Source organism: Talpa occidentalis, unplaced genomic scaffold (assembly GCF_014898055.3).
Source record: "Talpa occidentalis isolate TD23 unplaced genomic scaffold, MPIMG_talOcc4v2.1, whole genome shotgun sequence".
Classification (NCBI taxonomy): Eukaryota; Metazoa; Chordata; class Mammalia; order Eulipotyphla; family Talpidae; genus Talpa; species Talpa occidentalis.
This window is the reverse complement of record NW_026555331.1, coordinates 82,630,783-83,207,498: the sequence shown is the minus strand read 5'-3', so window position 1 is coordinate 83,207,498 and position 576,716 is coordinate 82,630,783. Positions and strand designations below refer to the sequence as shown.

At 37.9% G+C, this 576,716-nt stretch overlaps 3 protein-coding genes across 18 annotated transcripts in view; 1 reads left to right on the top strand and 2 right to left on the bottom strand.

The window, feature by feature from the left end:
* AKAP9 (A-kinase anchoring protein 9) overlaps positions 1-84,684 on the bottom strand; it is a 147,780-nt gene extending 63,096 nt beyond the window's left edge. For 4 of the 7 annotated variants that reach the window (XM_037507644.2, XM_054692324.1, XM_054692322.1 and 1 more), the window contains exons 1-22: positions 84,408-84,644; positions 68,650-68,904; positions 64,503-64,547; positions 45,791-45,844; positions 45,268-45,438; positions 44,160-44,315; positions 42,914-43,111; positions 39,186-41,558; positions 35,353-35,566; positions 32,867-32,946; positions 29,855-29,993; positions 28,631-28,716; positions 26,012-26,126; positions 25,368-25,566; positions 20,793-20,886; positions 19,598-19,690; positions 14,115-14,465; positions 12,741-12,965; positions 11,528-11,668; positions 10,955-11,058; positions 8,294-8,499; positions 1-173 (exon numbers count right to left, since the gene is read on the bottom strand). The exon at positions 1-173 is cut by the window's left edge and continues 60 nt beyond it. In XM_037507644.2, the coding sequence (XP_037363541.1) occupies positions 1-173; positions 8,294-8,499; positions 10,955-11,058; positions 11,528-11,668; positions 12,741-12,965; positions 14,115-14,465; positions 19,598-19,690; positions 20,793-20,886; positions 25,368-25,566; positions 26,012-26,126; positions 28,631-28,716; positions 29,855-29,993; positions 32,867-32,946; positions 35,353-35,566; positions 39,186-41,558; positions 42,914-43,111; positions 44,160-44,315; positions 45,268-45,438; positions 45,791-45,844; positions 64,503-64,547; positions 68,650-68,904; positions 84,408-84,455 (5,520 nt within the window). In that variant the 5' untranslated portion in view covers positions 84,456-84,644. Of the gene's footprint in view, positions 174-8,293; positions 8,500-10,954; positions 11,059-11,527; positions 11,669-12,740; positions 12,966-14,114; positions 14,466-19,597; positions 19,691-20,792; positions 20,887-25,367; positions 25,567-26,011; positions 26,127-28,630; positions 28,717-29,854; positions 29,994-32,866; positions 32,947-35,352; positions 35,567-39,185; positions 41,559-42,913; positions 43,112-44,159; positions 44,316-45,267; positions 45,439-45,790; positions 45,845-64,502; positions 64,548-68,649; positions 68,905-84,407 lie in introns of all 7 variants that reach the window. The other 3 variants (XM_037507653.2, XM_037507663.2, XM_054692323.1) reach the window with 3 other exon arrangements.
* A 32,724-nt stretch (positions 84,685-117,408) lies between these two features.
* Positions 117,409-458,545, top strand: MTERF1 (mitochondrial transcription termination factor 1). Of its 10 annotated transcripts, none has more exons than XR_008550678.1 (7): positions 117,416-117,453; positions 118,022-118,083; positions 163,401-163,446; positions 246,200-246,329; positions 384,965-385,088; positions 451,194-451,291; positions 458,250-458,545. XR_008550678.1 is itself a non-coding variant. In XM_054692321.1 (3 exons), exons 2-3 carry the CDS (start codon positions 117,897-117,899, stop codon positions 123,423-123,425), a joined length of 1,236 nt encoding a protein of 411 aa, XP_054548296.1. In that variant the 5' UTR covers positions 117,409-117,453; positions 117,887-117,896; the 3' UTR covers positions 123,426-125,428. The 10 variants fall into 10 exon arrangements, 3 of the variants coding, with proteins under 3 accessions (XP_054548296.1, XP_037363526.1, XP_037363513.1); XR_008550676.1 differs by lacking the exon at positions 246,200-246,329 and adding an exon at positions 221,839-221,959; XR_008550679.1 differs by lacking the exon at positions 246,200-246,329.
* Positions 458,546-568,634: 110,089 nt separating this feature from the next.
* Positions 568,635-570,647, bottom strand: FZD1 (frizzled class receptor 1). The gene is given in 2 exon segments (XM_037507585.1): positions 568,635-569,883; positions 569,886-570,647. Coding segments are annotated over 2 exon segments (1,935 nt in total). The 3' UTR covers positions 568,635-568,710.
* Between the last annotated feature and the right edge of the window lie 6,069 nt (positions 570,648-576,716).

Genomic DNA, 576,716 nt, shown 5'->3' with positions numbered 1-576,716 from the left:
GCTAATATTCAGCATAAGTTCTTCATTTTCAGGGTCTATTTCAGTTCCAGCAAAACCACTCCTCACAAGCCGTTGTGACAGTTCTGTTCCTTCTTCTGTTACTTTTGACCACACGCTACTATCATTTCTTGGCATATCATTTCCAGAATAAGAGGACATAGAGTCATCTGTAACTAAATAACAGTATTACAGGCATAAATCAGCTACAACTAATAATTACAGTAAAAAAGTTACAAAATAAAATCAAATGAAAAGTTGCAATAACTGAAACTACAAGATCTTTTGGTAACAACTGCAAAAATAACAACAAAATGAAATGGCAAATACATAATATAATATGTAATAACTAAGTAGGTACAAGAATGAGAAGGATAATGTTAAGACAATAGGCTTTGCAGAAATTAATGTTTGGGTTGCATAGCATTTTCTTCTTTGATAACAGATATTTACTACGTGCCCATTATATAGGGTTTACTAAATACTGGAGACACACAGCTGGCAAGATCTGGTTCCTATCATCGAGGGCATTACATACAGTGCAATAAGCAAACATTCATAAACAACTATATGAAAAGTAGAAACAAAAACAAAAGACAAACATTGTACTATGGTATGTTCCAGGTATAAAGAAAGATTGAAAAAGAGCATTATTTTATCTGGAGTATACAACTTGATGTTAGAGCATTGCATTACACTGGGTAGCATTACCAGCTCTGGCTACACTGTAAAAAAGGGACTAAAATCACTTGGTAGCTTGGTACTTTTGTAAGGGATTTACTGGGAAGAAGTTAGACTGATAAACAGTTCTAAATTTAACTATGCATTTATGTATCTATGTTATTTTTATTTCTTATATAAAGAAAGGCTTGGAAGTGTATTCTCTAAACTGAAATAAAAACATAGGTCATTTATCACTGCCATTAAAAACAGTACTCATCTATGCTACAACTCATCTATGCAGGCTACAACTCAACAATGCAACTTTCCTAGAGAAGAAATACCTGTTTTTTATTATATGTAGTTTACATTTCTTATCAGTAATTATTATATAAAGTTAGCAAATTAAAAGTGGAGAAAATTTTAATTTTTAAATTTATTCAACTGATAGTCACTCAGGAGAAAAAAGCTACTTTTTTTTAATTAACTTTTTTAATTTTTTACATCATTGTTCATTTTTAAACAATATTTGCTTCCACCCATCCCCTTAGGTGTAGTTCCCATAGAGTTTCCTTCCCCAATGCACCCGTGCACCATCACCTCAGTCCCCTGTGCTCCTCTCTCCCTCCCTCTGATCCCTCTCCTGCCTCCTCCCCTGCAGTATGTCTCTGATTTATAATTGTCTTTGTTGTGTTTTGTACTGCTATTATTTTTTTTACAATGATGTCTTATTTTGTTCCCCTATATTCCTGCTGTAAGTGAAACCATCCGATATTTTTCTAGAAGAGACATTTTATTAAAATATCTTACTATAGTAGCTATTATGCCGGACATTGCTGATGGCACAGGGTTTTAAAGCATTATCAAGCTATCACCAGCCATGTGGCATGAGTTCAATCCCTACCCATGGCGCTAACCCACATGGTGCAGCAGACCTTTCCAGTCTTGCCCACTGCTCCCCTCAGGAGTGTGTTTCAGTGGATCCAACTGTTCTGCTCCCCACTCTGTCTCTGGTGAATCCTCTCACATCCTGCACATCTGGCATACACCCCAGTTCTGTATGCATAAATAAAAATACACACAAAAATTGGTAGCCTTCCTATATGTAAACAATCAATCTGAAGAAGAAGAAATCAAGAAAATCATCCCTTTTATAACTGAAAAAAAATCAAATACTTGGAATAAACCTAAGAAAAGAAGTGAAGGACCTATACCAAGAAAATTTTTAAACACTGTTAAAAGAAATCGAAGACACAAAGAAATGGAAAGATAGCCCCTGTTCATGAATGGCAACAGCAGCAGCTGAGCAATCTCGATCATAGAACACCCAAATACAATGGAAGTCAGTGTGAAAAAAGCTGAGAGCAACTATAAAAAAACCTTTTATGTACCATAAAGTCTTCAATCAAGTTTAAAAAAAAAATAACCCAGTCAAAAAATGGGCAGAACAGCTAAAAAGTCACTTCTCCAAAGAGGAAATGCAAATGGCCAACAGGTATATGAAAAAAATGTTCAACATCACTTGTTATCAGGGAAATGCAAATCAAAACCACAATGACATACCACCTTACACCAGTGAGAATGGCACATACTTAAAAAACTAGCAATGACAAATGTTGGTGAGGATGTGGAGAAAAAGGAACTCTCCTACAAACTGGTCCAACCACTATGGAAAGCTGCATGGAGGTTCCTCTAATATGGAGCTTCCATATGATCTAGTAATTCTATCCCTAGGTAGCTACCCAAAGGACACAAAAACATTGATTCAAAGGGACACCTGCATACCTATGTTTATTACAGCACTATTTACAATAGGTAAGCTATGGAAACCACCCAAATACCCCAAAATAGATGACTGGATCAAGAAGATGTGGTATATATACACAATGGAATATTACTCAGCAATCAAAAAGGATAAACTCATGCCATTTGCAGTAACAAGGATGGAGCTGGAAGGGATTATGCTCAGCAAAATAAACTAGAAAGAAAAAGAAAAATATCGGATGATTTCACTTATAGGAGGAATGTAGAGGACCCAAATAAGGGATCAGGAAAAAAAATAACTATAATAAAGTAAAAATCAAAACCAACAGGCAATCACAGACCAGAGACATAATGTAGGGGAGGGAGAGAGATCAGGGTAGGAGTAGGAAGAGCACAAGGGACTATGGTGATGGTGCACAGGTGAATTGGTGGTGGGAATTTCACAGGAAATCATACATTGTACAAAAATGAAGGATGATGTAATAAATATATATATATAAAATAAAAATATTAAAAAAATAAGGAGCTGTGCCATCAGCTCTCTCAATCTCATGTAATAATGACATCAGAAGTAGTTTCAGATACAAGATCTGTATTCAACATAATTCAATATTCACTAAGCACCTCCTCTGTACAAGTTACTGGCTGAAGAACCCAACCCTGCATTGCACGAAATCATTTTAAATCTTTGCTATTACATAGGTTTAAAAATTCTTAGTGTAATCAGTCCTTTATCATTAGTGTTGTGTGCAAAAATGTTCTCCCAGTCGGTGGGGTTTCTCTTTGTTTTTGTTTTTGTCTCTTTTGCTGTGCAGAAGCTCTTTAATTTGATGTAGTCCCAGCTGTTTATCTTTGCCTTCACTATCACTGCTTTGGGTGATGTGTCTGTAAAGATGTCTTTGATGTGAATATCACGTAGTGTTTCGCCTATATTTCCTTCTATGTATTTTATGGTTTCAGGTCTTATGTCTAGTTCTTTAATCCATTTTGAGTTGATTTTTGTGTATGGTGTGAGGTAGTGGTCAAGCTTCATTCTTTTGCATGTAGCGACCCAGTTTTCCCAGCACCATTTATTGAACAAACTTTCTTTGCTCCAATGCATAGTCTTTGCTCCTTTGTCAAAGATTAGTTGACCATAAATCTGATCACAAAAATCTGCAAAGAGCTGATGAAACTCAACAACAACAAAGAAAATAATCCAGTCAATAAATGGGCAGAAGAGCTAAAAAGAAACTTCTCTGAAGAGGAAATGAAAATGGCCAACAGGCATATGAAAAAATGTTCAACATCACTTGTAATCAGGGAAATGCAAATCAAAACTACCATGAGATACCATCTTACACCAGTGAGAATGGCACATATTAAAAAAACTAGCAACAACAAATGTTGGTGAGGTTGTGGAGAAAAAGGAACTCTCCTGCATTGCTGGTGGGAGTGCAAACTGGTCCAACCACTATGGAGAGCTGTGTGGAGATTTCTGGACCTACTAAACATAGAGCTTTCATATGATCCAGCAATTCCACTCCTAGGTATCTACCCAAAGGACACAGAAACATCCATTCCAAAGAGCACCTGCACCCCTATGTTTATAGCAGAACTATTTATAATAGCTCAGCTTTTGAAACAACCCAAATGCCCAAAAATAGATGACTGGATTAAGAAGATGTGGTACATATATACCATGGAATATTACTCAGCATTCAAAAAAGATAAACACATGCAATTTGCAGCAACATGGATGGCGCTGGAAGGGATCATGCTCAGCGAAATAAGCCAGAAAGAAAAAGAAAAATACCGGATGGTCTCACTCATAGCAGGAATCTAGAAAACTTAAATAAGGGACCAGGAAAATGAATAACTATAAGAAAGTGAAAATCAAAATCAACAAAAAACTATGAACCAGAGACACTCTATGGGGGGTAGGGGGCGGGAGGGGAGGGATTGGGGTCAAAATAAGGGGGTTGCAACTGTATGGGGAATATAAAAATAAAATTTATTATAAAAAAAATTCTTAGTGTAACAGTTTAGTGTTAGTGTAATAGATAATAATTTTGACTCTTTTTATTCTCAAAATTAAAAAACAAAGGTATCAACTTGACTGGTATTTACTTACATTATTACATGTATTCAAAATTGAATGTCTCCATAAAAAGGATTAACATTCATCAGTTCAAAATCATTTGGCAATTCAAAATGAATTCATATAAAGTACAGTATAACGAATATAACAAATTTACTAAATAAAATACAGTCTAGAAAAGAAATGAAATTTTTGAAGTAGTCATGGAAGAAATACTACATTTATAACTGTTTTAAAAAGCTGAATATACCTATATTATATACAGCATCTTTATCTGAGAAAGTAAATGCATTCTAGTGACATTTTCTAGTGTCGTCTGACACTAGACATTAATGAATACTGAGAATGTCTAGTGAAATTCTTGTGACACAATCTGATACAGAAAATTTGACAAATCTGAGGAAAAATAGTCTAATATGATAGGAAGTCAAGGCTTTATGGGATGAAAGTATGTAGAGAAGTGAGGATGAGGTAGGAGAGAGAGCTGAAAAAAGGTAGGTAGTTGGATCCAAGTTGTAAATGGTCTTACAAGTTTATAGGAACATTGGAGGTTTTGCTACAAATAACAAGGAGGTAAATAATTTTTTGAGTATGAAGATAACATCAAATCTGTGAATCACAAAGCAAACTGTAGACTGGTTAGAAAAGCTACTTCAAATTGCCTTAGTAAGAAGTGTTGAAGATATAAAATAAGATGAATGGGGATCGGGACTAGGATTATAGCATGTTAATACCACATAGATGACAATAAACTGCTTAGGTTAAAGAGGGGTGGGTGATATGACAGCACATTTTCTGCACAAAGGCCCTCTGAAGATCTCTAGGGTTCCAAATGGAAACCACTTACTCTAGTCTGATTCTTGTACTTGACATGAGTAAAGTGAACTGAAGTCCTGGGAAACAAAGATATTTTGTTTATAGCAAGCTAGAACAAGGATAAATGGTCTTCTGATAATTAATGCAGCATTCTTTCTATAACCTCACACTGTCCATAAAAGAAGTTGCAGCAAGTAAGATTCAATTCCTGGCTTCTAATCATAAGCTTTCTATTATTGAATCATCACGAACAGTCCTAAAGGAAATATTCTTTGACTACCTAGATGGGAACTCTTTTACGAACCAGTCTAATATTCACTCAAGTTCAAATGATTTCACAGTGGCTCAAAATTTCCTTTCAATTTCATAAAGAAAGTTACTCATGAGGAAGCAAACATTTGCAAATCAATTAATTTTTTTTAGAGCGTTAACAAGTTCATACATGTTTACTATCCAAACACGTTCAGACTTGAAGGCTGAAAATAGATTACAAGTGCTACTACCGACAACAAAAAGTCACATATGAAAACTGAGAAGCAAAAACTGTTTCATAATCAGATTAAGACTGAACTTTTTGTTTTATAAATAAGAATATAAAATATTTTTTTAAAAGTTTATCATTTTAAAATATATTTTAAGAGATCATTTTAGTTTTTCAATAATGCCATCATTAAAAATCAGAAAAAAATGTTACATAGGAAACACAGTGTAAATATATTAAAACCAGCTTTTCCTACAAAATTTTTTAAAAAATTCAAAGTTTAAAATTATAATTATATTAATTAATATTTCCTTCCAGACACAAAATGGATCGCCAGTGTCCCAAACAATACTAATGGTAATCAGAATTTCATTAGTAAAACTAGCACAATATTGCCAAACACACACATCAAACCAAGTAAATAAATGGAAAATGACATTATAACCAAGGATTCTAATACCAGCAAAACTTTTATCTCCATTATGTTATTCTGTACACTGTATTTCTGAACTACAGATTTAATTTGTTCTCTTGTATCTTGCTATTAATATTTCAGTGTCAACTTAGAGTAAAATAATTAAAAGATTCAACTGATGAAAATAAAAGCAAAATGGTTTGAAGTAAAATATTAAATACTATGATTTTATCTTGCTTTGAATTGGAATCTCAGTGCCTCCTTCATTAGACTGAATTGCTATAAAGCAGAGAGCATAAAGAAGTTGTTCAGTAAATGTTTATAGAACTGAACTGAATAAACTGCTTATAACTGAAAACGTATCATATCATTGGATATCCTAAAATGGGACACAGACATATCTAACACACATTGGGAAATGCTATGGCTGAAACTTCAGCAACCACCCAGAGAACTGCTAACAACAAAAAGAAACATAAAATGTTTTTGTAATCTATACAACATTCTTCAGAATACGAGTGTGAATATGGACTAGTGCTTAGCAGGACAGTAAAATACCCCTATGTGGTTAAGTAAAATCAATTTATGAAATAATTGCTTTTTTAAAATGCATAAGATAATAAAAACATTTACAGAGACACCAAGAAAATATTACCCCATTCTTTTCTAAACATCAAGATATCATATGAAAAAAAAAAAGCCTTTGATACAATAGTGAAGTTAATTTGCAAAATACTACAAAATTTGAGTTGAATTTAGAAGGAAATTTTTAAAATACAGTTTTATTTTACTATAAGCAGTTTAATAAAAATTATCTTTGAGTTGGATTATTTTTAAAATGATTTTACTTAAAATTACAAATTAAGATTTTTCTTGCACTTAGAAACACACCATTGGCATAAATGCAATTAGGAAAACCTTTCTCTAAGTGAGATAATTTCTTCTCATTTGTCCACATTAAACTCAGCAAACAGAAAGTGCTCAAAAAGCAAATAAATTGACATGTTAAAATAGCAATCTCTAACGGGGAAAGAAGTACTTGGGTGTGGAACGGCAATGGAGTATGGTTCAATCTTTTTTTCCCGGAAAATATTTATTTATTTATGCATACAACAACTGGGTACAGGCCAGAGGTGTGGGGGTGAGAGAATTCACCAGAAAGAGGGGGAGCAGAACAGGTGGACTGACTGAAATACACTGCTGAGGGGAGCAGTGGCAAGACAGGAGAGGTTTGCTACGCCATATGGGTTGCTCCCTGGCCAGGGATGGAACTTGTGCTGCAGTGGCTGTGGGCAGCTTCATAGTGCTGAGACTTAATCCTTTGTACCACTAGCGAGGCCCCAGAGGTTCAATCTTCTAATGTAAAATTCCAGACCTTATCTTTCTCTGTCTGACAAAAACTGTACCCCTTTTTGATTTCTTCATTCCCTCTTTAGCAAGGAACAAGGAATTAAATACAACAAAAGACTGAAGTTCAGCAATGTGAAAACAAGAAATTCAAAGACAAGCTCAGCCCACATAGCTGGAAGACGGGAAGATGGCTAAGTCATGTCAAGATGTATTCTCTGTATCCACATAAATTCTGTTATATTTCAAACTGCTTTTCCAAAAGGACCTATAGGACAGTCCAAAGACCAACCCTCAGGTTTTCTATAAGACTTTCTCTTAACTATCTAACATGTATGTGAAACTGATGTTTGACTTGTATAAGTGCTTTATTTCTAACCTTGCCTTAATTTATACATAAGGTACTTTCAAGATGTTGCCCAGACTTCATAGATAAATTGGGAAGAGTACTGAGTGGTGATGTAGAAATTTTCTTTTATTGATGGACAAATGAAATAACTTCTGATTTATGTAACACAACAGTAACTGAGTATGTATGATGATAACTCTCAGATACCCATTTGGCAAATGCTATATAATAACAATGGTTTGAGAGTGGTGCTTTTGGTGATCTTTAAGTTAGAAAATACTTTTATAACCTCTCCTGTATTTTCAACACATAGTAAAGTGGCTTGAACTTAACAAGATTAACTGAAGAAAATGAAAATAGTTCAGCAATATATAAAACTAATACCTCCTGGGTGTTCCTCATGGACACATGACTTTAGAGGTGCCTCTGCCTCTGCCCTCCAAATCAAGCTGAGAGATGACTGGCCTTTACTAGATCTATCAAGAATACCAAGGACATGGCGACCAATTGTTTCTTCAACAGCTGCTGTTGTCTTTACAACTTCCAAGAAGATCTTCAGAAGTCTGTTATTAGCTTTCTGGAGAGCATACCTGTATAGATACAGAAACATTTATTAAAATGTTTAGTCTCTTACAAGTGAACACTTTGCTACATCCCACAAAAAAATGCACTATAAATTTCACTAAAGAAAAAATATTATCTTCTCTATCAAAATAATATGCACTAGCACCTACAATGAAGGCTTTCTGTTTTTTATATAGAGCTGTATTATAAAATATATTTTCTTCTGAAAAATTTTGGTCATCAGTGAGCCATATAACATTTAAAAGTGTACCACTTTACTGACCTGAAAGAAATCAAATAAATAAAGTTTTAAGCTAGTACAGTTTCCAGATAGAAGAAATTATAAAGACATGCAGAAAGGTAAGTTTTAAAAATTGTAGTACAGTGGAGGACTAAGGATGCCTTGGTAATGGGAATGGTATGGTAACATACACCTGAAGAGGTGAGACCCTCTATTTCTGAACCATGTTACCTTAATAAAATGAAATTATAAGAAAAAGTATGGTATTACGCAAGCAAATTAAAACTATTAAAATGGTACATTTATGATTATTAGCACAATTTTTACATTTTTTATGTCAAACATTTTAAAGCATGATTTTATAATTCTGTCCTAAAAAATGTGTTAGCATTTCTACAACTATATAATGATAATCTAGATGATTAAATTACAAAAATAGGCAGACACCTGTTATATAATTTCACTATCTGCCAATACCAGAGGAAGTATGAGAAGCTGTTTTTTCATGTGTCTGCTCCAGAGACAGAAGTTCCTCAAATTGCACATGACACAACATTTTGGTCAGTAAATGAAGAATCTGTTTTCAACCATATGCAATGGTGTATATCTCTTTCTCAAAAGACAAATAGTGCATTCTTATTTTGAAAAAATAAATATACTAACCACCTACCAAAATATCTCAGCACTTGGACATTATCACTGGTAAACTTTAATGCCTATCCTCTTTAGACTTTCCCTACCCACTTCTGTCTTTCTCAGAATGCATTAGCATTCTGAGAATGCATTTGTTTCTAAAATTTAAAAACAAATATGGAATTATCCTGGCCAAAGTGTATTTGTATGCCTTCTTATTTAACATAAACATCTTTCCAAGTCAGGATATATACTTCTACAAGTGATGATCAGAAGATTATGTGGTTAATCTTCTGAATAATTAAATAACTCTCTTATCAGCTTAATACAATAAAGGTATATCAGTAGGAAATTTTATATCTAATATATGTAGACAAAATAAGAGAAATTTTCATAGTAATGGCCCATTGACTTAAGACAGTTTTCTCAACTTCACATTGTAAGAGATCACCAACAATCAGGTTAAAGGACATCTGCTTTCCCAGGCGCATGACATAATTATTTTTAGACAAGGTAATAAAAGGAGTTCTCTTTCAGGACTTGTCAAGTGAAGGAGTTCTATTTTTGCACCTAGATCAAGTTCTCTGTTTAAAGATATTAAAAATAAAACTATCATTAATTTAGTAGGAAGTAAGTCAAGGGTGGTGTTTTACTTTTCCTGAGATATTTTTAAGGCCCAAACACCCCAGGACTAGGATAACTGAAACTTATTTCTATGTAAAAGAAATTTTTAGAATTAATACAGTTTTTAAAATGCAATAGTAAGAAGAAATAAATATGAATATTCATTTTATTAGCACTCACTATCAAAATTCCTAAAATTTAATAGTACATAATTTTAAAAATATACCAATTTGAAATAAATAACCCTAATTTTCATACACTGTCTTTCTTGTTTGAAAGACATAATGACTGTGTTCCATAATGATGATCATGGGGAAGCCAAAATGTTAGGGGCCAAATTCCTCCATGCAAGCGAGGAAGGAGGTAGGAAGACACAAAGGGTTGACAGTCACAGAAATTGGAAAAGGAGGAAATTAAGTTAGTAGATACTAGTTTTAATGTAAAGTTAAATTATTTTCATTTGAACAAAGCAAGTATTAAAATATGTGCTTAAAGTCTTTAGTATTAATGTGGGGTAACTATTTTCTTAAAGCTTTACATTTTTATATTACCTCCTACAATATCAGAGTAAGAGGAAGTTTTGTTAACATCAGATCACTAATTTATTCCTCAGCAAAACTGGAATGTGGATTAAAAGTTCTCATCTGTTAAGCAATAAAGGAAAAGAGCTAGATATGGACGATCACACTTAAAATTGCACATGAGCAGAATAAAATTTATCAAGGAATTTTCAATAACCAAATAATGCCTTTTCACTTACTGAGTTAAATATATGATCAATATCAAATCCAAAATTATTTTATAAACAAGATTTTTAAAAATGCTTGTCTATTTAATGATGGAAAATTGATAATTCTTTATATACATAGTATAGTGAACAAATAACAGTATTAGTTGAAAAATAAGCACAAATTAAAACTATAACATTAAAACAACTATTTTAAATTCATTTTTCACTGGAAAAAATACACATTCTTGTGTACCTTTCACTGGACAGAGTATCAGGAGGGACATCTTCAGGTTGTCTATCCAATTCCTTTTCTTTAAGGGTTTGCTCTTCAACTTCCCCTTGGTTTCCATTTTCATTCTGTTTAAGTTTGTGCAAAGGTAGATAGGACAAAACAGAAAGAAAACCTGTCATCTTGGAAATAGCATATCATTCTTTTATATTATTACAAAGCACAAATGAAACTTTGGATACAAAATACCGTTTGAAAAATCTATTTAACTATTTTATTAAGAGATTAGCATTATCAAAAGAGTGCACAGATGAAAACAATTTTAATGAGTTCAAGCTAATGCATGCTATAGAGTGACAAGAAAATGTTAGGTTGCTCCTTGGTGAAACAACAGTTGCTGCTATAGCAAGGTCTAATTCAAATTACCATAAGTGAAATGTATAAGGTATCTTGACTCCACCTACCTTACATGTATGCAATCACAAATACATTAAGCTCAAAACCTATAAAAAATACACTTCACACCAACAACAAAGACAAACAGATCCTACTGCATTGTTGATCCATTACTCCTAGATGGGCCAAAGTCCATACTACCTGTGTTTGCGTACTGCTGTTGCGCAGCTCACAACACAGCTTCTCTCTTCCAGCTAGAGACAGCTGCTTTAATGCATCCAGTTCCTCTAAAAGCACCCTCTCTCTCTCTGTAACCAGGTTTTCATTATCTATTGAGGATCTCTAAATAAGAAAAAAGGTCATGAGAGAATATTGTTTGCGATAGAAGAAAAAGCAGAAATACTAAGCAGATTTCTTTTAACCCCCTTGGAACCAGCAGGTCCTGGTTCTACCTATGATCCAATACCGTGATTAGGGGTTAAAAGTATATATAAAGTTCAATGCAAAATTTTAAACTTAAAATAAGCTAGTTAAGCTTAAATGTTCAGGAATCTGTACAGCTCAATTAACAGCATACTGATACAACTGATTTTGCATTGAAAATTCAGAAGTCTAAATTCACAAAATTCAATGAAGAAAAGCAAAATTAATTTTCCAAATGATATACTTTATTTTCAAAATCTCAAATTTCCTATTATTCAATATTTGAAAAACAAAACGTATTTCAAGAGTTCTGGTTCTTACATCTCCTTTTAAATTTTCAAACTGAATTAAATAAATCTGTTTTCAAAAGAACTTTTAGATAAATGTTTATTGCTTTTCTGCAGTGATTTTGTAAGTATATTATGTATAGCAATTGATAAGACTCCAGCACCCAAATAATAAGGATATGTAAATTTAGTCAGGAAAGTGATAAGAATGTTAAGTAAATTTGATTTCTCAAATCGAGAAGAGATGTTTCTCTGGAGAAAATTCCAGAAACATACTATTTTAGATTCCCAATCTTGATTAAAAGATAGATTAAAGGTAGATAAAGGAAACCTTGTAGATGCTAATTGGTAGAGTCATATATCTATAAATGAATATAAGAAAACTGTATATCAGCATAATTAATTTTCAAAATTGTGAAGGTGACTTTGCCAACTGTGGTCAATAGAATGACTTAAAATAGAAACTTTACAGACACTTTCCAGTGCCCATAAAGGTACTTAATAAAGTGGCAGAGCGAAAATGCACTCTAAGGTTGATTTAGGTGTCCCTAATAATATCTAAGGCTGTTGTGCTGGTAGAGTCTACTCCAGATGTTAAATATTTATATCTATTCATATCTTGGCAATATTTGACTTTATAAAAGGTTATACAAAGAATATGGCTATTTTAATTGGGGAGAAAGGAGAATGTGTAAGTCTTATACCTGGGCTAATTGTCTATTCAGTCTCTTAATCTCTTCTTGTAGTTGTTCTTGGTCTTCTCGCTGTCTCTCCATTTGGCGCATGTGTGCCTGCCTTAACAATTCTGTTGCCTGTTGATGTTCTTGATATTGTCGTACAAGTTCCTGTCTCATGTCTTCCAACTGCTCTTCATTTAACATTAGTTGTCTAGAAGCATCCATGTTTGATTCCAAAATTTCATCACAGATCTAGAAAAGTGAAAAAAACAAAAACCCCTCAACCACAACACATTTTGTAGAAAGCTGTCAGCATCAGTATTTTAAATAAATATCAAAGTAATTCTATTAATCCCATGAAGCACCAGATATTATATTCCCACTATTAAACTAAAATAATTTTTTAAAAGGCATCTGTTTTAATTATAATTGCAAATCAATGTGAAGCTGGTTTACTATCACACATTATTCTCCAAAAGCAAAATAATTATTAGTTTAGATGTTATCTAAATTTGAAAGAAGAAAAATAAAGATACTCAAGATTCCTTCTACTCTTAATGAAGTCATAACTCCATATTCCTTTTCCTATTTTATGGGGAAAATATCAGCTGTAATATCAAATGGAATATCTATATTTTAAAATTAAATTTATAAAACATGAGAAGCTTTACCTTTCTAATTTCTATTATGCACTGGTCATCACAGTACTATGGAGAAATGCTTGATATGAAATAATCTTCAATACATTTTATTTGAAAATAAAGGTTTTATGTTCTACTTGTTCATATTCTTAATATATCAATTTTTTTATTGAGTATATAAATTCTCCTTAAAGAGCTATTATTTCAAATAATCATTCGGCCTGAACAGTTACTGGTAAATTAAAGGTTTTCATGAATACCTCAGAAGTCTTGTACTTCATAAGGAGTTCACAATTTTATTTGAATATGGCTATAAACAAGATATAACCTTTCCTGAACATTAATAAAAAACTAAATTTAGGTAATTCTGAAACAGGATTTATTATTTTCTGTTAAAGGCACTAGAGAAAGAATACTTTAAATTGTCTTCTTAATTAGATAACTACATCATTAAATTTCTCATACATATCACTAAACTGTAGTATAATTATCCTGAACGGATTGAAACAAAATCAATGTAGGTATAACATATGAGACTTTACTATGCACAATGTGCTTAAGATATACAAAAATATTATGATCTAGAATTGTTTATTAAGTCATGTATTCATATGCCTTACAGGAAGCAAAACATTCATAATGTGACTCTTAAGTCTAAATTAGACTTGATACATTCCTTCTCCACTAAGTAACATTACTACTAACATATCAATAGAGAAGTCAATTCTGTAAGATTTTATATTCAAGGAGTCATACTTACAGACTCTTTGGCTGTAAATATTTTCTCTTTGGAGAACATTTCCTCTGAAATAGCCAATTCATGCTTCTTTGATCCTAGTGTATCATCAAGATTATCATTATTTGACAACAAAACTTCATTTCCATCTTCTCCTAATTCTTTACTAAGTGGTTTAAATTCTTCTTTAAATTTCATATCTCTCGCCTTAGAAGTCTGAAAAACAACTTGGCCCTGTGATAATTCGTTTAAAAAATGTTGCTCTTGCTGACAGAGTGCATGTGCTTGTATTGATGATGTAATATCTTCTTTTTCCTCAGATATTCTAGATAGCTCAGCTTGTTGAGCAAATGCTATACTCATTGACACAATGACCTTAAAAACAAACAAAAAGGGTTGGATCAGGAGAAATTTAAAAACAATTTACCACTCAAAATTCAAAGAATTAGAAAAAAGAATGGCTGCATGGTTTTAAACTAAAAGAAATCCTATAATCAATAAAACAAGAAGATAAAGAGTCTCTAATTTACAATGAATCTACAAGTATTATTTTACCACCTGTATGTCTAAATTTTTAGTTTCTTCTTAAAACAACAAAAAACAATCAATACAGGAATGAGAAAGAATAAAAACTCTTAGATTTCTTTCTTCCAAGAAAAGTTACTATTAACACTTTAGTAAATACTTGAACAAATCTTTCTTTTCTTTACATGTAGATATGGATAAGAACAGACTCAGATGTGTTTTTCTTACAAAAATGTGGCCACATTCTAACATTATATTCTACTTTTATATTTTAACTATAGCAAACATCTTTTAAAGAAATACCTTTCTATATACAAAAGTATATACTTTCTATATACAAAAATTTCATATAATTCATTTGTATACACTGTATACATTGCATAAATATTTAGGGCAACACATTTAAATGAACTGAAATCATACAAGTTGTTATCTGACAACAAAGAAGCTAAAATTATTTATTAAATGATGAACATGAGAGTATCTAAAAACTCCAAAGTTGTTGAAATAAAATATCTGGATTAAATGGAAATTTATAGACTACAGTTTAAAAGAGGACTTAAAAGTAAACTTAGAACTTTAAATACATACATTAGAAAAAAGACTTTTTAGAAACTAGAACAAAGAGCTAACGGAATCAACTATATTAATGTTTTTCAATGTTTTTTCACTACAACCACGGTAAATGGACATATACAACAAAAAATAAACTTTATATAGTTTAACCTTTCTATTAATGTAGAAATTCTAGTCTCAAAGCAATAAATTATTCTTATAACTTAAGAATGAGTTACAATTCAGTTTGAAAACTTTTGTCCTATATATTGCCTAATTTCCATATCGAGTTTTATCCCCAAATTCTAGATTGATATAACCAACCACTTCCTCAACATACACACATTTAATAAATGTTTTTCATTTTGTGAGGCCAGGGATGAATTCTTAAGACTACCACTCCTCTCCAAAAACTACTCTTTTGCAGTCCTTTCCATCTGACTAAAAACATGTAAGTAAATAACATTCCATGCCTTCCCGTTGCTTAGGTCAAATAATTGGGATAACAGTTTGCCCTGAGGGCAAGTCTTTCCTCCCTTTTCTCTATATGCTTTCTTTCTGTGTCTAGTTATTAACTGCTGAGGAGATAATGTCATACCAGAACTTCACAATAATTCACCAAATTGGTTCCGTGAATATGGGGTGATAGAACTGAATCAACTGTCCTCCCAATTCAGCAGAGCTACCAGTTAGGCAAGTATATGTCGTCACAATTTTGCCAGGTCTCATGGCCACCTCTCCGGGAAATCTATTGGAGTAATTATTGGCTTTTCTCATTTTCTTAAATCTCATATTCTTAAAATGTGTTCACCCTGATATCTTCATCATATGCTCTCATTTCCTTCATGATTCTCCTCTACTGTCATTTTTTAAAAATGAGGCCAACTTTGATAATCTATTAAATAACACCATCCTACTCCCCATGAATTTCCTAGTCTAATGATATCTTTTTTTTGTCTATCTGTGGAAGCAAAGATTTTAATCTTTTTTTCTCTGCTATACTCTTGATATTTGGAACACTATCTGGAATTGAAATGTAAATGAATGTCTACTTCTAGTAGTATGTACCCAAATCACAGATTGAATCTAACGCGATCTACCCTGTGACTCACTATCCTTCTTGGGCTTCTTCTATATACCCTGTGCTTTTAACCATGAAAAGAAAGCAGGGAGCACCCCCATTGCATGGAGACTGAACAACATGGCACTGAAAAACCACTCAGTTAATGAGAAAATCAAAGAAGAAATTAAAAAATATCTTGAGATGAATGACAATGAGGACAACTTTCCAGGACATATGGGACTTAGCAAACAGTATTAAAAGTATATGGCAATACTGCCCATATCAAGAAGCAATAAACAACCAAATTGCCCACCTTGAGGACTAGAAAAAGAACAACAAAAAAATCAAACGCCAGTAGAAGAAAGGTAACAATAAAAATTAAAGCAGAAATAAATGAAATAGAAATAAAAAAGAAAATCCAAAAGATAATGAAACTGAAAGCTAGTTCTTCCAAAAAATAAATAAAAGACAAACCTCTAGCAAGGCTCACAAAGGGAAAAAAGTGAGAAAACCTGAATAAGTAAGATTAGAAATGAAAGAGGAGAAATTACAACAGCAGAAATCCAGACTACTATGAACATTTGTATCCAAAAAAGTGCAACAATCTAGATGAAATGGACAAATTCTTAGAACTATACAATCACTTGAAACTGAACAAAAAAGAAACAGAAAATGTAAGCAAATCAATTACAAGCAGTGAAACTGAAACAGTAATCAAAACCCTCCCCCAAAACTAAAAACCCAGGACCAGGCGGTCTCACAAATGAGTTCTACCTTCAAAAAATTGAGAAAGGGGGCCTCCCTGTTGGCACAGGCAGTTGAGCTCAGCGCTGTGAAGCTGTCTGCAGCCTCTGCAGTGCTGGTTCGAGTCCGGCCGGCCTCGGAGGAACCCACATGGAGAGCAGACCTCTCCTGTCTCGCCCACATGGAGAGCAGACCTCTCCTGTCTCGCCCGCTGCTCCCCTCAGCAGCGTATTTCGTCAGTCTGCCTGTTCTGTTCCCTGCTTTGTCTCTGGTGAATCCTCTCACCTTCCCGCGCATCTGGCCTGTACCCCTGTTCTTGTATAAATAAAATAAATCTTTATTTTGAGGCCAACACTACAGTAATACCAAAACGAAACAAAGACAACACAAAAAAAGAAAACTACAGACCAATCTCCCTAATAATACAGATGCAAAAACCTGCAATAAAATCTTAAACTGAATCCAACAATGAATCAAAAGGATTATACACCACGACCAAGTGGGATTTATCAAGAGACACAAGGATGCTCAACATTTTAAAATCTATTAATGTAATTCACCTCATTAAAAAAAAAAAACAAAACCATATGATATCAATAGATGCTGAGAAAGTATTCGATGAAGTCCAACAGTCATTTATGATAAAGGTCCTAAAAAAACCTTGGGATACAAGGGGTATATCTTAACATTTTAAAACCACAGTTCTTAACTTTTTTTCAACAACCTATCTGAAGGGTAGAGCAAAATGTCATCAGTACTGGTGACTAACATCAGCAATTATCCAAGTCAAGCTGGGCCATCAAATGTTTCATATTCGAGCATAGTATCTTGGTTGTCTTTGGAACTTTTCACTGACCTGCACTATGGTGCTCTACTATTTGTTTTGATAAATCAGATAAAAGCTTTACAAAACTTATTTAGATCACACCAATATCATAGTGATAAGACTACTTTAAAAACATCATTTACAAAACTTTACTATATATCAGCTGATCTGCTAGGTACATTAAATGGATTAAGCTCACTGAATCCTTAAAAGAATTACTATTATTCCTTTTATTACCCCCTTTTAACATATACAGAACTGAGACTCAAAAACTAAGTTAAATTCCTAAGATTAAAAATCAAGCAAATGAAAAAAACAAGAATTTAGGCATGGAATATCCTTCACCAAGCTTCACACCTTAATTGCTATGCTATGATGGCCTGCTTGAAAACCCCATTTTAAAAATCTACGTAAAAATGAAGTGCAGTGAAAGCCTACACTTCTCTGCAGAACTAGATAATGTGAGCTATTGAAAAGTGATAGGGCTTGACTTTTCACTTTGATGTCCATGAACTAAATATTCAATTCAGCTATAAAAGTAAGTAAGTCTTTATGGAGATATATTTCCCACTGGTCTTCTCATCTAATTTATGTTTAAACTAATTCCTTACACATTTCAGTCCATATGCTCTATAAAATGTATATACTTTACTGGAGTCAATACACTCATATTGTTGAAATATTAAAGTAAAAATCAAAATCAACAGGCAACTATATATAGATCAGAGACATTCTGTGGGTAGGAGGAGGGAGAAGTATTGGGATGGGGTGGGAAGAGCACACGGGACTATGGCGATGGTGTACAGGTGAAATGGTGGTGGGAATTTCACGGGGAAACCGTATATTGTACAAATATGAAGAATGATGTGATAAATATATACAAAAAGAAATATTTAAAAAACAAAAATAAAACAAATAGACAAACTGAATTCAACTGTTCTAACAAAAGAACCTAGTTAGGAATATGCTTTTTAGAAGAAAATATGAAGACAAAAGAAATGTGAGATGAGCAAAACTCACACTGATAAACTTCACTGAGCCAGAAGCTAAAGCTCAATGGTAATTTTACCTTAGTATCTATAGTCACTGGCTAACATCAACTACTCTGCTAGGAAGTAGATTAAATATAGAAAAACCCAAACATGTCCTTTCTGAGCTTCTGTCTTACCTCCTAACTTTAGGGAAGCCCAAACTCCTTCAAAGGTATAAACTCACAAGGGTAACAAATTTATAAACACGTTTCAGCATGCTTAAAGTTTCCAATTAACTACTATTCTACATCAAGAGAAGAACATTACTCTCAAAGAGTACTTCACAAAACATTCCACTTAAAGGCAATTGTGGGGCCTCCCCAGTGGCGCAGCGGTTGAGCGCTGGATTGTGAAGCTGCCTGAAGACTCTGCAGTGCCCGTTCGATCCCCGGCTGCCCCCCAGCCACCGGAGGAGGGTCCCACATGGTGCGCAGACCTCTCCTGCCGCCCGCTGCTCCCCTCAGCAGTGTACTTCGGTCCTTCTGCCTGCTCTGCTCCCTGTTCTGGCCCTGGTGAATTCTCTCACCCTCCCGCGCTTCTGACTGTACCCAGTGCTTGCATAAATAAATAAAAATAAATCTTAAAAAAAAAAAATAAAAAAATAAAGGCAATTGTGGTTGATACCAGTATATGACAATTTAAAGATGAGTTGTGTGTGAATGTTTAACAAAAAAAGGGCATTACTATTACTAAAATCTATGTGTGCTCCAGGTTCAGAGGGAATACAAACCACAATTACCTTTCAGGCAAACAATAAACTTACCTTAGCTACTTCTTCTTCTAATCGTTCTTGGTACTGTTTTTCCAGCAACTTAAGCACACTTGTTTCCTGTTTCATTCCAAATTCACCAGAAAGCTAAATGAAAAAGCAAAATATGACATAATTATTTGTTAATTATATACCTCTTATTTTTAAGCTTCTCTCAAATATGAAAAGATCACTTAGAAAGATTCTGAGTTAAATAAATTTCAGCTAGAATATTAATTCTAGTAAATAATCCCAGTATATAATCCTATTAAATAATTAACTTACTATGAATTTAATAGATGTAAAGTGAGAAATATATTTATACATTTAAGGTTATATCTTAAATATAATTAATAATATATGTGTGTATTTAAGTAAAATGTTAACAGAGGCAATCTGCTTATGAAATTAGAAGCAAATCACTCTGTGGTACGTATTGAAAGTATTGAATTTCCCACAAATAAAAATGTTTATAAAATAGCATAAATGGGTTTTTAAAAAGTAAACATGTTCTCAGTTTACTTTTCATTTAATGATAAGTATTTATCAATTATCTGAATGTCATCCAAACAAATACTTCACATGGGATGAGTGTGAAAAAGTCAAGTACCTGGCCAGCATCTCTCTACATCCAGAATAAGACAGGGCAATGATCTTTATTTTCTGTAGTACTTAAGAACTAAAAATCTGCTAAGTAAAGACCAGGGCAGGGTTTTATAGTTTTAAGTCTGAGAAAAGTAGCCACAAAACTGGAAACATATATGATGTTGAGAAGCAGAACATGGTGTAGTCACATTGGCATACAAAAATATGAGGGGCTTTTATATTACCATACGACCTGTGCTGACGGAGGCCTCCTCTATTGTCCCCATCTTGGATTTTGGGGATTTCTAAACATTATTCTAGAGATGTTCTAGTGCATTTTCCCTTGGTGGGAACAAAAACTGTGGCTCAGGGCGCTGAAACTGATTTCCTACAGTCCAATCTGTTATAAAAACATGACAAATCTTAAACAAGAACATATTTGTGGGGAGAGAATGACTCAATTTTAACTTTCTGTGTATTTTCATATGCCTACATGCGCTTCTAAGTATTTTATATAAATATTATACTTACTTAGCAACTATTAGTTAATCACTAAACCACAGATATAAAAATGATAGTAAGAAAAACAAAATCAGTGTTAAAATATAGCTTAAAGATTTAATACCTCTAATGTCCCATCAATATTCTGCTTTAGACAACTTCCAGGGTATATTTTCTGTACGTCAGATTCAGTAATTACCATTGAATCAATGGAGAAACTAAATACAAATTCAAAAAGGTAAAAGAATTAGAATTACGTGTTTCACTAATCGTCCAAATCTGTAGCAAGCATAATATGTGTACTGTCCCAAGGGAAACAAATATGACAGGTTAAGAGTAATAGATACTATAACTTAAATCATACTTTTGATAATACTCCACTTAAAAGTAATATAATTGAGTGATACAATATTTTAACAGATCACCATTTAATTTTATGCCATTTTATGAAGACTTGTACAAATGTTATGACAGGGAATTATTTACTGGTATTAATATTTTATGTTTTTATGAAGTTATTGAATAAAAAAAGTTTGAAATATTTCACTTTCATTAGTGCAAGGGATTATGTCTCAACACTATGAAGATCTGGGAAGCCAACGAAGCATGAGTTCGATCCCTGGCCAGGGAGCTAACCCACATGGCACAGACCTCTCCGGTGTCACCCACTGCTCCCCTCAGAAACGTATTTCAGTAGATCTGCCTGTTTTGCTCCCCACTCTGTCTATGCCCCCTGCTCCTCTGCCCTATACCCCAGCTCTTATATGCATAAATAAATCTTTTTTAAAAAAGAAACTATTTATATGTGCACATGCGTGCACGCGAACACACACACAAAAAGTCTGGAAGAACACACATCCAAAGTAACAATAACTACCATTAGTGGAACTAGTGGCAATAAAAGGCTGATGCCTTTTATCACATGGCAGTTATTCACATCTGGATATTTTTTATTTTAATCTAGTCATAACTGTATTCTATGTTGTTACAAGTATTCATTATCTTGTAAAAAAATTTTTCTTGGGCCTCCCCGGTGGCGCAGCGGTTGAGTGCAGGGTTGCGAAGTTGGCCGCAGCCTCTGCAGCGCCGGTTCGATCCCCGGCTGCTCCCCGGCCACCGGAGGAGGGTCCCACATGGTGTGCAGACCTCTCCTGCCGCCCGCTGCTCCCCTCAGCAGTGTACTTCGGTCCTTCTGCCTGCTCTGCTCCCCGCTCTGGCTCTGGTGAATTCTCTCACCCTCCCACGCTTCTGACTGTACCCAGTGCTTGTATAAATAAATAAATCTTAAAAAAAAAAAAAAGAATATCATTTAAAAAAAATTTTTTTCTTAAAGTACTTAACTTGGGTCACAAATATTAGGTAAGATTATTATTAAGGAACCAAGGGAAAAGAATGAAAGACACAAATTATATTTTTCTGTTTTTGGCTAACACAATTTCTCGCTTCCATTTTAACATGTATTAATGCTGCCTTCTTCATTCCACTCTCCTCCTCTTGTCCATCTTTCCTCCTTTCTTTCTCCTATTCTGTTTTAACTTTCATTCTGCCTCAAATTGGCCAGATAGATGTTATATCATTGTTTCATTTCATAGCTTTAACAATTTATAGACTACTAGTAGATATCAAGTTGTTTCCTTATGTTCACTGCTTGGCAGAATTACAAATAAACATACATAAAGATCCCTCATAAATGTACCTTTGCACATATTTGAAAATGTTTCTATATAATAAAATCTTGTAAATAATTTTGAGTTCAATATTTAAAATTTCAATATGGTGGCATATCACAATATTTACATTATTTTACTCCCATAATAGTATCATTAAGTATGTTCTCAAAACCTCAGCAACAAGGGAGTCACAATAATCTAAAAACTTTGTTAGAACATACATGCCTTTTGTTTTTAGGTTTGTGATTACAGGTCCTTTTCAAATTCTACAGGCCATTTAAGGATTCTTCTCCTGTGAATTGCCTATTTATGATCTATGATTAAGTTAAATGATTCTAAAAACTTGTTCCTCTTATCTGTCTTTTCTGCCCTTATCTGGTCCTTCTTTCTCATCATTTTGTCTGTTTCGTCACTGCTTTTTGCATATACTATAGCTTCTTTCTTGATTATTATTTCATAGCCTAGGTTACTTAACCAGTCATTAAGACCCCCAAAGTTCAAAAAGTGCTACTTAGTCCACAATGACATCACTCTGTAACTTCACAGCATGGGAAAGTGTTTATCCCAAATTAAAAAAAAAATATGTGGCTACAATTTAACTCCCTTCTTACAATTATGGTTTTACTTCTCACCTTTCTTGTATCTCTATTTATATAAATGTACCATCATTCTCCATATTCTCTAAATTCAAACAACATGGGATCATTTGATTTTTTTCACTGCTTTGTTCCCAATATTCCTTCCATCCCAGTATCTTATAGTCATCCCTTCATTTCTGCTATCCTGAATCATTCCAATAGGCAACATAACAGAAGTGTACAGTTACATACAATAAAAAATACAACACTAAATAGACTTTAATTTCAGCACCTTCGTCATCTCACCATTTTATAGTCCCCAACTATTACTTTTAAAAATTGCTATTTTGTGAATCATTATTACTTCAATGATTAGAATGCTGTTACTTTAGGGAAAGGGCCATTTTATATATACATACATACTATATATATAAAATATATGCACACACATACATATAAATACATTTTTAAAGATTTTATTTATTTATTTATACAAGAACTGGGGTACAGGCCAGATTCGTGGGAGGGTGATAGGATTCACCAGAGACAGAGCGGAAAACAGAACAGGCAGACTGACAAAATACACTGCTGAGGGGAGCAGCGGGTGAGACAGGAGAGGTTTGCTTCACCATGTGGGACCCTCGCCGGCATAGCCGGGATCGAACTGGCGCGGCAGAGGCTGCGGACAGCTTCATAGCACTGCGCTCAACTGCCTGCGCCACCAGGGAAGGCCCCATATATATAATTTTCTTCACAGCATCTAACCAAGACTTTTCCCAGTCACTATTTCATTTAATTCTTATAATCCTAAGGCTAGCTATTATTTTCATTATTTAGAGATATTTAAATAAACTGCCTAAGATTATATAATCAGTAAAAGATCAATCGGGTCTAATGTAGTTTTGTCTGACTCTAAAGTCCATTGTCTTTCCAGTATCATATTATATCCCTAAGATATCTTTCTAATATGAAGCCACTGAATATTTGTTACTTAAACTCTGTCTTAAACTAGTTCAAGTCTACTTTAGGAAAACAATATAGACTCTGGCACACAGACCTCTCCTGCCGCCTGCTGCTCCCCTCAGCAGTGTATTTCGTCAGTCTGCCTGTTCTGTTCCCCGCTCTGGCTCTGGTGAATCCGCTCACCCTCCCACGCTTCTGACTGTACCTAGTGCTTATATAAATACATAAATCCTAAAAATAAATAAATAAATAAATGATTTAAAAAAAAAAAACCCAAAAAACCAACAATATAGACTCTACCCAAAATGTGTTGTGCCTAAAATATGTAATGACATTTTCAGGAAATAACTGATTCATTACTGATAGGAGTGCACATGGTGGTCAATAAAGCTCTTTTGGGGGACAGGAGAAAACGAATGGTTTTAATCGAAAAGTTTTGTCAGCATATTTCCACTAAGTACTACAGAAGTTCTGAGAGATGTGGTAAGCTGGCAGGAAGAGCAAAGTAAGCCTACATGTCAAGAAAACTCTCCTTCATGCTTTAGAGGAAAGGCATCACTAATTAAAGAACTAGTACTTGAAATACTGTAGCTTGTTATTAAAGAGTTGCATTAATACAGGTGAGACCTGATGTCAGGGAAGAGGGATTGGTAATAAGTAGTTCAGTTAGATGTAGTTTAGAGGTAGACATAACAGGATTTTTTCACTGATCAGAAGTGAATTAAAACAGAAAGAGGAGTCACCATAAATGAAAAAGGCTATAGAAGGAGCAAATTTTGAGGGGATGATTCATATTCTATTATGGACAGGATGAATGTGAGCATTAGACAACCAGCTAGAGGAAGTGCAGCCATAATTAGAATGATCTTTTAATCTTTCTGTAATCCCCACATCAAAGTAGTAAAGTCCAGGTCTAAAAGAAACAACAAATATATGCATGATGCCTGATTTAATCCAGTATACTATTAACAATTAACACCTTTATAAAATAAAGTTGCAAGTAAAAATTCCAAGTAATGTCCTTGATTTATACCAGCATTTATTTCCCCGCATTTCAAAGATAAAGGATTATTTCTTTCTCATTTCTTTTTCAAAACTCTATATCTACATTATTAGTGTATTACTTTCTTTCTTTCTTTTTTTTTTTTTTTAAAGATTTGTTTTATTTATTTATACAAGCACTGGGTACAGTCAGAAGCGCAGGAGGGCGAGAGAATTCACCAGAGCCAGAGCGCGCCATGTGAGACCCTTCTCCAGTGGCCAGGGAGCAGCCAGGGATCGAACTGGTGCTGCAGAGGCTGCAGGTAGCTTCGCAACCCAGCACTCAACCGCTGTGCCACTGGGGAGGCCCTACTTTCTTTCTTAATAATAGTATATCCCACCTCTTTCAAGCAATTTTGCTAAAATCATATTTTTTCCCTTTAACACAAGCATACTATGATTGTTACAGGGTACAAATACTATTGGATGAAATTATAAAGAGGATACCTTGACTGAACTGTGGATTCACTAATAGCTTGAAGCCTTTCCTGTAAACAATGGATTTCTGCCCCATAATTTTCTTTAGTTTCTTTCAATTGTTGCTCCAAGGAAGATACAGAGCCTTCTAGTTCCTGAACTTGTCCTTCAAGTTCTTTAATTTTTTTGATTGCTTGCAGGGAAGATAACTTGCTCTTTTGATTGATATCTAAGTTACATGAATAGAAGAATGCACAATTCAAAACAAAATTGCTTAACGAAAAACCACAATATTTTTTGAGTGTGCAGAGAACATTCATTCTTTGGAAAAACAGTATTTTTATTAATAACAAATCAGGTTTCACCTTAAATTCCTTTTGACTAACGTAGACAAGAAAACATGAATAGTATAATTGAAAATAATTTCTTTTAGTCTAGATCCCTAATCTATCAAGTTTGTCTTTAAATTGAAAACAACTTTAATCACAGAACTAGAAAGGGACCAAAAAGTTGAGTAGGATCAAGCTTCATAATAAGGATGAAGAATTGAGACGACAGAAATTACAGAAAAATATCCAAGGTAACCAGGTTGCCTCAAATTTTAAAGTAAAAAACCCAAATTACTGGATATTTGATTTAAAAACACCACATCGTGGTATAAAGTCAAAACTTACCAATGCCTTGCAAATTTGTCATCTGAGAATAGGTTGAGAGAAAGTTTGTTTCCTCTTTTGGTAGGTTTTCTTCCACAAATTCCAGTTTTACATCATCTGTCTGCTGTCCTTGAATCTATCAAACATGAGAGAAAAGCAGTGACATAAACATATGATCCAGTATTCTGAAAACTATATTAAAGCAACTTTACATTTAAAAAGTTTTTCTCAAATGACCTAAAACTCTGACACACCAATACAAACATTTTTTTCTATGTCCAACTTATCTGATATGTTCTTCTGACAAATCCTATTCCCTTAGAATCACTGAAAATTATGTTAGTGAGTATAATGTTCTTTCCTATGCAGAAGTTCAGTTTTCTACCAAAAAGGTGTTGCACAGAATTTTGGTATAAAACACAGTATTTATGACTTGATATTTATAATTTGAATGCATACATGGCAAATTTTATATTATCAGTACTTGATAATGCAACTGTTATTCAACTCTGGATATAATCTATATGTAACTAAGTAACTGACAAATGGTATACTGCTCTTTACACAAAAGGCAAATAAAGAAAACAGATAAATCTTAGTTTATTTCCTTAATATTAAAACTAGGCAGCAGTCTCAGATGTATATGTGTAATAAGTTAATCACCAAATATTTTATAGTAATTTATTTCTATATCTTCAATTCATTTAGTAAATATTTAGTAAGGATAAATGTGAAAACAAACATTTTGCTAAAAGGAAAAAAAAATAAACAGAATACTCCATGATTCTCCATGAGGCAGAAGTTTAAACAAATAATTATAACAAAATGAAAAATGTTACATAAATGCAAATTTGTACAAGAAGCTATGGGAACATGCAAGAAAGAGAACATAATCCAGCACTGAAAATAACAGAATAAGGGCAGTTTTATATATATGTATATAAAAATAAGGGCAATTATATATATAAGGGCAGTAATGTATATATAGAGAGAATAGGGCAGTTATACATATATTAAATATATATTTCTGTGTGTGTGTGTATATATTTAGAGGCTATGTGTGTGTGTGTGTATATATATACACACATAGCCACTAAATCACAGCCAGTTCTTTAACTGGCTAGTTTTGATTGCTCTACTCAATCAAAAAAGAGTCCCTAGAGGCAGGATGAGGGTACCAGAAAAAAACAAGAATTCCTGTCCGCTGAGAATATTCATAAGAAAAATGGTACAATCATTCTGAATAGGGTTCAACATTTTTGCTGTGAATGGAAATAATAAGTAGTAAAAATAAGGAAATGTAAAGTTAAGAATGGTGTTTACCTATTCATCTGCCACTCTACATAGTTATCTGTGATACTGGAATAGGTTTACAGATTTCATGAAAGGATAACTAAGCTATGTTTAAAAGGACCAATAGAAAGGGAAAAAGGTTGTGTATGGGGGGTAAGGAAGGGGAAAATAAAGGGGGAGAGGAAGAGAAAGAGGAGAAGCATTTGAGCCAAGTATCCCTCCATTGGCAATATAACTTTCACTGGCTACCAGTTAAATTTTTTAAATCTCCCATACATTTTAACAAAACATAGGTAAATGCTGGAAACAACCCAAATGCCCAAAAATAGATGACTGAATCAGGAAGATGTGGTACAGATACACAATATTACTCAGCAATCAAAAAAGATAAACTCATGCCATTTGCAGCAACGTGGATGGAACTAGAAGGAATTATGCTCAGTGAAATAAGCCAGAAGGAAAAAGAAAAATATCAGAGATGGTTTCACCTATAGAAGGAATATAGGGGAACCAAATAAGACATCAGTGAAAAAAAACAGTACAAAACACAACAAAGCAAAAATGGACAATTATAAATCAGAGACATCCTGCAGGGGAGGAGGAGGGAGAGGGATCAGAGGGAGGGAGAGAGGAGCACAGGGGACTGAGGTGATGGTGCACGGGTGCATTGGTGAAGGAAACTCTATGAGGACTACACTTGAGGGGGTGGGGGGAAACAAAATGAATAATGTTTACAATGTTTAACAATGTTTAAAAAAGAACAATGATGTAAAAAAATTAAAAAATTTAATATTTAAAAAAAATCACCTAACTGAACAGAGATTTCTGTCTCTATTTTTGTCTGCTATAACAGTGAGCATTCAGAACACTTATCTTTGCTAAAATAGGCTATTTAAGTTAATTTTTCTGACATAGTTACTAAATTATACCATGCCATCTATAGTTTCTTTACTAGTTTTCTATACACAAATTGAAAAAAAAAAAAACTACTGCTTGAAAATATGACACATATGACACTATGAAACTAAGTAGCTATGTTCTAACCAATTAATCACCACTTTTCTATATAACATACCCACTGTTTTCAAAAATGTTATACATAAAATTAAACAACTATTTTACAGTTATGATTTGATTCTTTTATATATTTTACTTTATATCATGATTTCAAAACCGCCCCCAAAAGAGCTGAAATTTTTTCAACTCACTGATATGATAAATACATGTCACTTTTCTCTAATCTCTTTTTTCATGTTCACTTATTTTAGAAATTCTTGTTTATTGAAAATGTTTAGAAAACAGCAAGTAATATAATAAACATTATAATGCACTTTCCATTTCACTGACCTTACTTAACCTTGTCTGAAGTAACAAGAGTTTGTTGTATTCTTCTGTTACTCTAGTGAGAAGGGCTTGCATATTTTCTTGGAAGTCTAGATGGTAAACAAAGAATAATAATAATTTCACCCCAGAGTAAAAGTACCCTTCTTTCAATAAGCACTCATTTATTTATAACTTTAGAAAATCACTTGCTACAAGTAAACTTCACATATTAAGCAAACAAAAATTTTAATCTCATTAATGTAAAAATCTACAAAGATAACTTGATAACTTTATATTAAAATATGTTATTTCTTTTGGTATTCATTAATTTGTACACATTTTATACAATATTTATACAAATGGACAGAGGTTGGAAACATTTTATTTGTGAAGGAGTACCAAAAAATTAATTGAGGTTGCAATTTGTAAAAATAAACTAATATAGGATTTCTATTAAGAAAAATTGTCAAGGAGATGTGGTATATATACACAATGGAATACTATTCAGCAATCAAAAAAAATATACTCTTGCCATTTGCAGCAACATGGATGTAGCTAAAAGGGATTATGCTCAGCAAAATAAGCCAGAAGGAAAAGAAAAGTATCAGATGGTTTCACTTATAGGAGGAATTAGGAGAACTAAATAAGGGATCAGGAAAAAAATAACAATAACAATAAATTAAAAAATTAGCAGACAACTATAAATCAGAGATATTCTGCAAAGGAGAGGGAGGCAGAGGGATCAAAACAGGTGAGGGAAGAGTATAAGGGACTAGGGTGATGGTTCATGGGTGAATTGGTGGTGGGAATTTTACAGGGACTACACCTGAAAGGAGAAAGTATACATTGTACAAAAATGAACAATGATGTTAAAAATTATGTATGTATATATATTTAAAAAAAGAAATAGAATTGTCTTCTTATTCTTTTTTAAAAAATTAACCACTGACATAAACTTATTAAATAAATACACTAACTTTTAAAAGTTTGAATTTATGGTATAAAATTAAGGAAAGAACAATAATGAGGAAAAAATTAGGAGAATAGGGATAAAGAGACAGAAAACATAACCAGTCTCAATTCTCTTTACATATCAATTACAAACACAAATGTTAACTCTAAGATTTTAATCATAAAAGCAAGACAACTTGGCTAACTGATTAAACCATAAATAAAGGTATAAGTTTATCATCAGTTGATTTAAGAAATTTAAATGTTCTCTTCAGTAGTATGGTAAGGTTTCATTACCTTGAACTTCATCTCTATAATCTTGTAATTCTAGCTCTTGATTTTCAGAAATGTGAACACCAGAATTCTCTTTCTCTTCTAGATTTACTTCACATTTTAAAGCAGAAGTATAATGCTCACCAAGAATACTGCAAACAGTCTGTTAACAACAAAATTAAGTATTTTGTGGAATTGAAATTTTGAATTCTGTCTCTAAAGATCATTAAACATTATTTTCCTATATGCAAAAGACAGACAAAATAGCAGGAGAAAAAATCTGTAAGAAAACACACTTACAAACAACAAATCAATATGGGAAAGAAATAATCAAGTCTAAATCTTTCTCTCCCTGTGAACAGGACATGAAATTTTTCCAGCAACAGGAAAAATATGGATAATCTTCATTGCACAAAACTATATTCTTGAGGCCTCCCTGGTGGCGCAAGGGGTTAAGATACAACCTACAAAGCTGTCCACAGCCTCTGCAGTACGAGTTCAATCTTTAGCAGGCCAGGGAGCAATCCACATGGCGCAGCAGACCTCTCCTGACCTGCCCACTGCTCCCCTCACAGTGTACTTTGGTCAATCTGCCTATTCTTCTCCCCATTGTCTCTAGTGAATCCTCTCGCCACCCCCACACCTCTGGCCTGTACCCCAGCTCTTGTATGCATAAATAAATAAATCTTTCCCAAAAAAACCCCGTAATTATTTTGCTTCTTTCTAATAATGAATATATCTGGTACTTTAATCTACAACTTCCTTGGATCTTATTCTGATATTATCTCTATAATGTCCACTAGCCTTCAAAAAAATACCAGAGGACAAAGACAGAGGTTCAAAAATTATGGCTAGTAAAAAGTCTATAAATTCTATAGAAAATACATCATGGCCTCCCTGGTGGTGCAAGGGGTTAAGACGCAGCACTATGAAGCTATCTGCAGCCATTGCAGCACAAATTTGATCCCCAATCAGGGAGATGACCCACATGGCGCAGCAGACCTCTCCTGTCTCGCCTGCTGCTCCCCTCAGCAGTGTATTTCAGTCAATTCTCTTCTTCTGTTCCCTATTCTGTCTCTGGTGAATTCTCTCACCCCCACACCTCTGGCCTGTACCCTAGTTCTTTTTTTTTTTTAAAGATGTTATTTATTTATTTATACAAACACTGGGTACAGTCAGAAGCACGGGAGGGTGAGAGAACTCACCAGAGCCAGAACAGGGAACAGAACAGGCAGACTGACAAAGTACACTGCTGAGGGGAGCAGCGGGCGGCAGGAGAGGTCTACGAGCCATGTGGGACCCTCACCTGGCGGCCAGGGATCGAACCAGCGGCAGAGGCTGTGGGCAGCTTCGCAACCCAGCACTCAACCGCTGCGCCACCGGGGAGGCCCTGTACCCTAGTTTTTGTACGCATAAATAAATAAATTTTAAAAAAAGGCATCAACAAAAAAGAAAAGTACATTCATCAGCAATATAAGTGTCACTGCCTATCAGTTAAATCTTTGAAATTTGCCCAATGTTTTAATATAGAAATATCAAAAAGTACCCCAAATATTGAGATTTTCTGGAGTTTTTCCCCAAAACATGAGGATATCATCTTTGCTAATATATAGTTTATTTTTTCTGACATAGTTTTTAAATTATACTATGTCATATGTATTCTCTTAACTAGTTTTCTATGGACACATTTCTAAAATACATAAATTTTCTGGATTTTATATACACAATAATTTCCTTAATATCTGACATAATATTTTGGTTTTTCTCTTAAGAAACAATTTTATCATCATTTAAAAACAAGACATGCCCCATAATCATTTGTTAATAAGCATTCTAAATAAGTTTCACTTTTGCCCATCAGGGCATCAACTTCTAGATTTAACCAAATTGTTTATTGCCGCTTTTTCCTGTTAATTTCCTAGAATGTTATAAACTATCAATTAATAATTAAGTTTATTATATTTTCAACATAATCCCTAAGATGAAATTTTATAATATTAGAGTTGGTAGAAACTTTAAGTATTGATCACTCAATTTACAGACAAAGAAAGTAACTCCAAAAGATAAAATAACTAACTAGTCCTGGCAGCATCAAAGGTTAATGACAAAACTACATTTCATGACAAACACCAAAGGACACCTCCATTACAACAAGCTGATTCATAATTCAAGTTGAGATATGGGGTCAGGTAAAGTCATTACTGGAAGAAAAGGAAATATAAAGTCAGTTTATAAATGAATTATTGTGACTTGGATTCATATTTGCTGACTACCAACAAAATACATGAAAGAACAATCCCTGAACCCTTGAGTAGAGAGTGGAGCTGGAGGCTGAAGAATAGCTGAATGAATAATGGCTTTCAACCTAGGTCTTTCTCTTTTCTTTTTCTTTGACTTAGTGTTTTCTTAACTATTTACAGGTAATCAGAATCAGCAAGGCAGCTTTCCCCTCCCAGCTACCACCACCCTTTTCTCACTTCAATTCACAAATACACAGGTTAGGATGGTGATGAGGAACAGAGCAGGCATACAATTTGAATCTCCAGCTGTTTCAAATATGCAGAAAAAATAATTTATACATTACCTTGTTTTTAAAAATACTAATATATTTTCATATTCCCTTCATTTTTTGTAAGAAAATAAACACTGCAGGTAAAATGTTCTGTGTTAAGTATTTCTTGCCTATTTCATTCACCTCTCTGTTCAGAGGTGACTATTCCACCATGCATATGTCTTTTTTCTTTTTGAGATTTACTGCTAGAATAATCACCACTGAGCATAGAGATAGCAGGTAGAGAAAGAGAATAGATTTGCTTGAGACTCTATTAAGCCACTGATTTCTTTTTAAATATCTTAACTGCTCATTTTAATTCTAAAAACAAAAATATTTTTTAAGCTCAGTTTTGAAAGATAAGTGGGGAACACTAAGTTATAAGATAGTGGGGAACACTAAGTTAAATGATTCTGCTTATCAAATTAGCAGTCACTTAAATTTGACATTTCCTGTCTAAAAATATTTATTAACTATTATCTTACCTGTGTAAAATTAGAACATTCTTCAGACACTACTTTGCGAAGTTTTCCAATGAGCATTTGTAAAGGCTTAACTTCAAGACCTAAGAGAACAGATACTGCATTAAAACATTCAATTTAAATACTCAAGTACTATTATATTAAACCTATGTATTAAAAATGTCCCTGAGTAAGATTAGTATTAAATTTTATATTTCATTCAAAGTTTATATGCTCAATGCTAACATTATCAGATAATTAGTAAGATTTTCAATTTTTATCCTACAAAATGATATAAAAGTGACTTTCAAATATTTTTACAACCCAATACAAATACATCATGTAACATAAACTACTATACATATCCATGTGAAAAAGAACCAGTAATATTTAGCTAAGCACTAAATATTCTGCTCTATTCTATTCTTATATTTAAAAAAAAAATGGTGGCCATTACTAAGCTGAATATACCAACCATTAACAGAGCTGTTAAATTAACTTGCAGTTTGAAAAACACTGTAGAGATTCTATATGAAGAGGATACCAATAAAAATAATGTGTTTAAAAATTTTTTTAATTCAAACATAAAGAACTCTGGAAATGAAAAGTATGATATTCTTATTTAAATAAACTACTCTTTAAATTCTACTATGTCCAACAGAGCAATTCCATGGGGCTAACTTAGAAACCATCTTATTACCAAATCAGATGTGTCAAATGTGAAGGCCTAGAGATGCCTGGATCAGAAGTCCAATTGACTGAGTGATTAAATAATTATTAAGGATAAAAAGTAACTGCAACTAGCACGATTTACAATAGCTAAGATATAAAAACAACCTAAATGCTCCCAAACAAATGAATAGATCAAGAAGATGTGGTGTGGGGGAGAAGGGAGTAGTATCAAAACAAGGGGGGGTGGGAATTGTATGAGGACTATAACCGAGATGAAAATGTGTACATTGTGCAAAAATGAAAAATGATATAAAAAATTTATTAAAAAAAAATAAAAAAGATGATGTGGTATATATACACAATGGAACACTACTCAGTGATCAAAAGAGAGAAACTCATGCCATTTGCAGCAAAATGGAGTTGGAAGAAATTATGCTAAGAAATAAATCAGAAGAAAAAAGATAAATATCAAAGAGAGAGAGAGAGAGAGAGAGAGACCAACTGAACAAAGGATCAACAAAAAGACAAAAATTGCAAGCTGACTATAGATGTGAGGCATACAGCAGGCAAAGGGAGGGTGGGGGGCAGAGGAAGAGGAGTCAAAATTGGGGAGGGAAGAGCACAAAGGACTGCAGTGATGAATACCAGTGCTATGGTGGTGGGAAAACTATGGAAACTATACCTGGGTGGAGAAATCAAATACCATCCAAAAACTAACAACAATGCAAAAATAATAAATTTAATAATAAAACAAAATAAAAATTACCAGCAACTAATCTGCACTTAAGGTTACTTAAATGTTGTCTCCCATAGTGCCAGCTAGTGTTTTGTCTCAGTCTACAGCCTATCAGGACATCTCATTCTTGTCCTTGGCTTCAAATGATTTGTTAATTTTCAAATCTTTATCTTGAGCCCCAAACCTCTCTCTCTTGAGTTTCAGACTCCTTTATTTCAAAAGTTATTTTTTAACACTATATATTCCAAACTGAATTTATTATTTTCATCACAAATCTGCCCATTATCTTTATGACTAGAGTCACCCTTGATCAGTTGCTCAAGCTTGAAACTTAGGGAACATTCTCAATTTTTTCCACTTTTACTGCAATTATTAATTATAAACTATAGTCCACCTATTAACTCCTGAATTTTCCTTTCTATCCGCAATTACATTTAGTTCAACATCTTACTGTTTATCAGAATTAACTGCCAAAGTTGTTTAATGGGCTTCTCATCACTAATTTCACCTCTCATAATTTGCCCCAATGATGTAATCTTAAAATAAAAATCTTGTTATTATCACTATTGAAAATCCTGCTTATCTTACTACCAACAGCATAAAGTTGAACAATGCTTCAGTCAGGATAGGTAAAGGTTTTTCTGGTCAAAATCTTGTGAATCTATCTTTCCAGTTTTATCCCCACTACTTTTCTAAACACATTGAACTCGCAATTCTTCAAAATGGAAAAAGTCTTTTACACGTCCTTAAGATTCAGGTCCTTCCCTAAAATTCCAACCTTCCTATTTCTGCTCACTGCCATAGCCCTACTTATTCTTCCAGAAAGTACTAAACTTTTCTGCTCCCCTTCCATTCTTTCTATTTATTCTCCAATCATAGTAGTTGTCCTACTGTTTTCTAAGAGCTTATTTTATATTGTTTTCCCACTGGAAATATTTTATATTTTATATTGTTTTCTCACTTTCTGTGAGAAAATGATTCAGTGATTTTAGATTTCTCAAGCACTTAAATGAATATGCAGTGATTAAATAGATGAATTTAAGTCTGGGCTATACAGCTACTTTTCTCTATAGGTTCTATAGTTTTGTTAGAAACCATGTACCTGTTTCTTGTGTTTTTATATTCTGCAGCTCTAGTTGTTGTATTTTCTGAAGTTCCTTGATCTTTTCCTCTTGAACGGAAATAAGTTCCTCTTTAAGACTGCAAAGAGCTTTATCTTTTTCATTTTCCATATATTCACGAACTTGATCCACATGAGTTGAATAAACCAGAGGGAGGCATATACGCTGAGCTTCCATCTGTAGCCTTAAATCATTCTTAAAGTAAATATATATACACATTAGAAAATTTTTAAATGATAAATAATTCAAACAAATAATTGGACTTCTGTTCCTTTGCATATACTATATACAAGGGGAAAATATACAAAATTATGTTTCTAATTTTTTTCTCACTTTTCATTCTCTTGCACTGATCAGATTGTCTAAAGACAGCAGCATAATGTTTTCATCACCTCAAGGTCATGACACATTTTGATTAACTGGTGTAGCTAGTTTAGCCTCATCCTTGGCTTTGGTTTAAAAGAAATACTTTAGAGAAGTGCAAAGATTTTAATAAAATTATTACATCCCAAATTAACAAATACAGGCATTTTGTCTTCCCCATTCTCCCATTTCTCTCCCCACTATATACTTGTTTCATGGTTGAGAGAGGAAACAGACAAAATGTAAACCATAATGTTCCCGTTATTCCTTTCCTAGAGGTAATCATCACAGATATATTCTAAGTCCAGTCCATTTATAATATCATGACTTCTCAACGTATCTGTTTGTTACTGTGGAAACCATAAGTTCCTGCTCCTTAACCTGTTGGATCTTGCTCTTGTTCTGTTCTTGTCTGTATTTTTACCAAGAAAAACAGAGAAGGTAGGCTGAGAGTAAGATGGTGTAGACATAAGACAGAATTTAAGCCACAGCCCATTACCACAGTAAAAAACACACTCACTCATGCTATGACATTTCTGGTCAAGACCAAACTTGGAAAAAAAGGATCAGAAAAGTAGTTCCTAGATGTCCCTGCTTATTTCTCTGAAATCCTGTTGATACTGACTCTATAGTCTCTCCCCTTCTTAGTACTCTCCTGTGTAAGTCCCTGCTTCTGTTCAGCACAAGGAGAAGGCTTTTAGAACATGAGCTGTATTGGTGACTCCTTGGTCAAGGAACAAAATCCTCTACTGCTTGAATATTGATTTGATTTTCTTTTCTGGGTTTGTTTGGGTGCAAGATGGGCAAAAAACTCAGTAACATGTTAAAAGTGTTTTGTGTTTTTAAGTGTTTACATATATGGTATTTATTTTGTAAATTGTCCTTCTTATTCAATGTTACTGTAATCTCACCACGTCCATACAGGCTAATTTATTCTAATTTTGGTGCAATATATATAAATACACCACAGTTTGTCTATTTTGTTTCTGAATATCAACTGGATTATAGCTATTTTTTCTTAAATACTGCAATAAATGGTGGGAATGTAAACTTGTCCATTCAGTATGGAGGTGCCTCAAAATACTAAAATTGATCTACCATATGACTCAGCAATTCCACTCCCAAAAATCTACCCAAACAACACAAAAAAGTACTTTGAAAGGAAATCTGCACCCCTGCGTTTACTGAAGCACTATTTACAATACCCAAGATATGGAAACTTAAATGCCCCCCAAACAGATGAATGGATAAAGAAGATGTGGTGTATATCTACAAGGGAATACTACTCAGTGATCAAAAAAGAAACTCATGCCATTTGTGGCAACATGGATGGAGCTGGAAGGAATTACGCTAAGTCAGAAGGAAAAAGATAAGTATTGGATAGTTTCAATTGTATGTGGAATATTGAGGAACTGAACAAAGGGTCAGGTAAAAAGACAAATCAGCAAGCTGACCATAAATCTGCGGCAGACAGCAGGGTAAGGAAAAGGAGAGGGGTCAAAACGGGAGGGAAGAGCAGAAGACCCATCACCACAGGAAGTGCTATGGTGGTAGAACTAAGGAGACATCACTTGAGGGGGGATACTAAATACTGTCCAAAAATTAACCATGTTTAGGGTCCACATTGAGAACCATCCAGAAATCTAACTGTTGGGTCACAGATAATGTACATTAACTGTATCAGATTTTATCAAATTACTTTTTATATAATTGTACCAATTTATATTGATAATAGCAATGTATATGAATATACATTTCTCCACATTACCACCACACATTTAATTGTCAGATTTTGCCAATCTGATGGGTATTAAATGTTTTTATTGGAAATATCTTTTCATGCATATTAGCCCACTTAGTCCTTAAAGTATTTTTTGTGGCATTAGCATTATTTCTAAGTATATTCAGATTGTTCTTAGGTGTTACAGTTTTATACATTATTGCTGAATTCCTTGTGAGCTTTCTTGGACACACATACCTCCCCTTCTATACCAGTGAGTAGTTTACTTGGTAGTGATGAGTAGGCACAGTTTATAGGTTTTCTCCCCTTTACCTTTTAAGTCATTATCAAGGAAAGGGTGTCTGAAAATTCCTTTAATAGAGAAAATAAAATTCTTACCGAGAAAATATGACCATTTTGATAGCATTAAGTTCAGATCCCCTCCTAGTGCTTTTTAAAAAAAATTTAAATGATCTCTGGCATTTTTAGTACTAATTAAATTAAAAACCACACAACTTCAAATATTTACCAGAGCATTAATAGTTAAACAATTTGAATTTTTTTACTGAGGTTATGAAAATATAAGAAGTAATGAGAAACTTTACAGTGGCTTTCTATTGTATAATGAATAAAATCTCAACATCTTACAGACTTCCATAAGGTTATCCCAGATGTTCTCTTCCTTCTTCAAACTTTTTCTTCCACTCTCCCTGTCTCAAATTTAATGATACCTTTTTTCATTCTGTTCCTCAAACTTACCTGTATCTTCACAATTGCTTTAATTTCCATGTGGTAGACCACGGTTCAAATGCAAATTCTCCTAAGAGACCTTTCCTGACCAACCTAATATTTTAATGGCTGCCACCACCCCTCCCCATCATTCCCTATCACATTACCTGTTTTATTTTTATCATAGGACTCATTACTGTTTCTAGTTCTCAATTTGTTTCCTTGTTTACTGTTTGCCTCACTTACTATAAAATACTCTTTAAGAGCAGCAATATTCTTTCCTTTGGTGCCACTATACTCTTATACCATGCAAGAGATTTGATAAATATTACATAAATGAAGTAAGACATACAGCTTTAGCTAGCAATATTATAAAAGATACACAGCGAAATTTTCCTCCCATTTCTAATATCAGTATATGGCTAATGTAAATTGTCAGAAGTGATGCATTATATTCATTATATGCATTCTTTAACTGTATTTATAATAGTCTTCCTCCCTGATCCTTCTTCAAGTATAACAAGACCAAAAAATTCAATGGCTTAAATTAAGGTTTTTTTTCCCCCCAGAAAAAATAAAGTTCCATTAACTACTGAGCTATATAAGACATTAAAAAGTCTTAAAAGTTTATTTTCAGTAGTGGAACCAACACCAGCACAAAAATGAAACTCTGAAAGTAATCTTTGGGATTGCAACAAAATAAACTTCCCTACAGCTAACAAATAACTTCCCTCAAGTTATTTGAACTCTGCCTTTCAACATTAAGTGGGAAAGCAGTACTGTATTTTATTTCCTGAACAGAATGTATAACAGATTATCTGAAAGGCAATGATACTCAAGAAAAAAATAAACAGAATGATAAATAAAAGATAGGACCAAAGAAAGTCACATTACAGAGTTCACTTTTATTCTCTTATAGAGAGGTTTGTATTATGATGAAATTTCTTTTAGTATGAAATGTATTTGCACTGTAATTGGCAGGTACAAAAATAATAAACATACCTGTTCTGACTTAAGTACACTAAGTTCCCACTGAAGTTTATCATTTTCACTTGGTTCAGTTGTCCCAAGCAATAATTCATTTGTCAGTGATGGAAAGTGATCAGAAAACATCTGTTTATTTTCTTTTTCAATATTTAAATTTTCCAAAGGAATTTCATCTTCTTCCACTATTTTTGTTTCTTCACCAAAATCTCTGTCTGTTTCAGAAACGGATCTTCCAGAATCACTGCTTGTCACAACTCCATCTTTTAAAGATCTTAAAAGAGTATCACACACCTTTACATTTTCTGTTCTCTTGCGGTTAATTATGATTTCTAACTCTCTACATCTCAATAAAACTTGTTCCTTCTCTTGCTTTAAAGATTTAACTTCTTCACTTAGAAAACTAATCTCACTGTGTTTCTGCTTTAATTGTTCAGAAAGATCAGACAGTCTCTCTGATAGCTCTAACTTTTCTCGTTTAGTTACTTCAAGCTTTTCCATAAGTTCTGTTGTGTCTTTCTCAACAACCTCACCAATTTCCAGTGATTCTGTGATAATAATTTTGTCATCATCAAAGTCTGAACTTTTCATTTTCACTGTAGTTGGATTTGTTCTTCGCAAATGAAGCTCTTCACTAAGTGCTTTAAGCTTACTCCGATACTCTATTTCTTGTCTGTTTTTACTGTCTTCTAAATCAGTTTTTACCTTGAGAAGGCAAGCATAATCCTCCTGTAACTCCTGATAGTTAACTTCAAAATTTTTTTCAGCAAAGGAAAAAGTATTCCTTTGCATTTCAATCTCTCTAGTTAGCTCAGTACACTGTTCTTTGAGCTCTTCATTTTCTCTGAAAAGTGCCTCAATTTCTTTTTGCCAGCTACCATCTTTGGATTTGGACTTAATGGAATCTATGAAAATTAATCTTTCTTCTTGGTTAACAGGAACATTTACTTTTAACATGTCTTCAAGGGCTTTCTTTTCATCCTTAAGAATGTTATTCTCTGCTTCAAGTTGTGCAAATTTTTCTTGAAGGTCATTCTCTTTTTCTTTCATTTGCTTCTCCAGTAGTTCAGTTTTAAGTTGTAGTTCTTGAACTTCTTGTTCAAGGGTACCTTTTTCATTTTCTTCTTGCCTGAGTATTTCAATTTCTTTTTGAAGTTCATTGATTTGAAGAGTCATTTCTTCTGATTTTGAATTCACAAGAGACTGCTGTAAATCTTTCAGCTTTGAAATTTCCAAAATTAACTGATTCTGTTTAGTTATCAAACTGTCTTTTTCAAACTGCATGGTTTCTATCTTTTGGTTCATTTCTTTCTGTAAGCCATCTATCTGCTGTTTATAGTGAATGCCCAAGTTATCTTTAAGTTTTTCAATATTTATTCGATGCTCAATTTCTAAACCTTCCTTAAGTTTGGAAAGCTCTTCTTCGTGACTGAACAGAAGTTGTGTCCTCAGTCTCTCCAGCTCTGCTTCTTGTGATTCAGCCATTCTATCTAAAACAGCATTCTTTTCTCTTTCTAACATTTCAAGTTTTATTTTGTAATTTGTAACCTCTGCTTCATGTTTTAATTCTAGTTCCTTCCTGGATTCAGATGCAGAAACAATCTCAGCTTTCAAATCTTCCACTGTACTAAGGGACTTAAGTGCTCCACTGAGTTTGCTTTCTTGCTCAGCTATTGTCTGTCTAGCTCTCTGAACCTGGTCCCTTGAAAAGCTCAATTCTTCGAAAAGGTCTTCAAGCTGTTTCTGTAAAGCAGATTTTTCTCCTGAAATTACTCCTACTTCTTCCTTGAGTTTTTCCTTTTGAGAGATAGTATCTTGCAGTTTTACATTTAGTTCATTTATTGCCATATTCATTAACTTTATTTGATCTTCATTAATGGCAATATTTGGATATGTTCTTAAAGCATTCTCCATTTCTCCCTTATGTAGTGTTTTAAGTTCATCTATCTGTGACATGTGTTGTTTTATTAACTCTTGTTTCATTTGCACTATCTGTTGACCATACATCTCATCCAGCTCTGCCTGGAGTTGTTCTAACTTTCTCTGTGTTTCTTGTTCCATTCTTTGTAGGATATCAGTTTCAAACCGGCTATCTTTATGATTTTTCTTCTGTAATTCTTCAACTATACCCATTAATTGTTTTATTTCCTCAGAACACTGTCGTTCTTTGTGTTTGGAATTAGTCAACTCTAATTTCATATTTTTTATCTCTTGGTTCTTTTGTATAATTTGATCTTGTAATTCTTCTAGTAATTTGTCTGCAGCTGCTACTTTATCCTTTACCTCAAGAGTTTTTTTTTCTTCTTCTATTATTTTTGTATTTAATTCTTCAATGATTGCCTCCTTTTCCTGTATGTCTTTACTTGAGCGATCCACTTTTTTATCCTGTTCCTATAAGAAGAAAAAAGATGACATTTTTAGTTCCTGGCAACTTATAACACTAAACACTATTACCAAAAGGCTGGCTGCAGTCTGCTTTTTACATAATTCTACAAAAAGTAACGGCCAGGCATGCCTCTCAACATTTTCTAGTCAATGAAATACCAGACTTGTGTACATAACACTACCTGTGAGCAAACACTTCTTGGAAGAAACTGTACTTACATTACTAGAATATAGAACATATTTACCATGAATAAAAAGAAATGAATGCAATTTTTTCTAATTAAAATCTATAAAATTGCACTTTGCTGTGAAAACTTTTCAGATCTTCATAACCATAGTTAAAATAAATAGAAATTTACCTTTATGAAAAGAAAAAGAGAAATTTGGCTATAAAGCTAGATTCTTCTGAAAACTCAGTTTAATATAAGCTAATCAATTCCAATAACTTAGTAATGAGTATTATCTTTTTTTACTGTTTTTTTAAATAATATTTTTTACATCATTGTTCATTTTTATCTTAAAAACCATCAATGTGAAATTCCCACTGCTTTCAAAATAAATTATTTTACATACTTTAAAAGCTTTCTTAAGGGCCTCCCCGGTGGCACAGCGGTTGAGCGCTGGGTTGCGAAGCTGCCTGCAGCCTCTGCAGCTGGTTCGATCCCCGGCTGCTCCCCGGCCACCGGAGGAGGGTCCCACATGGTGAGCAGACCTCTCTGCCGCCCGCTGCTCCCCTCAGCAGTGTACTTCGGTCCTTCTGCCTGCTCTGCTCCCCGCTCTGGCTCTGATGAATTCTCTCACCCTCCCACGCTTCTGACTGTACCCAGTGCATGTATAAACCAAACAAACAAACAAATAATAAACAAATAAATAAATAAGACATGCCTCTAGAAAATTAAAAAAAAATAAAAGCTTTCTTAATTAGAAATTTTGTCTCATGTGAATAAGAACAAAAATACCTGCATTAAAAAAACATTAAAGTTACTGAACTCTGACTTCCTTAACATAAACATACCATTTCTTTTTTTATATATTTATTATATCATCCTTCATTTTTGTACAATGTATGATTTTCCCATGAAATTCCCACCACCAAATCACCTGTGCACCATCACTATAGTCTCTTATGCTCTTCTCACCCCTGTCCTGATCCTTTTCCCTCCTCTTCCCCAACAGTGTGTCTCTGGTCTATGGTTTCCTGTTGATTTTGATTTTCACTTTATTATAGGTATTTTTTTCCCTGATCCCTTATTTGGTTCCTCTACATTCCTCCTATAAGTGAAACCATCCGAAAATTTTTTTTTTTCCTTCTGGCTTATTTCGGTGAGCATAATCCCTTCCAGCTCCATCAATAACCATACCATTTCATATGCTCGAATTTTCTCTTGTAAAAAACTAATTTGCATTTTGAAGTCTTCTTTCTTTTTTTGATAATCTTCTAATAAATGGTCTTGTTCTTCCAGCTGTTGCTGATGAGTGAGAATTTGTTTTTTGGCTTGAAGTAAATCTGCAGCTGTGCTACTGTGAGTGCTGTTTCTCAGAGTTTCACTGGCCTGTAACTTAAAAACAGAAAGAAAACCGAAAGTATTAAATTCTTAAGTGACTGCACTTAGGAACAAACATCTTTTGGGGAAATACTCAGTTCACAATTTTTCTCTGGGAACTGTGCTGGCTCACTGACTTGAGACCCCAGCAAATATGCTGCAATGATTCATCAGATGGGTATGGGCAAATTATCCAACTAAAAAGATATACCTTCCCTAAGAGTAAGTAGTCTAGTAAGAGAGATAAGACTGAGACAGACATGCAGAAAGAAATGGGGCCTGGAAGTTTCCCGATGATTTCTGGGTTCTTGCTATATTTCAGCCTTGTATTTCTGCCTTGAATTCCTTAAGATAAGCCTGTATCCTTACATTAAAAAATTCCTTTTTGCTCAAGCTATCAAATTATTTTTCTGTCACTTGGCAGCAGAAACCTTGATTAATACCATTAGATTTCTATGGCTCTACTTAAAGTGGAATATATTTAGTTAACAGTTTAAAACTCAATTAAAATAAACTTATACCAGGAATGGCAAAGATAGGACAGTACTACAGGCTAATTTCTGCAGAAGTCCATCCAAGGAATAAGTACAAAGAAAGTAACAGTGAGAAACTACCCAAGTTTGAGTTAAATAACAAGACTGTTAACAAAACAAAAGGTATTCACTATTTTCTCCAACATGATATATAAAAAGCAAATAGCTTTTAAATACATTTAAAAGTGTTCTAGGGCCTCCCTGATGGTGAAGGGGTTAAACTATCCGCAGCCACTGAAGCACTGAGTTTGATCCCTAGCTAGGGAGCTATCTGCATGGCACAGCAGACCTCTCGTGTCTTGCTCAATGCTCCCCTCAGCAGTGTATTTGAGTCAGTCTGCCTGTTCTGCAACCCATTCCATCTCTGGTGAATCCTCTCACCTCCCTCAATGCCTCTTTCCTACATCCCAGCTCATGTGTGCATAAATAAATCATTCTTTAAAATAAATAAATAAATAAATATGTTGTTCTAGAAGTGTGAAAAAAATTTATTACTGTAAACCTAGTAATTTGTTACAAGTACTACTTACATGCTGGAATTGAATTTGTAATTTCTGACTTTGTTCTGTCAATTCTAAAAATTCTCTCATTATTTCATCCTTTTCTCTTCTTGCTTGTTGTAAATTAGCAGTGAGCTGGGTTATTATGCCATCTCTTTGTTTAATGGCAGCTTCGAATTCTTGTAACTAAAAGATCAATGAAAATAATAGTGTTAGACATTTTCTAAGTAAAATTGATACTATTATAGGTAACTTCTTCAAAAATATGATATTCAGAACATGTTGACAGAATTATTACAATTTTTTTCTTTCTCAGTGACATTTTTTTTTATTTTTTTAAAATAAATTTTATTTTTATATTCCCATTACAATTGCACCCCCCTTATTTTGACCCCAATCCCTCCCCTCCCCGCCCCCAAAACCCCATAGAGTGTCTCTGGTTCATAGTTGTTTGTTGATTTTGATTTTCACTTTCTTATAGCTATTCGTTTTCCTGGTCCCTTATTTAAGTTTTCTATTTATAAGCAATCTTTTCCATATTTAAAAGCTATTGTTTGCAAGAATTGGTTTTACTTTCAAATCAACTTAAAAAAATTATCTGCACGAAGGAACAAAACACATTATACATATATCCATATATCTACTCCTAGAAGAAAAAGTTGCCTTTATATTTAGGGATGTTCCATGTTCCTAGGCAATACCCTGCAGACTGAGATAATCCTCACTTGTTTCTGGAAAGGATGAAAGTGAAATGTACTGTGTCATCTGTATCCAAGTCCTATTTTGCCTTGTTTTTCTGTCTGCCACAAGCATTGATGTCATTTTAACCACAAAATGTTACTGTACAAATACATACTAATATTTTCAATGAATGTGATTCATTAATATTTTGATGTGGTTGCACCACAATTTTCTCTCAAGTTGATTACAAAAACATCTATTCTACTGAAGTGATTCTGCCTTGATATCTCAAGTTGAGATTTCACTTATGTATTCCTAAATACCAAAAAGGCTGTTTATGAGATGACATTGGGTTATCACTTGAAAACCTCATCTTTAAAGTGTGTATAAATGTTATCTTTCAAATTTTCCATTTCTGTTTTTGTAACAAACCAAAGGTCACATAAGGTAAACATACCTGCTGCAGTCCTTCAGTCCCATAGGTGGTCCTCATTTCTTCTAGTTCTCTGTTTAGTTCGTCAATCTCATGTTGCTTCATAGTTAGTTCATTTTCCATCATCTCCAGGTGAGTCTGACTGTACTGTGCTCCGTGTTCAGAATAAGAATCATCAACACCAAATTCTTCTTCCTAAATCAACGCAATATTTTAAATGATTCAGTACTAGCAATATTTCTCAAGAAGGACTCAAACGCTGAATTGCATAGCAAAGTTCACTTTAAAACATCACTCATCACCTGGAAGTTCACTGGTTATGGCAACTTACTTTTAACATGATATATACCTTGCGAGCAAAAAGAGAGATCTTCAAATTCTATTACAATTGTTTTATAACAAAAGGCAAGTAACTTTGTCCTGTGAAACATTATAAGCATTTAAAAATCACACACAAAAATATTACATGCAGAGAGCTTTGTTAGTAAGCCAGATGTTTTCAAATAGTATAAAACATTAGTATCATGAGTAGTTTTAAATACTGTACCCTTAATAAATTTGTTGGCTTTTCTGTTTTCATCACAAAACTGCAACCATTTACCTGTATGAAAACAATTTCCTGATATGTTAGGACTTTAGATATAACTGAATTTAAAGTTAACAAATATATTTCTACTCACTATATTCATGTGTTTCTTTATGCCTACAGAAAACAAATACAGTGATTGAATTTAAATATTTAAAACACATTGTCTGTTAAATATCTGGACATTTCAGGCCTCCCTGGTGGCACAGGAGTTAGAGACAGCACTATCAAGCTATCAACAGCCACTGCAGCACAAGTTTGATCCCAGTTTGATCCCTGGCCGGCCAGGGAGCAAGCCACACCGTGCAGCAGACCTCGCTTGTCTTGCCCACTGCTCCCCTCAGCAATGTATTTGAGTCAATCTGCCTATATTCTTTCCCACTCTGTCTCTGGTGAATCCTCTTACCCACCTGCACCTCTGGCTTACACCCTAGTTCCTTCACGCATAAAGAAATAAATCTTAAAAATAAATAAATAAATAAATATCTGGACAGTTCAGAAGTCAATTATTCATTCCTCAGATATTTGAATGCTTACAATGCAAAAGACACTGTATTTTTCATTTAAGTGAAAAAAGTTCAAAATACATATTAGTATGTTTCTATTTTGTCTTCCAAAGGACAACTATAAACCTCATGTTACTAGATCCTCTTTAAAAAACACTGCTTTAAAATCATTTAAATGATTATCTTTTGATTAAAACTTCTATCTTTTAAAATTGTTTACTGGTACAAATTTATTTCAGGCTGGTAAGCAGGTCAAGATGTAGGAGATGAAGAAGTGAGGAGCTTTCCTATGGGAGAAGTACAATGACAAGCATGTAACCTGGATGGATGTAGTAAATGTCAATTCCCATAAGTTTCTTTTTAAGATTTATTTATTTATTTATACAAGCACTAAGTACAGTCAGAAGCGCGGGAGGGTGAGAGAATTCACCAGAGCCAGAGCGGGGAACAGAGCAGGCAGAAGGACTGAAGTACACTGCTGAGGGGAGCAGCGGGCGGCAGGAGAGGTCTGCGCGCCATGTGGGACCCTCGCAGGTGGCCGGGGATCGAACCGGCGCTGCAGAGGCTGTGGGCAGCTTCTCAGCCCAGCGCTCAACCGCTGAGCCACCAGGGGATGCCCTCCCATAATTTTTTAATGCCTGTCTCTATCAGAAATTTTTGTGGGAAAGGAAAATAACGGTGTATATCTCCAGGGTTAACCTGGTGGGATTAATTCCAGATCTATTTAACAAGTCCCTCCTTCCCCCAACAGCACAAAAACGAACATCATTCGCACTTATATCTTGATTATTTAAATTATTTTTAATACTATTTACAATAATGAAGTTTTTACCAGTGAAATACGTAAGATGTACTATCCCAGAATTAGTAGTAGATACATATTTAGAAACTTTTTTTTTAAAGATTTATTTTATTTATTTATACAAGTACTGGGTACAGTCAGAAGCGTGGGAAGGTGAGAGAATTCACCAGAGTCAGAGCAGGCAAACTGAAGTACACTGCTGAGGGGAGCGGCAGGCGGCAGGAGAGGTCTGCGAGCCATGTGGGACCCTCACCCGGTGGTCGGGGATCGAACCAGCGCGAACCAGCGCTGGAGAGGCTGCAAGCAGCTTCGCAAGCCAGCACTCAACCACTGCGCCACTAGGAAGGCCCTTAGAAACTCTTAATAAAGGCCTCCCTAGTGGTTCAAGGGGTTAAGACACAACCTATGGAGCTATCCACAGCCTCTGCAGCACAGGTTGGATCCCTCAGTTGCCCAGGGAGCAACCCACATGGCGCAGCCGACTTTTCCTGACTCGGCCAATGCTCCCCTCAAGCAGTGTACTTTGGACAATCTGCCTACACTGTTTCCCACTCTGTCTCTGGTAAATCCTCTCACTCCCCACTTCTCTGGCCTGTCCCCCAGCTCTTGTATGCATAAATAAATAAATCTTTAAAAAAAAAAGTCTGAGTTCCTTATAATTCTATGTCCACAGACTGGAAGATTTAACACTGTTAAAATGTCAATATACTAAAAGCTATCATCAGAGTCAATGCAAATTTCTACAAGAATAGAAAAACGTGTTTTACTGATAGCAAAGGCAAATCTGAAAAAGAATAAAGTAGGAGGTAACATACTTCCTAGTATCATAAATTTTTTAAAGATTTTTTTTATTTATGCATACAAGAAGTGGGGTGAAGGCCAGAGGTGCAGGGGGATGAGAGGATTCACCAGAGTCACAGTGGGGGAGCAGAACAGGTGGATCTACTGAAATACACTGCTGAGGGGAGTAGTGGAAGAAACAAGAGCGGTCTGTTGTGCCATTTGGGTCAGTCACTGGCTGGGGATGGAACTCATGCTGCAGTGGCTGGTGATAACTTGATAGCGTTGACTTCACCCCTGTGCCACCAGGGAGGCCCTGATATCATACATTTTAAAGTTATAATAATCAAAACTGTATGACACTAGCATAAAAAATAGATCAATAAAGCAGAACAGAGAGCCCAGAAATAAACCCAAACATGTATGTATGGTGTCAACTATTGTTTGACAAGGGTGTCAATAATAATCAATGACAAAAAGACAATCTCTTTATAAATGGCACTGGGGGAAAATGGATATTCATAATAAAAGAATGAAATTAGACTCCCATCTTACACCAAATTTAAACTCAAAATGGATAATAGACTTAAATGTAAACCATGAAATGAAGTAATCCCTAAAAGAAAACATAGGAAGAAAGAGCCTTCACATGGGTCTTGACAAAAATTTTACTGGATATAAGATCTAAAGAACATCCAACAAAAACAAAATGAAACAAGTAGGCATAGATCAAACTAGAAAGCTTCCGTACAATTAGCAAAGTGAAAAAGACCACCTACAGAATGGGAAAATATATTTATAAACCATAAATCTGATAAGGAATTAATTTCTGAAATAAAGAACTCAATATAACTCAGTAACAAAACAAACAAATAATCCAATTAAAAATGGGCAAAGAACCCGAATAGATACTTTTCCAAAGGAGATAAATAAATAGCCAACAGGTACATGAAAAGATGTTCAACATTACTAATGCTAGTCATTAGAGAAATGCATATCAAAACTTTCATGAAATATCACCTCATACCAGTCAGAATGGACATCATCAAGAAGACAAGAGAAGTGGGAGTAAGATTTTTGGTGGGAATCATAACATATTATACACAGATTTTGAAGTATAATGTATATCTGAAACCTATGTGTTGTTAGAATACAATATTACTTCAATAAAAAATGTAAAACAAGATAAGCAACAACAAATGCTGGTGAGAACTTAGGAAAGGAAACCTTTCCGAACTCTTGGTGGGACTGTAAATTAATACAGCCTTATGGGAAACTATGAGATTCCTAAAAAAATTCAAAACAGAACTGCCATAGGACTCAGCAATTCCACTTCTGGAAATACAGACAAAGAAAATGAAAATATTAACTCAGAAAGGTATTTGTACCCCCAAGTTCAAAGCAGTATTATTTATAATGGCCAAAATATGGAAAACAACCTAAGTAGTGCCCACTGATATAAATGGATAAAGAAGTTGTGATACACACACACACACACACACACACACACACACACACACCCCAGACTCACCAGACACAGTGGCATAATATTCAGCCCCAAAACCCAAGGAAATTCTGACTTTTGCAGTAACATGAAAGAACACTTTGCTAAGTAAAATAAGTGAGATAAAGAAAAATATTGTTACGTTCTCACCAACACATACACTCCAAACTCAACAAAAAAAGGCCAGATTTGTAGTTACCAGAGGTGGGGGGTTGGTGGAAGGAACTGGAGTAAGGTGGTTAAAAGGTACAAACTTCCCGTTATTACAGAAATACTGGGGATATAATGTACAATATGATAACTAGTTAACACTGCTGTATGATAAAGTTAAGAGAAAAAAATCCTAAAAGTTCTCCTCATAAGGAAAAAAATTTTGTTTTTTTATTATCTGTATGAAACAATGGATGTTAATTACACATATTATGGTATTCATGTCACAATATATATCCATCAAACCATTACGCTATTTATAATTATACCTTAAATGTATACATTAATAATTATGAATTATATCTCAAAAAAACTGGAGGGGAAGAAAAGAGTTCTACGGTCAGAGTTTGAGGCCTCTTCTGTCTCCCCTAAGTATAATTAATGAAAAACAAAGCTAAAAACAATAACCTTTATGATAATAGAATATTGCAATTTGTGGAAACTATCAGAAGGCAGGAATAAATACTCTTATCAAGATGATTAATATCAAAACACTTGCAATAACTTTCAAATTAAATTCTTCTAATTTTTATTAGCTTTTCTTGATTCTGAAATGAAGCATCTGGATAAGCATCTATTAAAAATTTCATTTTGGAGTAAATGTAATGAAATAGATTTTATAAATAACTTCAAATATATTAAACAACAGATAACACATTATATAGAAATGAAATCACTGCTACATAAATTAGATGTTTATAGTAGTTATTTCTAACGTATTCTATGTAGCCAACATTCAGCTTAATTTTTCTCTAAGATAAGCAATTGTTCAATACTTGAACAACACAAGTATTAGCTTCTTAAAAACTATATGACTGCTTTCAAAACTTATTATAGGGGTCTCCCTGGTGGCACAAGGTGTTAAGACACAATGCTAAAAGCGATCCATATACTCACTACAGCATGAGTTTGATCCCTGGCCAGGGAGTTAACCCACATGGTGCAGCAGACCTCTCTTGTCTCAACCTGCTGCTCTCCTCAGCAGTGTATTTCAGTCAGTCTGCCTGTTCTGCTCCCCACTCTGTCTCTTGTGTATCCTCTCACCCCTGCCCTGCATCTCTGGCCTGCACCCCAGCACTTGGATGCATAAATAAATAAATCTTAAGGAAAAAAATTTATCATAATGAATAAAATAATTAATTTTACATTTACATTAAAAAAATTTTAATATCATACAAATACATAAGAAAAGGATATTTACTGTACTAAAATGATACTTCAATAGAATCAAAACACTCAACAGAATATTATAAGGGCTATGGCTAAAATCAGGTCAAATTGTGAAAAATAATTTCATAATTTGTTCAATATAATCCTCTAAATCATTGTTTTTTTGCATTCTAAATCAGTAAATCATTTTAGTCTTTGTGAAAAACATTAAAAAGTATCAAGATAAATCATAGTAAAGTGATACATCTTTTTTTTTTTTTTTTTTTTTTAGAGGCATGTTTTATTTATTTATTTTATTTGTTTGTTTGTTTTGTTTTCACATGCACTGGGTACAGTCAGAAGCGCAGGAGGGTGAGAGAATTCACCAGAGCCAGAGTGGGGAGCAGAGCAGGCAGAAATCTTTGTTTGCAAAATATACATATGTATACATGTACACATGTAATTATTCACGCAAATATTCAGCAAATGTAACTGTGAATATATAAAATTACATATACATACATGTAAAATATACTTTTTTTTTTTAATCTTAAATTTTATTTTTATATTCCCCCATACAATTGCAAACACCCCATTCTGACCCCAATCCTTCCCCTCCCGCCCCCCCACCCCCCAAAAAGTGTCTCTGGTTCATAGTTTTTTGTTGATTTTGATTTTCACTTTCTTATATTCATTTTCCTGGTCCCTTATTTAAGTTTTCTAGATTCCTGCTATGAGTGAGACCATCCGGTATTTTTCTTTTTCTTTTTGGCTTATTTCGCCGAGCATGATCCCTTCCAGCGCCATCCATGTTGCTGCAAATTGCATGTGTTTATCTTTTTTGAATGCTGAGTAATATTCCATGGTATATATGTACCACATCTTCTTGATCCAGTCATCTACTTTTGGGCATTTGGGTTGTTTCAAAAGCTGAGCTACTGTAAACAGTGCTGCTATAAACATAGGGGTGCAGGTGCTCTTTGGAATTGATGTTTCTGTGTCCTTTGGGTAAATACCTAGGAGTGGAATTGCTGGATCATATGGAAGCTCTATGTTTAGTAGATCCAGAAATCTCCACACAGCTCTCCATAGTGGCTGGACCAGTTTGCACTCCCACCAACTGTGCAGAAGAGTTCCTTTTTCTCCACACCCTCGCCAACATTTGTTGTTGCTAGTTTTTTTAATATGTGCCATTCTCACTGGTGTGAGATGGTATCTCATGGTAGCTTTAATTTGCATTTCCCTGATTACAAGTGATGTTGAACATTTTTTCATATGTCTGTTGGCCATTTGCATTTCCTCTTCAGAGAAGTTTCTTTTTAGCTCTTCTGCCCATTTTTTGACTGGATTATTTTCTTTGTTGTTGCTGAGTCTCATCAGCTCTTTGCAGATTTTTGTGATCAGTCCTTTATCATTAGTGTTGGGTGCAAAAATGTTCTCCCAGTTGGTGGGGTTTCTCTTTGTTTTTGTTATTGTCTCTTTTGCTGTGCAGAAGCTCTTTAATTTGATGTAGTCCCAGCTGTTTATCTTTGCCTTCACTATCACTGCTTTGGGTGATGTGTCTGTAAAGATGTCTTTGATGTGCAAATCCCGTAGTGTTTCGCCTATATTTCCTTCTATGTATTTTATGGTTTCAGGTCTTATGTCTAGTTCTTTAATCCATTTTGAGTTGATTTTTGTGTATGGTGTTAGGTAGTGGTCAAGCTTCATTCTTTTGCATGTAGCGACCCAGTTTTCCCAGCACCATTTATTGAACAAACTTTCTTTGCTCCAATGCATAGTCTTTGCTCCTTTGTCAAAGATTAGTTGACCATAAATCTGTGGGTTTATTTCTGGATTTTCTATTCGATTCCATTGGTCTGTATGTCTGTTCTTGTTCCAATACCATGCAGTTTTGATGATTATGGCTTTGTAGTATAGTTTGAAGTCTGGGAGTTTGATGCCTCCATTTCCTTCTTTTTTTTTTTCAGTAGAGCTTTGGCTATTCGGGGTTTTTGGTGATTCCATATGAATTTCATCAATAATTGTTCTATTTCTTTGAAGAATGCCATTGAGATTTTGATTGGCATAGCATTGAATCTGTATATTGCTTTTGGTAGGATGGCCATTTTAATAATGTTTATTCTTCCAATCCATGAGCAGGGGATGTCTTTCCATTTCTTTGTGTCTTCTTCTATTTCTTTTAACAGGGTTTTATAGTTTTCTTTGTATAGGTCCTTTACCTCTTTTGTTAGATTTATTCCCAAATATTTGATTTTTTTTGTTTCAATAATAAAAGGGGTGGATTTTTTGATTTCTTCTTCTTCAGATTTATTGTTTGTGTATAGGAAGGCTACTGACTTTTGTGTGTTGATTTTGTATCCTGCCACTTTACTGAACAGACTGATGAGTTGAATTAGTTTTTCTGTGGAGATTTTGGGGTTCTCTATGTATATTATCATATCATCTGCAAATAGTGATAGTTTGACTTCTTCTTTTCCTATTTGGATTCCTTGGATGTCTTTCTCTTGTCTTATTGCTCTGGCTAGGACTTCCAGTATTATATTGAAAAGCAGTGGTGAGAGTGGACATCCTTGTCTTGTTCCAGATCTTAATGGAATTGCTTTCAGCTTTTCACCATTGAGAATGATACTGGCTGTTGGCTTGTCATAGATGGCCTTTATGATGTTGAGGTATGTTCCTTGTATCCCAAGAATTTCAAGGGCTTTTATCATGAATGGGTGTTGCCCTTTGTCGAAAGCTTTCTCAGCATCTATTGATATTATCATATGGTTTTTATATTTCTTTTTGTTGATGTGTTGGATAACGTTGATTGATTTTCGGATGTTAAACCATCCTTGTGCCCCTGGAATGAATCCAACTTGGTCGTGGTGAATTATCTTATGGATACATTGTTGGATTCTGATAGCTAAAATTTTATTGAGGATTTTTGCATCAGTGTTCATTAGGGAGATTGGCCTGTAGTTTTCCTTTTTTGTGTTGTCCTTATTCGGTTTTGGTATTAGTGTAATATTGGCTTCATAGAACGTGTTTGGTATTGTCCCTTCCTTCTCAATTTTTTGGAAGAGTTTGTGAAGGATAGGCACTAATTCGTCTCTGAATGTTTGGTAGAATTCATTTGTAAATCCATCAGGTCCTGGGCTTTTGTTTTTGGGGAGGTTTTTGATTACCATTTCAATTTCGCTAATTGTAATTGGTCTGTTTAGGTGTTCTATTTCTTCTTTATCTAGCTTTGGGTGATTGTAGAGTTGTAGGAATTTGTCCATCTCCTCTAGATTGTTGAACTTGTTTCCATATAACTGTTCATAGTAGTTACTGATTATTCTTTTGATTTCTGCTGTGTCCGTTGTGATTTCTCCTCTTTCATTTCTGATCCTGTTTATTTGTGCTTTCTCCCTTTTTTCCTTTGTGAGCCTGGCTAGGGGTTTGTCTATTTTATTTATTTTTTCAAAGAACCAGCTCTTGGTTTCATTGATCTTTTGGATTGTTTTTTTAGTTTCAATTTCATTTATTTCTGCTTTGGTTTTTATTATTTCTTTTCTTCTACTGGATTTGGGTTTTTTTTTGTTGTTCTTTTTCTAGATCTTTGAGCTTCGAGATTAGGTTGTTTCTTTGAGTTCTTTCTTGTTTTTTGATGTGAGCTTCTATTGCTATATATTTTCCTCTCATTACTGCTTTTGCTGCATCCCATACATTTAGGATATTGGTGTCCTCCTTGTCATTCAATTCAAAGAATTTTTTAATTTCTTCTTTGATCTCCTCATTAGTCCAGTGGTCTTCCAGTAGTGTGGCTTTTAATCTCCATGAGGTAGGATAGTTCCTTGCCTTCTTTTTATGATTTATTTCTAGTTTGATGCCTTCGTGGTCAGAAAAGATGGTTGGTATGATTTCAATCTTGGTGTATCTGTTGATGTTTGTATTGTGCCCCAGTATGTGATCGATCCTGGAGAATGATCCGTGTGCGCTTGAGAAAAATGTGTACTCCTTTTTTTTTGGGTTTAGTGTTCTATAGATGTCTGTTAAGCCCAAATGCTCTAGGTCCTTATTTAGAGCTTTAGTTTCTTTACTTATTTTTTGTCTTGTTGATCTATCCATTGTTGATAGTGGTGTGTTGAAGTCTCCCACTACGTATGTGTTTTCTCTGATGTCTGTTTTCAGAGAGGACAACAGTTGTCTGATATATTTTGGTGCTCTTTCGTTTGGTGAGTATATGTTAATGAATGTTATTTCTTCTTGAAGTATTGTCCCCTTAATCATAATGTAGTGACCATTGGGGTCTCTTTTTATTTTTTTGAGTTTGAAGTCTGTTTTATCTGATATAAGTATAGCTGTTCCTGCTTTCTTTTTTGGCCCATTTGCTTGTAGGATTGTTTTCCATCCTTTGACTTTGAGCCTATTTTTATCTTTTGTAGCTAAATGTGTTTCCTGGAGACAGCAAAAGGTTGGGTTTTGTTTCTTAATCCAGGCTGCAACTCTGTGTCTTTTTATTGAAGAGTTAAGTCCATTTACATTTAGAGTTAATATTGATATGTTAGCATCTGTATTTGCCATTATGTTTGTCTTTCCTTTGATTTTATTTATTCTTTTAATAACTTTTTTTTTTTTTTTTTTGGTCTTCTTTCGTTGTTATTCGTCCCTCTGAGGTTCTGGCTTTAGGATGCCTTGTAGTATTTTTTGGAGTAGGGGTTTATTCGTAATGAAATTCCGGAGTTTCTCTTTGTCTGGGAAGGTCCATATTCTTTCTTCATGGAGGAAAGAGAGCTTTGCGGGATAGAGTATTCTTGGTTGGCATCTGTTTTCTTGGAGTCTGTTGACTATGTCCCTCCACTCTCTCCTTGCCCGTAGTGTTTCTTCAGAGAAGTCTGATGTCAGCCTGATTGGTTTTCCTTTGAATGTTATCTGTTTCTTCCCTCTTGTCAGCTTCATTATTTTTTCCTTGTCCTGGATTCTTGGGAGCTTTACTATTATGTGTCTTGCTGTGTTTTTCCTTTCGTCGTGGAAGTTTGGTGTTCTTCTTGCTTCTTGTATATCAATTTTCAGCTCCTTCTTCGCATTTGGGAAGTTCTCTTCAATTATCTCCTGGAATATTTTCTCTGTTCCTACATCTCTCTCCTCTCCTTCTGGAATTCCTATAACTCTTATATTTCCTTTCCTCATGGAGTCAGATAGTTCCCGAAGTCTTTCTTCATTCTTTTTCCTTCGTACTTCTCTTTCCTTTTCTGTTTTGGTTCTTTTTATTTCTGTGTCTTCAAGAGAACTTATTCGTTCTTCCATTTCATCTATTCTGCTTTCCTTGCTTTTCCCGGAGTTCTTTAGTTCCTCCATTAATTCTTTGATCTCCTGCATTTCTTTTACTTCCCTCTTTAGGGACTCAATTTCATTCTTCTGACAATTGTTTTCCCTCTTTAGGGACTCAATTTCCTTCTTCTGATCTATCACTTTTTTAATCATGGCAATTTTAAATTCTCTTTCTGGAAGGCTCAGAAGTTCTTCCAAGTTGCTGTCGTTGCAATCTGGGGAGTGGTTTTCTTTTTGTGGTGTGCTTCTTTCCTGAGGAGTTGTTAGGTTGCGTGTGGTTCTTCTACTCCCTACTGTCTGTTTTCTAATTTGTCGTATGCGTTGGGACACTGTGTTGCTTGGACTGACTGGTATCTTGGGTGAACTTCTCCGCTCCCCTCTGGCTCTTCCAGGAGCCATCTCTGTCTTCTGGGGGAGCTTTCTGCTGGTTTTAGGCAGTTTTTACTGAAGAAATGTCCCTGTTCTCAAATGGCGAAGCGGGATGCAGTCCCTGCGCCTCCGGTTTCAGGCACACTCTTCTGCGCACCAGGTCTGCCCCGGACGTGGGTGCCTGCTCCCTCTGTGGGCTCAGACTGCTGGTCGGAAGGGGCCTGGCGTGGAATAACTTCCCGGCTGGCCACTGGATCCTCCAGAAGCCTTCTGCCCTTTTCAAGCAGTCTTAAGAAATTTCCTGTTCTATGGGGTGTTAGTGACTTTTTTTTCCTGGTCACTAGGTGGCGCCAGAGATCTCTCCTATTGTCCTTGGGGGGCTGTTTTTCGCCTCCCCCCACCCCGTGGGACAGGGAACAGAGCGGGAATGGTAGGGTACACCTCAACAGCTTTGGGGTGCTGTGTCTGCCTTGTGCCCCACTGTCGTGGAGAACCCACGCCCCGAATTTTCGTGCCCGGGGTCTCAGTTCAAAGCCCTCAGTTCCAGGACGCGGGCTGTAGCCCAGTTCAGTGGCGCGGGAATGGCGCCTTTTACACTGCTCCCGTGCCTGGGTGCCTGGTTCCTGCTTACTCAGGGAGGGACCTTCACCTCAGTGAAGACCTCCGCGCGTCTCCCCGCAAGCCTAGGTCGTCTCCCCGCAAGCCTAGGTCGCAGGCGCGGGTACCTGGGCAGCCGCGATTCCGGTCTGCACTTGCTTTTCAAGCTCGTTGAGCGCGCCGCGTTTCCGCGCAAGCTTACCGGCAGCCCGGGCTGTGTGCGCGTCTCCCAGGGTCTTTGTTCTTCTCTAATGGCGCCCGGAGCTGTTCGCTCACCGCCGTGGCGGATCCTGCAGGGTTCGCCTCAGCTCCCGTTCACGGGGTGTGGTGGCTGCAATAGTTCCTTTCCACTCACAGTCCCGCTTGCTGCGTCGTTTGTTCTTGTTGGCCGTTTTGGTTTGTTGTTTTCCTCCTCTCTGCGGGTCGGAGAGTGCCGACTCTGTGGGCGGGGGAGGGGAGCAGGGTTCTGCGCTTCCCTCCCTTCTAGTCCTCTTTTATGGCCACTTTCTTCTTCGGGTAGTTTGCTGGAGTCACCCGTTTATCTTCCGTGTCCCAGTTCTCACTGGGACCTGCCGCTTTTCCTCCCTATTCACTTTTTTTAATGGGAGATCTTACTCGCAGCGTCTCCTCGCCGCCATGTTGCTCCGCCCCCTCCTAAAATATACTTTTTATTGCTGAACTATGGCAAACATACTAACTTTTATCTCTAGGATATTTACATACCATTTGTACCTTGCTTTGAAGCACATTATTTACTAGGTATCACAGATATGTAGTTTCAATATGATTTTTTGAACCTCAGAATCCACACCAATTTAATGTAAAAAACCATGAGCAAAAAATGTTCTATTAAAACAATAATTTCCAATATTATTTACTTTTTCATAGAGAATCTGAAAATCCCAGTCTTTTGATGTTTTATGCTTTCAAATTTGTGTCAATAAAAATTAAATTTTATTCTATTATCCCAACATGAGAAAATGGCCATATAAATTTCAACCAAATTTCAAGGGGTATGCATCATATGATCTGACCTGTAGCACCTGGCTGATAAAAATATCTCTTAGGTGTAAAGAAAAAAATACACATTGCAGAGTCCTAAGGTGCCCCGATGACAGGCAGTTCAAGCACCAAAGCAACTGAATCCTTCAATCAAGAAAGACAAACTATAAGAATTAAGGCATTCAAATATGGAAACAACCAAAATGCCCCCAAAACAGATGAAAGAATCAAGAAAATGTGGTGTATATACACAATGAAACAATACTCAGTGATCCAAAAAGATAAACTCATAACATTTGCAACAAATGGATGTAGATGGAAGGGATTATGCTTAGTGAGATAAGCCAGAAGGAGAAAGGTAAGTATCAGATGGTTCAACTTATATGCGAAATATAGAGAGGCCAAGCAAAGGATCAAGAAGACAAAACTGGCAAGCTGACTCAGATCTGAGGTATACAACAGGGAAGGGGGAGGGAGAGATGTTGAAAAAGGGGAGGGAAGAGCACAAGGGACTGTGCTGATGGATCACAGTCACTATGGTAGTTGGAGAGTTATGGGACTACACCTGAAGGAAGAAATCAAATACAGTCCAAAATTAACAAGGACATAAAACATAAATATTAAAAATAAAACAATTATTAAAAAATAAGAAAAATAATTAAGGCATTACAAAAAGAGAAATGCAGCATTTTCATATCTAAGTCCAAAATTAAAGTCACATGAAAGGATACTCTGATTTGCAAGTTGTGATTTTAAATTGAGATACTTGCCATAGAAGCAACTTTATATAGGCTAAATCAGGTACCAATTTATTTTTTAATTATTAGTTAATTATTTTTCTAACCACATTTTACTATGTTCCCAGTTTTTAAAAACATTAAACTTTTGAACTGTCAAATTACTTCCATTAGCAACCCCAAACAGTAATATGCTCATTTAAGAAGTTGTCTTTGCGCATTAAAACCTAAATAAATTTAAACTTACAGAATACACTGAGGTAAGGGCTAAACTATTCAGAGTAAGGAACAGTTTCTTATGTTCTAAAATTCTGACCCAAAGAAATGACAACCACATCTAATGGAGTAAAAACAAAGATAAAATGACATCTATTTATTACTAACACATAAAGAGGTATTTCTTACAGTGGTCAATGCCTACCTTCACTTTCATCACCTAAAATAAAATTAACTATTAGAATGTTAATTCCAATAAGATAATTTATATAATTAACTAGAACTCAAGCATTTGTAAAAAGCCTAACTCAAAATGAAATAGCCTGTATTACGAAATATTTACTATTATATATGGATAGCCAGTAACAATCATGTATCCTGGGAAAACATTATCAGATGCTTTCCTAGAAATTAAAACTCAAACAAACTTAAAAACTCAGTCAACAATCCAAGAAAAGATATATCAGAAAAACTTATTTTTTTATATTTTCTAGGTCATTTGTAGATCGCGATGTTCTCTTATATTTATAAAAATATAAAGCATGAAGTGAGCAGGAAAGCGCATGCTGAGCAAGGCTGGGGCACGCCACGCACATCCATTTCGGAACTGGGTAGAGACAGGGAGGGCTCAGTGGCCCAATGCAATAGACAAATTTGAAAACAAGCAACAGGAAGAAGGAAAAATACAAACAGCCAAGCAAGCCCTCAGGGGAAGGACACACCAGAATCAGCCACCAGAATTCAACAACAATGACATGGAAGAACTTCTCTACCTGCCAGATAGAGAATTTAAAATCGTCATGATTAAAAAACATAATGAAGGGCCTCCCTGGTGGCGCAGTGAGTTGAACGCAGCACTATGAAGCTGTCCACAGCCTCTGCAGCGCAGGTTTGATTCCCAGCCGGCCAGAGAGATACCCACATGGCACGGCAGACCTCTCCTGTCTCTCCTGCTGCTCCCTTCAGCAGTGCTTTTGGTCCATCTGCCTGTTCTGCTCCCCGCTCTGTCTCTGGTGAATCTTCTCACCCTCCCGCGCCTCTGACCTGTACCCCGGCTCTTGTATGAATAGATAAATCTTTAAAAAACACACACACACAAAAATAAAGAAGACAAGAAGGAAAAGAATATGAGAAATATAATTAATGAACTGAAGAATGAAATTGAGTCCTTAAAGAAGGAAATGAAGGAAATGCAGATTAAAAGATTAATGGAGGAGCTAAAGAACTCTGAGGAAAGCAATGAAAACAGAATTGATGAAACGGAAGAAAGAACCATGAACCAGCACTCTCAAAGATAGAGATATAAACAGAACCAAAAGAAAAAAGAGAGAGAGAAGTACGAAGGAAAAAGAATGAAGAAACACCTCAAGAACTATTTGACATTGGCGCGGGCCATGCTACTCATGCCGTCTGACAAAGGTCCGGGCATGGGGAAGATTTCTGAAAAGTCAGAAAACTCGATAGCTGGCTCCTGCTGCTTCCTTTCATTTGTTTGTGGCAGTTATCAAAACCATGGAAATTTTCTATAAGCTTTAGAATAACACAATGAGTGTTGGCATCAATGCCAGTTTTGGTAATGCACACCTCAGTAGTTTGAAAAAATGTACCTTCCAACATTATTGATAATGAAACGGTTTCCAATAATTCTCCACGTCCTTCAATCTGTAATTCAGTTACCATAGTAACATTGAGTTTTGTAACAAACCACACTTGATAGAACTGATGGAACTGAGCCCGGCAAAAGTCTCCCACCAGAGAAGGCCCTGAGGCGCCCCAGGAGGCAAAATGGTCCGAGAAAAACACACCACATACTGTTCCCATGGCACCGGGACCCCTTGATTTTATATAGAAAATAGGAGGCCGCACTCAATTTTACAATGCCCGCTTAGCCTTGTTTTAGTTACCTAGCTTGACTGCTTGAATCACGTTGTGTGTAACACCTGTTTCTATTTTTTGAATAACATATATCACCTACGAAAATGTGTAATGTAACCAAGCAACCAAGTTAATCATATACTGGGAAAATTAAGAAAGGGCTGGACACTGATTGATAATCAAAAAGTAAGTTCTAAAACAATGTAAAAAGTGAAATCACATGACTGCATGATGTAATGATCACATAAAGAATTTCTGATGTATAAAGGCCTGCTGAGACCCTCCTCAGGAGGAGATACTTGCACCCTATCAAGTGTCTGTGTCTCCTTATTCCCCCTCCTTCATCCCTCTACTTTGCCTAGTGCTGTCTCATCTTTACGGAAACCCAGCCCTGGTAGGAGGTGGACTCTGGCATGACATCATGAGGAAAGGAAATATAAGAGTTACAGAAATCCCAGAAGGTGAGGAGAGAGACCAAAGAACCAAAAAAGGAGATAACTGAAGAGAACTTCCCAAGCATGAAGAAGGAAATGAAAACAGAAATACAGGAAGCTAGAAGAACACCAAATTGGGACTCCTTGGTGGTGCAGGGGTTAAAGACAGTGCTATCAAGCTATCACCAGTCACTGCAGCACAAGTTGGATTCCCCAGTCATCCAGGGAGCAACCCACATGGCGCAGCAGACCTCTCCTATCTCACCTGCTGCTCCCCTCAGCAGTGTATTTCAGTCAATCTACATGTTCTGTTCCCCACTCTGTCTCTGGCGAATCCTCTCACACATCCCCCCTCTCCATACCTCTGGCCTGTACCCCAGCTCTTGTATGCATAAATAAATAAATCTTAAAAATGAAAAAAGAACACCAAAATACTACAATGAAAAGGAAACTACAGCAAGACACATAATAGTAAAACTTCCAAGAGTCCAAGCCAAGGAAAAAAATAATGAAGCCGATGAAGGGGAAGAAACAGATAACCTATAAAGGAAAACTAATTGGGCTGACATCAGACTTCTCCTAAGAAACACTATAGGCAAGAAGAGAATGAAGTGACATATTCAACAAACTCCAAGTCAACAAATGCCAACTAAGAATACTTTACCCCCACAAATGAAGAAATACTTTACCCCTCTATGAAGAAAAAATAAGGACCTTCTCAGACAAACAGAATCTCCAGAAATTCATTATTACTAAACCCCCACTCTCCAAAAAGTACTACAAGAAGTACTACAAAAGCCAAAACCAACAGAGGAAGGAATAAGAACAGAATAAGGCAAGGAATAAAATCATAAAAAGATAAACAAAAGGGCAAGTACAGATGTCACATATCAATATTAACTCCAAATATAAATGGACTAAACTCATCAATAAAAAGACAAAGTAAAATCCATCCTTCTGCTGTCTCCAGGAAGCACATTTAACTACAAATGATAAACACAGACTGAAAGTAAAAGTTTGGAAAACAATACTACAAGCAAATGGACCAAAAAAGAAGGCAGGAACAGCCATACTTATATCAGACAAAACAGACTTCAAACTAAAAAAAGTAAAAAGACACATAGATGGACTCTATGTTATGATTAAGCAGACAGTACATTAGGAAGCTTTAACACTCATCAACATGTACTCACCAAATGAAAGAGCAACAAAATGTATAAGAAAATTATTATCAGCTCTGAAAAGACATTAGAGAAAATACATATATAGTAGGAGACTTCAACACTCCACTCTACCAATGGACAAATCAATGAGACAAAAAATAAACAAGGACACTAGAGCCCTAAATAAAGACCTAGACTGCATGGGCTTAACACATTTGTATAGGACACTGCACCCCCAAAAATCTGAGTACACATTTTTCTCACGTGCGCACGGGTCATTCTCCAGAATTGATCACATACTGGGCCATAAGAAAAACATCAACAGATACATTAAGATCAAAATCATTCCAACTACCTTCTCTGATCATAAAGCCATCAAACTAGAAATAAACCATGAAAAGTAAGCAAGGAACCTTCCCACTTCATGGAGATTGAAATTCACACTAATGGAAGACCATTGGATTAAAGAGATCAAAGAAGAAATTTTAAAAAAAAATTTGAGTCAAACAATGAGGACACCACTTTCAAGAATGTATGGGACACAGTAAAATCAGTAAAAGATGAAAGTATACAGCAATACATGCTCACATCAAGAAACAAGAAAGAACTCAAGAAACAACAAAATCTCCCATCTCAAAGAACTAGAAAATGAACAACAACAACAAAAAACCCAAAAACCAGTAGAAGGAAATAATAAAAATCAAAGCTGGAATAAACAAAACAGAATTAAAAAAAAAAAACTATCCAAAAGAAAAACGAAGCCAAAAGTGGACTCTTCAAAAAAATAAACAGAATAGGCAAACTTCTAGCCAGGCTGGCAATGAAAAAACGGGAGAAAACACAAACAAACAGGATCATAAACAAAAGAGGAGAAATTACAATAGGCTCAGTAGAATCAAAAGGATTATCAGAGATTACTATGAACATTTACATGCAAACAAATTCAACAATCTTGAAGAGATGGGCAAATTCCTAGAACGATATGATCATCCAAAGCTAGATAAAGAAGAAATAGAGCAACTCAAAAGACAAATTAAAGCAGTGAAACTGAAACAGTAATCAAAACATTCCCCAAAAACAAAGGTCCAGGACCAGACAATGTCACAAACGAATTCTACCAAATGTTCAGGAATGAACTAGAGCCTATCCTACACAAACTCTTTCAAAAAACTGAGAAAGAAGGAATACTGCCAAATACATTCTTTGATGCCAACATTACACTAATAACAAAACCAAACAAAGACAACACAAAAAACTACGGGCCAATTTCCTTAATGAACACTGATGAAAAAATCCTCAATAAAATCCTTGCCAACAGAATCCAATGATGCATCAAAAGGATAATTCAACACGATCAAGTGGGATTTAGTCCAGAGGCACAAGGATGGTTCAATATTGGAAACCAATTAAAGTAATCCAACACATCAACAAAAAGAAAAATTAAAGCCATATGCTCATAGCAATAGATGTTGAGAAAGCATCTGACAAATTTCAACATTTGTTTACGATGAAGGCTGTCCAAATTCTCGGGATACAAGGAACATACCTTAACATGATAAAAAACCAAATATGATGAACCCACAGACAATATTATTCTCAATGGTGAAAAGCTAAAGCCTTTTCTTTAAGATCAGGAACAAGATAAGGATGTCTACTCTTGCCACTGCTTTTCAATATAGTACTAGAAGTCCCAGCCAGAGCAATAAGACAAGAGAAAGACACACAAGGAATCCAATCAGGGAAAGAAGTAAAACTATTACTAGGGGAGGGAGAGGATTAACCAGGGAGGGAGGAGCACAAGGGACTATGTATGATGACAGTTCAAGGAAAAATGGATAATGGGAATTTTACGGGGACTACATCTGAGAGGAGAAAGCATGCATTGTACAAAAACAAAGAATGATGTGAAAGATACATATAAAAAAGAAAAAGAAAAAAGAAAAAAAAAGCATGTGAGTTTCAAGAAGTGAAATACTAATAACAGTTTCATGAATAATATAAAATGTTAATCATAATATTATTTATTCTTACCTCTGAACTATAATCATCTGCTGTTGTTGAAATTTCACTTTCCGGCTAAAACCAAAGTAAAAACAATTACATTAAGCCCTTCTGTTTTTTCTTTAAATATTGTACTTTACTACTTCCTAAATACTATTTTTAACTAAGTCATTTCATTGGAACTATGTAATAAAACATACACAGAAAATTATCACTAAATGCTTTAAGAAATTACTCAAATCTTTAAAAATTTCACTTTATTACTCACAATGGCTTAATAATGCATTTAAAATGTATCACTAATACATTTTAATATAATACATTTTAATATAATACATTTTAAAGTAAATATAAAAATTTTAATATACATTTAAATATAAATATAAAAGTATCAAGAATTACTTTCACACAGGGTCTTACACTCACTACAAATCATTTGTAGGACAAAAGCACCAAATATATCATCATTCTAATTCTTATATCTCATTTTTTTCTAAATCTTTATTTAAAATGACAATGCATTACATGTTAACATAAAATTAATATTTTAATGAAAAATACCTGTATTTTCCAAAGTGAAACTGCATATTTAAGGTTTTATACAACATGATGATTGATAATACTGTCTAGCCAATTAATGTATCTTTTTCTTACACTTACCATTTTTGTTATACTATTTTTTATGAAGGTAACAACAGGTTAACAACACTATGTATGATTCAAAATAGAGGATTCCACCTCTTCAAACGCATGCTACTACATCACGCCCACCATATATATACCCATGGTCCTTTACCATAGTCCACTGTGCCCACTTCCCCCCCTTCCTCTCCAATTTCCTTTGGATCTCTTTGAAATAAAACAAAGTCCTAAAATGTTAGTCAAAAAAATTCAATTTCTTTAAATTTAAAGACTAACCATCAAATCTTGATACTAGAAAATATTAACTTGAAGACAAACAATTCTTGTTATTAGCATCTTCGCAGCTTACAAAGCACTTTCAAAGACATTGTTCTTACATCCTTACCTCCCTAGGATTTGGTATGAAGTGAGTGGCTTTTTAAGTTCAATTTAGAAGGGCTGGGAAGAGTCAACAAGGAAACCTAAATTTCCACTGCTTTCACTGTTCACCCTAAGAATCTTGGTTCATAAGTGAGAAAAGAAATAGATATTTTACCTTTTCAGTCAACAATTATGAGCCATCCACTGTCTCCTTTCTCATCTATAACTTAGGGAAATTTTATTCATACTCAAGATCAAGTTCTAAGTCTATCTTCTCCATGACACTAGGAACAGAAATAAGCTAGCCCTCATTCTAAAATTCTGTAGAAGTGATTCCTGACTCATGTTACTCTTTTTTTTTTAATTAAATCTTTTTTTTTTTAAAGATTTATTTATTTATACAAGCACTGGGTACAGTCAGAAGCGCGGGAGGGTGAGAGAATTCACCAGAGCCAGAGAGGAGAGCAGAACAGGCAGACTGACAAAGTACACTGCTGAGGGAAGCAGCAGGCATCAGGAGAGGTCTGTGCGCCATGTGGGACCCTCGCCTTGCGGCCGGGGATCGAACCCGCGCTGCAGGGCTTCACAGCCCAGCGCTCAACCACTGCACCACTGGGGAGGCCCCTCATGTTACTCTTTTTAAATTTAAAATAAAATATTTTCATGACAGAAGTCATCACAGCTCATCAAGTTATTCCTTTTAAATAGATATTGATTTAAATGTACTGTGTACTGGGCCTCCCTGGTGGCCCAAGGGGTTAAGATGCAACCTGTGAAGCAAACCGCAGCCACTGCAAGCACGAGTTCGGTCCTCCGCCAGGGAGCAACCCACATGGTGCAGCAGACCTCTCCTGACTCGCCCACTGTTCCCCTCTGCAGTGTATTTCAGAAGATCTGCCTGTTCTGTTCCCCACTGGTGAATCCTCTCACACTCCCACCCCCGCACCTCTGGCCTGTACCCCAGCTCTTGTATGCATAAAAATAAAATAAATCTTAAAAAAAAAAAGTACTGTGTACTAAAAGCTGTGGTAGTAGGGCTAAAATAGTAAGCAAAACATTCTTTGCACTAATAACGCTAAAATTTCATAGTGAAGAGTCTAAATCATTTGTTATGCTGAAAAACAAATCATCTTCAAACCAAATCAAGCACCAGTGTTGTCATATCATATTATTTAAAAGGTCCAGATTTCAACAAAAAATTATAACAGACACAAAAGAAAAAGGAAAGTATGACCTATACACAAGAAAAATAACAGTCAGTAGAAACTGTTGCTAAGGAAACACAGATACTGGACTTATTAAAGACTTTAATTATTTTAAATATGGTCAAGTAACTGAGGAAAATAATGTCTAAAAAAGTAAACTGTATGAATGATGCTTCACCAAATAGAGAGTATCATTAAAAGAGAGATAACTTATAAAAGAACCAGAGTTAAAAGTAAAATAAATGAAATGAAAAAATTAATAGAGGGGTTTAACACTTCTTAAGGAGGAATAAGAAAGAACCCACAAACTTCAGTATAGTTCAATTGTAATTATCCAGTCTGAGGAAAGGGGAAAAAAATTAAAATGAACAGAGTATCAGGAATCTGTGAACAGTATCAAACATAATAAGATATGTTTAATGGGAGATACGGAAAGAGGACATAGCAAGGGGAAGGATATTTGAAGTATTTATGGTCAAATCTTCCCAAATTTTATGAAAAACATTAATCTAGATATCCAAGATGCTCAATAAACTCTAAACAGGATGTAAAGATCTCATATGTTAGAGATTTTCTTTTACTGTAAAAGATCTTATATGTTAGAGAGCAAATCTCTATTAACAGCCTGGACTCTGGAATAAATGTCAAATTCCTGTAGACAAATTGTTCTGTGTTTACATAAATTACTAGGGCATAATCCAAACTACAATCATCATTGGCCTTGTCTAACACTCTTCCTCCTAAGCATCCCATCATTCTGTATTCATGATCTTAGTTGGGGGATCCACCATCCCAATTCATTCTTTATTCTTCCCTCATCTCCTAAATCTAGAAAATTATATCATTAAGAAGAAAAGAAATTAATTGAGAACTTTCGATGAACCAAGTATAAGCTCTAGCCCCTCACCATTACCACCACCTAATCCCCATTATTCTGTGATTCACTTTAAACCACATATTGATTCATCACAGAGGTTGTCTTTTCTACTTTTTTTTTTATTTATTTATTTTTTTTAATCTTAAATTTTATTTTTATATTCCCCCATACAATTGCAAACGCCCCATTCTGACCCCAATCCTTCCCCTCCCGCCCCCCACCCCCCAAAAAGTGTCTCTGGTTCATAGTTTTTTGTTGATTTTGATTTTCACTTTCTTATATTCATTTTCCTGGTCCCTTATTTAAGTTTTCTAGATTCCTGCTATGAGTGAGACCATCCGGTATTTTTCTTTTTCTTTTTGGCTTATTTCGCTGAGCATGATCCCTTCCAGCGCCATCCATGTTGCTGCAAATTGCATGTGTTTATCTTTTTTGAGTGCTGAGTAATATTCCATGGTACATATGTACCACATCTTCTTGATCCAGTCATCTACTTTTGGGCATTTGGGTTGTTTCCAAAGCTTAGCTATTGTAAACAGTGCTGCTATAAACATAGGGGTGCAGGTGCTCTTTGGAATTGATGTTTCTGTGTCCTTTGGGTAAATACCTAGGAGTGGAATTGCTGGATCATATGGAAGCTCTATGTTTAGTAGGTCCAGAAATCTCCACACAGCTCTCCACAGTGGTTGGAGAAGTGTCTTTTCTACTTTTTTGCTTATAGCTAAATATAATTTACACTTCAAGGCTCAGTCCTGTTATATCTTCTAAGAAACTTTTCCTAAACACAAACAAAGGCTGATTGGGGCATTCCCCTTTATTCTAGGGCACCTTGCACAGTATTACTAGATGGCTCTAATCAGAGTACATGGCTTATTTTACATCTGGCTCCCACAGTAGACTTAGTTTCCTAAAAGGTAGACTCACATTCACCCATGTATCTTTAATGGTCAATCCTTGCTGTATAACAGTTGTTCAATACTTGTTTATTGACTCAAGCTCACAAAAAGGTAAGCACAAGGTGCTAATGAGTAGTACCACTGCAACAACTTTCTACTTAGAATACTCCTGTCTAAAAATCTGGAAGAATACTTACTTCAACAGTGATTTCGTCATGTTTGACAATTTCTCCAGTGTGTAGAGTTTTCATTACTGTGGATTCAGCAGATAAGGTTGATCCCACTTTCTGAGAACTATTTACACATATATCATCACTCTGTGAGTGCTCAATATTCAAAGCAGGATCTGAGGATACATCATGCTTACTGCTTGAAGTTTTCCTCTTTTTTTTCTGCTTCTTAGAAAGATTCTGACCATCAGATTGAGCTTTCCTTTGCCGAAACTGAGCGAGCTACAAGAAAAAATAATGTCATTACTATGAAAGACAATTTTACTCTATTATCACTGAAAAAAGGCAGCTAAGCGTGACTTCCTATAAAAGAGTAAATCATCACTACGATGATAAAATAAAAGGCAACTGTTACAGTCTTAATATGGAGGTAACTACTAAATTGCAAAGAAACTAGGAATTTCTGAAAGAATATTATGTAAACATTGAGAACTGAAAAATGCCATACCTACTAAATAAAATTAGTCCAAAATTAGATAGATTAAGGGAAACCTGCCCTCTCATTTACTGTTTGGTGATAGTGTAACCTCTGGATATAAAATTATACAAAAATATAGGAGCTCTAAATGCATTTGCTCTTTGAGATTTCTGGGACTACTACTAATTTATGCTGAATATAACTGGTCCATGCAAGAAGATTTAGCTATAAAAAGATCACTGCAGGCTTGCTTAGAATGGGGGAAATACAGAAATAACTCAAATTTCAAACAATAGTGTTTCCCAGTTCTTTATCATTTGCATACCATATTCGAGATTTTTGTCATACCCTACTACCACCTATACTTATCATTTACTTAACAGGTTTTAACTATTCGAATATACAAAAAGGAGATTTTCTATCTCTGGCACAGAAGCTAATTTCTGGTAAAATAAAAGTAAGCAAACATGAATACAATAAAAAATTAAACTAGGGCGTCCCTGGTGGCGCAAGGGGTTAAGCACCACCCTATAAAGCAATTTGCAGCCTCTGCAGCACGAGTTCGAGCCCCAGATGGTCAGGGAGCAACCCACATGGCACAGCAGACCTCTCCTGACTCTCCCGCTGCTCCCCTCAGCAGTGTACTTCAGTCAATCTGCCTGTTCTCTTCCCCACTCTGTCTCCGGTGAATCCTCTCACCCCCTGCACCTCTGGCCTGTACCCCAGCTCTTGTATGCATAAATAAATCTTTAAAAAAATTAAACTATATCAAAATTTTAGATATTCTTGCAGGAGGCTAATAAAAATTAGGCAAGTAATAGTGGGGCAATAAGGATATGTGAGCATGAAACAGGATTCTAGCTTGTAGCAGATGGATTTAAACCTAGAAAAATTGGGGGCCTCCCTGGTGCCCTAGGGTTTTAGATTCAGCACTACTACCATTATGGCCCACCACTGGGATCCCATCCCACCACTTGGATCCCCAGCCAGGCAGATACCCACATGGCGCAGCAGATATCACCTGTTTCACCCGTTGCTCCCCTTAGCAGTATATTTCTGTAGATCTGCCTGTTCTGCTCTCCACTCTGTCTCTAGTGAATCCTCTCAGTCCCCACCTCACTGCATCTCTGGCCTACAACCCAGTTCCTCTATGCAAAAATAAATAAAATCTTTAAACAAAACAAAATTGCATTTCATTAAAAAAATAAACCTAGAAAAATAACAATTTTCTTAAAACATGATCCAACTTATTGAATACTGGATTAATATATTTAAAATGTCTGACCACCATCTAAAATCAGAATTATATATTATACTTTGAACAACACTGGATTAACTAAAAATATTAATGGAAATAATTAATATTAAAAATATTAACAGAGACCATTACTAACATTTGACAGTAGTAGGCATTAAAATCTTGTATATAATCTTTAACAAGAAAATTATGTTGTTTTTTTTAACAAAAGTAGGCCTCAGGCTCATAGCCTTTGACAATTATATCTAGCTTGAATTTTAACATTATACACATAAGCATAGAAAAATTCTGGAAAAATATAACCATAACTTTGAGCTATCCCTGGATTTGAGATTAGGTATTTTTCCTCATGCTCATTTGAAGTGCCTTTTTATGCAATAAATTTTCTAAATTTTATATGAAGCCTCTAAGTAACCTGATTCCTAAATTTATTTATTTTTTATTTATACAAGAAATGGGGTACAGGCCAGAGGCGCAGAAGGGTGAGAGAATTCACCAGAGACAGAGCTGGGAGCAGAACAGGCAGACGGACTGAAGACACTGCTGAGGGGAGCAGTGGGTGAGGCAGGAGAGATCTGCGGTGCCCTGTGGGTTGTACTCTGGCTGGCCAGGAATCAAACGTGCGCTGCAGAGGCTACAGACAGCTTCATAGCTCTGCGCTCAACCTGCTGTGCCACCACAGCGCTGCACTCAACCTGCTGAGCCACCAGGGAGGCCCTGATTCCTAAATTTAATTTGAGCTCCTGAATCATTCTAGGAGAGAAACAAAAGCATAAAACAGGTATTAGCTGCCTTTTACCTTAAGACGAGGAAATATACCAGTATCTTTATTATCTAACTATTAATTAGACCAATTATAAAGATAGCTAGCACATTTTTTGATAGAAGTAGTAAAGCAATCTTAATATTGCTATTATCACTAACCATTAAAATAAGTGATAAATACCAGAATCTGTAGAAGATACAACATATTTTATACTTTGTCTGCTGTAGATGAAAAAAGATATGTACTACTAATTCATAAAAACATCTAATTCATAAACTACAAATATCTACTCATGACCTTCTATAGAATATAAAAACATAGTACTTTTAATTTTCCTCTCAGTTATTTAGCAACTAGCCAATTATTCTACCTCATGTCTGCTTAAGAAACAGATGTAAGACCAGTTGCCTCTTCTTGTTCACTGCTAAGCTGTTTGGAATGCATTTAAACTACTTTGGAGGAAAGCAAATTCATTCTTAGAAATAAACCAACTGAAATACTATTATATATTATCTGTAAATAGAATCAAAAGTCTAGGTACAACATTTTAAAAAGATTGCTCAGAAAAAATGTATATATGAGAAAAACATAATGACATTCTTGATATTTATATTCAACTTCAGAAACTTCTTAAAATTACATGTTAGAAAATATATTCAGAGAGAAGATACTAGGACAGAGATGAAGGCTTCATTTAAAATTCCAACTCTGTAAGTTATGTGTAACTTGTACTTAATATTTATTCCTATGCACAAATATATAACAAAGGAAAAACTATAAAGCTTTGCATAAGAATGATTTAAAAATAAATTCTCTGCTTAAGACAATGGTATCCACTACCATATGAACCCAAATGAAAATGTTAATAATACAAAATAGAATTTTTCTAACATTTAGATTGAATCACTTCTAAGCACATAAAATTGCCAAGACACTGTTTAGGCCTATCATACTGATTACGAAGTCATTATTTTCTCAGAATAATCAACAGGGAAGTAAATTCTCTAAGAATAAGGTAAACTCCATGATGGTAAGGATTTATGATCACTGTTATATAGTAAAAGTCTAAAACAGTTCTCAATAAACACATGTTGAGTGAAAAAAAGATAATTTCTATTTTACAGAAAAGTCACCAATAAGCAATCACTTTAAGCACTGTTCCACAAAACCTGAGAACTAAGATGATAAAATAGGTATATCTAATTCTGCTATTTTATTAAAAAAAAAACTCCATAATCTTAAAATTAGCAACTAAATGAGTTAAGCCATAGAACAATCCATTTCAACATAATGTCTCTCCTCCACCAAGCCAAAATCAAAACCAAAAAAGACAAAATCAAACTGTCAGAAAATAATGCCCACAGTAGCTTTTTAGTATGAATTCTTTTGTAAAAACGTGACAAGGTACATGATCATATCATAAGTCTGCCTTCTTGTAGTTATCTTAAGGTATTTTTATTTTAAGTTTGAAAAAGGGGCAAGCTATCAGAGCTGCCCAAAAAAAAAAAAAAAAAAAAACCCACAAAGTTACTCAATTAGCTAATCATTGGATACTGAAATGATACACTTTAAGTTACTGGGAAAACATTTATTCTAAAACATGTTGAAAATTCAGACTAGAACCATCTGTGTTTGTCATTTGGAAGCCAATTATAAAAATGTTAACATATGTAGGCATGGAAATAGTTACAAGATTTACTGGAATGATATGATGCCCGTATACACTTGTCTTTCAAGATTAATTTAAATCTCAAGCAAATGTCTTAACCTGACCAGAATGTAAATAAAAATGACTGATAATTTACTCCTTAAACTCAATATTTACAACTTTATAAGTGTTCATTATCAATAAAACAAGGAAAATTTTAAACGCTGCATGAAAACATGCCAAGTTTTTACAATGCTACTTCAAAAACACTACTAATTGGAATCTGTTTTGTTTCTTGAGTATTCACTGAGTGTTTACTATGTGCCAGGCACTGTGCTAGTCTTGAGTCAAAATATATGGTACTAATAGTACGATCTTTTAGTCTAGCATAGTCTATCATTTCACTGAGTTGTGAGAAACGAATAATAATGTACAGTTTCATAAACTCAGTAGTCTCATATATCTTTAAGGAGGTGGTACAAAAACCTCTCCAGTCCTGATTTTCTCAAAGAAGGCTTTTTTGTAAAAGGTGTGGTTATATCTGTGAAGGGCATTAGTAATTAGCACATGACAGGTAGTACACAATTCATTTTTTTTTAAAGATTTATTTATTTATACAAGCACTGGGTACAGTCAGAAGGGCGGGAGGGTGAGAGAATTCACCAGAGCCAGAGTGGGGAACAGAACAGGCAGACTGACGAAAAACACTGCTGAGGGGAGCAGCAGGCGCAGCAGAAGAGGTCTGTGTGCCATGTGGGACCCTCACCAGTGGCCGGGGATCGAACTGGCACTGCAGAGGCTGTGGGCAGCCTTGCAGCCCAGCGCTCAACCGCTGCGCCACCAGGGTAGGCCCACACAATTCATTTATTTTACAAATATTTACTGACTGCTTATGTGTCCAGTCTGTGCTAGAGGTAGGACAGATAGTGATGAATCAAACAGGTACAAATCTTAACTCCTGTGAACTGTAATCCAGGTAGGAAATAGAAATTAAATACAGATAAGCAGAAATACATTTTTAAAAAAAAAAAAAGTACTTTGAAAACAATGTACTAGAGAAAGCCTACCACAGAAAGACTTAATTTGAATGGCCATGTGGAGAGAGGTCAGTAAATACCTCATTGGGTAAAGAATGTGAAACTACATTTGAAGACAAATTAAGTTATTCGGCCAAGATCATAATCAGTAAATGGCTAAATAGAATAAGAACATCTACCTCCAAATCTAATATTCTTTCCATTATATCAATTTGTGCTACATGCATTCTGAGCTCTGTCTTTTACTTTAGAACACTAACTTATAAAGGAATGAACAAAGTTCTTTTTTAATAGGATCATAAACCACTCCCCATACACACGGCAACACATTCACTCCAAAGAGAATGTGATAAAATGTTTAAAAATTTTTCTCTAGTTGCTTAGGTTTTCAAAAACAGCTTTTAAGTTATTTTTAATATATTCAGCCGTAGAAAATTTAAGAAATCCTAATTAATTCTAATGATGGTGATTATTTGCACTTGTCAGTACTGCCTTTCAAACCTCTTTAATATTCCTTAACAAATGCTGCACAAGAATGCTGTACAAACTATTACAACAAAACTACAGAGGCTTAACTATGGAAACAAAAAGAAGATTGCAGCAGTTGACTCAAAGACAATTTGTATGTAGAGCTGAAGTAGGGCAACTGAAAGCAAAGAAGACAAAAGCAACATTTTAAGAATGCTCTGAAGCATATTTTCCAACAATATCACTAAGACAAACTAAGAAAAAACAGTGCCAAATAGATCCAAGGTAATCAGGAAGGGAAAAGACCATAGGACTAGACATTATTAAACCACTGGTCTTATTTATATCCTATAACTCGCTTAATGCAGATTTTTTCTTTAAGGTTTTGGAACACCTTCATGTCGAAGAAGAAAACAGATTCTGCAGGCTAAGAAATCATTTTAATTCTGCATATTTTAACACATTTTCATTGCTTGGCACACAGCAGACACAAATATTTGTTGAATGAAAATGTTTAAAAAACAATACGGATTACATACAATAGAGTATTGTGATATTGGGTCTACACAGACTCTAACAAGCTAGCTATATGATACTGGACAAGCCATTTAGCTTGAATATAATTCAGTTTCTTCAACTAAATAATGAAGAGGTAGTAGATCAGATCTTTTGCTTTCTACTAGCCTTTTTGGAGAATTGTTTTCTTAGCTATTCTCTTTCCTCTCACCTCTTCCCTATTCTCATTTAATTTTATGGACAAAAAACTAGAATTCTGCATTATAAAATGTTTCTTGACTGTTGCTGAGAAGGCAAATTAATAAACAGTATCTATTACTAAGTGATCCCAAATGAAAAAATATAATAAAAAGTAGAATGATTATAGTGTTTAGACAAATGACATCTAAGGACATAAACTTATCAAAATACTCTAAAAGTCTCATATTACTGATTATGTGAAGTCAAATTATTTCAAAATAAATAACTAGAAGGTAATATCCAGGAGTGCAGGGATTTTAAATTAAAATCAAAGCCTTCATTATACTCTAAAGCCTAGAATATCTGTACATAGGATCCCAATAAACATTTGTTTGAGTAAAATAAAGAATTTGTTTTTTAAAGAAAAGAGGCACCACTGGCAATAATTTTAGGCATTATTCCTCAGAAATTCAGGATTATCTTCAGTTTCTTAAAACAAAAAAAACAAAAAAAAAACAATAAACCGACATTACAAGCATAATAATGTAACATTATGTAGCAATCAAAAATGTTTCCAAAAACATCTTGATGTGGGGAAAATGTTCTCAACATAAAGTCAGGTTAAAAACAGGGTCAACATTCATAGATCTGAGGTTTTCAGATGGGCAATAAATGGGGGCTTGGGGGGGGAGAGCACAATGCACTAAGAAGATTATTATAGTTGTTTCATCAGTGGGAATGTTACAGGGCAAGCCCACTCTAAAACGGGCTGCCTGACTGTGGGTCCTCACCCGCCTGCTTCAGGAAGACTACAGTGACCACATCTGAGAGAGGAAATCCTATTTTGTCAAAACACAAGTAAGGATATAAAATGATGACACTTCAATAAAACAAAATTTTTAAAAAGGTCAAAATTACATATAGACTATGGTTCAAGTTAGTTTAAAAATAAATTTATGCACAGAAACCAAGAAAAAATTTTAAATTACTGATAAAGAATTACTTATATCTCATTTCACACTTTGAATTTTTTTAAAAAATGTATTATTCTCAAGTCATATAAAATTCCAAATTGTTACCTTCTGATTTTCTCAAATTCTCTTATAGAAATTGCTACTGGTTTTAGTGGAGAAGTGTGAATTCTTTTGTTAAAGGGAAATTGCTAAGTAGAAATGCTCAGACAAGCATTTTCACTACAAAAGGAATTTATGCAAATTACAACTAAATATTAGCTTGGCAAATATAAACTTTAATAAAAATATTTCCAGTATTTTAAGTTGCCTGTGAATCGAAGTTTCTGTAACTTATTTTGTATATAAATTCCCAGCAGATATTTGATAATATAGTTATTACACCCTTTCTGATATCTTGCCATTTATTTATTTGAGTAAAAAAAAAAAATCAACAAATACATGCACAATCAACAGGCTAACGGTGGTGTAATAATTAACTGAGATCATTACCCTACACCTACACCAATCCCCTACATCTACCTCTCACATCTTTATCCATCAAATTTCATTCTTTTTTTTTTTTAAGATGTATTTATACAAGAACCTGGGTACAGGCCAGAGGCACGGGAAGGTGAGAGAATTCACCAGAGACGGAGCAGGGAGCAGAACAGGCAGACAGACCGAAGACACTGATGAGGGGAGCAGCGGGTGAGACAGGAGAGGTCTGCGGTGCCATATGGGTTGCGCCCTGGCTGCCCGGGATTTGAACTCGCGCTGCAGAGGCTGCAGACAGCTTCATAGAGCCATGCTCAACCCGTTGTGCCACCAGGGAGGTCCCAGTCAAATTTTATTCTTAATAAATATGGAAGACTAATATTTTTAGTTGTAATTGGTCCCTGTTCCTATCTTCCCCTGGAAATCAGTAAAGCAATGTCAACTTAAATAAAAGTGAGATCCTTGAGGAATAAACACAGCCTAATTACAGAGTTCACAATTAATGGTCCTTAGCACACAACATGGCACTACATATGTAGTGCATTCAGTATCAAGAAAGAGAAGGAAAGAGATTCTTAATTTTATACCTTGTTAGTTTTTCAGAGATCTCTAAGCCAGAGAACCTATTCAATCAATATAATTTATAAGATCAAATTTTCATAGAATTTGAAGAATACACTTCAGTATAGTTCTTACTAGTTAATGTAACTTTGAGGACTTTGAGGAATGATCTCTTAAAAGAAAAAAAAAATGTTGGGGGCCTCCCTGGTGGCACAAGGGGTTAAGCACCGCATTATGAAACAATCCGCAGCCTCTGAAGCACGAGTTCGATCCCCTGCCGACCAGGGAGCTTCCCACATGGCGCAGCAGACTTCTCCTGTCTCGCCTGCTGCTCCTTTCAGCAGTCTACTTCAGTCAGTCTGCCTGTTCTGTTCCCCACTCTGTCTCTGGTGAATCCTCTTGGCCCCTGCATCTCTGAACTGTACCCCAGTTCTTGTATGCATAAATAAATAAATCTTAAAAGGAAAAAGAAAAAAAAATGTTAAGACAGAGAAACTTTTAGGCCAAATAAAAGTCTTAGTAAACAGCAAATCACAGTAAGATTCATAACTGTAATGGCAACTGAAAAATACTATGATGCTTATGAATAAAGAAAATAAAGGAGTTTTTCGTAATACAAAAGAATCTACAGATTTACATAAATATTCTAGGCAAAACTATTTTGGGTACAGTGTTAAATTTATGAATTGCATTCAATCTATGTACTAATCAACCCAAGTTTTATACAGCATACTTATATTAGCATTAAGTCCTAAATTATATTTTGGTGATCATTACAACATAAAAACTAGAAGTTTAAGGGAAGTCAATATAACAACAAAAATATCTTACTGGTGAAATAGCTGTACAGATCTAGTGTGTGCACTTATGAAAATGACAAAACTTTTTGGTACTAAAGAAGACTAGGTTATTTTTTTCACACCGTGAAAATGTAATGACCAAGCCCAAAACACAACAGGTGCCTGCCAGACCAACTGCATGGACTTGGAAAACAGCTGGTCAAAGAATGAAATAACTCACTGGCCTACATAGAAATCAAACTTTAGCATCATGCTCTGATGAACTCACCAGGAACCAATTATACAAAGTAACACTTTAAATTTTGACAGAACCCAAAAGGCTAGAAAAACAAGACAGAAGTAATCCTCCTGGAGACATATGTGTCTGTTTGCCCCTTCTCATGCCTGCATAAACACAGGTTCTCATACTCTTCTATATGGAGACAGTGTATACACAAATATAATGAATACTACTTAATATATACTAGCAATTGCTATTGATCAAATTAAACAAATGAACAAAGGACCTGAATGGGCAATCTCCAAAGACAGAAAAATGGCCACCAAGCATGAAAAGATGGACAACACCCTTAGTCACTAGGAAATTATAAATCAAAACCACAATGAGGTATTATCTCCCATCATTAAAAAAAAAAAAAAAGGAAGAAAAGTATTGGTGAGAAAATAAGAGAAATTTGAAACTTCAGACATTGCTAGTGGGAATAAATGGTATAGTAACTATCCATAAACAGTTTGGTGATTTCTCAAAAATAACAAATTACCATATGAACCAACAATTCTGCTTGTAGGCACATATCTAGGAGTAATAAAAAAGGTACTCAAATACCTTTATAACGAATGCTCATAGCAGCACTATTTATAATGGTCAAAAGATGAGGACAACTCAAATGCCATTACTGAGTAAACAAAATATGGCATATACATACAATGCAATCTTAGTCAGCTAGAAAATGGGTACTGATAATATTTGATATGGATGAACCCCAAAAACATTATGCTTCATAAAAGATGCACAGGGCCAGATATTACATGATTGCCATTTATATGAAATTTGTAGAATAGGTAAACCCACAGAAACATAATGCAGATTGGTGGCTGCTAGGAAATAGGAGGAAATAAAGAATACTGTTATCTGCTTTATGGGTATAGGGTTTTATTCTTCAATGATAAATTTTTTTAGAACCGGGTAGAAGCAATAGTTGAACAACAATGTGAATGTACTAAATACCACTGAATTGTTTTTAATATGGTTAACTTTTGTTATGTGATTTTCATCTCAATTAAAAAAAAAAAAAACACCACCACAGCTTCTTTATATTTAGCACCAGAAGAACTGTAAAAGCGCTCAATAATTATCTCATTTATTTCTCTAAGTATATGGTGAGATTCATGTACTGTGACAGAATTATTCCCCTAGACAATATGACACAAGAATTTGTGATAATTTTAGGACCACCCTGGTGGCACAAGGGCTTAAGATGCAGCACTATGAGGCTATCTGCGGTCACTGCAGCGCGAGTTCGATCCAGGCCAGGGAGTTGACCCTGGCTCAGCAGACCTCTTATGTCTCCCCTGCTCCTCCCCTCAGCATTGTATTTCAATCAATCCACCTGTTCTGTTTCCCACTCTGTCTCTGGTAAATCCTCTCATCCCCACACCTCTGGCCTGTACCTCAGTTCTTGTATGCATAAATAAATCTTTAAAAAAATAGAATTTGTGATCATTTAAATAATGCTTACTAAGTAAAAGCCCATAGCTACAGTTGTAGGCGTTCAAAAATGTTGAACAAACAGGCAAATAAATGCCTTCAAAGTCCTAGTGCATTTTTCTACTAAGTCACAGCAGTAATATAAATTCTTACTCTCTTACACCACCCCAGATGCAACCTTTATAAAGAAACTTTAAAAGTTCTGTAGTTTTCCAAATTTAAGTTTTTAAAAGAATGCTAACCAATGAAATAGCCTAATTTCATATTCTGTGGAATCTTACTGAGGGATAAATATAATGCTCTTTATCACTTAATGTTTAACAACTAACCAAGAGAAACTCTTCCATATTAGAAAAAAATTCCCTTAGATATAAATTATCAGTAGCCTATAATAAAAATTTTGCAGCATAGTTTAGCTTTTGCTACAAACTTTATTATATAAAAAATAAGGTGTTTTTGTTTGAAAATAACTTGTCATATTCCAGTCACTTGGATATATCTTATCTTTTTCACTTCCTATTTTCCATGTGAGCATTCAACTTTCAGTTTCACTAAGACACCACAGACCTCCTTGAAAAGTCTCTCTTGTGGGATCTGCTGGTTCTTTTATCCCAACCACATCTATATCCCTGTTTCTGCTATTTCATGGATTCACCTTAGAAACCTTTCTTCAATATACACTTCGAGAAGTCTGTTCTGCCCAATCTTTCCTCTATATTATCTCTTACCTTTTATATCTAAAAGTCATGTTTTGTCCTGTTTTTTTCAACTAAGTCTAAGGTCATGAAACAGTTTTCAGTCATAGGCAATGCTGCACTGTTGCAATAAATAGTGATGAAGGTATCAAACTGCTGTATCCATGCTAAGCAAACTAAGTAAGCTATGTCACATGAGAATAAAAAACCAGAAGGCTGAAAGGAAACAAGAATGGATAACAACTTTCTTAGTGATGGAGAAGCATATTTGAAATATACAAAGAACAATTTTGCACCATAACTAACTTTGCCTATCAGAGTGCAAACAACAATGGAAAGATCCTACTACCAGTAACTATATATAGTTTTCACAGCATTGTCCCTTTTTGGCATACAATTGGCACTGTTTTTTAAAATGAAAGTCTGTTAAACAGAAATCATATAATTACTAGTTACTGAATACAACAAGCAAAATTTTAAACAATTATTCAACAAATAATGCCAATTATATAAAACACTAAATAGTGCAAACTTTTGGTGCTAATGAATTCTTCTACAATAGAACACTGAAAAGCATACCTACTGTGTGATCTATAAATGTCCAATAATACAGAATCCCAAGTATAGAATACAAGCAGCAATGGAACAAGAGTTTCCATTCTAAGCTTACACTAAAGTTAGGAGCTTTAGAAAATGTGGTTATTCTGTGCCTCATGTGCTGTTCTGTATAATGATCATGCCATATAACATATTCTTAAGCAAACTACATTTGATAAGCTTTTACTGTTTTTAAAAATAGCATTTAAAAGGCCTCCCCGGTGGCGCAGCGGTTGAGTGCTGGGTTTCGAAGCTGCCAGCAGTCTCTGCAGCGCCGGTTCGATCCCCGGCTGCTCCCCGGCCACCAGAGGAGGGTCCCACATGGCACACAGACCTCTCCTGCCGCCCGCTGCTCCCCTCAGCAGTGTACTTCGGTCCTTCTGCCTGCTCTGCTCTGGCTCTGGTGAATTCTCTCACCCTCCCGCGCTTCTGATTGTACCCAGTACTTGTATAAATAAATAAAAATAAATCTTTAAAAAAAATAGTATTTAAACATTTTTCACTCATCATAAATAAATTATTAAAAAGAATCTGGAAAATACTAAAGGTGTAAAGAAAATTAAAATTGCTTGTAATCCACTAAGAAGAAACAACCACCATTTACATCTTTGTGCATGTTTTTCCAGGTACCTTTATACAAAAATATATATTACTTTTTCTGTAACTTAGTGCCATCCCTATTATTTGGGAGTATTCCACACACACAAAATTTTTTTTTAAAAATTTATTTATTCATTTACACAAGAACCGGGGTACAGGCCAGATGTGCAGGAGAGTGAGAGGATTCATCAGAGACAGAGCGTGGAACAGAACAAACACACTGTTGAGGGGAGCAGTGGGCGAGACAGGAGAGGTCTGCTGCGCCATGTGGGACCCTTGCTGGGCAGCCAGGATCGAACCCAAGCTGCAGAGGCTGCTGACAGCTTCACGGCGCGGCACTCAACCACCTGCGCCACCAGGGGAGCCTCAACCACAAAAGTTTTTTTGTGGAATTATTTTAATGGCTCCATGTGCCAAAACTTATTCCCATATCATTGCAGACTTGGGTTGGTTTAAAACATTTTTCAAAGCATGTTATAGTGTATACATAATAATCCACTGAAAATTCTAAGATCTAGACATAGACAGGAAAATTTTCAATGAAATAGCTGAGCAAACAACAAGGAAAAAAAATTTAAGTTGTGGTTCTTAAAACTAGATTATCAAATACAATATTTAAGTTCAATGATCAAATATTTGGAGAATCAAGTATCTGGGTAAGTTTTAGAAATAATAATTTAAGTGATTTTTGATGCCAGGAATAAGAACCTTTCAATAAAGAGATTCTAGATTACTGTTATTAAATTACAACCATATTAGTAAAGGAGCACCTATTAACAACTCAGTCATTATGTTCATTTACTCATTAAGCAAATAACTATTGAGTACCTCGTATTTGATAGACATTATGCTAGGCTGCATGAGTATCAGGATTAAGAGCCTTCTTTGTAAAATAGTCTCCAAAATGAGGTAAGAGCATTTAATACATTTTTACAAAAGAAAAAATTCACTCAGAAGCCCACTGTACCTCTGCTGCCATTGCACTTATTACCCAGTGTTTGTCTCTCTCGCTAAACTGAGCAACTTGAGAACAAAGACTGTCACTATCGTTTTATTTCCAGCTCCTGGTATAAAAGAGGAGTTCAATTTAGGTTTGCTGAGTGACTCTACATTTACAATCCAACATTTTTAAGTCTAAAAGCATTTTTAAGTCTAAAAGCATATATAAATAAAATGATTCAAAAACTATTTTTTGATGATGCTGTTTTCATTCTATTTTCCATGTTCTTAATAGTCTTCACAATCTTAATGGCTTATAGTCCATGGGGCTTATATGGTCTAGAAAATGATCCTCCTTATATTGGCTTTGCAGTTTTTCATATTTTATAGCTAATTTTTCACCAAATACACCTTGCCTTACTGTAAGAAGGTAATCTTTTACAATAAAAGTGAATGCTATAAGAAAAGGATTTTTACCTCATAGGTAGAATTTTGAAAAACAAAAAATATACATACACACAAAGAAACTAGGATACTACTTTGCCTAATTCAAGCAATTTAAATAAATCCTCTATTATGATATGCATTGCCCAAAGTAAACTATACATTGTGGGAACATATGTTTAAGATAGATACTTCTGTGAGCAGGCAGTAAAAATTCTGAGGTAAAAGACAAAATGTCTAATTAGGTCTTCAATGCTTTTGAAAGAGGTTCACCCTTTACCATCCTTTTCTTGGATTCATAGAGTGGCTCAGACCCTCGGGTTGCAAAAATACAAGCAATTTTTGGGCTTCTGAAAATGCCTTGACTCTTCCTCCACTTACAGATTCTAAATCTACTTGCAAACATACAAGCACTTAAACTTTGTTCTCAGATAGAAGAAGCTAATGGGAAAACCAGCTATATTTTAGATCTGAGGTTAGTTTATAAGCATATTCATTTAAGAAACTTGCATGGAATGTCTATTACTGCATCTCTAAAATGGCCCTTCAGTGATTTCTGAAACCACTGATCCAGTCTCCTTTGTTTGCTTATTTGCAGGGAAAAGAAAAGAGGATGAACAGTTACTATATTATAAATTTAATTGTGGTTCAAGTAAGACTGCTAACAATTATCTTTAATAAGCGCATGTAACCTATAAGAGATAATTTCATTATTGAGAAGAGGGCCTTTGAGGTCAGTCAAAAGATATGTTCAAATATGCAATTTTTAAAAGAACAGTTATTTTATCCATGTCCAATTTCTCATGAAGCCTAGTGAATGAGACCAGTGTATAATTTTGCACTGTTTTATAGGTTTTTCATATACACGCATAAAACAGGGACTCATGGGAGACATATGTAACAATTAAATTATTTAAAGCAGGAATTCTATAGGTGTGGTTTGGAATGTGGAACCTTTCATCTCCAGAAGTTCCACTTCCAGAATTAACATAACTCACAGCAAAAAAAAAAAAAAAAAAAAAACGCAAGCCAGGACAAAGACCTCCAAACACAAACATACAAAGCCACGCGTCTATAAACGCCCCTACAGCGAAGTTCACAGTTGGCACTTGTGGCACACTCAAGCCACTGCTGAAGCAGCTGTCACAGGCCAATCACACACACCCAACCGTGCCAGCGTGCCACCTAAGAAAGCCAAGCTGATTAGCGTACAAATCCCCCACTGAATAAAGACAAGCCCAAATCCCCACCCTGAAAAGCACAAAGCCTGCACTACCCAGTGAACTCCCTTAAAAGTGAAAGGTTGAGATTTTAAAACAGTAAATGCCAGCTTACAGCAAAACGGTAAAGAGGTTTTATTTGGGCATTCACGAGAGAAAGCCACGCCACTCAATCCTCAGCTGCTAGGAAGTATCAGCGGCTGGATAGTGTCTCCAGGTTTTTTGAACTGGGAGCTTTTTCAATTGGAAAGGGGGGAAAAGGGGGCAAGGCGAGAAAGGGGCGAGGGGGACGCACAAGCCCTGCAGCACTCCCTCCGAAGCAGCGCAGCCCGGCCCCTGCGATCGCCACTTCCCAGGCCCCCTTCCACCCTTTCCCAGGCACCGGCTCCCACCGCGGGCCCGACAGCCTCAGACTTTCTTACCTTGGCTTTGCCGGCCTCCAGCTTCTTCCGTCTCTCCTCGTCCTCCATGGCCTCTGCGGGGCAGGCTGGGAGAAGACAGGGAGGGAGTCGGGTAGAGAAAGGAAACGGCGGTTCAGACGGAGGTGGGACCGCAAGCTGCACGGCCCAGAGCGCGGGGCCGGGCCCGGCGCTCCCCCCGCCCGGAGTGGAACCAGTCTGGGAGCTCACTGGCGGGCGGCCCTCGGCCTCACGGGCAGCGCCGTCACTCCTGCCGCCATCTTCGTCTCCACGTAAACACACGGCGGGGCGGGGGGGGGGGGGCACGTCAGTCCGCGCAGCCGCCGCGATCCCGCTGCGCCGGGCAGGTGCGCGCCGCCCCGCCCCGCCCTTCTAGCCGCCCCCCCCCCCGCCCCAAGGGGAGACTCGGCGGGATCTGGGCCCCTGCTCCCACAGAAGAAAAAGTGGGGGAGGGGAGCATCCTTTCCCGGGGACGAACGCGCCCCAGGTAGCGGCCTGGCTGAGCAGGTGAAGGAAAGGGTGTGCCAGGGGCACCCAGTCGGGCCCCCACCCACCGTCTTAGGGGCTCAGTGATTACTTTTAAAATACTCACTTTTTAAAAATACATATATTACAAAAATAACCAGTCTAACGGTGAAAGCGGTAAACAATGAAAAGCCCCAAAGAAAAAGATAGGCTGGGGTTGGGGGCGTGGCAGAGTGTGACACTCCAGACGTCAGTGTTTTGCCTTAAATCGACTCCTCGACCGCAGTAACCGGGAGAGCCTCCAGCCGCGCTCCTGACTTCCTGCAGCGAAAGTCCCTCCCACGTCTCCACAATGATCGGCCCAATCTCGGGTTCATCGTCAAGGCCCGCTTCACACGCCACGCAGCCTCCAAATATCAACAGTTTTTCTAATTTCTTTGTTCCCTCAACCGCAACTGGGAGTATGTAGTCATAATTAACCAATTATGTCCTCAGAGCTTCCGCTTAGGAGTATGGTGTCTTGAAAGGAGCATAGAGAACCTGAGTTGGTGATAAAGTTAGTATACTTTGTAGTTTGAATGCCCAAGTTACCTAACTTCCTTGATCTTACCTGAAATTTTTGAAAGGGTTGTTCTATATACACACACACATATACATTTGTGTATACCCACACACATATATGTATATACATATGTATTACATACATGTTTATGTATTACACATATGTGTGTGGGTATACACACACACGAGTTAATATACGTGACTGTCCCGATTAATTAAAACGTCCCAATGTCAGTTTCTCCTCCTTGTAGTTCCTTTATGTACGCTGTGTGATAGTTTAATAATTTGTGCAGTAGTTCACTTCATATTAACGACTCCTTGCTTAGCATTGCTAAAATGACTAGCACAGTGCATGGAACACTTGGGTTGAACTAAGCCATCTTAACAAATTAAACATTACTCTTCTTTCTATTCATGTAGTCCCTCAATACTTACTTTTTTTCCTCTCCACCCTCTTAGCCCCAAATCCTTTCCTGGGGAGAAATATACACTTCAATGTCTCAGGTTGATTACTCAGTTTGATCATGTTTCTCCTTTGTTTGAACTAAGCTGGAATCAAAAAAAACCTAGCAGGTGAGAACTATGAGTTCAACTGTATTATGTGAAAATTAGTGCTGAGAAAGATAGAAAAGACCTTATCACAGACTGGACCAGTTTAAAATGTTTAATTTAGAAATTCTTAAATTTATAAAAATTCCTTTTTCTCAACCTCCACAATACATACACAATCATACCATCTTGTAACACCCAAGTATATACTGTCTTGTTACTTTACGCTGAATTGGAAACAATGAGATTAGACATTTTAACATAGGAATGAAAGAACTGAAATAATAAAGGAAGCAGTGATTCATTGTTATCTATCAAACTAAGAGTAGAGGGAGAACTTGAGCCTAATGTTGTAATAGTGCAGTAATTTAATTTTTTTTTAATTGAGGGATAATGTTTGTGGATGCTGATTGCCTAGGAGGAGGATTACCCTACGATGTCTACACAAGGGGTGGATTCCATTTAAAAAAAATTAGCCATAAGATGTTTTTTTATTTTTTTTTGTTTTCGCTCATCCATAAGAAGCAACTCCTCGCTCATTCAGGTTTTATTATGAGATTGCAACTATTCATTAACAACTTCAGGATTCACTTTCAGTTTTAGTTCTCTTGCTATTTCCACCACATCTGCTGTATTATGCGTAAACTGTATTATGTGAAAACTACTTCCTCCACTTTACCCCTGCTCCCAAGTTTGGATGAAATCAACTTCTTCCAAATGTCTATTAATGTTGACATTTGACTCCCATGAATTATGATTGTTCTTACTGGTATTTAGCATGGTGAATTCTTTCCAGAAAGTTCTCAGTTAACTCTGCCTATAGCCATCAAAGGAATAACTATCTATGGCATCTGTAGCCTTACAAAATGTATTTTTTTAAGGTTTATTTATTTATACAAGAACTGGGATACAGGTCAGAGGTGCTGGAGGGTGAGAGAATCCACCAGAGACAGAGCAGGAAGCAGAACAGGCAGATGGACCAAAGACACTGCTGAGGGGAACAGCGGGCAAAGCAGGAGAGGTCTGCCACGCCATGTGGTTTTTGATTCCAGCCAGGAATCGAACCCGTGCTGCAGGGGCTACGTAGCACTCAACTGCTGCACCACTGGGGGAGGGTTTTTTTTTGAGACTTTTTTTAAAAGACTTTTTTAGAAGTGGGGGTACAGGCCAGAGTCGCAGGAGGGTGAGAAGATACACCAGAGACAGAGTGAGGAGCAGAACAGGCAGATAGATGGAAGTACACTGCTGAGGGTAACTCCCTGGCTGGGGATCGAACTCAGGCTGCAGAGGCTGTGGAGAGCTTCACAGCACTGCGCTCAACCCCTTGCACCACCAGGGAGGCCCCAAAATGTATTTCTTAAGTAATAAAACTTGAAAGTTGAAGTTACTCCTTGATTCATGGATTACAGAGTTGAAGTTATATTAGCAGGCATGGAGAACAATCTCCTTCGGCACTTGCATCAGAGCTCTTGGGTGATCAGGTGCATTGTCAATGAGAAGTAATATTCTGAAAGGAATTTTTTTTGAGCGGTAGTTCTCAACAGCGGACTTAAAATAGTCAGCAGACTGTGTGTAAACAGATATGTGGTCACCAGGCTTTGTTCTTTATAGAGCACATGAAGAATAGATTTAGCATAATTCTTAGGGACCCTAGGATTTTTGGAATGGCAAAGGAGAATCCATTTCAGCTAAATGTTATCAGCTGCATTAGTCCCTAACAAGAGAATCAGCCTGTCTTTTGAAGATTTGAAACCAGCCATTGATTTCTCTCTAGTTATGAAAGTCTTAGTATCTTCTTCCACTATAAGACTGTTTGGTGACACTGAAAATCTGTTGTTTAGTGTAGCCACCTTCATCAGTTATCTTAATTAGATCTTCTAAATAACTTATTGTAGCTTTTACATTAGCAACAGCTGCTTCACCTTGCATTTTATCTTATGAAAATGGCTTCTTTCTTTAAACCTCATGAACCAACCTCTGCTATCTTCAAGCTTTTCTTTCCCTGCCTCCTAACCTCTCTTAGCCTTCACATAATTGAAGAGTTAGAGCCTTGCTCTGGATTAGGCTCTGACTTGAGGGAGTATTGTGGTTGGTTAGATCTTCTATCCAGACCACTAAAATTTTCCCTAGCAATAAAGCTGGGAAAATAGCAATAAAGCTGTTTAACTTTCTTATCAAATTAAACATTTTAAACTGGCCCAGTCTGTGATAGCAATAAAGCTGTTTCACTTTCTCATCATTCATATATTCACTGTAGTAGCACTTTTAATTTACTTCAAGAACTTTTCTTTTGCATTTTCAACTTAGTTAACTTTGACAAAGGAGAACTAGCTTCTGGCCTATATGACTGTAGGGTAAGGTAAAAAGTATCAGGCTTTTCTGCCCTCCCACCATCAGGATAGATGATGGATCTCCGGTCCTGAATGCATGCCTGATGGTGGGCACCTGGATAGGGTGTGGGCATAGGTAGATGGGATTCACCTGGGCTAAGTCTGGGCTTTTAAGGGAGGTGTCTCTGGGACGCCAGCAGGAGCAGAGAAGCCAAGAGAGAAGCAGAGCCATGAGAAGAGCAGAGAGAACGTGAGAGAAGTTCTGAGAGCCCAGAGTGAAGACTTGCTGGGGGCTGGGAGGCCTGCCAGCCTCCCCGCCTGCCATGACCCTGGTAAACTCTATACAAGCCTGAAAACGGCACCGAGGGCTCCAGGACTCTCCTTCACCATCTGTTCAGATCATAGAGATCCTGATTGAGCCATTCCTGCCCCTACAGTCATGATAAAGGAAAACTGGAAAAGGGTGTCTAAGGAGAATAAGGAGAACAGTAAGAGATGAGGTCAGACAGGTAACAGAATTCTTTTACTCTGAGTCAAATAGAGAGCACTGGAGAATTTTGAACGTTATTAAAGCACATTTGGCAGCTAGGAGAACAGACTCTGTATGTGTGTGTGTGGGGGGGTGGGAGGAGTTAGTTTGAATACCATTACAATAATCTAGATAATGGGAGTTTAGATCATGGCATTGGGAATGGTGAAAATGATTTGTCATCAGGATCTGAATATGTCTTAACCTGGAACTAATAGTGCCATAGGAGTTGTATATTGAATGTGAGGTTTGAAACAAAGAGAGGAGTCAGGTTAACTCAAACATTTTTGATATGAGCAACTAAGTGATAGAGTTGCCAGTAAATAAGATGAGGAGGAGCAAATCAGCAGAAAATGAAGAGTTCCATTTTAGACATGATTAGAGATACAATTAGGTACCTCAGAAGTGGTGTCTACCCTTAGATATCTGAGCCTGAACTTCAAGAGAGAGGTTCAAGCAAGAAATACAATTTTGAAAGCAGTCAGTACATAGATGATATTTTAAGTTAAGGGATTAAATGAGATCATCTAGGGCTATTCTGTCAAGCAGAACAGCCTTCAGTCACATACTGCTGTTGCACACATGAAATATAGCTGGTCTTAATTGAAATATGTTTTAAGTTTAATTAGATTTTTTAAACTGTATTAAAATAAAATAAAATATCTCATGAACATTTTTGTATTGATTATATGTTGAAATACTGATATTTAGGATATATTGAGTTAAATAATATATAAATTTCAGCAGTTTCTTTTCACCTTTTTTAAAAAATGCAGCTATTATAAAGTTTCAAATTACACATGTGGCCTGCAATTTTGGGCCCCATTATTTTTGGATCACATTATTTTTCTATTGGACTCTGGAGTACAAATTAGATACAATGACTGAGTCTTGGAGCTCTCTAATTCTAGGAAGGCAGGAAGGAGAGAGGATTCAGCTAGGTAAGAGCAACCAGTAGCCAAGTGAAAAAAGTGAAGGAGGAGGGAGTGATAAACCGTGACAATGTTGGTAATAGGTTAAGTAAAATGAGGACTGAGAAATGACTGTTGAATTTAGCAAGGCGAAGGTCCCTGGATGCTTCCATGGAATCATTGCAAACAAATCATCAACTCTTTCTTAGAGACGCAAACACTGCACTGTATCTTTCCAAACAAAGAGCTACTGGAAATCACTTCCAATGGCCCAAAGTTGAAAAGGGAAATTATATCTATTTGTTATCCCAGGTTGGAGTTACGTTCTAATGATTCTGATTATAACATCTGTAACACTCATCAGTAAGCTACATTTCTTTTAGTGTTGAGTTGCTTTCTCAATAGGGAAAATACAGAGCTACATTTGTTTCCCCAGAGGAATTAAATTCAAGACTTCTAAAGGTACTTTATGTATCTCCTCTTTAAATAGTGCTAACATAGTGAAAAGTTTATTTAAGTTTAAAATAAATAAATACATGCTCATAGATGATATTAAATACAACTTAAGATATTTTTTGTTTAAAATTTTAAGTTTCAGAAGATAATTAATGATTTACAAAATTAGTATTCTCTTAAAGTGGCCTAATGAGCTTAATGAAGTGTTAGAGAAGCCAAGGTGTTACTATTAGCAAGGGATACAATTAAAAGCCTGCAATCCAAAACACTACAATTGATTACCATATAGAATGTACACTAATTTCAGGCCTCCAAGGACTTTTATACCACCTAAGCAGTCATAGAAAATACATGAGTTTCCAGAAAATTTGTATCAAGTGTCCACATAGTTTTTAGGGTCAAGATACACTTAGTTTAAAAATGAAGGAATGATGATGAAAGGAAATGTAATTAATCTTTCCTTTGTGCTCAAGAATTGGTGAAATGCTAAATACCCACTACACGTATAATGTACACAGGGAAACTGAACTGGTTTATTATAGCTTATGATAGAGTTGAGTGAAACCCTCCTTGTTTATCCTGGGCTACAAATGTTTGGACACCTGTAAAGACTGGATACAAAGAAGGGCTGATCTCCTGTGAGTCAGTGTGGCATAAATTCTAGGCAGTGTTGGCCCCACATTTTCTGTGGTGATATATGGGCTTTATCACATTCTCTCCCTTTTGCAAAGTAAGATGCCTCATGTAATCAGAGAATTCAGGCATCATTCCAACTTTCCATGAGGCTTACCCTGCTATACATCCTAGTCTTGGAAGTGTCCATAGTAACTCTATAACTCAGAAGATAAAATCCTGGCCTACCTAATATCCCGCTATGTTCTTGCATGAAACCATTGCCACAGGTAATCCAAGCATAACTTTGAATCCTTAAGGAGATAAACATAGATGTTATATAAACTATATGCCATTACAAACAAATGAGTGAAATAATGTAAAATATTTGAGCACTATTTCCAGAACACACACACACACACACACACAAAATTATTTCCCCCACTTTATCTAAGAAACCAAGAATGGAACTCCCCTTTGTGAAGGTATATAAACTAATATGAATATATTTATATAGCCATATCCTTGTATATATGTCTGTGCATACAACAGTATATAAAACCTTACTAGAGAGTTTCTTAAAATAAGCTATTGGACAACAGTCTTCATAAATTTCTAATCCAATGATGAGAATATCATTTGGAATTGTGAAGCAATGATTTACTGAAAGCTACCTAAAAGTTGGAAGAGCTAACATGTTAGAAGGAATTAAATCTGACATCTACATTGCCAAGTAAACAGAGATATGACATAATGGCACCTTTTGAAAATATACTATATTACCAATTTAAAAGATAGAATCTCAAAGTCTAAAGACATAATTATGATTTGGAGATGTACAGTTTGTTGATTTTCCTTTGTAAGAGTTTCTCTTTTCTCTTTAAACATTTCTATTGTAGCTTTAAAAATGTAGTATCATGTTAATTCCAGATTACTTGTGTTGATTTCCTGATTTAATATCTTGTAGAGTGGTTCATAAGCTTTAATGTGATACGAATTACATAGAGTATTTATTAGAAATAAAAATTTCCTAGTCAGCACATGTGAGATGGAGCTAAGTAGCCCAGAATTATGCAGATTTAACAAGCAATCCATGTGATAGCAATACAGGTAATCTGAGGACAAGGCTAGTGCTGCATACTGAAAGTGTGTGTCCTCCCCCACCCCCATCCTCCAATACATATGTGAAAATATTACTCTCCAGGATGATGGTATTAGAAGGTAAGATATTTTGTAGGTGATTAGGCATTAGGGTGAAGCTCCCAAGAAAGGAATTAGTGCCCTTAAAAAAGAGATCCTAGAGTTTCCTTACTCTTTCAGGTCATATGATAATACAACCAGAAGTTAGGAGTCTGCATCTACATACTGGTACCCTAAACTTAAACTTTAAACCTTTGGAACTGTGACAAATACATTTCTGTTGTTTATAAACCACCCAGTTTATGGTATTAAGTTATAGCTGCCCAAATAAACTAAGCTAGTTGCTGTTATATAAGTAATTATTTGCCAGATAGTACCAACACAGATGTGAAATGATGATTTCTAGCTTTGGAGAGAGGCTTGGAAGATGGTATCAGAGGAAGTGCCCTGCTTTGCTCCTGGGAGGATAAATTAAGTGATCCAGAAGGGCATTAGACTTAGAGTATCCTGTGACTTGGATGCTCTGATGTCCAGAGCATTTCCTGGACATCAGAGACCAATGTTGAGCATGCCAGAAGAGATGCTGAAAACCAACTCACTGAAAGGTGGGTGGAGAGAAATGTTTGGAAACAGGTTTCTGTAGGATGGGAACCAGCAATTCAAATTGGCACTCCCATGCTAGGGTGGGCTGGGGAAGTGAACCATTAGGTGTGGAAGCACACTCCTAACTGGGGGGAGATTTATGTGAAGGTGCTAGGGTGAGCCAGGTGGGCAGGGTCCCAGTGAAGAAGACAATGCTCAAAATGGTGTTGCTCTCCAATACCCACCTCAGGACATGAGCTGATACTGTGAAGTGGTGCTGAAACCTTTGGTGATTCATGCTGAAAGACCACCCACAGACTGTAGAGAAGCAAGTCTGGAAATCCAAAGATGAGGGATATCATTGTTAACATAGGAACACCTCGCCCCAAGACACAGTACTTGCATCTGCCATCGACTGGAAAAGTGTTAAGTGCTGCACCCTTAGAACACTTGAACAAAGAGCAACCTATAAGTCTGGCAAATGGGGAGGTAGAATAATACATTACATGGCACCTTGAGTTCTCAAGAGAATATTTCACCATACAGAGCAAATGTCCTGGAAGCCAATCACAAAGTCATGGAATATTATTACTTCTTATCAGACAGAGTTCAAAAGCTCCAAGGAGAGAAGTCCTGCTCTCCAAAAGCAGCATACAGATGGACAGAAGCTGAGATGGGGGCCCCCACCCCTGCCTCTGCCCACCAACCACATAGGTCCAGGCACCAGGCAGACCCATCCATGCCCCAGTAAGAGTGCCCAGAAGTCATGCCTGACAGCACCACTGGTCTGGTGGACCTATGCCTAGAGCAAACCCAAAAACAATGGGGAGAAAGAAAAATACAAATGACAAGGAAGCCCCCCTGGGAACAACACACCACAGAAAGAAAATCAGTCTCCACAACCCAACAACATTGACAAATAAGACTTTCTCAGCCAGACAGTTAACTCAGATTTACCATAATTAAAAAACTTGAAGCTGGGCCTCCCTGGTGGCACAGCGGTTGAGTGCTGGGTTGCGAAGCTGCCCGCAGCCTCTGCAGCACTGGTTTGATCCCTGGCCACTGGGTGAGAGTCCCACATGACTCGCAGACCTCTTCTGCCTCCTGCTGCTCCCCTCAGCAGTATACTTCGTCAGTCTGCCTGCTCTGCTCTCCCCTCTGACTCTGGTGGATTCTCTCACCCTCCTGCACTTCTGACTGTACCCAGTGCATGTATAAATAAATAAATAAATCTTTAAAAAAAAACCTTGAAGCTATGAGAAGATGCATAAAAGAAAAAGAATTCTATGAGATCTATAATCAATAAATAAAAGAATCTTATTTAAAGAAGCTCTTGAATATTTAAATAAGAAAATAAAGAAATTCAGGATGTTAAAAGATCAATAGAATAGCTAAAAAATTCTGGGAAAAGCCATGAAAATAGAGCAGATGAAGTGGAAGGGAGAATCAGTATTCTTGAAGATACAGAAGAACTGAAAAAGAAAAGTAAAGAGAGATGCAAAGGAAAAAGGATGAAGAAACACTTTGAGAATTATCTGACACCATAAAGAAAGGAAACATAAAAGTCATAGGAGTCCCAGAAGTAGAAGAGAGATACAAAGGAACTGAGAAACTATAGTTTCATGGAAGTAAATGAAGAGAGCTTCCCAAACTTGAAGAAGGAAGTGAAACTAGACATAAAAGAAAATAGAAGGAAACCAAATTAATATAATGAAAGGAAAACTACAGCAAGACACAAGTGTTCAAGACAAAGAAAAAATAATGAAGTTGATGAGGGGGAAAAAACAGAAAATCTACAAAGGAAAACTGATTAGGCTGACATCAGACTTCTCTGAAGAAAGACTACTGGCAAGAAGAGAATGGAGTAACATATTCAATAAATTCTAAGACAAAAAATGCCAGCCAAGAGCACTTTATCCTGCAAAGTACTCTTTATGAGGGAAAAGCCTAGATCCAGATGGTTTCAAAAATGAGTTCTGCCAAATATTCAAAGATGAACTAATTCCTATCCTATAAAAACTCTTTCAAAAAATTAAGAAAAAAGGACCTCCCCTGGTGGCACAGGTGGTTGAGCGCCATGCTGTGAAGCTGTCCCCAGCCACTGCAGCGCTAGTTCTATCCCGGCCGGTGGGCGAGGATACCACATGGCGCAGCAGACCTTTCCTGTCTCACCCGCTGCTCCCCTCAGCAGTGTATTTCATCAGTCTGCCTGTTCTGTTCCACGCTCTGTCTCTGGTGAATCCTCTCACCCTCCCATGCACCTGGCCTGTACCCCGGTTCTTGCATAAAATAAATAAATAAAAATTAAGAAAAAAGAACATTACCAAATACATTTTACAAGGCCAACATTACAGGTTACAGATTATTTTCTGGTGAATCCTCTTACCCTCCTCCTCTCTAGCTTGTACCCCAGCTCTTGTATGCATAAATAAATAAATCTTTGAAAAAAAACAACAAAAAAGGAAAACTACAAAACATTATTAAAAGAAATAGAAGACACACAAAAAATGGAAAGATAGTCCTGCTCATGAACTGGAAGAATTAACATTGTGAATATGACCATACAAAAGCAATTTACAGATTCAATGCAATTCTAATAAAAATCTCAATGACATTCTTCAAAGAAGTGGAACAAATATTGTTGAAATTCATATGGAATCACAAATAACCATGATGGTGAAAGCTCTCCTAAAAGGGAAAGAATGGAGTTACTACACTCACAGACTTTAAACAACACTACAAAGCCACTATAATAAAAATAGCATGGCATAGGAGCAAAAACAGACACACACACCAATAAAACACACAGAAATAAGAACCACACATATACAGTCAACTGATTGATAACAAAGAAGCAAAGAATATACTCTCAACCAAGGAATGCCTCTTTAATAAATGGTGTGGACAAACAGGACTGCAATATGCAGACTACTATCTCACACCATACCAAAAAAATCAACTCAAAATGGATAAAAGACTTGGATATAAGACCTGCAACCATGAAACATACAGAAGAAAACATAGGCAAAACATACCATGACATTATCCACAGAAACATTGTTGAGGAGTTATCTCCAGTAGCAAGAAAACAAAGGAGAATATAAACAGCTAGAACTACATCAAACCAAAAAGGCAAAAGAGTCAAAAACAAGAGACATCCTTCTGAATGGAAGAAAATATTTCCACACCATACAGAAGATAAATGATTGGTATCAAAGATCTACAAAGAGCTTACACAATGCAACAAAAACAAAACAAACAATCCAGTAAAAAAATGGGCAGAACTAAAAAGATACTTCTCCAAAGAAGAAATGCAAATGAAAACAGGCATATGAAAAAAATGTGCAACATCACTAATGATCAGGGAAATGCAAATCAAAATCACAATGAGATACAACCTCACTCTAGTGAGAATGGCACATATTTAAAAAAATTGGAAACAACAATTGCTGGTGAGGATGTGGAGAAAAAGGAACCCTGTTACACTGCTGGTGGGAATGCAAACTGGTCCAGCCAATATGGAAAGCTGTGTGGAGGTTGCTCAAAACACTAAAAATGGATCTACCATATAATCCAGCAATCCCACTACTAGGAATATACCCTAACGGCGCAAAAACACTAATTTAATGGGAAACCTGCACCCCTATGTTTATTGCAGCACTATTTGCAATAGCTAAGTTACGAAAACATCCTAAATGCCACAAAAGAGATGAAAGGATCAAGAAAATGTGGTATATTTACACAATGGAATACTACTCAGTGATCAAAAAAAGTAAACTCATGCCATTTGCAGTGACTTAGGTGGAGCTGGAAAGGGATTAGGCTAAGTGAAATAAGTCAGAAGTAAAAGGAGAAATATCAGATGGTTTCACTTATATGTGGAATATAGGGAAACCGAATAAAAGGTCAAGAAAAAGACAAAAACTAGCGGATTGACTATGTATCTGTGGCATACAGCAGGAGAGGGGTTGAGATGGGGAAGTGAAGAGCACAAGGGATTCTGGTGATGGTTCATGGGTGATGTGGTGGTAGGAGAAGTGCACCTGATTAGAGAAATCAAATATTGTACAAAGACAAACAATTTATGTAATAAAAATAAAAAAGAGGTAGAGATAGTCTTAATCTTTAAATTATGATTTAGAGGTATATGTTCACACCTCTTCAGATGTATGTTTTCACACCATACCCTCTACCCCCTCCAAAAATTGTCATGATAAAAATATTAAAAAAAAAAAACAACCAGAAATGTTGATCAAAGATATACAAAACTCAGAAAAACAAATGAATGTCCTAACCCTGAGAAAATTTATGAACAGGAGATAGAAATTGAAGATTTAAATAAGGAAATAATGGAGATGCAGAATGCAAAAGGATCAACAAAGGAGGTAAAAATTTCTGGAGAAAGCTCTGGAAGTAGAACAGACCAAGTGGAATATTAAGTGACCTTGAAGATGATAATAAACAAAGAATCCATGTGGAAGAAGAAATAGAAATACAAAAACAAAAAATGAAGAAACACTTCAAGAATTATCTGACTCCATGAGAAAAGGTAATATAAGAATAATGGTTATTCCAGAAGAAGACTAGAGAGAAAGAAAAAGGAACAGAGAACTTATTCAAAGAAATAATAAGAAAAACTTCCCATACCTGGAGAAGGGACTAAATATACAAATCCATGAAGTTAAAAGAACACCCCATGACTGAAATGTAGTAAAACCTACACCAAAATAAATACTAGTGAAAGTTCCAAGAATTCATGACAAAGAATATCAAAACTATCTGTGAAGAAAAAGCAGATAATCTATAAAAGTACTTTATCTGTCTTATGTCTAACTTCTTTGAGGAAACACTATGGACAAGGAGAGAAAGAAATGACATGATCAAAATATTTTTAAAAAGATAAAAACTGCCAGCCAAGAAATACTCTATCCTTCAGATATGAGGTAGAAATAAAGGCCTTCTCAGACTAACAGAAGCTGAAGGAGTTTGTAATTGTATACATATTACTTCACTATAATTCTGACAATTCTGTGAAGAATGTATTATCTGAATTTTGGTATGAGGAGAATGAGCCATGGAGAGATTAAGCAACTTTCCTAACGTCAGGGGGCTGATAAAAGGCAGAGGCAGGTGTTGATCTTGGGTCTGTCACATATTAAAGTTTAGTACTCTTAACATGCTTACTTTGTCCTTGGCATCACTTCAATGTATCACATTTTTTTTGTGTGTTTAATGCAGGATTTTTTTCTAACAAATAAAAAGACCTTGATAGTTTCTGACCCTCATGGCAGTGTTTGTGTAATTGCGAACTATGAAACTGAATGAATTTCTTTATAAAAATTAAAAGACAATCTTACTTTGAACAAAAGAAAGACACTGTGGTTTGTAATCACAGTTCCTATGGATCAAATTACAATTCTCTAGTTTGACACATTTCATAAACTGTTCTCATCTTAACATTCAAATGATGGAAAAATTTTGCATAAGATATTAGAAATAATTATCAGTTATAATCTGTTAACAGAATTACATTCTCAAAGAATACAAAAAATGATTTATAATATTTACAGAAACTTTATATCTAGAATATTTTCAATTTTGTATTTTTCTCTCTCTCATTTTTAAGACCATAGCATAATTGTGAATAAAATTAAAACTAGTTAGTGATAAAATGGGTTCAAAGGTTTAAGTAATTTTTTCTCCAAATAAGAAAAAAAATCAGGGGGCCTCCCCGGTGGCGCAGCGGTTGAGCTCTGGGTTGGGAAGCTGCCCGCAGCCTCTGCAGCACCGGTTCGATCCCCAGCTGCTCCCCGGCCACCGGAAGAGGGTCCCACATGGCACGCAGACCTCTCCTGCCGCCAGCTGCTCCCCTCAGCAGTGTATTTCGGTCCTTCTGCCTGCTCTGCTCCCTGCTCTGGCTCTGGTGAATTCTCTCACCCTCCCGCGCTTCTGACTGTACCCAGTGCTTGTATGTATGTATGTATAAATAAATAAACAAACAAACAAATAAATAAATAAATCTTTAAAAAAAAAAAAGAAAAAAAATCAGGGATTTTTTTTGAGAAAAACATTTAGTGAAGTTAGAGAAAATAAAACTACGATCTCATTTGTACATTTCACATAGAGGTATATTTAGTGGTCAAGTCTCAATCATTTAGCTCAAATAAACATCCAATTTCTTGTTGTCCACCTTATGCCTCCAGTAATTCATCAATTATAGTTCAAGTTTCCCTACCTACGTAGGCACTGGTTCCCCCATTCATTTCCAATCATAGGTTTGGTTCTGGTAAGCTGTGACTCCCTGTATTCACTTGTCTATCCAACCTTGAGGGTATGTTTGCCCTGTGTTCTTTCCTCTCTTATGACTTCAAGTAAAGCTATTGGATTTTCATTATGTAGTCTTGCTAGGATGGCCTCCTTACATGTGGAACAGGAAGGCTTCTGTTTTTTATTTTTTATTTTTATTTATTTATATTTTTAAAGATTTATTTATTTATGCATACAAGAACCGGGATACAGGCCAGAGGTGTGGGGGGTGAGAGGACTCACCACAGAGAGTGGGGAGCAGAACAGGCAGATTGACCAAAATACACTGCTGAGGGGAGCAGCAGGCAAGCCAGGAGAGGCCTGCTGCGCCATGTGGGCAGCTGCCTGGCCAGGGATCGAACCCATGCTGCAGTGGCTTCAGACAGCTTCACAGGTTGTGGCACAAGGGGTTGAGACACAAACTATTTAGGTTTTTTGATCAGAGAGTTTCTGTAGACATCAGGCACAGCTGAGGCCAGGGGAGAGGTGATGAAGTGATACAGGATAATTTGTAAAAACCTCTGTCCCTACTCCCCATCATGACTTCTTGAACTTTGTAGATTAGACATTTACTCCCAGACTAGATACTGTGAGAATTCTCTCCAAGGAAATGGAACAACCCAAGAGAAAATGAGGAAATGGAGACCTTCTCACTCAATCACCCTTCTAGGAGTCTACTCATCGACAAGTTTTGCCAATATAATTCTGTCAAGAATTACACTTGAAGCAAACTTTTGATATGAAAAAATCGGAGCCAAAATGAAAAAAGAGCTAGAGAAAGCAGAAAGTGCAGAGAGTAAAAAGTAAAAATTTTATCACATAAAATGTATATTTCCAGAGATAAAATGAGTGTATTGATTGTGTACAGGAGGCTATAAAAATGTGCTACTCGGTGCCAGTGAAGCTCTCAGAAAATTTTTGAAAATAGCAAAAATGAAAATTCAATAGAAGAGTTAGATGTTAACCTTTAGGAAATTCCCCTGAAGAACAAAACATGGCAGAGAAGGAAATAAATGAGAAAAGACAAGAAAATTAGAGGTATAATATCCAACTTGTAGGAGCTTTAGAAACTGAAAACAGAAATTGGAGTGGACTAATATGAAAGAAATTATACAAGAGAATTTCCCAGAACTGAAGGGAGTGTCATTACACTTTGAAAGAGCCCACAGATTGCTAGCGTAATGAATGAAAGTACTACACCAGGGCAACAATCACTGAGAAATTACAGAACTGAGCATGAAAATATACTGTATCCTTATGTTCCTTGCCCTTCTTCCATCTTTGTCCTTGTATTACTCATACTCTATTTCCATGATTCAGTCTCTTTCCTAGTGACTACCTCATACCTTCTCCTCACTCTTTTAGCTCCAACCCTCTGCCAGCATCCTCATTTTCAGCTAACAATTTTGCTTGGAAACGTCTAGAGCCAATTAAAAGAGATCTTAGTCAAACTTCTATCATCACAATATCCTATCTGCATCATGTGGCCTATGTTCTACCTTCTCTGTTCTATTTTTAGATAAATTCTCCAAAGGCCAGCTTCTCCACTTGTACATTAGATTTCATCCTCTCTTACCTACTCAAGGAGATTGCCCTAGCAGTACATCAATCTTCTGTTAAAAACTTTACTTCTTAGGGCCTCCCTGGTGGTGCAAGGGGTTAAATCTTAGCACTATTAAGCTATCGCCAGCCACATGTGTAATTTGAAACTTTATAATAGCTGAATTTTAAAAAAGGTAAAAAGATCCCCGTCCCATAGCTAACCCATACGGCACAGCAGACCTCTCCTATCTCACCCCTGCTCCCCTCAGCAGTGTATTTCAGTCGATCTGCCTGTCCTGCTCCCCACTCTGTCTCTGGTGAGTTCTCTCACCACCACCTCCACCCTCCGCACCTCTGGCCTACACCTCAGTTCTTGTATGCATATATAAATAAAATTAATCTTTTAAAAAATAAAACTTTACTTCTCAAACTATTCTATTTTTCTCCTTCCCTTTCCAACAACACTCCATTGGACTTCTCCCTAGACTTTCTATTTTATAGCTGCACTTGATATTTCAAATTTAATATGAACAAAACTGAGCTACTGATATACTTTCCAACATGTTCCTCCCACAGTTTTCCCGACCTCAGTTAGGGGCAATTCCCTTATTCTATTTTTGCAAGGCAAGAACTGTAAGGTAATGATGAGTCCTGTCTTTCTCTCACACTCAACACCCAGTAAGTCAGCAAATACCATTAGCTCTGGTTTTAATATATGTTTATAATTGATCATTTCTCACAACTCAACTATGAGCACTCCAGTGCAAAACATTAATCCTCACCTGGATTATAACAATAGCATTCTAAGTGTTCATCCCTACCTATGACTTTAAGTTTATTCATTACCCAGGGACTAAAAATTAGAGCTGTCACATTTCTGTGCTCAGACAGTTCTGAAAAATAACTGTGAAATGGCCAGCTTTGATTAAGATCACTTTGAAAGTACATATATGCAAGCAGAAAGAAATTTCTCTTTTGAAAAAATGGACATTTTTATGCTTTAAATGATGATTTGTCAACCTAAAAACTTACCAAGTATCTTAATATCAAGGAATCATGCTTTTGGATTAACAGGAATTATTAAGTAAATACAGAAACCAAATAAACAATTGTTTACTTGAATCTAAATGACCTTCCTGGAAGAATTAATCCTCTGGGGATTTCATTCTTTTTTAGGATCAGATTTTCTCTAATATCCAGTGTTGTCAGTTGAATTCTGACATAGAAATAGCAAATAAATAGTAGCAATAGTTAACTATCAGAACTTCTGTGAGTGCCATGGTGGGCTGCATTACACCCAGTCACTAATTACACTGAAATTCCCCAGGGGAAAATACCGGTTTTTTATTTTTAAGATATTGAAACAAATAGTTCACAACATTCCTCAATTCATTTGTTTTGAAACCTTCTTTTAATATATTTTTTATCACATAAAATTTTGATACATACTACAAAAATGCAATACACATGTAAGGGATGATATAATGAGCATTAGCGAATTTGACAATTTAAGAACTGGTGTCTCCCTGGTGGAGCAAGGTGTTAAGATGCAGCACTCTGTAGCTATATGCAGCCACTGCAGTGTAAGTTTGATCCCTGGCCAGGGAGCAGACCTCCTGACTCCTGCTGCTTCCCTCAGCAGTGTATTTCAGTCAATCTGCCTGTTCTATTCCCCACTCTGTCTCCAGTGAATCCTCTCACCCCCCCCCCTCTGGCCTGTACCCCAGTTCTTGTATGCATAAATAAATAAATCTTTAAAAAAAATTTAAGAACTGGAACATTACCAATACCATTATAGTAATTCCTTGGGTGCTTCCTTCCACATCCCATCCTCATTGCTAAAATAGCACTCTCTATAGCTAACTTTGATACTTCCTGTTATGGTTCAAATTTATTTCCTCTGGCTTTATTCTCTGGAGAAGAATATCTATGAAACACCTTTGCTTTCATTCACAAATAAATGAGCATTTCAGTATTTGGAGTTCTTTTCTGGTTGTAAGTCCAACTCTGACGCAACCTTATTTTAACTGTAGAAAAGTTAACTCTTCTGAGCCATAATTTCCTCATCCTAAAGCAAAGATAATAATTTCTAATTTCCAGGATTATTGTAAGGATTCATTATCTATAGCTATTTTGATAGAAAACAAAACACTGTGATCTTGATTATAATTTTTTGCAAAGTGTTAAGGAAAAATAATCAGATGACTGGTTAATTTCTTCCTGTGGTAATGTTTACTTCAAAATTAATTAAGTATAATCTAAAAGGAAATATTTCACCCTGCTTTTTCCTAAATATTTTAATAACTGAGTTCAATCAACCTGCATGGATGATTTTTATTATGCATATATAGGTTGTCAGGTTGCCTAAAAGTCATGGTTAAGCAAATTCAATTACTATAAATATGCTAACATAAGCTGAAGAAAACAATAGATATTGCATGTGAGAAATGTCAGTAGGGTATTAAAGTAGTCTAGATCTTGTGTTTGGCTGAGGGAGTTTTAGGGATGGGGTTTCCCATTGAACTATCTAGTTCAATCCTTATAATTATAAAAATCCAAACAGTGGTATTGGCTTCTCAGATGAACATGGCAACCTATATATACAGAAAAGGGGGCAAAGACTTGAGATACATTTCATTTTAATCCATTTTTAAAGTTTTTTTTTCTACTTTTAAAAAAATAACAGAACGAGATATTCAATAAAGTAGTCCAGAATGTTGTCAGTTTGTCACCAAAGTGGCACCATCTACAGACTATGAAAGATATATTATTCTAGAAATCCATAGATTGTATGAGACTTGTTTATATAAAAAGATGTAAAATCAATTCTCTTTATACTACTCAATTGTATCAAGTTATCTACTTGAGAAGATACTGGTGTATAAAATTCCAGAACATCTTAAAGATGGCTAACGTCAAGTAGCTGCAGAGAAATCAGTGTCAAAAAACCAGTAAGATGAAAAATTAACCATTTAAGCTTAAATTTACTTAATTTTTTGACATCACTTTTGATGCTGCTGCTAGAAATGGTGATGACGACAATGAATACAACGATGACCAGGCTATTGCTGTGAGTGAGTTAATCCAGAAGATTTAATGTTAGTCTTAAATACAAGTTTTCAATCATTTTGGTACATTTCTTGCCCATTCTACTTAAAGAGCAGTGCTAACTTATGTAATGTGCATCCTATGTTCTAGTCTTGCTTTTTGATTCTTATGTTGTAGCAGAATATGTGGCAGTTACATAGTTAGGTTGATATTAAAGGACTACTGTAAAGAAGTGTTTTTGCCACCTTTTGAACTGTCATCTAAGAATAAGGCTAAGATTATACTCTAAGATTACAATGTGAAAATATTTTATTTTGAAAGTATGAAAAATGCAATCAATGACAGTTTATCCTTTCCATGATGCCAAAGACTGATTTGACTGATTTTATGTTTCATTGACTTAAACAGTAGTTGTTTGACCAAATTGGTTTTTTTTTTTAAAGATTTATTTATTTATGCATACAAGAGCTGGGGTGCAGGCCATTAAAGATGCGGGGGGTGAGAGGATTCACCAGAGACTTAGAGGGGAGCAGAACAGGCGGATCTACTGAAATACACTGCTGAGGGGAGCAGCGGGTTAGTCAGGAAGGGCCTGCTGCGCCATGTGGGTCAACTCCTTGGCTGGGGATCGAACTTGTGCTGCAGTGGCTGTGGACAGCTTCATAGTGCTGAGTCTTAACCCCTTGCACCACCAGGGAGACCTTTCTCTGGCATTTTTAGTTTTATTTTAATTATTTATTTACTGTTTTTTTTTAAAGATTTATTTATTCATGCATACAAGAACTGGGGTGCAAGCCAGATGCGTGGGAGGGTGGGAGGATTCACCAGAGACAGAGCAGGGAACAGAACAGGCAAACTGACTGAAATACATTGCTGAGGGGAGCAGCAGGCAAGACACCCCATTTACACATTCTTTATTAAAAGTCTGTTTAGATGAATTTTTTTTTAAGATTTATTTATTTATTTATACAAGCACTGGTACAGTCAGAAGGACGGGAGGGTGAGAGAATTCACCAGAGCCAGAGCGGGGAACAGAACAGAGATGAAATACACTGCTGAGGGGAGCAGCAGGCTCGGCATGAGAGGTCTGCGCGCCATGTGGGACCCTCCCTGGCAGCCGGCGCTGCAGAGGCTGTGGGCAGCTTTGCAGCCCAGTGCTCAACCGCTGCGCCACCAGGGGAGACCCCTGTTTAGATAAATTATAGCATACTTATGAGTCCCAGGGCAAGTTAGGGATAATTAGGCAGTCAGGGAGTTAAAGAGGCTTCTGAGATAAGTGAAACAAAAGGAATAGGGAAGCTCCAGAGATAAGGACAACAACTTCCAAAGGGGGTTAATCAAACACCTCAGGACCAGGAGCAGCAAGCAGATGTTCCTGGACAGAGGCAATAAAGAAAAGTCGGCTAAGATAAGGGCTGGGACACAGAGACTTAGTTGTGGGCATAGAGCCAGTCAGACAGTGAGTGAGACCACCAAGAACTAACCAATCACAAGGAGACTGGTTGGAGCTTTAGAATAATTAGGGAAAGAAGATCTATATTCCCTGAATCACAACTCCACTTTAGCTTCCTTGCCCCTCCCTGACCTGGTTCCACTGGGCTGGGAGTCCCACTTTATTTCTGTTCCTTTTCTCCTTAATAAACTTTGTCTTTCTCTAAACAAATCTGCCCCTTCTCACTTGCTTTCCTGAGCGTCTGCGAAGTTCCTGCTGCGGCTTCGTGAGACACCAAGCCGTGGTGGTCTAGTGGTTGGGGCTCAGTGCTGCCCCTGCAGCCTGGGATCTGTTCCTGGCTGGGAGACTAGGCCTGAAAACTTGAAATCATGGTATCACTTACATGGTATCATCATACAGTAGATTACTAAGCAGACAGTAGCTTGGATGATAACTTATATGCACTGAAATGCAACAATCTTAAAGAGTGAAATCTCAAGGAAGAGAGAAGAGTGTTGTGGTATTCTACCTTTGGTGTAAGAGGAGAGAAAAAGAAATTGAAGTGTGCATGTTAGCAAATGCATGGATTATTAATAGAAAGATCTCCATGAAATTGGGTACAGTGTTTGCTTCGAAAAGGGAATTGGGTAACTGAGGAAAATGAGAGATACTTAAGTTTTCATTGTAAACACTTAGTATCCTTATGTCATGGGTATATAAATCTCCCTGTACTTTTGCATACATATATCCATACATGCACCCACTAACATACATACATAATTTTTACATACTAAAACAAGTGTAAACTCGTGTCCTAGAGATACACTATCTGACATTACTTTTCATTTTCTCCTTCCCCTCCTATCACTTGAAGAAGGCCGAATTTCTTTTGTATGTTGACAAACAACAAACATTTCTACCTTTACAAGTAGCCTGTACAATCACTGTCAAGTAACTAGAGAAGTAACTGCTTATAGGAACACTTAACCATAACATTTAAAAAATGCTTGGTTTTGTAAATACGCCAATGTAGGTGAGTCTCTGCAACTTGAAAGATAAGTGGAAGTTCCATAGTTAACAAAGGCAGAAAAGAATCTGCTTGGGGGAGCTGGAATTGTTTGTGGTCCAAACTGAGTAACTGCCAAATAGCTTTCAATGTACTATGTACATTGTCTCAGAATGATAATCTACCATAAAATAGTGAATAGATCTTTGAAGATTGTTCAGTTTGCATCATATAAATATGTTAAACATTATAAAATGTGCACCATATATAAAAAACATATTAAAGAATAGGTTTGAAAACTTATTTCAAAATTTAAACATGTTTTTAAACTTTAATACAGTAAAGTAACATATCTATCAGAAAAAATTTAAAATTTCAATAGGAAAAAAGAATTAGGAAGATTTTATGATGTTTTATAAATTGCCATCTTGCTTATAGGTAAAGACTGCTTCAAATTCTATATTTTGTGATCATTCCATTGACTGTCAGTGAGAAACAAGAAAAGTAATTTTCTTAAAAGAAATCTAAAGGGTACTAGGGGAAAAAATTGACATTATCCTTTGCATTCTCACAATATAGGTCGAAATGCATGCAGATCAGGTAAGTGCCAATTCACTAATGTTTTTCCAACAACATACCTTTCACCATCCCCAGAAATTCCTGTTTCTCTTCTAAAGATTTTTGAATGACTATACAGTCATACAAATGGACTGGCACTTAGTGACCCAGAATGACAGTAGTAATACATACCCCCAGGGGAAGGATGTCGTTTCCTGGATCGTGGAGTTGTACAAAATATGGTCTGACAGATTTTAACTTCTAAGTATATATTTTTAGACATGTTTCTTTATCCTTATCTTTTAATAAAGCATAAAGTATTTGCTAAACTGTAACTTGCTTTTCACAATAGCACTTCAGCTAGAAAGAAGTGGCTGTGTCAGCTTAGAAAGTCTGGTGAGATGAATAATTTAGTCTGTAGGAGTAGTATGTCTAGAGAAGAAATTTAAGAAGGGGTTTAGATAATTCAGGTAATTAATTAAATGATCTTAGGATATCTGATTCACAAGGGCTAATTTATTTTTTTATTATTTTTTTTAATTTTTTTTTTTAATAGAGGCATGTTTATTTATTTATTTGTTTGTTTGTTTTGTTTATACATGCACTGGGTACAGTCAGAAGCGCGGGAGGGTGAGAGAATTCACCAGAGCCAGAGCAGGGAGCAGAGCAGGCAGAAGGACCGAAGTACACTGCTGAGGGGAGCAGTGGGCGGCAGGAGAGGTCTGCGCGCCATGTGGGACCCTCCTCCGGTGGCCGGGGAGCAGCCGGGGATCGAACCTGCGGCGCGGAGGCCGCGGGCAGCTTCGCAACCCAGCGCTCAACCACTGCGCCACCGGGGAGGCCTACAAGGGCTAATTTAAATATATACTAAAAATACATACAGATCATAAATCATGATTGTGATATTCTCAAGGGTTTTCTAGAGCACAGATTTCACTACATACTAGAGGAAAATTTAATTGTTTTATGTGCTTTAAGCGTTTGAAATTTGTCAGCTTTCCTTTTTCGTCTTGCTAATATTCACAGAAAATCACAGTGTGTGGTCAAATGGAGAACAGAATCTAAGTTTTATATTTAGTGTAAGAAAAAACACTTTAGAGCACTAATCATTAATTAGACAAATGTTTCAATTTTAAAAGCACTTTTCTAAGAATAATTCTAGATGTTGTAATAGAAATTGCATCTTCAGATTGTCACAGTGATTAAGTGGGTACTAGGGGTGCTATGTCATGATACTCCTCCTCAGCACTAGGAAAATCACATAAAGTAGATTCTCCTGGGCCAAATAAGAGAGCAACTCCCCTCCCCCATCTTATTGATATTTAGGACATTATCAATCTTATCAACAGAAACAGATATCATTAAAAAATGGCCTCACATTCATTCTTTTCCTCTGTCAAACTTTAAGGACTGGTCCTTGTGACTTTAGCAAGGCTGACTTCTTGGTTAACAGATGGCCCAGCATGGTGCTAGGTGTGTATTAATGTACTCCTCAATTTACAGAAGAGTTGTGGGTTCCCAAGCTTTGCTACATGGAATAGAATACCTAATTAAGACAATGTTATAGATGTAGATGCTAATGTGATGAGAAAACTCCACAAACTGAAGTGCTAAAAAAAACAGTAGTAGAAAAACTAGTAAAAAAATAAAACTGCAATAAAACAAGTTTCAAAGTAAAAAACAACAAACTCATTAAAAGTAGTAATTCATGTTGAATATTGGTTTCTGATGAAAAGATTTCATTAAAGGAAAATAAATATATAGACTTTTGTAGGAATTTTGCCTACTGCATTTATGTTATAATAGTCCTAATGGATTAAGATAGTGACTAATAAGTAGAGATGGAGAGTAGAGGAGCAAGTACAGGATCGGAGGCAAGCAAGTGCAATGTGATTACAAAACTGTGAGACTACATGGTATTAGAAAAAAATGCCAATAACAAATTCCTTTTTCTAGACCTTTTGGTATGTAAACCATCATTGACTAGGATTCTGCTCCTTGCAGCTCAAATACCATCCTGATAGAGTGCTAAGTAAATGTGTATTAAATGCATAAACAATAGAATGAGAAGAGGATCAGAATGGGAGACAGATCTCAAGTCCAATTCTGCTTCTCCACCAGTAGCAGTACACAGAGAAGTTTGTCTAATTTCTTTCTTCATTCTAAATAACAGTAACCCCTCTTTTTCTTTCGAGGACATGCTTCGCTCTAACTCCAGATGATTTTGTTGGGACCACCAATCACGTGTACTCCCACCCGTATTCTTCTTCCCAAGTAATGGGGGTGTTCACAAGACTGAAAAAAAAAAAGCTAATCAGATTTATGTTTGATTTTACGTTCAAGACTGCCTTTTCCCTTGAGCTTCATGTTAAAAGGATGCAAGCTTAGAGATGCTTGCAGCCACATATCTTATCCCATTTAGACTATAGGAGAATGAAGTCTACATACAGAAAGAAGAGATAAGATGCAGAGAGAGCTGTGAACCTAATTCCTGTATTTAGCCATGGATAAGAAAATCTCTGCCCCTTACCTTCCCATGCTGTATGTGGAAAAAAGTCCGCCTGTTCTCCACCTTTTTTGAATTGAATTAGTTTAAGTGATACAAAGTTCTGCCACTTCAATTCAAGAATTCTGTGTAATATAGTCGCCAGCACATTATTTGTTAGGTAAGTCATTTTGGAGCTATAAGGTCAGGAATGGACCGGTGCAGGTTTTCTATGATCCAGCAGACCGGGTAAAGGAGGAGTCAGAGTCCGCAGTGGTTTTTGCAGGTTTTTTATTGGGGTTCACCAGGCATATGGCAGGCAGGGGTACTGAGGGGCCGGGAGGCTGGCAGGCCTCCCAGCCCCCAGCAAATCCTCACTCTGTCTGGGCTCTCCGGTGATCTCTGCTTCTGCTTCTCTCTCGGCTTCTCTTTCGGCTTCTTCTGCTGCTGGCATCCCTGTGACGCTGCTCTTAAAAGTCCAGTCTCTCAGCCCAGATGTACCCACTTCAGGTGCCCGCCATCAGGCATGCATTCAGGACCGCAGAGTTCTCTCATCTATCCTAATGGCAGGAGGGCAGAAAAGCCTGACACCTTTTACCTACCGTACAGGGGCCTAAGTTTCCTTGTCTATAAATAAAGAGGTTGGACAAGGTAATTATTAACATAGTTTCCATTTTTCACATTTCTATAAAACTATAGTGTTTAAGCCCAAATATACTCATCTACCTAAATATGTGGTATTTATATTTTTAAGGGAAAATGGAGATACTATTTTTCCATCAGAGATGGAATATATGTGAAGTAAAATAGTACCTGGCAGATGGCAGTATATGAATATTTTCAAATGCTATTTTCTCTTCTGTCCTTTCCTTCAAAATTCCTATCATTTAGATGTAATTAAGTTAACAAACTAAGTTATAGCAAATGTGAGTAGCTCATTATAAAGTGTTGGCAGAATATGGCCAGTAGCCAGGTGGCCCTTGGGCTAAGAAAGGTTTTTATATCTTGAAAGTGTCGTTTAAAAAAAAAAAAGACGAATTTGCAAGAGATAGCATGTGGTCTACAAAGCCTAAAATATTTACTGACTGTTGGTTTAATTGGTTTTCCTTTCAAATGTGTTTATGATTTAAAATCACCATGCTGTAAATAGAAAGGAATAAATCTCTAAAGGTGGAATTTCAAATACAGTACATAAAAAGGGAGATAGTTTTGGACAAGGAAGATTTTATTCCATCTTGGGAATATTTGCTCGCCTGCTCTGTGGTGAAATAACATTTTCTACCAGTGATTGAGAATCATTTCAGTGTAGCTGATGGCATAGAATTGAGACAGGAAGCTACTTGAATGTGCTTTTTTCTCCTTGCATGTAACAAGAACACTAACAATAATGTATATAAACCATGGCTTAATGAATTATAGTAAATCATTACTTACTCTCTGTCCCAAGTAACTTCTTTGCTTTAATTGTGTTAGCAATCCAGTGACTACAAAGTGAAACCTGACAGAACTGGTCAGATCCAGTTGGTGGAGAATGTATCAGAAGGCCCCTGAGCTTACTCTGATCTTGTCCTTATAATACTAAGAGCTCCCCCACTAGGTGGGATTTGTCTTCCAAATTCCAAACATGTGATAAATGAAGAAGCATGTTCCCCTACTGTTGCTGTACAACCTTGCTCCAAAACATCCTCCCTTTCCACCCCCATGTAAAATTTGCATCACCACTTGTGGCTTCTATGAGAGGCTGTTGTCCCTAGTAGAGACACTCATCTGAAGCATTTTCTTGATCTATTGCGTCAATGTATCTCAGCTTCAAAATCAACTGCCATAAAGTCCTCTTTTCATTCTTGAGTGAGGAATTCGAGAATCCCCAACTGTTGGCTGTTAATAGAATTATAGGGTCAGACAACCCAAAAATTACTTTAATTCACCAAGCTAAATGGATCTAGACTGAAAGGGATTTCAAATGGTTGTTGTATTTCCCTAAGCCAATTCTGTCTCTCTTATGGTGGCAACCTACCTATCATGAGAGCCCAGGATCTTATCAGGTCTAGAATCAGCAAATTTGCTTAGCTGAGTATTGAATTCTTTGTCATAGAATTGTGTGGCAATGAACGTGGGACTAGCGAAGTGTAGGGTAAGGAAAAATTTGAGGCTTTTCTGCCCTCCCGCCATCAGGATAGATGATGGATCCTTGGGGTCCTGAGTGCATGCCTGATGGCGGACACCTGGAGTAGGGTGTGGGCATAGGTAGATGGGATTCACCTGGGCTGAGACTGGGCTTTTGAGGGCGGCGTCACCGGTACGCCAGCAGAAGCCGAAAAAGAAGCCAAGAAGCAGAATGAACAGAAGAGCAGAGAAGCAGAGAGAACGCCAGAGAGCCCAGATAGAGTGAGGATTTGGTGGGGGCTGGGAGGACTGCAGGTCTCCAGGCCCCCCAGCATCCCTGCCTGCCATATGCCTGGTAAACCCCAATAAAAGCCTGCAAAAAGCCACTGAGGACTCTGACTCCTCCTTCACCCGGTCTGCGGGATCATAGAAAACCTGCACTGTGGTCATTCCTGCCCTTACAGGAAGCTAACTCAAAGTCTTCCTAGACCCTAGTTAGGCACATTTCAGAGAAAGAAAGTTGCCAGAAATAAAATCTTTAGAAATTTAAGGTTGTTAAAAAACTGTTTTGAAAAGGGAGGTGTAAGGGTCAGGAATAGACACAGTGCAGGTTTTCTGATCCCATGCAGACCGGGCAAAGGAGGAGTCAGAGTCCTCAGTGGTTTTGCAGGCTTTTATTGGGATTACCAGGTACACGGCAGGCAGGGGTACTGGGGGGCCGGGAGGCTGGCAGGCCTCCTAGCCCCCAGCGAGTCTTCATTCTATCTGGGCTCTCTGGCATTCTCTGCTTCTGCTTCTTTGCTTCTCTCTTGGCTTCTCTTCGGCTTCTCTTTCAGCTTCTGCTGCTGCTGGCGTCCCCATGACGCCGCCCTTAAAAGCAGTCTTAGCCCAGGTGAATCCCATCTACCTATGCCCACACCCTATTCCAGGTGCCCGCCATCAGGCATGCATTCAGGACCGCAAGGATCCATCATCTATCCTGATGGCGGGAGGGCAGAAAAGCCTGACATTTTTCCTTACCCTACAGTCCACCCCCTCAGGGTTTTTCTGCCATATAATCTACATATATATACAATTTTCTTAGCAAACGTAAACAATGCAGCCATGACCCACAAAAGCAAATACATCACAATATAACAAAACACAACAGAACACAAATAAGTCCAGGCAGGGTCCCAACCTAGTGCAAAAGACAATTATTGGCACCAGCAGATGAGCCACCAAATCTGCTGCCGAAGGCACTGCTCATACGAGGAAGGGGAACCACTCACGGCATCTACTGTAACACGCCAGGAGCCGTCAGGCTTCCTGGCCTTCTCTGGCTGTAGTCTTGGCTACAAGCCACACACCACATCCACCCCCAGGATGCACTCGCTCTGGGATTGGCGATTCTATTCCGTTGGGGGTAATCGCCAACCCTCAGGGTTTCTGTTTGCGGTCGCTCTAACACTCGGCCTTCATAGCCACCAATGCGACATGCAGACCCCTGCACTCAGGCCAGCCCACTGCACAAGCACATGGGTCAGGGATCCAAACTCTGCATTCGGCTTGGGCTCCACCCCAAGCCACATTCCCCACCCGTCCCCCAAGGACAGGTTCCTCAGCTCCTCACCCTCACTCAGGAATGAGCAGGGCATCACCCACAGGCAATTTTACGAGACTCACAGGTCTTCAGCATACTTAGGCTGCTGAACAGCTGCTCAAGGCTTCTCAAACTTAGCATCAGCACAAGCTTTTGCCTTTTCAGTTGGCTTTTCTCCTCCACCTAGCTGCTGGGCATACACACGCTGCTTTTGGCCACCAAGGCCCACTGGCCACCCCCAGATTCCCATCTCCTGGGGTTTACAAACGAAACTGTTCCACCCCCAGGGTCCCAAAACATATCAACCTGCAAGGTTCTCTGCCTTCTGGCAGGATTGTCAGTCCAAGTTCATCAGTCCGAGTCCATCAGTCCAAGTCCATTAGGCCAAGTTTGTTGGCCTCTCCCTGAATCAGCACCGGTGAGCTCCGAATCGTGGTCCTCTCAGGCTCTCCTTCACGCAAGGTCTCGTCCTGTAGCTTCCGGACCTTGTCCATCTCCTGTGCCGCCGTGGTGCCTCCAGCGTTGTCACAGGAAAACAGTCTGTTACTCCTTAGTCCCTCCAGGTATTCAGAGGGCTCCATACCTGTCTGCATGGATCATCCTGCCGCCTTATGCCAATTGTAAGGGTGTAGGGGCAGGAACTGGCCACAGTGCAGGTTCTCTGATCCCATGTAGACTGGGTAAAGGAAGAGTCAGAGTCCTTAGTGGGTTTTTTTGCAGGTCTTTTATTGGGGTTCACCAGGCATATGGCAGGCTGGGGGGCTGGGAGGCTGGCAGGCCTCCCAGCCCCCAGCAAGTCTTCACTCTATCTGAGCTCTCTGGAGTTTGTTCTGCTGCTTCTCGGCTTCTCTTTCGGCTTCGGCTTCGGCTTCGGCTTCTACTGCTGCTGCTGGCGTCCCCGTGACGGCGCCCTTAAAAGCAGTCTTAGCTCAGCTGAATCCCATCTACCTATGCCCACACCCTATTCCAGGTGCCCGCCATCAGGCATGCATTAAGGACAAGGATCCATCATCTATCCTGATGGCGGAAGGGCAGAAAAGCCTGATATTTTCTTTACTCTACAAAGGATCAGGAAGTGCAGGTTTTTACTCTACAAAGGATCAGGACACAGTGCAGGTTTTCTGATCCCATGCAGACCGGGTAAAGAAGTCAGAGTCCTCAGTGGTTTTGCAGGCTTTTATTGGGATTACCAGGTACAAGGCAGGCAGGGGTGCTGGGGGGCCGGGAGGCTGGCAGGCCTCCCAGCCCCCAGCGAGTCTTCATTCTATCTGGGCTCACTGGCGTTCTCTGCTTCTGCTTCTTTGCTTCTCTCTTGGCTTCTCTTCGGCTTCTCTTTCAGCTTCTGCTGCTGCTGGCGTCCCCGTGACGCTGCCCTTAAAAGCAGTCTTAGCCCAGGTGAATCCCACCTACCTATGCCCACACCCTATTCCAGGTGCCTGCCATCAGGCATGCATTCAGGACCGAAAGGGTCCATCATCTATCCTGATGGCGGGAGGGCAGAAAAGCCTGACATTTTTCCTTACCCTACAGGAGGGAATTAAGCTATTATTTTTTTTCTGTTAGCTTACAAACAGGAAGTGTTAATGACCTGCGACTAGTAGGTAACTGTAAAGGGCAGGAAGGGGCACAGTGCAGGTTTTCTGATCCAGCAGACTGGGTAAAGGAGGAGTCAGAGTCCTCAGTGGTTTTGCAGGTCTTTTATTGGTGTTCACCAGGCATATGGCAGGCAGGGGTGCTGGGGGGCCGGGAGGCTGGCAGGCCTCCCAGCCCCCAGCCAATCCTCACTCTATCTGGGCTCTCTGGTGATCTCGGCTTCTCTTCGGCTTCTGCTGCTGCTTTCTTGGCTTCTTGCGTCCCCATGACGCCACCCTTAAAAAGCACAGTCTTAGCGCAGGTGTACCCACTTCAGGTGCCCGCCATCAGGCATGCGTTCAGGATCACAGGGTTCCCTCATCTATCCTGATGACGGGAAGGCAGAAAAGCCTGATACCTTTTACCTTACCCTACAGTAACTTTATCTGCTGTTTCGGTCAGTCTTAAGCAATTTGTTGCCCTTTTCATTTTCATATGTAAATAATATAGTGAGAGAAAGAATTCTGGACAGACTTGATGTTCTTCTGTGGGCCTTCAAGTGAAACTGGTAGGAAGCTGGAAGGTATATCTAGGAAGTTGATGTGAAATGAAGAATGCATTTATCTATTGAATCCAGGAGTCTGTGGGTGTTGCTGTGTTGAATAGAGGGCAACTTTCTTTCTAACCTTAATTGGGACTGCCAAGATTCAAATATGAGTGGTCAACTGAGGGGCTATGGTTTGCCAGAAGTCTATTTGCATGAAAAACTAAGGATATTTCCTGAGCAGAGCAGGTCAGACAGGCATTTTAGCACAATGAAAAAATCTTTCGTTAAAAAAGGAAAGAGGAGCTTCTGAATATAGCACATATTCTGTATTTGAACTTGGATGTTCAGCAACTGAATCTAATTCCACTGCAACAGACTTTTGGATAAAAAAAGGGGAGATGTTTCAATCCAGATGTGGCAGTTTTCTTTTTTCATTAAGGTAATTAAAATACATATATACCACCTACTATCACCATGGTTCAATTTTTAAAAAAATACATATTATGCTGCAAAGTGGACCTAAAAATTGAATTACTTAAATTTTATTTTAAAGAGGATAAAACTTTTAACCAGCTTCAAAGAAAAACTCTCAACCATGTTGCTACTACTTGCTCTCATCTCTTTTCCTCTTTGTTCCCTCATTGTTGCTTACTCCCTATCTCTGGTCTTCTCTCCTACACAGTGCCTCACTATTTCCAACCACACTTTTTCTTAATTACATTAACTGAGTAGAGGTTTGGGTCACCTATGCCTTTGGGGAGGGGACAGGGAGAAGCATATAGGGAAGTAGACACTCAGGCTAAGTGAGACCTACCTCTGAAAATAAGGTCCAGGAAGACAGGGCTTTGTCTTATTTTCTGCTATATCACCCATCCTCTCCTCTCTGGAATGTGCCGGTGTCCAATAAATGTTCAATCAATGAATAAAATACAGGCAATGTATATACAGTCTCTGCTCTGACACACCACCAAGTGAGGGGGTAGTAGTCACTGCTCTTATTGGAGGTAATGATAACATCTCCCAAATCATTAAAGATTAAACTTCTGCAGAAATATGAGAAGGAAAAAAATACTGATGAAACACCATCTTAATCCAACCATTATCATACATTTGTTGTTATTCTTTTCCGTGTTTTATAATATGCATTTAAAATACATCAGTATTTGTAATCACAAAATTTTGGATAGGAAATATGGAACACAGTTTCAAAATAACCAGTACCTGTATCAGCAAAAACAAATTTAGGTGATGGTGCCTAAGTATGTCTGAAATAACCTTTGACAATCTATGCCAGTATAACAAAGCATGTGGTACAAATCACAGAAGACTTGCTGGTCAAGGAGATATAAAGTATGCATACTCTTGCTGGCTCCTACTTTGAAGGTATTAATGTTCTCATCAGAAAAATAGGATTGGGGTTTCATATCTCAAAAATCTTAAAGTCTGAAATTTAATGATCCTTAAAAAGATTTTGTCTTACAGTCTGATTGTAAAATCTTTCATATAATTTATATTTACATATATAAACGTAAATCCTTACATATGATAGTAAATATTAACTTGGATATAAGAGCTCCTCCCATGCAGAACTAGATTTTAGAAATTCACATAAAAAGACCATTTCTAAATTTTGAGGACCTTTTCTATTTTAGCCTGAAGGAACTATAGTAAGTCATTTACTAGGCTGACTGATTATTAGTAATTTAAAGCCCAACGCTAAATCTTTATTCTTATAAACAAAGCAAAATTAATTCAGAACAAACTGCCAACAACAAAAAGCTCAGAGTGATCTAAGGGACAGAGTAAACATAAAATATTAATTAGTTCATTGGCGCTAAAATGGGACAAAAATTCTATCTAAATGCTCCTATGCAGGGGTGAGTAACTGCAGGAAATTCTTCCTTGCAGTAGAGTTTAGGACCAATCCCCTTCCCCACTTTCTAAGTACCGAGCTACCACTTCCTCCTGAAGATAACTTACCAACCTGAAGCTTATTTCGTTAATTTAGGTATTATTTTTCTTTTGGCGGTCACAATAGAATTGTCTTGAATTAAATCTTTTTTTTTTTTTGTAATTGAATCTTAACCACCGTTTCTGCCATCCCCAGGTAGGTGAGCTAAAGGGCCCAGGGAGGTCTAAGGCTCCCTCCCCAGAGGAGAAAAGGAATCCGCTGTGAAGATTAACTTTATTGAAATTTTATCCTAAAATCATCAGAGATTCGAAAGGCCCCCCAAACTAATTCGTGCTGTAAACTAATTCGTTAAGGTGCCTAGAATTGTTTCCTAGCTTGGCGAATGACGCCCAACTCTTGCCAGTATCCGCACCCCAGGATTTCCAAGATAGTGCAGAAAAGAGAAGCTGACTACTGAACGCCTCAGGTTGCAAAGCGTTCTCCAGCGCCAAACGCCACGGTTCACCACCATCCCGTTAAACACGTTTATACGGCTAATGGCTGTAACAGGCTGCAAAACATGCACACAATAGCGACTTTCCCACAGTGTGTCGCCACCAGCAACAACCCACGACGCTTCGCCCCTGTGTTTGAAAAACTCCCGGTCCCGCCCCCACACTGCCTGTTCCTCAGCTCTCCACGGTCTCCCGGCGCCCCCTGCCGGGCTTCTCGCGTCAAGTTCTGGAGGATGGCTGTGAGTGACGTCACTTCTACGCGCGACCTGCGACCGGACGTTCGTCTGATCCACTTCCGCTCCCTTGTCCGCTTAGTTCCCACAGGTGAGGTAACGCGGTCTGAACCGTTTAGGGCCAGTCCTGCGGGAGGGTCGGTGACTCGCTACCGCCGCTCTGCTTTCTCCTTTTACAAGCAGATTTGGAGGAATTTGATGTGCAGCGGAGTCCCGTACCCGCGCAGTCCTTTCAGAGTCGTTCTTGGGGAAGGAAGAGGGCGGGAAGAGCCCATGGTTTGGAATCTGGGGTTAGCATGGTTTTTAGACGACTGGGATCGAACCAGACGCTTTAGCTAGACAAGCTAGTAAAGGAGCTCGGCGCTCCTCCAGCGTTTGTCGTTTTAGAGAAAATGCCTACCTTTTAAGCTGTAGGAGTTAAGTAGCAATATGAGAGGCATTTAGCTCTGGTTTTACAAGTCGTACCCGGGATTCTGATACCGTTCACATCACACTCAGGCTTATACTTGCCTTTTTCTTCTCAGTGTCTCAGAGATGCAGAGTAGACAGGAAGTTATGCATCACTTGAGAGCATGCAGTGTTAACGAGGATCGATCTCTTTAGTATGTATTATGAAGTCCTGACATTACTTTGCCCCTCCCCCTCCTTGCTGTTTCTAGGGACAACTGTTTTTCAGCTTTACCGGAGGAGTGCAAAATCCTCTTTCCATAAGACAAATGAGGTGAGAAATGCACTGCTGTCTCTAAAGCTCTCCAAACTTTATTTTCTCAGAAGATCAAAGGTGCTTAGCTTTTCCAATAAAATCTCTTCTATCAGGCGAGTGGTGAAACAATGTGAATTCGCTTCTATTCTTTAGACCTCATAAGCTACAGATACAGCGATTTTCAGTATATTTGTTAATTTCGAATTTTAACCCTTGAAAAAATGGTTTTGATTGAAAACGTCAATTTGAGAGATAGACTGAAGTAAATTATGGAATGTTTTTGATATTTGTAGATTGAAGCAGTGTGATACATTAGACTCCTTAGATATTTATCTTACTAAATGTTGCTAGAATTTTGAGTGGAGTTTGGGTGCTAAAAGACTACAGTATCATCGATATTCTTAAGATGAGACTGTGTATTAAAAATAGAAAAATCGATAAAGGTATTATTTATTTATTATTTATTTTCCATTACCTTTTGCACTCCCAGGCCGATATTTTTTAATTTCTTGCCTAATTGCAAAATACCACATATTCATTAAATATATCTTTTTCAGAAGTAGTACATAGCACTGTTAGTTTTTCAGCGATAAATTGTTATTCTGTTCATAATGCCCCCAGCCCTATAAATGTCCTCCTCCCACCCCTCTTTTTATGTAAGTGATATTCTATCCATGGTGTTAGGCATTATGCCACATAGAGTATTTTGGTCATCTTTCTATTGTGTTAGAGCTTTTTATTTTTATATTGTATAGAGGTATCTGTTTATAAATCATTTGTTGGTGGATACTTAGTTTCCTTTTTCCAAAGCTAATAATATTCTGATGGCCACATTTTTTTTTTTCCATAACAAATACGTATTTTTGTCCTTACATTTACTTTGGATATTCTTCCAAACATGAAATGCTGTGTTTAAGTATAATTTTGATGGTGCCAAATTCCCTTTCAAGAATGGTATTTGAGTGTTTCCTCCATTTCCTGGTATGCTCATGAGTTACTGTTGTCACAGTTTTTAGATTTAGCTGATACTACTCATACTGGTTTTTGGGTCAATTTATTGCATTTACAGTATTGTAATCAAAACTAGAATTTAGCTGTTGCAGGTTCTAAGTCCAATTCAATGCTTTTTCCCCCCTATATAAGTAGAACACTTAGTTTTAGATTCTTAGTAATATTATAAAACAAATGGTTTACTTCAGCAGTATTTGTTAAGTTAAATATTTATAGGAAGATCATATTTGAATGGGATACTCTACTATGGATAGGCATCAGAAATACAGGACTTACCAAAAGACACAATAGCTTAACTGAAGCCAGGGAGGCAAGAATGGGCATGGATATTGAGGGCCAGAGGTTTCAGAGGCAGTGGTGCCTAGTTGTAAGGTTGCAGAATAAAAGACATGGCTAGGAAAGTAGTTAGAACTGTGTGGTGAGAGCTTTGAAGGTCAGACTGAAGATAGTATTTTCTAGGTGAGAGCTAAGGAGGTCTTTAATCAGGTAATAAGAGGCAATTCACATCTTTGTTTTACAAGTATACTATGGTAGCAGTTTTGAGTGAGTGATATTTAAAGAAGCAAGTTAGGTGACTTGTCTGGGTGAAAGAATAGCAAAGAGTAGAGAGGTTGGATTCCAGAGATACTGAAGAAGCTGAGCCTATAATTTGATGACTGAGGTTGAGGAAGGAAGAAAGCAAAGCTCTTTTAGACTTCTATCATGAGTGACCATTAGGATAGTGATAGTGATTTCATTAATCAGAGGAGGAATAGTTTGGGGCCTGGGGAAGATGCTCAGTTCCGTTTTGGGCATTCGTGTGAAGGATATTTCCATGGACAATAAATATGCACAAAGATAAAATCACCTATGACACATTCAGGAGAAACCTTATTACTCTTTAGGAAATTTGGCATACATATATTTTTACTTACGTTTAGTCTGTCATTAGTTCATTTTCATTTGAACTTTCTGGGACTTGTTCAGCTGTATTTGTCGTCATGCTAATAATCTCAAGAGGGTATGTTGTCCTGAGTAGTGATGTTCAGACTTTGTGTACACTTACAATAAGGAGGTTTACACATGTACCTTCAATATGTGTATTTTTACTGAGAGTTCCATGATTGCCTTACTATTACATTATATATATTATAAAACATTTTAAAAATGGACATTTTCAATGACCAAGACAATTATGAAATAGAAGTTGCACTATTTTCTTCCTATGTACTATTATCTTGTGCTCTTCTTTCTGAAGCACTTCTCTACAAGTGTAGTGTTCTAGCCCATTATCCAGTAGAGGTCACCCTTTGAACATCTGTAAGATGGTTGAGTGTGCAAAGTGGAGTCTTCATTCTTTAGTAAGAAAAGGACCTTATTTTTAAGTTTTTGAATGTATGCATTTTTGGAAGCCTAGTTACAGAGTTGTATGGTATCATAGGGATGTGAAGAATAGTGAACTCAGAGTTTATGGCAATCTAAAGTATATTTTTGTTTTCTGATGTTTACTTTGCAAGTGTCCTACATTTCTGTTTGAGTGTTATTTGATCCCATGGTTTTGGAATCTGTCTAAGCATCTATAGATTTATTTGAGTTATAGGCATAATGCAAGTTTTTGTTAAATTGAAATAATCAAAAGGACAAAGAGACTTTTTTGATATGGTTTTGAAAACAGAATCTCAGGACCAGAGATAGTTCTGGTGAATTGGAACCATCTATTTTTTTTTTTCTATTTTATACTTAATTAGAAAAGAGGAAAGGGAAACACTCCCTTTACATGATAATAGTCCATTGTAAGTAATTTGAAATTAAGAACTGGGTTTGCTACAGATAAATAGTGTGAAAAATTGTACAATTTAAAAATATATACATGCATTGTGTAACTCAGAGCTCAAGTGGCTTAGGGACATAAATCAACCAATAAATTGAATAATGGAACACTTTTCTTTGGCTTTCCTCCTAAAATACTTCCTATGAATGGAGATGTTCGTTTTATTAGACTTATGGTTATTCTCATATATATGTTCATATATTTCATGCCTCATTTCTAAGTGACCAAAAAAATGAATTATCGAGATTTTTAATCACTTATATGAAGTTATGTGTATAATGAAACAGATGCATAGAGCCCTGAGTTAGTCCTTTGTAATGTGCTGGGGTAGAGGAGAATGGTTTATTAGCCATCTTAGGACAGATCCACATGTATATTAAATATCCCAACTAGATAATTTTGAAGACAGAAATTGGTTTGGAGTTGTTGGGTTACAACCAAAGGAATGATAGGGTGTACTGAGTGAGATGGGAAAATAGGAGCTGGGACTATAGAGGTTTATATAAACTAAAAATTAAGTTTCTAATGATAGCATGGGTTTAAAAAGTACCATGAATTTAGAAGAAAGTGTTTAAGGCAGAAATTAGGTGATCTGAAATGTTGATTTTCTGGGTTATTTTTAGAGTTTGGTAATAAGGCCTTGAGAATAGAGGCAAAGAAGTCTGGTATCTGTGGGCAAGAGCAGGGCCAGAAGTTAGAAGACAGGTGGAACTGAAAGTGTCAACTGCTAGGAGTAAACCAAAGGTTTGGACACCAGAACAAAGCAGAAATAGAGGGGCAACTGGTTTTTGGTGTCCCAAGCAGGCCAGACCACATAAAAATGGCAACATAAAGGTGAGAATGCTAAAATAGCGATGGTGTGATAGTGCTTTTTTTTATGTCAAGGTGGAAAAAGCCCAGGTCCGCAGACAGTAAGAAGCTGTGAGTTAAGAGAATGGGAGTGTGGCTGAATTGTAACCACAGCACCTAGAAAGCTGGAGTTTTAGATTTTTTTTTTTAAAGATCCATTTATTTACGCATACAAGAGCTGGGGTACAGGCCAGAGACGTGGGGGATGAGAGGATCCACCAGAGACAGAGTGGGGAACAGAACAGGCAGACTGAAACACACTGCTGAGGGGAGCAGCGGGCGAGACAGGAGAGGTCTGACTCACCATGTGGGTTTCTCCCTGGCTGGCCAGGCATCAAACTCATGCTGCAGAGGCTGTGGATTGCTTCATAGTGCTGTGCTTAACCCCTTGAGCCACCAGGGAGGCACTTTAATTTTGTGGGTTTTTTTGTAGAAATGACTAATGCCTATAGGGTCATAATATGGTCATTTAGCTGTTGAATACATATATTTGTATAATATTATATTTGTTATTTTACACAGCATTCTTAAAGGTTTGGGCTACCTTACCATTATGACACCAAGAAATCTCTTGTATATGAGAAGTAATTTTTTTTTTGGATCAAGATGTTGGATGACCCGATTTTCAGCAGAAATTCTTTCCAAATCAGTTTCATTTAGGTTTTTTGGCGCGAAGCATGATGATGTAGACATTGAGCCTTTGGAAAATGAAGAACTGCTGAATAACTTACTTACCATAGGAGTAGATGTTCACAAGGCAAAGAAACGGCAGCCCGGAGTTTTTAATAGAGTGGGTACTAATGAGCAGGGCCTGAAGATGTTCCTAATGTCCAAAGGAGCTAGCAAAAAAGTGATTGCAAGCATCATATCAAGATATCCACGAGCCATAACACGCAAAGTTGAAAGTCTCTCAGAACGGTGGGAACTGTGGAGAAAAATTATGACTTCAGATCTTGAAATTTTAAATGTTCTGGAACGTTCTCCTGAATCCTTTTTTCGTTCCAATGACAACCAAAACCTGGAGAATAATATAGATTTCCTCTACTCAGTTGGATTGTCAGATAAATTACTTCGTCGATTGTTAACCCATGCCCCTCGCACCTTCTCTAATAGTCTTCATCTGAATAAACAGATGATTGAACTTTTAAAAAAAGTCTCTTTGTCCTTGGGTCACAATGATCCTGACGATTTTATCAGGAAGATAATTTTTAAAAACCCATTCATCTTAATTCAGAGCACCAAACGGGTGAAAGCTAACATTGAATTTTTACAGTCAACTTTCAACTTGAGCAATGAAAAGCTGCTCATCCTGATATGTGGTCCAGGAGCTGAAATCTTAGACCTTTCTAATGACTATGCCAAAAAAACCTACATAAATATCAAGGAGAAGCTGTTTTCTCATGGGTGTACTGACGAAGAGGTCCATAAATTTGTCTTAAGCTATCCAGATTTGATCTTCATGGGAGAGAAAAAATTTAGTGATAAAATAGACTGCCTCATAGAAGAAAACATTAGCATTGCACGAATACTTGAAAATCCTCGGATTTTGGATTCAAGCATAAGTACTTTAAAAAGTCGTATAAAACAATTGGTAAATGCTGGCTATGACTTAAGAACATCAAATCTCGCTCTTCTATCTTGGAGTCAAAACAGATACAAAGCTAAGTTGAAAAAGCTAAACATTGTATAGAACATTGTTCTGGCAAATTCTAAAAAGTCAGTCTTATAATGTGGTGTTATCTGTTTTTTTATTTTTTTTATTTTTAGCCTTTCAAAGAGGAGAGGTTTGATATCTTAACCACACACACACACACACACACACACACACATACATACATATGGTTTTTATTTTATGAATCTTTATTTTAAAGATTCATAAAAGCTCATTATCAGTATGTTCAAGTAGTCTTCCCAGCTACCTGTTTACTAGTTTGAGTTAATGCAACATCCTATTATGTGATATAGGTTGTGGCTATTATGTGAATGTTAGTTCCCAAGTCAAGGCAAAAACAATGTGTAGAAAGAAAGTACAAAATAAGCTTTTTGTGGTTTCTGTAGTGATTACACAATTGACGGATTCTTTTAGGTGATTCTATATGCTGTCATGCCTTTGATTGGCAACCTGTTATTCATACTTATTTAGTTATGGTTCATCTTCAAAATAAAATGCCAATTAAAATCTGACAAAATAGAAAGGAGAGTATGTTCATCCCAATTTTACATATTCCGTTTAAACCATTAGTGGGCTCTTCCCACCCTCCACTCTATTCACAATTTAATGGGAAGACAAGGGCAATTGTGGTAAGCAAAATAATTACCACCCAAATATGTCAATATCTTCCTTCCCAGAACCTCTGAATATATTATATTACAGAAGGACTTTGCAGATCTGATTAAGTTTAGGACCTCAAGATGGGGAGATTATCCTGGATTATTTGAATAGGCACAATAATAATCATAAGGGTCTTTAAAAGTGGAAGAGTGAGGTTAAAGAGGAGGTCACGGTCATGCAATGGACTAGATTCACTTTTTCTGGCTTTGAAGGAAAAAATACATTATGGACTAAGGAAAGCAGATGGCATCTAGGAAATGGAAAAGGTAAAGAAACAGATTCTCCCTTAAAGCTGTCGGAAAGGAATGCACCCTACTGGGACTTAGCATTTATTCCTTGAGACCCACAGAACCATAATAATAATAAATTTATGTTGTCTAAAAGCTACTGAGTTTGTGATAATTTGTTAAAGTGGCAAATAGATTAATATAGTAACTAAATGATTAATTGCATTATAGGTGGAGAAGTCACAGAATAGAGTGTTTTTAGTATTTATGTGTATTTCTTAGAATAACTGCCTTTTTTATCCACTGGTAATATGGAATAATTTATAAATTAGGTAGATAAAAAATTAAATGCATATAATACATTATAAAGGAACATTTTGGTTAAGGAATATAGTTTAAAAAACAGTGATAGTTTCTGTGTCTAATATAAATGAAGAACAAGGATTCTCCAGAGGCATTGACTTACAATGTGATAAATCAGGTATCTTGAAGAGATTCACAATCTAGCTTTGATATAAAGTGAAAGAAGTCAGACAAGTTACATGACCACAGTACTTTTAATTTCCAGAGGATTTTGTATTAAAAAAACACGGTGATGTTCAGCTTTAAAATCTTACATTCAATGATGCCTCAAAAAACCCCCAACTCATTTTATATAAGTGAGACTGTATAATATGTGGTCTTTTATGACTAATTTCTTTCACTTAGTGTAATGTTTTCAAGGTTCATTCATGTATCAGTATTTCATTCCTTTTTTTAAAAAAATTTTATTTAAATTTTATTTTTATATTCCCCATACAATTACAACCCCCTTATTCTGACCCCAAGCCCTCCTTTCCCCGCCCTCCACCCCCCATAGAGTGTCTCTGGTTCGTAGTTGTTTGTTGATTTTGATATTTTCTTTCTTATAGTTATTCTTTTTCCTGGTCCCTTATTTAAGTTTTCTAGATTCCTGCTATGAGTGAGACCATCCGGTATTTTTCTTTTTCTTTCTGGCTTATTTCGCTGAGCATGATCCCTTCCAGCTCCATCCATGTTGCTGCAAATTGCATGTGTTTATCTCTTTTGAATGCTGAGTAATATTCCATGGTGTATATGTACCACATCTTCTTGATCCAGTCATCTATTTTTGGGCATTTGGGTTGTTTCCAAAGCTTAGCTATTGTAAATTGTGCTGCTATAAACATAGGGGTGCAGGTGTCCTTTGGAGTTAATGTTTCTGTGTCCTTTGAATAAATACCTAGGAGTGGAATTGCTGGATCTTATGGAAGCTCCATCTTTAGCAGATTGAGGAATCTCCACACAGCTCTCCACAGTGGTTGGACCAATTTGCACTCCCACCAGCAGTGCAGGAGAGTTCCTTTTTCTCCACATCCTCGTCAACATTTGTTGTTGCTAGTTTTTTTAATATGTGCCATTCTCACTGGTGTCAGATGGTATCTCATTGTAGTTTTGATTTGCATTTCCCTGATTGCAAGTGATGTTGAACATTTTTTCATATGCCTGTTGGCCATTTGCATTTCCTCTTCAGAGAATTTTCTTTTTAGCTCTTCTGCCCATTTTTTGACTGGATTATTTTCTTTGTTTTTGTTGAGTCTCATCAGCTCTTTGTAGATTTTTGTGATCAGTCCTTTATCATTAGTGTTGTGTGCAAAAATGTTCTCCCAGTCAGTGGGGTTTCTCTTTGTTTTGGTTATTGTCTCTTTTGCTGTGCAGAAGCTCTTTAATTTGATGTAGTCCCAGCTGTTTATCTTTGCCTTCACTATCACTGCTTTGCGTGATGTGTCTGTAAAGATGTCTTTGATGTGCATATCATGTAGTGTTTCACCTATATTTCCTTCCTTTTTATAGACAAAGAATGATCCATTGCATGGATATAGTAGAAGTAGTGGGAGTAAGTTTTTTTGTCATGGCTTAAACCATTAATTTCTGAAGTCTTACTGAGTTGTGTGGGGGTATTGTCTGAGGTACTACTTCAGAATCTAAAAAGTTTATAATGAGCTTGAGGGAAGTGGGGGAAAGAGATAAAATTTGCTGTCATGAAGATTATAGCTGGGCTGATAAGAGATGGTATAGAAGCAGCAGTTACAATGGCTAATGAGAATGTGGGAAGTGCAGATGTACTGTAACAATTGTTTGATGGTGTGAGGGGCAAGTTTAATATGTCAAACTTAAGAATTGGATCTGAGTAAGAGTCAATTCTTCTTTAAAAATTATAAATGTTTTAGGATTCTTCACAAGTAAAATGAAAATTCTTGCATAAAATGGGAAAAAGATGGAAAAGGGTTGCAGAAAGAAAAAAGTATTACCTCCCAGTGAATTAATTATATTTTAGTGACTTGCTGTTTTTCTTTGCAGAATGTAACTTTACATAAACGAAATATATAAAAACATGCCTTTTGTAGTTTATATATTTAAACTGAGATCAAACTTTTAAGTTGCTTTTTAAGCCCAGTACATCTTAATATAATTAGTATTCTTTGGTAGTTCATGACTTACAGAATCAGTGAAGTGTTTACCTGTAACAGTTTTTAATGGTTGCATGAAATTCTGCCATTTGGATAAACCATAATTTCTTGAGTGGCAGTAAGTTTTAGTATATAGAAATTAAAAAAAAATCCCACCCAGACTAGTTCAGTATTCCGTAATATTATACATACAACCTTTTTTATTTATACTATTGCCATACTTCTTAAGTTAAAAATTTGCTGTAGAAAATGTGACCACCAAGAGTATTGCATTTTGCTGTTTTCCAACTGTCAAAGTTGTCTGCAAAACTTCATTTTTCAAATGAAAACCATGTGCATTCTGAATTACTGGCATAAACTTTAGGACTAAAAAAACTGTAAGAATTAAGACAGTATCAAGGAATAAAGAGAAAAAATGAGTTTCTTCATGAACTTAGTAGGAGAGAATAAAAATGAGTATTTATGAAAGGGTTTATTGGGTTATTTAAACTAGTCATTTCTCTCCTTAAATCATAATTTCTAAGGTCTAGGTAGGTATGCAGTTTATAGCTATATCTAGTAATACGACTTTTATGCAACAAACTTGATTGTTGGCAACTTCCTGGTTAGACTGTACTATTCCACCTTCACGCAGAAGTATGGGCTGGTGGCTATGAAGAGGAAATTCTCTTGAAGGTAAAATCTTAGCCACAAACTTTAATAGTAGACATTCATTACACAATCCAGGAAGAGCTTGACAAAAGCAAGGAGGAAGAGTAGGACTGTATTTTTTAAGAGGTATTTTGGGAAGAAATCATAGAAGTACAAATCAGCATTGGAGAGGGAAGGAATGAGCTATGGACACAGTCATCATGGTCCCCTAGGGATCATCTCTGGTGGGACTAGGTTTTGGGTTTCATTGGCTACCAAATAATGTGGGAAACGGGTGTTCTAAAGTAACCAGGAGTCCCTTGGATGATGCTGTTTATTCACTCCTCAGTTTATTCCCTGTTGACTCAAGAACCTGGTTTGGTTCAGAGCTGCATTAGGATCAGTTTTGAGGAGTTGAGGAAGGCACCTATGGTGAATGTCAACCAGGCCATCTCTTATCTTGTTCATTTTCATGTCTCTGGTATTCTCCCAAATGACATTCTTGTCTCTTTACTTCTTTTTTCAAGATGTCTTTGAAAAAAGACATACAAAGAAATACCTTTGCTTTCATACTTACTTTTTCAATTCACAAGAGATTGTTAATTAAAAATAAACACTGCATATAACATTTTTAAGTCTTGACTAATTTTTGAATGGAATTTGGTAGAGAAATACTGATGGAGGGCCTCCCCGGTGGCGCAGCTGTTGAGCGCTGGGTTGCGAAGCTGCCCGCGGCCTCTGCGGCGCCCGTTCGATCCCCGGCTGCTCCCCGGCCACCGGAGGAGGGTCCCACATGGCGTGCAGACCTCTCCTGCCGCCCGCTGCTCCCCTCAGCAGTGTACTTCGGTCCTTCTGCCTGCTCTGCTCCCCGCTCTGGCTCTGGTGAATTCTCTCACCCTCCCGCGCTTCTGACTATACCCAGTGCATGTATAAACAAAACAAACAAACAAACCAGCAAACAAATAAATAAAGCATGCCTCTATAAAAAAAAAAAAAATACTGATGGAATCCCATTTTCTGTTTCAATTTCAGTATTAATCAGGCAGGTATTTGGGAAATTTGTTTTCCTTAATAACAATATTGTGTGGAGACTAGTGAGCTTATGTACATGAGTTACTTTTTGTTATGAAAAAAGATGATGGTATGATAGTTCTTCCATCTCCATTTTGAATATCTCTGTGCCTCCTTCACTACTGTCAAGGAATGTTCAATTTATGGTGACCATGATTATCTTTTTGTGTTTTATAATGGAATGGCCTTATTTTTGAGAATGCACAGTCATTATAAAAGCCTGGCAACAATACAAAGAAAGTCCCAGCTAATCTATTTGTCACAAGGTTGAAGAAATATCCTTTTATGCCTGGTTCACAAGAGTTTTGTTTCAATCAGAGGTGAATGATAAATTTTGAAAAAAAAATCCTTTTTAAAAACCACCTTTTAATTTTTTAACAATTCAGTGACATCAGTTGATTTCTTAACATCATCTTTTGTTCTGCTGAAATAATACCTATGTCATATTTAAATGGGATTCCATCAGTATTTTACAAATATTTTTGCTTAGGACTTTTTATTAGCATTCACAAGGTGGATTCACAAGTTTTATATATAGTATATATATACACTATATAAAGATATATACTATAAACTATAGTACATATATATTTAGTATAAATATGTGCACATATAGTATATATACATTGTATTTGTACTATATATATGTATTTTTTTTTTTCTCCTAGGAAATGCTGATTAATCTGTAGTGACAGAAAGTAGATCATTCCTTGTCTGGGATGGGGGTGGGGTAAGATGGGGAAAGCCATGAAGAATGTACTACAAAGGGGCATAAATAAACTTGATGGTAATCTTCATTATGGTATTAGTTTTGTGAGTGTATGCATAGGTCAAAATTATCAAATTGTATTTTTTTAGAATGTGGAATTTAGTATACTTCAATTATACCTCAGTAAAGTTGAATAGCCAGTCAACACTGACTTGAAGTGCTGTGCTGTCTTTATTTGATACTAATTTTCCACAGGTGAATGTGTATGTTTCTAGATAATCTTCAACTGTATTAATAATGTATTTGACTTTATATTTCTATATTAATATCAGGAATTAAACATTTTTCTCTTCAGTAAAGATGTTGGGAGACCTGGAAGTCACCAGTAAAAAAAATACCCATGGATTCATACTCATACACCATGATAAACTCCAAAGGGAACAGTCTTGAGCTCTGTAAGACATTCAGCCCGTGCCTTGGCCTTGCACTTAATGACCTATACTTGTGTATTAAACACTGGCACTAATTTGAAGATGTTTTCTGTTACAGAGGGTTTCCTGGCATTTTACCGGGCAGGGACTTACCAAGAGAGCAGCTACCCTCTGTTTCTAGTCCATGAGTGCAGATAATTTTGCTTATAATTTTTTCCACAAGAAAACAAGACCTCTGATGAAGTACCATGTCCCATGGAGAATTAGTGTGTTTCCTTGTAAATCATTGGATTTACTGTCTTGGTAGCTATGCAACACTTTTTCTAGGGAAAGTAGTATGCATGTTAGAGGTATTTTTGCCTTCTTATATTTAGGGGGTCCTGATTGCCACGTTAAGTAAAAGTAAAGTGTCTATAGCAAAATTAGTGCACTTAGACCAGCATTTTCCTGCTTTGCATGTGTGAGTGTATCTTGTAGACCTGCCGGCTTCTTCAGAATGCCTGCTTCTCTTGAGTGAAGCTTTATGCCTGCGTGGCATGATACATGTGGCTGCATTTTATTAATTTACCTAAATGTGATAAACAATTGGCTTAAATAGTCTTTAGTGTTTATGATGAAGAACTTAAAGTAGTTAAAAGTATGTAAATTATTAACAGTTTAAAGTAATTAACAACTGATGAATTAAAATTTTATCCTAACCACTCTTACTTGCACAGAACATCATGAACTGCAGGGGGAACTGTAGATGTTTGCTTCTACAGTTTTTTAAAATCAGCTGGCTATAAGTCTGGTTGATAATTCAAACTAAATAAAGAATCCTATAAATACCAAAAGAGTTGGCAGGGGATCATTTTATCTGTATGTTCTGTCAGCCTCAGGCTGGAAGAAAATAAACGGATAGTCTTGAATAATTTTTTCCCCCTGATAGTTCAATGTCTGTTTGTAAGAATGCAAAAGGTCTTTTCTTTGAATTGTTATTCATTCCTTTCAAACAAATACCATTGTTTAATTGTCTCTAACAGTTTTGAAATGGCATAATTAGGGTACTTTTTGTATTTTAATCTATATTTAAAGTTCTTGTTTGTAACATCTTTTTTTTTAAAGATTTATTTATGCACACAAGAATTGGGGTGTAGGCCAGAGGGGTGTGTGTGTGTGTGTGTGTGTGTGTGTGTGTATGTGTGTGGTGGAGGGATGTGAGAGGCTTCACCAGAGAGAGTGGGGAGCAGAACAGGCAGATCTACTGAAATACACTGCTGAGCGGAGCATCAGGCGAGGCAGGAGAGGTCTGCTGCACCATGTGGGTTAGTTCCCTGGCCAGCTGGAGATCAAACTCATGCTGTAGTGGCTGGTGATAGCTTGATAGCACTGTCTTTAACCCCTGTGCCACCAGGGAAGCCCCTGTAACATGATCTTAATGCTTAAAATATTATAAATTGATGTCTTTATACTTATTCAATTACTATGCTAGATTCTCTGCTTTTGTTTAATTTTTATCCTTAAAACTGTATGGTGTTTGTTATGTATCTGGACACAAAATCCAGCATAAAGCAGTATGATCTTTACATCATTGTAGTTGATCCAATTACTTTTTCATTCATTTAGGGGCTTAAGGATTTTTTTTTTTAATTTTTTAATGGTGACATCTGAAGTGAGGGAATTAGAATTTGTTGTAAGAATAAATATTGGGCAACATGGACATAAACTATCCTTAGTTTTTCTGTTGCTTAGAAGACATTGCAATTATAATGCAAGTGCTCTCAATTCTTCCATGTCAACTAACTAGTTAAGTAACCTCACTTAACTATCATTGAGTGAACAGTTGTAGACTTGAGGCTAATATGTAAGGGAAAATAATAGAATTGGAAATAAAAGTGAATCACCTTTAGTATAAAGCACCATATGTACAGAGCATGCCTAAATGTGTGGTGGCTACAACAAATATTGAAGACTTTATTGTCTGCAGCATTCTTTCAAGATGAATTCTGTTTCACTTTCTACCTGACATGAAGAATTGACAACAAAGTCTGGAACAGAAATGTTTCAGATAGAGAAGGTCTTTTCCCCCTTCCCCACCCCACCCCCAACTGATATTAATATCCACTTAGAAATGTTTTGGTTTGTGCTCCTTGACTGTCTTCTCTAGAGTCAGTGAGCAATGGTATCACTTTGGTAGTGGTTTGACCAAGAAGGTCTTTCAGAGAATCTGAGTTTGCTCCCTTCTCTTCATTTTCTAATAAAACTGGTATGTATATAATCATTGAAGTCTGAGTTGCTGCCAAAATGGAGGCTGCTGGGATCCAAGACAAGCTCAGTAGTAACTCTGATAGTTTATTGGTTTGTTTATAAAACTTTTTCCTGATTGTAAAATAATTTTATAATTACAGAATGTTGTTTAATTTTGTGTACATGCACAAAGAGTATAATCCTAATACCCTGGAAAGTATAAATCCTAATAGTACTTTATTAATATTTCGGTGTATAACTTTCTAGTCTTTTTTAATGCATATATGTTATGTGTAAAAAATAAATACCTCTTTTCCAGCTAACATTAATTATAAATAACTTATTAAATATGTATTTGTTGAACACCAGCTATGCAGTATTGTGTTTGATCTATTTACAAATATTTTATGAGCATTCTTCTACATCACACACTATATTACATCACACATACTTCTACATATGACCTCCTTTTAGGTAAATATGAGATTTGACAACCCTGGTTCAGCATGATTAAGGCAATGTATGATTTGAGAACTATAGGGAAGAGAAATGGCCTTCAGGAGGCTTGGTGTGGGCTCAATCAGGCCACCACAAGGTACTGTGCTCAAGGCTGAGAGAGCAAACTCATGCTGCAGTGGCTGGTCAGGGAATTCCATCTTGTTTCCATGAAGCATGACAGAATTCCTGGGAACATTATCAAGAACTGATAGGAAGGCAGGACGAATGGTTGGGGAGGTATAATTTGAAACTCATCTCCAAATCACAATATTGTGAGGAAAAGAATGATTGACCCCCTTGGCCAATGTTGGCCTATTTAGGCAAAGATAGTAGAGTGCTTCTAGATCACATATTTGTAGCTATCCAATATTCCCAAAGATTTAAAGATTTCTTCTAGCATCAATTAATATTAATTATGATATATTTTTCTTTAGGTAATTCCTGGATACATTTTTTTTTAACTCCTAAGCTTTCCACCTCTATCCAGTTCCTACTTCGAAGTATTCTATACATTATACCTAAAATAATTTTCTTATCCAATAGTTGGTCTATACTGTTATGTTGAGCAGACCTAGCTTTTCCTATCATTCAGCTTATAGTGTAGACAGTTAAATAACTATGTAACTATAAAGAATGTTTGAATAAAACAGTTGATGAAGATTAAAGGATAGAAAATCTTAGATTAACTGGAAGATCTCTTTGGGATCTAATATCAATACATTAGCTAAGGCTTAAAGAATGAGAAGGAGATAGCTAAAGAGGCAGGACATTTCACACAAAGGGATTGGATGGTGTGAAGGCCTGGTGGGTGTAAGTATGTCTTAGGAACTGAAGGATGCCAAAAGCTGCTGGAAAACAGTGCCTTTGGAGTGGCATAGAAGAGGTGGACTTCAAGGTAATTATGTTGAGTGAAATAAGTCAAAAAGTGAAAGATATCAAATGGTTTCATTTATCTGTGGAGCATAAATAACCAAAAAACATTTATACACAAAGAATAGTAGGAATAAAACCTGAACTCAGCAAAAAGAAGATAATGGTTACTAGAGGGAACAGGGGAGAGGGAGAAAGGAAAGGGGGAGGGGAGAAAGGAAAGGGGGAGGGGAGAAAGGAAAGGGGGAAGGGAGAAAGGGAAGGGGGAGGGAAGAAAGGGGTATAGGCATAGGTGGTTTGGTGTAAGGAAAAAAAGAATGAAAAAAAAAAACTTGAATGGTGGTGTAAGGCGGAATTTTAATTTCTTAGAAAAGCTAAAAAAAAGCTACTGAAACATCTTTTAAAAAAAAAAGTAGGTGGTAGATATGGGTGGGATTGTAGGGGGCTAGAATGATATACACAATGCCTTCAAGTCCATGATAGAAGGCTTGGATTTCATTTTTCCCAAAGAACTTATAAAATTTATTTGTTTTATTGTTTTTGCAATAACATAAAATACATATGTATTTACCTACTAGGGAAGTTAGATTTTTAAAATCAATTTAGCCTTTTAATTGAGAGAACGTTCAGTATCCTCCCCATCAGGCATCACCACGTGGGGTTCCTGACACCAGATCACCCATAGTCCACCACTATAGACCATTCTGCTTTCTTACTTTTTCCCCTCCCCACCCCTGTAACTTCTGGATGCTTCAGTTCTATAATCAGTTTTCAAGGGTTAGTTTTTAAGTTTGCCTTTCTCTGATTCTTAGTTTGGCTTCTGTATATTCCATGTATTAGTGACACCATGCAGTATTTATCTTTCTCCTGACTTATGTCACCTAGCATTATCCCTTCAAAATCCATGTTGCTGCAAGTGGCATGAGTTGCAACAACTTTTTTGATTGCTGAGTAATATTCCATTGTGTGAGTATGTTTTTTGGGCACTTAAGTTGTTTCTATAACTTGGATATTGTAAGTAGTGCTACTATGAACATTGGGGTGCAGGTTTCTTTTTGAATTAGAGTTTTTGTACTTTCTTGGTCGGTACCTAGGAGTGGAAATGCTGGGTCATATGGCAGATCCAATTTTAGTCTTTAGAGAAATCTCCACATTGCTTTTTACAGGGACTGAACCAGTCTACATTCCCACCAACAGTGTAGGAGGGTTTCTTTTTTTCCATTTGTTTGATTTACAGGTTTGAACTATTAATCACCACTCTGCATCTTTAAACCTATAGTTGTCCAGTGCTGCACCCTCTGTACCGCACACAGACTCTATGCACCACTCCTCTAATACAGCTCCTGTTTTTAATGAAGGCACATCCCCTTAAATTATTAGTAGCAGGAAGGTTCCACATGGTAGCTACTCCTCCCACTCATTGGTTTTATTGACCCAGTATCATTCCAAGCAAAGTTTAATTACAGTTTGTCCTACCTCTTTCCACTGTGCTATCATTCTTGGAGTATATGATAATCATCTGTGTATCTTTCAGGGGTGGTTGTCTTGTTTTAGTTGTGACTTGGTTGTAAATTTATGGAGGAGGTGAGCCCAGCACCTTTGCTCTACACCATCTTGCCAGATCTATAAATTATTTTTAATTAAATAAATTAACTTATAATTATTTTAATTAATATAATTGTAGTAAATAATTATATAAATATATTTAAAGTCCTCTAATGACTGCCTATACTACATCTTCATGCATTCATCTGTAGACAACACTTAAGTTGTTTCCATATCTTGCCTATCATGAACAAAACTGTAATGAACATGCAGTACAGATATCTCTTATGATTTATTTCCCTTTGAATATGTATACCCAGAAGAAGAATGCTGAATTATATGGTGGTTATATTTTTAATTTTTTGAGGAACCACCATACTATTTTCCATGGTGATTGTACCAATTTACATTTCCACCAAGAGTGCGCAAGGATTTCCTTTTCTCCATGTCCTTGCCAACACTTGTTTTCTCTTGTCTTTTTGATAATAGCCATTCTAACAGGTCTGAGGTGATATTTCATTTTTGTTTTGATTTGCATTTTCCTGATGATTAGTGATGTTGATCATCTCTATCTTTTGAGGAATTTGAATGCTGGTCATTGGAAAAATGCTTATTTAAGTTCTCTGTCCATTTCTCAATCACATTATTGGATGGTTTATGTATTATATTATATATTATATATATTTTGCTGTTGAGTTGTATGAGTGCCTTATATATTTTGGATATTAGCCCCTTATCAGATGTATAATTTAAAAATATTTTCTTCCAATTTTTAGGTTCCCTTTTCATTTTGTTGATACTTTTCATTGCTGTGTGTGGAAACTTTTTAGTTTGATGTAGTCCCACTTGTTTATTTTTGCTTTTGCCTTTACTTTGAGTCAAAAGATTATCTCCAAGACATTTGCCAAGGAGCCTGCTGCCTATGTTTTCTTGTAGGAATTTTATGATTTTAGATCTTACAATTAAGATTTTTAATCCACTAAGCTGACATCACTCCTAGAGGAGAATTTTAAGGTAGGAACATAATTTCTGGCATCAGTAAAATGCAAATGTTACTTAAAATCTTGAAAATAGTTTAGAGGGACAGAGAAAAGATTCCTGGATATACACCTAACTCCTCTTTGCAGAGTCTATACCTAATTCCTCTTCCCAGAGACAAGTCTTCTTTTAGTTTATTGTGGAGCTTTTTAGAGATAGCCTATACTTATACAAAATAGGTGCTCATATGTTCCTATATATATATTTTTTAAAGATTTATTTGTTTATTTTTTATTTATTTATACAAGCACTGGGTACAGTCAGAAGCGCAGGAGGGTGAGAGAATTCACCAGAGCCAGAGCGGGGAGCAGAAGAGGCAGACTGACGAAGAAGTACCCTGCTGAGGGGAGCAGCCTGTGCGGCAGGAGGGGTCTGCGCGCCATGTGGGACCCTCGCTGGTGGCCGGGGATCGAACCGGCTCTGCAGAGGCTGCGGGCAGCTTCGCAGCCCAGCGCTCAACTGCTGCGCCACCAGGGGAAGCCCTGTTCCTATATTATTTAAACCTACATTGTAACAAAATATATACTGTTCTTTTAACTTGGCTTTTTGTGGTTTAGGGATTATTATTATTTAGTACATAAGGAGGTGCTTCATCATTTTTAATTGAATGCATAGTAGTCTTTTGTATAACTGTACCAAAATTTATTAAACTAGTCTTAATTGATGGGCACTCAATCTACTAATATTAAAAACATCAAAAAACATCAAGAATATCTTTCAACATTATTTTCATATGTACAAAATATCTGCAGGACTATTTTTATAGGTAGAAATAGTGGATCAAAAGGTATAAGCTTTTAATTGTCAAATGCCTTTCATTGATGTTATACTTCTATCAACAATGTGTAAGGATGCCCACTTCTTCACCAACAGCAGGTTTTTAATTTTTTTTAATCATTGCTAATCTGATAGATGAAACTGTTGTCTAACTTTAAATTGTGTTTGCTTTATTATGAGTGAGGTTAAGCAGTTTTCAATATACTTAAATCTTCATGTAGTTATATGCTCATGTTTTTTTCTACTGGTCTCATGATAAAAAATTTGACCCACTTCAACAGCATTTATTAAATGAGCCTTTCTTTTCCCAGTGAGGAATATTTGTTTTGTTTCTGCACCATTCCATTGTATTTTGTGACTAAATATTGTTTGTATACAGCAAGGCTATTTTTTACTTTATCTTAAAATTTATCTTTTTTTTTTAAAAGATTTGTTTTTTATTTATACAAGAGCTGGGGTACAGTCCAGATGCGCAGGAAGGTGAGAGAATTCACCAGAGACAGAGCAGGGAACAGAACAGGCAGACTGACGAAATACACTGCTGAGGGGAGCAGTAGGCGAGTCAGGAGAGGTCTGCTTGTCATGTGGGTTGCTCCGAGGCCGGCGGGGATCGAACCGGCACTGCAGAGGCTGCGGGCAGCTTCACAGCGCTGCACTCAACCACCTGCGCCACCAGGGAGGTCCTTAAAATTTATCTTAAAATTTTTTATCCAGTCCTTTTTCTAAATACTGTTTCAGTGGGTACGTCCGTAACAATGTTAAATAATCATATTCTTTTCCATAACTTTAATAGATATGTACCTAGTATTTCTCAGTTAAGTGTGATCATATAAAATTATGCGAAGCAAGTAGCTATCTCTATTAAGAATTTTTTAATTAAAATGTGGAATAGATATGAATTTGACCAAATGCCACATTTTATCTATGAAGAAGATTGTGAGTTTTCTTTTCAGCTTATTAACATTATGAATTATGTTAATACATTTGCTAATAAGGAGTATGCTACCACCCTGGTATGATACTTACTAGCAATTTATTTTTGTAAATTGGAGTGAAAGAATCTGTAATTCTTTTAAATCCTCAAATTCTGTGCTTATTTCCATAGTTTTACCTCTTTAACAATATAATTGTGATTTCTCCATTTTTCCTTGGTTAGATTTATAATTATTTTATTTAATGTGTTTATTTCTTTAAAACAATTGATATTTAAAAGTATACTTTGCTGGGACTCCTTGGTGGCGCTAGGGTTAGAGTCTCAGCAATGTCAAGCTATGGTGGCACGAGTTCAATCCCCTGCCAGGGAGCTAACCCACATGGCACAGCAGACTTCTCCTGTTTTGCCAGCTCCTCCCCTTAGCAATGTATTTCAGTAAAATCTGGCTGTCCTGCTCCCCATTCTGTCTCTGGTAAATCCTCTCACCCCGCCACACCTCTCTGGCTTATACCCCAGTTCTTGCATGCATAAATAAATAAATTAATCATTAAAAAATATATATGTTTGGCTGCTTGTCCCATTTTTTTTTTTAATAAATTTTATTGTTATATTCCCCATACAATTGCAGCCCCCCCATTCTGACCCCAATCCCTCCCCTCCTGCCCCCGCCCCCCTAAAAGTGTCTCTGGTTCATAGTTTTTTGTTGATTTTGATTTTTCACTTTCTTATAGTTATTCATTTTCCTGGTCCCTTATTTAAGTTTTCTAGATTCCTGTTATGAGTGAGACCATCCGGTATTTTTCTTTTTCTTTTTGGCTTATTTCGCTGAGCATGATCCCTTCCAGCGCCATCCATGTTGCTGCAAATTGCATGTGTTTATCTTTTTTGAATGCTGAGTAATATTCCATGGTATATATGTACCACATCTTCTTGATCCAGTCATCTATTTTTGGGCATTTGGGTTGTTTCCAAAGCTTAGCTATTGTAAACAGTGCTGCTGTAAACATAGGGGTGCAGGTGTTCTTTGGAATTGATGTTTCTGTGTCTTTTGGGTAAATACCTAGTAGTGGAATTGCTGGATCATATGGAAGTTCTATGTTTAGTAGGTCCAGAAATCTCCACACAGTTTTCCATAGTGGTTGGACCAGTTTGCACTCCCACCAACAGTGCAGAAGAGTTCCTTTTTCTCCACACCCTCGCCAACATTTGTTGTTGCTAGTTTTTTTAATATGTGCCATTCTCACTGGTGTGAGATGGTATCTCATGGTAGTTTTGATTTGCATTTCCCTGATTACAAGTGATGTTGAACATTTTTTCATATGCCTGTTGGCCATTTGCATTTCCTCTTCAGAGAAGTTTCTTTTTAGCTCTTCTGCCCATTTTTTGACTGGATTATTTTCTTTGTTGTTGTTGAGTCTCGTCAGCTCTTTGCAGATTTTTGTGATCAGTCCTTTATCATTACTGTTGGGTGCAAAAATGTTCTCCCAGTTGGTGGGGTTTCTCTTTGTTTTTGTTATTGTCTCTTTTGCTGTGCAGAAGCTCTTTAATTTGATGTAGTCCCAGCTGTTTATCTTTGCCTTCACTATCACTGCTTTGCGTGATGTGTCTGTAAAGATGTCTTTGATGTGCAAATCACGTAGTGTTTCGCCTGTATTCCTTCTATATATTATGGTTTCAGGTCTTATGTCTAGTTCTTTAATCCATTTTGAGTTGATTTTTGTGTATGGTGTGAGGTAGTGGTCAAGCTTCATTCTTTTGCATGTAGCGACCCAGTTTCCCAGCACCATTTATTGAACAAACTTTTTTGCTCCAATGCATAGTCTTTGCTCCTTTGTCAAAGATTAGTTGACCATAAATCTGTGGGTTATTTCTGGATTTTCTATTCGATTCCATTGGTCTGTATGTCTGTTCTTGTTCCAATACCATGCAGTTTTGATGATTATGGCTTTGTAGTAGAGTTTGAAGTCTGGAGTGTGATGCCTCCATTCCTTCTTTTTTTTTCAGGAGAGCTTTGGCTATTCGGGGTTTTTGTGATTCCATATGAATTTCATCAATAATTGTTCTATTTCTTTGAAGAATGACATTGAAATTTTGATTGGAATAGCATTGAATCTGTATATTGCTTTTGAAGGATGGCCATTTTAATAATGTTATTCTTCCAATCCATGAGCAGGGGCTGTCTTTCCATTTCTTTGTGTCTTCTATTTCTTTAACAGTGTTTTATAGTTTTCTTTGTATAGGTCCTTTACCTCTTTTGTTAGATTTATTCCCAAATATTTGATTTTTTTTGTTTCAATAACAAAAGGGATGGTTTTTTTGATTTCTTCTTCTTCAGATTTATTGTTTGTGTATAGGAAGGCTACTGACTTTTGCGTGTTGATTTTGTATCCTGCCACTTTACTGAACTGATTGATGAGTTGAATTAGTTTTTCTGTGGAGTTTTTGGGGTCTCTATGTATAATATCATATCATCTGCAAATAGTGATAGTTTGACTTCTTTTTTCCTATTTGGATTCCTTGGATGTCTTTCTCTTGTCTTATTGCTCTGGCTAGGACTTCCAGTATTATATTGAAAAGCAGTGGTGAGAGTGGACATCCTTGTCTTGTTCCAGATCTTAATGGAATTGCTTTCAGGTTTTCAACCATTGAGAATGATACTGGCTGTTGCTTGTCATAGATGGCCTTTATGATGTTGAGGTATGTTCCTTGTATCCCAAGAATTTCAAGGGCTTTTATCATGAATGGGTGTTGCACTTTGTCGAAAGCTTTCTCAGCATCTATTGATATTATCATATGGTTTTTATATTTCTTTTTGTTGATGTGTTGGATAACGTTGATTGATTTTCGGATGTTAAACCATCCTTGTGTCCCTGGCATGAATCCTACTTGGTCGTGGTGAATTATCTTATGGATACATTGTTGGATTCTGATAGCTAAAATTTTTGAGGATTTTTGCATCAGTGTTCATTAGGGAGATTGGCCTGTAGTTTTCCTTTTTTGTGTTGTCCCTTGTTCGGTTTTGGTATTAGTGTAATATTGGCTTCATAGAACGTGTTTGGTATTGTCCCTTCCTTCTCAATTTTTTGGAAGAGTTTGTGAAGGATAGGCACTAATTCGTCTCTGAATGTTTGGTAGAATTCATTTGTAAATCCATCAGGTCCTGGGCTTTTGTTTTTGGGGAGGTTTGATTACCATTTCAATTTCGCTGCTTGTAATTGGTCTGTTTAGGTGTTCTATTTCTTCTTTATCTAGCTTTGGGTGATTGTAGAGTTGTAGGAATTTGTCCATCTCCTCTAGATTGTTGAACTTGTTTCCATATAACTGTTCATAGTAGTTACTGATTATTCTTTTGATTTCTGCTGTGTCCGTTGTGATTTCTCCTCTTTCATTGATGATCCTGTTTATTTGTGCTTTCTCCCTTTTTTCCTTTGTGAGCCTGGCTAGGGGTTTGTCTATTTTATTGATTTTTTCGAAGAACCAGCTCTTGGTTTCATTGATCTTTTGGATTGTTTTTTTAGTTTCAATTTCATTTATTTCTGCTTTGGTTTTTATTATTTCTTTTCTTCTACTGGTTTTGGGGTTTTTTTGTTGTTCTTTTTCTAGATCTTTGAGCTTTGAGATTAGGTTGTTTTCTTTGAGTTCTTTCTTGTTTCTTGATGTGAGCTTCTATTGCTATATATTTTCCTCTTATTACTGCTTTTGCTGCATCCCATACATTTAGGATATTGGTGTCCTCCTTGTCGTTCAATTCATAAAATTTTTTAATTTCTTCTTTGATCTCCTCATTAGTCCAGTGGTCTTCCAGTAGTGTGGTTTTTAATCTCCATGAGGTAGGAAAGTTCCTTGCCTTCTTTTTACGGTTTATTTCTAGTTTGATGCCTTCGTGGTCAGAAAAGATGGTTGATATGATTTCAATCTTGGTGTATCTGTTGATGTTTGTCTTGTGCCCCAGTATGTGATTGATCCTGGAGAATGATCCGTGTGCGCTTGAGAAAAATGTGTACTCCGTTTTTTTTGGGTTTAGTGTTCTATAGATGTCTGTTAAGCCCAAATGCTCTAGGTCCTTATTTAGAGCTTTAGTTTCTTTACTTATTTTTTGTCTTGTTGATCTATCCATTGTTGATAGTGGTGTGTTGAAGTCTCCCACTACATATGTGTTTTCTCTGATGTCTGTTTTCAGAGAGGACAACAGTTGTCTGATATATTTTGGTGCTCCTTCGTTTGGTGAGTATATGTTAATGAGTGTTATTTCTTCTTGAAGTATTGTCCCCTTGATCATAATGTAGTGACCATTGGGGTCTCTTTTTATCTTTTTGAGTTTGAATCTGTTTTATCTGATATAAGTTATAGCTGTTCCTGCTTTCTTTTTTGGTCCATTTGCTTGTAGGATTGTTTTCCATCCTTTAACTTTGAGCCTATTTTTATCTTTTGTAGCTAAATGTGTTTCCTGGAGACAGCAAAAGGTTGATTTTGTTTTCTTAATCCAGGCTGCAACTCTGTGTCTTTTTATTGAAGAGTTTAGTCCATTTACATTTAGAGTTAATATTGATATGTTAGCATCTGTATTTGCCATTGTGTTTGTCTTTCCTTTGATTTTATTATTTATTCTTTTAATAACCTTTTTTTTTTTTTTTGGCCTTCTTTCATTGTTATTCATCCCTCTGAGGTTCTGGCTTTAGGACTCCTTGTAGTATTTTTTTGGAGTGGGGGTTTAGTTGTAATGAAATTCCGGAGTTTCTGTTTGTGTGGGAAGGTCCATATTCTTTCTTCAAAGAGGAAGGAGAGCTTTGCGGGATAGAGAATTCTTGGTTGGCATCTGTTTTCTTGGAGTCTGTTGACTATGTCCCTCCACTCTCTCCTTGCCCGTAGTGTTTCTTCAGAGAAGTCTGATGTCAGCCTGCTTGGTTTTCCTTTGAATGTTATCTGTTTCTTCCCTCTTGCCAGCTTCATTATTTTTTCCTTGTCCTGGATTCTTGGGAGCTTTACTATTATGTGTCTTGCTGTATTTTTCCTTTCGTCGTGGAAGTTTGGTGTTCTTCTTGCTTCTTGTATATCAATTTTCAGCTCCTTCTTCACATTTGGGAAGTTCTCTTCAATTATCTCTTTGAAAATTTTCTCTGTTCCTACTTCTCTCTCCTCTCCTTCTGGTATTCCTATAACTCTTATATTTCCTTTCCTCATGGAGTCAGATAGTTCCCGAAGTCTTTCTTCGTTCTTTTTCCTTCGTACTTCTCTTTCCTTTTCTGTTTTGGTTCTTTTTATTTCTGTGTCTTCAAGATTACTTATTCGTTCTTCCATTTCATCTATTCTGCTTTCATTGCTTTTCCCAGAATTCTTTAGTTCTTCCATTAATTCTTTGATCTCCTGCATTTCTTTTACTTCGCGCTTTAGGGACTCAATTTCATTCTTCTGATCGTTGATTATTTTTCCCTTATCATTGTTTTCCTTTATGACTTCTGTCAGTTTTTTAATCACGGCAATTTTATATTCTCTTTCTGGAAGGCTCAGAAGTTCTTCCAAGTTACTGTCGTCGCAATCTGGGGGCTGGTTTTCTTTTTGTGGTGTGCTTTTTCCCTGGGGAGTAGCTAGGTTGCGTGTGGTTCTTCTCCTCCCTACTGTCTGTTTCTAATTTGCCGTATGCGTTGGGATACTGTGTTGTTGGGACTGGCCGGCATCTTGGGTGAGCTTCTCCGCTCCCCTCTGGTTCCTCCAGGAGTCATCTGTCAGTTTCAAGCAGTTTTTACTGGAGAAAGGTCCCTGTTCTAAAATGCTGATGTGGGGACACACTCCCCTGTGCGCCTGGTCTGCCCTGGTGGTGGGTTCCTGCTCCCCCTCTGGGCTTGGACTGCAGGCCAGAGGGGGTCTGGCGTGGGCGAACTTCCCCCGCTCACCTCTGGCTCCTGAGGAAGCCTTCTGCAGGTAGTCTTTACTGAAGAAATGTCCCTGTTCTAAAATGGTGATGTGGGACACACTCCCTGCGCGTCCGGTCTCAGGCACACTTTTCTGCGTGCCTGGTCTGCCCCGGCTGTGGGTGCTCGCTCCCCCTGTGGGCTCAGACTACTGGTTGGAAGTGGCCTGGCGTGGGCTAACTCCCCAGCTGGCCACTAGCTCCTTCAGGAGCCTCTGCTGTTTCAAGTCGCTAGGTGGTGCCAGAGATCTCTCCTAGAGCCCTTGGGGAGCTGATTATCCACCCCGTGGGACAAGGAACAGAGCGGGGATGGAAGGGTACACCTCAACGCCTTTGGGGTGCTGTGTCTGCCTTGTGCCCCACCGTCGTGGGGAACGCACGCCCCTAATTTCGTGCCCCGAGTCTCAGTTCCAAAGCCCTCAGTTCCAGGACGCGGGCTGTAGCCTAGTTCAGTGGCGCGGGAATGGCGCCTTTTGAATCCCGCTCCCGTGCCTGGGCGCCTGGTTCCTGCTCGCATGGTGAGGGCCTCCGCGCGTCTCCCCTCAAGCCTAGGTCGCAGGCGCGGGGACCTGGGCAGCTGCGATCCGATCCGGATCTGCGTTTGCTTTTCAACCGCACTGCTTTTTCAACGGCACTGCTTTTCCGCGCAATCCCGTTTCCGATCCGCCCCGCTTTTCAGCGCAATCCCGATCCCGATCCGCGTCTGCTTTTCCAGCGCGCCGCTTTTCCGCGCAAGCTTACCGGGCGGCCCGGGGCTGTGTGCTGGTCCTGGCCTCCTTGCTTGTCCCATTTTCCACCTAATTTATTCCTGCTATTATGTCCTTTTGCGTTCCTTAGGTTTATTTTAACCTTTTCTAAGATCTTGAGCTGAATGATTAATTCTTTTCATTCTTTTCAATCATTAATATAAATTTCTAAGACTCTTTTCTTCTGAGCAATACCTCTTAGGTTTTGGTGTGTATGTGTGTGTTTTAAAGATTTATTTATTTATGCATACAAGAGCTGGGTACAGGCCAGAGGTGTGGGGGGTGAGAGGATTCACCAGAGGCAGAATGGGGAGCAGAACAGGCAGATCAACTGAAATACACTGCTGAGGGGAGCAGTGGGTGAGTCAGGAGAGGTCTGCTGTGCCATGTGGGTTGTTGCCTGCCTGGCTGGGGATCGAACTAGTGCTACAGAGGCTGTGGACAGCTTCTTAGGTTGCGTCTTAACCCCTTGCGCCACCAGGGAGGCCCTTTGTGTGCTTTTTTTGTTTTAGTCACCTTCTTCTTTTATGTATTTGTCAAAAATGGTGAAAGATCTGTGATTTTCTCCTATTTGCAAGTAATAAGGTAGCCTACCACAGTTTGATAGATGTTGACAGAAGATAGAAGATATGAAACTACCAGGTCAGGGACAAGGGATTATTTATTATAGTAATAACAATTGAAGAACTAGCATTTGTACCAGTTCCCTGAGCCTCACTTTCCCCAGCACAATTTGAAGAGCTCCTGGTAACATCTACACACACAGTGATTTGCATTGCAGGAAAGAAACCCTGACTTTATGAACCTTTAATAATGATCACTAAGTATGCCTGTCTCTTAGAGCTCTTGAGGGGGGTCCTATCTCTGTCTTCCTAGCCTGTTCAGTATATAAACATCCTTGGGAAGATAGTTCAGAACAAGGGATGTTAGTACCTTAGCTAGAAAGATGTGCAGAAATGTGAGAATCCCACAGAGATTTGTTGCCCAGCAATATTTACCACTTGTTTCTACACCATCTTGACTTCTAGTGATTTTCCCATTAATATGATACTCTATCTGCCACTCTGATTAATCTGAACAATAGAGATCAGAACCAAATCCATTAAGTTTCTCATATAAACTCATATATATCAACAGGATTCTAAGCAGCAGATGGGGCAAATTGTGGTTTTGACCTCAATTATCCCCCTCATCATCTGCATTCCACTAGGTGAGCAGCTTCCATAAGCCCATCTGTTCTACCTTAAGAAATCAGATGGCTTTACTGATCATTAGAAGAAATGCAAATCAAAACCATTAGGATCACAGCCATTAGGATGACTACTATTCAAGTACCAGAAAGTAGCAAGTGTTGGTAAGAATGTAGAGAAATTGGAATACTTGCGCATCCCACTGTTGGTGGGAATAAAATGGTGCAACTGTTGTGGAAAACAGCATGGTAGTTCCTTGAAAAATTAAAAATGGAATTACCACATGATTCAGTAATTCTACTTGTAGAAACATAGCAGGGCCTTGAAGAGATAGATATTTGCATACCTGTTCTCATAGCACATTATTTGTAGTCCTAACTTGTGGAAGCAACCCAATATCTATTGATGGGGGAATGGATAGACAAAATCTGACATATTCATGTAATGGAATATTATTCAGCCTTAAAAAGGAAATTTTCATATGAGGTATCTAAAGTAGTCAAATTTATATAACTGGAAAATATAATTTCCAGGGGCTAGGGGGAAGACATTTAAAATGGGGAGTTTTAGTTTCCAAGATGAAAAAATTCTGGATATCTGTTGTACAATAATATGTATACACTTTACTGGACTATTCAATAAAAATGGTTAAATAGTATATAATACATACTTAAAAAATACAATTAAAACAAAATCAGAAGATTTTTTTCCTTCACTTCAGTTTCTATATTGAGTTACCTGTTATCCAACTTTAATAATTATCAACTCAAGATAAGATTAGAAATTTATTTTTGTTTAATTTATAATCCCTATCTACTTCTGCATCTCTTGATTATTTTGACATTATATAATATTATCCATAAATCTGAGTATGTATGTCTAAAATATAAGGATTGCTAGAAGCTTTTATTCTTTATTATATATAACCCCATAAGACTATCATCCCAGCTGAAAAAATTAATTATTTCTGGTTTCTGTGTCTATGTGATCTTCTTTTTCTTTATCCTACTTAAAATTTCTTGGGATTTTTGATTCTATATCTTGATGTGTTTCTTCAGTCTTGTAAAATAATTAGATTATCTCTTCAGCTTTTCCTTCTTCCCTATTTATTCTCTACTTCTGGATCTCCAATTGCATGGATATTAGACCTTTTCACTGTTTCACTTATATCCCTGAGTTGGCCTTCACAGAAAAACTATCATTAAAAAACAAACAAACAGAAAAACCTCAGTCTGGGAGTTCCTCTGAAATATATCTGGAAGAAGAATTTTTTTGCATAATTTAATATTTTTTTCCAACTCTGGAAGCTATTTTTTACTGATTCTAGGCTTCTTAGCTTTGGGGTGTTGTGAGCAGCCTTTATATAGAAGGTCTGCATAAAGAACATAGATGCAAATGAGAGTTTCTTGGCACATAGAATAAAACCCCATCACCCATGTTTTTTGTTTTGGGAATACAGATGTAGGAGGAGAGTAGCAGTGAGAGTATGATAGGGTTTGTTGAGGAGGGAAGATAATACAGAACTAGCAGGAGTGGGATTAGTTCCAGAGATTGGAGTGGGGAGCCAATGTAGGTGATGGCTCTATGAATAGTTGCTTCTTTCCTTTGAACGTGGTTTTCTGATTGGACAATGAGCTGTTTTGGAAGCTGACTTAAAAGATCCCATCTTTTAATGGTATGGCCCATCTTTAAATGAATAGGTGAACTTAAGCAGTGAATGTCTCATTTGTGACCATGATGACCTGAACATATGGAGAGATTTACCCTTTTCTTAGGATACCATCTTGCTCTCATTTGGGGGGATTTGAGGGAGAGAAACCAGTTTCTGCCTGGTTTGTGAATTTGGCTAGCTTGATACCCAGACTGGTGGGGGCTCAGTTATATTTTTTTCTAAATAGAACATATCCTTTTCATGCTATCTTGCTCTTGAATATCATAGAACAAATTCATGCTCTCCAAATTTTGTTCTCCAAAATCATTATTGTTACCATCCAGGTGTACTATTGGTACTATTGGTTTTCTCAACATAGTCTTAAAAAAAAAAAAGATGTGGAAAGTGAATTTAGCAGTGCTCTTTTATCCCCTGAACTTCTTTGTCAACAACTATAGCAGTCTTTAGGACATTTCAAAAGGAATCACTGGAACAAAGGAGAAAAGCCAAGACTGCTGTTTTGTGGTATGGTAGACCAGGAGGAAGAGAACAATGTGGGTAGAAGCAATAGGTGATAGCAATCAGGCTGCTATCTATTATGAATCAGGAAGAATAATCCTCAGGGCAGAAGAAAAGAATTATGATGCACAGACTAGACCAAAGTGTGGCCTGAAGAGTGTGCTGACAGAAGATTTTTGTCCATACTTAACCTGTTAGACTCTACCCCAAACCTCCACTCGACCCATTTCTGTCTTCACCTCTCATATGTGATTCTTCAATGTCTGAATCAATGGCTCCAAATAATAGTGGCCAACACTAGCTTATATTTAGGCCAAGGAGGTTCAGCTCTTATTGTCCAACAGGGAGAAAGGTCTGCAAGAGGAAGTGAAGAGAGTATTACTGGGAGACTATGTCACAGGCATAAAAACTTGGAACTCTAAATTAATTTTGTGATAGAAACTTTGTGCATAATTCTTTAATATTATTTATCACAGGTGTATTTTGGTCCTAAGCTTTTCCTAAGAGCCTAACCACTGAGTGTAACATTGCTTCTATGGTAAAATTCTTTAAAAATCCCACAATAGACAGACAAAAGAGCCTTTGAATGCAATCTGTTTGTAAATTGTATTGGCCTGGCTGGTTAAAGAGGCCCACCCTGCTCCTTAGCTTTAATGTCTGCCCTATACAAAGAAGGCAAAGTCTTTTATCATGACAGGCAAGCCACACATTCTGAGTTTAAATAAAGATAAAGTTTGGCTCCTTGTAGGAGAGACTGTCTGATTTAAGACAGGCCATATTTAATGAAATGCAGCACTAAATGGGCCTCTTTAAATGTGGCAGTTTGTACAAAGTTCTCTACTATTATCAGACTATGTGTTTACTTTTATGTGAAAGTAAAAGTTTCAGTCTTCTTTCAGATCAAAAATGGTATTGCTCATTATGATGGGGTGTGACTATCACCAAGTAAAAAGCAAATCACAAAGGGGGTTTTATTTTTTATTGGTTGCTATTTTCAATGGAGAATAAATTAAATATATATATATATATATATATATATAGTCAAAAGAAAGGTAAAGAGGAGGTGGTTGAGAGTTTAGTCATGTTTTATGTAATACTTGTTTTTCTTTTACATGAACGCATTATACCATCCATCAGGACAAATTAATATGTCTTGGACCTTTAAAAACTGTAAAAAAATAATTTTAATGGCTCCAATAACAGCTTCAGATGAATGCTGGAAAACAGATATTCCAAACTGTCAAATAGCATATGTATTACTTGGCTCTGTTATAACTGCAAGTAAATGCTGCTTTTGTGTGAAGTTTCTTTGACTGCCAATGGAAGAACTGTAACACATTTATTGGGAACAAAATTGGAATGGGAATGAGACATGTTACAACAGAATGGTACCTAATTCCTTCTTGCCAGTTGGACTGAATTAAAATAATAAATCATTAGGACAATAAAGGGTTTTTGGTTAAAAGAAGGAATAATTTAATTAAAGAGTTTTACAAAAATGGTAGGTTTATATATCTCACTTATGATAGGGAATTTATTTTAAAATAAGTTTTTGTATCATGTGGAGGAGTAGATTTACACACATATAAATATGTGTATTAAATGGTGGGGGGGGGAGTCAGACAAGCTTCAGAGTTGAATTGAACTGTGTTATGAAAAAAGTATTTACAGCAAAGACCAGTTCCTATTACTGTTTACTACAGGTAAGGGGAATTTAGGATGTGAATCTGTGTTTGAAAGGAGTGACTCATGCCATTATTTATTACAGCTAATTGCTAATGTTTGTGAAGAGCACAGTATGTAGCAAAGTGGGACTGAGTAATCCGTGGTGACCTTTTGTGCTATCAAAGCTTTATCAATTAAGAAGCCCCTGATTATAAATTCAGTGAGTGCCTTCAAAGAAAGATTGTGTTTAGGTTCTTATGCAATGCTGGTGGTTATTTTTTTGGCTCCTTTTTCTTCAAAACTGAATGCTCTCTAGGGTACTGCTTCCAAATCCACAAAATGTAACATGCTCAAAATGTTTTCAAACTTCAAGGAGTACTGTAGTTTTCATAAGTAATGGTGAGAATTTCAGAAAAATAGTGGTTATATTTTTCTGATAAATGCCTTTCTTCCTGATGCTGCTCACTGGCTTGTTATCTTCCTGGTCACTTTCTTTTCTATTTCATTTTGTTGGTGATGGTCCTTTAAGACATTTCAAAACTTTGTTGGATGTTTCACGATTGTAAATTAAAGCCCTTATTTTACTATATTTTTATTGTGAATCAGTCTTTTAATATTTGTTCTTTCTCATTTACTGATCTCTAGATAAGGTGTTTGAGTTCTTATTCTCCATGTTGCTGTTGCTTCTGACAATGGTTAATGCCCCAATCTTGAAATTTTTGCTCTTATGTCTTTAGAGACATTGCATTAGCCTGGATCTTTTTTTCATTCATTTTATTACTTTTCCATTTTTTTAAAAAACTGAATTTTTAAAATACTTTCTAATAAGAACTGCTACCTAAGGTTGAGGTCTCAGATTTTCCATCTCAGGAAGAAAGCTTTTTGACTCCCAAGTCTTTTTCAAGCTCTAAAATTGCATTTCTGACTATTTTTGAACATCTCTACCAATTTCATTAAAAACATCTAAAATCAAAACCTCTAAAATCAAATCCTGTGTTCCTATTTCAAGATTGTAAATTGTTACCAGAACTACTCCGTTAAATCTCCTTGACAGTTTTTGTCTAGAGATTACTGCTACTGAGTTGTCATGTTAACACGGAGTTGTTTTTCTTTACCCTATTGCCTGCTATTATGGACTAATCTATCAGAACCATACTGCTGGTTTAGTTACTATTTATTTGTCTAATTTTTTTCTGTTTTAACAGGTTTTTTCCACATCAAGCCCCTGTATCATTAGATGATCAGCTTGAGCATTGCCCTTGCTTCTCATTAGCATACTAATTTGTAGTCAAGAAGGAGGGAGGTAAAAAGGGAGGAATACAACTACATGGTACAAAATATGGCAGTCTAACAGGCTGTGCCCAACCAATGTGATTGGTTTGCATAGTATAGACTTAGTTGTATATTTTTAATTTATTATATATTATGGAATGCCTTATATGCCAGGTGTTGAGTGCATTGCATGTGAGGCAGAGGACAAAAAATAGTAAGCATAAGAAACTTGTAGTCTCTCCTCATTGACCTTATTCTGTAGTAGGAAAGGTAGACAATTACTACAACCATTAAATAAATATGGCATAAAAGAAAATTGGATAAATTATGCCCTATAAAGTTGAAATATTTTGCTTTTCAAAGGCATTATTAAAATAAAATGGTAGGCCTCCCCTGGAGGTGCAGGCTGTTGAGCACAGCACTGTGAAGCTTTCCACAGCCTCTGTTGCACTAGTTCATTCCCGGCCAGGGAGATACCACATGGCATGGTAGACCTCTCCTGTCTCGCCCGCTTCTCCCCTCAGCAGTGTATTTTTGTCAGTCTGCCTGTTCTGTTCCCCACTCTGTCTCTGGTGGATCCTCTCACCCTCCCATACATCTGGCCTGTATCCCGGTTCTTGTATGCGTGAATAAATAAATCTTTAAAAAATAATAAAAAAAGGTAAACCTTGCACTGTGAGGTTTAAATTTTATTTTATACATTTTTTACATCATTTTACATTTTTGCACAATGTATGCATTTTCATCTTGGTTATAGTCTCCATACAATTCCCACCCCCCCCTTGTTTTGATCCTACTCCCTTCTCTCCTCCCACCCCGACCCTGTAGTGTATCCTGGTTTATAGTTGCTTGTTGATTTTGATTTTTACTTTATTATAATTAGTATTTTTCCTGGTCTTAAGTTTTCTAAATTCCTGCTATGAGTGAGACCATACATGTATTTTTTCTTTTTCTTTCTGGCTTATTTCGCTGAACATGATCCCTTCTAGCTCCAATCCATGATGCTGCAAATTGCATGAGTTTATCTTTTTTGATAGCTGAGTAATATTCCATTGTGTATATGTACCAGATCTTCTTGATCCAGTCATCTATTTTTGGGCATTTGGGTTGTTTCCATAGCTTAGCTATTATAAATAGTGCTGCTATAAACATAGGGGTGCAGGTGCCCTTTTGAGTTAATGTTTCTGTATCCTTTGAATAAATACCTAGGAGTGGAATTGCTGGATCTTATGGAAGCTCCATCTTTAGCAGATTGAGGAATCTCCACACAGCTCTCCATAGTGGTTGGACCATTTTTCACTCTCACCAGCAGTGCAGGAGAGTTCCTTTTTCTCCACATCCTCGCCAACATTTGTTGTTGCTAGTTTTTTTAACATGTGCCATTCTCACTGGTGTCAGATGGTATCTCATTGTAGTTTTGATCTGCATTTCCCTGATTACAAGTGATGTTGAACATTTTTTTCATACGCCTATTGGCCATTTGCATTTACTCTTTGGAGAAGTTTCTTTTTAGCTCTTCTGCCCATTTTTTGACTGGATTATTTATTTTTGTTGAATCTTGTTGGCCCTTTGTCGATTTTTGTGATCAGTCCTTTATCATTAGTGTTGTGTGCAAAATTTTTCTCCAGTCGGTGGGGTGTCTCTTTGTTTTGGTTACTGTCTCTTTTGTTGTACAAAAAGGTCTTTAATTTGATGTAGTCCCAGCTATTTATCTTTGCCTTCACTATCATTGCTTTGGGTGATGTGTCTTTAAAGATGTTACTGAGGTGTATGTCATGTAGTTTTTCGCCTATATTTCCTTTTATATATTTTATGGTTTCAGGTCTTATGTCTAGTTCTTTAATCCATTTTGAGTTGGTTTTTGTGCATGGTGTGAGGTAGTGGTCAAACTTCATTCTTTTGCATTTAGTGATCTAGTTTTCCCAGCACCATTTATTGAATAAACTTTCTTTGCTCCATTGCATATTCTTTACTCCTTTGTCGAAGATTTGTTGACTGTAAATCTTTGGGTTTATTTCTGCATTTTCTATTTGGTTCCATTGCTCCATGTGTCTGTTCTTGTGCCAATGCCATGCAATTTTGATTATTATGGCTTTGTAGTATAGCTTGAAGTCTGGGAGTGTGATACCTCCATTCTCTTCTTTTTTTTTTTTTCAGGAGGGCTTTGGCTATTTGGGGTTTTTGGTGGCTCCATATGAATTTCATCAATAGTTTTTCTATTTCTTTGAAGAATGTCATTGAAATTTTTAGTGGAATAGCATTGAATCTGTAAATTGCTTTTGGTAGGATGACCATTTTGATAATGTTAAATTCTTCCAATCCATGAGCAGGGGATGTCTTTCCATTTCTTTGTGTCTTCTATTTCTTTTAACAGTATTTTATAGTTTTCTTTGTGTAGGTCCTTTACCTCTTTTGTTAGGTTTATTCCCAAGTATTTGATTTTTTTTTCTTTCAATAAGAAAAGGAATGGTTTTCTTGATTTCTTCTTCTTCAGATTTATTCTTTGTGTATAGGAAGGCTACTGATGTTTGTGTGTTGACTTTGTATCCTGCCACTTTACTAAACTGATTGACTAGTTTGATTAGTTTTTCTGTGGTGTTTTGGGGTTCTCTATGTATATTATCATATCATCTGCAAAGAGTGATAGTTTTACTTCTTCCTTCCCTATTTGGATTCCTTGTATGTCTTTCTCTTGTCTTATTGCTCTGGCTAGGACTTCCAGTATTATATTGAAAAGCAGTGGTGAGAGTGGACATCCTTGTCTTGTTCCAGATCTTAATGGAAATGCTTTCAACTTTTCACCATTGAGAATGATATTAGCTATGGGCTTGTCATATATGGCCTTTATGATGTTGAAGTATGTTCCTTGTATCCCAAGAATTTCAAGGGCCTTTATCGTAAATGGGTGTTGCACTTTTTCGAAAGCTTTCTCAGCATCTTTTGATCCTATCATATGGTTTTTATATTCCTTTTTGTTGATGTGTTGGATTACATTGATTGATTTTTGGATGTTGAACCATGCTTGTGTCTCTGGAATAAATCCTACTTGGTCGTGGTGAATTATCTTATGGGTACATTGTTGGATTCTGATAGCTAAAATTTTAGTGAGGATTTTTGCATCAGTGTTCATTAGAGAGACTGGCCTGTAGTTTTCTTTTTTGTGTTGTCCTTGTTCAGTTTTGGTATTAGTGTAATGTTGGCTTCATAGAACGTGTTTGGAATTAGCCCTTCCTTCTCATTTTTTTGAAAGAGTTTGTGAAGGATGGGCACTAGTTTGTTTCTGAATGTTTGATAGAATTTTTGTAAATCCATCTGGTCCTGGGCTTTTGTTTTTAGGGTGGGTTTTGATTACCATTTCAATTTCACTGTTTATAATCGGTCTGTTAGGTGATTTCTATTTCTTCTTTATCTATTTTTGGGTGATTGTAAAGTTGTAGGAATTTGTCCATCTCTTCTAGATTGTTGAACTTGTTTGCATATAACTGTTCATAGTAGTTTCTGATTATTCTTTTTATTTCTGCTGTGTCTGTTGTGATTTCTCCCCTTTCATTTGTGATCCTATTTGTGCTTCAAGAAAATATTTTTAAAACATATTTAATAAAGTACTTATATTGGAATATATAGAGAACTTTATAGCTCGTTAATGAAAAGTCAACAAATCCATTACAGAAGTGGGCTAGAGATTTGAACAGATACTTCACCAAAGAAGATATGTGAATGGTAAAAGAGTATAAGAAAAGACATTCAACATTGTTAGAGAATTGCAAATCAAAACCATGCAATACCACTCTACTTCCACTTGACTGGATAAAATTAAAGTGACTGACTATAGCAAGTGTTGGCAAGAAGATAGAATAAGTAGAACTCTCATATATTGATGGGCATGCAAAATGAAAAATCACATTGGAAAGCAATTTGGTAGTTTCTTATAGAGCTGAACACATATTTAATATATGATTCAGCAATCCTACTTGGCGATCTTTACCTAGAAAAAAATGAAAATATATGTCTAAGGATTTGAAAGCAAGTATTCATAGCAGTTTTAATTCTAATATCCCAAAGTGAAAGTAAGCATTTTGGAAAGAATAATTAAATAAACAGACAAAATGATACATCCATGCAATGGCGTGTTCCACAACAAAAACAAAACAAAGCAAAGAAAGAATGAGGGCCTCCCTGGTGGTGCAAGGGGTTAGGCACCGCACTATGAAGAAATCCGCATCCACTGCATCATGAGTTCAATACCTGTCTGGCCAGGGAGAAACCCACATGGCGAAGCAGACCTCTCCTGTCTCGCCTGCTGCTCACCTCAGCAGTGTGTTTCAGTCAGTCTGCCTAGTCTGCTCCCCACTTGTCTCTGGTGAATCCTCTCACCTCGTCCTCATCTCTGGCCTGTACCCCAGCTCTTTTATGCATAAATAAATAAATCTTAAAAAAAAAAACAAAAATAACAACGAATGAACTACTGTTGAATATAACAACAAGGATAAATTTTGAAGGTTTAAAACACATCATGGAGTACTGTGATGTGATTTCTGATTTATAAGAATGCTTCTGACTGCTGTGTGGAGAGAAAGTTCGTTGGAAAAATCTTCACTAAGAGGGCATTGGATAATAGTGCATAAATTAAGGATTTATTGAAGGTGGGGGATGGGGTGGTGGAAGGATGTGGGTGGATTCTAGAAATATTTATGAAATAAAATTTCCTGTGGGGGTTGAAAAAAGAAGGGCCAAAATGTTTTCTGGGTTTCTAAATTGGGTTACAGAGAATGGTGGTACCATTCATAGAGAAAGAATAAAAGAATATGAAAATGTTTGGGGGGAATGGTGGTGACTCTAGTTTTGTACATGTTAGTTTTGAGGTGCATAAAAGGTATTTATATTGTGTTTAGTTAGAGGCAGTTGGATATATAAGCCTGCTATTTAGAAAATAAGTATAGGCTTCAGAAACAGATTATATCCTCAGCATGTAGGTGGTAACTGAAACCATGGAATTGATGACTTAGGAGCTGCATGAGTAGGGTAAGGAGAGAAACCTATAGCAGAACCTTAAGAAATTACAATGCTTATGAAAAAGATAAGGGGAAAATTAAAGGACCATTGTATGGAAGGAGTGAATGGCCTAAAATATGAATTTAAAGATTTTAAATTAATATGTTTTCTGGAAATTTTTGAGAGGTGCTCTTATAGTAAAAGGTGAATTACTATTATACAACCATTGAAAAGAAAAAGTTAATGGTTTGATGGCTTTTGGAAAAGGTAGTGGATTTCCTACATAGATGGCAGAACATAATTTTCTATGCTTTTATTTTGTTCTAAACCCCTTTGGACTTTTTACAGAAAGACTTATAGAAAATTGAAATTAAACAGCTTTTAGAAATCCACTTATACATTCTGGGTGGAGAAGTTTGCACCAGATATTCCCATACAAATCCATGGGCAAGAACCTACTTTTTGCAGTTTTTGCTTAACAAGTACTATCCACTTTAATTCATCCTTTCCCTGTAGTCTTTTTCATTACCTGGGTAGGTGTGATTGGCTTGAAGAGATCAGTGGGAAAGATTTTAGATCCCCTTTTCCTTGATAATCCTTGTAGACTTTCAGTAGTTTGTTGTTCAGTCTCCATGTATTAAGAGGTTTTCCTGCTTGCTTTTTGTGGTTGGTTTCTAGTTTGATACTTTTATGGTCAGATAAGATGTTTGGTCTGATTTCAATTTTCATAGATTTATTGATACTTGTCTTGTGATACTTGTGATATTTGTCTTGTGTATGGGGTTAATCCGGAGAATGTCCCATGTGTATTTGAAAAATATGTATTCAGCTTTTTTGGGGTGTATTGCCCTTTCAGTCTCAATTCTTGAAGATTATTGTTCCTTATTTATTTTCTGTCTAGTTGATCTGTTGATTGGTGAAAGTGGGGTGTTGAAGTCCTCTGCTATGAATGTGTTTTTTCCAGTGTTTGTTTTCAGAGTTGATAGTAATTACTTTATATATTTTGGTGTTCCTTCACTTGGTGAGTATATGTTGATAAGTGTTATGTCTTCAAAAATGAGAATTTTTTTTTAAGTTTTTTTTATATTCCCCAACAATTGCATCCCCCTTATTTTGACCCCAGTCCTTCCTCCTCCTGTCCCCCCCCCCATAGTGTGTCTCTGGTTTATAGTTGCTTGTTGATTTTGATTTTTTCTTTATTATAGTTATTCTTTTTCCTGGTCCCTTATTAGGTTTTCTAGATTCCTGTTATGGGTGAGACCATCCGGTATTTTTCTTTTTCTTTCTGGCTTATTTTGCTAAGCATGATCCCTTCCAGCTTCATCCTTGTTGCTCCAAATGGCATGAGTTTATTTTTTTTGATAGCTGAGTAATATTCCATTGTGTGTATATACCACATCTTCTATTTTTGGGCATTTGGGTTGTTTCCAAAGGTTGGCTATTGTAAATAGTGCTGCTATAAACATAGGAGTGCGGGTGCCCTTTTGAATTAATGTTTCTGTATCCTTTGGGTAAATACCTAGGAGTGGAATTGCTGAATCATATGGAATCTCTATCTTTAGTAGGTTGAGGAATCTCCACACAGCTTTCCATAGTGGTTGGTCCGTTTTGCACTCTCACCAGCAGTGCAGGAGAGTTCCTTTTATTCCACATACTCGCCAACATTTGTTGTTGTTAGTTTTTTTAATATGTGCCATTCTCACTGGTGTGAGATGGTGTAAGGGCCGGACTGGGCACAGTGCAGGTTTTCTGATCCCATGCAGACCGGGTAAAGGAGGAGTCAGAGTCCTCAGTGTTTTTTTGCAGGTCTTTATTGGGGTTCACCAGGCATATGGCAGGCAGGGGTGCTGGCTGGGGGGCTGGGAGGCCTGCCAGGCAAGTCTTCACTCTCTCTGGGCTCTCTGGCGTTCGTTCTGCTGCTTCTCGGCTTCTCTTTCGGCTTCTGCTTCGGCTGCTACTGCTGCTGTTGCTGCTGCTGCTGGTGTCCCCGTGACGCCGCCCTTAAAAAGCACAGTCTTAGCTCAGCTGAATCCCATCTACCTATGCCCACACCCTATCCAGGTGCCCGCCATCAGGCATGCATTCAGGACAAGGATCCATCATCTATCCTGATGGCGGAGGGGCAGAAAAGCCTGATATTTTCTTTACCCTACAGATGGTATCTCATTGTAGTTTTGATTTGCATTTCCCTGATTGCAAGTGATGTTGAACATTTTTTCATACGCCTGGTGGCCATTTGTATTTCCTCTTTGGAGAAGTTTCTTTTTAGCTCTTCTGCCATTTTTTAACTGGATTATTTTATTTGTTTTTGTTGAGTCTCATCAGCTCTTTGCAGATTTTTATGATCAGTCCTTTATCATCAGTATTGTGTGCGAAAAAAAATGAGAATATTTTTAAGGCACCAATTAAAGATCACCAATTACAGGATCTCAGAGCACGCTGAGAAATGACTATACTGTCCTTATTAATCATGATTTCAATCAATCAATGGCAATTACATTTATCATTATTCTAGTTGGAGGGTAGGAGGGAAGGAGGATTTTTAAACTATTTGTGTCAGTTATCAATTTATTGTCTCTCAGCTCCAGATTTACTCTTCAAGACCTTCTTGGGACAACAAATTGGATCCTTAAGTATTTCTCTGTTACAGTGAGCATACTTTAGAGGTTTCCAGAGGGACATTGCGAGAGGACAAGAACATCCCTTCCTGGTTCTGTGTTCTACATTTTATTTTCCTTATCTTGCTTCAGGATCCATCATCGATGCATGTGCTACAGGCCATCTACTGATGCGCTATCCCAAATGTACCCCTAGAATATCCCTTGGCAATTTGTGGATCAGGTAACTAACTTGCTTTGATCCTCCCAAGGTAGACACTGGTGTCCTCTGGATCTCATGCTGGCAATAGCACTCTGATTTAATCTGTGTGCCTGACCAGCAGCCTTGCTTGCTTGTACTCCAGAAGTTTGTTTCCTGTAATTGTTCCATTATGGCTTATCTGCCATGTTTTATTTGCTGTCCAGTGACTATGGGTCAATTCTGGTTTGGGAAACTCAGCAAACATCTCTACTGACCAGTGGACTGCGAACATATCTTCTCCAATGCAGTCTTTACCCCAGCCATGGGGAAGAGCATCTCTTTCCATATTTCTTCTTATCAACTATAGTGTTCTCTTACATCTTTATAGTTACTCCTTTATCATAGTGAAATAAGTTTTTATGCTTTTTTTCTTTCTATTCAAATTTGTACACTCTGATTCCACCCAGACTGATATACTGTCTTTCCTTTACCTATTTTATATGTGTAACTGCCAGACAAATTAGTTTTCCTACAACTCAGCTCTGATTAAAAATACCAACCAACCCCCACACCTCCCAAACAAAACAAAACAAAAAAAAACAGTGATCCTTGAGTTCTTCTATATTGCCTGGAATTCAAGACCCTATGTGATCTTGTAGGGTAAGGTAAAAGCATCAGGCTTTTCTGCCCTCCCACCATTAGGATAGATGAGGGAACCCTGTGATCCTGAATGCATGCCTGATGGTGGGCACCTGATACACATGGGCTGAGAGACTGAGTTTATAAGGGTGGTGTCGCAGGGACGCCAGCAGAAGCCAAGAACTAAAGGAAGCAGAAGAGTAGAGAAGCGGAGAGAACAAGAGAGAAGGCCAGAGAGCCCAGATAGAGTGAAGACTTGCTGGGGGCGAGGAGGCCTGCCAGCCTCCTGGCCCCCCAGCACCCCTGCCTGCCATGTGCCTGGTAAATCTAAATAAAAAACCTGCAAAAGCCGCTGAGGACTCTGACTTCTCCTTTACCCGGTCTGCTGGATATTAGAAAACCTGCACTGTGTCCTTCCTGCCCTTTACAATTGGCGTAAGTTGGCAAGATGATCCATGCAGATGGGTATGGAGCCCTCCGAAGACCTGGAGGGACTGAGGAGTAACAGACTGTGTTTGCCTGTGACGACGCTAGAGGTGTCGTGGTGGCACAGGAGATGGACAAGGTCCGGGAGCTGCGGGATGAGACCTCGCCTGCAGGAGACACCTGGGAGGACCAGCCCAAGACCGCCGAGGCAGCAGAATTGTTGAGAAAAGAAAGAGGACCATGATTCAGAGCTTGCCAGTGCTGACACAGGAAGAACCCTATGGACTTGGACTAGTGGACTTGGGCTGACAATCCCGCCAGAAGGCGGAGGACCTTGGCAGGTTATGTATTTTGGGAATCTGGCGGTGGCCAGTGAGCCTCAGTGGCCAAAAGCAGCCTGTGTTACCCAGCAGCTAGGCAGAGGAAAAAAGCCAATTTTGAGAAGGCAAAAGCTGGTGCTAAGTTGAGAAGCCCTGAGCGGCTGTTAAGCAGCCTGAGTATGCGAAGACCAGTGAGTCTCGTAAAATCACCTGCGGGTGATGCCCTGCTCTTTGTCGAGTGAGGGTGAGGAGCTGAGGAACCCGTCCTTGGGGGACAGGTGGGGAACGTGGCTTGGGGTCGAGCCCAAGCCGAAGAGGGGACCCAAGAGAGGCCGCATGTAGAGTTTGGATCCCCGACCCATGTGCTTGTGCAGTGGGCTGGCCTGAGTGCAGGGGTCTGCGAGTTGCATTGGTGGCTATGAAGGCCGAGTGTTGGAGCGACTGCAGACAGAAACCCTGAGGGTTGGCGATTACCCCCAACAGTAGAATAGAATCGCCAATCCCAGAGCGAGTGCATCCTGGGGGTGGATGCGGTGTGTGGCTTGAAGCCGAGACTACAGCCAGAGAAGGCCAGGAAGCCTGACGGCTCCTGGTGTGTTACAGTAGATGCCTTGAGTGATTCCCCTCCCTTGTATGAGCAGTGCCTTTGGCAGCAGATTTGGTGGCTTGTAAGGCAACCAACCCATTCCGAGCAGGTTTATGAACGGTTCTAGCAGCCACATGCTCTTTGCCGTGGTTTGTAGTCGCCACACGCCTCCGTACACTCCACTCCTCCACCCTCGACACCGCACTACCACCACACCGCACTCTGCTGCACCACCCTTATAAATCAGTCTCTTAGCTCAGGTGGACCCACTTCAGGTGTCCGCCATCAGGCATACACCCAGGATCACAGGGCTCCCTCATCTATCCTGATGGCGGAAGGGCAGAAAAGCCTGATATCTTTTACCTTACCCTACATGGCTCCTCTGCTGGTGCCAATAATTGTCTTTTGCCACTAGGTTGGTGCCCTGCCTGGACTTATTTATGTTCTGTTGTATTTTATATATTTTGCTGTTCTATTGTGATGTATATTATTTGTTTTGTGGGCCATGGCTGCAGTGTTCTATTGCCAAGAAAAACGTATATGACTTTGTAGGGTAAGGAAAAATGTCAGGCTTTTCTGCCCTCCTGCCATCAGGATTGATGATGGATCCTTGCGGTCCTGAGTGCATGCCTGATGGCGGGCACCTGGAGTAGGGTGTGGGCATAGGTAGATGGGATTCACCTGGGCTGAGACTGGGCTTTTAAGGCGGCATCATGGGGACGCCAGCAGAAGCCAAAAGAGAAGCTGAGAAAGAAGTAGCAGAAGCCGAGAGAGAAGCAGAGAACGCCGGAGAGCCCAGGTAGAGTGAAGACTTGCTGGGGGCTGGGAGGCCTGCCAGCCTCCCGGCCCCTCAGCACCCTTGCCTGCTGTGTACCGGGTAAATCCCAATAAAAGACCTGCAAAAAACCACTGAGGACTCTGACTCCTCCTTTACCCGGTCTGCTGGATCTGAAAACCTGCTCAGTGGCCGGTCCTGCCTTTACACACTTGTATAGACTGTCTGGCAGAAAACCCTGAGGGGGTGGATTGTAGGGTAAGGTAAAAGGTATCAGGCTTTTCTGCCCTCCCACCATTAGGATAGATGAGGGAAACCCTGTGGTCCTGAATGCATGCCTGATGGCGAGCACCTGAAGTGGGTATACCTGGGCTGAGAGACTGAGTTTATAAGGGTGGTGTTGCGGGGACGCCAGAAGAAGCCAAGAACGAACGGAAGCAGAAGAGCAGAGAAGCAGAGAGAACAAGAGAGAAGGCCAGAGAGCCCAGATAGAGTGAAGACTTGCTGGGAGCTAGGAAACCTGCCTGGCCCTCCAGTACCCCTGCCTGCCATGTGGCTGGTAAATCTAAATAAAAAACCTGCAAAAGCCATTGAGGACTCCGACTTTTCCTTTACCCAGTCTGCTGGATCAGAAAACCTGCACTCTGTCCTTCCTGCCCTTACAATCTGGTTCCTGCCTGTAAGGGGCCAGGACACAGTGCAGGTTTTCTGATCCCATGCAGACCGGGTAAAGGAGGAGCCAGAGTCCTCAGTAGTTTTGCAGGTTTTTTATTTGGGGTTCACCAGGCATATGGCAGGCAGGGGTGCTGGCTGGGAGGCTGGCAGGCCTCCCAGCCCCCAGCAAGTCTTCACTCTATCTAGGCTCTCTAGCGTTCGTTCTGCTGCTTCTCGGCTTCTCTTTCGGCTTCTGCTGCTGCTGTGGCTGCTGCTACTGCTGCTGGTGTCCCCATAACGCCGCCCTTAAAAGCCCAGTCTTAGCTCAGCTGAATCCCATCTACCTATGCCCACACGCTATTCCAGGTGCCCGCCATCAGGCATGCATTCAGGACAAGGATCCATCATCTATCCTGATGGCGGAAGGGCAGAAAAGCCTGATATTTTCTTTACCCTACACTGCCTATCTTTCAAAAACGTATTTTCTCCCTAAAATAATTAAGGCAAGTAGTACTGTGTGGTATAGAAAGCTCTGTCTTAGGTTTGACTTTTAACTCTACCGCTTATTACTAGATGGATAAAAGTTATGTTCTTAGGCTTCTCTGAGTTTCAGAGAAACTTAGTTTACTTATCTGGAAAACGGAGATGCTAATAGTTTCTTTGACTACCTCCAGGCTGCTTGTGAGGTTAATATAAATAATGCTTGCGAAACTCTAAGAATTTAAAGTTTCTCTCTAACTGAAATGTATTGCCATATGATATGCACAATGATTTTTCCTTTCATAGTACTCAAACATGAAAAATAATGACAATCAATGTCAGAAATTCATTCTATATTTCTGGACTGGCAAAGGGAATCAAGGCAATATCTTTTTAGGAGCCAAAATCATACCTTATTTTTTTATTTTGCATTTTTAATTTGTTCAGGATGAATGAAATTAGACATTAGAAAGATCTTTTCTTTGCCCACATAGCTACAAAAAAGAATGATTGTAAAGTCTGGGAATTGGGTAGAATGTTTGTCTTTTTCACCACTGGGTCCTGAGAGCATTTGTTCATTACCTGGATAGATAGATCATTTCATTCATGGTGTGAATTCACTAAAGTAGTATTCTGCCCCTATGTGCTCATGTGCTTTGGTTGTTTATGTGAAATATGCAGGAGTGCTTTGAAAACTATAAAATAGAAGGAAATGAATTATTTTCAGAGGATAAACTGGAGAAGGAAAAGTTTTCGAGCTGGGCTTATTTCAAATTCATTTCCCTTGTAAGAAGTATTCTTATTGTATGGGAATTTGTAAAGGGCTGTAAGTCCTTAAGTCTGTGATAAAAGATTTAGGACCTGACTGCTTATATAGAAAGAGGCAGATTTCTCCAATTGCTCATAGGTTGGACTCATCTTTTGGGTATTAGGCCAGCCTGTGGATGTTTTCATCAGCAGGTAGTTCTTCTTAATTCCTCATTATCTTGGATATGTAAAGCTGGGGGGAAATAGCAATTCCAGGGGAACTTGAAACATGAATAATATAAGATTTTGTTTTAAAAAAATTCCTTAGGGAGGAAATACAGGGTTCCTTCTTTTGTATCTTGAAGAGAAATTGAGTTCAACAGATGATAAAAAAAGTAGCCATTCCGCTCTTGTTTAGACAAAACATTATCTAACCTTTCTATACCTCTTTGTATTTTCCAAAGACCTTTACAAATACATACCCCTGGCTCCCACCCATAAAAAGCCTCTGATCAAAGTGTTCGTCTTTCTGTGTTCTAGATGACAAGAGTTCCAGAGAAGTGAAGTCACCATCATAGGTTCCAGGGTGAGTCAAAGGTAGAATGAGCTTTTGAACCTTTGATACAAAGTTCTTGGCTTAATTACTTTGTAACATGTTATTTCCTGTCTTGACTAAAGCTCTACAAATTAGTTGAAAGAATTCTTAATCTAAAAAGCCAAGTCTAGAATTGTAAATAAAGGATACTCAACGAGGAAGCTTGAGGCTTTATTAAAACTAAGATTGCTCTGAGCTACCAGGTTTAGAGGGTTGTGAAGAAGAGCTAATGTGAGTGATAGACTTCAGAGAAGGAAGTCCTAGACTTCAAAAGAGGTACTCCTTCAGGTCTCCTGGGGATTGGTTGTATCTCTTTATGGAAGATCTGAAAGTAATGTTTGTAGGATTGGCATCTGAGAAAGTGGTTCAGCTTAGCTGTTGAGATTTGTGTCCAGCTGTCATGTACCCACTCAGCTTGTGTGTTTGAATTTGTTTTCCCAGCGGATAACCTGGCCAGTCTCCAATTCTTGAAACTCTAATTTAGGTTATATATATTTTTTGTAATATGAATCTATTTCAAATTTGATGTGAGATCGCTGACTAGTGCATTGCCAAATACCCTCTAGGCACCTCAATAAATATTTATTAATGTTAATCATGAGTGATTATTTTCAATATTTACATTTGAAATGTGTACTCTGCCAGTACTGCAATAGGGAAAACTTTCACGATGATTATATCTTGCATTTATATTCACTGATTTATTTCCTAGAATCTCATATTTTGGCAGACATGATTATGGCATTAATTTTTTTTTTACTCTTAAGGTAATTAGCAAATGTTAGTCTTGTTTTATAGATGAGGACTATAAAAAGGAAAGGGGAGTAATTTGCAAAAGCATTACAGTGGATTGAAGTGAAGTAGGGAATGAAACTTTAGGACTATGATACCATATTTCACTAAAAATACTTAAGTTCTGGGAACTAAAGCAATGGTCAATAACTTATGGAACTATTCTCCAGACCAGAATTTAGTTTTGAAAACTGGATTTTTCTTTTGATTCTACCTGTGCGATTATAGGCTTTACCAGAAGTTAGTGGCTATTTTTTTCCCATTGAATTTAATTTGATTTTCTATCCTGATTCAGATGGCAGTGTTACCTATTTATATCACTGCAATCTTTTTTCTAATCAATTTAATCAATATAGAAATTGATGTAATATTTTGCCTTTTAATATATTTATAATTTAAAAAACATAGTTCAAAGTAAGATGATTCTTCATACTTCATTTAATCAAAGTAGAAAGTGGCTTCAATTGTTTAGTTATTTCAGAAATTAATTCCATAGAAATTTTAGAAGTATATTACCTAGTCATGTTTATAATTTCATGCATAAAAAAATTTGTAACTGGTCTGTATATTTAAAAATAATGATAGCAATGCATATTATAGCTTTTTTTGAGTTAAAGTTAATTTTGTAGGGCTTCCCCTGGTGGTGCAGGTGGTTGAGTGCAGCACTATGAAACTGTCCGCAGCCTCTGCAGCACCGGTTTGATCCCCACTGGCTGGCGAGGGTCCCACATGGCGTGGCAGACCTCACCTGTCGCGGCCGCTGCTCCCCTCAGCAGTGTATTTCCTCAGTCTGCCTGTTCTGTTCCCTGCTGTCTCTGGTGAATCTTCTCATCCTCCAGCGAATCTGACCTGTACTCCCATTCTTGTATAAATAAATAAATAAATAAATCTTTTAAAAAAAAGTTAATTTTGTAAAACATCTTAAAGTATTAAATATTTTTTATCATTTGTTTTAAATAGTATTTCTCAACAGATGACTTATAATTCAACTGTACCAGAGTAAAGTGAAATATTTATTAAAATTCAGAATTCAGAATCTCAGTCCAAATCTACTGAACATGACTCTTAATACAGGGGTTCTGAAATCTGCATTTAAAATATGTTGTGACTTGTACAAACTGCAGGTAATTTATTATTACTTCAAGGTGAGAGGATGGGGGATATGAGGACTTAGTCAAGGGAGACAAGCAAAGACATGAAGAGCACAATATCCTGTGACATTCAGATCTTATCCTGAAGGTAACAGAGATTTAAGATAGACAGCAACACAAATTTTTTTTTAACTCATTTGAATTAATTTTATACATTAATTATCTAGAGAGTTAATCCCACTACCAAGAAAGAAAGATGAGGTAACTGTATTCTTACAATTATTTTGAAGGGTATCAGATATATATATATATATATATATATAATATATATATATAAATTTAATCTTCATCACTCTGGTACTAATGGTTCCAAATTTTGTTTGTAAGTTACAACTCATATAAAAGTTAAAGTATGAAAAAAGGATCAACTGGAAATATGGGTAATGTACACACACAATTATAAAATAATGGATAACTGTAAATGCCATCATTATGATAATAAAATAGAGAACACTCCTGAATCAATTGGTTTAAGACTGTACACTTTATAGAAATAATTTTGTAGCAATTTATACTGACGAGTATATTTGTAACTGCCTTCTGTATGAATAAAAATATAATTGTAGTGATCAGGCTAGTTTGCTGAAATAAACAACACAAAATGTGATTTAACACAATAAAGGATGATTTCTCACTCATGTTACAATGTGATTTTTAGGGGTAGTTTGGAACTTAACTCTGTGCTGGGATCCAGGTCTTTTTCAATGAAATATCACACCACTTTTTATGGCTTTGAAATCTTGCCTGTGTTCAGCCTTCCTACAAGATAGGAAGAGAGTGTGGAAAAGCTACAAGTGTTTTTAAGCACTTCACTGGAGGTGACCCTCATCATCCCCTCCCTTACATTACCCTGGTAAGAACTAGTCATTGATCCCACTGAACTGCAAGAGGCTACGGTGTGATAACTTCGTTAAGAAAAAAGAACAGAGCTGGTCTTTGCCAGAACAGACTATTATCACAGTTCACTCATGTCAGATATGTACTAGAATCTATAGTAAGCTAACATACTATAGATATTTCCCAACTTAGTATATCCCTTATAGTCAGGACACTCACTGAGGACAGCTTTCTGTGCTACATGCCCCAGGGCAGTCTTTATCAATTCCTTTTTTTGATTGCACTCCAATAAGTAATACATTAATACATGGTGATTCAATACCAGTACGTATGTGCCAATACAAAAAATTCATAACTGTTAAGGAAATAATCATTATTCTTACTCTATGTGGTATACCCTAGTACTTCCTAAAGTGTTTCTATTCTATAGTCTTGCCTGCCTCAAAACTAGGTTAATTGGGTCATCTTGGAAGGTTCCATTCCATCTCTAGCACAGTCTCTGCTTCTAAAGGGAAATGATTGAAAGAGATTGAGTCTGGGTTTCCTAACATGTGGATGATTCTCACTGTAGCACTTCAGGCATCTAAAACTTGACATTATCTCTTATGATCACCTCTGTGTGCTTTTCTTCTCCCCTATAGGTCAGATTGTCAGATTTTGCAATATAAACAGAATTTCCAATGAAATTTGAATTTCAAACAATGAATAAATTTTGTGTATAACTCTATCTCATGAAACTGGGGACATACTTATACCAAAAATTTATTTGTTTAAATTTAAATTAGCTGAGCATCCTGTATTTTATCTTGCAGCCCTATCTACAGTGAATAAGACAATGCAGAGGAGAGGTTTTTTTAGCTGCCATTTATTTCTCTTTGTTATAGATAATAAGGAAATAAGACAGGTACCAGATATTGGATTTAGGGATGGGGTGGAGGAGAGACTGAAGGTTTGGGGCCTATCTTGTAGAGAGGCAAGGAGAAGATAGAAATTGTGATTAAGGTCAGTGGGAGTTAGCAAAGAAATGGATATCTGGGGTCTGGGGTGGCATTGATCTGAGAGAAGGGACTGGCAAAAAAAGTGAGTGTGCACTAAAAGTATTCCTCTAGTTTCACATGTAACTCTTCACACTTTGGAATCAATAGACAATGATTAGTATAGAAGAAATGACAAATTAACTGCTTTTCACATCCATTGTTTCCAACTACAAAACAACAGCTAAAAATCCAAAAAACTGACCCTGTTATTCAAATCAATTAATTTATCTTAAAAGTTATATATATATTTAGCTAGCTTATACAATTAATAAATCCAATAGGAAAAATTCTAGTGACTATTTTTTGGTTCATGACACTACAATTTGAATAATAAAAGTTTGCATTTGAATTCAACTACAATGAATTAATAACAATCCCCCCGAGTACATTCTTTTATAACAGCATTAAATTCTGTAGTATTTTCCTGTCCCCCCGCCCTTTTTTCTTCTTCTAGGTTATGTGTGATCAATTTTATTGACATAATCTTAAATTGATATTTTCATAGTAAATCCTTTCAGACAATCAGACATTTTATTTTCATGGTTTAAAATTGAGTTCTTTCAATGTTTTGCTAGGTTATTGTTCTGAGTACTGACATGGAACAGGGAACTGAAAACATGAATTATAAAAAAGGTAATATATGTGACATTCACATTACCTACAAAAGTCTGCAAAGGGAAAATTGATCTTGCTTTTTCCCTGCAACAAAATTCCCAAACCACTACTCAATTAAAATTTCTAACCCAACACCCCAGGTAGAATGTAATGATGATACAGATCTACATAATTTAATGCTGCCTTTAAAAATAGATACTGTGAACACTTTGATATATAGTACAATAAAATTTGATTACATTTATATATTGATAAAATGTCCTATTAACTATTTTTTGCATTACCTAAATTTACTATTACCTAAGAGAAGGGAAGGTGGGAAGGGGAGTAGAAGGTCATGTAGGGTAGTGATTTAGTGATTGAACCTGGAATTTAGGTTAGGCAAGAAGAAAAGCGAGGGCAAGGATAGTATCAATCCTAAAAAGATTAACAAGGTGGTAAGATCGATGGACTGAAGGTGTTGTGTTGCAGGATATTTGTGTATGGGACAGAGTGAGCTGATGAGAGAATGATATGCTTGAAATTAAGATTGGAGTACAAAAACTGGTTTCACTTAGGGTGTGGTAAGAACTCTTCTCAAATGAAGTATAAAAATACCAAAGAAAAATGTTCATTATAATTGGGATATCTTTGAATCAGGCCATTCTTTCTAAATTCGTTCCCCCCCCCCACCTTATTTTAGTTTTTGAAACACTAGCAGAAGCTATTGACAATGACTAACTTAGAAGTTCAGGTACTCAGTTTGTAGATTTCATTAAGGGGTGGGGGGCGGAACAAATGAAACACCCCAACAGAATCCACTTTTCCAAGATTTTACTTAATTTATTTTTTTCTTCTCTTTTTAAAAAAAATTTTTTTTAAAGATTTGTTTATTTATACAAGCACAGGGTGTAGTCAGAAGCGTGGGAGGGTGAGAGAATTCCCCAGAGCCAAAGCAGGGAGCAGAACAGGCATAAGGACTGAAGTACACTGCTGAGGGGAGCAGCGGGCGGCAGGAGAGGTCTGCGTGCCATGTGGGACCCTCACCTGGCGTCCGGGGATCGAACCGGCACTGTGGAGGCTGTGGGCAGCTTCGCAACCCAGCGCTCAACCGCTGGGGAGGCCTTTACTTAATTTATTTTTATTATTTTTTTAAAGATTTATTTATTTATATAAGCACTGGGGTACAGGCCAGAGGCGTAGGAGAGTGAGAGAATTCACCAGAGACAGAGCAGGGTGCAGAACAGGCAGAAGCACTGAAAACACTGCCGAGGGGAGCAGCGGGCAAGACGGAAAAGGTTTGCCATGTCATGTGGGTATCTCCCTGGCCGGCCAGGAATCAAACCAGCACTGCAGAGGCTGCAGACAGTTTCACAGGGCTGTGCTCCACCCGCTGTGCCACCGGGGAGGCCCCTTGACTTAATTTAATTAAGAAAATTAAACAAAAAAACAAACAGAATTGAGATCAAGGGAACAAAATTTCCCCCGTTAAGTTGGAAATATCGTATGTACAAATGAAAATCACATTTACACTTTCCATTATCCCAGGCATTGGCTGTAGAGTAGGAAAATAGTTGTGAATGATAGTGTAGTAATGGTTAAAATAAAACCAGAACACAAGATTACCCAATAAATACTTGCCATTGGAACATATCTCATTTACAAAATCATGCTGTTTCTCTGTTGCTTTTGAAGAGTGAGTTTTAGACTCTAAGCACATTAAAACTTGAAAGAAGTGTAAACATAAATTATTTAGTGCTTTTCTTAAATACAAAGGAAAATGCCAACATTGGAATGTCATACAAACAAGTGGTAGTTTGGCTGCTTAGTCAAAATTGCATCAGGATGTGCAAGGATCCCTTAAGTTAAGTTGGAATGAGGATTTGAAAACATCTGCTTGTTTTTGGTGGTTGTTTTTCATGAGTCTTTCTATGTATAGAAAATATTTAAATAATAACACTTCAATTACTCTGCAGATGGTTAATTATCAGTGATACATAGGTATGCAATTATTATTTAAGAAAGAAATAATAAGTGACTTAATGAAAGAACCAAAATAAACATTTTGAAGCAATTATTTGTGAAGTAAATATAGAGGATTTTCACAAATATTAGTTACATATTTTCATGTTTATGAAACCCTAAAGATCCAGTTTTGTGTTCCTTGCAAATGTGAACTTTTGATTGCAACTGTGCCCTTTAAAAAATCTGTGTATCACAGATGTGAAATTGTGATTTATCTCAATATTTTACCCCTGCCCCTTTTCCTTACCCTTACCCTTCCCCTCAAAACAAAAACAAAAACAAAAACAAAAACACAAAAAACAACCAAACCTTCTTGATCTTGTGCTGCCAACAGAACCAAACTAGTCATTGTATTATGGTCTTACCTGTAGAATAATGAAAATGTTATGCCCTATCAAGCCCAGTGTAGGTTCTTTTATTTTTAATAATGACTATTCCTAAAAAATAAAAAAGAAATTAAAAGTGACTTAAATACAAACTCTTTTTTTAAAGCTCAAGCTCATAACAAATAGATTTTGCGTTGTAGTTTCCAAAATTCAAGCACTTAAAAAAATTGTTTTGTTATGGTGGTGTCTACGTTTCATTCTATTCCCTGTCTATCTACCTATCCATCCATCTGTGATTTATCTATCTTTGCCAGAGAAGTGAATTAAGCAGGCTTTAATTGAGTATGCAAGAAAATTAAATTTAACAGGCTTATGCAAGTATACCATAAATCTTTATATTTAACACAGAGATAGATTTTCCATTTCCAATGGCTTTATTGAGAAATTAAACAATTACACAGGCCAGGAATCTTTATGCTCTGTTGCTTTTCTTTTCTTTTTTTAAAAGATTTATTTATTTATGCATACAAGAGCTGGGGTACAGGCCAGAGGTGTGGAGGTGAGAGGATTCACCAGAGACAGAATGGGGAACAGAACAGGCAGATCGACCAAAGTACACTGCCAAGGTGAGCAGCGGGTGAGTCAGGAGAGGTCTGCAGTGCCATGTGGGTTGCTCCCTGGCCAAGGCTTATGCGGCAGAGGCTGCGGATGGCTTCATAGGTTGTGTCTTAAGCCCTTGTGCCACCAGGGAAGACCCCCTTGTGCTTTTCTACAATGTAGTGTCAAGTGCTACCACAGTACTTGAAGTCTACTGTTTTATTTATTTATTTTTAACCTTTTTTTAATTTTTATATTCACCATACAATTGCCAACCCCTGATTTTCACCCTAATCCCTCCTTTCCCGGCCCCCCCCCACAAAAAAAAAGTGTGTCTCTGGTTCATAGTTGTTTGTTGATTTTGATTTTTTTCTTTCTTTCTTTTTTTTTTTTAATATTAAATTTTATTTTTATATTCCCCCATACAATTGCAAACGCCCCATTCTGACCCCAATCCTTCCCCTCCCGCCCCCCCCCCCCAAAAAGTGTCTCTGGTTCATAGTTTTTTTGTTGATTTTGATTTTCACTTTCTTATATTCATTTTCCTGGTCCCTTATTTAAGTTTTCTAGATTCCTGCTATGAGTGAGACCATCCGGTATTTTTCTTTTTCTTTTTGGCTTATTTCGCTGAGCATGATCCCTTCCAGCGCCATCCATGTTGCTGCAAATTGCATGTGTTTATCTTTTTTGAATGCTGAGTAATATTCCATGGTATATATGTACCACATCTTCTTGATCCAGTCATCTATTTTTGGGCATTTGGGTTGTTTCCAAAGCTTAGCTATTGTAAACAGTGCTGCTATAAACATAGGGGTGCAGGTGCTCTTTGGAATTGATGTTTCTGTGTCCTTTGGGTAAATACCTAGGAGTGGAATTGCTGGATCATATGGAAGCTCTATGTTTAGTAGGTCCAGAAATCTCCACACAGCTCTCCATAGTGGTTGGACCAGTTTGCACTCCCACCAACAGTGCAGAAGAGTTCCTTTTTCTCCACACCCTCGCCAACATTTGTTGTTGCTAGTTTTTTTAATATGTGCCATTCTCACTGGTGTGAGATGGTATCTCATGGTAGTTTTGATTTGCATTTCCCTGATGACAAGTGATGTTGAACATTTTTTCATATGCCTGTTGGCCATTTGCATTTCCTCTTCAGAGAAGTTTCTTTTTAGCTCTTCGGCCCATTTTTTGACTGGATTATTTTCTTTGTTGTTGCTGAGTCTCATCAGCTCTTTGCAGATTTTTGTGATCAGTCCTTTATCATTAGTGTTGGGTGCAAAAATGTTCTCCCAGTTGGTGGGGTTTCTCTTTGTTTTTGTTATTGTCTCTTTTGCTGTGCAGAAGCTCTTTAATTTGATGTAGTCCCAGCTGTTTATCTTTGTCTTCACTATCACTGCTTTGGGTGATGTGTCTGTAAAGATGTCTTTGATGTGCAAATCCCGTAGTGTTTCGCCTATATTTCCTTCTATGTATTTTATGGTTTCAGGTCTTATGTCTAGTTCTTTAATCCATTTTGAGTTGATTTTTGTGTATGGTGTGAGGTAGTGGTCAAGCTTCATTCTTTTGCATGTAGCGACCCAGTTTTCCCAGCACCATTTATTGAACAAACTTTCTTTGCTCCAATGCATAGTCTTTGCTCCTTTGTCAAAGATTAGTTGACCATAAATCTGTGGGTTTATTTCTGGATTTTCTATTCGATTCCATTGGTCTGTATGTCTGTTCTTGTTCCAATACCATGCAGTTTTGATGATTATGGCTTTGTAGTAGAGTTTGAAGTCTGGGAGTGTGATGCCTCCATTTCCTTCTTTTTTTTTCAGTAGAGCTTTGGCTATTCGGGGTTTTTGGTGATTCCATATGAATTTCATCAATAATTGTTCTATTTCTTTGAAGAATGCCATTGAGATTTTGATTGGAATAGCATTGAATCTGTATATTGCTTTTGGTAGGATGGCCATTTTAATAATGTTTATTCTTCCAATCCATGAGCAGGGGATGTCTTTCCATTTCTTTGTGTCTTCTTCTATTTCTTTAACAGGGTTTTATAGTTTTTTTGTATAGGTCCTTTACCTCTTTTGTTAGATTTATTCCCAAATATTTGATTTTTTTTGTTTCAATAATAAAAGGGGTGGTTTTTTTGATTTCTTCTTCTTCAGATTTATTGTTTGTGTATAGGAAGGCTACTGACTTTTGCGTGTTGATTTTGTATCCTGCCACTTTACTGAATTGATTGATGAGTTGAATTAGTTTTTCTGTGGAGATTTTGGGGTTCTCTATGTATATTATCATATCATCTGCAAATAGTGATAGTTTGACTTCTTCTTTTCCTATTTGGATTCCTTGGATGTCTTTCTCTTGTCTTATTGCTCTGGCTAGGACTTCCAGTATTATATTGAAAAGCAGTGGTGAGAGTGGACATCCTTGTCTTGTTCCAGATCTTAATGGAATTGCTTTCAGCTTTTCACCATTGAGAATGATATTGGCTGTTGGCTTGTCATAGATGGCCTTTATGATGTTGAGGTATGTTCCTTGTATCCCAAGAATTTCAAGGGCTTTTATCATGAATGGGTGTTGCCCTTTGTCGAAAGCTTTCTCAGCATCTATTGATATTATCATATGGTTTTTATATTTCTTTTTGTTGATGTGTTGGATAACGTTGATTGATTTTCGGATGTTAAACCATCCTTGTGCCCCTGGAATGAATCCAACTTGGTCGTGGTGAATTATCTTATGGATACATTGTTGGATTCTGATAGCTAAAATTTTATTGAGGATTTTTGCATCAGTGTTCATTAGGGAGATTGGCATGTAGTTTTCCTTTTTTGTGTTGTCCTTATTCGGTTTGGTATTAGTGTAATATTGGCTTCATAGAACGTGTTTGGTATTGTCCCTTCCTTCTCAATTTTTGGAAGAGTTTGTGAAGGATAGGCACTAATTCGTCTCTGAATGTTTGGTAGAATTCATATGTAAATCCATCAGGTCCTGGGCTTTTGTTTTTGGGGAGGTTTTTGATTACCATTTCAATTTCGCTAATTGTAATTGGTCTGTTTAGGTGTTCTATTTCTTCTTTATCTAGCTTTGGGTGATTGTAGAGTTGTAGGAATTTGTCCATCTCCTCTAGATTGTTGAACTTGTTTCCATATAACTGTTCATAGTAGTTACTGATTATTCTTTTGATTTCTGCTGTGTCCGTTGTGATTTCTCCTCTTTCATTTATGATCCTGTGTATTTGTACTTTCTCCCTTTTTCCTTTGTGAGCCTGGCTAGGGGTTTGTCTATTTTTTTATTTTTTCAAAGAACCAGCTCTTGGTTTCATTGATCTTTTGGATTGTTTTTTTAGTTTCAATTTCATTTATTTCTGCTTTGGTTTTTATTATTTCTTTTCTTCTACTGGTTCTGGGGTTTTTTTGTTGTTCTTTTTCTAGATCTTTGAGCTTCGAGATTAGGTTGTTTCTTTGAGTTCTTTCTTGTTTTTTGATGTGAGCTTCTATTGCTATATATTTTCCTCTTATTACTGCTTTTGCTGCATCCCATACATTTAGGATATTGGTGTCCTCCTTGTCATTCAATTCAAAGAATTTTTTAATTTCTTCTTTGATCTCCTCGTTAGTCCAGTGGTCTTCCAGTAGTGTGGCTTTTAATCTCCATGAGGTAGGATAGTTCCTTGCCTTCTTTTTATGATTTATTTCTAGTTTGATGCCTTCGTGGTCAGAAAAGATGGTTGGTATGATTTCAATCTTGGTGTATCTGTTGATGTTTGTCTTGTGCCCCAGTATGTGATCGATCCTGGAGAATGATCCGTGTGCGCTTGAGAAAAATGTGTACTCCGTTTTTTTTGGGTTTAGTGTTCTATAGATGTCTGTTAAGCCCAAATGCTCTAGGTCCTTATTTAGAGCTTTAGTTTCTTTACTTATTTTTTGTCTTGTTGATCTATCCATTGTTGATAGTCGTGTGTTGAAGTCTCCCACTACGTATGTGTTTTCTCTGATGTCTGTTTTCAGAGAGGACAACAGTTGTCTGATATATTTTGGTGCTCTTTCGTTTAGTGAGTATATGTTAATGAGTGTTATTTCTTCTTGAAGTATTGTCCCCTTGATCATAATGTAGTGACCATTGGGGTCTCTTTTATGTTTTTGAGTTTGAAGTCTGTTTTATCTGATATAAGTATAGCTGTTCCTGCTTTCTTTTTGGCCCATTTGCTTGTAGGATTGTTTCATCCTTTGACTTTGAGCCTATTTTTATCTTTTGTAGCTAAATGTGTTTCCTGGAGACAGCAAAAGGTTGGGTTTTGTTTCTTAATCCAGGCTGCAACTCTGTGTCTTTTTATTGAAGAGTTTAGTCCATTTACCTTTAGAGTTAATATTGATATGTTAGCATCTGTATTTGCCATTATGTTTGTCTTTCCTTTGATTTTATTTATTCTTTTAATAACTTTTTTTTTTTTTGGTCTTCTTTTGTTGTTATTCGTCCCTCTGAGGTTCTGGCTTTAGGATTCCTTGTAGTATTTTTTGGAGTGGGGGTTTATTCGTAATGAAATTCCGGAGTTTCTCTTTGTCTGGGAAGGTCCATATTCTTTCATGGAGGAAAGAGAGCTTTGCGGGATAGAGTATTCTTGGTTGGCATCTGTTTTCTTGGAGTCTGTTGACTATGTCCCTCCACTCTCTCCTTGCCCGTAGTGTTTCTTCAGAGAAGTCTGATGTCAGCCTGAGTGGTTTTCCTTTGAATGTTATCTGTTTCTTCCCTCTTGTCAGCTTCATTATTTTTTCCTTGTCCTGGATTCTTGGGAGCTTTACTATTATGTGTCTTGCTGTGCTTTTCCTTTCGTCGTGGAAGTTTGGTGTTCTTCTTGCTTCTTGTATATCAATTTTCAGCTCCTTCTTCGCATTTGGGAAGTTCTCTTCAATTATCTCCTGGAATATTTTCTCTGTTCCTACATCTCTCTCCTCTCCTTCTGGGATTCCTATAACTCTTATATTTCCTTTCCTCATGGAGTCAGATAGTTCCGAAGTCTTTCTTCATTCTTTTTCCTTCGTACTTCTCTTTCCTTTTCTGTTTTGGTTCTTTTTATTTCTGTGTCTTCAAGAGAACTTATTCGTTCTTCCATTTCATCTATTCTGCTTTCCTTGCTTTTCCCGGTTCTTTAGTTCCTCCATTAATTCTTTGATCTCCTGCATTTCTTTTACTTCCCTCTTTAGGGACTCAATTTCCTTCTTCTGATCTATCACTTTTTTAATCATGGCAATTTTAAATTCTCTTTCTGGAAGGCTCAGAAGTTCTTCCAAGTTGCTGTCGTTGCAATCTGGGGAGTGGTTCTTTTTGTGGTGTGCTTCTTTCCTGAGGAGTTGTTAGGTTGCGTGTGGTTCTTCTACTCCCTACTGTCTGTTTTCTAATTTGTCGTATGCGTTGGGACACTGTGTTGCTCGGACTGACTGACATCTTGGGTGAACTTCTCCGCTCCCTCTGGCTCTTCCAGGAGCCATCTCTGTCTTCTGGGGGAGCTTCTGCTGGTTTAGGCAGTTTTTACTGAAGAAATGTCCTGTTCTCAAATGGCGAAGCGGGATGCAGTCCCTGTGCCTCCGGTTTCAGGCACACTCTTCTGCGCACGGTCTGCCCCGGACGTGGGTGCCTGCTCCCTCTGTGGGCTCAGACTGCTTGTCGGAAGGGCCTGGCGTGGAATAACTTCCTGGCTGGCCACTGGGTCCTCCAGAAGCCTTCTGCCCTTTTCAAGCAGTCTTAAGAAATTTCCTGTTCTATGGGGTGTTAGTGACTTTTTTTTTTCCTGGTCGCTAGGTGGCGCCAGAGATCTCTCCTATTGTCCTTGGGGGGCTGTTTTTCGCCTCCCCCACCCCGTGGGACAGGGAACACAGCGGGAATGGTAGGGTACACCTCAACAGCTTTGGGGTGCTGTGTCTGCCTTGTGCCCCACCGTCGTGGAGAACCCACGCCCCGAATTTTCGTGCCCGGGGTCTCAGTTCAAAGCCCTCAGGTCCAGGACGCGGGCTGTAGCCCAGTTCAGTGGCGCGGGAATGGCGCCTTTTGCACCGCTCCCGTGCCTGGGCGCCTGGTTCCTGCTCACTCAGGGAGGGACCTTCACGTCAGTGAGGACCTCCGCGCGTCTCCCTGCAAGCCTAGGTCGTCTCCCCGCAAGCCTAGGTCGCAGGCGCGGGGACCTGGGCAGCTGCGATCCCGGTCTGCACTTGTTTTCATGCGCGCCGAGCGCGCCACTTTTCCGCGCAAGCTTACTGGCAGCCCGGGCTGTGTGCGCGTCTCCCGGGGTCTTTGTTCTTCTCTAATGGCGCCCGGAGCCGTTCCCTCACCGCCGCGGCGGATCCTGCAGGGTTCGCCTCAGCTCACGTTCACGGGGTGTGGTGGCTGCAATAGTTCCTTTCCACGCACAGTCCGCTTGCTGCCTCGTTTGTTCTTGTGGGTCGTTTTGGTTTGTTGTTTCCCTCCTCTCTGCCGGTCGGAGAGTGCCCTCTCTGTGGGCGGGGGAGGGGAGCAGGGTTCTGTGCTTCCCTCCCTTCTAGTCCTCTTTTATGGCCACTTTCTTCTTCGGGTAGTTTGCTGGAGTCACCCGTTTATCTTCTGTGTCCCAGTTCTCACTGGGACCTGCCGCTTTTCCTCCCTATTCACTTTTTTAATGGGAGATCTTACTCGCAGCGTCTCCTCGCCGCCATGTTGCTCCGCCCTCCAAGATAGAAATTTTTTTTTTTTTTTTTTAAGATTTATTTATTTATTTATACAAGCACTGGGTACAGGCAGAAGCGCGGGAGGGTGAGAGAATTCACCAGAGCCAGAGCGGGGAGCAGAGCAGGCAGAAGGACCGAAGGACACTGCTGAGGGGAGCAGCGGGCGGCAGGAGAGGTCTGCGCGCCAGGTGGGACCCTCCTCCGGTCGATTTTTTTCTTTCTTATAGTTATTCTTTTTCCTGGTCCCTTATTTAGGTTTTCTAGATTCCTGATATGAGTGAGACCATCCGGTATTTTTCTTTTTCTTTCTGGCTTATTTCGCTGAGCATGATCCCTTCCAGCGCCATCCATGTTGCTGCAAATTGCATGTGTTTATCTTTTTTGAATGCTGAGTAATATTCCATGGTTTATATGTACCATATCTTCTTGATCCAGTCATCTATTTTTGGGCATTTGGGCTGTTTCCAAAGCTTAGCTATTGTAAATTGTGCTGCTATAAACATAGGGGTGCAGGTGCTCTTTGGAATTGATGTTTCTGTATCCTTTGGGTAAATACGTAGGAGTGGAGTTGCTGGATCATATGGAAGCTCTATCTTTAGTAGGTTGAGGAATCTCCACACAGCTTTCCATAGTGGTTGGACCAGTGTGCACTTCCACCAGCAGTGCAGGAGAGTTCCTTCTATTCCACATCCTCGCCAACATTTTTGGTTGCTGGATTTTTTAATATGTGCCATTCTCACTGGTGTGAGATGGTATCTCATTGTAGTTTTGATTTGCATTTCCCTGATTGCAAGTGATGTTGAACATTTTTTCATATGCCTGGTGGCCATTTGTATTTCCTTTTTGGAAAAGTTTCTTTTTAGTTCTTCTGCCCATTTTTTGACTGGATTATTTTATTTGTTTTTGTTGAGTTTCATCAGCTCTTTGTAGATTTTTGTGATCAGTTCTTTATCATTAGTGTTGTGTGCAAAAATTTTCTCTCAGTTGGTGAAGTTTCTCTTTGTTTTGGTTATTGTCTCTTTTGCTGTGCAGAAGCTCTTTAATTTGATATAGTCCCAGCTGTTTATCTTGCCTTCACTATCACTGCTTTGGGTGATGCATCTGTAAAGATGTCTTTGAGGTGCATGTCATGTAGTGTTTCGCCTATATTTCCTTCTATATTTTATGTTTTCAGGTCTTATGTCTAGTTCTTTAATCCATTTTGAGTTGATTTTTGTGCATGGTGTGAGATAGTATTCAAGCTTCATTCTTTTGCATGTAGCGACCCAGGTTTCCCAGCACCATTTATTGAATAAACTTTCTTTGCTCCATTGCATATTCTTTGTTCCGTTGTCAAAGATTAGTTGACCATAAATCTGTGTGTTTATTTCTGGATTTTCTATTCAATTCCATTGGTTCATGTGTCTGTTCTGGATCCAATACCGTGCAGTTTTGATTATTATGGCTTTGTAGTATAGTTTGAAATTTGGGAGAGTGATGCCTCCATTCCCTTCTTTTTTTTTCAGAGGGTTTTCGCTATTTGGGGTTTTTGGTGGCTCCATATTAATTTCATCAATATTTTTTCTATTTCTTTGAAGAATGACATTGAAATTTTAATTGGAGTAGCATTGAATCTGTAAATTGCTTTTGGTAGGATGGCCATTTTGATAATGTTAATTCTTCTGATCCATGAGCAGGGGATGTCTTTCCATTTGTTTGTGTCTACTTCTATTTCTTTTAACAGTGTTTTACAGTTTTCTTTCTATAGGTCCTTTATTTCTTTTGTTAGATTTATTCCCAAGTATTTGATTTTTTTTCTTTCAATAAGAAAAGGAATGATTTTCTTGATTTCTTCTTCTTCAGATTTATTGTTTATGCATAGGAAGGCTACTGATTTTTGTGCATTGATTTTGTATCCTGCCACTTTACTAATCAGTTTAATTAGTTTTTTTAAGCACTTATCTTTTTTCTTAAAGATTTATTTATTTATTTATACAAGCACTGGGCACAGTCAGAAGCGCGGGAGGGTGATAGAATTCACCAGAGCCAGAGCGGAGAGCAGAACAGGCAGAGTGACGAAATACACTGCTATGGGGAGCAGCGGGCGCAGGAGAGGTCTGCTCGCCATGTGGGACCCTCACCCCTGGCACCTGAGGATCGAACTGGCACTGCAAAGGCTGCAGGCAGCTTCACAACCCAGCGCTCAACTGCTGCACCACCGGGGAGGCCCAGTTTAATAAATGTTTTTTGTAAACATTTTTTTAAGGAAAATTGCTTTAGTCAGGTAAGTTTGGAATATTTGAAAGTAAACAAAGTTAAACGTATTTCTTTACTGCAGGATTTTTCTGAGCCTTTTATTATTATTTTTTAAAGTTTTATTATTATTTATTTATACAAGAACCGGGGTACAGGCCAGATGTGCGGGAGGGTGAGAGGATTCGCCAGAGACAGAGCGGGGAACACAACAGGCATACTGACTGAAATACACTGCTGAGGGGAGCAGTGGATGAGATAGAAAAAGTCTGCATGCTATGTGGGTTGCGTAGGGATCGAACCGGCACTGCAGATGCTGTGGACAGCTTCACAGTGCTGCGCTCAACCGCCTGTGCCACCAGGGAGGTCCCTTTTCTGAGCCTTTAATTTGCTAACAGATTATCCATTGTAAATGAATCATGAGTCTCTAAATAAGGGCTATTATTTGTAGCTTTTCTCCTACTTTTTTGACCTGGAATTTTTTTTTGGTTTTTGAGGGTAGTATCATTAAGACTGCTGTTTTGTGTTATTTTAATTTGGCAAATGCCAATATAGTTCAAGGTCCTCATTTTTATAGACAAGGAAATGGTGACCTAAAAAGATTCACTCATTTGTCTAGGGCTGTACTGTGAGTCAGGTCTTTCATGTAAGTCTAAACATTTAAATATATCTATAGCATCTTTAAGTGATTAGCCAAACCAACAGGGAAAGTTGTGTTTAGAGTAAAATTATAGATGAGAATATATACCAAGCTATATCAAGGAATTTGCTTGTTTTTTTAAATTGCCATTTTTGATAAAAATACCACAACAGAGAAAAAGTTATTCAAACCCCATAATTAAAAAATGCTATCCCCTCCCCTACCACATGCCCAGATCAAAACAAAAATCATACAATTTAGTTTCCTTCAGCAGCCTGGGGTAGGAAGGAATCAGGCAAAAACACAGGAAAATCTGCCTCTTACTTGCTTACTTGATTATATATATATATATATATATATATATATATATTTTAAGATTTATTTATTTATGCATACAAGAACTAGGGTACAGGCTAAGGTTGGGGGAGAGGAGTCACTAGAGACAGAGTGGGGAACAGAATAGGTAGGTAGATAGGCTGAGGTACACTGCTGAGGGGTGCAACAGGTGAGTCAGGAGAGGTCTGCTGCACTATGTGGGCAGCCCCCTGGCCGGGGATCGAACTCGCACTGCAGAGGCTGTGGACAGCTTCACAGTGCTGTGCTCAACCCCCTGAGCCACCAGGGAGGCCCATTTAGGAGAAATTTAGGTGTGTCATCAATGAGTGTGTGAGAGGTTGGTGAAAATATTGAGATAGGTTTCCTGTTACTTGTTGAGGTCCACCGATGTCCTTGTAAGTATGGGCTAAATTTGCAAACATACCTTCTGCTTTGGGTTTGAAAAATACCAAATAAGTAAAAACATGGAGTCCATCTAGTTCACTTCTTGTTCACTTAGGATTTTGCCTGTAGAACCAGAGTAAGATTGTCTGACAAGTAGCATAATTAACACCTTGTATTACTAAGGGGTTCACATGATATGCTTGGCAAAATAGCTATTAGTAAGATCCTTTTTGAGACTTATTTTTCAGCTTTGTTAGGGCAGATGTAGAGTATCTTTATTAGGGCTAGCGTAGTCTTCTAAGACATGATCTTTCTAGGATCTGTTAGATATTCAGGATATTGGCAGGTTGAAACTTGAGCATTTTCAAGTACAGTGGGAACTTGGGTACCTATTCAGCTCATAGCTCCCCTGCAGTTTTCATTGACTGGCTTTGTGGAGTCTTGTTCTGTGCAACTGTTGTATACTGTTCAGCCAAAGACTCAAGAGGAACACTGTCCAGATTTCTGGGATTCCTATTTGTCTCTTTGTAATGCTTTTCTCAGCTTAGTACAAATAGGTAACTATTGGTACAAATTACACAGCTCCTTTTTGTATTGGCATACACTATGAATTCCAGCTGTCTCAATGGCCATAAATTCTAATCTGTATTCTCAGCACCCTACAATGAGGTCCCTGAAGTACTTCTAGGCTTACCTTGTTTGTCTCTATTCTCTCAGGGGTCGGTCAGATTTTACCTGTTGTCTAGCATGTGAAAACTGTTATTTTCTATGTATCTTGTCAAGTTTTATAGATGTTTAAGAGGCAAGATTTTTCTGTTGTGGCCAGAAGTGCAAGTGCTTTCCTACTTTCAGGCCTCATTACTTTAGTATAGGGCCTCTACCTTGAAGAATTCCCCTTATTTCTTTAATGGTAAGGTGTAGCTGGCAGCAAGCACAGAGCAAGTTCTCTACTGATTTGGGCAGATGGATAAAGGAGAGTCCTGGAGCCCTTGTTGTGGGGCAAGCCTGCAGGCTGTCAAGGCAGGGAGGCTGGGGGGCCAGGAGGCTTGCAGGCCTTCCAGCCCTGGAAAATCTCTTCTTTTTCTTTGTGGTCTGTAGGGTAAGGTAAAAAAGTATTAGCCTTTCTGCCCTCCCGCCATTAGGATTGATGGTGGATCCCCGCATTCAGGACCACAGGTCATCTGTCCTAATGGTGGGAGGGCAGGAAAGCCTGATACTTTTACCTTACCCTACAGTCATGCAAGAATACTTATTTTCTTTATTCATAGAAGGACATTAATTATGATTGCAGGGTAAGGTAAAAAAGTATCAGGCTATTCTGCCCTCCCACCATTAGGATTGATGATGGATCCCTGTGGTCCAGAATGCATGCCTGATGGTGGCACCTGGAGTAGGGTGTGGGGATGCCATGTATCAGGCATCCCCATGCATGCCTGATGGTGGGTACCTGGAATAGGGTGTGGGCATATGTAAGTGAGTACACCTGGGCTGAGAGACTGGGGTTATCAGAGCATCATCACGGGGATGCCAGCAGAGCGATAGAGGGAACAGCAGAGCCAAAGAGAGCAAAAGGAACAGAACCACCAGCAGAGTTGCAAGGCCACAAGAGAACGCCGAAGATCCCAGAAATAGTGAAGACTTGCTGGGGTCTGGAAGGCCTGCCAGCCTCCTGGCCCCCCAACACTCCTGACTGCTGTGTACCTGGTAAATCCCAATAAAAGCCTGAAAAGCCACCCAGGGCTCCAGGACTCCTCCTTACACCCATCTGCTCGGGTCATAGAAAATCTGCCCTGTGTCTTCCAGCCCCTGCAGGGTCTCTCTGGTGTTCTTTTGTTGTCTCTTCCTCTGGTAGGCGTTGCTCGTCCTCCCATAGCCTTTCTGCTATAGCCATCTTTTAATAGGCTAGCCTCCAGGCTCAGATGTGCACACTTACTCATGTCCACACCAGGCTCCAGGTGTCCACCATCAGGCATGCGTGCCCCGTGACTGTGCTCCCACGTGCTTCTGCATCAACTCAAGCAAGGCCACAGGTGAAAGCCACAGAGGCCAATGGCATAAAAGCCTGACCATCTTCGTTTTCCCAACATAAGGGATTTTTCTCTGTCATACGCTCTTGCTAAATTTCTCTTCTGCCTAAGTAACTGAGTAGGACAGATGGTGGGGATGGATCAGAGAGATTCAGTCTGTCATCAAAGAAATGAACAAAATTTACTCATCAGTAACTAGTGCAGTGTTTACAGTGTGTGCTTGATATATTTTAAGATTCTAGACTGTACAAATTATAATATATTGGCCTATGTGATGGATTTACTTCTGAACTCATTTTAATCAACCTTAATTTTAAATAATGGTTGTTTATATTTGTTATAATTTGATTCATTGGATTCTGTGCTCATTTCCATGTTCTTAAGCTAGAAAGATCTGAATGTATCAGAGAAAGACATGCGCTTTCCTATGTGCAAAGAACCCTTCCAGGTCCTTGTAGCGGCAGGAATGGACCACAGTGCAGATTTTCTGATCCAGCAGACCAGGTAATGGAGGAGTCAGAGTCCTCAGTGGCTTTTGCAGGTTTTTTATTTAGATTTACCAGGCACATGGCAGGCAGGGGTGCTGGGGGGCCGGGAGGCTGTCAGGCCTCCCAGCCCCCAGCAAGTCTTCACTCTATCTGATCTCTCCGGCCTTCTCTCGTGTTCTCTCTGCTTCTCTGCTCTCCTGCTTCTGTTCGTTCTTGGCTTCTGCTGGTGTTCCCATGATGCTGCCCTTATAAACTCAGTCTCTCAGCCCAGGTGTACCAACTTCAGGTGCCCACCATCAGGCATGCATTCAGGACCACAGGGTTCCCTCATCTGTTCTAATGGCGGGAGGGCAGGAAAGCCTGATACTTTTACCTTACCCTACAGTCATGCAAGAATACTTATTTTCTTTATTCATAGAAGGACATTAATTATGATTGCAGGGTAAGGTAAAAAAGTATCAGGCTATTCTGCCCTCCCACCATTAGGATTGATGATGGATCCCTGTGGTCCAGAGTGCATGCCTGATGGTGGCACCTGGAGTAGGGTGTGGGCAATATGTAAGTGGGTAAACCTGGGCTGAGAGACTGGGCTTATAAGGGTGGCGTCACAGGGACACCCGCAGAGCGAAAGAGAGAACAAGAGGAGAACAAAAGGGCAAAAGAGAGCCCAGAACAAGGGAGAGCCCAGAAATAGTGAAGACTTGCTAGGGGTTGGGTGGCCTGCCAGCCTCTTGGCCCCCACCCCCGGGACCCCTGCCTGCTGTGGCCCTGGTAAATCCCAATAAAAGCCTGCTAAATCTACCAAGGGCTCCAGGACTACTTCACCTGTCTGCTCCAATTGTAGAGATCCTCTCCATCCCTGTTCTGCTGCTACAATGATGAAATAGCTAACAATCTATTTGTGTGCCAATTTTAGTGTAATTTGAAGTGAGAAGTAATCACATTTTGGCATCTTTCATAAAGAAGTGCCTGCAAGAATGGGCTTCTGCTTCTTAAAATGTTACTAGGTGAAGAAAAATGCAGTACATTATAATTTAAAGGTGCTGGAGGCTTTCAATCATCATTTTGCTTCATATATAAAAGAATATAAAATATTTTAAAAATTCAAGAAAAATAATTAGTTTGTTTTTCTTCTTGGTCGGTGGTAGGGACCCACTGGTGAGAAGATGTTCATTAGTAAGTTTTTTTTTTTTTTTTTTTTTATAGAGGCATGCTTTATTTATTTGTTTGCTGGTTTGTTTGTTTGTTTTGTTTATACATGCACTGGGTACAGTCAGAAGCGCGGGAGGGTGAGAGAATTCACCAGAGCCAGAGCGGGGAGCAGAGCAGGCAGAAGGACCGAAGTACACTGCTGAGGGGAGCAGCGGGCGGCAGGAGAGGTCTGCGCGCCATGTGGGACCCTCCTCCGGTGGCCGGAGCAGCCGGGGATCGAACCGGCGCCATAGAGGCCGCGGGCAGCTTCGCAACCCAGCGCTCAACCGCTGCGCCACCGGGGAGGCCCCATTAGTAAGTTTTTGCTACAAAGAATATTTGCTGGCATCAGTGAAGAATGTTTATCTTTGCTTGCCAATGATATAAACTGTATCATGAATAACTATGAGAAGAACACAAAAGGATAATTCCTAAATTTAAATTTGCACATTTATTATAGTTCCTTGCTTCAAGTGTTTAAGGCCTATTGATTTGGATGCCGTGGATTTCTTTTCTTTTTCATGAATATTTTTACTTGGACAACTTTGGAAAAGCATTTGAAAGAAGATAAAACACCTTTGTTTCATGACTATTCTGTAGATTTATTTATTTGTTTATTAATTTTTTAAGATTTATTTATTTATGCATACAAGAGCTGGGATACAGGCCAGAGAAGCAGAGGGTGAGAGGATTCACCAGAGACAAGAGTGGGGAACAGAACAGGCAGACTGACTGAAACTGAAACACTGCTGAGGGGAGCAGTGGGCGAGACAGGAGAGGTCTGCCTTGCCATGTAGGTTGCTCCCTGGCTGACCGGTGATAGGACTCGTGCTGCAGAGGCTGCGGATTGCTTCATAGTGTGTTGCTTAACCCCTTGCGCCACCAGGGAGGCCCTCTGTAGATTTATTGACTAGGACCTAGAATTTTGAGTTTCCTATCCATTTGTAACTTCAAATAATTAAAAAAAAAACTACTTTGATGTTTCCTTTTTATTCTTTTGAGTGTGTAACTTTATTATGCTAATTGTCATACAATAATATCGTACTGTCATGTTATGAGACAATGGAGTGATTGCTTTTAAAGAGGAGAAATTAGAGGAATGGAAGGATTTAGTGATTGGCCCAGTGTGACCCACATTAGTGTCATGGTCAGAACCATGACTAAAGACTTGGGTCTAGTAAAAAGAACACTGGTTTGAAAGGAGAGGGGACCTTATTGTGGTTCTACCTCTGTCCTCAATTTAGGCTAATTCCTTGTCTAATCTCATTTTCCCTCATTTGTAAAATGATGGGGCAGAATAGGTATGCTCTTGGGTCCTTCCAACTCCCTTTAGCTTTTCTCCTAAAGGGCATTGCGTCCTTTCATTTCTGTCTGGGTATACCTGGATTATATCTGATTTACATATCTCTACTTCTGTTGTGTCCTAATAGCTTATTTCCATTAAATAGTATTTTTTCGGACAAGATTTTGAAACATTAACTGTGATTTAGAAACAGACTGACTTCTGCATTGCTCTTTTAATTTCATAAATGTGTTATATGGTATTTTTATTATAAATGCATCTATGCCTATGTAATTCAACTAACAAATGGGATAGGACAGCATTACATTTTCAAATAAGGTGGCCTTCAAGTCCCCAAACACTCGCCATCATTTGGCTTCATTATTAATCACTTGTGTGATCTTGGGGCTCATACTAACCTTATTTGAATATAATTAGGGAAGGTTATCAATAACTTACTTTCTTCATAAAATATGATGATAGAACAGAAAACTAAATAGCAGTTATTCCCATGATTGCTTTACACTTCTGAACCTAAGGACATTAATGTTGAAGCATTTCAAGATATAATATATGCTTTAGGGTCTTCAAAAGAAATTGAAAATAGAAGTTAAGCATAGTGAAGAAATGTAAAGGTTGTTTGATCTTGTATTATGAAATTCATACTGAAGTTTGGACTTTTTGGAGCCTACTTCTGACTTTTCCATGACTGATAAGTCCATAATATGCTATTAAAATGTGACTTCAATTTTAGATTGTTGAACTGTAAATTTCTGAGATCTGGGATAAATGGCCAGTTATGTGAGAACAGATGTCTATTGTTTTATTTAGGGAGGGGGAAGTTATTGTACTCCTTACATATAGTGATTATTTCAAGTTTTTCTCCAGAAGAAAAAGTCACTGCCACATATGTGGAAATGGTTAAGTGACCACAGGAACGAAGAATTCAAGGATGATTTAGTGCAGATCATCATGCAGAATACCCAGCATGTACATTTTAAATAGTACTGTGTTGTCTCCAAGTTTACCAGAGTATAGTCTGTGAGCAATCGAGGCAAAATCAAAATCAGAAACCTAGGAGAGTAATATTGTTTTGGAATTGTCAAGCATAAGACTTCAGTTTGGGTTGTTACGTTTGGAACCAAAATGTCACATGTGGCATACATCATTAAAAGTTTATTATTTTAACCTTAGACCTTCTTGTGGAAATTTATGCTATTCAGTGCCTTGCATCCAGTATAAGCATTTCTATTCTATTATATGTAAGTCTGTGCCAGCTACATGGTGAGAATGGTGAAACCATAGCTTAGATAGCAGAAAGCCCCCCTCAATGGTTCCACTCTTTTGCTAGAACTGCCAAACCCAATAGGTTCAAGGGGGGTACTCAAAAATTAAGGCATGGCACCAGGTAATTGAAACCATTCCCTACACATCTGGGAAAAAACCCAATCTAGTCACATTCTCTGCTGAGAAAGAAATCATCCCATGCTATTGCCAGGAGTTGCAGGACACTAAAAATGGTGTCATTTTACGTTTACAGAAGCATTTAGCATTTTCATGGACAGGCTCAAAAGCTTGTGGTTAGAAACTGTGAAATTCATATTAAAATTCCTCATGACATCAACAGAATATATATCAAGCAATTGTTCCAAGGCCTCCTTTTCTTCCATTTGTGTAGTGTAGTAAGGACCCCACTAGTCCATTCTCATTGATTGGTTCACTTGCCCTAGTCAGGAAATTTAAAATGATTTGTCATTTAAGATAAATTTACCTTTAATGTTATGATTTCCTTCATGGTGGCATGAGGCAAATTGTCCACTGGGCTTAAGATGTAGTGAACTTGGATTGGCCATGGCCCAGAAGAAGAGACAGTGGTGATGACAAGCAGTGTGTATTTTTTGCTTTAAATATAAATAAAGATTATAGATTAAAGATTTGATATCATTCCTTCTTGTGTAGAATTTCACTTTCTACATGCAGCTAAAGATTTTCTTGCCTGCAGTGGATTTATGTATCTTCCAAAGTTTCATATCACTTTCAGTGTTAATAGTAATGCAATATTTTACTGTCTCTGGGGTGCTTTCATTATCATGTCTGTTCTTACAGTATTAGCCTGTGGGGCAGATGGGGTAGGGATTATTTCCCCCATTTTAAGCATGAGGTTCAGAGCTTAAGTGACTTACCCAAGTTCACAACTTATAAGAAGAGGTTTAGTTCTCAAATAGGTCTTATGAATCCAAATCCTGTGTTCTTTCCACTAGCATGCAGTGTCTCTTATGTTTCTTATGCCTTCTTCTCATCAAAGAAAATTTTTTTGGACAAGATTCTACAGAAATTTTGATGGATGAGAAATATAGAACCATATGCTATTTATCTGGAGCTGAAGTTTCTCAATCAGGACAATGCTTGTTAGCTTAGAATCCCTGTACTGCCAAAGATCAGCATAGAATGATTTCATCCTTCTTCACTTGTTGAAACACAGTCATTTTTTTGTTTCTCTGCTATATTATTTTTGTCTTAAAATATAAGTATTTACAGATACATTTCTATATCTCATATATTAGCTCTAGTGCCCAGTTACCATCATGCTAATCTTTGTATACTCACTGCATCTTGTCCAATGGTTTACATGAAGTAAATGCTCAATAAATGTTTACTGAAAGGAATTAAAGATGATATAGTAGGATTTGGAGAGTACAAATGTGCTTATCTATACTATCTATATTACTGCTATTCCATATAACTTTTTGCAATGATGGAACTGCTCCGTATTTGCACTGTCCCACAAAATATCTAATCCCACAATATGGCTAGTGTGACTGGGGAATAGAATTTTCAGTTTTGTTTAACTAAAAGTAATATAAATTTAAATTGTCACTTGTGGTTGATGGTTACTATATTAGTGCAATTTTAGAATTTCATATATTTGAACTTTGTCGGAGCCCTAAAATCTAATTGTATTTAGGCCTTTCCATACACTGTTTGGTTCTCACTGTTTTTGATGAGGATGCACAGTCAACCTTGAGCAAGCTGATGAAGGGATGAATGAAGACTTTCTCTTATACATAAGATAGCCATTTCAGCTCCTGGAACCCTGCTTTCAGGTGTTGGGGTAGGGTAGCTGGTGCCTGTCCCTAAATGTTTCTGGAAAGCAAGAGTTGTAAAGGGTTGGAAGGGGCTTCAGAAATGATCCAGTGGCTGTTTCTCAGCTCTTGAGGTTTAATGATACATAATCTGAGTTTGTACGAAAGAAAAGATTTATCATCTAAGAAAAGCAAATCCGCATTCAGAAGAAAGAGGAGAGGCAGGAAGCTGATGTTTTTAAAAAACAGTTGACATGTAGTAACTATTATATAAGTGTTGGCTTTAAATGAGAACACAAACATGAACAGTGATTGAGCATTTTTATTATATTGGGTATAGGTCACAGGCTATACATAAAATATTTTATTTATTGATCACAACAAACCTATGAGGTAGGCATTGTATTTCCTGTTTGTAGAGGGGTCAACTGAGGTTTGCAGAAAGTGATAAGGCTAGATATTAGGAAAGCTAGAATCCAACCAGGACATTGTAACTGAAAGGTCACACTTTGGAATTAAACATAGAGATGAGTTTCAGCTCTGACCCTAACTAGCCATGTGGTTTTGGTAAAGGTTGTGAACTGTCTAGGTCTTTTTATTTTTAACCTACAATAGCAGTATTTATGTTATCTGTCTACAGCTAAGTTTTTAAAAATAGATTTCCTCATATATAGTCTGTGTGCATTTTACTTGGGGAAAGAATCTTTAGGTTCTGTCTTTTCCTTGACATAGAAGGCTGTACACATCACCAGTAACCATTAAGTTTTACATTTCTTCAAGTTATAAAACTTCCAGATTTCTACTCTGATGTTTACAGCTTGGAAGTAGTAAAAACATTTTCTCTTCTCTCCTCCTCCCCACCCCCCAATAGCAGTAGCAGAAACTGCCCAGGAAGAGAGAAATGATGTTCATGCAGTGGGGACTGCTTTGATCTTAGTGACTTCTAAGAAGTCTCATTCCTCATGCTGTGGCTTTTGCTAACTGCTCTAGAGGAGGCAAAAGGTTAAACAGAGAGAAATGGAGGAGAGAAATGGCAGCCAAATGGGAGAGTCCAAGTGGGCACTTAAATAGATATCTATGAGTTATTGTGTGATTCTGGGCACAAGTCCTTTCACAGGATGTAAATAGTATTATAAAGGCAGATTATTTTTAAAAGATTCTTGTGCTTATTAGAAGTAAAACAAATATTTAAGAAAGTAAAACTGGTACATTATTAATATTGATGTATTCATGGGTAAACTCTAAAATCTACTATAAATGAATCCTAAATTTCAGCACTAAATTTTAGGGTTAAGGATTGATGTTATTTATGAAGGGACTCAAGGGTATCTGTTGTAATTCATGGGGCAGGATCTGCCCTGAGGAGCTTACTATCTAAGGCTGACAAAAACAGTAGCTATTAATATTCTGTATTTGGTATGAAGCTGGTACTAAAAATGTTATCTTTAAAAAATATGTTCAGATGAACTCTTTAAGCTTCTTTTCTGTTCGAGGAGAGGTGGGAAGTAAGAATTATTTGTCCCTTTGGACATAAGACAAAAGCGAAGTACAAACAAGTGACCTGGCTAAGCTCACAGAACAGTCATGTCTCTACCTTGTCATTGGAATTTCAAATGAGCACCAAACTTAGTGTTTCTCTTCATGAGTGAGATGACAGCCCCAATCCTTTTGCAGATGTAAGGGAACCTTTGTATGTAGAAGACACAAGTAATTGTGCAAAGAAGGAAAAGAGATGTTAATGTACTATTGGAAAAGATATATTTCCTGTGGCTTTGGTCTAGATTCACTGAGCTGTTTTGTTTTGGTTGTTTATTAGTTGCAACCTTTTCTTTTCGGAATAATTTTAAATTTATAAAAAAGTTTCAAAGAAAATCCAGATAATTCTGTATTTCTCATCCAGTTTCCCCAATTTTAGCATTTTACTTCTGATTTCCTGAATTTTGTAGTAATTTTATATGCATGATGCCCCTTAAATAGAAGGGGCATGTCTTCTATTGGCTACATGTCTTTATTTCTATCATTTTCCTATAACATTTTCTAAAATTTACTACCAATAGGATAACCAACATATATGGTAAGAATTCACAGTTGAGCTCTGAAAATTTTGATTATGTTATTGGAGCGCTTTAACTACAGTTACCATTGCTGGAGAAAGGGGAACGAAGAAGAATATTTGATACTGTGACAGGAAAAATAACTTGAATAAGGGAAAAAGACTTGTCAGGTAGCTTTCAGGCTGGAGGGCACTTTTTCTTCTCAGGAGTTGAGGGTGCTTAGCAATATTGAGATGAAAAAAAATTTGGAAATAGTATTTTACCGAATATGCATTGAAGAAGATCTGCATTTCCCCAAATTCTTGGATTTGTTCAGTAGTAAATAGAGACAGAATTAAAAGGACTACAAAAATCTGGTCTGTAATTATACTCAACTTTAAAGTTGGAAATTTGAGCAATTGCAAACTGAATGAGAAATTTCTGCAATGCTTACAAGGAAGTGAATTGTAGATCAGTGGAGAATGTGGAAGTACATGGGGGCCCAAAAAGAGGATCAGCATGCCATAGAGGAGTGCCATTGATGAAGGCACTTAGGAAGGATCAAGCCAAGTTTCTTTAGTTGTTTAATGAGGAATTGACACATAATATTGGACTAATACTACAATTATAGTTGCTTATTATTTTGAATTTGTTAAATTTGTATTTATGCATAAAACTATAGAGGAACCACATGAAATTCTAATATTTGATCATTTTTGATAACAGGATGGAGCTTTATAAGATTCAACTTAATATCTCATAAACTATATGTGGCTATTTCCAAAATTTTTCATTTGATTTGACATTATATTTTTTTTGTTTATTTAACTTTGAAATAAAGAACATCTATTTGAACTAGGAAACCCCAACTGGCATTTAGTATTAAAACATCTAGAATGGGTAGACGGATGAGCAGACCCCTTAACAAAATGTGCTCTTACTGTGTGCTAGATACAGTGTACACTCGCTTTGCAACTATTTTGTACTTTCTTCCCAGCTTAAATTGGCTTTGTGTATTTAGATTTGTGAATTTTATAGATTTAGTAGTACCCACTGACCTCCCTAGAAATCTATGGACATATATTTGAAAATGATAGTTTATCATATTTAATTTTCAACCATAAGGTGGCATCATATCACATTGTATGTCAAAAAAGCAGACTTTTTCTGTTCACCGAAATGACTAATGCTCTGCCTATGTCTTTATGTTGTGGGTGAAACACATTGTTGAATTCTGAACATAATAAGCAAATATTAGAATTGGCATCTTCATATAGGGGGTTAACAGTTTTTTCTTATATTTGATTTTTTATTTTATGGATGAGAAATTAGTAATAGAACAAACCATATTAACTAATACTATGTTTTACCTCATTAAAGCATGCAAGGCATATTATTGTATATATATAAGTTTCTCAAAAATATTCATTGCATGATTAAATTAAAATATTCCTTTAATAGGTATTACCCTTGGGATTCATTTTCTTATTTGTCAAGTTGAATTACAGCTCACTTTTATTGCTTTGGCCCATTTCTTGCCAGAGTAAGAAGCTTATTTTCATTAAGAAGTTAAAGCCAACTGAGCACATTTAATTTCCCTACTACCCTTTAAAGATGCCCTCTTTTTTGTTTTTTTTTTAAACAGGCCACTTTGCTTAATTAGAAGTGTCCAGGACTTGCAAATTTTATGAATACACTGGTTTACTTTCTCTAGTATTTGATTGAAAATTCTGGTTTAGTTTTGAAAAATGCAGTACAAATTTTGCTTCATTTTTCCTGTAGAAACATTTTGTACTTTTGTAGAAAACATTATAAAAAGTTTTCATATAAAATCTCTCTTCAGATGAAGTTATTTTGTTCTTGGGACTCACTGTTTATAGTTTTGTGGGAAGCTGATGTCACTTGGCCGGCAGGAAACATAACGTGTGTTGCAGAGCACCTTAGAAGTGTAGGTAGGAAATTGGAGATTGCAATAATAAGACTTTGGTCTCACTCAACCTTTTTCTAGTTGTGTTCTCATAGTGACTGGCTATGATGCCAAAACAACAGATTGAAAAGCAAAAAATAACCATTAATAAACAACAGTTCCAGCTACAATGAAATTCTATTACATTGACTGAATTTATTTCATGACTTCAGATTTGACTATAACCTAGATATTAAATCTCTCCGCCCTACCACTTGAGGTGGAGTTCTGTCTAATTGTATTTCTCTCTGATATCAGGAATGTTGGCATTTTATCTTCAATGTTTTCTTCTCAGCACCAAAATGAAAAGTCAAGGTGAAATAAAGTGAAAAGTGAAAGTGAATCAAGTAGGATGATATGAGATGGAGTGTTAGAGAGTATTCCAAAGATGATTAAGGAAGGCATGTCCAAAATTATTTTTTCGTGATTATGTATGGTGATGGATGTTAATTAGACTTGTTGTTGTAATCATTCACACAATATACAAATATTGTGTTGTACACCTGACAGTAATATAATATTATATGTTAATTGTACCTTAGTGAAAAAAAAAAAAGATGTATTTGAGAAGGTGATCTCAGTTTAATCTGAAGGATCAATTGGAGCTAGCCCTGTAAATTTGCTTCTGAATAGGGTAGATTTGTGATGGGAGGGTAGAGGCCAAGGATAATGCTCCAGAAAGAGACTAGCCTATGCGAAGACTTTGGTTGGGAAAGAACTAGAATATAATGAAGAGAAAAAAAATTAGAAAGAAAGACTGTGTGGCTAGAGTGTGGGGGTGGGAGAAAGGTACTTGGAGTTTGGTAAAGTGAATTGTACAGGTGGGCTGGCTAGCACCTTGATAAGGATATTGGATTTTTAATTTTTTGGATCTTTTAAATGTAGTGGGAAGCAGGTGTAGTTTTAAGTAGGGAAATTGTCTGATTTGATTTACATTTAAAAAAGATCACTTGGACCCATTCACAGTGAAATAAATAAAATGTAATTTATTCATACAATGGAATTATATGTAAGGAAAATGAATGACTTGTTGCTACACACAACAGCATGAGACAACAGGCCAACTCAAATATAGTGTTGAGTGAAAAAAGCCAAATGAAAAAAAAAAGATGTGGTATGAGTCCATTTAGGTGAATATTATGTTTCTTGATCTGGGCACTAGTTATATGGATGTGTTCAGGCTGTGAAAATTAATCAAGTCATACATTCATGATATTTTCTATTTTATGTATGTATGTTAAACTTAAATGAAAAGCTAAAAATGATAACTCTGATTGTGAAAGAGAATGTTAATTAGAAAAGAGAGTGGGAACAGGGAGACCAATTAGGAGTTTATTGAAATTTTCCAGATGAAAGGTGATGGTTTCAACTAGGGTGATGGTAGAAATGGGAAGTAGATGGATTATAGATCTGATTTATATTATAGTGCAGTATTTTATGTTATATGGAAACTTAAAATTGTTGATTTTCAACTATTTTGGCCTTCAAAATGGCAATTTCATATAGTTCAACCTTATAGGAATGAGTTGTAAGGGCATCCTTGACTAATTATTGTTTCTCTAATAAGTATTCTAATTCTTGGTTTACATATTTGTGATGTTAAGATAAAATCTTAGGATTTTACTTGAGAAGAGAGGCTGCTTTTCAGTGGTTCCTATCTTTTCAAATAACTACTTTATTTTCTCTAGGCTAAATTGTGTTAGGTTTTTTTTTTCTTGTTTTACCTATACTAGGGTTCATGTATCAAAATTAAGAGTAGTTGGTAATGTAACTCTTTAGCAAACATACTATAATTATGTCCTACTTTGCCATAAAGATTGTGAAAACACATAAACACTTATTTTGTTTTCAAAGTGAGGAGGGAAGTCTTTGTGCCATCATATAACAGTAGAAATAGTGTTTGAGCATAGGGATATTAAATACCAGGAATATCAGCTTCTTTCCCACCCAGAACTACAGCAGTTTTTGTGTCTGTTTAGGTAGCCCTGTGTGGGCTGTCAGATTTCTGAAGAGAAGTGTGGGATCAAGAGGCCCCTGAACAGTACAGTAGGGGTTCTTTAAGTTATAAGCACTGAGGTATCTTAGCTGGGCTGCTGAGATGTACAAAGAAGGCTGCACAGTGAATTCTGACCCTGTAGCCTTTTCTATTGTAACTGAATCTTCAGATTCATATCCATCAAATTGACATGTGATAGTCTGAGGAGAAAACAACCTTGGAAATGGTCTATTGGAAATAATTTACTTTCTCATCTATCACATTCTCAAATGGTCTATATTTGAGCAAAGCAGAAGGAGTATAATACCCATATTCTGAGGGTCTAGGGAAAGGGATTTAATTTTATTCTTTTTTGCTCCATAGATACATACCTATATCTATCTCTATATATGAACATATGTATCAACAAGCATATATGAAATAAAAGTGTAAGAGGCAGTTGATGTTACATATGTATACACATATGTATATTTACATATTTATATCTTAAATTGATATGAATTCATCTCATCAGAAAAGAATGTCTGCTGGTTTGTATTAGGGTTAGAGAATGTATAGATAGTGTAAATCATCTCAATAGATTTATTTTGCATTGTGCTTAACTGAATATAGAAGTCCTCTAGAAAGTTTTAATTTTTCCTTGGAGACAGGAAAATACAAACACAGCTTCCCAGTGGGGCTAGGGTTTATGGGAGACACAATCTGCAAATGTTTGCTTGAAAGATGTCCTTTCCTGCCTAGTTATAGAATGAAATCGATACCAACCAACTTCCAGATTTGTTGACCTGTTCGTGAGATGGAAACTAAAATGTGAAAAAATTGAGTGTTTTCCCTGATGATGGATTTTTTCCCTCTTTCAGATGCAGCTAGTGTGAACAATCTAATGACTAGAAAGATAGACCTCTATGTAGCGTCGAAGGGTGTCATGTTGAGAAAGGGCATGCTTTGCCTATATCACTGTGCCTTAATCTTCTTAGATTTTTCTACAAAGAAATCATATTAATCAAATCTCCTTTCTGTTATATGAAAGGTGCAGGCTGACTAATGCTCGACTTTGGGTGAAATTGGATATGGGAGAAAATCCTGACTTGAAATAATACCAGACTTTTCACAATCCTGTGTTGCTTGAGTCTTAGTTCAGGACTGCAATTTCCAGCTCAGGCTTTATAAATCCCAGAGTCCTGCCAGTGAGCCCAAGAGGTATTTCACACTGGTTAGAGGTAAAACAAAACAAAACCAAAAACACAAATTTAAATGTATTTATATACAAATAGAAATACTTTGAAAATATTTAAGATTTTTATGTATGTATCTTCAAATCAAATATAGAGCAGCAATTGTATGTTGCAAGTACAAAAAAGAAGAGATCACTATTCATTTGGTTCATAAACCTTGTTAGTAATAACAAAAATAAAATGTGTCAGATTTATAATTTGATTTTTTAAAAACACCATACATCTGACAAGGGGCTAATAGCCAAGCTCTACAAAGAGCTCAAACAGATCAACAAAAAGGAAGCAAATAATCCAATTAAAAATGGTTAAACAGACACTTCTCCAAAGAAGACATACAGATGACCAAGTTGTACATAAAAAATGTTCATCACGTATCACTAGGCAATGCCAATAAAAATCACAATGAGATACCATCTCACCTGTGACAATGGTCCATATCAAAAAGACCAGGGACAAGTGTTGTTGAGTGGATAGAGAAAAGAAAACCCAGCTACACTGTGGGAGTGTAAACTCACCCAACCACGTGGAAAACAATCTGGGGGATTCTCAAAATATTAAAAATAAATGTATCATATGATCCAGAAATTCCACTCCTGGTTATCTAGCCAATGAATACAAAAACACTGATTCAAAGGGATATGTGCACTCCATTGTTCATTGCAGCACTTTTATGAATGCCAACTTATAGAAACAACCTAAGTGTCCTATGTCAGATGAATGGATTAAGACCATGTGTTATTTATATAATGGAATACTATTCATCTATTAAAAAAGACGAAAATTTTTCCATTTGTTGTGACAACATGGTTAGTACTGGAAGGGATTATGTTAAGTGAAATGAACCAGAAGGAGGAAGACAATGAATGATTTCACTCACATGTGGAAAATAGAGAAGGAAAACAGGAACAGACAAAACAAAAACAAAACAAACTCTTGAAATCTGATTATTTGCTGTCAAATGGCATTTTGAGACAATACAAATTTCCTATTTCTCATACTACTTTTGCCTCCAATTTTAGCATTTTTCAATAATATTTGCCTGAAATAGTTATAATGATGGTGTTTGCTATGTGGTGATTTTCTATTTCCACTATTTGTTTTACCTTTATTAGTGAAATTCTATAAGGAAGGACTATCATTAAATTAGTAGAGGCTTCATGAGTTCTTTCTTTATTCTACAGGTTATAGTCCATTACTGTATTTATTTTGTTCAAATATTTCTCACATTGGCCTTTGGGAGCCCTTTACGTTTAGTGCCCGCATGTTTAGCCACTACTCTAAATTCCTTCTCTATAGTTGTAACCATTTATTTTCAAAAAGGCTCCATAAAACACCATTTTTAATAGGTTCTTATTCACATAGATAATAGGAGATCTTTCTTGGCTTCTAAATATGATACCATGTCCTATTTTGAAAAAAAGCAGTTCCTAATCTGTCATACTCCAGATTCATTGCTACTCTAGCACAATTTTTGCCACAGATTCACTTACATATGTCAAAGACTATTCATGATAAATATTCCATACAGGCAGTAGGGATTCAATTTTTTTTGGTCTTTTAATTATCTTCAATTTGATTTAATTCAACAAACATTTACTTAAAGACACAATGGAGAGAAAAAGTGGAATGAAACTTTTTCTCTGATCTCAACGAACTTGCTATGGTGTAGCTGTACAGCAGGAGAATGACAAGTATTTGAATAAAATGTAATAGAACATAAATAAGGATGAATTCTATTCTAAGTCATCAAATGCTTATTGAGATAGAGTGATGGAGAGGAACATGGCAGGGAAGTAGGGGCCATGTGAGATCTTTGATGTTTACTGAGAAAGGACAAAGATATCAATGTTAATCTGAAGTTAATATTTATCAGACAACTAATTTCTTTTGCATATTGGCATTTATCCTTTTGAGACTAAGTTTCTTTTTAGTTTCAAAAATCCTGAAAAACAACATTTCTACAACTAACTGCTGAGATGGAACTGACGTTGACATGGAAATGATAATCTAGGGTGTAATGATAATGGGTTAATTTTATATCACTTTGAATTTTACAATGGATTATCACAACCCTGGAGTGGGAATGTTTTATATCATTCCCTGCTCTCCTTTGCTACATTTCTCTTGGCAAAAGTAGAACCAATTCTCCATGCTCCCTAACTGGGTTGAGAAAGAGCTGTTGTCCATAAATACCCCAAAACAGATGACTGGATCAAGAAGATGTGGTGTATATACACAATGGAATACCACTCAGCAATCAAAAAAGATAAACTCATACCATTCGCAGCAACATGGATGGAGCTGCAAGGGATTATGCTCAGTGAAATGTCAGAAGGAAAAAGAAAAATATCAGATGGTTTCACTTATAGGAGGAACATAGGGAAACCATGCAAGGGATCAGAAAAAAAAGACACAACTAGCAGTCAAACTGTAAATTGGAGACATTCATTAGGGGAGGGGGAAGAAAAGGATAAAAATGGGAGGGAAGAGCACAAGTCTATGGTGATGGTGCATGGGTGAATTGGTAGTGGTAATCTTATGGAGACAACAACTGAGAGGAGAAAGCAAACATTGTACAAAAATCAACAATGATATAAACCTATATAAACAAACAAACAAATAAACAACCCAAAAAGAGAGAGAGAGAGAAAGAGCTGTTGTCATGATATCCTCATAGGAATTACCTCTGTAGGGAACAGGATAATGAATTCTAGGATGGGGATTATATTTTTCAACAATAAGAAAATATTTAGACAGTTTTTGGAAGGTGATGTTGATGGTAGTAGGGGACTTTTCACTGTGCTTCATGTAAATAGTTGTTCTTTTTTGAAGTGACTTTTCTCTTTTAACAAGTAATGCAACCACCTCTGGGATTCCCTTGTCTCTGTTGCTTTTGGTACCAAGGCATTTGTAGCTTCTGAACACTTGGGGTGAGGATATTTGGTTTCTAGAGGTTCTCTGATAAATTTTTTGATGCTTTAAAATTCGTCAGAAGGAAAAAATTGCCTCTTACTGTCTGTTGTAGAATAAGGCAGAGAAAATACCATGTGCCTTTATGCAGAAAATAATATGAAACTAGGCAGCATGAGAGAGAACTTATCTTGGCATGTGGGTATAGGTTTCCCAAAGTGTAATTTTGAAAGTTCATTATATGAACTTAATGCATATAAAACAGATGAAAAAAATTGGTTCAGAAAATTATTTATTTATTACTAAATAATTTAAATGCTACTAGCACCTAGACATGTGGTAATTGTCCTCTTATGAGGAACATAAATATTCATAAAAAATCCTTATATAATGGATTTTCTATGTATGATTTATGTTCAGATATATAGAATGTTTAGGAGAATGACTTACTTGTGATTTGATATATATAAAAAACTTAAAAAATATTTTGAAAATTATTCCCTTCCTATTCTATTTGTTTTCTTTTTTTTTTTTTTTTAATTAATAAATTTTATTTTTGTTTTCTTCCAGCTAAGATTGTTAAGAAAACATAGAGAGGCCACCCTGGTGGCGCGCAAGGGATTAAGCACCTCACTATGAAGCAATCCACAGCCTCTGTAGCATGAGTTCAATCCCCGGCTGGCCAGGGAGAAACCCACATGGCGCAGCAGACCTCTCCTGTCTTCCCTGCTCCTCCCCTCAGCAGTGTATTTCAGTCATTCTGCCTGTTCTGTTCCCCGCTCTGTCTCTGGTGGATCCTCTCACCGCCCCCCCGCATCTCTGTCCTGTACCCCAGCTTTTGTATGCATAAATAAATTAAATCTTAAAAAAAGAAAGAAAGCATAGAGAATTAAATATATACTTGATTTGCGTAACAAGAGAAATCAGAGAAAATTTCCCTTAAACCTCTGTTCAAGTGATGTAAAAACTTTTACTGATTTTAAGTCCCGAGTTGAAGTTCTTTTGTTACATGTTTGTGGATACACACACAAACCCCAATCCTAAAGATGAGATGGAAATGAGCCTATAAGAAAATAACAACTCAGGGCCTCCCTGGTGGCTTTAAGACACAGCACTATGAAGCTATCCACAGCTACTGCAGCACGAGTTTGATCCCCAGTCAGGGAGGTGATCCTCATGGTGCAGTAGACCTCTCCTGCCTCGCCTGCTGCTCCCCTCAGCAGTGTATTTCAGTACAACTGCTTGTTCTGTTCTCCACTCTGTCTCTGGTGTATCCTCTCACCCACTGCATCCCTGGCCTATACCCCAGCTCTTATATGCATAAATAAATAAATCTTTTTTTAAAAAAGAAAATAACAACTCAAAAGTGGTAAAGTAATGACTAATAGTGTAACATCTGTGGCGTCGTTTAGTGTTTGATTTGTATCACGATGAATCACCTTTAAAAAGTCCTTTTTACTTAGGGGGGAAGGATTCATCAAGAGCAAGAGGTTGCTTGATGATTCTTGGTTTCTTGAAGAGTTAGACTGTTTGGCCGGAGTTATGGAAAAGGGATTGTGTCACAAGTCAAGTTATGGTTTCAGGACTGCTTCCAAATAATCCTGCTTTGGTTATAGGGGTAAACAGCTGAGGATTCTTGAAGCAGTCTTTTTTGGTCATACAATTTAATAGGCAGTGGGTCTAGTGCCAGTGATTCCATTTCTAAAGGATTTTTCTTTGAAATGTTTGTTCCTCAATACATTTTACCAGCCAAACATATGCCTGTGATTTGAAATCAGCTTAAAAATTTTCTTTCACACTTTGTTGTTCATGTTTAGTTTGCTGCCATTAAAATACAGGATAAATTTGTGTTGTTTCTCAAATTCCTACAGGGATTTTACCACTAGGGGTACTTCTCATGGGTAGAATTTATTATCTCTGACTCTAGGTAAACACTTGGAAGTTGTTTTTTCACTAAACTTGTTTCTGGGAAAGGGATAAAAGAAAATATGTTCAAGGTTACATAGAATTTGAATCTTCTCTTTTACAGTTTTTTAAAAAATTGATTTTTATTTGTTAATTGTTGTCTTAGTAGGTTAAGTTTTTTCTTTGCTGGGGATATATGTGTTATTCTTAAATAACATATTCCTCATGCATGCTTTTCTTTTTCGTTTTAAAACTTTCTTACATCATTGTTTATGTTTGTAAATGATTTGAAATCTCCCCTCAGGTGTAGTCCCTGTAAATATCTTACCACCACATCACCTGTAAACCATCACGTAGCCCCTTGTGCTCTTCCCACCCCTGTTTTGATCCCTTTTTTTTCCCTTTCCTTGCTTTAAGCCTCAGATCTGTAGTGCCTACAAGTTTTGTCTTTTTTTTTTTTTTTGACCCTTTGTTCGGTTTCCCTATGTTCTTCCTATAACCATCCAAAATTTTTCTTTTTCCTCTGACTTATTTCACTGAGCAGGATCCCTTCCAACTCCATCCATGTTGCTGTGAATGGCATGAGTTTAGCTTTTTTGCTTGCTGAGTAGTATTCATTGTGTATATATACCACAATTTCTTTTCTTTTTTTTTTTTACTTTATTTAAATTTTTTAAAATTTTATATATTTTTTACATCATTTTTCATTTTTTTCACAATTTCTTGATCCAGCCATTTGTTTTGGGCATTTAGGTTGTTTCAATATCTTAGCTATTGTAAATAGTGCTCCAATAACACAGGAGTGCAGGTTTCCTTTTAAATTAATGTTTTTGTGTCCTTTGGATAGATTCTTAGGAGTGGAATTGCTGGGTCATATGGTAGATCCATTTTTAATAATTTGGAGGTCTCCACATGGCTTTCCAGAGTGGTTGGACCAGTTTGCATGCCTACCAGCAATATATGAGGGTTCCTTTTTCTCCACATCCTCACCAGCATTTGTTGTCAGTTTTTTTTTAACATGAGCCATTTTTACTGGTGTAAGGTAGTATCTTATTGTGGTTTTGATTTGAATTTCCCTGATTATAAGTGATGTGGAACATTTTTTTTATATGCTTATTGGCCATCTTCATTTCCTCTTTGGAGATGTGTGGGTTATTTTTTGTTTGTTTTGTTTTTGTTTTTTTAGTTTTTCTGCTCATATTTTGATTGGGTTGTTTACTTTGTTTTTATTGAGTTATGTAAGTTCTTTGTAGATCTTTGATATAAGTACTTTATCAGTTGTATGGAGTGCAAATATTTTCTTCCACCCTGTAGGGTGTCTTTTCACTTTGGTTATTGTTGCTTTTGCTGTACAGAAGCTTTTTAATTTGACGTAGTCCTAGCTGTTTATCTTTTCCTTCATGTTCCTTGCTCAGATGTTTCTGAGATGTGTGTCATGGAGTGTTTTGCCTATGTTTTCTTCTATATATTTTATTGTTTCAGTTCTTACATTCAGATCTTTTTTCCATGCTGCTTACTTTTAAACATACAATTCTCATATATGAATTTTACTATGTCACAAAGCTGATATCTTGGAAAAATATTGGATTTGTTTTCTCTATTTTGATTTTTACATTGTTTCAACTTTCTTTTCAGTTAAATCAGATCTCACCTATCTCTCTCTTACTTTCAAAAGATACCCATTTGCCATAATTGTTAAATTTGGTGTAGATGTTCTTTCTATAAGAGGTTGTCCTCATTTATGATATTAATTCATTCAGTGCACATTTTCTGTGACTTCTATGTGCTAAGGTTTGTGTAAAAAGGAAATCAGATAAGGTTAAATATGTTATGGGTTTTGCCTTCAGCTCATGATCTAGGGAGGGACATGGCATATTAATCATCTCTTATGTAATAAAACATGTTTTAGTGGCTCAAATATAATACTATTGTGACATAGATGAGTTTAATTTTGGGGGAGACTGGAAACAGTCAAGGCTATCTATAGGAGACAATACGTGAAATATATCCAGACTATGGTAAGCTGTATTCTCAGTTTTGAAAGACTGATGGTTAATTAACTCACAGTGACCCATCCTGGTTAAATAAATTTTTGTTATCTACTAGTTATAACCTCAGACTTTGTGACTATATGATTTTCTATTAGTAGGAGTAATGGAAATATTGTGTTACATCTTTGTATTGATTCACATCTTAAGAAAAAAAGAATTAAGTAGGTATTAATTGAGGTTTAGAGATTTGACCACTAAATACTATTTTTCTTTTCCTGATAATGCTTATCTCTTTATAACAGAGCAATTGAAGAAAAGTATCAGAGTTTTCTATTGTGAATGGGAAAAAAGATGAACATGGAGAGAGGAGAGGAGAGAGTGAAAGAAAGTAGACAAAATGATGGGATGGCTGTCAGGAAAGGGAGCCAGGGGAATTTCCTGTAGTACTGAGTGGTTTTACTTAGTGTTGTATGTTTTTTGGAGTAACTTTGAAAGGACTAGTGGGCTTGTGAAGGGGGAGCTTTCAAGTCATGGTTTGCTTTTCCCACTTTGAGAAAAATGCAAATAGTTTTACAGGGAGAAATTTTTTAAAAAGTACTTTCATACAAAGATCCTTTCCCAATTTTAGAACTGAAGCTCTGGGATAGACTTTCAGAAAGTTCTGATATGAAGTTTTGCTTTCAAAGGCTTTTCACTTGACTCCAAGAGAATGTAGTATTTTTAAGAGAATGTAGTATTTTGTCCTTGACTTAATTTAAAGAGGTGAATTTATATAGTCCAAGGGAACAATTTCTCTAACTTCAGGGGAACAGAATAAGGAATTGCCCAACTAACAACACAATTATCCCCTTGTTTTACTAGCTAACTCCCTGCTCCATGCTTTTTGTGTCAGAGCCTGTAGTGCTAGGGGGAAAAATAAACCTACTCAAATGTGCCAGAGGCCTTTAGAATCCTCCTGAAAGCCAACTGGTTAGATGAATCATTAAATGTCTTTCCACTCAATCTGCTCAGCACTACATTGCCCTGGATCATATCCACATTCCTACCTTTGACTCTAAATTAAGGTTAAGACTTGCTTGCTTCTTTTGGCACATTCTCATATCGCAAGCACATTTTGTGATATGTCCATCTGCATGGCTATCTAAATAAGAGCCAGCTTAGGGGGAGTGTGCTGAGAGTTCACTTAAGATTCTTCACTGGCTTCTGTCTGCCCCTTCTAGGTTGGCAGTCACAAATGAAGTTAATCATGACTGTATTAAATATGGTAGAGTGGCCTGGTCATACCTTACACCTGGGAGTGTTGAGTCTTGCTCTGAGTCAAATGCCCAGTCCTGTTTTGGTGCCTTGGATTTTGAGCTGTGTTGATTTGTCCTCATGACAAGTCAACAAATCTTAGCTAAATAGTTTGTGGTATATTATTAGGAATGTTAGATAAGGCAGTTCCATGTAACTCCTATCAATGTGCATTCTTGGATTGAAAATAAGCCAGTCTCTTGACAATATGGCGAGAAAGCCTCAGAACTGGCGGGTTGAGAACTATGAGAAGTGAAAATGATATGTTGAGACACTTTGAAGGGCAACTATGTAACCTCTGACTTACTAATGCAAAAAATATGAAGGCTCTAGATGCTCATAAAAGTATAAATGGTAACTAAACCACCACTTCTGACAGTTAAAGATAATTCTGTTTTTTCCAGATGGTTACCTAAGTAATTAAAATAATAACTGTGCTAATTTGATGTGTTAATGTATTCTCTGTAAGCCATAATGGAAGCCATGACATTCCCAGTCTGCAATCAATAGTGATATTAAGAAAGGAGAAAAAAAGGATTAGTTGTTAGTATTGATAAACATTTAATTAATTCTCATAAAAAAGGGCAAATGCTTGTGGGGACATGATCCCTTATTGATTTTTAGAGGGTACCTCCAGAGAACCACATGCCAGGTACAAACTAAAAGTTTTTCAAGGACCAGTCATCTAATATTTTGCATAAAAGCAATGATGATTTCATCAGAACAGCGAAGAACACAAAATGATGTGTCATAAGTAATCTTAATCATTAATTAATAATGAAATGGTAGTAGAGCAATAACTTGTTCTTATTTAACTATTGTGATATAGCCACCTAATTGCAACTTAAAGAGGTGCAATTTCCAGCTTTAAATTATGACAACAAATATAAGTAAAAATTATAAGTAAAACAAAGGGTATTAAAAGATAACAATTATAAAGGGAAGAGGATAGAAAAACCTGGAATTTTTCTGGTTATGTTAGTTTTTGGTGGAGTTTAGAATTTTACATAAGGTAATCAAGGAAGGCCTCAATGAGAAGAAGATATTTAAGCAAGATACTTGAACAAGATGAGGAAACAAGCCATGAGATTGGAACTGGTAAGGCTACAAATTACTGTCAAAATTTCAGCTTTTATTCTAAATAAGATGGAAACCCATTGATGGTTCTGAGCAAGGGAGAGACATGTTTATAATTTTTTGTAAAAGGATCAAACAAGCTGGTTGTTGAAAATAAGTTTTAAGGTATTAAGATGTAATCAATTAGACCAGCTGGAAGACTTTTTTATTAATCAAGATAAGTGATAGTGGTTAAAGGAAAGAATAATCTGTTAAGTGTGCGACCAAGGGAGTACCTAGAATACCCTAAACTATTAAGGGGTGCACACACTGAAAGGGATTCAGCCATCTTTGTGCATAAAGGCTAAGAAAGCATACTTTTTTTTTGAAGATTTATTTATTTATGCATATAAGAACTGGGGTACAGGCCAGAGGTGCGGGGGCTGAGAGGAATCACCAGAGACAGAGTAGGGAACAGTACAGGCAGACTGACCGAAGTACACTGCTGAGGGGAGCAGCGGGCGAGTCAGGAGAGGTCTGCTGCGCCATGTGGGTTGCTCCCTGGCCGGGGATCAAACTTGTGCTGCAGTGGCTGCGGATAGCTTCATAGGTTGCGTCTTAACCCCTTGCGCCACCAGGGAGGCCCAAGAAAGCATAATCTATGTAAAAGGTCTTTACTGTGCAGAGAAAGGAGAGAAGAGAGGACATTCCTAATAATAGTTTCCCAATAAAACATCCTAAATTACCCATCTCCTCATGGTAAATGCCCATAGTTGGTCTGAAGCAGGGCCACTGAAGCCCACTGAAGCTTGCCACAGTCTAAGATACCTCTGGTAGAGAAGCACCAGAGAGGGGTTAGGCAGGTCTAGGACAGAGGGAGAGAGAAAATTCAAAATCAAAGTACAAATCAAAATAATGGCTGCCATTTTCTCTATCAAGGATAGTCTCCTCATGTGTCTCTTACCCAGAAGAGATTCATATTCCTGGGTGCAAGCTGAAACTAGAAAAGTAAGAGGGCCCAACACCACATGTGTTTAGTTATAAACCCAAGCATAGCTGCATAACTCCACTCGTAGTTCCCAGTGACTCCCCAACCCCCACTCAGGAAGTCATATTCATGATATTCTAGGAGTTGTGGTGTCTGTGTCTAAGTTCTTTTCATTATGAAGGTGGGATGGAGTCCATAAAAATGTTAGTGTTCATTTAAAATGTGTTTGACTCAGAGTTTGCTTCTTACTCCAACATAATGAGGGAGGTGAGCAAGTGATTAAGTTCAGGATATATTTTGAAGGTGAATTCAACAGAATTTGTCTCTTTTTCACTCAGTCATCCAATGACAAACTGGATGTGAGAATTACTCTGAAGTTTTTGGTTGGACAAATATAAAGATGGACAGAGGTTTATAAATGTTTTTGAAAAAAAGAAATAATGGCCCCCAAAGAGAGTTGTTCATGGGGGAGGGGGTATGTGCACCAAGACTCTAGCGAGGTTAGACTTAATATCTAACCTAACTGCAGTTTCAAACTCTCCAAAAGTAGAATTTTAAACCTATCATTATGGAGTTTCCTTGTTGGTACTAGTAATAAAATCTGTATGATAAGGACTCCCTTCCCCTGAGGGAAAGTGACTTTGCCTGAAATAATTTTTCTTTTCTTTTGCTAATAACCTTTTCATTCTCTTTATCTTTTGTGCAAGCCCATTACAGAGGCTTTCTATATTGGATACGGTCAGATTCATGAACCATTTAATAAAGCCAATTAGAGATGTGGAAAGAAGGAAGGAAGGAGAGAGGGAGAGTGGGAGGGAGGAATAGAAGGAGGAAGGGAGAAAGAAAGAATGACCTTGAAACTTGACTTTATTATTTAATGCTGGACCCCTGTTATTCTCTGCCAGAGAAGTTTAATTTTGAATTACCAAGGACGAGCAAACATATCCATTATGCAGTGCCTCTTTAGATGCAGGTTTTTGGAAATTTTATTCTTAAGTTTTCAGATGATGGGTCATATGTGCTCCCCACCTCTGACATGGTAAGGAGTAGTTGTCTGGCTTTATTAAGTGGAAATGGGACTTTAGTAATGAAGTAATCCTTGTGATTATAATTTAGTTCTGCAGCAGAAAGATGGACAGATGGCTTATGTATTTCACTTGATGATGTGTATTTACCTTTTGGATGTAGATTTGTTCATTGAACAGTAGCTTAAGTTTCATTATAAATAGCAAATGACCTTTCTCCAATAACTGAATAATTGTTAATAATTGGACAACTTAAAGGACAATTTATTTTTACATTTTACTTTTTTTTTTTGAGAATGGGGGGATCTTGTAATAAGAAATCTCTTTCCTATCCTGCTTCTTAATCAAACTCTAAAAATTTAGGAATTACTGATATTTTGCCATGGTTTTGCCTTCTCAGGAAGACAGCCATTGGGACTTGAATGGAACTTTGGACTAAACTTAAAGTGTCTCTCCTCTCCCAACCTTATAGAGTCAATTTTGCGGTCAAATTTTGCATCAATTCAAATACTGCCTTCCTCATACCTCATCCAGAAGTCTACTGAACTGCTTTAGCATTGCCATAAATACATAAAGAATTAAGTGAGCATGGCCTCCATCACTTATTTCATTTTAGTTGTTGATATACCTCTGAATTATATGGCATTGTAAACCAGTTACCTCACTAAAAAATTAAGTAATTTATATAAAAAGAGAAAGAGGATTATTTATTAATGCTGAAAGGGCCAATTCAATAGGAAACAATAGTCACACGTAATAGAACACCAAAACACATAAAACAAATTTGATCAGTTTAAATAGATAAACAGATTTTAATACATCTCCAGATAAATGATAGACCAGTTATAAACAACAACAACAAACAAACTGGTATGGTTATAGGAGATTTGAACAACACCATTAAACAACTTCATCTAATTGATATAGAGCGCTACAACAACTGAAGAATGTTCATTCTTTTCAAATGTCCATGCGGTATTTACAAAGGCAACCTTTATGTTGGGACATTAAAAAAATGTCTCAAAAATTTCAAAGGATTTAAATTCCATAGAATAGTCTTTCACCAAAGTGGAATTCAAGTAGAATTTAATTATGGAAATGACTAGAAAAGTCTCAAGTGTTTGGACATTAATTATCACTCTTCTTAATAAATCTTGGGTCAAAAAAGAAATTTCAGTGGATGCCACAAAATATTTTGAGCTGAATTAGAAACAAAACAGTTATCAAACCTTGTAGGATACAGCTAAAACATGCTTAGAGGGAAATTTATCATCTTAATTCATGTGTTAGGAAAGTAGAAAGGCTGACAGTCCATTTTGTAAGAATTAATATGAGAAATAATTGAGAGGAACTTCCCAAACTTGAAGCAGGAAATGAAAGTAGACATACAGAAAATGAGGAGGATGCCAAACTATCATAACAAAAGGAAAACTAAAACAAGATAAATAGTAGTAAAGCTTACAAAAGTCCAAAAAAGAAAAAATGAAGCTAATAAGAGGGCAAGAAACAGATAACCTATAAAGGAAAACTGATCAAGCTAACATCAGACTTCTCTAAAGAAACACCATGGGTGAGAGAAAATGGAGTGACATAGTAAAAAAATTTCTAAGATAAAAAATGCCAGCCAAGAATATGTTATCCTGCAAAGCACTCCTTTCTATGTGAGGAAAAAATAAGGATCTTCTTGGACAACAAAAATCTTCAGAAATTTGCCACTACTAAACCCCCATTCTAAGAAATAATACAAGAAGCCTTAAAATCTAAACCAACAGAGTAATGAATACAAAGAACTGAATACAGTATTTAATAGAACCACAAAGTGATGAACAAAATGGCAATATCAGACTTCCATGTATCAATAATCACTCTAAATGTGAATAGATTAAATTCACCAATCAGAAGTCAGAGAGTAGCAATTTTTTTTAAAGATTTATTTATTTTTATACAAGAGCTGGGGTAGAGGCTAGATGCGCAGGAGGGTGAGAGGATTCACTGGAGACAGAGCAGGGAACAGAACAGGCAGAATGAAGAAATACACTATTGTGGGGAGCAGCGGGCGAGACAGAAGACGTCTGCTTCGCTATGTGGGCTTCTCGCTGGCCGGCCAGGATCGAACCCACACTGCAGAGGCTGTGGACGGCTTCGCAGTGCGGCGCTCAACCGAATGTGCCACCAGGGAGGCCCGAAAGTAGCAATTTGTATTAGAAAATAGAATCTAACACTCTACTGCCTCCAGGAAATACATCTAACTGCTAAAGATAAATGTAGATTAAAAGTAAAGTGTTGGAAAACCATTCTACAAGTAAATGGTCCCCAAAAGAAGGCAGTGGCAGCTATACTTATATTGGATAAAATAGACTTCAAGCTAAAAAAGGTGACAAAAGATATAGACGGACTCTATATAATGATCAAGGGGACATCAGGAAGACATAACACTCATTAATATGTACTCACCAAATGAGGAGCACCAAAATACATTACACAATTACTATCACTCCTGAGAACAGATATTTGAAAAAGTACATATGTGGTAGGAGACTTCCAAAACCCTACTTCAACAATGGACAGATACAAGACAAATTAACAAGGGCACAATAGCCCTAAATAAGGACCTAGACCTCATGGTTGTAACAGACATCTGTAGGACACTGTACCCCCCATTAACCAAATACACATTCTTCTCAAGTGCACACTGAACATTCTCCAGGATCAATCGCATGATGGGTCACAAGACAAACATCTACAGGTACATGAAGTTCAAAATCATACCAATTATCTTTGCTGACCATAAGGCATCAAACTAGAAATCAGCTATGAAAAGAAAGCAAAGAACTCCCTCATTATATGGAGACTGAACAACATGTTATTGAAAAACCACAGGTTAATGGGGAAAGCAAAGAAATTAAAAAGTACTTTGAGATGAATGACAATAAGAACACAACTTTCCAGAATTTATGGGACACTGCAAAAGCAGTATGAAGAGGTAAGTACATAGCAATACAGACCCACATCGAGAAGCAAGAATGAACCCAAAAATGTAATTTCAGATCTTGAGGATCTAGAAAAAGAGCAATTAAAAAAGACAACCCCAAAAGCCAGTAGAAAAAAGGAAATGATAAAAATTAAAGCAGAACGAAATGAAATAGAAGTAAAAAGATAATCCAAAGATTAATGAAACTGAAAGCCGATTCATTGAAAAAGTAAACAAAATAGACAAACATCTAGAGAGAGGTGAAATTGCAACAGACACAGCAGAAATCCAGAGGATAATTAGAAATTGCTATGAACATTTATAAACAAACAAGTTCAACAATCTAGATGAGATGGACAAAATGGACAAATTCTATGAATTATACAGTCACACAAAACTGAACAAAAAAGAAATAGAAAACTTAAACAAATAAATTACAAGTAGTAAGATTGAAACAGTAATTGAACCCTCCCCCAAAACAAAAACCTAGGACCAAATGGTTTCACAAATAAATCCTACAAAACATTCAAAGATAAACCAATGCTAATCTGACAAAAACCCTTTCAAAAATCAAGAAAGAAAGGAACACTACCAAATACACTTTACAAGGCCAACATAATTACACTAATACCAAAACCAAACAAAGACAACACAAAAAAGAAAACTGCAGACCAATCTCCCTAATAAAAACAAATGTAAAAATCCTCAATAAAATCTTACAAACAAAATCCAACAGTGCATCTAAAGGATAATACACCATGACCAAGAGGGATTATTCCAGGGACACAAGGATGGTTCAACATCTGAAACTCAATTAATGCAATTCACCACATCAACATAAAGAAAAATAAAAACCATAGGATAGTATCAATAGAGGCCAAGAGCACTTGATAAAGTTCAACAAGTTGAAAAACTTGGAATGAAAGGAATATTTCTTAATAATAATAGCTATATGTGACAAACACACAACTAATATCATTATTAATGGTGAGAAACTGAAAGGTGTCCCATTAAGATCTGGAATAATTTTTTCAATATAGTACTGGAAGTCCTAGCTGGAACAATTAGACAAGAGAAAGACATAACAGGAATCCAAATAGGGAAAGAAGAAGTAAAACTTATTATTTTCAGGTGATATGACTATATATGTGTGTATATATATATATATATGCCTAAAAAATCCACAGAAAAACTAATTAAGACAATATACCAGTTTAGTAAAGTAGAAGGTTACAAAATCACAAAAATTAGTAACTTTCCTCTATATAAACACTCAATCTGAAGAGAAGAATAGTAAGAAAACCATCCATTTACAATTGTATAAAAAAAAAAATACCTGGGAGTAAGCCAGGAAGTGAAATATCTATACAAGGAAAACTACAAAAACAGAAGAAATAGAAGATACAATGAAATGGAAAAGAAGAAATAGAAGAAAATACAAAGAAATGGAAAGATAGTCTCTGCTCCTATATTAGAAGAATTAACATTATCACAATGGCCAGCCTACCAAAAGCAATTTATAGAATCAATGCAATTCCAATGAAAATCTCAATGACATTCTTCAGAGAAATAGCACAAGGATTGTTGAAATTCATATGGGAAAAAACCCTCATATAGCAAAAGCTCTCCTGACTAAAAGGGAGAAGAATGGAGGTATTATACCCCCAGACTTCAAACTGTATCACAAAGCCATAAGAATAAAAACAGCCTGGCATTGGTACAAAAACAGATACAGAGACCAATGAAATTGAATTGCCTAGGGAAAAAACACATATATGGTCAAACTAATCCATGACAAAGGATCAAAGAGTATACAGTGGAATAAAGAAATCCTCTTCAATAAATGATGCTAGGAAATTAGACTTTCACATGCAAAAAAAAAAAAAAATGAAGCTAGAGTACTCCCTCACACCATACACAAAAATCAGCTCAGAATGGATAAGAGACTTGAATGTAAGACCTGAAGCCATATAATATATAGAACAAAACATAGGCAAAACACTCCATGACATACATCTCAGAAATATCTTTGAGTTCGTATCTCCAGAAGTGAGGGAATGAAGGAGAAGATAAAAAGCTGGGATGACATCAAACTAAAAAGCTTCTGTATAGCAAAAGAGACAGTAACCCAAATGAAGAGACATTGTACTGAATGGGAGAAAATATTTGCACTCCATACAGTTGATAAAGTACTTATATCAAAGATCTACAAAGAACTTACACAACTCAGTAAGTTGTGTAAACAAAGCGAAAAACCCAGTCAAAAATTGGGCAGAAAAGCTAAAAGGACACTTCTCCAAAGAAGAAATGCAAATGGCCAACAGGCATATAAAAAATGTTCAATTGCACTTGTAATCAGGGAAATGCAAATCAAAACCATAATGAGATACCACCTCACACCAGTGAGACTGTCTCATATTAAGAAAACTGGAAACAACAAATGCGGGCAAGCATGTGGAGAAAAATGAACCCTTTTACACAGCTGGTGTGAATGTAAACTGGTCTGGCCACTATGGAAAGCTTTGTGGAGGTTCCTCAAAACACTAAAAAATGGACCTAGCATGTGATCCAGCGATTTCCCTCCTAGGAATTTACCCAAAGAACACAAAAACACTGATTCTAAAGGAAACCTGCATTCCTATGTTTATTGCAGCACTCCTTATAATAGCTAAGATATGGAAACAACCTAAATGTCCCAAAACAGAAGAGTGGATTAAAAAGTTGTGGTATATGTACACAATGGAATATTACTCATGCCATTTGCAATAACATGGGTAGAGTTGGAAGGGATTATGCTAAGTGAAATATGGCACACGGAAAAAGATACATATTGGATGGTTTCACTTATATGTGGAATATAGTGAAACTGAACAAAAGGTCAAGAAGAAGATAAATTGTGCAAGCTGACCATAGATCTGAGGCATAAAGCAAGGGAGGAGGGAGGAGAGAGATCGAGAGAGAGATGGGGGAGGGAAGAGCACAAGGGACGATGATGATGGTTCATGGGTGACATGGTGGTGGGAGAACTATGGGGACTACACCTGAGGGGAGAAACCAAATACTGTACAAAAATGAACAATGATGTAAGAAAATAAATAATACAGGGCCTCCCCGGTGGCGCAGCAGTTGAGTGCTGGGTTGCGAAGCTGCCCGCAGCCTCTGCAGCGCTGGTTTGATCCCCGGCCACCAGGCGAGGGTCCCACATGGCGCACAGACCTCTCCTGCAGCCCGCTGCTCCCCTCAGCAGTGTATTTCATCGGTCTACCTGTTCTGCTCTCCCCTCTGTCTCTGGTGAATTCTCTCACCCTCCCGCGCTTCTGACTGTACCCAGTGCTTGTATAAATAAATAAATAAATAAATAAATAAATAAATAAATAAATAAATAAATCTTAAAAAAAAGAAAATAAATAATACAAAACAAAAAAAATTATAAAGAGCCACTTAAATCCAAAGAAAGTATGAGGAAGGAAATATTGGCGATAAAAGCAGAAACTTGAAATGGATAACAGTTACTTGCACAAGTTGCTGTTTCCTTGTCTTTAAAATTGCTACAGAAATTGAACCTATATCATTGGGTTATTGTGAGACTTAGGAAACAAGTACATGTAAAATCTTTAAAATTATGACATATAAACACTTAAATATTTGCTGCTGGTGGTACTACCATGGGTACTATTATCACAAGATTGCTGTAAGCACATATTCTTACTTTAGGATATATATGGTAATCACATGTGCCATGATGAATCTAGAAGTTTTAAAGCAACTGGTACCTAGTTTCTCAGTTTACATAGGGACATTCCTATGCAATGGGAGATAGAATATGATGGAAAATCCTTTTTAGTATAAATCATATCTCTGCTGAAATTCTTCCCATTGCATTTCGGGAAAAGCCAAACTCCTTATCATGTTCAATAGGGATGCATTATCTTACCTTTGCCTGTGCCTTTAACCCCACCTCCTTCCCGTTTCTCATTATGCTCCAGATACTTACCCTTATGGAGATTTTATACTGTTTCCTTTAACAGAAATTGTGTTTCCTTAGCTCCTTCAATGATAGATGTCTTCTTTTTCATGAGTCAACATACATGTAGCCTTTCCAGAGAGGACTTGTCTGACCACCTTACTGTAGCTGGGTTCCTTGTCCAGCATCTGAGGATTTTCCTTACAGACCATTTAAATTTTACAGTTATTCATGTGTTTACTTGTACTTTGTCTCACCCATTAATCAAACAATTGTTTCTTGAGGTTGGGATTCTTGGTTACCTTACCAATGCACTGATAGAATCTACTCTCTTGAAGTACCTACTACTACATAGTAGATACTCAAAATATTTTTTGCCTGAATTATTGAATCTGTTAGGATTGCCGTCTTGGTTGTCTAGATGACATCTGCTGTCTTGTTTCTACTCTGAGACCCGGAATATGTTATGACTATTCCAAATTATCTGCCCTAGTGAGAAAATTGGTAAACTCCATTAAGAATTAGGCAATTTCTTTGTAGGGGTGAATTTATGATGCGACAGTGTTTCCTTCTTCATGTAATTGTGGAATAATACATGTGATTCTCTTCTTTGAACACTTACTGTGATTCTTTGTTATGTAGGACCCTCTTCTCAACTCCTTGATTTTACTCTACCTAACGCTACACTAAAAATCTTTTAGAAGGTCCAGGATAAAAACAGTACATTAATTAAAATGATGCTTGCTCTCTTAAAATTTAAATTTGACAATGAACAGGCTCTGGTTGCTACTAAGCAACATTGTCAGCACTAAATTACATGTCTGTTATGGTTGCTCAAGAAAGTTTGTTCCATTGATTTTAGCACTGATTCTCTTACTCTGGAAAATATAAATCGTTGCTGAAATTATGGTGTTGTTTCTTTCGTGAATTCTCTTGATATTGACCTCAGGCTATGAGATATAGACAGAGAAGTATGCTTATGCCAGCAGAGATTTCTTCCTTCTGCTCTTTCTGAAGCTTGTGGGCTTTGAAAATCAAATATGTGAACACTTCTGGATAAGCCCCTACTAAGTGTATAGTGTGATACCTGACTCTTATTTTAGTGATTCAATCTCCTTTATTTTTTATAGCTGAAGATTCCATATAACTTACTGCAGTTAGGTAGTTGCTTTCATCTCTATGGGAACATGTACTTTGTTAATACCAGGATATTCCTTTTAAGAACAGCATAACCTTCAGGGCTCATTTATGATGACTGATTTAAAACAGACATTTGCCTCCCCAGGAGAGGTTTAGATACTATTGAAATCTGATCTGTATCAGGTATGATACCTGTTAGTTTGAGTGAGCAAAGGAAAACTAAGTAAGAAAAATTTTTTTTGGCACAGAATAGTATGCCATATGCATTTGGATAAATGGAGGTCAACACTGGTTTGAAATTAGGCAAGCTACTTAATATATTTCTGGGCTCCATGTTCCCTCAAGTCCCATAGCTACATTGATCTGTTATTTGAAGATAAGTGATCCTGACATTTGTGGAAAAGAATGTCTTGTTTACATTGTGCAGTATGTCCTGGGGCCTTCCTCACAATTACTTCAGGGAGGGCAGTTTTTCCTCTGGTTTCTTTTTCCTGCAGAAAGTAGCTTTAGATTAGAGAGGTTGAAAAATATATCAGCTCAGGTCTGGAAAGCCCTGTGTTTTTTAGATCACTCTTCATTTTTACATGAACATCAAACTAAATTTTGTATTTGAAGAAATAATTTTATCCTAATACTGAGCTCCAAATGTAGGAAAAACAAACTCAGAAGGAAAGCATACCTTTTATTTGAATACAATCCTATAACTCTGCTTGTGGACACATTAAAACCGATGAATCCCATTTCTGAAAGCAGACTATCTCCTTCACATGTCACTCAGGATTTGATTGCTATTACTGTTTAGTAGTGTACCTGCTTTTTCTGATTTTATTAATTGCAATTTCTCTACTAACATTAGAAAAACCTTCAGAACAGAAACTCCCTATTTTTTATGACATATATTTTATTTATTATTATTATTTTTATTTTATATATATATTATACATCATTCTTTCTTTTAAAAAATTCTTTATTTATATATATTTTACATCAGGTGTAGTCTCTATAGAATTTCCATGACCAATTCACCCGTGCACCATCACCATAGTCCCTTGTGCTCTTCCCTCCCCTGTTTAACCCCTCTCTTCCTCCTCCCCTGCAGAATGTCTCTTATTCATACTTGTCTGTTAATTTTGTTTTTAAATTTATTATAATTATTTTTTTTCCTGATCCCTTATTTGGTTCCCCTCCATTCCTCCTATAAGTGAAACCATTCAATATTTTCTTTTTCTTACTGGTTTATTTCACTGAGCATAATCCCTTCTAGCTCTATCATGTAGCTGTGAATGACATGAGTTTATCTTTTTTGATTGCCGAGTAATATTCCATTGTGTCAATATACCACATGTTCTTGATCTAGTCATTTATATTTGGGCATTTGGGTTGTTTCCACAGTTTACCTATTATAAATAGTGCTGCAATAAACATAGGAATGCAGGTATCCTTTTGAATTAACGTCTTTGTGTCTTTGGGTAGATTTGTAGGAGTGGAATTGCTGGGTCATGTGGAAGCTCCATTTTTAGTAGTTTGAGGGACCTCCACACAGCTTTCCATAGTGGTTAGGCCGGTTTTCATTCCCACCAGCAGTATAGGAGAGTTCCTGTTTTTTCCACATCCTAACCAACATTTGTTGTGTCCTGTTTTTTTTTTTTTTTTTCCCCTAAAGATTTATTTATGCAAGCACTGGGTACAGTCAGAAGCACGGGAGGGTGAGAGAATTCACCAGAGCCAGAGCGGGTTGCAGAACAGGCAGAAGGACCAAAGTACAGTGCTGAGGGGAGCAGCGAGTGTGGCAGGAGAGGTCTGCGCGCCATGGGGACCCTCCCTGGCAGCCGAGGATGGAACCGGCACTGCAGAGGCTGTGGGCAGCTTCACAGCCCAGCACTCAACCGCTGAGCCACCGGGGAGGCCCTGTTTACTGTTTTTTAATATGTGCCATTCTCACTGGTATAAGGTGGTATCTCATTGTGGTTTTGATTTACATTTCTCTGATTAGAAGTGATGTAAAACATTTTTTCATATACCTGTTGACTATTTGCATGTCCTCTTTGGAGAAGTGTCTTTTTAGCTCTTCTGTCCTTTTTTTGACTGGATTGTTTACTTTGTTTTGTTGTGTCTCCTCAGCTCTTTGTGATCAATTCCTTATCAGTAGTATTGTGTGCAAAAAGTCTCAATCAGTAGGCTGTATCTTTGTTTTGGTTAATGTCTCTTGCTGTACAGAAGCTTTTTAGTTTGATGTAGTCCTGGCTATTCATCCTTTAATTTACTGTTTTTGTTTTGGGGATATGCCTTTAAAGATGTTACTGAGATGTATGTCATGTATTGTTTTGCATGTATTTTCTTCTATATATTTATGGTTTCAGGTCTTATGTCCAATTCTTTTATCCATTTTGAGTTGGTTTTGTGTATGGTGTGAGGTAGTAGTGTAGCTTCAGTCTTCTGCATGTAACAGTCCAGTTTTCCCAGCATCATTTTGAACAAACTGTCCTTGTTCCATTGCATATTCTTTGCACCTTTGTCAAAGATTAGTTGTCCATAAATATGTGAGGTTTTTTTCTGGGTTTTCTATTAGATTCTATTGGTCTGTGTGTCTTATTTGTTCCAGTACCCTACAAGTTGTAATTATTATGGCTTTATAGTATAGTTTGAAGTCTGGGAGTGTAATGCCTTCATTCTCCATCTTTTTAGTCAGGAAAGCTTTGGTTATTTGAGATTCTTTTGTGGGTTCCATATGAATTTCATCAATATTTGTTCTATCTCTGAAGAATGTCACTGAAATTTTTATTGGAATAGCATTGAATCTATAAATTGCTTTTGGTAGGATGGCCATTTTGATAATGTTAATTCTTCCAATCTATGAGCAGGGGATGTCTTTCCATTTCTTTGTGTCTTCTGCTATTTAACAATGTTTCATAGTTTTCTTTGTATAGGTCCTTAACCTCTTTTGTTAGGTTTATTTCCAAGTATTTTTTTGTTTGTTTCATTTATAAAAGGGATAGTTTTCTTGATTTTCTCTTCTTTAGATTGATTGCATGTAAGAAGGCAACTGATTTTTGTATATTGATTTTGTATCCTGCTACTTTACTAAATTGGTTGATTATTTTGATTACTTTTTTGGGTTCTCTATGTGTTTTATATTGTCTGCAAATAGTGGTAGTTTTACTTCTTCTTTTCCTATTTGGATTCCTTGTATGTTTTTCTCCTGTCTTCTTGTTCTGACTAGACATCCAGTATTATACTGAAAAGCAGTGGTGAGAGTAGACATTCTTGTTTAGTTCCAGATCTTAAGGAAAAGGCGTTCAGCCGTCTACCATTGAGAATGATATTGGCTATGGCTTTGTTGTATATGGCCTTTATTATGTTGCTTCTATCCTGAGAATTTTGAGGGCCTTCATAATAAATAGATGTTGAACTTTGTCAAATGCTTTCTCAGCATCTATTGATATGATCATTTGACTTTTAGTTTTCTTTTTGTTGATGTCCTGGATTACATTAATTGATTTTTGGATGTTGAACCATCCCTGTGCCCCTGGAATAAACCCCACTTGGTAATGGTGAATTATCTTTTTGATGCATTGTTGAATTCTGTTGGCTAGGATTTTATTGAGGATTTTTGCATCAGTGTTCATTAGAGAGATTGGCCTGTAGTTTTCTTTTTTTATGTGTTGTCCTTATTTGTTTTTGGTATTAGTGTAATATTGGCTTTATAAAACATACTTGGTAGTTTTCCTTCCTTCTCAATTTTTGGGAAGAGTTTGTGTAGGATAGGCACTAGTTCATTCCAGAATGTTTCGTAGAACTCATTTGTGAAGCCGTCTCAGCCTGGGCTTTTGTTTTTGGGAGGGTTTTGATTACTGTTTCAATTTCATTGTTTGTAATAGGTCTGTTTAGGTGCTCTATTTCTTCTTTATCGAGCTTTGGATGATTGTATAGTTCTAGGAATTTGTCCATCTTTTCTAGATTGTTGAACTTGTTTGCATATAACTGTTCATACTAATCTCTGATTATTATTTTGATTTCTGCTGTGCCTGTTGTAATTTCTTCTCTTTCATTTATGATCCTATTTATTTGTGCTTTCTCTTGTGTTTTCTTTGTGAGCCTGGCTGGAGGTTTGTCTATTTTGTTTATTTTTTCAAAGAACAAACTTTTGGTTTAATTGATTTTTTGGATTGTGTTTTTAACTTCTATTTCATTTATTTCTGCTTTGATTTTTATTATTTCCTTTCTTCTGGCTTTTTTTTTTTTTTTTTTTTTTATTCTTTTTCCAGTTCTTTAAGGTGGGAGATCAGGTTGTTTCTTTGAGTTCTTTCTTGGTTCTTGATGTGGGCCTGTATTGCTATATATTTTCTTCTTAAAACTACTTTTGCTGTACCCCATTCATTCTGGAGAATTGTGTCGTCATTGTTGTTCATCTCAAAGTATTTTTTAATTTCTTCTTTGATCTCTTTGATCCAGTGGTCTTGCAGTAGTGTGGGTTTCAATCTCCATGAGGTAGGAGGGCTCCTTGCTTTCTTTACATGGTTTATTTCTAGTGTGATGCCTTTATGGTCAGAGAAGATACTTGGAATGATTTTGATCTTAGTTTATCTGTTGATGTTTGACTTATGTCCCAGTATGGGATTGATCCTGGAGAATGATCCGTGTGCACCTGAGAAAAATTTGTACTCAGATTTTTTTGGGTGCAGTGTCCTATAGATGTCTGTTAAGCCCATGAGTTCTAGGTCCTTATTTAGAGCTCTAGGGTCCCTTATTTTCTGTCTTGTTGATCTGTCCATTGATGAGAGTGGTGCATTGAAATCTACTACGTATATATCTTCTCTAATGTCTTTTTTCAGAGATGATAATAATTGTCTGATATATTTTGGTGTTCCTTCATTTGGTGAGTATATATTGATGAGTGTTATGTCTTCATGATGTATTGTCCCCTTAGTCAAAATGTAGTGACCATCTATGTCTCTTTTTACTTTTTTTTAGTTTGAGTCTATTTTATCTGATATAAGTATAGCTGTTCCTGCCTTCTTTTTGGTCCATTTGCTTGTAGGATTATTTTCCAACCTTTTACTTTAACTATGTCTATCTTTTGTAGTTAAATGTGTTTCCTGTAGGCAGCAAAAGCTTGGGTTGTGTTTTTTAATCCAGCCTACTACTCTGTGTCTTTTTATTGATGAATTTAGTCCATTTACATGTACATGTAGAGTTAATATTGATATATTGGCATCCATATTAGCCATTTTGTTTGTCTTTTTGTATTTCTATTGCTTACCTTATTCTGTTTTAACTATTCATTCCTCTGTTGGTTTTGGTTTTAGGGCTTGTAATATTATTTGGAGTGGGGGGTTTAGTAATAATGGATTTCTGGAGATTCTGTTTGTCTGAGAAGGTCTTTGTTTTTCCTTCATAGAGAATGGAGAGCTTTGAAGGGTAAAGTATTCTTGCTGGCATTTGTTGACTTGAGTTTGTTAAATATCTCACTCCATTCTCTTCTTTCTCAATAGTGTTTCTTTAGAGAAGTCTGATATCAACCTAAATGGTTTTCCTTTATAGGTTGTCTGTTTCTTCACCCTCGTCAGTTTCATTATTTTTCATTGTCTTGGACCTTTCAAAACTTTACTATTATGTGTCTTGCTGTAGTTTTCCTTTTATTATGGTAATTTGGTGTTCTCCTAGCTTCCTGTACATCTATTTTCATTTCCTTCTTCATCTTGGGAACATCTCTTCATTTATCTCCTTGAATAGTTTCTAGGTTCCTTTGTATCGCTCCTCATCTTCTGGGATTCCTATGACTTTTATATTTCCTTTCCTCATGGCGTCAGATAGTTCTCGAAGTGTTTATTCTTTTTTCTTTGTACTTCTCTTTTATTTTTTGGTTCTCTTTATGTCTGTATCTTTGGGAGTACTGATTTATTCTTCCATTTCTTCCATTCTATTTTCATGGCTTTTCCCAGAATTCTTGAGCTCCTCAGATAATCTCTGGCTATCCTCTAGTTCTTTCACTTACTTCCTCAATTCTTTGATTATATTCTTATCTCTTTCTGTGTTTTCTCTTAACTCTTTAATTGTTTTCATTATGACCTTTTAAAATTCTTTGTCTGTTAAATGGAAATATTCTTCCATGTCCATATTATCTGGTTCTGGAGGTTGACTTTCCTTTGTTCCCAGAAGGGCCTGGTTGATCATTTGTAATTTTCTTTCTTTCCATTGTTCATAGTGCCCCTGTACCACTGGTGCTGGTGGGAATGACTTCTGATTTCTCTTGCTGAAGTATGGATGTGTTTGCCTAGCCTCTGAGCTGCTGTGGCTGGATATACGTCTGGACACGATTCTATTAGGTAGGTGTTGTTCTGAGCTGTTCTTTGCAACAAGAGCCCCTGCTTTTCTGGCTCCCACTGCAAAGGATGGAATCCAAGTTCTCAGCCTGTGGTAGTCAAGAGTCTCGTGTGGAGTATTGCACCTCCAGACACACGCTGAGGCCAAGTCCACTGCTGGGTGGGATGTTTTTCTCTGTTGAAATGCTAGGTTCCTCTAGGCATGTCACAGAAGACTACTGGATCAAAAGAGAACAAGGAGAGAAAGAAGGGATGAAAGGAAAGAGGGGGATGATATGGAAATGTAGAAGGAACAAAGGTGAGAGAAGAAAGAAGGGGCTTTTATATGTCCGGACCTCTCAGATGTCTCAGGATTCTCCTGGCTTCTTGTCTTCAAACTTTTTCTTCCTTACTTCTAGATGTAGTGTGCCAGCTTTGTGAGTGGGAGGAGGGGGGAGGGGTCTAATGATTTTCTCTCTTCCCTCCCCACTTGTTTAGTGTTTCCAAATTCCCTCCTCGTCTGAGTGAATTACAGGTTTTGCCAGGTTTGTCTAATGTGTCTGAGTCCCTCCAGGATTTTACCATTATTTCTCCATCAGATGCTTTTATGGGAGAATTTGATCTTAACATTCTTTTGCTGCCATGTTGATGAGATTGAAGCCACTTGATCATTTCTCACAGCAGCATAGCTGTCTGGGGGCAGAAACTTGCTGAATAAGGTCATAATTTGTTGCCACCCAAGACAATTCACACAAATTATTTGCATTAAAAGCTTCCATGGTTTGTCATAGACTTATCAAGCCTGACTAGATGGGCTGTGGATCTGCAAAACAGGATCTCTACTAGCTTCCCTGAAGCTACTGACTGGTTAATATATGGAACAGAGCTTTTCAATCTTAAGAACTTCAGGACTCTTTCCATCTCACTCCACAGAATTCCAGTTGATCTCAACCATATAATTGCTGTTGAAAATTGTGTTTTATTGGACTTCCCTAGTGGCACAGGGTTTAAAGTCTCAGTGCTATCAAGTTCTCACCAGCCATTGCTTCATGAGTTTGATCCCCACATAGGGAGCTAACCCCTCATGGCTCAGCAGACATCTCCTGTCTTGCCTGCTGCTGCCCTTAGCAGTGTATTTCAGTAGATCTGCCTGCTCTGTTCCCCACTCTTCCTCTGGTGTATCCTCTCACCCTCCACACCTCTGGCCTACACACAAGTTCTCATATGCGTAAATAAATAAAAATAAATCTTTAAAAAGAAAGTTGTATTTTGTTAAGAGACAAGGTTACTTTGGAAAAACCTATTATGATTCTCACTTGTAATGAGATGCTTGGGCTACTTGTGAACATTGAAACATTTGGAGTAAAAAAGTGAAATAGTGTAAGAAAGGAAGAAGGTGACTTAAGTGAGTAAATATGCATAGTTACTAACATTTTAATGAATTGTGGGTGGGATTGGCATTTTAAGAAACATAGAGATCTGGAAATTGCCCTTAGAGAAAACATTAGTTTATCTAAAAATTGAAGTAGAAAGAGCCTTCATGAATTAGATTCACAAAAAATGTAACCTAACTGTTCACCAAGGACAGGGACCAACTCTTCCAAATTATTTATCTAAGAGTCATCTGGGTACTTGTTAAAAATGGACTACTGCGATCCTCCTAAAGATTCTGATTCAGGCAGACTGTAATGGGAGTTGGGACTTGTGTTTTTACAAGAGTCCAGGGAGAGTTTATCAGATGGATCTGGAAACATTGCTCTACAACATCCTAGCAACATGCAGATTACAGAGGAGGAACTCAGTAATGGAATGAATGAATGAGAAAGAAACCATAATGAGCATGCGAGGAGGAAGGCAGTTTCAGTTCTGATTTTGTTGCAGGGTCAGTGTGTGAGGGCTCCTGGTCTTGCGCAGCTAATTCCCAGTTGTGGGAGGAATGACCTTCAGAAGCAACTGCTAAAGTTTAGGTTTTGAATGTCACATGGAATAATACTCCTTCCCCCTTGTCCTGTGTTGAAATGTCATAGATACACACACAGACACACACACACACACGACTATATCTTTAACAGGGGTGGATACTAAATGTTATAAGCAGAAATGAATTTGTTTAAATTTCCCTTAGGAGGAAATCTTTTTCATGACAGTTTTCAGCCATAAAAGATCCACTACACATAAACAGTTCCCTCTCTTTAGCCTGTCCCACTTTAATTTTTGTAAGTGCATCTAAAAGTGGTATATAGAGCACAATTCTGACATCCATGTGAACAATACAGCTAATAATTTCTGAACTACCCAATAGCATCCTAGTTCTTCTTGTTCCAAAATTGTGTGTCATATTCACTTTGTTATGGTCCCCAGGGGAGATAATTCTGTAAATTCCATGGCACAGAGGGAGACTCTCCCTCAACGTAATATACAGTGCCCATTTCAATAAAAGACTCTGGAATATGGAAGTTGAGGGCATGGCCTAGAAGTAAGAGAGGCAAAGGGGGAGCTTGTGTATTTATTCCACTGAAGGCCCTTTGGCAGAGTTTGGGCATATCGCAATGTACAGGACTAGACTGAGAAGACCCACTGTCCCTTTTGTTGGGACATACAAATAGATAGATGTCCCTGTCATCATCATGGGGCTAATTTAGGGTTACCTTATTTTTGCTGAGAGGATAGACAAAATGAGTTCCAGTGAATATGTTGAAACTTGTCATGATCTATCTTCTATCTTATTAGAAGATTTGGTGAATTTGTTGGGGGAAAAGGCAGAATTAAGTTTGCAGGATGGTTGAGTAGTGATTCTTAAACTTTCTCCTTGGAATGACCCTTCATCTCTTCTTCTTTAAAAATTCACAAAAATATACCTTCCATTCACAGAGTTACTTCATTCAGCTATTCAATAAATATTTACTGAATATAAGTTTCTTCCTCCCCCATGACAATAGCACTCAGTGGCAGCATTTAGTGCAGTTTAACTCTTTTGATTGCTTATTATTGCTACTTTTTCCTCTACAGATTTAGAGTCCTTTGAAGCCAAGAATTGCAAATTATTCATCGTTGACTCTTGTTACATTTCTCATTATTTCTTCCATTCCCCCAGTTTCACAGCTGGGTAATGGTTGTTCCATAGATACTCAATAAACTGAATAATCTGAACATCTATCTATCTATCTATCTATCTATCTATCTATCTATCTATCTATCTGTTATCTATGTAGATATAGATGTAATATGAATGAATAATAATTTTTTATTGAATTTGTGTTTCCTACATCCAGTGTATTCAAAATTTAGGGCCCTCTATCTCAGGCCCTACCCTAGTTACCTAACATTATAAGTCTCCAGACTAGTCAGACTGGTACCCTCAATGTTCATTTTCCTTGCTGCCTGCTATTATTATGAATTGTTATGGTCTTCCAGGAGCCCACTTCCTTCATGAGTTTTTACCTGAATTACAGCTTTTGAATAAAATTTGTACCACACAGCTTAGCACTAACCTTCATTCAATCTTGTCTAATTTTTTTTATTATCAAATATTTCCATCTTCACAGATGACTGTCTTCTCACTTGGCTGTTTAGATTGTGTCAAGTATGCCCTGTGACATCTAACACAATGAAGGCCATATTTCAGTTACTTAAGAAATATTTGGGGTCTTCCTGGTGGCACAGGGGTTAAGTTTCAGTGCTATCAAGCTATCGCCAGCCCCTGTGGCATGAGTTCGATGCCTGGCCTGGGAGCTAACCCACATGGCACAGCAGACCTCTCCTGTCTCGCCTGCTGCTCCTCAGCAGTGTATTTCAGTAGATCTACCTGCTCTGTTCCCCACTTTGTCTCAGGTGAATCCTCTCATTACCCTACCCCTCTGGCCTACACCCCAGTTCTTGTATGCATAAATAAAAACAAATCTTTAAAAAAGTTAAAAGAAGTTCCTTAAAAAAGAAATATTAGATTCTTTAGAATATTAATTGAATCATACCTGCCATATTGCTAAAACAGGAGTGTCTAACACAATTTTGAAAATTTGGAAAGTTTTTTTATGCAATGATTTTCTAAAGTACATAATCTAGGAAAACTATAACCCCTGATTTTGGGACCCTCTTATGGGTTGAATTCTATTTCCCAAAATCTATGTGTTGATGTCCTAACTCCTCAGAACCTCAGAATGTGACTGTATTTAGAGGGAGGACCTTTGCAGAGGTGATTAAAGTGAAAGACATGATTGGGGTAAGCAGGCCCTAATCTAATCTGATGATTGTCCTTATAGGAAGAGAGAATTTTTACACACACAGATGTACTACACACATAACGAAAGACTACATGTGGACACAGTGGCAACGAGGTCATCTGTAAGCCAAGGAGAGAGGCTGAAGAATTCAAACCTATTGGTCTCTTGATCTTGAACTTCTAGTTTCAGAACTGTGAAGAAAGAAATTTTGATCATTTAAACTTCTCATTCATTGATATTTTGCTATAGTAACCAGAGCAGACTAACACAGGATAAAAATAGATCATTAGATTTTTGGGGATTTTTCGTGGCTAATAATCCCTATTTTTCCTCATACCATCACATTTTAATTTATTCCTGCAGTTCTACAGCAGGTGTTCTTAGATTAAGCCATCATTATCTCCTGGTGGTTTACCTATCCTGTAATTATATGTTATATCCTGCCTACCCCACAAATAAGATATCAGAAAACAGTGGTAATGTTGTCCTATATGTAGAATCCAACTGCCACCAAAAGTTACTTATTTTATGTGTGTTGGTGGGGGTGTTTGAATATGACCATAAGTCTACAGTAGTTTTCAATGAGTTTCAACCATGTTGTGGGCATGTTAAAATTACTGGTGGGCAAGGTCTTCCAGAGTTTTTTTTTTTTTTTTAAAGATTTATTTATTTATACAAGAACCAGGGTACTGGCCAGATGTGCCAGGAGGGAGGGTGAGAGGATTCACCAGAGACAGAGCAGGGCGCAGAACAGGCAGATGGATCAAAATACAATGCTGAGGGGAGCAGCGGGTAAGACAGGAGTGGTCTGCTCGTCATGTGGGTTGCTCTGAGGCTGGCAGGGATCGAACGGGCACTGCAGAGGCTGCGGACAGCTTCACAGCACTGTGCTCAACTGCCTGCACCACCAGGGAGACCCCTGGAAGTTTTTTTTTTAAGGCGAAGATCATTCTGAGAGATAATTATTATAAGAGATGAAGAAACCAGGAGTGACAGCTTGATCCAGTAATAAACCTTAGTCATCAGAGAAGAGGGGCTATTCTGAGAATGGTGTGTTTATGACTCAGGTTTGCTCTAGTCCTAGCCTCTTTTAGATTATGTCACAGTTCTTCAGAGAATTGAAGTGAAAGCTATAAATGAAAACCAAAAAGTTGTTTTGCTAAAACTCTGTTTGACACTGGAAGTATAGCAAGATTACTATAAAGATGAAATCGACACACACACCACACACACACACACACACAGAGGAGTGGGGTCTTCTAGTTCCATGTGTCCAAAAGTGTCCATGGGAACAACTAGGAAAGGATAGGAGGAATATGAAGGCACATGGTATCTGTACATAGAGGAAATATACTTGAGAGTGGTTTGTTTTTTAGCATGGGTGAAATGCCTCTTGGGATTTGCCCGAGTTACTAGGATAGTGCTTGATTGATAGGTCTTGATAAGTTCAAGTGGAAAACCATAAAATCTGGGTTAGCTGATTAATGCAGTCTCATTTGCAATGACCAGTGAAGTCTAAACAAACTCTAGTTGCTGATGAAACATCTTGGTTGATAAGGACACATTCTTTAATTTCTTTCCACAATCAAATGTAGGATGGTCATATATTACCTGGTTTATAGTAGGTGCTCAATAACTGTTCTTTGAATGATTAACTGTATTCACATTTGATAAAAATCAAGAGTGAATAAGAATTGGAGAACTGGCCCATAACAAGTTTCTAGTTCCTTTGTGGTGATGAGACTATTTATTTATTTTTATTTTCTATATCTTACAGAAATAAATGCACATGATAAAAATACTTGTAGATATTTAAATGACTCACTCTGAAAAATTTGGAGAAATTAATTTTCTGGTGAATAGTACTCTAACCATTTAGCATCATTTACTAGCATCATTTACTTAAAAAAAGTGTTTTTTTGAGGTAATGTTGATTTATAACTTTGTATATGTCTAGCACCAATAACCCTCCACCACAGTTTACCCTAAACCATTTTGCACCCTCTGCTAGTTGCTCTCCACTCCCATTCTCCTCTTTTGGTTTCCTCACTTCCACAGTCTGATTTTGAGGATTTATTTTGATTTAGTCTTGTCTGTTCCTTGGCTTTGTTTTTTTCATATTCCATACATGAGTGAAATCTTACCTGATATTTATTTTTCACCTTATTTCAGTTAATCTCTCCCCCCATTTCCATTCATATTGTAGCAAATGGCAAGATTTCATCTTCTTAAAAATAACTGTAAGTACTTTGAATAAATAGTGTTTCATTGTGTATAGTTACCAATCTTTTAATTCCACTGTGGGTATATACCCATCTATAGTTGGGCACTGAAGTTTTTTCCATGCCTTGATCATTATAAATAGTGCTGCAATGAACGTAGGAGTGCATATATCCTTTTGAATTAGTGTTTTTTGCCTTCTTTGAGTAGATACCTAGGGGTAAAGTTTCTAGATCATATCTGGATTATACATATAATTTTGAGAAACCTGAATTCTATTTTCCATAGGGACAAGACCAGCATACATTCCCACCAACATTGTGTAAGGTTTACTTTACTCCATACCCTTGCCAACACTTGTTGTCTGATCTTTTTGATACAGGCCATGTATGAGATAGTATTTCATTGGGATTTTGATTTGCATTTCCTTGATGTTAAATGATGATGAGCATTTTTTCATGTGACTATTAACTATATGAGTAACTTCTTTGGCAAAGTAGACTATTTAGATCTTCTGCCTATTTTTTGATGGGGTTATTTGTTTCCTTGTACGAATTTCTTATAGATCTTGTATATTAACCCTTGTCAGATGTATGATATGTAAATATTTTCTCCCATTCAGTCAGATACTTTTTTCATTTTTCTGATAGTTTCTTTCACTGTGCAGAAGCTTTTTAGTTTGTTGCAATTCCAATTGTTTATTTTTTGCTTTTGTTTCTCTTCCTGTTAGGGTTGCATTCCCAAAGACATTTCTGAAGCCACTATATGCATTTTATGGTTCTTATGTGTATTTTATGGTTTTAGGTCTTACATTCAATTATTTGATCCATTTTAAATTAATTTTGTGTATGGTGTGAGATAGTGGTCTAGTTTCATTCTTACATCATTTTAAATTTTTGCACAATGTATGCATTTTCATTTTGGTTATATTCCCCATACAATTCCACCCCCTCCCTTATTTTGACCCTAGTCCTTCCTCTCTCTGACCCTCCCCCAACCTGTAGTGTGTCTCTGGTTTATAGCTGCTTGTTGATTTTGATTTTTACTTTATTGCAATTAGTCTTTTTCCTGGTCCCTTATTTAGGTTTTCTAATTTCCTGCTATGAGTGAGACCATCCGGTATTTTTCTTTTTCTTTCTGGTTTATTTCACTGAGTATGATCCCTTCTAGCTCCATCCATGTTGTTGCAAATTGCATGAGTATATCTTTTTTGATTGATGAGTAATATTCCATTGTGTATATATACCACATCTTCTTGATCCAGTCATCTATTTTTGGGCATTTGGGTTGTTTCCATAGCTTAGCTATTGTAAATAGTGCTGCTATAAACATAGGGGTGCAGGTGCCCTTTGGAATTAATGTTTCTGTGTCCTTTGGGTAAATACCTAGGAGTGGAGTTGCTGGATCATATGGAAGCTCTATGTTTAGTAGGTCAAGAAATCTCCACACAGCCCTCCATAGTGTTTGGACCAGTTTGCACTCCCACCAGCAATGCAGGAGAGTTCCTTTTTCTCCACAACTTCGCCAACCTTTGTTGTTGCTAGTTTTTTTTAATATGTGCCATTCTCACTGGTGTAAGATAGTATCTCATTGTAGTTTTGATTTGCATTTCCCTGATGACAAGTGATGTTGAACATTTTTTCTCATATGCCTGTTGGCTATTTGCATATCCTCTTTGGAGAAGTTTCTTTTTAGCTCTTCTGCCCATTTTTTGACTGGATTATTTTCTTTGTTTTTGTTGAGTCTCATCAGTTTCTGGAAATTTAGATATATTCTCTGTGGCTTTGTCTTATCTCTTTTTCACCCCAAAGAGTATTGACAGATTAATGAGACCTCATTTTCTCATATATCACCTGAGCTATCTTTTTTGCTTTTTGTGATTAGCTTTTGCTTGTTTACATCTCTCTCTTAAAGCTAGAGTTTATTTTATGCTTTTCTGAGTGTGTCTTTTGTAAGCTGCTTGAAGATGATTTACCATAACCACGTGAGTGTGCATATTGTCTAAAAGACAGAGCTATTTTTAGATTGAAGCTATTTGAAGCTATTTTTAGATTGAAGGTAGAGCTATGTTTTTCCTTCTTGGCAAATTACTTTTCTTTTGAAAAAAACCAAAACATTTAGGTAGTGGTGACAGATCAAGGTCCTAATTGCTGTGTTGTTGGAAATAAGGAGAAATGTGTATTGCTAGTTATGTAAATAGCATACTGAATTTTATCAGCACGGTAAGATGAGCCCACTTAGTGGGCTGGTCTTATAAAATGCTTTTTCTAGTGAGGAGTCTGGGAAACTTGTGAAGTGGTAATAATAAAAACAGCATATGGTCTTTGTGGGAACTTTGTCATACATAAGCAATGTGCTGTGGGTGTGGTAATGAACATCAGGTGCATTTGGCACAAGACTTCTAAACTTGTGGAAGAGGAATTTGCTTTTTTGCACATTCTGGAATGTGTTTTCACATTTTTGGTATTTTTTAAAAAATAACTTAAGAGCTACGTTATTTTTTCATTCCTTATTTGGAAGCTATACTGGTGAGCATAAGAAAATACTTAAGATCTTCAAAGACATGCTGTAGAGGTTTAGAAAGCATTTGGTTTGGCTTGAAGCAAGTTTGGCTAGTGAAGTGACAGACACAGAAGAAAGAACACCAGGTGAAAAAATGTGGAGTTTCTTTCATCTTTCAAAGGATTTTCTTGATGAATTGAAACAGCCATGAAAATAAGCACTGGCCTTCATGCCCAGTGGCCTAAAAGTACTTAGAGTGGGCCAAATCAGAATCAGGCAAGGGCCTAATGAAAATCAGGCAACAAGCCTAGGCCTAATTAAATATGTGCTGCCTCCTTCCATTTTTTTTTTTTTTTGGTTGTTGTTCCCTTTGGCTCCGTTTTTAACAAAAAATCTGGTTCTGTGGTGGAGAGATATTTCTCTTTGACTTAGATAAAGTTGGTAATGAATAGCAAAAGCAAACAGTGGCATTACCTACTCAGTTAGAACCAATGAAAATTTTATTGGCTAAATAGATTTTCTTGTTAGACTATTTCTTTTGAAAACTGTTTATAAAAATTAACTAATATATTTCTGGACTAAAGTAAATAACATCTCTGAAGTGGTTTAATGTGAGTCAGACAAATTTTTTCATTTTGTTTTGGAAAAACATTGCATTATACTGTAGCAACTTTTAAAGATGTTGATTGAGCTTCAGTAATTTCTCAAAAAATTTTAATGGAGTCTTTGGGATCTGTGAGTCATGAATAATTTTCTGATTAAGATCACAGGACAGATGTCTCCATAGAATTCTTCAAGACTTTAAAACATATTTGAACAATGTGAATGTGACATGAGTAGAACATATACTTCAATGTCCTAGTTCATAGAGTGGGTCCTTAAGATCTGGGAATGGATCATAGCCACCTAGACCCTCACTTGGGGACTTCTTTCTTGCCAGTGCTGCCCATGAAGAAGTTGCTGCTTAGTTTAGCATCTGAATACAAATAAATGTTTATGTAACTAGGGGAGATAACATACTTAATTTATTATAGCACATTTATGAAGTCCTAGGAGATGCCTGAATTGTAATAACTGGTGAATCTGTTTTATGTCTTTTTCCAAAGCTTTTGCTAAGGGAGTAACTTTTGAAGTCAATGACAATGCCAGATTTGGAAGAATTCTAAAGGCATATGTTTGGGGAGAAGCGTGTATGAGAATCAGACTGGAACTGCAGACTGCAGGACATTACAAATATGTATTGAACACACATTATAAAAAGGATGACGAGAGAGGAATGCTGTGACAGATCATTTTAAAGAGAAATATAAATAAATACAATATTCAATCACTGTCGGAAGGATAGTCATACACAATAACAACAAACCATAAGCTTACAAACAAGGCTGGTACCCTGTTTTTCTTTTGAAATGCTTAAGAAGAACTGCACAAAAAGGGTTTGTAGATTTAAGGATTCTAGAGTAAGTTAGAACAGGAACAAGCCCATGTGCTCTGTCTTTATTGGCTTTAATTGTTTTGGTTTCAAGTTTAGCAGCAAAATGTTCCTGCCAAGTGAATGTACATGTGTATGGGATGTTTTCTGTTTTGCTTCACTCAGGCATTTGAAGAAAGCCCTGGTTTGTATCAGTTAGATATCATTTTAGAGTAAGAGAAAACATGTCCTTGAAACAATTAAGGGGACTCAACTTATCATTTGTGAGTAATAAGCTGCAATGTCTATTTCAAATAGGGTCTTAGAAATTAATGTCTGGGATTCGTAACAAAATGCTTCACTGTTTTCTAACAATTAAAAACTACAGTTCAAGAATTTGACCACAAGAAATTTGCTAGGGCAATATATTTAGCATAAAATATGCATTTAGGGCAATCTATATTTCTCACTTTAGAAAAGAATTGACAAACTTTTCTGTAAAGAGCTAGATGGTATAGATTTTAGGCTCTGGAGCATGAAAGCAAGCATAGACAAGAAGTAAATGAATGAGCATATCTCTGTTTCAATAAAACTTTATGTATTATTAGGTTTTGTATAATTTTATGATGTGTTAATACTTTATGCTTCCTATGATCGCTTTTTTTTTAACCATTTAAAAACACACAAACCATTTTTAAGTCTAGGTCACATAAAAATCAGGCACGGAGCTAAATTTGACTCAAAGTTAATTCACTCCTGTTTGAAAAGGAGCCTGTTATTTATGCTAAAATGTCTGAGTATTATTTTAAAGAGCAATGCCTTTTTTAAAACTCAGAATTATTTTATAATTCTGGTCCAGTGATCATTGTTTTTAAAATGCATTTTTTTGAGCTACTTGAGGACTGCAGTCTAAGGGTTAGCTGAGTGGCATGAGGTCTGACAAATTAAACTCTGTGTTTCTCTCATTATGTTCCAATTCCATTCATCGGTGAAAAGAACTTATGTCATTGCCTCACTTGTTGCAATGAATAAATCTGTATAATTTTACAAAAGAACAACTGCATGGATTCTTTTTCTGACTGAAGATTTGAGTGTTGGGCTCCTCTTTATAAAAGTTTCCATGACAGTCTGGCCTGAGAGAATGACAGGTTTGCCCTCATGGGGAATTTCTCATTAAGAAAGCCTTTCTTTCACCAGGAAGCTTTATGGGGGCTTAATAGTGGGTCAAACAGAAAGGCCCAAATAAGACCCTTTCATAAACCATACCCTACACCTATGCTAGCCTGAAAGAGAGCTTGTTTCCTCCTGTGATGATGGGGTGGTGTTCAGAAGCTAAGAGGTTGGAGAAGACCACCATGCTGCCCTCAGGTGGTAACCAAGAGACTCAGACACAAGCATGTGCTATTAATGGGCTAAGCCAAAACTTGTAGGCCCCTTACTTTCTTTATTGAAAGACTATATGTGGTGAAGAGAGTAGTAGCTGAGTGCTAATATTGGAATCTTTATCCTGGCTCTGCCATTTGCTGTGTGATTTTTCACTACCCTGTGCCTCAGTTTTCTCCTTTGTGAAAGGGGCATGCTAATAATGGTATCTATCTCATAGGGTTATTGTGGGAATTAAATAAATTAATATATGTGACACATTTTGAAACAGCACTTGACACATGGTAGTGAATAATAAATGATAGCTATTTTGATGAATTTTCTTTCTTTTTTAGCCTTTGAAAGTACTTGCAAGCATTTGTGAACTCTGTTTAAAGGGAGATTCCCTCTCTTAGGTGTGATCACTATGATAATATTCTTAATTGCTTGCTTTTTCTTTCTCATTCATTATCACTCCTTCATTTTACCGATCTACATCTCCTTGCCACCTTAGTCACCTGTCCTAATACCCTCTTTGGATTTTGGTCTTTATTCTCTTCCTACCACTGTACTTCATTATAAATTCAAAGATCTCCTCAACCTAAATTGAGAAACACTTGACACACATGTAAGAGAGAAGCATAGTTCATTAGGTGTAACCTTATATATTTCTGTATCGTACTGGTGTGGCCCAGACTGGATTTGGTTGGAAATCTATAGGTTTTCAAGATTTGTCATAAGCTGCATACTCCCTTCCTACACCTAAGAAGTTGAAGCAATAGGACCCAATGGGGAAAACTGGTGGGATTCTAAAAGTAGATTTTATTGCTCATCTTTATTAGAGTCTCCAGGGGGCCTACTAGAATGTTGTGTGTTCCAAGGACCCTTAATATTTTGTGCTTAACTATATATATCACGATTGGGTTCCTTTTCCTACCACCTTTGCTTCCTGGGCTGGAGAAAGAAGAAACCTTAAATGTTGCTGTACACTATTTTAAATCCAACTTTAACTTTGTGCAGTTTTCCTCTGGGCCTGTTTTACCTGTGCTCTAGAGCAGGGCAAGTGTGGACAGTTGTTAAGGGAAGCTTTTACTTTGGTTAATCACTATTTTATAGTTGTCCATTTCTGTTTTCTTGGACTAAAAATGAAATGCTATGTTTTAGACTTTCAGTATACAGAGAGCAGGACATTTTTTCCCCAGAGAGGATGCATTATATAAACTATGGACAAAAGCAATTCTGAAACATTTTAATAGGCTTGCACAAGGAGAGGCCACATTGTATAAAGTTTACATAAGATCTTTGAGTTACGCTCTTTTGGATGACTCTAAAAATACAGTTCTTAGCCCTCTAAGAAACAATGTCCACATTAAATATCTGCTTAGTCCTTAAAAAAAAATCCAACAGTGTAGGTCTATTTTTTCACTCTATATTTTTTACTTCGAAGGGTAGTTTGTATATGGAAGAAATACCCGGAGAGTAGAGGGGAATGAGAATGTGCCTCATATTTATCTTTACTTGATTGAAACATTCATCTGAATGACATTCGCTGTTGTGTTAATTGTTTATGCTCTAGGCTCACATGGAGTTTACATTAATTTATTGACACATCTTTCTCCTGCATAGTGGTTCCTACTGTGTGCAAAGGGCTAAACCAAATCTTATGTTTGGACAAGAAGGCCTGTTTCTGTCATTTATTTTAAAGGTGAAAGATTCTCTGCAATATTTTTGCTGTAGATTTTATGAAGTACAACTGGTGGTGTTCATGATGATTCTTTGTTTATTTTCCTAAGAAGAGAAAGAAGAAACCTAGCATTCTTAATGTTTAGCACATACCAATCACTGTATATATATGATTTACTTTAATCTTTGCATTAATCGTGCAGCATAAGTATTATTCCCTTATTATAGACTAAGTCTATAGACAAAGTCACACAGCTAGTAGATTATTGAAAGCTTGCTTTCATAACCAAGTCTGTCTCTTTTCACTAACCCAAACTACCCCTCTTCAAGCAGAGATGGCTTTGTTTACCACATGGCAGAAAATGCTCTCTTGAAATATAGAAAAGTATCCTTCAACTTGCTTTATTTCCTTTTTAAGATTTATTTATTTATTTTATGCAAGCACTGGGTACAGTCAGAAGCATGGGAGGGTGAGAGAGTTCACTGGAGCCAGCGTGGGGAACAGAACAGGCAGACTTTCAAAATACACTGCTGAGGGGAGCGGTGGGCGCTGCAGGAGAAGTCTGTCATGCCATGTGGGACCCTTGCCAGGGGCCAGGGATGGAACTGGCGCTGCAGAGCCTCCGGGGAGCTTCCCAGCCCCGCGTTCAACCACTCAACTGCTGTTCCACTAGGGAAGGCCCTCCTCCAAATTTCTTTAAAACTTTTTTTATTGTTCGATAAAGGTGGGAAAATATATTACTTTACAGATATGAAAGGTAAAGTTGAAGCTTAAATTACTGAGAAGTGGTTACAATTACATTATTAAAATGACCTGTGTATATAGGTCTATACTGAAGAGAATTAAACCATTGAAACTATTCTTCAATCCAAAAAAAAAAAAAAAAAAAGAAACTATTCTTCAATCCTTAAAACTAATCACATCTACAATCTTTATCAGAGTAAGATATTAGTTTAATAAGCACAGTATAAATAAAAAAAATTGAACAGTTGCCTGTTTCATTCTAATTATAGTAGTAATCATCACATTAGTGATAGTATTTTAAAATATTTTTAATTATAAAAGAATTACCAACAAAGGGGTAAGATCCCAGGATTTTTGGGAATGCTTAAGAGGAACCATCAGTTTTTGCTGCAAAGAAGAGAAAAAACAATTTATTTTTGTGCTGGAATTTCCTTTTGGCTCAGATGGCCAGATCTACAAGAGAGAAAATGGGGGAGATTTTACTGTTTAAAAACTTTTCCTTATGAAAACGGGGTTGCTACATGCAAAAGAATGAAGCTTGACTACTACCTCACACCATGCACAAAAACCAACTCAAAATGGATTAAAGAACTACACATAAGACATGAAACCATAAAATATATAGAAGGAAATATAGGCGAAATACTGCATGACATGCACCTCAAAGACATCTTTACAGACACATCAGCCAAAGCAGTGATAGTGAAGGCAAAGATAAACAGCTGGGACTACATCAAATTAAAGAGCTTCTGCACAGCAAAAGAGACAACAACCAAAACAAAGAGATACCCCACTTACTGGGAGAACATTTTTGCACACAACATTAATGATAAAGGACTGATCACAAAAATGTACAAAGAGCTGATGAGACTCAACAAAAACAAAGAAAATAATCCAGTCAAAAAATGGGCAGAAGAGCTAAAAAGAAACTTCTCCAAAGAGGAAATGCAAATGGCCAACAGGCATATGAGAAAAATGTTCAACATCACTTGTAATCAGGGAAATGCAAATCAAAACTATCATGAGATACCATCTTACACCAGTGAGAATGGCACATATTAAAAAAACTAGCAACAGCAAATGTTGGTGTGAATATGGAGAAAAAGGAACTCTTCTGCACTGCTGGTGGGAGTGCAAACTGGTCCAAACACTATGGAGGGCTGTGTGGAGATTTCTTGACCTACTAAACATAGAGCTTCCATATGATCCAGCAACTCCACTCCTAGGTATTTACCCAAAGGACACAGAAACATTAATTCCAAAGGGCACCTGCACCCCTATGTTTATAGCAGCACTATTTACAATAGCTAAGCTATGGAAACAACCCAAATGCCCAAAAATAGATGACTGGATCAAGAAGATGTGGTATATATACACAATGGAATATTACTCATCAATCAAAAAAGATATACTCATGCAATTTGCAACAACATGGATGGAGCTAGAAGGGATCATACTCAGTGAAATAAACCAGAAAGAAAAAGAAAAATACCGGATGGTCTCACTCATAGCAGGAAATTAGAAAACCTAAATAAGGGACCAGGAAAAAGACTAATTGCAATAAAGTAAAAATCAAAATCAACAAGCAGCTATAAACCAGAGTCACACTATAGTGGGGGTCGAGGGAGGAGAAGAGGGATTGGGGTCAAAAGAGGGGGGTGGAATTGTATGGGGAATATAACCAAAATGAAAATGCATACATTATGCAAAAATGAAAAATGACGTAAGAATTATATAAAATAAAATAATTTATTTAAAAAAACAATAAAAACCTTTTCCTTATGACCTGGGGGGAAGAGTAGTAAAAGACATGTGACTTCTTCTAAAATATGTTATCTGCCTATCTTATTACTGGACAAAATTCTTTCATTTTTTTCATTCTTGATTCAAATGATATGTAAAAGTAGAATAGTTAAAGTGTCATTCATATGGAATGGTAAGTATATCAGACACAATTTTCCAGATTCTCCAATATACTTTCCCCTTGCTGTAAAAGTTTCTTCCCTCATCACTTTCCCTACATTATTGTTCCAGGGACAGGTAGAATGTCACCCAGGAGATGGAGAGATAATAAAGAAAGACAAGTCTTGCCAGTCAAAAAGGAGAAGTTGAAAACACTGCAAATTCTAGTAGAGGAGGAAGAAAGGAAAAAAGAAAGGGAGGGAGAGAAGGAAGGAAGAAGGGAAAGGAACAAGAACTTAGTACTGGCTTTACACATTAAAAACTTCCGTGTGTAGTGGAGGTAGAGGTAGACACATACAGAAAAGTTTTAGTACAACCTGGAATTCCCTGTCTCCTGAGAGAAAAATGAAAAGCTACAAGAGGGTCTTCCCTGGTGGTGCAGGGGTTAAAGTCTCAGCAATTAAGCTATCACCAGTCACTGCAGTATGAGTTCCAGCCAGCCAGGGAGCTGACCCACCTATGGCGCAGCAGACCTTTCCTGTTGCCCTCTGCTCCCCTCAACAGTATATTTCAGTAGATCCACCTGCTCTGCTACCTGCTTTGTCTCTGGTGGATCCTCTTACCTCCCAGTTCTTGTATGCATAAGTAAATAAAATAAATCTTAAACAAACAAAAAAAAAGAGGGCCTCCCTGGTGGTGCAAGGGGTTAAGCACAGCATTATGAAGCAATCCGCAGCCTCTCGAGCACGAGTTTGATCGCCGGCTGGCCAGGGAGCATCCCACATGGCGTGGCAGACCTCTCCTGTCTCCCCCGCTGCTCCCCTCAGCAGTGCCTTCATTCCATCTGCCTGTTCTGTTCCCCACTATGTCTCTGGTGAAGTCTCTCACCCCCCACATCTCTGACCTGTACCCCAGCTGCTGTATGCATAAATAATGAATAAATCTTTTTTAAAAAAAAGAAAAGGAAAGCTACAAGAGAAGTTATTAGATCAGTATGGCCCTAAATGATGTGAAATAATAGAGCAGGATTGTGAGGGAAGAATCTACATAGATGGTCTTGTGATAGCATTCTTAGTTGCCCTTTTAGTACAGGCATGTACAGGACCTGGAAATACTCAGTAATCAAAGGGAGGAGGTGCAAACATTTGTGAAAAGTGGTATATATTTTTTATTTTTATTTATTTATTTATTATATTTTATATATTTTTTACATCATTTTTCATTTTTGCACAATGTATGCATTTTCATCTTGGCTGTAGTCCCCATACAATTCTCACCCCCCTTGTTTTGATCCTATGCCCTCCTCCCCCCCATTGTTTTAAGGATGTTTTGCATTTGTGGGTATGGGTTTTTCCACCCTTAAAGTAAGAAAGTTGTTCAGATGTTTTCTGATGTAATGCTCAACTTTAATTCTTTAAGTATCATTCATATGGGTAATGGCTCCCTACTTAGTACTAGCTAAACAAGAAATTTAAGCCATACTGAAATACTGGCTTTGTCTCTCATTTGCTTTGTTAAATCACTGTCCTGAGCATATTAAGCAATGAAACAAAATAATATTCAGAAAACTATATTTTATTTCTTTTCCCAGAAATTATTTTAAATTAAGCATTGTTATTATTTATATCATGCAGGTTTTCCTTTTGTTAAGAAAGCATTATTTGAAATTAAATTTTCTATTAAAAAGACAGCATTTTTGGTAGGGCAGGAGTTGTGTTAAACCAGATAGTTTTGCTGGTATTCACATCTTTAGAAAATTCCTCCAACAGTTCTCCCTAACTTTCTGAGTTCTAGAAACAACTTTCTTAGTTAAAACTAGTAGAAGAGAGACTGAGGTAGAAGAGAGGTCATAACTAATTGCTGGGAATGTTTCCTCATCCTTGAAAAGATGTGGAAGTGTAGGGAGAAGAAGTCCAATGGTATGACCTTGTGAACCTTGTTTATATTTCCTTATCATGAATCTCCTTGCTAGCAGTAATGTGTTGGTGAAGTGGCTTTAGAATGCCAGAGAGACTCTGCCTTGGTCCAAACCTAACTGAAATATCTAAAGTTCATTATCATGTATAATATGATATATGATCATCTGTGAACCTCATTAGGACTTGCTAGTGATAAAACACTAGCAAGTCCTTCTAATGAGGTTCACAGATGATCGCCAATTAGGCAGGATCTTCCAGTTTCTTGGGAGAGAAGAGCACGTCCTTCCACTATCTGTCATACAAGGGTTATCCACCAAATGTGACTTTGCAGGGGATGTGTAGGCAACGGTGTCAAAGTGTTTTGTGGTACAGAAATAAGTACCACAGAGTTGTTGATTCTTATTTGAGAAGAAAATTAAGGAGATTTAAAGTTCCTTTTACTCTGGGACAAAGCTAAAACCTGTTTAATATCAAATATCTTAAATATCTTAACTATTTAAAGATAACTAAGTGTGTTCAAAGAGATGGCTACATGGGAAACCTTGATGGAGTATGTCTCTGGAAGGAGATTGTACATGGCAGTTATAGGAAAGATAAGATAATGGATGGTTATTAGGACAAGAAGAAAGGGTTGGTGGAGGTGAAAAGGTGGGGATGTAACAAGCTCCTGACATATAACAAGCTCATGGTATGCACATGTTCATAGAATATCTAGAATCGATATGGCAAAATCCATAAAGGTATAAATATACTTATAACAGCAGGTGTTCTGTGCCTTTTATTTATATAGTGCTCATTTTTAAGGAATTCCAAGAGTTTTATTAAAACCAGATTGGTTAGGAAAGCATAACTTCTCTTCAGAAGCATAAAACCCAGGAAATGTAGAATTTGCATAATTTGTTTAAATCACTGTGGTTACATTATGACTTAGGTCTTTGATTTACTGATTTGAGCAGATGATCTTCCTCATCTCCACCATCAGAATTTACTACATTCCAGCTGAGAACTTCCATTTGACTTTTAAGTCATAAGACCATATATGTTCTCAAAAGATGTGATCTCAATGAACCCTGGAGCCTTTTGCTTGAATCTATTATATGTAACCATTACCATGATATTTCCCAAATTAAATGTTTCCAGTGATAACTTAATTGAGTAGTAGCAGTTCATTTCCACCCCCTGAAAAAAAAGCACTGAAAGGAAAGTCAAGAATTTCCCAAGAAACTCTCCTTGTTGAAGATAATGGTACCAAAATATTTCCCTCACTTGTCTTACATTGGTGTTGAATTAAAATGATGCCCTATGAGCCATGCCTAATGTTCAGTTAGTGTGAGGTTTGACTAATATTAAGCTCTTAGACAATTATAGCTCCCAATTCTTAAACACTTCTTATACATGTAGTCCCTTATTCAATAAAAGCAATCAGGATGTCCTTTACCTATAGCCATCCTTGTTTGTGTCATGAACATCTTATAAGACTATTAGGACATGGAAATTTGGTTTGTTTCTCCTTTGGTCTTGAGCATCTTAATTTTAGGTACCTCTGGTGTCTTGAAGAATTTTTTTTTTAAATGTTGTAACTTGCTCTTGTTATAGACATGATCTTGTTAGGAAACCCAGGCCCACTTACTGTTTTTTGAAGATGATAGCCATTCATGGTGAAATTAGATGTGTTCCCAACAGTCAAACCTGAAAGGCATGCCACTATTCAGAACATTTTAAAATGCTGTGGGCAGCCAGTAGGACTGCAAAACTAAGTGTTGCTTCATCATTTCTCTTTGGATGTCAGGATGCCAGGGATGCATCTAATAAAATTTTAACTTGGTCATTTTTGAAGACCATTTTGCTTCCTTCATCTGCTATACCAAAGAGTAAACCATGCTGAATAATTAATGTGTTACTTCTAGTGAGTCATAAATTTGCATTTTAATAGAGTATCCTGGAGATAGTATTTTTACCCAAAGGAGTGAATCTTATTGTGGAAATTTCAGCTACTACAGGCTAGTAGGGAACAAAAATGGACACACAGACCAATGGAACTGAATAGAGAGCCCAGAAATAAAACCACACTTATATGGACAACTGATCTTTGACAAAAGAGCAAAGAACATGCAATAGAACACGGACAGTTTGTTCAATAAATGGTGCTGGGAAAACTGGATCACCACATGCAAAAAAATGAAACTAGACCACTGTCTCTCACTGTGCACAAAAATCAACTCAAAATGGATAAGAGAACTGGACATAAGACCTGAAGCCATAATATGTGTAGAAGAAAATATAAGTAAGATACTATAAGACATACATTGCAATAACATCTTTAAAGACTCAACACCCAAAGCAAAGCACGTCAAGGAAAAGATAAACACCTGGGATTACATCAAACTGAAAAGCTTCTGTACAGCAAAAGAGACATTAACTAAAATGAGAGACACCCCACTGATTGGGAAAAAATTTTTGCACCCCACTCAACCGATAAGGGACTGATCACAAAGATATACAAAGAACTCACATGACTCAACAAAAACAAAATAAACAATCCAGTCAAGAAATGGGCAGAACTTAAAAGACATTTCTCCAAAGAGCAAATGCAAATGGTCAACAGACATATGAAAAATGTCCAACATCCCTTATAATCAGGTAAATGCAAATTAAAACCACATTGAGATACCACTTATACTAGTAAGAATGGCACATATCAAAAAAACAAGCAGCAACAAATGTTGGTGAGGATGTGGTGAAAAAGGAACTCCCCCCATTGCTGGTGGGAGTGCAAACTGGTCCAACCACTATGGAAAGCTGTCTAGAGGTTCCTCAGTCTACTAAAAATGGAGCTACCATATGACCCAGCAATTCCATTCCCAGGGATCTACCCAAAGGACACAAAAACATTGATTCAAAAGACCACCTGTATCCCTATGTTTATTGCAGCACTATTTACAATAGGTAAAACCTGGAAACAACCCAAATGCCCAAAAATAGATGACTGGATCAAGAAGATGTGGGGTATATATAATATATATATATATATATATATATATATATATATACACACACACACACACACAATGGAATATTATTCAGCAATCAAAAAAGATAAACTTATGCCATTTGCAGTAACATGGATGGAGCTAGAAGGAATTATGCTCAATGAAATAACCCAGAGGAAAAAGAAAAACATCAGATGATTTCACTTAAAGCAGGAATATAGGGGAACCAAATAAGACATCAGTGTAAAAAAAATAATAACAGTACAAAACACAACAAAGCAAAAACAGACAATTATAAATCAGAGACATACTGCAGGGAAGGAGATGGGAGAGGAATCAGAGGGAGGGAGGGAGGGACACGGGACTGAGGTGATGGTGCACGGATGCATTGGTGAAAGAAACTCTACGGGGACTACACCTGAGGGGGTGGGGGGAGCAATACTGTTTAAAAATGAACAATGATGTAAAAAAATTAATAAATAATAATAATAAAAAAAGAAAGCCACAGCTCTAATGGGGGCTGCCTACCTCCATTTGCACCACGGTTTGGGTGATAGCGGATGAAATGTAAACCCTAGTCTTCAGAACCTGCACTTTTCTAGAAGCTTGGTCTTCCAGAAGTAGGAACCCAGGTAGAAAGTGACTTGAGATGTTATATCATGAATAATGAAAGGGGAGAAGGCCATCTACTTTCTCCCCTTGAAGAGCATATAGAGTATAGGAAGGGTGTATTCATTTATTCTAGATGTGTTTTGTCTCCTCTTGACTGACTGGCTTTGCTGTTTCCCAATCAGTAGCTGAATTATCCAGGTGCTTCCTGAAGGCCTACTCAAAGCCAGACATTTCCTTGGAATGATGTTGGCAAATTCTTTTACTATCTTAGGCTACTGCTGCTTTTAAAAACAGCTTAAAATAAAAACAACCCAAAAAGTAACTTAAATGAAATAATTTTTGAGATGATACATGATGAAGAATTTTAAGGCCTTAAATACTATTTATTAGTGTCTGGCATAAATATAGAACCACTTCTTGAGAGAGTAACCTGAATTCTGCCTGCAGGTGCTATGAGGCCCCTCTGAATAATTAATAATTAATAATTCAGGCAAGAGGCTGGATTAGCATAGAAAATTTCATAATCTCAAAATGATTTTATTTTCTAATTATAGGACTAATTCATACAAATTATAGAAAAGAATAAAAATCACATTGTTTTGTCATTCAGAGATAATACTGTTTAAATTTGGGAGTATTTCTTTCCATTCTGAAATCTATGCATTAGTAAGTTATTTTACTATAAAAGGATCATCCTGTATATGCATTTAATTTCTATTCCTTTTTCTTCTTGGTTTAAAAGTTTCATGTGTTATTAAATGTTGTTGAAATTGTGCTATTTAAATATAGTATATAGTTTCATAATATTTAATTGTAAGAATACATTGTATTTTGTTAAATGATCATTGATGATGATGACTCCAATTGCCTTGGCCTTTCTTTTTTTTTTTTTAAAAGATTTATTAATTTTTTTATTTACGCATACAAGAACTGGGGTATAGGCCAGAAGTGTGGGGGAGGGCAGTAAGAGGATTCACCAGAGACAAAGTGGGGAACAGAACAGGCAGATCTACTGAAATACACTGCTAAGGGGAGCAGTGGGTGACAAAGGAGAGGTCTGCTGTGCTGTGTGGGTTAGCTCCCTGGCTGGGGATTGAACTCATGCCACAGAGGCTGGTGATAGTTTGATAGTGCTGAGACTTTAATCCCTGAGTCACCAGGGAGGCCTCTACCTGGGACTTTCAGGCAGCTGCCTTTGGCTGATGTGCTCTTTAAATTTTATGGAAGGTGTTATTAAAACAGGCCTACTGTAATGGCTAATTTTATATGTCATCTTGGCTAGGCTATAGTTCCTAGTTATTTGGTCAAACACTAACCTAGATGTTGCTGTGAAGATATTTTGTAGATGGATTAACATTATTAACAGTTGCTTTATTTATTTATTTATTTTTAAAGATTTATTTATTTATTTATACAAGCACTGGGTACAGTCAGAAGCGTGGGAGGGTGAGAGAATTCACCAGAGCCAGAGCCGGGAGCAGAACAGGCAGAAGGACCGAAGTACACTGCTGAGGGGAGCAATGGGCCGCAGGAGAGGTCTGCACGCCATGTGGGACCCTCACCCGGCAGCCGGGGATTGAACCAGCGCTGCAGAGGCTGCGGGCAGCTTTGCAGCCCAGCGCTCAACCGCTGCGCCACTGGGGAGGCCCAACAGTTGCTTTAAGTAATGGAAATTATCCTGGATGATATTAGTGGGCTCATCCTACCAGGTCAAAGTATTAGCAACAAAACCTGAAATTTCATGGAAAAGAAAGATATCCGTTGCAAATCTGTAAATCCTGTCTGAGCTTCTAGCTTAATGTCCTGACCCACAGATTTTGAATTTGCCAGCTTCCACAGTCCTTTAAGCCAATCCTTGGATTGTAGTTTTTATTGGACTGTTTCTCTGGAGAGCCCTGATCAATATACTATGAAATCAGTTACCCCATTTGCTCAGACCTTGTGTAGCATATAAACTAGAGCACCCTAAGAGGAGTCACGTAACTTTCCTTACAATTAGTAGTAGTAAAAAAGCTGCTTCCACTGAAGTACTAGTATGTTTTCTATTCTCAGATAGTGACAATAACTCCAATATCTTACTCCTCCTTTGTTTTAGTTGGGAAAAAGCATGGAGTTCAGCCATGGCAGATCAATTTATATTCCTTTTTCTTGGTCAAAACTTAACACTTCAGGGCCTCCCCGGTGGCTCAGCGGTTGAGAGCTGGGTTGCGAAGCTGCCAGCAGCTTCTGCAGCACCGGTTCGATCCCCGGCTGCTCCCTGGCCACCGGAGGAGGGTCCCTCATGGCGCGCAGACCTCTCCTGCCGCCCGCTGCTCCCCTCAGCAGTGTACTTCGGTCCTTCTGCCTGTTCTGCTCCCGGCTCTGGCTCTGATGAATCCTCTCACCCTCTCGCACTTCTGACTGTACCCAGTGCTTGTATAAATAAATCTTTAAAACAAAACAAAACAAAACAAAACAAAAAGTTAACACTTCACTAAAATTTTCCTCCATCCTTTACTCTTATCTGCAAGATGTCTCAATTCTTTGTGGAAAAGATATAAACAGATATGTTCTACCCTCTGTTTTTCTTTCTTTGTTTTTAGGGCGAACATTTCCCTTTCCTCTCTGTATGAATAAAAATTATATTTACTTTTGCCCTCTTCCTAAAGACTTGAGAAAAACCATTAAACAAAATCTGTTCTCTTTTTCTCTGTCCTAGATGTATATATATTATGTGCTACTGCAGTATCGGCTTCCTACTGAGTTACATCCAGCAGAGATAACCTTGGCTTACTCCCTGGGCAGGGTCTTTGGACTAACTCTCAACCCTTTGAAGTTGACCAGGCCTAGTAAGTGAATGAATTTAGAGACTAGAAGGCAGGATATTTGTGGACTTAATTGATTTGATTAATTGTATGTATTAGAAAGCTTTGCTTGAAAGATTTTCTTATAATACAATCCTCACTATTTCAATTTGAAGGCTTGCTTCAATAAAAGACATTTTTTTTTGTTAGTGTAAAAAAATTTTCTACACAAAATCTGTTCCATTAGTGGCCATGGGCAGTGCAGCAAGCCTTCTTAAAGATGTGAAATTCTTAGGCATGCAAAACAACATCCAATCCTGGTACTACAATATATCCTAAAACCCCAGGTCTGTTTTTTGCTTCCAGTAGATGTTTTTGATATGCAGGTACATTAAAATTACACAGGAAATACAAATATCCAAAGTAAAATGTATGTGAAAGAGACTATTTCACCTGTCCAGGAATATTTTATACTCTGACAAGAAAAATGTGGCAGCCTCAACATTTAGAATTCCAGAAGGGGAAGAGCCAGATAACCCTTAAATATATATTTAATAGAATCATCTGCAATGGCTCATGGATACAGTTAGTACAGCGTATCTAAAACCAGAGTACTCTCATTTTCTTCTAATGAGAGTACAAAGGCTAGAGAAATTTAATGTCCTTTGTAAAAATATTTCGGTATTTATTGTTTATTCTCTCAAATGGCTATTCTCCCCAAAGATAAACATAGCTTGAGTCCCAGAATTTGGATTAAGTCTTAGTTTCTCTAAATACCACTTGTCTGATGTTTCTTTAACATGGAGATTAAACACAAACATGAAATTAGCTTTCTTTAAACATTCACTTTGAACTTTGCTTTTCTGCTACTGAGGAGATGATCTTCTGAAAGACTGCCCTGCTACATTGACAGTATGTTCAGAGCTTGGATATCTGCCAGCCTTGCTTAGTCGTTTATTCTTTATTTAGCTCGCTCAATATTATCGGCAGGTTGCTTCCACCAAAACTTGTATTTTCTAAAGGATTTTTGACAACTTCAAGTAGGTTCAGTATCCTTCATGGGAAGTTATGCTAACTGAGTAGAAAGGCTGAAGTACCAATTATAGCAGCAGCAGATGCTGAGTTGCCTTGTTTTATTGAGAATATCAGGAAATCCTGTGCAGGTCAACATATAGAGCCCATATGATATAACTTTTAAAGCAAAGCAAAACTGAGTAAGTGTTTAAATTAAACAGTATTCCTTTTCTGAATAACCTTGTCAGATCTCTGTGGACAATTGCAAGATTCTCTAATTTTTATAACTTGGAAGTTTGCATTATTATCTTCCATTTAAAAAAGAGAATCTAGTTTTATGCTCCTAGGAATCTACCCAAAGAACACAAAAACATTAATTCAAAAGGATGCCTGCACTCCTATGTTTATTGTAGCACTATTTAGAATAGGTAAAATACGCAAACAACACAAATGCCCAAAAATAGATGACTGGATCAAGAAGATGTGGTATACATACACAATGGAATACTATTCAGCAATAAAAAAAGATAGACTCATGCCATTTGCAGCAACTTGGTTGGAGCTAGAAGAGATTATGCTCAGTGAGATAAGCCAGAAGGAAAAAGAAAAATATTGGATGGTTTTATTTTTTGGAAGAATATAGGGGAAACGAATAAGGGATCAGCAAAAAAAAAAAATAAATAAAAAAACAATATTAACAGGCAAATATTAAATCAGAGACGTTCTGCAGGAAGGGGGAAGGAAGAGGGATCAAAATGGGAGGGAGGAGTACAAGGGACTATGGCAATGGTGTACAGGTGAATTGGTGGTGGGAATTTTACGGGGACTATCTACACCTGAGAGGAAGCAAACATTGTACAAAAATGAACAATTCTGTAAAATACATAAAAATAAATAAGTTATAAAAAATAAAGCAACCCCACAGATTAGGGGGGAAAAAAAGAGAGAATTCAGTTTTATGATGAGCATGGCTCTTTCCCTCTGTTTTGGCAGGTATATGAAAGCAATTGAATTTGTAGCATTCTTTTCTTAATATTTGGGAAATCAGGCTAATTAGTGGGATAAAGCTTTAAGTTAAACTCTCTATTTTATGCATTTACTAAAATACAAAGACTGAAAAATCTATAATTCTTGTCAAGTTTGATAGCATCAGTCATTAATGAATAAACAATTATTTGCTAATGAGGAACATTGATTCTTGTGTGTATGTTTAATGAAAAAATTATTTTTTTAGTAAAGCCTAGCAGAATTGGAAACACCACTAACTAAACCTAGGAAATACTCCTCCATTCACACATCACAAATACATTTTATGTTGATCCTGGCTATGTAAGGAAAACTTTATGAATTTAATAAGTCTTTATACATCATTTTGGATGTTACATGTAGTATGAACTTTTCTCTTTTTAAGTAAACAGAGCACAATACTCTAAGCCTTATTAAGCAGGAAAATAATTCATTTTGTCTCTTCTCCATCCTCAAAATTAATGGGCCATATGTTTGACGGTGAGAAGTGAAAGTGTTTTCCTGTCTTATTAGGCAATGAAGGTGGTGGGCGGATGTGGGAATTGGGGAGGGGTTGCAGAGCCACAAAGATAGAAGTAATGGATGTAAAGCTGCAGATTATGGGAAATTCTACCATTCAGGAAGATAAGTGGGTAGCCAGTAGCAGACAAAAGATGCTTAGGTTGCTGCTATTGGGAAATGTGGACTGTTAGGAGGCAGCTAGGATCATCGGTTAGTGTTCAGTTGTTTGATTTCAATGACCAGCATTTTAATGGTCTTAGATAAAAACTTTCAGAATGGCATATTGTTTTACTCTCTATGGGTTTTGATAGAAAACGATGGGATATTAGTGAGAAAGTAATTTTAAAAATCACTTTAAGAAAAAAAATTTCCATAAAGTAAGATATACTCATGTAGTCTTTAGAAATACCCAATTTAGGGCCTCCCCTGGTGGCGCACTGGTTGAGCGCTGGGCTGCAAAGCTGCCCACAGCCTCTGCTGCGCCAGTTCTATCCCCAGCCGCCAGCGAGGGTCCCATATGGCGCGCAGACTTCTCCTGCAGTGCCTGCTGCTCCCCTCAGCAATGTATTTCGTTGGTCTGTTCTGTTCCCTGCTCTGGCTCTGGTGAATTCTCTCACCCTCCCTTGCTTCTGACTGTACCCAGTGCTTGTATAAATAAATAAATCTTTAAAAAATAAAGAAATACCCAATTTAGTATCAGCTTTCATTTCATATGTTTTGTATTATGTTCTATTGTTTAGGTATTTTTTATATTAGCATTAATTTTTTTTGAGCAAATGCTAGATCAGTGGGTTGAAATATCCTATATAAAGACTGGACAGAATAAACAACAGTAACAAAATAGGAAAACCTCGTTGGCAAAGAAATAATGTCATGGCTTATTGACAGTCTCTTCTAAGAAACATTGCTTTTCATTGATCTTCTCATTGGTATCTACTACTTATTGAGTCCTTATTAGGTATACTATAGACTTTTTTTGAAAAAGATTTATTTTATTTATACAAGAGCTGGGGTACAGGCCAGATGTGTAGGAGGGTGAGAGGATTCACCAGAGGATTCACCAGAGAGGATTCACCGAACAGGCAGACTGACGAAGTACACTGCTGAGGGGAGCAGCCGGCGCGGCAGGAGAGGTCTGCATGCCATGTGGGATTCTCGCCCGGGATCAAACCTGCGCTGCAGAGGCTGCAGACAGCTTCACAGTGCTGCGCTCAATTGCCTGCGCCGCCAGGGAGGCCCTAACTGTAGACATTTTATTTAAATCATAATCTACAGTGACAAAGTTTAGGTATAATACCAAAGGTCATGTAACATTTATTTTATTGGGGTAACATTGGTTTACAACCTTGTTTGTGTTTTAGAAATACAGGCTCTCCCTTAGGTGTTGTTATCATCTAGCAATTTAGAGGCAGAGCTGGGTTTGTGCACAGGTTAGCCTAGCTCCATTTTTGCTCATTACCACTATGGTCCTTCCATTTAACAATTTCATTGCAAAATAATGAGTTTAATTTTACTCACTTTCTTGAAATTTTCTACCACTTTTTCTTATAAAGTCTTGGCTACAGGTTAAGTACTAATGCCAATACAAGTAACGGGTTTTTTCCTTGATTTCCTTGAACATCTTTTTGGCTATGTCATCTGACAACTCTGCTTGAAAGCTCTTAGGTATATTGTCAGCATTCTGTTTTCTGATATGGCCATAGTGGCCAGAAGGGAAAACAGTGTCAGAAAGTCATTCATGCTCATGCTGGGGAGAAGGCTTCTGAGTAGGCGGAAAGGCAGTGTCATCCCCTCTGCCCTCTTCTTTGCTGGTTGACACCATCTTTTCTGAGCTTCGGAGATGGCAGAACAATCTTGCTTAGCTGACACCCAAAAGCATTCCAACGGAAAGAGTGAGCAGGATGCTTGAATTTCACAATAGGGATGGGAGAAAGAGGGAAATTCCTGTTCTAACCTTGAGCCATGGGACTCACGCAAACCATAAGGATTGTCCGTAGGGAAAAGGAACAGAGAAAACTGACAGTTCTGTACTTGGTGGAGATTTCCCCTTGCCCACACATCCCTTTTTTCTTATAAAGTTGACATTGAGTAGGAATAGAGGAGTTTGTTAAAAACAAATCCTTGGAATGTGGCTGGCATATGCTTTTTGAATCTGGAAAAATCTTGCATAACCAAGTTAATTTTTATGACATAGTGAATTTTCTCTTGGTCTGAATGGAAGTATTCTGACAGCGGGGATCACAAAAGGGAAAGTCTTCATGCAATGCATTAGCATTAGTGTTTGGCACATCCCTTCTTCCCCTCCCTTCCTCCTGCCCTTCCTCCCTTATTTTTTTCCCTATTTTTAGAAAAATTAAGCACTTAATTATGTGGGTTTATGCCAGTAGCTGGGGATATAAAGATAAACCAAATATGGATCTTACCCTGAGACTTAAAATATATTAACATTACATATATAATATACCATGTTTGATATAATAATAAGGGAAATTGAATATATAGTAAGTGCAAATAAGACACTAGAGGATCTCAGCTTTCATTTATTTATTAATATATGGATATTTGTTAAAGATAGTAGGAAGGAGCTGTTGGGCCAGTGCTGGGACAGTGTCAGGGTTGCCCTTACAGAGTTTAAAGTTCAGTGGAGGACACAAACTGTAATAAGGCACTCACAGTGCAAAATGGTCAATACTGAATCTCATTGTCTCAACAAATAATTTTCATTGGCTCAAGCATTCCTTAAGAGAGATTGAAATAATTTTAGGGAAATCTCCTTTAAACTGCATCTTGATGCATGAATTTCAACACAGCTAGTAAGGGATCACGCAGGTATTCATGTTTAGTCAATCCAGCTTGCTGTAAATCTTGCTATAAACAAAGTTGAGGAAGGGAGACATTGTGAGCTAGCAATAGCAAGGAATTCAGTTTGACTTGAGATTAAGGTTGGTGTGAAGGAAGTGTGGGAAATAAATGAGCAAGTAATTGTGAGTATGAATTTCCTTTTGCAGATAAAGAAATGCCACTGAAGTTTTTTCAGAGCAAGGTGTTGTGATTTGAGCGGTGCCTCAGAAGATTCATTCTGAAGCACTGTAAAATGAGGGCAGACACAAGGCAGGAAGAGAAGTTAGAGACTGATTTTGAGGATATGTGGGTATGAGACTCAGGAACATTAATAAGATGATTATTAAAAAGGGGGGGTTTAATAGGATTGGGAACTTATTTGAACACCGCTGTGTCGTGTTAACCCGTAGCCTATGATAGGTAGTGGTCTTAAAGGGTTAAATGAATATGCTGGTTATGGAAATTTCTTGGGTATTAACATTTTCCACTTTTCTTGGTTGTATCAAATGCCCTTGTGATGGGAGAAAAGGAGCAAACATCAAAAGTACCTTTTAGCTTCACAATTCTTTCTAAATTTCTTTAAACTTATAGGCTATACTGCTGATTTGCAGACTTCAAAGTACACAGGAGGATCAGGGTTAGATTGAAAATTATTTCTTACAGTTTGATAAAATATGCATGTGAATCCTGTGACCTGCCACTGAAATTATTTATGTGTTAATGTAACTTTCTAGCACTAATTGCACAGTTTAGCAATCCCTCCCCCATGCATAGCTTTTCCACTATAAGTTCTGTAAATAATTTTTTACTTATTTATGTTATGCTTTACCGATTTGATGTATTGTTTGTGGATTCAAAAATGTCCAGTAGTTTTTTTTTTCCTCCTGGAGAAATTATGGCAAGAAAACTATAGAGTGTGCTCCTATGATAGTGGTTGGGATTTTTGAGTTCAACTTACTTTCAGTTTTTAAATTTTTTTTTTAGTCCTTATTACTGATGAGAGGAAGGAAAATAAGATTGGAAAATTGAGAATTGAAGCTTTCTTTATAAATTCACCAGGTTCTCCTGCTTTTTGTATATTTTTGAGATTTCCATTAAAGGCAATATCAGACTTTTATGCTTTTGTAGATTAAAATTTTGTTTCTTTTACTTTGTAGATTGAAATTGTATAGGAATTGATGTACTAGATGTTGTATGTACTGTAGTAATTAGATATCAGTCATTGAAATTTTCCTTTTGGATTTGAATGTTGATATTTAAAAATTTTTAAAGCAGTGGGTTGTCTTTAATTCTTGGTTAGGTGTATCTACACAGTTATTTTTAACTGTCTATTTGACTTTGAGACAGTATTATGAAATGGTTAAAAAAAATAGGCTTTGGGTTTTACTGTTGTTTGTCAAACTTTAATGTGGGTATGAATCACTGGGGGATCTTTTTGAAGGGCACACTATGATCAATTGGTCTGGAATGGGGTCTGAAATTCAGCAATTCTAATAAGCTAGTCTCTGAACCACACTTTGAGTAGCACAGTTCAGGTTCCAGTCCGTTGTTAGTACTTCCTAACTGTGTGGCTTTGAGTGAATCACTTGATTGCTCTTTCATTCATTTTCCTCATTTGCCATATACCAGGGCAGATGTGAGGATTATGTGAGAAAACGTATGCAAAGAGCCTGGCATGCCAGATTGTTTAATAAATAAATTGTAGCTTTTGTTTATCACTACCTTTGTAGTTGGAATATCATTACCTTTATAGTAGCTGATAAGTCAAAATTGTTGCATGGTAGCTAAATTTGGTTTTGGAGAAAATTCCTTGGTGGAAGTTTTGTCTCTTCTATGTATTGCTATACAATATACTGCATATGTATTCGTTTATGTATTGAATAGACAGGTCACTTCATCTTTTCAAGGTTTTCCTGTAATTTTTTTTTTTTAAGATTTATTTATTTATTTATTTATTTATTTATACAAGCACTGGGTACAGTCAAAAGCACGGGAGGGTGAGAGAATTCACCAGAGTCAGAGCAGGGAGCAGAGCAGGCAGAGGACCGAAGTACACTGCTGAGGGAAGCAGTGGGCGGCAGGAGAGGTCTGCGCACCATGTGGGACCCTCCTCTGGTGGCCGGGGAGCAGCCGGGGATCGAACCGGTGCTGCAGAGGCTGCGGGCAACTTCGCAACCCAGCGCTCAATCGCTGCGCCACCAGGGAGGCCCAGTTTTCCTGTAAATTAAGGATTGGGTAAGAGATTTATGAAGTTTCTTTCTACTTGAACTGGTGATTCTAAACCATTCAATGGAGTATACAATTCTGTTTCTTATTTTACTTTTTTTAAATTAAGGTAACATTGGTTTACAATACTGTATATGATTCAGAAATATAGGATCCCACTTCTTTACAATTCTCTTTTCTGAAATATTCACAAATATTTTCTAAAACGTATAGTTTCTATTACTTACCAGGTATTTAATAAATATTTACTGAGTAAATAAACCTACATTCCAGCAATGGGAAATGTTTAAATAAGAGATGGTTTATCACATGTGATGGAATGTTATATGAACATTAAAATGTACTTATGAGGCGCTCTTAATTTCTATGAGAAATGCTTATTTAAAAGATACAAAATACTATATATACAATATGAGATAACCTATGTAAATGCATATATATGTTTATATATGACTGAAAGAAAAGTCATTAAAATATCAGTGATGAGCATGTGTGAATGGTGGGTTGATGAGTAATGTATTTATTTCCCAAATTTTCTCCAGTGCCCATGTTATTTTACTGAAAATTTTTTCTCTTACAGTACACTTTACTGTGTAAAGTTTTTCTAAATCTTAACAAAAAGGCTCTTTCTCTAATGCATATATATATATATATATATAAATGCGTATGTTTTTCTTCATTTTCTCTGATATAAACTGAGTTGAAGAGAAATAAATACATGTTCACACAAAGATTTGCTTGCAAAACAAATGATAGTATTATTTGTAAATACTTGTATGCAAATGTCCATAGCAGTATTAATACTTTCATGGGACTGTTCAAAGAAGCATTATTCATAATAGCCAAAAATTGAAAACAACCCAATATCTGTCATTTGGTGAATGGGTTAAACAAAGCATGGTATATCTGTACAATGGAATGCCACTCATCAATAAAAAAGAATGAGGTACTGGTACAGACTACAGCATAGATGAACCTCAAATCCATATGTTAAGTAAAAGAAGCCAGATACAAAAGACCACCTACTATATGGTTCTATTTACATGAAATAAGCATAAAAGACAAATCTCTGGAGGCAGAAAGTAGATTAGTGGCTGCCAGAGCCTGAGGCAGGATTGGAAGTCACTGTGAATGGGCATGAAGAATCTTTTAGGATGATGAAAATGCTCTAGAACTGGATTATTGTAGTGGTTGGAAAACTTGGCAAACTTACAAACTTCAGATATAACTTAAAACTGGTGAATTTTATGATATGTAGTTTAATGCAGTTTAAAAAAACTTTGGCATTAGAACAGTATAAATCCACATAGTGTAAGAAAGTAAAAGTAATACATAAAAAGAATATATGCAAAAAACAGGTGTGTGTGAGGGAGATACCATATGCCTTCTTGTTTGTAACAGAAATTTACTTTTTTATTTAGATGTATTAAATAATTTTAAAAAATGATTCTAAGTTAAACAGTTGTTCCAAGGGTACTTCTGTTACTGAACAAATGTTTGAGGTTTCATTTAATGTGAAATTCCAGCATTGCCACCCATGTCATATAAATTTCAGCACATAATTTTTACCCTATTATAAGTTTCCCATAGTAGTTAAGAACACACAGTTCTAGACTTATACTTGGGGAAGGAGCTCCCATTGATGAAGATTGCATATCCCCAGCACTTCAAAGCCTATGTCACTCTTCCAATGACAATTAACACGGAAGTGGTTTTCTTCAAATATGAAAAACTCACTTTGCTCCATAGTTGGGTTTTTTTTTTTTTTTTTTTGGTGTTGTTCAATTTACAGTGCAGTGAGTGGTTTAGAAGAAAGGCTTTGAATTGTTAGCTTGTTTATCATCAGAAAACGTTGTCCTGGCCTCTGTTGGTGAAATAGAGAGAAGTAACAATAGCTGAGGGCTGAGGCAGGGCAGATGGCATGTGAACCCCAGACCAGGCTCTCTTCCTCCGAGGTGCTTTGGGGGACTTCAGTTACCCAAGGTGGGGATATGCCCCCACTCTAAGCCTTCCCAGATACAATATGTCCAACTATAGGATTTCCTCTGCTCTACAAACATTGGCATTTCCCCCACTGTTGCTTTGAATGCTGCACTCTAATGTAATAGGAGATCCCAATTTGAACAGCAGAGATTGATTTTACTGTTGCTGCAAAAGGACGGGAGGTAAGTGATCCCCTAATGTCTGGACCCTTTAATGAGCCGGCATCTCAGTTTTCTGGAGGGTGTCAACTGCCACCGACGGGAATGGCACTGCTTTTACAAAAGGAAAAAAAAGGAACCTGTCTGTCATTGGCCATTTAGCTGTTATTTAAAACCAAAGTTTATTCTTACTATAGACTTGTGTTCCTAATTATAAAGGCAATCAACCTAACTTGAGAGTAGTGCCGGCCAGGAGAGGACTGGACTCAAACACATAGCAAATATCAAGCAGTCTGGTGGACTCAGCCCAGAAATAGACCTTCAGATTTCTCAGTTTAATTTCAGAGGTTTTTGTTTTGGGGGGTGGCCTCACTGCTCTTTGTCTTCAGTGGCGTTAGTATACATAAAATCACTATTTCCTCTTTCCTACTCCCCAGTGCTTCGCATTTCTCTGGCCTCTTATAAGTGTGTCACAGATTACATCCAAGTATCTCCACTTTTGGACCTAAACACTGTTTTTTCTGGAACTAGGGATGAAGAATGAGAGAATTAACATATGCCTCCCCTTCATAGGCCTCTAATAATGACTCTCAAGTTGATATATATATATATAAATTTACATATTTTTTATATATAATATATAAATATGCAACATATACAACTTTTATAATCACATATAGAATATATAAAAATTCACATGTAAATATTGCTCCTTAGGGGGATTACTCTGAGGCATGCATTTTACCCTATCTCTAGAGTCTCCCTGTAGGATTAACTTCAGATAGTTGCTCTCTGAAAAACAGCCTATATTCGCTGCTTTTCTCCTCTGCACCATTTTTTACTTCTTTACCTATGTTCACTGCTCCTTCTAAATAAATCATTTGCACCAAAATCCTTTTCTCAGGATCCACTTCTGGGAGAACCTAAACTAAAACACCCCACATTCGTTTTGAAAGGTAAAGTTGGGTGGGTTGAGGAGGCAAAATTGGGGTTAAGGAAGCAATTCTTGGGCCTCCCTGGTGGCACAGTGCATTGAGTACCGCGCTGTGTAGCTGTCTGCAGCCTCTGCAGTGTGGGTTCGATCCTGGCCGGCTGGCCCACATGGTGCGGCAGACCACTCCTGTCGCGCCCCTGCTCCCCTCAGGAGCCTCTGGCCTTACCCCAGCTCTTGCATAAAAATAAATAAATCTTAAAAAAAAAAAAAAAAAAAGGAAGCAATTCTTCCCAAGAATTGACCTCATTCTTCATGAGGTAGGATGTAAAGTATTGTAAGAACCTGAGTTTAGTTACATTAAGAATCATAGCTGGGCCTCCCTGATGGCACAAGGGGTTAAGACTCAACCTATGAAGCTCACTGCAGCCATTGTAGCACGAGTTCGAGCCCCAGCCAGGGAGCTACCCATATGGTGCAGCAGACCTCTCCTGACTTGCCCACTGTGTATTTTGGTTGATCTACCTGTTCTATCCCCCACTCTGTCTCTGGTGAATTCTCTTACCCCCACAACTCTGGCCTGTACCCCAATTCTTGTATGTATAAATAAATCTTAAAAAAAAAAGAATCATAATTATTTCATGGCCTGGTTGGATGCCTAACTACCATATGTAAGATGTTTTTATGGCAAACTCCAAATACTTCACTTTCAGATTAATCTAATACCCACACTTTGCTGCCTTATTACTTAATAATGTTTTTGAAAGTATATCTGCTTTTCCCAAAACATCAAAATTAATATGGACAAGGCTAGAAATCTTAGCCATGTTGAGACAGGTAAAAAAACAAAATTATTTTATTTCCAGATTAACTGAAACAAAACCCTAACATAAATTTTCAGATAATTTCTGCTTTTTTTGTATTTTGCCTCTTCATTCCACAGTCATTTATTGGGTGCCCACTATGAACCATGCCTCGTCTGGGCTTTGTGAGGGTAAAAATCAAAGACATGGTCTCTGTTCTTTATGAACCTGTGTTCTGTTAGAAAAGCTGACAAGTAGATGACAATTTCAATAAATACAAGGAAAATGCTTTGCCAGAGAGAGAAGCGCAGACACCCCAAAGATACAGAGCAAGGGTTTGCATCTCAAAGAAGGTGATGTTGGAGCTAAGTAGTAAGGATGTGGGGAATTATCCTGAGTAAGGGAAGCAAGTCTGCAGAGACACAGAGGTGGGAGAAAATGCAAACTGTTGCTTGCTTTCCAGCATCTGTTCTCCTCTCCAAAGTTTTAGAACTAAACTTTCCAAGTTTCAGCTGACCACATGAACTTCTAGCTAGAGGCCACATTTCCCATCCTAGTATTAGGACTAGTAATGGCTTATGAGATATGAGCAAATGTGAAATGGACTACCTGTCTCCCTCTGGATTTCAGATGAAAATAAATATCTGTCTTCTATGAATCACTATATATATTATTGCAGCTTAACAATAGTGAATACGGTATATTCAGGGAACAACAAATACATAGTTAGGTATAACTGGAGTGCAGTGTGAAAAGAAAGAGGTCAGATAAATGGCTAAGAAAATGAATTTTAAGTTATGCCTGAGCCCTTTCCTTTCCTTACTATGATCTCAGATGAAGAAAAAGTTTTCTTGTTTGTATTTTAGCCTGGTTGATTTGGACAGGTCTAGCAGAGTTAGGGATTGTGAATGGGGCTAACACTTCGGGAAACTGAAGTTGGAGAAATCATAATTAATGGTCCTCTTACTTGGTTTGTCTCTTATTACATTCAAACAACTGTGGGACTGAAGCTTTCATTCTGTAAATAATATAAAATCAATAAAAGCCAATTACAGAGGTCATGTTTCAGTTCCCAAAAGTTCAGAATTGTGGCCTACGAGTTGCATCTTTATACATGCTGGAAAATAACATTTTATTTTTAATTTTGGTAAAGTACATATAACATAAAATTTACCAATTTAAGTATGTGGTTGAGTAGTAGTAAATATATTTACATTATTATGTTATAAATCTCCAGTTTTTCAGCTTGCAAAACTAAACCTCTATATCCATTAAGCAATTATCCTGTGAAATCTTTCTACCTACCTATCTACCTACCTATTATCAAACCTAAAATACTCATTCCTATCTCTTTACTCAGCTAACTCATTTTTATTTTTTTATTTTTTAAAGATTTATTTATTTATTTATACAAGCACTGGGTACAGTCAGAAGTGTGGGAGGGTGAGAGAATTCACCAGAGCCAGAGTGGGAAGCAGAACAGGCAGACTGACAAAATACACTGCTGAGGGGAGCAGCTAGCTGTGGCAGGAGAGGTCTACAGGCCACGTGGGACCCTCGCCAGCGTCCAGGGATCAAACCGGCGCTGCAGAGGCTGCGGGCAGCTTCGCAACCCAGCGCTCAACTGCTGCGCCACCGGGGAGGCCCCTAATTCATTTTTAAAGCCTAATTTAGACAATCATTTTACTAGGAAGCCTTCCATGACTACTTTATTGTATTGTATAATAACTGAATTTTTAATTTAGACTGGCAGCTTCTCAATGGCTGGCTAGGAGTTGGTCTTATTTATTGTTGTATCCTCAGAGCATAGTCTAGTGCCTGCGTAAGTGGGTGCTCCACAAATGTTTGTTGAATTGAAAACTATCTTTAACATGACCAAGACAAACAAGATTAAAGTGAAACGAGTTGGGATAAAGTTCAGATAGCCACTGCTGCACACAAGATGTGTGACTGTGGTTTGAATAAATTGTCTGAAACTTTTTTGTCGCACTTGTCCGTGAGATGGAGGGGAGGTACCACGAGAACAAAACTTCTGAAAATGACCTTTCTTTCAGAAAAGGGAATTATAGGAACACATGTAGGATGGGGGAAGGGAAATAGGATTGGAATTATGAGTGCCAAGTAGAGCCCTAGATTCTCTATTAATTATCTTTATGGCCTCAGACATTTTGTGTAATCTCTGTGAATGAAAGTTTCCTCATCTATAAAATGCAGATAAAGCAAAACCTGCCCACCTTCTGTCACAGAGCTCTTATGAAGATATGAAAATGCTTTATGAACTATAAAACACTGTACAGGCTTTAATTATTAGAATTATAATGTTATTGTGAGGGTTATTACTTAGGGAAGGGCAAGTACATTTCCTGGGGCCGGCTCCAGAGGCCCCAAGTTTAATTTCTCAGAACCTAATTTCTTTGGAACCTGATTCACTCAAAGAGAATGATCAGCTTCATTTTTCTAGACTATATTGCTTGGCCTTGAGGGAGGCAGTGATAAGCACCTGGTATTAGACACAATAAAGTGGATTTTTATGCAGAATGGGATTTAGAGAAAGCAAGATTGGGGATAAGGAGAAAACATCCTTGGGAATGTGACTGAAACTATTTTCCATTCACAAACCTGAATCCAGGCAGATTTGTTTCGTGGACACTTTCCCAAATTGCTGTCCTGCTCCAAATAAGCCCCTGTTTAAGGTATAGCTGTAGCTTGAAACAGTTTCAAAAAGTCTGAAAAGAGGAATAAAAATAAAAAACAAGAAAAAACATTTTATCGATCTAACTTCTCTACAATTTCCAGACTGTTTCTCCCTGGTAATAAGAGCTATCCACCTAAAGTACCATGAAGTTACTTTAACTTTAAATTTAGACTTGGAAAAGTTAAAAGCTGTGCAACCTGATCTGAATATAAATGTGGTCACAAAGCATAAAGAAAGTCAATGAAAACAGGATTTTAATATTTTAGAAGCCATTTCCTCTGCTGCATCGGAAATTCAAATAGAACAGCACGGGGGCATGGGAATTAGAAGCAGAATATGAAACCTACCAGGACAGGAAAGTGAAACAGATATGCCTAGTTTCACTGTCCATCATAAATAAAGAATCGTTAATAAATAGCTCAAATGTGGGAAACCCTCCTTTTCCATCTCGATGTCAAGGAATAAAAAGCAAACTTACTTAAGAAAGCAGGTGATGTTTTGAAATTGGGCAATTTTGGCCTAGCTATTGTGCTATTAAATGTTTATGTATTCAAACATATTCTTGGAAGCTGTCTGGAACTCTTTGGTTATTTCAAATCACTCTCACGTCCACATCTGTTTCCCATTATACATCTTTTCAGATTTAATTATTTTTTCCTATTGCTCACTTTCTCATTGAAAAACAATTAATATATTTATTTAGTTTTACTGCTTCCCTTCTCCCTCTCCCACCTCTTTCTTTCTGTACTATCTAGAAACATCCAAATGGTGAGGAGTGATTCTTAATGCTAAAAGATCAGTAAAATCATTTTTCCTTTGATTTAGAAAATAGGGCTGTCAGTTTGATAGGTGAAAAAATGTGTATTTGAAGTCTGACAAAATGCCAACATATGACATCAAATTGCAGGCCAGGAACACTCCTGCCGAGTGGATCCTCCAGTGACACGTTAGGAATGCATTTGCTGGGAAAGCATTCCACCCAGCACAGATCCCTCAAGGTGATTAATTGCCTGATGTGTCTGCATTGTGCTTTGAACTTGAAAAGCCCAATGTAAATACAAAGTATATCATGATGGGGATGGTGGTGAGGATGCTAATGACAGGATGATAGATAAGAATCTTACTGAAATGTGACTTTAAGCACTTTAACAGACTTCAACATTTTCCCCTTTCTTTTTGACACAAGGAAATAGTTGTTTGAATCCGTACAGCAGTTCACTAGATTTGCTTCCAATATGGCATATTGCTTTACTCCCATTCATAATGATTCTCAGCTTTTCACACATGGCACTGGAATTATTGTTTCTCTGCTCTACATCTGTTCCTTCATCTCTTTGACTACCATTAATAACTAGAGAAAAGAATCTATAAAATTATATAGCCTATAGTTATCTCTGAACAGATTTAATTGGCCACACCTTAAAAGGAGTTCCTTCTCTTGAATATATTGTGCAACCAAGTGCATTGCACCCCTCCCCTGACTTCCAATCAATTTGGAGCCTAAGGCTGGTGTAATCCATCGTTGACAGATATGTTTAATGAGCCTGGCTTTGCGAGTTGAGGGACTGCGAATTAGGTTTTATCTTATTTCACATCTTGATTAATAATCTGGGAGGAGGCTTCAACATGCTAATGGAATGAAATTTACAATGTGAAGAAGCTGGGAGACATTGCAAAGAAAGACTGGTGTGGGGCAGGTAAGTGGAGAGGTTTGCATAGCTGTCCCCTCAGCACTCCTCCTCAGAGATGCCATGTGGAAAGGGGTGTGGATGTAGCCAGAGGGCCAGATCTTTTTCTGGGGTTACCACACTGGATCTGAAGGCTTGAAGATTACGTGGTTGCCCAGCACAGAGCTCTTTTGCAATGTGTTGCTCAATGTTAGTTCATGCCAAATTTGAGAAAATAATCAGAAACATAGGTTTTCCAACATTAAGGAGGAAATCAGAATGTAGCTGTATTCAAACAGACCCAGAGGCAGACCTTATGGAGTGGGCTGTTAGGAAGTGTTTCATGAACAGGCTTCACTTGGAAACCCCCTGCTCTGGCCACCTGAATTCCCCTAACTACCAAGCTGCTTCGTGCATGGCTGCTCTGCTGGATGAGAAGTACTACCTAAATCTTCCTCCAATTGGAAGCATTCTCTGAAAAACTGGATCTCCATATTAGGAAAATATTTACTTGATGTTCTCTCTGATTCATGAACCTACTTTTATAGCATTAGTAGAGGCTATGTAACTCGGACTTTACTTCCTTTGGTGATGTAAATATTTTTTCCCTCATGTTAAATTAATCAAACAAGGAGTCCATTAGACGGAGGAAGAGCTGGTGTCACGGTGATCTGTGTATGCAAACCAGAATCTAAGCCTGCAAGTGTCATAAGGTCATGAAATAAAAACAATAAGGACAACTGATTACAAGCAGCCAATTAGGCTTTAAGGTATAGCTGGTCAAATATAATTTCCATTTGCTTCTGCACTTTCTCTATGTAAGTTCTTTCTGGGCTCTTAAGGAACTCTCTGCTTTGCTGCTGCTGGATTTCAAAGGATATTTCTCCAAATAAACTTTTAAGGGTTTTCACATGCCTTAGTTTATCTTTTAACACCCAAACCATGTGAATTTCCCCTCTTGATTTGTGTGAGGAGGACTTGGTAGGCTGATACAGGTAAAAATTGGAGTAGAGAGCATACAGGGTGGCCAATTTATCCTGTCATTTTATTTGTTGCTTTCCAGGGGTGACTTTCAATAAACAAATTAGAATTTTAGAGAAATAAAGGAAATTAAAGATGGGATAAAAGCCTTTCTTTTAGAAGTTGGAAACTTGAGGCATGTAGACCAAATTAACTTGACCAAATTTACCAGGATTGAAATGAGGACAGCTGGGAGTGAATGTGTTTCTGCCCATTTTACCATTTCATCTCCCTTTCATAGAATTCAGGTCTGCCTAATATTTAGATTGTAGAGCAAATGGAAGTCTAATCAGGGTATCCTGGGGCGATTCACTAGATAGCATGTGACTTTTGATAAATTTATTGGTCATAAGAGTAGGGATTTTAAATACTTAGGAAGAATCATATGCAGTTATGGGATAAAGAAATGCACCAAAGGTAAAGAGCAATTTACTTTTTCTCCATAGGATATATTTCTTCTAGAATTTTGAAAGGTTTAGAAGATATGAGCATAGAGAACATTTCAGAGAAAGAACATTCCAAGTATTATCCTATGATTTTATTCTTGTAAACGATTTCAAAATTACCTGCCAATTTCAGAGACATTTATTGTATTCCAGTTCCTTGGCTTGGTGAATAAAGGAAACTTCCATAACATCTGGAAAGATGAGAATGTGAAGCAAATTATTTTCCCAGTGAAACCATTCTGTTATAGGCTTTTAACACACTGGTTAAATCTCAGTGTACTGTCTTTGAAATGAATCAAAGAGCTAGATCTCTCATTTCACAATTAACTGCTTAGGAGCAAATTGGAAGATCAGGTAAGGCCTGTTAGAAGCAGGTATAGGGAAAGTACTTAGAAGTAACCCTTGAAGACATTTTCATTTCAGTTTTAGCGTAGCATATACTATGTATCTGGCAGATTAACATACCCTAGCTGCTACTTATTCATCATAATATTTATCTGTGAGAAAAAGTAGTTGTAGAGTTTAATTTGTTTGAAAGTTGTTCTTATGCTTTGGAATGAAGGGTATAGGACAGTATAAATATTGGTGTGATTATTTTTATTATCCTTGGTTTCAATTTCTAACTTCAAAGGGCAGTGATGAGGGAGGGGTTCTTAACACCTAGGAGTTTATGACAAGTCTCTGAACTGCAACTTTTGATAGAACCTAAATATGAAAAACATGTCTTGCCCAGAAAAATAGATTTGACCTTTACAATTTTATTTTCTATTAAAATAATCCCTAGTACATGGTATTTTTCTTTAAAAATGTTGCTTGAATTTTGTGAGTTTTATAAGTTTGAAGGCACATGGCCAAGGTTATGTGGCATGCATAGAAGAAAGGAAAACGTTTAAGTGAAGAAAGAAGTAGTGGCAAGGGAAGCAAAGGAAAAATAAAATCAAATTGAAATCTAAAGTGGGGGGAAGTTAAAATGTCAATGGAAACATAGGAGAGTCCCAATCTTCTTGAATATTTTATAGCAAGTTTTAGACTAAGACTGATCACCCAAAGGACACGCCACAGGAATTAGTGTTCGAAAATGAACAACAGCTGTTGATGTCAACTGCTATCCCAGTGGGTGAAGAGCATTTAGGGAGATAGAAAGTAAAGCACATTGTCAAGTAGTCTCTGGTACTTTGGATAAATCTCTGATGAGGAATAAGTTTCTTGTGCAGCTTTCAGAGATTCATTGGAACAACCCAATGTTTTTTGTTTGTTTGTTTTTTTGTTAATAGGCTCCTAAGTGAACAGAGGAGGAAAATTAATTAGATAATGGTCACTTAAAGAAAATTTTCTATTAATCATTTTGCTTTGACATTGTAGGGCGGGAATGGACACGGTGCAGGTTTTTTATGATCCAGCAGATCGGGTAAAGGAGGAGTAAGAGTCCTTAGTGGTTTTGCAGGTTTTTATTGGGATTACCAGGTACACGGCAGGCAGGGGTGCTGGTGGGCTGGTAGGCTGGCAGGCCTCCCAGCCCCAAGCAGGTCTTCACTCTGGGCTCTCTGGCCTTCTCTTAGCTTCTGCTGCTCTTGCTTCTCTCGGCTTCTGCTTCTTCTTTCTCGGCTTCTCGTTCGGCTTCTTCTGCTTCTTTCTCGGCTTCTGCTGCTTCTCTGCTTCTGCTGGTGTCCCCGTGACACTGCCCTTAAAAGCACAGTCTTAGCCCAGGTGAATCCCATCTAACCTATGCCCACACCCTATTCCAGGTGCCCGCCATCAGGCATGCATTCAGGGTGGCAAGGATCCATCATCTATCCTGATGGCGGGAGGGCAGAAAAGCCTGATATTTTTCCTTACCCTACAGGAATCAATCTTATCCTGAAGGAGAATATAATTGAGAAAGCTCCTTTGATTAACAGATATCAGTGAGCATGTTGGCTTGAGTAGGAATCCTTGCTCTTTTCAGTACTGATACTTCCTCAAAAACATCTCTGGCCATTATATTTATAAGGTTGTTGTACCCTGCCTTTTCAGTTACTCTCTATCTCACTACTTGCTTTACTGTATTCATCATGGTTATCTAAAGTTTTATGTATGTATCTGTCTTCCTCACCAAACATAGACTATGAAATTAAGCATGACCTTGTTGCCCCATAGTGTATCTGGTGTCCGGAATAGTGCCTCACAAATGATTGGAACATCAAAATGCATCCAGTGGTATTTCAAACACAATTTTAATTCTAGAACTTGAATGAAGCATAAATATATTACATCACTATGATAAACAGAAAAGATAGAAGTCAGGGACAAGAGAAGATGGAAGAGAGAGATAATTTATAATTTGCATATCCTTCATGTTTCTTCACTTATGAATTGAAAAAGTGCTAACTTTGGGCAGCTGAGTGTAGATAGCCTTTGAACCATCTGGAAGTTTTTGAGAAATGTGCAAGAAGGAACAGGACAGGCTGGAAGTGCTGTCTTAATTTTAGATGAGATCACTGAACCTCAGATATATCCAGCAACTCTTCTCCCTCTCATCTCCTTTCCTCTGCTGCCCACCACTTCCAAACAAAAGCACTGAAGATGATTGTTCTACTGTCAGAAACTTGGATACTCACAGATCTGCCAAAAGAATTAATCTATCCATTGTCTATATATAGTTTCTAATTTTGTACCATGTACTAGGACCTAGCAATGTAACCAAGGCAGTTTTAATTCTATGTGGACTTAGCACTAATGACTAGCAAATTTTTAGCTGTCATAGCGATTGGTGAGAGTTTGTGCTTACTGTTCTTGGTGGAGAGTATGAAGACCTATAAAAATCCTCAGGTCTCTAGTTTTGTTCCTTTGTTTTGGGACATCAGTAGGAAAGTGGGGAACTAGGGATGGAATCTGTTTATTTGTGGATTACTGAAAATAAAACTCAGTGTTAATAACTGTTTCAAAAATGATTTGCCATCTTAAATTCTTTATCCCTTCTGACCACTGGAGTGAGAAAGCATTTTCCACTTGTAGGGTCAGGAATTACACAGTGCAGGTTTTCTAATATCCAGCAGACTGGGTGAAGGAGTCAGGGTCCTCAGTGGTTTTTGCAGGTCTTTTATTGGGGTTCACCAGGCATATGGCAGGCAGGGGTGCTGGGGGGCCGAGAGGCTGGCAGGCCTCCCAGCTCCCAGCAGGTCTTCACTCTGGGCTCTCCGGCCTTCTCTCAGCTTCTGCTTCTCTTGCTTCTTTCTCGGCTTCTGCTGCTTCTTTCTCGGCTTCTCTTTTGGCTTCTGCCAGCGTCCCCGTGACGCCGCCCTTAAAAGCCCAGTCTCAGCCCAGGTGAATCCCATCTACTATGCCCACACCCTACTCCACGTGCCCGCCATCAGGCATGCATTCAGGACCACAAGGATCCATCATCTATCCTGATGGCGGGAAGGCAGAAAAGCCTGACAGTTTTCCTTACCCTACACCACTACTAGGTATACGTGCAGTTCCATGAATTCTTCTGAGCTACAATCCTATTTTCTCCAATCATCTTCTAAAATTACTGTTGGTGGAATCAGCCTCATTCTTGACTTTAGTGGTTGTGATTAGCTTTCAGGATTGGATAATAATATCTACTTTATATAAATTATATATTCTTGGAGCATACTGACTGGTTTCTGTTGCTTAGCTGTCTATCCTTTAGGTACAATAAAGGCAACTAGTGACAATACCAGTTTGACTAGCTCCAAAGCAGTGGTTCTCTAAGTGGCAATTTTGCTTACCCGGTGACATTTGGCAGCATCTGGAGACATTTTTGATCATTATATTTGGGTAAGGTAAAGGGATGCTGGCATCTGGTGGTTGGAGGTCACAGGTTCTGTTTTAATATCCTACCATGCACAGTGCAGTCCTGTCCAAAAAAGAATTATCCAGCTAAAAATTTCAAGATTACTGAGACTGAGAGGCCCGTTCCAAAGATATTTATCTTAGAATTTACTGCTAACGCAAATATGTAAATAATGACAGGATTAATCAAAACCAAATTGAATTGCTACCAATTAGGGAAAACAATAGGGGCGTCTTCAGATGGAAAACAGTAAATATGCCTGCTTTTATAGAAACAAGCCAAAAAGGTCCTTATGCGCTACCTGCTTACTAATTTTTACTTATAAAAAATAATTAACTCTTCCCATGTGACCCAACAACCCTCTGGGTTTGTTATTGGAGATATTTTGAATATAAAGAAACAAAGGCATAGAGAATAAGATGGTTGTCCTAATGAACCCAGTAAAACACAGATGTAGGGATTTTTATTCAAGGCAAAAAGCACAGGGCTCTTCATACAGTTTAACTGGAGCTATAATGGCAGAAAATAAGGGCAGAAACCAAAGCTGCTGTCACAAAGAAAAGACTCTCCCAGTTCTCTATTTGGTATTTAAAAATAGGAGAGAAAACAGCATAGCTTGAATCTGAGATAATGCTTGCCGCTTTGTGAATGCTCTTACAGTGCATCGCCTTCGAAACAAATTGGCCCTCGTCTACAAAGGTTTCTTTTTTGTACTCTTGCAAACTCAATTTTAATGGCTTGTGTGGCATCAGTTGTGCCCCTGAGCTGTAATGAAGCACTCTGCAAGTCACCACATGCAAGTCAGAAATGAATCTCACGAAGAGAAAAATGCTGCAACGTTAATAGGTTTTAATCCAAGGTAAGCAAACCTATTGAGCCACAACCATGTGCTTTTTAAATCTAAATGTCATGAAATTTTCAGTAGTTTTCTCTGCCTGCAAATCAGTTTTGGTCCAGAGACAGCCAAGTGTAGGAATCAGAAGAGGAAAAAAATCTCAAATGTGCATAACTGCCCTGGAGTACACCTTGAGGAGTTTACAAGCACCATCCAGGCAAAACAAAGAAATAATTGATGGAGCACAAGGGATACTGGCAGCAGCTTCATATGGCAGGCATCTGAAAAGTCTGTAAGTGCTGCAGACATCTTGCAATATATTTGATCCTATCTTCAATATCTTGGGTGGAGAAGGGGTGTTGAAATCTGAGAGTCTCTGCTATATGGGTTTCCCCCTTAGGTTTCTATTTAAGTGGAAAAGCAGTGTTTGTATATTGCACTTTATTGTATTAATAATAGCCAGCTTACTGAGTGAAATTTAATTGCTACATATCTAGTTTCAAACTTCATTTTGCATAGTACCTTGGCAACTTTTGATAAATGCCTAACTATTCAGAAAACAACAATCTTTAAATGTTGAAGTAGAGCAATTGGTTTTAAACTGGTATATATGGGAGTCTGGAGACATACTTTGATTTTTCTTTCTCTGTGTAATATAGAGATAGACTCAAGGCCTCACCTTCAGGGCCTTTGGGGGTCATAGCTGCTGGTTCCACTTTCATCATGCTTCTCAATACTTGATGTGTTAATTGCTGTAATAACTACAGGGATGTTCCTGACACTTGAGATAAGATCTCTTCGCTCTAATGAAATGGAAAATGTGTACCTAGTCATAATGCAAAAGATTCAATTAAGCTAAATTATAGAAATGCAGAGGACCTGCAAAAGAAATTTTAAAATTTAGCCATATTTTCAATTTTGCCTTTAGATATTTTTGCAAAGCTTATTATGTGCAAGGTATGGTTCCAAGAACTTTATTATTTTATTTACTCTTCATAGATCTTTATGAAGTAGCTACTGTTATCATACCTGTTTTAAATGAGGAAACTGAGTCTTAGGGAGATTAAGTAATTTGCCAAGGGTCACACAACTCATAGGAAGCATGAGTGTAACATAAATCTAGAATCCGCTCTGGACTCTTGTGTGCGCCTAACCATTCTACTACACTCTCAGAGCAAGGAGTATGAGTATGACCCCATTTAATAGTGAATTGCTGTAATTTCAGAGCTCTCTGTTGCATTTTCTTATTACTAAGGCTCTAAATAACTTGCAGTTAGTTACTTATATAAAGAGCCCAGTGGGTCAGAAAAATTTTGCTCCCACTGATCATGCCCCACAGCTCCCTACAGATGCCCCCGTCTCCAGATTTAGCAGCCATTGTATAATAAAAATGTCCATCCTACCAATATCTTATGGAAATTAAAGCTACTGATGAAGTTCTGCTATCCTGGGATATGGTTGGCAGAATCAGGATAGAGAATGAAATAAAGTCCAATGTGTTCATATTCCTCAGCAATCAAAAAAGATAAACACATGCAGTTTGCAGCAACATGGATGGAGCTAGAAGGGATCATGCTCAGCGAAAGCCAGAAAGAAAAAGAAAAATACCAGATGGTCTCACTCATAGCAGGAATTTAGAAAACCTAAATAAGGGACCAGGAAAAAGACTAATTAATACAAAGTAAAAATCAAATCAACAAGCAACTATGGACCAAAGACACACTGCCAGGTGGAGGGGGGGTGGAGGAGGGAGGAGACGGGGAGAGGAAGGGTTAGGGTCAGAATAAAAGTGGGTGCAACTTTATGGGGAATATAATCAAAATGAAAATGCATATATTGTACAAAAATGAAAAATGATATAAGAATTATATAAAATAAAATATTAAAAAAAAATAAAGTTCAATGTGTTCAATATGGTCTTTTCTAAAACTTCCCAGATTATAAAACTTGGGACGATCACCAGTAATCCCAAAGACTGATCTCCATTTGTGGCTTTGGAAAGCAGAGGAAAAAGAAGGAGAAAGACATGATTTGAAAGATCGAGGATAACACTTCTCACACTTTAATGTGTGTATGAATCTCACAGAGATCTTGTTACAAATACAGATTTTTTTTTTTTTTGGTATGTCCATGAATTCTGAATTTCTAATAACTTCTTAGGAATCGCTGATGCTACTGGTCATGGACCATATTTTGAGGGGGTAAATCTAGAACCTACCAGGACCATTACTATCACCTAGAAACTTGTTAAAAATGTAGTTCGTTGCCTCTACTGCATATCCACTGATTTAAGATCTACATTAAAATATCTAAGTGATTTATTGGCACTTTAATTGTTTGAGAAACACTGATCTAGAGTATTCTTGGAATGATGGAGATGGACATAAATAAATACACCTACAAATAAATTGGCTGTGGTGGGAAGAAAGACAAAAATAACAAAGGTAAAAGTAAATATAAGTTTCTCATTAGAAGTTACATTTAAGTCTTCAAATATCTCTTTTCTTTGTGATCACTTCAACAGTTGAAAAAGAAAAACAACCCTGGAATGTCTCATCCAAAGCTCATTTGCAGAAGTTTGCAGATTCTTTTCATTTAATAGTTGTTCAATTTCCGTTATTTTCCCTTGAGGATCTGGCTGTAACACAAACACTTAAACATTTAGAATTTAGAAGAACGATAGGAGTCTTTCCCACCAATATCACTATCTCTGGGTGCCAAAGTCCTCAAGTTCTGAGTCACCCACAGAAAGTGCTATGATATTATTTGCCCAGACTGGGAATGGCCACCACCTTGCCCCACCCAGCAATGCCAGTGGACTTGCACTTAACACTGACTCTTCTTGTACGTTATGGGGGACAGACAATGCAGGTCTCAATATGACCAATGACTTCCTCTGGTGGCAGAGGCAGTAGGATAGCTTTGGGGAAGACAATCCATGGTTGACTGGGTTATAGTGGGGACTGAGAAAGTATCCCAAAAAGGTAAAAAGGTAGTAGGAGGTGGGACCTTGCTAAGACTTCATGCCCTAGTCTTCCATGCCTAAGTATGTGACATTGTTCCATTGAACTTCACTTATAGAACATAAATTAAAAGGTCATATCATTATAACAATTTCAAGATGGCGAGTGCAGAGCGTTAAACTCCTAGTGCAGGGTTCTCTGAACACAGGCTCCTATGAAACTGGATAAAGCTGACCCTGATTCTGGAAATTGCCTGGTATATTTTATTTTGGGAATTTATTCACACTTACTTGTGGTGGGTCTGTCTGAAAGTCTAATGTTTTTGCTAATCAGGTGCAGTGGTTCTCCAAGTATGGGTCTGGGCCAGCAACATCAGCATCACCAGAGACCGTGGTGGAAATGCAAATTCTTGGGCCCTACCCCAAAGTATGGAAACAGAGCCTCTGGGAGTGAGGCCCAGCAAACTAAATTTAACAAGCCCCCCTGATGATTCTGATGCCAGTGGAAGTTTGAGAGTGACTAATATGATGATTCTGAAGCTTTCTACTGAGGGAGAATTATTTTTAATCACAGATTATTGTTTTAGAATTCTTTGTAATTACTTGGAGGTGGTAGTGGCAATGAATTGTGTGGCACGTGGGTATTACCTATTTTTGAATGTTTTTTTCCAGTGGGAAAGATCTGTTGAGATGGCTGAGAGGTATTGAACTCCTAATAGCTGTTTGGAGGTGGCAGGAGAGCATATGTATTGAAGTAAATCAGATGTGTATAAGAGAGACAGAGAATCCTTAGTTAGCATCTTGGCCTTGTGTTGGGCTTCAGCCCCCAAGAGATATCAGTTCAAATTCTACCTCTTCCTTTCACCAACTGGTGAGAGCTCAGAAGAATTATTTACTTTCTCTGAGCCCAGATATCTTCAGCATAAATTGAAGTTAACAATAGTGATATCTATTTGTTGGAATTGGTGTGTGTTTTGACTGAGCTAGCGAGTAGAATCTTTACCATAGTTCCTGGCACATAGTCAGCATTTAACTGATGGTGGTTGTTATCAGGAGGTAAAATTATTATGTACTGATCTAATCATATGATACTGCTACACATTTATCAGTTTGATTGGTAGTGATGTTTTTTTGATCTAAATTGTAACGTCTTATTTCCATAAAGGTCAGTGCACTGTAAAAGCATATGTGTCCCATGACGATTCTGTTATTAGACTCTCTTTTCCTTCTTACAGGGTTTCCAGGATTCCCCCGGTCCTTACCTAGAGGTTAAGCCCTGTTTTTTTGAAAGACGAGCGGCTCACTTTTCCCCTGGCATTAACTTACTTTCGTGCTGAGCATACATTATTGGAATTTCATAGGCTTTCTTCCTCTTAGCACCCATTTATTTTCTAAATCAATGATTTGCAAAGAAAAAAGGATTCCGTTTGGTAAATATTTGCTGGGCAGGGCCCATCTTTCCCTGTTTTCTGAGCGGGGTAAAGACTCCCTCTAAGCCTGGGGTTGAGAGGATGGCGGTTTATCGATTTGCTGCCTGCTACTTGCTCCATCGTTACATCAGTTTTAGGGAGAGTGGAATTATCCCTGCTCAGATTTATGTGGCCCTTTCTTTTTGTCAGGTTCTGAAAACCAACTCCAGGCTAATTGTATTCTTACTGAATAATAAATGAAGATCAAGATCTGCTTGGCTCTGAATATCAGCAAAATTGAGTGTGAGTTAAATAAATCAAGGCCAACAGGCTTTTTCTGCAAACAAACACTGCATTTAGATTATTTAAAAACCACACCAAACCACCACCACCACCAACAAATAACCTGAACTGTAAATGATTCAACAGTAACAGAAAATTTCCTTTAGGGATTTTCAGTCCCAGGTGGCATGCATCTGAATGCCTTTAGCGTTGCAGGAATTTTAATGTTAAGGGCTGAAAACAGTAGACCCCAGCTCTTCCTGCTATCGATTTCTTTCACACTGATTTAGCGTGGGACCTCTTGGCATCTTTCTACCACTTCTAGCAGCTGAGCTTTGGCCCCAGAGGGCTTTATTTAATGAAAAATTGGTAGTTATACTCTGAGAGAGCTGCCCCAGGAATTGAAGTTGTAGACATCCCAGTGGAGAAAACATGAAGACAAGAGTCATGTGCGAGTCTGTCCAGGGGATGGGATGATGATGTGAAGCTACCATTAAAGTATCTGCTTTAAAGAGAAGAGTAAGCAGCGGCTCTTAAATGACTCTTGAAAGTTCACAGAAGCTCTTGTTAAAGTGCTTACATGAAATATGTAGGAAAGTTGCACTGGGAAAGGGAATCAAAGGGAAGGGGAGCCATACTTTAGAATTTTGGAGAAGACTGGCTGTGTGTTAGAGTGTGTTTGCAGACAGTGATGACTTTTGGGAAGAGTTAAAACAAGCATTCTTTATTTTTCTATGATTGTGACTGTCAAAAGAAATTGTATTTTAGTTGAGATAATGGTATCCATAGTTTATGTGATTCAGAGGTATAGATTCACACCTCTTCAGATGCATGTGAACAGGAGCATATTTAAAAACTAAAATTCTGGACCTCCCTGGTGGTGAAAGGGGTTAAGTCTCAGTTCTATGGAGCTTTCACCCGTCATGGAAACATGAATTCTATGCCCAATCAGGGAGATAACCCACATGGCAAAGCAGACCTCTCCTATCTTGCCTGCCTGTCCCCTCAGCAGTGTATTTCAGTTAGTCTGCCTGTTCTGCTCTCCACTCTGTCTCCAGTGAATCCTCTCATCCACTGCACCTTTGGCCTACACCCCAGTTCTTTTTTTTTAATATTTTATTTTATATAATTCTTACATCATTTTTCATTTTTGCACAATGTATGCATTTTCATTTTGATTACACCCCAGTTCTTGTAAGAATAAATAAATGAATAAACAAATAAAAACTAAATTCTTACTTTGGGGCTATTTTAGATTTATAGAAATATTGTGAAGATAGTACAGAAAGTTCCCAAATGCCCCATACACAGCTCCTTGTTACAAACACCTGCTGTTTCTATGGAATATATGTTACCATTAATAAGTCAATATTGAAAAACCATTAAGTCCATACTTTATTCAGATTTCCATTGTTTTTACCTAAAATCCTTCTTCTGTTCCATTATCTCATCTATATTATATTGAGTCATCTTGTAAGATGCGATATTTCAGTGGAAATTAAAGGGAACACATTAATGACCAATCAATATTAATTAACCACATCAATATCTACCTGATGATGAGTTTTTTTAAAGATATATTTATTTATGCATACAAGAACTGGGGTACAGGCCAGAAATATGGGGGTGAGAGGATTTACCAGAGACAGAGTGGGGAGCAGAACAAGCAGAGCAACTGAAATACACTGCTGAGTGGAGTAGCAGGCGAGATAGGAGAGGTCTGCGAAACCATGTGGGTACCTCCCTGGCTGGGGATCGAGCTCTTGCTGCCGTGGCTGCAGATAGGTTCACAGGTTGTGTCTTAACCCCTTGAGCCACCAGGGAGGTCCTGATGATGAGTTCTTTCTTTCTTTTTTTTTTTTTTTAAGATTTATTTTTATTTATTTATAGAAGCACTGGGTACAGTAAGAAGCTCAGGAGGGTGAGAGGATTCACCAGAGCCAGAGCGGGGAACAGAACAGGCAGATGGACGAAATACACTGCTGAGGGGAGCAGTGGGTGCAGCAGGAGAGGTCTGTCGTGCCATGTGGGACCCTCGCTGGCGGCCAGGGATGGAACTGGCGCTGCAGAGACTGTGGGCAGCTATGTCGCCCAGCGCTTAACCGCTGTGCCAACAGGGGAGGTCCCTAATAATGAGTTCTTAAAGGGAAAAGATGTTAGTCTTAATTTGCACACACAAAAAGAAGTGTGTGCAAACATATATGTGTGAGAGCAGATTTCTAAATCACAAATTTGGAACCAAGAGACTCTACCCATTCAGAAATGAATAAATAAGAGAGATTTAGGAATTTCTTAAATAATTGGTATATTTAAGAGTAGTTGTTGCAGGATATAGATTGATCTTCAGGAACTAGCTGGCTAATGTTCTAACTCTCTGTGGCTTACCTGTAGCAGGGTGTTGATTTTTTAAGGTAGAAATTAAAATGTTATGCCTAAGTAGGACAGTTATAAATTTTGGTAAATAAATTTCTCACCTCATTTATGTAAAGGACTTTTTGCATTTTGTATAAGCATTACACTTTCAGATCTTAGTGCCTCAGAAACTATGACTTTGGTGCCTTAGCAAGACTGGACAATGCTTATCATGTTGAGGCTCCCAAGTCACCTCTAAAGTAACTGGAGTGAAAATAAGCTTGCAGAGCTAAAATGTATTCCTAATGATGACCACAGTTAATGTTTAGAGTTGTTGAGGGTCCCAGATAGAAATCTTCTGTTTAGAATGTTTGGGGAAAGAATCTGAAAGAAAGTACTATTAGTTTTCTAGGGCTACCATAACAATATGACTGAGAATGGGTGGCTTAAACAACATGGAGCTATTTTCTCATGCTGCTGAATACTGTAAGGTCTGAAATCTAGATGTTGTGGGGTTGTTTTGTCTGAGATCTCTCTCTTTGGATTGGAGATAGCTATCTTCTCCCTGTGTCTTCACGTGGTATTTCCTCTGTACTTGTCTGTGTTCTAATTTCACTGTACAGTGGGGCTCAGAAAAGGGGAGAAAAAGGGGTTTTGGAGTAATGGAGACTGGTCATGTTGCATTAGCACTCATCCAAATGGCCTCATTTAGCTTTATTTACCTATTTCTAAATATTGAGCATATTCTGAAGTACTATCAGTTATGATTTTAACATACACATTTTGGTGGTACACAATTCAACCCATAACACCAAGGGCAAAGGAATTAGTAAAAATGGGTGCATCCTTTCCTCGAGGCTTGGGTTTCCAGGAGACTGAGATGACTGACATTTGATGCTTACTTTTGGCTAGGCTATTTAAGAGGATTATAACAATGGAGAAAAATGTGAGAGGGAGCGCTTCATGTGGGGAGAAAACGTGCTGTGTAATAAGGCTTTGTCGGGAGCCCATTTCCGGAAGTTACCTGTGGTGTTTGCATAGCTGTTCTGTCTTTGTCCTTATTGGCAGCCTGCAGGCTGATTTCCTGGTGCATTTTCACCTAATTTCCTTTGCATCTGCTTTATAAGTGATAGTTTCATTCCAGAACTTAAAAAAATTCATCAGCCAGAATTCTAATTTATTAATTTTCTATGAGAAATATAATCATTTATTGTACTGGTTACCTCAGCTTCTTGACCAGCATGTGCTTTCCCCACAGGCACATCTAAATGGGAAGTCAAATTATCATCAGAGGGTGGCTTGGTGAGCATGGAATCAGGCCAGGGAGTTAGTTATGAGATTTGGCGTTTCTGTGTTTTTTATTCTTTTGTCCAAGCAGCACTGAGCTGCACAGATGCGAGGCATGGGGCTGGCTGACTCTGCCCTTGCTGTTCCCTCTGACTTTCTGTCATCCCCTCTGCTACTCCTTACCAAATAAGATACAGTTTAGTCATCTCATTCTCTGAAAAGTCTTAATTCCACTCTTATCCCTATAGCACTTTTGCTACGTGTGTATTTTGCATTCTCTGCTGTTTGTTTACTCACCTGTCTCCTCACTTGCTGTGAGAAACTTGATTGAAAGATTTTTTTATTGTGTATAGCATACGGCAAATGATCAATGTTTAATACTCAGCTGATTAACAGAATTAATTGCGGTAATACACATTGGTATATGTAGATGTGTGTGTGTGTGTGTGCATGTATATAGAGAGTCTTTGTTTTGGTTTTATGGTTTTAAAATATTTTCCAGTAAGTTGTTTATCAGGCATGATCTTATAGTACACTAATATCTGTGAGCTGAAATAGATTGGTAGGTACCTATATCAGATGATAGCATGCTTAGAGGTTAATTGGTTTGTTTAATTCTCAGTGAAAGCACTTTCCACCAAGTCTCTTTGTCCATGGAACTGAGTCTTTTCTCCCTTCCCCATGCTTGCCCCATGGGTAAAGATGCCAATGCTTCAGTCTTCCTCCTATAACCTTAGAGGACTTCTTCCCATTCTTCAGGAACCCACTGCCCTATGAATACATGGCATTGTCCTTTTGAAGCGACCTTCCCAGCACTGTCTCGCTGGGGCAAATTCTGTGCTATAAAATGCTTTTCTCTCCTCTTCAGCGCACTATTCCCTCTTCACATATCTCACTTTCAATTTCCTGGTCAAACCCCTATTCCCTTAGAAATTCAGTCATAAGCAGAAAACAGTATGATTAAATTTAATTTACAGTAAGATGTTAATAACCTCCTAGGGATATTTGCATTTTAAGATTTAAGAGTGAATTCCTTATAGCACACTCCTGGAAGCTGGTTATATCCTACTATGTTCTCTCCTTTCTCTCTCTCTCTCTCTCTCTCTCTCTCTCTCTCTCTCTCTCTCTCTCTCTCTCTCTTTATATATATATATATGTATATATATACACACATACACACGCACACATATGTAATTTGTATTTATTTATCTTTAAATACATATGTATTTAGTTATATTTAAATACATATTTTTGCATTTATTTATCATAGTTAATTGTGTTAACTGTATTTGGTAAAATTTTCTGAGTCTTTAGAATCAATTTTTTCCTTTATTTTTGAAAGAAATTCTTATACCTTGTAATTCAGATGCTACCATGAATGAGTTCTTTAGATGATCAGCAACTAGTCATTATCACCTTTGGGGAGACACAGAGCTTCACGGATGAGTCATTAGTTCTGGGCCCAGAGAACAAATCTGAAGGACCTTTTCATATCTTATAATTAAATACATTCTGCAGCTTGAAGATAAACATGCTGATCTGACAGTGAGTTAAGGAGGTTTATCAGCATTTGTGCACCTGCAGCGTTACACTAAAAGACACGACTTCATTAAAACTCACTGTGCTTGTGAGAACAATGAGGAATAGTCGTAGGTGTAAAAAAGAAAGACACTACTAGACAGCGGCTTTAAGCTCATCTTTGAAGGGATGAACTCATTCTATCCGACATGTCCAGCTGTGCAAACAGCAGCACCGAGTGAGCTGCAGTTAGCTGTACTAATACATAGGATTAGAACAGAGGCTGGGCCACATATAAATGATGCGAATTCCTAATATACTTGAACACCATGAATGCCGCACAGAGGGGAAATGAGAGCCCCAGACGTGACAGAAGCTATTTTGCTCACTGTCATGAAAGGAATTTGTATTTTCAGGGCTTTCTAGGAACATTTTTTTTGCCAGTGACTTTTTGCCTTTTTGAGGCCAATGTTTCCTAGGATGAAAAACAATACAAAACATCAATCTCTCAAAAAACTCCACAGGGAGATAACAAGGGTTACCACAGTTACTATTGTTCTCTCATAAAAATCTCAAAATGGGGAAACTGTGTGCGTATATGGGTGTTCGTGTGTGTATGTTGTGTGTATATGAACTTCACCTGCAATAGCACCTCAAGCTACAGAATAAGCAGGTGAGCTGATCCAGATGGGCATTAATAGTGAGAGACTGAGTTCAGTCAACAGGGACCTATGGGAACTGTGTTATAAGACCTGGTCATGAAGGCATTAGAATGCAGATTGAAGTGAACAGAATTTGGGTTTCACAATATTTAGTAATAATAGATAGAAAGGCCAAGCAACAAGACAAATTTTGAAATTACGCTTTGCCAGGGGAAGTGTTGATGGGAATGGCTTCTTTCTAAGCTCTCTAGCTTGCAGGAACTGTGGGTAGTTTGAGCTGAGCTGAACAGAGCCCCTTTATGAAGCAGAAGGGGGAGTACAGTAAAGGGAACCCAGCAAGTCTTGACCTCCTGCAGATTCATCTCTAACACTCTTGGCACTGCCATAAAAATTGAAAAATGAAGGATTCCATAACACCTTCTTTCTTATTTCCCCAGGTGCTAATTATCTTTCAGACTTTTCTGAATAATACAGAATTATAGGTTGTTTTATCTGTTAGTCCTAGGAGCTAAATATTGTGGGTTTTGCCCATATTCCAAGACCATAACCAATTGAATCTCTATAAGATGTGGCCTGAAAACATTACTCTTTCATATTTGAATTACACTGTCAGAAAGACCTTTAGTACAATATATAAGTGATTGTAGAAAACCAGAACATTTCTAAAAATGTCACTGCAGTCTGTAATTACACCTTATTTTAGTCATGCTTCTCAAAAATTATATAATCTCTTTGTTCTCTGGGTAAAATGTGAACATGAGATAGAATCAGAGGTGGGGTAATAGGTACAATTCCACATTGCAAGTGATCATAGAGGCCTTTTTAGATATATGGATAAATATGTTGAGTAACACTATATACATAGCTGGTGTCTCTAGATAAACTCCTTTAAAAATATTATTTGCTTCTTTGACATCCTCTATCAACCTAATACAATAGTTAACATGGTAAATGTTCATGTTCAGTCTTTGAATTTTGTCAATATAGCTATAACACATAAGTAGCACAATAATAAGCACATGAACTTCTCTAAATCATATATCACTTAGCCAACTCTTGGCTTGTTCATTTCATGCATCACAAGAGATACAGTTAAAGATTTATTGGCATGTTGATCAATAAGTTGCTGAAGTTAATCTTCATTTAATGAATCATCAACAAGGAAAGCACACAGATGACAAGTGTACAATTTTCAGAAATCTTTGGCCCAGTCTATTTCTTTTCCTTCTGTCTCACTAATTATTGATTTGATGTGTGAGCCTCTTCTACCAGTTCTTCAGTTAGCACCCTTGCAAGTTCAGCCTTTTAAGGATATTCTCATTAGAGAAAAAAATTCAACATGTCCCATTCTATAGTACCTTGCATATCTTTAAAGCTATTCTTTCATGTTGTACAAACTGGGTGCACAAATAATTAATTTGACTGGCCATAAGGAACAATACCTTTAATTACGAGTAGTTTTAATGTTTTATCCTTAAAAGCACATGCATAGATGTTGATGAGACACAATTTATAAAGGAGAATTTCTCCAAAGGAGTCAGGCAGTTCTATTCTTGGACCTATGTTGATATATAAAATCAAGTGTAAATGTGATTTGGAGTTAGTCAATTACCAGTTGACCCAAATACTTACTTTAGGCATTTCTTTTTTCTTCTAATTTTTAACAGTAAAAGAAGTATTTTATAAAAGTTTATTTGGTGTCATTAAAAACTCTTATTTGAAATAAAGAAAAAATACTGAGACCCAGGAGAAAAATCCAATGTTTTATCTCTCATATGTAGAACCATTGAGGTATAAATGTAGATATTTGTATGAAAGTCAAAGGTATAAATGTAGATATTTGTATGAAAGTCAAAGGTATAAATGTAGATATTTGTATGAAAGTCAAAAACTTAATTAATTCATATTAGTGAAGACCTTTCTTATACCAAATGGCTACCAATAAAAGGTAATAACATTCTGTACTTTAATATTTCAGTTATTGCTAACTAAAAATACAGATTCCAATTTAGTTTGCAGCAAATCAGTAATAAATTAGATAAATAAAAAAGTGCCTTTAAACTTTAAATTTCAGCTCTGCCAATTGCTAACTAGTAGGTTTTGAGTGAATTACTTAACATCTTACCTACGTTTCCCCAGACCTATAAAATAGAGATTAGTTCCTTCCAGGTCTTGTATTCTGTATTTCTCTGCAAATTATCATGTAGATCTTCAATGAATGAATTACTTATTGAATAGGAAAATAAAAATTCAACTGTCATCATTTTTTTCTGAGGGTATATCCTTTGGTCAGGAAATATCTCTGGAATCAAGAAATGGATGGATTATGGTCATCATTCCCTTGCATGGAACAGTCCCAGGCTGAAATTTTTGCTTTATAGAAAACTGGCTCAGGAAACCAAGTCAGAATGCAAATCTATTTGTTTCTAGTTCACACTCTGAGAACTTCTATTAGAAAACTGGGAGCAGTTCTCTTATATCCCCCTGCCCAACTTTATTGAGATATAATTAACATATAACATCATATAAGTTTAAGGTATATGATCAATTGACTTGCTAAATTTTAATATTACAAAATGATTACCACAATAGCATTAGCTAGCACCTCCATCAAGTTATTATTTTTTTTTTTTATGGTGAGGACGCTTAAGATATACTCTCTATGCAACTTTCAAGTATGTAATATAATATTATTTTTTAAAGATTTTTATTTTTATACAAGAACCAGGGTACAGGCCAGATGCGTGGGAGGGTGAGAGGAGTCACTGGTGACAGAGAGGGGAGCACAACAGACAGACTGAAGAAATACAGTGCTGAGGGGAGCAGTGGGCGAGACAGGAGAGGTCTGCTTCGCCATGTGGGATTCTCTCTGGCCGGCTGGGATTGAACCCGTGCTACAGAGCCTGTGGACAGCTTCACAGTGCAGTGCTCAACCACCTGCGCCAGCAGGGAGGCCCAATATATTATTATTAACTATAGTCACCATAATATCCTAGGACTTAGTCAGTTTATAACAGAAAACTTGTATCCTTTGACCAAAGTCTTCCCATTCCCTACATCCCAAACCCCTATCAATCACCATTCTATTCTTTTTCTATGAGTTTAGCTATTTTTTAGATTCCACATAATAGTGATATCATATTGTCTTTCTCTGTTTTACTTATTTCACTCATGCATATATATTTTACTCAGTATAATGAGTGATATAAATATATAATGTATATATATTTCACTCAGTATAATGCCCTTAAGCTTCATTCATTTTGTCACAAATGGCAGTATTTCCTTCTTTTTTTTTTGTAGTTGATCAATATTCTATTATATATTATGCATATATACATACATATGCATATATATAGTTACATATTCATCTATAGATGGGCACTTAGGTTGTTTTCATGACCTCGCTATTATGAATAATGCTGCAATGAACACTGAGATAGTGATTTCATTTCCTTCAGACATATGCCCAGTGGTGGAATTGCTGGATCGTATGGTAGATCTATTTTTAATTTGGGATGCCTCCATTTTGTTTTCCATAGTGACTATTCCCATCAGCAATTCACAGGGATTCCTGGGAGCAGTTTTTAAGTCAAATAACAGACCTCAGGGCCTCCCCGGTGGCGCAGCGGTTGAGCGCTGGGTTGCAAAGCTGCCCGTGGCCTCTGCGGCACCAGTTCGATCCCCGGCTGCTCCCCGGCCACCAGAGGAGGGTCCCACATGGCGCGCAGACCTCTCCTGCCGCCCGCTGCTACCCTCAGCAGTGTACTTTGGTCCTTCTGCCTGCTCTGCTCCCCGCTCTGGCTCTGGTGAATTCTCTCACCCTCCCGCGCTTCTGACTGTACCCAGTGCATGTATAAACAAAAACAAACAAACAAACAAATAAATAAATAAAACATGCCTCTATTTAAAAAAAAACAAAAACAAAAACAAATAACAGACCTCAAATCATAGTAGCCATAGACTTTAACCACATACACTATCAGGGCAGGCATTAAGCTGCTGGACAAAAGATGTTCCAGAGAACAGAAGCACCAAAGTCTACAGAACCTAACCATCATGATACCTTCACCTGGTTACTCAGGTCACATTCCTTTGTTCTATCCTTGGATGTCATCTTGGATGACAGTAAAAGACTGAAAGACTAAGATATCTGAGACTGAGCTTTCTTTCCTGGAAAAACTAAGACAACTTTAATCAGATTGAACATTTATTTACTTTTTGTCCTGCCACCCTATAGGTGGCAAAGGCCCATTTGGTTATGGACAAAATAAAAATGTTGCATTTCTAAATTTTTTTTTGCAATCCAAGTGCATTATCTTCTTATTCCTGGTATAATATATGATTCCCTGTTGTAGCAGTTAGTATAATGTCTATAATTTATAGACTTAAAACAATGACACAAATTTAACATTGGAATCTTAAGCAAAGAAGTAGATTACTTTTCACACATTTTTTCAGATTTGTTACCAGAAGTCCTTTGTCTTTAGCCATAGCAATCTGGGGACTATTCCAAAGAACCAAATTGGTACAACTTTTTGGAGTTAATAAAATTGTGCTCCCACTGGTTTCCATTGCTGTTTTGTGCACAATTCCCTACTGCGTATTTGATGAATTTCTACTCCTTGGGGGCCTGATTTTTTGTGAGTATGCTGAGGATCCATATGTCTTGTCACAGGGAGGAAGATGATTTCCTCTGATAACTTTCCCCTGGCACCTGAGGAGCTTATCACAGCCCTTTATTTGACTGTTTCTATTATGTTGGCATGGGTCCAGAGTGCTGAGAAAGAAAAGGTTGTGCTTTTACAGGGAACATTTTATTCCCTCTTGGGAAAAGTGAACATGACTCAATGTCAGGAAGGGAAATTCTTCATACAGATAAAGAGAATGAGCATCTGCCTACTTCTTTTAATAGTTAAAACACATTGAACAGTCCTTTTGTATTTTGTTTTCTTGAAGAGCTCAAATTATCTTAGAAAATCTAATTTCTTGAGGGCCTCCCCTGGTGGCGCAGTGGTTGAGCGCTGGGCTGCGAAGCTGCCTGTAGCCTCTAAAGTGCCGGTTCAATCCCCGGCCACTGGCAAGGGTCCCACATGGCACGCAGACCTCTCCTGCCACACCCGCTGCTCCCCTCAGCAGTGTGTTTTGTCAGTCTGGCTGTTCTGCTCCCCTCTCTGGCTCTGGTGAATTCTCTCACCCTCCCGCACTTCTGACTGTACCCGCTGCTTGTATAGATGAATAAATATATCTTTTTTAAAAAAAATCTAATTTCTTGAAACTGGACCTGCCCTAACTTTTGTTTTTATTTTATTTTATTTTTTGGGCTATCAGAGGGGTTATTTTTTCCCCTGAGGACCTGTGCGGTAGGGGTGAAAATGATAAAGTCTCATTGAATGTAGATGGTGGAAGGAAGATTTCTAAAGTAAAGATCCTGAGTTGGGGTGCAAGCTGAACTTTCTCCCTGTTAAAAGCTGAAAGGGAAATGACAATTATTAAACCTTGATTAGACAAGGCATCTTCATTTACAGGTCTTAACCCTTTGGATGGGAACCTTATTATTAATTCATCATGAAACTCACAGACTGATCTGAAAGATGATGGCACAGTATTGAGAAGGAGTAGGTAAATTCAATCCTCAGTTTATATATGTCTTTTATGTTGTGAGGCCTCATCTGAAAATCTTAATGGAATTGTAAATGTATAGCGTAGAGACTGTGTTTTTCTTTTGGAAAATTTTTAATTACTATGTTTAATCCTCAAGTACTTAGCTTTAGCACTGGGTATGTGCTCAGAAGTAATTTTTTGAATTGACCGCTGTATTGTCTAATTGTTTCTAATTCAGCAGTTCATATAGGCTTCAAGGACACCCCTACCCCCAGATTAGAGGCAGCAGAATTTTTCCTCTGTAGTGAAAATACATGCTTGTCAATGATGAAGATACAATTTTTTTGCTTCTTGTTTTCTCCAGACTCTAGTTTATGCTAGAGTTCATAATGGGGGAATGCTTCATGTTGTAGCGAGAACTACTTATAAAATATCCTTTCTCTACATCTATCTTCCTGGTAATTAAACTTCAGAGTTTTTTGGGAGGAGGAGAGCAATGTCCATACCATCCCAGAATGTATAACTCCCAGCCTTCCCTACAGTTAGATATGGCCACATGACTCAGTTCTGCCACTGGATTGGAATAAGTGTTTCTTTTGGATATTGTCCTTAATGGGAGGTGGTAAACTTTCTGCCCTTCTTTCTTGCTGTCTGAAATGTGGGTGTAATGACTGCAGCTCCAGCAGCTATTGTGGACCATGATCTCAAGAATGAAAACCATGCCTGAAGAACAAGGTAGAAGAGGCTGGATGACCAAACACTAAAGGAAATTGCATCTCGTCTCTGGACCACTCACTTATGGGCTTGTGTATGACAGAGGAATAAACACCCATATTGTTTAATCCAGTTTTATTTTGAATTTTAGTTCTACTTGTAACCTAATTTAATTGATCTGGTCCCCTGAGTCAGCTGCTTTTACTCAGTTATTAACCACCAGTCTACTGATAAATAAGCTATACTTGTTTTATCCAGCAGACAAATTTCTGAACCCTTTTAAAAATAAATTTGAAAATATTTTAGATATAATAATAGTGGTTATAGCTTAATGAAACCAAATAACAGATTCTTTTATAAAGGATTTATATTTTTTGCGGTTACAAAATGGTTTTATTTTCTAAATCCTGGAACCATGGTTATATCCGATGCTAACCATAGAGGAAACTGGATGAACAGAAGGGGAAGGTATATACAAGCTAGTATTATCCTTTTTTTTGTGGTAAAATATACATGTCCTACAATTTACCATTTATATTACTTTTAAGTGTAAAGTTCTGTGGCATTAATTACATTCATTTTATTCTGCAACTATCATCAACATCCATCTCCAGAACTTTTTCATCTTTCCAGTCCATTCCTTCTTTTCTGTTTGAAACTGTACCCATTAAACACCAACCCCGCAATCCATCCCTCCCCTTGGCTCTGGCAACCACCATTTTACTCTCTGTGTCTATGATTTGATTATTCTAGGTAACCCATATAAGTAGAATTTTTCAGTATTTGTTCTTTTGTGATATGTTTATTTACCTTAGCATGTCTTTAAGGTACATTCATGCTATTGCGTATGTCAGAATGTTCTTTCTTTTTAAAGCTGATAAATAACTCATGGATTGTGTATACCATTTTATTTATCCATTCATCTGTGTGAGAACACTTGGGTTGCTTTTACCTCTTGACTACTGTCAATAATGTTGCAATGAACAGGATGTACAATAACTCTGAGTCCCTGTCTTTTTAAAATTGAGTTATAAAATTAACATATAACATTAGCCTTAGTTGTACAACATAATGATTTGATTTTAGTTAATATTGTGAACTGATAACCATAAGTCTAGTTAATCTAGTCTATCACCACAGTCGCGGATCTTTTTTTCTTGTGATGAGAATGAAATTATACTCAGCAACTTTCTTCTTTCTTAATATTTCAGATTGATAGATAATGGTTGAAGTTAGGTTGTTCTTAGTAATAGAGACATCCAGTATTTTGCCCACTTTTCAGGGCAGCTTGAGGATTATTGGTTTGATCAACTGCAAAACAATTTAGACATCTGGAAGTGATAGACAAAACATGCTATGCAATGAGAACTTTTAAGATCTACTCTCTTAGCACTTTCAAATAAGCAATCTGGTGTTATTAGCTCTAGTCATCCTGCTGTATGATACATCCCCATGACTTATTTTATAATTGGAATTCTGTATCTTTTACCCCCCCCAACTCATTTCTCCCACCCCCTACTAATTTGTTCTCTGTATGCGTATTTTTCTTTTTTTAGATTCTATGTATAAGAGAGATCAAACAGTATGATCATACCTGATGTTTTGCACTTAGTTTAATACCATCCAGGTCATCTGTGTTGTTGTAAACAGCAATATTTCCTTCTTTATATGGCTTAATAGTATTCCACTGTATTATATGCATTTATGTATGTGTGCATATAATATTTATCTTTTTATGTGTAGTGAACACTTAGTTGTTTCCATATCTTACTATTTTAAATAATCTTGCAATGTACATAGGGTATATATGTCTTTTTAGGTTGGTATAGGACAAGTTTCAAATAGGCAAGAGAGTATTATTAACTGTAGCCACCATACTGTGCATTACGTTCTCAAGAATTATTTAGTTATTACTGGAGGTTTGTACCTTTTGATTGGTTTTACCCATTTTGTCTAGTCCAAGTTAAACTCCCTGTTTTCAGTTCTTTGGGATATATATCCAAAAGTGGAATTGCTGGATCACATGGTAGGTAATTGTAGGTGTAATATCTTGAGGAAATGTCATAACATTTACAACAGTGGTACTACCGTTTTATCTTTCCACCTATAGTACACAAGGGTTCCAATTTCTCCACATTTTTGTAAACTTTTATTTTCTCTTTTCTAGATAATAACTATCCTCCTGGATATGAAGGGATATCTTTCTGTGGTTTTCAGTACTGTCTCTAAAATCTTTTATGAATCTAGAATTATTTCAAAATAAAAAGTTAAAGTTAAAATCAATAACCAGTTCACCAAGCACTGACTCACCATCTGTGGAGGACCTTTGTCTTAGTCATTTGTTGTAGCAGAATACCACAAACCAGGTGGTTTTTAACCAACAGAAATTTATTTCTTCTTTTTTGGAAGCGAGGAAGTCCCAGATCAAGGCATCAACAGATTTGGTGGTTGATGAGTCCTGTTTCCTGTTTCATAAGTGACTGTTATGCTGTATTTTCACTTGGTGGGAGGAATGATAGAGTTCTTTGGGGTCTTTTGTATAAGCAAAGTAATACCATTCATAAGTGCTCCACCCTTATTACCCAGTAATATCTCAAAGATCCCACACTTAATACAATCACAGATATCCCTTCACATCCATGATCAAGAAAAGAGAAAATAATAAAAGTTTACAAAGATGTGGAGAAATTGGAATCCTTTTGCACTATCAGTAGGAAGATAAAATGATACCACCACTGTTGGAAATGGTATGACATTTCCTCAAAACTTTTTCATTATCTGTCCTATTTAGTGTCATGTCAACTTACACCACTCAGAATTTCCGCACTTGTTATAATACTCTTAAGATATTTTTCCTGAGGGTCCTACCTGGTGGTGCAGGGAGTTAAGACATGCTATGAAGTTATCCATAACCTCTGCAGCATGAGTTTGATCCCCAGCCAGCGAGGTGACCCACATGGCACAGCAGACCTCGCCTGTCTCACCCGCTGCTCCCCTCAGCACTGTATTTCTTCAGTCTGCCTGTTGTGTTCCCCGCTCTGTCTCCGGTGAATCCTCTCACTCCCACACCTCTGGCCTATACCCCTGTTCTTGTAAGCATAAATAAATAAATCTTCAAAAAAATATTTTTCCTGAATGAAAAAATGATATATGTTAGTTGCAGAAAATTTAGAAAATAAGAAAAAGCATAAAGAATTAAAGAAAATATCATCTACAATCCCAGCACACAGTTCTAATAACATTTAGATAATATCCTTTTGAGGCTTGCCTTTTGATTTACAAATAACATGTAAAATAATATTCCAAATTTGTTTCACATAACTGTGATTTCTGCATAATATTACATTTATGAATATACAATTATGAATAATTGTATATTATGAAAAATTATTATGAAAATAATTATAAAAAATAATTATGAAAAACAATATTTTATAAACCAGATTATTAACCATGAACTATTCTGTAAATGATGAACTGGATCAGTGAAATTGTGTGTATTATTACTAAGCTAATATGGTAACTATTAAATGACTCATTGTTTCCTATGAATTTGCAATTTGTTTTATATTTTTAAGAGTTCTGATCAAATGTACATAAATATACATAACTGCAGTCTGTCTTATCACTTAACAGAATCCTTTCCAAGATAATTAATAATTTCTCCTAAACATGATTTTAAATGGCTATATGGGCATTATATACACACATATGTTCATATACATTTATACATATCTAAAATAGTCCATTCTGTGTTAGCCAGTTCCCACATTTTAATTTCTTATTTAGATCATTTCCTATTTTTCATTCTTAAAAGCAATACTCTGGTGAGCATTTTCTTAAGTTCTTTTTTTAAAAAATGTATTTTTTTTATTGAGGTAATGTTGGTTTACAGCACTGTTACATATGATTTAGAATATAGATTCATACCTTCTCAGATGTATATTACCACATCATGCCCACCACCTGACCAACATTTTTCTACATCATAATTTGGGAGCCATTCTAGATTACATGTGAATATTTTGTTCCTTGTATCTTTCCCATATATCTCCAGAGGTTTCTAATGTTTTTCTTATATAATAAAGATGTAAATACCTTTAGATAACAAAATGTTTTTATCATTTGTATTTACATAATTGTAGATATAATCTGAACCAAAAAACATTGCGTTCTAATCAATCCAATCTCTTGGTTATCTCAATAAAACAGTATTTTTGGCCTTATGTATGTAGGTAAAACCTATTAGCATGTGGATTAAATTTTTATTTAAAAATACCACCGGATATATTGAATAACACAACTTTAGTGATTTAGAAAATTTGTGTGTAATGTTTAACAATATTGTCCATTGCAATCACCCTTGTTAGCTAAGATGAAATTCTTTTGTTACGGTTAAGATCTAGGGAATATTAGAAAAGGGAGATCTCCCTCTCTTCAGGAAGTTATTTGAAATCTTAAATATTATTGCCTTTCAAAATGTTTCTATTTTCAGTTGAAAAGCAGTCTGAAGGAAGGGAAAAAAGCATAAAATTCTTTGCTCTTGAGCCTTTGAAAATGACAATTGCTATTGAAAAACATTTTTTAAAGAGGTATGCATCACACGTAAACAAAAGAAGAGGTTTTTGAGTGGAATTGGATTTTTCAAAGGCAATGAAATATTCAAGACTTAAGGCAACTGTTAGACATTTCCCCAAAAGCAGCTAAGAAGAATAATTGTGGAACTAATAATCTACATGTGAGGGGTAGAAGGAGAATAGGGACTAATTGGATGCTTCTCTGGAAAGCAGATTGCAAATGCAGCTACAGATGAGTGTATCCAGAGGGGACTCTAACTGCAGCTGCTAGAAGACAGTTAACTCAATGAAGACTCTCCATCATGGTGATTTTAAAATTTTGTTTGCTTATTCAGGCTTTAATTGTATGTACTGCTTCATGAATCTCTTGTTGCTATAATATGTATCATTGATATAATATGTATTTTTTTCTCCCCCTTTTAGAGTAAAAAACTGTAGGGAGAAATCCTCCCCTTGAATTAAAAAATTTTATTTCTCGATCAGCTTCTGAGAGAGTTTCTGAATTTAAGTATGCTATCTTGGACTTTCAAAAAGTTATCACAATCTTAAAATATAATAATAAAACTGAAAAAGTACAATGAACAATTTTGTAAACTTCCTTTTCTTTTCTTTTTTTTTTTTTAAAGATTTATTTATTTATTTATACAAGCACTGGGTGCAGTCAGAAGCACAGGAGGGTGAGAGAATTCACCAGAGCCAGAGCGGGGAACAAAACAGGCAGACTGACGAAATACACTACTGGGGAGCAGTGGGCACTGCAGGAGACGTCTGTCGCGCCATGTGGGACCCTCACCTGCGGCCAGCGATGGAACTGGTGCTGCAGAGGCTGCGGGCAGCTTTGCAGCCCAGCGCTCAACTGCTGTGCCACCAGGGGAGGCCCCAATTTTGTAAACTTCTAACATTAGTTATATTTCAGAAGAGACATAAAGAAATTTTTTTAATGTAATAGACTTTTCAGCAGGAGAACTTTATGACACCAGAGGTGATTATCCACATTTTACAGTGTTTAAAAGGCCCTTTTAGAAGCAGATAATTAAACTAGCTGTTTCAGAAAATTCTTTATTTAGTAGAAATAGATATTTGAAATTTCCAAGATATATTGAGACAACTTTCCAAGAAATATATGTGGTAGTCATCACTTTTGAAAGTATGAATAAAATGGCTATTCTTTAAGGCTCATTTCAGAAATATACAATGACATCATTTAAAATGATAGAAAATATATTTTTTAAACTTAGAATTTCTGAGTAAATATAAATCACAATAAATCAGTTCTTAAAAATTGATCAGCACATTTAATTTTATTTATTGAACATCTCTATGTGACATTGAATGCTGCACATAGGAAAACCAACTAATGGGGAAAATAGGCATTACCAGAGATAATTAAAAAAATTTGGCAAATGGAAATCATTCACTTATAATGTATTAAAAACAAAACCCATGGCTGACTCTGTTCCTTATGGAGCAGAGTGTGTAAAGGGAGACATTAAGCAAGTAAACATATAATTAAGAATTGTGATCATTTTTGTGAGTGAACTCAGCTGGTGCTATCAGTGAGATTAGGAGGACTAAATGTTGATTGGGGGCATAACAGGCCTTTCTGGAAAATGATATTTTGTCTGAGGCCTGATGGATAAATAGGAGTTAGACAATAAGTAAAACAAAGAATAGTCAGGGAGTAGCTTGTTCTGAAGACCTGGGGCAAGAATCAGCTTGCTGGTTTGAGAAAAATAATGCAACTGAGGCAGGAAAGGGAGCAAGAACACAATATTCCAGGCCTAGGAAGCCAAGTCTTATCATTCCATGTGGGAAAGTCAGTGAAGAAGATTCTCAGAGAACTTACCTGATACGTAAGTATGACTCTAAAAATGTTCTCTGGATGCTACTCAGCAAAAGGGGGTGTAATGAATGTGGACGGCTATCACAGTAGGTCAGATGGGAGAAGAAGGTCACTTGGATTGGGTAGGAGCTGTAGGGAGAAAAGATATGAAAGGATCACAAATGTGTTTTGGAGGTAGAATTGATAACCTAGGCAGTGAGTAGTCTTAAAATGTCCATCAGGAAAGTGGATAAGGTGTGAGTGAGGGCAGTGCGTGCATGTGTGTGCACGTGTGCATGCATGTATAGAGTGTGTGCATCATAACTGGTTTGATTTTGTTGACTTATAAACTGATACAGGAAAAAGTATTACATGAGTTGAGAGAATGGACCACAGATAGAACTTGGAAGGCCTTGGAGGACATTCGGAAGCTTGCATGCCGTGGGGAGGTTTGAATAATTTTAAATAGGAGAGTGACCTCATCCAATTTTTAATTTACAAAGAAAATTGTAGCCAATTTGGAGGTGGTGGCAGTAAACTATTCTAGAACTGATGTGATGATACCAAAGGTGACCTGAAGCAGATACAGTCAAGAACCGTAAAGGTAAGAGGTACAATTCATGAACTTTGGTGACCAATCTGGTATGGCAGGTGGGGAAGAAAAGGGAGTCCAGGTTGAGCTGAGTTTTGTCAGGCTTCTAGCTTGAGTGAATGAATGGAAAAAAAAAACAGTTTGGGAACAGCTAGGGGTATGTTTGGGAGGGGTGTGGGGATGATGAATTTAGCATCCACTTGCTCAACATAGTGCTAGAACCCATATTGGGTATCAATGTTAAAGAACACAACCCATCCATCCTTAAGTGTCTGATTTCTTCAAGGTACTGTGAGTGCTCTGAATAGGAATTTCAAACTTCATTTTTAAAATTTTATTTATTTTTTTACATCATTCATTTTTGTATAATGTTTGATTTCTCAGGTATAATCCTCATAATATTCCCACTCCAAATCACCTATGAATCATCACCATAGTCTCTTGTGCTCTTCCCTTCCCTGTTTTGACTCCTCTTTCTTCCCATCCCCTGATGTATGTCTCAGTTCTATAGTTTGCCTGCAAGTTTTTTATTCTTTTTCTCATGACCCCTTGTTTGGTTTCCCTATATTCTGCCTCTAGGTGAAACCTGGTATGTTTCTTTTTCCTTCTGACTTATTTCACTAAGCATAACCCCTTCCAGCTCCATCCATGTTGCTGTAAATGGCATGAGTTTATCTTTTTGATTGCTAAGTAGTATTCCATTGTGTATATATACCACATCTTCTTGATCCAGTCATCGGTTTTTGGGCATTTAGGTTGTTTCCATATCTTAACTATTGTAAATAGTGCTGCAATGAACATAGGAGTGCAGATTTCCTATTGAATTAATGTTTTTGTGCACTTTGGGTAGATTCCTAGGAGTGGAATTTCTAGGTCATATGGTAGATCCATTTTTAGTAATTTGAGGATCCTCTCCACAGTTTTCTATAGTGGTTGTACCTGTCAAACTTCATTTATAGATGAAACAACAAGTTATCTAGGTGGTGGAGTGCAGTAGGTATTGAAGACCCTCCAAAGCATAAAAACAGAATGAATAGGAATATTTGGGAAGTCCTGTGGGAAGTATGGTACCTACCACTACTGAGGACTTCAAGAACATTGCAAAGGAAAAGGTTCAGTTTCTAACTTACTTGCTAGGGCTGTATCAGATGGGTTATGTTCACCAAGATGAGTAAACAAAACCAGGGGTTTATTCTTAGTCCCTTTTTACTTGTATGTATTATAGGCAAATAGTTAATTGTGCATTTTTGTTTCAGTGAAAATCCCATTGCTTTAGTATGACCAGTCTGATATTTTAACAGCTCCCATCATTCTCAGGAATTTAACATTTTTTTTTGGAATGGAAACTGATCTGAAGAAATCTTCAGAGGAAAATCCTAAACAAGCAACACAGATCCATTGGACTGGAAATGTCCATAAAATAATGTCAAAGCTTAGAAACAGTTTATATACAATGGCCCAAAACCACTGACCATGGGAAATTTTCTGTACAACTTCTCTTTTGATGCCCAAAAATGAAAGTGCTAGCCTACTTGACCAACATCTATGCCAAATTTCATCAGCTGAATCATTGCAGTTCACACCGATTTGAAGCCCTTGGCTGCCAGAGGTCTCAATGAGATGGAATATGTTGGCACCATAAAGACATTCAACTTCCAAAACAGGAATTTTGATAACAATATTTCATTTTAAACATAGTTTATAGTTTATCATTCCCAAATTATTTATTAAATAATGTTGACAATCCTGTCTTTTAAATGCCAGACTTTTAATTTAGGCAATTATCTTTTGTAATCTTTATATCCAGGCTTTCTTAAATGTATATTTCATTCTACACATTCTATAAAGAGTTCAATTAAAGATTAAAATAAAGACAAAATGTCTTCTAGGGTTAAGTCTAACTCCTTGTTTCCATATTTTAGGTTGATCTAGATGAATTTGGTGCTTTTATAGGATAAACAGAATATCAGTGCTTTTATCTGATTAAATGCAACAGTAGTGAAATTATTGCAGAAAACCTGTAGCCTACACTTTTCTCACCAGCTTCACACAAAGATCTTCAAATTCCTTTGGCAGTCCCTTCTATTATCTTGGAATTCATTCATTCAGGAAGCTCTTATTATTGACCTGAATCCCTCTTGAATTAATTAAAGCCATTTTACTTCCCTGTCCAGAAAGAGCATTGAAAAGGACAGCTTGTCATTGCTTATTTGAACTCCCTTCATGATCTTGAAGACTGTAATGAAATGTCCAGTCAGGCTTCTTTTTTCTAACTTAAGTTCCACTAGTTTTCCTTCAAGGACCTAATCCCTTTCAATTTTTAGAATCTGTAAGCAAGGAGAGACCAGGTATGTGAACTCAGACAAGCAATTAATCTTTTTAGGATTCGGTTGCTTTGTTTGCAAAATGAAGATTTAGAATAAAATCAAATGTTTCTAACTACTCTGAAGAGCTTTCTTAGGGAATTCTGGGAAGGAGCACGATTGTGTGTGTGTATGTGTGTGTGTAAGAGGGGAGAAGAGAACGAGAAGGTTGAGCTCTGTTTTCCTCTATGTGTACTTAAAACACATAAAAATTGTTTTTTAAAGTTACACATGGTAAAGTTTTGCTCCCCATATCTTCTCTTTCCCACTCATTTTAGCTGGAGTTCATGTGCATGTGCGCATGCACACACACACACACACACACACACTCACACTCTCAAAAAAATGCAAACCATTCTATTATAAGTAGCATATAAAGAGCCTAACTAAATTATCTAACAGTATCTAGAAGTATATTTAAAGAATAGCAGACTATAATTAATTTAAATATAAAGAGATTCACCAAATTATAATTCATTAATGTAATGTCTATTGATGAAAGGGAAAATTCTTATAATAATCTCCAAGTATGCTGAAAATTATTTCAATAATTTTATTGTTTTATATGATTTTAAAAATCTCTTTATTCAATAGGACTAGATGGACATTTCCTTATCTTAATATATATTTATATTTTCAACAAAGAAGCCTGATAGGTGACTAGTGAAGAACCACTAGATGTGGTCCCAGTAAAGTGAAGAACAAAACAAAAATTTCCAGTTTACTAGCATTATGTAAAATAGGTTTGGAAGTTCTAATCAGTCTTTCTGAAAAAGAATACTCAGACTGGGGAACTTGAACAACAAGATGGCAAGATTCATTATAAAGCTATTATATTAAGAAAGATATACATTGGAAAAAGTAAAGACAATAGAAACATCCACAAATATATGGAAATCTGAAAAAAGAAATGATATTGAACATCAACAGAGAAAGAATGGGTATTCAATTAATGAAACCAGATAGGGTTGCCAGATAATATACAGAACATTAAAACTTATTTTCAGATAAAAACCAAAATTTTTTAGATTGTGTGTCAAAATACGGCATAGGACATACACTAAAATATTATTCACTTGAATGAGTTATCACACTCTCATACTACAAAGCTATAGGTATCAACAGTATATAATGGAATGAAAATAGACACTCAGATCAGTGGAATATATGAACAGTTAATCTATGGCAAAGGAACCAAGAGTTTACATTGAAGAGAGAAAAATGCTTTCAACAAAAGTGTTGGGAAAACTGGACAGCTGTATGAAAAAGAATGAAATTAGACTACTGTCTCACACAATGCACAAAATTTAAAACAATTGAAGACTTGGATGTAAGACCTGAATCCATAAAATACATAGTACAAGATTAGTTTCTTATTCATGGGAACAAAAATTAAAATGGATTCCTATCTTACTGCACAAAAATAAATTCTAAACAGATCAAGTTCTTAAATGTAAAGCGCAAAAACTAAAATGTGAGGGAGAATTTTTTTAAAGAAAAATTTTTTATGCATACAAGATACTGGGATACAGGCCAGAGGTGTGGGAAGGTGAGAGGATTCATCAGAGACAGAGTGGGGAGCAGAACAGGCAGAGTGACTGAAAACACTGCTGAGGGGAGCACCGGGCAAGACAGAAGAGGTCTGCTGCGCTATGTGGGTTGCTCCCTGGCCAGCCGGGCATCAAACTCATGCTGCAAAGGCTGCAGATAACTTCATAGTGCTGTGCTTAACCCCTTGTGCCACCGGGAGGCCCATAAGGGAAAATTTTATGACCTCTAAATAAGGAAGAATTTCCTTAATAAGACTCAATAAGACTCAGCCATTTTTTTTTTTTTTTGGAGGAGAAGAGTTGTAATTATGACCAACTGAAAATGAAATATCTTTTCATAAAAGAATACAATAAAAATGTTAAATCTAAATGCTCCAAAATATATGACTGGATCAAGAAGATGTGGTGTATATACACAATGGAATACTATTCAGCAATCAAAAAAGATAAACTCATGCCATTTGCAGCAACGTGGATGAAGCTGGAAGGGATTATGCTCAGTGAAATAAGTCAGAAGGAACAAGAAAAATATCAGATGGTTTCATTTATAGGAGGAATACAGGGAAACCAATTAAAGGATCAGGAAAAAAAAAAGAGAAAATTAGCAGGCAAGAATAAATCTGAGACATTCAGCAGGGAAGAGGGAGGAAGAGGGATTAAAACAGGGTTGGGAGGAGCACAAGAGATTATGGTGATGGTTCATGGATAACTTGGTGGTGGAAATTCTATGGGGACTACACCTGAGAGGAGAAATCAAACATTGTACAACAATAAAAAATGATGTAAAAATAATTAATAAAATGTTAAAAAGATAAGCCAGTGGGAAATATGATAACATAACCAAAAATTTAATATTCAGAATATATAAAGAATTTCTACAAACCAAAAGCATATCAGTGATAAAGACAAAAGACACGAAGACGTATTTTTTTTTAAATGAGTAAGCACAAAATACCAGTGACATAAAAGATGCGCTCAACATCATTAAAAATCAGGACAGTTGATTAGAGATACCATTTCACACCATCTAATGACAAACATTAAAAATTCAATCAGTGGGGCCTCCCTGGTGGCTCCAGGGGTTAAAGACAGTGCTATCAAGCTATTGGCAGCACTGCAACACAAGTTCAATCCCCAGGTGTCCAGGGAGCAACCCACATGGCGCAGCACACCTCTCCTGTCTCACCTGCTGCTTCCCTCAGCAGTGTATTTCAGTAGATCTTCCTGTTCTGTTCCCCACTCTGTCTCTGGTGAATCCCCTACTCCCCACACCTCTGGCCTGCACCCCAGGTCTTGTATGCATAAATAAAATAAATCTTAAAAAAAAATTCAAACAGTACTCTGCTTTGACTAGGTTGTGGAGTGATGGGAGACAGATGACATTTCTGGTGGCCATTAAATGGTCATAATCACTTTGGAGAACATTTAATACTACCTGAACAAGTTGAATATGCACAAATACTCTGCTTACAGCAATTCCACTCCTATGTGCAGAGGCACACTTGAACATAGTCATCAGGAGATAAATATACATACACACACACACACACACACACTCATGCAGGATAAGAATGTAGAATGTTCAGGGCATTCACTAGAATAGGAAAACATGCCCAAAGAAAATAAATGCAAATTATGTCTTGTTACAAAGTGGTAGCAGGAAAAATTATCAACAAAAATGATTCCAATTCTTTACAACATGAATAAGTCTCAAAAGCATAATGATGAAAATTAAGAAGCAAGGCCCAGAAGAATGTGTACAATTTGACTTCCTTAATATAAAAATCAAAGTTAGTCAAAACAAAATCCTCTTATAGAAAAAGACATTAAAATGCAAGGGAGTTATTATTACTACAAAATTCAAAACTGGTTACATCTAGGGTGCATATACAGGGAAATTCAAAGGAGTTGGTGTTGGGGAATACATGGGTATTTTTATTTTAAGCTTATTATTTTTAAACTGTATCATATATGTTATGTTATTGTATATACAATAATACATTTTAAAATAAATAAAAAGAAAGAAAACAAACTATTATTTTATTTTTCTAGAGAATATGACAGTAATCTTACAAGATTCCAGAAAATTTAAAAATGAGGACAATTCAATGAGATTAGATAAAAATGCATAACAATTATTTCATCTACCAATAATCCACCTACAATATACAAGTTTAAAAATATTCTATTTCTGATAGCAATAAAATTAATAATTTTCTTAAGAATCAGCCTGTAAAGGAAAATACGACACTTACATGAAGAAAACCGTAAGGGTTCACTGAAGGGTATAAAATATTGAATGTACATAGGAAATGCTCGTTTTCTTCAAATAGAAGTTCTCTTTCAAACCTTCACTCACATCTCTACTTCAAATCTAGTAGAAAGGTATGCCAATCCAGTTGGTAGGTATCAAATGTATTGATTAGGTCACTTTTCGGAGCTTGGAACTTTGAAAGCTGGGAACTTTATCTTTGTCCACATGTGTGGTGAGAACATAAAGTGGCTACAGTTTTTTTTTTTTTTTTTCATCAAATGTGGTAACTTCTTTCTCTTGCCTTGGACATTCTCCCTCCCACCTTAGCTGGCTTTATTTTAAGTATTACTTTTAATGATGAGATGAATGTGGTTTGTCTCTTCATGTGTATCTCTAGACCATGTTACTTTAGTGCTAATGGGTGTGGCATTTCATTCCACTGCAGTGCCAAGTTTTAGTATAAAGAATTTGTTGTTGGTTGGTGGTAGAAGGCAAGGAAGAAGGGGGCTGGTGGCATGTGCAATAGGCAAAGAAGATTCTTCCTTGGTCCTATGTCATGCATAATAATGTACCTTAAAAAAATAGATCCTCATATAGCCCAAATTTGCTTACCAGAATTCTGAATATCATGTAGGGCCAAAGTGTCAGCTAAAATTATTGATTTTCCTCATTGTATTTCTTTTTTTTCCAAATTTTTGGAGAGTTTTTTACTTTTTTAAAAATTAATTAATTAATTAATTTATACAAGCACTGGGTACAGTCAGAAGTGCGGGAGGGTGAGAGAATTCACCAGAGCCAGAGTGGGGAGCAGAGCAGGCAGAAGGACCGAAGTACACTGCTGAGGGGAGCAGCGGGCAGCAGGAGAGGTCTGCGCGCCATGTAGGACCCTCCTCTGGTGGCTGGGGAGCAGCTGGGGATCGAACCGGTGCTGCAGAGGCTGCGGGCAGCCTCGCAACCCAGCGCTCAACCGCTGCGCCACCGGGGAGGCCCCTCATTGTATTTTTGAAAGGTAATTTGGCAATTTGTGTCAAAAAATTTAAATGTAGTGCTATATATGTTTTGGTTCAGTAATTTATCTTTAGAATTTTGTGGAAGATTGTTAGGCACAAGCCACTTCCCCTTCCCTTTTTTTTCCCTTAGCGACTTATCTTAAAATTACTGATTTTCCAACAGGTTAATAAATGCCTTGATGAGTTCATAGATGATGGATTCTAGTCCCCAGGCTCAGGAGGTGAATCATACTGGGTTTCAGTCAGTTATGATGACTTTCACTTTGCCCGTGATTGGTCTAGGGATGGACATGCCAAGCAGGCTCATTAGGGACGTCTTCTCTTCCAGGAGAAAGATTTTGGCTCCTGCTACTTCATCTTCCTTGGTGTGTAGTTGAAGTACCCCGGAGAGCATCAAGTTAACAACTGAGGATGGTGGAGTGGGTGGGTTAAAAGGACAGTGCCAGCAATTGCTTATCTTTCCATATCTTTTGAGAAAGCTCATTTAAAATTCACTATTTTGGGGGCCTCCATGGTAATGCAAGGGGTTAAGATGCAACCTCTGAAGCTATCCACAGCATGAGTTCAATCTTCAGCCAGGGAGCTACCCACATGGCACAGCAGACCTCTTCTGACTCGCCTGCTGCTCCCCTCAGCAGTGTATTTCAGTCAATCTGCCTATTCTGCTCTCCACTCTGTCTCTGGTGAATCCTCTCACCCCTGCACCTCTGACCTGTATCCCAGTTCTTGTATGCATAAATAAATAAATCTTTAAAATAAAACAAAATAAAATTCACTATTTTGCACCTAAACATGCCTCAATTGAAGACTAGTTAAATAAATGTCAGTCTATTTAAAAGATTAGTTACAATATATGTACTAACTTGAAAACTGTTCACGATTTATTGCAAATGAAAATTAAACTGTAGAAAATAACAGTATGGTTCCATTTGGGTTTGTGTATAATTCACACATATATAAATATGAAGTATGCAAATGAAGAGTGTAAAAGGTAATAAGCGGCTTTTTGTCATTTTCTAACAAAATAACACTGAGAAGTATTAAAATGTACCAGGACATATTTAGGTTGTTGTTATTACCAAATTTTTAAAATCACGAGAAATCCCTTGTGTTATTTTTTTCCTATGCACTCAACAATTTTTTTGCATATCAAAAAATTATCTGTTTCAGTATTGGGCTAAAGTGTAATCAGTGATTTATATTCATCAGAATTTTCAATGATGTTTTATAAATGTTTATCAGTGCTAAAGAAGCACTGAAGAAGAGAGGGATACAAAAACAGATGATTATATCAAGAAGATGTGATTTATATACAATGGAATACTGCTTAGTAATCAAAAAAGATAATCTCATGCTATTTGCAGTGACATGGATGGAGCTGGAAGGGATAATGCCCAGTGAAATAAGTCAGAAAGGAAAAGAAAAATATCGATGGTTTCACATATGGGAGGAATACAGGGAACTAGAACAAAGGGTCAGAAAAAAGAACAAGGGCAAGACTAGCAGTCAAATACAGCAGGAAAGGGGGAGATAGGTCAAAACAGGGGAGGGAAGAGCATAAGGGACTTAAGATGTGGTGGTGGGAGATTTATGGGGATTATACCTGAAGGGAGATATCAAATAAATATTGTACAAAATTGAACAACAATGTAAGAGAAAAAATTTTTGAAGAGTGGTGATAATGGTAAGTGTTGAACATCTACTACATACCTAGTTCTGTCCTACTTGCTAAGCATGGTCAGTACATTTTCTTAACTTTCTCGTATCCTTTAGCATTATTATCACATGACAGATGAAAAAGCTGAGTTTAGAATTTTCCTAATTTTATAGCTGGTGCAGCACAAAATTTTCTGGTTCTAATTTCTCTTGATTTTTCTATATGTATATACACATATGTACACACACACACACAATTAAGTACTATACAGTCATTATAAAAAGAGGAAATCTTGCTATTTGAAACAACATGGATGGACCCCAAGGGCGTTATGCTATGTGCAATAAATGAGATAAAGACAAATATCCCATGATTTCTCTTATATGTGGAACCTAACAGACAGACAGACAAACGGACAAATAGCCCCCTCAAAAAAATCCAAGCTCATAGATACAGAGAATAGACTGGCTATTGCAAAGGGCAGGGAGATGTGGACTACGAAACGGGTGAAAGGATCAAAAGGTACAAGCTCTCAGTTATAAAATAAATAGGTCATGGGGATATACTATGTAACATGGTGGCTATTAATACTTTATCTCATATTTGAAAGTTGCTAAGAGGATAGATCTTAAAAGTTCTCATCACAAGAAAAAAAATATAGCTATATCAGATAATATTTACCAGACTTACAGTGATCATTTTGCAGTATATACAGATATTAAAGCATCATTATACACCTAAAACAAATATACCTCAATGAAGAAACTCCAGAAAACCCAAAATCAACCAACTACACACACACAAAACAGTGTTGTGGATTAAGGATCTAGATGCAACTTAGTGATGTTTCTGACTTAAGTCTGCAGTCAAAGTGTTGAAGGAACTCAAGTCTCATCTGAATGGAGGAAATTTTGCTTCCAGTTTCACTCATGTGATTGTTGGCAGAATTATGACCCTCATGGATTATTTAACTGAGACTTCCTCAGTTCTTTGCCATGTGTTCCCCCCCACCCCATAGGTCAGCTTGCAATGTTGCAGTTGACTTTTTTTTTGGAATAATAACTAAGAGAGAGAATTTAAGAAAGGGAGACCAAGGTGGACGTACTTTTGTAACCTAATATCAGAAGTTATATTCAATCATTTTTGCTGTCTTCTATTGCTTAGAAGTTAGCCACTAGGTCCAGTTGACATTCAATGGGAAGGAAGTACACAGGGAAGTTAGGGTCACTGGAGACCACCTGAGAGGTTGCCTATCCCAGGTATTGATGGATATTAAGGTAACCAGGTGAATTGCTAACACAGGCATGATTTGGGTCCACATTGATGGACTGGGCTGGGCACTACAAGGTTTAAGGGCCTGAGTAGAGGCTAAAAGCTTGTTTCAAGGATGACAGGAAGGCACCGTAACAGCAAAGTGAGCAGAAGCTGGAATTTAGACTTCAAAGTAGCTATTAGAAGATGGGTGGATGTGAAGTCCATATCAGTGAAAGCTTGGTCAAGCAGAACCACAGCACAGCTGGGTTTTGACTTTGATTCCAGAACAGATAGGACAGGATTATGGCAGCAACAGAATAATGTGGGCCAAGAGATGCAAGCAGTTCTGATGGCAAATCCTTAGGTGTTAGTGGAATCACTGGAAGCTTTGTTCCTCCCGAGAGGGCCTTTTCAGAGTCCTGATAGTCATGATCTTATTTCTTTAACCAATCTTCCTTCTCAGTGTCCCCAGTTCTGTCCATGGCACCTTAATTCTAGTTTGATTTCCTTTCAAACTCTTTAGTTCCTCTCTCTCTTTCCCTGTTGCATATCAAACTACTCTCAAATAGTTGTTCATAAAAATATGAAAGTAACAGCCAGTAAACGGAAAATAAGGCAAATTATGGAATCATTCATTCAATACACATCCACTGTGTATTGATGCTAGATGTCTACTCGTCATATGCTGTCTAATAGGGTAGCCATTAACCACATGTGAATATTGAGCACTTGATGTGTGGCTAATGTGATTGAGGAACTGAAATTTTAATAATTAAAAATTTTAAAGTATTTTAAATTTAAAAACAAGCAGTATAAGATATTTTTCTGCTAAACACTAATTTGTTCTATTGGTAGGCTATACTTTAATGATTGAAAATTTAGCATCCAGGTTGAGATATACTGTAATTATAAAACATACACTGGATTTTGAAGACTTCGCATGGAAGAGAGAATGTAAAAAAGCTCATTAATAATTCTTAGACTGATTACATGTTAAAATGATAAATATTTTGCATATATTGGGCAAAATAATATATTTTATTGAGATTAATTTCACTGTTTCAGTTTACTTTTTAAATGTGGTCACTAAACATTTTAAATTACATATGTGGCTCATATTTTATTTCTATTGGACAGTATTGGGTTGGACTACATGGTTTATTTAGTTATCTTCTTTAAGATTCTTGATTTAATCAGTTATTATAACTTTTCCTCTTAAAAAATATATTTTTTAAAAATATTTATTTATTTATTTATACAATCACTGGGTACAGTCAGAAGCGCGGGAGGGTGAGAGAATTCATCAGAGCCAGATCAGGGAACAGAACAGTCAGACCAATGAAACACACTGCTGAGGGGAGCAGCGGGAGCGGCAGGAGAGGTCTGCGTGCCATGTGGGACCCTCGCCTGGCCGCCCCGGGATCGAACCGGCGCTGCAGGGGCTGCGGGCAGCTTCACAGCCCAGCGTTCAACTGCTGCGCCACCAGGGGAGGCCCTTAAATTATTTTTATTACCTTCCAAACCCCTATATATGCTATTTCCTTGATCCATTGACCTAAATGATCTCCAAGATGAACAAACATATAACACTAAAAACAATTTGGAAATAAAAATCTTTTTTTAGATTTCTGAACACGTCTATAGAAACTCTCAGTTTACAGCTGAAACCAATAAGAATTTCAAGTGGTGATGGAAAAGTGATGCTATTTATCACAGTGTTATGAATTATTTGATACTTCCTTCTTAAATTGTCAGTAAATTTCAAGAATCATGTGACTGAAATTTGAGAAAATTACCAGTAGATGGTGGACTTGCAGCTTTGCAATAGTTAGAACTGTTAGCCTATTTTCACTTTTCTAAGGCCATAAACTTTGTGCTACCAAATACTGAATAACTATGCGTTGAATAGTTACAAAATTAAATTCACTTTGGTCTCCGATGTAAATATTGTGTGTTTTTCAGGTGTTCACTTGAAATCTGTGACTTTTGAACTCGTCCATGTTGCTTTTTAATTCCCTGCTTAGTCAGGACCAAACGGCCCCTCTGCTGCCTCAGCCTCATTTAGGTTTCTCATGAAGACCTTGCTGAGTATTGCCATAGCCCTCATCTAGTTCCTACATGTGGATAGTTTATCCTGAAATTTCTCTGCAAGGTCCCCTTACCTCTTAGTGGGCCTCATGGCAGGCTCTCTGGATTGCAACTTACCCATTTACCATTTTCCTCTATGGGAGCATGTAGAATCTTCTGAATTGTCTGAAATTGCCATCTGAAAGTTAGGGAGTTGGCTTTTTCCTTTGACTGATTACTTCACTGTCTTTACATTGCAGGGCTTGCCATATGTTGGCATAGAATACTGCTCAGTGGATTCCTCCCAGGGTAACACATGGGATAAAGGGTAGGAGCCCCTCTGCTTTAAACCTTCCTTCCAATGTATCTGGTATCCCTTCTCCACCAATCTCCGGGTGAAATCCTGGAGAAAGGATGTTAGGACATGTGTACCACCTCCCTGGCTTCTTCTGACTGTCCCCACCCTTCTGCACATCACTATCACCACACTAACCCTCTCACTAAATGGAAGGGGCTTTTGGTTCATCACCCCATTTCCTTTATGTCATATAACCCTCCTTCATAACTCCCCAGCATCATATCTGAACCTTAAAGCAATATGGATGAGAAGAAAGCCAACTTACACCTAACAAACTAATTCAGTAAAGATTTAAGAAATATTACATATGAACCAAATATATTTTCACATTATTTTCTAACATGTGCTAGAAGTAGAAATGTCACTTTGAACATTTTTTGGGGGGGACGGAAAGATGACTTTGTGTCCAAAATAGGATTAAATAGACCTGTCAATGTCTTCAGTATTCTTAGCCCCGTGATAACTTATACAAAAATTGCTTCTCTTGGTGAGTAGTATTTTGTAGTCTCTTCACTGCATGAGGTTACATCTTGCCCAAAGAATCAAAACTGTTCTGTTTAGTTTAGAGAACTAGATATTCAGCTTATTTAAATGGACTGTCTCTATCTTCTACAGATATAATAAAACCTCATTCTCTGCTTTTTCTAAGTTAAAAGTAAAATCACAGTTCAAATATGTATATATCTACTTCTTTCTCATTCTTTATTCCCAGAACATTTTTTTTTTTCTATAACAAGTATTCCAGGGCAAGGATGAATTGTACATGATGGTTCATGATTTAGACCATAATCTTCTCTGTCAGATACTATTTTCTCTGATTCTGTTCTAGTTTATGAACACACACAAATATATATCTCTGAATTTGACTGAAATCTTCTGTTCCAAAAAGAAGTTAATTTTATCCTTCTGCACATGATACCTGGCAATATTTTTGAAAAGCTTTCTTATTTCTCATAATATAAAAATTATTTTAAACAAACAATTGTTTTCTTGTAGTTAATATCAGCCCAGTATCACAGATTGAAATGAAGCAATAGTTAATATTTAGACATTATCTAGAATCTTACAGAGTGAAAAGTGTTCCAGATTGAAAGTCAGGGGGAAAAAAAGAGTTCTACTACAGCAATGCTGTCATACATAAATATCTTTGAACTCATTTTGTTTTGTTCAACTCCAAATTCCTCCTGCCATAGAGTTATACTAACTGTTCTTCAACAGTCTTCACTTTGATAAAATTTTTGTGACTCTAATATCTAGAAAAGGAAAGTGACCACATAAATTGAAAAACAAAACAAAACACAAAACAGACAAGGAAATGTTTCTACCAGTTACCCCCATTTTTAACTATGCCCTTGTATGTTTCCTGCAAACCAGCAAGGGATATGGTTTGTCTGGCATAGTTAGCAGGACAAAGGATTAAAGGAAGAAAAGAGGATCCAGATGTTTTCATTTTGGGTAATTGAATTTTCAGACACATCTAATTCAGATGAGCTGTATCCATGGACAATTGAGCCAAAGATGTAAAAGTGAATCTTATAATTCAACTGGGTTTTCATGATACCCCTTCCCTATTCAGCACTCTAATCAGTATTATCTCCTCATATGCCTGTGATGACATGGTAGAAGTCAAGACAGACACCCTTCATCAAAAAGTAAGTTAAAACCTTCAGGTCCCCAGTGGCTTCACAGCAGAATTTATTGTATGCCCACTGAGTGCAGAGTACTATTTAAAATGCTATGGGGAAGAGGTATAAAAATTTAGAATAATGGTATTGTGAAAAGTTTTCAATTTAGTTGATGAATACAATAAACAAACACTTTATGGCTTTTAAAGAAACTTATGTAAATATGTAATATTTTTATTGGCACATTGTTTCCTTTAATCCTTCAAATTTAGTTCTCATATAAATTTAATAAATTTACCAAGAAGAGGGAGTCAACTTTTGAATTTTAGTTGGAAAATTTGATCTTGATTTCATTTGTCTTTTAATTTTTGTAGATTTTTAAGTTTAAGAAATAAGAAATCAGAGCCTAGTAATAGGTCAGGTGAGCATATAATTTATTATCCACATCTTTAGGAAGAGAAAAGGGGATACTTTTAATAATTACACAAGCTGAGCAGGCATTAACTGGAACTGTTTGGGGTAAATTAGGATGGATAGATGCCCCGTGTTAAAGAAAAGAAGGATGTCTCGGGAGTTGATAACATTGAAAGTACATTGGTATCATGGCAAGTAGATCCAAGTACATCATTGGAAGTAGGTATTAGAATGATTGGGAGTTCTATAATCTGCCTTACTGAGTTCCTCTTCAGTCTAGAAAATTTGAGATGACCTCTGTTAATTACTTTCCCCTCTATTATTTAAAAAAAGTCTTTATTATTTATTGAGCACCTAATTTGAACCTCCTCTGAAAAGATGGATTCAATACAGTGGTTTAAGTTGTAATCCAGTAAAGAAGTTTGCTGCTGATTTGCAGTAATAAAACTTGAATGTGATTAATAATACCTACCACTATGTTACCAGGCACCGTAGGATAAATTGCCAAATAAATTAAACAGATGAGTTAGAAGCTAGATAGAGGAAGAGGTCCTATTAGGATAGGGGAGAAGGTAAGCCTTTAGGAAAAGAAGTGGGATTCAAGTTGGATCATGAGAGATAGGATGGAAATGGCAATTTACGCAGAGACAGGCATATTGTTCTCTATCATCTTTCCCAATCAGTGAATGAATGACAGACAAATAAACAACCAGCAAATGCAACAATAAGAAAACACCTTGCACTTGTGTAGCATAGTAATACAAGCTCTGTCATATAAAGGCTTTCATAAATCACTAACATTTCTGTAGAAAAAAAGGACTAAGGACATGAAAGGGCAATTAACATAATAAGAACTTTGAATGGCCAATATGCTTTGGAAAGTTTATTAACTTATTTGTATTAAAAAGTGAAAAAAAACTGGATAAGATGGTGGTAAGTAGAGGGAATGATCACTCTTAGACTATTGGTAAGAGAGGGTGCATTGGGACAGCATCTTTAGAAGTCATTTTAGCCATGTGTATCAATAGGTATGTATTATTTATAACTGCCTTGGACTCTTCTACCAAAACATTTTTGATGTTGTGAACAGTAGGACCTTTACTGTACCCTGAAGAGAATTCCATTCTCTTATTGGAGGCATTCCATTCTCCCTGTCACTACTATACTTCCTTTTGAAATCAGGAGTTATGATTTCAGAATTATCACCTTTAATAATCCATTCTAAGGAGATAATCAAATAATTGTGTAAAGACAAAATACATAAAAGGATGCACAACATGGTTTTATTTATATTAATATGAGAAATTAGAACCAACTTGTCATATATTCAGTAGTATATTTTCTCAATAAATTTTTGTATATATATATATATATATATATATATATATATATATATACAATAGGTAGTCCTGGAGAAGACTGATGTGTGTTATATTCATTATTTTAAATGAAAAGATATGTCAGGTTGAAAATAGTATGCATAATGAAGCCCCATTATGTGTGTACCTATCTATCTTCCTACCTACCTGATATATGTACATATATATTGATAAATATGTACATATATAGATATATTTTTCTAAGTGATAATGATAGTTGTAGTTCTGATTTTCTTGGTGGGTGATTAGGTCTTTATTTTTTGTGATTTGTATTATATTGTTTGAATTTTACTCCATTTGCATGTTTTATTTTTATAAATATATTATACTGTTAAAATTAAGCTACAAATAATTTGAGGAAAAATCTCTTGCTATTTGATGAGAAATGTCCATATAATAGGTACAGAAACATATCTGCAAGGTTGTTCCTTACAGAGATTCTCAATATAAGCTATGGTGTTCTGCTAAGGCATGATTTAGTGTAAAAATTGCTGAAAAGGCCCAGGTCTCTGCATGTCTGTCTTGATCCATAAATCTATTTTTGAATGTCTAGACATGATATTTAAGCCTTTTCATATAAATGTTGTTTCTGTAGCTGAATTTTTTCCTTCTTTTAATTGAGGTAACCCTGGTTTTCAATATTGGAAGTGATTCAGAAAGATAGGGTCACACCTTTTTGTGTGTATGTTACCACACCATCTCCACCACCAAGGCACCCATAATATTCCAACATAGCCCATTGGGTCCCTCCCTCCTTTATTTTCTATTCTCCATTTCCTCAAGTGGTAGCCTCAATTTTGCAGATTTCTGGGGTTTGTTTTGGTTTGATTTTGACACTTTGTTTTATTTTTCTGTAGTTCACATGAGTAAAATCCTCCCAGTACTTATCTTTTTCCTTCTTGCTTATTTTGCCCGCTGCTTCCCTCAGCAGTGTATTTCAGGAGATCTGCCTGTTCTGCTCTCCACTCTGTTTCTGGTGCATCCTCTCAACCCCTAAACCTCTGACCCCAGAGGTTTGTATGCATAAAGTACCAGTTCTTGTATGCATAAATAAATAAAAATAAATCTTTTTTTTTTTAAAGAAATCATTTATTTTAACTGGCATTATAATCTCGTTGGGTCAACCAAACTTGTACAGATAGACTAAGTCAAGTCAGACAAAATAAAACAATTGAAAAATCAGTACCTAAGTATGGGGGATAGTAGAATTTTAGAAAACCATGTGGCAATTAATTTTAGGAAAATCACACATACACACATACACCAGATTCTCAAGTTCTATCATTACAGATCTACAGAAAAAAATCTCTGGGTGATGAAGGCTGGACATCTGTATTATTAAAGTACTGCAGGCAATTCTAATGGGTAGCTAAGTCGAGAACCATTTTTCCAAGGGCAAGTCATTTGGTCCCACTTGGTGTCCTGGCAAATAAAAACTGAGCCTTTCATTACAAAACTTACCAATTAATAACTAATTAAAATAGTACTGAGAGTGGAACCAACTAACTCTTGGAATGTACTACCCAAAAGACTTCCATGGGTAAGGCTAGCAATTCTTGGTGGTTTTTTTTTGTGAAAAACTTTTTTTTTCATGGAAAATTTCTTACTATTTTTCTCATGTTATGAAGGTAACACTTTTAACTATAGAAAATTTCAAAATAAACTATTAAAAAAACAAAGGAGATAATAAAATCACCTATACTCTTATCAAACAAATAAAACTACAACATTGTCTCATATTTTCAGATTTTTTTATTGTTTAAATGGAAATACATTGTATGTAACATATTTTTTAAAATTAGCAATGTAGCAGGAGAATGTTTTCCTGGTAGTATTTCCTGAAATGATGTAACATAATCTCATCTCATAATTGATTTGTGTTTTCCTACTTTTGGACATTTTAGCTTTTAATTTATGACTCATAACTAATCTTGCAATAATCATCCTGGAGTATAAATTTTTATGCATTTTCAAATACTTCCTTAGGGGTCCTAGAGATGGGATTTTGGGTTAAAAATGAATATTCATAAGATATTTCATAATTATTGCATGACTATCCTTAGGAAAGAATACACTAATTTTATGTTATACTTTGAATCCTTACCAATATTGAATGTCTTATTATCTTCACCTGATCTTGTCTTATATTTAATTTTCAATTAGGGTTGTGTTTTTTTCTACTGATACAAACTCTGTTTCACATGTACATTGTAGAACAAAGTTTTTCTACTTCGTTTACCTTAAAATTTTCCATATGGTGTTTTGAACTGCAAAAGTTCATAACTGCTTTTTGAGAACAATTCACAAGTCCAATATATACCTACAAAGCAGTCAGCCTTGGAAAGTTTATCAGTAATTGCAAGAGTAAGCTACTCTCATTCTACCTGAAATTACTGCAAGTTCTCAATCTAGTGCTTTCCCTCACCTGATAACATCTGGTTCGGAAAAAGATCATTTATAACTTGGTATAAATTTAAGTCTATATCTTACATCTTGATGGGTACAAAGCTTTTTAGCCTTGACTCTAGTGAAGCACTGTGTCTTATAAGGCCAATTTAGCATCAAGTAATAGGGTGAAATAGGTAAGATCAATTCTACAATGATTTGTTAAACACAATATTGTAAAAGTCACTACATTAATCACCTAAGGACAACTGTGTAAAGTGCTATACTGAAAATCATATTTTTAAAAATGTATTGATGAAAATGTATGCCTTAATTCATATATTTAATAATAAAAGTATAAAATGACTTTATGTTTATGTAGAGCTGGGACTTGGGATTTAAATGAGAAGCTTCAGTGGGTTTTTAATGTAAATGTTAAAATAAAAATACTGAATGATCTACTAAGAATTCAATGCCTAGTGAAGGAACTATTATTTTTAAATTGCTCGGAACATGAAGAAAAGACAAAGAAGGTGGGTCTGCCTGCAAGGCTGTTGGAAGATGGCAACCCTGTGCCCCCCATTTGGAACTGCGTAAAGGCAGAGGGAGGGCTCCACAATCAATGGTGAGCAGCTAGTCCTCGGAAATCATGGGGCTGCCTACAAGCCTGTTGGAGGCCATCGACCCTGTGCTCCCCATTCAGAGCTGAGTGAAGGGAGAGGGAGGGCCCCACAAAAATAGACAGGCAGCCAGTCTCAGGGAAGTGCCTGCTGACTCACAGGGCTGTTATAGGCCAGTGACCGTGGAGCACCCCTTCTGGGAGAGGCCCCACCAAACAAAGGTGAGCAATGAGATCTAGGAAAGTGCCCTCCAGCCAGCATATGGCTTTGGGAAGCAGGCGAGCCCTGTGCACCCATGCACCCCATCCGGAACACTAAAGCCAGGAAGGCACAGGGAGGGCCTGGCCCCCACGGGAAGCAGCAACTACTTAGGAGAGTGCATTTTGGCCCCCACATAGAATTAGTCTGCGTGAACCGCTACCACATGTGCAGATCACGCCTGGCATTGTAGGATAAGATGCACATGTAGGGGAAGAGACCAGCAGCATATAGAGACTCAGTGATCTTCAGGAATAGTGCCCATCAACTCATCCACAGGATCATAGTCCTTGGGAAGTCTAGCGGGACAGCACTGTACCTGACCACCAGTTCCCATCATCCCAGTAGAAGCACCCTGAAGAGTTGCCCGCCAGTACTCATGGCCCAGTGGCCAAGTGCATAGAACAAATTCAAAAACAAACAACAAAGTGAAGAAAAAAATACAAATTACCAAGCAAGCTCTCAGGGGAATGACACACCACAAAAAGAGAATCAGCCCCAGAACTAAACAAGAATGACATGGAAGAACTTCTCTGCCTGACAGAGAATTTAGAATTGCCATGAATAAAAAACATAAGATGAAACATAAGATGAAAAGGAAAAGAATGATATGAGAAACATAATTAATGATCTGAAGAATGAAATTGCATCTTTAAAGAAGGAAATGAAGGAAATGCAGGATATTAAAAGATTAATGGAGGAGCTAAAGAACTCTGGGATGAGTAATGAAAACAGAACAGAGGAAATGGAAGAATGAATCAGTACCCTGAAGATACAGATATAAAAAGAACCAAAAAAGAAAAGGAAAGAGAAGTACAATGGAAAAAGAATGAAGATACACTTCGAGAACTATCTGACACCATAAGGAAAAGAAATATAAGAGTTACAGAAATTCCAGAAGGTGAGGAGAAAGACCAAAGGAACAGAGGAACTATTCAAGGAGACAATCGAAGAGAACTTCCCAAGCATGAATAAGGACATGAAAATAGACATACAGGAAGCTAGAAGAACAGCAAATTACCACAATGAAAGGAAAACTGAAGCAAGACACATAATAGTAAAGCTCCCAAGAGCACAAGACAAGGAAAAAATAATGAAGCTGATGACGGGGAAGAAACAGATAACCTATAAAGGCAAACTGATCAGGCTTACATCATACTTCTTTGAAGAAATACTATGGGCAAGAAGAGAATGGAGTGACATATTTAACAAACTCCAAGTCAACAAATGCTAATCAAGAATACTTTACCCCACATATCTCTCCTTCCTCTATGTAGGAGAAAGAAGGACCTTCTCAGATAAACAGAATAGAGGAATTGCTGATCTTATTCATTTTTTATCTTATCTTATTCATATTTTTTCTATATAAAAAATGTCATCCGCAAAAGAGATAGCTTTGCTTCTTGCTTTTCAATCTGGATGCCTTTTATTTCATTTTCTTGCCTAATTGTTTTCACTAGAACCTGCAGTACAATCTTGTTTAGAACGGTGTAATTAGACCTGATGTAAACCAATGTTACTGAAATAAAATATTTTTAATGAAACAGTGTTGATTAGATCTGTGAGAGCACACTTTCTCATCTTGTTCTGGATCTAAGCTATTCTTTAAGTATGAAGTCTTAGATATTTATCCCTTCAGGTGATCCAACCATATCTTCTTGAAATGCTCATTTGAATCAAATGCAATTATTTTCTAGATGAACTATCCTTACCCTTATAATTGGCACTGACAAGCAGAATCCTCAGAAGCAGTGGTTGGTGCAATACTACTAGAGGATCAAGACTCAAACTCTGGCCACAAAAATTCAAACTACAAAAATATTGTCTCAGGTGAATGAAAGGATGGATGTCTCTAGAACATTTGAAAGCAATGCATGTATCTTAACTTTCACCAATTTAATCAATTTCCACTTATTATACCAATGAAAAGCCGTTTTAACCCATTTGAACTTCACAAATTAGGGAAAGATTTGGAGGTGGTTAGAAATAATAGCTGAAGCAGTTGCTATAGTAGTGCCTTCTGAAGGTTAGGTTTTCTGATATAATGTTATCCAAATACTCTAGGAAATTAAATTCTGAATTAGGACAATGAATTGTCCCTAAAGAGTAGCTTACATTAACTCATGTGCATGCGTGCACACACACACACACATTATAGCACACTGTCAATACTAAGATATTTTAAAACCGGTTACAGACATCATAACAAAGTCAAATAGGTAAGAGTGGCTGATAAGGAACTTATGATTCCTTATTAAAGTACCTCTGCAAAGAAATTTCTATCTCATTAAATTACACCATCAACATCATCACCCATGCATGTGCTTAAGCCAAAATTCTAGGTGTTAACCCTCATTTCTTGATTTTTTTTTCAACTTTTAAAGTCCACTTATTAGCAACTCATTTTGATTCTAACCCTAACTCATATCCTAAAACTATTTTCCTCTCTTCTCCATTATTACCACCTTAGCTCAAACCACCAGACTTACATCTATAAAAATATGAAGTGATGTAGCAAGGAGTCTAATGCTGGCTCCTAGGGATCACTTCTCTTCCCTCTTTTACGGATGTCTGCGCTAGCCTCCTAACAGGTTTTCTGGTTTTCCTCCTCCATTCCTTCCTCCCACACCATCTGTCTCCATTCATAGTAAAGCAATCAGAGGGATATTTTTAAAATGTAAATTAGATTATATTAATTCACTTTTTGAACCTATCCAGTGACTTCCAGTTACTTGGAATGTATTCCAGACTCCTTACTGTAGACATGAAGTCCCCATAGTCTTGTCTCAGGTGAATTCTTTGGCCTCGTTTCAAACTGCCTCTACCCTACAGTACCACTTCGCTCCAGCTACACACACCAACTTCATGATCCTTAAAAATGACAAACTCATTCTTTCCTTGGCACTTCTGCACTGTCTATTTGACTGCTCTCTCCAGACAGCTCTTTCCCCATCGTAGCATGGCTGCCCATTCCCTGTCATTCAGATCTTTGTCTAACTGCCAAATTCTCAACTTCTCTGACCATGCATTTTAACTTGAATTCAGGTGCCACTCTCAATTGCCTTAGCTTATTTTTAGTTGTCTCTATTACATTTGTTTAGATGCATGTGCCATTATCTTTTTCTAAGATATGTCTCTTTGACAGCAGAAGTGTGCACCTTTGTTATCTCCACTGTGGTGAGCAATGCCTAGTAACTAGCCTAGTAGCTAAAGAAATGTTTGTTGAATGAATGAGAAAGTGGAAATTTCAGAACAGAGCCTGATATTTTTATAAAAGGACCATCACAATTATTCTGCTTGACTGGAATTTTTGGTACCAATATACTGTCTAACTAATTGAGTTATAATATGGAGACACAAATTTTTTTTTAAAGATTTATTTATTTATTTATACAAGCACTGGGTACAGTCAGAAGTGCGGAGGGTGAGAGAATTCACCAGAGTAAGAGCAGGGAGCAGAGCAGGCAGAAGGACCAAGTACACTGCTGAGGGGAGCAGCGGGCAGCAGGAGAGGTCTGCGCGCCATGTGGGACCCTCGCGGAGGCTGGGGATCGAATCGGTGCTGCAGAGGCTGCGGGCAGCTTCGCAGCCCAGCGCTCAACCGCTGCACCACCAGGGGAGGCCCACAAAATTTTTTTATAAATCATAATGTATAATACTTGTTGTAATAGGATATAATCAGCATCTACTTCACAAACTGTGTGCATTGTTGGTTTAATTTGTACATCACTAAAGGATTTACAGCCTAATTGCATAGGGTAGTCTTGGAAGTTAACTATTAACTTTCCTTCCATCAATTAGGCACTTTCTGTACATGAAGCTCTTGACCAGGATTTTACAAAATTAGAATCTTTTATGATACTGCAATAAAGAAACTCATCAGTATTCTGCCTTAATAGAAAAGAAAAAAATTCGCATTGACTTAGACAAGAAGGCTCAGGTGCTGGAATCTTTAATATTTAATTTTTTAAAATTAATTTCTCTCCTAAAAAGGAGAGAAAATGTGCCTAAAAAGGATAATGTGCTGAAGCTTGCAATTAGAGGGACATGGAGGACTGGAATGGAGCAGAGACTTGAAACAGAGGACGATTGCACCTATATGGACTGTCCATTGAATAATAATAATTTGAGGTATTAACTCTCTTTTACTTTTCTTCTTCTTAACCCCTCTTATCACTATATCCTTTAGGATAGTGAGGTATGAGTCTGTATTAACCATAGGAGAGGTTTATCAGATAAGAACTGGAATCAAAGCACTGTTGTATTGGTAAATGTTCAATGAATGGCTTTCCAGAAAGAGCACTGATTTTTGGTGTTTGCTAGTTTCAGTAGTATAAATCCCCTGAAAACACTGATTTCAAGCTACCAATAAGACATCAGTGAAGATGATGGAAGAGACGCTAAACATTACCTCTCATGAGCTAGTATGAAGTGGTTTCAGCACAACACTGGATCAAAGATATAGATCCTCAACTTCAGTCTTATAAGTTTATCCAGGTACAAGTCAGAAAAATAATGATAATAGATATAAGGAGGCTGATCAGTTCCACATCCCATCCCACTTAATTAAAATTGATTTGAGATGGATGTCCGACTGTTCAATTTGTGTCAGGAAGTAGACTTTCATTTCTAAAAGCTGGAAAATCTTGGACAAACCAGTATGGATTGGTCACCCTATTTGTAGACATAAGAAAAGTGTTATTTTTGTATATTCAAGTTGCAACTGAAATGTGTAACTATTGACATGTAGAAATGAAAGTCTCAAATTCTCCGATAGGAGAGGATTCTTCATTACACACTGGGGTGGACTTTGATGCAGACACCCCAATCTCTTAAGGGAGGTTCTTTTGCTCCAGCAGCTGGGATTTTTGTTAGTAGACAACCTCAGTTATCAGCCTTTATAGTGTTGACCTCAGCCATTTCACCTAAAGTCAGGCTCCTTTCTGCGGTTACCCCATTCAGTATTGATCCATGCAGGAACATGAAGTCTGGCCATTTCTTCCCAGTGCAGAACACCATTGAAGGATCCTATAGGATTCTATAGCACCCCTGTGAGGTAGGCTGAGGCTGTTGTTAGCACTGTGTTGCTGCCTGACTTCTCCTTCCACCCAATCCTGCTTCTTTCCCCTCACTTAATGCCAAAGACTCTTCCCAATAAATACCCTGCTTTTTAACTTCTGTCTGGAAATCTGCTCCCTGGGCCCAGATAATATCCATCTCTTGATTTCCATTCAGTCTGTTGCCTGAGCCACCTCATAAGAACACATAAGTGATGGGGAAACTCACTGGATGAGTCTGAGAAAAACTGGGATAACTGTCTAAGGAACTATCTTCTTCTATTCCATAAAATGTTCAGAAACAAGAAAATATGATGCCTGGTAGGTACACTGTGAATTTATTGGGCGAATGACCAGGGAAGAATCAGCTTCATGTCCAGTTGCACAGGGTACCTTCTCAGAAGGGCATCATATCTAGTTTGATGCTCAGCTGTCTAGGTCTTGAAAATTTTAATTTCTTTAAAGATGTATTTATTCATGCATACAAGAACTGGGGTACAAGCCAGATGTGAGGAGGGAGAGAGTATTCACCAGAGACAGGTGGGGAACAGAACAGACAGACTGACCAGAATACAGTGCTGAGGGGAGCAATGGGCGAGACAGGAGAGGTCTTCTGCGCCGTGTGAGTCTCTTGCCAACTGGCCAGGATCGAACCTGTGCGGCAGAGGCTGCAGACAGCTTCACAGCGCTGCACCCAACCACCTGCGCCACCAGTGAGGACGAAAATGTTAATTGTTTTTTAACAAGAGGTCCCATATTTTCATTTTGCATTGCACATTATGTAGTTGATCTGATCCCAGCTCCCTCAAGAATTTGCTTATCCTCATTTCTTAGGTTTCTCCCATACTATAAAGGAGCAGCACAAAGGCAGAGATCAGGCCAATGGTATTTTTAGAACAACACTTAGGGTGGCCCTAGATCCACATTCCCAAGCTCCATTCCTTGCAATCCTAGCTCACCAGATGTTTACCCATGTTTGGAATGAAAAGGATCAGTGACCACATAAACTCAGAAAGCAACAACCTAAAACCCCACCTGGAGATTTCCAGTGTACACCAACAAGTAAAGGTTCTATGAAATCTCCTGATAAATAAAATACCTGCTTGATTTTGTTGAATGTTTAAATAAACAACTGCATTTGGTCAGGGGAGGATTTTTTAACCCAACCAACCTCTTAACATTCTAAAGCAATTTCCCTTTAACACTCATTTGGGAAATGCTATCCCAGAAACTTGCGCCAGACTGTGGTGTAGGGATGTAACAGCCTCTCACTGACTTTTTCCCTGAATCTTATCTGGAAGAAATAATCAGAAAGTCTTTAGTTTGCCATGGTATTAGGCACTAAAAGGGAGCTTGTAGAGTCTTTAAGTGGAGACAAAAAGAGATTGCGTTAAAGGTTAACTTGCTTTATAGGAACAGGATATTGTAGCAGATGAGTTAGGACTTTAGTTTTTTTTTTTTTTTTTTTTTAAAGATTTATCCATTTGTACATACAAGAGCTGGGGTGCACGCCAGAGATGTGGGGGTGGTGATGAGAGGAGTCACCAGAGACAGAGTGGGGAACAGAACAGGCAGACTGACTGAAATACACTGCTGAGGCGAGCAGCGGGTGACAGGAGAGGTCTGCTTTGCTATGTGGGTTGCTCCCTGGTCGGCCAGGGATCGAACTCGTGCTGTGGAGGCTGCGGATTGCTTCACAGTACTGTGCTTAACCCCTTGCACCACCAAGGAGGCCCAGGAGTTTAGTATAAGCAAAAATGATAACATTCAACATTTACAGAACATTTACTGTTTTGCAGGGGCTGCATTATATTATTTTACCGCAAATTATGGAGTGTATACTCAATGCTGGAATAGAGAGTAGGTCCCCATGCCAGGTATATGAAGATATTTATGATCGTTAATATTATATGTCAACTTGACTAGGCTATGGTGCCTATTGTTTGACCAATTGTTTGACCAAATATCAATCTAGATATTGTGTGAAAGCAATTTTTAGATGAGATTAACATTTAAATCAGTTGACTTTGAGTAAAGCAGATTGCCCTCAATAATGGTGGGCCACATTCAGTCAGTTGAAGGCCTTAACAACAAAAACTGTGGTTTCCTGAAAAAAGAATTTTACTCAAGATTGTAATATGAAAACTCTACCCGAGATTCCAACCTGCTGCTCTGTGGAATTTGGAGTCAAGACTATAACACTAATTCTTGCCTAAATCTCTAGCCTCTTAAGCTGTCCTATACATTTCAGGTTTGATAGTCCTGATGATCACATGAGAAAATTCTTTAAATTTTCTCTCTATTGCCATCTAGCTCTAGATCTAATCCAAGATCAAGATCCTAGATCTAGGGTTACATCTAGACACATACAGATAGTTACAGATTTAGATATATAATTTTCTGTTGATTCTATTTCCCCAGAGAACCCTGACTAAAAATACCCATGCTGGGTATATAAAGTAAGACACCCATGCTGTGTATTCTCTTTGCCCCTCCGGATATACTTCCTAATTTCCTTTACCCTATCTGTAACTATTACTGAACATCAATTTGTTTCCTTGTGCTGTAGCTTCCTGTTGGGTTATACCAATGAGAGGTAGTAGCAGGAGGTCAGATTTGCAAGAGGAGGGTGAGGTGGGGATGTTGATTCTCTTGGTGCACTCCCTGCCAGGATGTGGGTTGGTATTGCTTCAGTGTTTCTTTACCCAAGGCTGGAGCTATTCCTCAGTTATAACTCTCCAACAGTTATAACTATAGTAGCAGCTACAGCCTCAGCTCTCATTAGGTTCTGCACCCACTCCATCCCTTATTCTTCAGGCACAGATTGGCCAGGACTCTCTACTATTGCTAGCCCATTCCTACCTACCCCATCCACCTCCCAATGCTTAATCATTCCTTTGTAGTTTTTCTATTATCTGTCTGTATCTCTGTAAATCACTCCTGAACCTCCTGTTTGAATGTGCCATCTGTTTCCTGCCAGGATCCTGAGCAATTCAATACTTTTGTTATCATTCACACAAACTAAGGCCTAGAGAGGTTTGTAACTTCTCCAATGCTGGGATGATTTAAGCCAAGGTCTCTGGCTCTAGGGACAATGCTTGCAACCTGAACACATCGATTCAATTATGTTCTCATCAATTACTCTTTGTGAATCAGCTTCCCATTTGTGAAATAAGGTTAGTAACAATAAGTGCTTATAGAGTACTATACAATGTATAGAGTCAGTAAATATTACTATTGTTGTTATTTATAACAAGAATTGGCCTTGATAAAGACTGAAATTTCCTATTCACAGAGTCTGTTCTGATGAATCTGTAAGGATTAATTGGCTAACAAGTGTATTGTAGCAGATCAGGACCTGCCACATAGTGGCCACTCAACCTATGGCATTAAATGTAGTCACATCTATTGTTTTTTTTCCTCTGCCGTATTCTAGATTACAGAGCATGATTTTGAACTCTGTGTAAATAGAAGTTTTCATTGAGAAGCAGTGTATATGTGTGTGTTTACATATACACACGCAAGCATGTGTATAAATATATGTATTTATATATGTTATCTCATGTAAATGTCAAAATAGGACAAAGAGGTGAGTTATTTAAGTTGTAGGGATGAGGAAGTTAGGGTCAAGGAGTTAAATTTCTAAGGCCACTACTATACTGACAGTGAGGTAGCAAGAATTCTAACCCAAATAAATCTGATTCCATATTGTTTAAAACCAAAGAATACTTATTAATAGAGCTAAAACTCATTTGGTAGGCACTGATTTGATAGGTCACACTATTAAGATATTGCAGTATTTCCCTGGTGATTGGTAAATGACTGATTTCTCACACTTCTTGAGTATAACATGTCTACCCATTCTCCTTTCTTTCTCTCCCAAACCAAAACTTCAAAGGTAAGGTGTGTTCTTATAGGTCTATGTCCATACTTCATCAGTTATTAACTTTTAGAGTATAACTCCTATAAACAAATCCAGTAAATGAAACTGGAGAATCACATCTCAGAGAAGTAAAGAATAAGTTTTGAGCAAACCACATAGAAAACCAAGGAGGAGAATGGCCTTGGCATTTTCATAGCATTGCAGAAGACTCTCGTCACATCTGTGCCCCTGTCCCCTAGCGGATTTCTCTAGAGGAATGAGCCTCAGCGGGTGCTTTAGGGTGAAACTATAGAAGGCTGGCATTATATGTCTACATCTTCTAGAAATAGCAGTTCTATTTCTGGTACATTCCCCTTCATTCTTGATTGCACCTCTGAACACAAGTGCCTGTGGTCCTTTTAGAATAACTCAGAACAGTTGTGTATACTGTGCAAGACGGAGAAGGGGAGGGCAGCTTCATCTGAACTTCAGGGTTTCAAATTGGTTGGCCTATGTGTCCACATTTCCCCTGAAGGAGGGAGATTATCAGCTGCTGAGAGCCTAAGGGCTGCTCCTAACATTTGTATTGCTGAGCTGATAACCAGCAGCCCTTTACCCTCACCTATGCAATCACCCCCATCTCCCTAGGTGCTTTTCATCTCTGAAGGAGGACTTTGGGACCTTTACTAGTTAAATGACTCAGCAGGAGTCTGGAGATATGTGTGGGAAAGGCTGCAGAATAGATAGTGAATTAAGAAACCCAAAGCCAGGGCTCATGGAATAGCCTGCTGGTCTAGTGGAAGGTGGAGGCCAAGGAATATCATTGGGGGATTTGCTACTGTGGACAATTTTGCTATTTCCTTACAGACCCCTGTGCAGTGTATCAGGCTCTGTACCTGCTGAGAGAATCTGCCAAGGCCAGCCCTTGCCCTTTACAAATCTCCTTTCTTTTTCTTTCAAAATGGACTTACCCTGGATTAATAAAGATATGCTGGAGAGCTTTCTATCTCTGCCGGGCATTATGCTTGAATAATAATATTACTGCTAAACCTTAATCTAAAAGGTAGAAAGGAATTGAAAAAAAATTCATGAAGAGAAGGCAAACCTCTATAGTTGAAAGAGATAGGGTTAGGGACAGAAGAAAGGACAAGAAGACACTAAGCCGAAAATGGTGAAATTTAATCAGGGATTAGGCAGGAAGTAGGGGAGACAATTCCAGAATGACAAGAACCCTCTAATGGAAACTCTGTCAAGGTTTTCTCTACTCCAGTGCCCTTTGAAAACCATTTTCTCCTCTGCCCTTATTTTTCTGTCTAGCCCTAGAGGTGAAAGTGAAATAATCCATAGTAAGGTGCTGACTCTATTGACTTTTTAAAAGGGAAACAGGCTACATGTTTCATAGGAAATCCTCTAGCCAAGTGAAGAACAAGATTGGCTACATAATTTTCAGGGACCAGTGTAAAATCAAACTGTAGGACTCCAAAGTGTGCAAATTTTTAAAAATTTCAAGATGATAGGAAAGTGAAACCAAAAGTGAGATCCTTCTGAGCATGGGGCCCCCACGTGACTGCATAGGTCACATGTCTAGAAGCTGGTCTGAAAGTCTGTACTAGTTTTGATTTCCATTGTGATGGGTCGAGCTAAGTGCCAATATTTAATATTGTTTGATGTCCTAATTAGATGCTCATTCGCTAGAAGTCAATACTGAGTTTTGCAAGGACTTGCAGAAATTTAAATTCTAGTAGCCAAGCACATTTTTAGCTTGCTCCTTTGGTTTAAGGCATTATGTTGATTTTTTTTCCTCTAAGCTTTTAATTAAGTAGAGGAATGGAACATGATGGATCAGGGGTTAACATGAGGGTTAGTGTGATGATCTCTCATCATTCACACCTTACTTCAAATCTTTTTTTTTATTTTGTCAGCACTAAGGAAAGCTGTTAACATCAAATATATTTAATCTGTCCCAAGGATATCATAAAGGATATCATATCGTATTTTCTCAAAGAATATTGATAAATATTTTAGACATGAGGAGAATTTTCCATTTATTCCACAAAAGGTAGGGTGGTTGCAAGTCCCAGAGTTTATTTGCTTAATTTTCTGGCAGAATAAAATAACTTCCGCAGACTAAAACAACTTCGGCAGAATAAAATAACAGAATAAAAGCAAAGTTAGATTGCTATAAAAATGCAAATAATCATGTTAGTATAGGCTTTATCAAGGAATATTCTCTGGAACATGATTTACATGAGCTGCTTCATGAAAGGAAGGTTCTGTGGACAAGACCTGCCTACCATACTTTGATCTTGGAGGCTCCCCTCATTGTTTGTTTGTTTTTCCATCATTGTTAACATAATAAAGAATTTGATTCGTCCTGTGGTGAAGAAACCATTTAAATTTGTTTAACCTGAAGTTTTCTAAAGCTACAGTGTAGCAAGTGGCCCTCCTTCTGTCTTACTTCCCATGGAAACACTGTGGTGTAATAATCTTTAATTTATTTCATTTCATTCTTTTCTGCAGACTGTGATAAATCTTCCAAATGCTCTTAGTGTCATGTGATCTTAAAAAAGTAGTGGTTCTCTCTTCCCAGAGCTCATGATCTTGTTATCCAGTCTCATTTTGTACCTTTCCGGTTTTCTTGATTTTTTGAAGCTTAGTTATCTTTTTTCCTACAATAGAACCATCGCAATTTAACAAGCATTTGGTCAGTTTTTGTTTCTCTCCTGTTTCTCTTACCCTCAAATAACAGTGCTTTCAGATTTGATAAATACAATAAATACCAATCTATTCTAGCTGTGTCTCTCATTCCAGTAAAATGAAATTGTTCCAGGTTTTGGGTGTGATCTCTTGACAGAACAATAGCCACCTTATTCTTCCCCCCCCCCCGCTCTGAATAATAGATATACTAGACCCCCCTTTTTTTTTCTGCAGCATGTCTCAGTACCTGAAAGCATAGAATCCAGGCCAGTAGTCTCAGTGGGCCACCTTTCTGCCCTGTTGTTGGTATGAAAGTCCAAATTTATTTAATTTACTCAAGAAAATGTGGGGAATGCCTTAGACATGCTAGGCATTGGGGAACAGTATCTAGGAGAACAGTACATGCAGGTCTCTGTTTTCAGGAAACACAACTGAGGCTTTTGTTAATGACTTTTGTTATACTTGTAATATACTTTTCTTCAAAATTCTGTTTTGATTCAGTTTTGAGGCCCTGGCTAGCACTCACTCAGTCCCCACTTTAGAGTAGCTGATTAAGTCTACAGCCCCAGCAACTCCCTTAGGGAACTCTTATATTCCTGGCATCTCTGCAATGGTCCTAATTGCTCCAGGGCCAGGTCCCAGACAACCAGAAACAGTCCCTGTGTTCTGGAGCCTGTGGAATTATTCAAATCAGCTAACTCACAGAGAGCCTGCCAACACCTAGCTAACCTCAACCTGCTTGCCATTCATAAACTGCCCTGCCCCTGGGTATAACCCCCTGTGTGGCCCTGCCTGGCAGCCTTCTCTTATTTGAGATGGCAAATAACAAAAAGTCCAGCTTTTCATCTATACAGTGTGTTGTGTTGGCAGTGTGTTGTGTCCTGCCATCAAAGACCTTAAATCTAATAAAATAAAGCTGCAATCAAAATTTTGATTTTTCCTTCACATTGTCATGAAAATTTCAAAGTACTTAAAATAGAGGTACAAACTGGTAAGAGAAAGGAAGTAGGATCAGGATTTTAAGAAAAGGGAGGAATTAAAAAAAAAATTTAAGCTGAGTTACTTACTTTCCCCACCAAGGACTTTAGCAGGTTAATATGTCCCATGTGGTCATTTATTTCATGCTTATTGAGCATTTACTGTGAGCCCACTATAATAATACTCTATGCAAGAACAGAAAATGTGCATTCTTCCCTTGTGAAACCTACTGGTTAATTAAGAAGACATGGTATGCTCTCAAAATGATTAGAAAGACAAAATCAAGTGTGTGGCAAAGTATGAAACGATCCTAAGTCCCCCGGATAACAAAAAGCTAAAGAACTAGAGAAATTGATTAACATTTTTTAATATAACTGTCTTTAAAGTAATTTTGCACTTTCTGAGTTATTTTGCTGGAGAAATGTTTGTGTCAATGCTCTTCCGTCAGTTCATTTTTCCCAACTATGAAACCCCTTCTCTGAGTCACATAAGGCCTGGTTGTGTCTAGCCCTGCTATGAAAAGTTCAGATGCTTGGAGTGATGTGGATTTTGAGCTGAAGCAGGCAACAAGGTTTTCTCAAGGGATGCATTTTTGGAGGAATATGTTGGCAGTTCAGATCAGATGAAGCTGTTTATTTTAAAACTTGGATGTGTTTCAAAATGGTAAATGATTTCAGCCCAAATTCATATGCAATACCAACTTTTCTGGGTAGGGAATTAAGTGTTTAGCTAATATGTTTTCGATGGGTAGGCTTCTGTGTGTTTTAAATGATTGCTGACTGACCTCAACATCGGGCTTCTCCAAAAGGCATTTGGTGTTAGTCTAAGGTCTTCAAGGGGACTTACACATTATCTGGAGGAGAAGCAGGAAGTTGTAGTTGGTCAAACCATTACCCTTTTTCTAGGTCCACTCTTAAATCATTTTCCGTACCAGTGCTTTCTTACTGAACATCTACCTTGTGTAAAGACTGTAGTGGCCTCTACAAGGGATGCCAAACAGGTTGACATAGAGAAGTGAGGCCAAGACTCTGTACAATGCAGAATGGGGAATGGCCAGAAAAGAGACATAAAGTTGTGTTCATGTATTGAAGGAGTCGTTTCAATCTGAGTGGATCAGAGAAATCTTTACAGAGAGAGTAACACTTGAGCAGGGACTTGGAGAACAGGTTTGATTTAGCAACCGAAGAAAGCAAACTACAGCCTAGGGGCCAAATCTATCCCCTTCCCTGCCATACCTGTGTTTAGAAATAAAGTTGTACTGAAACACAGCCATGGCCATTCATTGATGTATTGTCTATAGCTGCTTTCATGCAATAATGGCAGAATTGAGTAATTGTGACCAGACTGGATAGCCCTCAAAGCCTAAGTAATTTGCTGTCTACATCTTTACAAAACAATACAGCTAGTTTAAAGTCATAGTTTAAAGTCAGTGGCTTGAGTGACTTGGTATATAGCCTTGCTATTTAGACTTGATGTAGGCCAAAATATGTGACTTCATTTGGTAAATGTTCTGGAAACAGAATGCTTTTGCTTGGGAGTGTTTGAGTGTTCACAATGGTATTGAACTTCAGGACAAGGCGTATTGTACATGGACTGTAGCGCCTTAAGTAAGACTCAATATTATAGTAATGATCTCTGCTGGAATTTCCAGCCTAATAGCCAGCCCTGCAGATTTGAACTTGCTAGCCCTCACAATCTCAAAATGCAATAATTTTAAAGAAAATTATCAGTTTACATATCTGTATAACTTTGGGGTATATTTTCCCTCTTCCATTTGTGCATCGCATGTGCTTCACTCACATTCCACCAAATCTTCCCTGCCAGGGACCTATCTATTACCTTCTTTCCCTAACCCCTGCTCCTTCCTTTTCCCTTTGGTAACCAGTGTTTTTTTAAAACTCTAAGAATTATTTTTTCTGTGCTTTGCCAGTATGTGCACTTTGATTTTTATAGTCCACAAATAGGGAAAACTATCTTGCATCAGTGTTTCACTTTCCTACGTACTTCAATTAGAATAATCACTTCAAGATCCATCCATTTTGTCTCAAAAGATACTATTTTATTACTTTTAATAGCTGAGTCATATTCCATTGAGTATATATTCTATAATTTATTTATATAGTCATCTGTCATTGGACACTTAGGTTGATTCCATGACATGACTATTGTGGATAATGCTGCTATGAATACAGGAGTGCATAACTTATTTTGTATTAGAGTTTTCATATTCTTTGAGTAAAATCACCCAGCAGTGGTATTGTTGGATTATGTGGTATTGTCATTTTTATATTTTTAAGATATCTCCATGTTATTTTCCATAGAGGCTGCACCAAATTGCATTCCCATCAAAGTGGATAAGTGTTCCTTTTTCTCTAAATTCTCTCCAACATTTGTTGTTTATATTCTTTTGATATAGGCCATTCTCCCAGGGGTGAGGTGCTATCTTGCTGTAGGCGGTGCTACCCATGCTGCCATCTCATGGTTTTGATTTGCATTTCCCTTATAATAAGTGATGCTTAACACTTTTTTTATTAATTTTTTTTATTTTTTACATCATTGTTCATTTTTATTTTGTTTTTTTATTTAAATATTTTATTTTATATAATTCTTACATCTTTTTTCATTTTTGCACAATGTATGCATTTTCGTTTTGGTTATATTCCCAATACAATTGCACCTCCCCCCTTATTTTGACTCTAGTCCTTCCTTTCCCTGCCCCTCCCTCTCTGTGCTCCCCCCCTGCCCCCCCCTCCCAGTGTGTCTCTGGTTTATAGTTGCTTGTTGATTTGGATTTTTACTTTGTATTGATTAGTCTTTTTCTTGGTCTCTTATTTAGGTTTTCTAAATTCCTACTATGAGTGAGACCATCCAGTATTTTTCTTTTTCTTTCTGACTTATTTTGCTGAGCATGATCCTTTCTAGCTCCATCCATGTTGCTGCAAACTGCATGTGTTTATCTTTTTTGATTGCTGAGTAATATTCCATGTGTATATGTACCACATCTTCTTGATCCAGTCACCTATTTTTGGGCATTTGGGTTGTTTCCATAGCTTAGCTATTGTAAATAGTGCTGCTATAAACATAGGGGTGCAGGTGCCCTTTGGAATTACTGTTTCTGTGTCATTTGGGTAAATACCTAGGAGTGGAATTGCTGGATCATATGGAAGCTCTATGTTTAGTAGGTCCAGAAATCTCCACACAGCTCTCCATAGTGGTTGCACCAGTTTGCACTCCCACCAGAGTGCAGGAGAGTTCCTTTTTCTCCACAACCTCGCCAACATTTGTTGTTGCTAGTTTTTTTAATATGTACCATTCTCACTGGTGTGAGATGGTATCTCATTGTAGTTTTGATTTGCATTTCCCTGATTACAAGTGATGTTGAACATTTTTTCATATGCCTGTTGGCCATTTGCATTTCCTCTTCAGAGAAGTTTCTTTTTAGCTCTTGTGCCCATTTTTTGACTGGATTATTTTCTTTGTTTTTGTTGAGTTTCATCAGCTCTTTGTAGATTTTTGTGATCAGTCCTTTATCATTAGTGTTGTGTGCAAAAATGTTCTCCCAGTCGGTGGGGTTTCTCTTTGTTTTGGTTATTGTCTCTTTTGCTGTGCAGAAGCTCTTTAATTTGATGTAGTCCCAGCTGTTTAGTGATGCTTAACACTTTCCATGTGTCTGTAGGTACCTGAATATCTTCTTTGGAGAAGTGTCTATTTAGATATTTTAAAGCCTGTTGTTTTGATTGGATTTTATGTTGTCTTGTTTAGCAATTTATATATTTTAGAAATTAGTCTCTTGTAGATGTGTGATGGGCAAATATCTTCTCTCAGTCTGCACATTGCCTTTTTGTACTTGTGATTTTTTTGAGTTACAAACCTTTTTAATTGTTTCAAATCTCTCTCTCTCTTTCTCTCTCTCTCTACTTCCTGCCCTCTCTCTCTTTCATCCTGTTTTTATGGAGACCCTTACTAATTCACCCAATCCTAGAGTAGCATTGACCCCCATCCATCCCACTTCCTCTGATACCCATTGGGAGCATTACCATGTGGAGCAGCTGTTGGTTTATCCCACCATCATAGTTCTGTCCTCAATCCCAGCCTGAGTGACAGTAAGATTGAATTCCCTGCTCACCCAGGTCATCAAGATATACTCTTTCAATCAGGGGAGGCAAGACCTGCCAAGCCTGGATAACACATCTGAGAACCATTACACATAGGAATGGGACTGTCCCTATAGCCGGATGGGTACAACCTTGGCTTTGGAATTTTGGGAAATGAGACTGTGCCCTTTGACCTCAGACAAACTCAGCGGCCAGAATTCACTCTTCATTCTGTTAAGACTCTGTGTGTGTGTGTGTGTGTGTGTGGACTTCTTCACCACATTTCTTTTCCTCTTTATCCAGCTTCCTCACTAGAGAGATGATGCAAACAAAGACATGCGGGTTTATATTAAAATCTTTGTTGGATGGCATGTCTGCTCTATTTCCAGCTCCCTAGCAACAGCTGTATCATTCTTTTATAAATCTTTTCATGGGAATTCTAGCTTTTTTGTGTAGGTCTCTGTCACTATCATTGTCTCTCTGTATCTTTCCATCTGTGCCTGCTTCTCTCTCTCTTTCCCGCTCCCTCGCCCTTTCCTTTCCGCTCCAGCCTCTCTGTGTCTCTGTCTCTCTGCATGTTTCTTTTTCTCTGGTGTGATTTAGCCACTGTCCATTTCTTTGATTCCTTCTTGGCAACAAGAGTTACAGCACCATTATGATCAAGCAGTCCTGCTTCGCTGTTACCTTAAAATAATAATGTTTCATGGTGACAAATGGATATAGTTAACAATGAAAGTAAAATGCTTAGCAGGCAGGGATGTGACTGGGTCAAATTTCTCTGCAAGGCAAAAGCAGAGTGGCCTGGGAATCTCTAAAGAAAAGAATGTTTATGTGGGACTAGCTGGTGATATGTGCCAGGTGGACACCTCCACTGCTTTATTCTTAATTTAGCTCCTGTGAACGTCAAGAGTAAGTTCTCAAAGGCAAAACTAGGGCGCCCTATCCTTAATTTACTTAAGTTCGTCACTGTCCTAAGAAAATTAAAAAAAAAAAGAATCTTAAAAATCTGACTTTACCATGCTATTTATCTTTGATAAAAAAAAATACAAACAAAGCAATCTGGGTTAACGAAGGCATATAATCCTCTTTGTGCACTAGTGACTGAAATTTCTACATTGTGTCAGAAAAGGCCCAATTAAAGCAAAAGAAGAAAATGACTTTTTCTAGTCTTCCTTTCCTTCCCTTCCACTGTGAAGAGAAAAAAAAAAACCCTAATATATCCAAGAAATCCTCCAACCAAATGCTGTTTGCACGCACATGTGTGCATGTCTGTTTTACACACTGCACGTGTACCTTTCCCTGGGTGCAGATGGCTACTCCAGGAGCAGCACATGTGGGATGTATGTGTCTGAAAGTTGGCTTGGTCGTGCACATGGAAAGGAGAAAACAGGAGAGTGAGGTAAAAACCACACAGGCCTAAATCAAAAGCAACTGTTTTACCATGAGGAGAGCAGGCGGGCCTTGCTTTATGCACATGCCACTCTTTCTTTGCCGTCCAGACTGATCTTTGAAATAAAATAAAGAAGCGTGGCAAACTAACTGAAACATAGGTAGAAATAATATATTTGGGTTTTAGAAAGAAAGAAAAAATAACCTGGCATAGCTTGAAAGGCACTCATTTCATAACAACACATGTGCAAAGAATTACAATAATTGCAGCACACACATCGGTAACAGAGTGAACAATGAATATTAAAAACACATTCCTAGAGCTGGCCCCGTGGCTTGGCAGCGACACACAGTGTGGAGACCTGCTCTGGAGTCAAAGGAAGGCTCTCAGCTTCCAGAACTGTCAGGGCTTGGCAGGAGCTGAGGTGAGGCCCTTTGGTGTGCAAGAAAAGAGGAGGAAGGAAGGTGGCAGTAACTGTCCCAGTCTCTGTGACTCCTGTCCCCAGTGGCAGAGCATCTAGCATGGCTTCAGGAGGATTTCAAAGAGGAGATCTGCCTTCACTCAGCCCTTTGGGGCTCTAGTTCAGAGCTGAATTCTAGCCAGACTGAGAAGGAGGAGGGACAAGTTTAGAAAAACAAACACCAGAGAACAGACAGACAGAAGGTAATGCTAGGAACACCCAGCTAGTGCCTTGGATGAACATTCCAGGCTTCTTCCCTCTAAAGGTTTGCCTACAGCATGATCTAGCATGGTGAATGAACTTCATTTCTGTGGAGACATAAACTGGAAAAGTGTTTATCTTCCACAGGCTAAATTCATTGATCTGCCTTTTTTCCTGTCAATATTTGCTATGTGATGGCATTAAAGTCTATGGGGTGATGAATTTCCTCAGTTGTGTGTTCCAGAGCCTTCAAAGGTATGTTAACCAAAGGTACACAATGATCCTTTCATTGTGAATTCCTTCTGTTATCAGCAAAGACAAAGATCCTTCTCTTAAGTTCAGCTTTAGTTTTGGATGTTCAGATTTTTTTTTAAAGATTTATTTATTTTTGCATACAGGAACTGGGATACAGGCCAGAGAGCGGGGGGAGGGGTGTGTGTGTGTGTGTGTGTGAAAGGATTCACCAGAGACAGAGTGGGAACAGAATAGGCAGATTGACTGAAGTACACTGCTGAGGGGAGCAGCGGGCGAGGCTGGAGAAGTCTGCTGCACCATGTGGGTTGCTCCCTGGCTGGCCGGGGATCGAACTCGTGCTGCAGAGGCTGTGGATTGCTTCATAGTGCGGTGCTTAACCCTGTGTGCCACCAGGGAGGCCTTGGATGTTCAGATTTTGCTTCTCACCATTGGCAAGGAATTGATTCCTCTGACTTGTAACTTTGGTGACTAGAGAGGCCAGAGGGTGAGACTCTCTTGCAGGGTTTGATTCAAACACTGGGAGGTGAGGCCTGAGATGGTTTATTCTATAATCCATGAATATCCAAGGGGTTAGTAAGGTAGAGAATTCAGGGTGATCTAAATTTGAACGTGAAATAAATATGACATCTTTATTTTTGCTAATCTCTAGAATTTAGCATTCCTTTTCTTACAAATGTAAGAAACAAACCACAGTAGCATTAGCAGTTTTTATGACTAGGTTACCAGTAGAACTCAAGGATGTTTTCATGTCATTTCCTGTCATTTCCAATATCTTCAATTATTATTTATGTTTATCATTACCTGGAATTATGGTAATTGTTAGACCCACTACAGTCTTGCTGTTTTATGCATTAGTAAAGAAGCACTTAGCATAATAAAATACTTTGATTACTATATTTCATTATAATTACTTTCCTTTGGCACAATTGCTTTCCCTTGGAATAAAAAATAAACCTCATATTTTGCCCAGTATCAATTTTTTTTCTTTGTTCCCTGACCAGGAATGAGCTTCCTGGGAACAAACCCACATAATACTGTATTTTATTATTTTTATAGAGATTATTCTGAGAACAGGTCTACAGAGCAATTGACCACACTGCTGGAGGGCTTTATAGAGCATACATTTTCCCAGTCACAAGAAAGATCCAGTTTCTAAAGCAGTCACCAGGAGCTGGGGCCTCCACATAGAGAACGCCATAGCAGACCAGCCCTATGCATGTTTGTACATATTGGGGAGAGAAGAAAAGGACAAACATATGTCTCCACATGTAATGCTGAGTATCTAACAGGAACTCCTTACTTGTCTGCTCTTTAGGTATGCTTAGCAAATGTTTTCTTCAATGATTCGTAGCAGAGCTCTAAAAAGAAAAGAAACCACTTGAATAACTTTTCCAGTTTCTCCAGATGCTGGCCAAGAGTGTTTGCTATTGAATCACAGTTGGCAGAGTAGAGAAGGGCTAATGATGAACTAATTGTATTTGCCAATTTCTGCACCAAGGGTGAAAGGACAGTGAATAGCTATTGGAGTGGTGGTGAGGAAATTGTTAGAGTTTGTGTTCCTGTGACAGAGATAGGAGCATCTGCATAGTGTCAGGTATAGGATCATTTCCCTAGTCCTCACTTCTGTGTCACCAATATCTCAGATGCTTTGGACTACAACTCCCAAGAGGCCATGACTAGATTTCCTGAATGGGGGGAGCAGGGACAATAAGCCAGATAGCCATTGGTGTGGAATGAGAAAAAGAAGAGACATGTGGGGAACTGCTCCCAGCCTTTGCTGCGGGTGGCTTTAGTTCCTTTGGGTAAGCAGGTGCTTCAGAAATAAAAGCAGCTGTCATCTTGACTTGTGGTGGATTATTGCACTTAGATGGTATATTGTGAATTTTGGGTTTATCTCTCTTTCCCTGACTTCTAAGACAGATGCCTCAAAATTGCTTGTTTTTCCATGCCAGGAGGTACCTTGAACTCATCCTCCTGGCAGCTCAGCTCTGAGCCCTGTCTGATTGGTTGGATTTGCATCCAAGGGAATGGGTGATTTCAGCACTTCATGGATTAAAAAATTAATGATTTATTAAAACCTGAAACCCTGCTGGACTCGTGTACCAATACATATTATAGCACTAGAAGGGGTGCTGGGAGAAACAGGTCTACTCACCATTCCCTATAATATAATATCTGGCTTGTAAGGACAAAAATACTGTACTGAAATGAAATATGTAAAATATTAGTGATCTTTGTAGATACCTTTCAAAAAATATTATAGAGAAATAGTGAGTATTTTACTGGAATTCTTAATGCAGTCATGTAAGGAAGTTGGAAGATAAAAGAAAGAAAGGAAGGAGGCAAAGAGTGAGGGAGGAAGGAAGGAAAGAAAATTTGATAAGATCTGTATCTATTATATATTGTACACTATATTAGTTTATAAACTACATTCAACTATTAATCCTTGCAACTATTCTATGAGATATTAGCCTTATTTGTTCAGGTGGGTCAAGTTTAACAAATGAAATAACTTTTTCCATTCTTTCAAGTGGTTAAGATTACAAAAAAAAAAATCTGTGACTGAATTCTTTAAACCTAAGAAGTTGTTGTAACAGTGGAAGGATCATATTTCAAGTTAAGAACATAAATGGCAATGTCATAGCAAGTTACCCATTGTTAAAAGCAACTTTATAATATCTGACAAAATTGTTTCTTACATGCAGACAATCAAGTAGACTGTCAGCCTATTCTAATTATTATGTAAATATAAAAAGTCACCTGAAATTTAGATTCCCTTGATGATCTACTTATTTGCCAACACAGTGATTCCCTCTATCAGAATGTGAAACTGTCATCACCATTCCCTGTTTATAGGAAACATGAGAACTTTCCTGGTACATACAAGACAAATTTCTTTATATTCTAAGTGCGCTTCTGTGCCAATTGCCTTCCTAACTTACTGTATCTGCAGAGTACCCAGGGTTAGAGTAAAGGCCATAGCCACCAACAATTAAGAATAAAGTAACAAAATTAAATCTCAGAGTCACGTCAGCATATCTCGCAGTGAAATGCCTCTTCTCATTTCAAGTAAAATCGTGATGAGAAGAATGAATGTATTTCAGTCCTCCTTAAAATAAATTCTCTTCATCAAATCACAGCAAGATATCGTAGTTTACAAGCTACAGACATTAAACACTACTTGGGGCTGATCTCCAAGGCCTCATCCAACCTTAACTTTCTATGACTCCAGGAAGTTAACAATTGCTAAGCTAGAAAAGCCTCCAAGGGGGTCTTCAGGAGGTCTCATAGCTGTCAGAAATTAAAGAGTCCTTGACTTGAATTTGGTTATATGAGACTACCCCTGAGCTTTCATGCTGCAGGAGTTATTCAGTCAGTATGAATAACTGGGACAAGTTATAGGATTTCAAAGACTAAGCAAATAACCTACAATCAGAAAATTCAATTTGTTCGTGAGGTGGAGAAAGGCATCCTGCCATTAAGCAGTCAGATGGAAAACATGCAAACCACAGTTTGTGGAAGAGAAAAGAACATTAAAAGCTCTTGCCCAGAAGCACAGACAAGTGCAGGAGACACACTCAGCAAAGTCAACGTGTCTGTTGTAAATGTGGGAAGCAGGAGCTACAACACTGATTGAAATTCCAAACTGTGAAATAACCAAATACATTACTCACAGGCCAAACCCCCAATGGGGAGAATTGGAGAGTCTATGAGAGTTACTCATGGAGAGACGGCTTCAGAGAAGACTCTCATCAAGTAAAAAATGCTTTCTGTGTCAGGAGCAGCCAGGTGGCAAGTGCCAGTGACAGACAAAGATGGCAGAAGGTACAATTCGATGGGATGACCACTCTTTATTGGACAAAAAGATAAGAACTCTTCTGAGAATAGGAGAAAAAGTTCACATTAGTTATTGCTGCAAAGAATCTCGGGGAACTGCTATGAATCAGGTGATAGCAAAAATCATATTTACATTAGGAATCTCTTCTCTGTCCCGAAATCGATATTACCTAGTGCAAAAATCTAATGACTGCTTCTTATTGATTTCATTTTATTATTCTGGTGTGTTTTCTTTTTCACAACAAAGAAAGAACTGTGTAAAATCAGACCCTGTAGGGCTGAAGTTTTGGTATCTGTTATAATATTGGGCTAGTGGAAGCTGGGCCACTGCTAGCACATTTTCCACTTTTTGCACATTTGATAAAGGACTTCTGTTTTTCCAGAACAATCAGATGAACTGGATTTCAGTCCTGCTCTGTGCTCACTCTCAGCTGGATACCCCTTGTGCAGTCACTGGTGCAACAATCTCTAAGTCACTAGAAGGTGTGTTCTGATAGACATTAGATTCTCTTATATAGATCAGTGGGTGCAGCAGGTGCTGTTGCTGCCTGGCCATGTCTTCTCTGTCACTTGCAGTGTCAGTGATCTATTTTCTATATACTCTAAGGGTTCTCTCCTCAAGGTCCTGTTTCTCTTTCTCTGAGGGATTTTTCTAACTTCTGGAGCATGTTGGAAAAGATAGGGATTAATGCCTAGGAGCAGTCACCAATTAAACTGGGTGGAGTGGAGTTCACGGGTATATCCTTAGCCGCCTCATCCCAAGGTGGGTCTGCACAGAGTCCCATGGGGTCCTCAGCAAGGTGGGACTCTACTACCTAAGAGTGGCCATCTGTTGACTTTCTTCCCTTCCTTGTTTCATTTCCTCATGCCCTGTCCATGTTTCCTAGAATCACCTTCTAAATCCTTGAATCCAAAATCCTTTTCTCCCAGTTTGCTTTGGGGGAAATTTGATGTAGACTTTGGGCTTCCTCACTATAATTCTACCTCTTGGCTTGATGAACCTGCCAATGTTTATAGCTTTAAATCTAATTTGATCAGTATGTGACATTCTGAAAGTAGTTTTTCATAAATCTAATAATACCTTGTAAGGAATAAACCACACCATAAAGAAAGAAGCAGCATAATGGTCACCCAGAGAACTTAACATGAGAAGAGATCACCACAGATGTCATGAAGAAAAGGTCTTTTAGGAAAAGCAAAACACATCACATGTCCAAGTGGTCAGAAGACTCAGAGACAAGGGGAGAAAACTAAATATTGTTATTAATATAGAGCACGAGTTTCAAACTTCATGCTTCTTAGTTGTGAGCTTGAGACTGAATGAGTAATGAGACAAGAGCACAGTTCTTTGAACCTTACTTCCAAAACTTGCTGGAAGCTGGTCAGAAAGAGATATAAATGAGTGTAAGGAAAGATGCTATGTAAGGCAATGCTGCTCAGCCATCCATCAGGTGTAATAGTTTGTCCCAAAATCTGGGGACTCAATTCATGCATTTAAGGAGCTCTTACTCTATTGTTAAGTACTGAGCACAGTGCTAGGTGCTGCTTTGTGGGGCTCTCAGGAGAGAATTGTATTCAATCTCTGTAAGGAACTTGCATTCTATTGAAGACATAAGACAAGCCAGAGCATTTGGCATGTTTCTATTATGTGGCCTTGAAGATGGTGTCTTGAATTCAGCAGGTATTCATAGATGGGTGGTGTTTGAATAACCCAAGAAAAAATCTAGTTCATGACGCAGTTTCATGAAAAAGCAGAGAAGGCAAAACCCATTGTGGGCTGAGGGATATGAAAAGAGCTTGGAGCTGGCTGAGTGTTGCAAAGAAAAATAAACCCAAGTAAAATGGACCAGTGTTGAATTTTCTTTTGCTCATCAGCTGAAATCTGGGCTTACATTTGGAAATACGGCTTTTCTTCTGTCGTTCTTTGGTATCTGAAGGATATGTATTCAACTTCGATCTTGTAATGTTTTTATTTTTTTATTTTTATTTATTTATTTATTTTTATTTTTTTTTTATAGAGGCATGTTTTATTTATTTATTTGTTTGTTTGTTTTTGTTTATACATGCACTGGCTACAGTCAGAAGCGCGGGAGGGTGAGAGAATTCACCAGAGCCAGAGCGGGGAGCAGAGCAGGCAGAAGGACCGAAGTACACTGCTGAGGGGAGCAGCGGGCGGCAGGAGAGGTCTGCGCGCCATGTGGGACCCTCCTCCAGTGGCCGGGAAGCAGCCGGGGATCGAACCGGCACTGCAGAGGCCTTGGGCAGCTTCGCAACCCAGCGCTCAACCTCTGCGCCACCGGGGAGGACCCCGATCTTTTAATGTTTTTAAATGGCTTGCTGTTAAAATACCCTAAGTTGGATCCCTTTTAATCAGGGAAATGAGAATTAAAACGACATTGAGATACCACCTTACACTAGTAAGAATGGCACATATCAAAAAAAAAACAAAAACAAAAAAACAAGCAACAACAAATGTTGGTGAGGATGTCGTGAAAAAGGAACTCCCTTGCATTGCTAGTGAGAGTTCAAACTGGTCCAACCACTATGGAAAGCTGTCTGGAGGTTCCTCAGTCTACTAAAAATGGAGCTACCATACGACCCTGTAATTCCACTCCTAGGGATCTACCAAAAGGACACAAAAACATTGATTCAAAAGAACACCTGTACCCCTATGTTTGTTGCAGCACTATTTACAATAGGTAAAACCTGGAAACAACCCAAATGCCCAAAAATAGATGACTGGATCAAGAAGATGTGGCATATATATGCAATGGAATATTATTCAGCAATCAAAAAAGATAAACTCATGCCATTTGCAACAATGTGAATGGAGCTAGAAGGAATTATGCTCAGTGAAATAAGCCAGAAGGAAAAAGAAAAATATCGGATGTTTTCACTTATAGCAGGAATATAGGGGAAGCCAATAAGACATCAGTGTAAAAAAAATAACAGTACAAAACACAACAAAGCAAAAACAGACCATTATAAATCAGAGACATCCTGCAGGGGAGGAGGCAGGAGAGGGATCAGAGGGAGGGAGGGAGGAGCACAGGGGACTGAGGTGATGGTGCACGGGTGCATCAGTGAAGGAAACTCAGTGAGGTCTACACCTGAGGGGGCGAGGAAGCAAATATTGTTTAAAAATGAACAATGACGTAAAAAAATTAATATTAAAAAAAAAACACCCTAAGTTGGAGTTTTTTCTTGTTTTGGTATCAATGGAAGGATATTATTTCATGCTTTTACTGCAGGTGAGGGACTGTTGTTAGTTTATTCTTCGAGGTCATTCAGAAATATACTTAAAACACAAGGATACATCTGAAGGTGGAAAATAAAAAGATGCAAAAATGTTCCCTATTTAGGAAAATTATGCTTCCCTAAGAGAAAAGTAAGAGGCTGACGAGTAGATTTATGTCTTAACTAATGATGCTTTTTCTGGCTACCAGCTTGTAGCCACCTAACCCCTTCACACCCTCTTGGGCTTTCTTCTCTAGGAATCACAGTGGTGCCCTCAGTAGGTGTTTCATGTATGGCAGGGGGACAGTGAAGATTGCTCTGGGGCATCTTTATTAGGGTTGTCCTATGATGGGCAGAGGCCCCCACCAACCCAGGGGGTTCAGCACCTGCCAGGATTACCTTTTCATTAATTGGTGAACTGCATGAAATTGCCATTTCTGTAGCTCAACAAATGGTGGAATGGCAGCAATTTTACAGTTTAGACTAATAGTTTTGTAGGAAAATTAATCCACCAACTAAGGAAATAAAAATAAATAAATTTCAAGGCCTTTCTTTTTTCTTTTCTAGTCTGATTTCCATTCTGGCATTGAAATCTGTACTCCTAGCAGGGATGTGCTGCATGAGAATTCTTAGTAAGTCTAATGATGTCACCATAGGCAGAGGAGATTTGAATATCTCAGTTCATGAACAGGGATGAGCTAGAAATGTCAGAGAACATGCCTGTTCTTAGAACAATCTAATAATGCTTGTGTCTCTCTGGACCCCTCCCGATGGTGCTGCCAGAAAGCGGATCCAAGTTCCTGCCCTTCTGGGATCAGCCAACTTCTCTGTCTCCTGCTTTCCTGTTTCCAGACAGAGAGAAATCTCTTTTATTTTTGTCTCTTACCAGGCTTTACCAAAGCTACCCTGCTCTACACCCAAACTCCCTTCGCTTCCTTTTACCTTTCCAGTGAACTTACTGTATTCTAAACACTTAGGCTTTTGGAAAGCCCAAATTAGAACAACTTTGTACACTCTTTGCTTTCTGATTATTAAAACCAACTTACCCTGGGGCAAGATAAAGCACAGCCTCCTTAAGTGGCACAGTAGTGCGAGGAAAATGTGGAGGAAAAAGATAATTAGTATCACAAAAATACGTAGCCTCAAGGAGAAATTATCATGGAGTAGTAAGGGTTGGAAATAAACAAGAACTTCATCTCCTTAATAATTTTGCCAGGTCAGACTTTTAATTCTCTTGATTAGAGGGCTTGAGACTAAAAGAAGATCCTGGAATCATTTGCCTGCAGGCCCTCTAACAGGGGAAGTGAATTAGCATGGCCAGAACCCCATGAACAACAAAAGGCTATTTTACACTTGTGAAGTAGATGCATTTGGGTTGGTTCCTACCTTGTCTGAACTGGTTTATGAAAAATAGTCCTAATAAAAGCACAGGAATCATTTCTAGACATACAGAATCAGAGCAGTATAGGCCAAAGGAACTGCTTCTTTGAACCCTAAGGTATTGCTTACGCTTTGCATTTCTTTCGACTTTTAGAGCCATTCAAAATTTGTTTCACCACTGCTTCAGGTTCTGCCACTGCTCATATGTGGGTAGCACTTGTGTATGCTTAAATGTATTTTTCACTTAACTTTCTGTTTGCTCAGTTACCCAGGGGATTGATTTAGCTAATTTAAAAGCCACTTTTAGAAATCTTACCTTTTCCATGCACCACTGACAGCAAATATTTCAAGCTTGAGTCACAGAGTCACTGTTTTTTGTGAAGGACATCATAATATGGGCTTGCCTTCACTGGTGATCTCTCCTTTATGAGATCTTGCCAAGGAAGCATCTAAAGGGATGAACTGGGAGAGCACATGATGCATTTAGAAGTTGGAGTTTCAGCCAGGCAGTCTGTGCTAAGTTGACCTTGGAAGGATTTAGAGGAAAGCCTGGCTGATGTACTGACCGCTCTAGCTTTCTGCTAAACAGTGTTTTCTGACAGCAGCTTTGAAAACAGACAGAAGAACCACACAAGAGGAATATGTGTTACTGGGAAACCTTTGTGCCAGATAAGAAGTGAGAGATAATAAAAATTTACTGAAGTATCCTGTGGCGTTAAGAAACAATAAAACATTTATGGGTAAATCTTCATTTGGGGATGAGAGTCTCAATGCCAAGAAAACAAAACAAAGACTACTGCTCACTGAGTTAGGACATATCCTTTTCTTAGTTCTTTAGTATGGAAGAGGAGGGGAAGAGGTGCCTCGCTCATTGTGAAGGAAAGGTTTGTGAGGGAAAGAAAGAGGGCAGGCCTGGGCTTGTCAGTGGGGCTGAATTGTAAGCAGATGAAAAATCTAACACAACAGTCCCAATGATGAAATGCTTCTAAATGGCCTCAGAAGGACTTGGAATGTGGCCCTGTGTACTTACTATCTGACCATTTAATCTTTGTGTGAAAGAAGAACCCTACATGAATTCTTCTTCCACTCTGCAAAAGAGAGGTTGAAAGACAGCAGTGAATGGCACCTTTGCCTCATGAGTATGGAACTAAGAAGTGTTGAAAAATCAGAGGAAGGTTTTTTTTGTCACCTATTCAATACCATAATTATGCAATTATCAACCTTGAGGTCATAGATTTAGCAAGTTTTTCCACTTACAGAAAAAGTTACCTTTGGGGAATTTGACTTTTTTTTATACAAATGTTCTTAAGAAAATAATTTTTCATGACCCTAAGAGTTCTAGGGCTCATTTCAAGTCTTGAACTCACTTGCTTTCCAAAGATGGTGTGGACATCTTTGCCAGTTGTTTTCACAGGCTACCTTGGGGAGGATGGAATTCTTAACACAGCTCACAGCAGAAGGGTTCAAAGGACTTGTTTTAGGCTTTGGAAGGGATGATGAGGCTAGAGGTCTATAATCCAAAGGACTAAAGATATAAATTATAGATTATAGATGTAGATTATAGATATCTTCTCAATCCTTGCTCTTGTCCTCTCACTTTAGAGTTTGGATAAAGTCTGAAAGACACGGAAATTTTTATGAAGAAGATCAGCCTTAGATATTGACAGGCCATCAAGGGAATTTTAGAAAGACCTTATGACCCTATCAAGAAAGGAAATGAATAACTATTAAAGGGATATTTTTACAAGTGATAGAAAACTAGATAATTTTTCTTGAGTTTATTACCTCTTGTGCAAAAAAATGATAACTAGGGACATTAATAAAAATTCTAGTTGGGGGCTTCCCTGGTGGAACAGGGGGTTGGGCACCACACTGTGAAACAATCTGCAGCCTCTGCAGCACAAGTTCAATCCCCAGCTGCCCAGAGAGAAACCCATATGGTGAGGCAGACCTCTCCTGTCTCACCCGCTGCTCCCCTCAGCAGTGTATTTCAGTCAGTCTCTGTTCTATTCCCCGCTTTGTCTCTGATAAATCCTCTCACCTGACCCCCCTGCATCTCTGGCCTGTACCCCAGCTCTTGTATGCATAAATAAATAAATCTTAAAAAAAATTCTAGTCGGACTGAAAGTGTGTGTCTAGGAAATGGCCACTGATGGGTTACTCCCTCCCTCTCCTTCATGTCTAGTTCCCTCCTCTATCCACCTCCCAGACCTGATACCGTTGGTGACAGTGTGGCTGAATGGGAAGACTCAGAATTTTGTTAGGAGGGATGTAATAGCAATAACAATTCATGATGCATCACCAAGGGACTGGATTGCATTTCCTGGGACAAGTTGTTTAACCTTGTCAGAACCTCAGTGATCTCATCACTGAAAGGGGGATACTGATACTTGCTCTATACCAAACGTTGCTGTGGGAGTCAGCTGTGAGGATACAAGGAGAAACTTCTGCAAACTGAATAGTACTGTGTACAAGTGTGAGTTCTACAAAACATATGCTCTAAGGTTGGCATTCTGTAGAACATGACTTCCCTGCATAGAAGATCCAATTAACTATAAAATGTAAAGTGATAGTGATGACACTTTAAAAGCTGCTTTTTGAGGGACCTTCTTTTTTTTTAAATAATAAATTTTATTTTTATATTCCCCATACAATTGCAACGCCCTTATTTTGACCCCAATCTCTCCCCTCCCCGACCCCACCTCCCATAGAGTGTCTCTGGTTCATAGTTGTTTGTTGATTTTGATTTTCACTTTCTTATAGTTATTCATTTTCCTGGTCCCTTATTTAAGTTTTCTAGATTCCTGCTATGAGTGAGACCACCCGGTATTTTTCTTTTTCTTTCTGGCTTATTTCGCTGAGCATGATGCCTTCCAGCTCCATCCATGTTGCTGCAAATTGCATGTGTTTATCTTTTTTGAATGCTGAGTAATATTCCATGGTGCATATGTACCACATCTTCTAATGAGCATAGCTGCCTTTTCGCTTTCTTAAGACACATTGCTGCCTTCAGTTCTGCTATTTTTTCCTTGTAAGAGTTTCTAGAACTTGTTCTTCTTTATTAAAGTGGTATTTAAAAAAATTGAGGTATAATTGACATATAACATAGTATTAGTTTCAGGTGTATAACATAATGATACAATACATACATGTATTGCAAAATGATCACCACATTAGGTCTAGTTAACAGTCATCACCACACACTATTATACTTTTCTTTCTTGTGATGAGAAGTTTTAAGATCTACTCTCATAACAGCTTTCAAGTAGAGAGAGTTTACAATACAGTGTTATTAACCACAAATACTTTTTTTTTATGTATCACATGGTGTCCGTTTCCCAGAAAGGAGAATGAGGGTTTCACTTAGCCATGCCTCTTAATCTTCCCAACGATGAGATTTTATAATTGCTTTAGCAAAACTGTTATTGTGACCATGCAGGAGAAAGTACTTGTTTTCTATTGAATACTAGCAATTTTTCGTGATCCCAAGCCCCACATTTTTCATATTTCAGACCCTGTAGATCCATTTTATTAAAACATCAAGGCAAAAGAAAAAAAGCCATATACCCTGGAAACGCTTTTTTTTGTGCTGAACTAATCCAAAGGCAATGAAGTTTGTTTCTATCGTCATTCTGCCCAGGCATTTAAGATATATGCCTTTGTCTTTGTGCCAAATTTGAGGTAAGATTTTGGTATGCTAGGGGATGTGAGAGAAAATATATTTCATCTTGTATTCACACAAATCGCTTCTTCAACTTTTATTAGTTTGTGAGCTCTCGAGGCAGAGAGAAATTTTGAATGAACTCAGCTTTTAGTAACCAGGAGTAGAAACATAAAAAGAACTATTCAGTCTCTCTGGTTACAGAGATAAGTACAAAGGGTAACTGGCATTAAGTTCGTAGTAATAGGTGCTCTAAGTACTGACCGTGATTTGAATCTCTCGATAACTGATTCTGGGGAAGCTGGAATATTTATCAAGCCATTAGGAGAGGCTGTTTCTTGCTGATAAGATGTCTACAACTGATGAGGTCCACCTGAAGATTTGGATGAGGCTGGCTGAATTTTTAGCCATTTGCAGTGAAAGCAGAACTTTTCTCCTTAAGAACAGTATGAGGGCCTCCCCAATGGTGCAGCGGGTTGAGCACAGCGCTGTGAAGCTGTCTGCAGCCTTTGAAGCGTCAGTTCAATTCCTGGCCAGCCAGGGAGATTTCCACATGGCACGGCAGACCTCTCCTGTCTCACCAGCTCCTCCCCTCAGCACTGTATTTTGGTCATTCTGCCTGTTTTGCTCCCTACTCTGTCTCTGGTGAATTCTCTCACCCACCCACACCTCTGGCCTGTACCGCAGTGCTTGTATAAATAAATAAATCTTAAAAAGAAAAAGAACAGTATGAGACATTCATTAGCAAAATTATCAGCCTATATCCTGGGGCCAGTGTAAGGAATCTTCATGAAACCGTTGGTGAATGCTCTGGCATATCAAGTGAATGGATACTGTACTCAGACTTGGCCAGTAAGTAATAATTTCACTAATTGGGAGGCCAAGGAATTAGAGAGTAGGATAAATGAGACAGAAGAGTTACTGATCTGTGAATCTCATTTTTCAGAAAAATCTCACCCTGAACTGTCAGGTGCCAGTTATGTGATTACCTTAGGCTTACAAAAAATGAAATCAGGGCCTCCCCCATGGCGCAGCAATTGAGCACTGGGTTGTGAAGCTGCCCGCAGTCTCTGCAGTGCTGGTTCAATCCCTGGCCACAGGCGAGGGTCCCACATGGTGCGCAGAACTTTCCTGCTGCTCCCCTCAGTGGTTTACTTCATCTGTCTGCCTGTTCTGTTCCATGCTCTGTCTCTGGTGAATCCTCTCACCCTCCCGCACTTCTGACTATACCCAGTGCTTGTATAAATAAATAAATAAATAAATAAATAAATAAATAAATATCTTTAAAAAAATGAAATCATACATTTCATATAACTCTAGGACCTTATTTTGGCTTATTACTAGCAGGAGAAGTTGCAGTGCAGGAAATATCAAAGTTAAAAGCAAGTAGCAGTTTATTTATTATTATTTTTTATTTTATATATTTTTTACATCATTTTTCATTTTTGCACAATGTATGCATTTTCATCTTGGTTATAGTCCCCATACAATTCCCACCCCCTTGTTTTGATCCTACTCCCTCCTCCCCCCTCCCTAGAGTGTCTCTGGTTTATAGTTGCTTGTTGATTTTGATTTTTAGTTTATTATAATTAGTCTTTTTCCTGGTCCCTTATTTAGGTTTAAAAAAAATAAAAGAACACATGAATTCATTAAAGAAGAGAAGCTCCAGATGAAAAATTCAGGTAATTTCTTTTACAGAGAAATTATAGCATTATAAAATAATGCTACAAAGATAAATTGTAGCATTTCAACTAAATAAATATTTTTGTTGAAGAATCAAAAAATAAAAGTAGCAGTGAAGCAGTCACCTCTCTCTAGAGTTTGGCAACCATGAGCAACCTCAGTACCAGTTTTTTTTACAGCGTAATTAAGCATTATAAAATAATGCTACAAAGATAAATTGTAGCATTTCAACTAAATAAATAGTTTTGTTGAACAATGTATCCATAAGATAATTCACCACGACCAAGTAGGATTCATTCCAGGGACACAAGGATGGTTCAACATCCGAAAATCAATCAACGTTATCCAACACATCAACAAAAAGAAATATAAAAACCATATGATAATATCAATAGATGCTGAGAAAGCTTTGACAAAGTTCAACACCCATTCATGATAAAAGCCCTTGAAATTCTTGGGATACAAAGAACATACCTCAACATCATAAAGGCCATATATGACAAGCCAACAGCCAGTATCATTCTCAATGGTGAAAAGCTGAAAGCATTTCCATTAAGATCTGGAACAAGACAAGGATGTCCACTCTCACCACTGCTTTTATAATACTGGAAGTCCTAGCCTGAGCAATAAGACAAGAGAAAGACATACAAGGAATCCAAATAAGAAAAGAAGTCAAACTATCACTATTTGCAGATGATATGATAATATACATAGAAAACCCCAAAAACTCCACAGAAAAACTAATTCAACTCATCAATCAGTTTAGTAAAGTGGCAGGATACAAAATCAACACGCGAAAGTCAGTAGCCTTCCTATACACAAACAATAAATCTGAAGAAGAAATCAAAAAAACCATCCCTTTTATTATCGAAACAAAAAAAAAAATCCAATACTTGGGAATAAATCTAACAAAAGAGGTAAAGGACCTATACAAAGAAAACTATAAAACACTGTTAAAAGAAATAGAAGAAGCCACAAAGAAATGGAAAGACATCCCCTGCTCATGGATTGGAAGACTAAACATTATTAAAATGGCCATCGTACAAAAAGCAATTTACAGATTCAATGCTATTCCAATAAAAATTTCAATGACATTCTTCAAAGAAATAGAACAATTATTGATGAAATTCATATGGAATCACCAAAAACCCCGAATAGCCAAAGCTCTCCTGAAAAAAAAGAAGGGAATGGAGGCATCACACTCCCAGACTTCAAGCTGTACTACAAAGCCCCATAATCATCAAAACTGCCCTGGTATTGGAACAAGAACAGACACACAAACCAATGGAATCAAATAGAAAATCCAGAAATAAACCCACAGATTTATGGTCAACTAATCTTTGACAAAGCAGCAAAGAATATGCACTGGAGCAAGCAAGGTTTGTTCAATAAATGGTGCTGGGAAAACTGGGTCGCTACATGCAAAAGAATGAAGCTTGACTACTACCTCACACCATGCACAAAAACCAACTCAGAATGGATTAAAGAACTAGACATAAGACCTGAAACCATAAAATACATAGAAGAAAATATAGGCGAAACACTACATGACATGTACATCAAAGACATCTTTACAGACACATCACCCAAGGCAGTGATAGTGAAGGCAAAGATAAACAGCTGGGACTACATCAAATTAAAGAGCTTCTGCATAGCAAAAGAGACAATAACAAAAACAAAGAGAAACCCCACTGACTCGGAGAACATTTTTGCACACAACACTAATGATAAAGGACTGATCACAAAAATCTACAAAGAGCTGATGAGACTCAACAAAAACAAAGAAAATAATCCAGCCAAAAAATGGGCAGAAGAGCTAAAAAGAAACTTCTCCAAAAAGGAAATGCAAATGGCCAACAGGCATATGAGAAAAATGTTCATTATCACTTGTAATCAGAGAAATGCAAATCAAAACTACAATGAGATACCATCTTACACCAGTGAGAATGGCACATATTAAAAAAACTAGCAACAACAAATGTTGGCGAGGTTGTGGAGAAAAAGGAACTCTCTTGCACTGCTGGTGGGAGTGCAAACTGGTCCAACCACTGTGGAGAGCTGTGTGGAGATTTCTTGAACTATTAAACATAGAGCTTCCATATGATCCAGCAATTCCACTCCTAGGTATTTACCCAAAGGACACAGAAACAGTAATTCCAAAGGGCACCTGCACCCCTATGTTTATAGCAGCACTATTTACAATAGCTAAGCTATGGAAACAACCCAAATGCCCAAAAATAGATGACTGGATCAAGAAGATGTGGTACATATACACAATGGAATATTACTCAGCAATCAAAAAAGATAAACACATGCAGTTTGCAGCAACATGGTTGGAGCTAGAAGGGATCATGCTCAGCAAAATAAGCCAGAAAGAAAAAGCAAAATACCGGATGGTCTCACTCATAGAGGAATTTAGAAAACCTAAATAAAAGACCAGGAAAAAGACTAATCAATACAAAGTAATAATCCAAATCAACAAGCAACTATAAACCAGATACACACTGAGGGGAGAAGAGGATGGGGAGGGGAGAGGAAGAACTAGAGTCAAAATAAGGGGGGGGGGTGCAATTGTATGGGTAATATAACCAAAATGAAAATGCATACATTGTACATTGATGAAAAATGATATAAGAATTATATAAAATAAAATATTAAAAAAATTTTTGTTGAAGAATCAAAAAAAAAAGTAGCAGTGAAGCAGTCATCTGCATTTTATTTTCCCTCTCTGTAAAGTTTTGCAACCATGAGCAATCTCAGTACCAGATTTTACATTTTGACTTTTTAAAAAATACAAATTGACACTCGCCTACTTAAAATCTACAATTTTAGTTGGCTTTTAAGACTTAAACTTGTATTCCAAATTGATTCTATTTTTAAGGGAAAATCTAGGGTGAGAGACAGATATGTTGACCATTAGAGGGTGGTAGTGTAGCCTCTTCAGCAAATTTATGGGCCATATCTTTTTTTTTTAAGATTTATTTATTTATTTATACAAGCACTGGGTACAATCAGAAGCACGGGAGGGTGAGAGAATTCACCAGAGCCAGAGCGGGAGCAGAACAGGCAGACCGATGAAATATACTGCTGAGGGGAGCAGCAGGCACGACATGAGAGGTCTGCATGCCATGAGGGACCCTCGCCAGCGTCCGGGTATCGAACCCGTGCTGCAGAGGCTGCGGGCAGCTTTGCAACCCATTGCTGAACCGCTGCGCCACCAGGGGAGGCCCTGGACCATATCTTTTAATGTCTTAATGTCTTTAGTGGAATATTCTTCCTATCTTCTCTTTGACTGATTGGATTTGCTCTTAAGTTAACACAAAATTTCCCTCTTTTTAGACTCAAACTGTCTGCTGCCGACATTTGCCTAAAGCTTGCTTATGAGAAATACTATTTCTAGAGGATTGCCTGGAAGAAAATTATCTTATCCCACTTGATGTCCTGGATTTTTATCTCTGGATCACACCAGATCACTAAGGAAATGACTATTTGCATCTTACTGATTTCCCCCCAACCACTGAAAAATCATTTTTAGAATTGTTGATTGGTGTTATGTTTCTACTTGCTCTGAAACCACTCAAAATTCAAACCATTTCTTGCTCTTCTGCCATTGTCACGGTAGGTAGCCTGTGGACAAAGGACCACAGGATAGGATGGGGAGAATGTCCCTGACAGTTGCTGCTGCAAGAACAGCCTGAAGTGTTTTTTGGAGGCCCTACTCCCAGACCCCATAGTGTGTCTGTGCCTGAGAGACAACACCAGCTCCAGAAGTGTTGGGTCTTGCTTCAGAAGCAGCAGGAACCCAAAAAAATCTCTCTTCTTTTCAAATGTGCTTTTTTTCTATCCAGTTCAGTGTCTTCCAGAAGAGCAATTTCAGACATTATATTCTTAGTTTGGGGCTTGATTGAGAGCCCAGCTCTGGCATTGGTGATAAACAGATAAAATATTAAGCACCTTTGTGCTTCTTAAGTCATTAGCAGTGAATGCACAGGTAATGAATTCAGCCCTAGGCAATTTGAGGTCTGTTGTTTTTATTTCCCACCCACAGGACACACTTCAGTAATGAACTCTCCCTGCACAAGATGAGGGACACAAGGTTTGGAATGCCTCATTTCTGCCAGAAACTCTGGCCCTGGGGGCTTCAAACCCCCTAGCAGGAGTAGAAAAGAAGAAAGAAAATCATATCGCTGTCTAGCCTTACTGACTGGCTGGATTAAAAATCTCTGTTTCTTGAATTACTGGTTTGAAAAAGTTTGTTGGCTATAAAATTTATAAAAATTGAGCAAAAGTTAAATGGTACACACTTTTTCCTTTCCATAATTATTTAGAATTCCTCTTTAGTTGACCGATGTCTCCTTTAATTTTTGGTGAGCTCGGTCCTTTTATTTCTGAGCTCTTGATGGATAAACCAAGTCTCAAAAGAAGTGGGTTTCCAGAGGTCTCCTGATAAGTGAGGGGAGATAGATTTTGAAGGTGGTCTCGGCTGCCTGATCTTGTATTGCAAACTTCCAAGTTCTTGGTAGTTCTAACCTTAATGGTTCCTAAAAGAAAGATTAAGTGGGCTTAGCAAATCCCTTTGCATGAGGGTACCCAAAATATTGTAAGAAAAAGGGAGAAGCATATTTTCAATTTATACAAGATATCTGCTAGATGGATAAATTATGTAGTCTGAAGTAATTTGCTAAGTGGTATGGAATAAATTTCACAAAGTGTCAAAGAAACTTTGTTTCATGTACATTTAGGATCATGAATGTGTGTGTCTATGGGGGGTTAAAATATCAGAACTTTGCTAATTGCCCTTTGGAATATAAAAATCATACAGATTAAATGCAAGGTATTATTTGAAACTTGCTTCTCTGCATTGGACTCATGAAGTCAGCTACTAGTTATTTCCTGCCTGGCCTTTACAATGGCTGCATTGGTCTTTTAGTTCAATGCTCTGAATTATAGTGAGGGATTGTATACACATTGCAGAGACTGTGCTTAAGAAATTATCTTCATCTGAAACATTGGCAGAGAGGGCCAGAGGGAGAGGGAGAATAGAGAAAAGCGGGAAAGGGAGGCGGAGAGCAGGGTGGAGTGGTGGAAGACTGTAGGCACTTTGGTGTGGGAAAACTATGGTGACTGCTCCTGAGGGGAGAAATCTTATATTGTGAAAAAATAAACATGGATGTTTAAAAAATTAACATATTTTAAAAAAAGAAATGATCTTTAAAGATGAAAAACAGTGCTGAGTGTACTTGGTCATTTGATCTTTAAATCCACAAGAATGCTGCCAAAAAATAGAATAAAGGGTAAGAATGGGGTGAGAAAATCATTCTACTTTAAAGTAATGCATTGCTAAATTCATTTGAAGATAAGTACATATGGCTAAAGCTGAGCAGCGGTTAATATAGTGTGGCAGAACTATTTAACAAGTTCGTGAATGAATTTGTCTTCAGTGATTATCAGATATCAGAACTACTTCTGTTGTGAAAGAAAACCTAACCCAAACTGATTAAAATCAAGAGAGAATTTATTTGCTGATTAACTAAATATTCCAGGAAAAATCTGATTTCAAGCAAGTTTTACTTAGCAGGTCTACCAGACCCAGTCTCTGTATCTCTGCACTTGGCTCTGTTCTCTGTTCTATAGTGGATCCCCTGGGCTTCAGGGTATTTCTAGGTGGTTATAGTAACCTTTTAGACGCATATGGTCAAATTAAGGTCCAGAAATTTTACAAAGTTTCATGACATCTCTGATGTCTTTCTTGGAACCAATCACTGTGGCTGACAGAACCTGAGGTTCTGATTGGTAAACTTTGGGCCCCAGGATATCTACGGAATTGGGTGTGGAGTCAGTTCTGCCATTCCTATGGATGAGAGAGGTGGGGACTGGATAATCAAACAGAAGGGGAACTGGTAAGGAAAATATGGCGAATGGATCTCAGAGGGTCAAAACCCAATGTCATTACCCAGTGCCAAAGCATTGTCATTGATGGTAGCAATAAAGGAAAAAAATGCATTAATACAAAACTTCAAAACAACATTAAATATGAAGCAAGTAATTCCAATGAATGTTAGAGACATCCATACATGTCTGTGTTAGAGACATCATGTATCTTTTTGTATCATCTCTATGCTTCGGAGTAGATATATTAACTAAAGATCATGACATTTAATTGTGGTGGAAGACCTAAACATATTTTGAGAAGTTGGGTACAGAGGGCTATTATTACTCTGAAATTATAGTGGTGAGTTTCTTTATTCACTCTTACTTTTCCTGTCTGGAGCAGAGACATTTGTAGTGAGGACAATAACAGGAGTTGAATTAGGAGGGCCTTCAGGTAGTACTTAGGCTCACTTCAGCTTTTCAGGTCATTTGAACAAGTGAACTAACAATCCCTTGGCTCCTATCTCACCTGGATGTGTGTGAGGGCAATGGAAAAGTAGTAAATGTGGTCAGTGAACTCTGAACACCGAAATAGAAATTGGCACTTGCCAACTAAGGGAGAAGCAACTTTTGGAAGTTATTTTATAAGCTTTTTGACCCAGTATCTGCCATCTGAATTTTTACAACTGCAGTGTATTTGCACCTGTGCTTTCCTCTGCCTAGAATATATTTCCTTTACCACTTTTCATGTTTGGTACATGGTGATCCTTCAGACATAGACTCTTCAGAGACAGCTTCCCGATCCCCTCACTCTGCTCCATTTACTTAACATGATGTTTATTTCTTTTATTGTATTTTTCACAATTTGAAATTCATGTTTATTTATTTGTCTCTATCTTCCCACTAGCAGTATGTTTCTTGAAGGCAAGGGCCTTGTTTATATTACTCATTTCTGAATCCCAAGCATCTAGCACAGTGCCTGACACACAGATGATCAATAAATATTTGTTGAATAAATGTTTGGGCCACAGAAAGAACTAAATGTGTTGGAGGTAAAACACTCTGCCAAAAAATGACAACAATATGCATCCTTATTTCTGGCAGCCAGTCTGAACAGTTTGTGCAGTGGGCCTTTCTTACAGCCTGATGAAGCCTATGGATACTTTTAAGAATATTTAAAAAGGCATCAGAAATACGCAGGGCTTTCAATTGAAATAAATTACTTAGGATTACAGTTATCAAAATCTTTAAAAAATTGTGCTTCTTTATTATTAAGGTAATGAGATCTAGTGATGGATCTAATAACTAAAATGATTATAAAGTAATGATGAGAGTAAACATTATTTTGAGATATTTGCAGCAGCTGTAATGTGATATTAGATATTTGTGATTTCTATTGATAACAGCCATGGCATGATACTGCTCTAACCTGTTGACTACTTGCATTATTTAAGCAAATGCTAAATTTCCTGGGAGGTTAATAAAAGTGATCTTTTGAAGATAATATTTCCCCATCTAAGTTTATGCACCCATGAATTCTACCTATAGACCTCTTAAGGGGATGTAGATGTCTTTTAAAAACTCCTTGGGTGCCTCCTTGGTGGCCTAGGTGTTGAGTCTTAGGGCTATCACCCCTGCGACCTGAGTTTGATTCCAGGCCAGGTGGCTAATCCACATATGGGGCAGCAGACCTCTCCTGTCTTGCACACTGTTCCCCTTAGCAGTATATTTCAGTAAATCCTCCTGTTCTGCTCCCCACTCTATCTCTGGTGGATCTTCTCACCCCTCCCCCTCACACCTCTTGCCTACAGCCCAGTTCTTCTATCCAAAACTGTGATGAGATCGAGAATGAATATTTGAAGAATCAACAGTTATTCCTTAATTTTATCTGTAATTGCCTCCCTTTTTCATTTTCTTCTTCTCCCTCCTTTTCCTCTTCTATTCTTCTGGATTCAGTTTTCTGTCATTTAGCAGCTCTATTTTCCTGCACACATGTTCTTTCTGTTCTGACCTATCTTCCTCTTAAGTGTTTTTTTTTCCTTTTGTTTTTCACGAGGTTGGTTACTTGGGACTCAGATCCTGTACCCTTAGTGCAGCAGTGCCCTAAACAGGGAAAGATGACAGTTTCTTTCACAGGTCGGTGATGAGGAAGCAAGCAGGCTGCAAGTTCCCTAATGATCTACCTGGAGGAAGCCTACAGGCTCCCTAGCTTCCTAATGCCCTAGCTCAGGCTTAGGAAAGCCACAGTCTACCTATTCAGCTCCACTTGGCCTCTTTTTTTTTTTTAAGATTTATTTATTTATTTGTTTGTTTGTTTATTTATTTATTTATTTATACAAGCACTGGGTACAGTCAGAAGCATGGGAGGGTAAGAGAATTCACCAGAACCAGAGCAGAGAGCAGAACAGGCAGACTGACGAAGTATACTGCTAAGGGTAGCAGCGGGCGGCAGGAGAGGTCTGCGTGCCACCGGCGCTACAGAGGCTGTGGGCAGCTTTGTAACCCAGTGCTCAACCACTGTGCCACTGGGGAGGCCCCCAAACCACTAATTCTTATATGCATAAAATAATTAAAGTAGAACTAGCTACCTAGATTGCTTCTGAAGAGGTGTTACCGTGTTTTTACTGTACCTTTGTCTATGATTGAGTGATTAATTGACCTGTCAATATCACTCTGAATTCTCTGGACTCATAGATTTTAGGACAGACACGCACTAAGAGTTCCAAATGCTGACTTGGTGGACTTACTCCTACTTCTCACCCTCTTCCTGGTTCTGGAAAGAAAGAAAGGATAAGAATGACTGCATTCATTTATCAAATACTCCCTGTGCACCTTTTATGTTCTTGACCTTTGCCTTGATGCTTTGGGGGGAGAGAAAAATGAAACAAGGTCCTTGCTCTCAAAAAACTTTCAGACTAGTGAAGGGGATCAATACATAAACCTTAGACAGGAAGATAGGGTCTGGTCATTTGTACTTTTCTTAAAGTCCAAAGTTGAATGTGGTTTGCAGCAAAATATAGTGAACATGACTTTAGGGTAAGTTTATAACTTCACAAGACTTTACCTTACCAATAATTTCAGCTGTGTGGGCCACTAGTTTTGAGATCATTTCTTTAGTAAGATTCTCAAGAGTTCTTTTATTCCCTGGTACAGAGCAAAATAAACACTTTCAACTTTAAAGTGACTTGATATAATCTCTCCCTCTTGTAAGCATCCAGTTCCTCAGTGTATACAATGGACAATTTGTGGGTTTTTACTAAGACAAGAAAGCTTGGAATACTGATTTCTATTTGTTACTTTCAATTAGTTCTTGAGACACAAATGAGATATTGTACTACGTTGAATGGGAATCTCGACCAGTAAGGAGTTTATTCTTACAACATAGGGCTTCATGATTATGTCAGAAATGCTAATGAATAAACCATGGCCTCCACAACTTGGGCAAGGCACTCTGTGAAAAACTAGTATAGATGCTTTCTTTTGATTGAATTATCCAAATATTACAAAAGGAGTCCAAATGCCACTTTTCACTCATAGTCATAGATGTCAGTACTGAGATAGGCATCTCTCACCCTAGCATCTAGGACCTAGACCAGTGATTCTTAACCTTGGCTTCATCCAAAACCTGCATCCACTCCAGACTAATTAGATTAGTGTCTTGGGCAGATGGGTGGGCAAGACATTAACATTTGATTTTAATGCACACCCAGGATAAGACCTATAGGCTTAGGTCACTTGACTGTTATACTATTTTGTGATACTATTTTGTGAGTACTCATGGCCCTGAGTATTAATCAGTGAGTGTAGTCAGGTGATGCCATGACTTCCTTGGTCTTCTTTACGACTGCTTTTCAGTGCCTAGTCTTTTACAGTGTTCTTTTCTTTAGCAGAAACACCGACTTTGTCTTCTTTAATCTGTAGAATGAGGTGGATAATCCTTCATCTCTTGGGATATGAGGAGCATATAAACTGATCCAAAGGTACTGTGAAGCAGGAGCTGCCTGGCACTGCCGACTGTTAGGTCAACAGAGCTTTCTGTTTGTATTTGAAGAATCTTAGCTTTGGGTAGTGAAAGCATGGCCTTCTACTACCCAGGATCTTTCCTTTGGTCAAAACAACAATTCAAGTTGCATCATTTGTCAACTTTTATTATGAATTTAATTATGTCTTGCAAAAAAGGCATATACTAATTCCCAGTAACTTAGAATGTGAACTTATTTGGAAATAAGGTCTTTAGAGAAGTAGTAAGATTAAAGTGGGGTCATTGGGGTGGACCCTAATCCACTAGGACTATAAAAAAAAGAAAAAGATAAAGGAGAAACTTTGGACAGACAGACACAGACAGACACAAGAGAGAAGCTATGTGAAGATTGGAGTTATGCTGCCACAAGTCAAGGATCTACCAGAAACTAGAAGAGAAGCCTGGAACAGATCCTTCCATAGTACCTTGAGAGGGAGCATGGCCCTGTCAATACCTTGATCTAGGCCTTCTAACCTCCAGAACTGTGGGATTGTAAATAAATATCTGTCGTTCAAGTCACTCAGTTTATGTTAGTCAAGGTAGTCCTAGCAAACTAGTACAATTTCCCAGACTAAATTATTTATAAATAACTTTTGCATTCCTGTATGTGAACAATTTTTAATAGTATGCAAAGAAAGGTCACACATGCATTATCATATTACTGGCCCTTACAAAATAGCATTTGAAATTGACTTTGGGAGTTCAACAGGCAGAGAAGTTTGGGGTGGGTCTGAAACCAAGGAAACAAAAGAATTAAAGATGTGCAGCTAAATGGTGTATAATGTACTTCCAAAGCACAATAATAAGGTTTGCTTGGAGTATACTTCTAGGTGCAGGAAAGCAATGAGAGAAAATACTATAGAGTTAAGTTATTATCACATCATCCAAGGCCTTGACGGTCACAGGGGCACCAAATGGCACTTAGCAGGCCACAAGGAAAAGGATGGTTCTTGAACAAGGGTGTTACATACCAGAAATGTGTTTAAAAAGGTACCTCTAGCAGCATGTTATGGGTTAGATTCATTTGGGGAAAGATTGGAAGCAGAGACCGAGGAAGTGATTGCAATAGCCCAGGCAAACAATGGTAAGGGTGATGACAGTAGAGATGGAAATGATGAGGTGGGTTTAAGAGGCATCACCAAAAGGAACTTATACCCTGTGCCTGGGTATAAGGTTTGCTGTGGAGAATTGAGGCTACTAGAAAGGGAGGGAGGGTATGAGTGGGAACAAAAGTTGGGGGGGGACACCCAATGGCCTAGGGTAGAGGATGATAGGTGCTTTGATGGTGGGGGTAGGGTGGTAACATATATCTAAGGAGTTGTAAACGTATTCCCCTAAATCGTGTACATATTGCAAACCAATGTTACCACGATTTAAGAAAGGACTATGAAGGACACACAAGACCATCATCTGCGAAGTGGGAAGCAGGTTCCCCCCACATACCAGATCAAAATCTTAGACTTTCCAGCCACCAGAACTGTGAGAAATAAATTTCTGTTATTTAAAAAAAAACAAAAACAAAAACAATAAGCTATCCTGCAGAGTTTGAGCAGTTAGAAACAGAGTCAGGATTCTAACCCAACAGCATCTAAGAAGGGAATACTCCAAATGGTACATGTAACTTAGGGCATTCCGGGTATGTGATGAAGGACATAAAAATATGTGACACCAGCTAAGCAGCTGTGTTGAACACACCTGTACTATGGGGCAGGAACACATTTGAGCAAGAACATCTGGAATCTTTCCATCCTACCCAAGAACATCTATTTGCTACATTGACCAGTTGTATAAACTAGTCACCTGACATATGCCTGAATATAACCTTAGTTATCACCCTTCTGCATAAACAGTCATTTGTTAAATTTCACACTTCAATCAGGTTATACCCTCACCTCAACCCAAAATAAAGCCCCATCAAAGCAAGGAATACTGGAGTTTTTTCTATCTACAGTGCATGACGGCTGCCTAATCTGCTTAGGCTGCTCAGCGCTCACAGGTAAGTTAAATGTGACAGTGCCAACTGGCTGGATTATAGTGTTCAACATCAGGTCACCCTTTCACTTAAAATTCTTTGTGAATATGGACAAGTCAGGAGCCACAGAGGCAGTGTAATCCTCTGCCCCAGGCTCTGCAGGCTGAGCCAGCTCTGTGGCTGCCCAACTCCCTCCTCCAGGCATTAGACATCACTCACTGTGTAGCTTGTTAGTCCTGTCCTGAGGACATCGTAGCTTTTGCCTATTGATAGGGAAGTCCAATTGTGAAGAGCCCTGTATTTGGGGATGCTGAGAGCTACAAGTTCTGTGTATTTACCATCACTGTAGGGAGTACAGCAGCACTCAGGTACCCTGTAAGGCAATCTGCAATCTTATTTGCTTACAGAGCAGAATTCTCCATCTGAACAGGAACTTACTATCAAGTGCATAGGAACAAGACCTCAACCTATTCCCACTGCTACTTGTGTTATCTAAAATATGCATAACTGAAGCATTTTTAAATGAAAGAGTTAAGGATTTGATAATCATGAAAAAGATGCCATCTGTTCTCTCTTGTTTCTCAGGACCCAGTGGAAGACAATCCCAAAGTAGGGTTTAGAAAACAACTGAAATATGAGTGTATATTTCCCTTGCTGCAATCCACATGTTCTGTCTCTGGGAGTTGTGAATTTTACCATATATTCCTGCTTTATGGGTGAGAGGCAGTTTCAGATTTCTGTTTCAGCAATTTTAAATCTTTATTTCATCCCTGAGCTTGTAATCCAATAGATAATCTTATTCCCTTATAGCAATTTTCCCCTTTTTGGTTTTGGTTAGCTTCAAGTAAATTTCAGTTGTTTACAATCCAATGATATTAACAAATTATGGGTGTTTCTTATAATGGACTAAGTGAATTATCACCGAAATACAATTAGAAGAGTCTTTTTCCAATTATCAGAAAAAATGTAAGTTAATGAATGATCTCTTTGATTTCATGTTTTTCTCTCACACATCATTTCTCAAACCATTGATATTTGTGAGGTGTTGCATAGTTGTAAAAACAGCAGAAAACAAATGAATAAGCTGAGAAATGTTTGTAGAGAAACTAAGAAGGAGTCCCTTAGGTTTAGTGTGCAACTTCTTTTGCTATCTAAATGGTAATAATAAATTTGCATTGTGTGTATATATTTAACATGTGTATTTATACATACACATAAATGTATACCTATAATATGTTAGCATATTTTCTGCTAGTAAAACAGATTGGAGTTTATATGTTAGAATTAAACAGATCAAGAGAAGTTTTGACAGCTGACCACAAGTTTGGGAATCACTGCCTTAGATTCATCTCTTCCTGTTTTCTTCATTCTCACCTCGCCCAGACAGTGCAGAGCCAGATGGACACCAATCTGTCTCTCCCACCACTGTTTTATCCCCTGCCAGCCCAATTTCTAGCCTTTCACAATGGGAGCATCCTCATGGCCCACACCGGCACTGCACATGCATATGACGTCTGTTGTGTACAGCACAGAGGGCCAGAGCCTCAATGCATGTTTAATTAGGAGAGAAGCTATTCCTCACAATGAATGACCTTGGGGGCGGGAGACCAGACCATGAGAGCTGTAGTATGGATTTCTTAGATGTTTGTTAAACCCTGGGTCAGTCCCTATGGAGAACACCTATTCATTATATTGCTTCTTTATCTGACTTAGGGATCCCAGTATTTTTTAAGTTAGGCCTGTAAATGGAGGTAGGGATGTCTTATTAAATATAATAAAAAATTTTCAAATAAATTAAACATAGAGCTCACTTGTTAGATGCTTTTCACAAAATATTTGTTGACCTTTCCATAAATGCTATTCTGATAATAAAAGATAAAATTTACTTATGGAATTAAGCACTGTCAATTTTTTTCTTGCTATTTGTATATTTTAATGAAGATCTAAATGCTGATTATTCAGTGTCCCTTTTTACACAGATCTCTGTTACTTGTGTAGATAACTGGCAAGTTCAATATTAATGAAGCTTTGTTTTCCATAAGTAAGGAAATCTTGCAATTATAACTCTATTGCTAAAATTTCAAAGGAGTCAGTTTTCCCTGGGGAAGGTCATTTATTTGTTCATTCTAATTTGGTGTTTAAAATGCTGATGTTATTGGATCTCCACATAGTTCTTGTCATTTGGAAAATCACACTGCTCCAAATATAGTCCTCTCTTATTTGAAATTTTTAGGCAGAAAAATCTGTCTTTAAAACTATTTCTCCCCCCTCATCATGGTCTCCCCTACATTAATGTATCTGAAAAGTTTGGTTTTTTGTAGAGGTAATATGTTGGACAAAAGTGAAACATTTTAACAAAATCTTTCTACTAAATATTAATTTTTAGACATAAATTTACAGAATATTTTAATTTGTTTTATATTTTTGCTTTTTGCCTTGACTTTTTTTTTTAATAATAAATTTTATTTTTATATTCCCCATACAATTGCAGCCCCCCCATTCTGACCCCAATCTCTCCCCTCAAACCCCCGCCCCCTTAAAAGTGTCTCTGGTTCGTAGTTTTTTGTTGATTTTGATTTTCACTTTCTTATAGTTATTCGTTTTCCTGGTCCCTTATTTAAGTTTTCTAGATTCCTGCTATGAGTGAGACCATCCGGTATTTTTCTTTTTCTTTTTGGCTTATTTTGCTGAGCATGATCCCTTCCAGTGCCATCCATGTTGCTGCAAATTGCATGTGTTTATCTTTTTTGAATGCTGAGTAATATTCCATGGTATATATGTACCACATCTTCTTGATCCAGTCATCTATTTTTGGGCATTTGGGTTGTTTCCAAAGCTTAGCTATTGTAAACAGTGCTGCTATAAACATAGGGGTGCAGGTGTTCTTTGGAATTGATGTTTCTGTGTCCTTTGGGTAAATACCTAGGAGTGGAATTGCTGGATCATATGGAAGCTCTATGTTTAGTAGGTCCAGAAATCTCCACACAGCTCTCCACAGTGGTTGGACCAGTTTGCACTCCCACCAACAGTGCAGAAGATTTCCTTTTTCTCCACACCCTCGCCAACATTTGTTGTTGCTAGTTTTTTTAATATGTGCCATTCTCACTGGTGTGAGATGGTATCTCATGGTAGTTTTGATTTGCATTTCCCTGATGACAAGTGATGTTGAACATTTTTTCATATGCCTGTTGGCCATTTGCATTTCCTTTTTGGAGAAGTTTCTTTTTAGCTCTTCTGCCCATTTTTTGACTGGATTATTTTCTTTGTTGTTGTTGAGTCTCATCAGCTCTTTGCAGATTTTTGTGATCAGTCCTTTATCATTAGTGTTGTGTGCAAAAATGTTCTCCCAGTTGGTGGGGTTTCTCTTTGTTTTTGTTATTGTCTCTTTTGCTGTGCAGAAGCTCTTTAATTTGATGTAGTCCCAGCTGTTTATCTTTGCCTTCACCATCACTGCTTTGGGTGATGTGTCTGTAAAGATGTCTTTGATGTGCAAATCACATAGTGTTTCGCCTATATTTCCTTCTATATATTTTATGGTTTCAGGTCTTATGTCTAGTTCTTTAATCCATTTTGAGTTGATTTTTGTGTATGGTGTGAGGTAGTGGTCAAGCTTCATTCTTTTGCATGTAGCGACCCAGTTTTCCCAGCACCATTTATTGAACAAACTTTCTTTGCTCCAATGCATAGTCTTTGCTCCTTTGTCAAAGATTAGTTGACCATAAATCTGTGGGTTTATTTCTGGATTTTCTATTCAATTCCATTGGTCTGTATGTCTGTTCTTGTTCCAATACCATGCAGTTTTGATGATTATGGCTTTGTAGTAGAGTTTGAAGTCTGGGAGTGTGATGCCTCCATTCCCTTCTTTTTTTTTCAGGAGAGCTTTGGCTATTCGGGGTTTTTTGTGATTTCATATGAATTTCATCAATAATTGTTCTATTTCTTTGAAGAATGACATTGAAATTTTGATTGGAATAGCATTGAATCTGTATATTGCTTTTGGGAGGATGGCCATTTTAATAATGTTTATACTTCCAATCCATGAGCAGGGGATGTCTTTCCATTTCTTTGTGTCTTCTTCTATTTCTTTTAACAGTGTTTTATAGTTTTCTTTGTATAGGTCCTTTACCTCTTTTGTTAGATTTATTCCCAAATATTTGATTTTTTTTGTTTCAATAAAAAAAGGGATGTTTTTTTTGATTTCTTCTTCTTCAGATTTATTGTTTGTGTATAGGAAGGCTACTGACTTTTGCGTGTTGATTTTGTATCCTGCCACTTTACTGAACTGATTGATGAGTTGAATTAGTTTTTCTGTGGACTTTTTGGGGTTCTCTATGTATATTATCATATCATCTGCAAATAGTGATAGTTTGACTTCTTCTTTTCCTATTTGGATTCCTTGGATGTCTTTCTCTTGTCTTATTGCTCTGGCTATTTCTTCTTTATCTAGCTTTGGGTGATTGTAGAGTTGTAGGAATTTGTCCATCTCCTCTAGATTGTTGAACTTGTTTCCATATAACTGTTCATAGTAGTTACTGATTATTCTTTTGATTTCTGCAGTGTCCGTTGTGATTTCTCCTCTTTCATTGATGATCCTGTTTATTTGTGCTTTCTCCCTTTTTTCCTTTGTGAGCCTGGCTAGGGGTTTGTCTATTTTATTGATTTTTTTCAAAGAACCAGCTCTTGGTTTCATTGATCTTTTGGATTGTTTTTTTAGTTTCAATTTCATTTATTTCTGCTTTGGTTTTTATTATTTCTTTTCTTCTACTGGTTTTGGGGTTTTTTTGTTGTTCTTTTTCTAGATCTTTGAGCTTCGAGATTAGGTTGTTTCTTTGAGTTCTTTCTTGTTTCTTGATGTGAGCTTCTATTGCTATATATTTTCCTCTTATTACTGCTTTTGCTGCATCCCATACATTTAGGAAATTGGTGTCCTCCTTGTCGTTCAATTCAAAGAATTTTTTAATTTCTTCTTTGATCTCCTCATTAGTCCAGTGGTCTTCCAGTAGTGTGGTTTTTAATCTCCATGAGGTAGGAAAGTTCCTTGCCTTCTTTTTATGGTTTATTTCTAGTTTGATGCCTTCATGGTCAGAAAAGATGGTTGATGTGATTTCAATCTTGGTGTATCTGTTGATGTTTGTCTTGTGCCCCAGTATGTGATCGATCCTGGAGAATGATCCGTGTGCACTTGAGAAAAATGTGTACTCCGTTTTTTGGGGGTTTAGTGTTCTATAGATGTCTGTTAAGCCCAATTGCTCTAGGTCCTTATTTAGAGCTTTGGTTTCTTTACTTATTTTTTGTCTTGTTGATCTATCCATTGTTGATAGTGGTGTGTTGAAGTCTCCCACTACGTATGTGTTTTCTCTGATGTCTGTTTTCAGAGAGGACAACAGTTGTCTGATATATTTTGGTGCTCCTTCGTTTGGTGAGTATATGTTAATGAGTGTTATTTCTTCTTGAAGTATTGTCCCCTTGATCATAATGTAGTGACCATTGGGGTCTCTTTTTATCTTTTTGAGTTTGAAATCTGTTTTATCTGATATAAGTATAGCTGTTCCTGCTTTCTTTTTTGGTCCATTTGCTTGTAGGATTGTTTTCCATCCTTTAACTTTGAGCCTATTTTTATCTTTTGTAGCTAAATGTGTTTCCTGGAGACAGCAAAAGTTTGGGTTTTGTTTCTTAATCCAGGCTGCAACTCTGTGTCTTTTTATTGAAGAGTTTAGTCCATTTACATTTAGAGTTAATATTGATATGTTAGCATCTGTATTTGCCATTGTGTTTGTCTTTCCTTTGATTTTATTTATTTATTCTTTTAGTAACTTTTTTTTTTTTGGCCTTCTTTCATTGTTATTCGTCCCTCTGAGGTTCTGACTTTAGGACTCCTTGTAGTATTTTTTGGAGTGAGGGTTTAGTTGTAATGAAATTCCGGAGTTTCTGTTTGTCTGGGAAGGTCCATATTCTTTCTTCAAAGAGGAAGGAGAGCTTTGCGGGATAGAGAATTCTTGGTTGGCATCTGTTTTCTTGGAGTCTGTTGACTATGTCCCTCCACTCTCTCCTTGCCCGTAGTGTTTCTTCGGAGAAGTCTGATGTCAGCCTGATTGGCTTTCCTTTGAATGTTATCTGTTTCTTCCCTCTTGCCAGCTTCATTATTTTTTCCTTTTCCTGGATTCTTGGGAGCTTTACTATTATGTGTCTTGCTGTATTTTTCCTTTCGTCGTGGAAGTTTGGTGTTCTTCTTGCTTCTTGTATATCAATTTTCAGCTCCTTCTTCACATTTGGGAAGTTCTCTTCAATTATCTCTTTGAATATTTTCTCTGTTCCTACATCTCTCTCCTCTCCTTCTGGTATTCCTATAACTCTTATATTTCCTTTCCTCATGGAGTCAGATAGTTCCCGAAGTCTTTCTTCGTTCTTTTTCCTTCGTACTTCTCTTTCCTTTTCTGTTTTGGTTCTTTTTATTTCTGTGTCTTCAAGATTACTTATTCGTTCTTCCATTTCATCTATTCTGCTTTCATTGCTTTTCCCAGAATCTTTAGTTCTTCCATTAATTCTTTGATCTCCTGCATTTCTTTTACTTCCCTCTTTAGGGACTCAATTTCATTCTTCTGACCATTGTTTTCCCTCTCTAGGGACTCAATTGCATTCTTCTGATCGTTGATTATTTTTCCCTTATCATTGTTTTCCTTTATGACTTCTGTCAGTTTTTTAATCACGGCAATTTTAAATTCTCTTTCTGGAAGGCTCAGAAGTTCTTCCAAGTTACTGTCGTTGCAATCTGGGGGCTGCTTTTCTTTTTGTGGTGTGCTTTTTCCCTGGGGAGTTGCTAGGTTGCATGTGGTTCTTCTCCTCCCTACTGTCTGTTTTCTAATTTGCCGTATGCGTTGGGACACTGTGTAGTTGGGACTTGTCGGCATCTTGGGTGAGCTTCTCTGCTCTCCTCTGGTTCCTCCAGGAGTCATCTGTCAGTTTCAAGCAGTCTTTACTGGAGAAAGGTCCCTGTTCTAAAATGCCGATGTGGGGACACACTCCCCTGTGCGCCTGGTCTGCCCCAGCGGTGGGTTCCTGCTCCCCCTCTGGGCTTGGACTGCAGGCCAGATGGGGTCTGGCGTGGGCGAACTTCCCCCGCTCACCTCTGGCTCCTGAGGAAGCCTTCTGCAGGTAGTCTTTACTGAAGAAATGTCCCTGTTCTAAGATGGTGATGTGGGACACACTCCCTGCACGTCGGTCTCAGGCACACTCTTCTGCGCGCCTGGTCTGCCCCGGCTGTGGGTGCTCGCTCCCCCTGTGGGCTCAGACTACTGGTCGGAAGGGGCCCGGCGTGGGCTAACTCCCCAGCTGGCCACTGGCTCCTCTAGGCGCTTCTGCTGGCTTCAAGTCGCTAGGTGGCGCCAGAGATCTCTCCTGGAGCCCTTGGGGAGCTGATTTTCCACCCCGTGGGACAGGGAATAGAGCGGGAATGGGAGGGTAAACCTCAACGGCTTTGGGGTGCTGTGTCTGCCTTGTGCCCCACCGTCGTGGGGAACCCACGCCCCTAATTTCGTGTCCCGGGTGTCAGTTCCAAAGCCCTCAGTTCCAGGACTCAGGCTGTAGCCCAGTTCAGTGGCGCGGGAATGGCGCCTTTTGAATCCCGCTCCCGTGCCTGGGCGCCTGATTCCTGCTCACTCAGTGAGGGCCTCCGCGCGTCTCCCCGCAAGTCTAGGTCGCAGGCGCAGGGACCTGGGCAGCTGCGATCTGGATCCGCGTTTGCTTTTCAACTGCACTGCTTTTCTGCGCGCTATCCCGATTCCAATCCGCACTTGGTTTTCCAGCGCGCCGCTTTTCCGCGCAATCCTGACCTCGCTCCGCGCCTGCTTTTCCAGCGCACCGCTTTTCCGCGCAAGCTTACCGGGCGGCCGGGGCTGTGTGCTGGGGCTGGTCTCCTCCTGGGCGGGGTCTCTCTTTAATGGCGCCCGGAGCTCACCTCCGCGGCGGATCCTGCAGGGTTCTCCACACCTCCCGTTCACGGGGTGTGGTGGCTGCAATAGTTCCTTTCCACTCCCAGTCCCGCTTGCTGCGTCGTTTGTTCTTGTGGGTCGTTTTAGTGTGTTGTTTTCCTCCTCTCTGCGGGTCGGAGAGTGCCGCCTCTGTGGGCGGGGGAGGGGAGCAGGGTTCTGCGCTTCCCTCCCTTCTAGTCCTCTTTTATGGCAACTTTCTTCTTCGGGCAGTTTGCTGGCGTCACCCGTTTATCTTCCGTGTCCGGTTCTCACTGGGACCTGCCGCTTTTCCTCCCTATTAACTTTTTTTAATGGGAGATCTTACTCGCAGCGTCTCCTCGCTGCCATGTTGCTCCGCCCCCTCAGTCTTTGCCTTGACTTTTACCATGAGTTTTGGGTCTTTATCCTAGTGAATCTGCTGTTAATTCCAGTGACTTCCTCATGTTTAAAAGATTCTTAGTGGTAATGGGGATAAATATGGGCACAATTCAAGAAGTCTATTTAAAGTAGTTATGCTTGGGCTCAGCCTCAGATATTTGATTGAGCTGGTCTTGGGTGATACCCAGGAGGTGCATTTTTGAAAAGCTCCCCAATTGGTTCTTAATGTTCCCCGGGTTGGAACCACTTTAGTGATTTAGTGATCATGCCTTAGTGCCTGCCTCTTTCCTTGATAGTTCTAATCATTATCATTTTCTTCTTCTTCAGTTTTTGTAATTAAAACTCTTAGAACTATCCATTCACACACCTTATTAATTTGTATCCAATATCTTCTAATCTCAATCCATTTTATAAACTGCATTTGTGGTTACTTTCTTAAAATTTTGTTCGTTTTATTGTGATTGCAATATCTGGCAGAAAATTGTCAAAACTCTAAGAAAGAATAATGAAAGTAGCTATGGAAAAAAATTTGGTAACCAATAAAATAAATCCTATCAGGCTGACATCAGAGGAAACACTATAGACAAGGAGGTAATGGAAGGTTGTATTCAAAATACTTAACAATAAAAATTGCCACCCAAGATTACTATATCCTGCAAGACTCTCCTTCAGATATGAAGGAGAAATAAAAGTATTCTTAGACAAACAGAAGCTGAGGGAGTTTGCTAACACCAGACCTCCCCTACAAGAAATTTTGAAAGGGGCTTTACTATCTAAACCAAAGAAAGAGAAAAAAAAAACTGAACAAGGATTAGAAGAAGAAAACTAAAAGTGGCATCAACAAATTCCCATATATCAATAATCACCCTCAATGTAAATGGACTGAATTAGTCAATCAAAAGACTCAGAGGGACAGGTTAGAATAGACAAGAAAGCCTAATTTTCTGCTATCTCTAGGAAACACATCTGAACTCCAATGATAAACATAGACTCAAAGTAAAAGTTTGGGAAACAACCCTACAAGCAAATGGGACCCACAAAATGGCAGGAACAGCCATGCTTATATCAGATAAAATAGATTTCCAGTTAAAATAAGTAACAAGAGACAGAGATGGACACTAAAGTAATTAAAGGATTAATACATCAGTAATACATAACATTGGTCAATATATATGCACCAAACAAAGGATCATCAAAGTAAATAAGGCAGCTATTATCAAATATGAAATCATACTGGCAGCAACACAACAGTGGTAGTAGATTTCAGCATCCCATTCCCACCATTGGACAGAATAACCAGAAAGAAAATGAATAAGAAAACAATAGCCTTAAATAAGGAATTGGAACACATGAGCTTAATAGACATTTATAGGACACTGCATCACAAAAAAGGTGAGTACGTATTCTTCTCAAGTGCATACAGAACATTATTCAGAATAGACCACATGTTGGGACATGTCAATAAATTCATGAAGAGAGAAATCATGTCAACTATATTCTATGATCACAATGGTATCAAAGTAGAAATCAACCACAGAAGAAAGCATGAAAAACCTCCAATGTATAGAAACTGAACAATACACTACTGAATAACTAGTAGGTAAATGAGGAAATCAAAGAAGTAGTTTAAAAATACCTGGAGATGAACAAAAATGAAGACGAGAAGGGGGAGGAAGAAGGAATGGCAATTTGCAGCAACATGGATGGAGCTGGAAGGGATCATGCTCAGCGAAATAAGCCAGAAAGAAAAAGAAAAATACCGGATGGTCTCACTCATAGCAGGAATCTAGAAAACTTAAATAAGGGACCAGGAAAATGAATAACTATAAGAGAGTGAAAATCAAAATCAACAAAAAACTATGAACCAGAGGCACTTTTTTGGGGGTAGGGGGCGGGAGGGGAGGGATTGGGGTCAGAATGGGGGGGGGTTGCAATTGTATGGGGAATATAAAAATAAAATTTATTATTTAAAAAAAAAGATGAGAGGAGGGAGGGAACCTCTAGGCTAAGGTAAATCCTATTAAATATTCTGGAGAAATACTATCTTTTCTATTCTTCTGATAGACTTTTATTGATATTCTTTTCTTCCTTTGTAATGGCAGCATGGTATAAATGGAAAGGAAGCAACCTTTGGAATCAGTATGCCTGGGTTTGACACCTGGCTTTCCTCTGTAAAGTATTGAGGGGCTAAAGGACATAATGTAGGCAGAGCTGCTCACACTACACTTAGGACAATGCAGCTGCTCCTACATGTCAGCATCTTTGTGAACAGGGCCTTTTTCAATTTCCCAGGATATATTATTGGTTAATGGTATGGGGATTATGGTCCATATTTGAGTGGTTAGATGAACCCATGACCTTCTCTATCATTAGGTATTAGAGGGTAGCATAATGAATAACATCCAGATTTTGGCTTGATCTTAAAATTTATTTATTAAATCCTCTGATACCTGATTCCCAGGTTCTTCTGTGTTTTAGAATAAAAAACAAAAATTGTAAACCATTGGTATGTACAGTACTAAATAAATAGTAGTAAATTCAAAAAAAAAAAAGAAGGAATGGTACTAGGAGAGAGGAGAACACAGTGTATTATAGTGAAAGACTATGGGAGTTTTGGTGGTGGGCGAGTTATGCTGATCACAACTGAGAGGAGAAATCCTATAATGTCAAAATTAATGGGGATGTAGGAAGTGATACTTCATTAAAAGTAAGTAAAACTATAAACAAACCAATTTATATTTATTTTTATAGAGAAAAAAAGTTAAGTAAAAACCTTTAGAACCTATGGGATGCAGCAAAAGCAGTACTAAGAAGTATTACAGCCACATATCAAGAATATGAAAGAGCTCAAGTAAGCAACTTTACTTCTCACCTTCATGTACTAGAAAAAGAAGAGCAAACAAAACCAAAACCCAACAGAAGGAAGAAAATAGTAAAAAAATAATATGGCATAAATAAGAAAAAAATAGACGTAAGGAAGACAGTCAAAAGGATCAATGATACCAAAAGCTGGTTCTTTGGAAAAATAAACAAAATCAACAAACCTCTGGCTAGACTCAATAAAGGACAAAATGGAGAAAAATCGAAGAAATAGAATCAGAAGTGAAAGAGAAGTTACAGCAGACATTTCAGAAGTACAGAGAATTATTAAAGATTACTATAAAAATCTGTATGCCAGCAAATTGAATAATTGAGATAATATGAACAAATTCTTAGAAACCTACAACTCCAAGGTGGAATCAGGGAGAAATAGAAAACCTGAACATACCAATCATAAGCAAACAAATTGAAACAGTAATCAAAACTTTCCCAGAAAACAAAAGCCAGGGCCCAAGTGGTTTTACTAGTGAGTTCCACAAAAACTTCAAAAATGTCTACTACCTATTCTTCTCAAACTTTTCCAAAAAATAGACACAGAGGAAACATTTCCAAACATTTCCAAACATTTCTGAGGCCAACGTTACTCTTATGCCAAAACATGACAAAGACATCAGAAAAAAAGAAAATTACAGAACAATATTCTTTATGAAATTAGATGTAAAAATTGTCAACAAAGTCATAGCAAACCAAATTCAACAATACATCAAAAAGATCGTGTATCATGATCAAGTGGGTTTTATTCCAGGGACACAAGAATGGTTTAGCATCCAAAAAGCAATCAAAGTAATTCACCATATCAACAAAAGGAAGGATAAAATTCATATAATCATATGAATAGATGCACAGAAAGAATTTGATAAGATTCAGCAACCATTTATAATAAAAACCCTCAATAAATGGGAATAGAGGAATGTACCTTAACATAATAAAGGCCATCTGGAACAAACCCACAGCCAACATCATACTCAATGGTGAAAAACTGAATGCTTTTCCACTAAGATGTGCTTGAAGACAAGGATATTTGTTTTCACCACTGCTATTCTACAAAGTGTGGGAAGTTCTAATTAGAGCAAAGGATTCCAAAATAGAAAAGATATAAAATTATCACTATCTGCAGATGATATGAGAATATACATAGAAAACTCTAAAGATACCACAAAAATTAAAGTAATAAATAATAAAGCAAAATGGCCGGATACAAAATCAATTTTCAAAAATCAGTTGTGTTTCTATGTACAATGTGCTAGAAGAGAAGGAAATCATAAAAACAACTCCATTCACAATGACAACAAGTTTAATTCCTAGGAGCAAACTTAACAAAGGAGATGAAGGACCTTTACAATTAAAACTATAAGACTTTTCTAAAAGAAATAGAAAAGATAAACAAAAAATGGAAAGATGTTCCCTGTTCATAGATTAGAAGAATTAACATTTTATTTATTTTTTTATTTCTTTAATATTTTATTTTATATAATTCTTACATCATTTTTCATTTTTGCACAATGTGTGCATTATCATTTTGGTTATATTCCCCATACAATTGCACCCCACCCTTGTTTTGACCTAGTCATTCCTCTCCCCTTTCCCCCCCCCATAGTGTGTCTCTGGTTTATAGTTGCTTGTTGATTTTAATTTTCACTATGTATTAATTAGTCTTTTCCCTAGTCCCTTATTTATGTTTTCTAAATTCCTGCTATGAGTGAGACCATCTGGTATTTTTCTTTTTCTTTCTGGCTTTCGCTGAGCATGATCCCTTCTAGCTCCATCCATGTTGCTGCAAACTGCATGTGTTTATCTTTTTTGGTTGCTGAATAATATTCCATTGTGTATAGGTACCACATCTTCTTGATCCAGTCATCTGTTTTTGGGTTGTTTCCAAAGCTTAGCTATTTTAAATAGTGCTGCTATAAACTTAGGAGTGCAGGTGCCCTTTGGAATTGATGTTTCTGTGTCCTTTGGGTAAATACCTAGGAGTGGAATTGCTGGATCATATGGAAGCTCTATGTTTAGTAGGTCCAGAAATCTCCACACAGCTCTCCACAGTGGTTGGACCAGTTTGCACTCCCACCAGCAATGCATGAGAGTTCCTTTTTCTCCACAACCTCGCCAACATTTGTTGTTGCTAGTTTTTTTAATATGTGCCATTCTCACAGGTGTAAGATGGTATCTCATTGTGCTTTTGATTTGCATTTCTCTAATTACAAGTGTTGAACATTTTTTCATATGTCTGTTAGCCATTTGCATTTCCTTTTTGGAGAAGTTTCTTTTTAGCTCTTCTGCCCATTTTTTGACTGGATTATTTTCTTTGTTTTTGTTGAGTCTCATCAACTCTTTGTAGATTTTTGTGATCAGTCCTTTATCATTAGTGTTGGGTGCAAAAATGTTCTCCGAGTCAGTGGGGTTTCTCTTTGTTTTTGTTATTGTCTCTTTTGCTGTGCAGAAGCTCTTTAATTTGATGTAGTCCCAGCTGTTTATCTTTGCCTTCACTATCACTGCTTTGGGTGATGTGTCTGTAAAGATGTTTTGATGTGCATGTCATGTAGTGTTTCGCTTATATTTTCTTCTATGTATTTTATGGTTTCAGGTCTTATGTCTAGTTCTTTAATCCATTTTGAGCTGGTTTTTGTACATGGTATGAGGTAGTAGTCAAGCTTCATTCTTTTCCATGTAGCAACCCAGTTTTCCCAGCACCATTTATTAAACAAACTTTGTTTGCTCCAGTGCATATTCTTTGCTGCTTTGTCAAAGATTAGTTGACCGTAGATCTGTGGGTTTATTTCTGGATTTTCTATTCAGTTCCCTTGAAGTCTGGGAGTGTGATGCCTACACTTCCTTCTTTTTTTTTTTTTCAGGAGAGCTTTGGCTATTCGGGGTTTTTGGTGCTTCCATATGAATTTCATCAATAATTGTTCTATTTCTTTGAAGAATGTCATTGAAATTTTTATTGAAATAGCATTGAATCTGTAAATTGCTTTTGGTAGGATGACCATTTTAATAATGTTAAAGAAGAATTAACATTTTAAAAATGACCATCTTACCCAAAACAATATGCAGATTCAGTGGTGTTCTATAAAGAAATAGAACAAACATTGCTGAAATTCAGAAGTAACCACAAAAGAACCCAAAACAGTACTGAAAAAAAGGAAAATCGATGGTATTATGTGCCCAGGCTTCAAACTATACTACAAAGCTATGGTAATCAAAGCAGTATAGTATTGGAACAAAAGCAGACTCACAGAACAATGGAACAGAATTGGGAGCCCAGAAATAATACCACACATCTATAGACAGTAAATATATGACAGAGGAGCCAAGAATATTCTTTGGAGAAATGAGAATCTTTTCAACAAATGGTGTTGGAAAAACTGGACAGCCACATGCAAAAGCATGAAACTAGGGACCATCTCACAATTTATCAAAAATCAACTCAAAATGGATTATAGACATGGATGTAAGACCCAATATTATGCAATGTGTCGAAGAAAACATAGGTAAAACATTCCACAACACTGGCTTTGGTGATATTTTTTGTTGTCTACAATGGCAAGAGAAACAAAAGCAATTTTATATAAATTGGACTATCAAACTACAATGCTTATGCACAGTGAAAGAAACTATCAGTAAAACAAGAAGACACCCAACTGAATGGGAGAAAATATTTGCACAGCATGCATCTAACGAAGGACTGATATCCAAAATACATAAAGAACTCATACAACTCAAAAAAAAAAAAACAATTAAAACTGACAGAAAAGCTAACTTTGTTGCTAGATCTTAATGAAGAAAGGCAGCCTTCCCTGGTGACTTTGCTACAGCCTAGGTTAGAGACCACTAGTCTATAAATATTTTTTCACTTTAAATGTTCTTACAAATGATGAAGGAGTTAAGAGATTTCAGACCAACACATATTTATTGAGTGCCTTTATGTAATTGACTTTCCATTTCATAGATACAAATAAGAAGAAGGGACTTGTTCCAGGTCACAGTCGTAACCAATTAATTATGAAATGGGAACCATATTTCTAGCTTCTAAGTTTAGACTATTTGGTATTCAATAAAAAATAGTGCAGCACATCCAGTGGATATAAAGGGGTTCAGGGAGCTAGAACTTGCTGTCTCTCATGACATAATCCTAAACCTGCATTTGAGATGTGAAGAGCAATTTAGAGGCAGGCAAATTTTCTGTGGTGCTGAAAAAGGCCTGCTCTGACCACACAGAGGCAGGGAATGTGATCTCAGCAGGAAGTGTCTCCAGTCTCCAACAACCCTCTGAGTCTTGTAACTCTACACGAGTATTTCCCTCAGTTTCAAGTCTTTCCTTTCAGGGATGGGCTTTTCAAGCTTAACCTCTGAGGTACCAGTCCACCATTAGGATTTTCCTTTCTAAGACATTTTCAGTGAATGTCTCACCACACGTCTTTGAATTCTCTGGGAGTAGCTAGACGTCTATACGTCTAACACAAGAGCAGGGACTAAATGTTTGGGGAATCACTGTAGATATTTAACAACAAAGAAGAAACTACCCTCATTTCTATTAGTGACAGCTTGCAGTGTTACGCAAGCACTTTGACGCAACTTCATGAACTGCAGAATTAAATCTGCAACCACAAAAGAAAGAAGTTGATTTCTCATGGCCCTTTTGTAACTTCAGAAAGGTTTTGGGAAGTCTCTAAATTAAATTTAACTGTTGAGCACAGGCTGAACTTAAAACCCTCATCTGTTTTAAGTCATCCCCTCCCTCCCATCCACTGTACATTCATACAGGGTCTGAATCCTAAGTACTTTGGCTGTGGACATATGCTCTGTGTGAAAGGCCAAGGAACCCAAGGGGCTGAGATTACTTTACTGCCTGCATCACCACATTCCTTTTGTTTGAATTCACTGAGATGAAAACCACTGAATGGTTGTAGAATATCATGAACAGAACAGTGGGGTCTCATCAGGCTACAAAGGTGGGTGGAAAGAGCACTGCCCCACAAGGAATGTCAGCATTATTATTCAGAAGGAAAACAGGAAGATGGTAAGAAAAATAAATGTTTCTCAACAACGGTATGGCCAAAAGGAGGGTATAATTGACATCTACCTCAAAACCAGACCCCACAGTAATTTATTTTTTATTTGTGTCCCGACATGGGCTAAACCAGCTGTCTCTGGGGTACTCAGGTACATTTGTTAATCAGGATAACTGTTACAACAAGCCACTTATATACAGGGGGATGTCTGAGACAAGGAGAGTTCATTTCTTGCTAACATAACAGTCCAATGAGGCTAAGGAGAAAGAAGGACAATGGATATGGGAGGTTTATGTGTTAGGTCTGGAAGTGTCTTATATTACTTCTGTCCACATTCCATTGGCCATAACTCAGTCATATGGCTTCAGCTAAGTTCAGAGGTGACTGAAAAATGTGGGCAAGTTTTACGTCTAGAAGAAAAGTGAAAAGGGGTTTCATGAACACCCAGCACTGTTTCTGCTAAAGTGCACAGCAAATACCTTTGCTTCATGCTTTCTCCCCATGTTTGTGTGGGTTTTCTACAGGTATTCCAGTTTCTTCCAACACCCAAAGATGTGCATGTAGCTTCACTGGTGTGTTTAAATTGTTCCAGTGTGAGTGAGTGTGGTTGTATGTGAGTGGACCCTGTGATCGAAGGACATCCTGTCCAGCGTTCATTCCCACCTTGCACCCTGAGTTGCCAGAGTTGGTTACCTTGACACTGAATGGAATAAGTATTATAGCTTGCAAAATGAGTGAATAAATATAAATTACTGCTTAATATTAGAAGTGTTTGGGGTGGGGTCTTCATTTAGAAATTTGCTGATGTTTTTGTGACCAGAAATGTGATATAGGAACTTAACTCTGTATCAGTTGACCTATTGGTTTCATTATACTGTTTTTTCATTTAAAGTTGTAGTTCCAAAAACCTACTGACAATGTTAAGTGAGGACTTACTGTGTAAAGTAGGTAGTGATATTGTAAATTTGAACTTTACCAAGATACTTAATATCTATTGACAAATGGGAAAGAGTAGTATGTTCCATTCCACCCAGGTGGTTTTGGTGTGACTTCTGGATATGTTAATTGCAGATGGTGATCCATTTATTCTTGTATCATTTTCATGACCAATGCCTTTTTCTGGACCTCCAGTCTGACAGTTGGCATTCATAATACAGTGGTCCCACAAAATGGATTTTCATGTAATACTAAAATTCATATTTTGAGGGATATACAAAGCCTTTGGGTGACCAAGAGATAGGATACAAGACACCCTAACAAGACAGACTTCTAAATTTTTTGATTCTTTTACTTTCTGCATTATACATCTATGCAGTTATTAATCATGTAATGAAATTTAGATAACGATAATCAGTCAGAAAATGTCTCTAAATTTCTGTTTCCCTCATCAGAAGTTAGCAGTTCCAAAAATAAGCGAGAAGCACATGTTAGGAAAGAGTATTTTAACAGGTGCAGGTGATAGCAGGCAGAGAGAGGAGTAGGTTCAGATCTGGAACTCTGGCCAGGAAGACATGGCTGGATGCCCTTAGCAGCATGGGAGAAATTTTAGGGTGCAGGTGTCCTTGGAAAAATTGAAATTGGAGAGAAAGTTGTAAAAGTAGAGATCTTAGGTGCTTAGGTCATTTAAAGTGTCTTGGGTTAGTCCAATTAGACTGACCTGACTTGGTGTCAATGAACTGTCTGGGTTAAGGACTAGTAACTGTCTCAACCATTTCTCAACTAAGTTCTCATGGCTGATCAGGCATCTAAACTCTGTAGACACTATTTTAGGTCATGCCTCAGTAAAACCATCTTGAGTTCTCCCTAGAGGTTCTCTATCAAAGACTGACATGGATTTGGAGGATTAAAGTATTTATGCTGCTGATAACAAGACATCTGGGCCATCATCTCTCTTGCCAGAGCTACCATGCCCAAGAAAGTCACAATTTCATTTCCTAATGAGATATAACATTTGGCTGAGAGTACTTTTAAGTTCTCACTAGTCTTTATGTTGTACTATGGCATTGATTGAATAACTGTGAGGAGTCCTGGCCTATGATTCCCATGTGATTAATTGCAAAGGCATGTGGCAAAAGTCTGCACTGAAAATGTAAACTCATGTCGTTAATGTAATGGTGTCAGGTGCATAAAAGTCTCAAGATAATTGCATCTTTTTCCTGTGGAATAAATTACTTTGTTAGGAATTTGGAAACTTGCCAGTCATTTTTGAGAGCAAAGGAAATTTCTTTTTACCATTGAAGCCCTTAGGTCTTCTTGCAAATGAAGAATATCTTCTAATATGGGATTGCTCAAGAGTGCCTGTGTCATGTGCTCTGCACTTCATGTGGACCAGAGGAAGAGAAAGATAGAAGGATGGGTGACTGGGAACTTCACACATAGAGTCATGAAGATAGAAGAAGGATAGTGAGGCTGGGAGACGAGAGCAAGGAGAAAGTAGCATAAGACAGAAACTTTGAGATTAAAAGGCTAACTAGGTTTCATTCACTTAAAGTGAATGGAAGAAATGTAAAACTCACCCTAAAAATATGAGTTAGAAGTCATTCCTTATCAGATGACTTCAGTGAGATCAGAAAATAGGTATCATAATTATCAGTCACCAAATCACATAACCTTTTATGGTCTCAGTTTCCCACATGTAAAATGGGACAGAATCTGTCATAGTGCAACCAATATATTGATAGTTTAGTGATCATGATGGTGATGGTGATAAGGAATATGGAAGACCTAGAAGAGGATGCAGAAAGAATCAGACCAGTGGATTTCATTTCAAATCAGTGCAGTATATGTATGTGAAAGAAGTGTTAATCAGATTTTTAAAATTTTTAAAAATTATATATACATATATTTTACATCATTCTTCCTTTTTGTGCAATGTCTGCTTTCTCCTCTCAGGGGTAGTCCTTGTAAAATTCCCACCACCAATTAACCCATGCCCCATCACCATAGTCCCTTGTGCTCCTCCCTCCTATCTTAAATAGCTTTTTAAATTACTGGGACATTTCAAGCCCTGTGGGCGAGCTACATGGAAGCTATAGTTTACTTGCAGATTTTCTGCCTTTCTTCCATTGCCATAATCCATAAACACAAATTGGTAAGTGAAAGCTAGGAGAAAAGCCAGCACCTGGGTGTTCAGGATACACTGTTACAGCATTGAAGAAGACATTAAGAGATTCTTTTTTATGGAGATTGTAGTTAAGCATTCTAGACAAGTGAGTGTCTCTCCTGTTCTTAGGGATTCCTAAGGGTGTGGTTTTTCTTAATAGTTGGGTTCAGGGTCTAATTATCTGCATACTTAACTTAAACACCATTTCAATCTGGTTCTGATCTCTCTGACTATGTACAACAGCTGGAGTTCTATAAAATAACCCTTGAGCCATAGGTTAGAAGATAGGAATAACATCCATGCTATAACCTAGCTGTGCTAAACCAGGCTTAGCACAGATTCCTAAAGGTGAGTTTAAGGTTGTGTGTCATCTGCCTTCAATCAGGGATGTTTGTGGGGAAAATGAGAAGCGTGTCATGCCACAATGCAGTCCAGATGTCTGAAGAGCCTCCAGGGAAGGGAATCAAGAGGCAATAATGCAAAGCAGGTGGAGTTCAAGGTGACTCGTGGGCAACTCTGGACCCGGCCATTATGACATCAAAATAGCCAGAAAAGAGAGGAAGTTACATGGTGAAAGTTCAGTTTGGATAGTCCCTTTGGCACTCTTGGGGAACATAACTTGCTTCATGGAAGAGCTGAATGTGAATCTAGCTATGATGAGGACCTACTCTTAAGAGATTCACTTCTGTCAACTCTTTCAGAGCTCTTTTGCAGGCCTTCATCACCTCTGCATCTTCACTAGACTTTCCCCAATGTCCACACCTACCTCAGTTGAGGGGAACAAATCTCAAATCTGAACCCTGGATTATAATTAGAGTCTGAACTCATTATATATGTCGCCCAAGGCTTTCTCTTCAATTGTCATATGCCATGGGATAATTGATTTCATATAATCCAATTTTGGGCGATCCTCTCCCACACAAACCAGTAACCCAAGAGCATATTTTCCCTGACTTATGTGTGTTCAGACAAGTAGATCTTTTCCAGATAATTAGTCTTGAATCTCTTATTTTTTTATATTTTAGTTGTGCAGTTTGTTTGGGATCCAAAAACATACAACTTACACCTGCCTAGGGAAACAAGGACCTTATCTCTTTTATTTTTATTCTCCATTGCCTTAAACAATGTTAATTGGCATAGGTAAATGGCAGAGACTTGTTGAGAAAGTGAATAAATAAGGCATGAAAGAACGCATTTATCTTTTTGCTTACACTGATTTTTATTTCAGATCCTAGACCAGGGCATTTAATTCACCAATATGCTTGCACATAGCCGGATGCAATACCCTGGCTTTTCCTAGTACCATCTGCTGGCTAAGTCATCCCCTAAAGGAAAAAAAAAAAAAAAAAAAAGCCCCAAAGCCCACCAGAACAAAAGGAGCATTGGGAAAAGGGGAAGGAGGTGTGGAAACTGGACAGGAAGAGGTGTTTAAGGGAAATGGTGTACATTAGCAGATGTCACAGAGATTTATTTCTTTTTCTATGGGGATTTACTCTAGTGACCAAACTCTGCTTTCAGGATTTTTTCCAAAAAGCACTTGGAGCATTCATCATCTTTGCCACGGGGACTGCTTTGTTGGATAAACTTTTCTTCGTCTCAGATTTTGGATTTAGGTTTTAGACGTGGGATAGTAAAAGGAGCAATACCTTGTCATTGTGGTCAGCAAGAAAGCACATAGCATAAAACTGGAGAAGGAAAGTTGTCAAAAATAATTTCTCTTGGTATCTTTCTCATATGGATTCTTTTTCTGACTCCTCACTCTGGGAGTAGCCACATCAAGGAGGTATAAGGAGTAAAGGCCTCAGATTCTTTGTGTGGTGGGAAATGTGAGAGAGCAGGGCTCTTGGCCTGTGTTTTAGGCCACATTTTGGAACCAGTGTTCAGACAACAGGTCCCTGCCAACTAGCAGGGAAACCCTTATGTTAGCTAAACAATTAGGAAACAATAAATCATCACCGATTAATTCCAGACCACCATTCCCTTTCCCAGTCAGAGGTGTAAATTCTCTTCAAAAAGGAGAGTACTTGGAAGGATTTGAAAGAGAAAAGTCTTCTTTATATTTTATCAGGTATCAGTTTATTTTACGAGTAAGTATCCCATAAATGTACTTTTATGACACTACTGCTTGGGGCCCATAAATAGAAATGTAACATAGAAATTATCAATCACCTTAAACCAGTGGAAAATCAACAGACAGGCAAGGATATCTAGAAGTGACTCTCTAGAGTTATTTTAATTTAGCAAAATTAAAGTTAGTAGAGTAGCTGAATAGTATGCCTATTCTACAATTTCTTTATCCATTCATCCGTCGATGGCCACTTATGTTGGTTCTATGACTTGGCAATTGTGGACTGTGCTGCTATGAACATAGGAATGCGTAAGACTTTTTGCATTAGAGTTTTCATATATTTTCAGTAAATAGCTTGTAGGGGTATTGCTGGATCATATGGTAGTTCCGTTTTTCTTTTCTTTTTTTTAAAGATTTATTTATTTATGCATACAAGAACTGGGGCACAGGCCAGAGGTGTGGTGGGCGGTGAGAGGATTCACCAGAGACAGAGTGGGGAGCAGAACAGGCAGATCGACTGAAACACACTGCTGAGGGGAACAGCGGGCAAGACAGGAGAGGTCTGCTGCGCCATGTGGGTATCTCCCTGGCTGGCCGGGAATCAAACCCATGCTGCAGAGGCTGCGGACAGCTTCACAGCGCTGCGCTCAACCCACTGCGCCACGAGGGAGGGCCCATTTTTATTTTCTTAAGATAACTCCTTACCATTTTCCGGAGATACTGCATTCTTACCTACTGTACTCAGTTGTTTAAAGAGATGAAGTAGTGGCTTTGGGGACAAAGTGGCTGGACCTCGAGGTGATTATGTTAACTGAGAAAGTCAGAAAGTAAAAGATAGATATTGAAATGGTTTCACTTATCTGTGGAATATAAATAACCAAAGAGATATACACTAGAAAAATACAACCAAAAAAAAAAAAAACTTTTACTTAATGAAAAAATTACTGGTGACTATAGGGAATGAGAAAAGGAGGAAGGGGTAGGGGAGAGGAGAATATAGGGTATTGGTGGAGGGTGTGTGGAACACACATATGGAACAGTAAAGATATAACCCTAAATTGCATCAGTAATAAAAACAGTGAATTAATAACTTATAGAGATTGACAAGAAATAATAGAAGTCTGAATTTAATTATCCAACAAAAAGTATAATCATTTTAGTTAGGGTATAGTTAGCTACTGCAATAGAGAAAACCTACAATTTCATTAGTTTAACAGGAACAATTTGTTGTTGCTCATGAAACAATTCGTTGTGGATAGTAGTGGTTAACAGAGCAGAGGGGTGGAAGGCACAATTTCTCCACTGTTATTCAGACCCAGGCTCAGCAGCTCTGCCATCTTTAACATGTGTCTTCTGACAACACTCTGGATACCAACAGAAGCCCATGGGTGGAGAAAGAGAAAAGGTAGAGAAGGCATGTCTATTTCTGACACATAACATTTGGGCTCGTGCTTCACTTCTGAGCACTGCTCAGAGGGCCCCACCCAAATGGGCATGGGACTGAGGATGTAGTAGCTGGCCAGGCAGGCACCTCCTGTGAAAAGTCTCCACTTTGAATGGGGAGCTTGAAGCCACTGGCAGTTAGGCAACTCTTTCATGAGAATTAGAAAATGTGTTGACATGGAGAAAACAGTGAAGCCAAGTTTATAAAGCCATTTTAGATTTCTGGCTCTTTCACCCATCAGCTGGATGATTTAGTCTCTTTGATCAAGAGTTTCCTCATCTACAAAGTCAAGATCAAAATAATAGCTCACAGGATTTCAGCAAGGACTAAATATAACACCAAATGTGAGGGTGTTTGTAAACAAGAAAGGGAAACCTAATGTTCCTGCTGCTATGGATAGGCAGAGTTAATGGTTTTGTTGTTTTGACGTTTTCTTCAACCAACACTTGTTGAATATCTACTAGATTCAAGACAATGCAGGCAATTTTTTAAAGATGTGTTCTTTAAATTAATTTTAAAAATTAAATCACTATATATATGTGTGTGTGTGTGTGTGTGTGTGTGTGTGTGTGTTTAAAGATTTATTTATGTATGCATATAAGAACTGGGGTATAAGCCAGCGGGGCAGGGGGAGAGAGGATTCACCAAGAGAGTGGGGAGTAGAACAGGCAGAGCTACTGAAGAATACTGCTGAGGGGAGCACTTGGGGATACAGGAGAGGTCTGCTGGGCCTTGTGAATTGCTCCCTGGCCGGCTGGGAATTGAACTACTGCAGTGGCTGGCAATAGCTTGATAGCACTGTCTTTACCCTCTGTGCCACCAGGGAGGCGGCCCAATAGCTATAAATTTTTGAAGTTTTATTCTTCAAATCACTACTAATTAATGAATGAAGAAAAATATGCATTTAAAAAAGTTATATCACTTAATTATTACATAGCAAAAGGATGGTACATTTTTAAAGTATAATTTGGAAATGTAGGGTTGGAATAATCGAAAGACAGCCTGGTTTCTAATTGCAGCTCTGACTTTGGCCAGCTGACTGACCACAATGTGGTCACTTCATCTGTCTGGGCTCTAATTTCCTAAGAGGCAAAAAGAGAGTGGTTAGCTAAATGTCCTTTCCCGGTCATGAATAAGATATTCTGAGGAGAAAACTCATCTGTGATTCATCCACATTATCGGATTACGATCATGAAGAGGTCAGTAGATAAATAACATCAAATTTATATAAATTTAGAGGTAACACATTTTCACAGTTTAAGGAAAATCCAGTTAATTTTCTAACCTTGTAATGTAGTGTTTTAATTCCTGCATTTAGACAGGGCAAACTTTCTTGTATCATTTGACTCCACATTCTCTCTGGTTTTGGCTTTACAGTGTTTTCTGGAGTTAATGTGGGGGAAAATAGTGGCAAAATAACAATATGACTGGGTAGACATGAAGCATGAGAATTTTTCCCAAAAATTCCCCCTTCATAACTTAGATATAAGGATTCCGAAAGAAAGGTTTAAACCAGACAGATATGTGATTGAACTGATTTCCATATTAAGAAATGAACATTCACACATGTTTAATATCTGTCTCTAGAAAGTGATGTAAAGCTTTGAGTTCAGAGGTTAAGTAACACCCAAGGCAGCTCCCTGATCCTAGCAGACACTGAATAAATAGTTGATGAGGAAAGTGAAATATGTCAGCAATTAACAATTACTGGTGATATTTAATTTTAGTTCTGCTTTTCTAAGCTGTTAACTATAGCCATCTAATTAAAGCATGTTTTACTAACATACATAATAATTTTTATTAAACTAGCAGTATTAATCTCATAGACTCTCTGACCCTCAGTTTTTTGATCTGTAAAATGGGCACAATATTTTTCTCTTGGAGATTTTGTACAACTCTATGAATTAGAGATTGTGTATATAAAACTTCTGGCACATGGAAGAAGATGAATATTATTTAAATATTTATTATTATTATTATTTAGCAGCTATTAACTACTTATATAATCCATGATTACCTATTTTGTGCTTACTATACTGTGCTAAGTAATGAAGATTAAAAAAAAGTTAAGAAATGTACCTTATTTGTAAGAATGCACAGATTAAATGGAGAGACAGTGCAGGCTAATAAAAACATACCCTGATATTTGCCGGGTGTAGATGATGTGCTTGGTGAAGAGATAGCCAGTGTGACTGGCAGGTGTTGCATAATGTATATATCATATTTAAGTTACCAAATTTGCCACTACCTAAATTTGCATTTCTGCAAATTTGAAAAATCTTTTCTTAGTGCTATGTAATATGTAGATCAGTCTTTCTCCCTTCTTACAGAGTGAGAACTGAGATGAAAAATGTCCATTTTTTTTTAAAGATTTATTTATGCATATAAGAACTGGGGTACAAGCCAGAAGTGTGGGGGGCAAGAGGATTCACCAGAGACAGAGTGGGGAGCAGAACAAGCAGAATGAATGAAATACACTGCTGAGGGGAGCAGCAAGTGAGGCAGGAGAGGTCTGCTGCATCATGTGGGTAGCTCCCTGGCCGGGGATCGAACTCATGCTGCAAAGGCTGGAGAATAGCTACACGGTGCTGTGCTTAATCCCTTGGGCCTCCAGGGAGGCCCTGTCCAATATTTTTGTAAGGTTGTGCTTGAAGAGTTTTGCACAGAGAAAATTCAGAATCAGATGTATCGATACTTATGCTTGTGTTCATCTCTTTTTGTCCCATTGGAGTACTGAAGAATTGACTCTTATTTTTCTGTCTCTTGAAATTCATTACATTTATTCTAAAAAGATTGATGGCTCACATGAACACTGGAATCTTCCTCTACCTTTCATCTCCTTGAAATTATGCCAGGAAAGGCTTCCAGTATGCTCAACCCTAGCTTAACTTTTCTAAAATTTCTTCCTCCCTGGATGATGGTAGTGAGAATCATCACTTGTTAATGCACAGATGACTCCAGAATTTCTGCACTTCAAAGTGAATCCTTTATTCACCTGAGTGTTTAACTGTGTCAATGTGCTCTCATTATCAGATTTAATTGAATAATTCAATAAGGAAATGTGCCCACTGCACACATTATACAGATGTGCTTGCCAAAGTTGTCTTGGCTTGTGGGATTGAACAATCCTCCAATGCGATGAGTTATTTAGAAAGGCCATCACAGATGTCAACAGAAGATGGTAATACATGAATACCAAAGTCTATCCCTAGTCTATTTTCCCATCACATTAATGGAATGCTGCCCTTGAACTGGAGTTATTTAAGTTAACAGCTTTTCACAAGGAGGTTGTATTTTTCTTCTCATTGGATGCTAACTTATTCTTGACCATTGTAAAACCTCTGAGGAGCGGGTACACTCTAAGGTGAAGTAGGAGGCCTTGCATGTGTTAAGACGTTGATAGGTACCTAACCAGGTAGTAGAAAACAGTTGAAATACTTCTGACCTAATGGGAAAATACAAGTATATTTACATTCACTCAAGTGTGGTTGCAAAAACTATACTGTATAAACTATTTTCTTCAGTAATTCATAATGCAGACTTGGTTATATTAGATAACCAGATACATAATTTATAGTAAAGTAACTATGAGCCACACAAAATTAGAGCTTGCAAGAATTTACTGCAAGGCTAGTGTATTAGTCAGTGTTTGCTGTAGTAAGGCTATGTAACAAATGGCCTACCACTCCCAAATTTCAGTTCACTTATAATAACAAACATTTGTTTCTTGCTTGTGGATAGGGTATGGCTCAGCTGAATTTGGCTGGGCTGGATTGGCTGGGTGTGGCACCAGGATGTGGGGTTTTATTCAAGTCTGCTCTGTATATCACCTCATTTTAGGACTCTGAATGAAGAAATCCTGGCTCCCTGCAATGATATTTCTTCATAATGGATTGTGGTTTCAGGAAGGCAAACCAAACCACATGTACACATTTAGTCTTTGGTTGAATATAGTGCAAATTATGCATTTCATTGGTCAAGGGAAATCACCTGGACAAAGACCAAGTTAGCTAGATTGATAAATATCTCTGCTACAACTATGTCTAGGCTGAGGAGGTGAGGAAAAGTGGTGAAGAGATAATATAATTTGCCAGAATTGGCTACTATAAACTGATGAATTAAGTACATGCCAATTGGACATAAGGAAAATCAATCAGAATCAATTGGGTATTTTTAATTCCCTTTAAATCATTGTGCCTTGTCATTTACTTTCTGTTGAGTCAATAGGTTTCAGTGCTAAAGGTCCAGAATATATGTCTTCTAGAACAATGAAGTCATTGTTTAATCACAAATTAGCCTTCTTGAGCCTCTAATAAGATTGTAATTTTGAAGATCAGGCTTTTATGGGCAAGAAAACAGATTTCCAAATTTCAAAATCCCCTCTTATCTATCAAAATCAGAGCTTAGGAATCTGAATGTGAATTTTATTATATAAGACACAGGTGGAAAGAACTTATGCTAAGACAAAAAGTGTTCCTAACTGGCTTGGAGGCAGTAATCACTACTGAGTCTTAGAGGTGGGAAGAGTTCAAAGAAGAAAGTCAAACCACCACACAGGTAGGACCTGGCAACCCTTGTCAGGGGCAGAGGAGTGAGTAGCATAACCAGACAGTCAGGGAAAACTTGAAAACAATGAAACACACAGTATCATGTCACATTTCATTGACCAAAGCAAGTCATCTGGCCAAACTCCAAGCAAATAACATTGGGAAATGTCTCTGCTAGAAATATCTGGACTGAGGAGGGAAGAAAGAATGGTGAAGAAGTAAAATATACTTTGTCACAGTGCACAGCAGTATTATATCAAGACCTTTTTGAGAAACTTGTGTTCATTCTAGTGCTAAAGCAACTTGTGTCAGGAAGTAACTTAGTCTATCAGTCATGGTTTTCCAGAGAAACAAGTGAATTAAAGATATATAGAGAGATACACATATAAGCATGTACTTGTGTGTGTGTGTGTGTGTATTTCAAGTAATTGGCTTATATGATTTTAGAAACTGTCAAATGCAAAAGCTGTATGGCACACTGGAACACTGGAAGTGGTTAGGTTCAGAGCTGGTGCTATAGTGTTGAGGCAGAGTGACTTCTTCCTCATGAAAACCTCAATATTATTTTTCAAGCCTTCCAATTACTGTATGAAGTTCACCCACATTATTGAGGAAATTTTTCTTTATTTAAAGTCAACTGATTATAGATGTTAACCACATCTACAAAATATCTTCATAACCCCAAGTCTGTCCCTAGCAACACTAAGATTAGGATTTGGCTGAATAACTGTAGCCAACCTAAATTGACACATAAAACTAACCATCACAGTTAGCAACAACAGAGGAAAATCTGACATCAGGTGGGAGTTCCTAGCACTACAGCCTTTATGTGGTCTGTATTTGGTATGTAAAAAAAAATCCAGAAATTCCTAGGCATCCACTGAAAGGTAGGTAGGGAGGTAAGTAGGTAGACAGACAGACAGATAGATAAACAAGAGAGGTTGTAATAAATATTTTATATCTAGAAATGTGAGAAGTCAATTCTGATAGATAAACAAGAGAGGGTTTAACAGTATTTTGTATCTGGAAATATGAGAAGTCGATTCTGAAAGACGACTTGACCATATTGAACTCTGGAGGGCTCTCTAGCTCCTGAGATGCCTCTGCTGCCAGATGGTCCTAGAGGCAAGGAGAAGCACCTCTATCCTGACTGAGGAACAGAACTTGTCTAAGAATTCCACTAATACTTGGGCAATCAGAATAAAATGCTCCAAATTTTAGAGTTGAAATCTCAGGCGAATAACACTTTTTGTTACTAGCAGGTAATTCACTTGGCCTCACTCATTCTCTTGGCTTCACTCATTCTGAGTGAGGTTGGATTGCAAATGATTTTCAAGGATTCCTTTTATCTAATTTGATCATTAATCCTTTCCCCTAAGGGTCCAGTTTTGTCCCTGCTTCTGTCTTATTACTCTTAACGAAAAGGAGACAGAAAGAGGGGTTTTTCTTCACACCTGAATCAGAGTTACTTTTAGCACATATTTCATGGCTTTTTTCTCCAAGTTCCTGCCTTGGTGGATACAGTGCCTTTAAGTCCCATCCTAAGCAATTAAGCACAGGAGAAGGATGAGAGAGAAGAAATTGGATCATGAACAAGAGGACAGTTCTAAGAGATAAAAGATGAAGGGTTAATGTCCATTTAGGATCTCAAGACTCATGGCCTAACTGTACATCTCTGAGTCATCTATTTGTTCATCTTTCTTAGGACTAGTATGGATGATAGGAGGAGAAAGAGCTTTGAGCTTTCTCAGAGGTTCAAGTGTGTGGTCGGGATCACATTAATTCCATCTCTGGATTATCACATTTCTGTAGGATCAGACTGTTTTAAGGTGAGTTTTGTTCACTGATGAATCTACTTTCTATTTAGCATTTGGAATAAAAATGTCAATTTTGAACTTTCCATTTTGAGTAAACAATCATATGCTTAAATATACAATCTTATAGCATTTTGACTTTATAATTAATAAAATAAAATTCCTATGGAATATTATCTATAATTCTGTTAGCACTGATAAGTATAGAAAACATAATTACATTTTTTTTATCTTATACATATCAAAGTGATTACACCATTTGATTTCAGAATGTATTGCATTTAATTCTGATCACACAAGTTTGTGAATATAATTTTGAAATAAATGGGGATTATTTCCATCAGGTTTCACTGATGTATTATCATCAGTATTTAAAGAAAACCACACACACACTCAAGATAATTTTTTAAAAACAAACCATGAATAAAATACAGTAGCCATGACATATTGTGCTTAGTAATACAATTTTGAAATATAAAGCAAAAATGAGTTTAACTAAGTTAGGCCTTATCTCTCAAAATGAAAAATTTTTGTTTTTCAAAGAGCACCATCAAGAAAGTGAAAAGACAATCTATGAATTTGGAGAAAATATTTGTAAATCATATGTCTGATAAGGGACTGGTACATAGAATATATAAATAACTCTAAAAATTCAACAATAATAACCACAAATAACCAGGCAAATTATTTGTTTAGCTATTTCTCTAAAGACAAAAAATTCACAAAAGCACATGAAAAGATGGTTAATGGTATTAGTCATTAGGTAAAGAAACAAAACCACAATGAGATATCAGTTCATCCCCACTAGAATGGGTATAATAAATGTGCAGGAAATAACAATTGTTGGTGAGGATGTGGAGAAATTGAAACCCTCATTTATTGATGATGTGAATGTGAAATGGTGCATCTACTTTGAGAAACAGTTTAGTACTTCCTCAAAATATTAAACATAGAACCCAGCATTTCTACTTCTAGGTATATATACAAGAAAAATGTGTCCATACAAAAACTTGTACATGAAGGTTCATAAAAGCTGATTTATAATGGCCAAAAAGTACAAACAAATCGGATGTTTATTAACTGATGAATGTGGTATATTCTTCCAATAAAGTCTTATTGGCAATTTAAAAGAATGAAGTACTGATACATGGTACAACATGGATGGACCATGAAACCATTATACTGAATGAAAGATGTACATACAAAAATCCATGTATTGTGTGAATCTACTTATAGAGACAGAGAGTAGATCAGTGGTTGCTAGGGACTGAGGAGAGGGGAAGGAATGGGCAGTGACTACTAACAGGTATGAAGTTTTTATTGGATGGAAATATTGTGAAATTAGAATTACACCAGTGTCTAGATAGTCTAGAACTCTCTGCATTGTATTCTTCAAAACTGTGAATCTTATGCTGTGAGAATTATATGTGAATAAAAATAAATAAATCATAGAACTATAAGGATAATTTCACAAACCAATAATTATAAAGGACAACTCTATCTCATTTTCTTTAGAGACTGACAGGTAAATAAGATACATGATAAGTAAGACTAAAGAGTATTGCAAAGATATAATCAAGCTTGAGCTGTAAGCAGTGAACTTATATTTTTTCAAATACATACAGAATCATTCACCATGATTAACATGTGTTAATATAAATAAGAAATACAGATTCCAAGTAGATTATCATATACTGCCACATTTACTAGCAATGTAATAAAATTAGAAATTAGCTAAAAAATTATGCTAAAACACTCTCTGTACCCTGAAAAAATACTTTTAAATAATCCCTGGTCTCAATAAAATAAAAATTAAACTACAGAATATTTTGTAATTAAACAACAATGAAAATATTTTATATTAAATTTTTATGAGATTTAAAAGTAGAGAAAGACAAGAAGGAAATTTTTGATGCCAAATTAAATGTGATTTTATTTTAGGAGGCTACAAGAAATAATGAAATTAAATGGACTAAATAGTAAACTAAAAAAGGAAAAGAGGAGGAAGGTGTTAATGAAGATAAGATGAAATAGAAAGCAAATAAACAGTAAAAATAATCACAAAATAAAACTTCACAATTTAGAAATACGAGTAGGCAAACACCAAAAGGTAGATATCAGAGAAAAAAACAGATGCCCCACATAACAAGATACGAACAAAAATGGGAGGTAATATAGGAATAAAGTATCATACAAAAGAATAAATGTGAATAGCAGATGAAATGGACATCTTGTAAGAAAACATAAATTATTAAAATTAACCCAGTAGGATAGTTAAATAGATCAAGATGAGAAAAGAAATTAAATTGGTAGTTATTTATCTGTCTCTATAAAAGGCACTACAATGATTGCTGTCAACTCCCCAAAAAACAGGTATAGTCAATTCTCATTACTTGAATTAGTTAAGCTGTATAAAGTTGCTAACATTTAATCAATGAATACTGAGTAATTTCTCCTAGGGGAAATAACAGGGTTAGGTTCATGTGAACCTTGGGCCACAACATTTTCATCAGTTGATCAATACATGATGTTATTTTATTTATGCTTCTGTTTAAAGACACTTTATTTAATGTATATTGCTGGTCCATTAACATTGAACTTATGGTCAACAGCACTAAAACTTATGTCTAAACGAACTTAACACATGTTTGCCTGAAAAGTCACATCACAACCTTTTGTGCTTATGAACACTAGGTAGCACACTAGAACTATGAGTAAAGACATTTCGAAACTGCAAAATTACAAACAAAAAGCCACAATATACAAAACCATGCAGTAAATAATGAAAATAACACTTAATTACAAGATGATTGCTGAAACAAAAAGGTAGTGTCACCTTGCTTGACTCCAGCTAGGAACATACACACAGGGTGATTTAAAATTTTTACCACTTTGTTTATGGCTGCAAGTGAAACTGCTGCAAATATTAATTTGGAGTTACAAATAAATTTTAGCAGGTAAGGAAGTTCACACCTGAGAAAGGTGCAAATAATGAGAATCAACTGTAATTTGTGATCTACCAAATTGCCCCAAGACAGAAAAATATGAAGAATTATGCCACTTAGTTTAACCTTGATGCCAAATTAAGCTAAGGACCACACAATAAAAAAAATTATAGTCCCATTGTGTTATAAGCAAATAATCTAAAATGTTATATAGAATATCAGGAAATTAACTCCCATAGAAGACGCAAAAAACAAAATATTATGAATATGTTTAAGGAATTCAAGAGTGGTTTAAAACTATCAGTAGAAAATATATTGTTTTATGAATCAGCACCTTTTAGGACCCAAACAGTGTTAACTCAAAGGTGCAGACAAGCATTTGATAATATTTAACATTTAATCATGATGAAATATTTTCTACAAATTTCTTAGCAAACCAGGACTTGCTGTAACATGTGGTCACCAGCCTGAAGTAAAAGTCAATACTGAAGGATAACAAGGCAAAGATGCTTTCATAAAAGCGAAGCTGGAATTTGACATGCTGTACCAGCAGCCACCCTAACTTGGAATTTTCTGGTGTGTAAAATAATATATTTTGGTATTACACAAGCTTATTGTAGTCATATGTTTCAGTTACTTCTTAGATAAAATGAGAAACAAGATCTCAAACAGTCAATAATGTCAGATGACATGATTATGTACCTAAAAATAAAAAAGTAAGCCATAACTATTCGGACCAATAAGAACATTTTAAAAAGTATCCAGATATGCAAATGGCATCTAGAAATCCATAGCTTGAAGCAGCATCATAAACTTAGAGTAGACAAAGTTTTAAAAAACTCATCATAAAAAGCAATAATCATAAAGAAAAATGATAGATTATATAAGAAAACACCATCAAGTGGGAGAAGAGATAGGCAATAATCTGACAAAATACTCATCCAGGATATATAAAGAACTCTGATAAAGCAATAAGAAAAGGATAGAAAATGTAGAAGAAAAATGAGCAAAAGGCTTAAACAGGAATATCACAGTGATATGCAAACTGTCAGTATATATTTGGAAGAGATCTGACTTTATTAGTCATCTGAGAAGAGCAAAATTAAAGCCATGATGTGATCAGTACATGCTAATGCACTAAGTGAACAAAATGGAAAAGGTACAAAACACCAAGTGTTGATAAGAGTGCAGAACAACTGTAAGCCTAGAATACTCATAGGGTATGTACTAAATTAAACTGGAACTCATATCACAATTGGTTCCACCACTGTACACATCTATTTAACAGTAGCTATTAAATCTATGACTAAACCATTCTATTCTTGGGTATGGAACAAACAAAAAAAATACCATATATGTTCAAGAATGTTCATAGGGTTACTATGTGTAGTAGTTACAAACTACCCTTAAAGATAGGTCCTTAAAAATAGGGTAGATAAGGGACTCCCCTGGTGGAGCAGCGGGTTGAGCTCTGGGCTGTGAGGCTGCCCGCAGCCTCTGCAGCGCCGGTTCGTTCCCCGGCTGCAGGCGAGGGTCCCACCAAAAAAACCCCAAAAAACAGGGCAAATAAATCTTTTATCCTATATTAGCAAAATAAAGGATTGCTACTCTTCAGCAACATGAATATCAATTACACACAATAAGGATGAATTTTGTAAACATAATGTGGGGATGAAATAAGTCAAACATAAAAGAGTTTAAATAGATACACAGTATATTCATGAATGCAAAAAATTCCCTGTAGCTCAATAGCCCAGTCATACCTAAAGTTCACACTTGGCTGCAATGGGAACAATGTGTTGTCCTCCCCAATGTGGACAGCTCCGAGATTAATGAGAGATTAGTGCTAGCTAATACAGATTGTTGAAGAATCTCACATTTAAGAGAGGGTTGGAAGACAAGCAGGAAATATATGGCTATTACAAATATATGGGTATTTCATTTGGTAAAAAATAAAAGGAAATTGAAACTGACTAGTGCCTGTGTCCTGGTGTTAAGTAATTTCCATCTTACTTGCATCTCTAAAAAGAAATCAAAGTGTGTATAGCTCAAAAAGTAAAAATAGATCTAATTTTGATAACTGCCAAATGACAAGACCCATACACTGCTAGATACCAAGGCACAATATAAAACTGGAGTAATTTAATACACAGAAGTTAAAAGTGTTGAACTATCACAGAAATAGACAAATGAACCAATGGAATAGAGTTATAAAACATACATCATGGTATGTAAAGCTATGCTATAAAGACTATTTACCTATTAATTTATCATGAATTCAATATTATCAACTGAGTTAGGTACAATGTTATTATGTCATGCACACTATTTCTATAGTTGCTTTATCTCCAAATTTCAATTTTAGAACAATAGATTAAATGGAAAGAAGCCTATATTGAATACTATACACTGTCATAAATATTCAATTGATATTAAATAAATATATTGTGCCTCAATACTATTTTTCTATTTTCTAATTTTTCTTACTGGTGTGAGCTACTTAAAAATGAAGACCAAAAATCAAACTAGTATCATTTATGATTTCTAAAAAAGATAATAGAAGTTAATCTTACCACAAAAACTGTCTGTGTGGTATTAGAGAAATGAACAAATACTAATGTGTTGAATATTAAGGAACTCAGGGTCTGTAGGGGGTAAACCACCACAGTTTCAACCCATGGAGGATGCCCTCTGATCTCACACTGGCCTTGTCAGCTGATGCCACACTGGCAATCAGAGAAGAACCTACACTGGCTTCAGGGCTGGCTAATGTCCCCACTGCCTACTTGGATTCCCAACTCTCCTGGGAATCATTAGAAACACCAATTCACAACATTCATTATGCCTAATACATGTAGAGCACTGGGATACATTTGAGAAAATGTTTCTGACGGTGAAAGTATCCAGTCTAATGATAGGAGATAAAGAGAAGCAAAATACACACACACACACACACACACACTCACACACACACACACACACACACACACACACACACACACACTGCAGTCGGGTAGCTCTTTTCCCAACAGTATAAGTCAGAAGCATCTTTTTGAATTATGAGAGAGTTAGATCATTTGTGTCTAGATTTTCATGGCTCCCTCTCTGCAGAGAAGTTTTCAGTTTCCAGCTCTGAAACCTTACAAATTGACTTTTTTTTCCTTCTCAAATTCAATATGCAATTTCATGTTACTATTTGTCATAAGATAGACCTAAATTACAGTTAACACACAAAAGAGGGTCTTGCTGGTGGTTAAATAGGAAGGTATACTTCACATACAAAAATGGGGATACCCCATCACTTAGTTAAAAGCTGAGAAAAACTAGAAAGGATTACCTAGTGGGTTAGGAATTTGAAGAAAGATGAAATCCTATTCTCTGAGAATAAAACTAGTGAGGAATAGGATGGAGAGCTTAGAGATGTTAAGGGTCTTATGGAACTGGATTTCTTCTGAAAATTTTTAAATGTTTTATAAACAGATTAGTCCTTTATTATTCTTGTGTTTTTTTAATTTGGATTTTTTTTTAACTAGTCCACTAAATAAGGTCTTATATTACAAAAAATGAAAAAGAATGATGAAAGTTCTGCTGTCCTCTCTTCTTTGATGGGGCACAACAGTTCACAAGCTTAATTCTTTTATAGATACGATCCATATTTAGTGCTAAGTTCAGAAATAAAAAGACAAATGAAGCCTCTCCTTGCTTTTCCATTGCCAGTTAAGTCTGTATGTTATGATTTGATTTATATTTAATGACTTAAGATTTTGCTTACCAAATTTACAATGACTTTAACGTGATAAAATTTCCTTATATTAGAATGAATGCAAGACAGATATAAAATCAAACATAAAATGTATTTGGATGTTTCATTCCCATAACATTTTTATCTTTGAAAGTAATTTAATGAAAAAATGGATTTCCAAAGATTCGTGAACAAAGTCAACACTGCCGATCACCCTGAAAAGCCCTCAGCTTGCCAAAAAAGGGAAAATACTTTTCTTTTCCCCAGAGGATCATCCTGAAATGCCTGCTCCAAATACTGGTGGCAGTGAAATATTTAATCATTCTCCCGAAATAGTGCTTCTTAATGCTAGGTGTGTTTAACTTCTTGAGCCTAAGTTATCCAAAACTAAATCACATCAAAGAGAAATCAGAGCAGTAGCTAAATATTCTGATTGAAAAATTCTTCAAAAGCTTAAACATACAGTAATTTTTTGAAAGTTGACTGTTATATGTGTACAGTATTACTGATCTTACTCTCTATTTTCCTCATCTTTTTGTTTCAGTGACTTTAAATTTTAAAAATATAGTAATGAGATAGTTCTATCCCAAACCACATACCCTGCTATTTTCTCATAACAATAATTCTTATTCTTCCTTCATTAAATTTTATTTAAAATTTACTCAAGTAATACATATTCATGGAGAAAATTAGAAATACAGAAAGGAAGAAATAAAATTTCAAAAGTGATCAGCTAAAGACAATCATTACAACATTTTGCTGGATTCTATTCAAATACTTCTCTTTTTGTGTGAATTACATGAGGTATTTAAATGAGATCCTCTTATTCTCATCTACCTTTTCAGTAGGTCTTTTTCTTTTTCCACTTGCTATAATATCAACATCTTTTTATGTCAATACATATGCATTTATATAGTTTTAATGATTTCGTTTAATCCTTCAGAGTACTTAGGTTCATTTTCATTTTCATTCAGCTATTTTCTTATTTCCCCTGCAATTTCTTCTTTGACCCATTGGTTGTTAAAGAGTATGTCATCTAATTTCCACATGTTTTTGAATTATAGTTTTTCTTCTTATTAATTTCTAGATTCATTTCATGGTATGATATGTAAAGATACTTTATACAAGCTCAGTCTTTTAACATTTGTTGAAACTTACTTTGAGGCTCAATATATAACCTAACCTAGAGAATGTTCCAAGTGCATTTGAGAAAAAAACATGTTTTACTGTTGTTGGGTGGATTTTTCTATATATGTCTGTTAGGTCCGGTTGGTTTATAATTTTGTTTGAATCCTCTATTTCCTCATTAATTTCCCATCCAGTTGTCTTAACCATTACTAAAGGTGGGGTATGTAAGTCTCCACATTTCCACCTAACCCAATTATTAGTATACACCTGTATATTTCTCCCTGTAGTTCTGTCATTTTTTCTTCAGATATTTTGGAGGCTCTTGTTAGGTGAACATATATATATATATATATATATATATATATATATATATATATATATATATATATTTACAGTTGTTATAAAATCTTCATATTTTTACTCTTTTGATGATACATAATGTCCTTTGTCTCTTGTAATAATTTTTGACATAAATCTATTTTATCTAATGTTAGTATTGCAACCCCAAATTTCTTTTGATTACTACTTGCATGGAATATATTTTTTCCATCCTTTCACTGCCCTCCAGAGTCCATCAGACAGTGAGAACATCAAATATATCTACTTTTCCTGTTATCTAGTCTCTGCTTAAATAAACATTGTTAAAATAACCACCATACCCAAAGTAATATAGCTACAATGCAATTCTTATAAAGGATCCAATGATATTTCTTCTTCAAATAAATAGAACAGACATTATTGAAATTCATAAGGAACCACAAAAGGCCCCAAAGAGCCAAACAATTCTTAGAAAAAGAGAAAGATTGGTGATATTGTTTGTCTAGATCTAAAACTATACTACAAAGCTATAGTAATCAAAACAGTATGGTATTTGAACAAAAGCAGACACACAGAACAATGGGCAGTTAATCTATGACAAAGGAGCCAAGAGTATACATTAGAAAAAGGAAACTCTTCATTGAGTGGTATTGGGATGACTATACAGTTACATGCAAAAGAATGAAACTAGACCACTATCTCACATCATACACAAAATAATTGACTAAACATGGATTAAAGAGTTGGATGTAGGACCTGTAACCCGAAAATATAGAAGAAGAAACCATAGGCAAAACACTCCACAGCCTTGGCTTCCATGATGTTTTTGCAGTTTTATCTCCAACAGCAAGAAAAACAATTAGACAACATCAAGCTAAAAAGCTACACAGAGATAGAAGCTCTCGCTAAAACAAAATGACACCCTAATGAATGGGAGAAAATGTTTGCATATCACACATCTGACAGGGGGTTGATATCCAACATCTACAAAGAACTAATACAATTTGATGAAAACAAAACAAATAAGCCAATCAAAAAATGGGCAAAGAACTAAATAGGCACTTCTCCAAAGAAGACATACAGATGGCCAACAGACACATGAAAACAAATGCTCATCATCAATTATCATCAGGAAAAGCAAATCAAAACTATGGTGAGATACCACCTCACACCATTGAGTATGGCCTATTTCAAAAAGACCAGAAATAACAAGCGTTGGCAAGGATGTGAAGTAAAAGGAACCCTCATACACTGTTGGTAAAAATGTATACTGGTGCAGCCTTTATGGAAAACAGTATGGAAGCTCCTCAAAATATTTAAAGTAAAATATACCTACCAGATGATCTGCAATTGTACTCATAATTATCTACCTGAAGAATGCAGAAGCGCTAACCTGATGGGATATATGCAGTCCTGTGTTCACTGCAGCATTATTTACAATAGAGGGGTTATGGAAACAACCTAAGTGCCCAAGGACAGAGGAGTGAATTATATTCCTCTATACAGAAGTGGTATACATGCACACACACACAATGAATTCTACTCAACTATAAAAAGAGATAAACTCTTGCCATTTGCAACAACATGGATGAAACCAGAGGCAATAATGCTGAGCAACATAAATCAGAAAGAGAAAGATTGGATAACTTTTCTTCTATATGTAATGTAGAGAAACTAAAAACAGGGTCAGATGAAACCAAACCAATTACAAACCCTAGGATTTTATGCCTGTAGAATTGAGGCTATCAGAGGATTCAGAGGGAGGAGAGAGAGCAAAATGGGGAGAGAGCCCAGTGGATTATGGTGAAGGACTATGAGTACCTTGATGGTGGATGCAGTGTGGTAACATATCTAAAGAGTGTGATCCTGAGCCTCCCTAGTAGTGCAAGGGGTTAAGCACCGCACTATGAAGCAATCTGCAGCCTCTGCAGCACAAGTTCGATCCCCAGCCAGCCAGGGAGCAGCCCATATGGCACAGTAGGCCTCTCCTGACTCACCCTCTGCTTCCCTCAGCAGTGTATTTCAATCAGTCTGCCTTTTCTGTTCCCCTCTCTGTGTCTGGTGAATCCTCTCACCCCCTGCATCTCTGGCCTGTATCCCAGCTCTTATATGCATAAATAAATAAATCTGTAAAAAAAAAAAAAGTGTGATCCTATTTTTTTTTAAAGAATATGTTTAAGTTTTTTTTTTTGCTTTTATTTTTATAAGATTTTATTATTTATACAAGCACTGCGTACAGTCAGAAGTGTGGGAGGGTGAGAGAATTCACCATAGCCAGAGAGGGGAACAGAATAGGCAGACCGATGAAGTACACTGCTGAGGGGAGCAGCGGGCACGGCAGGAGAGGTCTGCGTGCCAGGTGGGACCCTCACCAGGCGGCCGGGGATTGAACCGGGACTGCAGAGGCTGTGGGCAGCTTCGCAGCCCAGTGCTCAACCGCTAGGGAGGCCCTATGATCCTATATTTCTAAATCATGTAAAGTGTTGTAAACCAATGTTACTTCAATTGAAAAAAACAAACAAAAATAAACACAAGCAAGTTATTTTCCCTTCAACATCCTTAGCATTTGTTTTTCATATTATCACTTCTTTCAAAGTTTTCTCCAAAATGCAAGTGTTAGAAAATGAACTGGGAGGTCTCTTAGGAGGCCTTGCTGAGTTGTCAGGCCATCCTTGTCTAGACCTCAGTTTCCTTACCTGGAGTGATCAGATTTGTTCTGATTCTGGTGTTCCAGGATCTGGGGATTGTTCCCTGCCCTAACTGGGGGACGGGTCACAGTGGGTAGTAGAAGGGTACAGAAGGACTATAGTCACACATGGTGGGCTAGGTTATGGGTATCAAAGAGCGCAGGGCTTCCTGAAGGGTATCTGGACCAGATAGGTCTGGAGGATGGTGAGATTTGAGGAGAGCAGGGTGATGATAGTAAACTATACCTAAGAGGGCAGACTGGGGCTCAGGGGTCACTGCTCACACCCCAACTATCCTCCTAAGGTCCAAGCAGAGGGAGAAAAGAGGTTATGGGGCTCCAGGATTGAGTGTAAAGCTGCTTCAACTCCAAAATGATGTGAACCAAAGTATTACAAGAAAGACCAACTTCAAATTACAGAAAAGAGTTGTCTAGAACTTTTTAAAAAGGTTAAAGTGGTTGTCCTTCCCATGAATTTCCCCCTTTTTTTTTTCTTAAGGTGAATTGATGTGGAGACAAATTCTGAAGTGGGAGTAGGAGATCACTGTAGGAGATCACTTTAGTTGAGTTCTGATTGGCACTTGTTTGTATCCTTCCTTCTGTTTCTTCTAACTTACTTGATCATTAGCATCAAGATCAAATTATTTTTTTTCAAGGACATTCTATATCAGAATGAATGATTATGTCTCCCAAGAGCAGAAAGGCATCATTTACCAAACAGTCAACACTCTATCCCCTATTTATTCATCCATTCATTATTTATGAATGTCCCTGTATACATCGGCAACTGGCCTGCCTGGGGATGGAAGCGGTGTGTATTATTTTCAAAATATGAATGTCATATCAGAATTTCAGAGTCAGCAAGCTATTTCTGCCAGGTACCAATAAAATATCCAAGACTATGTCTAACTTTACAAACTGTCAGAAGTGGATTTCATTGAAAATAACAATGTACAAATCTTGAATTTATTCAGATTGTAACTTGCATACTTATTGAAAATTGTTTTAATTTCTACCTTCATACAATTATTCAGGAAACAATTTTACATTAGCTTCAGCCTGAAATGTGAAAGCAGAGTTCTTAGAGGTGCTGAATGAGAATGAAAGAATGTTATTCATGTGTAAAAGTCCTTGTTCTATTGGATCAGGTGTTCCAGTGAATAATTACTCAATGAATTATGTACTTAATGATAATTTTTATGGGTAACAATTAAGAAAGGATTACAGTCATCCTTTTCTTCTCAATTTTCTGGCAAAGATACTAGAATTTTCAAGGAGTTTCTATAAAGTCACAGCTCAATCAGAAAAAGGAAGCTCTACAAGTCCTCCCAGGAAGGGGTATTCTTGCTGATCCAGGAAATTTCAAAATTTGGCTCTTTGCATTTGTACCAAAACATTATAGGGATTTTTGGAGTCAAGTTGCTAAAGCATTGGGTGGCTTATTCATCTTCAGTAATAACATTAAGATCTATTGAATGGGGTAGCCAGAAGTGATAGGAAGAAGCTGCCCACAATTCTGTCCAGCATTTTTGTAATGGACAAAATGTCAAGTTAGGAAAATTGTCGGTTATGAAGTTGCAGCACGCTTTTCCTCCACAAATAAAGCCCAGTGTGACATTTTATATAAGCTGCATTTCAGAAAATAAGGAAATGGCATCTTTTATCTCTAACTAGGCTCTGGAATTAATTTGCTCTTTTTTACTTGCATCAATATATTTGTCCTGCAATGGCATATGTTTCATCAGGGCAATCATGTGGAAAACTCAGACACAAAGAAGTATTTGTTTCTTTCAAGAGTAGTGTGAACAGGGCATTAATGTAATTTTGATGCCAGATAAAATACTTTGTTATAGCAGGGAGCATAATAATGAAGAGACTTAGAGGGGACCTTGGTTTGTTGTTCTTTGGATTTCTTCTGTGGTAGAGTGGTAAAATTGACTCAACCGTTTCAAACAGCTGAGTGTAGTGTTATTATTTCTTATTATTCCCCCCTCTGGTTTATAACAATTTCAGAAAATTTTAAAGATTTTGTCATGTAAACTTGGTTCAATAGGGTAACAATAATGACATGCAATTATTTTCATCTAGAATGGTTTTTAAGTGTGGGAGAGGCACTGAAATTCATCAGCTTTTGGGATACAGGATAAAGCTATTGAATAATTTATAGCAACAATAAAGAGAAATTATGCTTAGAAATGGGGGTTTATGTGGTGATTCAATTCTTATAGACCAGTACAGGGGAAAAAGGATAAAAAGAATGACATTATTTTAATAGAAATGAATGAAGTTTAGAGAAATAACTCACATATATTTTAGCATTGTAAAAATTATCACAGTGGTGGAAATATCAGTAAATGAAAAGTCAGGAGACTGGATTCTAATGCCAATTCAGTAACTGAGCCACCTACAGAATGAATGAATGGTGGGAAAAATAATTCTTGTAGTTATTTCATATGTCACTTAAGAGATGATAGTCTACGTGCTAAGTAATAACAAGGTTCTTTGAAAAAAATAATAGCTTCCAGTTAGTTGTTATTTCAGAGCAAGTTTAATAACCGGAGATGGATAGGTTTTGCCTAATACAAAATTACAAAAAAAAAAAAAAAAGATATTTCCAATAATACAGACCACATTCTAAATCTAGATCTGTTTCCTGTGGTATCTTGAGTTTCCATATTAACTTTCAGCTTTAATGTATCTTTTATGCAGTTGACATCACAATTTCACTATAGGTCTCAAAATGTAAACTAAAGTAAAACCCACATCTTCCTCTGTACTCTCTTTGTGAACTCAATTTCAAGGAAATGTGGGGATCTTTCAAGCTCCCTTCTGAGAGCTGACTGGCAGTGTACAGGGTTCAGTCAGACCCCTGGCTGACATAGACCTAAATGGAAGGATATGCAAATGTAATAATTCAAGCAAAAATTTTTTTGTGTGAAATTTTTTACTTTCCAAAGAAATATTTTAACTCAAAGCCTTTATGAATCAAGATACTCATCAAACAAAAATGGATTAGTCAAAATGTTGCCAAGTTGAGACTCTGGTGGGTCTACTTTATTAGGAAATTATTAATTTATATCAGTTTATTAATTTTTATTTGTGTTGAAAAATTTTGTTGTCTGTCAGATATACTGTCATGAAATCTTAGTTTCACTATGAATTTTCTTAAATTTCTCCTTAGTGTCTGCTGACTTACCCTAAGTCCCAAATAGTGTAATTCAAAACTCTCTTCCTAATATGCTGAACCTCAGAATATAAGAAATTTTATGCATCATCAATTTGTACTCTCCCAAAATATTCCTCCATGATTTTCTCTTCCGTTTCAACTTAGAAAAAGAATTACTTAAGAACCAAGAGAAAGATTGTTTTGACAATACTTTAATCCAACAGGAAGCTCTGTAAATATCCAAAGAAATCTTATTATTCAAATATTGCCAAGAAATTTTGCAGATCCAAGATTCTGAGATAGTCATAATCAGCTCAATTTCCCTGTCCTTTGGCTTTCAGAGCTCCTGCTGTCAAAAACAAAATTTCGCAAAAATGAAAAAAAAATTGAAAAGGAAAAGAAAAATAATGAATCATGAGTTGGGGTTGGAAAAACTTAGTTGTTTATCCAAAAACTCCATAATTATTTTGTTTTATTTCAATGGTTAGGTGGGGACAATAGATTGAAAGAATATTATGAGTCAGGATTCTGAGTTCTATTTTTATTTCCGTGTTTTTGTACCTAGTTTAATTTCCCTATCAACCAAATGCTGAAATTTTGAGTGTATTATTGGGCAAATGTTTATATAGGCTTAAGATTCTTGGATTAAAGGTGCTATGGAGGAAAAGAATATTATTGTTGTTACTCATGAGAAATAATTTTAGTGCTCATTTTGGCAGGAACTACCTACCTCCATATTGGCAGCAAAGAAAAGTCAATACAAATTCATTAAACACATTTCTCTGCACTAGATACTAACAGCATAAGAACTATTGGGCTGGGAATTAATATTTCCTTTACAAAATGGATAATTTAGTACAGGCTCTTTCATTGAAATAATACAAATAATTTACCTACTCTTGATTAAATTCCTGCTAAAATGTTGGGCACTAGTAGATACTCCATAAAGATTTGTTGGTAGATTTGCCCCCTTCAGATAGGGTTGAGTCTATCCTTTATCCAGTTCACTTGAAGCAAGCATAGTAGACTATTCAGGAAGAGTATTTATAAATAATTAATTCTCAGCTCTCAGAGCCACACTTACTTTCAGAGAAATTTAGAGGAATGACCACGTGTAAGCAAACTACATATTTTGAAGCATTTTTTTGCTGAGCGACAGTATATGGATTATCAATCATACAGTTAGAATTTCTGTCACCCAAATTGTTAATTAAAATGCCTTCAGATGCAGGCAACAGAAACCTCTATTAAAGAGGCTTAAACAATTTATTATTTCCCAGAGATACAGTTTCTTAGAGCTCTATCTCCACTTACCTGCCATCTCCCTTAGTTCAGTGATGCTTACGTGCTGGGATCATACTCAGTGGACATCAAGATGGCTGTGGCAGTGCTGAGCATCACATCCAGAAGGAACTCTGCCCAGGGCAAGTAAAGAGCCCATATCTTCCTTTTGGATTTTTAGGATCCCAGAAATCTTCCGCAGAAACCCCAGCTCCACCAAGCAGACCTTCCTTCTACAATCATTGCTAGATCAGGTCACATGGGTTTTCTAAACCACACACCGGCCAGGTAAATGGGATTAGCAGAATAGGAAAGATTTTATGCTAAGAGCCATCATGACACCTTTACACGAGAAGTGTTTAGTTCAATTTTCTTACTATAAATCCCTTTATGTACAAATTCCTTAATTTAGGAATCCAGAATGTACTTTAATTTGAGCAGAGTCATGAAGTTGCTAATTTTTTAAATAAACAAGACATTAAAAGTATCTAGTATTGGGCCTTCCTGGTGGTGTAGGGTTTAAGTCTCAGTACTATCATGCCATCACCCTTCACTGCAGCACGAGTTCCCTCCCCGGCCAGGGAGTTAACCCACAGATAGCACAGCTGTCCTCTCCTGTCTCACCTGCTGCTCCCCTCAGCAGTGTATTACAGTACAGCTGCCTCTTCTGCTCCCCACTCTGTCTCTGAGGAATTCTCTCACCCCCCCACTACTGGCCTACACCCCAGTTCTTGTAGGCATAAAATAAATAAAAATAAATCTTGAAAGAAAAAAAATTAAAGAATCTAGTATTAAGAGTTCTTCTTCATAGACTCCGCACTCTTCATTAGAATCTGCTACAAGAATGACACTAAAGAAGAGAACTAAAAAGGTGCAAGAGGTCATAGCTTTAAATATTTTCACTATAGCTTTGGGGCTTCTCTCACCCAATGCCACTTCTCAAATGCCAAGGCAAAAAAGAGGCTCAGATGAGTAGGGAAAAATCATCATTCCCATTTTAACTGAGGCTTTGAGCCTCTCTATGCCTGCGTCTTTATCAGTGGAGGTAATTACACTATAGTAATGAAAACAGCACCAGAAAGGGACCTGGGAACACCCAGTTTTGCTCTATGTAGATGTGGTCTCTCATGACCAAGGGTTTTCTCTAGGTAAGAGGAAGGGCTGGAATGGGATTTCTAATGCCCTTTATAATTCTAAGAAAACACGACGATGGTATCCTTTAATTTCTGCTATCTCTCCTTGGAAGGAGGTGCTATTAAGAAAAGAAATTGCTTCAAAGCAGACAGAGAAAACAAACTCAGATGAACAAGACTGAACCTGATTATCTCTGGAATAGTTGAGTACCACTTCTTTTAATGATCCCATGAATGAATGCATTGTTATTTAAAAAGTCCAGAAGAAACACAGTGCCTGGGTTTCAGGAATCTTTATCAGTACATACATGTGAAAGGAACAGAGGAATAGGGAGCATCTTTTATGGCAAAGTATTAATAAGATAACATCGAAAATACTGCATTTTCAACTCTTTAGTTTATGAAGCATTGCTGTTTGCTTATCTGATCTTCACCACGACCTGATGATGTAAAAGGAAAATATGCTATGGTCCTCATTTTACAAATGAAAATTATGAAACTCAGAGAGCCCAGAGCTATAAAAGAATGTTGGCAGAACCAGGAACAGGGCTAGTTCTTTTCAGTGGAAGGTATTTTTAGGGGAAACTACCTATTTTTTAAAACCTTGAGGTGCTCATATTTGTAAGATACTTTTAAGTTCTAGGAACTGTTTAACAAACAGCTTTTAATAAAGTTTTGATTGGTTTGGATCCTCATTTACTCATTCAACAAATATTTATTGGGTACTTACCATGTGCCATGTGCCATGGATGATTAATGGTGTCTCCATATATAAGTATATTTATTCTTATCTCCTGAATCACCCCTCTCATTTGAAAAGTCTCCTGTTAGGATGAAATATTTTGATCTTGAGTTTAAATCTCTTATTTGGATTTAGAGCCAAATGATTATCCTAACCTTTCTATTATATGCCTTTACAACAGGAAATAGAATGACTGAGGAGCCAAGAGGTAGGCATGTACCTCTTTCCATACTTGAATTCTTCTTGGCAGGATACCTAGTAGAGCTTTTCACAAAACTCCCTACTGTATTGTCAGAGACATAAAGTTTGTTACATCTAGTTATTTTAAATTGCTCTGCCTACTGAGCTATAAAATTTCCAAGGAAGAAAAATACTTTTTTCTTTTTTGTTGTTGTTGTTTTCAGTTATCTTAAATACCACTATTCCTAATCTTTTAAACTTTTATCAGTTTAGCTAAGCAAATTCATGAATTTGTTCAATTATTATGAATCTATGCTCATGCCAACCACTTAAGTGGCAAAAAATTTCAGCATGGTGATTTAACCTCTCTTGGTTTTCCCCCCACCCCCGAAAAAAAAAAAAAGAATACCCTGGTGAAGGATAGAAACAAGTCCTGGCGGGTAACAGTAAAACCAATATTTTCTCCACAGACTATGATGATACTAGTAATTACTGTCACCTAAATCAAAATGATTAAAGTAAAATCATGTCCTTCCAGATGCTCCATATACGCTTCCTCACAATAAATTAAAGTCACCATTAGGCATCTGAAATGCCTATAATTTGAACCACAGCTGCATGAAAAGTCACTCATTTATGAATTTGTTGGACCATATGTTATTGTACCAGTGTGGATTTTCTTTTCCAAGACCCCTACTGCCCCCGCTGGAATTATATTTAAAAAAATGACTGACTGGTGGTCATAGCGACTCCATGACTAAGAAATAGCAGGTTAAATAGAAAAAAAAATGACCGGCAAACAGCAGCTTTTAAAAATAGAATCAGTTCCATGTTTCAGGTTTGAACTATTGATAGAGTCTTTATCATAACCATCTGTCTCCCCTCCCTCACCCCAGCACACACACACACACACACACACACACACACACACACATATATCACTTCACATCAGATCACAGCTCTAGTGTGAAAATGTGGAGAACTTGTCACAAAGGATTTTAGGATAAATTCTAAAATCACTATTTAAAAGCAGTTTGCATTTCCCTCCACCAACAGTTTGCATTTACTATTTATAAAGTAAACAAATTTATTTAACTATGACCTGATTTTCCTCAAATGTCCAAACCTCTTTTCCGATAGAGAAATAGAGAAATGGTGGTCAAACAACCAAAGGAATGAGGGAGACAGTGTACCAGGATAATTCACACAGAGAAAAATCACTCCTCAAATAACAAATTGGATTGCACTTTGACTAAATTTAAATTGTTAAAGAACTCATGAGCATTTTAGAACAGGAATCTCTGCGTCTGGAACCCGCCTAGACTGTGTGGAACTGGGAAAGGGCTGCCTCCACAGCTACAGGTGAGCTGAAAAGCCCCCACAAGCCAGGCCCCATTTGACCGCCAGTTGGAGCCCAGAGGGGGACCCAGCCACTACTGGGGCATACCATGGGTGCAGGGAAGTGCCCGCCTGACTTGCCATTTTAGAACAGGGAATCTCTTTGTCTGGAACCTACCAAGACTGTGTGGAACTGGGAAAGGGCTGTCCCCACAGCCAGAGGTGAGCTGAAGGCCCCCCCAAGCCAGGCCCTCCCTGGCAGAGAGTTGGAGCCTAGAGGGGGGATCCAGTGATTTGGAGCCCAGCGGGCAATCCAGCCACTGCCAGGGCAGTCTGTGGGACCTCAAGACATACCTTTGGAATTAAATACAGCAGGAGGAGATTTTCTGGGACAGCGACCATTAACATATCCATATTGCCACTGCCCTACTGGACTTCTGGCACAACAGCATTAGATTCGATTGGACCACCAGTTTCCAACATCCCAGAAAGAGCACACCAAAGAGATGCCAGCCAGTATCAGAGACACAGTATCCCAAAGCATAGTATAAATTAGAAAACAAGCAGCAGGGAGAAGAAAAATTACAAGCAACCAAGCATGTCTCCAGGGAAAATACACACCACAAAAACACAATCAAACACCAGACTGAAACAACAGTGACTTAGAGGAACTTAAGAGTCTTCCTGATAGAGAATTTAAAGTTGCCATGATTAAAAAGTGGAAAGAAGTTGAAAATGATATGGGAAAAATAATCAATGACCAGAAGAATGAAATTGAGTCCCTGAAAGGAAAGTGAAAGAAATGCAGGAGATCGAAGGATTAATGGAGGAGCTAAAGAACTCTGGGGAAAGCAGTGAAAGCAGAATAGATGAAATGGAAGTATGAATAAGCACTCAAACAGAAAAGTATGAATAAGCACCAAAAGTATGAATAAGCACCAAAACAGAAAAGGAAAGAGAAGTACAAAGGAAAAAGAATGAAGAAAGACTTCAGGAACTATCTGACTCCATGAGGAATGGAAATATTAAGAGTTATAGGAATCCCAGAAGGAGAGGAGAGAGACATAGGAACAGAGAAAATATTCAAGGAAATAATTGAAGAGAACTTCCCAAACATGAAGAAGGAGCTGAAAATAGACATATAAGGAGCAAGAACTCCAAATTTCCATGATGAGAGGAAAAATACAACAAGACACATAATAGTAAAGCTCCCAAGAGTCCAAGATAAGGAAAAAATAATGAAGCTGACAAGATGGAAGAAATAGATAATCTACAAAGGAAAAGCAATCAGGTTGACATCAGACTTCTCCGAAGAAACACTATGGGCAAGGAGAGAGTGGAGGGACATAGTCAGTAAACTCCAAGACAACAAATGCCAACAAAGAATACTGTATTCCGCAAAGCTTTCCCTCCTCTATGAAGAAAGAATAAGGACCTTCCCAGACAAACAGAAACTCTGGAATTTCATTACGATTAAACCCCCACTCCAAAAAAAAAAAAAATACTACAAGGAGTCCTAAAGCCAGAACCAACAGAGGGATGAATAAGAATGAAAAAAAGATCAAAAAAATTATTTAAAAAAATAAAATCAGAGAAAAGACAAACAAAATGGCAAATACAGATGCTAACATATCAATATTAACTCTAAATGTAAATGGACTAAACTCTTCAATAAAAAGACACAGAGTCGCAGGCTGGATTAAGAAACAAAACCCAACCTTTTGCTGTCTCCCTGAAACACATTTAACTACAAAAGATAAAAATAGACTGAAAGTAAAAGGATAGAAAACAATCCTGCAAGCAAATGGACCAAAAAAGAAGGCAGGAACAGCTATACGTATATTAGATAAAACAGATTTCAAACTCAAAAAGGTAAAAAAAGACCCAGATGGTCATTACATTATGATCAAGGAGACAATACTTCAAGAAGACATAACACTCATTAACATATACTCACCAAATGAAGGAGCACCAAAATATATCAGACAACTATTATCATCTGTGAAAACAGACATCAGAGAAAATACATATGTAGTAGGAGACTTCAACACACCACTATCAACAATGGATAGATCAACAAGACAAAAAAATAAGAAAGGACACTAAAGCTCTAAATAAGGATCTAAACCTCATGGGCTTAACTGACATCTATAGAACACTAAACCCAAAAATATCTGAGTACACATTTTTCTCAAACACACACAGATCATTTTCTAGGATCAATCACATACTGGAACACAAGACAAACATCAACAGATAAACCAAGATCAAAATCATACCAACCATCTTCTCTGACCATAAAGGCATCAAACTAGAAATAAACCATAAAAAGAAGGCAAGGAACACTCCTACCTCATGGAGATTGAAAACCACACTACTGGAAGACCATTGGACTAATGAGGAGATCAAAGAAGATATTAAAAAATACTTTGAGTTGAATGACCAGGAGGACACCAATTTCCTAAATGTACGGAATGTAGCAAAAGCAGTAATAAGAGGAAAATATATAGCAATACAGGCTCACATTAAGAAACAAGAAAGAACTCAAAGAAACAACCTAATCACATATCTCAAAGAACTAGAAAAAGAAAAAAAAAACAAACTAAAATCAGTAGAAGAAAGGAAATAATAAAAATCAAAGCAGAAATAAATGAAATAGAAACTAAAACAATCCAAAAGATCAATGAAACCAAAAGTTGGCTCTTCAAAAAAAAAAATAAATAAAATAGACAAACCCCTAGCCAGGCTCACAAAGGAAAAATGGGAGAAAACACAAATAAATAGGATCACAAATGAAAGAGGACAAATCACAACAGACACAGCAGAAATCAAAAGTATAATCAGAAACTACTATGAACAGTTATATGCAAACAAATTCAACAATCTAGAAGAGATGGACAAATTCCTACAACTTTACAATCACCCAAAGCTAGATAAAGAAGAAATAGAACACCCAAACAGACCAATTACAAGCAGTGAAATTGAAATGGTAATCAAAAACCTCCCCAAAAACAAAAGCCCAGGGCCATATAGATTTACAAATGAATTCTACCAAACATTCAGAAACGAACTAGTGCCTATCCTTCATAAATTCTTTCAAAAAATTGAGAGGAAGGTATAATACCAAACACGTTCTATAAAGTCAACATTACACTAATACCAAAACTGAACAAGGACAACACACAAGAAAGAAAACTACAGGCCAATCTCTCTAATAGACACTGATGCAAAAATCCTCAATAAAATTTTAGCTATCAGAATCCAACAATGTATCCATAAGACAATTCACCACGACCAAGTAGGATTTATTCCAGGGACACAAGCATGGTTCAACATCTGAAAATCAATCAATGTAATCCAACACATCAACAAAAAGAAATATAAAAACCATATGATAATATCAATAGATGCTGAGAAAGTTTTCAACAAAGTACAACACCCATTTATGATAAAGGCCCTTGAAATTCTCGGGATACAAGGAACATACCTCAACATCATAAAGGCCATATATGACAAGCCCATAGCCAATATCATTCTCAATGGTGAAAAGTTGAAAACATTTCCATTAAGATCTGGAACAAGACAAGGATGTTCACTCTCACCACTGCTCTTTAATATAAAACTGGAAGTCCTAGCCAGAGCAATAAGACAAGAGAAAGACATACAAGGAATCCAAATAGGGAAGGAATAAGTTAAACTATCACTATTCACAGGTGATATGATAATATATATAGAGAACCCCAAAAACTCCACAGAAAAACTAATCAAACTAATCAATTAGTTTAGTAAAGTAGCAGGATACAAAATCAACACACAAAAATCAGTAGCCTTCCTATACACAAACAATAAATCTGAAGAAGAAGTAATCAAGAAAACCATTCCTTTTATTATTCAAACAAAAAAATCATATACTTGGGAATAAAACTAACAAAAGAGGTAAAGGACCTATACAAGGAAAACTATAAAACACTGTTAAAAGAAATAGAAGTAGACCAAAGAAATGGAAAGACATCCCCTTCTCATGGATGGGAAGAATTAACATTATCAAAATGGCCATCCTACCAAAAGCAATTTACAGATTTGATGCTATTCCAATAAAAATTTCAAAGACATTCTTCAAAGAAATAGAACAAATATTGATGAAATTCATATGGAAGCACCAAAAACCCCAAATAGCCAAAGCTCTCCTGAAAAAAAAAAAAAAAGAAGGGGATGGAGGTATCACACTCCCAGACTTCAAACTTTTCTACAAAGCCATAATCATCAAAACTGCATGGTATTGGAACAATAACAGACACACGGACCCATGGAACTGAATAGAAAATGCAGAAATAAACCCACAGATTTATGGTCAACTAATCTTTGACAAAGGAGCAAAGAATATGCACTGGAGCAAAGAAAGTTTGTTCAATAAATGGTGCTGGGAAAACTGGTCACTACATGGAAAAGAATGAAGCTTGACTACCACCTCACGCCAAGCACAAAAACCAACTCAAAATGGATTAAAGAAGTAGAGCACAAGACCTTCTATAAAATATATAGAAGGAAATATATGTGAAACACTACATGACATACACCTCAGTAACATCTTTAAAGACACAGCACCCGAAGCAGTGATAGTGAAGGCAAAGATAAATAGCTGGGACTACATCAAATTAAAGAGCTTCTGTACAGCAAAAGAGACAGTAACCAAAACAAAGAGACACCCCACTGACTGGAAGAAAATTTTTGCACATAACACTAATGATAAAGGACTGATCACAAAAATCTACAAAGAGCTGATGAGACTCAACAAAAACAAAGAAAATAATCCAGTCCAAAAAATGGGCAGAAGAGCTAAAAAGAAACTGCTCCATAGAGGAAATGCAAATGGCCAACAAACATATGAAAAAATGTTCAACATCACTGGTAATCAGGGAAATGAAAATCAAAACTACAATGAGATACCATCTTACACCAGTGAGAATGGCACATATTAAAAAACTAGGAACAACAAATGTTGGTGAGGATGTGGAGAGAAAGGAACTCTTCTGCACTGCTGGTGGGAGTGCAAACTGGTCCAACCACTATGGAAAGCTTGTGGAGATTCCTCAACCTGCTAAAGATGGAGCTTCCATATGATCCAGCAATTCCACTCCTAGGTATTTACCCAACAGCACAGAAACATTAATTCCAAAGGGCACCTGCACCCCTGTGTTTATAGCAGCACTATTTACAATAGCTAAGCTATGGAAACAACCCAAATGCCCAAAAATAGGTGACTGGATCAAGAAGATGTGGTACATATACACCATGGAATATTACTCAGCAATCAAAAAACATAAACTCGGGCCTCACCTGGTGGCGCAGTGGTTGAGTGCTGGGCTGTGGGGCTGCCCGCAGCCTCTGCAGTGCCAGTTTGTTCCTGGGCCGCCGGCAAGGGTCCCACCAAAAAAAAAACAAAAAGAAAAACAAAAAACCATAAACTCATGCAATTTGCAGCAACATGGATGGAGCTAGAAGGGATCAGGCTCAGCGAAATAAGCCAGAAAGAAAAAGAAAAATACCAGATGGTCTCACTCATAGCAGGAATTTAGAAAACCTAAATAAGGGACCAGAAAAAGACTAATTACAATAAAGTAAAAATCAAAATCAACAAGCAACTATAAACCAGAGATACAGTATGGACTGGGAGGGGGGGTGGTCTAGGGAGTAGGAGCAAAACAAGGTTGGTGGGAATTGTATGAGGACTATAACCAAGATGAAAATGCAAACATTGTGCAAAAATGAAAAATGATGTAAAAATATATAAAATTAAAAAATAATAATAAAAAAAATCTTGGTACACCCTTAGAAAAAAAAAAACTCATGAGTGTAGTGATTCACTAAGAACAAGCGTATAAGTTTCTTCTATAGATGCCTAAATCACAGGCCATCGGTAAAGAAACAGTCAGCTTTCTAAACAGTTAGGTCTATTACATAAAAATGGAAATTTGAACTAGTACCAATTCAAAATGGATTCAAATTGTTAAATATTCAAGTATATTCCAATTATTTTTATCTTAGAAGGTGGTTTCTATAAACCAGATAATAGATCATTTATGTCCATTTAGTCTAGGATGGCAGTATAGAAAGCTGGCACTCATTATTGTATATTCATTTTTCAAATAAACTGATTCTCCATTGTAAGGGGCAGGAACAGGCCACAGGGCAGGTTTTCTGATCCCATGCAGACCGGGTAAAGGAGGAGTCAGAGTCCTCAGTAGTTTTGCAGGTTTTTTATTTGGGGTTCACCAGGCATATGGCAAGCAGGGGTGCTGGCTGGGGGGCTGGGAGGCTGGCAGGCCTCCCAGCCCCCAGCAAGTCTTCACTCTATCTGGGCTCTCTGGCGTTCGTTCTGCTGCTTCTCGGCTTCTCTTTCGGCTTCTGCTGCTGCTGTGGTTGCTGCTACTGCTGGCGTCCCCGTAACGCCGCCTTTAAAAAGCACAGTCTTAGCTCAGCTGAATCCCATCTACCTATGCCCACACCCTATTCCAGGTGCCCGTCATCAGGCATGCATTCAGGACAAGGATCCATCATCTATCCTGATGGCGGAAGGGCAGAAAAGCCTGATATTTTCTTTACCCTACATCCATCTAGTACTTTGGCAAAATGGTTGTCACTTATTATCTTTCTAGATATCTGTAGGGTAAGGTAAAAAGTATCAGGCTTTTCTGCCGTCCTGCCATTAGGATAGATGACGGAACCCTGAGGTCCTGAATGCATGCCTGATGGAGGGCACCTGGAGTAGGGTGTGGGCATAGGTAGATGGGATTCACCTGGGCTAAGACTGGGCTTTTAAGGACGGTGTCATGAGGACGCCAGCAGAAGCCGAGAAAGAAGCAGAAGCACCACGAGAAAAAGGCCACCAGAGAACACTGGAGAACCCAGATAGAATGAGGACTAGCTGGGGGCTGGGAGGCTTGTCAGCCTTCCAGCCCCCCGGCACCCCTGCCTGCTGAGTGCCTGGTAAATCCCTATAAAAGCCTACAAAAGCCACTGAGGGCTCCAAGACTCTTTCCTCCTTTACCCCGTCTGCTGGATCAGAAAACCTGCGCTGTGCCCAGTCCTGCCTCTGTAATATCTCTTCCAATATTTTCACAATTTCTATGCCATAGTCTAATAATCAGTGATACTAGTCTTGGAGAACAGAGGCCAATTTCCATGGAGACAAAACTTCTCTGCAGGCTTCTCTTTCAACAAACTTTCTCTTTCAATAAATTTTCAAATGCCCTGGATCACACACCAACTACATATTAGAGTTAAGAAGTTTCTGTAAAAATGCCCAGACTTGGGCCCAATGTCAGGGTCAATTAAAATAACCTGGACATCAGTACTTTTAAAAAACTTCGCAGTGATTATAACACACAACTGGGGTTGAGAACTTCTGATTTGGTCTAACCTATTACTTTACAGATAAGAATATGGGACTTCAGAGAAGTTATAAGTGTTTTGTTCTAGGTAACAACTAAATATCAGAGTAAGGATTAATATCCTTATCTATCTGCCTACCTGCAACTAAATTTTTATGTGGGTAAAATGTCACTGAATATATTTAATTTTACGGTTAACTTTTTAAGGTATACTTTATATAAATAAGATGTACATATTTTAATATTTAGTTTGATGAACTTTGATTTATGGTACATAATTATGTAACCACTTCCTTTATCAAGATATAGAAAATTTCCATCACCCCACAATGTTTCCTCTGGCCCTTTGCAATTAGTCTCACTCTGCCTCCTGCTACAGATAATAACTAATCTGATTTTTATTGCTACTGATTAGTTGCACTTGCTTTTTATCTTCAACTAGTGAAAACGACCTAGTATGTTCTCTTTTGTGTAGCCTTTTTCATTCAACTAAATATTTTTGAGATTCATCTGTGTTGTTGCTTGTATCCATAGCTCTTCTTTTTGATTGTTAAATAACATTCCATTGTATGAATACACCAAAGTGTATAAATACTCATTTAGCAGTTTATTTTCAGTTTGTGTTTATTATGTGTAGAACTTTTATTGTATACATGCCTAAAAGTAGACTTACAGGGTGCAAGTGTCCCAGGGCAGGTTCATTGTGGATTCAGGTAAATGGAAAAGAGAATTTTGGAGCCCTTGGTAGATTTGACAGGCCTTCAATGCTGAAGCAGGGGAACAGATATAGGCAGGCCAGCTGGCAAGAGAGCAGGGAGGCAGGGAGGCTGCCTCCCAGCCACCATAGTCTCCACGTTCTCTCTCTGGCTTCTCTCATCTCTCTTGTAATCTCTTGCTTTTTGGCCCAGATGTCTGTATTTATATACATGTATGCCCTGTGCTCTCTGACTTCTCAGCCTGGCATCCATAATCGTAGCTGCACATGCCCGTGCTCCTAAGCACTGTTTGCATTAACACGATATCATGTGTGGGTTATGAAACCTGGGAAGCAAGCAAGGCCACAGGTAGCAGCGATAGAGGCTGTTGGCGGGGAGGCCAAAAAGATCCTGAGCCACACTCCATTTTCCCTGCATGGGCACACACAGAAAGTTTATATTTAACTATATAAGAAATTATCATACTGCTTTCTGAAGTGGTTGTATCATTTTATCCTCCCATTAGAATCTATGAGATTTCTACTTGCTCACCTTCTCACTAACACTTGTTTTCTGTTGTTGTCATAACAAATTGTCACAAATTTGAAAAGTGAAACAATGCAAATTTATTACCTTTTCATTGCATAAGCCAGAATTCTGACACTGACACCACTCACTGGCTAAAACCAACGTGTTGACAGGGCTGTGATCTTTTCTCTAGATGTAGGGGAGATTTCACTTTCCACTCATTCAGATTGCACTTATTCCAGGTTGCAAGACCAAGATTCTTGTTTTCTTACTGACTGTAAAGTGAGGGCCATTCTCAGTTTCTAGAGGCTACCATATCCCTTGGTTTGTAGTTATCTTCCTCTATCTAGTGTAGGGTAGGGTAAATGATTGTCAGGCTTAACTGCCCCCCCCCGCGCGCCCCCCCCCATTAGGACTGATGATGGATCCCTGTGGTCCTGAATGCATGCCTGATGGCGGGCACCTGGAGTGGGGCATGGGCCTATGTAGATGGATTCACCTGGGCTTATAAGGGCAGCGTCACGGGGACGCCAGCAGAGCGAAAACAGCACAGTGAAAGAGTGAAAGAGGGACAAGAAGGAGGAAGCAGAGGCCACAAGAGAACCCAGAAAGAGTGAGGACTCACCTGAGGCCTGCCAGCCTCCCGACCTCCGGGCACCCCTGCCTGCCGCATACCTGGTAGCAGGGGCAGGTACAAATTTAGTGGGTTCTTGATCCTTAAAACCCAATAAAAAGCCTGAAAAAGCCACTGAGGGCTCCAGGACTCTCCTCCTCCACCTGTCTGCTCGGATCATAGAAAACCTGCTCCGTCCCATCCTGTCGCTACAACTAGCAACTGCCAGTGAGTTGAACCCTTTCACAGTAAACCTTTCTGGCCTACTTCTCTGCCTTACTTTTCACTTTTAAGAGCATGTATAATTAGATTAAGTGTATATGATTAGACTCAGGTCATCCAAGATGATCTCCCTACTTTAGTTGTCTACCACAATTCCATCTACAAACGTAGATTACATGTGGATCTCTTTCTGTAAATATATTCTACCATATGTTTTGTCCTAGATTTTTTTGCTATTATTTCTTTATATATGCTTTATGCTTTTGTCATTGCTTTATTTTCTTTATCTGTTATAAGCTTTATTTGGCAATGTTAATAATTTTTCTTTAAAAATTAGTTGTCTTTCACAAAAGATTGTCCTTCCCTTCTTCCCTCCCCCTTTTCTTCTTTCCTTTCATTATAAAACCCCAATAACAACAACAAAAGAATCAGAATAAGAGTGTAAAACTGGCTCAGACCAATGTCTGCATAAAAGGCTATGAAAATACTCTATTGTTTTATGATCCATTTGGAGCGAACATTGTAGCTTTTTTCCTGAATACACATTAAGGTAATATTGAGCGTTTGGTAAAAATTATGCCATACAACTGTGCTGACAGCTTGTTTCCTGAATACAAATCTTTATCTACCACTTACAGCTTTCAATATTTTCTCCAAAGAAGTAAGTTAGGATATTAAAAGATTCAGAAAGAAACATGGCACAGATGGGGCTAGATTTTTCTGGGAAGTGACATTTTGAATTTATGCAAACATAGGAGAGCTGAGAGGAAAACCCATGAACAAACACAAAGACAACCCAGGCTTGGGCTGCAATCTCACAGTGTAGCACACATGACTTGCAACTGTGGGCTGTCTTTGAAGTTTGATGTTCTTTAAGATGGAGCGATTGGTCATCAGCCCTTCTTATGATATGGGGCAAAGATATTTTTAGCCTTTTGTGAGTTTAGTATTTATACCTTTCACTTCTCATCCTGGGAAAACAATGACCCTGGGGCTCTGACCTAGTATGAGGTACTAATATCTTAATTAAGGCATTGGTTGTGGCTGTTGTCTTAAAGCAAAAGGGGAATTAATTTGGAGGCCTGAACTGATGGGGTTTTAAGGAACAAGAACCCACTAAATTTGAAGGTTCATCAATGTGGCTATTGCTAGATCAATAGACTGAACATGGAGGTAATGTTGGGCAGAAAGAGGGACTCTTTTCTCAAGTGTCTGCTAATAGCAAAGAAAAAAAATACAGGAGGAGTCGGCTCATTGCACAAGATGATATGAGCAGTAGCAAGCACCCTTTTACTATCTAGCCAATGAACCCTTTTCTTTCTTGTTTATTCCATTCTTTCCTCTCAATTGGATTATTTCCATAAATATTTATTCTAGTTATTCCTATGTGATAATAAAAGAATCCTCTTTAATGTCTCTTCTTTTCTACCAGTTCTTCATTTTCTCTTCACAGTGAAGTTTCTCAAAATCTCTGTTTACCTTCTCCATTTTTTCCCATTGCACTATTTCTTCTAAAGACCAATTTCATTTTGGCCTTTGTTCCTTTAGCTCATCAAATTGCTAACTCCAGCTGACAATTCTCATCTTATTTTAGATGCTCAGAAGCATTAACCCCTGCCCCTCCACTACTCTCCCTCTATCTAGAAACACTTCCCTTGGCTTCCTTTCCTCTGTCCCCTGTTCCCTTCCAGGTCATCTCATTCATTCCAGTACCTAAACCACCAGTGCTGATGTCAGAACTCTCCTTTGAGCCCCTGGCTGATCTCTAGCTGCTTGTTAAATTTCTTCTCTTGCTTCTCTAGTATGATCTCTCTCACTTAATGGTATTATCTTTAACTCAGTTGCTGAAGTTGCATGAAGCTTTTCCAGGCCCTTACTCTTTCCTTGCACCTACCCAATTCACAAGTAATATAGATGTTTATGTCTTAAATGTGCCATAAAGCCTTTCATTTCCATTCTACTTGATCTATACAGTCAGCATCCCAGACTAAACTTCCATGATTTCTCCCCAGAGATCACTACACCACCATTCCAATCTCACGTTCAGTAATCACTCATATAGTCTGAGTCTTTTCAAATTACAACTCTGACCACATTTCTATCCCTCTGCTTTCATGAGTGGTCAAAACCATGACCTGATGGCGGGCACGTTTGTTTGTTCTGGGTTAAAGAACAATACATACTGTATACAGTCATATATAACTTGGCCTTCACTTGTCTTGATCTTCTTTTAGCTCCATTCTTCCCTCTCTTATTCTTCAGCACATGGCATTTTTTTTTTTAATTTCTTGATTCCTCTGTGTTTTCTCTTCCTGAAGGTCTTGGCACATTATCTCCTTGTCGTGGAACATTCTTCAGTCACCCATCACTTGTCCACAATAGACTCTTGAAATGACTAGTGTCACTTGGCAGTTTGTACTTTGAAGAACTGAAATGTTGACCCATTCTCTGAACTAAGCCTGTTTTGGTGAGGTACCCCAGGTAGACACAATTGCTTTTAATAATGCTCAAGAGTTTCTCATTTATCAGATCAGTTTCCAAATTAAACTTTAAAAAAAAGTAAAGCAACATAATACAATAAAATTTCCTAGAGATTTTATTAATTTTTCCATATTTAAAAGACCACTGCAGATTAACCAAAATTTTAATTATATCCTGTTTAGATAACTAGGAGTCTCAAACAAAAACTAGTTGCTAGGAGATTTGGAGCAATTCTGTATTACAGCAACAGTTGCAATAAATGTGATTGCTCATGATTTTCCTTAACATACAATTTAAAATGATCAGAAGTAGGTAAAACAAAACTTTCAGAAGGCTCCCTGGTGGCACAAGGGGTTAAGCACAGCACTGTGAAGCAATCCACAGCCTCTGCAGCACAAGTTCGATCCCTGGCCGGCCAGGGATCCCTGCCAGGGAGCAACCCACATGGCACAGCAGACCACTCCTGACTCGCCTGCTGCTCCCTTCAGCAGTGTATTTCAGTCAGTCTGCCTGTCCTGTTCCCCACTTTGTCTCTGGTGAATCCTTCTACCACCGCCCCCCACCCCGCATCTCTGGCCTGTACCCCAGCTCTCATATGCATAAATAAATAAATCTTTAAAACAAAACAAAACAAAAAATACACAAAACAAAACTTTCAGCCTCTGGCCCTCTTGATACAAGACAAGTTGAAATGATAGGTCTTGGTCTGAGCAAAAGGCTGGAATCAGTGAAGGAGAGAGAGTTAATGAGATCCTGTAATCTGATTCTAGGCAGTCATAGACAGCTGTTTTCATAGCCCTAATGAACCCTACACCTTTAGAGATCATGGGCTGGCAGAATTCGACCCTGGCGGGCGTAGGCAAGTCCTAACACTGTAGAAATGGCTTTGCTGGTGTAAATAACAGGGATCTGTTATCATAAGATTACCTGTCTGTAAAATGCCCATTTATCTTCATTACATTACTTTTGGGGGAAGGGAAGAGGTAGGAATGTTATTGAGATGATGTAGTCAGAAGACTACATCCTATTAAAATAGGAGTCACCTATTTTAATTCAATGGGTTTTTCAATGTCTAGTTGCTGAACTCCCAGTGTTGAGTTCCATTCAGTACTTGCAAAATAATCCAAGAGTGAACTCATACCTGGGATTGTGGCATCATAGTTTGTGCAAGAGAATAAAATGGTAGTATTCATCCTGCATTTTTAATTTAGTTTTCATCCATCCATTCACATACATTTCTAGTTATATATTCATTTATTTACATAGTCATTATTCACCCATTCACTAAATATTTGAATGCTTACTACATAAATACTATAGCTACCCCAATAGATTAAGTCAGTAAGGCAGGCAAATGGCAAAATAAACAATTAAACAAACGTGATTAAAAATTGCAAATTGATTTTTGTGTATGGTGTGAGGTAGTGGTCAAGCTTCATTCTTTTGCATGTAGCGACCCAGTTTTCCCAGCACCATTTATTGAACAAACTTTCTTTGCTCCAATGCATAGTCTTTGCTCCTTTGTCAAAGATTAGTTGACCATAAATCTGTGGGTTTATTTCTGGATTTTCTATTCGATTCCATTGGTCTGTATGTCTGTTCTTGTTCCAATACCATGCAGTTTTGATGATTATGGCTTTGTAGTATAGTTTGAAGTCTGGGAGTGTGATGCCTCCATTTCCTTCTTTTTTTTTTCAGTAGAGCTTTGGCTATTCGGGGTTTTTGGTGATTCCATATGAATTTCATCAATAATTGTTCTATTTCTTTGAAGAATGCCATTGAGATTTTGATTGGAATAGCATTGAATCTGTATATTGCTTTTGGTAGGATGGCCATTTTAATAATGTTTATTCTTCCAATCCATGAGCAGGGGATGTCTTTCCATTTCTTTGTGTCTTCTTCTATTTCTTTTAACAGTGTTTTATAGTTTTCTTTGTATAGGTCCTTTACCTCTTTTGTTAGATTTATTCCCAAATATTTGATTTTTTTTGTTTCAATAATAAAAGGGGTGGTTTTTTTGATTTCTTCTTCTTCAGATTTATTGTTTGTGTATAGGAAGGCTACTGACTTTTGCGTGTTGATTTTGTATCCTGCCACTTTACTGAATTGATTGATGAGTTGAATTAGTTTTTCTGTGGAGATTTTGGGGTTCTCTATGTATATTATCATATCATCTGCAAATAGTGATAGTTTGACTTCTTCTTTTCCTATTTGGATTCCTTGGATGTCTTTCTCTTGTCTTATTGCTCTGGCTAGGACTTCCAGTATTATATTGAAAAGCAGTGGTGAGAGTGGACATCCTTGTCTTGTTCCAGATCTTAATGGAATTGCTTTCAGCTTTTCACCATTGAGAATGATACTGGCTGTTGGCTTGTCATAGATGGCCTTTATGATGTTGAGGTATGTTCCTTGTATCCCAAGAATTTCAAGGGCTTTTATCATGAATGGGTGTTGCACTTTGTCGAAAGCTTTCTCAGCAAATCAACTCAAAATGGATTAAAGAACTAGACATAAGACCTGAAACCATAAAATACATAGAAGGAAATATAGGCGAAACACTACGGGATTTGCACATCAAAGACATCTTTACAGACACATCACCCAAAGCAGTGATAGTGAAGACAAAGATAAACAGCTGGGACTACATCAAATTAAAGAGCTTCTGCACAGCAAAAGAGACAATAACAAAAACAAAGAGAAACCCCACCAACTGGGAGAACATTTTTGCACCCAACACTAATGATAAAGGACTGATCACAAAAATCTGCAAAGAGCTGATGAGACTCAGCAACAACAAAGAAAATAATCCAGTCAAAAAATGGGCAGAAGAGCTAAAAAGAAACTTCTCTGAAGAGGAAATGCAAATGGCCAACAGACATATGAAAAAATGTTCAACATCACTTGTAATCAGGGAAATGCAAATCAAAACTACCATGAGATACCATCTCACACCAGTGAGAATGGCACATATTAAAAAAACTAGCAACAACAAATGTTGGCGAGGATGTGGAGAAAAAGGAACTCTTGTGCACTGTTGGTGGGAGTGCACACTGGTCCAGCCACTGTGGAGAGCTGTGTGGAGATTTCTGGACCTACTAAACATAGAGCTTCCATATGATCCAGCAATTCCACTCCTAGGTATTTACCCAAAGGACACAGAAACATCAATTCCAAAGAGCACCTGCACTCCTATGTTTATAGCAGCACTGTTTACAATAGCTAAGCTTTGGAAACAGCCCAAATGCCCAAAAATGGATGACTGGATCAAGAAGATGTGGTACATATATACCATGGAATATTACTCAGCATTCAAAAAAGATAAACACATGCAATTTGCAGCAACATGGATGGCGCTGGAAGGGATCATGCTCAGCGAAATAAGCCAAAAAGAAAAAGAAAAATACCGGATGGTCTCACTCATAGCAGGAATCTAGAAAACTTAAATAAGGGACCAGGAAAATGAATATAAGAAAGTGAAAATCAAAATCAACAAAAAACTATGAACCAGAGACACTTTTTGGGGGGTGGGGGGCGGGAGGGGAAGGATTGGGGTCAGAATGGGGCGTTTGCAATTGTATGGGGGAATATAAAAATAAAATTTAATATTTAAAAAAAAAAATAAAATAAAATAAAATCAAAAAAAAAAAAAATTGCAAATTGGAAGGAAAAGGTATCATGAAGGAGAATATCAAGAAAAACCTACCTCAGAAATAAACAGCTTTTAATCTGACATGTAAACAATAAAATGGAGCCAGTCAGGCAAAAGAGATAGAATGAGGATAGCTAATCAATTTTATTTTTTAATTTTAATGAGAAATTTAAATATGAAATGTAATGCTTATTAAATATTCATTTAATAAAAATTAATTCCAAATATATAAGGAATAAAGTGCTTTTTGTCTATTCCCTACAAAAACAAATGCATTTTCTGGAAACAAGTGTGGTTATAGGTTATCTGTTTTTGAATAATTCTTAGGTGATTGTTTCCCATCTGTGAGAGAATGCAAACTGTAAGTCTCTTCCTTTGGAAAGAATGACCCTAAAGTAACAAAGGCAACATATTACTAATGTATCTTAGTGCGCTTCCAATTGCAAGATAATTTGCATCTGTAAATAATCAGGGGACATAAAGTTCTGTACAATCTGCATTCCAATAATCACATTTCCAGATCTTTTAGAAACTTACTTGAAATAAAGTTTATAATTATTATCATCCTGACAATCAACAGAACTAGGAAAAAATTGTTTTACTGATATTTTTGGCAGTTCAAATCTCAGTTTTGTGTCATTCAAGTTGCCTTTGCTTTTGTTCACATATGATTGATTTTGCAATAGTGGTGAATACAAAACTAAAAAAAGTCCCCAAAGTGGACATACAAGGCATATCACATTACTTAATGATAACAAACAGATGACATTCAGAATATTTAATTGATAGCCCTCTGTATTTCACTACATCAAAAATACACTTCAAACAGTCTGGATTCATTTTAAAAGTGTAGTTTAAAAAAATAGTCAATTACAGACTGATGATATATCCCATGAGGAGAAACAAATCCAGATTTCTAAAATAGAGAATGCTGAACTAGCTCAACTTCATGTGAAATGCAAAGTACCTCAGGACCAGGAGTTATTTATTTCCTAACAAGAAATGCTGCATGCAGTGAGCCTGAATTACCAGAGTTCTGGATCTCAGGGGAAGCCCAACCACAAGGAAAGGAAAATCGTGGTGCAGACAGATGTCCTTAACTCTCCAAGAAAACGTATCTAAAATGTTTGACATCCTTTTTTTTTTAACTGTGTAAAGAATTGTGACATACGACACATGTAGAAAAGTGATAAAAATCTCATCTAAAGGTACATTTAATAAGTAAACCTGATCAGTAATATGAACTCGATCAAGAGAACAATGAATTCCAATATTCCAGAAGCTCCTACATGTTCCTTCCCAATCTCAATCCTTTACCTTCCTGACTTTTCTGGTTATTGCCCTTTACATTTTTTTAACTATTTTGCCACGTAATTATGTATCTCTAAACACTACATGTAGTAATGCCTGATTTTGAATTATATATAAATGGACTCATTGTGCATGCTCTTTTGTATCTGGATTCTGTCACTTCACATATGTATACTACTCAGATGTCATTGCTGTATGATATTCCATTATATGCTTTACTGCAATTTATTTTATTTTAGTTTTTAATTTTTTTTAAAGATTTGTTTATTTATACAAGAGCTGGGGTGCAGTCCCGAGGCGCAGGAGGGTGAGAGGATTCACCAGAGACAGAGCGGGAAACAAAACAGGCAGACGTACCAAAATCACTGCTGAGGGGAGCAGCAGGTGAGACAGGAGGGGTTTGCTGCACTATGTGGCTATCTCTCTGGCCAGCCAGGAATCAAACCCGCACTGCAGAGGCTGCAGACAGCTTCATAGTGCTGAACTCAACCTGCTGTGCCACCGGGGAGGCCCTGCAATTTATTTATCCCCTTATTCTGTTGTTAAGAAATGGGTAGTTTATACATTTTGGAAAAATGTTATGGACAGGTGCTTTCTGTGCAAAAGAGTAGAATGCTTAGGAGTGGATATATTGAATCATGGGTTATGCAGATATTTAATGTAACTTAATAATGTCAAAGTAATTACATCAATTTATACTTCTACAGGGAGTGTGTGAAAGTTGTCCTTGGTTCATATCATCATCCAGATTTGCTATTATCAGACATTTTTGCTAATTTGGTGGGAGTATAGTGTTACAAAGTTAACTTCTATTATCTCCTAGAAATCATATGCAATACCTATTAAATCCAATTTTTATAAATAAGAGAAAACAATGGAAAAATATTAATACAAAGAAAAGTATATTTTACTAATATCAGAGTGAGCATCAGATTACATAAGGCAATGTGGCAATCAGTGTATTTCTTTTTCAATGAACCCATTATTTCTGCCCTGTAATTTGGGGATAAAGCAAGAATAGAAATACTAACCTGACATCTTATAATTTGTGCCTATCTTAGTAAATACAGTTAAATTGATAACATAAATAAATGCTACCAAGACAAGTGTTATATTTGTTTTTTTAACTCTTGTTTTCATTGAGCTGTCTATTCCTGTGACAACTTGATACTGTTTTAATCGTTGGAGTTTTACCACTGTCTCATGATCCAGTAAAACATTATATTTGTCTTAGGTTCTTCTAAAATTAGATATATTTCCTTTCTGGACTATTCTGCATTTGATTTTTTTTTAAACACAACAAGGTGGAACATTAAGACACAGACACTGGTCAAAGAATTTCCCTTTCCCTTTATGTCTTATCAAGTAAAATACCGGGTAATACCCATATTTTATCAGTTCTGCTTCTAATATTTTTGAATATGAGATTCTGTTCTAGTCTGAGTATGACCAACTCTGATCCCTAGAGATGTTCTTGCTCTCACCTGATGAAGTGGACCACAGAAAATGTAATTGCAAGTATAACTTATAGCCAAGTTTCTATAAGTGTGATTGAGTTATCGAAATCCAGGAAGTTTTCTCATTCATTAGCACTGAATATATCTTTATTAACATTTCCAGAGATGCATCGATATTTTCTTATAGGTATATTCTTAGGTGTTTTGTACTTTCTGTAATATTATAAGCAAGACTTCTATTGTGTACTTTTTTCTACTCTGTAGGAAAATTTTTCATTCCTATTTCATCAATCTCTTGGGAGGAAAGTTATTAAAGAAAAACATTTCTATAGGTTGAATGTTTGTTTCCTCCACAGACTAATTCCTAATGTGATAATAGGAGGTCAAAACTTTGGGAGGTGATTGTCATTAGGTCAAATCCCTCATGAATGGGATTAATGGCCCTGTAAAGAGACCCCATAGACTTCCCTTTTCCCTTTCACTATGTGAAAATGCAATAAAAAGATGGCCATTATGAAACAAGAAGTCCTTGCCAGACACTAAATCTGCTGGCACTTGATCTTAAACCTCCCAACCTCCAGACTATGAGAAGTAAATGTTTGCTGTTTATGAACAACCTAGTCTATGGTGTTTTGTTATAGCAACCTGAATGGACTAAGACACATACACATAGAAAAGTGCAGAAAATGTAAGTGGGTAGCTCAGTAAATGATCACAATCTTGTTTCAACTCTTTAACACCTAGTCCAAAAACAAAAACCCTTCTCTTATCACCTACACCTCCTAAGGATAATCACTGACTTAACATCATAAAATAAGTTTGCCTGTTTGGGGATATAAATGAATGGTCTTATTCAGTATGCACTCTTTTGTGTCTAACTTCTTACCTTCAACATGGCATTTATAGATTCATTTATATTGTTGCAAGTGCTTGTAGTACTAATTGTTGCGTAGTATTTTCTTTTGTGATTTTATCACAATTTGTACACTTTACTGTTGATAGGCATCTGATAGTCTCCAGTTTAAAGTTATTTCAAATAGAGTTGCTATGAACATTTTTGTTTACGTGAATGCATGCATTTCTGTTACATGCTTGAGTGTTGACTATCTGAATGATAAGGTGCCACATAAATTCAGTATCACATTATTAGATACTGCCAAAAAGATTTCCAAAGCAATTGCAAATTTAAATTTCCACTAGCAAAGGATGTGTTCCTTTTAATTCAAATGATAGAACATGGCTCACATAAATATCTGCTTCTGTCATTCCACATTGGGAACACTGATGGGAAACAGCAGTGGAGGACTGCTGGGGTGGTGTTTCTCTACTCAGATTCTAGGACTTTGGGCAGGCATCTGCTTATCTCCCAGGGATCCAACATTTCTCTTTGGGATCTATGGAGAATAAAATGTAGTCAGTGATTTTCTAGGGAACCAATCTGCTAGCAAAGTTAAAAAAATAAAAAACTGCCATCCTAATCACATCCTTCTACTACACACTCCTCTTACACTGTTTCAGTGCTTTGAACAAAACCTGGTCAGAATCCAAACACTGCTATGAAAATCTCTACATCTAGCACAATCTGGGCAGAAATTCTTCCAAATCTCTAGTAATCACAGGAAGGCAACATGCCTATGGTTCTTTGATTGATTTTCAATAGCTTCTCTTTATCTTTCAAGCTAGTATTAAAAAGTTGTCTTTTTCAAGTAAAGATATCTTTGTTAAGAAAAGCTTTTCATTAAAGGTACCACAGAGTTATTAAAGTCTTCGAAGAGAATAATGGCTGATTGAATGAAGCTATCCATAAAAACCCTATAAATTTTTTTAGCTAAAGGATTTCTCTCTTCAGTGTCCAGACTATGTAATCTATGCTGCCTTTATTAACAAGTGCCATTAACTTGGTCTCTACCTGCAGTACCATTGAAAATAAACCATTGTAGTTTAGAATCCTATTCATTTCTAAGCCTTACACTATTTGTCACCTTTCCAAGCTACCAGACAGAGATACTCAAAACCCATTTTTATGTGAGCACACTCTATTACTCTCCTCCTATCATGGATTTTTATTTCTTACTGTTATGCTTCTATTTCTTCCTGGGGAAACTCAGTGCCGAGCTCAAATATGTGGGCCCTATGATAGACTGCACTAGCTAGTTGCATAACTGTGCCTTCTCTTTCTTTTCTGTAAAGTATAAGAAAACAAAGCTAGCCACTAGTACTTACAGATTTAAATATCTGTTCCATTATCTTGTGATCTTGGATTTCCTCTAGACCAAGTTTCCAGGGAACAGGCAGATAAGCCAATCAAACATATGGTGGATATTAGAATCCGCAAACTGAATGATAATACAGAGATGAGTCAGCCCCGTTGGGTTTATGTAGGGATGTCTCAAAAAGCCCTCAGATCCCAGAATAATCATTAGTCGTAACCACAGGGAGAGATAACGGAATTGGACATTGTCTGGACACCATTCTGATTAAGGTTTACACATAATGTTTTCTGTAAGCAGTATGTCATTGTGACCTTGAGCAACATATTGTTGGCATGTGGGTTGTGGATTTGATTTTTGGTTGGCCAAAAAAAATTACAACACTCCACAATGCTTTTATTCATAGTCTGTTTATTCAGGGTAGGTGTTAGCCACACCCCTCTTGAGCAACACATACATAGGGGACCTAACAGCATCCTAAAGTCTAGCGCAATACTTGGCACAGAGTAGAAATTTAACAAATATTTATTGAGTTAATGAGTGACTGAATGAGTTTGTTTTTCCCCCAAGATCTTCTAGTCCTCAGTTTGGACGAGACCTACCTCTTGTGGACTGACCTTGTGTGTGAGGAAGGGAATCTAAATTCAGAGTTCTCTAAGAGGTATATACTACCCTAGCTGCCCAGTGCAAAGCAGAAAACTCCAACTCCTTTTCTACCAAATGAGGTCAGAATCAACAGGATCCCACAGAACTGTGGATAATCCCCAAAGTAAGGGAAGTAAGTCAAGCCCAGAGTTGGGGTAAGGAGAAACTATGGATTACTTTGGAGTAATCCAGAAAGAATCAGAATAAATGCCCCAAATCCAGGGCCAGAAGAGGATGTGGGAGACCAGGGCAAAGATCAAGAAAAGACGGATCAGGAAACTGAGAGTTAAGAAAGTGACACAGCTTGGTAAGTGGAGGTTGTGTACCATTAGCTAGGCTTTTGGTGTGCCTGTTCAGTGTGGGGAGGGAGGGGGCATCCAGATATGGCAGGCTAAGTACAAGGCAGAAAGTCACATGTCCTGGGACCCTAAAGACTCAACACCTGGTTTTGAGTAACTTGAACAGTCATCTGGGGCATAGACTTGGTGAGTTTATAGCTCTAGGACCAAGATATAGAAGCCAATCTGCTTCTCATTTCTTCATGAAGTCTTAGGGAAAAGACACAGATGAGTGTGGGTGAGCGAAGACTGGAATGAGCTATTCTTGTCTGAGATGACTCAGTAACAAAACACAGGCTTATAGCTCCAGATCTTTTCATCAGCTTCAAAAATTAACATTTAAAAATTTCTCATGAGGAAAAAACAAGGAAAGAAACCTATCCAGTGGTTCTCCTAAGTTAATAACTTTGTTTCTGATTAATTCCTCTGGTTCAGTTTCTTCAAGGCAAACCTTCTTGTCAACATATTATGACGGCCAGCCATAATATAATTAATATACTATAATGTATAAAAATGATGACAGACCAATAGGGGAGGAATTCCAATTACCATTGTACAGAAATGCTAATTTTTAAAAAAGATTTATTTATGCATACAAGAACTGGGGTACAGGTCAGAGGTGCGGGGGGTGAGAGGACCCACCAGAGACAGTGGGGAACAGAACAGGCAGATTGACTGAAATACACTGCTGAGGGGAGCAGTGGGCAAGTCAGGAGAGGTCTGCCACACCACGTGTATCTCTCCCTGGCCGGCCAGGGATAGAACTCGTGTTCAATGGCTGTGGATAGCTTCATAGGCTGTGTCTCAACCCCTTGCGCCACCAGGGAAGCCCAGAAATGCTAATTGGTTAGGGAAAAAATCATGATGTTCATAAGGAATCATCTTACAAAAACAAAGAAATCCCTCAAGATTTAGTAAGAAATAAGTTATCCTTTCAACTTTTTGTAGAAAAGATTCCTAGCTTGGGACACTCAGGGACCTCAGTGAGGGCACCCCTTCCCCTTGTGAGCTTCACACCCTCTCCATTGTAGGCAGCACACCCAGCTCTGGCATCTCTAGCACCTCCAGGTGGCATTCTTCTCTGGGACCCTAGGATTTTGGCAGCCAGATGGTGGGACAAACTTGGCATCTGTTTTCCAGATGTCTCTAGGGAAAGGTAGAGTCTAGTTTCCATCATCTTCTACCTTGCTTTCATGGCACCAGATGCCTGTGAGAAAATGAAATTGCCTATGTTTGCTTCTGAGATTCTCTGTTTCTTCAAATGTGTGAACAGAATAAGAAACTCCACTTGTTTAATTGATTTACATCCCCAACTACAGTGTGCCTTGTTAATTTCCTCATTGATAATGCTATACTTAACAGATATACCTTTGTGTGTCTTTCTTCTCTCTTTCTTTCTTTCCTAGACCTGTTCTTTTTCTTCTTTTCTTTGTGTAAAGGGGATGTACTGGCTTTGTGAAATTCCTGTAGCAAGTTGTGAATGATGTATGAAGCGAAAAGTCTTTACTCAGGGCACAGTAGGAATACAGAAAGTGCTGTGCATTCACTGCTGGGCTGAGTTTTTGACTGTGTGCTGGAGTCACAGATATCCTGCATTCATCCTACACCGCCTCAAAATCCCAGGGGCTCTCAAACTGGTGGCAAGGGGCACAATCCTGCAGAAAGGCAAAAAGATGAATTTATTGACCTCCAAAAGTCCTTCTTGGCACTGTGATCCTGCATTCACTGCAGGGGTTTTCCCAGTAATTTTAACAAAGAAACAAGAATAGGAATTCATAGTCTGAGTTCAGAGTGCAGAAAATTAACCCATTCCCTGGGCTATGATGGGGGTAGGAGGTTGGTAATTGCCAATGCTCTGCATACTTATGTCACTGGAGAGCATTTGTCTGTTCACCCGGATTGAGAGAAACCACTGTTATGCCCTGGAGAGCTAGGAAGGGAGCTAACCTTATAATTTATGTGAGATTTTCCTTCTATTGAACCAGAACTGTAGAATTATCACAGTTTTCTTGTGAGCTGAGTGTCACACTGGAACATAATCTAATGTCTTCTCATGTTTCAAAACTAGAAGTGTAATTATCCAACAGATATCTAATAGAATCAATATTATCTAGCATCAGTTTATGGATCATGGATTAACTGTGGTTCGGGTGCAACAGAGATAATGAGTGAAAACACACCCATGGAGAGGGGAGCTGAGTAATTACATCCGGCTGCTTATTGCCTCATCTTCCTTGAAGATGACCAGAGGGGGTTAGCAGAGCATCTCTGATTACAATGAGTAGAAACGGAAGGGACAGAGTTCTCCCACTTAGCCTTTTATTCATTTCTCTCTCCCAACAGGAAGCCTATGAACTTTTAAGCCTTGAATCTTCTCCTTTGGGCAAGGGTAAGGATAGCATTAAACAACTATGCCTTAAGCGTTAAGCAATATTTGAGGATGAGGATATCATAGATCATTTTGTTCCTTAACGACACTATGACAATGATGAATTGAACAATAATGCTAGTTTCATTTTTGTGCTTTTTTTTTTTTTTTCCATATCTACCCTCTCACACCTCCCCCAATCACACTGACCCAGTCCAATGAGAGTTGACTTTGCATCTCTCATCTGAAATGGTGGGCCATTATTGAAATAGATTCAAACAGACCCAAATTCAAACAGAATCACTGACTTTCCAACCGTCACCTTTTCCAAGACTCCTCTGGAATTTTGTTTTTTAATTATCAAAGAAGAGATCAAAAGCAATCTCCCACTACCACAATTTTTGCAGGTTTTTTCCCCCCACTTTTGAGGAAGTTGCAAAGGTCAGCACATCTGGAGTGCAATGGATAAGCCTCAACCTGGTAAAACCACCGTTGTGACCTCTGTATCCCCATTAGATAAATATGAGTCACTGTCCCTGCCTCTTTACAGGCATTTATAATTAGGTTTTAGACATTCCAGTCAAAGTCATACTGTGTCTAGATACATGACTGAAGAAAGAACCAAACAGTGGCCTGACATAGTCTGAACCTTCCACTTGAATTACCACATCCTGCACCCTTATTCACAGCATGGTGGGCAGTAAACCTAGGGGAGACCCCATGAGAAAGAAAGAGGCCTTAAATAAAAAGCTAGGTTGAAGAACTATGGATCTTTTCATCTTGGAGAGAAGAAAGCAGATATTTAACAGTTTTCAAGAATGAAAAAGAGATTCCAGAGAGTATGGGGGCACTTGTGTTAAATCATTCTGGAAAAAAAAAGGAATAAATTTAATGCACAATATGGAAGACTGAAGTCATAATCTTTTACCAGACTTTTACCAGTTCTTGTTTTTGATACAGAAAGGTTTTACTTGATTCCTCAGGTGGGATATTTCAGGATTCTTAAGAGAAAATTCTCAAAAGGAGAATATACTGTACAGTAGTTGGAGTCAAAACTTTTAAGAACATTGACAAATGATATTCCTTACTGACTGAGGGACAGAACAGAGAGCAGATATTACATGTAAGTCCAAACACTTCAGTGAGTCTATTTTAAGAAAATACGTACTCTGTGATTTTGTGTGTTGGGGTAAAATGCTATTAGAACATTTCAAGTTCCCATCTCATCCTTTTTTCTTATACCCTGATCATTTGCCCACGCTTCCTTTACAACTGAAATTTGGTGTTTATAGGCTTCTTGCTCATGACTCTAGGGTTCTAGTTCATATTTTCTTCTTCTATTTCTCTGGATGACTATTGGGTGCTCATTTATTCATCCACTGTCTGTCAACATTCCAGTGATCAAATACATAAACTAAAACTGTGAAATGGAGGAGTGACAGTAGAGGGGCTTACCATTTAAATGAAAACAGGTTCCTCAAAGGGAACCTCCAATCTTAGACCTCCTGTATACCTAGGAATATATTTTCCTACGAGGCTTTTCTCTTATTTTAAATAGCTTGAGATAGCTGGTCCAAGGAATAAAATAAAATCTCTCTGTATCAAAAGCAAAAGAGGTGGTAACCAGCCTTGTTACTAGACACTTAGGTTTGTCTGTACTCAAAATATTAGCATGTCCCACAAATCTCATTGGATTTTATCGAAATGACTGGGTTCTGTGTCCATTAGGACTATATTAAACTCTTGAGATTCAAAACATTTCTTCTTTCTAGTAGTAAAATTCAAACAGAATTCTAAGTGCAAATTTACCCCGTTTCTTCACCAATAAGTCATTTCCAACAACTAGACAAATGCAAGAGGAAACAGCTGAAAGCATCAGCCTTAAGATGAGCCATGTCTGGATGCTTAGATTGGCCTGACATAATGCCACTGCTTGGACTCATCAGTAACAGCACGGGCAACGAATTTCTAGCATCATCTTTAGAACATTCAAGGCAGAAACCACATCCTCCAAAGAGTGCTGCTTGTAGGCTTGTTAGAAGCACAAGCTATTCACACCCTCAGCCTCAAGAGACTGCACCAGTCACCGAGTCTCAGATCGCGCAGTGCTCCTCGGAGCTTCGCACTGGCCCTCAGCGATTTCTTGCAGATATTTACTTTCGCACATGGCATATAGAACATTAAAAGGGTTTTGAAAAATCCCTCAGTTTTTTAACTTCTGAAGGATTATTAACTTCAAAGTCTGAAGAAATGTCGCCCTTCTATCTTTGGAAATGCCAGGAGCCTTTGCATATCCCTACCACAGTACCAAGCAACCCCCAGCAGAGAAGAGCGATTACTGCCTCGGTGGCGAGAGGATGGCTTTTGATCTCTTAACATATTGGAAATTACTTAAAGGTAAGCCATCTGCTAGCTGAGGAACAAAAACAGATTACATCACACCCTGCTAGAAAGATTGTGTTAAATCCTGTATATCAAGGCTTTTAATAATTCTATATTAAGTCTGCTAATAGGATTAGGTACACATTTTCTTTAGGCTTATTTCCTCAACTATTAAAAAGAAAACTTTTTTGTGTGTTTGACAATCTGCAAAATTCAAGAGTATTCCACTGTGAATAGAAAGGGTTCTTTCAAGAGGAAGCATTTCTTCAGATCACCACAGCTCTCCAAAGAGAGGTTCAGCAGAAGTGCCTTTCCAGAGCAGTCTGTAAGGGGAGGGGGAGCCAGTGCAGGTCTATTATTGCCAATGTGATTTATCGCCTGAGCATTACAAACTTGTCTGCATGAGTTTCATATCGTCATTGTTCTTCATCACCAGTTCAGGGTGGGATCCAGGCAGGTGGGAGAGGTGAGGATGCCCAGTCCTTTCAATGATAGCAATTAATGGTAACCGTGGTGACAGTTCACCATGAGGTTGGGTTGGCACAAGTTTTGGAGATGATAAAAGAATAAATTTTGATTAATGACAATTTAAGGCATCTGCAAGACTGGACAGCCTTAGTTTTAACAGAGCTTGCATTCTAAAATTATACCATACCCAGACCAAACAGAGTTCTCCCTGTCTGTGATCAGCTCAAGATCATGAGGATATTAGAATACATTCACTTAAAGATGCGAATGAAATAAAAAAGAAAGGGTGTTTTTATTCCTTGCCCCTTCTTATACTAATGTGCTTAGTGTTATTTTACAATCCCAGAGAACGTGATATAAATTAATTTCTACTCATTGCTTCTAAATCTTTCATAAGAGGTGGGATTCCTGGGAAGATGGCCTTCCATGGAGTCATCCAGGATTATAAGTTCTTTCCATGTTATGGTTTTCCTATCTGTAACATGTGGTTTTAGGGGCACCAGATTCATATGCATTAAAATGGAAACAGGAAGAAGCATAGAGAAAAGCTGCTGGGAGATGCACCAGTAGGGAAATTGATGCCCATCTCCATCATTTATTTTCCAATGGGTAAAACTCAGTCACATGATCATATCCAACAGCAAGGAAAGCTGGGAAATGTGGTCTAATCAGGTTTGTTTTTTTTTTTTAAAATGGATAGCAGTGATTCTTTTTTTTAGATTTATTTATTGATTTATACAAGCACTGGGTACAGTCAGAAGTGCAGGAGGGTGAGAGAATTCACCAGAGCCAGAGCGGAGAGCAGAGCAGGCAGACTTAAGTACACTGCTGAGAGGAGCAGCGGGCGGCAGGAGAGGTCTGCGCGCCATGTGGGACCCTCCTCTGGTGGCCGGGGAGCAGCCGGGAATCGAACCGGTGCTGCAGAGGCTGCAGGCAGCTTCGCAACCCAGCGCTCAACCGCTGCGCCACTGGGGAGGCCCCTAATCAGGTTTTAAGGAACTAACCAATATGTACTCAAGGAGAAGTGAAAATAGGCTTGGTGATAAACTGACAGTCTCTTCCATGGTATTCCATGACAATCTATCAAGAGAACCTTGACTTCCAGGGTTTCTGAATTGAGAATTGCCTTGAGAATCAAAATGTAGATCTATAAATTTTATTCAGATTGAAATAATCTGCCTCAAACCCTTATATTAGATTGTTAGAAATTAGATGAATTATAAACATAATACCATTGTCATTTGAAGAAAAGCATTAATGCATCAGAATTCCTTCTAGCTAGGCCATTTCCCCTTGTATTTGTTTTTTCTTATTTTTCTTAACTCTAGAACCTAGCACAACTCGAGCACCTAGAACTTAATATATTTATGTTCCATGAATGAATGACCTTCTAGAGTTGACTGTATATCTTCCCCATCACTTGTTAGAGATGTGGCCCAAATATTATGGTAAATCAGCTCTATTTTTGTTATAATTGATTTAAGCATGCTCTATGGCAGTGGCCTTATTCATATTTATTCACCATTCCAAAAATATGCACTAACTCAACTCTGTAACACACCTTCTGGGATTATGAAGAATTTTGTTAAAGTCTGCCTCACTGATCTAGAATCCTGGAGTGAATCAGCAGCTACACTCTATAATAGAAAGAGCAGAGAGAAGCCTGGGTTGATTTTCTCAGCCTTTGCTTTAAGAAAGTTTCTTAGTCTCTATGTTAGAGAAGTACAGTTTCCTTATGTAAAAAATGAGAATAACATCAAACTTGCAGAGTTATAAATATAGTAACATATATAAAAGACACTGAATAGTCACTGTCATCAATATAAATATTTATTTATAATGTTAGCATTTATAAAAATTGGCAAAACATCGTGCAACTTTGTTTTGTGTTCGATGTCTTAAATAAGAAAACTCTAACATCCAGAAGCAACACTGTGACAGAATCCTAAGAGGAACACATGCTTTGTCAGCCTCCTACTGTCATCGTCATTGTTATGGAGCAGATAGAACACCAAGGACAGATGGCTATCCATCCGAGGTCAGATCAGCTGAAACCTAGAGCTTCTACTTTCACCTCTCTTTATTTGCATTGGCTTGAGTCCTTTCTGCTTTCAGCTTCCACAATGGTAAGCAGCTAGCAAACCAACAAAGCTCTTATGACTCATAGCTCCATACAGCCTTATTAAAGCATCTCATTTATTCAAATACCTGCCAGCAGGTATGGACAATTATAATATGTGTGCTGGAAAACCACTGGTGTCTTGAATTAGTGACCTTGGCTTATAAATGGCATATTTTTATATCAAAATAGCAGAACTCTTTCTTTTCTCTCTTTACTGATGCATAACACTCTAAAAGACAGGAATGGCATTCAGCTAGCACAGATCAATTTCTATTTAGCTTCAGTCACCATTTAATTACTGTTGACTTCTTTAACCTTTCTCACTTCCTTTATGGATTATATTTCTTTCTACTCTGTTGTCATTTAGTTTATTCAGTGACATAATCAAACTTGAAACTATATGATAAGGTTTCCTATTTTTCTTCTTTCATGTTTTTATTGTGCTGAATTTATTTAAAAACAAATTATTTCCCAAAGGAGAAAAATTTTAATGAGCTGACTTTTTACTTTATCTCAATATTCACTTCTTAGATCTTCATTTGTTGAAAGAGTGTTGCATGTTTCAGACTGATGGAATCCTAAATAGGTCCCGGGAAAACAGTCTGTACTTCCCTTTGACATTCCTTCACCATTTACTTACATAGAAGTGCGCTATACACTAAATTACTAAAAAGTAAAAAATCTGAAAGTGAAAACCAACCAATAAATGTGTAAATGGGGTTATCAGAATAATATAATAGAAGGAACTGCCTTTTTGAGTTATTCCTTTTATCATTATTGATCTAGGAATTAAGGTGTGGGGGCACAAGCCTAAGCTTTGAGTTAGACACTTCCCAGTTCAAAACCTGGGCCTGCTACTCATATGCTGTATGTCCTTTGGCAGTTTCCCTGGTTTTATCTGAACCTGTCTCATTATCTGGAAAATACGAATAGTTACTGTACCTCTCAAGAGCATCACGAGGCTTAAGTGAAATGAAATACGTCAAGAGCCTAGCATACACATTCTCTCCCAGGAAGCAAGACATTTGAATCCACCAGTGGAATAGCAGTCTGAGCTCCGGTTCTCCTGAAAGGAGCGCCTGAGGCAAAGGCGTCTGTACTACTACTTTCAAGCTCCCAAGGATACAGGGGCAAGAGGAGTGAAACACGGAAAGGGAGATCCGGGAGGAGCATACTAATCAAGGAAGCTGCCTTTAACGTGATCTTTCTGGTACTGGACATACTCCTCCCTGGCTGCATTCTAGAGCAAAAGCTCTAGTTCCACATAGAAGTCAAAGGTGATTACAAATGGCTATATGATAGTGCCTCTTTCTTCCGTTCTCCCTGCTGTACTGGCATAAAGAGTCCAAAATATGGTGGCTACAGGTCCAAATTCAGTGGAAATTTAACTGTGTACCTGGTAGAAGAGCCCCTCCCCTTCACCCCACAGTGGAAATCAGGAAGTTAAGGGTGTGGGGACAGAAAGCACAAATTTCACAAATGAGCTGCTGTCCTTACAATGTGAAGGGAAACTGTCTTTGATCCTTTCTTCTCATGGACATTGAGAAGAACACATTCACCAGGTTAACTGACTCCACACCTACTATCAGAGCCGTTCTAATCCACTCTCAGTAAAGATTACATATCTGACCTAGCAGATTTGATTGGGCCTATCATCTGATTAGATTTTAGATAGTTCAATACCCTCCATTATGATTTTCCCAGGGTCAGACAGGTAAATTGAAGCAGGAATATTATGGAGAACACCTCATTGATATCCTTCAAGTCTTTGAAAGTGGTCAGAGGTAAGTCCTGTTTTGAGACTTCTGTGTGGCCCTTCCTACCATAATAGCCCTTACATCACAGATCTAGGAAGAGTGAGAGGGTTCTATCAGCTGATAAATGTATTTATTCCATCTGTACACTCAGAGTAAAAGAAATAACCTAGGATGGGCTTTTTTTTTTTTTTAATACTTTGGCCTATTGTGAAACAAATATGGTGAAACAAACAGTGCCCAAATGAACTTCCACTTTAACTGGAGTTCCTTCCTTGATGGCACTTCAGGACCGTTGGTATTATTTCAACATCAACTGTTTAACAGACTTCTAAAGCTCAAACTTCTGGGTTTTCCCCTTTCAACACTATCCAGTTACCTTCAAGGGAGAAGAATCAGAGGTATATTTTTTAGACATACTTGTGGTGGAATTGAAGGGTCTTTCCTCAAGTGGTGTTGGTCTCACCATTAATCACTGCACTCTGGGTTGTGAACTGATTTGCTATGGAAACTGGGTGATAGGCTATGATTTTTCACCAATAGTAGGAGATGGCATTCTCTTCATTAGTTTCAAGACACATCAGTTTTAACATACTATTAGGATTGGCTCCAAGTTTTCCTTGTAGAACATTAAATCCCGATCCTGTATGAGGGTTCCCAGAATATCCAGCCTCATATTCTGATCTCCTCACTCCAGACTAAGACTCTCCTATATAGCCCCTATTCTTACCAGATTATATTCACTAATTCCTGCAATTATTTTGCTATAGAGATTATTTCCTCTGGAAGTGGTTCTTGGGCTGGGTTGAGACTATGCCTGGATCATCAGTTTAGAGGCAATGATGCTGGGGGCAGATCTCAAGGGAAAAATGTTCTTTTATAAAGGAGCTGCCTTAAGGGAAATCATTGAACGGTAGTCTATAGGCAAGCAGTCAATTCTCTCTGGTAAGGCCCTGGAGGACTTAGTGGAATCTCGAACTCAAGAATCTCAGGCTGGCTCACCCAAATATTTGTGTCTACGCTTTTCCTGTTAAAGTCCTGACTTTGATGTAGGAGAGTCAATGAAGCTGCATATTCACTCACCTTTATGGTTTTGTCACCTTTACAATTAGATACTGGGCTTGATTTTTTAGTATGGTCTTCTCTGTGTTTCTAGAAGATGACAGTTTCCATTGAAACTGCTAGAAAGGATCTCTGACTTCCACAGCTTGGCTTGAGTTGAGAGGTGGCTTCTCTGAGTATCTTTTATTTTCTAAGGCTTTCATTACAATTAAGAATCATCATTTCAGTTCTCAATTTGTTATTTTCATTTATTCATGATTTTAACTACCATGGCCCTCTCATTTACCACCTGCAGCTCAGCCCACAAGTAAAACTCCCACAAGTTAAAATCTTACCCACAAGTAAAAATCTTAGTTATTATGATGCCACTACATGCCAGGGGTTAGCACCACCATACCTGCTACAATGAGGTTTTTCTAAGCCAAACCCAAAAATACCTTCCTGAGGGCTGCTTTCTGGAGCCATTCTACTAACAATTGTATTCCCTTGGTTCCCCAGAAAGCAGAGCTTGAAACAGTCTTACATGCTACTTTATTAGGGGGTATAATCCACAATAAGGAATATAGAGTATGAAACAGAGGAAGATGGAAGAAAACACAAGAATATTACTAAGTTCAATTTACTGCTTGATGTTACAAGACCATCCTCTGAGAAGCTGTATAAATGGTTCTGAGGACAGTCTCTCTAGGAACAGAAATGAGAAATAAATCAATTCATGGGTTCCTATCTCCCACTGGGCAAATTTTTAATCCATGAGGGTGGTAACTCCATGATATTTCCATGTAGTGTTTGTATGGCTACCTGGCAAGGTCCTGTGACATTCTAAACTTCTCTATTAACAAGGGGACCCGTTGGCAGAAGGTGCAAAGTCAGGGTATAGAGCACATCATTGTTAGATTGAACCTGGGTGAATTTTACCAGAAACCATGCAGACCTAGTCACCACAGCAGCTGGAGTCAGAAATAGGTTAGACAGAAAGGCCCAGATGTGCTTCATGTAAAATGTCTGATAAAAATGTGCCCCCAGCCTCTGGAGGTAAGAAATCACTTGGTGCTATGGAAGCACATTCCTTCTTCATATGTCACCTCAAACAAAGAAAATATCTAAAGGAAAAGTAAGTGAAGACTAAAGGCCTGTGGGCCCTCTCAGTTTTCCCTACAAAAAAGAATCTGGTGTGGAGTATGCTATAGTTATGTCCCATTTTATCCTCATCTTAGGGCAGATGCTATTAGTTCTATATGAAGAAAGCTAAAGCTTAGAGGGGCTGTCCATTATAGATTTAATATAGCAGGTAAATGGCAGATCTGGAGCCATAACTTTATTTGTTTTCCCAGAGAATGTTTTTCTGGTATACCATTTAGCCAATTCATCATTTCTCTCCCTCTAGAAATTCTCATTCTCATGACTTTTACCTTTGTAAACATGTTCTGTAGGATTTATTTATACATCAGAATGAGTCTGGAAGCTAGAGTCTAAAATAAGTTGGACTTTAAAATGTTTTCTGTAGTGTTTTATCTTCAATTTTATCCTCCTCAGTTTAAGATTGCTGTTTGTTTTCAGGTTAGAAGAGACTTGAGGTAATAAAGGAGGGTGGTCCAGACATGATGGCGGCAACACGTCAGCCTTGTCTGTAGCACAGCCAGCCCTGCGACTGTATTCAGTCCATCCCTTCTTATCACTGCAGGGGGGAGGAGGAAGTAGGATCATTGCAGATATTATTCCAAAATTTTCTTCAAGGATAATGCCATCTACCATTGTATTTTCCTCAGCTTCTAGATAGTTACCTAGACACATCAACTACTCCGTTTAACTTTGTTGACAATATATATAATATATAAAACGTCCTTTCCAAACACATGAGAGCGCATACTTCCCTTCCCCCCTTAGGGGAAAAACTAGTTTTGCAGGCCATATATTTTATAAAATATCCTTTGTTAAATGAAGCAATTTCCAAATGAGTGGCATCACCTCAGATATTTAGAAGACAAGAAGAAAGGAGTTTATACAAAGGGATTATAAAATCCTGCTATGGGTTTCATGACATCACAAGCCTATTTTCAAATATCAAGTATGCATGCTATGTTCCAGGCAGCTAAGGAAATACATATAACTAGCTCTTTTTCTAACAGCCTTTATAGTTTTACAGAAGCACTAAATGCATCCTCTGAAAGGAATGTGTAATTTACCTCTTGGCTTGAGAAGGTCACTCTGGTCTCATTAGGTAGTTCTTTCCTGGGTGACTTGTTTCACTTCTGTGATGTTCTTCTCCTTCTGCCTAATGAACCCTAGGAGTAGGAGCTGCTAAACATACTCATCCAACAGTTAACTTTCACTGTGCCTCCTGCCTCTGTGCAATAGTCAGTGCCAAGCTGGGGAAAATAGAAGTCTTGACTTGTTCCTAAGGGTTGAGTCACAATGAGACACTGTTTTCCCCAGAACTTATGCTGCTGTTGTTGTTTTCATTTCCTTGGAAGATATTTTCCATGATTTCCCATCACATTAGCAATGGAAAATACTCAAAATTGGTGGGAACCAATCTATTTTTTGGAATTTATGCTGAGTTTCCGAAACCTTCAGCCCTAGCCCCAAAATAATTCCAGGTGCACTGGTAGTGGTTGGTGGTTAAAGGAATAGGAACTGGAGGCTGACTGCCTGGGTTAAGATTCTGCTTTCACTTCCTGGTTGTGTGGTGATGACTTACCCTCTCTAAGGCTTAGTTTCTTTATTACATGTCGTTAGAAGTCGGTTGTAGCTAATAGGATAATTGTAAAGAATAAATAGATGAATACTGATAAAACACTTACCTGAGCACCTGGCAGATAGTAAGGGCTCAATCAATAGGAGCTGTGACTGTCACCACTGTAAGAGAATAACCTCCCAACACCTTCTGTGGCTGCATTCGAGAAATGTTCCACAAGGAACTGCATCTCAAAATACTGGTTGTGAGAAGATCATACTCCTTGCACTGCTTTGAATTTTTCAGGTCTCCTATTTTTTCTCTCTTGAAAAGGGAGGTCAACATTCCTTTAAGTCCTGTAGGTACTGTTCATCTGAAATCACAGTGTATTTGAGTGACTATTTTTTTCTTCCTATTTCCCCAAAGGATCAGTCCTTTTGGATAAGTACTAGAAGCCAGCTAAGAAACCTTATTTAGAGCAGTTCACCCTCTTCCCATTGTGAATTGGTACTATGTGCAATCTACTCACTATGGGCTCACATGGCCAGGTGAATTATTTTCTCAAAAAGGAAAGCAAGAAGAGGACCGGATCAGCATAGCTCAAAAGAGTTGTCTTTAATAATAGTCCTTAGTTACACTGTTCCTAAAGCAGCCTTGTAAAGAGATATCACCGTTGGAGGTAAACCAAACCATTTTTTCCTTTGGGATCCATCTTTCCCACAGTCTGCAATTGTGAGACCACTGACTCAGACTCATGACATTGTGATGTGTCAAAAACATACATAAGTATAGGTTTATATGTAAATATTCATATCAAATATTTCTAGATATGTATGTCCATGTATGATATATATGCCTATACGATATGTATGACTTTTTGTATAGCTAGAACTTGGTCTGATATTTTGCTTGCAGCGAGTTCTTATCTCTCCTTTGGTCTAGTAATTAAACAATTAAGTGTTATTTATGATAATTACACTTTACAACAAAGTGGCAAGTAGGCATTAACTCACTTGAGAAATATGTTCTGTTTTAGAGCCAGCACAATGTAGTAGCCAAAGTCAGGAAAGCGTTAGTGCTTGTGCCTCGCTCAGAGTTAGAATCCTTGCAGACAGATGACAGATCTCCAGTTACTGCACCAGAAATGGGAAAGGCCCCAACATCAGTGTGAACCTGATGGAATGTTATCGCCACTCTGCTCGTGTTACCTGTAAGTGGTTCTGGAGATGCCAGTTCCTGTGCCACTCTTGAGGATTATGAGGTGGCAGTGTATTTGCCCAGTTATTCCACATATATTAAAAAGGATTCTTCATTTATCTTAAACCCTGTCATGTGGGATATGAACACTGCTGGGCTTAATTTAGAGGAAAGAAAATCCGTGTCTTCTTATCTGTTCATCCTACACTGAGCTTAAAGATACCTCATGAATCTCAGCTTTGGAACGTGAGAAATTCAGAGCTGTGCTGCCTCTGTGACTTCGGAGAGGGTCCCACTCCATCAGGCCATTCTTTCTCTGCTGTGCTCTGCTCTCCCTACAACTGTGACTGATTCAGACTGGATGCCTACATTAGAGACAGGAGAAAGGTCAGAAGGATTGGAAACATCTCAGCAAAACCATTTTCTCATTGGCCAGCTAGAAGATATAGATAATTTCACATTTCTCATTTCAATGAATAAAGTCATTGAAGGCCTGTAGAAAAATTGTAATACCTGGGGAGGATGATCATTATTCCATTGATAGCTACTGCTATTGATGACAATGACAATACAATAATAATAACTGCTTGACTGCACTATTATTTACATTACAGTTTGCTTTGTTTCAGTATCATGGTTTTACTTTAAAGCACATACTATTAAGGGCTATAGTCTATTGCCCATTTTAACCTTACCATGTGCAGGTATATTAAAACTCTCACTGGTTAGCTATAAGATCTTGAGGAACAAGAACATAGTGTACTAAAGTTTTGCTGAGATAAGATGATCTGGCAGGATATAGAGTTTCAGTTAAGGAGGTGGGGTGATATTCGTGAGAGGAGATATTTAAAGAGGTCAGTCACAGATCAGATACTATAATAAGGGTGCTATAAACCATTTGGGGAAACAAATGATAAGGAGGCTGCAAGAAATAAGATATGAAGGTCAAAAAATCCCGGACACCCAAATTACCTGGGTTGCAGCTTTACCTTCTTCAGTATTAAGGTTTAATCTAATGCCCTAGCCCAAGGCTGGCTGGAAATAAAGGTGCTGACGTAATGTATTTTTTTTTCTATTATTTCTAGTAGTTTCAGTAGACAGGATTAACTTTTATAAAACAGTTTTTAAAAAATCAGGGCAATAGTCTAAGGATGCAAGGGCCCTCTTCAGAGGCTCTGCAAATGATTCTCACTGAAAGCCACAGTTACTGGGGGACTTGTGTTATATCTCTTTGTGGTTAGGATAGGAAAGGGCTTGAGGAAAACTTGGGCAATGTTTTGAAGAGCAGATTTCTTAAACATGGATTTTAGTCTCTACAACCATCATGTTTTCTATATCAAAGACATTGTGGGTGCCAAACTCCCAGAACCCTGGGATTTTGTCAATGATCATCATCAATACCAGCTGATAGAAACTGTCAGAGAGTGAAATATGACTAGCCATGAACTGGTTACTGATTAAATATTGTAAAACTCAGGGTCTTTGCCCAGATTCTTTGTTGACAATAATAGAACCCAGAGCTGGGAGCCGTCTGACTTTCTCTGGTGTGAAATTGGAGCTCTGAAGAAAGGGTGTCCCTCCTCCTCCCCCTCTGCCTCTCTTCTTCTCCCTCCTTTTCCTCCTCATCCTCCTCTCCCCCCAGAAAGAGCTCAGAAATAGGGCTATGTGGAAATAGTAGGAAAGAGCAGAGGTATTTGGATTTATAAGGGACAGGGAACTCCCTACTTGACCCTTTGTCTGCAGACTGAGGCAATTTTTTTGAGACAACCAAGATTTTTAAATATCTTTGTAGAGCTGAAATATACCACATAATAAATATGAAATCATAGGATTGGAACGCACATACCTCTTTAAAGATTGTACTGTATGAATGGATAGTTACATAATTTTCAACAAACTATTCCCATGAACATTCAGGAAAAAATTTAAAGCTGACCAATTGGACAGAGGAAAAGGAGAAGGGGAAATGGATGGTGGTGTAGATAAATGTGAAGGGAGACAAACCCAGCTATAGCTCAAGGTCCAGAGTCTCAGGTTAATAGAGTCACTAATACTGAAAGAAGTCCCCACCTCTTTTGAATTAGTCAGGCCAAGAAACTACTCAGTTGCTTTGTTTTCCATTAAAATTCAAAGCAACTAAGCCAGGTATTTGAAAATCTTTTAAGTTTTGATTTTTAATGTCCAACTGACATTTTTATTATGATAGAACATCCTAAGCATCAAAATACTCTCAGGAAATTAATGTCTGGCCTAGATTAACGACTAGGGACAGGGCTGAAGAATAGTGGCCTCTGTGTTTCCCTTCAATTCCATCTGATACCAAAGATTTTAGGTGGAGACAGTTAATGTGACCCTAGTCCCAGCCACAGTGCAAGATTTCCCTCAGTGGAGTGAAATGGGATAATTTGCCAGGAGCCCTGGTTCATAGCTTTTTCCTGGATGGGCCTCAGTTTCCTGATCCATAAAATGAGACAGGAATAGCTTCCCTGCAGTCTCTTTCCGACTGTTGTATTTACTCCAGCTAACATTTTTAAAACATGAGGAGTTTTGAATTGTAATGCATTCCCCTGAATCTCCAAAGTACCACTCCTTAAGGCTCTCAAAACAGCTTCTCATTCATTTCTGTCAGGTAAAAAAGGACAGGTAAGATTAGCCATGTATCCCCAGTTCAAAGAGTGAAGCTGAGAACCAGGACATATTTCCATGTGACAGAGAAATAAGGGAGGGAGGAAAGGCCAAGATACTAAGCAACTCTGTTAGTGCTGAGCAAAACTGAACTCGGGAAAGCCCATCTTTGGCCTGTACTTAAATCCCACTTCCTGATTGTGCCTGCTTTCTACGGAAAGGTTATTATTCTTTGTTATATACATGATTAAAAAAGAAAACCCCTCCAGGGATATTGTTCCCAAACAGAGTCTCAAAAGTTAAAAAACCTTTGTTCTTCAAAAGTGGAATCTTAGAAAAGACAGGTACTTAGAGCAGAGTCTGGCTGACTAACAACTTCATAGGCTACTGCACTCTGCCTTCATGTCTTGACTTGTCTTTGTGAATAAAGTTTAAAGACAGTGATTGGAAATAAACAAAACACAAAACTCTTCCCTTCCCTTCCTATGATAGCCTCCAAGGTTGGTAACTCCCTTTTCTCAGAAATCACCATGATAAAGAAAGTAGGTGTCATACCCAGGCCTTCTTTTCCTAATATTCTTTCTCCCCTATCCCTCAACATTCTCTCAAGGCTTTCTGATTCCCTCTCACTTGCTGCTTCTCTGAGAAGTTATGTCCAGTGGTAACTTAAGAAATACCTGAACAGTGCAAATGTTATTAACTTCATTAATCTACTTCTGAATGCCTTTTCTATTTATGAAGGGCGCATCAAAGCTCTGGGAAGTAAACTACAAATAGCTCCACAATAGTAGCAGGATGGCATTTCAAAAGAAGGCATCAAAGAAAGCTCACCAACAGTGATACTTTTTCCTAATGGTTCTGGAAGGATAATTAAGTTGTTTATCACCTTTGATGCTTGGAACCCTAACACAGGTGTTCCCTGGAAACCAATTAAAAATACTTACAGCTGATAAAGAGTGCCTCTTAGCTCAACAAATTTACTATTAATTCCAATCCCATTTGGGAAAAAAAAAAAATCTCACCAGGTCTTTTGACACCAAAAGACAACTTTCACACTCATTTACACTTCGGTCCCTGTACTGGTAAGCACACACAGGGTATTTACTCAGGCTCCCTTGATCTCAAAAGAAGAGTCCACCAGAAAGCTTCCCTTGGCTAGTGAAATGACAACTTTAGTTTCAAAGTATGAACTGTGCTCAATAGTTTGGGATTTCCTTTGAAAGCAGATGGACTAGGATCTCTGAGATGACGCCTTCGCCTAATTCTCAGGAAATAGTGACTTGAATTTATTGCCCTCACTTTGCAACTTTCCGTAGACACCGAGTGAATTACTTTTAGTTTCTTCAAGGACTCATGGAAGAGGAAAAGGGCTCCTCGGGAAAATCCTAAGTGTTAACCAGGAGCTTGTGGGTCAGATTCATAGAAGGTGGCTGTAGGGTAAGTAAAGTATCAGGCTTTTCTGCTCTCCCACCATTAGGATAGATGATGGATCTTGCGGTCCTGAATGCCTGCCTGATGGCGGCACCTGGAGTGGGGTGTGGGCCTATATAGGTGGATTCATCTGGGCTGAGTCTGGGCTTACAAGGGCGGCATCACGGGGACACCAGTGGAACAGCAGAGCAAAAGAATGAAAGGAGCAGAGAAGCAAAGGCCACAAAAGAAGGCTGGAGAGCCCAGAAAGAGTGAAGACTTGCTGGGGGCTGGGAAGCCTACCAGCCTCCTGGCCTCCTGGCCTCCCTGCCAGTCTATCCCAATAAAAGCCTGGAAAAAGCCCCCCAGGGCTCCAAGACTCCTCCTAACCCCATCTGCTCCATAGCAAACCTGCTCTGTGTCATCATCCTGCTGCTCCAGTGGGCTCTCAACTGGTAGCTCAGGCAGGACCCACCTGTTTCCTTTATATATCATGTAGCTGATCCACTAAGCCTCCAACCTCTTCCCATCCATTGACTATCAAACTGTAACCTGTTTATAGAGACCTTTTAAACTTGGTTGAAAAGTTGATTGACACATCCCCAATTCTTGCTTCCAAAGAGTCACTGGTTCTCTTGTGGGTACATCTGCTAGTTGATTGGTTTCAGCGCTTTTCATCTGCCTCGCTCTCATTCTGATTGATTCCTTCTTGATTGATTCCTTCTTGCCTTTAGAACCATGGAAATTCTCTGGTCATTTTCTTTCTTCAGTTATTCTTTTGTCAGTTGGAGCAAGGAGTGTGATTTTGGATTCAGGCACTCCTAGCTCTGCCATTAAACTGCTGTGTCATTTTAGTCACTTCCTTCTCTTCTCCGAGACCTTATTTCCTCCCCTTATTTGAGGGAAAGAATTCGATCAGTTGATGTGTGAGGGCTCTTTCAACCCTAAATTTTATAGGATGTTTTTGGCAGATGACTGATGCACATTTTAATCCAAAACATTGTCTTTTACTACTTCGCTCTTTAAAACTAGCTATTTTATAATTGGTTTTTCTTTTTTCTTTTTTTTAAAGATTTATTTATGCATACAAGAGCTGGGGTACAGGCCAGAGATGTGGGGGGTGAGAGGATTCACCAGAGACAGAGTGGGGAGTAGAACAGGCAGACTGACTGAAATACACTGCTGAGGGGAGCAGCAGGCGAGACAGGAGAGGTCTGCTGTGCCATGTGGGTTGCTCCCTGGCTGGCAGGGGATCAAACTCATGCTGCAGAGGCTGCGGATTGCTTCATAGTGTGGTGCTTAACCCCTTGCACCAGGGAGGCCCTATAATTGGTTTTTCATCTAGCCCTCTTGAATGTTTTAGATGATATGAATATAGCCAAGAATTTTTAAATCCCTCTTCGTATGTGATCTACATTCTATTCAAAAGGTGGAGAGACATAGGCAATAACCAAACATATCAATATGCCTGGAGGTGATAATGTGTGAAGACAAATAAAGTAAAGGAAGGTGATGGAAACTATCAAAGGGAGGAGCACTATTTTTGATAGTGGGTGGTCAAGAAAGGGCCACATTCTGGTATATGATTGCCAGATTTAGCAAACAAAGATAGAGGAAACTTGGTCATATTAGACTTCCAGATTAACAAAAATACTTCCTCATTATATGTATGTCCCATGCAATATTAGGACACACCCATACTAAAACACTATTGTTTATCTTGTATTTAATATGGCAAGCCTGATCTGGAGAGATGACATTTCAATGCTTAATTTCTGTGGGTACTCTTTAGTTGAAAGGGACCAGTGGAATACCAGGAAAAGGAGGGAGGTTGTACTTAACAGCAGTGTCAGCCTCCTGAGTATTATTACAGATTGGGACCCAAAGCCCCAGTGCAGGGGTTTACCCTAGACAGGGAAAGGAAGAAGGGACGCAGTGGGTGGCCATCGGTCTGTAGTCATGGCAGGGGGAAAGGAAAGCCGTCCTGGGTGATATCTTTGATGTTTCTCTATGAATACGTTCAAGATCAGAGACTGAAAGGAAGAGATGTTTGGGCAGGGGCATGGTTGGAAGTTGAAGAGGGTGGCGATATGGAATGAGAAAGAGCACAGGTTGGCTTGACAGCTTGAGAGCTGTAATGTCATAAATGATTAGATTATTTAGTCTCTGTTGCCATTACTGAGAACCCCCAGTCCCACCCCACCTGAGGCTCCTGCAGTGACAGAGCTTGCTAAATAATTACTCCAGCATCTTTGCCTCAGGGCCTCAGTGAACAGCAGTTTCTGCAGAGAATTGGGCCCATTAAGCATTTAAGTTATTTTCCTTTAGTTGGAAAGATTGCTGCCACTGTAGAAGCTACTTTAATAACCCTACTTATGGAAAGGAGATGAATTTGAAGATAACATCAAAAGAGCCATTTATGAAGCATCTAATTTTGACACGAACTCCATCCACACAGCCTGAAGTAAACTGGAGATCTGGCAATTAACCCCGCTAATTTGAACAATATTGACAGCCAGTCTTCGCAGATAATACAGTGAACTTGAATTTTGGCATTTGGCTTTGGTCTCTATTATGTTCAGGTTTCTGCCTTTTACACACTCCATCCATGTGGCATCTTCGCTTGTTTAATTTTGTATACATTGCGTTTAAGAAAGAGGCAAATCATTTTGAACAAGTTTAAACGTATTTTATTCATTATTAACACTTTACGTTTCATAATCATATTGTTGCTTTCTTAACAAGCATAATAATTGCTTTGCATTATTTCATTTATATGCAGAACATTTTTATGACATGTGCCTTCATGTTTCATAAATACGAGGCTGAATACAGAGCTGCTTTCCAGAGTGAGAGGAATGTGAGTATAACCCTCCATGGGCAGATGAGCTCAGGGGGCCATTAGCACTTGCCCCTCACCCTGCAAACCAAGAGCAAACAGCAGTATTAAGTAACACTCCCCTTGCACATATAAACATTTGTGTGCACATGGCTGCAGTGTTCAACAGGAGAGATGCAAATGTTCACCAACAGTGAAAAAATGTTTTAGGGGCAAGGAGAGGGGGAGTTCAGTGCACAGAACTGCACTCTCCCCTTCGAGAGTGAGGGCAGCACTGGAAACTTTCAGAGGCACATTTTTAGCAGTGTCTCTGGTTGAGTTCAAATAGAGAGAAGAGCCTCTGTCTGAAAAACCTTGTCAGTGACAGAGAGCCAACAAAGGGTGGGGCAGGGAGAATGATCAGAATGGAGATATTTAAATTGGGTATTTGACCGTGTCAGCTTCCTTCGGACCTGTCCTCTGTGGTCCATGGACCTTTCCCTGGATACACTCGTTACATGATGAAAAACTGGGTGTCTGTAACCATCTCATACAAATGCAACTTAGGCAGAAGTAAGTCTTTGGGGGCTTGTGGAGGAGACAGGGGAACAGGGAAACTTCTCCAGGCTACATGTTAGGAAATGTCTCTTGAGTGTGGAGAGAAAGCCTAGTTCTGAGACAGTCTTCTGGATGTTTCTATACAAAATCACTTTCGTGACCAAAACCCTTATGAGGCATTGCTGCCTGGTTGTGGCTGGGATCTTTGTATCTTTAAGAGCCAGAGAATTTGGATGTGAAAGAGATATGAGTAGTTAACCTTGTCCAGTGGTCCTGAACCATTGTACTGGGCCAGGCTGGTGGGTGTCAGTGCTTGTGAACTAAGAGTTCTGTACATCATAAGAGATCCCAATATTTGTGTCACTTTCCCTCACATGTATTATGGTGTGTCTTCTTGGAGACAGGGTGAATGCCCCACTTCCTATAGTGCATGTCTGTCTGCGACTATGTGAATACTACCCACCATACCTGAGAGGGAGGAATAAAGGCTGAGAATCACAATCGCCGTTAGCTGTCTCATGTCCACAGGCCCCCTGGCGGGGGTCTAGGCTCTGCTGTAGAGTTAGTGACACTTCTTCCATGCCATCTGTGGTTTTGTACTTTTACCAGAGTGGTAGGTTGTAACCAAGGCCACTAATCCTTGAATCTTGTTTTTCAACCCTTGAAAAAGAAAAAGGAGTGTATTTGTTTTGGGGGGATTGCAAACCATTATGTCAACTCTCTCTTTAGGAGAGGGTGTCAATTTGTTTCACTTCTTTCCCTAAGTCACTAAAGTAAGGCGAATTCTGTAAGAACACTTCTTATGTTCGAACATACAAATTAAAACTTAGACTGGTTCAATCAATGTTAATTAAGTGCATATGGAAAATTAATATAAAACCAAGAATCACCTACTCCCTCATAAACAGGCTTGCTGACACTAGTACACAGGTGAAAACTTTATTGCTTCATTTCATTTCAAATTTGTAGATCGCATTATCAGAGATAGAATTCAGTTTCCAGTTTCTTAGTTGAAATTCCAATTTCTTTCCCCTAACAAAAGAACTGCCAATGTTCTACTTGTAGTTCAGGGTCAATAAAAAACCAGCATATCACAGACACATATACAAAACAAATAAAGCTCTCATCTTATTTATGTATTAGATGACATCAATACATCTTTCTTTCTACTCATTTCACTTTGTAGTAAAACCATGGATAATACCAAACCCTATATATACCATATACTTTGCTTTTTACTATACACATATATATACCTGTGATAAAATTGTTTTTTTACAAATTAGGCACAGGAAGAGATTGACAACAGTAACTAATAATAAAATAGAGTTTAACAATATATTGTAACAAAAGTTAGGTGAATGTGAAATCTCTCTTAAAATACATTGTATGTAATATTTTCAGACTGGTTGGCCACAGGTAATTGAAGCTGTATGGGTGTGTGGGATGGGGTGTGGTGGGGAGCTGCTATATATTCAATTATCAACAGTTCTTTCTAAGTCCATGCAATACATCAATTTTCAAATGATGATGGTGATTCTGTATTACAGACAGCATATTCCTTGTCTGTCGATACACCAATAAAGTGTTAAATACTTTTAAAACTTAAAAATTAATGCCAATATAATGAAGTCATATATATTTGGTCAATAATCAAAATAATGTCCTATGTTTAAACCATGCTTAGGCTTACAAAGTTCTTTCTCATGAATCATAGTCTTTGAACCTCACAAAAGACCATCAAAAAAGGAATTAGTGAACAAATTATGTAACATGCACACACTGGACCATTTTGCAACCATGAAAACAGCATTAGTATGAACTGGAATGATGCCATATTATTAGTACCAAAAAAAGTTACCAAGAAATATGCATGGCATGATTCTGTCTTTCTATTAAAATCATAAAATATACATGTACATATATATACATGTGAGGGGCTAGTGTATCTGTATGGACCTAAAAAAATATGCATCAAATTCTAGGATGATATTGGAGGGTAGAGAAGGGACAATACTATGTCTTTTCACATATACTTCCAAAAGTACAGTGAAATTATGAGTGATTTAACTATTTTATATTCTGCATTTTATAAAAGAAAAACTTTCAAAACTCTTGCCTTCTTTTCAAGCATGAAAAGGCAAGGCTCGGGGATTTCAAACAACTTTTGCAAAGTCATGCAGCTTAATCCTAGAATCCAGGCATCCTGATTCCCCAGAACTGGCTTCTGCTAACATGTCTTCAGAACAGAGCCTTTGAATGGTAGACCAGGGTGGGGAATAATCACGAACTTCAAACTCTAACCGTTTGGTGTACTATTACTTCAAAACCTCTTGGGATGCAGCAGCAATATTGTAGCCTAGTTAGCATATAAAAATATAAGATAAAACTTTTCTAGGTGCCTGCATTTGCTTTTTCTGGGAAAAAGACAGCATGGATGACTGTGTCCAGATGGAAATGCAGAAGTTTGTGTTCCTACCTTATATGTGGTGGGTGAGCTACTGAACTCTGTATATCAGTTTCCTCACCTGTGAAAATATTGTGCTGACCTACTTTCTTGGGATAGCTGGGTGGGCTACTTCATGATTTAAAGCTGCTTTGAAAATACAAAGCTCTATTGAAATTGTTTGTCAAGTGTTCCTTCTGGTTATACCGTCCTTCCTTCTCATTCCCTTCTCTGGCATATGGATCCTATAGACTTGGTATTTTTCTATGTCAAATCTAAAATATCTACAAAATTAAGCTGTAATTTTTAAATTGGTAATTTGTCTCTGGTATTTGGTTCAAATGAGGACAGAATTATTATTTCTCTAAAACCTAAAAGCAAAGTGTCTCTTTCTCTCTCTCTCTCTCTCTCTCTCTCTCTCTCTCTCTCTCTCTCTCTCTCTCTCTCTCTCCACCTCTCCACTCTGGGTGTGTACATATATTGCACACAATCAGGTTGAAGTCAGTTGCTCCTAGAGGTAGCTTGGGGCATAACTAGGCATCATGTGGATACTCCCTCACAATGTGGCATTGTGAGGCTTACCATCCTCTGAATGGTGAGAATTAGTGGTGTAGCCTCTTAAGGGGGAAGCAGAAACTGTTTTTTCTTGTCTGTGCCCTCTCATTCACTTTCCCTGTCTGTCCCATAATTACCCTCGCTGTAATCTGTCGGGGTGATGTAGGCAAAATATCAATAAAGCAGTATGGAAAGAGGAAAGGAAAAGAGATCCGGGCAGTAAAGCCATGGGTTTACAATTAAAAATTGCTGAGTGGGCCCTCCCTGGTGGCACAGGGGGTTGAGCACCGCACTGTGGAGCGGTCCACGGCCTCTGCAGCATGGGTTCAATCCCCGGCCAGCCAGGGGGAGGCCTGCATGGCGGGGTGGGCCTCTCCTGTCTCACCCGCTGCTCCCCTCAGCAGTGTGTTTCAGTCCGTCTGCCTTTTCTGTTCCCCACTCTGTCTCTGGTGTATCCTCTCACCCCCCACGTCTCTGGCCTGTGCCCCAGCTCTTGTGTGCATAAATGGATAAATCTTTAAGAAATAAACAAATAAATAAATAAATAAAATTGCCAAGTGGAAGGAAATCCACCAAGAGCAGAGCTCCTCCTCCTTCCACCCCACCTCAAACCCAGACAGGACCAAGGGGTGGTGAGAAGAAGCTGTGGGTGGTCATGTTATGAGTCCATATCCATGAACTCTTAATCACAGACACAACAAGGACCCTGGGAATCCAGCCTTAAAGTTACACTTGGAATCCTCTTCAATTGCCCCCTTTTCTTTCATGTTTGAATATTTTCAAAATTTTCTCAATGTTGATTCTAAGTCTTTGGTTAGTTAAAATGTCTTTCTTCATATATATTACACTTTCCTTGGGCCATAAACATCTTGTGACTCTCCCAATACCTACAGCAGTGCTCTGTGTATAACAGGCAACTCAGGCTGACTAATAAAAATAGTTCTAGATGATGTGCAGTGTGTGCCAGTTGTTCTGTGTCTCCAGACTCCTGCCAGCTTACTCTAGAAACTGTCTATGTTTTTATTAAGAGGATCTTTCTTTGGTTAATCATCAAAATCATTTTGATGCTGCTTAGCATATCCATGAAGAAGCCACAAAGTAATCCTTCTCTCAACCTGACATGCTCTTATGTTCTTTTATGGTTTCTTAGAGTTTTGGAGGAGAAAGGAATCTCTGTGATCATCTAGCGTAGTCACCCACTGTGTTTCTGAAGTCCCTCAATTTATCTTTGAGGTGAGCTTCTAGGTTCCGGTTGAAACCCTCCAGAGATAGGGACCCAGTCCCTCCTGAGGCAACCCCTTCCCTGTTTGAACAGTTCTGTCTACTAGAAAGATCTCTACCACACTGAGTGGACATGTGTCCACCTCATGTGACCATGAAGAGTAAACCTAATCTCACTTGAAAATGTTTCTGGTCTCATAAGCCACCCACAAGTCTTCTCTCCTCTCCTCTTTGCTAACCAATTGTGCTTCCTTCCAGAAATGACAGCGTGGCTGCTTCAGGTGTCATGCCTTGTGGGAGAGAGATGAAATCCTAAATAATTCCTGGAACCTCACAGCAGGCCTGTTTTATGGAAGGTATGTGAGCATCTACCTCTTCTACTTTGCCTGTGAGGACCTCATTCTCAGTACTTCTGCTGAGGGTGGGCATCAGGGCCTGTGCCCGGACAAGGAAAACTTCTGTCCCAACATTTGAATGTGCCCTGGGAGACAGGCCAGAGCATACTTCCCACCTGCTCCCTCTCTGAGGCCTGGGCTCGGGAGGCTTGGAGTGATGACTGAGCATAATAACACTAATGCCCCACTTATTATACCACAGCTCTTACAGTAGGAGCTCATAAGTCATAGTATAAGAAGCATGTTTCTCTCATGTAAGGGCTAAGTTTGATGTAACTAGTAAGAATAATTACAAGTCACCTACATGTTTCTGGGAATGGTGTACACCGTGGTGCGGGATCATCATTTGCTTCATCACTGGAGATGCTCATAAAGAAGTGGGGGAAACAAACCAGGACTGAAGGAAGCCCGGCTAGTGAGGGGTTTGTTTCTCATTTTGTTTTAAAGTTAGTCAGACAATTATGGTCTGCAGAGATTAAAGCAGCTAACGCATCACCAACTCCATTCCTTAACTAATGAAGAAGACATAATTAGGCAGTATGTTCTGTTTTCTTTGGGATCATATGGTAAACGTTTTGATTTAGGGCGGTTTGTGTCAGACCACAATAGGCATATTCAAGTGTATTTATGTGAACTATCCTGTAATCTTTGATCCTGGGGGAAACATGTTGAGAATTATCTAGGGCTGGAGTTCCCTAGAGCAGGAATTCAAGTGCTGGCCTATAATATTCAGTCTGATTCCCCTGATGTCTTCTCACCAGCCTCTCAGGTTCAATCACTCTGGGTCCCTACTGTGTTCCTTGACTGCAAAGCCAGTAAGTTGAGTCGTCAAAAGCTTTCCTGCCTGCTTCATTTGAATATGTTTGCATACATTGAGTCTCCAGTTCTAAGAACACAGGGCACGACATCCTTCAACACACACAACAAACTCAAAAGTGTAGTGGAGGTTCTTTTGCCTTTGGTACATTCCCTCCCTTCAACCCTCTTCCCAAACTTCCTTTCTCCTTTCTCCTTCCCTCCACCCCATCCCGTCTTTATTTTCAAATGTTTATTGAATGCCTGTTCTGTGTCAGGATTGTGCTGGGCACTGGCGATACCGATTGAACAGGTTTGGCTTCTGCCTTGACGTAACAGTCAAGATGGGGCAAAGAATCAACTAGGAAAACCCAGTGTGCTGGCGCCTGAAATAGAATGTGCTGAGCCCCACTGGGGAGGGAAGGAGGAAGGTAGGACTGAAGTGGTGAGAGTGGGTGGAAGGCTTTGGGATAGCTCTAACTCTTTTTTTTTTTAAAGATTTATTTATTTCTGCATGCAAGAGCTGGGGTACAGGCCAGAGATGCAGGGGGTAAGAGGATTCACTAGAGACAGAGTGGGGAACAGAACAGGAGGATTGACTGAAATACACTGCTGAGGGGAGCAGCGGGCGAGACAAGAGAGGTCTGCTGCGCCATGTGGGTAGCTCCCTGGTCAGGGATCGAATTCGTGCTTCAGTGGCTGCAGATAGCTTCATAGGTTGCGTCTTACCCCTTGCACCACCAGGGAGGCCTTGGATGGCTCTAACTCTTAAACTGAATCTGGAAAGTTGAATAGGAGTCAGTTTGATGGTTGAGTAAAGAATATTAAGGGCAGAAAGAAGAGCACATGCAAAGGTACCTTCAGAAGAAGGAGGAAAAATCAGGAAGGGAGGAGATGTTTAGGAAAGCTAGGAAGAAGAGATGATGAACAGTGTCAACTGGCACCTGCTCAAGTAAGGTCAGGACTGCAGTGTTTCCCGGCTTCTGGAGACTCTGAGGCTCCTGTCCCTGCACACAAACCCACACAGTTGGTGCATCAGTTGCATGGAATTCCATAGAGCTCGGCAGGGCTGAAACCCACAAGGGCTGCCTCCCTCCCAGTACGGCCTTCTAATTGGAAGCCATCAGTCTAAGCTTGAATCAGGGAGTCCTGCCAAATCTCATAGCCAAGTCAAGCTTAGCGGTTAACAAATTTTTCTTTACACAACTGGTAGCTGGGACCTGATATATGAGAATAAACACCCTTGATTCTATGTGCCTACCTTATTTTTAGATTGTCGCTTTCTCTGCCAGTTAAAATTGTTCTCTCCTTCATCTTGGTCCTGCAGTACCTGATAATCCCAATAGCTACTGTTAATTGAATACCTATTATGTGCCAGACACTAGGACTGCATTAGGAGTTTTATGTATATTTTCTCATTTCATCCTCCCAGCAACCCTATTAAAGTAGGTATATAGATAGCCACAGAAACTATGATTCAGAGAACTTGTGCAGAATCAGTCTATTAGAACATGGAGGTAGCATATATAGTTGGGGAAAAGCTGACCAACCAGGTCCCTAGAAGGACAGCAACCTCTGGCTCAGGTAACCCAGGCTGCAGGAATTGACAGACCTTAGTTCCCTTCATGGTGCCACTCTCAGAAGGGATCAGCACCAACCATTTTCCATCCTTGGGTCATCCCACTCAGGATTAAAATTCCAGGGCGGCAAAGTTTGAATGTCCAAAGTTAGGCAGGCCACCTTGATTGATACCAGGATTCTACTTATTTAGGGAAAAATCATGGTGCTTTTATCAAACAGGAGAGGGAATGATGAGTGGACGTAAATAAAGCTGTCCATTAGCTCAGGTGAAGTCACGCCCATTGTACAGATCAGGAAACTGCAACTCAGAGAGCTCGAGCAACTCCCGCACGGTCACACAGCAGTAAATAACAGCATCAGGGTTTCAGCTCAGATCTTCCTGACTCCCAAAGCTGGGTGCTTTCCATTTTCCCTTGCTGCTTGTTTTCATGAACTACATTTGGATATTGCATTTGGAGTCTAGCCAGGCCTAATAGGCTGAAATCTTCTTGTCAGTCCCAGAGCTGGGTCAGTCTCCTCAATTCCCATCTCTGTTCCTAGGAGATGGCTCCAGAAACAGCTTCCTGTCCCCTCAGATGAGCCTCTCTGTCTGCGAAAACAACCATGCTCTGCTGCCTTAGCGAGAGACAGGAGAATATTAAACCACAGCCTGACTCCACAGCGTCCACCCACTGGGAGCAACACATTATTCTCCAAACGCCGACCTTCCAATATTCAAAAAAATTCTGTCCCACCCAGATCTTCTCTTCACAAAGCTAAATATTCCCATTTTTTGACAATTCCTCATTCTGCTATCCCATGTGACCACATGGGGATATTTTCCATATGTCAGTTAATTCTCCAAGACTTACATCAGATGAGAATCTGGCCCAGTACAAAAAGAAACCATTTCCCCCTTGCTTTCTCTTTCTGATTCATTAGATTTCATATAAGCCTTTCTGATGACTACCTGCTGTTTTCAAATTCAGCTGCAACCCAATATGACTCACAAGGCAAAATTCTCATTCTTCAGCCTTCGTTTATAATTTCCCACCAACCCAAGGTTCTGAAATGTACCCTTCAGAAGCCATAGCCAGTGGGCAATATATATCCATGAAAAATGCCAAGTTTTGACTCTTTGTTATGTTTTAGTTTATGTATAGTCAAATGACTTTTTAAAGTTAAGGTTTTTGTTCACACAAATAATTTTAAGTTTGAACAGCTGTAATCAAATCCTCCAAAGAAAATACCCTAAAAGGTGGTTGAGAGTGTTTTATGCCAGACACCCTCCCAAAATTTCTTTATTTGTTCTTTCCATTTTTTAAAAAAAGAAAGTAAAGACTTGAAAATTGTTTTGAGGCTTTGAGCATTTACAAGGCATTTCCTCACAAAGACATTAGTTATGCTGTTTCTGAAACAAAGTGTCTGATTATGTAAACAGTCATAGAACCTCAAAGTTTGAATTGGAAGAATGGGAAAAGGAGATTTGCAAATGTAGGGAAAGAAATTTAGAATTTTTCTGGTCAGTCTTATAGCAAAGCAACTCCAAAAACTGAAGCTGTCACATTATACAATAACATAGACAGTGGAAGATTGGACTGAATGAATTTATAACCTCGGCATAGCATGTGGTCAGCTCTGTCAAATATTTCCACTCTCCTGACCTTCAGAATATGATTCATAATCCACCATTTAAGATCTACACATCATAGACAGTGAACTCATAGTAAAGTTTATTGTCTGGGCCTTGGCATTAATGAACAATTGATGTATCTTTGAACTACATAATTTTGAAGCTCTTGTCTATATTATTTCTATAATATGACTGTATTTACAGAGATGATCTTTAAGGATGAGTCTGTGGTAAAGAGGAAGGAACAGTTTCTAATACTATATTGTATTGTTGTCTGGAACAAAGAGAGAGAGTCTTTCCCAGTTCTTTGTTGACTTGTTGACTAGACTTAGTACATGCAGGCTGAAGAATGAATGGTTAAATGCAGCTAATGGCTTCTGTGGTCACTGGTCATCAGATGCATGGAGAATGCATCAGGAATGGAGAATCTCAGAATTGGAAGGCTGATTTGAAATTATCTAGTGCAAACCTTTTCAGGATGTAAAAATACCTTCACAAGACCATTGAGTAGTGAGTGATGTCTAAGTCAGCGCTACTTCAACACTTAGGTGTTGGGCACCTGCCACCTTCCAAGCCAGCTCATTCTGTAATGAGATGGTTCTAAATAATATGCCCTTTCTACGCTGAATTGAAATGCACCACCTGTTAGCCAGCCTAGGGTATATTCTAGAGTCATAGAAAGTAATACCTGCAATGCCCCTGAACATTTCACTTTCTTTTTTTTTTTTATTTAAATTTTTTTTTTTTATTGAGGCATGTTTTATTTATTTATTTATTTGTTTGTTTTTGTTTTTTTTTAATACATGCACTGGGTACAGTCAGAAGCGCGGGAGGGCGAGAGAATTCACCAGAGCCAGAGCGGGGAGCAGAGCAGGCAGAAGGACCGAAGTACACTGCTGAGGGGAGCAGTGGGCGGCAGGAGAGGTCCGCGCGCCATGCGGGATCCTCCTCCGGTGGCCGGGAGCAGCCGGGGATCGAACCGGCGCCGCGGAGGCCGCGGGCAGCCTCGCAACCCAGCGCTCAACCGCTGCGCCACCGGGGAGGCCCCAACATTTCACTTTCTTTTAACTTCTCTTCAAATCTCATAATTACAAAACATTTTATTTCTTTGGTCACCTTTATAGTATACCCTTCATTATTTTGTGATCCTTTCTGCAAAATTTGAATCTAGTCCTTCTATAGGGCCAGCACCCCAGATATGTTAAAGTCTAGACTGTAAGCTTTATGAAGGCAAAGGCTATATTTGTTCTGCTAGCAACTGGTAATGCCCGAAATGTGGTACACACTCAAAAACTATTTTCTGAATGAATGACTCCTTGGCCTTCTCTCTCATTGCCTTGTGTAGAGCTCCCAGGAATATTGAAAGTCCATGCCCCTCCCGCTGGATTGGCTATCAAGGAAGGCCTTTGTGTTTTAATTTGAACAAAGGGAATGGCATTCTCCCTCTCTTGCAGAAAGACACAGGCCACACTAACTGGTAACTTATGCTTTGAAATGTTAAACTATGGGGAAACATGACCAGAGAATAATTTAGACATTGGGCAACTTTGCCTCAACATATGCTACACTGATGTTTTCCAGTGCCTTTGTGATTCATACCACTTTCTAGGATCTTTTGATTAATAAGAGAAAAATTCATAAATCAGCAAGAACTGTGGAATTTTGTCTTACTCAATGTGTTAAGTAATCACCTAAAATCTGCACAAGACCACCTCTGGCATCTGACTATACAGCTGAACAGGATAATTTACTTATTGCTTCATCGTGCACCCCTTTCAGTGATTTGGGGGAAGGGTGGGTATCAGGGGGATGCCATTGGAGTGAAACATAGCTGTTCAGTTGTTTATGTTCACTCAAAAAGCACAGAACACAAAAGCTCTATGATTTCAATGTTTCTAGTCTCCCCAGACAGACTTTGGCTTGTCTTTGACCAACAGAGGATCCAGGTCTGCTCTCCACTATACCCAAATGCAAGGTGGGGCTTAACTTTCTGGAAAGTGCTGTTGATTAGCAGGCACCTCCCCTTGAGGACAAGAAAATAATTTACTAATGGAATTTATTATCCATCTTACTGCTTTCAGTTTTAGTGAAATTAAGTTAATGTGAACATATTTTTCTGTGTTGCTCTCTGGCACTGGTATGTGTGTGTGTGTGTGTGTGTGTGTAAGTGTAAGTCAGCATGAACACTTTGTTTCAAATTTTGTACTTTCATGAATAGTCAGGTGACTGCAGAGGGCATGGTCAATCAGTTCTCCAGTTCCTGGCAAGGAATTACAAACTGAAGGAAATCAACTTTAAAAGCTTTTTTGGCCTCTCACATTATTATTAAACTAAGCCTAACAAGGATATGAGGGCAGGAAGGAGGCAGCATAATTTCCAGAAAATCTATGACTGAAACTGTTTAGAGACATGTTATCTACAACTTCTTTTCTTTTTTTAAAGTTCTCAATACCTTCTTCTCTTCCTCAGGTTTGCAATAATCCTTACAGCCATATAATTACAACTTTTATTTGCAGTAACATCTCTTGTTAGTTTTTTCCAACTCAGCCTTGCATATCCTCCACCAGTGGAAACCACTTCATTTAAACTAAAAAGAAAAAAATAGTGTAAAACAGTAAGAAAAGCAAAGAACTTTAAACATATTTGGTTCAATTTTTAGCAAAGAGCAATCATTTATTGCAGAAAAATATAAATTTAATGACTAACAGTGAAATCTGGGTTTCTTTGGTGATCTTGGGCTGACCTTTTTCCTAAAATGAATTCTGTTGTTGTCACAGGGAAACAAAACCTATTGAGGGACAGGATTCTGTCTGTAAAGAAATGACTCTAATTCACAGAGATGAGTAAATGTTCCCCAACAAAGCTTTTCGTTTTTCTTCAATTTCCTACACTCAGTCCTCACTAAACTCTGTTTCTGCAACTCCTACACAGGATTTCACTAAGAGCTTGATCTGTCTGCCTTCCAATCCCTGAGTCCCTGCTATCCCTGCCGCTGCTGGCTGGCATGCACTGCTAAGCGCCATAGTCTGAAGCACTCTGGAGTCTGAGAACAGGACCATCCATTTGCTGAAGTTCAAGATTTCTATAAAAGGTCAGAGAATATAACCACAAGGGATTCAATAAAGGCTCAGGGGGAAAGACAAAATAATTCTGGGGCAAACTCCCATATTTTACAGAGGACTTGTTGATTTTTGTTTTCTTTATTATTTCATTCAAATATAAGATTTCATTTAAGAAATTTATATGGGGCTTCTTGACTTTCCAAGTGATTATTGACTAGCATGCAGTGAGAAGACTTGAGTCCCAAACTATCTCTATGGCATCAAATCATTACACTTTTTGGTGCCCAGGGGACAGGCATAGACCAGAACACACCAGTATATTATTTACTTTTTTATGGGTCCGTCTTTCCTACTCAGCTGGAAACTTAATCAAAGGCAAGCAGTGTGCCCTTCACGTGCTTTTTAATTCCCAAAACTTTGTTTAGTGCCTGGTACCCAGCCAATAAATATTTGTTGAATTAATCTATGAAGGTAAATTGAAAGTACACCATTAGCACTAATTGTCATTACTGGCAAAGCCTTCTGTAGGCAAGTAAACAGACCCACTATGGCTCTGGGAACCTCAGTTTCTTTTGAGACCCAACGTTAAGTCCTTTTTCTTTCTCTTTGCCAAGCATGGAGCCTAAGAAGGCCTCAGTTTGATTTCCATATTTGGATCATGCTGAGTACAGACCCCAAGTCCATAATCCATTTCTTTCTGAGGCTGTTGGCATCTCTGGAGTCAGGAAGTAACATCTGCTTCAGTGAGCTGCTTACCAATGAGAAAAAAAGAGGTAAAGGCCAGCATTAGGTGGGGTCTGGCTTAGCTTCAAAGAGGGCATATGGCTTGTATCTTAATGAGAGAGTTTACATATTCAGGAAAGATACATCTGAAGGGCAAATTAACTGGTTCAAGAGCAGTGCATAAATAAAATGTTGCTGATTAGATTCTCCAAGTCAATGGCATTGTTTGTAAAAGCCCTCGTGTCTGTGCTTCCCTCCCTCCCATACCCTCTGCATCTCTAGTTGGTGCCCTGGATGCCTGCATGACTACTGTGGCTCCCATGTGATCTCTACCTCTGCTGGCTGTCTCCCTGCCCCCAAATCCTGCTCCACAAACTAGAATGTTAATCTCCCTAAAACACAGTTTTCATTTGCTCAAAAACCTTTAAAGTTTTCCCTCTGTTCCTGACATTCAAGTATTTCCAAGAGGATCTGGTTTTAATCCACATTTTCATTCCACCTCACAGCAGAGTTCCAATCAAATCTCCATGCCACCAGCTCACTCTTACACAATCTCCAGATTTCTTTCTGCAATGTCTGTTTGTCCTGTTTGCTTCTGAAGTCCTATTTGTGTTGCTTCACTTCTCCAAATTCTGCCATCCTTCCAAGTTCAGTTTGAGCTTCATCTACTATAGACCCCTTTATCCTGTGGGGATACATTCCAAGACCCCCAAAGGGATGCTTGAAACTACAGATAGAACCAAACCTTAGATACACATATTTTTTCTTCTACATCCATACTGTGATAAAGTTTGTCACTTAGATGCAGTAAAAGATTAGCAATAATAACCAGTAACAAACCAGAATAATTATAACTATATATTATAATAAAAATTTTGTGAATATTGCCCCTTTCTCTCCCTCTCTCAAAATATCTTGTTGTACATAATATTTTCAGACTGTGGTTGACTGGAACTGTGGGAAGCAAATTTTAAATACCCTTTGATTCAAACACTATTCAGTGGGATATGAGCATAGGTTTATCTAGAAATTTCAATGTGGACAGACTGTCCTCTGGAGAGACCTCTGTGGTGCCAAGAAGAGAGATTCAATCTAATGAGATAAAACTAGTGTGGCACAATGGGACGCTCTTTCCATGCCATCCCCTTTGTCCTTTACCATTATCGCTCCTTTTAAGCATAACAGTGCATTACAGTTATGTCTTGACAAATGATTGGTGTCAACAAGAGAACAGTTTTGGTCTAATGAAAATTCCAATCTGTGGAATGGGCAGATGCAGGTGAAAAGAATTTGCTAGTTTGGATCTAAGGGGTGACAGTTTGAAGTAGGACTAGCAGGTTTGGGTGTAGGGAGCAGTGGCAGAGTGCAGGTGAGCTCCTCAAGGAGAAATGAGTGGAAGAGGATGCAGTAGAGAATCCCAAGTGAAAGAATAGTTCCAGGTGTCTATGCAAAGTGGGGATGACACAGCAGAAGGTGGCTTGAGGACGGCAACAATAAAAACAAAAGTCTGCTCTATCTTTTGGATTCCATAAGGACTTTTGGGGAGCCATAATAAGATTTGGCTATTTCTGGGGGTGAACCGATTGTGTATCCATTTTCAGGGACTTCAGAGAATAATAGCAAGGATACTCTAGCATGAAAAGGACTAGATCTGGGAGCTTTGTCAGCAAGATTCCCTTATAGAAATTGGAAGAGGACGAGGAGGAAGTGATGATGATTGTAGAGATGAATATGACATCTGGGGAAAATCTAGCTGATATGTTCATGCAATCTTAACAGATGGAAAGACCATTTATCTAATGGCAGCCACATATATTTTAGTGGAAATGCCTAGAAGAAAATAACCTCTAAAAGTGCTAGACTTAAACGTAAAGTCTAACTCTTGGGAATTATTCCATGAGCATTCCTGGCACTTAAAATAAAACCTTGCTGTTTTAGAACATGCTTTTTAAACATTTTTGATGGCCACCCACATAAAATATGTATATCTTACATAGGCTTATGTTTCATGAGAAAAAATACATACTGAGAGTAAGTATGATGTGCTTTGATATTTTCGAACTTGGTATGGTCTTTTTAATTTAAAAAAAAAGGCTGGTTAAGACCTACTAAATTGACTTTATGACCCACAAATGAGAAAACTATATCAGAGCAATTAGGCATGGCTGACTTCCAAGACAAGAGCTGAGAGAGACCCAGCAAATCTAGTTCAAAGTATTTTCTGAGGAATTGCCAGGGGTACCATTGATGGAAGAGTTAAAGATTTCTTATAAGTTTTAAGCTGTCTCCTTTATTGTTTTGACCCTATAGGCACAGGCAAACTCCTTGGGAAACCACACAAGGAAATAATGCTTAAAAACATGGGAGTAACCTAGAATCTGAGAGTTTTACATTCATTTCACAGTGGTGCTGGGGGGAGAATATATGTTCACAGCAAAAAGTTCACTCTCTGAAGGCAGGACCAGGTCTTTATCTTCTCTTCGGTACCCAATATAGTGCCTTAAATGAACAAAGTGCAAAATAAAATGTTTCAGCAAAAACTTTGAGACAAATAAATTCTAGAAATGTAGCTTTCACTTTGAAAAGGATATTCTTCATTTCAATAAACATTTATGATCATCTAGCCCCAGATTCTGATCCAAGATTTTTCTCTCACCTTCCATGCCATTGGTGATTACCCATTCTAGAAGACAAATAGAAGAGGAAATGGGCGTTTGTTAGGTTATTAAGGTTCAAACACATGATAAAAAATTCATGTCATTTAAATTGTGTGTAATTTTATGAGGTTTTTTTTCACTATACATGAATAAACTGGAGCTCAAAGAGTTAGGAGATTTGATCAATACCTAGAGCTAGGATGTTCCAGAGCTAGGATTTGGATCCACATCTAGAAGTTGCTGCAGTCTATATTCTTTCCATGCTTTGGGGACAGGTGAGATGGATACTTATCCAGGTGCAAGTGTTAGCTGCCCCAAACTCCCCTTGTAGCCTCGGAATATTGATCAAATTCTTGGGTCTTATTTTTTCCATTTCTAAAATAAGGATCATGCCCTCACCACTATAGGACCATTGTGAAGATTAAATGAGATAATTTATATGAATTGTAAGCTCTGCTCTATTTTCTCAATGTGAGAGGCCACTTAACACCTTGGCTCATGAAAAAGATGATGATATGATAACATTTATAAATTACCTGGCATTCTGCCTGAAAAAGATGCAATGCTCAATAAATGTTCCTTTTATTCTTTAAAGTATTTCTGTCCACAATGGATACCCCAATAAAACCATAAAGGTAAATGCTAGACTGGTAAGATCCAGGGAAAATATGCCCAAATAGTGCCTACCAACAGGTGAGAGACTAACTTTCAAAGATACATGTTTGCTTATCTACTTTTACTTTGGAGTCTTACATGAGTGGCATCTGATGGTGAAGGTTTAAGTTCAGGTTTGCAAGCAGCATTTTCGGAAATGGCCTCTTCACCTTTGGAAAATAAGTGAGAAACAAGCTCAAGCAGCATTTTCATCTCTGTCTCTCTCCTAGGTATTTATCCAAAGAATATGAAAACACTAATTCAAAAGGATTTATGCATCCCTATGTTCATAACAGTGCTATTCACAATAACCAAGACATGGAAACAATCTAAATGCCCTTCAATAGATTAATGGATAAAGGAGTTGTGGCATATAATGGTATGGCACTCTGCTATTTAAAAAGATGAAATCATATTATCTTGCTTTTTGTGACAACACAGATGGAACTGGAGGTGACAATGCCAAGAAAAATAAGTCAAAAAGTGAATGACAGGATCATTCCTCTCATCTATGGAATACAAACAAAGCAAATGAACTAGCAAATCACAACAAATTAACTCTTAGGTTTTCTGAAAAATATGGTGGTTACCAGAAGGGGAGGGGAAAAGGAGAGGAAAGACGTAGCAGAGGGAATCAATCTGGAATGGTATGAGACCTTTGTGATGGGGTGAGTTCAGACTTATTTACACAAAGATGTGAAGATGCACACCCAAAATGTAGATAGTATTATAAATCAAAAAAAAATTATTAAAATACAATAGTCTCTAATATAAGAAAAAAACAATTTCCATGCAAAGATTTTCCATGCAAAGCTCAGAACCTCAATTAACTTGACTTCTCTGTTGCAACCTCATCTTTCAAATGCTATCCCTAGATTTGCTTTTATTACAATTGGGAACTCTATTATAAGTTCAGAATCAAGCTTGGTAGAGATCAAGAAGCTCTAATGAAAATGCATACATTGTGCAAAAATGAAAAATGAGGTAAAAATATATAAAATAAAAAATGCTCAAAAAATAAAAATAAAAAAAATTAAGAGTTTTGAAAAATAATGCAAAAAAAAAAAAGAAGCTCTAATGGGTGAGTTAAATGGAAGTGAAGAGAATTTACATTGTTATAGTCACTTATGCTTACCCAACATAGGATAACCACTTGGTATCACAAAATACACATTCAGCTATTAACAAGTCTTTTTCTTGAAATTCATGTAGGAAAAATAACTTCATGACATTAAATTTCATAACCTTAGCTCCTTTTCCCCATTGAAACAATTGTTTTTGTAATGCTGGTTTTCAGGAGACACTATTATAGAACCAATATATATATTGGTCATCAAATATCTGCTAGGTATCTGGTATGAGTTAGACACCATAAGGGATTCAGAATTAAGAGGACATGGCTTATGCCATGTCAATAAGAGAGACAATGGGAAGTCACTAATATGAGCAAAATGTATAGAGTATATTTCAAATTGAAGTGGGACAGTTGCTCAGGGTGGGACCCACAGATTTTTAAGTAACAGGGTGAGTACTATTTTGGGTAGTAGGGATAGGGAGAACTTTGGGAGAGACTCAGGAAGAACAGAGAAGGAGAAGTACTTGAGGTGAGTCTTGAAAGGTGGATATTATTTAGACATATAAAGAGGATAAACAGACATAATAGGCAAGGGGAACATGAGAAAGGCACTGGGTGTGCAAAATAGAAAGAGAAAGTAGCCCTAGTTGACTAGATTGTGGGGCTCCTCAGGGAGAGCATGAAAATTAGAAAGCTCTTAGAGGTCACAGGAAGAACACTTCATGCCAGGCAATGGGTTTGAACTCTGTCCTCTCTGGCAGTGGGGTTTGGTAACCAAGTCAAGATCTGTGGGCCTGTTTGTTTTGAAGAGACCTACACCCCTAAAGGGTTGAAAGTGTTGGAAAGCTCTTTGAGGGGCTTTCATAATTGTCCAGGCAGGGCCTATGTTTGCCTGAGTGGGTTGGTGGTCATGAGACGCTCTAGGGGGGAACTGAATGGGGAATGTATTTCTCAGAAAGAACTGGAGGGACTTGATAAAATTGATGTCAACCAAGTAAATGCCATCACCAAGTTAACAAGGATTCCCCTCTGTAATGTCATCTGTAAATAGTGTTTTTTAATCAAAAATATATAAAATTATTTAGGGAAATACAATTTTGCTTCAACCCACTGATTTTCAAGTACTGCTATTACACTGCTTCATTTTCAGAGCAAGTCAATACCTTAGGGAGCACTCTGCCCGGGGCTTTGAAACCTGGCTCTCCACCTCAGTTGGCCCCTTAGCTATCCCTTTTATATTTCTTTCACATGTAGGACCGCTATGTAACATTTTCTTTGCACAAAGAGTTCCTAGTTATAAAATAGTTTGAAAATCACTAATTAATCTAAACTTCATAGATGAAGAAATTGGAAGGACACCACTATTTCTGGACCCAGGTCAGATCACAACAAAAATGAGTACTAAATCTTCTTTCAATATGCTGAATTCTCAATTTCTCTTTCAATGTTGTACCCCCTGCTGTGGCATTATTATTCTATTTTTTCCCCTGGCACAATATTAACATTAGAGCTGGTTGTAGATTTATCAGTATTCAGATGTGGAAAAATCAATCATTTACAAAATGAATGCCAGTGTCTAGATGGACAGCCTCGAGCCAAAGTGTGGAAAAGAAATAGAGATTTTGTCCCAATGTTCTCTTTCTTATTTGTGTGCAGTACCATTTTACTCAAATAGCTAATTGGTTAACAACTCAGATAGTCAGGTAATTAATTTTCTATTTGTGACTGGAAAGTATGGGCTTTTTTAAAAAACAAAATAATTACAACCAATCTTCATGCAGAGTTGTTGGTATAATCAAAAGATAATTTAGAAATCCAAAAATGGGTCTGAAGGGTCAAAGATAAGAAAAATGTATTATCCTTTCAATAAACTCATATTCCCTGAAAAATGCTAAAAATGCTACACAAATTATTAAATCTCTAAAAAGGATTTGCTGGATGCCTCGTCAACAAAATTTAATTGAGCCCTTTTTGTATGTCTCACATTTTGTGATGATTCTATCATGTGCTTCCTCCCCCTCTTCTCACACCCTACCTAGTTTTCTCAAATTCTAGCATGCATAATCAGCAGGGTGTCTTCTCAAACTGCAGATTCTGATTAAGTAAATCTGGGATTAAGGTACTGCAGGTGGTCCAGAGACTACACTTTGATTAGCAAGGCTACACTTCTCTGCCCTGAATCCTATGGAGTCTGACCAACCTCACAGGGTTTCCTACATCCATGCTGCAGACAATTTTTGTAATCAAACAGTGCTTCCTGAACTTCTTGGTAATAGTCGGTACTGCTGAGGGGATAAGGTTGGGCCCAGAAATCAACTCAAGAAATGCCAGGGTGCTCACTCTGCTATAGCAGTTCTATTTTTATGGGTTTGACATTTGGGCTGTTGTTTGAAGAAAGAGTTCTAATACTTGAAAAGGAAAAAAAAGAAATCTATATATGATGGCTCTAGATTTTCTATCTTCTCTTTAAGGAAAACTAATACTTGCTTAAAAAAAAAAAAAAAAACTTTCAGAGTGTCCAATCAACAAAAAGGGATTGTCTAGGGTTATACACTTGAGTAGAGGGGATGAGATCCCATACCTGCCTCATTTTACCTAAATCTGGGTTATTTCATATGCACCATGCATCCTTCCAGTCCTGCTACCTCTGGTAAGAGTTAAATACTATTAAATAACTTACTCAGTATTTGCTTACCCTGTAAAGAACAGTGGGATAATAAAGAACAGTGGGGATAAAAGTTCAATGTCAGGAATATTAATTTCTATATATAAACAATGAAAAAAATGTTTAAGTGCACCATTTACTGTAGCTCCAAATATTGAAATACTTAGTTATAAATCTAACAACCGTAACTATGCCACAACTGTAACTAACATACTGTAGTGGTTACATTTGTCTACAAAATACTATGAAAGAAATCAAAGAACTGAATAAATGGAGAGACATACTGTATTCATGATTGAACAACGTAGTAAAGATTTTAATTCTCAAACTATGAATTTAAGCACTATCAATCAAATTGCCAGCAGGAATTGTTTTAGCTATAGACAAGTTGATTCTAAATTTATATATTAAAAATTTAAAAATTCATATGGGAGAGGAAAAGAATAAGAAGACCTAAAATTATTTTCAAAAAGAATAAAATTTGAGTTCTATGGTGGAAGAGTTTTAAGACTTACTATAAAGCTACAGTAATCAAGACAGTTTGGAACTGGTGAAGAGATAGACGCATGGATCAGTAGAACAAGATAGTCCAGAAATAGATTTATAGAGCCCAAAGTCCAGAAATAGATTTATACAAATATGGCTATTTGATCTCTGACAAAGGAAATTGACAAAAGCAATTCAATGGAGGAAGGATAGCCTTTCAACAGATGGCTTTGGAACAACTGGTCTTTCATATGTAAAAATATGAACTTGACCTGAACCCTACACCTTATGTAAAGTTTAACTCAAAATGGATCATAGATCTATATGTAAAACATAAAACTACGAAACTTTAAGAAGAAAATATAAGAAAAATCTTCATGACCTGGAGTGACACCAAAATTTTTAGAAGCGACACAAAAAAAAACTATCCATAAAATAAAAAACTGGTAATCTTCACCAAAATTAAAAACTGCTATAACAAAGAAAGTATCAAGACAATGAAAAGACAAGTTGTAGATTGGGAGAAAATATTTGCAAATCACATACCTAACAAAGGACATATAGCTAGTGTAAATAAAGAACTCTTGACACTCAACGAAAAGACAACAAAAATCCAAAATAAAAATGACTAAAATACTGGAACAGACACTTCATCAAATAGGACATAAGGAAAGTAAATAAGCATCCTTATAACATGAAAAGATGCTTGACCTTACTATCCATTAAGGAAATGCAAATTAAAGTCATGATTTAATACTGCTATGAACCTAATAGAATGACTAAAATGAAAATACTGGCAACAGCCAATGCTGACCAGATTGCAGGGAAAATGGAACTCTCACACATGGTTGGTGAGAATGCAAATGACAATGTTACAACAACCTGTGTAAAGTGGTTTGATAGTTTCTTATAATATTATCATGTGACCATGCTCTCTCACTCCTGGGTGTTCACCTTAGAGAAAAGGCAACTGATGTCCAGCTAAAAACCTGCATGTGAAAGCTCCTGGCAGCTCTGCTGTAACAGCAAAGACCTGAAACTCCCCCACACCGCCTTTGATGTTCTTCATCTTTCAATAGATAAATGCTTAAACAAATTGTAACACATCTAGGCAATGGACGAAAGAAGTAAGACTGTAGTTATTCACAGATAACACCATAAATAGGAAATCTACCCAAAAAAAAAGTGAATTTAGCACAGCTATAACATGTAATATATAAATATTAAGTATGTATCAATCACTATATTAGCAACAGACAATTAGAACTTTAACATTTTCAGTAACATCAATATAGGAAATCTTTACAAAATTAAAACGTTTCTTTTTCAGGTTGACTACTACCAGTTACTTCTCAGTTTCCAAAATGACATGGCATTTAGGCATATCACATTATGTTGGCAGAAAGAAATTAAAGACCTAAATAAATGGAGAGATATACCGTGTTTGTGAATTCTATGATTCAGTATTATTAAAATGTCAGTATTACCTAAATTATTGCAAAGATTCAATGCAATCTGAACTGAAAATCCAGAAGATCATGAATTTACACGGAAATATGAAAGGCCTAGAATAGCCTTTTTTTGAAAGGATGAATTATACTATGTGGTAGAGAATTTTAAAACCATAAAAACAAGCCCCCCCCCAAAAAAAAAAAATCCTTGAAGGCAAACCAGGGAAAATAACAACCCTCACTGCAATTTGCAATTGTGAGACTTAATTAAAATATTTTTTATTTCTAATGCTGCATTTCACAACACAAACTGAAAACATAATGTGATATACCTAAATATCATGTCATTTTGGAAACTGACGACTGGTAGTACTCAACCTAAAAAAACAAAAAAGAGTTTATTAAGGAGATCCAATAATTTTATGGTTCTCATGATAGGAGCGATATTTGACTTATTCTGTGTAGTTTCAGAGCCTGAAGAGGTGGATGTGGGCTCTGGAAAAGGGAGAACTTGCTGAAATGGAATGAGCTGCTTTGCAAGGTGGTGAGCTCATGATGGCTGGAGATTTTAAGCAGATGCTAGAAGCTACCTGTCATGTATGATCTGTTGGAACTAGATTGGTATTTGTCAAAATGTAATCTGAGGTTTACTTGCATCATAATTTTTGAGAAGTTGCTAAATGTTTAAGTTTTCTGGTCTCATGCCAGAACATTAATTTTAATCTGTGGGAATGGGACCTGGGAATCTGCTCTTTAACAACCTCTAAGATGGCTGACAGCGATCCTCTTGAATGAAACAATTTCTTATTCGCCCTTTCCTTTCCTAGAGGTTTATTGTTCATTTTGTTGGGTCAATATGAGAGTCTTTCTATAATTTAACACTGTGTTCTAAAACTTCATGGCAAATAAAAAATCAATTAAGGGTTTGAAAGGAGTTTATGTGAAGAATTTAGCCCCCCGCCCCCATCCAGACGTGACTTTCTCCTACCTGGGATTCCCCACCCTCACTTTCCACACTGTTCTCCATCCCTTCGAGCCAGTTATGACTGTGGTTTTTTGTTGTTTTTTTTTTTTTTGCCTCAGTTCTAGCACCCTGTGCAGTATGTATATATGCAGGTAGCCTGGGGACTTCCTCAGGGGACAAACTCCACTCTTTCATGGATCAAACACCTCCCTGTTTCTACCACCCCTGGTAATTTTCCAATGCCTTTGAATGGTTCATTTTGCTATTTCATTACATATCTGCAGGATATAGGAGCATTAGTCCAATAAAAGCTACTCTTCTGGTAGAAACTAGGACCTAAATATGCAGTCTTTATGTCAATTATGCTAATCTTTCATGGCATCTTCTTTAGGGACGATTTCAGGGGTAGAATTACCATGTAATGACATATGCAACTACTCCAAACTCCCTGTAACTTTCAAACAAATTACTTTACACTATAAAAGCCTATCCAATTACAGTTTATCACTTTAGTCATTTACTTTTTGTATTTTAAAGGGATATTATATATAATGCTACTCAGAGGTTATGTCTAAAATAAAGCTCCAACATGGTGGGTGCAACTTTCTTAGGCTCAATTGCTTCATTTTAGTGTATGATACTTTGAATCATGAGGCAACATTTTATTTCATTCCACAGTTAAAAACAGTGTAGAGTCAGCAGTTAACCCAAGTTTCATGCAACTCTCTAGAAAATAGTAAATGACTTGTCTTCCTGAGTGTGGGAGAAAGAACATTTTAGCAATTGATAGATTTCTCTCTTCAGAAAGAGCCTATTGCCAGTGAAAGAATCTCTTCTGAAGCTAGTGTTTTGCTGCATCAACACTGCTTCCTTCAACACTTTTAAAGATTGCAGTGTAAATAACAGTCAGGGTTAGATATGGGGTGGAGAGTGTCACTGATATATATGGCTCTGCTGTGAGTTGAAGAGCGACATACTGAAACTGGAACCTAGGGTATCATCTAAAAATCATCTCCATTTTGGCCTAGGACTCTGGACAAGGCAGCACAGGATTGTGGGAGGGGAGCTGATTTGGACTTTGGAGCCCCAGGCTATGATCTGTTTGGATCTAAGATCCATTTCAGTGTGATTATTAGTAAGTCACCTCCTCCCAAATATTTTCCTTTCTGTTATCAGTAAAATGGGGACAAATAATACTTCATAAAGACCTTTTGGGAAATAAATTAAAAGATGTGTTACAGGGCAGAATGAGGGGCATCCAGATGGAAATGAAAGAATTTTGATAATTATCAGGTATTGTACAAAAGTATGATTTTATTAATAGTATCTTTCCCATTCTAATACCCATCTTTTTGGGCTAATAATAAGAAAATCAGAAATAAGTAAACTTGATTTTATTATGGAAGTTACTTGAAGGTAATGTGGGTTCCATCTTGGCAAAATTATCAAAAATCATCTACTCATTTGATGATGCGTCTTGGTTAGTTTGCACAATAGCTCCTTTGCAATTCCTGTAATGACTGGCTCACATTTTTTTCCCCAAGAGTCATGCATACTCTATTGTACCCAGCCCACTGATTTAGTCCTCAGTTTGATTTGCTGCTAACTCAATGGAAATTTCAGTCCTTTTACTGGTTTTGAAATTTTTTTAGTCATTTTTAGCATGTTTCTTCTTCTCATAGAATTGGTATAGTAAATTCATGCCAAACTCTCCAAAAACCACAGAAATTTTCTAAAAAAGAATGAATGGATCAAGTAAGGTACAAGAGGGCTCTTGGAATAATCTATCAGCAAGTGATTGCCTAGTTCTAATCAGTTCTATAGTTATTCTTTCAAAAACTGTATTTTATGTTAACATAAAATAAAACCAAATTTTATGTTTATAAAAAGCTCTCCCCCTGTGCTATTCTTTGACCTGTCTTCTTTAGGTAATAGGTTGGATCTACTGGGGAAAAAAATGAATGGGGAGTGGGGGATGGGGATGGGAAGTAACTGCCACTGTTGTCTGTTTATTGTAATGACCAATTGTAATTTCAGAATAGTAGAGCTAGTTGGTTTGGGCCTTTTCTTTAATGGTAAAATGATTTAATCACTTTTTGTGAGGCTTTATCTATGGAAGGAAAAAAAGTTCATTTATTTTTCATTATAAGAAATTATGGAATTTTAAACTCTTTCCCTCTTAATCTCAACTGGATAACCCCCCCATACTCTTGATTCAGACTAGGTGGTTATGAGGATGCCCCCACTTTCTCACAATTGGAGGCCTTGCCACAGCATTTCATTCATTATGAAGTGGAGGGTTGGGATGCCAGCCTGTAATATGCTGTCTTGGGTTAACTTTGCAAACACAACAACTAGCCCATTTCAAGTCTCAGTGAACAATGATGATGGGCAAACATATTAGTATTTTGTTTACTTGTTGGCTGGTGTAGAATTGAGATGCCTGAATTCTTATTCTGACTTCTCCATTTACTAGATATGTGACCTTGAATAAGTTCCCTTAGGACACTGAGCATTGGTTTTATTTATAAAATGGAAAGGTTGGTCTTGGTTGCTTTGTCTAGATCTCAATGTAGGTCTAGATGAGCTCTTATATGTTAAAATGTGAATCCATAGGAAGTTTCTGATACCCTCAGTTAAATTGAAATACAAGAAAAAATATTATTATTTAATTATTTACCTAAACATGCTCTTGGTCATGTTACCAAGACAAAAACTGAAGTTTGCTTTTTGTGAGAGAGTCATATATTTTGATTGGTATTTCAAAAGATTAATGTAAGTTTTAATTTAAAAATGCTCAATAATCCTATACAAGAGTAGCACAGATTTAGCAGCTCTGTTAATGTAAATGGAAAACTTGAAGTCATATCGATTATGTCAGAATTATATAATTAATAATGTGTTCTCTGTGTAACCTAAGAGAAATTGGGACACTTAGAATAACTGCATTTCTTCTTTAAAATGAGGTCCTGGGCCTCCCCGGTGGTGCAGCGGTTGAGCGCTGGGTTGCGAAGCTGCCCGCGGCCCCTGCGGCGTCGGTTCGATCCCCGGCTGCTCCCCAGCCACCGGAGGAGGGTCCCACATGGCGCGCAGACCTCTCCTGCCACCCGCTGCTCCCCTCAGCAGTGTACTTTGTCAGTCTGCCTGTTCTGCTCCCCGCTCTGGCTCTGGTGAATTCTCTCACCCTCCCGCGCTTCTGACTGTATCCAGTGCATGTATAAACAAAACAAACAGACAAATAAATAAATAAAACATGCCTCTATTAAAAATAAAAAAAAATTTAAAAAAAAATTTAAAAAAATAAAATAAAATGAGGTCCTCCTTTGTAGTAGGTCCATCAAAATGCTGGCATATATGTAATAATTTACCACTGAATTTAAAAAAAATGTTCCCCTCCAGGCTTCTCCCTTACCTCTTCTTTCCTCTTTTAATTCTCACATCAGGCATTTCTCCCTTGAAAACTCACCCTGACCCCTTGTCGTCCGTAATAACCTCACCTAGCTTTATCATTGCAGTTATTATATGGTTTTAATAAGTGCAAATTCAAGGCCATGCTGGCATCCCACAAGTTTTTCTAGGTAGTATTTTGCCGTCATTCAGTTCTAAACATTTCATTGTGTCCACTATTATTTTTCCTCTGATTCATGAATATTTACAAGATTATTTTTATTTCCAAATATATTGCAGGGGGCTCTTTCATCATTGTTGTTGTCTAATGCTATTGTGTTGTAGAAAGAGGATATGGTCTGTGTTATCAATTTATTATTTCTTAGGACTTCTATTTGAGGATTATAGGCTTCTATATAGGTCTCCTTTAATTTGGTTTGTTACTTAATGTTGTTCAAAATGTCTATGTCTTCATCTACTTTTAGTGCTTGATCAATTTATGATAGAGACATGCAAAAATACTTCTCTTTAAGATAGATGTACTAAATTATACATTAGAAGTTTTGTTTTTAGAACACACACATTCGGCATTGCTATCATTTCCCTGTTAATCAAGTCATGACCGTCTCTGCTCCAAATGCTATGTCTTTGCCTTACTATTGCTTCTCCAGCAGTATCAGTCTTTACCTGTTTTATCTGTTTCCATCCTTTTCGATCTTTAAGCATCATTATGCTTTAAGTACGTCTTTGTAAGTAGCACATAGGTAGTGTTTCTTAAAGTAATCTAATCGCTACCTTTGAACAAACTAGTTTAATGTCTGCATTTACTGAGATTACTGACATAGCTAGACTTTTTCTACTACATTTAGTTTTTCTTATTTACTGTTTTTTCTTAGCTTATTTTTTTCATCTACTTATTAAGTAATTTTAGTGTTCTCTAATCCTTCCTTTTATATGTAATTATACATTTTTCCTATTCTTTGAGCATTATTCTTAAAAGTTTAAAGACATATTTGCCTAAAGTCTAAAGTGAACCTGTCTTTTTTCTTTATTTTTTTTAAGATTTATTTATGCATACAAGAACTGGGGTACAGGCCAGAGTTGTGGGAGGTGAGAGGATTCACCAGAGACAGAGTGGGGAACAGAACAGGCAGATGGACTGAAGTTCACTGCTGAGGGGAGCAGCGGGTGAGTCAGGAGAGGTCTGTTGCACCATGTGGGTAGCTCCCTGACCGGGGATCGAACTCATGGCACAAAGGCTGTGGACAGCTTCACATCGCTGTGCTCAACCCCTTGTACCACCAGGGAGGCTCTCAAGTGAACCTGTCTTTATTTTCCTTCTGAATCACAATGAACTTGGAGCTGGAAGTTCATGAACAGCCTGTGCCATTCCCTTTGTTATATTGCTGTCATCTAGTTCTTTAGTTTCTTTGGACGACTTCAGGATTGGTTGTTTTAAAACAATGCTTCTTTAGATTTACGACATGTCTACAAATTTCTTTGTCCATCATTTCTTGCTTTTTTGCTCTGAGGTTAAAATTCCTATTTCCTGAAGTATACTCATTAATAGTTCTTTTGGCAAGGGTCTAAAGTTGGTAAACTCTTTCAATCTTTGTTTCTCTGAGAATGCCTTTATTTCACCCCTTGCTTGAATAATGATCAGGCTTGGTATATTATTCTAAGTTAATATTTATTTTCCTTCTGTAATTTGAAGATATCTCCCTGTTATCCTGTAGCCTCTGTTTTTGCTAAAGAGGAGTGGGTTGTCAGTTTAGTTTGCCACCCCTATATAAATAGTCACATATTATCTTGTAAAATTTGTATAGTGCTTTATTCAGTAGATTCCTAAAACAGCATCTCTTAACCTCTCTTTTGGAGAGGGGGTTTAGAGATTTCTGTGAAATTCTGAATGGCAGAAGTCACCCCCATACCTCCCCTCCAGAGAGATTAGGAGGCTTGGAGACCCTGGAAGTCTATTTTTTTAAAGCTGTTGTGTACATCTCCCTAGAACTGCCCTAAAATAAAAGAGTACTCAATAAATATTGATACTTTTATTATACTTAATAAAAGTATTAATGAATACATGTATGATGACCGTCTGAATGCATGAAGAATGGATCCTGAGTAATCCAGGGTAAATTATTTCAGACATTCCTGTGAATGTCTGAATAGAAAATAAAACAAATATCACTTCTCAAAGTTACATTTCTACTTTGAAGTGACAGTTAGATCATTCATAAAGCTCTATAAAAAGATAGTCAATGTTTACTTTTTAAAGCTTCCAAAGCATTTTCTCATACATTGATTTACTTCATTTAATCATCAAATAAACTTAATGAATTAAGAATTTTTGCCTTTATTTTTTTTGTAGCTGAGGTAACCAACGCCATGAGAAAGTTTGAGTAGTTTTGTTTAAAGTTATACAACCCCCTACAACAACCAGTGAGCTAGACTTAGCCCAAGTTTTTGTTCTGTTTTCTCTGATTTCTTTATGCCACTCTTCACTTCTCTTTCATCATTCCCCTTGCTTCAGAGATGCCAGACCCCAGTGTTAAGTATATCACTGCAATGGCAACTGCATTAGCCTGCAGTAGTGTAGGAGGGAGGGCACCCCCACGCCTGAGGGCCCCTTGAGCATGTGTTACATGCAATGGAAAAGGAGAACAGGCTTAGAGTGATTCTCTTGGATCATGATGTGCTCCAAAGGAAGACAGAGTGGATGATAAACTTCCTAGGAGTCTTCTTCTAACCACTATGTGACTGCTTCCTCCCCAGCACTGCTTTTTCTGACCCTGTTCTTTACTCACGAGGCCGTATTGCTGGTATTCTTTCCATTAGACCAGCTGCTCACTCTTCTTCCTTCCTCTGCACTGTCAGAATTCTTTAAAACAGTCATCCCAACTTTCCTTCACTTCTGATAGGAATGCAAACTGGTGCAATTGTTTGAGGAGAGAGTTTAGCAGAATCTAATAACGCTAAATGTATGCACCCTCTACAACCTGGCAATTCCACATCTGAGTAAGTGAAATTTACCAAGAGTTAGGCACAATATTCATAGCTACTTTATTCATTTTACTGCCAAACTAGAAACTATCCAAACACCTATTAACAGTAGAATGATACATAAGCTGGGTTTCTTTACACAATGGGATACCATACAGCATTGAGAAGGAACATTTGGCAGGAATACACATGAATTTCACAAACATACTAAATGAAAGGAGCTAGGCACATAGGAGCATGCCCTGTATGGTTTTATTCAAATTCAGTACAAAATAGGTACAATTGATCTCTGTCAATAGAGATTGACAGGAGACAGGACAGTAGTTACTCTTAAACCTGTTGTGAGTAGAAATTGGAAGCGGGGGAAAGGAGGTTTCTGGTGAGGTCCTATTTCTTGATGTGGGTGTTAATTATGGGAGTGTGTTCATTTGTAAACTGTATAACTATGATATGTGTGCTTTTCCATATATGTCCTTTTCATCATATATCCAATAAGTTAAAAAATATTTCTCTTTACCCACACTGGGCAATTTAAATAAATATCTGTATCTATATCGATATAGATACATATGTATATCTCCAGTATTTAGCTATGCCACACAAATGATAATTATGTGTTTGTCCAGTTTGGATGGATTTAAAGGCCCTAATACATTCCCTTAAAAAAAAAATCAAAGTAAATCACTAGCTGGAACCAGAGCTATGACTTTACTTGTTCATTTCATGAGATATTATATTAGTAGCCTCCCACCAAACCACACTAAGATCAGTAAATGAATTATGTAAATACAATAGCCAGCCCTGATGAAACAGCAATTATATATCTTAGCAGCTGTGTGCTTCTGTTCATGTTAGATAATTAGCCAGAAAATTGTTTGCATAATTATTTTATGGAGCATTTGGTGATTTAACCATTTAACTCTGAAGCCTTATCCAAAAGTCATTAAACCGTTTAAAGTGGCAGAGATCACAGTTGGTGCTGTTTCAGCAAACATAGCAAAACCCAAATGGCTTCAGAGTTCTAGGGATCTCTTCTGTGTAACCAATCATTGCAGCTGGCAGTTCTGAGTTGGGTTTTGCTTTTTAAATTTTATTATTTTCTTTCTGAAGGACATGTGTGTCAACTCTTTTAAAATGATATGCAACTAAAATGAGTTCTTGGGCCTGCCACTGTTCTTTCTGATTAGATGAAAGTATACATGAATCACTGCCTTGGATATTAAATCCATGTGCTTCATTCCCTGTTTGTAGGAAACTTTGAAAAAGGGAAATAAAGAAAGGTTGCAAACAGAGTCAAAAGTAAAGAAGGAAAATTGGTTTTAAAAATACTTAGGACCTACACCAAAAGTATAGCAACCTTCTAAAATTTAGGAAACTTTTCTGTACTGTTAATGTCATGATAACTACATTTGATGATAGGAAAAAGTTTCAGTTGGGATTATTTCCTATTCCCATTTTTTTTTTTTTTTTTGGTTTTGGCTTAGCTGAAGAACTTTGGGGTCTAAAGTGCTTGTATGCAAGTCCTAACTGGTTTCTCTTATAATGCGTAACCTCTCAAAGCGTCAGTCCTGGCTTCTGATGGGAACACTGGAGGCAAAGAGAGAGGAGTTTCTAGTTCAGATTGGAATCAAATTGCAAATGCTCCCTTCTCAACTCTGCCCTTACTAGCTCTACCACCCTGAGCTTGTCATCTTTTAACCTCTCTGCATTTCTGGCTAATTTTAACAGAGCCCTGTCTCTGGTGGTTGAGGACTAGATGAGTTAATGCATGTAAGGAAACTGCTTTGAACTACCAAGCACCAAAAAAACACTTTATGAGTGAGTTCTATTTTTATTTTTGCTTCAAAGTATAGTTTGGAAGAATAAAATAACATTGGGTATGTCAAAGGACTGTGAAAATCATAAAACCTAGAAAAGAATGATTCCCATAAACCTGTCATTTTCTAAGAATAACCCATTCATGATTCTCTGGCAACAAATAAGAAGAAATTCAAAATCAAAATTAAGTGCATGTACAGGTCAGTGCTCCTAGAAAAGGAAACCCAACTGCATGGCTGCCATCAATGAATTAAATCTTCTCAGATTGCCCACTGTAGTCACAGCTCATTGAGATGATAAGGATGGAAGAGTAGAATCCCGGAAAAGAACAAACAAATGACAGGCAACTATCAAAACTGTCTATATAAAAATTACCCATTGGGAGTCACTACTCATGGGTACAGGTTTCTTTTGAGCATGATGCGAATGTTCTTAAATGTATTGTGGTGATAGTTACACAGTTCTAGGAATATGATAATCCCACAAAGTTAGACTTTAATTGAGTAAATAGTATGGCATGTAAACTGTGTCTCAATAAATCTGTTATGGAAGACAAAACCATGAATACCCCTGTACTTCGATGTATATCACGGGAGGTGGGGGGAGGAGAAAAAAAAGAAAGAATGAGAAAGGAAGAGAAAGAAAAAGAAGAATGTGTTTGATCTCATCTAGAGTGGATTTTGCCTGTGGGCATGGAGACTGAGCTCAGCAGTCCCAGCACTGGCTGGCTAAGTAACTTTGGCAGGTACAGCAGACCATGGCTGCCTAAAATCCCCACTTGATCCTAGACAGACAGGGGGGAAAAAGCCAATTTCTCTCTTTTTTTATTTTTTTCCTTTTTGTTTCTAAATAAGAAAGCAGGATTTGAAAGGAAAAATTTCAAGCCCACAGTATGTTCTGTCATACACTGTGGTGGACTATGGAGGAGGTGTGAGGAAAAGGGGGAAGGAGCCAGGCGAACACCTCTTTTATATATGTTTCTGGGAGGTGAGTTTTCATTGATAATACACTTTTTAAAATATTTAGCCAAAAGTTACTAAAAGGGGAAAGTTCTAAAACACTTTCCAAGATAAAATTAGTGGGTAAAATTTGAGAAGAAACACGTTTAAGCAGTCACAAAATGTCTCCCTACCAAACTTTTATTACATATAGAGAACAACAACATCATTATGAGGGTGATGTCACAGGACAAACTGACATCAAGTACGTCCTGGTGTGATAAACTGAGAGTCGATATTATTATCTGTGATGTTCCTGCCAATTATGCATAACCGGAAAATAGTTTGGAGAAAATATCAAATCAAAATTAAGGGGCATTCAATGAAATAAATGGCCAAACGCTGCCGAAATAGCAAGGTCTTGAAAGAACAAGAAGGGCAAAAGAGCTCAAGATTAAAGGAGACTGAGAGGCCAAGGCAATGCCTGATTTTGGATAGGATCCTTTTGTCTTAAGTCTTTTTGGGGAGCAGTGATGAAATTTGAATGTCTGAGGATTAGATAATGGTGGTGTAGCCATGTTAATTTCATGATTATACTAATTGTACTGTTTGTGTAAAAAAAATGTCCTTTTTAAAAGAAATACACTGAACTATGTAAGGGTAAGGAAGCATCCTAAGTTGTTCTCAAATGGTTTTAGAAAATAGTAATGATAATAATTATATGTAATTAGAGAGATAATTAAAGCAACTGTGCTAAAATGCTAACATTTGAGGAATTTGCATGAAGGGCATTTAAGGTCCTTTGTACTATTATTGCAACTCTTTTGTGAACTTGAAATATTTCAAAATAAATAGTTTTTTAAAACATTAAATTTCTCAGGAGAAAAAAAAAATGAGCTAAATCCTCTGTGGCCTATTGACTGAGTTTTGTTTGTAGACTACAAATGAAGGATGCAAATCTGGATAAAGTACTTCTTATGGAGGTTCCACATGCTACTATAGTCTGTTAAAGCTTTGGAATTCCAGAGAAATCTTTCAGGAGACTGCTCTGTGGGTTGCTAAACTCATCCCTTCCCCAAAGGGAGCCAAACTGTTTAATGGTTAGGAGAATGTGAAACACTCCCTTGACACTCAACATTTGGAAATAATATCTAATGTGATAGAGAAGCCGGGGACCCTATCCAAGGAAATTATTTCCCATCCTCCTTCTGTGTGAGCCACCGATAGCCTATTGTTTTGGATTATTAAGTTAATGAGATGCAGATGAGAACTTAAATTACAAAGCTATAGACTATTGAAATGTTTTCTTCCTGGATCTCAGCTACCTCCTCCCTCTTGTCCCATTTTCTCTTTATCTGGTTTATGTTTAACTGTTATGCCCAAGACACCATAGAGAGAAACTCAGAATTTGTAATTCATCATTTGCCAAATGCTTCTAGAAACTTAAATGTAACATCCCCCCATGTCTGCAAGTTGTATTTTTTAACTGGTGAAAGGAATAAAAGGAAGAAGAGGGAGAGAGATTTAACCAGTGATTTATAGCAGTATCTCATTTAATCCTCATACAATCTTGAAAGGAAGGTGGAACCTTCCATTAATAGATAGGGATTAAGGTTCAGCAAGGTTAAGAAGAGGCTAAAGTCACACAAATCATAAGGAATGGAGGAGGGACTCGATAGCCAGGTATGTTTAACTCTGAGGCTTATGCAGTTTTCACTGTTTTGCTAATCTAATTTATTCATATTCCTTTAAAAATGACATTTTTTTGATTGTAGGGAGGTTTTTTGTTTGTTTGTTTTTTTGTGGGACCCTCGCTGGTGGCTGGGGAACGAACCGGCGCTGCAGACTGCGGGCAGCCTCACAGCCCAGTGCTCAACCGCTGCACCACCAGGGGAGGCCCTGGGGAGATTATTTTTAAAAGGCATACAAAACTTTACAGAAAAGCACTGTGAAATTTTTCATTAGTGGTGATGGAAAATGGACGAGTTGGTGGTGAGTGAACTATGGTGGTAATACCTGATGGGGGTTCCCCAATATTACCTTAGTTAAAAATAATTAATTATAAAAAATAAACATGAAATGGAATACTTTATCTCAACTAAAAAAACAAGTTAAATTATATATTAATGTGTGAATCAATTTCATTAGTCCTGAATAGTTCAAGTTAACATTTATCAACATTAACAATCCATATCTGACATTAGGTGTCTTTGCTATTGTAAATAAATCAATTTTCAGAAAAAAAGTCCCTTTTGGAACTCTCCCTTTTTGGATATGACAACTCCCTCTGACAGGAATATGACAACAGTGACTTTCTAAACTAAAAATGATGTTGGGCTACATGACTTGAGACACCCCTTTTAACTCACAGATTTAATGCTTTGAGGGTCTGTATTTGTGCCTATTTATTCCATCTGTGCTGCTAACCTGGCTTTCTAAACTGGATACTTAATTTTTTCTGTGTGCAAGAAGGCAGTAATAGAAACTTCTACAATGTGATGAAAGGAAATTTGAATATGACACCAATCCATCAGTCTTTTCCAGGTCTCTTGTCTAAGCAGCTTAAGAAAATGGGAGCCAGATCCTCCTCGGATCGAGTTTGAAGTCTACTATAATACTTTCTCATTGTGAGAGGCTGGGTATAAATCTCTCTAGGCCTTCTTCCTTCCTACAGAAAATAGAGGTAATTATAAAGAATAATTGAAGATAATTCAATAAATCAACATATGTTTTGGGCTTTGCACAGTTTCTGACACATGGTATGTGCCTAAAAATTAATTCCTATTATCTGTAAATGCTGGGATTAATGTGGACAGACAGCAGCCTGTGGAGAAATAAATACAGATTCTGGAGTAAAATAGAAACAGGTCATATATTGGTGTGACTTTTCTACTTAGAAGCTATGTGATCTTGGTCAGGTAACAAATTCTTTAAAAAAAAAGATTTATTTATGCATACAAGAGCTGGGGTACAGGATAGAGGTGGAGGGGTGAGAGGATTCACCAGAAATAGAGTGGGGGAACAGAACAGGCAGACTGACTGAGATACACTGCTGAGGGGAGCAGCGGGCGAGATAGGAGAGGTCTGCTGCGCCATGTGGGTTTCTCCCTGGCTGGGGATCAAACTTGTGCTGCAGTGGCTATGGTTTTGGTGTCATAGGTTGCGTGTTAACCCCTTGCACCACCAGGGAGGCCCAGGTAACAAATTCTATGGGCTTGTTTCCTCATTGGAAAAATACGATGACAGTGATTTAAAGGGAGAGCTATTGGACTCACAAACTTATGTGATTAACTAATCACAGCTGTGAGTGAAAGTGCCTTGCAAAGTTGATATTTGTAGAGTACTTTGTAGCACAGTGACATCTGGGTAGATTCAGCATCACCAAGCATGGTAGTAATAGCAGAAGCAGCCATTGTTACTGCTCTAGTCACTTCCTCATGCAGCATCATCTTACTCAGAATTTCTAGGTTGGTAGCGAAAGATGGAGCTAGGCCTGTCTGCGAATGCGATGGGGGTTGAACAAACTGGGGGAGACAGCATAGCATGGCCCCGGTAGCAGAGTGTGTCTCAGGCAGGTCAAGCTACTCCAGCTCAATTCTCCATCCCTTTAGTGGAGCTAGTGTGGGAGAGTAGTAGCAGAAGTTCCTGTGTCACCTCCCCTGAAGGAGCGAGCATGGCTGTGAAAACCTTGGTCCCTTCCAGGTTTGAATTCTCAAACTGAACGTCTAATGAAATTATTTAGAACATCTTGGTTCTGAGCCACTTAACTCTCCAACCCTGTTTCATTATCTACCAATGGTAATAATACTACCTACCTCGGGACACCCCAGAGACCACTTACTTATGTGCATCCTGAATGCTAGGGCAGCACCTTACCAGAGGATGAGGATGTAAGTCCATGCTTGTTGAATGCTGAGGGCAGGGGTGGGAGGTGGGCATTAAGGTCCTGGGAGGCATCTACCCTCTTAACATTAATAAACAAGCCCTTTCAGATAAATCAAAAACACAGAGCAGAAGATGCCCGCTCTATTCCTGTGGAATCCCTGCAGTGCCTCACAGGAACACTCCTCTCAGAATAGAGAAAGTTGAGGATGTCCCCACACACGTAGGCACAGAGGGAACTGGTCTGCAAAGTTTGAAAATGATGCAAAACTCAACACTTCTGAATTCCCATGGGAGCGCCAACTTAGCCTCCCTCCTGTGCTCACCAGACTAGAACGTGATATCAAAAGGAGACAGACGTGTAGCTTGACCTTGACAGTGAAACACAGCCCCCTTAGGTATTTCTCTGTGTGGCCCACCAGTCATACACAAGGGATATTTTTGGGCATCATGGAAACCGTTGCTTCTGGTTTTGTACTTCCCCTTACCATTCTCCCTTCTTTCCAAGTAGCTGTTGTCATCATTATCATCATCAAACGGTGGCTTTAGAAAGGGCCCATCTGCAATGTGGGTTCAACTCCCAGCCGGCCAGGAAGACACACAAATGGCACAGCAGACCTCTCTTGTCTTGCCCGCTGCTCCCCTTCTTAGCATTGTGTTTCAGTACATCTGCCTGTTCTGCTCCCCCCTCTGTCTCTGGTGAATTCTCTCATCTTCATGCGATTCTGGCCTGTACCCCAGTTCTTGTATAAAAATAAATCTTAAAAAAAAAAAAAAAGAATGCATTTCTTGAGGCAAAATCTCTCACACACAAGCGTGTGTGTGTTCCTGTTAACCTAGGCCAAGCAGTCCCCAGACTGCGTGGAATTGAAACTTGGGGTGCCTGTGGAGGGTCAGTTCTCAAGGTTTGAGCCCGGTTTCTGCCCACTCTTCTGGAAAGGTAGTTGGAGACAACCCTAAAGGAGGCACGGTCCAGCAGGGCGCCCCCTGCTGGCTGAACATCACACTCAGTGGCATGGGGACTAGAAAGGTTGGGAAAAGCAAAACTGATGAGAAGAAAATACATTTCTCCTGGCAAAAAAAAATAGATTTTCTGTTGAACTGCTCCTAAGAGTGTCAGTAATCTCATTATTGATTTCCAGTGGCAAAGCCTGGGTGATAACGCTTCCATTTCTCCTGTGGCTGCACGGTCCTCTCACACCACCTTCTTCCAGGTGAACTGCAGTGCCATCTTAACCCCGATTTCTTAATGTTCTTGCTCTTGTGTGAAATGACAGTTTTCTTTTTGGCTGGGCTCCAAGGAGCCGGAAATGCTGCTGTCTGACTTTCTGAACTAACGAGTTCACTATTGGGACAGCACAAATAAAGACTGGTGCTTGGGACATCTTGGCTCACTTTCCACGGGTGTTGTTTATGAGAGTGCCTTAAATGGTGATCAGAGGAAGACAGCAGAGAGAGCGAATTAAAAAAGAACTATGCATATTTATTAGGGATGGGAAGATGGAAAAGGCTTATATAATCTAACTGAGAAGTCCCTAAACAGCATTATTAAGTTTCAGATGCACAGAGACACTTAAATAAACTGATGTTTTAAAGTCAAAGGAAAACCAGACAGAAACTAATGTGGGACAGTGTTTGAATGAGGAGGTGTTGTACCTGACTTGCTGAAATGACTTTCAAGATCCCAAAGATGGGGAGAGTGGGAATTGCTCTTTTTCAGGTTTTAGAAATTTTCATCTTGCTCTTCTTATAAAGGGAAAGCAAGCCTGTCCTTGGGAGAACTTGTAAGACAGCCTTCTCTTAAAAAAAAAAAAAAATCTCTGAAAACTGCAATGTGCCACAAAACTTTGAAAGAACTAAGATCAACTTGGTGTTTGACAAAGTTAATATAAGGATGGTAATCAATCCCTTGGCAATGGAAATTTTAAATTTAAAATAAGCCTCAACAAAGCTTTTGAACCTTCAAACACTTTATCCTTAAGAAATTAATGGGTCCCTGAAGAAGTCACATTTCCTTTTCTGTTTCTGTAATATATACTTCAATTACATTAATCAACAATGCAGCAAAATAACTGACACCAACCAACTTCCAAGTCGCTTTCCAAATGCTCCTTTTCTTCAGCAGAGACTTAGCATTTGAAGATAGCTAATTGAGGTTTATATAAGCATGAATAAATATTTGGTGAAGCTGGATTTTCCCATCCTGTTGTCACCCTTTGCTCACCCCAGAATGTTTTCCCATCGTTTTTTTTTTCCCTTCTGCTGTCATTTCTGTTGAGTGTGATAAATTATCCTGCTGAAGGAGATATCATGTTAAAACTTTCCTTCTGCAGTATCTACGAGGATGCTGAAACAGCCGTCAGATATGTCTCCTTTAAAGCATGTTGGAATTTGTAAAACATTTCATTTTTCCCATTGAAAAATCGGTTGAGATTTCTCTGATTCTCTGTGCTTTCTCTGCTCTGAACAAAACAAAACCAAGTTTTATGACATTCATCTTTTTAGAAGTCCTTGTAAATTGGAGTTTGCTTTTATTGTATCTACCCTAAAATCTGTATGTAGGAGAGTTTTATTTTCACTTAACTTTCCTCAGAGAAAGTGACTCCAGGAGGTCTGTTTATTCTATTTTGCTTCTTTCTCTCAGAAATGAAAAAACTTAAAAGGTTTCAAATATTTTTACCATTACATTGTGGGTACACGCACACATGCACACCCACACAAGTTTACTTTTCCATTTGGGTATTCACCTTTCCATTTCTCCTTTTTATTAATGGCCTATGAGGGAACCACTCCCAATACTTTGACCAGCCTTGCTTGGGAGCTCTTTCAGCCCCTGTTGGCCATTTTTACATTTACCATCTCCTTTTCAGCAAACAGATACCCAGCCCAGTTCATTAAGACCCTTGCCTTACTCATCAGCTTAGAGAAAAGTCTGATTAATTTACCTATCCTAGGTGAATTACCTTTCCCAGGGGATTTTGAATCATCATGGGGAACCTCCTGGAGGAATGGTTTCTACAGTGGAATTACCTGCGCGAGTCAGTGTAAGAGATCTTTGAATAGGTCAAGGAGTAAGGTAGACCTTTGAGTTACAGCAACTCAGCAGCTTAAACTTATATATTCACAAGGCTTACCTTTTGTAAAAACAATGATAGATTAGCCACTATTTCAAAAGTTTCATTATTTAGAGTTGACCACACTGTGAGAGAATTCTGTCATGAGAAAGATGATGCATGGTTGATATCCAGTGGTTATTTGCCTTCTTCTCCAATCTGCCAGCCACTGAAGGGATACTTGGTATCACACAAACACATGATATGTACATGACGTTGGATTTCTCACTTTCCATGTGGGTGCTTGTTAAATACTTGGAAAGTCACAACTCAGTTGCAAGGCCAGTAAACGGTCTCATCTTCTTGCTCTTCTCTCTGGCTTCTGGAGAGGGAGAAGAGTTTTTGTGTGTTCTTTGTCTCTGTGCCTCTCATTGCATACGTGTGTTCTGGTTACTTTCTTCTATTTAATAAGATTGACAATATACATAATTAGATGAAGCTGGGTGAGACGACACGATTACACTTAAAGAGAAACCAATTGGGTCCAGATCTTGAGCACTGAAAACTGCAATCTACAGGCCTCTACCTACAGAGGTAGGTTTAGACCATCGCCAGCATCGCAAATTTAGGAAGGAAATGGCACACTCAGTGGCTCAACTTGGCCACAAGCAAAGCTCAACACTTCCACAGTATCTGTGAAAATGAGATGTTACATGTTCCTAGCAGGAGCTGACAATTAAGCCAAGTGAACAATCATGCAAGGCGGGGGAGTGAGAGTTCATGCTGCTTAGCCACATGCCTCAGGTGCTCGGGTGAGTGTAAGGCCGAGGGCCTAATGCTTTCAACCACCCAAGAAGCCGGGATTCTGAAACCTACAACCCCATGGTATGTTATTCTGTTTATTATCATGGAAGCGGCCCTGTTCTATCCAACTATTTCCTCTGGCATGATAAGGAATTTGCGAGGTGCCAAGGGAGATATAATTCATTAGAATCAAGTAATGATTTGTAATATTTAAACTATTCCATTAAACCAGGAAGCAGGTCAGAAACTAACCTTTAAATACAGCCAAGGGAGAAAGTCAGCCCAGCAGCTTAAAATATATATCTTTTGCAGGAAGCATGGAGCGTATAATTAGCTATAATTTCTGCAACTGCAGTCAGGAAGCTTTATTTTTTGGCTGATAGGCAGTGTTATCTATTGATGGCTTGGGAAACCAAATCCCAGGGTTACATTCCTGGCTCCTGCATGGACCCTGGTGGGTGGCTTTTGGGGGGAAACTGGGCAAATGAGCAAAGGGAAGGAATGGGCAGGGTGGGGTTGGGAGCTAGAGAAGTTACAGGAAGGATCTGGGTGATAGCCCTTTTCATTCTTCTGTAAGGAGACCCCGAATTTTGTGTTTAAATGTTTAAATTTTATATTTAAATAATGTTTAAATATATTCTGATTTCTAGTGTGATCATTTCCCCAAGACATTTTTAAGGCTTAAAATATTGGGCAAAATCTATCCTCCCAGACTCCTGCTGGTAGTCATGGAGGAAGTTAAATGTGCTACTGTTCGAGGATCACTTTTATATTTGGCTGTTTCAACTAGCATAGCTTTTTTTTTTTTCCAGTGGGCAAGTCTCAGTCTGGGAGAGGCATTAAAAATTAGTAAAGGTGGAAATGCTTTGAAACATTTGATCTCTTCCCGAGGAAGCCGAGCAGAGGGGCGGGGAGTCCCTCAGGAAGCCTTGCTGCGTGGAAGCATATACACCAACAATGAGATTTTCTTCAGTGCCTCCTATGGCCTTGAATTCTCCCCTCTAGTCAGGCACCAAAGGGGGAAAAAATCCAGCTCTCCTTTCTGACATTTGATCTAAATCTCCTGAAGTCTCCAGGGAAGCCAAGAAGGCTCAGTGGTGGTGGAGGTGGTTGGGGGAAGTTGGGGGGAGAGTGAGGCATGGAGGGGAGTTTGGGAGGTGGCCCTAGAGCAAAAACATAGTAGTAAATAAATCTGATTTTTGTCCATTCCAGTTAAGGATGGTTTGGTTTTCTGGGAAGTAAATTCTCCTGCTTTTGTTTTTCTAGGAATTGTCAAATTCTGTCTTAACCTTCCCGCTTAACTGCGTCAACAGCTCACCCTCCCACAAACAGTTGAACGAACAGAAATCTACCCTGTCCTTAACAAGAATGACAGTAATTGACATTTTAAGAATGCCAGTTACTTATCAGGATTCTGCAGTGTAGTAAACCTCTTTCCTAATTATTTGTATTAAAAAATCTGCAGTCCATTTGGGAAAGAGCAGATATGATTTTAAAGGATTTAATCTTTAAAATAGTGTATGCTTAGCCTAGCACCAAGAACAGCCCAAATATCATTTCTCTCTTCTACTCCCTAGGATGAACTCCCCATGAGGGGCATCACGTTCAGATGTGTATTATACTGATATTCCCCAGATAACACATCTTGAATTACAAACTCAGCCATCTTCCAGGTTCTGGGGAGGAGAGGATAAAGCAAGAAGATGAACAAATACTCATTAGATGAGAAATGGAAAATCAAGGGGCATCTTTCCAGGGACCTCCATCGCCGGCATTTATCCGACAACCTCCATAGTACACAAATAATTGCCTCCCAGTTCTGCCTTGGCCAGATAAATCTGCTCACCGCCTCATAGAAACAACCCCGAGATCATTTCTCAGAAGGCTCCCATCTCTGCAACAGCAGCTGCTCATCTCTAATGTAACAGTTCTGTGCTGTCCTCCAGAGCGGAGCAGCATTGTCCCAGCTATGAATAAATCATTAACCCTATTTTATTAATAAGGCTTAGCTAACAATACTGCCAACCTGGCCCTGTTCTTCCTTTCCAGCAGTGCCTCAGAAACAAGTGCCACACAGCTCTTCCTGTGAGGAGAGGAGGCGTTAAGCCTCAAGAATGCAGCTTGCGGGATCTGGGGTGTGAGGCACAAGTCAGCTGTCAGCAGATGAGGCCTAACTGAAGCCTCAGAGGTTTGCAACTGGTGAGAGAGTTGGCTTTAAAGAGAGAGAGCTGCCCCGGGACATCCACTGCTTCCATGGGCCCGCGGGAGGGCAGGCAGCTACACGGTGTCACAGGGAGAGAGTTTGGGTAAGGAGGCAGGGAGGAGGAACAGCTTACCTTAGTCTCCTTTTCCATAAAGAAATAATAATTTTTTTGAATTTTTGCTTAAGAACTAATATTTTAATATTGTCTTCCCTCTTATCTGACCTCAAATCTCACCCCCCTCCCAGCTCCATTATAAACAGGTGGGACTAGATGATAAACTTTTGTTTTAAGAAGTTTTATCAATGCATAAATACTTTGCTATGTCATCAGTTCTGTTGGACTATTTGCTGAGTTATATTTATTATGCTCTTTTGGAGACAGAAACCTAACTAAATTTAAGCAGTAAACAAAGGAGAAGCTGTTGACTCAGGTAATGAAAGCTTAAAGAGGTAAACTGGACTTTAGGCATGAGATGAACGTAGGAGTTCAAACAATGTCATTAGAGCGTTTTCATTCTCTCTAGAGACTTCAGTTCCAGGCAGATATTTTCACTTGGTGACCCCCACTGGTGACTGCTGAGGTTTTGGACACCCAGTTGCCCTCTGGACTAGCTGAGGAGAAGACTCTACTACTTGACATTTCCATATGAATTCTAACAAAGAGCTCAATCCTGGGAACTCCTGAGTATCCCTGACTTACTTTTCTCCAAATCTCCTGTCAACAGAAGCCAGGGCTTCACCAGGAACCTTGGAGTCTTTCTTGGGTTCTCTCTTACCTTCATCCCTGCTTCATTCCACCAGCAAGTCCTGCCCATTTGAGCGTCAAAATTTATTTGGGTCCAACAACTTGTCACCATGTCTGTCAGTAGCCCCTGTCTAAGCCACCATCACCTCTTGCCTGGGTCAATGAAGAAGTCACAGTGGAGCGACTTGTCTCCCAAATGACATTCCCATTCCCCAAAAATCCATTTCCTACAAACAATAGTGATCATTTTCACGGGATTGTAAGTGGGGCAATGTTCCAGCCTACTGAAATCTTCTAAATTTATTTTCTTACTGTTCTAAAGGCTAGGATTCCAAAGTCAAGGTGTTGACACAGTTGGTTTCTTCTAGAAACTCTAAGGGAGAATCTGTTCTATACTTCTCTCCTAACTTATGGAAAATGCCAAACTTGGGTGTTCTTTTGGCTTATAGCTGAATGACTCCAATCACTGTCTCCATCATCCCGTGGAATCCTTCCCATGTGTCTCAATGTCCAAATCTCCCTCTTTTTTTTTTAAAGATTTATTTTTATACAAGAATTGGGGTACAGGCCAGAGATCTGGAGGTGAGAGGATTCACCAGAGACAGAGTGGGGAACAGAACAGCAGACGGACCAAAGTACACTGCTGAGGGGAGCAGAGGGAGAGACAGGAGAGGTCTGTCCCTCCATGTGGGTTTCTCCCCAGCTGGCCGGGAATCGAACTCGTGCTGTAGTGGCTGTGGACCGCTTCATAGGTTGTGTCTTAACCCCTGCGCCACCAGGGAGGCCCATAAATCTCCCTTTTCTTATAAAGATACTGATCACTGGATTAGGGCCCATCCTAAGCCATCATGAACTCATTTTAACTTGATTACATCTGCAAAGACCCTAATGCTAAGAAGGTTACATTCACAGGTACCAGGGGTAAAGAATGGAATGTATATCTTTTGAGAAGACTCCCTAACTCCTTTAAAGTCTTAGCCTATTCCTATTCCAGCATCAACTCTAAGTCTAAAAAAAGCATCTAACTATGATCAACTCAAAAGTCCTCTAAAATCATCTAAATTATGTATGGGCGAGACTTTGGGCATGGTACATGCTGGAGCAAATTTCTGTCTATCTGCAGGTTTGTGAAACTTGGAAAACAGTTGTCCCCAAAATACAATGGTGGACCACACAAATGATAGGGATTTCCCATTGTGAAAGGTAGACAAATGGGGAAGAGAAAAAGAATCCTAGGCACCAGACAAGAGCAAAATGCAGAAGGGAAAATTCTACTAGGTTTCAAGGACCAAGGAAACTTTCTGTGATCTGATGTTCTGGCTGCTGGACCAGCAGACTGTGAAGACCCCAACCCTTAGGAATCATGGGAGCACCTGGCTCGCTTGGAGAAGAGGCTGAAGGGTGGGCAATGGGTACTGAAAGAAGATGACAAATAGCTGAAGGTAAATGATTTTCAGGCTTTTCTGCCCTCCACCATTAGGATTACCCTGCCTGATGGGGCACCTGCATTTTGTTACATTGTTATATTTAGTTGTATTATTTACTCTTGTGGGCCATGGCTGCAGTATTGATATATTTGCTAAGAGATGCTGAGGCAGGAGAGAGAAGAGGAGAGAGAACACTAGAGAGACTGGGAAAGAGGAAAGAGAAAAGACTTGCCAGGGGCTGGGAGGCCTACTAGCCTCCTGCACCCCCGCCCCCACCCCTCTTCCTGCCGTGTACCTGGTTGCTGCACTACATGTAAAAGCTCAGTAAAAGCCTAAGAAAGCCACTGAGGGCTCCAAGACTCTCCTTTACCCATCTGCTACCATCATAGAAAACCTGCTCTGTGCCTTCCTGGCACTACAATAGCTGAAGACAAAGAGCTCCTTTTCAACTTTCCTGAGCATGATACCTGAGGTAGTTCCCTGGAATGGCTTTAGCCACATCTGTAGCTGCAAATACTGTGGTAGCCCCAGTCTGCCCTTGAGGCTATGATATAAGGGAAGGGAAAAGACAGACAGTCCTGTAGCTGATAAATTGTTTACTCATGAGATTGAGGAATTAGCAGTACTAACTCCCTGGGTATGCAACTGGGACAATTACACAAGGCCCCACACTTGGAAGGGCCCCACAACTGGTTCCATGCTCTTTTGTCATGAAATTCTTGAAAATTATTAATATTGAAATTATGTCATCAGATTGTTCTGTCTCTCTAGAAACTTCATTTTCAGGCAGACATTTTCACTTAGTGACTCCCACTGGGGAATCTGGAGGTTTAAAATCCTTAATACTTCAAGAGGACCCCGACATTTAAATATTATACCATGTCACAAATTATGTAGCAATCATTAGGCAGCTGGAACCCAGAGTAGGGAGCTGTGCTTGGAGGGTAAATGGTTTTCAGGCTTTTCTGCCCTCCCACCCTTAGGATTGCCTTGCATGATGGGGCACCTGCAGTTGTTTCATTGTGGTGAGCAGTGGTGTTTACTTCTGTGGGCCATGGCTCAGTATTGAGGTAATCGCCAAGAGAAGCAGAGGCAGGAGAGAGAAGGGGAGAAAGAATGCCAGGGAAGCCCAGAGTGAAGACTTGCCGAGGACTTGGAGGCCTATTGGCCTCCTGGCCTCCCGGCACCCCTGCCTGCCATGTACCTGGTTGCTGCACAACATGTAAAAGCTCACTAAAAGCCTGAGAAAGGCATCAAGGGCTCCAGGACTCTCCTTTACCTGGGTCTGCTGGATCAGAGAAAACCTCCTCTGTCCTGTCCTGGTACTACAGTGCTCCACCAAGTTCTTCTCCCAGGAACCACACTCAGCATCTCAGCATTAAGCCATGATAGCTTTGAACTACCTCTGTGAGCTTCTGTGCTCTATCTAGAATTATTTTACTCCATTAGCAAGATGTGTCCTCAGGTATCAGAAAAACCTAGGAAGACACATCAGGGTGTTCACTTACAGTAAAATGGACATAATCAAAACCCTGGTAATAGCAACTAGCTGAAAAATGAAATCACCCAGGTGCTGAACTTGAAGCGCTTGCAGGAGATTTTCGCTGCAATTGGCATTGCTGCAGGCCTTTAATTCTAAGAGGGCAGGTGGGCTTAGGGCAGGCTTGCAGGAAGTTTTGAGTGCCCGCAAAGAATGTATGATGGAAAAAGGTCTGAGGCTAAGCAGTCAAGGGTACTGACCTATTTCAAGTCTTCCACTACAGCCACAGCAGCCACAGCAGATGCAGATGAACCAGACCTTCAACACTGAGGCAGGCAGACCTAGAAGGAGGGGAAGGCATGAGTGACCTGCCTGCTCTGCAGGGCTCAAAGATGGCGGCTTCCTCTCTCTCTCCTGCACCCCAGTCTCTTGGACCTCCCACCACCCCTACCTTCAAGGACTTGGCCTAAAACACAGTCATCACCACCTCTCAGCCTTGCAGTGTGCTGTCTCCCTGATTCTGCTAAGAGAAGCTACACCGTCCATATATATATATATATATATATATATATATATATTCTCCTTTGCACAGGCTATTTTAGTCCTGCTTTTACTAGATATTAGTTTTTTTAGTTTTTATGTATTATTTGGTAAGATTTTATAGGTTCTTTTTGGAGTCTAGGAATGCTCAATATTTTTTCAATATAAATTAATGGCAATCGCTTTGTTTTACACCATTTGGCTTGGGAATCATTTCACACAAATGGTCTACTTTTGATAGCGAGGAAAACCAGTAAGACTATTGTATTTGGGGTTGTCTCTTGTTCATATGCTAGTTAACATGTTTTAATACCTTTGTGAAATAACTCTTTTTGGCTGGCTAAACTCAGAGTTCACTTTCCTACCTTGTAGCTACTTGTATTACTTTGGCTATCTATGGTAGCTTGTCTCCAAAAATGCCCCAATGAATTACACCTCCCAGTCTTCATGGCTTTATGTAATCCCCTTCTCTGTGGACTGGTTCTGTGACTCACCATATGGGTGACTGATGAGTATGCTATCATTTTTGTAGTTGTGTTTAGTTCCTTCAACCAATAGAATATGGCAGTGCTGTGTTGATTCTGGGTCCAAGTCTTCAGAAGGTGGCAGCTTTTGCTTTGGTACTCTTGAGATGCACATTTTAATAGCCCATTTAAAGAAGCTCAAGCTAGCACCAGTGAGCCTGCATCAGAAACTGACAGAAAGTTGTCCCAGTTTTCTAGCCAGTTCTGCCAATGCTAAAGACCCATGAGCAGAACCATACTGGGTGATCTAGCTCATGCCACTTTCTCTCACCTCATGAGAAACCCTAAGAAAAGGACCTCCCAGATCTTCCCAATCAACTCACAGAGCCATAACAGATAATAAAAGTATTGGTTTAAGCTCTTAAGCTTTGGGGTAATTAGATGAGCAGTAATAGATACCTGGCACTCTAATTCTCTTCACCAGTCTCCTGCTGGTAGCATCCCCACCCCCTCCATTATGTAGTCTATGCCAGTACACATAGCAGTCACCATACTGAATAAATGATTTTCAAGTGGATGGAATTCCAAAATGTATCTTTGCTTGCATAGTTTGAATTTCTTCATGGAAGTTCCTTTCCAGCATTTTAAGGCCCAGCTCTGGGCTGCCTTTCAAAGATTTGCCAATGATCTTATAATTCTGGCTGTTGTATTTCTGTATTTATAAATTTTAAACTACTTCAACATGGATTTAGTAGTTGTGGTATAAAACATAAAACAGCATTTTTAAATTTTTTTATTTTTTTTTTACAATGTTTGCTTTCTTTTCTTAGTTGTAGTCCCCATAGAATTTCCACCACCAATTCACCCATATCCATCACCATAGTCCCTGTGTTCTTCCCACCCTCACCCTGGTCTTTTTTCCTACTCCACACCTGCAGAACGTCTCTGATTTGTAGTTGTCTTTTTATTGTTATTTGGTTTGGTTGTGTTTTTTATTTTTACTATTTTTTTTTACCCTTGGTGCCTCATTTTGTTCCCCTATATTCCTCCTAGAAGTGAAACCATCTGTTATTTTTCTTTTTCCTTCTGACTAATTTCACTGAGCATAATCCTTTCTAGCTCCATCCATGTTGCTGCCAGTGACATTAGTGTATCTTTTTGATTGCTGCATAGTATTCCACTGTGTATATATACCACATCTTCTTGATCCAGTCATCTATTTTTGGACATTTGTTTCCATGTTTTGCCTATTATAAATAATGCTAAAACAGCATTTTAAATTAATGTATTTTGAGTGCTGTGAATGCCTAGTCTGATACTGAGGTAATTTATAGATGACATGATGAGGGCATTCTTCTAGTATTCCCAGATGTTCTCTACATACATTATTTCTAGAAATATGTTGCAGACTTTTGGGAGTAATAATCTACATACAATGCATGCCAGGAGGAAATGCCAATGTGAAGGATTGAAAGAAAAGTATAACCAACTGCCATATTCATACTTGTTAACATTTCGAGGTACCAAAATCTCTATGAAATTCCTAACACCATCCATTTCCTCAAGGCTATGCAAACCTAGGCATCTGCACTGCAAATCAGAATTCATTAACTCTTACCTGCAGAAGTACTTTAAAGGAACATCTGATGAGTCTCCAATGAGGTTCTATTGGGTGCTCTATTGGACATGCCCTCTTCTCTGTCATATTTTTCCAGCGTCTGATAGTATCATCATAACCTCCAGAGCAGATGTTTTTCCCTTAGCTGAGACACCAGAACCTTCTACATGACAACTTGGTCAGTGTTCTATTTTGTTTCATATAGGTACCAAAACTGTGCTTTTCAGGTATAAGATTTTGTCAAGTTTTCCTCAAAGAAATCTTTCAGATTTACTCAGAGTCTTTCTGTTCACTGCTGGACTCACGTTTAAACTCATTGGGCTCAGAAAGGACTCATCTTTGTGGACACTGAGTAACAGACATAGTTCTGACTACAGAAATCCCTATAAACCTGAATTTTAATCACCAGCTCCCATTTTCAAGCACCCCCTTCCCTTCAGAAAAGATTTTCCCTATTCTGGTAGAACTTCTAGCAGGCCTGCTCCACAAACTCAGCAATAAAATGCAAGTACAGAATTAAAAAAACTTAGTTTTCTTTTGTAAAGTAAAATGCATAAAAAAGATGAAAAGGATACAGTCTATTGAAACAATAAAATATTACTTTTCCTGAACTTCTGAGTTGGGCTAAGATAGGGCATTCTTTTTAGAATTAAATGGAGAAAAACTATTCCCTTGAGTGGTATGAAGATGTCCTCTTCAGACTTCTCTCAAGACTAGAGAAGAGACTAAAGAGAAGCCTAGTTTGTCTTCCTAAAGTCAGAATGACTCTATCTCATAAAACTAACCACTAATCTATGGAGTACTGCATGCCAGACACTGAGCTAAGCACTGTACGTGTATTAATATACTCAATCACGAAGTCAACCTCATGATGAAACATTATTGCTTAAAAGATCAGGAAACTGAGGCATAAAGAAGTTAAGCAACTTCCTCGAGATCTACAATTAGTGAGGTGCAAAAGCAGAACTTTAATTTTGGCAATCCACATTTGGGTTCAGATTAGGGGAGTTTTCTCAATCTCTACTCTAGGGACATTTTGGGCAGGATAAATCTTTTTTGTGGGGGATTGACTCATGCAATGTATGATCTTTGGTGGCACCCTTTGCCTTTATTAGCATCTCCTTCCCACTAGATCCCAGTAGTATGCCCCCCGCACAATTAAGACAAACAAAAATGCTTCCAGACATTGTCACAATTCCACCAACCCACCCTGTTGAAAACCATTATTTGGTACTAGAACTCTCCACAGTCCAGCAGTGGCTGCTATCATATATCTGACTAGTAGTTCTCCTGATTCCTTGTTTTAAAAAATAGGTAGTATATGGGCATTAACCAAATTAATATAGGTATAATGCTAGGATGCTCTGTGCACGTAAGAAGCATCTATAAGCATTAGCTATAATAATTGTTATTTTTGTTGTTCTCATCGTGATAGGAAAGACAACAGAGTGGGGTGGAAGGTAAACTGCAGTGGCTAACAGGAGATTTGGGAGTGATTTGCCCTACTCAGATAATCAAAACCAGGGCTCCAGTGTGGAAGGCCAGGCCATCAGTGACCAACTCCAACCATTACAGCTAGAAGTAGGAATTTTGTAAACATGGTCAAAATATGACTTTTGTGTAGGCAGAACTTAAAATCATAAGGGAAAAATTAATTGCTTTCAGTTTGTTTTTAATTAAAAAGTCATTCTGAGTATGTGATAAGTTTCCCATTCTTGCAACTTATCCCTTTCATTTCATTGAGTGTCTCCCATCCTAATGCAGTCAAGCTACCGGGGTTACTGAATAACACATCTCATGTCAAGCAGGCAGTCGCTTGAGCAAGAGGAAGAGTAGGTCTGCATAGGAACAAGAAACAAAGACCAAACTGATGTGTGAAAGGGCAAACAGTAAGGGCGACCATCATATTTTGCTGCCCAGTAGCTCATTCTGAGTCAAAGTAGGCAGCCATCTTTAACTGGTGACAATGAAAGGGAAGTGATAAATCACAGAGACTGGAATGCTAACACACCTATGTGAGGTAAGCACTGGGACCCATTCCAGAAACAACCACAAAAAGCTTTCAAGAGACACAGAGACAGTAAGACGCTATAGCACTCCTGAGACAGCTTGTGAACTACTAGGTTAAATCCACCCTAAGCCTTCACCACTAAAACTGAGGCTGACAGACAGTCAGGGTTCAATGGCATCATTTACTGTAAAGCATGATATGTTAAAATTGAGGGAACATGAAAATAGATGACACATGAAAAGATTTTGCCATTTTCATTAAAAACATCATTAATGCTTATGAACTTAGAGAAGTCACAGGGGGGCATTCACAGATTCAGGTTGTGACGAAATCTGTGCCGTGCAACAAAACAACCCCCTTTCTCTGTGTCCACTTCACTTCCCTCTGTCTCAGTTTCTTTAACTGAAATCCCAGCCATGTTGTGCCTGGTTTTATCTTTTCCACGTGTTATTTAATTAGTTCTCATAATACCCACTTTTAAGAGGTGGGTATTATTGTGCTTAATAACCAGGTAAAATTGAGGCTCTAGGAGATTAAGTTACTTATCTGAAGTCCCACACGTAGCGGTAGGGACAACAGGCTCTGTATTTGTATAGTCTCTGATCTTTCTAGAATCCTGCTAAAGAGCAGAGATCAGTTCTCTGAAACCTCTTTCAGCTCCAAAATTCACAACTTTATGATTTCTGTGTATTTGAAAGATTATCTTGTGCTCAATGTTTTCCTCTCTTCATACTGGATGGAGTTTACACCACTGGAAGCAGAGGCACGCCAGTAAAGAGGGGTCTAGTTTCCTTTCCCCACCAGCATTTGTCCCCTTCTGGTTTAGGAGAATTGGCAGTGGGTCCCAAATGCCTGTTCCCTATATATGTTTAGATTAAGAGTTTTGTGTTAGAAAAGAACCACAGAGGGCAAATTAGCTTTGGGAAAAGTAATCCAACAGATGATAAAAAGTCCAGGGCATCTAGGGATAGTCTGGACCTCATGACCTTTTGTGCATCCACAAAAGGTGTAGAGATTCTGGGTTTGCAAGTTTGCAAGTTCAATGAGGATACCCCCTTTGGAACACCAGCAAAGAAGCCACCTCTGTATCTTTCACTCCAGCTAATCCTTCACACAGAGGGCAGAGGAACTCTAAAAGAAGCAAACCACATCACTTCTTGGTGGAAACATCTCCATGGGGTTTTAGTGACTATTGCAAAATTCCCAAATCTCCATCTCAGCTTCCAAGCTTCTCCAGAAACTCATTTCTTATTTTTTTTTTCAGTCCTAACTCTGTCCCCATGCATTATATTCATATCGTACTGGCTTTCTGCTCTTCCAACTAGTTGTTGGCTGCTCTCCATCATGTGAAATGCCCCAGTCAGCAAGATCTAGGCCACAGTCATCTCCTCTGTGAGCACCACCATGAGTCCGTCTCTTGTTTGTTTTGTTAACATAGTGCCAAGTTCAAAACAGATGTTCAATAAGCACTTGAGAGAATGCAGAAGGGTTAGGAGTAGTTGATAAAAGTAATAAGGATTCCAAACAAATAAGTGGATTGCATCTTTCCCTTGTCTCCACCCATTTGTTTTATATTCGTATGGGATGGTTTGCATTAGAATGAATTAGTCATATTGACTGACTTATATTAGAATTTACTAAAGACTTTATTTAGTCTCATATGAACCAGGGATGGTCATGTCTATTCTCTATATCTCCTATAAAGTCTTGTGCATAAGAGGCACTCAAGAAATTGATTTCTACTTGAAAACTTTAAACAGTGCTTCTAAAATACCATAATTGTATATCTGGCACTCATCTCATGAACTTCTAAGTGTCCATGAAAAAAGTGTTGCCTTCTGGAATCCAACAACTTCTCTTTTACCTTCTCCACCTGTGATAAACCCTCAGACAGGGTTTCTAACTTGAGAAACCCACCTGTTCTGTGTCCAATTCTCTTGAAGTTCAACTTATAAATGATTCCCAAAGACATCATTCATTAGTTGGGATAAGACATAAATGGAAGAATGCTTAAAAAAAAAAAATCCCTCCTCTACTTCACCATACCTCGGGACATTTTCCTTCCTTTCAGGTTGCACATTCTAATAATAGCTTAAATTAATTAATTCTAGAATTAATCCCCGTCTTCTATTTCTTCTATTTTTCTCCCTGATTTCTTTTTTTTTTTAATTTCCCCTGAAATAGGATTAGGCAATGTACAATCAGAGCATACCAGCTGAAAGATAAAACAAATGGTGAGGTTTGTGGTTTGAATAAGAAATAGTGAAGGGGAGGAGGAGGGAGAGGAATCAGAGGGAGGGAGGAGCACAGGGGACTGAAGTGATGGTGCACGGGTGCATTGGTGAAGGAAATTCTATGGGGACTACACCTCGGTGGGGGGGAGCAAACGTTGTTTAAAAATGAACAATGAGGTAAGATATATAAATTTTTTAAAAAGAAGCAGAGAATGTCCTGAGAGAAAAGAACCACCCTGGGGGTGGTAGCACCACTGTGTAGACAGGAACACCTCAGCGGAGCTGCACATTATGTGCTACCTCCATTACTAAGCAGACATGAAGTTCAAATGTTATCCACAGCACCATTTGCTGCTTATGTTTAAAGAAAAGTATATCTGGAATCCTCAAACAGACTTGTGTTTGAGTTCATACTCCACAGCTTTTTCACAGTGAGAACTTTGTTGGTTTTTTTTTTTTTTTTTAAAGATTTATTTATTTATTTATACAAGAACCTGGGTACAGGCCAGATTCCCTGGAGGGTGAGAGAATTCACCAGAAACAGAGCAGGGAACAGAACAGGCAGACTGACGAAGTACACCGCTGAGGGGAGCAGTAGGCGAGACAGGAGAGGTCTGCTGCGCCATGTGGGACCCTCGCCGGCTGGCCAGGATCGAACTGGCGCCGCAGAGGCTGCAGACAGCTTCACAGCGCTGCGCTCAACTGCCTGAGCCACCAGGGTAGGCCCCACAGTGAGAACTTTGAATGAACCATTTAACTTTTCCAAGTTTCAGTTCTTTCAAGTGTAAAATGAATAAACATCTCCTAGGATGGTTGTGAAGATCAAATGAGGTGATACAACAAGCTAAAAGGTTAGCACAAAGTTTAGCAAGGAGTGAATATGCAGTAAATTTTAGACATTGCCATCAACAACACTATTATGATGCTTAAAGCTCAAATAAGAATTGTTGCCAAAAAAATTCTAAACCAGGAAAATATCCCCTGATCTACTTTTTCAGGTTACTGAAAGCATAGAATTTCTTTTGAGATACACTGAAAATTAATTAGACTATTTCACATTTTGGAGGCACTATTCACAACTATGGCTTACTGTAAGGAACGAGTGTCCCAAATCCACTTGTCATAGTCCTGTGGGAAGGCAGAAGACATTTACCCAGACTCCTTTTCTTAAATAATTTTATTGCTATATAATTGACATATATTACTTTTGGGTGTACAACATAATGATTCAATATTTATATATATATTGTGAAATGATCACCACAGCAAGTCTAGTTAACATTCATAATTTTTTTCTATGTATATATTTTACATCATTATTCATTTTTTTGTACACTTTACTTTCTCCTCTCAGGTGTAGCCTCCATAAAATTCCCATCACCAAGTCACCTGAGAACCATCACCATAGTCCCTTGTGCTCTTTCCACCCCTGTTTTAATCTCTTCTCCCTCTGTTCCCCTGCTGAATGTCTGCAATTTATAGTGGCCTGCTAGTTTTGTCTTTTTTATCCCCTGGGCCCTTATTTGGTTTTCCTATATTCTGCCTGTAACTGAAATCATCCAATATTTTTCTTTTTCCTTCTTAGTTCACTGAGCATAATCCCCTCCAGCTCCATCCATGTTGCTGCAAATGGCATGAGTTTATCTTTTTTGATTGCTGAATAGTATTTCATTGTGTATATATACCACATCTTGATCCAGTCATCTGCTTTTGGACATTTAGATCATTTTTATATCTTACTTATTGTAAATAGTGTCACAATAATCTTAGGAGTGCAGGTTTCCTATTGAATTAATGTTTTTGTGTCCTTTGGAGTGGAATTGCTGGGTCACATGGTAACTCCATTTTTAGTAGTTTGAGGAACCTCCACATAGCTTTGGTTGGACCAGTTCACATTTCCACTGGCAGTATAAGAGAGTTTCTTTTTCTCCACATCCTCACCAGCATTTGTTGTTACCAATTTTTTTAATATGTGCCAATCTCACTGATGTGAGGTGGTATCTCAGAGTGGTTTTGATTTGCATTTCCCTGATTATAAATGATATTGAGCATTTTTTCATATACCTCTTGGCCATTTGCATTTCCTCTTTGGAGAAGTGTCTTTTTAGCTCTTCTGCCCACCTTTTGACTGGATTGTTTGGTTTGTTTTTGTTGAGTACTGTGAGCTCTGCATAGATCTTTGAAATCAATCCCTTATCAGTTGTAATGGAGTACATATATTTTCTCCCAACCAGTAGGTGGCTGATTGTTTTGGTTATTGTTTCTTTTGCTGTACAGAAGCTTTTTAGTTTGATGTAATCCCAATTGTTTATCTTTTCCTTCACTTTCTTTGCTTCACTTTCTTCAGTTTTTTTTCTTGTAATAGAACATTTAGGATCTACTTTCTAAGTGATTTTCAAATATGAGTAGTGTTATTAACTATAGTGTCATGACTTATCTCTAGATGCCTCTCTTGAGTCCTTTCAGCTGGTCTGACTATAAATGGTATTGCCTCGGGCTATCTTTGGGAGTAACCAATTGATGCCAGGAAGCCCAGAAGCTTTAAAACTCCCCTGGGGCAAAGACTAAGACATCTTCTCTTGCACCCTCTATGATGCAAAGCACAGAATGGAGCACAAGCATGTGAGTGAGAGATTGCATTTTGCAACAGTGTACGAATTAGCTATGTATTGTTACAGACTCTGGGCCATATTTTCTCTGTAGTGGAAATGGGGAAGCCCACAAACCCTGCTACTCTCATATCAGCTCAAGGAAGAACAGAGCCTGGTATCATGCTAAGGTGAGTTTGAGCCCTTCCTTCTCCACCAAGTATTAGCACAGTAGTATTAGTACTAGTATAACCTCAGACAACTTAGCCACTCTGGAGCTAGAGGATATGTCCTACATTATTAGGCTGTGGCAATGAGTAGCTTGACATGTAATGTAACTGGCACAGTGCCTGGGTGCTCCACAAATTGTAGGATTTTTTTTTTTTACCCCTTCCTCCCTTTTGCATAAGAAAATAAGACAGAATGAGAGAAAAGGAAAGTGATCCCTCTGGGATGCAGTTCAAAAAGGACCATTTAGTAGGGGAGAGGAGCCAAAACTGTCTACAGGGTTATTTTAGAATAGGATATAGGTTCCCAATTCAGGAAAAATGATTTTTTAAAGCTATTTAGGCTATCTTAAGGCACATTTTTTTTTTGGATTTGCAAACATTAAAAGCCAAGATTAAACTATTTTCAGAGTACAGTGTTGGTTCATTAAATTACCAAGGGGACTATACTGAGTCCGTGGATCCCATAAATATTAATGAAGGATCCAGATAACAGATGATAACGGCAGTGGTGCTGGGCTAGTTCTCATGCCTTATGTTTGCACCCAGAGGGACTGGCTATGATTTCATGTCTAAAGAACTGAGCTTCACTTTACAACATATCAGGCTATGTGATGAATGTCTTCCTGCTACCGAACAATGAACTCTACACAAACTCACAGTCATACACATACACAATGACTGAAATTAGTACAAACCAAACCGGTTGGGTTTATAAAACTGTTCATTTTGCATCTGAGTTTCAATTTTGTCACTGAGACTACTTTTTTTTTCACCTTCATCTGATTATCTTGCTGATGTTTAAAATGTCTAGATAATGGTGGTTTCTGGGAAAGGCAGCTCTTGTCCCTCATTTATTCACCCTACCCCAAAGTGACCCATGTGTTTTTTTGTCATAATAATTTCTCTAACTTTCTCCACACCCACACATGGCACTTAGTCTGCCTGCCTTCTACTTATTCCTAAGAATATGGACGTTTCTTTAGCAATGGGCTGAAAGTCTTTGAATCTATATCTCCATGTGTCTTTCTGGCATATATCTTCATGTGGATGAGGCCGGAATATACATGCACCTGCTGGCCTCATTTCAGACCCCATGGGGTGAGCCACCATGCCTCTGTCTTGCAGTCATGTTACGATGTCCATAAGAATCATCTAGCTGTTTTGTAATTGAAACTCCAAAGTAACTACCCAAAAGTCACCATGCCCATGCAACATCATTACCTTGAAATCACAAAATGAGACCTGAAAATCACAATGGAAATTTTAAAATGACCATTCACAATTTACATTTTAACAGCAAAAAATAACTAAAGCCCAGGAACTAGAAAAGAATAATTAATTTGACAAAATAGTTGCCTGACTATAGCATGACTTTTCCTACTAGAAGAGTAATCAGATATTTTTCTCTGTATCACAGAAAGGCAGGAAATGAATATATAAATATTACCTTAAATTAGAAAACCTACCATGATTTTCTAGAAGACAATAGATCATTTTCAAGCATTTATAAGCTTCAAGTTGACAAGGTTACTTCTAGAAATGTATTCTAAAGCTGCCATAGAATTGTGCGAAGATGTACCCATAGTCCTTTATAATAATGTAAAAAGAAGCCATGTTACAAATACTAAGAAGCCATTTGAGAGAATGATATGGAACATAGATATGGACGTGGGAATTTTGGCATCTATTTCTAAATAATAAAATGAAATTGGGGCCTCCTCTGATGGCACAGCGGTTGAGCGCTGGGCTGAGAAGCTGCCCGCAGCCTCTGCAGCGCTGGTTCCATCCTTGGCCCCCGGCTAGGGTCCCACATGGCGCGCAGACCTCTCCTGCTGCGTCCACTGCTCCCCTCAGCAGTATATTTCATCAGTCTGCCTGTTCTGTTCCCTGCTCTGGCTCTGGTGAATTCTCTCACCCTCCTGCGCTTCTAACTGTACCCAGTGCTTGTATAAATAAATAAATAAATCTTTAAAAAAATAAAAAATAATAAAATGAGATAGCTGAAAGATGTATGTTTATTTATGTGTGTGTATATGCATAGAAAAATACCTAGAAAGATATTTACCAAAGAATTAACTGGGCTACCACTGCATAGTAAGATTAGAGGTTATTTTCACTCCTTTATACCTCTTTGCATTGTATAGACTGCAAGAGAATTAATATTGTTTATATATTGGGGGAAACATAGCAATAACAGGCATATAAATATTAAACCAACTTGGGAAATGCTAAGATCATCAAAATCCCAGGGAATCTCAGGGACCCACTGCATTAACTAAAACTCCTCTGTGTTCATGCAAGCCCAGTGACATGGTGGGGATTAGGGAAAATCATGACCATAGAAAAGACCTGGAGCTTTTCCAGTGGTATTGCTGTGTACAGAGCCTTGTCTCACCAGTGACTTAGTATTTGCCACCTCCCCTGCCTTCTCCAATGCTCACGGGCAGGTTACTGGTGATTGATTGGCAATATTTCTAGAAAAATGAGTTGTCAGGGGAGTGGAGGTAAAATTAAAGAGGGAATGTGCTCTGCAAGGCAGATGATATCCCAGAAAGTGTGTGCATATACCACACATGCCTACCACATTCAGAACTGCATTTACTCATTAGAACACAAGCGAGTGAAACTTTCACTGTCGGACACATTTCACCACAAATAAATATCAATAAATGAGGCACAACACTAAATCCAGTCTTTTTTTTCTTTCTTTCTTTGAGTCTTTGCGCTCTCTCTTTCTCTCTCTCTCTCTCTCTCTCTCTCTTTCTCTCCCCCCTACCCCCTTCATTTCAAACATCCCATATAACCTGCCATATTTGTCAAGCCATCCCTGCAGAGACATGCTAAGCCTTTTTGAGTGGCAGCCTGTGAAATTGAGTTCTCCTTTCCCCTGCATTCTGGTCCTAGAAATGGAGCTAAGACCACTTTGCATACTCTTGGCTACAGGAGTGACTAGCATCCAATGTGCACCTCCCAACACTTCTGCAAGCATCTCCAGTATAATGTGCTGCCTTATTTCCAACCTCCCTTGGGCTCAGACGCTCCACCAGGCATATAATGGGCTGGTTAAAGTCACACACCAAGCAGAGCATGCAGATTTTTTTTTTTAAAGGACACATGGTTATCTATTCAAGAGGAATTGTCATCCTGGTCAGGCCCAGATCCAATGTGTGTTGGAGAACATGAAAGGACTCCAGCTACAACAATGAGCTGTCACACGCTAATATAACCTAGTCAGGTAGGCTGCCATTTCTTGCCATTTTCTTTTTTCTCGTATGAAAGTTGCTATCATTTCACACACATTTGGCCATGATAAAGATAGTTCCGTTACTACCAGTTTTTTAAGGATGGAGGATTTTATAACTGGATTTCTACAACTTTGAAGTTACTTCTCTAAATCTCTATTCTATCTTTTTTGCATGACTTTTCTCTTTAAACATAAGTGTTTTGTCTTTCTCTGTAACATACAAAGTTCAGACAAAGATCCAGGGTATGGGGGATTCTGCTGCATTCTGAATTTTGAAAATGGAGTTAGGAAACTCACACTTGAAAGCAATTTGGAGGTGAGGTACCACCAGCTTAATGGGATGTGGTTGTAGCGACAACTCACTCAAAATGTTAGAAACCAGAAATCGAGTAGGGATCTTGCAGCCCCAAGTCTCTGAAATTTCCATCACTCACTGATCCTGAGAAATCTGATGCACTTGCATTCAGACCTGGAATATGACAGCCAGTTCATGGAGAGACCATGGCTCAAGTGTCACTAAGGCTGTTGCTGCTGCTGTCTGTGTGTGTTTAACTACAAAGCTGCCAATGAGGTGATTTATGCCATGTTCATTTCCCCCACGTATTTCCATGACACCCAGTGGTGCAAGGGAAACCATCAAATGTACAGTAACTGAATATGCTGCTGGAGTTCACAGACTTTCCTCCTTTCAGAAGGAAATTTCTATTATTTGCTGCTCTCAGGTATGTCACAACGTATTTGAGATATAAAAAGGGGAGAGAACAAATAGGGTTACCACCAACTAATCGAGCAATAGTAATTGGCAACAACATTTGCAGATATTAACCTGCAGTGCTGAGTCACATAGAGAGGAGGGAGATTAGTTCCATTTCAGTTACACTAACAACAGGAACCAGGCCCACATGTTAGGATCTTAGTGGAGGCAGGGGACAGATTGCAAAGCAAGTCTAGATTCAACCATCACCCAAGAATGAAGGCCTCCTTCGCAAAGTCAAAATTAAATAATTGCCAGTGATGGATTGCACTGGTTTCTAAGAGTTAGGAGGCAAATATTTTTGCAAAAAGAACCATGGGGGAGAAAAATGAAAATAAATTGCTCCAGTTTGAAGCAATCTTTATGCCTGAGCCCTGGCTCTCCTTTATACACGCCTCAGAAAAGATGGATGACATAAAAACAAAACAAAATTGAACATGTTAAGGGGCATGTCCACATGGCTCTGAAAGAAATAATTCCATTTGATTCAAGTTTAAATCAAACAATTCTTCAAAACTGCTGTCTATGGTGTAGTAAGTCTATTTTGCGATACTTCAAATTCACCCTGCAATATTCTTAGTTCTTTCTCTTTAAAATTAAGTCAAAATACAAAGAACCCAAGTTATAATAGACTTTTCTAAATACTAACCTGGAAAATGGAAATCAATGCTGGGGGCTTTAAAAAAAAAGTCTATTGTTTTAGCTTTTATGCCAGCCAGAAAATAAGCAACCCTAAAGAGTCTGTTTACTTGGATTTGACTTGAAAATTTCCTATCTCCTTTTCCTACCTTTGCCAAGTTAATGCCCACTCTCCCATCCATCCCACTAAGGGGACTTTATGATTTCCTCCTTTCTTTACACTCAAATACAGAAGTGAAGTGCGAGAAGCTATTTAAGTACTCTAAACTTACTGAGAAAGGAAACTATCTGGCTATTTTTTATATTCCATGATATTAAAGTAATTCATCTGAGTTTGCACTAATGACACTAAATCTCTTTTGCTGACAAGTCGTGGTCAATTATCCTTTCTACAGCCTTTTAAATCCCGAGCACTGGGAAGTATGTCAGTGTTGGAAACTTGTGGCTTGCTAATCCAAAAGAAACAGCCAACCAGCTTGAGTAGCTCTCGAAACTGTGTACTATAAAGCTCCTCTCCCCCAAACAGCTCTACCAAAGACCTACAAATTCTGGGACACTTCCGCTGGAATTTGTGTGTACAGAGGAAACGGTTTAAATAAAGTGGTGTGTTATTTATCCCTATAATGAGTAGTTTAACAGGGACAATTAGGAAGGAAATTCTACAAACCTGAACTCCAGTTACTTATTACTGCCACTGAAAGTCAATTAAAGTATCTAAGTAATTATAGGGATTGGGATCATCTGTCATCTGGCAAATCATATTAGAGGAAAGAGGCACTTGGTTTGTTTTGAAAATGTGTGAGCTAGTCTCCATTATGTTGGTTAATTTTTGGAGGAGGAAGCATGCAAGTCTTGCCCCATACATCTGCAGATCTGTTCATCTGGGGGAGCAAGAGATATGTTCCATGAATGTCCATCACCAATCTCAGCTGCTGAGAAAAGAGCATGAGATGACCAGGAGGTGGGTGTGGAGGAGCCCACTCTGCCAGACCAGTCACTGGGACTGAAATGATTCTCCAACTAGAGCCTCCAGTGGTGCCTTGTTCTTGTGCTCTGACTAACCAAGTCCTTATTCCCTTGCACACTTCAAGGTGGCACCTTCTCCCTCCGCTGGCCTCCTTCCATCATCTGGGCCAGACCACTGTCTCACACGATTTAAACCACTTCTGTACTTTTTCTCATACTGTTAATTAAGATGTATTCTTCCATCTTTTCTGTCTATCCAAAGCCTCTTCACCTTTCAAGACTTGGCCAAGACTGAGTCCTCCTTGTGAACTCAATTCCAGACTTCTCCATCAATGAAACACCTATGGGGATCATTTACAACTCAGTGGTTCTCAGGCTGTGAACACCTAGTCGGGGTTACATCTTAAGTGTCCACGTTTTGCCTGGCATCAGGGATACGTTTACACACTAAAGTGGTAATCTTTTAATCCCAATCTTTGGTTTCAGTGGTTGCTGTAGTTTAATCTTACATTTGGTAAAATATCTCAATGAAGCCTAGCTGGCAGTCCTTCATTTGGTTGCGCCCTCATTCTTTTTTTGTTGTTATTTTTATTTTTATTTTTTTAATTTTATTTTTATATTCCCCAAACAATCGCAATCCCTTTATTTTGAACCCAATCCCTCCCCCCCACCTCCACCCCTCATAAAGTGTCTCTGGTTCATAGTTGTTTGTTGATTATGATTTTCACTTTCTTATAGTTATTCATTTTCCTGGTCCCTTATTTAAGTTTTCTAGATTCCTGCTATGAGTGAGACCATCCGGTATTTTTCCTTTTCTTTCTGGCTTATTTCGCTGAGCATGATCCCTTCCAGCGCCATCCATGTTGCTGCAAATTGCATGTGTTTATCTTTTTTGAATGCTGAGTAATATTCCATGGTGTATATGTACCACATCTTCTTGATCCAGTCATCTATTTTTGGGCATTTGGGTTGTTTCCAAAGCTTAGCTATTGTAAATAGTGCTGCTATAAACATAGGGGTGCTGGTGCTCTTCGGAGTTGATGTTTCTGTGTCATTTGGGTAAATACCTAGGAGTGGAATTGCTGGATCATATGCACGCCCTCATTCTTTAGGAGACTACTTAGACCAGGACACCTGGACTAAGACTTCCCAATTTGAACCCACTGTTTTCTCTCTCACCGCATTGCCTTGATGGAAAACTGCGTTTGCTCACACCACCTTGCACAAGTCAAAGATTCTCTAATGCTCATCATTTCTTCCTCAGCCCACACTTGCAGGGAAATGATCATAAAAGCACTTATAAATAGAGACAAATTGAGCTCTCTCCCCCCTGTCTCCATACAACTCCACTCAGAGCATTCTCAGATTAAGCCAGGAGAGACAGAGGAAAATATTTTCAACCCATTTCCCAAATGACTTCAGGGCTTACATAAGGTTCAAGTTTGGTTCAAGGAATGGGTAAAACTTGGGTCAGTGAGCTATGTTAGGGGTCAGCCAGACACTCAGGTCAGCGGGCCCTGTTTGAGTAAAAAACATTTGCTGTTCTTCATATCCCAAGACAGACATTGGAATTCTAACTTTCCTTCTGGTAGCCTCTTTATGTCTTGAAAGTTCATTTCATCTTGGAATGAGATTTCCCAGAGGCTCTATTTTCTCATTCTCCCCTTTCCTGGCATGTCCTTTGGAAGCTGTGGCTCCACACCTGTGGTGTTTGCCCTTCATATTTCCACTAGCATTTGCCCCCATGTTGTTTGTATAAAAATGAATATGTTGCACGTGGCTAAGGAAACTGACCAGGAAGAAACAGATCTGACCAAGGGAAAAATCCACAAAATGCTTTCATTAAAAGTTCTCACTATTTTCTGCAGAAAAAAATGACCCATAACAAAGCATTGAAAATAGATGCCTGATTCCCAGGCGTCAAACATAAAGACAAGACTGACAAGTTCAACAACATCAGATCATATCAAAAAACTGCCTAAAACTCTTCAGCGGCTCCAACTCTCTTACAGTAGTCAGCACATTGCACTGAAACTATTGTCCCCGAGCCATAACACCCACACCACCACTGACAGAGCAAAAGCACCAGCCAGGAGGGTGCTGTGAGTCTCCCTGGTGCTTGGCACACTCTATGCCCTATGTAAATATTTTTCCAGTGAATATTTGGTCAAAATTTGATCATTAGCACCACTGCTATGTGTGAAGGTTGTAAAATACCAAGGTACAGAGCTCCCGTCTTCAAGAAACTGTAACCCCAGTGCTGTTACTCCCACGCCTGAGAGATCATCAGACTTTCTCTAGAAACTGAAAGTTCAGAATTTCAGACCTCACCTCCATAGATTCTAATTCAGGTATGGGTAAGAACCCATAATTCTTTATTTTTAATAAGCTTGCCAGACACCTGGTGATTAGCCAAATTGGCATCTGTGTCTAGTGAGTGAGAGTAGAGCTTTATGCTCTTACAGCTCTTTTCCCATATACAAAGTATTTTCATTGCCATTATCTCACTTGATTCTTACTCCCTGATGGGTTGGGGGTGGGGCATGTCCTGCACTTTACAAATGAAACCCAGAGTTCACAAGGTTGGCAAAGCAGAGGCTGAATTTGAAGCCAGGATTTCCATTCCCAAGCTCAGCAATATTTCCTTCTCACCAGCTCCCACTTGAGAGAGATGAGCCTGGTTAGCTGGGTCAGATAGAGCAATAAAACTTAAGTCACCAGGAAGTGCACAGCCAGTGCATTCAAGTCCGATCTGTAGGTTCCCTGGGACCAAGCAGGAGAGAAATATTGCCTTCTCAACCCACCCTCCTCTGAGAATGACATAGGGAAAAAGAGGGACTGTGGGGACAGACTCTCAGCATGAATGCAGGGGATGCAGATGACTTCCTTGTAGGTGTGTTTTGCATGGACAATGAATTGACAAAGTCAGCCCTGATGGGTGGAATAAGCTTGGTTCATACTCCACATGGAGAATTAGACAGCAGATGAAATGCAATCCTTCAGTGGAACATGGATCATGAATTCAGTTCTCTGGCTTTTGTCTGGTCTGTCACCTAGCCCACTTTGATTGCTCTGCTATCGGCAGTATGCTTCAAGATTTATCCCACTATGAGCAAATAATCCAATATGACATTAACAGTGCATTTGACAGCAGATAGATGAAAATTCCAGCTGCCTTTCTGGATTAGTAGCATAGCACGTATCATTTTACAATTACAAGTGGCCTTGAAGAGAGCAGTGTCAACCAAAGGCACCTCCATTTTCCATGCAGGCACATGACCTGAAACTTTCGCCAGCCACATCTCCGACGAGGAAAGGGCAGGGGTTCAATGATGTGGCCACCGAGTTAGTTATGCCATCATCTGTGAATCTAGTCCCTTCAGACTGTGTCTGAGTGCAGCAAGGCTCAATGACGCCTGCGGAGGGCTTGCTCTGAGCACACACACGCAGGGCAAGGGTGTGGGGAGACATGGCAGTAGAAAAATAAGCAGAAACAAATGATCACCTTTAAATTCTGTTTGAAAATGTTCCTTGGCAGAGGAGTATTTCATGAAGTTTGGTTTTGTTTTGTTTTGTTGTTCAGAGTCAACTTTTCTTTAGTCTTAGTATGAAGTATTATCTGAGGGAGTTAGGAGGAGCAATGGAAAGAAAAAGACTGACATGTGCTCAGCAGCATAGATACTCAAGAAAAATGACAGATGACGCTTATTTCCTTATGCTCAGGATGGGAAATTAACATCCCTGAAAGAGCAGTCTTTTGAAGAAGGTGGCATTCTGCGATGGTTCTCCCTTTACTATCTCTTGGTTTGGGGTTTTCTGGTCAAACATACTAAAACGAGACCTCCCTGGACCCACTGGATGACACACTTACATACACAAATTCAGAACATTTTTCAGTAATAGCTTTGAGAGCACGCCTACCTGGTGTGAACCCCTCTCCTTTAAAAATGAGCCAATGGCATGTTCTTTTCAACCACTATATAAATAAACAAATAAAATGTGTATATATATTTACTCATATCTATTATTATCTGACTCAAAACTAGGCACTAGATCTCATCCTAGCAGTGGTGGCAAAGGGGGTCAGGGACCCTCCAGGAGGTGGTTTGGTGGTGTGCCATGTTAAGGAGCCTCGCTGCAGCCTTTGCCATGCCCACCTCCCACCGGTTATAGATGGAGACAGGGTATGAGTGGCTGGAGTAGTCCCTGAAACCCCTGTGGGGAAGTGGAAGTCTGATTTGAAGACTGAATGCACTCTCCGGTACAAATAGTTTCTCTTTTTCTGTGATCAGTGGGTTTCATAGGAGTTTTTACAGTAGCAAATGTTCCATCCAGAGGCTTGGTTTCTATAACTTTTATGTTGGTCTGGGATTATTTATGAACTCCAACATTTCTATTGGGGATAATTACATTTTGAAATGAAACCAGTAAAAACTAGGTCTCTTGCAACTCACCAGATAGACTCTATGAGAGCAGATCAAAGAGGTCTTCTAAATCTTCAGCAATAGTCATGGCAGGTTGAGCTGCTCTCAGGAGACCTGGCAAGGTGACAGCTTTGCTGCTTTGTATGTTAGGACCAGCGACCTCAGCACCTCTCTTAGGAGTTCTCATGATCTACAGGTGGTTCTTTGTGCTGCAAAGAAGACATAGGAGTATTAAGTAAAATGTCTTGTGTGGGAGGTGATACCCGTTTTGTGTTTTTGCAGTACTTATTGTCATTGTAGTTTTGATATTAATTGTAGTCTTGATATTCATTTTTCTATTAGGCCCTCGCCATGAAAAACATTCTTATTGCATAACCAACTGCTCTCTAAGTGGAGTGCTTTCAATCAGTTATATTAAAGGCCTGGGCATGGGCCTCCTTGGTGGCGCAGGCAGTTGAGTGCAGCGCTGTGAAGCTATCCACAGCTTCTGCGGTGCCAGTTCGATTCTAGCCGGCCGCGGAGATGCCCACATGGCGCGACAGACCTCTTCTGTCTCTCCCACTGCTCCCCTCAGCAGTGTATTTCAGTCAATTTGCCTGTTCTGTTCCCCACTCTGTCTCTGGTGAATCCTCTCACCCTCCCACACATCTGGCCTGTACCCCAGTTCTTGTATAAATAAATAAATCTTAAAAAAAAAAAAAAGTCCTGGGCATTGCTTTAAAGAACTTCCTGCTGGAAAACTTCAGCTGAGACATCCTTTGGCCTGGATTCTCTGCTAAGCTTCATAATAAGTGTAAGCATAGATTTAACTATCTAAACAAGACCCTGGATCTACTAAGCCCTTCTGTATAGCCACTCCAGTGCATTGTGTGTTCTTTGGAGTATCAGTTTTAACTTGCTCATCTCTTCTTCTTAAGGAGGGGCAAGCTATGCCTGTTGACATTATTGTATGTTGACTGTCTTTCATAAAATCATTGCAGGAATGTCATGATTGGATGCCTTTAAAGGTATATGTTTATAGTCCAGGGAGACTACCCAAATCTTTATATAAGATGTTACTCTTAATAGCAATGAATAAAGTTTAACCCACAGAATTAAATAGGAAACTGGTGAAAGTATTCCCCCAAAGAAATGGAAATCTGACATCTTTTTGGGATACAAATTTAATTAAAACATTATTTGTAACTGCAACAAAATGAGCTTGAGTTTTGGAGTACATCTGAAAATGACATTATCCTCTTAAATACTGCTCTCTAGAAAAAAAAAATCTTTTTAAGATTTCACTAATTTGAATCAAGAAAAATAATTTTCTTATATTTAAACTATGGCAGTTAACTGAAATGATCTCAGTATGCAGATGATTTCTATTTCTAATAATACTGTATTATCATATATGTATTTTGAGGTTTGATTCCTTCATGGGGAACTAATGTATTAATGATAATTTTAAGCTTAAAAAACACTATAATGTCAAAAATAAAATGACATCTCCCTGTACTAGTATATTCATCAAGAAATTTACTTGTGAAATATGAGCAGAATTTCTTTCCTAAATATTGTTGCAAATTTTTGTTTGAGGGAATATATTTAAGGGAATTTTTGAAAATAGTCTGAAATGATGCAGGTCTGGTAAATAGAATGGATTTTCAGACTTTATAATAACATTCTGGGTGATTTGTGACAATAATGAAGAAAATGACTTTCCATTTGGCTAAGAAATGACTTTACAAAAGACAAATTTTGCAAATGTTTGGAGAAAGGGCAGTTCCAGCAGAAGATACCATACGTGTCTTCGTGCATGACTGCCTTGGAGGCGGCTTTGGTTTGAACTTAGAGATTATGAGATGTTTACTTATAAATCATCAGTTCTTGAGCAGGATGGGAGAGGTCATGTTTAAAATATCTGATTATCAAAGGTGAGAAGTTTTATTTTTTAAGAAAATAAAAACATTCTTTCTCTCTTTGTAAACAGTACCAGAGTGAAATTATTCTAAGAACACATCTTGGGCAAAGAACTTAAGTGCTTCTTTTTTTTCTAGGCTAAAAAAAAAAATCCTACACACCCAACATTCCTCTCTATGCCTAGAGATTAATTTCTCACTACTTTAGGTTATGTTATTGAAGTCATTCTGGGGTTCATCAAAAGTTTTAATGCAGGGGATATGTGATACGGGAACACTGGTATATACATGCCTTGATTAACTAAGAAGTGTTTTCTTTATACATAAGTAACTAAGCAGTCCATTAAAAACTTAAAAAAAAAAAAGCCAGGAAACTTGGCAAAGTCTTTGACTTTGCCAGTGTTAGATGTCTTCATTATTAGTATAGTCTCCGTAAAAGTACATCAAAGTAATTCTGACTGAATACATCCAATTTTAAGTTTTTACTTTATTGTGAATAAATGGACCTAAAATAACTTGCATATATTTAAGCATAGACTTTATCAACTTTGTCATATATAAGCATCCATGAAATCATCACCACAAAATATATAATGAACAAACCTGTCATCCCCCAAAGTTTCCTCATGCCTTTTTGTAATTCCTCTCCTGCCGCTAGTCCTTCCTTTCCCAGAAAAGCACTAATTCATCTCCTGACACTATAGATTCTGTCAATATAGAATTTTATATAAATGGAATCTGCAGGACCTCCCTGGTGGCACAAGGGGTTAAGCACCCCACTATGAAGCAATCCACAGCCTCTGCAGCACGAGTTCGGTCCCCAGCCGGCCAGGGAGAAACCCACATGGCACGGCAGACCTCTTCTGTCTCGCTTGCTGCTCCTCTCAGCAGTGTATTTCAGTCAGTCTGCCTGTTCCCCACTGTTCAATGCATCTGTTACCCACTGTCTCTGGTGAATCCTCTCACCTCCTGCCTCTCTGGCCTGTGCCCCAGCACTTGTACACATAAATAAATAAATCTGTAAAAAAAAAATAAATGGAATCATGTAATATCTGCTTTCATTCAGTCTAATTGAGATTCATCAATGGGGTTGCGTGTATATAATATTTTATTCCTGTGGTCAGTTACAGAATTGGATCCACCCCTATATATAGATTATGTAGAATGTGGATCTAGCTAATAATAAATTTTCTCATAAAACTAAAATAAACAAGAATCACTAGGGAAACTCTTGGAAAAAAAGAATTGTAGGGGGGGAAATCCCTGTGAATATAAATACATATATGAAACTACAATTCAAGCAAAATGATACCATAGCAAAAATAAATAATTCAAAAGGTATAAAATATAAAATCCAGTTATAGAGACCTATATCCGTATGGAAATTTAGTATGTGATAAAAAAATAGAACATTTTCTACATGATATTGGTACTGCTTGTTAGCCATCTATAAAATGTTGTTTCTATAATACACTGTGTAACAAGTTAGATTGCAAATCAAGGATTTAAAATGTTACATTTGATTATGTTTTTAAAACCTGTATATTTTTAAATCAAAAACCACAATAAGCAAAGTCAGATGTGAACAACAAATTGGGAGGAAATGCTTAGAGTTCAAAGGGCTAATTCAGACTGATTCATATTTTTATTTATTTAAATCTTGTACTAAGCTTTTTACAATATATAAAGAACTCTTAGAAAGATTAAGAAAAGATCCATAAAAAATGGGCAAAGGATCTGAGCAAATCACTGAAAATGAAATGCAAATGGCACTAAAGATAATAAAATTATTCTCAACCTCACTCACAATAAGAGAAATACAGATTAAAACCACTTGAGAATCCATTTTTTTCATATCAGTTTGACACAAATTGAAAATAATGATACAAAACTCACTTGACAAGACTATGGGGGAAAAAACGCCCTTATGCATTTCTGATTATAGTATAAATTGACACAAACACTATGAAGGCAATGTGGCAATGTTTATCAAAACGACAAATGGAAATTCTGGGTTTATGCTACAGATACACTTGGGTATATGTAAAATGATATACGTACACAGGTTTTCATTGCTGCATTGGTGTAAAATAAAAAAACATCAAAATACTGCAAATGTGATCAATAGTGAACTAATTAAATGAGGCAGGGAATTCCTATTTAGTGTAATACTATGCCCCTGATAGAAGAACAAGGAATCTCCACTATAAACTGGGAAACTCTCCAAAATATAATATTTAATGGAAAAACAATGTACCAAGCAATGTATAAAATATGTTACTTTTAGAGTAAGAAAGAGGGGGAAATCATGTTTACATATAGAAAATCTCTGAAAGATACATAAGAACAACAGAAGTTAACTAAGCATGAACTGGGAAGAAAAAAGATTTTCACTCCATACCATTTTATACTTTTTAATTTTTAAAACAGAAATATTTTACCTGTTAAAATTTTGAAGAAACTGATAAAAAAAAATAACTATAAAGAAGCTAATAATGGCTACATAAATTAGGGAGAACAGATAGCCCAGTTCTACCTCATCTTAGCTGTGTGACCCCAGAAATGTCTCTTCAGTAATCTCTAGTTTCCACATTTGCAAAATTTCTAGTTTATTTTGAAGACTAAATAAAAACATATATGAACAATACCTGAAACCTAGTAGACACTAGACCTTCACTCCCTAAAATACACACACACACACACACACACTGCAATATTACTTACTATGTATTAGGAAATGATATCATTCGGTACAAGATTCAAATGAATAAAAATGTGTGCAGATAATTCTTAGAATTGAAACTTTTGTGCTAAAATGGTAGGCTAAGTTTATCTCATCCAACCCTCTCCTTCCAAGTTAAGAAAACGAAACCCATAAAAGATAAACACATGCAGTTTGCAGCAACATGGATGGATCTAGAAGGGATCGTGCTCAGCGAAATAAGTCAGAAAGAAAAAGAAAAATACTGGATGGTCTCACTCATAGCAGGAATTTAGAAAACTTAAATAAGAGACCAGGAAAAAGACTAATCAATACAAAGTAAAATCAAAATCAACAAGCAACTATAAACCAGAGACATACTGGGGGCGGGGGCGGGGGGGGGAAGAAGGGGCTGGGAGAGGAAGGACTAGAGTCAAAGTAAGGGGGGGTGCAATTGTATGGGGAATATAACCATAATGAAAATGCATACATTGTGCAAAGATGAAAAATGATGTAAGAATTATATAAAATAAAGTATTTTAAAAATTTTTAAAAAGGGCCTCCCCTGGTGGCGCAGTGGTTGAGCGCTGGGCTGCAAGGCTGCCCGCAGCCTCTGCAGCGCCAGTTTGATTCCTGGCTGCCAGCTAGGGTCCCACAGGGCGTGGCAAACCTCTCCTGTCTCGCCCGCTGCTGCTCCCCTCAGCAGTGTATTTCGTCAGTCTGCCTGTTCTGTTCCACTGTCTGGCTCTGGTGAATCCTCTCACCCTCTGGCGCTTCTGACTGTACCCGGTGCTTGTATAAATAAATATTTTTTAAAAAAGAAAAGAAAATGAAACCCAGAGGACTTGCACCATCCACCCAAGATCACTCACCAAGATGGTGGCAGAGATTGGTTAGAACCTAGCTCCATAATCTTCATTTCAACTTCTGCCAGTCATCCCTTCATTGAAGGTTGGGCTACAAACAACTTGTGGAGAGTCAAAGTGAACATATACATTGAAATAGAACAGTTTTAAAAGAACTGTATAGTAATGTCTTCATAAAATTATTTTGAATTATATATAGTAGCCTAATAGTGTTATGACACAATCTATAAGCCAATGAAATTGAATTCTTTATAGGTGGCTTTTAAAATATTTGGGAGTATATGTTTGTAATATTATTGAGGTTTTTTAAGAAATAATTTATTAATTGAGGTAGCATTGGTTTATAGCATTGTATATGATTCAGAAATACAGGATCTTATCTCGTTAGATGCATGTTACCACACCCACCATCAGGGCATTAGTTTTTTCCATAAGTAAACGAGGAAAATATTTGGGTACATGAAACTTAAAATTCCAGCCTAGCAGAAAACATCATAATTAAGAAATAAAGATGAAACAAATTAAAAATGACATGACACACACTGTATGGATACACTTAATACATAACAAGCTGTTACAAATTGCCAGAAAAAGGTGAAGACCTCAGCAGAAAATAGACACAAGGTGTGTGCAGGGTAAGAAAATACACAGAGCCATTGAGCAGGAGAGTCTTAATCCACTAATACTTAAAGAATCACATCTTAATACAATGAGCTATATTTTGCCCCAGAGATTACTGAGATTAGAAAGAGTAATATGCTGCACACCTTGATTAGGGTATGAAAAAGAGGGCCTTTCATATTTCATTTCACATATGCTGTCAGCCTAGTATTGACCCAGCTTTCCTGGAGGGCAATTTGGCAATTTCTATGAAATTTCTATGAAAAATTTTATGAAATTGTTGACCCAGAAATGCCATCGACATGAATTTATCTTATAAAAATACTTACTCAAGTGCCTTAAGATATTTTTACAAATACTGCAGCCTGGGTTGTAATATCCCAAACTGGGAAACCAAAAAAATGTTGGCTCGTTGATAAATAGTTTAAAAATAGAGGGACAATGCTTTCACATGGCATGCTCTGCTGTTGTGTTTTTTTTTTTTTTTTTAAAGCGAGGCTACTCTAAATGTACTACCTGGAAAAGTGCCAGCGACACATTAAGTGAAATAGCAAGTTCTAAAGCAGCATATAAAGAATGATCCTGTTTTGTCAAGGGGAGGAGGGGTACAATGGAAGAAAGCTTGACTCACAGTCGTTAGTTAAAAGTGACAGAATTGAGCAGAAACTTAGATTAAGCCAAAAGGGATGCTTTGGGGTCTGTCACATAGGTGGAGCTGGCCCAAGTGGTGGCCGGATCTGAGGTCTCAGACAATGTCCTCAGAGGGTCTGTCCACTGCTTCTGCCTCCCTCAGAGTGTTGTCCTTGTTCTTTTTCAGCCCAGACAGCTAACTCCCTCATGTAGCTAAAAAATACTGCCACTGATAAGCTAACTTCTGATCTTCCTAATAGAAAGACCTGCAAAGCCTGAGACAGAAAGGCTTGCTAGCTCTAACAGGAACGCCAGGTAGGATTCTGATAGTTTGGTCCCAAGTCAGTTAATGACCAAGCCCCTCCTGGGGCAGGGGCTAGGGCTCCTTTTCTATTTCTGGCGCCAGTAGGGGCACAGGCTGGGGTGGGGGTGGGATTGTAGTAAATGGTCTTTGTTTACTACACACTAGGCATTTTGAATAACAACTTTTAGGGAGTGGGTTACTCTTGTAATTCTGCAGTTTGGGACTGCAAGAAATGGGATTTTAAAAAGCAAATCAACAAAGCAGGTGCCCCTTCAAAATGTGCACACACACACACACACACACATTCAAACACACTTTTCCATTACTAGGTCAACATGTGGCCTCTGCCTTTTATGGCAACAAGAGAGTTAATTTTTTTTTTTTTGGAAAGGTACAGGGAAAGGAATTTCTATTAAAGGGGCTGATTCAAACTTTTCAGTGAGCAGACAGATTTTGTGAGATAAATGGAGGGAATGCTCAGGCTGGGGTGAGCTCAGAGGTGGCTGTGTGTGAGCTTGTCCTGGAGTGCCCCTCGGGCAGGAGCACTCAGGCAGGGCCAGCCTTGTGCTGTGCAGCAGCCCCAGGGCCTTCTGACAGCTTCTGAACAGGTTGTAAATGTCCCCAGAATGGGTTTTTCTCCCCAGAAAGCAGATATGTATGCCCTCTGTCACATTCATGCCGGTTGCTTCTTTTCCTGCTATAGACATGTCAGAGAGAAATCAGGAATGCAAAACCTAACAGTTTAGATTCACTAGTGGAATTCATTAGATTCATTTGTGGATTCCACAAATACGGCATTTGAGATAAATCAGATAGGAGCTATAATGAAGTTCCTGTATATGTCGCCTCTGAATAAAAGATCTATTTTGCAAATTATACAGTAAGCCAGACTGCAGAGGAATGGTGAAATTTGCTTTTCAAGTACTCTTGACTATTTTAAGCAGCATCAACAGGTAATCAGCTGATAAATCAATGACTAATTATAAATCACTGCCATTTATGCAGTCAATATCTTTTAATTAAAATATTTTTATTGGGCCTCCCCAGTGGCGCAGCAGTTGAGCGCTGGGTTGTGAAGCTGCCCGCAGCCTCTGCAGTGCCTGTTTGATCCCCGGCTGCTCCCCGGCCACCGGAGGAGGGTCCCACATGGTGAGCAGACCTCTCCTGCCTCCGGCTGCTCCCCTCAGCAGTGTACTTCGGTCCTTCTGCCTGCTCTGCTCCCCGCTCTGGCTCTGGTGAATTCTCTCACCCTCCCATGCTTCTGACTGTACCCAGTGCTTGTATAAATAAATAAATCTTTTTTAAAAAAAGAAAATATTTTTATTGCAGTAGTATTGTTTTATAAAGCTATATAGATTTCAGATGTACATCATTATAAATCAACATGAATATATTATTACATTTAGTTCACCAATAAAAGCCTCTAATTCCATCCTTCATCATGCATTTGAACCCTTTTACCCAATTTACCTACCAATTTACCTCTACTGCCAGACAGTTTGTAGTCTGGCTCCTAGTTACTATATATCACCTCAAAAGTAACTAAATAGGGTATAAATCAAAATGTGTTACTAATTCTGATTACTGGAGAATTTTTATGTAGGACAGCTAAGACTCAATTTGGCGCTATCTGGCATAATTAGAGTGGTGAAGCCTTTTGAGTCAGACATGTCTGGTTCAAGTTGAGTTCTAGAATGTAAGGCAAACTTGAGCAAGTCACTCACCTCTATGACTCTTAGTTTTCATTTGTATAAGGAGATAACAATGCCCTCCTTATGAAACAGTGCTGAGTATTTATTCAGAAGGAAATTTGACACATAGTTATCCATAGATAAATATAAAGCCTTAATCTTTTTTAGTCAATTATTGTGTTTTATATGGATGTGACTCTCCTAGATACCAAGACATTTCCTTTTTAAAATTTGGGTTTGGTGAGAACAAAAGTGGGTGAATACAGGACAGGGCTGGCCCCTAAACACACATCAAACAAGTGCTCAACTGAGCACTTCTTTGTTCAGTACAGCAGGTCATGTAGACTCTAAGGGGGAAAATCTGTCATTCCGAATCAATCTGCCAATTTCTCAGTTCATTGATTTCACTGGATCTGTGGATTCTCATTTTAAGAAAGTGACCTTCCCTACTATCTTGTACTATTCTGTTAAAAACAAACGAACAACAAAACTCTTCTGCTGTATTGATTTAAGCAGTATTTTGGTCTGTTCAACCTTGGGATAGTCCACCAGGCCAAATCATTCCCCTTACAACACATCCTAGTATATGGCACATGCAGGCAATGTTTACACATCCTAGTATATGGCACATGCAGGCAATGTTTATCTGCAAACAGCATTGCGTGTTGAACTCAAAAACCATGAAGTCCCCAGAGTCACCCTGATCAAGTAGAATGAGTGGTGAGAAAGTAAAATGAAAAGTGACAAATCAGGAGAAAAATACTTGGCACTCATAAAATAAACAAAGACTGTAAGTTACTAATGTCTTCAATAAGAATGTAAAAATAGAAAAGCCATTACAAATGAGTCAGAAATATCAAACAATCTAATAGAGGAATGAACCTGTAATATTTTCTGCCAAGTCACAGAAGAAATTCAAAGGGTGAAGAGCATGTGGAAAAACAAACTGAGTGTCATCAAGAATCAGAAAAATTTAAATGAAAGCAACAGTGACTTGCCATTTTGTCCATCAGGTTTGCAAAAGTTAAAAAGACTGACAAATATCTAATGTTAAGAATTCTAGACACAGGGCTTCCCCTGGTGGCACAGCTGTTGAGCGCTGGGCTGCGAAGCTGCCCGCAGCTTCTGCAGTGCCAGTTCGATCCCCGGCTGCCGGCAAAGGTCCCACATGGTGCACAGACCTCTCCTGCTGCCCGCTGCTCCCCTCAGCAGTGTATTTCTTCGTCAGTCTGTCTTCTCTGCTCTCCCCTCTGGCTCTAGTGAATTCTCTCACCCTCTCGTGCTTCTGACTGTACCCAGTGCTTGTATAAATAATAAATAAATAAATCTTAAAAAAAAAATTCTAGACACAGATGTGGGTATTTTTCATTAAATGGATTATATTCATTTTCTATGGCTTCAATTGCCACAACCTTCATGGCTTAAAACAACTCAAATTTATATTCTTACAATTCTGTAGGTCAGCAGTCTACATGAGTTTCATGGGGCTGAGATCAAAGTTGCCTTGCTTTCTGCACTACCTGGAGGAAATCCACTTCCTTGCCTTTTCCAGTTTGCAAAGGACACCAGCAATCCTGGAAGGATCCATGTGATTAGACTGAGCCCCACCAGAAAATCCCTATAATCTCCCTGTCTCAAGGTCCTTAAATTTACCTACACATTCCTTCTTTCCATGTAAATGAACAATTCACAGGTTTTAGGGATTAGGACATGGACATTTTTAGGAGGTGGCATTATCCTGCAGATCACACAAAGGGTGAGTGGATAGTCTATGTGGAGGACAATTTAGCAATATGTTCATTATCACTGACCCAGCAATGTAACATCTGGATATTGATCCTACAGAAACATTTGCATGTTCACATAAATATGTATGTTCAAAAGTGTTAGTGACAGACAGCATCATTTATAAAATCAAGAGATTAAAAAAAATTAAATAACCTTCAAAACAATGTTTAAATTATATATTATGTTATGATGTAACGGTTAAAAATACAGCTAGATTTCTATGTATCTCTAGAACATATGGTTGTGTGGGGAAAAAAAGTTGATGCTATACTAGGGCAAAAATTTAAATTTATAGTTTAAGAATTTGGAAAATATCGGGAAGGATCCCACCGAGTCTTCGAGAAGTAAAACAGAAAGGAAGATGGGAGAGCATAGTCATTCTTCCCCTCTCCAGATAGATGGTTGGTGGATAGAGACATGTTTGTCCCCAAGTATTAAATTCTATAGGAATATATGTATATTCACATATTACTTATATATTTTTTAATTCTAAAGTCTTTAAAAACCAAAATTCACAGCTATCTGGCTAAGTGAATTGGGCTACTTACTCACTTTATCCCACTGGACTTGAGTTAATTAGTCTGTAAAATGAGTCTATAAAATATGTTACAAATAGATGTAGCAAAAGGATTTAACTCAATTTAATACAATAGCATTTTGGTCATTTGTGAAAGTGAAAACAGTAATTTATTGATTTTTGAAATCATGTTTTAAATTTTCTGAAATGTTCTGGACTTTAGTTTTCATTGTTGATCCTTCATATATATTAGTACTTTTTAAAATGATGCAATTAGATTCAGAAAATATTAGCTCTACAAATAATTGTATTTAATCTCTCTTCTAGTATATTGCTGATGGTAATATAAATTGGTATGACCTTTCTGAAAAGCAAATTATAAAAGGTGAAATCTTTAAAAGGAGTTTAACCTTTGAGCTATTAATTCCACACCTAGAACTTATTTCTAAGAAAAATAAATTAGAAGTTCTCTAAGTGTTGAAATATAGGGAAATAGTTCCGTAAGCTAAGCTGCATTTGCAAGGGACCTTATTATACAGTCATTGAAAAGATCTCAAAGAACTGTTAATAGTGTGGGGAAATTTACAATCAAATGTTGAGTGGAAAATTATAGAAATGTGTATTATTTCTGTCTTCTAAATAGGTATTGTGATGTTATGCATAGAGGCCTAAAATAGAGATTGGAATGGAATGTACTAAAATGTGAATGATAATTAACTTTAGGTTGTGATATTTTTAATGCTTTTAGGCAATTTCCAACCTTTCTACAGTGAACTAGTGTTACTTTTATAAAGTAAAATTTTAAAATGGCCACTGTGCTTATAAATTACAATAACATTTACATGTAAAATATTTCCCAGAGTTTATAGATGAATCACTACTTATCATAACATTTAGAAAATTATCTTTTTCTCTTTCTCCCTTCTGCTTGCTTTGAGTTCATTATTCTTTTTCTCATTTCTTAAGGTAGAAGGTTAGTTTTTTGCCTTTCTTCTTTTTAAATACAGGTCTTTAAAACTATAAATTGCCTCCAAACACTAATTTGGTTGCATTTGATAGTTTTTAATATGATGCATACTTTCTCAAAGTACTTTCTAATTTCACCTGAAATTTCTTCTTTACCACATTGGTTATTTAAGGGTATTTTTAAATTTTTTCACCTATTTATGAATTTCCCAAACTTCTTTCTGGTATTTTCTTCTAAAATAAGTGCATTGTGGTCAGAGAATATACTTTGTGTGATTTTAGTCTTTTTAAATATATTGAAATTGGTTTATGATTAACATACAATCTATCTTGGAGACTGTTTCATGTGAATTTGAGTGTAATTGAAATTTCCTAGTGATTTCTAGTAGGTCTAGTTGGTGTATAGGATTGGGCAGGTCTTTCCTTTTCTATTTATCTTGTACCTATTCCATCCTTTTATTAAAAATAGAATACTGAAATCTCCATTTTTTGTCTATTCTTTCAATTCTATCAAATTTTGCTTTATGTACTTGGGGTTTTGTTGTCAGGTACAAACATTTTTATAAGTGCTATGTCTTCCCAATAGATTGGCTATGTGTTGATGTATAATAATAGATCATTATAAAATAATCTTTGTTTCTAGTGACAATTTTTATCTTAAAGTTATTTTCTATATTAGTGTAGCCACTTCAGCTCTTTATTGATTATTGCATAAATGGAATAAGTTTTAAAGATTTATTTTACTTATTTATACATGCAAGAGCTGGGGTACAGACCAGAGGTGTGGGGATGGGGGTGAGAAGATTCACCAGAAACAAAGAGGGAAGACAGATCCACTGAAATACACTTCTGAGGAGAGCAGCAGCAATAGAGGAGAGGTCTGCTGTGTCATGTGGGTAGCTCCCTGGCCATGGATCAAACTCGTGCTGCAGTGGCTGCCAATAGCTTCATAGTGCTAAGACTTAACCCCTTGAGCCAACAAGGAGGCCCATGCATGGTATATTTTTTCCCTTTTTTTCATTTTCAACCTATTTGTACCCTTGAATATAAAGTTTTTCTTTTGTAGACAGCAAGTAGTTGAATCATTTAAAATCTATTCTGCCAATCTCTTGCTTTTATTTAGAGCATTTAATCCATTCATATTTAATTTACATGTAACTACTATTAAGGTAGTATTTGCAGTTGCCATTTTTTTTGTTTCCTATGTCTTATCTTTTTTTCCCTTGATTTTCCCATTACTTCTTTCTTTTGTATAAAGTGTATTTTTCTATTGTACCATTCTAATCCATTTTTTGTTTATTTTGTTGTATGTTTTAGAGTTTTCTTTTAGTGGTTTAAAATAATTTAACTTGGATCTAATTTTAATAGCATACAAGGACTTCTCAATACACCTCCATTTTAGCTCTCAACCCTTCTGACATCATAACAGTTTGGGGGGTAAGTTCATTGTCTCATTTCAACTGGCTAGCACTAGTTAAGTCTCATTTTAACTAATGAGCAAGTTCTGGAGAATTCCTAATTTTTAGTTTGGAATGAAATGGATAATTTAACCACTTTAGCTATGTAAGTAGGGAAAATGACAGCTCCATTTCACATAGGAGCTGTGAAGGAGGCACCTCCATTCATTGAGCTTCCCCACTTTTCATTTGGCAGCTCATAAGATGATTTTATGTGCAACTGAAAATGTAAAACTGTTTCCTACAGTGCTTTAAATAAGCTATAATGCATTTTCATATACAAAGGACTAGTAGGAGATTTCCTGACAACCTTGAATAAAGGTGGGAATTTCAATTTTTTATGAGATTCCTTAAACATTGACTTTAAGGCAGCAGCAGCAGGCTCACTCTTGCTAACTATGAGCACATTGTAACTTGCAGCTGATGAGGGGTAAATGAGCATTCCAGGGTCTGTGAAATGAAAAATATATGTGCAATTCATATGTTATAGAAATAATTATTCTCCAGTTTTATCATCAGGAAGTAGAAAGGCAAATCACCCTACATGTATACGTGTGTGTGTACATAAACATACACACATATTTATATACAAATATATACACATATACATACATACACAAGTATATATGTTCTCTCTCTCACATACACACACACACATTTATATCACCTTGTTTTGTGATATTTGGTCATGGATTGAAATAAGAAGTATGACTGAAGTACAGTTTCTGTATGGTCTTCTAAATCATTTGCATCGGTTCAATTCAAAATATTGTGGTGTTGGTATTAAGCAGATCTGAACTTGAGTTATGGTAGCAGTCACGATGCTGCCATTTACTCCCACTGTAATTTGCTATTTCATCTCTTAATATTATTTAATTTCTCAATGCTTCAGTTTTGTCTACTGAAAAAGAGACTTAAATTTGTGTTTACCTCCCAGAACAATTGAGATAATGAATCAATGTGATTAGCTGTTCCTAACACAGCTATTACTAATAATAGATAAAAAACTATTCTGAGTACCTGCTACATGCATACCAATATGAGGCCTAACGACAGAATACGATAAAATATACTGAACCTGTTTGATTCAAATGTGCTTCAAGATAAGTCTGAAAAATTAGGAGAAATGACATAAATCATGCTGACCAAAGCAAATCCCAGTAGAATTTTGAGGGGATTGGGAGACATTGGATTAAAACAGAAATTGAGTTAGTGTTGAAATGTGTCTACTTACCACTTTTCAACATACTAATGAAAAGAAAATGATTTTCAAGTTTCTACTGTCCTTGTGTTGTCTTCAATACCCTAAAGAGCCAACATACATGTGAAAAGATGTTCAACATCATTAATCATCAGGGAAAGGTAAATTAAAACAAGATAATGGTTCCTCAAAAATGTAAGTTCCACATATCTGTACCCCCCTGTACATGCAGCAATATTTAGTATAGTAGAGAGGTGGAAACAACTTCAATGTTCAATGCAATGATGAATGAATGACAAAGAAAATGTAGTACTCTATGGATGGAATGTAATATTATTCAACCATAAAAAAAATGAAATCCTGACATTTGACAACATAGATGGATCTTGAAGGCATTATGCTAATTAAAGTAAATCACAGAAAGCTAAAGTATTGCATGTGGAATCCGCAAAAACCAAACTCATAGAAACAGAGAATAGATTGGAGGTAGCAAGGAGTAGAGGGGTGGGTGAAATGCTGACTGTGGTCAAAGGGCACAAAGTTCCATTTACAAGAAGAATAAGTTCTGGGAATCTTAGGTATAACATAAGACTACAATTAGCAATAATATATTATATACATGAAAGTTTCTGGGAAGAGAAAATCATGAAAAGTCCCATTTCTCTCTCTCTCTCTCTCTCTCTCTCTCTCACACACACACATACACACACAAAGGTTTGATGAAATAGGTGTGTTAACTAACCTTAGGGTATTAAATATTTTACAATATGTATATATATATCATATAATCATGTTATATGCCTTAAACTTATATAATGGTATGTCAGTTATACCCTAATAAAGCTGGAAAAAATAAAAAAAAATACCCTAAAGAAATTCTGTTAGTATTGGTTGGTCTTTGAATGCAATAATATATTATCTTCATTTATGCAATAATTATTTCTTTAAAATTATATGTGCAAATATGTGTAAATTGTTGTATATGGTTCTGAGCATTTTGATCTCTACTCATCACATTTTTTCTCTTTTTACTTCCTACTTAAAATATTGTCCCATCTTGGGCCTCCCTGGTGGCACAAGTTAAGATGCAACCTATGAAGCTATCTGCAGCCTCTGCAGCACGAGTTCAATCCCTGGCCAGGTAACCACCCACATGGTGCAGCAGACCTCTCCTGACTCACCTGCTGCTCCCCTCAGCAGTGTGTTTCAGTCAATATGCCTGCTCTGTTCCCTACTCTGTCTCTGGTGAAGCCTCTTACCACCACCCCCCACACCTCTGGTCTGTACCCCAGTTCTTGTATGCATAAATAAATAAATCTTTAAAAAAAATATTGTCCCATCATTTTGCTGACAACCAAAATCTTATCCAATGTTTCAGGATTACCACCAACACCACTTTTTTTCTCAACCTTCTCTTAGTCTTTAGCTTTTCCCCATTGGCATGAATTGCGAGAGGGTCTGCATTGAATTACAAAGAACTTCAACAAGGAACCATTGACCTAAGCACTGGAACTGGCGCTGGAGACATAAAGATGAACATGACACTCCTTACCCTCCTGCCAGGAATGGAGAGTGCAGTCATGGGAGACAGATACACTAAAAGAACTGTTATTCCATGGAACAGTTTGATAAAATGAAGGGCATTTATAGAGAAATACTTCACCAAAAAGAAAACTGGACCTCTTCATTTGTGCTTTTGATAAATTTGACTTTTCATCTGGAATATAGTGGTCATTTAAAAGTAGTTTTGGGATTCCTGTCTATACAGTTAGAGGAAAACTTCGCTATTCTGGGAAGACTTCTCTTTTTATTTTGAGAAAGCGTTCTAACATGCATCTTGATTATGCAAAGGTAAAGCCAAAATGCTGCTCTGGAAAGGGGTACTTGGGACAATAAGTAGCTAAATTACTTTGCATAAAGATGTAAATATTTGACTTAACCATGGAAAGAGTTACATCTTGTTTCAATTATTTTTTGCCACAATAATGGGGCATAACAAACAACCTCAAATCTCAGCGACTGAAAAAAAAAAAAAAGATTTTATTTTCACAGATCTGTGAGTCAGTTGGGCTGGTTTCACTTCACATTGTGGGTCTGCAGTTCTAAGCCCTTCCCACATGTCTTTCATCTTCCTTGGTCCCAGTGGGCTCTTCAGGATACATTCTTCTCACAGGGATGGCAAAGGCACACCAAGGGGCAACCAACCACATAAGCACATTTCAAGCTGATTTTTGCACAGCTGCTAACATTCTACCATTCAAAGCAAAACACATGGTTGAGCCCAAATTCAAGAGGCAGGAATACGCTCTCACTTTAACTCAAGAGAAAACAAAACTATATGGCAAAAAGTATGAATAGTGATGAAAAATTGAGTCCAATAATTGAATCTATCAAACATCTCAATACAGATATTGATTGAAATATATTTGAAATTCAGAGAAGGATTCGGGGTTTGGATTTCCTCTTGGACAAAGGAGAGGTTGTTTTGTGTTTTTTTTTTTTTAATTTTCTTACATCGTTCATTTTTGTACAATATATTGTTTCTCCCCTCAGGTGTACTGCCTATAATTTTCCCATCCTGATAGCACCTGTGAACCATCACCACAATCCCTTGTGCTCTTCCCTCTCCTGTTTTGACCCCTTTCTCTTGTTGTATGCCTCAGATTTGTGTTCTATCTGCAAGTTTTGTCTTTTTCCTGACACTTGATTCAGTTTCCCTATATTCCACCTTTAAATGAAACCGTTTGATGTTTTTCTTTCCTTCTGCTTATTTTGCTTAGCATAATCACTTTCATCTCCACCCATGTTGCTGCAAATGGCATTCAGGTTGGAAAAAGGAGAAAATTGAGAGATATAAAATATACATGCCTATAGCACAAGGAAAACAATCTGCTCAATGTAGGTACAGAGAGCTGGTTATGGTAGACTTCATTAAATGTCACTGCTTGGGGACCTCCCTGGTGGTGCAGGGGTTGAAGTCTCAGTGCTATCAAGCTATCACCAACCACTGTGTCACAAATTGATCCTCCACCAGGGAGCTAACCCACATGGCACAGCAGACCTCGCCCACTGCTCCCCTCAGCAGTGTATTTCAGTAGATCTGCCTGTTCTGCTTCCCACTGTTTCTGGTGAATTCTCTCACCCCCCACACCTCTGGCCTAGACCCCAGGTCTTATATGCATAAATAAGTAAAATAAATCTATTTTAAGAAAATGTCACTGCTTGGTATTAGTTCAGTTTGGGAAAATTAAAATAGTACCATGAGCAAAGCAATGTCAGGAACCATGGACAGAAAATATATTTGAAGGATGATTGTAGTATTCATCTACAATAAGGTGCTTGGTTGAGAAGACAAGCAACAAGAGCAGATTGTAGGAAATATGAGTTTTTCTCCAGGATTTTTAGAAATATTTCAGGTGGCCAATACTAGAGAACAGCAGAATGCCTGCTAACAGGGGCAGAAAGAATCTGCTCTTCAAGATATTACAGTTGACTGATAACTGTGAAGCAGGATATAATTAGAGTTTGCCTAATTCAAGCGGCTTTCCAGTGATAATATTAAGTACAACTTCTGTTTTAGATTAGACTAAATTTTAGTCACTTCCTGGACTTCTTAGCCAAACTCATTTATTTGGATCTAAGAGTCACTTTTCCCTGAGGTCATAAGTCACACATCTCATATTTACTTGTATCACTTACATTTACTCAGTCTGTACTTATAAAACCCAAGCCATACATAGATAAACAGCTATGTAAGAGAAAGTGTCTAATTTAAAAGTATTGCTACAGGGCAAACCAGCTCTAAAATGGTTGCCTGACTGTGGGTCCTCACCTGCACGCTTAAAAGGGATTTACACTGCAGGCACACGCAAAAGGTTAACAAGGGTTTATTTACAAGGGAAAGAGAAATGAGGAAATGTAAAACTCAGGGAGAAAAGAGGGAGATAAATTCTTAAATGCGTCCTATGTGTTCTGCTGACCTGGAATCCCAAATGACCCGCAGAGACCAAACCTGCCTGGCCAAGAGCAAGCCAAGAGCCCCAGACTCCACTAACATGGCTGGTTTTTATTTACAGACAGAGAAAATGGTTGCTTTACTCTGCCCTTAGGTCTTCGCAACTTCCCTTTGGGGATTATGGGATTTGTAGTTCTCAGTGTCTTAATGGAATGGGGGTGGCGTCCACAAAGCCTGTACGGAGTTTGCGCAGGACATCCTTTCCCCCTAAGAGTATCAGTCCAAATAAGGTGATTTGAACGCTTAAGACAGAAACTACAAAGTCCATAAATGTTTAAAAGAGACAGAGACACTCTTCAATGAAAATCCTGACCCACGGTAGTCTAAAACAAACCTGATCAGAATAACAAATTCCTTTATGTTTTTAAATGGACCATGACAATCATAGATAGCTGACTCAGCATTCAGAAAGTTAAGAATCTAAACCAAGCCCATATTATTTAAATGTTGGAATCCATCATGGTACTCCCAATTAAAAATATACCACAGAAATCCAAACCAATCAAACACCCCCATTCACTTATATATTTGCTCAAAAACTAATCACACAGCTCTTATTTGGTTATTTGGTGCTAAACACACACAAAAATGTGTGTGAAAAAATGGAGAAGCTGTCTAGTTATCCCGTCTGGCTTATCTTTTCCCTCACAGTTATTCATGTCACACATGGGCTGGGTAAAATCACCTCTTTATCCAGGATAAACAGCCCTGAAGCAAAACTTTCCTCTTTCTTTCTCTAAATTTGTTGTTCAGAACACCTTCCTGAAAACTCTCCAGGGCTGGGAGGAAGAAGGTGACAGAGGAAGGCAAGATGTTCTTGGGAAAGTCTAACTGACCTCAGTTAGACTGAGAGGATGAAAAAACAAATCTTCTTCCATATCCTCTAGGATTGTAGGCTGCTAGAAGAGTTGCTTCCTTAAAGAGGGGAAAATGTCCTATCGATGAATCATTTTTTGCCCTAGCCTTGTTGACAAGAACTGAAAAATCTACACTGTGAAACAACAAAGCAGGGCCTCCTTGGTGGCACAAAGGGTTAAGCACAGAACTATGAAGCTATCCACAGCCTCTTCAGCACGAGTTCAATCCCCAGCCGGCCAGAGAGCTACCCACATGGAGCAGCAGACCTCTCCTGTCTTGCCCGCTGCTCCCCTCAGCAGTGTATTTCAGAAGATCTGCCTGTTCTGCTCCCCACTCTGTCTCTGATGAATCCTATCACCCCCACACCTCTGGCCTGTACCCCAGCTCTTGTATGCATAATAAATCTTTTTTAAAAAAAGAAATAACAAAGCAGAAACAATATTTCTAAAGATTTATTTATTTATGCATACAAGAGCTGCAGTACATGCCAGAGATATGGGGGGTGAGAGGATTCACCAGAGACAGAGCGGGGAACAGAACAGGCAGACTGACTGAAATACACTGCCAAGGGGAGCAGCAGGCAAGTCAGGAGAGGTCTGCTTTGCTATGCAGCAGCTGCTGATTGCTTCAGAGTTCCCTGCTTAACCCCTTGTGCCACCAGGGAGGCCAGAAACAATACTTTTAGATAACTGATTTTAAACTGTTTCGAATTTGTAGCAAAGCACCTTGTACAAAATAGGCATTCTACAAATACCTGTTACAGTAATGAATGAATGATTAAGTATAGGTCAGTGAAGAAATATTCAAATAAAGCATAGAAAAATAATGAATAACTCCAAAAGGACAATAGTAAATAAGCTCAATGTTTTCATTGTTCAAGATTTATGTTTATAACCTAAGGGTACGGCAATGTTAGTTTCTGTCTTATACCAAATTTCCTGGCTCCATCCTACTCTATTTAAAGCTAACTCCTATAAATTGAAACAGGAGGTTTAAACTAAAACATATTAAAAGAAAATGCATAGCACTTTAAAGGGGGAAAAAAGTTTCTTCCTCCAGCAGACAAACATTTTTAAGAATGCTAATTGGAACAAATTTCATATTACAATCTTTTGTCACGTTGTAAAATAATCCCTAAACCAACTGCAGAGATGCTGTTGCTGAGAGGGCATTGTTATTGGAAAAATTTAGGTGAAAAGAATATAATGGTTGTGTTCTTTTGTTTAAGGGAACTGAATGGACTCTTGCATATGTAGAAGGATGACAACTTCTAAAATATGTGCAGTTTAAAACTCAGTTTTTTGCAAACTAAAGTTGGTAAATAAAACAACACTATAAATGACTAACCAATTTCTGATCTACTGTTCCGCCTGATCGATACACTGACCATGTGATGAAGATGCACACTCTTCTGTGTTAGATCCTAGCAAGTTTTGAAGACTTGATTTTCACACCAGATCTTCTGACTTCCACTCATTTACATTAGAATTCTATAGCTAGTTTACTCTTGTTTACAAGCCAATCACTCAATTTTCAAGAATTTTGTGAACCAGTTGTAAAAATGCCCATTGTTAGACATGAAAGTATATAAACTTGCAATTAAATTAAAAGAAAGCAGGATCTGGGAATCTAAGATGGTGGGCTAGCAGCAGCCTGGAGTTGCCTCTTCCTCCAGGAGGCAGTGAATGACATCAGGGAGGAAGAAACTGCACTTGGAAGAGGAGGATTTGATGGTTGGTGCACTCACATAGAGGTAAAACAGAGGGCACTGAAAAGGTAGGACAGCCTGAGAAATGATCATCAGGAAGGGTAATCTTAGTGGCAAAGCACAGCACCTCCCACAGTGCCAATGATATGCTGGGTATTATTATTCTAGGTGCTAGGGACACAAACAATAGACAAATAGATAAACAAATAATGCATGTCAAGGGTAATGAGTGTTAAAGAGAGAAATAAAGCAGGGTCAACTCCAGCCACACAACATCCATAATACTCTTCAAACCCACTTGTATGATTCCCTCTGTTGAGAATGCTCTTCCAGGGATCATGCTAACCAAAACAAGTCTGAAGGAAAAAGATAAATATTGGATGGTCTCACAAAAGGTCAAGAAAAAGGCGAAACTAGCAAGCTGACCATAGGCAAACAGCAAGGGACGGAAGAGTGGGGGGGGGTCAAAATAGGGAGGGAAGGACACAAGGGAACATCACAGGTGATACCTTGGCGGAAGAACTGTGGGGACTACGATGTAAGAAAATTAAAAAGTAAATAAAAATTTTACTTAAAATGGGCATTTAAAAAAAAGGAATGCTCTTTCAGCCCATGACTTAAGTCCTCACTCCCTTTAGTCTTGTTTCAACTGTTGCCTTCTCAATAAAGCACTGTTTGCACAAAGACTTTCTAGCTTCCTTTCCTTGCCTGTCAGTTTTTTCCATTCTCCCGACAAACATGTACTTTGCTGTTCTAATTATCTCCTGCTCTTCTGTGGCCTGAGTATCCTTGTTGATGGGGCCTTGGAAAAATACTTCTTTTATTTTCCACAAATTAGCAAAACATGGCGATATTAAGCAAAGAGAGTGGTTATTCTCAGTTCCTTCATTCCACAACTGACCCATCCCACCCCCAACCTTGTCATTGACTGATAAAGCAACTTTCTCAACACTAGAAATCAAGTAGTAAAAAAACATGAAATCTGATTAAAACAGATCAGATGAAAATTATTTTTAAATGACTACAGAGCCATGTGCACACATGTAACTGGCTTTCTGTGAGGCATTTTGCTTCCCTCTCCTTTGGAAAGAGCTTGCCTTAACAGAATCCTCCTAGGTCGATGAAGTCCTGTTTCTGAGTATTCCTTGACTAATGCCGATGTTTAGTTAGTGGTCACCCCTCTTTTCTCTCTGATTGGGTTTGAATGCCTTCAGACTTGAAAAAGATCTCTTTAAACCCTTTTTCAACCTGTTTTTTCCCTACAGATTAGAAGTAGCAAGAACTCAGACTCTGGACCAGGGGGTGTAGGAAAACTTCAAGCAACATTTTACAGCTTAGTTTTCAATGAAAGTTAACACAAACTATTTCAGATCTAAGGGAAGTGAAGTGCCCTCCTTTCCATGTTGTGCAGGAAAAGCACATCACTACTTTCTCCATCAGAAAAGCTTAAGCACTTCCAACAAGCGACCTGCAGGCATGGTCATCTACAAGGTTAGGAACTTGATGCTGTTTCCAGCACATTTATTTTCCTTCTACTTTATTTTCTGCTTCCTTTCATGGCCAGCCCCGCACTAGGTCCATTCCATCCCACCACCCTCTATGCTCCAATTCACAAATTCAAGTGTTTCTGCTGGGAGTTATATATTCTACTGGATGACAGGAGTTCACTGCAGGAGTTCAAGTAGTTGAAATATCCAGATGGTCATCATAACTCTTCACCTTGCTTATCAATGTGGCTGGTTATTCTTTTTCCTTATATTCATCATCAAAACAGCTTTTAAAGTCATCCTTTCCCAAAAACGAAAAGTGAGGGCCTCCCTAGTTGCATAGGGGTTAGTCTCAGTGCTATCATCACTACTGCCAAGTTCCATTCCTGGCCAGGGAGCTAAACCACATATGGCAGCAGACCTCTGCTGTCTTACTTGCTGCTCCCCTCAGCAGTGTATTCCAGTAAATCCTCCTGTTCTGTTCCTTACTCTGTCTCTGATGAATCCTCTCACCCCCTACACCTCTGGCCTACATCCCAGTTCTTCTATGTATAAGATAAATAAATAAATAAATCTTTTTTAAAAAATTGTAAAAAAATAGTGGAAAGGTGAAACTTCAAGTAAGTGTTCCAAACCAACATCAGAAATTACACTTGAATTCAGAAAGCATGCTTCTCAAAACAAATATTGATGGAGATAAAATGAACATGCCTTAAAAACATTTGTCTTTTGGGCCTCCCCTGGTGGCACAGCAGTTGAGTGCTGGGCTGCAAAGCTGCCTGCAGCCTCTGCAGCGCTGGTTTTATCCCCAGCCACAGGCGAGGGTCCCACATGGCACGACAGACCTCTCCTGCCGCGCCCACTGCTCCCCTCAGCAGTGTATTTCGTCAATCTGCTTGTTCTGTTCCCCTGTCTGGCTCTGGTGAATTCTCTCACCATCCCTCACTTCTGACTGTACCCAGTGCTTGTATAAATAAATAAATAAATCTTTTTTTTTAAAAAAAGAAAGAAAACATAGAGCCAAGCAGGCCATTGGAAGACTCTGACTTTCACTCTGAGTGAACTGGGAAGATTCTCAGCAAGCAGTGACCAGGTCAGATTTAGGTTTCGGAGGGTCACTCTGGATGCTGGGCTTTGAATAGAGTGTGGGAAGCACAGGGAGGGAAACGAGGTCAGGAAGACAGTAGTGGTGTCCCTAATGTGGTAGGAGAGATGGACTAGAGAAGTAGAGAATGGATGGTGAGCACCAAGTGTTCACTTGAGTTTGTGTTTATGGATTTAGAGTGAGACTAATCATCGGGGATGTGTTCTCCAGCCACAATAAGGTACCCAGATTCAGGTACAGAGTAGGTAGAAAGTTTGATTCAAGTAACATTGGAATTTCCCCAAATAAATATAGAGATATGCAGAAAGGCAAGGAAATGGAAGCTGTGTGCAATCGAGAGGGAGGGAATTCATCTGGCTAAAAGGGTAAGAGATGGTAATAAGGGAGTAGAAGAATTGGAGGTACAGTGGAATCAAGGCATTATAGCAGAGTAGTCTGTGGGGCCGAGAGTGTCTAGAGTCAGGAGATGTTGGTCAGAGAGGAGAGAATGGGAATGACAGTCTAGCAGGGTGATTGCTGGGGAGGAAACCCCCACTAGGTAAAAGGAAATCAGGGATCTGAGAACCCACATTACATATTTCATATTGAAATGACCAAGAAGTTAAAACCCAAGTGGAAAATTAAGGTAAACAAAGTTATGGTATAGCTGTGAGATAAAGTATTATACAGTTGTTAAGAGCAGAATTTGGGGGAAATGTCTAAAAACATGAGGAGATGATGAAAGAATGTTAAAGATATGAATCTCATATGCAGTACATTTCATATGCAGTAAAATACACCTTTATGCACAGAAGACAGACTATAAGATGCTTTTTAAAAAAAAATAATGTTGCTTCTGATAGGTTTATTTATTTTTTAAAAGATTTTTCATTTATTTATACAAGAACTGGGGTATTTATACAGATCAGAGGCGTGGGAGGGTGAGAGAATTCACCAGACACAGAGCGGGGAGCAGAACAAGCAGACGGACCAAAGACACTGCTGAGGAGAGTAGCGGGCGAGACAGGAGAGGTGTGCCACGCCATGTGGGCTTCTCCCTGGCCGGCGGGGACTCAAACCCATGCTGCAGAGTCTGCAGACAGCCTCACAACGCGGCACTCAACCCGCTGCACTACCAGGGAGGCCCAAGACTATAAGATGCTTAATACAAAAAATCAAATTGGCTTATCACTATGCAATTTTTTTTCTTTTTATCTCCTGTATATAAATTTCCTACAAAGAAAGAAAACTTATATAACAAAAGCAAGAGAATAAACATTAAACTAAAATTCTAGTGCATTAAATTTCCTAAGAGCATTTTTCAAAACTATTAAAAAAATAGGTAGTCACAGCTCCCAAGTTTCCCACTGTCTTGTCATCATAGTTTATGTAGGTTATGCGAAATATGACACAATTTTGTGGCTAAGGTTTGAATTTTCTTTCATCTTCAGAAGATTTTATTTTCATTTAATTCCCCCCCGCCAAGTGATTTGGGGCTCTGGAAAGTGGCTATTCTATCTGCAAGTTCTAGAAATGTATGTTCAAAATTGAGATGCTCTTTTCTTCTGGTTAGGACAAATGTCTTCTCCGGGAGATATAGGAACACCGTACCTGTGTTTCTAAAGCTTAAGGCATCTCAATCTGGCATGGAAAACCAGAATGTCCATAACTTAAGTTACTGCTGTAGAGCTGCTATCAGCCAAAGCTAAGCAAGAGAACAAAGTTTCTGATGGGGACTGGGTGAGGGTGAAAGTGGGGACAAGTCTTCGCCTCTTAGTAAGGTACAATATGGGCTGGACACGATTAAGGAAAGTACAGTTTATTTTTAATTTGTAATTAAGCCTGATTTAAAGTAAAAGCAAACTCTCTCTCTCTCTCTCTCTCTCTCTCTCACACACACACACACACACACACACACACACACACACACACCCATCTCTCCTCTTGGGAACATATAAATATTTGTGTTTGTGAACCTAATGGTTGTCTTATGTTGTAAACCAACAACCAGCTTTTCTCGAATAATTTTTTTCCTGACCTGTGATGGGAAACTACAGGGAAACAGAAAAAGAGCTCCCTTTGATTTTTAATGGAGTAGATTTCTACCAGGCCTGATATCTAACACTCTCTATAATGTCACCATGTTGACAACAGAGGAACAGGTTAGGGAAGACAGTATAAGGAGAGATTAGGGTCAAACCACATCACAATTTGGAAAGCATTAATCTCATACTGATTCAACCTCAGAAAAAAATTCCAATTTCACAAGTCATGAGGATCTAAAATCACAATGCTATTTCCCTGGTATCTTAGCCAAAAACCTAATGCCTACAGCCTGGCCAGGGAGCAAGAAGGGATGCCCATCTGTATGTAATAGGTTGTCTACGTCTCATTTTGCCAGTGCCTCTATGCTAACTAAGAAGCCAAAGTGAAAAAAAAAACAAAAAAAAAAACCCTCCTTATTTTCACATCACGTTTGCATTAGACCTTCAATTCAAAAATACATTTCAAGTATTTAGGAAACTTACACTCCTTCTCATACTAGTGGTTTTCATTCCACTTTCATAATAGTATAAATCCCGAGAGAAGAGGGAACACCTGAAAAGTAATCAAGAGCCAGTTTTGCAGACTAGGAAGGCTCCAGGTCATTAGGTTGAATAAAACACTTAAATGGAGACCCCAAATAGGTTGTCTTATGCATGTTTATTTTCATATAGATTATCTCCTTCACATACACAAACACATGCCCTCGAAGCCTTCAAATAGCTTAAGATTTGAAAGAAGCAAAAACCAAAATTATGGTTATAATTTGTGGCTCAACCATTTGCTCACTATAAGCTGGTATTCCTTCTTATTTAAATGTAACATTTTGATTGCATAAGTTCAGACACTTGTATTCTGAACAGTCCTAAAGGCACAAATATTTTTGAATTATGTGGTAAGTAGAAAAACTTGTTTTCAGTATGATAATGTTGAATTTTTATTTTCTTCCCATGCCAATTCATGAAATTTCATTTAAAATTTCACTCTAAATAGAATAAGAAATTTGTTGTATGGTCTCAAAATGCCAAGAATCTCTAGCCTGCATGAAAGTTTGTGCAACTGATATGATTTTGGCAAAAAACACTTTTTAAATTAAAGGCCATATCCTTATATTAAATGTTGTTTATGTTAAAACTAAAATCAACAGCAATAATAATAGCTTATGTTTATTAGGTGATCAGTACGTTCCAGGCATAGCGGCTTGTACTCTACACTGTCTCATTTAATACTTTCAACAATCCCATGGGGAGGGCTACCGTTATTAAGCTCATTTTATGGATGGGAGAACTGGAAAATTTATGGAATTGGCCAAGATAAGTTAGAGAGTAGTAGAGTTGAGATTGGAACCAGGCAGTCTCAACAACTCCTTCAACAGAGAGCATAGAACAGTTGTCAGCAAACTAGAAAAGTATGTTTTACGTGAATTTGGTTCTCAGCTAGATGGTCTGTGTATTTAACTGATGGCTGATACTGTGCTTAGCTCTGTATATACTTCGGCAACTTTGCTTGTTAAGCATGGAAAAATAAAATATTTGTGCTTGCTCTTCTGATCTGAAGACTATTTTCTTTTAATTTCAGTAATATGTTACGATAGTAGTGATGAAAAAATAATTACATAATCAAACCATTAGGTTAAGTGTCTCTACAAGCATGACCTCCCAATTTTCCAAACTGATGGTAGAAATTAATGAGTTGATGGACTTTAACCATTGCATGAAAACAACCCAACATGGCTTTGTAAATCATTGTTGAACTCATTACTCATTACAGATTGTACTCATTATCATGCCACATGTAAGATCTCCACAAGATTTGCCTGACATCCAAACCGATTCTTAAACTCCAGCAGCCCATTTCTCTGGTGTGTCAGCCACTGCAGGTGTTTCTCTATCACAATGAATAATTACATCAAACAAAGACAAGGAATATTCTAAAGCTGACAAAACCACACATCTGAAATCTGTATTTTCTGCCTCTTGGGAAATTAAAATCTACAAGTTTAGGGGCTTCGGTGCCCACATCTTAGAGCCATTCCAGGTTTATAAAGAATGATCTTTTCTTTGCAAGCCCAAAGATAGCAATACTACAGGAAATTAAACGATATTTATAGAGTGGACACCAGCACGCCAGCATGCTTTCTTAGCTCCAAATCTCCCAACAAAAATAAAAAACACTAGCAATCAAAAGGGTGAGCAAGAAATGACAAGTGTTTTGACAGCTCTAGAATACTTTGAGGTATTTTTAGCATATTTCTGAGTCGTATTAGCTTAACCTGTAATAGAATATAAATGAGCCCATATGGCACAGATGTAATTATGTTCCATGTGAGAAATCCCTGTGGTAGGTTGGGGAGGGGGGCTGGGGGAGAAGAATACACCAGCCCCACCTTCCTCCCACCCTCTCCCCCTCACCACCTGTGCCTTCTGGAGGGCATGATTTACACATCATTTGCATTGAGAAGAATATGAAGAAACACAATGCTAACAACACAGCACTGCAAAGGGCAAGGGAAAGATTGGGGATCCCTAGGGGTGCTGCTCTCTGTGACTGACATCCAGTTAGGAGCAGAGGCAGTTTCCCCTCGGGATCACATTTGATGAAGCGATCTTTGATTATGTGGGCACAGCAATCATAAGGCGTAATTATTATTACTGCAAGAGAATGGGCAACAAATCTCTGGGGAAAGCCTCTGTCACAGACACTTTGCTGGCGCAGGCTGGAAGCAAATGTTCTCCCAAGGATCATTTTCATTCCAACCTGATATTTAGCTGAAGCTTCTTTGACTACCAGTCATGAAACATTAAATATAGATTAGAGCCAGAGAGATGTTGAAAGTTGAAATTCACCGGAGGTGCACGCTTGTGTCCTTGAGAAACAGCCCCGAATGCTGTCCAGATGTTGCAGCAGCAAGGCAGAAAGGTCTCAAGCTGCAAAGAGGCCACAACAGAGGAGAGAGGGGGGGTGTTTAGCATTCCACTAGCCTTCTGTTTGGTTTATTTGTACTACATTCATTTAGCAGAGAATCCTAACAGGCTGTTAGTGGTAGATGTAGCAAAGTGTTCGCTCTCCCAAAAGAATGAAGAAATGCTTTTGTGCCAGGAAAAGGAATAATTCAAAGCACGTAATTGATTTTCTACAGTTTCAAACTGTGATAAGACTAAGGCCTAGCAACAGAAACATATGTTAGCACTTTCGTCTATGTTTCTCAATGAATCCACAAAAAAGAGCACCCCTATAACTAGTAGATGGTTAACTTGCTTTGAACATCTCACTAGACATTAACAGACACTTGTGGTGGAATTTGGAATGAATGGGCCTGCTTTGGGACACACTGCAGGAGGGCAGCTGTGCTGTTCCAAGCAAAAATCATGCCCCAGGTGTGGGATGGAAATACCTCTTCTGTTTCCTCAATGAATTTTGATGCTGCATTTACATGGGAGGTTCTTGCCATCCCCTGCAGACCCCTCCCCGCATCTCACCCACTTTTGCAAAACAAGTCAGAGAAGTCTAGTCTGGTATAAACAAGAAGCATGTATCTTGTGTTGTTCAGGGAAGATTCTTGCTTCTTAGAAGTCTCAGTAAATGAGAAATATTAAACCAGTCACCACAGAGGCTGGAAGCAAAGCTAGAGATGAGATGAGGAGATGAGCTGCAGGCAGGATAGGAAGTGAGACCCAGGAATTCCTTGCTGGTGAGGGTTGACAAGTGCTGAATTGGATGAACAAAGGATTTTTCAGTTCCACAGACCTTTAGAAACAGGAGGAACTGGTTAGTTCCTCCGGTCTTTCTGGAAGCAAAGAGCTGAATTAGATGACACACTGACCCCTCCCCCCCCTTTCCAGCTCTAAGATTGTACCTTCCTATCAAACTAGCTCAAGGATATTCTGAATCTCTCCCCACCAAAAAAAAAAAAAAAAAAAAAAAAAAAAGGGGGGGTGGGGGGGGAAACCAAAAGCTTTGTCTGAAGTTGCAACAGTCACTGGAGGTCTCTCATCATTGTGCTTCAGGGCCTAAGGTGATCATTAACAGTCAGAAAGGCAAGTGCCCCGAGGCATGGGAAAGCAGGGAGGCTGCAGAGCTGACTCTTAGCTTTTAAGCATCCCTCCCCAGCTCACTTTGGAGGCCCCTTCTGCAATGTCAATTTTTGTGTTTATTCCGATGGTAGAAATAGATTTGTATTGAATAACCTTGAAGTCATGTTAAACAAATACAATTCACCAAAAGGGGAGGGGGAGCCAGTTCCTGCCGATTGTCAGCAACCTTTTTTCCACTTACATAAGAACCCTAGGTAATGGCTCAAATGTAGCCTCAAGAAATATTACCAAATTCTATCAAAGGATAGTCCTTCCTGTTACAAGTTTAAGGCGGGGGTGTCCATGGGAAATGTCTGATTAGAGAGGAGTCCCTGGAATTAGAACTTAAAGAAAGGAAAAGAGATTTTTCTGGGTAAATGGGGTTGAGGGTATAGGGTGTTGTGGGGGGCGTTCTTGCAGTTGGAATAGCGTGTGCAAGAGCATAGAGACTTGAAATTGCAAGTTGTCAGGGAACTGCAAATAGTCTGGTAAAGCTAGAAAGTGATATATTAAGTGGAGAGGGTCAAATGAGAAAATGGCCAGATAGGTCGTGGCCCTCCTGGGCTTTCCTGACATTGAAGAGGTTTGAGGAAGGTGGAGAAAGAACACTGCAGGGCTTGTGAGATCATGGTGTCACTGCTGTCCAGATGAAAGAGAGAGAGTCTCTGAACGGCAGTGGGACAGGAGAATAAAGAACGGCTAGGGAAGAACTTAAGGAGATGACATCTATGGGACTCAGTGTCTTTTAGAAAATGGGGAATGAAGGAAAGGAGCAATCTAGGATGATTTTCAGGTAAAGTGAGCAAACAATCCCCAAATCATTTAAATTTAATCGTCAAATTGATTATTAAGTAGTTACTACTTAAAATAGGAATTTCATGCTGCTGTGTTTGATTTTTATTTAATTTTGGGAGACTTGATCTGGAATTTCCCCAGTACCTCCTGAGTGAGCAGCAGAAGGAAGGTACATGGAGGAAGGGCTCGGAGGAAGGTGTCTGTGCCAAGAGCCACTGGACTGTGGGAAGTTGAGAAAAAGTGATTATATTCCTTAATATTATTGCACCTTTGACCCAACAAATTATATTTGTAGGAAAATATAATTTGACTGAAACTATTCACTGTGCAAATGTTCTCTGTAGCATTATCATAATGGGAAAAAATTCTAAATGATCAACAATTGATGTACAGTGAACGGATTGTGCTAGAAGTAGTAGTTGATACAGGATGACAAAATAAACATGGAAATTGGAAAGGAAACAAAATAGTCATTATTTACAAATGGGATGGATATCCATGTGGAAAATCCCAAGAGAATCAACTGAAAAAATTACTATAAACAATAAGAAAATGCAGTAAAATTACAGTTTACATGGCTGTTAAAAAAAAAAAGTCAACAGCTTTACTACACACATTGTGGAACCAGTTATAAAATAGAATGAAAAAAAAATCCTTTTAGCCAAGGAGAAATAAAATGACTAAATAAATGAAAAGATATATACTAATTGAAAAAAATGTAAAAATCCTATTTTGGAAAAAAGTAATCCAAAAATTAAAAATTCAATTTTCTCTAATTTAATCTATATATTTCATGAGTTTCCTAATAAAGTTACTGGTAAACTGTTAATGATGGTGACTTTTAGGTGATTTGTTTTTGTTTTTGAATAGGCAAATTGATTGTAAACTTTGTGGGAAGAAGTATGGCATTCAATAATATCCTAGACATTTTTAGGAAATTAAAAAGTAATGAAGAGAGACTGGTCTTATCTGCCTTCATATGCCACTAGGCACTAGTAATTAAATACATGACTAGATCAGTGGAAGAGCATTGTGAGTCCAGAAATAGAAGCAAATATATCCTAGAATTTATGGTGATAGTCCAGCATCAATTGGGTCTTAAATTTCAAAGAGATGATGGTCCCTTTAAAAACAGAGTTACAGTATTTCAATAGTCAATAGATTTTGACTATTGGAAAATATTATATTTTGGTTCCATTCTTTACAAGATTCAGGGATGGGACATATTTATTTCAATACAATTGCTTTTGCCAATTGAAATATATATACTTCCCTACATTTGTGCATTCCCCACATTTGTATTTTGTAATATTACTAGACATCCAGTGACTATTATAAGTGTGACACTTTTGCTTAATACAGACATTCCTGGGCACTCAGAGAAACAAAGCCATTTACATTATCATCTTTAGTAAAAGGTTTGATAGGTGAGGTATTTAAAACTTCTGGCTAAAATAAGGTTTGGGGATTATTAACGGATTTAATTTCTGCAAGCCATCCCCATGACACATTACCATGGCTAGCTAAGCATTAACTGGATTTTTCTATCCATTTCCCATATTGTTGGGCTCAACCTTAACTTGTCAGCTTGGGCAAATCCCTTAACCCCTGTAAGCCTCAGTTTCTTCCTCTGTCAAATGAAGGGGTTAGGCGAATTGATCCCTCCAGGCCCTTCTCACTCAAAGCTTCTGTGTTGCCAGACTCTGCTGCACTAAGCATAAGGTGGAACAAAAGGAGGCATGTGCTTAGCTTAAAAAACAGTGCAGACATTTTAGGGAAAGTGGTTGCCAGTAGGTTTTGTTTTTTGTTTTTTGTGGTTTTTTTTGAGCCTGCAAGTCTATGTTTTTAAAAGAAAAAGTATGCCAATCACTATTTGCAATTATATACATTTATTGCTGTGTGTGTATTAAGGATATGTATTAAGGAAATGATTGTGACATGTTAAGTTCATTAAAATACATCTCAAAATTATAAAACTAAAAGTCCTTATATTTTCTTCCCATATCCCCATGGATCATCATGTATAGCCTCTAGAACTTCTGGTTTAGAGAACAGAACTAAATGTACTCTTCAATTAGTATATTTAATGGGGAGAAAACTGATAGAACCCAGAAGTTTTTCTATTACAGCAAAAAGAAAAATGTACTCAAATAATTTTGTTTTTTAGCTTGTCAGATACTACCAATTAATGTGTAGTTGGCAGGCAGCCAAATATGGTTTTAAAAAATTCCTGAATCTGAAGTCACAAAACCATGGTTTGAATCCTCATCCCCAGGAGCTTTGACCACTATCCTTGCATCTTAATTCTTGCGCCTTAATTTCTTCAGATATTAAATAGAGTTAATGTTATATATCTATATTATATATTATATACAATATACCTAATATTATCTATGGATATATATTTAGATCTAATATTATATATCTCACAAAATTATTGTGACCAAATAGATTTTACATAGATATTTACATATTTATATATTTATATAAAGAGAAAGGGCGTTTGTTGTATTATGCAAATGTGAAGTATAAGAATGTCTAAAGTCTAACCCATTTTAACCTTCTACATCTGACCTGATTCTCACATACTTGTACGCTAACCAGAATACCATAAACTGTATCCAATCAAACTTCTATGAGGCAAAGGAACAAAGCAATTAAATTTATAAAAATCTTCTAAGAATAAAGTGGAACTGCTCATCTTTGTAATAGGATATATTCCACAGTAGACAATAGATATTTGGTAGCAGAGTCTTCCTTCTTGATCTGTTCACATCCTGCTCCAACCACCCTTCAACAGTAGCCACCCAGCAGTCATCCACTCTAGTACTCCTCGGTGGCAGGATGGGGTTACCCCTTCTTGGGCACTATCCAGCTATCCAATGATTTTTCTGCCCCATTATCAAACTTACCTAACCTGTGATGACCAGTGATCTATTCTCAGAACTTTGCCACCCTCCCACCCCCCTAGGAATAGTGTCCCTAGGAATATGATATAAATGGCATCTACTAATGACAGGTTCTGACCACTTACCACGGTATTTGCATTTTTAACACAGAATAAATACCTGAAAGCATAAGGTATTATTAAGTAAAAACAAAAGCAAACTAATATTTGAACTGTAAAAAGCTTAGAATTAGGGGAAGGACAGGTGGGGCAGGGTGTTGACTTTAGTTCCCACTCTTCTCCTTGCTTCTGTTGTGAGAAGTTTCCTAAGAACTCATACTCCCAACCTCACACCCCAAGCCCTTATCTTGGCAGTCAATTTCAAGTCTGGGCCCAAGAAGCAAGGCCCTAGCGAGCTTTCTACAAACCAATGGACCTCAGAACCCATCGATGTTCAGTTTCTCAGACTCAGGGGTGCCCCCTACTGGACTCTTGCATCATTCCCAATCTTCCTTGGTGTCAACCTTGCTATCTTCTGTTGATAACTACTGGCAGTAACAGGTACACACCACACGCTATGTGTCAAGTTCTCCTCGAAGCGCTGTACGTATTTTAATTCATATAATCCTTACAATAAACCTATGACATTAAAATTATATATCAGAATAGAAGTCAGCTGAATATCCTAGAACATTTACCATTAGTATGTTTTAAAATTTAACATTCTTTTAACAACTATTTAACTATTTTTGAACTTCTATTACATACCTGGCACAGTTGTAATCCATAGGGATACTCTTAGGAACAAAATGCAAAAATCTGTACCCTCATAATAAAGAGAATTTTTTAGAAAGACCATTGGCGATATCTTAAATCAGACCAATGTCAGCTATCACCTAGGCTGGACCTTACCTTTTGCCATTGATGGCTACTTTTCAACTTTTGTAGAGTTGTTAGATTCACACTCTTTGGAATAGCAGCCCATTTGCTCGCATTTGCAGTTTCAACTAGAGCTTTCTTTGTACCTCCTTGGGCACTGGGAAGTAACTCATCAAATCTCATGTCTCTCATAAAGGCAGTTGCTCAGGGAAGCAGGCTGGGTGATGGCAGAAGTGTAGTTCTGTCTGCATGTGCCCTTTGGTCAGAAGAAGAGTTCAATTTCCAATGCCAAAACTTTTAACAAGTTATAAAACCCTTTGGAAAGAGCTTAAAATGAAAGTGAATACACATTGCAATGGAAACCTGCTTGTTAGAATTCACTAAAGACAAAGCCTTAACTTATTTATTCTCTTTGTGAATTATAAGCAAATTAAATTAGGATCTAAGAAATTTTCTACCATTGATACCTTGAAAGAACTGATGTGGCTAGCTAAGGTAAGCAGCACTGTATTTCCAAACCTGATCCACGGGTTTTTACCGTAAAAATGTCCCTTTGGGCCTGGAAAGTCTATTGTCCTAGGAAGAAGACAAGGCAAAGAGTAAGATCAAATATCTAAAGTGGGGCATATCTCAACTTCTTGGATAAGATGACCACACTGAACAAGGTAAGTTGTTTTGGGGTTGCCACTGAGTGATGACTTATTTTCAAGACTATAGTGTGAAAGAAGAGGGGCTACCAGGGTTACAACCCTCCTACTTCTATCTTTGCCGAGTCACTATTGTGACACATCACTCCCCTCCCTATCTTCATGTAGAAATGTCAGCTGTATAATTTTATATTTTTTTCTGATTAAAAACACATGCTTAGATTAAAACTGCAAATATTACATGACGAAGAATTGAAAGTGACTGTTCCTCATAGTAGTTCTATGCCTTCCAATTTGTCCAAGACAGTAGTAGTATTTGACAATTAGTATCACACCCTTCTCAAAGGCATTCCGATATGAATGATAAATTACATGCTACCCTATAAATAGCCCACACCCAAGACTAAACTGTTTAGTTACTTTCAGTTCATTCACCTTCACCCACAAATTTTAAGAGCTCTGAAAGGTATTTCCCTTGGATTTGAGAACATGATTCTCACACTTATTGTGCGCTATCCACTGCTTCCCTTTTCCTGAGACTTGCTTCTGAAGCTTGCAGCATCCCTGGGCATGCACGGAGGCACTGCCGCAAGCACTCTACTGCCCCTTTGGCAGAGGACCACCTCCATTCATTGTCAAAGCCAGCTGGTCCCCCCTGCATGGATGACGCCTGAAGTGATAGCTCTACTGCACCAAATGTGCCCAAATTGCCAAAGCTGCCAACCTTTCACTCAAAGTCACAATGAACTCCCCAGCAAAGCAGAGCATCCCCATAATGGCGCACCTTGCCAAAGTGGTGGGGAGGCATGCTACTAGTGTCTTACAGATTTTTATAATAGCACTTGTGCTGTTCAATCTTGACCTGCCTTCTTGGTAAGCTTTTGGTACCAATCCATGGGGATCCATCCAAGGGCGGTACACTCCAGATACGCCAGCACTAATCATCCACAAGTCAGCGATTTGTCTCTCAGCTTAAAGTGAGCTGTTTCCCAGGAAGTGCCTTGGTTCCCATTAAGCCAGAATTCTGATGATACTCAAGTTATATAGGCATGTATGAATCATATTGTGATCTCATGTGCCACAGCAATTATATCTAAATCTATTGCTATCCTTGGTCTCTATTCTCTTTTCTCCCCTTTGTCTCATTTACCCCACCCTTTTCCATATTTTCTTGACAGTTTTCCAAGTTCCATAGTGTTTTATTAGTGTAATATTTGCTCATTTTCTTAATTCCTATAATTTATTTTTTGGTGGTATAAGGAAGTGGAATTCACTCTTGTTGATATTCATTCTTCTTTTCAACTGTAAATTTCTAGTGAATGACACCAGACTCAATGTCATATATATGTGAATCGGTAATAATTGCTGCTCTGATTGAGAAAATAAAGCTCAGGATTATTAATAAATCCTGCATGGTATTGACTTTTTGACAGAACCTATAGGTGTCAGGATATTAAAAATATGGAGTGGGTTCAGGAAGTATAGATGTATTTTCTTTTTCATGGCATCCAGTAACTGAACAAAGGGAAAGAAACCAGACAGGAACAGTTTTTGCTTTTTCAACATCTAACAGAAAACCTACTTGTCATTAGAACTGTTTAACTGAACGTATGTTAAAAAGCAAACCATATCTAAAAACTTTACTTTGGGTAGTTTTCCACTTCTTGCATTTTCCTGCCTTGATGTTCCAGAAGTTTCTTTTGCCAGTTACTTAGTGGCTGACTGTTGCATCCTGATGATATGTTCAAACTTAAGAATTCAGTGTAAGGTCAACAAAAAGGCTTTCTTAGATCTGGAGGGAGCTTGCACAGCCTGCCCACATTCCTGCACACTACAGCTCAGCATTTCCTAAGACTTGGGCTTAGTTTGCCAAATGGCACAAGTTAAGATAATTTTAAGCAGCCTTCAATTGCACTGCAGTGTTTTCTATGAAGGAACAAATTCTGTGCTAATTAGTAATATTTCTATCATGGGGATGTCTTGCAGAGTGGAATTTAAAAAAAAAAACAAAACAACAAATTACACTGAGTTCTCACCATAACACTCTCCTTAGACTTCCTGCTGTGGGACCTCCTTTGGGTATGAGTGGCTTCTAATAAGATCCTTTAATGCTGCAGGAATAAAATTCCTTGAATAGTGCCCAAGATGCTCCAACTGATTCAGCATTGCATCCTAGAGCTATATATAAAATTCAAGGCAGCAAATAAATAAACCTTAAAATGATTAAATTCCAAATCACATTGTTTACTGATGATGATTATATTCCATCTTAACCTTTTTAAATTTTGTTGGATATGTCATTATTAAATTAGCTTAATGGTAAAATGAAACAGTCCTATCAAAAAATAATTTGATCTGCTGACTGCCATAACCTTCCTTAACACAATACCTCTTACTACTTTGAGATCTAGCATATTCCCTCCTCGTAGGCACTGATCTAGTGGTGGAACAACACAAAAGAAAATAGTACTGTTATAGGACAGCCCCGATATTGAATGGGTTGCCTGGCTGTGGGTCCTCACCTGTGTGCTTAAAAGGGACTTATTAATACTCCACTACAGGCACACACAAAAGGTTAATAAAAGGTTTATTTACAAGGGAAAAGGAAATAAGGAAAATATACAACTCAGGGAGAAAATAGGGAAATAAAGTCTTTAATGCATCCTACCTCCGACCTGGAAACCTAAAGGCACTCTCAGAGCTGGCCAGATGCTGCGAGCTGGCAGAGAGTCAAAATGGGGGAACCCCTCCAAAGCCCACGTGTCTGTCTTTATACTCACTTGGCTGCTTAACCCCACCCTCAGGTCCCAGCCACCTTCCCTTTGGTGGTGATGGGATTTGGAGTTCCCAGTGTCTTTGGCTTTGGCCTGGGGTGGGGGTGGAGTCCACAAAGCCTGTATGGAATTAGCTTTAGGACATCCTTTTCCCCCTAACAGTACTTTTACACATTATAAAACTGATCTAATGTAGATTTGGCTCAAATAAAATTTGATCCAAGCAATACACTAAGTGATTGAGATATTTAGTAAAACAGAGATAGCAGACTAATATAGGAAAGAGATAAATGTATGAGTTCTTGCATGCAGTGAGGCAAGCTCTATTAATGAAGGTCGAATGCTAAGGAGTGCAGAGCGGGGATATGTGAGTGGGTCTGTCTTATCAGGGAAACATATCAGGCAGAGGACACATTAAATTATGGCGTATTTTTCCAGAATTATCTAAAGAACATCTTTATATGTATTTGGAATATTTGGTGGGAGAGTGAGGAATGTGTTATTTTATTTTTATTTTTTAAAATATTTTATTTTATATAATTCTTACTTCATTTTTCTTCTTTGCACAATGTATGCATTTTCATTTTGGTTATATTCCCCATACAATTGCACCCCCCCCCTTATTTTGACTCTAGTCCTTCCTCTCCCTGCCCCTCCTTCCCCTACTGTAGTGTGTCTCTGGTTTATAGTTGCTTGTTCATTTTGATTTTTACTTTGTATTGATTAGTCTTTTTCCTGGTCTCTTATTTAGGTTTTCTAAATTTCTGCTATGAGTGAGACCACCCAGTATTTTTCTTTTTCTTTCTGAGTTATTTCACTGAGCATGATCCCTTCTAGCTCCATCCATGTTGCTGCAAACTGCATGTGTTTATCTTATTTGATTGCTGAGTAATGTTCCATTGTGTATATGTACCACATCTTCTTGATCCAACCACTATGGAGAGCTGTGTGGAGATTTCTTGACCTACTAAACATAGAGCTTCCATATGATCCAGCAATTCCACTCCTAGGTATTTACCCAAATGACACAGGAATATGTTATTTTTAGAATCTTGAATTAGAAGAGCAAAAACTTCCCAATTTCCTACTAAGTTAAATGTATTGAGTCCCTTTTCTTAGGCACAAAATACATAATTACATTAAAAAGATAAGTGCTATCAAGCTACAGCCAGCCACTGAGGTGTGAGTTCGATCCCAGGTCAGGCAGCTAATCCACATGGCGTAGCAGACCTCTCCCGTCTTGCCCACTGCTCCCCTCAGCAGTGTATTTCAGTAGTTCTGCCTGTTCTACTCCCCACTCTCACCCTGGTGAATCCTCTTAACCCCACACCTCTGGCCTGCACCCCAGTTCTTGTATGCATAAAGTAAATCTTTAAAAAAGATAAAAGTACATATTTCATATTATCCTTGCATATACAGCTGATAGACTGGTTAACAGAGCAGGTAGGGCAGATGACAAAATTAAAACTGAAATTTATCTTTTTAATCTGGCAAGAATGAAGTTATTTTTCCCTGCAAAAATGAGATAACATGTGTTAGGGATACAAATAAAGTATGATGTTTACATAAGAAAGTGGAAGCTGAGGAAAACCTGTTTACCATGGAAGGTGGGCACTTTGCACACCTATGTGTTAAAATCTGAACAACAGTTTTCATTTTGTAGTCACTTTAAAAGAGGGACAAAAACAAATTGATGTGTATACACAGGAGGATGAGAAGTCAGAATGATTGACAAAATCAGTCTGATGCAACAACCCTTTATTGAGTACCTGCTTTGTGCCAGGAACTGTGGCTATGGAAATGAAGACAGTTCCCTCCTGTGAAATTGATCATCTTCCACTGGGGAAGATGGAAACAGATGAATTACCATGTTAATTCTGTACAGTGGTTGCTCATAAAATACAGAGAGAGGGATATTAATTCTGCTTGGGGATACTAAGGATCTACCAAGAAAAAATAACAGGAGTTTGATCTTGAAGACCAGAGTGTGAATTTCCTCAGTGTTCATTTAAAAGGCTATAATCAAGAAGATGGAAAATAACAAGTGTTGACAAGGATGTGGGGAAATTAAAACCCTCATACACTGTTGGTAGGGATATAAAATGGTGAAACCTCTTTAGAAAACAGTCACACAAATCCTTAAAAAAATTAAAACAATATGAGCCAGCACTACTCCTAAGTATATACCCAGGAGACTTGAAAACATTTGTCCACACACAATCTTTACGCAAATATTCATAGCAGCATTATTCATAATAGCTCAAAGTAGAAACATCCAAGTATCCAATAACTGAAAAATAGATAAGCAGAATGTGGTATATCCACTATAGTGGAATATTATTCTGCACTAAAAAGGAGTGAAGTACTGACACATGCTAAACCATGGATGAAACTAGAAACCATTACTCAAAGTGAAAGACATCAGAGACAAAGCCACATATTCAATTCCATTTATATGAAAATCCAGAAAAGCAAATCCATACTGACAGAAAGATTGATAGTTGCGAAGAGGGTGCTGAGGAAAGAGGAATGAGGAGTGCCTGCTGATGAATCGGGATTTCTTTTTGCTATGATAAAATATTCTGGAACTAAGTTGTTGTGAGGTTGAATAACCGTGAAATATCAAAACCAATGAATTTTACATGTTGAAAGGGTGAATTTTGTGTTAGGTGAAGTATAGCTCAATATAATATATTGAAAGAATTAGTTAGGACAGGTGAAATATGTGGGAAATAAATCAATTTTACTTTTATACAAGAGACTACTTGATTATCACTTCAACCATTTCATTAATTCAGGTGCTTTCTGCTATTTTTAAAGCCTCAAAATTTTTGTTTTAATTAGCCTTGAAATTTATACAATTTGTAATTTAGAAGCAATGATTGTCAAATGACCACTTTTTTAAAAATAATTTTCAGGGTTTTTTAAAAGATTTATTTATGCATACAAGAACTGGGGTACAGACCAGAGATGCGGGGGAGTGAGTGGATTCACCAGAGACAGAGTGGGGAACAGAACAGGCAGATTGACGGAAGTACACTGTTGAGGGGAGGAGCAGGCAAGTCAGGAGAGGTCTGCTGCACCACATGGGTTGCTCCCTGGACATTGGGGATCAAAGCTGCAGGGGCTGCGGATTGCTTCATTGTGCGGTGCTTAACCCCTTGTGCTACCAGGGAGGCCTTTTTTTTTTTTTTTTTTCCTATCAGTCATGGACTGACCTTTGAATTAAGCATGAAGACTGTGTAGGCAATTAATTAGATTTAATAAATATTCATTTTTGAAATTCAATATCTATCCCTACTTAGACCATAAAGACATTTTACTAATAAAATCAGAAAATGTTTTTTATATTTCCTAGCTAGACTTTAACATGATAGCGAACATGTCTGGAGGAGCTATTTCTTCCCAGTATATTCCACAGCACAAAGGAAGCGGATGCTTGAAATTTTCCAAGCTCCAATAAGTTCCATGGAATAAAATCACTTCATCTTTAAAAGATATGACTGTTCTCTCCTCTCTACTGTGATTACTCTTTCCTATGAAGCAAGTTCTTAACATGCTTGAGACAACATAATTTAGATATCTTAGGTATTGGGTAGTTTTTTAATGTTGTAAAATCAGTTGGGATATATTTTTAGTCCTGTCTTACTCACATTTCCCAGTTATCGGCATCAATTGATGTGAATGACAATGGTGCTTTGAAGCACTCAAGTACAACAATGGAAATAATCGCATTTCTTAGTTAATGAGTGAATGACTCTTTCATAAGGCTTTGTTTATGGAAATACATAGAGTATTACCTTGATTAGTGAATTCCCTGGGAAGGAAGGGTCTTCTAAGAAGTCAGTTGTATTCAAAATCTAAACAAACAAAATTAGAAAGAACGGGAAGCTGAGCTGCCAGAGAAGCGTCTGAGCACAGCTTCTGCCAATGATTGCCCCACTGAAAGCAAATAGGCCCAGCCTGGGGGCACTAGGAGCCCTTTGAAGCCCCTCCTCTGCTTGCCTGTCAAGTCTCCACCTGCTGCACTCCCTCCCTCTTGCCACAGCCCGTAGCTAAGCATGAGAGAATCCATACCCTTCTCTTTCCCTGAGGAGAGATCAGTGAATGAGTTTACTCTGAGAATCTAAGGAAAGGGTTAACTGTAATTAACCTCTACTTACCGAATGAAAACCCTCTTCTTTTTTTACAAAAAATTAAAATGAAAATAATTTTAGAAGGGCTGGCACCTGGCTGTTTCAGGTTTAGATGTTTAGGGACGAAGACAGAGCAGATAGGACAGGTCTTTTCCCTATGAAGAGTTCTATAAAGCTAGTTCCTATAGTTTCCAGGCTCTGAAACCCAGTGAAGTTTCTGCAATATCTTTTTTGCAGGCACAAGGCATAGCTAGGGACTTGTCTTGAAATTGTTTGCTGAACTCTTTACGCGAGCTTGAGAAACTTTGGTTGTCCCAGGGTAGGTGATAGAGTAGAGGCTCCTGCTGGCGCTGCCAGTCCTGTGTATCTTATCAATTTTATTCAAGGTCAGCCTGATCCCACTTGGGTTGGCTAGTATGTTCCTTTCCTAAGCCATCTCTTTCTCTGAACGCTGTAGATCCATGTCCCATTTCCCTAATTTTACCTAGCCCAGTGTTTCAAAGGCACGATAGACTACTCCCTCACAGCATGCACAAAAGCCAATTCAAAATGTATAAAAGACTTCAATATAAGACCCGAAACCGTAAAATATATAGAAGAAAATACAGGCAAAACACTACACAACACACATCTCAGTAACATCTTTAAACAGTTTCTGTACAGCAAAAGAGACAATAGCCAAAACAAAGAGACACCCCACTGATTGGGAGAAAAATCTTTGCACTCCATACAACAGATAAGGGACTGATGACAAAAATCTATAAAGAGCTCACATGACTCAACAAAAACAAAATTAATAATCCAGTCAAAAAGTGGGTAGAAGAGCTAAAAAGACACTTCTCCAAAGAGGAAATGCAAATGGCCAACAGGCATATGAAAAAATGCTCAACATCACTTATAATCAGGGAAATGCAAATCAAAACCACAATGAGATACCACTTTATACTAGTGAGAATGGCACATATTAAAAAAGCAGGAAACAACAAATGTTGGCGAGGATGTGGAGAAAAAGGAATTCTCCTACATTGCTGGTGTGAATGCAAACCAGTCCAACCGCTATGAAGAGCTGTGTGGGAGATTCTCAAACTACTAAAAATGGAGCTTCCATATAATCCAGCAATTTCACTCCCAGGAATCTACCCAAAGGACACAAAAACATTAATTCAAAAAAGATACCTGCACCCCTGTGTTTATTGCAGCACTATTTATAATCGTTGTAAGCTATGGAAACAACCCAAATGCCCCCAAATAGATGACTAGATCAAGAAGATGTGGTATATATACACAATGGAATACTATTCAGCAATCAAAAAAGATAAATTCATGCCATTTGCAGCAACACGGATGGAGCTACAAAGGATTATGCTCAGTGAAATAAGCCAGGAGGAAAAAGAAAAAAAATCAGATGGTTTCGCTTATAGGAGGAATACAGGGGAACCAAATAAGGGATCAGGGGGAAAATAATAACAATAATATTAACAATAATATAATAAAGAAACTAACAGGCAACCATAAATAAGAGACATTTTGGGGAGGGAGGGAGGGGGAAAGGGATCAAAACAGGGCAGAGAAGAGCACAAGGGACTATGGCAAAGGTTCACAGGTGCACTGGTAGTGGGAATTTTATGGGAAATATACAATGATGTAAAAGATAAAAATAGAAATAAAAATATTAAAAAAAAAAGAAACTAGCATCTGAAACACTAAGATGGAGGTTTCTAAGCCCCTCCTCCAGGGCAAAAAATTCAGTCTCTGAAAAACGAGTCCAGAAATCCTCATATTTATTAAGTTCCTTGAGTGATTCTTACATATACTCATTTTTAAGAATTCCCGGTAACCCATTGCCGCCTTTAATAAATAATATATATTTTGAGGATTATCTGGTTTGATTTTAGTGAACATCAAATGAGATTTCATTTTAACTTGCCTTATCTGAGATCTTCAAACATACCCTACCTTTCCTTCATTAATTCAACTTGGTTCTAATGAAGCTATATATTATTAAACCATATCTTTATTTTCAAAGCCATTACTGCAGTCAAGTGACCTCTGGTCTGTTACTGCATTATTCTTTTCTGTGGGGAGGGGAATGCTAGAGAGAGGACAAATGGTATAAAATTTTGAAAGAAGAGAATTGGCGCAGTATTATACAATAAATTTGAATATGTTAACTCATTACTGATTTTTAAAAATTCTACCACCTCTCTGTATAATCTCTGCAAATTCACATGCCAGCAAATAATGTATATTTGAGAGTAGCTATGAATGCTTGAAACCTACTTAAATAGTTGCTGTAATAGGTATATTTTTTCAGAATTTTTTAATGTATCTAGGAGAAAAATACACTTTTAACTATAAATAGTCTAGATGGGAAAAAATCTTGCCATTGGTTTCTAGTATATACTAAAAATTACATTTTATGGAACATTTTTAAAGTTGTATTTGCAACGCTAGAAAAATTTCTCCTCCAAAAATGTCAACCTAACAATTTTAAACTAGGGCAGGTGTATTCATTGCCTGAATTTATATATAATATAACTTAGGTCATTGAGATTTTTCCTTTTCAACAAAACATTAAAGATTATGAGGAAAAAAATCCTCTAGAACATGATGGTAAGTCCATAAACAATTAAAATCTATAATCACAACTAGAAATACAAATCAAATTAATCAGAGGTCAGATGAACTATGCCCGTGATCTCTCACATTTAGCCCTTCACCAAAGGGTAAAAATGCAATCATTTGATAGATAATTTTCTGATGAAGTCATATCAGTTATGGATACAGTCGTATCACTTACATTAAAAAATAATGGAGAAGAGTGTTGAAATTAATCAACCAGGCAGCACTCCGTCTGCCCACCTGTGACTATGCAGGTGCTTCTTTTCACCAACTCTCTCCTGCAGGGCAGCAGCCTCCTGCCTGCCCGTGACCTGTATCTCGCAGGGACTTTTTTCACTGACCTCCCTCAGCAGAGGCCGCTCTCCTCAAGGCCGCCCGCCTGCAACCATGCAGGCCTCTCTCAGCAAACCTGTTCCTTCGGGGCAGCTCTTTCTGCCCGCTTGTGTCCATGCAAGTGCCCTTTATTCTGTCCCTTTCCCTAATAAACTGATTCTTTAAATATATAAAAAAAGAAATTAATCAACCACTGTCTCTTTTTGACCTATTTCTGGGAAAGACACAAAATTTGAATCTAGAGGGCTATGTATTGAAAGACATATAGTGTATATGTAACAAAAAAGGTAGCAAACAAGAAGATATGCAGCAAGGAAGAGGAAGAAAGATGACATCTAGAATATAGAAAAATCTGGCAGATGTATAGGATGAGGACTGATCTACAGACTACTTAAAAGAAAAGGGGCTAAAGGGAGCCGGGAAATCAATGAGGAATTGGTCACTGACTCAAACATACTTTGAGAGAAGACAAAACATAAGAAATTTAGAAAATTGGATTTTTAAAACTGGAACTGTAAAGAATGAGAATTTGGTGGGAATTTTTGTAAGAGAAAAATCCTCTAGTTATTTCCAACAGCTAAGCTAAGATGTGACAGCTAGAATTGTCCTCCGAAGATGTCCACACTCTAATCCTGGGACCCTTATCCTGTATTGTTGTAAGGCAACCAACCCATAGCGGGTAGGTTCATTACCGGTTCTAGCAGCCAAGCAGTCTTCATGCTCTCTGCTGTTGGTCATCGCTGTACCCCGCCGCACTCCTTGTCCACTCCACTGCACTCTTCCATCCTTGGCACCGCACCACCACGCTGCACTCTGCTGTGCCGCCCTGATAAGCCCGGCCCTGGCACAGGTGAATCCCATGTACATAGGCCCACGCCCTACTCCAGGTGCCCGCCATCAGGCATGCATTCAGGGCTGCAGGGATCCATCATCTATCCTAATGGCAGGAGGGCAGAAAAACCTGATACTTTTTTACCTTACCCTATAATTGCTCTAATCACAATTCCTTAAAAGAGGGAAACATTCCCAGTGGGAGAGACAGTGACAGTGAGAGAATAGACACAATGTTGCTGGCTTAAAGATGGGCAAAGGGTGTCTCAGAACATGGGGGTAGAGTGGCCATTAGAAGCTGAAAAAGACAAGGAAAACATCTTCAGTTCACAGAGCTTCCAGAAAGAAACAGCCATTCAATACCTTGATCTTAGCTAATGACAGCGACATCAGACTCCAACTCGTGCAAGTGCAAGACAGTAAGTTGTGTTTTTGAAGTTTGTCATAATTTGTTACGGCAATGATAGGAAACCAATCACTTGAGTGAGACCAAGGCACCGAAATGACTAGCTGCTCTTTTTAGATGAAAAAATAATGAAATGGCCAATTGTAAAGGTCAGGAAGACACAGTGCAGGTTTTCTAGGATCCAGCAGACCGGATAAAGGAGTCAGAGTCCTCAGTGGTTTTTTGCAGGTCTTTTATTGGGATTACCAGGTACACGGCAGGCAGAGGTGCTGGGGGGCCGGGAGGCTGGCAGTCCTCCCAGCCCCCAGCAAATCCTCACTCTATCTGGGCTCTCCGGCTTTCTCTGCTTCTCTCTCGGCTTCTGTTCATTTTCGGCTTCTTGGCTTCTGCTGGCGTCCCCGTGACACCACCCTTAAAAGCCCAGTCTCAGCCCAGGTGAATCCCATCTACCTATGCCCACACCCTACTCCAGGTGGCCGCCATCAGGCATGCACTCAGGACCGCAGGGTTCCGTCATCTGTCCTGATGGCGGTTGGGCAGAAAAGCCTGACATTTTTCCTTACCCCACACCAATCAACTGCTTTGATATAAACTCTCAACCCTGCTCAACTTCATGCACCGAAATCTATTCAGAATGTTTCCATAGTATCTAAGAAGTGTTTATTGAATAATAAATGTTTGCAATATAGTCAACAAGGGCCAAAAAAGGATTCCTGCAATACCTCAATTAGTTATCAATCCAGTAGAGGAGCATATTTCTAATAGGAAATTATGATTCTCTCCCTGGTCATAATTTAGAGTGGCCTCAAAGGGCTGTTGCCATGTTACCCAAGTGTACAACCTACCAATTAGGTCAGAATTGTAAGCAGCCGTAAAGAAATTGAATTTGAAATGGTATATCCCAAGGCAGGCCTGAATGCACGGAAATGCACTTATGCTTTGAGAACAACATCACTAGTTGATTAATATACAATCCATTATATGTGTCATTTAACCTTAAGGTTACCCACTAACTTAATCGTTTATGCAGATGTTTTGTAAAACATGCTTAGCCTGAAAAGAGGAGGCAGGAAAACAGTAGTTTGCATGATGCCTTTTCAATTTCCATGAACAATGATAATGAGTTGTTGAAGGGGGGCAGGGAGAGTGGGACTTAGGAGAGAGAAGAGAAAGGAGAGGGAGAGGGGAAAGAGGAGGAGAAAAAGAAATATGCAGGGGGTAGAAGAAGACTAATATTTGTAGAGAACACTCTAGTGCTGAGGATACTATTATGTTCTTTATTTCTTTGATTCTCCTAACAGTCATACTAATTAGCAAAAAATTGTTACAGATTTTCCCCATTACCTGAAAGTGCAGCAAGCCTATCAAATGGTTGGTAAGCTGAACTGCATGAAGAAGCAATTACCATTGATTTGTATGGCGGGTTTCCAGACCTGAAAAATAACCTCCTAAATCATACCAAATAACAGTTAAAACCTAAAAAACACTGAAATATAGTACAAGGCAGGAATGATAGGGTAAATACGCAGCCTGTACATAGATGTTTTGGGGAAGAAGTTGTTGGTGCCATTCTCACTGCTAGGGATTCCTGCAGTCTTTATAATGACTGCCTCAAAACAATTGCTGAAAGCTGTTTTCCGTGTTCATTTTTAGTCATAAGAGCAACAATCCTCTTTTTCAACATTCCTTTCAGTTATCAGAAACAGAGACTAAATGTATGTCCTTCATAAAAGCAAAGTAGCATGGACTGAACTTTTAAAAAGTAGGCAATACCTGTATTACCATTTTAGATAAATGCATCTGAAGCTAAGAGCTAGTTAGGATTCAAGTCAGGTCTTGCAAGTTCAATATTCTTTCCAAGAGGATATTCAGCTTCTGTGTCTAGTTCCCTATTATCTCGAAATTGATTTTTTCGAAAAGGAGGAAGAAGAAAGAAGGTCATATTTCCAGTCCAGGGTGATGATCCTATTCAAGAGATGTTTCCATCCAACTCTTCTACTCACTCCCGTGAGGGTTAGCCCCAGGAAAGAGTAGTTGACTTTGATTTTTATTATCCCCTTTCTTTTTTAACCCCATCCAATACCAAATGGCCCCAACCTATCTGCCATCAGGACATAAAGCATCTCCCCTCCCCAAGTTGCTTCCCACATCTACCCCAATTCATTATGAACAGATAGACAGACAACTCCTTGGGCACTTGTGCCACACTGTGAGGCCTTTCAACCCAAAATGTTGGCGTGTGAATCTGCCACATTTTGACCGAAAACATATACTTAGCCCTCCTCCTTCTCTGATTTTAAAAACTCTCCCAGAGCAGAATTCTCACCCCAGGCCAGCCTCTCAAACAAAGCTCTTCTTTCTCCTAACTAGGACCTAACCCCACCCAAATGGTACAATAGCTGCACTGCAGATTGGTTCACATTAAATTTAGTCAGCATCTCATAAAATAGGGAAAGATCTCATCTGTGTGCGGGAGAGCCCAAGTACAGAGATAAAGTCAGAGGATGGGTGACCAGGAAAATGGAAGAAAAGTTCCCAGTCCCGAAGGCCTCCTCAGCGACGTGAACAGTTATTTCCAAAAGTCTGGGGACAGGGCAGTCAAAGCTGAAGAGACTTCAGATAGCGCAACTTCCTCCTTAATTAGCTCGATATGAATGTTAATAAAATCCTTCACATTTGTAAAGAACTTCACTGTTTATAAAAGGACTTTCACACCTATGTGTGAAAGCCACTATTTCATTAGTGGCTCCATTTGATGCATAAAATCTTACGTGTTGGACTCACCCAAATCCTTATCCTGACTAAGGCAGTCAATCCTGGAACCCAGGTTTCCTGGCTTCCACGTCAGCTTCGTTGTACCATAATAATTTCAATGACGCAGGAAAATGTAAAAGAAAATGGAAATGTGAAATATGAAGTGTAACAGCACAGTATTAACAGATACTTTTAAAAGATTTTTTAGTAAACATATGGCGCAATGTTATTTACCCATTTTTCCATTGAAAGGATTTTGCTGTATGCCCCAGTTTAGATTTAAATAACAAAAGCAACTTTATTTTATTGATTGTTAATGCACTGAATGTTTGCTTACCTCCCATCCCCAATTTATGTATTGAAGCCCTAATCTCCCAAGGTGACAGTATTGGGAGGTGGTCGCTGAGAGATGATTCCATTTAGATTAGGTCATGGGTGGAGTGTGGAGCCCTTATGATGAGATTAGTGCTCACAGAGGGAGAGGAAGGCAGAGCAAGCTCTCTCCCTCGCTACCTTGGCACACCAAGGAAGGACCATAGGACGACACAGCAAGAAGAGAGTTACCTTCAGCAGGCCAGGAAGCAGGGCTTCACCAGAAACCAAAACTACTGGCACCTTGATCGCGTACTTCCTAGCCCCAGAACTGTGAGGAATGAATGTCTATTTTTTCAAGCTGTGGTACTCTTAGGTCTATTTTAGGATATGGTATTTTAACAGTCCAAGCTGACTAAGACAGTGACTACTTCACAGTCTCATCAGACTACTTATCAATTTAAAACAAAATTGAGGGCCTCCCCGGTGGCGCAGCGGTTGAGCGCTGGGTTGCGAAGCTGCCCGCAGCCTCTGCAGTGCCGGTTCGATCCCCGGCTGCTCCGCCGCCACCAGAGGAGGGTCCCACATGGCGCGCAGACCTCTCCTGCCGCCCGCTGCTCCCCTCAGCAGTGTACTTCGGTCCTTCTGCCTGCTCTGCTCCCCGCTCTGGCTCTGGTGGATTCTCTCACCCTCCCGCGCTTCTGACTGTACCCAGTGCTTGTATAAAATAAAATAAATAAATAAATCTTTAAAAAATAAAAAAGAAATGGGTAGAATTAAAAAAAAAAATTAAAAAAAATTGAAGCCCATGCTGTAGGCACAGTAAATTCATAGTTTTCTCAATTATATTTCATTAAGTTAATATATTTTTCTATTTAAAAATGTGTATTTTACAATTTTAAGTATTCATCTAGAGCAAGGTTTCTCAGCATTGACTCTTTGTTGTTGTTTTTTGTTTTAAAGATTTATTTATGCATACAAGAGCTGAGGAGGTACAGGCCAGAGATGTGGGGGGCAAGAGGATTCACCAGAGTGGGGAGCAGAACAGGCAGATCTATTGAAATACACTGCTGAGGGGAGTAGCAGGCGAAACAGCAGAGGTCTGCTGCGCCATGTGGGTCAGCTCCCCGGCCAGGGATTGAGCTCTTGCTGCAGTGGCTGCAGATAGCTTCATAGTGCTGAGTCTTAACCCCTTGCTCCACCAGGGAGGCCCAGCATTGGCACTTTGAAGGAACTAAGTTTTGCTATTAGGGGCTATCCTGTGCATTAAAAAATGTTCAGTAGCTTCTTACTCACACATGTCCATAGTAACTGAGTCATGACAATAAAACATGTCCAAATATTGCTAAAAGTCTCTTGGGAGCAAAATTGCTCCTCTGTTAAGAATCACAGCTCTGGAGCCTAATGTCTAGGTACCTCTTGAAAGAATTACATTTATTGGTACATCTTTATTATTTATTTACATTTAATTTAATATAAAAATAGCAAAAATGTTTTGATTTCAACAACAAAGCCTGTAAAACTTTATGTACATTTACTAGATGGATAACAGGCATGAGTGCACCAGAAGGATGAACTCACTATTAAAAAGGCTGGATCAATTCTGATTGAAGAGTTTTACATGGAGGTCATGGATTGCATGAGCCACACACTACATTCTATAATTCCCAATAATCAGTGTAGGATTCAAGTATCTACTTCTTTTTCTTTCTGTAGATATTTTTCATTTTGGGGAAAATATGGATGCTAAACCTACTTAGCACTGAGAAAAAGATGATAATTAAGTAGTACTGACATATAGTCATTTGGGGTAATCCCTGCTTGAATTTGTAATCTCATTCCAGGGAACTGCATTATCATCCAGGAAAATAAAATAAAATAGGAAAAAAAAAACCCAAACAATTCTTCACAATCTGATAAACCTTAACATCAATTTAAAAATGTTTATTTATTTCAAGGGAACACCTTTGAAAGTCTTTTCCAAAAGTAGCTACTTAACCTGATTTCATGAATACCATAAATGTGGCTCTACATTGAGTAGGTAGAATCCTATATCTCTGCCCTATTTCTTCAGGAGGCAGAGGTGGAAGGCTGAGTGACCACAGTTATCACTGTAGTTTGTTCCATTCTACCTTCACATTCCACTCAACTTTTGTTTGATTGGTACTCATGGCAAAGATCAGTTACAAAGGGCTGTTCATTGACTTTACATCTGGTAATAAAAAAGGCTAAAGCCACAGTGAAATACTTTTAATGCTAGGCAGTGATAACATAGAAGGCTTTACTCTATCTTTAAGCTCATAATTCAATCCATGGAATAGGATGACCCACTATCCCAGTTGCCCAGGACTTTTGTGTTTTTATCATGAAAAGTCCCATTACACCAAGAAAGATCTCAATCCCTGGCAAAATTGAACAGTCTGAGTTATGAGATTTTTAGGAGTATTTACTGAAGCTAACTTTAAAAAAATGTTTTGCATAAGTCAGAACTATAAGATCAAGAATGGTCTTTACAGCTATCTTTAAAAAAAAAAAAGTGCTTATAACAATCAAGTAGCACTTGGCATTTGGTACATGCATTAACCAGCTTGTATGACTTCCAGGTATTTGCTACTATGATTGTGAAGATGAGCATTTCCAAGGGCAAGAGAACAATCTGGCTCAGAGTGCTTCATTTAAGCAAGGACATACTGCCAACTTGAAAGGAAATAAAGGCCAGACTCTGTCTATGGGGGGATCCTGCAGTTATTCCCCTGCAAATTTAATTCAAACAGGTATTGAGATCTGAAACATGGAGATATCCACAAATTAGAGGATACTTGGTTTTTAAAAAAAGGAAGGAAAAGAAATCCAGGCCACAGAGAACTGTCTCAAAGCAGCAACAATGTTTCCTTTTCATGTTAATCATCCTATTGCTATGAACTATTTCGAAAGTCTTTATTGTGAATGAAATTACTTGAGATCTTCACTATGGGAAAATGCATATTGTAAATTTTAAGACTTAAAAATTAGTTTTCAAGAAAGTCAATTTTATTTTTAAAGTGTTTATAAAATGTGCAAATCTGCGCTATTCTAATACTTTGCTTTTAGAATTATTAGACACTTACACCATTCAACTAGTGTATTAATGATTCCTTTAGAAATTACAGTGTTATTGAACTCTGTCATTCAAAAAAAATACCTCTCCAGAATATTACAACATAAAAATAAAAGGGTTTGTTTAGAGAAGTCATTATAGGAAAATGGTACCTTATTTTTTCAAGAAATTTAAGAATCTGCTTTACTTACAAACTGTTGATGACCCTCAGAGTATTATGTGTTCATTGTAGTATGTGCTTATAGAGTCTACTTGAACCTACCCATTACATGAGAAAGATTTCTGTGAGAAAGCCTTTTATTTGATCTGTTATTAGAGCCCCAGAGCAATTTATAAACAAACATCCCCAAAGGAAGCGTTATTATAAATAGGAATTGATTCTGTAATGGAATAGACACATTTGTCACACATTTGACTATCTTTCTAATCATGAAGCTCCAGTAAGCTATTTTGTTACTCTGTTACGGCTTAACACATCATTGGAAGGGGTATCAACAAATAAACAAATGTTTAAGCCCACAAACTTTAAGGGAATTCTGAGTCATGTACTGGCTTTGCAATTCTACTGCTAGCACTACTGCTAGCAGTGCAAAATATAGATATAAATCTCAGGGGTCACCAAAATAAACTTTACCTGGTTGGGACTTCCCTTATCAGGGCCTTCCAGTAAAAGTCTTGCATTTAAGGTAATGTTGCAATTCCTTTGTAGTAATGTAACTAGAGATTTTGTATATGTGGTCCACATCTTATTTTGATGTGGACTGTTATAGGTTAATCCTGCAGTACTTTGACTTAGCATAGTAAGTGAAGCATTAACTGATAATATCACCAGTGTCCACCTCAAGACATATGTAACGACCACATTTTGATTATTATCTTTCAGGCCTCAGTTACACAGAATATTATAATGAAAATGTACCAGAGATATCCAACATGATACCACTGGTTTCATTACTTGCAATGTACAATGCATAAAATGTGGCTGATAGTCAATAGCTGGATCAGCAGCATTAAGTGTAGCTGAAGTTGAACACAAACACACACACTGAACATACGGTATCTTTAAAAGAGAAAAACAAGTAACAAATGTGTGGCCAAGATTGAAATGTACTATCACAAGAGGTGACCTGAAGTCACCCAAACCAAAAATGGTTTGTGGTATAGGCGATTTTTTTTTTCTTAACTGGCCACCAACTCTTCACTGTGGTCTCATTTCCTAGTCAAATACTGGAGTTTGGGAATGATGCATCTATCCAGGAAGGCTTCAGTGCTCCATGGAGACGAAAGGACCCGAACTGTGCTCAGGCTGACAAGTGATGGCCCCTGACAAATTGAAATATCCGGTCCAGTTGTTTTGCATATGTTTAACACCGGCTGGCTTTGAATTTAAAAATATGACTTTCTGTCTCCAGAAAGTTTAAGTGAAAAATGGTTCTTTTTTGTTCGTCTTTTCAAAAGAGCATCAGAATGCTTTCATACAATGTGTACATTCACTATAAAACCTAATCAGGCACACTGGGGGGGGGGGTAAGTTGACTCCAATTGATACCTGGTTTAAAAAAATAAAATAGGCAAACCAAGGCATGTGAAAGTAGGGTTTGTCATGGAAACAGCATGTTAATGGGACCATAGCTTTATGGTTTTCCAGGCAAGTCTTATTTTGCCACTAGTATTGAAAGAAACAAAAGAATACACTGGTTGTCTATATGGTACATAATTTAAAATAAATGGTTTTTTAAAAACAAAGTCTGGTGGTGACTTAAAAATGTCTTCGAAAGCTATTTATAAAAACATAAAATCTTTCTGCATCAAATTTAAGGACACCCACAATAAGAATGCTTTATATTTATTTCTTGGATGGAAACAAATAATCTTAAAAATTTTTTTCCAGAAATTATCTGATTGAATTACTTAGTGAGGAAACATGTTTTAATTTGGTCTAAGAACTGTATTTTTTTTTATGTCTACACAAAAAATATATGTACTATAAATATGGCTACTATATCAATATAACAAAGAAAGATAATAGTTATTAAAAATTGAGTGCTATATTTGCAGATTTTATTTTTCTAAGGTATTTTGCTTTTCAGAGGCTATTCCTTGAGGCTTTCTGTCTGGCATTTTCCATTTCTTATAACCTTATTTCCATGAAATGTACAACTAAACTTTGCATCTTTTATATAAAATTAGTATAAGTGTATCCTTATGTGTATATGTATATATAGATATAATATAGATATCTATTTATATATCTATATACACAATATAAAAATAAAAATAGAATTTTTTCTATACAAATGTTTTTATATAAAAGTATAAATTCATCTATACAAATATAAATTCTGACTTAATGTAGAACAATTAGATAATTCCTGTGGAAAAGGTTCTTTGCACAATATAAATAGGATCTTTAGAAGCAAACAACAAAACAGCCTTATACAATTCACGTTGTTTAAAGTGCTTATAAACATCGTCAGTTAACCATTTATTGATTGTCTATTTATGGTTTGAGAATATCCATGATTATGGAAAAGATACTACCTCATAAAAATTGTGACAAGGGTGATGGTTGATTTTTTAAAAACCTCCATATTATAAAATGCTTACTCCTTGAAAGAAAAAAATCTTTTTTATTATAATTAGAGTTCTCTTTTTAATAAGACTCTGAGTAAAGAAATAATTTACAAATTTCTGTTACATTGTTACTGTCATGAAAGCAGCTCTTTTCTTGGACTTCATGTCAATCACAATGCATGTAGGATAATTCTTTGCAAGGAATGCTCTGAAGGCTTAAGGATAGAGTTTTTCATTCAATTTCTGAATTTTTATACTGTGGGATTGGCTGTGAGACACTCTAGAGTGTAAAGACAGTTCAGACAGTTCCAGCTCTATTATTTTCAGGCACAAAAACCATATAATTTCGTACAAAACTTTGATTTTTTATTTGCGAAATTAAAAATATGGTAATATATATATATAAATTTCTATTCCTCTATAAATATAGATGATTTTGTGATAGTGAACAGAATAAATGCATACCAAATTCAAAGACCATTGTCATTTTAGGGTATGACAGACATATATAAATTTAGGCCCTAAGTACCGGTATTTTGATAAACTCTTAAAGTTTAAAATAATACAATCAGGAGGATTGCTTTTCTCCTTTTTTTTTTTTTCCACAGAGAACTAAAGTATTTTAAAATGGCTTCGAAAGATTTACATTTGACACATTTCTGTAAATCCAAAAAGGAGCACACAGGATTTAATGCGGTAGACCTGCACACATTTCCCCTTTACCATGCAAGCCCATATTTTATTTCAGGAGCTAATCCCGTCAAATATGTCACCTCCTTTACCTCCTGGAATCTTACCAGGTTATTATTAGTGATGTGAATTGTTCCTCCCTCAGAATGTGTTGCTCAATAATAATCATGATATATTGAAAGTGTACAACTTTTACATCTCAAAGTTTCTGATATATGTCTAATTATTACTTGATTAAAAACAAGAAAGTAGTACTTCATTTTGAGGAAGTCCATTACACTGAAATCTCCTTCAAGTTTTCATATTCAGTTTATGCTCTGCTGTCCTGTAAAGGAAAGCAAATATCAATCCCTTAACAAGCCTTTCCAGGTGGCCTCAGCATTTCCATGTTACAGAATGGTAAAACCTAAAGGCAGGCAGGCGCCTCAGTGCTGGAGGCAGATTGCCAGGTATCAGTATGCAATTAGAATGAACATATTATAACCCCATCTTCAGTCTCTCCCAACCCACACAAAGCTTCATGCCTCTTCCCAAATCTCAGTAACCACATCTTTCCATGACGTTGGCCAAACCCAAACCAGGTTTTAGACACTAGAGAACGAAATGAGCTCACTCACCAAAAATTACACTTAAAAGTTTGGCATGGGTTATCCCACCCACCCTTCTAACCAACTTAGGTGGGAGGAGGGAGTGGCTGGGCGTCCCGGGACCGTGCGGAAGAAAGCCCGGACTGTTAGCGCCCACACCCCGCCCACACCCCTCCGCCTCTTTTAAGTTGGGGGAAAGGTTCCCCACAGTGAAATCCTCGGTTTCGGGAAGCCAAAGGGACAACGAGCCTTCTCCGGACAAAGGCAGAACTGGGATGGGTGAAGAGTCACCCATGAATCTGGAAGATCTGTGGAGTTTTGTACCTTAAAAGCCCGGACCCCAAGAAAGGAAGGGAAGGGAAGGGAGGGAGCAGAAAGAGCAGTCAGGAAGAGACCCGCTGCGCAGTCCCAGACGCACCCCACCCGCAGCGGGGGAGCCACATACCGGGAAGAGGCGCACCCAGCTGTAGCGCTCAGGTTTTATCTCTGCAGTTCTCCAGAAAGGGCAAGAAGTAAAAGCCTCAAAGCAGTAAACTGCCCTAATAATTAAAACTTAAAAAAAAAAAAAATAAGTAAAGTAGAAGACAAAACGCGTGATCGGTCATCATTTAAATACAAATATACTTACAAAAATCTTACACAAGCTATTTACAATAATAAAAGCATACAGTCCTGGTACAGGAGTGTAAGAGCTAGAGGTCTGTTCTCTCCCTCCCCCACCCCCCACCTCTGGCAGTTGGACCCTCTGTTTCCTTTGCCCCCGGGGATGGAAGCTTTTGCAGGAGCTGTGCAGTTAGACTAAGCCTGCGAAACTGAGCGTCTAGTGAGGAAACCTGGAGTAGCCAGACACGGCGAGGACTCCATCGGGATAGCTTCTGGGGGTGGGGGAAGGGGGTGGGGGTGAGGTGGGGGGGGAAGGGTATCTGGGCCGGGCTGAAGGTAGGGAATGGGCTGAGACCCGGGGGGGCTCAGACGGTGGTCTCCCCCTGTTTGCTGTTGGTGAGCCTGGTGTAGAACTTCCTCCAGGAGTTAAGAGTCTTGCCGGACCAGATCCAGAAGCCTGACGTGATCCCCACGATCAGCGTCATAAGGTACTTGATCATGAAGACTGTGAAGTCGGGGCTCATGGGAGGGTGCGGCGGGGTGCCCCCACCGGCCTGGAGATGGGGACAGGGGATCGCGTAGCTTTTGCAGCTCTGGGCCACCCAGCTGCGCTCCCACTGGTCCCGGAAGGCCTGCTCATAGAAGTAGCAGGCGATGACGATGGTGGCTGGCACCGTGTACAGCACGCTGAAGACACCGATGCGCACCATGAGCTTCTCTAGCTTCTCGGTCTTGGTGCCATCGTGCTTCATAATAGTGCGAATGCGGAAGAGTGACACAAAGCCGGCCAGCAAGAAAGATGTTCCGATGAACAGGTACACGAAAAGGGGAGCCAGCACGAAGCCGCGCAGTGCGTCCACGTTGTTGAGCCCCACGAAGCACACCCCGCTCAGCACGTCGCCATCCACCTGGCCCAGCGCCAGGATGGTGATGGTCTTGATGGCCGGCACGGCCCAGGCAGCCAGGTGGAAATACTGCGAGTTGGCCTCGATGGCTTCGTGACCCCACTTCATGCCGGCCGCCAGGAACCAGGTGAGCGACAGGATCACCCACCAGATGGAGCTGGCCATGCTGAAGAAGTAGAGCATCATGAAGAGGATGGTACATCCCTCCTTCTTGGTGCCCTGCGCCACGGTGCGCGCCCCGTCCTCGGAGAACTTGTCGTTACACACCACCCGGTCCTCCAGCAGGAAGCCGGCGATGTAGGCCACGGCCACCGCGGTGTAGCAGCCCGACAGGAAGATGATGGGCCGCTCCGGGTAGCTGAAGCGCCGCATGTCCACCAGGTAGGTGAGCACGGTGAAGAGCGTGGAGGCGCAGCACAGCACCGACCAGATGCCGATCCAGGTGCGCGAGAAGCGCAGTTCCTCGGGCCCAAAGTACATGAGCCCGTACACCTTCGTGGGCTCGCAGGGCGCGCCGCAGTCCTTTTCCCCCAGGAAGTGGTAGTTGAGGTAGGAGGGCACCTTGAGGGCGCGCGGGCAGGAGAACTTGCCTCGCTCCGGCCCGCCAGCGCCCCCCGAGCCGCCGCCGCCGCGGTGCCCCCGCCGCCGTGCTGGGGGTTGCTGGTCCAGAACTCCGGCAGCAGCGAGGGCGTCGGGGTGCCCTTGTCCGAAGTGTTCTGGCCCACGCACAGCTCGCCCGCGCCGTGCACCGGGAACTTCTCGCACTTGAGCGTGTCGGGCCACTGGAAGCCGAACTTGTTCATGAGCGCCTCGCAGCCCTGGCGCGCGCGCTCGCACAGGGAGCGGCAGGGCGGCAGCGCCTGCTCCAGCACCGTGCACACGGGCGCGTACATGGAGCACAGGAAGAACTTGAGCTCGGCGGAGCACTGCACTTTGACCAGCGGGTAGAACTGGTGCACCTCGAGGCCCGCGTCCTCCTGGTTCGTGTGGCCCAGCAGGTTGGGCATGATGGTCTGGTTGTAGGCGATGTCCGTGCACAGCGGGATGGAGATGGGCTGGCAGTAGCCGTGGTCCGGGATGGAGATGCCCCGCTCGCCGTTGTACTGCTGCCCGCCCTGCTGCTGCTGCTGCTGCGGGGCCGGCGGCGGGGGCTGCTGGCCCGGCCCGGGCCCCTGGCCCGCCGCCTGCGCCCGGACCCCCAGCAGCAGCGGCGCCTCCAGCAGCCCGAGCAGCAGCAGCAGCCAGCGCGCCAAGCGCCCGGGGTCGGCCGGGGGGCGGCGGCGGCGCCCGCCGGCCCGCCCGGCCCCCGCCGCCGCCCGGAGCGCCCCGGCGCAAAGTTCCCAGCTCGCGCGGCCGCCGGCGGCCCGGGACCGCCGAGGCGCCTCCTCCTCAGCCATACTTTCTCGGCTCCCGGCTCGGCGCCGCTCGGCTGGGGCTGGGGCTGGGGCTGGCGGCGGCTCCCCGGGCGGCCGGGGACGTCTCCCCCGCGCCGGCGCGCTCCGTCGAGCCCCCGCCGCTCCCGGCCCGCGCCCCGGCTCCCGCTCCGCGTCCCGCAGCCGCCGCCGCCGCGGAAACTTGCGATTCATGAAGCGCGGGCGGCGGGAGGGACCTGGGCGGCTCGGGCTCGCCGGGTCGCGTCCCGCCTCCCCCGCGCGCGGCTCGCCGGCTTCCGACCCCGGCGCCGCGCTAGTGGCCGCGGCCGGGCAGAGCGCGCAACTCTCGGCAGACCCGCGGCCTCGGCTCCCCCCTGCGCCTCCGCCTCCTTCTCCGCCGCCGCCGCCTGACCATTTGTGTCAATCCCTCAACTCGCGGCTCTGCTCTCCCTCGCGCGCCCTCGGACCGGTTTCCAGGCGCCCCGCAGTCTGTCTTTCACCAGGAGGGAGGAGCCTTGAAACCGACGCGGAACGGCAGGCTCAGGGACCGTCGCCCAATCGCCGCACCGGCTTCCCGGCGCAAAGGGCGCCCGCCGCGGGCTTCGCGGGAGGGAGGCGGCCCCCGCGGGAGGCGGCGCGAGGAGGAAGTCGGGGCGCCGGCCGAGGCCCCGCTCGGGCACGGAGGGTGGGTTTGCCCTGAGGCGGGACAGGCTTGGTTGCTTCTGCTTTTGCGGAGGAAAGGGCGAGGGCCGGGGTGGAGAATGGGCCCGTACGCTGCTGCGGACAATGAGTCGGAGTCGCTGGAGCGCGGGACTTAGTTTTCTCGTCTTGTGTCGTGTCGGTGTTCGCGTTGGAGAAGCTGCTCTTAGACGCCGCGTGCAAGCTGCAGACCCAGCCCTGCCATCCCATGCCTTTCTTTGCCTTGAGAGCTCACAGCTTCCTTTGCCCTGTGTTTGTCGAGGGTTTGTTTAAAATATTGTTTTGCTCCATCTCAGAGCTCGCAGGCGGGGTCGGGCCGACTTGGGCGCGCCATTTCTCCCGAGGAGAAGCGCGCAGGGCCACTGTCAAAAGAAGAAACACAGCAAAGCAAACACAAACTCTGATGGAATTTTAAAAAGTAAATGCGCCGTCCCCTAGTGATTTTCTTCTTGCAGTCAAACTTCTTTTTCTTCTCTTTAATCAAGTCAGTAACAGAAGCAAGGAGAAACCATCTATTAAGTACTGAGAGAGAAAAATTGGAGACCCCAATACGACTTCCCATCGGGAGCTGCATCCACGCCTCAGCCCCCAGAGGTGGCTCTAAGGCAGAGTTGCGCTTTAAGCAACCTGAGATTTGGGGAGCTGCCGTGAGCCTTCCAAAGCCCCCCTCCCCGGGACCCAAGATGGGGAAACTCTTGGGAGACTTAGACCTGGGCCATTAGATTTCATGGAACGGGGTGCAGCATGGTCTCCCACCAGTACAGAGTTGGGGATGCCAATTTAAAAAACAAATGAAGTCTGAAAGCAAATAGCAAACTGCACATTCCCTTCCTAATTCCAAACAGCACTCCATCTCGCGGATTTATATTCTTGGGGTGGTTATATGGGTTCGATTTTTAGAACTCATGGTTTAACTACATGACTCAATTTTATGAATAAAGTGCCATTGTGTTATTTACTGTACATAGAATTTCTTGACTTATAACCAGACTCTCTCTGGGGATTCTTATCTACAGTTATTTTATATAATTTCTTTATCCACTTACTTGTTTTGTATAACTTACTAAGCACCTACTATGCTATAAGCACTGTTAGGTAGTGGAGTACAAAGATGAACCAGACCCTCTGTTCTGGCAATTGGACCCTCTGTTTCCTGTGCCCTGCATGGTACAGTGGGGCACAGAAATGCATGTCTGTTGCCATAACGCCCACAGCAAAGCTGGAGGAGCACAAGGAAAGCCACCAACTCAGATAGGAAGGGGTGGAGAGAGTTCTGGTGGAGGGCTGGCTCGAAAGTGCTAAAGATAGGAGCTCTGAAGTCTTAAATTGCTCAATAGGGGAAGGGTATGGTTGAGATATTATGAAGAAGGCAGGAGAAAAAGGTTCTAGTCCAGACTGAAAAGTTTGGCAAGAACTTACAGATAATAGGGAATGATTGAAGGTCATTTTTGCCTATTTGAACAGAAGGTGGCTTCAGGGTGACTGAAAGAGGGTATCTCAGACCTACTGTCACTGGAAAACTTGAGCATTAGTCTAGACATCATGGTGATCACTTAAGAGGGATGTTACTTGAACCACATATTTATAGGGTGTTTCATTTACCTGTTAAAATGAAATATCTATTTGTATCTGATACATGTTGTTATTCAAATGTTCATGGGTGCAGTAAATTCATTAAAATATGTATTTCTTTTAATGTACTTCTGGATTCTTTGTTTATTAAAAGAAGAAGTGATAGTACTAAATGTGCGGTAGATATCGTATGTGCGCGCATGTGTGTGTGTGAGTGTGGTGTGTGTTATCAGTGATCATGAAATATAAGATATTTAAAAGGAGGTTAGAAAGCAAAGGTGCTCTCTCAGGTCCATAACTGTGTAACTGTTCATTTTGCCTCCAGCATCCCGCTGCACAATCTCCTAGGGACAGTTTTTCCACTCTGATGCTCATCCTCTGCTGACATTAACCCATCCTTAGAAACTTCAACAAACCATCTTACTTCTATTATTCCTCTCTTGTTAAGACTTATTTGTCTTGTGTTCCCTCTTCTCAAGGTCATTGGAGGTGACCAGGTTGAGTGAAAAGTAAATTTATTCAGAAGTATTTATTACCAAGAAGCATCACATGTAGGAAGCATCAGCCGCTATCATTCCAAACCCTGCCCCCGTTTTCCCCAGTGGATCAGGGCACAGGGAATAGGGCAGAAAGTTCAGTTCTGTTGCTCAAAGTGGGTCATTTTCCTGCTTCAAAAGTTGTCCTGTTGAAATTCTTGAGCTTGTTTTATCTCCCCCAGGAAAGTGAAGTTTACTAGGGAGGAGGCTGAGGTATGATCAGAATTAAAAGAAAGTCATTCTTTCCAGCTCATGGAACAGGCAGGAACCAAAGACATCATCTAGGAACTAGTTAATTTTTTCCAGTTTACAATTAAGAATACAAGGCCCAGAAATATTAAAGGAGGCACTACAGGTTAAATGGTCTAGTTTGGCCTGAATTTCATTAGATTTTTATTTTAACCCTGTGTTTTTTTTTAGTAACTACCATTCTTTTCATCTTAAAAGACAAAACTATGTTCTGCTCAATAGTTCAAGAACACTTGAAGTTTTTCCTAATCAAACTATATAAAAGACTTTGTAAGAAAAAGTTATTTCTTGTGAGATGTCTTCAAAAAAAAAAAAAAACCAACAACCAAACACCTGGATTTTTAATTTATTTTTTATACCAACACAGTATTTCATTTATCAAGTCTATGTGATACAAAGGAAGCTATTAAAAGTCAGGAACAGTTCAGAGTTGTAACCAGTAGCAGTCGACATTGTAGAAGGCCTTTTGGGAAGGTGACCAGGGTGACACTGGATAAGAAAATATTAGAAGAGAAATACAAGCAGTATATTTTCACTTTAGCCTCTAATATGATAGTTTTTCAGGAAGTGCAAAGGTTTGAGATCCACAGATAAAAATTGCTAAATAAGTGTGAACTTCTATGAACTATGTAATAAAAATATTTCAATTAGATCAAAAGCATAAACATCACCCTCCTTGATACTGGCTCCTCAAGCATCAGACTTAGTCAGGTTTTCTTGTATCAAAGATCTTGTTGTATCAGACCTTTCCCAAACTTTTGAAGTTTCTCTAGACTGCTTATGTCAGGGTAACTGTGGATAATTAGCCAGACTGAAAAGGCAGTTCCAGTCTCCTGCAGCCGAGGGCCGAATGAGCAGCTTGGTGCAAGGTCCAAGGGCACCCTCGAGGACCTGAGCTCGTCAGTGAGTTGTTTTGTTGGTGGCTTGTGGGTGGCAGACTTGAGTTGACTTTGTTAAGTACCAGAGATCATAACCCGGGTTAAGACTATATTTTTGAACACCTGCCATATGTATTTGACATTGTTTTTCTTAATGTGTTGCTTAAACTTTACAACTCTTTGAGGTAGGTACTAATTATTATCTTCTTTTAAGAAATGAAGAATCTAAGGCTCAAAGTAGTTGAGTAACTTGTCTAAGTTCCCAAAGCCACTTAAGTTCATAGGAAGCCTGTGTCTGACTGTCTATAGGCTTCCATTGAATGAACATGTTCACTTTTAAAGATTGTAAGTGCAAATGACGTTTCTGGATGCAGTTTGTGTGACTCCACAATATTTAACTTTGTTTTTTTATGCTAATATATAGATGGTAGGGACATCAACGCTGGGACTCACTGATAAATTAGAACATTTTCCAAATTGCATTCTGTGAAATACAATATTTTCCCCAAGGGTGTTCTAGGAAATATATTTGTTCAAATAAATTTGAAAAAAAAAGCCATATTCTATATCCTTATTTTAGATTCTTATTAGTCTGACAAAATCTCTGAGAAGTCCTAAAGTGAAGAATCTTATTAAACTTTGTCTTAGTAGTGTATTTCCCGTCATTGGAATAGACACATACACATGCGCATTTGGAATTCACACACATTGTAGAAATATTTTTGCCTGACACTCATGCCCTATGGAATAGAATTTAAAATGTTGGATTCTGGCCTCCCTTGTGGCACAGGCGGTTGAGCGCAAGGCTGTAAAGTTGTCCTCAGCCTCTGCAGTGCCGGTTCCATCCCCACTGGTGGTGGACATACCCTGATGGCGAGAGCACACCCCTCCTGTCTTGCCCGCTGCTCCCCTCAGCAGTGTATTTCAGTCAGTCTGCCTGTTCTGTTCCCCACTCTGTCTTTGGTGAATCCTCTCATCCTCTCGCACATTTGACCTGTACCCTGGTTCTTGTATAAATAAATAAATCTTAAAAAAAAAAAAAGAATGTTGGATTCAACCTAATATATCATGAAACTGAACTTTTTATAAGGTTGAACTCTCACCTCGTAGCACCCTTTCATGTCAGGAGTGGGAAGTAAGAAATTAGCCTACTATGCTTTGAGTTCCTGACTCATCTCTTTGAATTTCTAGTTTAGGAATGTTGATTGGTTAGGAAGCTGATCTCGATAAAGAAAGCTTAAACTGAGCTTTTCTCTCCTCTCTGAGAGAATTACCCTGGGAGTCTATTATATTATCTTTGTAGAGACACTTTAGGTGTAACGCTGCCTAAATTTTCACTATAGATCTCTACCTTTTTGTCTTGAATTTCCAACCTAGGCACTTGTGCATAATAGACCTTCTTAATAATTCTTAATCCTTACCTTCCAAGACATTTGCCTTATTTTGCAACAATTCTCAATCTGTCTTTTTCTCATTTTTTTCTTCATTCTTACACCAATATGTTCTTGGCATTGGTAAAGACAGTTTTTGGATCCATTTACACACAGAACTTCAATTTATAGACTGTCCTTGAAAAATCTATCTTTAACAAAAATATATTGCTTTCCCATAAACAACTTATCAAAACAGATTGCCAATTTGATCATCTTGACTTTTGTCTCACAGGGCATTGGTAGCTGATTAAGATCCTAAACAAACATATTTTTGAGTCAATCATAACTTGTTAGAATTTACATTTTGGACTTGGCAATACTTAAAGATTAAATATAGATTCAATAGGTCTAAATATGAAGCATGCATTACTTTTACACAAATCTCTTACAAAACACATTTAAAATAGAAGTGTGGAGTAGATATATTACTGTTAACACTGAATTTTCATAATAAAGGGGAGTAATTACCCAATTTTTTATAATTCAAAGATTAACCTGTAAGAGAAGATTTTGCTAAATACATTATTTAAAGCCTAGTTTTTCAAAAAGACGAGATGTAAAGAATTACCTCATAACTCTGCTTTAATTTGTTATGTTGTCATTATTCAATTGGAAATCTGTCCGGGAAAACTTTTGAAAAAATGCAGGCATTTGGATTTAAAATGTAGTCCTTCTGTGAAACCAGGGGAAAGAAATATAGATGATCCCTTGTAAATTAAAACCTTA

Coding starts and splice junctions, on each gene's coding strand:
- MTERF1 (XM_054692321.1), top strand. CDS start 117,897: ATGCAGAGTAGACAGGAAGTTATGCATCACTTGAGAGCATGCAGTGTT. Junction 117,965..122,257: donor AACGAGGATCGATCTCTTTA/GTATGTATTATG, acceptor TATTTTACACAG/CATTCTTAAAGGTTTGGGCT.